Here is a 576716-nt window from a genome sequence, read left to right as displayed (position 1 = left end):
AAGAGTTGCGGCTCCTTGCTCACAGTTCATGCGGCAGACACTGCAGCCTGTCCAGGCCCCATAGCTCCAGCGCTGTCCATCTCTGTGTGGCCTGCAGTTGTTGGGCAATCTGTCCCTCCCATGAGAATGTGACCCCCTCAAGGGCAGGGACTGGTGATGTCCACTGTTTTATCTTCCTAGAGTAGCACAAGTGACTGGTAGCCCACAGTGACTGGTGAGGGAATAAATGATTGGATATTTTTAAATTCTTACTCCATAGAAAGGGCCTGAAGCTGGCTTTTTCTTGTGTGTGCCTTGGTTGCCTTTTTGGCTGATCAACAAGTCCTTGGTCAGCATATCAGCAAGGGCTTTGGTCTTAAAACTTCTGCTATTTGAGACTTAAGTTTGCTTAAGAACCCTGCTCTTGGTCTGGGTGGGTCAGCAAATGGGGGCTGGGCTGCTCCTGCAGGTGGGGTGTTCCTGGGCTCACTTGGGGTGTGTGGTGGAGGAGGGCAGTGTGCAGAGAGAGGAGCGTGTTGGGAAAGGGCTGAGGATAAGCAGAGGTGCAGGCAGGTGTGGGAGACTGGACACACACACACACACACACACACGCACAAGATGCAGGCTGAGACAATGACACAGCCAACCAGCCACACACACTGGTACAAGCAGACCCTCAGGCTAGCACAGCCTGACAGGGAGGGATGCACACTGGCACACACATGCACACCTGTGCAGACCTAAATACACACACATACACACAACCAGGATGATGGCACTGCTGGGATGGAGCAGCCTGGGGAAGGCACTGCACGGTTGGGAAAGAAATGGCAGGTGCCAGTGACAGGTGCAGCAGGTGGCATTCACCTTCACTGGTTGACATCAGTGATCTCTTTCTGCAGTGAGAAGGGACAGCGAGGGGAACAGCCTGTTGGTAGGACAGCTCCCCATTGCTCTGGGAGTAGGGGTCACCTTTAGCCCAGGCTGGGAAGATCAGGTAAAGGTGAAGGGACAAAGGTAGAGGGGCCACTTCCAACATCCCTCACCACCTCTGCCCAGACTGGCTTCCCAGGCAAGGAGTGTGGTTGGCGGCTAATTTCGTGCAGGCTGGAAGTGCAGGCTGGGTTCGCTCCTGGCTTCCACTCTCCTGCTTCCCAGAGTTTACGGCAGCGAGTGAGTTTGCCCCGGCAATCTGAATAGAAAGACTGTGCTTTTTAATACGTTTATAGCAAAGGTAAATTAAGTAATGACAATGTTCTGTTGTTCCACATGATATATGCAAATATTTCTCCCTCCAACTCAGTAAATCTTCAGCAGACGTCTTTATCACTCAGGGCTAGGATAATTCTGTGCCATTTAAATATCATTTACCAGAATATTTTAAATTACTAATTAATTATGGGAGATTAATTTTTAAATGTGGCCTTGCATTTGCATTTAATTATATCCTACTGTTTACGGATTTTAATGCCTTATACTTAGAACTTTAGCAAAAGTGCTGTGAGTCTGAGAAATCTGTTTTTTTCCCCTCAGAAATTCTTAGAAATGAGATCATGAGGAAGAGAGATTCTCTAGTGTTTGTTCTGGCGGGTTTGGAACTCAGTGGATGGGTGCTCAAGACAGCTAGAACTCAGGGCCTGGCTGAGACGGGGAAGGGAGCAGAGAGCTGTCCGGCTGGGTCCTGTGTCCGACACTCCCCATAGCCACTGTCTGTTGCGCTCTCTGTCCCCACATTCCTCTAATCCTTCTGAACCCCATGCATGCTGGGGGAGCTGTCATGTGTTCCCTCCCTGGGCGCCAACCGGCTCTCATCTTGCCGGCCTCTGTGCGTCCTGACCCACCACCCCATCTCCGTGATAGCATCGTCACATCCAGTGGCCTGTTGCATCCTCAGTGCACCTCCATGGTCACCTTCATCTCAGGGACGCCCGGTACCCACCACTTGTGCTGTGGCGTCTGTTTGCATCTCCCTCCCCGTGGGCCTGAGGAGCGCTTGCTGGCAGGAGCTGGAACATGTTCATCTTTCTTAATCGCCTTTGCGGGGCCTGTGGACAATGGTTTGCGAACGGATGGTTGTGCAATCCCAGGAGCTCCGACCTCTACCCCAAGCAAACATTCTCTAGAAGCTTGATCGCCCTGCAGGCAGACTAAACACATTCTTAACGCTCGGCAAAGCAGGGGCACCCGAGTAAGACATTGTTTAGAAAGAATTGAATGTTTGAGTTTCCATCTTCAAAGGAGCGTCCAAGCCCTCATGGGGGGGGGGGGGGGGCGGGGCGGGGGAGGGTGAAATGCCGAAAGTTGCTGGACCTTCCCGTGTGAGTTTTCTCGCTGAGTGTTGTTTCTATTTCGGGTTTGAATCATGCCACCTCATTCCGGTGCTCAGGGGCACAGAGGGCCTTCCTCGGCTGGCTCTCGGGGAGGCCTGTCTGCTCCTTCCTGGGGTCAAAGAGAGGGATTGCATGGGCCTGGAGATACCTGGGGTTCTTTCCTTCCTTTGTGAGCCATTAAATATCCAGCAAAGTGTCAGTTCCTCCCTGCGGGCATTTCTGGGCCTTATTAGCAGGTGGCCCCTTTGGCTGGGAAGGAGGCGGGCAGGAGCAATAGGCTTTGACAAAGGGACACGGCCTGCAGCAGAGAAATGACTCAATTACCCTTTCCGCTCCAGATCCCGGAGGGCATTCGGCTTGGGGGGCCTCCCCCGAGGTGGTGAGTCAGCTCTTTGCTGTTGAGGGGTTGGGTGGGGAGCCCAGTGGGGAAGCAGCAGATTTTCCCCAGCACTGCGGGAAACCAGAGGAAGGCTGGGGATGGGGGGGGAGGGGGGGGCGGGTGTTAGGAGAGGCAGAGGTGAGGTGAGTTTATCCAAACTGGCATGGATTCAGCCCAGAGAAGCTGTCTGTGCCGTACAGCCCACAGCTAGTGCCATTCTATGCACACTTCCAAATGGAGCCCTTGCTTGGTGCTAATGGGAACTTGGCCTTGGTCTTCTGGGTGCATGCTGCCAGTTGGCTTGGAGAAGAGAAGGCCTCTGCATCAGTCACTGGTGCTGTGTAACAAACTGTCCCGAAACTCAGTGTCATGAAACAATGAGCACTTGTTGTCACTCATGAGCCTCCCAGTCAACTGACTTGGGACGCTGATCTTGTTTGGGTCACTCATGCATCTGTGGTCAGCTGGCCACCCTGCAGGGGCTGGCTGGTTAGGATGGTGGTTGGCTGGCTTTAAGCTGGAGTGACGGGTTACTGGGCCATGAGTCTCTCATCACCGGGCACACTAGCCCACACTTATTCATATGGCAGCAGCAGAGTTCCAAGTGGGCCAATGCACTTGAGGGCTAGGCTCAGAGACCTGGCACGTTGTTGCTTCTCCTACAATCTGCTGGCCAAAGCAAGCCACGAGGTCAGCCCAGATTGAAGGGGTGGGGAGGGAGACTCTGAGGAAACTCCTCCTGGGGGGAAAGCGGAAAGTCACATTGCAGAGGGAGGGGACACAGTCAAGGGTGGCGAGTTGGGGCCATTCTGTAATCTGTCTACCATGCCTCAGGGTGCAGGCGAGCTTCCTGGAGGAAGCAGATAGCCCACAGGTCTGTGGGTGACGGTGGGGGGGGGTGGGCCATGTGCTTCCCGACTCTTACTTTGTTTCCACCTTGCTCAGCTCTGGGGTGAGGGTGGTGAGGAGAGGGATTTGGAGGAGAGAGAGAGATGGAGCAGGGCTTTAGGTATCAAGCTGGCTCATTTAGACCCATTAACTCACTTGATCTTCTCCACAGTGCTGGCAGGGAAGGGCTGGTACAGAGTGCTTGCGCCTGGGGGATTTTGGGATTTGCTCACACTCCCACAGATAAAGTGACAAAGCTGGAGGCGAGTTCAGAGCTCCTTGACTCAAAGCCCAGCTCTTTCCTACCTCATGCCATTGGGAGGAGGAGGAAGCTTGCTGCCCTTGACAGATCAAGGGGAAGCCCATTTTCCTCCTAGCACATGACAAAGGGTGGACTCCATGAACATCACCATTGAGGAACAGGTGGGATGGGGGGAGGTTTACTGGACACGTCTGAGAGCTCATTTGGGGGACAAGAGATGCCTCAACTCCTGGTCCTGTCTTAGCAACAGAGAGCATGAGGAGATGGGCAGGCCACCTGTGCCTGTCTCCTTGGCCACCGGAAGAGCAGCTTCCATGGAACCCTGAGTCACCAGAGCGTCCGAGGGCATGTCACGTAACCCTTCCGTGGTGTGGTCGTGGGGGAAGGAGAGGGCAGAGTTCCAGACCTGGCCTAAGTCCTGCCCTACCTCCTCACCGTGTGGCTTTCTGAGCTTTGGTTCCCCATCCGTACAGTAGACTTCATGATACTTGACTCAGAAGGTTGTTAAGAATTAAGCACGGGGAGCATTCTGGGATGCAAGTTTCCCCTTTTCTCTGTCACCCAGAAGGCGCCCAGTAACTGTTGTGTGAATGAGGAGATGAATGAGTCTCCCCGTTGCAAAGATATGGGGCACTGAGGGCATTGAGAAGAATGGAAAATCTGTGACTCTGGGCAAGGTCAACATTCCAAATTTTGAAATGTGCTAGTGGTTGACATCAGGGATTCTGATGGTGCCCTGCTGCTGGGTCTCTTGACCGAAGGAGAGAAGTGGGCATGTTTGATGGACTGTTAACAGGCGCATCTAATCCTCATTTCTCAGCTATTTGCTGTGCAGGAGTGGCGTCTCCCTCCCCCTAGTGCATTAGCTGCGTCCGTGAGGGATGTCAGGGAGAAAGCAGGGAACAGGGATTGTGGTCCATGATTGGAGCTGTGGAGACTGGGAGAAAGGAGTTGCTGTAGGAGACCAGCATGGAGGTGCGGGAGAAAGGAACCGGATGCAGTAGAACATCAAAGGAGACATTGACTGGGAGAAACACATGTGCATCCCACACCCCCATCCACGGAGTCCTGGGACCCTGGGACCCTGGCAGCAGGAAGGGCAGGTGTTGGGTTCCCACTATATGGGAGAGGCAGGACTTGAACCACTTTAATTGCAGTAACAAGAGACAGGGCAGAAGACTGGAGTGTGTCCCCATTCCCCCACTTCCCTCCCACACCCACCCATTCTCTTCTTTGTAGGAAATCAGGGGCTTTTAGATGCTCAGCTGGAGACCTGATGGTGCTTCTTCAGGGGCTTCTTAGGGCAGCTGGCAGCACAGAGGGAGGAGCATTGCCTTCGGAACAAGTAGACACTCAGATCCCAGCTCGCTAGTGGTGCTATCTTTTTGAGCCCGTTTACTGGTCTGTAAACTGATATAATAGTACCTTCCCCGAGGGTTGCTGTGGGAATTCAATGAGATGACCATCTCATGAGAGAACCCAGTGCAGGGCTGGTGCTCCATGGATGGCAGTTCCGTTATTGCATCTGTGGATGGTGTTTGGCTGAGATTGTGGAGCCAACCTGGGTTGTTGTAGTCGAGGGCGGAGGTGTCAGTGGCTCCGAGGAGCAGCGCTGTGAGCATCTTGGCAGAGGATGGCTCCTCACTCGCTCGGTCTCAGGAAGCATAGCTCCGGAGCCAAGCGAGGCACACCAGATGCAGGGCACACCCTGGGGTGCTGGGGGATGGGGCTAGCGAAAATGGACGAAGTGTGCACGGCTCTCAGCTGGCCCAGCTGGGACTGACGCCTGGCCTTTTGTCCAGCACTCGACTGGAGAGAAGGTTAGAGTCCGTGGGGGATGGGGGAGGAGTGGGCATCTCGGTGCCCCCTCAGGCCCCCAGTGCTGCCCGGGCTCGTGCAGGTCCTGCCGGGAGCAGGGCTGGAGCTCTCGGGCATCTCTCCTCTGGGCTCTTACTGACCCATCCCAGCAGGTGCAGCTCTAGGGGCATCTCAGGACTGCTGGTTGCTGGGCTGATGGAGGAGGGAGAGCTGCTCGTGCTTTCTGCCTGCAGAGTTACTCTTTAGATGAGAAAGACTCCTTCAGCAGCCCGTCAGGTGGCCAGCCAGCACCACAGAATGAGCCCCTGTCCCCAGACCCCGTGCTTTGGGGGAGAAAGACACAGATCCTGTCCCTAAAGAGCTGCCAAGCTTATCTGGAGAGAAACCTCACACCCAGGAAGAACTGTGAGCAAGAGAATGGAGCGCCTGATGGAGACGGCTTCACGTGCAGCACAGCGGGGTGGGAAGGGAGCTGCGTGGCTGCGTCCTCTCTCTGCTCCGCGATATCAGGGGGGTCCATCCCACCAAGGCAACCAAGGGGCTACTCTTAGATAATTCTGTCACTTGGGGCTTTTGAAGACAGCCAAAGGATTAGCTAAGAAAGATGAAAGCCACGCTTTGGCATGCCAACCAGGTGTACCACAAGTCAAATTGGAATGCTCACGACATCCAGGCAGGAATATTAAAGCATAGCGCAGGCGGGCTGTAAGAAGGGCTGAGAATATAGCAACTGTGTGCGCTGGAGGACACTTCCTTCCCTGAAGGAGATGGTCAGGCTCTAGCGAGATTCCCACGGGGAGGCCTGGGGTGGCCACTTCTTCTTGTGTCTCGAGAAGAGCCAGAAACCTGGACTTTACTGTGAAATCTCTTAAGTTTTAAGCGTTGGCAACTAATTCCAAAATTTTTAAGCTCTCTGTTGGCCAACTCTGCTGGGGCACGGCTGATAAGGCTTGTAGATGCCAGTGGCAACATCTGATCTATCGCTTCTGTGTGGTCAACTGAAGCGTGTTATGAATGGGGATGGCGTGAACTGAGCCCCGTTCTCCTCTTCCTCTTCTGCCTCCCAAGATCGGCCATCATCCTTAGCGTGGTGTTCTAGTGAGTTCCTGTTTCTCTCCTGGATCCTTAAACTGCCACCCCATTTTCTGTGCATCCAATACTCTTCTTGTCCTTGCTGACCTGCCTTGGGATCCTTCTTTGTATTTGCAGAAGTTCTCGCTCTTCCTGTCTGTCATTGCTTAAAGTCCCCATGAAATCTAACTGAACATGTGAGGTCAACTCCTTAGACATTAGGGTCACCGTTGGCATTGGCTTGTGCCTCTAACAGTACTCCACAGTGTTGCTGCTTGTCACTCATCCCGGGACTGGCAGCTTTCTGTTCGTGGGTCTTATGGCTTTCCTGGGCCCTGAGTGCTATTGAGTACAATACAGGGGGATGGACAATGTCTTCGAAGCTTGGCTGATGCTCCTGGTGACTCAGCACCTTCTCTGCTCGGCCCTTTCTGAGCACTGGGGATGCCACTGAGAGGTGAGGTTGGTCCCTTCCTGCAAATGAGATATGGTTTAGAAAATGAAAAGTGAGCCCCCAGCCTGAGGGAGGAAATGCCTGACCCCAGCCTGGACCAGGCTCCCTGAGATGCTGCGTTGTATGGGCCTGTAGGCCACCACCTTGCGCTACCTCGCCAGATCTCAGTTTGCATGTCTTAAAATGGATTGAATGTTACTTGAGCAGCGAATGTGGACCAGGCCCTGTTCTAGGCACTGGGGCTATGGAGGGCCTGAGACAGACAAGGTCCTTGACTTCAAAGAGCTGACATTCTAGTGGAGGTGGGGGGGGCAGACAGTAAGCAAATGAATGAATAAACCCAAAATAATTCAGGTAATGATAACCTCCATGAGGAAAAGTAAATCAAGGTAAGAAGAGAGTGGTTTGGTGGGGGTGCCATGTTAGATGTGGTGCTCAGGGACGGTGCCACCTAGAAGTAGGTGTTTATGGAGAGATTGAAGAATGTGATGGAGGCTGTCAAGCAATATCTGGCTGCAGAGTGATCTCAGCAGATGGAATAGCACACGCAAAGGTCCTGAGGCTGGAATGAGCACAGTGCACTGGAGGATGAGGGAGGAGGAGGGTGTGCCTGGTGCAGGAGAAGCCGGGAGAAGAGTGGTAGGAGGTGAATGTGGGGAAGGGTCCAGGGTCAGAGCACAGAAGACCTTTCAGGTCATTGTAGGACTTTGATCTAGTTTGAGTCTAATGAGAAGTCACTGGAGGTTTGCGAGCAGGTCAGTGGCATGATCTGGAAAGGGACGAGGCTGAAGGTGTCATCTCTGCCGTTCTCTGACTCTGTGGGAAATAGCTCAGGGGCACAGACATTCTAAGGGGGTGATTATTTGCCATTGTCAGGCCACAGAGAGCCCAGCATGTGGAGCTGAGTAGGGCTACCCGGGAGGTGTTGTTCCTTCTGCCCATCTGCTTGCCGAGGCCACAGGGAGGGCACAGGCCTGCGTGGTGTGAGAGGTCAGACAGGCCCCCGCATTGGGTCTCACCAGGTGGGCGAGTGCAGCCTCCTGCAGCCACCCACGTGGCTTCCTGTGCGGATCAAATCGGCAGCCTAGAGAGCTTTGCATCTGATTAACGTGCGTGCAGGTGGCCCCTCCTGCCTGCTCCACGGACTCTCCTGGAAGGGCAGAGAGGACATGCTCTTTACAGTGCGGTCTCTCCTCTTTTCTTCTCCAGGAGTTCGGGGAAGCAGCAGTAACAGCAAACCCAGCCGCAGCTGCCTTTTCCTCAGTCACCCAGTGAGAGTTGGGCAGGCCTGCTCCTGCCCAGTGCACGCCTCCCAGCCTGCGGGCTTCTGTTGTTTGCACTTGGGCCAATAGGCTGACCAGTTTGGGCTGCTGTTGTGTGTTTGTGTGCCTGAGTGTGTGCATGTGGGTGTGACAGGACAGTTTGCTTATGTGTCCTGCCTTTGTCCGCCTGCTTCCACACTGGCCCTGTGAACCTGTTCAATGGCCCCCCCCGCCCCGCCCCCATAGAGGGCCCACCAGCATGTTGGGAGATAGTGATGCAGGACCGCCCCCCCCCCCACCCCCCTGCCCATCTCACCCTTTATTGCTCCCAACTCCTCCCACTCCACCCTCAGCATCACCCGCAGGTTCCAGGCTGTGCCTCTGGGGCCCCAGCCGTGACCTCTGCTCCCCGGGTTTGGGCTGCAGCTTTCCCCTTAGGGCAGGGTAGGCAGAGTGTTCCCCTTCTCCTGCTGTGACTCAGCAGTTTCTAATCCTCATTCCTGTGACTCATTCTAGACCCCCAGGGGACTCGCAGTGTTGGGGTGGGGAGTAGGCTGGCCTGGCATTGCTTGTGGCCAAAACCATTGCATTACTTGATTCATAACCAAGCAGTTGTGTAGTGCCTTCCCAGAGTTGGGCGCCTTCTAGAATCTTCCCTATGAAGCTGGGATCCCTTGGCTCTGCTATCATGAGGCCCAGTTCTGGACTCTGAACCTGACCACTGCCCAGGCCCACAGGGGAGGATGCTAAGGAGTTGCAGCAGGTGGTCCCCACCCATCCAGGATGGGCGGTGACTTCCTCCCACCCCTCCCCCACAGCCCCCATCCACAGGCCCCCGGGGTCGTCCCTGTGCTCAGACCCCGCGGGAGTACCCACAGGGTCAGTCCCCTCAGGGGCCACGGCTATACCTAGGCATCATGGGAAACCTCAGAGGCAAATAAAAGATGGAAAAAAAAAATCCCTTTTTCTGTGTGATGGGGAACACTATTTGCACATTTAATTCAGTGGTTGATTAAAAAAAAATCATGACTTTTTCTTTCTGTAAGGGGACATGTCCTTTCAAATCTGGCTCCTTTTAGCTTCCAAAAGAAGGAAAGTTGTATAATAAGCTAGCTGGGCACCCAGCTGGGCTGCAGAGCCAGGGAGAGGCTGAGCAGGGAGAGTTCCGGCCTCAGGGCAGTGCATCCCAGGTCCAGTTGTCTGGCGCTTCCTCCTACCAGGAAGGAGGCACCCCGAGAATGGCCGCCCACCCCAAGAAATGCAAAGTGAACACACCCCTGGCTGAGGAATTGTTCTCAGTGACTGTGCAGGGAATGACCCGGCCTCTCCGACAAAGTCAGACAGGGGAGACTTGGCATGTGGCACGTGGGAGCTGTCCTCAAGGTGGGGGCAGAAGGAGCCCCAGAAAGAGCAAGGGCTTGGGAGTGACGCAGTGGGGCTCACTCTCTGAATGTGGGCTCGCTGGTAGAGTGGGAAGCGAATCCCGCCAACCCCCAGGGCCGTGGTGCGTGTTAATGAGCCCGTGTGTGGTGAGTGCCCAGCACTGCCCAGCCTCACTAGGTGATGAGTGCCTTCCATGGCACAGGGTCCCTCAGGGCTGACACTCTGTCCAGAGCCAGGCTCTTGTCACCACTCCCATTTTCCAGATGCAAAGACTGAGGCACTGCAGGGTTATATTTGGGGGCCTGGCATCTCCAGTGGAATATTTCTAAGGCAACTCGGGGTGAGGAGCCATGGAGCAGGCTTGAGGGAAGAGGAGCCAGAGCAGTGAGAGTGGGCGTGGCCTTTAGAGTTAGTGCATTGCGATTAGGAGCCCAGTGCTGGCCTTATGGCTGGTAGCTGTGGGCGAGTTATAAAACAGCTGCAAACCTTAGTGTTCTCGTCTCTAAGGTGGGGATAGTGGGGATAGCCACTGCACAACATCGTGAGGACATGATGAGAGTTTGACAAGATGGTGCATTTGAAGTGCTTAGGACTTCCTGGTAAACGGTATGTGCTCAGTAAGTGTCCCTGGTGTTAATGTGGTGATGGTGGTGGTGCTGATGGTGAGGATGATAGTGGTGGTGGTGGCGGGCGGCGGTGATGATGATGATGTTAATGATGATAACGGTGATGGTGGTGATCATGATGGTGATAATGATAGTTATGATGGTGGTGGTGATGATGGTGATGGTGAGGATGGTAATGATAATGGTGATGGTGGTGATGATGATGACAGTGATAGTGGTGATGATGGTGATGATAATGATAGTTATGATGGTGATGGTGGTGGTGATGATGATGTTGGTGATGGTGAGGATCATAATGGTGATGATGGTGTTGATGATGGTGCAGCTTGTGCTTCCCATCAGAACCACTGCCTTTGGCATCAGCCTTGTCTTACCTGGAAACACGAGTAACCTAGAGGCGTCAGCTCAATCACAGGGTGCTCAAAGGTGATTTTTAATTTCATTTCTTGTTGGTGGGTGGGAGTAAGGTAGGGGCAAGGAGTCTTTGCTGTGTAGGGTTAACAGGGTCTGGGGATCCCAGGCCCTGTGGTTGTGGGGTCTGAATGAATGTTTCAGGGTGATGTTTGAGCCAGGAGCACCAGCACATTGGGGAAGAGACAGAGCATCCTTCTCTGTCCCACAGTGGGACCAGGGCCGCTGTGAGAAGCTGAAGTCAATTTTGGCTGCTGAAAGAAGGACCTGAGAGCTGTTCACTGCAGCGGCTCTGATGTTGGGCCTTTGTTCTGGTTGTCTATTTCTGTGTGATAAACCAACCCAAACTTTAGTGGCTTAAAGAAAAAATCATTTTGTTATCTCTCATGTTTTCCTTGGGTCAGAAATTTGGTAAGGGCTCAGCTGGGAGATTTTGCTTTGGGGTCTGTCATGCCGTTCCAGTCAGACAGTGGCTGGGTCTGGAAGAGTGAGGGGTGGGAGAGGTCGGAGTCTGGCTGGGCATCTCTCCCTCTTCACGTGGTCTCTCTGAATATGCTGGTTTGGGCTTCCTCACAGCATGGCGGCCCTAGAGTGGGAGGATTTCTTACATGACTGCTCAAGGCTCCGGTATGAGAGCTCCAGCAAGCCAGGAGGAAGCTTGGGCTTGTCTGTTCCAGAGTCCTAGCTGGATCTAGGGGGAGAGAGGGGCTAGGGTGGGACACTGCATCCTGTATTTGGCTTTTGTGGTGTGAAATTCATGGTCCTACCATTTGAGAGTGGCCTGAAGTTGATGACAGGAGGCAACATTTTCATCAAGGCACAGAAGGAAGTCACAATCACCCTAAGGATGGAGACAGAGCCAGGCTTGTGAGTGGCTGGAGGAGAGGGTGTGGTAGAGGGGTGGAGGTCCCACCCTGTCTTGGCTGTGCTGTTTCTGCCTTGTCCTAGCTTCTTAGAGTCCCTCACTCATCATGGTTGTTTTTACTTCTTGTTATGAAGGGAAATCGAGGTCATGAAGGGGTGTGTGACTCAGGGACCTCCCATGGGTCCCATTACCATTACAGATCCCTTGAGAAATTCCTCTGCCTAAGGTCCTTGGCCCAGCCAGAGCAAGGCCAGCTGTGGTGGTCACACTGAGGTGTGGGAGAGATGGGGCCCATCTCAGGGCCAGTGGTGCTGGGAGCCCAGCCCCAATCCAGAGGAGCCTTTGTCTCGAGGACAGTGGCAGCTGGCAAACCAGATGTTCTACTTGGCTTTGCTTTCCCCATGACAAAGGCACTTCTCATGAAAAAGTGGTATTTCTAAGCCTGGTAATCACAGAGTTAGAGAATAGTTACATGGAAGGTGATGTTTAATATTTATGTCCAAACTGGCAATACCTTGGCATTAATTATCCTGTTATAATTAAATCTAGTAATCCATTACATTGCCATATAATGGAATGTGGTTATATAGGACTCTAGTGAGGATAATGGCGTTCTAAAGAGGAGAATTTATAATTTAAAACCCAGGATCAAAAGCCCTGGATTGCTGGCTCTGATTTTTCACCCTACCTTTTTCCCCTAGTGATTTACTCATTAAATAAACATTTGGTGAAGTTTGGCCCCAGAGACACATGGGCGAGTGCACCGTGCCTGTCCTCAGCGACAGTGGACAAGCATGGACAGTAAGGATGGATGTAAGGGTAGGGACGATTTGGGCATCCACTGGAGCCAATGCATCCAGCCTGGACAAAGGAAGGTTTTCTGTAGGAAGCAGTGTCTGAGCTGAGTCTTGAAGGACAGGCACGAGTCAGCCAGGGAAGATGGTAGGGAGAGGGCATCTCAGGTGAGGGATCAGCAAATGCAGGAGCGTGGAAGGGAAGTGTACGGGAGCTAGAAGAATAGATTTTGGAGAAAGAGCAATAGATATTTAATATGGCAACATCGAGAGAGGCATGTAAAGGAGGAGCAGGAGGCAAGGCTATGAAAGGACCCTAGATGCCATGCTAGGGACTGGATCGGTCCTGAAGACAGTGGAAGCCATCGCGGCTTGGGCGTGCCACACCACCTCTGTGTTGCCAAGAGCTCTGGGTGGCCTCAGGGAACAGGATGGATTGGATGGGGGGCCTGGGGCCAGGGAGGAAGGTGGTGCCAATATTTGGGTGATTGTTGACATAAACTGAGCTAAGGCAGGGGTAACTGGGGAGAAGAAAACACTTCTGAGGACTATTTTTGAACTATATTTTACAGAACTTAGGATAAGTCCAATTCTTAAAAATAAACTTTTATTTTAGAATGGTTTCTGATTTACAGGAAGATTCTGAAGACGGCACAGAGAGTTCTCACATACCCCACAATCGGTTTCCCATATTATGAGCATCTACATTACTATGGTACATTTGCCACAATAAATGAGCCGTTACTGATACATTTTTATTAAAGTTCATGCTTTATTCAGATTTCCTCAGTTTTTACTGACTGGCCCTTTTCTGCTCCAGGATCCCATCCAGGACACCACATTCCGTTGTTGTCACGTCTCCTTGGGCTCCTCTTGGTTGTGACAGTTTCTCAGACTTTCCTTGCTTTTGATGACTTGGTCAGTTTTGAGGCATGCTCGTTGGGTACTTTATAGAATGCCCCTCAACGGGGATTTGTCTGATGTTTTTCTCTTTGTTAGACTGGGATTGTGGGTTTCAGGGAGGAAGACCGCAGAGGTCAAAAGCCATTCTCATCGCATCCTCTCAAGGGTGCATGCCATCAACATGACTCATCACTGTTGTTGTTGACCTTGACCACCTAGCTGAGGTCGTGTGGTCAGATTTCTCCACTGTGAAGTCACTCTTTATTTCCCCTTTTCCATGCTGTCCTCTTTGGAAAGATGTCACTATGGGCAGACCTCACTCAAGGAGTAGGGGGGGTGCTCCACCTCCTCGAGGGCAGAGTTGCTATGCACATTATTTAGAATTCCTGGGCATGGGAGATTCCAATTCTCTTTTTAAAGGGAAAACTAGCTAGTTTGACCTGTGAGGTTGATGGTGGACAGACTGGCAGCAGAGGATGCAAAGTTTCCTTGAGGATTATTCTTTGGGCCACTGGTGCCCCTCTGGGCTTAGCTCCAAGGGACAGTCCGACTGTCTTGGGCCACATCCTGGGCCTCCCAGATGCGTAAGAGTCAGCCCCCTCTCAGTGAGCTTAAGCCTCTGGCCACAGGGTCTGTCCTGCAGCTTCTGGTGCTCCTCTCCCCGTGAAGAGGAGAAGGCCATTCAATTCAACTTGATTCAAGTCAAGTCAATACCACAGGCGTTATTGCGTGTTGACTTTTGCATGAGCGTCAGACCTGGGCTGACCTCCAGAAATAGAAAGTTGAGTGGGACACATTCTCAGCCCTTGAGAAGCCCACCACTTGTGGGTGCCCATCGTCCCGTGAGCAGTCTCCAGCCCCATGGTTTCTCGCTAAGATGAGCTAAATTTGCCTGAGTTTCCAACCCTGCCCCTTCCAGCTTCTTGTCTCTGGGGCTCCTCCCTGAGTGCTTTCTGGGGAGAAGGGAAGACAGCAGCGTTATTGCTTTTGGGCATTTACTTGACAGATTCTGGGGGTAGAGGCATTGCAGGCACACCTCAGTCTCAACGTTCGACGCTCAGTCCTTTCCAAACACCAATTTTCCATGTTGTGTTTGTGTGAAATAAGATTTTGTACAGATTTATTGATCGTAGCCAAGAAGGTGACAACTGCATTTGGTTGATTTTGTGCTATTTGTCCCTAAGCTGTTGGAAGATACACACGTTTTGGCCTCTCAGGATCACAGCCGGCAGCTCCTTCTGACAGGAGCAGCTAGGATGGGGCTGATCCCGTGTGGAGGGGTAGCTGGCTCTCTCAGTCCGCTTCAGCAAGCAAGTTGGGTCTCTGCACAGGGTAGTAGAGTGGCTAAGTAAGTAGGTCTGGAACTGTCCTCTTGAGTTGGAATTCCGGCTCCCCCCGATACTAACTGTGGGACCTGAGGTGGATGTCCCACCTTTCTCACCTGCAAAATGCAGCTGGTGTTATTACCTGCCTCCTAGATGGTCGCCAAGATTAAGTGAGTTAACACATATAAAAAGGTGCTCAGCCTGGAGCAAACCTCTACCTGGGAAATGGCAGCTGTGGTCATTTCTAACATAAGCAGGAGAGACACATGATTTTGTGAGCTGAACAATGGGTTTTGGGTTCTCATCCATGTATCCATTCATTCATCTGTTCAAGAAATTTCTTAACATGACCAATAAAGTTTATTAAACATGTTTACGTATATTCACAGATTCTTTCATAGTTGAGTACTAGAATAGACATTTACAGTTTCAGAAGTTTCATTCAAAGGCTTTTGTGTGTTTGTGTATGGGGGCAGACAACAGGCTCTACTGTGAGATAAAAAAAGAAAAAAAGAGCTAAGTTTCTTTGTATGACTAGTTCTAAATGTGTCCAACATAGTAAGTGACAGGCGCTAGTGCAGGAGACCAGAGTTTCATTTGTTTGTAATCCAAATATAACCGGTGGTTCCTCATGTCCCAGTCTCTGTGCAGAGTCACATTGGGAAAAACACAGGAAAAGTGATGATGTGCTTAACAATTGCTTACAGGCTTCGAAGGCTGCCGGAGGGTCCAATCCATGACTCACAGCAACACTTCTTAGAACCTTGTTCTCTCACTCCCTTCCCCTTTATCTCTTACAAGCCATTGTCTCCCAAACCTCTCTAGATGTGTCACGTTTCATAGTCCACATGTGCTCTTGCTTCTGTTCCCCTCCCCTCCTTCTTTCTGTCCCTATTTTTTTTTTTTTCCCCACGAAAGCCCAGGAACCAGGCCAGGAGCCCAAGGAAGTAAAGAAGATGCATGGCTTGTTATTGGATCCCCATTAGTGGGCTGGGAGGAAGGAGTATTCAGATGTGACTTTGTCCTGTGGCAGGTGATGGGCAGGAGACTGACCTGCACAGGGAGCTGTGTGCCTGCACATGGCTGGGAGGAGGGAGCATGGGAACGTGCTTGTTCTACCAGCTTCCTTCTGAATGCGCCTGGAGCTGGGTGATTGAACAGGAGACTGAGTGCAGTTCAGACTTGGGCTCAACTTGGAGGATTTAAGGGGCCTCGATTTCCCAGAGGATGGGGAGGGGAAAAGGCAGAATGAGTTGAGAATGTTTCTAACTGGACAGGTCTAAAATTGGAAGGGAAGTGCCTGACCTTTGGGGGTCAAGGTGGCAGGACTGCAGGCTGTCGCATCCATCAGATCTGAGCTCATCTCCCTGCACCACCTAGTCCCACTGCAGGACTCAGACAAGCAACTTGGCCTCCCTGAGCCTTGGTTTCCTCACCTGTGGGATGCAAGTCATGTCACCCCCTCACGGGCTGTGGGGAAACTGACTGAGATAAGTCATCAGAGTGCAGGTCATGGTGTTCCATGACTGCCCCCTCTTCCACCTCCTTCCCCGTTCACTCTCCAGGCTGGTGTCCCTGGAGGAAGGCGCAGGCCATAGCTCAGTCCTGACAGGAAGGTGCCTGCTTCCATGTGGGGCCCCATGGAGACAACGTCACCTGGAGGGAATCTTCTGCTTTCACCTGAAAGGGAATCAGGCACATTTACTCCACTCCATGCCTCATAGATGTGTGTGCTCCATCTGTCACCATGACCCTGCCCTGCGTGAGGCACCATGGGGCCATGCTGGGAAATGAGTCTCTGACCTTGCTGAGGAGGTTATGATCTGCAGGGAGAATAAGACCAGGACAGAAGAAACCAAAGTGGATGTTGATTATGGCTCATGAGCTGAGGGGCTTAGAAGGATGCTCATCTCTCCAGTACATGGGCTCCAGCAGTGGCCTCTGCTTACACACCTCCAGAGATGGGAAACTCACCATCTATTAAGGAAACCCATTCTATCATTGGACAGCTCCAGAGTGAGAAAGCTCCTACTTAATGTTAGATAAAATCCATCCAATGGTTCTCCCCATTAGTCCTAGATCAGTGTTCTGGGGCCACAGGCAATTTTACTTTCTTTTCCCTATGTCAGACCCTCCCTTGTCTGAAGATAGCATGCACATACCTCGTGATCTTCTTGATAAGCCACATCCCACGAGCTCCCCTACTGCTCTTGAGTCCACCAATATTTACTGAGCACCTCTTGTGTGGCAGATACTCTGCAACCCTGCAAGGTGCTAGGGTATGGTGGGGAATAAGACAGGTGATGTCTCCACACCTATGGAACATACATCATAGGCGCAAGAGGAAGAGACAAAAAGCAAGATAATATCAAATAGAGAAGAGTTCCATAAGGAACCTGGAACAGGACAAGATGATGGGGATGACTAGGGGCCACTTCTGACTATGTGGCCACCCTCTCTGACTTTTGAGCTCAGACCTGATGGGTGAAGTCAGGCTCCTGAAGGCCTTTGCTTTTGTAAGAGAGAGCTTTGCTGTTGCCAAGGTCTCAAGGTGGGAATAAAGGCTGGCTGGTTAGAAGCAAAGAAGGAGAATGCCTGTGTGGCTGGAGCGTAGTGAGAGGAAGGGGGAGGGCGAGGTGGTGAGGTGAGAGAGGTGGGTGAGGGTATGTCACCTGGGCTCTGTGGCCAAGGTGAGGGTTTGGGTTTTATTTTAAGTGTGATGGAAGTCATTGAAGGGTTTTTATTAGGCAGTGACATGACCTGTTTCCCATTTAGTGACCCCTCTGGCTGCTCTATGGGTATGAGCCTGTAGGAAGGGAAGAGTGGGAGCAGAATGGGTATCATTGCACTCATTGCATGAATAGGTTTCTCAAAGAATTGCTTTGATCATCACTGGACAAATCAGAGGCTGAAGGTCTAGTCTCTTGCTAGACTTGGGGTCAATGAGAGCCTCTGAGTCTTGGGTCCTCGAATACCTGACCTCTAGGGGTATTTTTCTACTTAGCTAAAATTTGTGTGTATCTTTGTTCCCCCAATTCTGGGTAACTCTGGCCAATGTAAAGCCTGCACACCTCAGCCAAGGCACCCAGGCTCAGCGCATGGCCAGGCCCAGGGAGAAGAATGCTCACAATCCTTCCGCATCAGCAAGTCCCAGAGGCGCCTCATTCTCAGGATGTATCATTAGAAAACGTACCAGTGGAAATTGGTCTTTCATCTTCATCAGCATCACTTTTACGTTGTGGAAAAGGCCCATCCTCATTAGGAGGCGAGGAGGAGGTGAGATCTGAAGCAGGAGCACCGTGGCAGATTGCACTGTCACATCCCCCACCCCCGCCCCAACTCAGCCACAGTTGTCATCCATCTGTATTTCACTCCTGCTTTCATCCTTCACTTGCTATTTGTCATTTTTGGAGAAGGATCCTCTCTGTTAGCACATTTGGAAACCTATTTCATTGCAGAGGAGAAGGGAACAATGCAGGTTTTCATCTCAGACTAATTATGCCTCCAATACACTGATGCTAAATAAAACCAAGGGGAAGGTAATTGGAAATTCTTGACGTGACATTCACAGCTTTGAGAAAAACAGATGTTCACTTGAGGAGCTGGGAAGAGAATGCATGTCCCTGTGACTGGCCAATGAGATTGGTTCCAGGAGGTTGGCGTGAGAGCTGGGCCACCCTTGTCCTACAGACATGGCATGAGGATTCTCTTCGAGCCCATCTGTTCCTTGTTGGCCTGGCCTATGCCCTTTCCTCACCTGGGGCGACACAGACGACTCTGGTGTTGAGTCGTCTCATCTAAGGCATTTAGTGGCAACTCAGGTCTTGCACCAGAAGGCATCTCTCTGCAGCCTTGTCTCTGCTCTTCATCAGTGGTGGACCTTGGGCAAGGACTTTAGTCTCTATGATTGTCCATTTCCTCATCCATCAAATGGAGCTAGCACCTCACAGCATCTCATAGGGTTCTTGGAAGAATTCACTGAGACAATGTCTGTAACAGGCCCAGAACGTAGAAGGTCCTCCAGAAGTTTCCCTCTTCTTTCCAAAAGATGGTACCTTCCTGTGGATTAGGGCTGTGCCAAATCGTGAGTGCTGCTTCTCATCAGTTTGAGTTTTCTGACCTCCTTAAATGGCATGACTGATTGGACCAGCCCAGTTTTTGTTTCTGTTAGCTTGGGAAGCTGTGCATACCAGATCCACTTCCTTTTTCAAATAAACTTTTTCACCAAATGCAAATAATAGTGGAGAATGGAGGCAGTTGAGTGTGTCTTGGGCGAGCCCCTTTATGCTTCCAAGTTGCGCCTTCCACTTGTCAAATGGGGTGAGAACTGCCTGAAATAATTTATAGGATATGTATATAGGGCAAATGAGACAGGGGACAGGTGTCCTTCAGGCTAGAAAAGACGCCGGGTCCCAAGTGACCCCAGTGATTCGGGCAAAACCATGTCGTGTTGCACTCATTCTCGGAACACTGCTCTCTCTGGCCTGGCCAACAGGAGCTCTTCAAAGGCAGAGGCTCGGTGCGGCTGATTGAATGGCTGCCCCAATTCTTCATACCCTGCTGTGGCCTCCTGGTGGGTGGCATACACTTCCTATGCCATAGCTTTGGGTTTGGCCATGTGGCTTGCTTTGGCCAAGAGCTTGTAGGCAGAGACGACAACGTGCCAGTTCTGAGCCTGGGCCTTAAGAGATGTTGGATGTTTCCCCTTCTCCTCCTGAGTTTCTACCACCTTCACCTTCAAGAAGAGAAACAAGAAGCCCTGGATAACCCACTGGTCCCAAGAGGATGAGGAACGGAAGGGGCAGACCAGACCTACTGAGCTGACCCAAAAACCTGCGATGAGGAGCAGATCTTTCCCAACCAACCCATATAATGATGGTTGTTTTAGCCACTGAGTTTTGGATGGTTTGTTACCCAGCATCATTTTGACAGTAGCTAACTGATACATTGGGCCTCATTTGCTTCTGTATTGCCCACATCCAGCACTGTGCCTGGTACAGAGAAGGCTCTAATAACTGTTTAGTGAATGAGCAAACGAATAAATGAGGGAAGAATTTCATCGGTTGTTAAACCTGATTATTAGGCTGATCCTTTCTTTAAGCTGACACATATATGGACATGCTGAACCTGAGGGTCTGCTGGCTGCTTTGTGGTGCCCACTCCATCTGGCTGACTCTTTCAGAGTTTTGTTAGGTTGAAAGGTATGAGGCTAGCCCTTTTCTCAATGTCAGCTGGGGAGAGAGAGGAAGAAGAATGGGCCATGAGAAAAACATGGAACGCTCAGCCTGGTCCTGGAATGGCTGTCCCAGCGGTGGCCTGCCATGAAGCCTGGGTTCCTTGGGGGTGGAGACTAGAAGTCACCCTTGTGCCCAGTGGACCCCTTGTTTCCTCTAGGGGATGGTGTCCTCCTTCCCAGGAGGTGGTTGCTGATAGAATGTTTCAAGAGCCCCATGGCAGGCACTCTGCCCCAAACCATCTTCCCCACCACCTGGGGCAGTCAGCCCAATGCCAGAGACAGAGCCAGGAGGTTTCTCTTTCCCTCTGAAAAGCCATTTGCAGAGGCTGCACAGTGGTGGAGCGGGGAGAGAACTGGACCTGGGGCAGGATGACCCAGGGGTGAATGAAAGATAGCACGAAATCTTTATTGAGTGCTTATGTTGTGCTAGGCTCTGCACATGCGTTTTCTCCTTTACCTACCAGAAGTGCTATTTTGAGTCTCCTTTTTATAGCTGAGGACACTGAGGCCTAGCAAGGCTGGGTGAGGTGCCAGAGGCAGATTGTGGAAATAGGATTTGGATCCCAGCCATCTGACGCCAGAGTTCCAGCTCGGTCTGCATGTTGGAGGCACCTGCGGAGGCTTCAGGGACCACCAAGACCCAGACCCCACGCTGGACCAAGGAAGAAGAGCCCTAGGGCTGAGGCCAGTCAATCATATGCATCAAACTCTCCCCATGTGATCTGATGAACATCAGAGTGGGCCCATGATACTATGTCCAGGGTGGCCTTACTCCCTGCAGTGGGGTGGGGCTACAGGGCCTGTCTGGCATCGGAGCCCAGTAGTGAGTGTGGCTGTCCTGCTGTGGAGTTGTGAGAGGGAGCTGGCGTGGGCTTGGGGAGAGCCTTGAGCCTGCTTGGCTACAGTGACCTCGCGGGCAGCCATTGTCCTTGGGCCTGAGGACAGAGGCTCCTGGAGCAGGTTAGGGAGGCCTGGGTGTTGGGAGCCCAAGTCTTTGCTGAGACCTTTCTAAGCTGTGCTCATGCCTGGCAGGGCAGGGGTGAGGGCATCCTCGCTGAACACATGGGTTCTCGTTCTCTTTGCACATGGGGCATGCACCCTTCTCCCTTTGTCCACATGTCCTGTTAAGTGCTAGGCAGAGGCCCTTGCTGGAGTCAACGGGATGGTTGTTTTGACTTACAGAGGAGGGAATCCCCCTTGAAGCAAGATAAACAGGAAGGCAAATATGTGTTGTGAAAGATAATCAATCTATCACCACAGCTGGAAGAACGTTTGCTTAGAAAAAGGTCAGGAGGAAAGAAGAAGAAAGGATGATGAAGAGAGAGTGGGATTTCTTTACTGTGGGAGGCGTTCAGGGCTGGGCCCAGGAGGCCAAGATACCAGCGAAGAGGGAGGGAGGGGCTCCAAGGGGGAAGTGGGCCAGGGTGGGAACTGATGAAAGCCAGCTCCGGCAGGGGCTGCCCTAAATCCACTCAGGAAACCAAGTGATCAAACGCAATGGCTGCCAGACTCACAGGCAGCGGTGGGCCCTCTGCTGCATGGGCCTTCTCCTAAAGGTGCCAACAGGATTCTGAAAGTGATCAAAGGCCTCCTCTGTTAAACACAGGACAGACAAATCAAAGAAGGTGGGAAATCAGAAAGACTGGAAGTAAGGCGAATAAGAAACTGTAAACAACCCCGGGGAGAAGAGAAGAGGAGAGTCTGGTGCAGGCAGTGTGAGGGCTGGTGCCGCTCCACCCTGGGAGGGGGTAGAGCGGGTCCAGGAATATTGCATGTGCATGTGTGTAAATGCATAGGTGTATGTATGTACGTGTGCATGTATTTGTATGCATATGCGTGCGTGCATGTGTGCACATCTTTTGTTATGGAAGTTTCCAGTCCCAGGCAAGAAGAAGAGGGCCATTTGGTGGACAAAACTCCATTCTAAGCAGACATTAGTAACAGCTAACACTTGCTGAGGCTTAACACAGACCAGGCACTTTCTGAGCGCTCTTTGTGTCTTATTGAATCCTAATTCTAGAAGGTAGGGTTTTTTTGGTTGTTTTGATCCCCATTTAATTTGCGGGAACTGAGATGCAAAGAGGTTACATACCAGGCCAGGATGTGGGCTGGCAGGCTGGCTCAGGGCTGTCCTGCAGGGCACGCTGCTAACACTTGTGCCACGTGCATGTTGTACGACTTCCAGGGACACCTTTTGGAGCGTGGTCATCATAGCTGTGCAAAGTTATCAGGAGACACTTCCGGCTGTCGAGGATCTTGAGCAGAACAGCTGTCTGGGCTGGGGCAGGGTCCAGGGCTCCAGCCCACTTGTGGGTTCCCTTACAGAGCAGCAAATGAGCAGTGGGAAGGTGAGGCGGGGATAGGGTGCAGCTGAGTGGATGGGCTCCCCAGCGCACCCCAGAAGCTCATGGGCATGCCCCTGAAGTTTGGTGTCTTGGCTGCCTGGAGGAGTGACAATCTGCACCCTGAAGGCCTGTCAGCCCTTGGCTACGTCAGCACCAGGTGTAGGCGCTGTGTAAGGTGATCACACTCGTACTCTGTGAGCCCCCAGGAGAGACATCTGGGTCCCCGGCCTTGACATCCTGCTGTGCCTGCACTGGTAAAACCTCCTTTTCCAGGGCCTGTAGTGCAGTATCCCCTTTGTGTCCACTTGGGTTTTCCATAGGCAAGTGTGGCTCCAGCCCACCACAGGTGTCTGGATTCTCTTGCCTCAGGATTCTCTGACCTAGAAGACCCCTTTCCTAGGACCTCGTCCCTCTCCTACCCTCCTTCTTGCCATCATCAGTTCATTTTCTTCTTCACCTGTGGGTGCCTTTACCTTTTTATCTCCATCCCATCTTAACTACCGACTCCTACCACCTCAACCTGGAGCTGGCCCAGCCCCAGAATGGCTCCACCTCTGGACTCTGCCATTCAAACCTTCCGTCTTGCCCTAGTGCTTCCCTAGACATGTCCTTTGACCTCACTGAGACACTCCTGTCCTAACCTCATCAGTGAGCAGGAATCAGAGAGCTAATGACTGGGCTCAAGTGTGCAGCCCGGAAACAGAGCTTTACTTGAACTCAAGTCTGTCTCCTCCCACAACCAACACCTGAACACAGATCACTACCCCCCCCCCCCATTCTCAACACTTGAACACAGGTCCCTCCTCCCATCAACACCTGGATGCAGGTACCTCCCCCCATCCCCAACACCTGGATGCAGGTCCCTCTTCCCATACTGAACACCTGAATGTAGGTCCCTTCTCCCAGCCCCACACCTGAACACAAGTCCCTCCTTTATTCCCCAACACCTGGATGCAGGTCCCTGCCCCATCCACAACACCTGAACGCAGGTCCCTCCTCCCATCCCCATACCTGGATGCAAGTCCTTCCCCCTATCCCTAATACCTGGATGCAAGTCCCTGCCCCATCCACAACACCTGGATGCAGGTCCCTCCTCCCAACCCCACAGCGAGATGCAGGTCCCTCCTCTCATCCCCACAGCTGGATGCAGGTCCCTCCTCCCATCCCCACACCTGGATGCAAGTCCTTCCCCTATCCCCAACACCTGGATGCAGGTCCCTGCCCCATCCACAACACCTGGATGCAGATCCCTCCCTCCATCCCCCAAACTGGATGCAGATTCCTTCTCCCATCCCCAACACCTGGATGCATGTCCCTCCTCCCATCCCCACACCTGGATGCAGTTCCCTCCTCCCAAACCCACACCTGAATGCAGGTCCCTCCTCACACCCTACACCTATTTTTCTTATTTTAAAGGCATTAGGACAACATGAGGAAGAATTTCATAACCTTACTGTCTAGCCCAGTCGCTTTCCTTGTTCTCTGTGTTTTCTGACCACATGTGCACCTATTTTGTATAGAGGTACTCGTAATTGAGATGCAATTTTGTGTTCTGCTTTTTTGACCTGACATCCTGGCATAAACATTTCCTGTGTTGTTGCAAAGCCTTCCTAATGATCATTTTTAATGATTGCACGGAGATGAAGAATTGATGTTCCATAACCTACTTAATGTTTCCTGTTATTGGACATTGTGGCTGTTTCCAACTCTTCAGTCAATTTTTTTGGACAGTGTTTTGGCGAAAATCTTCATGTGTCGTGTTTTATTTTTCTCCCTGGATTATTGCTGATGGGAAATTTCCAGGAGTGGACTGGAAGAGTCAGGGGCCGGGCTCCTGAACAGCATCATCTTGATCTTGGCTACCACACCCAGTGGTGCGTATCGTCACTCTCCTTTGGCAAATGAGAAAACTGGCCTTTCTAGAATCTTCTCACACTGGCTTCCTGTTCCTGGAGCAGCCCCACTGCTCCTGTGCCCCCTTTGCACACGTCGGTGCCCCCTTTGCACACGTCATTAATTCCCTTCATCCTTTCCGTTTCAGCCGGATCACTGCTCCTCGTGGCAGCCTTTCTTGGGCGCCCCACCGAACCCAGCCCTGCTAGACATGTGCCTGGCGCCCTGTGCTTTGCTTCAGAACGCGTGTTTCATGCTGTAATCTATCAGTCATATAATCATTTGACAAATGTCCGTCTTGCCCGCTAGATCTAATCTGCACTAGAGAGGGGAGCATAGCCACATTTCTCCTCGCAGCGCCAGTCTGGTGCCTGGTGTGCAGAAGGGTTTGCTAAGTGCTTGCTGCCTGGGGAATGAGTGCTCCACGTGCCCAGGACGTCACTGGTAAGGGCAGCCGGCCCCTTGCGCTCTGCTTTCCTTAAAGAAGATGTTCCCAGCATGATCTGGATGCATGCCTTGGAAAGTTATGTCTCAAGCCTGAGAACAGAGTGGGAGCCACAGGAGGCAAGACGAGTGAGCAAATTAGTGCAAATTAGTCCTGGGAGACGGCGTGGTGCAGTGAGACAAACAAGGGCTCTGTAGTGGGGGACGTGCTTCTGACCACTGCAGCCCCAGGAGCTGTGGGACCTTGGGTAAAGCGTGCAATGTCTCTGGGCCTCAATTTTCTCACCTGGACAATGGGCACACATGGTGCCCCTCTGGACTTGGAAATGACCTTCCCTTCCCTCAGCATCTCCTTGGGCATATTGAAGCTGCCCCAGTGCTCATATCATTCGTCCTTCTTCCCAGGTATTTGGGATAACAGTTCTTGTCAAAACACAGTCTATTAAATTGAAAGTGCTCCTTCGACTTCCTGGAAGGAACGAGGGGATATTCTCATCCAGAAGGTCAGAGCAACTGTCAATTACTATTTTCTTTTGAGGAAGACTGGCCCTGAGCTGACATCCATGCCCTTCTTCCTCTACTTTATATGTGGGACACCACCACAGCATGGCTGGATGAGCAGTGTGTAGGTCTGCACCCGGAATCTGAACCTGTGAACCCTGGGTGGCCAAAGCGGAGCACATGCACTTAACTACTATGCCACTGGGCCGGCCCCAGTAAATTACTATTTTTTAAAACCTTGGGTGTAATTACGTGAATAAATCCTGCATTCAGAAGTGAGACGATTGATTGGGTACATTAATCTCAGCAGCAGGTGGAGGCACGTCGGGGCACGGGGACTTTCGCAGCCCTGTCCCCTGCTGCCACCCTTGTTCGCTTCCAGCTCTTCTTGCTGCCTTTTGCCCTCCTGTCCTGCCTGCCTCACAGCCGTGGCACCTGCCTTCCAATGTGCTGTCTGCCTGTTGGCCACCTGGAAAGACCCAGTGGGCTGTCATGTCCCATGGAGGGTCATGGGAGCAAGGTGTTGGGGCTGAGTTTCAGCTGAACCTGAGTGTGGTACAAGCCTGGGTGCAGGCGTGTGTCTGAAAATGAAGGGGCGGGGCACAGCCCTCTTGTCGTGGGGGCTTGTGGTGGGGGTAGACTGGGTCCCACCGAAGTAGGCAGGGATGGCTCTTGGCTTTAGTCTGCTGAGGACTGCCTCTGATGTGTGACATGAGCTATTCTCTGGAGACAAAGGAGCCGGCCTGCCCTGTCTGTCTGTTTGCTGCTGGCTAGGGCAGGGCCTTGGGACGCACTGAGTGTGGTGGGCACGCCCCTGTGTGGACCGTCCTTGTAGCAGGGACCTGCACCCTGGGAGTGGATGCAGGGCTGCTGCCAAGCAAGTAGGTGTGAGCTGTGCCAGCCATAGGGTGAAGGATACCGGTGTGAGAGGCCTGTATGGGGCCTTCTCAGGAGGGTCCGGGCCCCTCTGCACTTGCTGAGGCCTTGCCTGCGGAGGAGCCGAGGAGGTTTGTGGATATGGGATGGGCATGGGCGCAGGTGCCCCCCAGGCTCTGAGCTGGGCTGGCTGGCAGCTTCTCAAGAAGAGCGAGCCCTTCCTACCTGTGGGGCATATTTACACATGAGCACATTTATTCTTTACAGTCCGAGAGAGACATCTTACAGCTGAGGAAGCTGGGGCTCGGGGGCTAGGTAACCCATCCAAAGTTACACAGCCAGCAAGCGGCAGGGTTGGGTTTGAACCCCAGTCCATGTGTCTCCAAGCCTGCTCTTGTCAACTCTGTGATTGGAGAGTCAGGCAGGTGGTAGGATGGGCCTTCCCCACCGGATTGGTCCTACCTCCCTCTCTGCAGACTGGAGTGTACGTGTGTGTGCATGTGTGCATGTGCGTATAGGCGGAATAGACCCTGAGGGCCACACCCAGAGCAGTGTTCACAGTACGGCAGAGGGAGCCGTCCTTCCGAGGTTCGGGATGAACAATTTGTGATAAACGCCTAGAGATGGGGCAGAGGCACACTGAGGGAGGCGCCCAGCATCCATCATGGGATGACTAATTTATTTCCCAGTGTGCAGGGCTTGGCCCCACAGTGCTTAGTAATGATTTTCTCTCTCCTGGTGACACGATTGAGGCCGGGGGAGGAGGACAGTGTACGAGGGTGACTATGCCCTCTGCCGTGCTGCCCTTGGGTCGTAGGCCATGTCATTTCTTAGGAACTGTGGCTAGGGGAGAATGTGAGATCCCCCTGCCCCCCAGAAAGGTGTTGCACGGTCATCAGTGGGAGTCACCTCTGCTGCTCCCGTTTGCAGTGTCATTGCTCATCCAAAGGGGCCTCCAGCTCTGCAGGCTGACGCCTGCCCTTGGGAGCCGGGGCACATGAGCCAGGATGGCGGCCCGTGGATTGCGGGTGTGGCAGAGTCCTTGGGTAGCAAACTGTAAATCTAGCCCCAGGCACAGAGCTGAGGCCTGTGGGTAGGTGGGGGCTATGCCCTCCGTCACAGACTCACACGGAACTGCTGAGGGGTCCAGAATTCCCCACCTGGGCTCTGTAGGGAATTTGGGGCCAGCTCCAGCCTCTGGCCTCAGACGGAGCCAGGCTGCCGTGGATGGTAGATGGCCTCAGGTGACAGAGTGGCGGCTGAATCCCGCACCGCCTCTTTCCCGCCCGTCCTCCCTGCCACGCGCACGGGCTCAGTGGACTGATGAGTGTGGAGCGTGGTTGGAGCTGCCAGCCCCTCCTGTTTGGCTGTCCTTACTCCATAGCCCTGCTCCCCAGCCCGTCCCCAGGCCTCATATTCTGGTTGTGAACAGTCCAGGGGAGGGCCGGCTCCCTTCCTTGGGGCCTCTTGGCAGCTTCCTCAGGCAGGGACATTCCCGGACTGGGGCAGGTATGTGCTGTTGGGGTCATGTCGGGATTTCTCCTTATGTGCGATTTCTCCTTAGGAGGAGAGAATTTGCATGTCTCTTTGGCACAAGGCAAATAGTGTGGTGAGGCTGAGGAGCTGGCTGCTGGAACAGCAGCCCTGGCTCTACCTCTTGACGTATGGCCATGAGCAAATGTCTGATGCGCTCCAAGCCTGGAGTCGCCTTCTCTGTAAAATGGGCCAGACGCCCTTTCTTCGGTTGCTGAGGCTGGAAGTCTTGGTGTTGTCTTTGATGCTGCTTTCTCTCACACATCACAATTAGTCCATCAACTCTTCTGGCAGCTCTACATTCAGCGTATCTGGAATCTGAGTAGCCCTCACCACTGCCATGGCCACCGCCCTGGTCTAAGCCACCATTGTCATGACAACAGCCTGGTAATTGGTCTTCTTGCTTCTGTCCTTGCCTCTTGTAGCCAGAGCGATCCTGCTAAGAAGTCGGCTGATCACATCAGTCCTCTACTCAGAATCTTCCCAGCTTACCAGGGTAACAGCCAGAGTCCCTACCTTGACCTAAGCTCAGGGAACAGACTTCCCAGTCTGCACGGGATGGTCCTCATTTACTTCCTATGTCCCAGAAGCTTTATTCATAATAGCCCCAAACTGGAAACAACATACATGTCCTTCAGCTGGTGAATGGATAACAAACGGTGGTCCATCCATACAGTGGAATATTATTCAGCATTAAAAAGGAACCAACTACTGATGGAAGGACCAAACATAGCAACGTAGATGATTCTCAAAAGCATATGCTGAGTGAAAGAAGCCAGGCTCAAAAGGCCTTATACTCCACAAGTCCATTTAATGATCATCAGAACCAGGCAAAACTAGAGGGGCAGAAAACTGACCAGTGTTTGCTGGGGCTGGGGCATTGGGTAGAAGAGGCACAGGGGAGATTTTTATACGGGATGTAACTGTTCTGTATCTTTATTATGGTGTTGGTGACATGACTGCCTAAGTTTATCAAACTCATAGAATTGTAAACTAAAAAGAATGCATTTTACTATACGCAAATTACACTTCCATTTTGGAAACATGTCCTGGTTTGGGTGATAAATTACGTGGTCATCCCCCGCCCGCCAAAGTCTTATTGGGTCCATCCATTTGTCATCTCTTTGACCTCGTTTTTCACTGCCCCCCTCCTCTTTCTCTCCATTCCTCCTTGCTCTTGCTGTCCCCTGAATATGTCAGGGGGCCCCTGCATATAATCTCTACTCTTACTTTCCTCAATCTCTGGAACAGTCTTCCTCCAGACAGTCACATAGCTCCTTCTCTCACTTCCTTAAGGTTTTTACCCAAAGGTCCCTCTTTCAGTCACTGATGACCACCTAATGCTGCCTAACGAACGACCCCAAGTCTCACGGGTGGCCCATGTCAGGTGCTTCCCTGCGGGCTGGCTGGGGTGGCTCATCCAGGCTGGGCTTGGTAGCTTCTGCCTCCAGCTGTGGCTCTGCTTCCTGGCGTCTCGTCTGGGGCTGAGGGTGGAGGAGGAGTTGCTACCCAAGGGCTGCTTTCTTTTGGCTGTGGCAGAAGCACCAGAAGGCAAGTGCCTGCACAGACATATTGCAAGCTTTTGCTTCTGTCATGTCTGTTAACATCTCATTTGCCAAAGCAAGTGGAGCTGTGCAGTATACACCGCCCACGGGGGAGAGGAGTGAATATTACCAATAATCCAAGCTGTTACCGTCACCTTCCTGGGTGGCCTACCCCGGCCAACCTACTACAACTTTAACCCCATCCTGCCATTTGCTGTGGCTCCTCTCTGCTTATTGCTTTCCTCAACACTCAGGATGCTATAACTTACTATACATTTTATTTATCTTGTTTATTTTCTGTCTTCCTCTGTGCAGTGTATGTTTCACCAGAGCGGGAACATTTATCTGTTTCGTTTGCTACTGTGTCTCCAGCACCTAGAAAAATGCTCAATAAATATTTGGCTAAATGATTGGATGAGGTTATGCTAAGAAATTATTGAGATGATATATGGGACGTGCTTCAACTGCAGTCCTGCATGCGGGAAGTGCTCAGTAATTGGTGGTTTTTGTCAATCTGCAGTCTGAATGCTGGTGGGAGCAGTGCCCGCTCAGTTATGCACATGATTGCAATAACATGCACGATAGGCCTTTGAAGCAAGATCTGTTTTAATTCTGGTTTCAGAGGTAAGGGGTTGAGGCACAGGGAGGCTGTCACTTGCCCGGAGTCACTCAGCTAGCCAGGATCTCTCTGACCTAGAGCTCCTGTGTTTCCCCAATGCTGGCTGCCTCTGTACCTTCCTTCATGCAAATTACTGGGCTCTGGCATTTTTCCATGCACCAGAGTCCCTGTGGAGTCAGGATAAGTGACCGGATTAAAGCTTAGCCCCTTGATGGTACAGAAGTTTGGTCCGAAATACCCCTCTGGACTCCCCAGGAGCCAGATGCAATGTGGGGCTTTGAGGACACTGGTGGCTGCCTTGTGCCACTTCCAGCCACCAGCGGTCCCTGTGCACTGAGACTCCGGAGGGGCATCTCTCAGCAGACTCTGGGGTCATTAGACGCTGAGGATGGGTGGCTGGGCCTCTGGGCAGAGAAGATCACAGACACACATGATCAGGAAAAACGTAGGCTCCTCCTGCTGAAGAGAGAGTGGAGGAGGGAGGGCTTGATGAATGGGACGTGGGAAAATTTATGAGAGTCATTCTGTTTGGTCTGATGACCCCTCATGGATGACATTGGGCTGGAGGAGCCAGACTGCTCAAATGTGACACTTCAGGAAGATGAATTTGACCTTGAGTGATGGATTCTGCCCTGGTGAGAGGACAAGGGGCCTGGCTGTGCCCGCTTAGTGCCTTGTACGCCCTTCTGTGGGGGCCCCGCTGTGCTGATTGGCAGTTAGCGGTGTCTGTCTGTTTTCCCTGCCAGACTCCGAGCTCCTGCTCAGCGTTGTATTCCCAGGGCCCGGCAGAGTGGCCCCAACGGCATCAGTAAGTGTTTGTGAAATGAATGATTTATACAGAGAGCAGTTACAGTGAGCCAGTTTCCGTTCTCAGCTTCGCAGTTCCGTGATCTCATCTGACCCTTTCACCTGCCCTGGGAGGAGGAAATCGCTGCGATTATCCTGGGGCTTCGAGAGGTCTGCTCTGGTCCAAGGTGGTGCAGGCGGTGAGGGTGGAGCTGGTTTGCAGACCTGGACTCAACCACTGCACTACCTTGCCTCCTGGAGTCAGATGACGTGTTCTGGTCCCAGCCCTGCTATTTAGTGGTCATGTGACCCTGGAAAAGCCCATCTAATCACTTTGGACCTCTACTTTCTGCTCTGTAAAATGGGGATTACAAATCCCGTTAGTCCAACAGATGGAACTATTGTGAAAATCAAACCAGAGTGTGCTCGTGTGGACTGCTTTTTAATCTAAAGTTTCGTAACTGTCATTATTTCCGGTGGGCACCAGTGCAGTCCGTAAAGAGGGGCGTCACAGCATAAGTGTGACCAAGAGGGCCTGAGAAACTTAAGTATGATCCTGATCTTCTCAGGAGGCGACTGTGCAAAGCATGTGATACAACAAATCACCAGAGGAAAGGCAGCTTGTTAACAAACATATGGAAAACTGTTAAAACCTCAGTTGTAATCAAAGCAGAGCAAATTAAGACAGGATCCCATTTTTCATTCCTCAATTACAGAACACTCAGTGCTGGCGAGACTTTGGTAAAATGAGCACTTGCGTCTTCGGCTGCGCGCTGGTGAAGACTTTCTGAGAGACAATTTAGTAATGAGTATCTGGAACCGTAAAAATGTTTAAACACTTTGACCTGTAATTCCGTTTCTAGGAATCTCTCCCAAGGGTTTATCGTAATTATACAGAAAGCTTTCTGCATGACGTAGTTCAAAACAGCTGAACAAGAAATGGGTGATAAAGAGCCATCGTTAGGAGAGTGGCTAAGAAAATGACGGTCTAGCCCAGTGACTGAGTGTCACACCTGCAGCCGTTCCATGAATGTTTGTCAAGTTGCAGGAGGTGAACACGTAGACGGTGAGGCAAAGAGCAAGCCACCAGATTGCACGCGTCATTTTATTACAACTACGTAAGACACCCGAGGGATCTCTGCATACAACCAAATCTGGAAGGAAGTTAAACAAAAGTGTTAACTGTGGTCGTGCGAGGGTGAACTGAACATGAGTGACTGAAAGCCATCATTGTAATAGTCAGCGTGTGCGCCTTTCATTGTAGAACAATAGTCTAGTGGCCATATTGACTTGGGGGTGCAAGTGGAGGCCTGAATGCTGCCAGAAGAGAGGTGCCTTGGTCAGCCAACCCGGGTCAAGAAACTGCTTTCTTATATAGTATTTTCGTCTAGATTCGTTTTGTGGAAAACAAAGGGATTGTTTTTGCTGATAAGCCATGCTGGAAAATAGCCACTCTATTGCATTTTCTTTATAGCTGGGACTTCTTTTTGTTTTGTTTCACATCTAGCTCCTTGTTGCTCTGTCATTTTCTTAAAAAGTAATGAATGTTTTTCCTGCAAACTTACAAGCTTACAAACTTAAGAGACAGCTATATAAACTTCAACCATGATCAATTGCTGTGCAATTGAAAGTGAGCAAGACCTGTCTCCCACCCTTCAGAGGTTATCACCATCAAGGAAAGTTCACTGCTTTTCTGTCCATCCTTCCCCACTTATATAGTGTCACGTAGTTATAGTGTCTTCTTTTCTTTAAAAAAAAGTTGGGTCATATTATGCATTTACTAGTTTTTTATTTAGCAACATACCTTGGATATATTTTTATTTCAATTATGTAGAAGTTGTAGGCAAATATTTATTCCCTTTCACACACTGTTGATGAGAGTGTAAATTGGTATAAATATTTTGGATAGCAATTTAGTGATATCTATTATGATTAAGAATTCTTATATCTGTTGGCTCCACTCCTGAGAATGTGTTCTTCAGAAACGCTCTGCTGTGGCCTGAATGTCTGTATCTTCCCCAAATCCATGTGTTGAGTCTTAACCTGAGTGTGATCATATCTGGAGGTGGGGCCTTTGGGCAGTAATTAGGTTGACTTGAGGTTCTTGAGAGTGGAGCCCCATGATGGGATTCATGTTCTTGTAAGAGGAGGGGACATTAGAGCTCCCTCTTTCTGCCATGTGAGGACCCAGCAAGAAGGCAGCCCTCTGCAAGCCAGGAGGAGAGCGCTCACCACCAACCAAATCTGCTGACACCTTGATCTTGCACTTCCCATCCTGAGAACTGTGAGAAATTAATGTTTGTTATTTAAACTACCCAATCTGTGCTATTTTGTTATAGCAGCCTGAACTGATTAAGACATACTTCCACAAAGAGATGTCTACCGGAGTATTCATTTGGCCCTATTTGTTAGAGCCCCCGGCTAGCCCTTTGATTTCTGGTGAATGAAGACAACTTCTTTTGTGAGCCTCACGTCATGGGACAAAGGCTGGGATGGGCCGGGTGGTCCAGGCTTCCTGGGAGCAGCTGTGGGAGGCTGCACACAAGCTCAGTGGGGCTGAGGCATCATTAGCTTCTGGGAGCCCTGGTGTCATTGCCGTGACCAGGACACACTCAGCTGCAATGCTTAACCTAGGCGATGCATTCTTAACAGGGCTTTGGCAAGTTAGAAGTGAGAAAGGACAGAATGCTTGCTGCGTATCCACTGTGTGGTGAGTGCGTTGCCCTGTTGAGGAGCACAGATAGTAGTGCCAGATGGGTCTGTGTTCACTTTCTAGGGAAGCTACTTAACAGCGCTGATGTTAACCTTGGGGGGTTCTTTACCGTCTTGGAGCCTCTGCTGTCTCTCCTGACCATGGGAATACCTGCCTTTAGGGTGGTGGAGACCACCAAGCACAGTACCTTAGGCTGGTGGAGACCACCAAGCACAGGACCTTAGGGTGGTGGAGACCACCAAGCACAGGACCTTAGGGTGGTGGAGACCACCAAGCACAGGACCTTAGGCTGGTGGAGACCACCAAGCACAGGACCTTAGGGTGGTGGAGACCACCAAGCACACTACCTTAGGGTGGTGGAGACCATTGAGCCCATAGTCAGTGACCAATAAAGGTGGGTGTTATCAATATTGTTATTATTAATGAATCCCTATTCCCACTGTGTGAAGCAGGTGCTGTGAGCTCCAGTTTACACATGAGGAATTAGAGCGTTTATACAATTTGTCCAAGGCCCACAGATGCTTGTTGTAGCAAAGCTAAATTCAGGTACACGACTGTTTTTCTCCAGAGCCTTTGCTGTTTGGACCATGTCCACCTGTACTCTCCTCTGGGAGAACCGGCTGCTTAGGGAGGTGGTGAGCTCCTCTCCGCTGCGTGTGTCCAAGCAGGGACCAGTGACCGTTCTTTTGGGTCTCTTGAATCCACTGGAAGTTAGGAGCAGATTATCATTTTTCCAAGTGTGTTTCTTGTAATCATATAGGAAGTTGCACGGCAATAGAGTTCTGTAGCCAATAAAATTGCAAAATATTGGCTTAAACAAAGTCGAACAGATTCTTTTTTGGTAGGACTTTTAGTACTTTTAATATGCTAATGTGCACTAGGAATTGTCAAGAAGGGCATCCAAAATAAAACAGTTCCCAAGCTAATTTCATCATTGAGTCCTTTTTCTCCAGATTATCTTGTAAACCTAGGGTTGTCCAGAACATACCTGGGACAAGAGGCTTGCCTGGCACCCTCTCAGCTTGGCACATTTGGAGTCTGTGGCTGGGCTGGAAGGTAACTTCCAGCCTCACTGTCATTATCCTGCCTGTGTATTCATGAGCCAGAGCCAAGCCCATGGAACTGGGCGATTCTGCCATCATTTCCCTCTTGTGGCGCCAGCTTCAAGCCTCTCTCTCTTCAAGGCGAGGTGCTGTGATGGGCAGCAAAAGAGAATGGCCATAAGAGGATGGCATAGAGCATCTCCTTTGCCATCTGGGCTCTTCAGAGAAGTGATCTTCTGGGAGGACAGTCTTGCTCCTGGCCTCCCTTCCTCCAGTGCCATGAGCCACATAGGCTCAGGTACTGGGCTGTTTATTTCTGCAGTTTCTGGGGACTCATGCAAGTATCTTCAGGGATGCTGTTTGGCATCCTGGATGCTGGACTTTTCTCGGACTTCAACTTTTTTTGTAAAATTTAACTTTATTTTGAGATAATTGTAGATTCGCACTCAGTTGTAAGAAATAATACAGGGATATTCAATGGACCTTTATCCAGTTTCCCCCAATGGTAACATCTTGCAAAACTATAGAACAATATCACAACCAGGATATTGACATTGATACAGTCAAGACACAGAACACTTCCATCCCCGCAAGGATCCCTCATGTTGCCTTTTAATAGCCACACCCACCTCCCTCCCAGCCCCATCCCTCCTTAATCACCGTCAACCACTCATCTGTTCTCCATTTTTGTAATTTTGTCATTTCAAGAACATTATATAAGTGGAATTCTATAGTGTGTAGCCTATGGAATTAACTTTTTTCACTCAGAGTAATTCTCTGGAGATTCATCCAGGTTGTTGCAAATATCCATAGTTCATTCCTTTTTATTGCTGAGTAGTTTTCCATAGTATGATGTACCACAGTTTGTTAACTAGTCACTCATTACAACTCATCTGTCTATTACAAATAATGCTGCTCTAAACATTTGTGTGCAGGATTATGTGTGAACATGTTTCATTTCCCCAGGATAAATGCTTAGAAGTGCAATTGACGGGTCATGGGTTGGTTGTATGTTTGGTTGTGTGTTTTGGCTGCCAAACTGTTTTCCAGAGTGGTGTACCATTTTATATTCCCACCAGCAATGTATAAGTGATCTGATTTCTCCTCATCCTCGTGAACACTGATCTTACTCTTTTTCATTTCAGCCATTCTCATAGGGGTGTCGTGATGCATCCTTGTGACTTCCATGTTCATTTTCCTGATGGCTAATGATGTGGAACACCTTTGCATGTGCTCCTTTGCCGTCTGTATCTCCTCTCCAGGGAAATGTCTCTGCATGTCTTTTTTTCCACTTCCTAATTGGATTGTTTGCTTTTTTATTGTTGAGTTTTGTGAGTTCTTTATATTCTAGGTAGCAGGCCTTCATCAGATCCGTGGTATGTAAATATTTTCTCCCAGTCTTTAGTTTGTGTTTTCATCCCTTTGGAGTTTGAAAGATCCCTGGGTCTTTCACAGAGAGAAAGATTTTCATTTTGTTGACGTCCAACTTATCAATTTTTAATTTTATGGATCATGCTTTTGGTGCCAAGTCTAAGAACCCCTTGCCTAGGACTACACCTTGATGATTCTCTCATATTTTTTTTTTTCTCAAAGCTTTATAGTTTTAGGTTTTCCATTTAAGTCTGTGATCCATTTGGGGTTAATTTTTGTACAAAATGTGAGACTTAGTTTGAGGTTAATTTTCTTTTTTTTGCGTGTGGATGTCCAATTGCTCCAGCACTATTTGTTAAAACGCCTGTTCCTCCTCCATTGAATTACTTTGCACCTTTGCCAGAGCTCCATTTAGCCTATCTGTGTGGGTCTATTTCTGGGTTCTCTATTCCGTTCCATTGATCTCCCTTCACCAATACCACCCCCCCTTGGTCACTGTAGCTATATAATAAATCTTGAACTTGGCTAGACTGATTCATCCTATTCTATTCTTCCTTCCTTCAAAATTGTTTTAGTGATTCTAGTTCTTTAGCCTTTCCAGATAAATTTTGGATTAATCTTGTATGTAGAGAAAATCTTGCTAGCATTTTGATAGGACTGACTCAACCCTCTGTATCAGTTTGGGTGGAATTGATATCTTTACCATGTTGAGTCTTCCCATCCATAAACAGTGTGTCTCTCCATTTGTTTATGTCTCTCTCTTTCAATTTCTTTCATCAGCATTTGGTACTTTTCAGCATACAAGTCCTGTACATGTTTTTGTTTTTAGTTTTACACTTAGATATTTCTTTTTTAGCAATTGTAAATAGCATTGTATTTTTAATTTCAGTGTATGTTCATCGCTAGTATATAAAAGTATAATTGATTTTTATGTGTCTATCTTATATCACGTGGTCTTGCTGAACTCATTTATTACTTCTAAAAGTTTTTTTCTAGATTCCTTGTGATTTTTCTTTACAATCATGCCATTTGCAAATAGAAGCAGTTTTAATTGCTTCTCTTCCTACCTATCTGTAGGCCTTTTATTCCCATTTTTTGCTTTATTGCTCTGGCTGAAACTTCCAGTGTTATGTTGCATAAGCGTTGTGAGAACACGGGGCCAGCCCTGTGGCAGAGTGGTTAAGTTTGCCTGCTCTGCTTTAGAGGCCTTGGGTTCGCCAGTTTGGATCCTGGGTGCGGACCTACACACCGCTCCTCAGGCCACGCTGTGGTGGTGTCCCACATAGGAGAACATTCCAGTTCTGGTTCTAGGTCATTCTAGACCTACAACTAGGATCTACAACTATGTACTGGGGCTTTGGGGAGGAAGAAAAAGAGGAAGATTGGCAATAGATGTTAGCTCAGGGCCAATTTTCCTCATCAAAAAGCATACTAAAAGGGCCTGGCCCCGTGGCCGAGTGGTTAAGTTCGTGCGCTCCGCTGCAGGCGGCCCAGTGTTTCGTCGGTTCGAATCCTGGGCGCGGACATGGCACTGCTCGTCAGACCACGCTGAGGCAGCGTCCCACATGCCACAACTAGAGGAACCCACAACGAAGAATACACAACTATGTACCGGGGGGCTTTGGGGAGAAAAAGGAAAAAATAAAATCTTTAAAAAAAAAAAAGCATACTAAAAAAAAACAAACCATAAAGAGTGGTGAGAACAGATATTCTTGCTTTGTTCCCTATCAAATTAGGAATAAATGAAAGAAGAAAGCATTCAGTTTTATTTTACCAAGTATGATGGTGAAGTATGATGTTAGCAGTAGGTTTTTTGGTAGATGCTCTTTGTCAACTTGAAGAAGTTCCCTCTTTTCCTTTTTCTGAGAGTTTTTGTCATGAATGGATATTGAAATTTGTGAAATGCTTTTTTTGCATTGGTGGATATGCTCATGTGCTTTTTCTTCTTTCGTCTGTTAATATGGTGGACTATTACATTGATGGATTTTCAAATATTGAAACATCTTTTCATCCCTGGAGTAAGCCCTACTTTGTCATGTTGTATAATCCTTTTTATGTATTCCTGAATTCCATCAGCTAGCATTTTCTTAAGGATTTATGCATGTGTATACATCAGTGATATTGGTCTAATATTTTCTTCTTTTGCACAGTCTTTGTCTGGTTTGGTATCAGGGTAATACTGGCTTCATAAAATGAATTGAGAAGTATTTCCTCTTCTATTTTTTGGAAGAGATTGTTTAGAATTAGCATTAACTCATTTTTAAACATCTGATAGAATTCTTCACTGGAACCATCTGGGCATGGAGATTTCTTTTTGGGGAGTTTTAAAATTATGAATTCAATTTCCATAATAGTGATAGGGCTATTCTGATTGTTTCACAAAGGGTAAGTGGTGTGGTTGTGTTTTTTGAGGAATTAGTCCATTTCATCTAAATTGTCAATTTTAGATGTACAGTCATGTGTCACAATGATGGGGATACATTCTGAGAAATGCGTTAGGTGATTTGGTCATTATACAAATATCATAGAGTGGACTTACACAAACCCAGATGACATAGCCTATTAAACCCCTAGGCTCTATGGTACTAATCTTATGGAACCACTGTTGCATATGTGGTCCATCGTTGACTGAAGCATCGTTAATATGGTGCATGACTGTGCAGAGTTGTTCACAGTATTCCCTTATTATTATTTTGATGTTTGAAGTTCTATAGTGATATCCCAGTTTTATTACCGATATTGATAATTATGTCTTCTCATTTTTCTTTGCCAGTCTTGCTAGAGGTTTGTCAATTTTATTGATCTTTTCAAAGAGCTAACTCTTTTTTGATTTATCTTGTCTACTTTTTTCTGTTTTCGGTCACATTGATTTTGGGTTTTATCTTTATTAGTTTCTTCCTTCTGCTTGTTTTGGGTTTATTTTGCTCTTCTTTTTCTAGATTCTTGAGGTGAGACCTCAGTTTATTGATTTGAGATGTTTCCTACTTAATTTCTACTATGTGCTTTTAGCATTATAAGTTTCCCTCTCATGATTACTTTAGCTGTGTCCCACAAGTTTTGATGCATTGCATTTTAATTTTCATTCGGTTAAGTGTATTTTGTGGCTTTCATTGCGACTTCCTCTTTGATCCATGGATTATTTTGTAGTGTGTTGTTTGGTTTCCAAGTGCTTTGAGATTTCACTGGTATTTTTCTGTTATTATTTTCTGGTTTGATTCTATTGTGATCAGAGAATGCACTCTGTAAGATTTCAGTTCTTTTAAATTTGCTGATGTTTGTTGCATGGTCCAAGCTGTGGTCTACCTTGGTATGTGTGTTCTGCTGTTGTTGTGGAGTGGAGTGTAGTATAAATATATATCAGATTCTGTTGATTGCTGGTACTGTTAGGTACTTCCGTATTCTTGCTGATTTTCTGTCTAGTTGTTCTATTAATTGTTGAGAGAGATATGTTGAAGTGTCCAAGGAGAATTGTGAATTTAAATGTTTATCCTTTCAGTTCTATCAATTTTCCTTCATATTTTGCAGCTCTATTATTTGGTGCATATACATTAAGGATTACTCTCTCTTCTTGGTGGAGTGACGCTTTTATCATTATGTAATGTCCCTTCTGTCTCTGTCAGCTTTCTTTGCTCTGAAGTTTACTTTGTCTGATATTAATGTTGTTACTCTTGCTTTCTTTTGATTAATGTTTGCATGATATAGCTTTTTCCATTCTTTTCCTTCCAGCTCTATATTGATTATTGGAAGGCTGTTCCTACAACAGACCTGAGTTGGTTGTAGACATTGTATGGTTGCTCATGGTTTTTAATCCACTCTACCAATCTCTGTCTTTTAGTGGTTTTATTTAGACCACTTACATTTAATGTTATTATTAATATATTAGAGCTTAAGTCTGCCATTTTATTTGTTGTTTTCTGTTTCTCTCTTTCCTCTTTTCTGCCTCTTTCTGTGTTACTTGAACATTTTTTAGAATTCCATCTTCATTAATCTATAGAGGGTTTAAGTGTATATCTGCCTAGCTTTTGAAGTACTTGCTGTTAAGTATGAGTCTTTCTTAGACATGCACACACACATAATCTTGTCACAGTTTACTGGTTTTGGCATTTTACCACTTTAAGTGAAGTTTAGAATCCTTAGTTCCCTTTTTTTTTTTTTGCCTTTCCCATTTCTAATATATAATTGTCTTATCTTGCATATTTACTCATCATACATTTAGAACCACATCAGACAGTGTTATAATTTTTCTTCCAGCTTCAAACATAATTTAGAAAGCTTAAGAGGAGAAGGAAAGAATATTGTGTTTACCCATATTTTTCTTACTGTATTCTTTCCCCTTTGCAATATTCTAAGGTACCATCTTTTATCATTTACTTTCTGTTCAGAGAACTCCCTTTAGCCATTCTTAGAGTAGGTCTGCTGGCAACAAAGTCTCTTAGAGGGTCTTCATGTGAGAACATCTTTATTTTCCCATCATTCCTGAAGGACGTGATTACTGAATACAGGATTCTGGGTGACAGGTCTTTTCTTTCAGAACTTGAAAAATGTTGTGTCACTTCCTATGGCCTCCATGGTTCTGATGAGAAATCTAGTGTCACTCAAATTGTTTTTCCCCTGTGTGTAAGGTGTTGTTTATCTCTTGCTGCCTTAAAGAATGTTTTCTATGTCTTTAGTTTTCAGAAGTTTGACTATGATTTGTCTTGATATGGATTTCTTTGGGTTTTTCCTGTTTGGGGTTCACTCAGCTTCTTGAATCTGTAGATTTATATCTTTTGCCCAATTTGAGAAATTTTCAGCCATTATTTCTTCAAGTACTCTTTTAGCCCCACCATCTATTTCCTCTCTTTCCAGGAATCCAATGACACAAAGGTTAGATCTTTTTTTTTATATATATAGTCCCACAAGTCCCTGAGGCTATGTTCTTTTTCTTTTTTTAAGTTCATTGTACCTCTGTTGTTTAGATTGGGTAATTTCTATTGTCCTATCTTTCTATTCACAGATTCGTTCCTCTTCTCCCTCTGCTCTGTTGTTGAGCTCCCACACTGGGCTTTATTTTCAGCTATTTTGTATTTTTCAGTTCCAAAATTTCCACTTGATTCTTCTTTATGTCTTATATTTCTTTGCTGAGACCTTCTATTTTTTCATTTGTTTCAAGTACATTCACAATTTCCCATCGAAGCATTTTTATGATGGCTGCTTTAAAATCTTTGTGAGCTTGTTCTTACATTTCCATCATCTCTGTGCTGGAATCTATTGCTTATCTTTTTTCATTCAATTTAAGTTCTTCCTGGTTCTTGGTCTGAAGAGTGATTTTCATTTGAATTCTGGACATTTTGGGGTTATTATGTTCTGAGGCTCTGGGTCTCACTTAAACCTTCTTGTTTTCGCTGGTTTCTTCTGACTCCTCTCTGGGGAGAGCGTTGCTATCTTATTACTGCCAAGTGAAAGTAAAGACCAGGGTCTCCTTTTGGCCTCTGTTGACACCTGAGGCAGGGTTCCTTGTTACTGCTGGGCGGATGTGGGAGCTGTGGCCCCTGACTCAGGCCTCACTGACCCCTCCCTGGCTGGGAGAAGTAGGAGTGCCCCATTACTGTTCCCCACATGCACTGAGACACTGTGAGGTGTGGGGGGGTGTTGACCTCTTTATCCCTTGGTGGTGGTGAAAGTCCTGACTCTCTCTAAGCCTCATCTGACATCCTCTTGGTGGGGAAAGGGAACCTTGTTATAGCCTGGCGAAGGTGGAAGTCTAGGATCCTCATGGCACCTTTGGGGCTGGGAGTGTGGGTGGGGCCACACTTTGTTGTGTGGTGTTTGGTTGCAGTAGAGTGGTTATGGTCTGAAGGTTTTCTGTCTTGCTGGTCTGCCCTTTTCCTGGACCTTTGCCTAGAGAGAAGCAGGCATATTATTTTTATTTTCTTTTATTTTCACCTGTGCTGTTGGTCTTTCTGGGTTGCCCATTCCTCAGCTCTAAGCCTGGAATATATGAGGCAAAAAGAAAACTGGGCCCTTCATCACCATGTTCCTTGGCTTCCGAGGTCCCTACCTGGTCTGCCTTCTCTCCACTGTTCAGATTCCTCTTATGTTTGTTTTCTATATAATGTTTGGGGTTTTTAGTTGTGCTTGGTAGGAAGAATAGGAAAAAGTATGTCTGCTCCTTTCCCCAGAACCTCAAGTCCACACTCTGGCCTGCCCTCAACTATACAAGCGCCACCCCCCCCCCCCCCCCCCGCCGCCCCCCGCTTCTTTTTTTGAGGAAGATTAGCCCTGAGCTAACATCTGCCAATCCTCCACTTTTTGCTGAGGAAGACTGGCCCTGAGCTAACATCTGTGCCCATTTTCCTGTACTTTATGTATGGGATGCCTGCTGCAGCATGGCTTTTGCCAAGCAGTGCCATGTCCGCACCCAGGATCAGAACTGGTGAACCCCGGCCCACCGAGAAGCGGAACGTGTGCACTTAACCGCTGTGCCACCGGGCCGGCCCCCAAGCCCCCTTTTGTTAAGCCAAAGTTCCTCCAAGTGATCCCAAATTTGTCCTAGAGAATGAGAGTCACTGCTTTAGAGCTGGAATTCCAGGCTCTCTGGGACGTGTCTGCTGTTCTTTTAGCTGAGAGAGACGAAGTCAGAGCACAGTGGCTCGTTTTTCAGACATGTTTAAGGCCAGAATTCATTTGCATGCCAGACAAGTATATCTGGACTCTAAGAAAGTATTTAAAGAATCTCAAGTGGAGGATATTTATTTAGTTCTGAATTAACCGTCGTGATTTCTCTCTCTCTTTTTTCCTTTTTATTTGCCTTTTATCCCATTGTTGTCTTTTAATTAAACAATTCCTTCACAGGGTGTCCTTTAATAATTGGGAATTGTTAAAGACGTAAGCCTGCCTTTATCAAACCGCGGGCCGTGTAACTGTATACGCTTTACACGGGGAAATTTAAGAACTGCGGGAGAGAAGGTGCTTCATTAATTGGTTGAGCAAGATTGTGCCTTTAATGGAGACAAAGCCACGGAAGCATTTGTAGGGCTGGAACAGTCCGCGGTTGTTGGTGAGGACAGAGGCGTCCAGTGTTCAGGGCCCTGCAGACAGTTCCTCCTTCTGCACTGACCACGGGACGTGCCCTGCATGAGGGGATGGAGGGCGAAGGGGGTGGGGAGCACTGGCCGCTGCGGCAGCCTCAACAGGGAGCCGCTGACTGCAAGCCTTTCTGGGCAGGCCCTTGAGAACTTGGGCTGCCCGTCCAGGGAGGAGTGTCCGTGGTCCAGGGGGGATGGAGGGAGCTGGGCCAGACGGGGCGGGAGGGGCGTGTAGTCGAGGGGTGGGGCTGTCTCCCTGTGCTGTCTGGGCTGGCGCTCATTACTGTGATGCCAGGAGGCTGTGTGGACAGGGATCCGGGGGAAGGGTGACCCCTGAGTTCACCTGCTATTAATTAACAAATTACCTAGTTGTGCTTATTGGACACCCAAAAGGTGGCCATGAGAGAGAACAGAGAAAGAGCCCACTCGATCTCTCTCCTGTCAGGAGTCTGCAAGTCTGAAGGCAGGAAACACACACACACACACGCACACACGCACACACGCACACACTCAGATCTGCTTGCAGCAATAAACAGTCCGAGCGGTGCATCACATACAGGTCCACACACACGCAGACACCCCTAGACTCACACTCAAGACTCCAGCCACCCAGACACACACATGCACACACACACACACACTCACACTCCATCTTGCAATACAGAGGTGACACAGTAGGCAGGATGGAGAGGCCCACACAGAAAGTGCATCAGCCACTGAAGAGACGTTAGAGTTTGTGTTGGTTCCAGGACCCACATCCTCCGTGAAAGTACATTCATGTTTTTTTTGGAAAGAGTAGCCCTGAGCTAACGTCTGTTGCAAGTCTTTTTTTTCTTCTTTTTCTCCCCAAAGCCCCCCAGGACATAGTTGTCTATTTTCAGTTGTGGGTCCTTCTAGTTGTGGCATGTGGGATGCCACCTCAGCATGGCCTGATGAGTGGTGCCATGTCTGCGCCCAGGATCTGAACTGGCGAAACCCCAGGCCACCAGAGCGGAGCACTCGAACATAACCACTCGGCCATGGGGCAGGCCCCCTACATTCATGTTTTAACCCTAAACTACTGCTAGTCTCATCTCTAGAGACTCAGGCGCACTCATTTCCCCTGACGTACACATGCAAAAAAAGCAAAGGAACTTGAAACCACCATGGCTCACGTGTGCACAGCCCTTGAGTTTGCGATTAAGTCAGCAAACTTTTACTGAAGCTCACTTGAAGGCCCTGTGATAAGCCCTGGGCACAGAAATGTGAAAAGATGGGGTCCTTCTTTTCCACGAGCTCTTGGGCCTGTGTGCTGGAGCCATTGCTGCTCCAGGGACCCCAGTACTCATACACTGTTCTACTTGCTTCTTATGACCCCCTGTGGGTCTGCAGGACCCTCGGACAGACGTGGCTTTGAATCCCAGCCCTGTCACTGCCTCGCCGTGTGACTGGCACTCAGTCTTCTGCGGCTCACTTTCCTCATCTGTAAAGTGGGGACCGTAATTCCTATCTCACAGCAATTTCCTGGTAGGTCAAGTGAGACCATAGGCGCAAAAGGGCTTGGCGGATGATATTCATTCATTCATTTATCCTACAAATAGTTTTGACTCCTATGTACCCAGTGCTGAATTTGGGTACTAGGCCAAAGATGACAGACAAGACCCCGGCCCTCATGGAAACGTATGCCCATAGGAGGAGACAGACAGCCCACAAGTAAGTGAATAAACGGAGACAATATAAGTGGGGTCAATGATTGTGGGCAGTGGTGAGCTCAGCAGAAGGAAGGAGCAGGGGATGTGAGGGAGAATAGTTGGGTGGTCAGGGAGTGCCTCTTGGAGGTGGTGACATTTGAGCTGAGGCCTGAAGGGTGAGCATGACCCAGCCCTGGGGAGATGGGGAGTGGCACTCCTGGTGGAAGGGACAGCAAGTGCAGAGGCCGTGAGGCTCCTATGGGCTTGGCGAGTTTGAGGAACGGAAAGCAGCCCAGCAGGACTGGGTATGGAGAGCTGAGAAGTCAGAGGGTTGAGGTGAGGTCAGGGCACTGGGAAGGACACCACAAGGGGCCCTGCTGGCGGTGTGGGTGAGCCTGGGTCCTAATCATGTGCACCGTGCTCAGTGAGCATCAGGGCCATTTCAGTTCCCCAGTTTGTGTCTGGCCTAGTGCCTTGGAACATGTGGTCAGCAGAGTGCATGGGGCCGACATCCTCTCTCTTCCTGCAATCCCTGTGCACCCTGGCACCCACAGGGACATGGAGACAGCCGACCGGGTGGAGAGGTGACAGTGCCCAGCTGCCATTGACCTTCCTGGGTGGCCAGGCAATGAAGATGTGAGACTTTCCCTGTTTTGCCATTTGTTCTAGGGGAAGACTCAGCTTTGTTGGCTCTGTCTCCCGAGGGTGGGCGGGAGTTGTCTTCACCTCCTGGAGAGGGTAGCTCTCATGGGCTACCGTGGGGCGGGGCATTCTCCTGCTGGTCCAGCCAGCCCTCCTGACCTTGCCCTCCTGACCTTGCCCCAGGGGTGTTTCTACGTTACTCTTGGTTCTGGCGTTTTCTCACACCTGCCTGCACCTGCTAGTCCTGCTGTACCTTCTTGCCCTTGGGTGCCACACTGTGTGTCTGGGGGCTGGCACAGTGGGGCCTGTGGGATGGGCAGAATGAAGGAGATCCGCTGTGGGCAGGCAGGAGTGGGTGGAGCAGAGTATGGCAGAGCAGGGTGAGCCCCAAGAGCCCGTAGGATAGGCTGAGGACCCTGGAGGCTCAGTGACAGCCCCGGCTGCCTCCCCAGCTGCCCCTGCAGGGTGGAGTCCTCCCTCCGAGGGCAGGGGTTCTGCCCTCCCCACTCTGAGTTCCTTAGACGGAGTGAGAGAGGCTCATCATGCTGCTTCTTCTGGAAACACTCTCTCCTGGGGCCTCCTGGGGGAGAAGGGTGGGAACCACCATGCTGCTTTCTGTCTCTATGATTTGATACCAGATTACTCTATAATCCGGAGACCACGCATAAGTGCCATCACGCAAGATTCGTCCTTCTGTGATGGGCTTATTTCACTTGGCGTAATCTCCTCACAGTTCATCCATGAGCTGAAGGGTGGTCCGCACGGAAGTGGGGTATTCAGGTAGCCAGCTGTGCGGCAGGCTTGTGCTGCGTGGAGGTCACTGGCGGCGTGGGCCAAGGTGACCTGATGCCTGAAACTAACGGTGGCAGATTTATGGTTCCTCTTCCCAGTGATGAAGATAACGACATAACTTACGTTCCTGGTGATTTAGCGCCAGCCCCTTCATTCCTCAGAACGGCCGCGAGCCTTGAGTCTGGGCAGGACGGCTTTTTACTACCACTTGAAAAAGCAATATAAGTTGTAGCTGTCCTTATCACCTGGGGGAATGTCTACTTCCGAAACAAGATTGAAGGAGCGGACTTCTTGACAGGAATGGTCCCATCACAGCGGAGAAGGGAGTAATTGAGTGAACTGGCAGTAATTGAGTACCTACTATGTACCAGCACCGTGCAAACCATCAGTGCAGTTTACCTAACGTGGCCTCCCAACAGGGCATGGGGTAGAGATCGGAGCAGCCCTGTGCCGGGCTCACCAAGGTGGGGACAGCAGCATGGAGCTCCTGGGCAGCTGGGATGCTCAGGGCTGAGCCCCGGGGCAGCCCTGTGCCCTTGTCAGAGTTGGCAGCTCCCAGCAAGTGATGCATTAGAAATGACTGTGTGAGAGTATAATGTTCAAGGGAAGAAGAAAATTCTGCTTTAAATTCCAGGTTCGGGTAGGAGCTGGGCCAGGTGGTATTTCCGTCCACTTCCATTCACGCATGCGCCCAGTCATTCCACAAACTTTCCTGAGCCTTGCAATGTGTCTAGCTTTGTGTTGGGTATGCTGACAAGACAAATAACAGGACATCTTTTGTCCTCCAGAAGCTTCTGCTCTAGTGGAGCCGAAAGGCAGACAAGCCCTTCCATTGCGCATCACAAACGCAGGCATGGAACCAGGTGCCCGGAACCCTGAGCTTACAGACTGCTTCCACGACCTCTACCTGGGCGTGCTGCGCAACACTGTGGAGGAGGGCATGCATGAGCCATGCATCGAGCATGAAAGCAAAGAAAGAGGGCAGGACAGCGGGCAGAGGGGACAGTGTGTGCAGAAGTACAGAGTCGTGGTTTGGGAAACCCTGCATGGCAGGAGCAGAAGGTGTGGGGGAGGATGGGAGATAAGGCAGGAGAGCCAGGTTGGGCCTGGGTGGCTAAAGGTTTCCTTGTGTGTCGTGTGCAGAAGCCTGCTGTTTATCCTGTAGGCACCTGGGCACCAGCAGAGGTTGTGAAGAGGGGAAGTGACCCTCCCGGATGAGTGGTCTTTGCAGTTCCCTCTGGCAGTCACGTGGAGGATGGACTCGAGTTTCAGCAGTGGGGGACCAGTGAGCGGCTATTACAGTGGTCCAGATGAGTGATGATGAGGCTGAGGGCAAAGGGGACCATCTGAAGAAGCATGCTTGCCCAGAACAACCCAATCCTGGTTAAGCCGAACTTCCTCCCCGCCCCGCACCTGCAGCTGCACCTGGGCCATCGGAGGTGGTCAGAGAGAAACACACACCGGGCTGCCACTGTTCTCTCTGTGATCTGCTGCCCGCCTCCAGTCAGTCCTTTATGCTGCCTGGTCATCCATCCGCTCACCTCCCCTTAGGCTCTTCATCTCCCGCTCTCCTGGATGAATATTTCACATGTTCTCTCCCCTCGATTCTCTAAAACTTCTTCTTCTGTATTTACTTTTTGCTTTTTAAAAAATTAATAGACTTGGCTTCTTTGAGCAGTTTTAGGTTTACAGAAAAATTGAACAGAAAGTCCAGAGTTCCATATACCCCTTCACTCTCATTCCCAACTTGCCTTATTAATATCTTGCATTAGTCGGGTACGTTCCTTACAACCGATGAGTCAGTGTTGATACGTTATTATTAACAAAGTCCGTAGCTGACAAGAGGGTTCACTCTTGGTTTTGACAGCTGTATAATGACATGTATCCACCATTATGGTGTCACACGGAATAGTTTCACTGCCCTAAAAATCCTCTGTGCTCCACTTAGTTGTCCCTTCCTCTCCCCTAGCCCCTGGCAACTACTGATCTTTGTACTGTCTCCATACTTTTGCTTTTTCCAGGATATCATATAGTTGGAATCCCACAATATATAGTGTTTTTCAGATAGGCTTCTATCACTTAATACCGTGTAAAGTTCATCCATGTCTTTCTGTGGCTTCATAGCCCATTTTTTTTTTAGTGCTGGATAATATTCCCTTGTCTGGATGTGCCATAGCTTCTTTATCGATTTCCTTATTGAAGGACATCTTCGTTGCTTCCAAGTCCGTTTTGGCAATTATGAATAAAGCTGCTGTAAACATAATGACTTTGCTATTTAGATCACTGAGGAAACAGGAGTGATGCGGACAGAGCTGATCTGTGCCCCCACTGCCACACCCTCCAGCTTCCATCATGGGTACCCACGAGCCTCGGGCTCTGTCCAGCTGTGCGTGAACACTGCGGGGCCCTTATAAGGGCGACCCCCTCCTTGGACGCTGGAAACTATTCCCTGACACCTACTCAAGGATGGAACTCTTGCATCGTTAATGTCTCCTTTTCAAACAGACCATGTCCACCAGCTCTGCAACACTCTGTAATTCTTCTCATCTTTGCAAAACTCTCTCTCCATCCCACATTCATCTCCAGCCCCATTTCTCTGCTATCCTTTAAGCAAAACTCTTCAAAATAGTTATCTGTACCTGCTCTTTGCTGTTCATCTCCTCCCATTCTCTCACGGGCCCTCCATACCAGGTGCTGGTGGTGATGGGTCTGCACTCCGCAGACCCTCCTACTGCAGTGGGCTCTACCTACATCTGCCTCTCTGTGCCCAAGGGATTTTTCTGGAACCTCAGAGGCTGTGCTGTGCTTGCACTTGTAGCAGGTAAGAAGTGCAAAGGAACTAGCACACCTGGGAGCAGCCCTCACCTGAAGCCGAATGGGAGTTGGTGTGTAGATACTCCATCCCCAGCCCCACGGGTGGCACAGTCCCGAGGCCCACACTGTTTCTCAGGGGTTCTCTGTAGGAGGAAGCTCCAGTCTCTGTGTGGAAGCTTCCTCATTATTGGCTGCCTTCCCTTCCCTGTACCGCTTCCCTACTCCCTTCTGATGTTCTCTGTGCCTCCCAGATGTGCCCCTTGCGCTTGAATCCTTATCTTGGGGTTTCTGCTTCTGGGGACCCAAACTCAGGTGCTTTCCAATCGGGCGATGCCCTCCATCCCAGGCCCCACTGCTGTGTGGTCACCAGTGAACTCCATGGGCCCAAGCCCAGGTCGTTCCCTGGGTGTCGCCTGACTCCATCTCTCAACAGTCCCTGTCGGTCACTTCCTCGCACTGGGAACTCCTCCTTCACTTGGACTTGAGGACACTGTTCCCTTCTGGGTTTATGTTACTGGTTGATGCCTTCATACCCCTTTGCCAGCTGCTTCTCAGCTTTCTGCCCTCGGCACCCACTGCCAGGGAGATCCACCAAAATGTACAGACAGGAGATGGCGCGCACTTCCAACAGAGCAGGTGTGAAGTTTCTCTCTGACTTTTAGGTCTAGAGGGAGGTGACTGTATCTAGGACCCAATATGTGCCAGGGCCTTTGCACTGTTAATTCATTTGATCCTGACAACCAGCCCCCGGTGGAGGGGCTATTTATCACCGTATACAGAGGGGAGAACAGAAGCTCAGACAGCTGAGTGGCTTGGTCAAGAGCACCCAGGGGTGGCACTGGGATTCAGACCCCTGCTGTCCCACGCCTTCTCCTTTACGGAGGGAGTGGCGACCCGAGACAGGGGGCGTAAAGTGGACGCTCATTTCTCTCCATCTTTCTCCCTTGTTCCTTGGTCTGGTGGATGCTTTATTCCCTCCAGCCCAGGGCCCCCAGCCCTTGATTAGGCTGAACCATGGAATAAGCCCCAGGGAAGAACGAATGAGTGGATCGTCAATAGCGTGGAGGGGCAGCCACTCGCAGGCGGCCCTCGCCCCCACCTGCCGGGAGCTCTCAGCCTCCATCAGGGAGAACGAGGCCGACTTCAGAAATGCTTTCTCAGAACTGTGTTCAAAGGGTGATCAGCGTCCATCCAGGCCATTTGCTCCAGCAAGTGCTGAGTGATGTCCCTGGCCGCTCCCGACGGGCCCTGTAATGGGGCCTGAGCCACTGAGGCTGATAATGGGGCTTCCTGGAAGCGACAGGGCCCACGGAGCCACTCTCACTTCTCTGAAACGTGTGCTGCAGCCCCATGAGGGAGCACGAAGCGCTGGGTACAAAGCAGAAGTCCCTCCATGCCCTGTGAAGGGAACCACAGCTGTGGGTCTGCCACTCGGTTTCTTGGGGCTGTGGTACCGTCGGGGGGCATCTCGGCCCTGGAAGGGGTCTGTGCTCATGCCGTCGGGCCTCTCTCAAGGTGGCCCTGAGTCCATCCAGCTCCTGACACAGGGCCTGGGTCAGGAAGGCTCTCAGTCGTGTTTGCGTGAGCGAGGAATGCCTCGCTGGCTCCCCTCACTGCCCGCGATGCCCAGGGAGCTGGGAGAAGGTGAGCACAGTGCCGGGGCTTTCGCTGCAGCGCCCAGGGGACCATGGGTGCCTGGGGTCCACAGGAAGGCTGGGGCTGGACGCGTGCCCTCATGCGGGGCTCCTGGGCTCTGAGTCGTGCCCGCTGTCCCGTGAATAGTGGAACGAACAGGATGGTGTTGAAGACAGAGCCACGTGCGCCTGTATCGATCCCGCATCTTATTCCTCGTTCAGGGGAGACAGAGGACACGACAAGGCAAGGCTTTCAAGAACATAAAGGCTTTTGAGAAAGACGGGATGAGCCCCTGATTTACACGACAGAGAGAAGAGGAGGCAGCCAGAGGGAAGCAGAGCAAGGAGATGACGTGTGGCGAGGCTGGGGCAGGCGCGGGGAGCACCGGCTCTGCCGCCCGACCGTGCCCGGGCCGGCCAGCTGCTGACCGTCCGCATGAGGACGTTTCTGATTTATGGATTTTACACTTTGGGGTTTTTGCAATGAAGAAGCAGCTGTGCATGTTAGCAGGAAACTAGAAGGAGGCAAAAAGCCCAGGCAGGAAAGGACCGATTGTGTCGCCCATTAAATTCATTCCAGGGCTTTGCTAAGCATATCCTTGGAGTTGTCACTATCTCCTGGCCTTTGGGAAGGATAAGCGATGTGATTGCAGCCCCTTTCTAGCTTTGGAGATGAAAATCAAGCCCTGTGTGTTTCCCTGGAGAGGGCCTTTGGGTGCTCAGGGTCAGGCCCACTAAGGGAGAGAGGAGGGCCAGCCCCGTTGCTGCCAGCTCCCTCCTTCATCCATGTCTTGGAGAGCCCTTGAGTGGTGGAGCTGCCAGACTGGCTGTGGGTCAGGATGTTGGCTCCTGCAGGCTCCTTGGGCAGCCTTAAACCAAAGCTCCCTGGGCTTGCCTTGTGAAGTGAGCCATTGTCCTGGTCACTTAATGTCCACGCCCTGGTGTATGCAGAGGTATGTGGGGTCTGAAGCTGAGGTTTCTTCTCCTCCATGATTTGTCTGCCTTCCATCTGTTAGTTCTTCCTCCCATCCTGACATCCATCTCCCAGTATATGTCCTCAGAGGGCCACAGGGAGCTCCAAATCTACAGGTGGAGATAGCTAAGCCAGTGGTCACATCGGGGTGGGGACAGACTCCTCCTTCCTCCTTTGACATACACGAATCACCAATCACAGTCACACAGTGTGTGTTTTGGTGGAGGTCTGTGCAGATGGACACGCAGAAATCATAGGACACGATTCCGTCTGCAGGGAGCAGGGAACGCTTCATGGAGGGGGCGTCCCAAGTGGTCCCAGATCGTGAGGTCCAGATGGGGCAGAGCAGGGCGCGGGGGAGGGGGCACTCCAGGTGCACAGGCGTGGTGGCCGGAGGCTGCAGGGGGCATTTGGGCAGTGGGGCATGGTTTGGGATGACTGAATTCCAAGGCTTTACGTGGACGAGTTGATGGTGACCAGCTCAGGAAGGGCTCTGGAGACTGTGGTGAGGCGTTGAGGCTACTTCTGCAGGTGACTTGGAGGGAAGAGGAAGGTGTCAATGAAAGGACCATTGAGGAGGGAGTGTTAGAATCTGACCTGTGGTCAGTTTTGGAGGAGGAATTGGAGGGGGTCAAACTGGAGGTCAGGAGGGCAGCGAGGAGGTTGGCACGGGGTCAGGGGGCTGAAGGCCAAGGGGGCCCTTTTCCAGTGCTGCATTGACCGCTATTCTGATGAGGCTGAGATCTGGGGGCACTGTGCTGTGTTGACTTTCAGACTTCTCCAGCAGCCACTCCAACTTTCATTCCCCAGATGCGATGGTTAGTTTTATGTCAACTTGTGGGCAAACAGTCTTGTGGATGTTTCTGTGGGAGTGTTTTTGGGTGAGATGAACATTTAAATAGGTGCACTTTGGGTAAAGCAGATCGCCCTCCACAGTGTGGGTGGGCCTCATCCAACTAGTTGAAGGCCTGAATGGAACAAAAGACTGACCTCCCCTGAGCCAGAAGGGAATTCTGCAGCAGGTGGCTTTTGAACCTGAATGTGCTCATTGGCTCCTTCCTGGGTCTCCAGCCTCTTGACCTTCAGACTTGAACTGGAGCATCACCTCTTCTCTGGATTTCCTCTATGTATTTTCTTTCTCTCCCTCTCTCTCTCTCATTCTCTTTCCACTTCCTATTGGTTTTGTTTCTCTGGAGAGCCCTGATTAGTACACCAAGTTTGGCCAGGCTGTTGGCTGAGAGTGACAGCTACAGAGCTTCAGGTACCCCAGACCAGCGGGACCCAAACTCCAGTGACTTTGACAATTTTTACCACATCTCCATACCACTTGTTAATTACTCACCATTTTTCTTTAAACCAATTCACTTCCTAAATGTTGCCTTATCTCCAGAAATAATTTGTGTGAAATCGTGGATTCGATATGCTAGCAGTGAATAGTTTCCCAATTAGAATTAATTAAAATAAATATATAGCTATTAAAAGTGTTGGCCACTGAATGTCATCTCTCACGCACTTGCAGCAGCTGAGAACATGTTGGGAAGAGTGATAGGGCTTTCCCTGGATGCTAGGAGCCATTTTGGTTTAGTTTGCATGAGCCTTTGCTCCTTGCTTCCTTCTCTCCTTCAAAGCTTTATTGAGCACCTACGAGGTGCCAGGACTGGGGCAGGAGTTGGGGTACCAACAAGAGGCTTGCTGTTGACTGGCTTGGCTCTGTGGGGAGAGTGAAGTCTCCAGCAGTTACAACAGGATGGGGAGGGCCGGGGCAGAGGAGGCCGCTGCCTATCTCCAGCTGCCTAATGGTGCCCCTCATATTCTCCTTCCTCTGAAGCTTTCCCAGATATCTGGCCAACCTCACTCTGTGCAGTGTTCTCCTTCTTCGCCTATGAGCAGAGGCATCCACTGTGTTTTTTCAAGGAGCTACCACATGCCTGCCTCTTCCCTTGGGCATCTGCTTCAAAACAAGCTCTGCGCCCTGCTGGCATCATGGCAGAATTAGTGGTGCCTGGCCCTGGGGGGAATGGCACCGTGGCTGTCTATTGGTTTGCTAGGGCTGCTAGCAGACCACCACAGTGGGATGGCTTACCCAACAGAAATATGTTGTTTCACAGTTCTGGTGGTTGGAAGTCCAAGATCAAGGTATCGGCAGGGTTGGTTCCTTCTGAGGGCTGTGAGGGAGAACCTGTCCATGCCTCTCCCCTGGCTTCTGGTGGTTTTCTGGCGATCTTTGGTCTGCCTTGGCTTGTGGAAGCATCTTCCTGGTCTCTGCCTGCTTTTCCATATGGCATTCCCCCTGTGTGTGTGTCTGTTTCCAAATTTCTCCTTTCTATAAGGACACCTGTCATACTCCAATCTGACCTCCCCAATGACCTCATTTTAACTTGATTACCTCTGTAAAGACTCTATTTCCATAAAGAAGATGCAGTGTGTGTATATATGTATATATACAATGGAATGCTACTGAGCCGTAAAAAAGGACAAAATTCTCCCATTGGCAACAGCATGGATGGACCTGGAGGGTGTGATATTAAGCTAAATAAGCCAGAGACAGAAAGACAAATCCTGCATGATTTCACTCATATGTGGGAGATAACAAATACATGGATAAAGAGAACAGATTAGTGGTTACCAGAGGGGAAGGGGGTTGGGGGATGGGTGAAAGGGACAAAGGGGCACATATGCGTGGTGATGGATAAAAATTAGACTACTGAGGGAGAGCACAATGAAGTGTATTCAGAAATTGATAAACAATAATGTACACCCCAAATTACACAATGTTATAAACCATTATAATCCCAAGGTCTTATTCTGAGGTACTGGGGGTTAGGACTTCAAAATGTAAATTTTGGGGGGACGCAATTCAACCCGTAACAGGTTGCAACCACTGTCATTGAGTGAAAGTGGCAGGGTGGGGTGGTGACGTGTGAGGACCATGTGAATGAGCCGAGCCAGGGCCCTGGGCCTCTGTGCCTCGCACTGTGGGATGTCATGCTCAGGCTGAAGCTTACTCATTCATTTTGTACATTCAGTCATTCATTCAACATGGACAATCATACACAGTTATTCACCCATTCAGTTCATCATTCCCACGCTGGTTCACTCATTCATGTATTTATGCACTTCATTCATTCATTCAACATCCACAATAATATTCAGTCGTTCACTCCTTCCCTCATCAATCACATATCAATGCTCATTCCATCATTCATTCATTCATTCAATCCCATATCAAAGGCAGTGGAGCCCTGTCTTGCCCCATCACTGGGCTAGGAGCTGAAGTCAGATTTTAATAACATCCATCCCTTCCCTCAGGTCACTCCCCGGGGCTCAGAAGACAGGGAGGGAATTTCTCCTGTTTTTTGATGGTTGAACTGTTGAGCTGTCTCAACGTCTTCAAAGTGGTGTGGTTTTCCAAAATCGAAGGAAAATAATGGTTTAGTGAGGAATGGATCTACAGACTGGACGTACACTTGGTCTCTTGGCTGCTTGTGCTCAGAAGAATGATGATGTCCCCCAACAGGCAGGGATGGAGAGCCCTGACCTGCTTTCCCATCGCAGATCCCTGGGATGCACTCCTTTGAAACCAGGTGCCTGTCTGCCACTGTCCTACTGTCCACACCCCTCTGAGCGAGAGAAGAGTCGGGGTGCTCACACTGGTCAGCTGTGCGGGACGTGTGCATCCCTTCCTCCTACCCTCTGCTTTGGTCTAGGCCCTGAGTCTTGCCCTGAGGATTCCAGCCCAGTGATGTTGTTTGCTGGTGCCTGGCCCAGCCTCAAGCTGGCATTCGAGTGGTGCCCATGTTGTGACCTGGAGCTTGCTGGAGGCCTGGGGGTGTCCTTGGTTGTCCCTGGTGGAAAGCTGTGCACTGCAGCTTCCCACCAGCAGGCAGGGCATCCAGTCTCCTTCTCCCCCTGGATCGTTCTAGCAGGAGGCAGGAAAACAGGAGGTGAACAGTGGGAACCAGACATGGCCCGTGAAGAAGGCAGTGGCTCCTATATGACCAGCAGCCACTCTCCCCGGACACAGAGACTGTCTCACTTCACCCTGCTCCAGAGTGTAGTGGGTAAACACTGGGTCTCCTGCCGCACAGAGCTGGGTGAGTCCATCCCACCCTAAAGGTCGCTCCCGTGGAGAGAAAGGCTGCATTCCAAGCACATGTAGTCGTCTGCTTAGATATTTACAGAGTCTCTGTTTTGCTAATCATTTTTTTCAGAATTATTTTGCCTACTGAAATATCTGGGGGTGTTAGTGTCTCCTCCTAAAGCCCTTCAACAAGCAAAGATTTTTCCATTACTAATACGTTACCAATTGGAAATAGGAATGGAGCTGTTTCCCTCTATTTATTCCTCATTCTCAAGACTCGCAACACCACACATCTGGATAAGAAGGGAAAACTCTATCGGTTAGCTTGATGTGTCCAGATATTGTGGCTTTGGCATTGGGTAGATGAGGAAATAGAATTAAAAGAAATTTCCTCTCACCTGCGTGCTGTGTAGACGCGGTGTGCCTATGGGAATCCGCACACTTCTCACGCCGCAGTAGTGTGGGTGAAGTGAGGGCAAGTAAGGCACTTGTTTTTCTGCACTCGCAAAGGAGTTAATCTCTGTGGTGTGGACTGAGATCTGAATGATATAAGTATGGGAGGGATTGATGGAAACGCATGGACAAAAACACACATTAAGGACGTAAGAAACTCACTGTGATGACCAGCTTGGAGCTGTTTTGTTGCACGTGTGGCTCCCAATGTTGGCCTATGGTTGGATTTTACTTTTTGATTCAACTTGAGAACTTCTTTATTATCCTGAAAAATATATTTGGTCTTATTTCTGATAGTTTATTCTATATTTTTGTTTTCTTTCTAGTTCTTCTGGTTTTCTCTTTTGATATGTGATTCGGGCTCCCATAGGTGATTATTTTTCTTAGTAATTTGGAATGAACACATCTCATTTTACTGCTATAGAGCTGCCTTTCATTACCTATGCTTTTTAAAAAACAGATCTGTATTTCCTGAAACGGGCCTGTATTTCTTTACTCAAGAGAACAAAGTAGAGAGACCAGCTCTTGATTCCTCTGGGTAAGATGAGGAAGTAGCTGTTACCGTCTGAGGAAAAAAAGTCTGCTGGCCTGACGAACGGCCGGGCAATGCCTTGCCCATGAGTCTTCTCTTGGCAACTTAGATGTTACAAATTGCAGAAGTTTCTCCTGGCATCGGGCCTTTGGTTGGTGATAAATCTTTGTTTACCATTTTCATCTTGGTCTGAGTCATCATAGATTTTTCGGGAGGGATGTCAGCTGAGGTGTGGATTGTTGCCAGACACTGTCTTAAACTTGAAAGTCTAAGATATAAACCTTACCTTGTCAGTCGCCTGCCCGAAACCCTTCCACGGTTCTCCACTGCTCCAGAATAATGTCCTGTTCCCTTCGCCCCCGTGGGGTCCTCAAAGAGCCCCCAGTCCTTGTTGGGCAGCCCCTGTTTCTCTCACCTCCCCTTCTCTGCAGGCAGCACCAAATGACCACGGGCCTGTCCTCCTCACCACCCTCTCTCCTCTCCTGGCCTCTGCTCTTGTGGGTTCCTTGGCCTCCACTGCCTCTTCGCCTCACCATTCCTGCACATCCTTGGGTGTTTGCTCAGGTGCTGTCTCCTCCAGGAAGCCTTCCTGAGCATCCCTCCCAGTGGTCTAGGAGGATCCCCCTCATGGCAATCTGGACGCCCCTCTCTCTAGCGGCTACCATCTTACAGTAACAATGTGAGTCACTTAGGGGTATCTCCTTCGCTCCAAGTAGACCATGAACTCCTCGCCCCACCTGCCCACCGCCTCCCTCAGCACACACATGGCATGGAACCCGACACGTAACAGAAAAATGTTTGTCATGACCTGTAAAGAGAAGGATGTCTATCTTTGTTTCGTCAGAAGGAAGGTGTGTGAGTTTTATGGAAGGAGGGTAAAACTACAACAGGAAATGGCTTGGATTTGAAGGAAAGTGTTGCTTTTAGAGGCCATTGTCTGAGTTAACCATTTGCCGAGCATCTTGCGCACGGTCACAATGCACCTACGAGAGTGTCATGGAACCTATTTTATGCGTGAGGGAGCTGAGCCTCAGAGAGGTTAAGTAAGTTGCTGAATTTCCACAGCACGGCTGGCAGAACCAGCACCCGAGTCCACGTGCCACCAGCTGCGGCATTTGGACTCTGGGCATTTATTGCTGTTAATCTGAGCAGTACTGGAACTCTGCTTGTTTCCGGGACAATGGGCCAGTTTCTCTGCTCTCCTGGGAGGAGCTTGCTCAGGACGGGCCAGGCGTGGGCCCGCTGTGCCCGTGTGTGCGCCTCCTGGGGAGATGCTCCGTTTGAGTTTATTCCCAAGCAGTTCTCCTTGTAAGAAGATTAAGGTCGGGCCAAGAGATTAAAATGTTCATGCAAGTTAACTCAATCCGTCAAGTGGATGAGTTGAGGACCGCACACCCAGAGGACAGTTTGAGTTTTCAAATTCACTTGCAACGAGCCTGCTTAGAACTGAGGGGCGAGGTGCAGACGTTGGCCCCTGGGGATGCAGGGCCTTAGGCCGACGCCTCCTCCATGCCTTTAGGTGAACAGGGAAGGGCCTGCAGTGGTTCTTGGACCTTCCCAGACACTTCCCTCTTTATCAGGTCGAATACTTCCCAGTGCGCCCCGTGGACAGAAGGGAGCCTGAGCACCTGCAGGATTTCCTTTACACCGTTCTGGTCCAGATACCAGTAGGGGTGAGGGTTCCTGGGGAGGGGCTTTTGGGGGACTGTGGGAGCAGGTAGGATGGACATCAGAGAAAGGGCTCTGGAGCCTGTGCCCATCCCAGCCTGGCCAGTCCAGAGTTTGGAACAGTTCCCTTAATTTGAGCCTAAGACCCTGAAGACCGTAGCCAGAGGAAATGGCCTCCCTTGTGAACGATTTGGTTCTGGAAGGAGCCTCTTCTGGAGAGGGGGTAAAGGGCGTGGATCACACAGCCCAGCTCTGCTCCTGTCAGGGGTTCATGCTTGGGTTTCCGCTGCTCCCGGGGTCCTAGCAATGACTCCTCCCAACTCCCAGGGCTCTCTTCCAAGCCTGGGTGCCTGGTACTCCTCTGGTTAGCTCAGCTGAGAGAGAACTGAACTTCCAAAAACTTTCCTGAACTCGGAAGGGAAATACTAAGGAGGCAAGCAAGGGGTGCATGAAGCATAAAAAAACCCTGGTGGTCTCTCCAGCTGCAGAGTGAGCGCTGGCACAGCAACAAGAGCTCCTCACCAGCGCTCCCTGCTTTCCTTCTACAAGCTCATCACCCTTCGCAGGCACCAGATCAGGACCCACAGTGACCCAGGAGTTTCCTTTTGAGCATCCCTGTCTCTCCATGGTCAAGAGCAAGTGGCCTCCCTCCCTTCACCTACTCACCTCCTACCTGGGGCTTTCTGGGTTTTCTGCACAGGAATGACCTTATCCCCTCCATCAGAAGATCTCAACGGAGGCATACAGGAGTGCTCTGGCCAACAGGAAATGAAGGTGCTGCTGGACTCGCTCGCTTTGAAACTTCCTGAGCATTTTTCCCATTGAAAATGGCATTCAGCAGGGTCTTACTGATGGAGCTTCTTGGCTGTTCGGGATGTCGGGGAGTGAAGTGCTCTCAAGTGCAGCGCTCTCAGGGGTCTGACGCTGTGGTCCGGATCAGTCCCCCCACCTGCGAAAGCTGGGGCCTACTTAGAATTCTGCTCACATCTGGGCTGAGCTCACTCAGCAGCCATCGCTGTGTCTGCAGCGGCTGGCGTGGCTGCAAACCTGGCCTGGGTGAGCCGAGCACCTCCTGCCTGCAGCTCTCGTTAGGGAGCCACGAGTATATAAACATGTACAGTCACGGGCCGCATGATGACGTTTCGGTCAATGATGGATTGTGTATACGATGGTGGTCCCGTAAGGTTAGTTCCATACAGCCTAGGTGTGTAGTAGGCTGTACCGTCTAGGCTTGTGTAAGTGTACTCTGTGATGTTCACACAACAATGAAATTGCCTAAGGACACATTCCTCCGAGCGGATATCCCCATCATTAAGTGATGCATGACTGTAATGGCTCCACCTTGTGCCGCTTCCCTGGTCCTCCACCACCCACCCTTCCCCAGCTTTTGTCAGCACACACTCCCTCTCCCTGGCTTCCCCAGGAGATTGTCAGGTCAAGTCAAACCAGAGGCAAAGCGGCTGCAGACCAGATTGGGGTTTCTGACTGTGGCTGTGGGAGCGGGGACCTGCCAGACACTAGGGAGGGGTGTGTGGAAGCAGAAGATGAGACTGTGAGAAAGACGCCTCCCTGACCCCCGGCTCCTGCTCACAGCACGCTGTCTGTCAGCTGAGACCCCCGGGACAGTGATGAATACCTGCCCAGCGGTGCACAGTTCCCTGTTGGTTTGTTTGAATCAGAGTGAGTCCTCCTGCCCTCTTAGGGATGACGGCATCCTTCTGTGACACCATCCAAGCAGGTTGCCTCTCCTGAGATGTGCATTGTGGAGCCCATTTTAATTAAGCTGGAGTGTGTGTGAGCGTGTCAGGAGGCACCGTCGCTGGCAGGACCCTTCTTAACCTTCATGGAAACTGTTAGCTCCTTAGGCAGGAGCCCAGAGTGGGAACACTGGCCTCAATCTACTGACCAGTGAAACATATGTCCTAAATTAAAATGTAGGAGGTCCTTTCCAGTCAGGAATCAGAGGGCTGGCCAGTGATGAGTTTCTTGCCCAGCAATATGTGTGTGCTGCACTAGGGGTGATGGGGAGCCGACAGAGTGGGGAATGTCTAACAGCGCCTGGTGCATGATGGTGCCCCAAATTCATGGTTCTCGCCCTCTCCTTTCCTCCTGCTTGAGTCTGGTTCCCAGGAAGTGGAGCCTGGCATCGCACACATGATGTATCTGGGGGCAGCTCTCAGTGAGGCCTCCAGGGTGTGAAGGAAGCAGGATGGGGCGGGAGAAGGAGCTTGGCAAAGCTGGGGTGCAGCCGAGGTCTGGCCCCAGCCTGATCTCAAGAGGAGCTCTGGAGTAGAAATTGCACCACAGAGTTATCCCAACTTGGGGCAAAAGGGCTGGACTTCTGTGTCCCATCACGGCCATTCATTGGCTGCTGGCTGCCCCCAGAGGGAGGAGCTAACCTCCCAGGCATTTCTGGGTGAGGCAGAGCCTGCAGGCACAGCATCTGGGGGATGGGCGCACCAGCTGGAAGAAGGCATCTGGGTGGGGAGCCAGCAGCCTCTACTGTATCCCCCTTGCCTACTTTGAAAGTTCTCATCTTGAGTTTTTGTATCAGCTATAAATGTAAGCATATTTGAGAAAGTTTAACAACATCCCTGATTGCCCGATACCTAAAGGTTATCTGGGGCCTGAGGGAGGTGTCTCGATTTCTCCCACTTTTTGGGGTGAGGTCAGCAAAGCGTTCAGTGCTCACGCTGTCCTTCAGCCCTAAACTCAGGCTTGATGCCATGGGGCTGCTCTGGGGCTCTGGAGATGCTTTCTGCTGGGGACTCAGGTCCTGCACCAAATGGAGAAGCTCCCCAGCTCTCACTGGCCAGCTCTCCAGCATGTGTCTGTGCCGAGAGCAGCTCTGTGCTGGCGGAGCCGCCTCTGATCAGCATTTGCTAAGGTTTATTAACACCTTATCAGTGCTTGGGGTGACTCAGTGTACACTCCCCCGGCAGCGGCATTATCTCACTCTGGGAAATCTGAAAACATTAGACTCAGAGCCATCCTGTATGCCTCATTAGCTGTTCAAAGCGCACATGGTTTGAAGGCCATCAGGGGGAATCCAGGGGCTTCGCGTGCTAGTAAAGGAGGGGTGATTGATAGGTTAGTTCTAGCCAGAGGCTCTGCAGCACCAGGGGCATCTGGGCAGATGTGGCAACAGCTCACGGAAGCCCCAGGCCCTGCCAGCACCTATGGGGCGCTTGTGCCCAGGGGCAGCCCCTAAAGGGATCTGGGCTGTGGCTCAGGGATTTCCCATCTGAGCCCACTGCCACTCGGCATTTCCTTAAAGGGGAGGAGGTGGCGCAGTGATAGGGAAGAGCAGGAGGTGCCTCCTGAGTTAAGCCAGCTTGGGCTTGACCTCAGCTCTGCAGTTTCCAAGCTGTGTGAGCTCCAGTGCATTCCTCAGTCTCCTCGTCTGGGAAATGGGGGTAAATCCCCCCCTTGCAGGGGTCTTAAGTGTAACCACTCCCCACCCCCAGCACACAGCCTGTTGGAAAGTTCCAGACACATATTAGCTGCTCAACTCTTAGTAACGATTTTTATTGTGGCTATTGGAGTTTAATTCGCAGATTGGGTTTGGGCTTGTGGGAGGAGTGGGTCCCCCTGCACACGTCTTTGGATCGGAGCCAACCACATGTAACCACGGGCCCTCCAGGACCAGTTCAACTGACCCCATCTCATCAACAAAGTGATTACGAATGGCCTTTCAGAAAATGTGCAAAGTCCCGTAGCCAGAGCGTGCACAGAAGAAATCTTGACCTGAGATGACCGCGGAACCAAAGATTCTCCTCCCCATGGAACCCAAGGACTGGGGCGTGACTGGGACTTCAAAGTGGGACTCTTATCAGAAGAGAGGGGTCCCTCATTCTGGAAGATTCTGTGTTAAAATTCCTTCCCCACCTCATCATAGAGGTTTAGAACGCTGTCATAAAAGTTTAGAACCTCATCTTAAATATTTAGAAGCTTACCATAAATGCTGGAAGCCCACCAATCAAAATTTGTCCCATCAGTGTTTCCACATGCCCACCTGTCCTCCCTAACCTCTTAAATTTTGCCCCAAATCCTAAATCGCGGACACAGATCTGAGGGCACACGCCCTGTCTCCCTCCAGATCAATCTTGCAGAATAAAGCTGATTTCTCCCCCAAAAGCGAATTAATTGGCTGTTTATGTGCATCAGGCAAGAGAACCCCAGTTTTGTGCAGTAACACATGGAGGAGCATCTCTGAATTCCTCTCTCCGGGAAGGGGCTGTGGGGTGGAGGCGCGTGATGAATAACTTTTCTTCCAAATCTTACATTTCAGTCAACTTAGCCTCCTGCTGCGTGTGGGAAATTGCACCATCTTAGTACTTCTCTTCCCCCTTCTTTAATCTGTCTTTTCAGAATGTTCTGTCAATTAGAAAATGCTTGTCAGCTAAGTGACTATTCGGGAAAACAAGCTACATGACTTCTCCAGCGCTTGAAGAATTTAAAATAATGGAAGGGGATTAACTTGCAGGGGAAGGCATTGTAAGGAAGGAGGGCTGCTGTTCAGAACTGCCTGCTAGGCTGTATGGTTTCATTAATAACACCTTCCATTCTGTAGCCCCTCGCATCTAGAAGGATCTTGAGTGATTAACAGGTGCTGTGAATAGGAATCGCTTCATCTTCTGCTGAAATATCGCTTCTCTTGGAGCTGCAGGCATTTGATTCTCGACATCCTTGTCATGTCAGAGGAGGGCTGAGGCTGCCTCGCAGTCACTCTTCCTTCAACAGATTAGGGAGACATAAATGATCACCAAGTGAGTTGATTCAGCTCTGTAGAAGTCACTGAGCCCTGATGGGGGGCCTGGCTCTGTGCTAGCTGCTGGAGAAGGTGGGATCAGAAATAGCCCTTGCCCAAAAGGACCTCACCAAGTAGGAAGACGGTTGGACAGGTAAACGGTTGGTGGCCACAGGGCAGGGGAGTGCATGCGACAGAAAGGTCATGCATGTGGTCATGAGCCGACACAGGGCTGAACTTTGCTGGGACTGAGGCAAGAAGGATGGAGGTCTGGGGTAGAGAAGGCTGGCGGAGGGCACAGCTCGCCTGCTGCTTCGGTGAGATGCCATGGTGCTAGAGCAGAGAGTCTCAAATTTGAGCGGTCATCAGAAGCTGCTGGAAGACTTGATAGAATGCCGATTGCTGGACCCCGCCCTCGGAGTTTCTGATTCAGTAGGTCTAGAATGGGGCCCTAGAATTTGCATTTCTAACAAGTTTCCAGGTGATGCTGATGCTGCTGGTCTGAAGAGCACACTTTGAGAAGCACTGTGCTAGAGCATTGAATGTAGATTGCAATCCTAGATAGATGCCTACAGAGGCCAGCAAGGGAAGCTGGGCGGGGGTGCAGGTGGGGTCCTGGGGCGGGGAGCGCTGGTGGAGTCCTTGGCGCGGGCACTGGTGGGGTCCTTGGCGTGGGTGCTGGTGAGGTCCTTGGCCGGGGCACTGGTGGGGTCCTTGGAGCAGGCGCTGGTGGGGTCCTTGGCTGGGGCACTGGTGGAGTCCTTGGCGCGGGCACTGGTGGGGTCCTTGGTTAGGGTGCTGATGGGGTCCTTGGTGGGGGTGCTGATGGGGTCCTTGGCTGGCTGAGAAGCACACACCCCATGAAGAGAGAACAGCTGCTGCTCAGCCACAGCCTGTGGCTGCCGTGTGGGAATGTGGGCTGAGCGTTACTAGATCTTCCACTTGGTCTGGAAAGACTGGGAATCTCAAATGTTTTTTTATAAAATGTCATTATTTTTACAATGCCACATAGGTCTGAGAAAACACATCTGCAGCCTTCACGTGGCTAGTGAGTTTTTGGTTTGTGATCTTTCTTTTAAAATGTGAATCGGAATTTGCCAAGTGGTCTGGAGGGAAAGGATTTTCTTGCAAAGGGAACCTTGTATGCAAACACCCACAAGCATAAAACACCTTGAGTGGGGAAGGGCAAAGCCTTCTGATTGGCTGGAGCATCCACTGGCTGCCCCTGGAGTGGGCAGGGGAGAGGTGTCGGAGAAGGTGGGAGGCAGGCGGGAAGAGCCCCCTGGAGCCCCGGGGAGGGGTAGATGAGTTACTGTGTGAGGTCCCTGACTCCAGCGTGGTTGACTTTCCCTGCCGACCTCAGTTCTTCTGTGTCCTGGGATGGAGGAGGCGGTCTGATCCCATCACAATGGCCAGGCAGGCTGAGGAAGGCAGGTGGATTCAGTGAGCCGCATGCAGAGTTCTGATGCCCTCGCCTTGGTGAGGTGCTTCCCATCCAGGCCAGCTTCTGGGAGGAGGGGCTGCGGGTTTATGGTGGTGCCTCTCCCGGCAGGGGTCCTTTGTCCCTGTCTGCTGGGGAGAGGAGGCCCCGGCCTTCCTTCCTTTGTGGTCCTGAGAGCTATCTTTGGGTCAGACAGACTCAGGCTGGGATCTCACGTGCACCACTAGCTGTGTGTCTTCAGGCAAATTGCTAGAACTTTCTCAAACCTGGTTCTTCAGGGAAAATTATTGTGAGCATTAATGAAATTGTTTTTAATGTAACTATGCCAGTAGGTTATTTTCCTAAGCTATGTGCTTTTTAGAAGATTGTTCATTATCATGGTAGGAAAGATAAATATGTAACTAGGCATGAAGAAGGAAACCCAAGAAAATTAAAATTACCCAACTTCCCACTACCTTGAAATAATCATTAACATTTTGATATTCACTTTTGATATCTATTCTTTTAGATCAGAGTTCACAAACTCTCTTAAAGGTAGTAGATATCATTGGTTTGCAGCACATGTGGTCTTTGTCGCAACTTCTCAACTCTATCCTTATGGCCTGAAAGTAGCCATGGAAAGCCTATAAATGGATGGGCATGGGCGTGTTCTAATGAAACTTTATTTATAAAAACAGGCCTGTGGGTTGTAGTTTGCTGGTCCCGTTCTTGACTTTTCTCTATGCAAAGTTATATGTATATTCTATGTTTTATAAACATGTAAAATCATTCATAATTTTTTAATCTGATTTTTCACTTCACAACAGAGCATGAAAGTCTTTCAAATAAACATATATTCATTTATATTTTCATTTCTAAGAGGTGCAAAGTATTTCTTAAAATCGCAGATTGGTTAAATCAATTATGGTACATTATAATCGATTTAACTAGTCTAGTACTTTGGATGCTTTTCCAGCTCATTTCTACTAAAACACGATACTGAGGATAAGATGTATATTTCATCTTTGCACACTTGTCCGGTTTTGAAATAACCGCTTTAGAGTCTGGGCACTGAAGGTGTAAAGTGTTAGCTGCTCCCTCTGGTCTCTCTTGGGTTCCCGTTCTGGCATTTCATATCCACCTCTGTGTTCTCTGTCCTGTTCACAGGGACCCCTCTATACTTTCCAGGGACTGGCGTGTTTCTCTAGGACCTGTGGGTCTCATGCCATTCCTCCATCTGTTTTTGTAAATCATGTGTATTCACCATTCCACGTGTGCACAGGCAAGTGGACCTCAATCTTTACTTCCCCTTTGCTTTCAAAGAGGCTGTCGCAGTGCAGCTGCCTCAGTGGTCCAGCCTCTGTCCTCGGCAGGTGGACCCTGTGCTCGGTGCAGGGGGAGGGCTCCACCTGTCTCTCTTCCTGGGCTGGGTGTTGTGACAGCCGCCTGCACTGATCCCTGCACTTATCCCAGCTCTCCCGCGTTCACTCACCGCCCAGCACCTGCAGACCTCTGAGGGGCTCAGGAGAGAGGCCAGTGATCATGGTAATCTTGCCCCAGTGAGCAACGGTGAAGGGAAGCTTAGGCATCAAGGGGGAGGCCTGTGATGGCCCTGGGACTGTGGTCAGCTGCAGCCACAGGACCAACAAAGGACCTGCCCATGCCAGGCTGGTGCTGGGTACCTGGGTTCACACAGCTGTGGAAGCCAAGGTCCCCACATTCCAGGAGCTTATGGTCCAGAGAGGAGATGACACACACACGGCTGAGAGGATGTGGACTAAGCCTGAGGAGCGGGATAGTAAGCATGGCTTTGGGAGCACATCTGTGCAGCGGGCACTGTGCCAGGACTTCCTGCGCACACGCAGCCTCTTCACAACGCTCTGCAGGGCACGTTCCCCAGGAGCAGACCTTGAAATGAGGATTCAGGTGCAAGTGATTTGCTAAGGACCTTCTCTCAGAGGAGACTGGGAAAGATACAGGGGGAGCCCTCCACCTCCGCGGAGCACAGGGTCCACCTGCCGAGGACAGAGGGCGTTCTCCTGAGGTCAGAGTCCTCCTGTGTCAGCCTGGCCCATGGGGAGCTCTGGAGGGGGAGTTACACCTGGAATGCCCCTGGGGTAAAGGGGCCCCACCTGTCGCCTTCAGTATATGTGTAGGTGATTCTCAGGTCCTTCCAGGCGGCTCCAGTAGCCAGAGAGCCGTCCTCTGGGGAAGAGCCGCAGGACTGAGTGGCAGGGGTGGAAAGCACAATGAAGCTTCATCCTCCCCAAACTACAATGTTACTGTCCCCATTACAGATGGAAGAGCTCATCTGTTGAAAGGTTGGACAACTCATCTCAGCATGTGGAAGGGCCCGGTTTGTGGCTCAGCCTATTGGGCTTCCCTCGCTGATGCCATGATGTCGTAGAGAGGGAGGGCGAGCATCTCGTCTCTGAGGAATGGGAGCCCTCAAGGACGGATCCCGGAGGAGAGGCCTCAGTTGAGCCTGAGAGGTGGCAGGGAGGCCAGGTTTTCTGGGCCATGTGGATGCGCTTTGAATGTGGCGTGAGGGACGGAAGCAGGTTGGAGCCATGGGAGGCAGGTGGGTCCTATGTGATGGGTCATGAGGGGCCTGAGGGCGTGAGTGACCATCTGGAATGACAGTGGACGGCTTTGCCTCCCCCTGCTAAGCTGCGAGGGGGCCCTGACAGTGTCCGATGACTCATGGCAGTGCTTTGAGGAATATGTATCTGGCAACAGGAGCAAGACAGACTGGAGGAGAAGAGCCAGATGGCGAGGCCACCATTTTGAAGGTTGATGTCAAATCTGAGGTGGCTGCTTTCAGGATGGAAAGGAAGTCCCCAACAGGAGTGATCTTGGAATGGGGTATCCTTCCTGTGGAGGGAGCAAGAGAGAGAGAGGAGTCAGAGACGTTGCCACAGCTTCCTGCCTGACAGATTCTTGGCATGGCCCCGCAGAGTGGATTTAACTGATGGCGTAAGTGGGAGCTGGCGTTTGGTTCTCATGAGCTGCCTTTGGCACCATGACATAGTGAAGCTGTGTGCAGGCATTCGGAATGGAGGGTCCCAAGCTCTGCGGAATGGTAAATGAGGCCCTTAGAGTCCACATTCAGGAGGGCGAGGAGAGAGGAGGGGGCGACAGGCAGCAGGATGGCCCAGTGCCTTGTAGGCCAAGGGGCATGAGGCCACTAGAAGGGTGTGTAGACAGCAGGGGAGATGTGGGGGCCCTGCAGAGTCGGGGGCTGCTCTCTCCTTCTCCCATGGGGGCTTTGGGAAGGGTGTATACTGAGTCCATTGATCTCCTGGTGGCTGAGAGGTGAGAGCTCAGCTCACTCATCTTCCAATGTCTGTACAGAGGGCTTTGACATTTTGCAAAAAAAGAAGCTGCCAGGGGACAGGGGAGAGGTTCAAGTGTCAGTCCAAGGACTTTAAGGGGCTTGCTGGACATGGGGCAGTTGTCTGTGGCCTGAAGGGTGGAGGTCTTGAGCCTGGACTGGATGCCGTGTTTTCAGGCGGGGATTCTGTTCACCCTGAGCTCTGGAGCACTCTTTGTGTGCAAAACACTCGAAGGTGGGTCACTGAGGCTGGGCCTTGCTATGGTAGAGCGTCCGACACCCAGGGACATCAGGCACATTTAGGTGACAAGACTTCCGAGGGGGCAGATGGGGCTGCAGTCCTGGTTTGCCTTTAGTGCCTGTGGCCTTGAGCTGGTCACCCTCCGGGGTCTCTCTGGACCTGATCCCTCACCCATAAAACAGGGATACGGTCCCACCAAAATCTGGGAATGTGTACGAGGTGCTCTGGCTGGCGGGGCCACTTCTGTCTGGTGGGTGGAACTGGGCGAGCTTCCACTCCGCCCCCCGGAGCTGGTTCCCATGGATGCTGGAATGCAGAACAGCTCCCAGCAGAAAGTGCTGTTTGGATTTTCCCAGTGGGAAGATCCTATATTTAGGGGGGAGAGTCAACTTGAAGTTGAACATAGAAACTCTTAGGGAGGGAGATGAAAGAGTCAGCTGTCTATTTGTATCCCTGGATTTATTAATTTAGTTACACATACATATTTAAATTCACATGTTATGTAAAATAGGATGTTAATTTAGAAATACTGCTTTCCTCCCCCTCTTGAATTTTATGGAGCAATTTTCTTCAGGGCCTTCCCAAGTCTGGTTGGCAGCGACGCCTCCATCATCGCCAGAGCCCCTGGGTGCAGCGACCAACCCAGTTCTCCAGGGCACAAACTCTCCACTTCTCTGGGAGTCCTTTACACTTTATGGATCTTCTGTGAAATGCCCGCACTCATTTGCATAACATTAGGAGAGTGGGTTTTTTTCCCCCTCTTTGTTCTGTAGGTATATTCGTGATCTGAACAGTGTAACTACTTACAGGCTTGTTTTCTAAAGTGATTTGTAAAAGGCTCGTTTAGAACATCACCCCCCCACCCCACTTGCAAATCTAGGGGTCGTGCTCAGGAATAATTATTACACAGGGGTTAAATATCTTTGCCTCCTTTTTTAACGATTCCATCAGGCAACCTCTTCTAAGCATCTGAAACCAGCATTGATTGAGGTCATTTCAGGCTAATGTCTTTTCCCCAAACGGTACTTTGTTGGTTAAAATAAAGGAAATGAGAGAACTGCCCTTTGATAGGAGAGTTTGTCAGGAATTTGAACATAAATTCATTCACTGTTTTTGAAGGATGATTGTGGAAAAAATTACCCGTGCCTTTTGCTTGGCCGTGGAGATAGCAGTGGCTCCAAGCGATTTGTTGAATTGAATGAATGAATGAATGAATCTAAAGATGTCATAAATACCTGCATGTGGCACAATGACTGACATGTGGGGGGTGCTCGGGAGAGGCCGAGGCTCTTCCACTTGCCTGAGTCTCGCTGCATCTCTCCTGCCTTTCCGTTTAAGAGTGACCAGCAGCTGACCTTTGCCCACACTCTCTCACCTGCGATGTTGTCAGGCCCCTATAATTGGTATCCTCTGACATCGTCACTTCCCCAATAAACTGACTTATATTCTAATTTTGTCCCAGAATCTGCTTCTGTGGACACCCAACCTAAGACACCACGGGTCTTCCATTCCCCAGAGCAAAACTCCCAGTTAGAATTCTTGCAATGCTCATTTGTCCATCCATTCATTCAACAAATATTTGTTGAGTGTACACTGTGTGCCTGGCACTGTTAGATATTGAGCATACAGGTGTAAGCAACAGCAAACAGGATTCCTACTCTCCTGGGGTTCACTGACTAGTGGGAAAGATAGACATTAACTAAAGAGTTATATCGGCAGAAATATAACTTCAAGATGCGTTAAAGTACAGGGAAAGAAAGAGACATGGTTCTATGAGAGAGCAGATCTGAGGAAGCTGACCCAATCTGGAAGGTCAGGGGAGTCGCCCCTGATTAAGTGACCCCTGTGCTGAGACCTAAGTCAGGGGAAACAGTGTGTGCCAAGGCCTGTGTGCGAGGGATGTGGCTCGAGGACCTGAAGGAAAGCCAGGATGCCTGGAACCCAGCGAGGGAGGGTGAGAGTGAACTTGTAAAAAGGCTTATGGGTTGGTTGGGCAAGGCCAAATGTGCAGGATCTCGCAGACTCTGTTGAGGGCTGTAATCTTCATTTAAGAAAAATGGAAAGCCATGGCATGGTTTTAAGCAGGATAGTGGCAACAAGTAGGGTGGGGATCCAAGCCATTTGGTTGGCCATCAAAGGGAAAGGTGAGCCCAGATGCTGGAGAGCCTGGCACATCTGGGAGGTCAATATTTGGGTAACACAGGAGACAAAGTTCTCATCCCCATCATTCCTGACTTGAATCTTAGACAACTTCTAGGCAGATCACCTCCAGAGAAGTGACTACAGGAAAGATCTCCTTGAAGGCCCAGTCCAAAGGTCATGTCCTCTGAAGAGCTTTCTTTGAGGCCCTTCCTGTCTTTTCTCTTTCCGAGCCAGGATTAGTTGTCTGTGCATAAGCCACATAACTGTATAAACCTCTGTAGGGCTCTCACTCCTCTCCTGGGCGGTTTCTTGCGGGCCACGACCATGCCTTGTTCATCAGAGTGTTCCCATAGCCCCAGAGGCAGCAGCCTTTGCCTATATGCTGAGTGAACCTCATCTTCTCTGAGTTCCTCTGCAGCCTAAAGGCTGGGCCAGGACTCCAGCTCCAAGGGAAGCACACAACATCCTCTGATGCTTCATGGAATCTGGAATGAGGCCCTGTCTTTGCACAGCAGATGGGTCCCAAGCCCTAGGGGCTCCTGATTGCTGTGTGGTTTGCAAGCTTTTGGAAGTAGTTGCCAGGCTGCCATATGCATGGCGACAGCCAAACTGTCTCCATAAGCTACAGCCAGTGCTACAAGATCCACCGGGTGGCCCTGGAGAAGCTGTGAGGATGACCCAGGGACTCTGTCTCCTACATGGGTGCAGGGTGCTGCTGCCTTTATGGTGCTAGTGGGCTGAAGCAGCCTCATTTCTTTGGACATCTGATAGGGACCCAGGCCCTAGCATCTGCCCATGCTGTGTTGACTGTGTGGCTGATTTAGGAAGAGGGAAGATGGGATAAGAATTCATAAGCCAATATTAGGAGTTCTGGTTCCCAGAGCTCAAGACTGGGACCCTTGGGGCACTGGGGTTGGGAGCAAGATGAGAATTCCTGACGGGCAATCTTTCCTTGATCAGAGTACACTTGGAAAGGAAGATCAGTCCAGTGTGGATGAATGAGCACTTTCCTGGAGGCTAGGAGACCTTTGCTTCAGCCTTTTCTTTGCTTTTACGTACAATCTGACCTTGAACAACTCATGTAGATCATCCAGTCTTCAGCGTCACCATCTATGTAACCAGGCAGTTGGAGTTAACGCCCTCCAAGTCTGTTTCCAGCTTCGGAATTCCACGTGCCCAGGACATTTAGCTTTCCAGGATAGCTCAAGGCAGAGGGCAGCCCCGTGGTTATGGCTGAGAAATTCCCTGGAGGTGGAGTCCGCCTGCTCTGGTCACAGCCCCAAGGATGGGCAGGAAGCTGTGGACTGTTCCTTAGGAGCATGGGCTTTGATCTCTCTCTCTGTCACCTGCTGGCTGTGAGAGCTTCTCTTAGTCTGTTGGGCTGCTGTAACAAGACTTTATAGGCTGGGCAGCTTAAACACAGAATTTATTTTCTCACAGTTCTGGAGGCTGGAAGGCCAAGATCAGGGTGTTGGCATGGCTGGGTCTGGGAAAGCCCTCTTCCTGGCTTGCCGACAACCACCTTCTAGATGTGTACTCTCATGGCAGAGACAGAAAGAGAGAGAAAGGAAGAGAGAGAGAGAGAGTGCCAGCAGCTCTCTGGGGTTTCTTCTTACAAGGCATTAGTCCCGTCAGACCAAGCCCCCTCCCTGCCCCATGACGTCATCTCGTGCTGATCCCCTCCCAAAGGCCCGTCTGCAAATACCAATGCACTGAGGGTTAGGGTTTCAACATAGGAATTTTGGAGGGGACACAGACTTTCAGTCCATAATAGTAAAATTTCTCCTTTTTCAACAATAATGCCGTATAACAAACTATCCCCAAACTTAGCAGTTCAAAACGACAACCATGAGTTATTTCTCGTGAGTCTACAGGTCCACCAGGTGGTTTTGCTGATCTGGGCCCAGCTCGGCTGATCTTGGTGGGCTCACTCATGACTGTGGTCAGCTGGAGGGTTGACTGGTTTAGGCGGCCTTGGCTGGGATGGCTCTTCTCCATGCGGTCTCTCATCCTCCAGCAGGCTAGCCTGCTTGTTCTCATGGAAGTGGCATGATTCCAAAAGAATGGGTGGATGTGTGCAAGGACTCTGGAAGCCTAGGCTTGGAATTGGCTCCTCATCACTTCGGCTTCACTTCTTTGGCCGCGAAGGTCACAGTATCTGTCCGAAGTCAAGGGAGGAAACATGGAGTCCACTTTTCAGTGGGAGGAGCTGCAGAGTCACCTGGCAAAGAGCGTGGATACAGCAAGGAGTGGAGAAATGGGGCCATGTTTACAGTGAATCTTCTACGTGACCTCTCAGCCTTGCTGTTAGGCTTAAATAAAATTATTCATGTTATCCCAGTGCCTGATAAATAGTGAAAACACTGAATGATGGTTGCTATTATGTTATGATTAGACTGATGACTTTTCAGAACTCATACAGGGTCAGCCACTTTGTGCAGCCAGGGGCCAAAGGGAGAAGGCCACCTGGCCTCAGCCTTTGCAGGGCACACTGCTCCCTCCGTCACACTCATATGGAGAAAAGCCATGGACAAGCGTGGGGCCGTCACCTAGGAGGGGAGTCAGCAGGACACTGGTCTTGACCTTCTTTTTGAGTTGGAGGAAGACCAGTCCAAGTCTGAATCTCCAGCACCAAGTCGTCTTTGAGAGGAGATGTAACTCAGCATGTTCTCAAAGACCAACAACCCGTGTTGCACTCTGGCACCTGCTCAGGGGAAGGGCTCTGACCGCCTACCTCAGTATTTCTCTGCTTCTCAGGTGCCCACTGTGGCTTCACCATGCCTGCCAGGGCCTCCCTGCACCCCCCATTCTGCTCTCTAGTGGACGTGAAGCCCACTCTTTGCCTCCCAATGAGTCCTGTTGCATCGCACCTCCGGGCCTTCGCTTATGCTTCCATCTGTCTGGGATAGAGCCCCTCAGACTCGTTACCTGAGTTCTGAGAAGGCATTTTCAGGAGTAATGAGAGTTAAGTCGTTTCTTGGTGCTCAGACTAGGCAGAAGGACAGAGCTGTGTGGGGTAGTATTCCTGTGTTTTTTCATCTGCAGACTCCTTTGTTAAAGTTAAATCTTAGGCAGAAGGCTTATTTCTAAAACCCAAAAAAGTAGACCAACTCTGAGGGTGTGTGAGTGAGTGTGCGAGCGTGAGTGTGCAGGCATGGGAGGCTGGGGTGTGGAGCAGAGCCTCAAATCCTACATCCCTCCGTCTTACCCTCTGCAGCCCCTGGGGAAAGCTTTTGGATATCATCATAGCGCAATTTAAAAAATACTGGAGTAAAGAATCTAGACAAGTGATGTCCATTAGGGTAGCTCTCTTGGGTATCAATCAGCTAAGCTGGGCTTTTTCTTTTCTTTTTTTTCTTTTTAATAACTTTTATTGTTTTTTGATAACACAAGTAATGCATATTCATTGTAGAAAACTTAGAAAATATTAATATGCAAAAAGAATAAAAGTCATCCATAAACCCACGCCCAGTGATAATGTACTGAATATTTTAGTGTGTATCTTTGCCAGCAGAGAGTGAACGTCTTTGGTGTCATTAAATATCCTGCAGCATAAATTTGGTGCCTGCTTGGCATTCCGCGGCCCGGGAGGCCGTGGTTTGTTGAGTGAATCATTTATTGTAGTGCATTTGTGTGTGAGGTGCAGCTTTGTACCGAAGTCTTCGAGCACATTCTTAGTGATTTCCTTACAAAAGATTCCTAGATGTACAATTGCTGGGGACGAAGGGCATTCATTGCTCCTTGAAATGTTTTGAATTATGAAATATATATATAGATGCACACACACGTGAGTTTTATATAATGTGAACGAATAGCTCAGAACTGTCAGGGTGCCTGTTTCTTACATTCTATTCCTTCACAATCCCAATTATTTGCCTTTGGCACTTCTGTTTAGTCCTGCAGAGCCTTTCTCATTACTCTTCTTTTTCTTTGTGTTCTCTATCTCTGCAGTTCTAGCATTTCACTTTATTTTTGTGGTCTCTGTGATCTATTCCGTTAGCATTTATCTCTCTTCTGGAAAAAAACCCTTTAACATATTTATTTAATTCTTGAATAGATGATGCATTCCCATGGTTCAAAAACTAACAGTGTACAAAGGTGTAGAGTGAATATTCTCCCACGTTCCCTTCTGCTCCATCCCTTCCCAGTCCTCAGATAAACACATTATTAGTTTTGGGCGAGCCCTTCCGGATTCTCTTTATGAATTATAAGCAGGTATGAATATAAATTCACATTCTGCCACTTTTTTATGCAAATGGGGGCAGGCTATATGCTCTTCTGCGCTTTGCTTTTTTCACTCGGTGGCCCATCTTAGAGAGCTTTCCATATTAGTACACACAGGACGCTCCCATTCTTTGTCCCAGCTGCACAGTATTCTATTGTGTGGATGTGCCATAACCTACTTAACCAGCTTCCTAATGATAAGATTTAGGTTCTTCCCAATCTTTTGCTGTGAAAAACAGTGCTGCAAAGACTAATCTTGTAATTGGGTCAGTTTGCATTTTTGCAAGTATCAGATAAAAATCCTAAAAATGGAATTGCAGAGTAAAAGGATTTTGGCATTTGTAATTTTGATAGATATTGCAAAATTCCCTTCCAAAAGGGTTGTGCCAAGTTACACTCCCACCAGCAATGTCTAAGTGTGCCTGTTTTCCCATAGTTTTGTCAACAGAATACGTTATCAAACCTTTGGATTTTTGCCAATCTGGGGGATAAAAATAGCACGAGAGCATAGTTTTCATTTGCATTTCTCTTTTGAGGGAGATTAAGCATCTTCTCACATGCTCAGGAGTTATTTGTATTTCATTTTCTGTGAATTATGTGCTTTGCCTCTTTTTCTGTTGGTTTTGGGGAATTCTTTATATTAGGGATTTTGTCATTGGCATGAGTTGAAAATACTGAACCCGGTTTGTTGTTGTTTGTTACTTTGCTTTTTTCATGAAGAAATTTTTGATTTATATATAGTAAAATTATCAGTCTTTTCTTTTACGACTTCTGAATTTTAATTCATGGGAAAACATGCCCCAATACAAAGTTATAAAGGATTGTCTCCATTTTTCTTACAATTACGATTATGGTTCCATCTTAAACATTTAAATCTAAGATCCATTTAGAATTTTGCTTGGTGTGTAGTCTCAATACCACTTACTAAAGATTTTATTTTTTCCTCATTGATTTACAATGCCAAATTTATAATATAAATTTATTTTTTTCATAATGTACTTTATAATATACTACAATTCTGCATCTGTTTGAGTCTATTTCTAGAATTTCTATTCTGTCTCATTGGTCTTTCCTGTGATCTGTCATATGTCTGTACCACACTGTTTTAATTATTGACATTTTCTAATATGTACTCTATATATGTGTATATATATATATTTTTTTGGACGAGGAATATTTGCCCTGAGCTGACATCTGTTGCCAATCTTCCTCTTCTTTTTTTCTCCCCAAAGCCCCAGTACATAGTTGTCTATCCTAGTTGTAACTCATTCCAGTTCTTCCATGTGGATGCCACCACAGCATGGCTTGATGAGCGGTGTGCAGGTCCCTGCCCAGGATCCGAACCCACGAACCCTGGGCCACCAAAGCAGAGCGTGTGAACTTAACCGCTATGCCCCTGAGTCAGCCTGAATAAGTACTATATTTTAATACCCAGTAGGATTAGGTCTCCCTGAACCCCTCCTATTCTTTTTTAAGTTTTTTTCTAGCTCTTCTCCTTGTTTACTTTTCCTTTTGAGCTCTAAAATCAGCTGATGTAGTACCAGCAAAACAGCCTATTGACATTTAATTGAGATTGCTTTAAATTCATAAATTAACTTAGGGACAATCCAAGTCTTTGTGATGTTGAATCCTATTCAAGACAATGGTATGTCTTTCCAAGTTTTTCAAGACTTCCTTTGCATCCTTTACTATTTAAAAGTTTTCTTCATGTGGATTTATGCATTTCTAGTTCAGATTATTCCTAGGTATTTTATTTTCTATCTTTGTTTATGAATCTTCTTTTTTTCTTCCTAAATCTTTATAACTAGTCATTTTTTGTATATATGAGAATTACTGATTTTTTTAGGCTGATTTGGTGTCCTGTGATATTGCTAAATTTTCTCTTTTTTTTGCTTACAAAAGTGGATCAACATGTCTTCATTTATTTCTCAGAGTTTTTATACAAGGTCAGCCAGGTTCACATGTTTAAAAACTCTCCCACTTGTTATTAAAAAAAGTACTCAAAATGTATAGAATCACTTAACTAGTTAAATACTACAAAAACTTTTGAGCATTGTAATCCCAAATTGATTATACCAGTTGAGAATTTCTGTGTTTATTTTTAAAAGCTTAAGTAAATAATCACAAACACAGACACGTCTTATGAAGTGTCACTATCAACCTGTCACATGGTCACCCCTTGTAAATTTATTGACTTGATTTTCTAGGGATCCCTGGACATGTGGGCATCTGTGAAATCACACCTGGCTGAGTCTTGTGGGAAAGCTTCCGGATTTTTGTATGTGCATAGAAATCACCATTTCCCCATTGCTTGCCAGGTTTTGACAGAGTTGGATAAGCAGACAATTTGAGACTGAGTTCTGGTGAGTTCTTAACACACATGGTGTGCTTCACCGGAATGGTGGGAAGAAAGCCTCAGCTTTTGAAACCATCCTTGTAAGGGGCAATGTGGATATTCTATTAAAGAAAACTGAGAGCAGTGTGACAGGCTTGAGTGGCAACAGGGAGAAGGGAAGGGTGGAGCTGTGGGCAGGGCCCAAATATGTTTCAAGAAGAGGTTTGTATTTCTTAAGGGCTTGGACAAGTGGGACTCATGGGTTGGACTCTGGTCCCAGTAGTAGTCTACGCCAAGCAATGCAGCCATACCCACCAACAGGCCCGGTGTTCTGGGAAATGCATGACATCTGGGTCATCCTGATTCTGGTGGGATCCCCACTGCTATGTAATGGTTAGAGTTTCTCAGTGCTGGTGAGAAGCAGCCTCTGCCTTATCCAGGGACTAGGTATGTCTGTCCTTGGTTTATAATAACCAGGCTTGCTTTCTGCCTTCTGGCTGGGTCCCCCAACCTCACTATCAGGCCAGACTTCTCCTGGGCCATACAATGGCCCCCTCTCCACTAGTCCTCCTTATTCAGGAATAATGTCTATAAGAAGGAAATTCTATGAGCCAAACAATTCTGTGTTGCTCGAATGTTGGGTCAGAGATCTAGCAGGATAAAATTGGATTTGGGACAACACGAAGTGTAAGAGATCCCTCTTCACCACCATCGCCTGTCATCTGATCAGTCTGTTGGCAGAGGTGAGGGGTAGGTAGGGATGGGGTGGGGGGAGTGAGGCCATGACTGTCACATGAGAGGCTGCTGCTGGCCTGCATTGACTCACACACTTAGCATCTCGTGGTGGTGATACATCCAGGACCTGTTGTCAACACACCAAGTTCACATTTCAGCTCTGCTGTTGACTAGCTCACGGCTTTTGGACCAAGTTGCTTAGCTTCCCTGAACCTCAGCTTCCCATCTGTGAAACAGGATCCTAGCAATGCCAAGCTCCTGAGGGGACTGAGACTGAGGCAACATATATAGGGTGCCTGGCCTGAGGCTTGACAGAGAGAAGGGCTCTTTTTCCCTATTTTAATTCTTGCACTAATTCTTTGAGAGAGGTGAGTTACTATTTCCGTATTGCAGAGAAGGATGCCACCCACCCCGGCCAATGGCATTTCTACACACAAGTACTCACCCGGATGCCTGGCGCAGGAGGGGAGAGGCCGTTAGCATCAGCTGGAAGCTCTGCCATGGACCCCAGGCATTGGGTCTTGAGCCCCGGCTGCTGGCCTAGCCCTGCTTTTCCTTGAAATGGTTTTATTTCCAAGTGTGACTGTGTGCTCCCACCGCTGGGCCTGGAGGAGCCTCGCTGGACTACCCCGACTGTCTCTCTTAGAATATTAGGGTGCAGCACTTGGGGTGTTAGTACTTTCCTTCTCTGAGGTCCCCTGTAAGGGTTTTGCAAACTCCAAGAAAAGTGATCATGTCAGACTTGTCATCCCAGGCAGTGGCTGCCTGCCTCTTTGCCCTACTTTTGCCTAAAGACAGGCACTCAAGTGATGCTTTAGAGGTCAGAGAAGTCAGCATCTCTATTAACAAAATTATGGCCCTCTGCTTCATATGCCTCTGAACTTGAAGTGAAGTGAATGCAAATTAGAGCCTTTCCCTGGTGACGTTTGATCCTGGAGCCCGGAAATAGTTTATCTTCTTCACCACGCATTTGGAGTTTGCTCCCCAAAGTGGGGAAAACCTAAACATGTGTTTATTCCTCTGCCAGGATGATAAGCTTGAGGTCGGGGGCAGGAGAGCAAAAAGCAGAAGCCGAGGAGGGGGATGCGGCCGCCGCGTTGCCTCATCACGTGGGGTGTTTCCAATGAGGACACAGCAGCCATTATTTCCCTTCTGGGATGTTCCGGTCAGCCAGAGAGGGAGCATCCAGACGCCTTCATCAGCACAGTTTATGCCTAAGTTCTCCTAACCTGCAAGAAGGGAGCCTCAAAATGACAGCGAGCTCCCTCGCTTGTGGTTTTGTGGCTGTTTCTATCTAATTACACATGTAATTCCATTTCCCAGTCTTGATTAAAAGTCATTTTTCTCCCTGGAAACCGCATCTCCGGCACTTCTGCTGTACCACGGAGGGCATCGAGGGGGCTCTCGTGTGGAGGGAAGGCCAGCGAGACTTGGCTCGTCCAGGATTACCACAAAAATCCTCTCCGGCAGTCATCGCTGGGTTCTAATTAGGCCAGAGCTTCTTTGATTTCTTCAATCCTTGAATTTTACTTCATCTCAGTTTAAAGGCAAGGAGAGGGGCGGGGGGCGGGGACATGACTCTGTTTAGGCTGAGTAACGTAGCTGTGCTTCCCCCCAAAGTCCTAATTAACCATGAAATTGTACACACCACCCAGGCAGTAACGAGTCTCTTAACATCTCCATTCACTGGGAATAATTGCATCATTTCTCAGGTCTGCACCGTGTCCCACGAAAGGGCCAGCGCTATTAATCACCTAATGCAGAATAAGTGATTTGCAGCTTATGTTTTAGTAATGTGCTCAGGTCCGTGTGCTCAGGGCTGGGCTCCGCTCCATGCTGGTGGGTTGCTGTTCAGCCTGTGGCCACGCTCCCTTCTCCCATCAGGGCCCAGGTAGCTCAGGAGGCTGAGTGGTTTAGATGAGTTGTTTTCCTGCTAGGGAGCCGTCTTTGATGCTGACTTCAGGTTTGATATTTTCAATCATTGAGAGTGAGGCTTCAGTGAGCTTAACTAAGATTAATTGCTTTTTAATACGAGCAGCTAATTAGTTTTAAGGCAATCGTTTGTTCTATGCTCAGAGAACAGGGTACCGAGCTGTGGAGAAGTTCTGCAACCACTGTTCCAGTGGCCTGCTTTGAGAGAGGCATGAGTGGGGACAGGATATGGTTTTTGCTGTCAAATGGACAGACCTGGTGGTGTCTCCACTTGACCGCTTGCTAAGCACGCGGCCTCAGCAATGATTTGACCTCTCTGAGTCTCTTGTCTTTTATGTGAAATGAGCTTAACAATCTGCAGTTTATTGTGGGGATTCAATGTGTTCACATATATAAAGAGGCTGCCCATAAGTGACCAATAATTGGGAGTTTTATGGGGGCAATTTTCCAGAGATGAGCAAATGGCATTCCGTTCCTTGACAGTGTCACTTGTTGAGATAATGATCCCTCTTTTCTCCTCCATTGGCATGGGGAGACCAATCCAGATGGATGAAGGTGAGTTTAGGGTTTAACTATTATGTGTGATCTTTATCAAACCAACTCTTTGGGGGAATAAACTTTAAGAAGAGAGTGAAGAGAGAAATTCTTAACTGCTGTGGTCATGCAGCCATGACGAAGAACTCAGACATGGGCAACGTTGTGCCTTGAGGCCAAGGTGAAATTACCCTAAAACCCCCTGTCCAACGCCAAGGCCAGTGGAAGGCCAAAGCTTACCCAGAGATAGCCACATAGCTCCAAGGGCTTGAATTCTGCTGGCCTCCTTTCTCTGCAAGCTTGTTTCAGCGTGTGCAGCCTCTGCCCTATACCAAGCCCCTCCAGTGAGAAGGTTAGCCCTCCTCTGCTTCCAGCAACAACCAGAATAACCCTCACACCAGTCAACCATCATCACAGCCATCAGTCATAAGATTGGTAGACTTTCCTCAAGGTTTGCTGGGCGGGGCATCCTGAGACAGTCAGCCATCACTGGGTGCCCAGCCTTCCTTCCGCCATCTTGCTCTCTCTTCTCTCCACCCCTCCATCTCTCTTCTTTCTCCTTTCCCTTCTAGGTTGTCCCAGGTGGCCTACATGCTTATATATTATACAGGCTTCATTCCCCCTCCTCTGAAGCTTAGGGTCAGTCAACACTCAGGCCTTATGTGACTCATCTGTTTCCCTTAGCACTTGTCACATGCTGTCCTCAGTAGAGAATTCTCTCCCTAAGAAAAATCCCAGTCATACCTGACAAGATAATTTTCCCCATCTCATTACTCTATTGATCCCCACATTACATGTTCATTTTGCTCTGCAGTAACTGCTAGAGAATATGTGGATTGGAAACCCAGTGGCTGCTGCAGTGGTTGCGAGGGAGGACTCAAGAGGCAGAGAGTCAGAGTTCAAATCCTAGCTCTGTCGTTAATAGTTGTGTGACTTTGGGCAAGTTACTTAACCTCTCTGTGCCTCAATTTTCTCAAATAAAAAAATGGAGATGATAATAGAATCTACCACATTTGGTTGTTTGTGGATTAAATGAGTTAATACAAATAAAACCCCGAGAACATTATCTGGCACATGATAAGCACTTAGTAAATGTTATCCATGTTGAAATAATTTCCATTAGACTGTCGGATCCAAGAGAGCAATGATTTGTAAGTCCTTATATCCCAGTGTTGAGAGGAGGGCCTGGCACATAGCAGTGCCCCATAAACATCTGAGGAACGAATGTGCGATGAATTTCGTGATTCTGACACTGACACAGAGCCCAAGGGTGCTCTTGCACCCTTGGGCCAGAGCTCTTTGCTACAGCAACCAGTTTGGCAGTCTAAACAGAATGTACTTTTGTCCTGTGTGAGACAACTTGTCAAAATGAGCTGCCAAGTTCCATCCAAGAACAAAGGGTTTCCACTTCTTTTTTAGCAGAGAAATGTGTGATTTCCACGAGGCTCCCAGAAAGCCTGGAAATCACTCCATCCCCTGCCCCATGCCATTCTTACACCTCCTGAGGACCTTGTAATAGCACCTTTGTGATGTGGTTAGTAGGTCTTCCTTCTTTGAGTAAGGTTTTCTGTGGGAGGTGAGGTCTGGGGGGACCTGGGAAAACTGGGTGGGCTGCAATCAATGCATTCTCAGTGGATATGCAATAGAGCAGAAGCAGGATGGAGAGAGGGCTGCTTTTATGAATGCCTAGTTCTTTTCTAAGCAAACCATCTGTCTTCTCTAGATTAGCAATGCTTCAGGTCTTCCTGGCTCTGCAGAAGGACCGACAATTAAAATATAACCAAAGTTACAGTTATTCGCGCGCATGTCAGGAAGGGTTAGGCCAACACAGGTTTATGAGTTTATGCAATGTGATTACCAAGCAGGGAAAGGAGGCAGGTTATGTGGGTGTTTGCTTGGGATTTGAAACTTAAACCCTTGACTCACTGGCATGCCATTCCTTCCATCACTCCGTCATTTAGCAAACATTTATATGGCACTTACCACGTGCCTGGCACCTGCTGGGCATTGGGACAGAGAATTTCATGCAGCATTGTTCAGTTGTTGACCTTGACGACCCTCCTAACTTGAGCAGTGTTTCTGTATTGGAGCTTGTAAAATAGCTGACATTTCTTTAGGGGACTGTTGAAAAGAGATGTAAAACTGATAATATATAATATTACCTGCTTTCTTAATGCTGAATACATCTTGTAGAAGATGTTTATTGTCTTTCAATAATCGTATGAAAATATTTTATTTTCATCTTCTATTGTCATGCATTAATTTCACTGAAATTTAAAGTCTCGTAGGCTCACCTTACATGGATAATTCACCTTGTAGACAAAGATCCAGTTATTAAAGCTCCAGAAAGTACCAGTCTTTGTAAATTGTTGAAATTCAGTGTAAGGGCTGATGTTTGGGGAACGGAAATGGAGGATGTGAGAAGAAATTGTTTTTGTAAGAGTGGTCAGAAATCTGGTAGTTGGGCTATTTACGATGCAGTGTACAGTTCCAGAGGGGGTTTTATTGAATTCAGTAGAGCTGTGAATTTGCCAGAGCTCAAATTGAAGCTCCAGCTGGATGCAGAGCTCAGGTGGGTCACCTATAGCCCGCAGCCTGCCCACTTGCACTCTTTCCTGAGCCTCTGGCCCCGTCCAGCCAGTAACGAGGGAACGAAGACAGGGGTCGGGGGCCTCTGGCATGAGGCCTGCGGGAGAGTCTCCAGGACACACTCCCAGGGGACCCCTGCCGTGGGCTCCCTGACATCCTCAGTGTGTGGCCCCACCCCCTGGCTGCCTTACGCTGATGTAATTCCATTGGGAGGGAGAGGGAGCGCTGTTCTTGTTTTTGGTCCTCAGATTCTTTATAGTCTTCTAAGGGAGCCGCAGAAATGGAGGGCTAAGGGTGTGTAGAGAGGAGGGAGTCTGAGAGAGAGGCCCCACTGGGTGCCCGCGATGAAGGCTGCGGGGCCGAGGGGGCGCATTTCCTGGTTGGGGTTTCAGGTGTGTCGGTGTGTGGGTGGAGGGCGTGTAACGCCGCTTTCTGCTCGTGGAGTAGACTTTTTGATGGCCTCTCGGGAAGTCTTTTGTCTGTGCTGATGTCTTGGGCTTTCTGAGCTGCTCAGAGATGAAGAGGAAGATGCTCAGGGTGCGGCTGGGATGCTGCAGGGAGGAAGGACCACCACCTGCTCCTCGCAGGTCCTTTGGTTCCCATGGAGTCCTTTGGAGGCAGCCCTGTAGAACTTGAGTTGGTCCTTAACCTGCTGCTCAGCATCTCCTGCTACTTATACTCCTCTAGGCTCCAAGAAGCTTCTTGGACCACAGAGCAGACCTTCCAGCTTGCTGGGGGCCTCTGTGCACCCCTTGGTCCTCGGGCTGTATCTCTCCTGGTCGCATCCTTTTCCCGTCTCCCCATCCTCCAGGCACTGTTGGCTCCATCCTGCACCTAGAGGTGACTCTTCCTCTCAGGGAGCTCCCACTCTTCTTCCAGAAGCTCTGTGGGCTACGAATGTGGTGTCTGGCTGCTCAGAGGCCTGACTGTCAGGCCAGGCCAACCTCCTCTGGCCGAGGATAGACCCAGGCACACAGACAAACCTCCTGTCTGTCTCAGGGGGACTGGAGACAGTCTCCTGAAGGAAGCCGTCCCAACTAGGTGAGCCTCTGTGCTGACACAGCCCTTCTTTATGAGATTGTCTGAAACCCTCATGGGCCTCCTCTGGCACCTTCACAGGCTCCCCATCACTTGATGGGGTCTGTTGGAGGAGCTGGTGGAGCTGTTCCTGTTTCAGATCACAGTCTGTTGGAGGGGCTGCAACTAGACAAGATGGCTGGCTTTGCTTGGTCTTCTTGGAGAGGTTCCCAGGATGGGGCTGGAACCAGAGGGGATAGTTCGTCTATCCGGGTGGGAGGGCCTGACAGGCTGGTCCCCCATAACAGGCAGCATGAGGGCTGGTATCTGCGGTGAGGGATGGCGTGTTAACACCCCAGGGGAAAAATGGTGGAAACAGAGTTAGGGCTGCATCGGGGCTCCAGCAGGCAGCTTCGCCCTCACACTCCCGTAAGATGACAAGGCTGTTGACCTTGGGATTTCTGGAGTGACTCTTGGGCCACGAACTTTACATTTGTGCTGTCTGTTAAACCCCTCAACAACTCTGAGCAACACAGCAGATTTTACAGATTGGGAAACTGAGGTTCGATGTGGTCCAGGGACCTCCCCAGGTTAGCTGGCTAGCATGGAGGAGAGCAGAGATTTGCACCCTGGAAGTGTGAATCCAGAGCCCATACTCTTTGAAAAATCCAGGCTGCTTCAGGTGGATCCCACCAGGGAAAGAAAACCATCAGGCCCCCTCTCCCACCCCATTTCAGGTCGCCACCCCATAAATAGCACTGGCCAGGGAGGATTGTAAGTAAGGTCAGCCTCTTCCCTGGGGGTCATGGGACAGAGAGTGGCTCCTGGGCTTGCACGTCAAAGGCCCTTGGGTTTCTCCCTGAGCCCCTGGTGATGCTAATGGTGGAGGCAGATGAGTGTTCTGCTCTGATGCTGGTGTTTCTAAACTTCAGGCTTGCAGGAGGCCCCACAAGCGCTCAAGTCCTTGCCCCACCACTGACATCCTGCGTTGGTGTGCAGGAGCAGATTTCAGCAGATCTGCCCCAAAAACCACTGGTCCAAGGGGCTCTGGGAGGTCTTCATGTGGATGAGTTGGTGGAGCATGATGCCTCTCCCTCTGGGATCCAGGAGTTCTTGGCACCCCAGCACCAGTGGGCAGCCACATCACAGATCACGTATGCAGCGAGCGAGAGAGAGGCAGAGTGAGAAGGAGGAAGAGTAAAAGGAACGAAGCAAGAGAGGAGACGGCAGAGGGAGGCAGAACCACAGAGGGAGCAGGCTGTGAACTGCATCTGGATCCCTCTATGGACCCCTCCGTGGTCCTGTAGCCCAGAGACCATCTTGGCTCTCCTCTTTCTGAGCATTCAGCTCCCACAACAGTTGATTCCCCACCTGCAATGGGATGGCCATTTGCTGCTTCCAGAGTGCATCCCATTCCATGGAGAAAAGACTCAGCCCCTGCCCTCCGGGGGCTCACAGTCTACCAGAGGAGACTGGGAAGGTAGCGGACAGTTACCACTCAGAGGACAGGTCCCTTCCTGCCACACAGCTTCCGGCTTCCGGGGGCTAATTGTTCATGCTCAACTCTTCTGTGAGTTTTGGACCATTGAGAGACATGCATTAGAGTCAGATAGGGATAAAAATATCTGTTTTATTGCTGAATTAAAGACCTGCTTCAGAGCTGAGGTAAAAAATGGGCTTTCTGCTATTTTCCCTCAAATGTATTTATTGGGCCTTACACATGGAGACAGTCAGTCTGCAGATCTGACCTTCACTCGGATGACCAGCCTGGGCCTCAGCCCTCATGCTTCTACGCACTCTTGCTGGTCACTAGAGATATGCAAGCCAGTGGGCCTCAAACTCTTGTCCTCTTACCAAGCAGGTAAAACCTTCTTCCTAAGGGAAGGAGCCTGTGAAAGGTGAAAGGAAGAATAGCAGCTTTTTCTTTAATACATTTAAGGGGTGAAATTTCTTCTTTAGCATCTGGGACAAAACATGGGAAAGAGAATAAGCTGCTGCTCGTAGTGATTTATTAACAGTGACTGAAAAAACTGAAAAAGTGGTTTTGAAGGGTGAAGAGGAGTCGTCTAGGTAGTCCCATTGGAGTGGGGAAGGGAATTTCAAGTGAAAGGGACTGCATATGCAAAAGACACAGAGTTGTAAACCAGTGTGGGTACCAGCCTATAATCCAGGACTGCCAGAATTGAGGGGAGGGGCCGGGAACCCAAGGGAAGATGACTTTAGAGAGGTTGGGAGTGGGGAGTGGCAAGGTCAGACTTGCATTTTGAATTCTCTTTCTGGTTGAGTGGAGGAGGGAGGGAAGAGAAGGAGAGAGATTAAAGAAGGGTGGTTAGCTAGGGGGTACTTGAACAGTCTTGGCGGAAGACAAAGACCTAGGGGAAGGAAGTGGCATAGAAAAGGAGAGTGGGATGGATTTGAGAACTGTTGACAAAGCTACACTGATGGGACTTGCTGGTTGTTTGGCTTGTCACCACAAGGATGACGTTGGCTTGGAGTAGGATTTGGGGTTACAAATTTAGCCTGTTGAAGGGAATAGGGAGGGATGCTGTGAGGCAGCTGCCCCACTCCAAGAACTAGGAAGTAAGAGCAGTAAGACCATCCTCTGAGAGTTACTACTTTAGCCAACACAAGTAGATCTGCACAGACATGCACGAGAGAGCGTGGAATGGCTCTCTTAAAGGCAGAGGGATGGCTTGCAGGTCCGGACAGAATGCAGTAGTCAGAAGGACTAAAAGTGGAGGTTGGTCCTCCTAGAGGCATAGTGAGTGGCAGAGGCCAATGTTGGCCATGTCCATCTAAACACAGCACAAGTGGTCTGGGGAGACCCTGGACTGGCAGGAGCGTGGTTTCACTGGCAGTGTCGTCATCACTGTGGGCACAGCATCTGAAAGCCACTGGACCTCCAGGCTCATTGGCAAGACCCTCGGCTCTGCAGATATTTGTGCCTTTGGCTAACTCCACTCGTCCCATTAGTCCCTACTGCTTCTGACTCAGCAGCCCAGGAGGATTGCCACCAAAAAATGAAGGCAGCTTGTCCTGCGGATGCAGGATTTCAATTCCAGGCTCAGTTTTAACAATGGCATGCTGGACTAATTTGTAGCCGCTCATGAGAGCTGACTGTGTGCATCTCTTCCAAGCTCTGCTGTGTTCAGTGACATCGCTTTGGGAATTGAAATCAGCCATGGTGGGAGTATCTATAGCATGGCAGATCCCACAGCTCAGGGCTTCCCCCCTCCCCCCACCACCTGAGAACTGGTTGTTAAACATTTACCAGCACACCACTGGTTATAGCTCTCTCTGCCCACTCATTCATTGGCTTTTGGCATATACATCCATTTCTGTGAGCTTGGTGATTCCTCCAAGAGAAACAGTGTCTGAGTTTCTGAATGAATAAGGCTGAGGACAGGCCCTGGACTGTCTCTGGAGGACAGGATGAGGCATCTAGGCCACCAGCCTGCAAGGCTTCTTAAGACAATACTGTCTTGAACCTTCCAATGGGAGTGCATCTTTGAATAATCGTGGTGACTTTTATTAGTGATCTCTTCTTATGGACCAGGCCCTGGTCCAAGCACCTGGCATGAAGTAACATATCAGCCCTCACAGGGACCCTGCAAGGTCAGTATTATTGTTATGAGCGTATCAATATCTGGATGAGAAATCTGCCTGACACCGCACAGCTAATAGACGACCAAGTCCGGATTCCAGCCCTGCAGTCTGATGCCCTCCATCATTCGGCTCCTGAGGCCCAGCATCTCTCACTTGACACCACTTCAAGTAACTAATTGTTATTAACTCTTTTCCAGGGGTCAGATCTTGGTCCTTGATGGCCTTTGTTCCCCTTCCAGGAAAAGAAGTAAGCCTTTGCAAACACCTTTGTCGTTCGAAGCTTGGATGGTAGATTTGATGATATTTCTAGCCACCTTGAGCCCCTTGTCCTGCCCCCAGAAAGTAGTGTCAAACGGGCACCTTTAGAATTTGCTCTGATTACATAAATACTTTTAATAATACATCTGTAATTTGTGACATATATTCTCCAAGCAAAATATAGTAAGCTGCGCTTCAGGGAGCAAGCACACTGTGCTGCTGCACTAATTAATTTGTCAAGTTGGGGCTAATTATAAAATGCAGTGTTGCTTATTTGGGTTTGGAGTGGAGCCTACATTGTTTGAACCACTAAACGGGAAGTGGCGGAGTGTGGGAGAGCGGAGTGTTCCCTCCAGGCTGCAGAAGCCGTGGGCCTGGCGTCTGGTTACCTCTGTCATAAGTGTGTGTTCCAGCCCATCCTCACTGTGTCCTATAGGGCCAGACGTCCTCCTGGACTCTATGCTCCCCCAGGCTGGTCCTCTCCCACTGAATGGACAGTGGAGGGTCCCCCGCTTGTCAGCTGCTGGATGTTCCCACTGGGTTGCAGTGTTCTGAGGGGGCTGGCAGGGTGGGACTAATGCCCTTGGTTTCCAAGCCCCCCAGGACTGGGAGGCTAGACAGGATCCCTTCCTGTGGGCCTCTGCCGGACACAATGGAGTGTCAGAGGAACTGGCTTTGGACCTCTGGCTGGGTGTCCTTGGGGCTGGAGGTGACAAGTTCAAGGTGAACAGGGATGTGGGCCAGAACACTTGGGACTGCAAAACCCACGCCTCCTGCCCCCGCGGAGAGCCCACCCAGGGAGTGCGATCTCACAGTGGGGACAGCACCTGTCTGAGCATCACCCAGGGCCTGTCCGCCCCAGGGCCTGGTGGCTCAAGTCTACGTCCTGGGCACCTTTCCCTAACAACACTTGCATGGGTGCTGCCAAGTGCTGCCTCTCGGGGCTTCTCTCCCGTGTTCCAGGCTGATCACTGCCCTTTTTTCTTCAAACTGATTATAATACATTTGGCCAGGTGCCCCCAACAGCGCTGCCTTCTGAGGTCACACCCAGGGCCACTCGGGATGGACTGCAGAGGCTCTCCAAAGTCCGGCCTGAAGCTTCAGCCCAAGCATCTGATGCTGATAGTTTATGATATTTCCCCATATTTTGTCACCTCCATGTAATTCTAGCAGAGCACCTACTGTTTTCACTGGGAGTGTGCATCTCAGCTTATAACCATCTATTTAGTAATATTTATAAGCACGTTTATTTATTTACTTTCTGCTCATTGTCTGTCTCCCTCCTGGACCATATCTGTTTTATTCACCAGGGCATACCTGGTGCCTAGCCCTGAGCCTGGCTCCTGATGGGTGTTCAATAAAATAGCCATTGAATGCACAAAACATTCAGCACTGAGATGGGACTCCAGCAGCATCTCATTGACCCAGTGTGCTGCCAGCCTTTGACTCTGGACACTCCGTTCATGGCGCTTGTCAGGCTGGAGCCTCCTCTTCTAGGACCTGTGGGCATCTGGCTGGTGTCAGATCAGATCCTGCACACAGACTCCCACATTCAGTGCTTTCATAGTCAAGAGGGCACTTGATGAAATTAAAAGGTCGCAAATTTAAAATAGACACATGGGAATCCTTTTTTGGGCAACATGCAATTAATCAACCTTTGGAACTCAATCCTGCAAGATATCGTTGAGGCAAATAATTCAGCATGACTAAGGAGGGATTAGAAACTCTGTGAATAAGAATAGCAGCTATTAGCAGGGAGCTTCCCTTTCAAGGGAAATCCATCCCTAGGCTGTCAGGTAAAATCTCACCACCAGCTGTGATGGAGGGATAACAGCCCTGTTAGAACAGAGGAGAGAAAATAAAGGGAGCTGCCCAGAGGGTGACCATAGTCTCTACCCTTTGACTGGCCAGGGAGAGAGGCAGCCCAGCCTGAAAAGGCCTGGACAATTACCCATGATCCCTGAAGGCTAGAACCTAGACTCAGAAAGCGCCCCATGATTCCATGCATTCATCCACCCACCCACCCATCCATCCATCCATCCACCCACCCACCCACCCACCTACCCACCTACCCATCCATCCATCCACCCATGCATCCACCCACCCATCTACCCATCCACCATCCATCCACCCACCCATGCACCCATCCATCCACCCACCCATCCATCCACCCACCCATCCATCCACCTACCCATCCATCCATCCACCCACCCACTCATCCATCCATCCATCCATCCATCCGTCCATTCATCCATTCATCCATCCATCCATCCATCCATCCACCCATCTATCCACCCATCCATTCATCCATCTGCCTACCTATTTGATTGTCTGTCCATCCATCTCTCCAATCATCCGTCCATCTTCCCACTTGCCCGTCCATCTGTCCTTCTGTCCAGGCACCGTTGGGGATACAAAGGTGACAAGGTAGACAAGACTCTTGTTCTCAGAAACTCACAGTCCAGTGAGGGAGACCAAAGAAAAACAGACAATTGCAATAGTGCCTGATGAGTGTGATTACAGGGGACTTTCCAGATGTTATGGGAGCCCCGGGAAGGCCCCTTACCAGGAAGTGAAGCTTCAGCTAGTTCCTGGGGAGCAGTAAGGTGTTGTGGAAAGAAGATTTGCTTTGGAACTAATCAGGAATAGATTTGAATCCTGGCTCTGCCTACAATTTGAGTGACTGTGGGCAAGCTGTGGAACCTCTTGGAGCCTTCGTTTTCCTCACCTCTAAAATGGAGATGCTGATATCCAGCTGGGTTCTGTGAAGATACAGTGAGATGGCATCTGTGATGGGCTTGGCAGAATGCCTGCCATTAGTAGCTGGGGGGTCAGTTTTGGTGTCCTTCCCTCTCTTTGTCCTCTGCTAAGCCTACCTTTGGTTAATTTATTTATCAAATACAGATCTTGATTAAAGATAGTTATGTATCTCATATTTTGCACAGATACACATCCGTAGAATTGAAAACTCCCAATTTCGTGTTCAAGCTCTCCCTTTTCCTGGGCAGCTCAGAAGGACCTCTGTTACCTCGGTGCCATTAGCTGTGTTAACACGTGTTCAAGTACCTTGTTAAAAAGTCAAATGTTAACACACATAGCAGGAGCCGTGGGCCATCTATTTGATTCCTCTCAAGGGTAAGTTTACTTAATATAAGCTAATTTATAATTCTGAAGTTGTAAATTTGAATAACACCATCACCTGAAAACTTTTTTCCAATGAATCCAAGTAGTAGACATAGAATCCACAATTTCGGGAGGGGTAAGTGGGGATGAGGTGGTGCAGGGTGACATCTGACTCAGAGGAAATGCGATTGGCATGTTTTAACACTGGAGCTGAGTCGGTGGAAATTTGGCACATGTGGCTGTGATGTGATAGAGAGTGACTTTTGTTTCCATCCGTGGGACCCCGCCATGGGCCACTGGTTCTGTGGGCGTGATGGGAGAGAACTAACATCCTTGCTTACCTGGCGGCTGGTCCAGTCTGGAGACCCAGCCCCTAACTTGCGGGTGACCCAGTGATGCCTTCCTGTCTGGGTGCTCCTTGGGGCTGTGTTACAGTCCATGCTTCTGTAGAACAAGGCTGCTATCCTCCTACAAGGGCTTCAGGAGGTTTCCATGCAGGCCTACATAGGGTTTTTAAAAAAGAAGTCCAATTCCCAACTCATCTACTGCCAATTCCCAGCCTTCTTTGACTCTGCGCCTTCTCCCCGACCCCATGGACAGTACAGAAGGCTGAAACATCATTCATATTAATGGGCCTCCCATTGTCTGCTGTTCTAGTTTTCTCTCTGCCTCTGAGGAGCCTGCCAAGCAGGGCACCATGTGCTCATGGGCCCTTAATAAATGTTTGATGATGATAATGAGATCATGGGCAATTTGTTACCATAACATTTATTTTTCACATTTTTCTTGGAAATGGTGTCTGTCTCCAGCTGTGCTTGACTCAGGACAGTGATTTCGATTTCTACAAAGAATGTGGCCCGGAGAGGCGATCCATTGTTGAGGAAAGAACAAAGGTTTTGGAGCTCCATGGCTTGGGCTTACATTCTGGCTTTTCCACTTTCTAGCTGGATGAATTTGGGCGAGGTTGAATTTCTGGACTTGAATTTCCATTATTGGTAAAGACGTTAGTATCTAAAGACAATTCCAAATCTGCAACCTTGCTGAGTGTATAAAATTCTCTCCCTCCGTCCATCCCTTGCTCCCTCCCTCCTTTCCTCCTTCCTACAAATATTTAATGAGCAAGGGCGTGCCAGCCAGTGAGATACTCTTGAGCCAGACCAAGCCCCTTTATCACAGAGTTTAGGTTCTAGTGAAGTCTGACAGATGATAACCAGATAGCCGTGTAAATATGGAATATATCTGGTGGTGATAGACGTGATGAAGGGAAATAAAGACGAGGAACGAGAAAAGAAAGGGATGAGGGTCCTATTACAGAGAGGAGGATAAGGGAGGCCCCTCTGACATGGGGGCATTTGAACAGAGGTCCAGAGGAGGCGCAAGAGTGAGCTCCTGGGACACTGGGGGAAGAGCATTCAAGCAGAGGGAAAAGCAAGAGCGAAGACCCTGAGCAGGGGTGTCCTTGGCATGTTCGAGAGCCTGGAAGCAGTTGAGTGTGGGCTGTGGTCAGAGAAGCAGCCTGGCCGCAGGTCAGGTAGGGCTTTGTAGGGCTTGGTATGGAAATCGGATTTGACTCCAAGATGGGAACTGTTAGATAAACTTTAGATCAGATCCGCATGAAGAACAGACTACAGCGGGAGAGGGGAAGTAAGGAGGGTCCTTGGACACTACTGGAACAATCCAGGCAAGAGGTGTTGGGGCTTTGATAAGGAGGGTGGAGGTGGGAGAAGTGGTCAGAGTATGGGAGTATTTTGAAGACCGACTGACAGAATTTACTGAAAATGTGGATGTGAGTCTTGAGAGAAAGAAGAGTCAAGGATGGGGTCATGGCTTTTGGCCCAGGCAACGAGAAGAATGGTGCGGCCATTTCCTGGGGTGAGGACTGCAGAGGAGTGGGTTAAGGGGACATGAGAACCAGAAGCCTGGTTTTAGACCTGCGGAAATTGAGACTCACCCTCGACATCCACTTGGAGGCTTTGAGGAGGCAGCGGGCCTGCCGTGCTGGAGGTCAGGGCGAGGTTGGGGCTACAGACTCAACTCTGACACTTACCGCCACACTGATGAGGTAAGTGGGGATGCTAGACGAGACCGACAGCTGAGGGAGGGGGTGAAGGCCCAGAGGAGAGGAGGTCTGGGACAGCTCCCAGAGGTGTTATAAGGACTGAAGGTGGGAGCCTAAGGCGGCCTCCTGCCGCTCACCCCTGAGAATTCACGGGAAACTTTTGACCTCTGAGTCTTTCAATTGGGAAGTCAGCTAGAAGACCTGGGACATTTCCTAAAAAGTATAGGTATTTTGCTCATGATAATGCAAACATTTTTTAGTTACAAACCTGTCATTCGAGATGCCTAATGCCCGCTTTCCCATGGCCCCTGAATTCTGTGTACAAGATGGTCTTTCAGAGGCAAGGATGCCCCAGACCCCTCAACGCAGGCTGAGGGGTGATGCCTAGGGGAACCCAGGCCATTCTGATCCCTCATCTCTGGTAGGTGCTAAACATCACACGCTCCCCTTCTCTGCATTCAAGCCCAGCTCTTCCGTGTGAAGATGCACAGAAATAGCTAAAGATACCAATATCTAAAGACGATTCTCACCAATCCTAGAATATTCTAGGCAGTCAACAGATGCCCGTTTTGCTGGCAGGAAGATGAGGGTCATTTCAGTGGACTGGCTCCTCTGAAGTCAGACAGTAACTCAGGGCACCCCAGAGACCAGAGCTTCTAGTCTTTGGGCCCAGAGCCCCCATTCCATGTGCTTGCTAAGTGTATAGGCTTCCGTTACCTTCCCAGAATGAAGTGGGTAGAATTGCCCCCAAACTCAGCCTAGAAGGATGGGAGCTTTGTTAATTCATAGAGATGCAGTGGTACTCCGTTTGATGGGGCGAGAAGCCAATGGATGCAACTGGAAACAAGCAGGAGCAGGCTAAGATGGCCCATGGTTAATAATTATCTATTGAGGAAGCCTTACGTTGTGATATATGGGCAGCTCTGGAGCCAAACAGACCTGTGGGCTGAATGTTCCCACAGCCTCTCATTATCTGTGTAACTTGAGACAAATTACTGCATCTCTTTGAGCCGGAGTTTTCTCATGTATGTGACGGGGGATGCTAGCTCCTACCTCAAAGGGTGGGTGCAAGGATCAAGTCAGATAAAGGAGCCAGCGCGGAGCCTGGTACGAACCTGGGGCTTACCCGATGTTTATTCCCTTTCCTCGTCTGTATGCAGCCCACAAGAAATTCATGATGACAATAGGTACAGGTTAATGATGAACAGTTTCCGTAATGACTGTTGTAATAGTGTGAGGGTGGATTTTATGTCAATAAATCAATTAGGAAACTTGAGCTGAGGAAGCACAAGGCAGTGCCTAATGTGTAGGCAAAACAAAGACAGTGTGTAGAATGGAAAAGCCATCCTCTGCTGGCTTCACCTGAAGAGATCTTGGCCTCAAAGGGACATTGGGAAGGCAACTCCAGACCCCCTAAGGATGATACGATGATCTGAGTTGAGGAATTCAATACTTGAAATTGAAGGAATATTGGTCCCATCCATTAAAATCATAAGGGTTTCGTGGCAGCATGGCTCACGGTAGGCAAAAAGTGGAAACAATCTAAATGTCATCAACCATTGAATGGATAAACAGAATGCAGTATATCTGTACAATGGAATATTACTCAGCCATGAAGAAGAATGAAGAACTGATACCTGCTACAACTTGGATGAAATTTGAAAAGATGCTAAGTGAAAGAAACCAGACATAAAAGGACAAACGTTGTGTGATTCCATTTATATGAAATGTCTAGAATGGGCAAATCCAGAGAGACAGAAAGCACATTAGTGCTTCTCAGGGCTAGGGGTAGGGAGAAATGGAAAGTGACTGCTTATGGGTACAGGGTTTTCTTTTGGGGTGATAAAAATATTCTTTAACTAGATAGAAGTAATAATTGTGCAACGTTGTGAATGTACTAAATGCCATTGAATGGTACACTTTAAAAGGTGAATTTTATGTTATGTGTATTTTACGAGAGTTAAAAAATCATCAGATGCGGGACGCTGGGGTCTCATCCTGTAAAGCTTTCTCATGGAGCTCTTTTTCCTGCCTCTAACTGCCCTTCCGTGGGCCGGACACAGAGCAGAATGCTTGAGACACATTCTTTCTTAGTCTTCACCGCACCTCTGTGAGGAGGTGGCATTAGTCCTGCTTCATAGACCAGGAACCTAAGGCTAAGAGAGCGTCATTCATTTTGTCAAGTCACAGAGCCAGCATGTGCTGAGCTGGCATTCCAACCCTGGCTGGTCCATCTGCATATTAGGGCTGGACTTGCCACCACAAGCATCAGTCTTGTCAACCATCATAGTCATTGCCATTTCTTGAGTGACTCCTTCTCTGTGCTGGGCGCCCAGCTAGGTCTGGGCTGTCTTCTCACCATCTGGGTTCCCTTCGGGTCCCCTAGGCCCAGCACAGCGTCTGACCCCTGGCAAAGGGTAGAACCTGAGTGTGTGTTTGATAAATAAGTGAGAGGTTTCGTCACTGAGGTTTTGACTTGATGGTGGATTGGGAGAATGACTAGATTGGGAGAATGACTTTCTCCTTGACAACCGTTAACATGAGTGATGTCAACAAAGGTGAGCCTGACTTCTGACTTCTCTGGAGTAACGCTTCTTGCAACCCTCATCCTCCTTTTCCCTGATATTTGGCAGCTACGGCTCATCAAACAGCTGAAAATCATTTATATGTGCAGAAATGGATGATTTGGTATTGTAAATTTAAAAAATTAGCAAACCCTTAAAGGATCAGTGAACTTCAAGTAGTGGCAGAAAGCGAGCATTCCAGCTCTTGCGAGAGCAATGTGTGTATGTGTGTGTTTCAGATATTACCCATCAAATACAAGCGTACGTCCAAAACCCGCCATCTATATGCAAATAGTTTGTGGCGTGGTGCATATATCTCCCACAAACAGTGCGAAATGTATATAAATTATGCAATAATATAGTTGTTGCGCATATGTTAGTTTGAGCTAATTGTCAAAACTTTGAGCTTAGATGGGTTTATGAGGGGTGTGTTAACCACACGTTCTCAGGCCTGGCTGTGGTGCTGGGGGACGTCATGCTGCCAGGGAGAGCAGGATGGCGGTGTAGCCTGGCAGGGAGGCAGGCTGCTTGTCCCCGGGAACAGAGGGGCTAGACTCCGGGGCAAGGGTCTTAGAGGCAGGTTCCCAGGCCTGGGGCCTGGCTTTTGGTTTTACAGCCCTGAAATTCAATTTTCTAGGGGCCCTGGGGAGGGAATGGGCCAGAGGCACTGTTTCAGGTTAACTGAAGTCGCGAGACTAGATTCTTCATAGTGAGAAGTCCAATGTCCACTGGGCAAGGGTCTCACCCTGGCTGAGTAGCATGGGCTCCCCTGGCTGACACAGCGCAGAGCACAGACATCAGGTTCTGCTCAGGGTTCAGAATCTAGCCCTGCCACTTGCTGCCTGTGTGTGTGCGACACCTGAGGGAAACACCCAGCCTCTCTAAGGGTCTATTTTCTCTGTAAAATGAGGAGAAAATGGGTCCTCTCTCAGGGTGATGGTGGAGACCAAAGTGATACCATTTGGAAAGAACTTGGCATGTATAATGATGCCCCTTTGGGGCCAGCCTGGTGGCACAGTGGTTAAGTGCTCACGTTCCGCTTTGGCGGCCTGAGGTTTACCGGTTCGGATCCTGGGTGCAGACATGGCATCACTTGGCAAGCCATCCTGTGGTAGGTGTCCCACATATAAAGTAGAGGAAGATGGGCATGGATGTTAGCTCAGGGCCAGTCTTCCTCAGCAAAAAGAGGAGGATTGGCAGCAGATGTTAGCTCAGGGCTAATCTTCCTCAAGGAAAAAAAAAGATGCCCCATTGGTGGACCCCTTGACTGTGACTATGACTCGGGGAGGCTAGGAGGGGGAAGCCGATTCTAATGAGAAGACTGCTTGGTCTTCTTCCTGGAGCTGGGTGATGTCAACGCACCATCAGTGAACAATGCGGTGGCATGCAGCCATCTCCCCTTTAGGGCTGGCCCTGCCACCACACAGCCCAGACACCGGGGACTGCCATATTCACTATTTTCGAGGACCTGCTGTGTGCCAGGCATTAAGTGTTTTAAATGCATTTTATTACCTGTTCTCCCCAAAATGGAGAGATGGTGCCACTTCTGTTCGTGGCTTAGGCTGAGGAAGCTACAGCGCAGTGAGTGGAAGCCGTGTGCCCGTGTCACAGAGCTGGTCAGAGGGAGCCGGGGTTTGAGTTCAGCCCCGTCTGAGTCCAGAGCACGCTGCTCTGCGGCCAGCTCCTTCCACCAGAGCAGCCTGTCCCCAAACAGTGCTGGCCGCGTGGGGACACGTTTGTGCATTTTGAGCCCCTCTCATCACATGCTCTGTCTAAAGCAATTTCAAACCGTTGCTGCTGTTTCCGGTTTCTGCTCTTTGGGACCGCCACTGCAGACTCCCTAGGCCTGCCTTCCTGGGGTTAGCCTGGTTTAAAGACCCTTGGGCCTCTGATGACATCTTAGGATGCCTGGCCTCACCTCACCTACTCTTTGGGTATTTGTCTCGTTTACGTCTTGGCAGATGGGACCACGGATCTGTCCGACTCCACTGTCTCCCTGTGCTGGGGAGCCGGCAGCCCCCCGCATGCCTGCACCAGGAGTGAGTGATGAGGCAGGGCTAAGTACTCATAGAGGAAACTCCAGGGGCAGGAGGAGAGGGGCTGCAGCCCAGCCGGGTCACTGCGAGGCCGCTGGGAAGCAGCGTGGTGGCCAGAAGGATGTCTGGACTGCAGCCAGCCGGAGAAGTGAGGCTCAGAACCCCGGATGCCTTTTGCTGGGAAGAGGCTGCACCTGGCTCAGATCTGCTCACCTTGTGGAGCCCCGCCCCCTCCACGCCCCCCGTGTTGTGCCGAGCTTTCTCACAACACCTTCTTATAGAACACTGTGTACCATTTACAGCATCACACAGCAAATTTAGCCAAGTGTATTTTGGGCCAATTGAAGTTGTAGGCATGTTGCCTGGGGCAAAAATAGATCTTCTCTCACTTGATGTGTGACAGATGAGCGCGACAGAGAGGCCCACGCACACTCTCCTGCACACACAGTGATTGCTGCCTGGGGGCCCCGGGGCTGACTCCCTCATTATCCCGCTTCTCACCATCACTTCAGAGATGATTAAATGGGTTGTTCCCACCAGTCAGCTGGGGGATAGTGGAAGAGGGGTGGCAAAGAGGGAGCAGGAGAGTTATTCTAAAGGATACTAACCCGTTCTAGCTGTCTCTGTCCACCGGTCTGGGAACTGAGGGGGGTCTCCTCTCAGACTGCCCATTGCAGCTGTCACTCACTTTTCCGTGGCTTGTGGGTTGTCTGAGTGTGGATACCCACCTCCTCCTCCTCACCATCCTCTGATGGAAGGTGGGGGCCCTTGGTAGGGAAATCTGACAGTTCTTATAACATCTGCACCCCCTTGGAGACATAAGTGGCTGGCCTGGGTTCAGAGGGGCTGTAAAGGATGGAATGAAGAAGAAGAGGAAGGTATTAATTCAGCACAGTTGTTAAGCACTTAATCCCTGTGTGCTAGGCATTCAGATGTGGCTATGGTTCTTGTTTTGTGTGTGTACTTCTTTGTTTTTTGCTGTAGCCTGAGTGGGAGCTGGGAGGCCCTTGTCCTGTGCAGCAGGGGTGGGAAGGGGAGCTAACTTGAGTCGTGTGTAGCTGGTAGAGGTAATTGAACTGAGAGAGATGGGAGACCGATGAGACGTAAGCAGAGGCTGGCATGAGGCCTCGGTGCTTGCTTGTCCGGCTGTGTAAATTGTGTGTGATTTGTAGAGAATAAGAAGTCAGGAGGAAGAGTGTCTTTGGCCTGGGGGAAATGGTGAGTCCAGCCGTGGGCGTTTTGGGCGTGCAGTGTTTGTGTGGTGTACACATGCAGGTAATTTTAGCAAACAGATGGTAATAAAGAAATGGTGTTCAAGAGAGGGGTCTGGACTGGAGGCCTGGGTCTCTAGATGGTGGTAGGAGCAGGTTGCTCCGAGAGGTAGTGTAGAAGGAAAGTGGACACAGGGACAAAGCCGAAGGAGATGGGCGAAGGCCGTGGGAGGTCAAGGGCACCCTTGCACAACGGGATCCTGATAGCGCTCAGCTTGTGGAACTGTGAGAATTCAGTGAGGCGGTGGGAGCTGCAGGGCTTGCCGCAGAGCCCCCAGCACAGCCAGGGGGCAGGCCAGGTTGGTTGCTGTTGGGGATTGTGGTGGCAACTGTTGTCTGCCTTCATTGGTTTCTCCAGCCTTTCTTGGGGCACATGTTTTACCTTTGGACTAGGTCAGACGTGAGTGTGGAGGGGAGCTGGGACTCTTGACCACATCCCTTAGCTGGGCAGAGGAGACCCTGAAGGCAGAGTGGGGGTGGCAGTGCAAGGGTTAGGGGTGCGTCTCAGCTCCCAGGGCTGGATGGGAGGCCGGGAGAGCTGAAGTGGGTCTGTCCAGGAGGCAGTGGCTCAGATCCCCTGTGGATCTTCCCAACCTGAGCCCTGGTGTCTTAACAATCTTGTGTTCTTGAAAAAGGCATAGTGCCACTCCTTCCCCAGCAGACTAATGGCCTTGAACTAGCCCCTCAAGGAGATCGTTGGGGAAAAAAGAATTTCAGAACCACACTCATTTTTCCACCTTTAATTGACTTCAGGATCATGGGGATAATGACCATTGTGGGCAGGAGATGACATCAGCCAAGCAGTGGGCCTCCCCTGGCCTGGCCTTGCCTTGTCGTCCTGCCCTGTCCAACACGGGCACCATCAGCCACATGTGGGTACTGAGTGCTTGACATGTGGCTGGTGCGACTGAGGACCTGAATGTTTAATAATATTTAATTTTAGTTAATTTAAATGAAAAAAACTGATACTCTCTTCAAGCATTAGAGAAATTTTAAATATGTTTGGGATGACTTGATTACGTGAATCCACTTTTCCAAAAGTAAATTTCGTGAAACCGAAAATTACATCAAGTATTTCTGATGAAAATTTAGCATTTAGATTGAGATGTGCTGTCCCATGTAAAACACACACCCGTTTTGAAGACTTAGTACGAATGTAAAAATAGCTTATTGCTAATTTTTATATTGATTACATGTTGAAATGATAATATTTTGGATATATTGGGCTAAAGAAAATGTGCCACTGAAATTAATTTCACCTGTTTCTTTTTACCATTTTACGGTGGCTACTAGGAGCAGTGGGCATGGGAGAAGTTTAGGAGATAGTCTAGGAGGAAAAGAGACACAGGGACAGAGCCAGAGTGGACGGGAGAAGGAAGTGGGAGGTCAAGGGCGCCCTGGCAAAGCTGGACCCTAATAGTGCTCAGCTTGTGGAGTGAGAATTCAAGGAGGTGATGCAGGCTGCACCGGGTTTACAGCAGATTACAGACTATGGGGGAGGTCTGGCTCAGCCTCTGGTCTGAGAAGCCCACCCATGGCTCTGGGCTTCACCTTGAGAAGCTGCCATGGGGCGAATGGGAAAGTTTTGCAGATTCAAAACAGACATCAACTGTGATGTAAAATACACACTTTGGGTGATAATGTGTTAGTGCAGGTCCATCGGTTGTAACAAATGGACCACTCTGGTGGGGGATGTTGATAACAGGGGTGTGCATGTGGGGCAGGGAGCAGATGGGAACTCTCTGTACTTTCTGCTGAGTTTTGCTGTGAACCTGAAACTGCTCTAAAAAAAAAAAATCTATTAAGAAAAAATCAAGCAGAAGAGTAAGAAAAACAAACAACAAACAAATATCAAAACGGGACATCTCAGAGTGACTTCAGTGTTTTTTTGGGGAAAGAAATTTGCTCAGTTAATCCCTGCTAATCAGGGAAGGCACCTGCTCATCAAAACAGCTCATCATCTGAGCATCCTCGAGGCTGCCCGTCACAGGGAGCTGCCTGACCATCAAGGAGCCTCTCCTGAGAGTCTCACCAGGAAAACTAGAGAGGCCCAGAAGGAAAGTGAATGCCTTTTCTTCGTTTGTCTGGCCTCAGTTTTGGAGATCAAGGCCTCAAATCAAACCCCACGCTCGCCAGCGGATTCCTCCCAAACTTTGATCACGGACGTCATCTTTGCATGGTAGAGCGGCTCTCAGGCACTCTGACCAGAGTCAGAAAGGACGAGAACACCTTGCAGAGTGGTCCCCAAGAGTTCTCGTGGGGGCTGCTAATCAGTTCCTTATTGCTGTCTGTTCCTTTATGAAAATTCACCGGTCTTGGATTTTTGCACTTTTCTGTTTGCAGATTATACTTAAGGAAACATAGTTTATTTAACAGAAGGTCCCAGAGTTAACTGTTACTGTCACCAAACCCACGAGAAACCACGAGGCTGCAGCTCCCAGAGGGACTTCCTACCTCCCCAGGGGGAGCCTGGCTGCCCTGGCTGGCTTGCACATCAAGGGTGTGTAGTGTGCTTGCTGAAATGACCTGATGCTTTAGGGTTTTGCGAATGGAGGGATGCAATTAATAATGGTGAATGACAAAGCACTTTCTACTCTTTTCCCTCAATCTCTTACTTCCTCTGACCCACACTCACCTTCACAGACTTGACTTTATTTTAAGAGGCAGAAACTGAGGCTTAGAGAAGCCGAGAGACTTCAACAAGGTCCCTGGGCAAAGATTTGAACTGAGTTTAGTCTGAATCCCCTGGGTCCCACAGGCTGTGCCTGGGGCCATGGCCGTGATCCCTGGGAGCTGCAGGCTGGAACTGAGTGGGTGAGCTGCTCATTCCTTGCTGGGCTAGTCTGTCAGGCTGCCACTGTCCAGGAGCCATCCTGCCAGTCATGGGGGATGGGAGCGGCCAACCCCACTTTTGCTCCTCTCCTGTGCCAGGCTCTGTCTTGCTCCATCTGGCACTTTACAAATGTGTGAGGGGTCTCCCCCCACCGCCATCTAAAGTAAACCAATTTTTCTCCCACGTTGGAAGAAGTTTGCTCATAAGTGGCTCTGCGCCGTCTCGCGGCCGCCCGTGTGTTTCCAGCCCTCGGAGGTGAGCGTGCAGAATGCTAAATGAGCTCCCTGGATGCTCCACCTAGACGTGTTTGTGTTCTAAATGGGTACAAATTGAATTTGGTTTTAGGTGATGTATGATGTCTGTCACGTTTTCCCCCATGGTAGGACAGTTAGAGGAGAGCTCATTTATTTCAGGTTGGGCATTTCCGAGCCTGCAGTGTGTTTGGGATTGTTGTTTCTCTGCTGTAATCCTCAGGATGGAGCCGGCAGTGCTCTGGGCTGCCAGTGCGCCGGCCATTGCCACCAGGGCCCCCTGACCCTCAGAGTCCCTGTCCAGAATGCCCCATAACCCTGACCAGATGTGCCTCTGCCTTCTTTTGGCCCCTGAAGACCTGGCTTGAAGTCAGACAGACCTCAATTTGAATCCTAATCTGCTACTTATTAGCCACCACCCCTAGGGTGTGGTTCGAAGCGAGTCACAGTACCTGCTTGAATGCTGACTTCCACCCAGAGGTTTCTGGGAGGATCTGGTGGACGATCTGATAAGGGCCCAGCAAGGATGTTCGAGCCATGTGAACTGCTTTTCCTCATCTGTGAAGTGAGAGCACAGAGGCCACCTGCTTACCCTGCCGGGTCAGAGGGAGCAGGTTGGAGTGGGGCTGGGGTCATGGGCTGGACAAGGGAAAGCATCCTGTGACCTGGAGCCCCAAGTCCCACAGGAGCTGACAGTTGCTGCTTTCTCCCTGATGTGGATGCTGTAAACAGCCTGGCAAGAGCCTGTGGCTGAGGCACTGGGGGGCTTGCTATTGTGCCCGTGGGAGCACCACCATGACAAGGGGCTCAGTGTCTGTGCAGAGGGCAGCTGGGGTGGAGGGGCCGCTGCGAGACAGGGCTTACACTTGTCAGCAGGTGGGCGCGGGGGGTGTGCAGGGGTCCCTAGGCCCCTCTGCAGTGCAGAAGCCAAACCTGGTCTGGGTGTGTCCCTGCATGGGCTCCCAGGGAGCTGCCAGGCCTCTGGGTCAAACCGCCCACGTCCCTCCCCTGCTCTGCCTTGATCAGAGGCATCCTCCTGTCCGATAAGAGCCACTGTGTCCTGGATCGTCCTTGCAGTCTGGCATCCAGTATTAGCTCTCCCGACCGTGCATCCTGATTTGGGGTTTTCAAACTCCTCTCTCTACATTTCAAGTGTCTTTTCGAGGAGGTCCACTGTGGGCTGGATGTGCATGCTCTCTTGCGGTTACCCAAGTGCAGAAAATTATCTGGTTGCATCATGAGGAAGGAGAGGACAGTGTTCTGTGGATGGTGTCAGAAGCTGGGGTCTGTGGCTGGTGGCAACTGTAGAGCCCACAGTGGCCTCTCACCACTCAGCCTCTGGCAGGCCTGAGAGATGGGGCTGTTCCTCTCGGTGACAGACCAGAGCCCCCCTGAGCAAACCTTGGGGGTGTGTCTGTGTCTCCAGCATCCTGGCTGTCTGTCCAGAGTTGGTGGGCCCCATGGCTTGACAGGAATAACCTCTGCCTCCCAGCAGCTCTGGAAGGCTGAGGCCTGGTCCAGCAGAAGGCGTGGGCACCTGTAGTCACATGGTTTGTGCCAAAGCCAGCTGTTTGCTTTTGGCCTCAGAGCTGTAATAAAGAACCCAGGACTTGTTGGAGCAAGAGACGGGCCATTCTGCTGTGCTGAGAATGCTGTGCATGTAGCTGGGCGGAGCTCCCCCAGGTGTTTTGGCATGGGGTGCTGCCTGTCTTGTAGTGTTTGCCGGCTGCTTCACATGGGTGCTGTCTTCTCTCTCCCTGCAGAGTCGTGGGAGGCCAGAGAGTGAGTCTTGGCTTCACTTGCATCTACCTCAGGTGCTCCCAGAATTCTGGCCAAACAGGGGCATTTTTTGCTGTGTTTCAAGGAGAGGTCTCTGATGCCAGGGTTTGGTTATGGCTCATGGCATAAAGGAGCTCATGAGAAATCTGGGTCCCCACAGTGGAGGGTGATGGCCCAGGGCTAGATTACCCCTGAATTGACAGAGTGACAATCATTCTGCTTGATGTGGCCATTGCCCCAGACTTCCCCTTTTTCCAGAGATGCGAAGCAAGCAAACCACTTTGCAGCTGGGGCTGAAGTGCCTGGGAGAGTCTGCACTTGAGGAGGAAGGAGGGCGAAGCTGGTCTGTGATAGGGTGGTGCCGAGCCTGGAGCTGGACTGTTGGGCTCAGAGACAGGCCAAGCACCAGAAGTTGTGCCAGTCTCCTCCCTCCGCTTGCTTCTCTCTCAGCGGCTTTCCAAAGTCCATAGAGGACTTGCATCCTCCCATCTTCCCAAGCTGAAATCCCCCAGCAGCTTTTCTTGCCCCAGAATGCTCAGACTTGCCAAATCATCCTCAGTTCTCAAGACTGGCTGCATTGATTCAAATGACTTAAGAGTGGAAGGACATTTGAGTTGTCAGCTGGACAGTGTGGCTCTCTGGACTGGTTGTCTGCCATCCACGCCTGCCCCTTGTCCTGGGGACACCAGGGCCAACACAGCCAAATGGGCTGTGACTTTGGACAGTGACCCAGGAGTTTCTGCTCATGGGTTCCAGGGAAGGTGGCTGGTGAACTGCCACTTCTGCAAACAAGCCTGGGGCAGTGGGCAGCTGGCGCCCTTTCCTGCCTCTGAAGACTGGTGGCTGCAGGAGCACAGCAGAAGGTGAGTCAGTGCTCTGGGGCTGTGTCAGCACTCACCCTTCTCCATCAATTGAAATTTTGACCACTTGCTGTGTGGTCCAGCCACAGATTGGGCTCCACCGGAGATGCAGAGAAAGGAGAGGGAGGGCAAGGAACGGTGGTAGACATCTGCTGATAGTTTTCCACGTGCCACGACTCTTATAGTTATTTATTATCTCCATAGATATACGAGGAAACTGAGCCTCAGAGAGGGTTGGGTCATTTGCTCAGTGTGTCACTGTAGCAAGTAAGTGTTGGGGAGGATTTGAACCCAGGAATACCTGTCAGTAAGTTCAATCTTTTTTATGTACCCGCTGATCTCCACAGTTACATGTGTGTGATCTCTTCTTGGGGTTTTAGACCGTTTCTAACTGAAGGCCTAGCAGATTCCTGCCACATGGTAACACTCAGTAAAGCTTTATTGAATGGACGAATGAGCCAGCACTGGACCCAACACCAATATTGTCGCTCATCAAAGCAAGCTTGTCCTATGGATGCTGAGTGTGAGAGACAATATCTCAGCTCTGAAGTTCGTGATCTCTCAGCCACATGGTTCTGGCCATGAGGGTGCTCATCGTTCTGTGGGAGACAGAATAGTGCACATACAAGAGGGAGGTGAGTTTAGAAATGGAAGCCAAGGCTCTGAGAGAGGAACCAAGGTATATAGCCAACCATTCTTTAGAGCCATCGAAAATAAAACATCACAGAAGCAGGAAGGACGTGAAATGGAGGAAACATAGGCTCAAGTTCATTCATTCATTTTATATTCCGTAAATATTTGCTGAGGACCTACTGTGTGCCAGTCACTGCCCTAGGCCCCTGAGGGATAAGAGTGAACAAGACAGGAAAAGTCTATGTATTCACATATGTGCACTTTAGAGAGGAGCCATGGAAATAAACCCTTATTTATCGCTTGTACGTACATGATTAAACATGAAGAAGCCTTACTTCCTTTGGTTTCTTAGCAAACATGTGCTTTTCTAGGCCCTCGGCATTCGGAGATGTATGACACTCTTGCAAGATACGCTGCTCTTTGGGGCCATCTGACTATTCAACTCAGCCTCCTGTCCACTTTCAATCATTCATCCAAGACTTTGGCCCCTGGATAATCATCTTCATCACCGTCCTGAGTCCAGACATAATGCTCGTGACTTCACTGATCATGTGGTGACTCTTCAGCTCTATGACCTCTCATTTCCTTGACCTTGTTTCCAGTGACCTCTCCTCCCCGGCCCCTCAGCTTCCTGCCTCTGTGGCTGCACCTTGGTCTTTTGCATCCTCTGAAACGACTCCACTTTCCAGCGCCTGCTTTCTGACCACATCCTTAATACTTCCCTCTCTCTTGCCTCCTGTACCTTCAGGGTTTTGATTGTACACAATGGATGCCAACTCCAGCTAACACAGCCAGTGATAATAATGAACTGTTAGGATATTAGGCGGCCCGCAGAATCAGTGGGAAGTCTGGAGAATCAGATTAAGGAAATGAGCAGCAACCAAGGGAGTCTGGGCCACAGGGAACACATCAGAGTCACACCCTCAGTGACAGTTTGGTTAGGCAACATAACCACTGCTGATCTCTGGCTGCCACTTCCACCTCACCCCACCCAACCACTGTCACCACGGCTGGATTCTTGATTCCACGACCATGGTATAATTACAGTCTTGGATTTCTTGCACCCTTTCCTCAGACTTAGAGAATTGGGTAAGATAATCCAGTTTCTACTTTTTACTGGAGCTGCCAGGGTGTTGAGAGAGAAAATATCCAGCCTCATTCAGCATCCTTAGTAAGAGGAATGGCCTTTTCTTCTACAAAGACTAAAATCATGGTTGAATTTCCCCAAAACTAGAAGGGAGTTTAGATGCTGGGCAGCCCAAAGAAAGCCAAATGTTCGCTACATTCTACCCTTTTGGCTGACCAATACCCACATGCCCACATATATTCAATAAATAGTTTTGAACACCTGTTATGTGACTGGCTCAGTTCTAGGGGCTGGAATAGTGAATGAAACACAAGAATTTCTGCTCAGATGAAACTTTAGGGAGACAGACAGTAAACATAATGAATAAGGATGTAGCATATTATGTGGTGATAAGTTCTATGGAAAAAATGCAGGAAAAGGAGAGAGTGTTTAGAAGGATTCAATTTTATATATAGTGGTGAGGGGTGGTCTTCCCAGGAAGTGGGCATTTGAGCACAGACCTAGATGGGGAAGAAATGAGCTATCTAAGTGGGGAAAGGGCATTCTGAGCAGAAAGGACAGCAAATGAGAAGGCCTTAATGTGGGGGCTTGAACAGATGTGGGGGCTTCAATGGAATGCTGGCCAATCAGGTGGGAGGCCAGCATGGCTGGAGACCCATGGGCCAGGCAGAGAGTAATAGGACATGAAGTCAGGGAGGTGACAGGGTTAAGGTTGAAAACCTGTTCTTTTTACGTCTTTGACAGTCTGGCCAGAAACTTAGCCACTTACCGACTGAGTGGAGCTGTAATGCTGCAGCATCCACTTCTGGATGGCATTTCCATATTTTGCCCGGAGATCTTTACAGTACACCTGAATTTATTCCTCTCCTCTCAACTAAAGGCAGTCCTGTATGGGTTGATCTGGGTTGAGAGAGGGGCTACTGCATGGTCAGAGCATGCAGGTGGGGGAAACCTTCTGGTGGTTGTCTTGTGGCTTTAGGACCTGACCAGGCAGGACCACGTATATGCCACTTCCACTTGGTGATGCACATACCCAACTTTTTGACTCAGGGAATCTGAAAGCATCCAGTCTACGGTGGGCAACCCTGCCCACAGAGTGAAATATGGTTTCCATTGTCAGGCATTCTTCCTCTCCTAAGTCTCTTGGCAAGTTAGGAGCTGCTTTGCAAAATGAGAGCAGTTATTAGCCAAGAGGGCTTAGCTTTGCTCCCAAACCCTAGGGCTTGCTTCACTTGTGTGGGCGCCATACAACATTTTGACTTAGTATCGCCATTTTGAGTCCTGAGTCCCAGCAGCTGTGTGGCAGAACTGTTTGCACTGCCGTCTGCACAAGGCAGAGAGCCTCCTCTGGGCCCCACTCAAAGTTGTCAGAATCTCACCCTATCCAGTGAGTGGATGGGAGCAGCACACCTCAGTATCATATCCATTGCCTCCAGAATCGGAAGAAGTCCCCCCCCCCCCCCCCCCCCCCCGAAGTGTTGTGCTTCTTTGTTAATGACATAGGATGCAAGAAGCAACATCTTGTCCTTTAGTTTGCGGAGCATATTTTGAAAGACCCCAGAGCCCTGGGACTCCAAAAACCTTGGCCAAGTTTGTCAGGTTCCTATACTTTCATAGAAGTTATTTTCTACCATATATATGTGGGTGTCCTACCAAGGTACTTTGTCCTGCTAATTTATGCTCGCCATCTCTGATCAGCATGATGTCATCAGTGTATTCGACTAGCATGATATTCTGTTAGAAGGTTAGACAGTCCAATTTTTGTGAATTTTGTGGCTCAGAGTCAGAAAGTTGATGTTGCCCTCAGGTGGGACGGTGAAGGTTTATTGCTATACCTATCTGGAGAAAACGAACTGCTTCTAGTGGGTATTTTTTTGTTGTTGGAATAGAGGGGAAAAACTACTGACAGATGGATAATTGTGTACCAGTTACTGGGATCTGTATTGATTTGATCCAATAAAGAGACTATATCAAGAACAGCAGATACACTTGGAGCCACCACTTGATGAAGTTGATTATAAGCCACTGTCACTCCATGTGACTTATCTTTTGTATCTGCCAACCTAGAGAGTTCTATAGGAATGCGATTGGAATCCTCTGCTTTGTACCTTTCCAATATTTAATGACGATGCTAATTTTCTCTCATTTCCCCAGGGATGCACTAGTGCTTTTGTTTTCTTATGTTGACAGGGAGAGAGAAATGCTTCTCACTTGGCCCTTTCTGTCTTATCAGCCCTGTCAATTTTCAGGGAGTCAGTTAGGAAGTTCATCATATTGCTGAAGATGTCTATTCCAGACATCCACTCACAAAATGGAGAAACAACCATTGAAGAAGTCTGGGGTCCCTTGGACTTACTGTGAGGCTGACTTGGGTCAAAACTCCTTCTTTCATTGACCTCCGTTAGTCCCGCTCTGACAGTGATGTTCCAGGCTTCTAGGAATTAGGATTAGCCAAGATTCAGCATTCAAGAATGCCCAATAGGCCATGGTGTTTCCTTTCCTCCAGCATGAAGTTATCCTGATAAATAGTTTCCAGTCCCTTTGACAAAGGCCCAGAAGAATATTCACAATACTTGGTTGTGACACTCCAGGGAGAGTTCAGGTCTTCCTTTCGTTTCAAGAGTTCAGGGTCATTCAAGGGGCTCCGGGTTTGAACATTGGATGAAAACAGTGTCTCCATTTTTATGGCTTACATAAGGCCTCTCTTTTCCCCCAGTTATACAAATTAGGTAAGATCTCGGTGGGTCACCTGTCTACTTTTGTTTTCGGGACTTCGGGATCAATGAATCATCTCACCGTCAGCTCTCCCTGTGGGTGAGAACATTCTGCTGGGCCCTCCCGTCCTGCTGCTTCTTCCAGTCACCAGCCTCATGTCACTTCTGGTGTTTGGGTGTTGCCACTTGGCCTCTGCCCTCTCTGTTGAAATCAGGCGTCCAATTCCAACCGAAGTTGACCAGCACTTTATAGCCGATAGTGACCAAGCACTGAGGTGTTTCCCCAACATGCGGGCGCTGCCCTCACCTTTGTATTTATCAACCCTTGGTGAAGGGAGTGGCTTTTGGGAGTGTGGTTAACGGTGAGCAGAGGGTGATGGCACATGATAAATCGATGTCAGTATCTTGTGGTCTTTGGACTACTTCATCAACATTATGTTAAAGAAGTTCTGGCGTCTCAACTTCATTTAGAGTAGATCACTGTTGAGTTTAGATTTCTGTTAAATAGCTGAGCAAACAGTTAGAACCACTTTCAGCTGTTTGAGCTAGGACAGTGAACGTAGCAGCCTGGCAAGTGCCTCCATATCAATGAATTCAGTCTGATCTGAGATGTTCTTCCTCTCTCCTTAGTCTAGTCTTCTTGGGGTCCATTCCTATACACGCATTCCTGGTGTCCGTTAGCTAAGTCCTGCCGTATTTTTTGTGTGAGTAAGCCTTCTCCTCCCAGTCTTCACTTTGTAATCCAGGAGATGCTGGGGTAATACTCTAGTTACAGATATAGAAACAGTGAAATGTGTGTGAGAGAGTGTGTGTGTGTGTGTGTGTGTGTGTGGTAGTTTGGCATAGTGTTAGGGCATGATGAAAATGAATTTCTTGATTCAAAGTAGAAGCCACAATCATGGGAGTTTTGGGTCTTCAAATGAAGGAGCACAGGACCAAGAGAGCAGGGAGGGGAGGCTGCTTCAGCCTGGGTGGGTGGCTGAGCGGGGTTAGGAGTCGTGGAGCCACTTTGAGTTGTCTTAAATTCTCCCATTCATCCCCATTTTAATTCTCAGCTCCCTACTTGTTCCTTGTCAATTCCCCCACTCCACCATAAGGGACTTGGTGAGGTCGTGAAAGCAACTAATATTATAATTCAGCACCTATAGGGCCCAAAATTCAGAGATCTGAGTTTTTCTCTTCCTTTAATTTATACAGTGCAGTTGGAAACTGCCATTCTAACTACTTCCATTGTCACTGACCTCTTCACGTCTTTCCTACTGCTTTTTGGGAGTGGTGTCTTAGTTCCCCAAAGCCTTGCCTTTAGTTAATTAATCCATCCATTGATCCATCCATTCATTCATTCAACAGATATTTAATGAGCATCTATTATCTATTAGGTATTATTCTAGATGGTAGGATGTAGCAGAGAAAAACAAAAGCATTGAGAAAAATCTCTGACCTCATGGAGTTCTCAATCCAGCAGGTATTTTATTTCAGATGATCACAGGTGATAAATTAATGAATTGTTTCATCATTGCAGAGTAATTGGTTTTCAGCTTCTCATTCTTGAATCCTAATAAGATTTTCATCACTTTAGCCCCCAGTGGGGCCAGAATATCAATCCTGGATATCTCTCATTATTTCTTATTCTGATAGACTGTTAACTTGTCCTCAGATATTCACTATAACCACTTCTAATCTTCATTCAGAGTGATTTTTTTTTCAAAAGGCAAAATTCAAAAGTCGTCTCCTGCACATACTCTCTCCTATCCAAAATTCCTTTTAAATTTCCATTGAATTTGTGTAAAGACATAATCTTGCAGGTGGCCATTTTCATCCATCTGCCACCTAACTTTGCACACATTTCCTCTGCCTTATTTGCTCCTCTATTCAAACACACACACACACACATGTGCACACACTCACCCACGCACCCCCTCTTCCCCCACACACATCTTCAACAGATTACATGCTACCTTGGAGATATTGTGGGTTCAGTTCCAGACCCCTGCAATGAAGTGAATATTGCAATAAAGCAAGTCACACAATGTTTTTGGTTTACTAGTGCATATGAAAGTTATGTTTAAAAATTGTACATTACACTATACTGTAGTCTATGAAGTGTGCAATACCACTATGTCTAAAAAATTGTGCATACCTTAATTAAAAATACTTTATTGATAAAAAATGCTAGCTATCATCTGAACTTTCAGAGGGTCTTTTTGCTGGTGGAGGGTCTTGTTGATTATGTTGGTGGCTGCTGACTGATCAGGGTGGTGGTTGCTGAAGGTTGGGGTGGCTGTCGCAATTTCTTAAAATAAGATGAAAATGAAGTTTACTACATTGACTGACTCTTCCTTTCATGATCGATTTCTCTGTAGCATGCGATGCTGTTTGATAACATTTTGCCCACAGTAGAATTTCTTTCAAAATTAGAGTCAGTCCTCTCATGCCCTGCCACTGCTTTATCAATTAAGTTTGTCATATTCTAAATCCTTTGTTGTCATTTCAACAATCATCACAGCATCTTCACCAGGAATAGATTCCATCTCAAGAAACCACTTTTTTGCTCATCCATAAGAAGCAACTCCTCATCTATACAGTTTTATCATGAGCTTGCAGCAATTCACTCACATCTTCAGGCTCCACTTCTAATTCTAGTTCTCTTGCTGTTTCCACCACATCTGCAATTTTTTCCTCCACCTAAGTCTTGAACCCCTTCAAGTCATCCATGAGGGTTGGAATCAACTTCTTCCAAACTCCTGTTAATGTTGGTATTTTGACCTCTTCCCATGAATCACGAATGTTCTTAATGGCATCTAGAATGGTGAATCCTTTTCAGAAGGTTTTCAATTTACTTGCCCAGATCCATCAGAGGAGTCACTATTGATGGCAGCTATAGTCTGACAAAATTTATTTCTTAAATCATAAGACTTGAAAGTTGAAGTTACTCCTTGATCCATGGGCTGTAGAGTGGATGTTGTGTTAGCGGGCATGAAAACAACATTAATCTCATTGTACATCTCCATCAGAGCTCCTCAGTGACCAGGTGGTACGTGATGAGCAGTAATATTTGGAAAGGGATCTTTTTTTTTGAGCAGTAGGTCTCAACAGTGGGCTTCAAATATTCAGTAAACCATGTTGTAGACAGATGTGCTATCATCCAGGCATTGTGGTTCCATTTATGGAGCACAGGCAGAGGAGATTTAGTGTAATTCTTAAGGGCCCTAGGATTTTCAGAATGGTTAGTGAGCGCTGGCCTCAACTGAAAGTCACCAGCTGCATCAGCCCCTAACCAGAGAGTCAGCCTGTTCTTTGAAGTTTGAAGCCAGGCACTGACTTCTCCTCTCTAGCTATGAAAGTCCTAGATGGCATCTTCCGATAGAACACTATTTCATGTGTGTTGAAAGTCTGTTGTTCAGTGCAGCCCCTTCATTACCATCTCAGCTGGAGCTTCTGGAGAACTTGCCGCAGCCTCTGCATCATCACCTGCTGCTTCACCTGCACTTTTATGTTATGGAGACGCTTCTTTCCTTAAACCTCACGAGCCAAGCTTTGCTGGCTTCAGACTTTTCTTCTGCAGATTCCTCCCCTCTCTCAGCCTTCACAGAATTCAAGAGAGTCAGGGCCTGGCTCGGGATTAGGCTTTGGCTTAAGGGAATATGGTGGCTGGTTTGATCATCACTCCAGACCACTACAACTTTCTCCGTATCAGCAATAAGGCTGTTTTGTTTTCTTCTCATTCGTGTGCTCACTGGGGTGGCACTTTTAATTTCTTTCAAGAACTTCTCCTTTGCATACATACTTGGCTAACTGTTTGGGTCAAGAGGCCTAGCTTTCGGCCTGTTGTGGCTTTCGACACGCCTCCCTCACTAAACTTAGTCATTTCTAGCTTTTGATTTAAAGTGAGAGCCGTGTGACTCTTCGTTTTGTTTGAACACTTAGAGGCCGTTGGAGGGTTATGAATTGGCTAGTTTCACTACTTTTGTGTCTCAGGGAATAGCGAGGCCTGGGGAGAGGGAGAGATGGGGGAATGACTGGCCAGTGGAGCAGTCAGAACTCATAGATTTATCGATTAAATTCATTGTCTTATATGGACATGGTTCATGGAGCCCCAAAATAATTACAGTAGGACCATCAAAGATCACTGATCACAGATATAATAATGAAAAAATTTAAAATATTGCGAGAATTACCAAAATGTGACACAGAGACATCAAGTGAGCAGATGCTGTTGGAAAAATGGCGCCGATAGACTTGCACGATGCAGGGTTACCACAGAACTTCAGTTTGTAAAAAACACAAAATGTGTGAACCTCAATAAGACGAGATATGCCTGTACTTCCTTTCCATCTTTTATAAATCAGTTTAAACGTCACTTCCCCATGCCCACCCTGCCAACATGATCTGGTTCCAATGTGCCTGCCCTTCCTAGCCCTTAGTTCGATTTGTAATCAAGCATACAGTATTATAACCATCTGATGAAGGGTTTTCCCTTGCTAACAAGTGGCCCCCCACGCATCTGTTATATTCCCAGTGCTCAGCACACTGTCTGGGATGCAGTATATTCAATGATATTTGTCTAATTAATCAATAACATCATGATACCATTCTAATGGTTGCTCCATCTCTAAGTGCCAAAATAAGCATGGTATTGATACTGGTGTCAGTTGAGTAAGAGACCCTTCAAGGGTTCCAGGGGCAATCAGGGATAGCTTCCTGGAGGAGAAAGAGTTTGAGCCAAGAAGTAAACTGAGTTTGTCTCTAAATCAGTGTTTGACAGTGGTCTGGGTCTTTTTGTTCTGGGTCCTATTCTCTGCCTGATATTCAAACCTGGATGAAGTAATTGTTGGTTTGAAATCACTATCTGGAGTCAAGGAAGTGGAAAGAGGTGGCATTTTTGTGTTAGCCATTGGAGACCATTGAGACATGGGTTTTCAGCCTTGTAACTTCTCTCTTCATTTATCTGCTAATGATTATGACCCAGCTTTTCGGGTTTTTTCCTTTTTGCCCATTCTGGGCTCTGATACAGAGAATTTGGGTAGTTTAAAGACCTAAGCTTAGGGTGGGTTAGAAAACTGCCAGATAATGTGTCCGTGTTCCTGGTTCTTTGAAGTTCTTTAGGAAAGTGAGAAAGGCTTTGCACGGGAGGAGCATAAACAGTGTTTGGAAAACTGGACTCTGACAACAGTTTTTCCATCATTCCAGCTGTATTGGCCTTCCCTCTTAGCAATGCGGTTACCTCTTTTATCATTGCTGTTTCATTTGTCCAATAAACTCCCCATTATCCATCTTCAGTAGTATGGCCTGGCTTTATCTCAGGCAATCAGTCCAGAAGACAGACTGATTAGAAGCTATTTCCTTCCCAAATTCTATAGCTTGATGTTCCTGTTAACTTTTATCATCAGGGCTGTAGCATTCTCTCTTCACTCTGGCTGAATGCATGTGTACATAAAAATGGCTGCTGCTAAGGCCCCATCCTTTGCCATTTAAATCCCAATTTATCTCACTCTGGGATGCTGGCATAGAAATTTCATTTATGGTATTGGTTTGAGGAATGTCAGGAGGGACTTGCTGTTAAAAAAATTCCCCTGCAATAAACATTTATGCCCCTTGCAAGGATGAGATCGCAGCATTTGTCAGACCACGGAAAGATAGATGTCCTTTGGAAAAAATTTTCCCACTTTTTTCATTTATATTTTGGACCTCAGAATTGGATTAATCCTAATCCTGGCTTACAACACACTCTCATTATTACTGCGTGTGGGCAGAGTTCATCATATAGCATTTTGAGTACCATTACAATCGGATGCTATTGTGAATGGTGTCTCCTTTTTAATCCGTTCTCCTGTGGATGGGCATTAGGCAGGATGCCAAGATCTCGCTGTTATGAACGGTGCTGCTATGAACATTCTTGTGCGTTTCCTGCTATGCATGTGCAAGTTTCTCTTGGAGCAGTGTCGTTAGATTGTCTGGACGGAATTTTACAAGATTCAATTTTACAAGATAATGACAAATCATTTTCTCAATTGGCTGTATCGATTTATCCTCTTACCAGCAACGTATGGGAGATGCTCTTTATCCACGTATTTTGCTTTTTAGTCTGTGTTGGAAGAATGTGTGTAAAATGTAACTTATGATCTTCATTTGCATTTCTCTGATCACCAAGGACAGTGAAGAGCTTATAATTTTATTGTTCACAGGTGTTTCCTTTTTTGTGAACTTCCAGTTCTGTGAACTGCCCCTCTATGTCTTTTGCTCATATTTCTGTTGGTTTGAAAATCCTTTTCTTATTAATTTGTAGTTCTTTATATATTATTGATATTAATCCATTGTCAGTTATAACCATCACAAATATTCTTTTCCTATTTGCCTTTTTTACTTTCTTGAAAGTTTCCATTGATAAACAGGAGTTCTTAATCTGGAAATATCAAAATTTATCAACCATTTATTTTGTATGGTTTTCTTTATTTACTTCAAGAAACCCTTTTCTATCCCTAGATCAGAGAGATATTTACTTACATAAAAGTGTTAAAGTTGCCTTTTGTCATTTTCGTTCTCAGTCCAACCACAGCTGATTTTTATGTTTTAGTGAGTTAGGGGTTGAAATTCACTTTTTTTCCCAAGTGTGTAACCACATTTTCTGGCTTCATTTATTGAATAGTCCCTCATTTGTCCCATGACCTGCCCTGCCCCTTCTGTCATCTAGGAGATTTCCATGTACCTACAATATCTGTTTCAGGGCTTTGCATTCCATTCCATTGCTTAATTTATCCATTACTGCACTAGTACGATGTCTTAATTGCTATAGTTTCATAATAATTCTTGATATCTGGTAAAGCAAGCCTCTGCTCGTCCGTCTTCTTTCTCAGAAGTGCATTGGCTATTCTTTGTTCTCTACCCTTCCACGTGAATTTTAGAATCAGCTTATTGGGGTCCATGAAAATCATGTTGGAATCTTGAGTAGAACTACATTAAATATACAGATAAGTTTGGGAAAAATTTACATCTATGTGATATTATATATTCCTATCCATAAGTACAGTGTGCATCTTCATTTACTTAAGGTTTTCACATTTTTGTATTCCAATATTTCTTGTATTCCAATATTTCTCTTGCCTGCTGCCATGAGAAGCCCTCATCATCTGTTACACCATAGTCATAACAGAAGCTGTGCTCAATAATTATACATTCCTGTATGTTGTCTTAATTCAGTGTCTGCTCTGTTACTCAAGATTCTTAGGTGGTAATGGTTGTCTGGCGTTGAGGAGTCTGGGCGTGTATACTGGAGCCATCACCAAGCCCCTCACTGGGATTCTGACCGCATTGTGAGATCCCTTCTCTGAGCTCGGCAGTTAATTTATCGATGATTTCCATCGGTGTTTGCTTTCTCTTCTCTTCGTGCTGTTTTCTAGGTCGTCTAGGTATCTTGTGCTTTGTTGTTAGATGTTTCAATCATATCACACCCTCTTTCACCTGCTCCCTCATCTCCACGAGTAGCCAGCACACTCCCAACAACGTCTACCCTTGCCCTTCGTTTCTCTACTCACTGTCTTGAGGGAAGCCCCTTCTCGGGGAGCAGGGGGTGGTGGCTATACGTTTTGTCTTTGTTTCCCATTCATTTAACAAGCACTTATTGAGGGGAGCTGGCCCCTGGGAAGCACACAAAACTGTATGTCCTGGGGCAGGAGGCTGGCCAGGGAGCTCAGGGCAGAGCCATCGTGGTCAGCTGGCTGGAGCTGTGCAAGCATAGGATCTTCTGCAGGGACAAACATATTCAAATCAGCAGCCCTCGTACCAATGCTGACCCGCTCTTCGGGTTCCTGGCATTTGCCCCATTTGTGTTTGGTTGTTGGCAGAGCTGAGGTACACCCAGTCTCTGGGCCTTTGCTGTATGCTTTAGAGAAAGGTGTGGGATTTGAGCCTGAAACCACTTTGTCCCTTTGTCTCCTGATGGGAGATCTTGGCAAGTTCTTTAGCTTCTCAAAGTCTCAGTTTTCCTCCTTATAAGACGGGATTAACAATAGCTATGTCTGAGTACGATGTTCTGATAATTAATGGCTGCTTTGTGGTTCTTTCTCTCAAGACTCCAGACAGGAGGGAAATAGGAGCTGCCCAGCCAGGCCTCTTTCCATTGGTCCATCGACAGCTGTGCTGGGGCTGCCTCTGCTGGGCAAAGGCTGGAGGGAGGGTGCATTAGTCAGGGTTCTCCAGGGACACAGCATGTGTGTGCGTGAGTGTGTGTGTGTGTGTGTGTGTATGGAGAGAGACAGAAAGAGAGAGAGAGACTTAAAGGAATTGGCTCATGCAATTATGGAGGCCAGCAAGTCCAAAATCTGTAAAGTGGGTTGGCAGGCTGGAAATCTGCTTTACTTAAGGTCCACCACTTTGAATGTAAATCTCATCCCAACATGTCCTCCCAGAAATATCCAGAATAATGTTTGAGCAAATATGTGGCCACCATGGCCCAGCCAACTTGACACATAAAATGAACCATCACAGAGGGACTTTGGGAAGCTCTTTCTTGTAGCACCTCTATCTCCTCTTCAGTGATTAGAACATTTTTCAAATGTAGGTAAATATCAGGGAGAATTGCAATATACCTCCATGTCCATTCCACAGAGGCCGGATCCCAGAGTGGTTAAGAGCACTGATTTTGGGCCAGATGGCTTGGTTTGAATGCTGGATGTGTAACCTTGGGTAAGTTACTTATCTTCTTCGGTGCCTCAGTTTCCCCATTGGGAAATGGGGTAAATAGTACACTTCCCTCTTAGAGTTGTAGTGAGGGTTAAATAGTGTTCTGTATGTAAAGCGTAGATCAGTGCCTGACACATGGCTATTTCCATCACCCACTTCCCACGGTTAATAAATTTTAACATTATGACATGTTTGCTTCAATTTTTTTTAATGAAAAATAATATATGGTTGAAGCTTCCTTTGTTTCTCTTCTCAAACCCATTTCCCTTTCCCCTTCCTCAAAGGCAGCATTGTCCCAAACTTGGCATCTAATTTGGCACTTGTTTTTATAGATTTTAACTACATATCTATCAACAAGATATAGCAATGTTTTCTGGGTTTCAAATGATGGGATGGGCATCCTATGGTATATAATATTCTGTATCTTGCTTTATTTTTCACTCAGCAACATGTTTTGGGGATCCTACAATTCTGAGTCCATAGGAGTTTGTCTCATTGTAACTGCTAATTGGATATCTTTGTATGAACCTTCCTGTGCCAGCACTGGGATGTTGGGGACTTGCTAGTGTTTTTCTGTAACAAACAGTGCTGTGATGAATGAACATGGCCCATGGCTCTCCTTGCACACTGCGCGATGGGCTCAGTGTAGGGCATGCGTGGCAGTGCCCTGGGTATTGCCAGAGGACTCTGCAAATTATTGTACTTTATTTTTCCCATCCTGGTGAACACTTGGTTGATGCTGTTAGACTTTAAAGTCTTTGCCTGTCAGATGAGTATAAGTGGTGCCCTGTTAGCATGCACATCTCCCTGTTTATAGATGTTTGAACACATTTTCAGATACTCATTGGCCACTGGGTTCTGAAGCCTTACAGAAAAAGAGCCACGCTCACATTTGGCGTCTGCTGATGGCCGCTTCCTCTGTGTACTTGGGCCTGGGGAAGGCTGGGAAGTGGTCAGGCCACCTCGGGCTCCATAAGCCTGCTCCCCCATGTCCTGCTGGCCGCTGGTGGCCTTGGTCACGTTGAGAAGCAGCCCCAGCTCTTACGAGTCCAGAGCCATTGGGCTCCCCTGATTCCTGCCTGAAGTAATATTCTAAGTGGGGCACAAGTGTCAGAGAATTAAAAATACTTCTTGTTTTTGAATAAGATGCTGACATGTTCTCAGGACAGCAGGGCTATATCTGGATGAGCAGCTGTCGGCTGCCTCGCGGGCTCTCCCAGCAGCTGACGTGCCACGGGCTCCCGTCTCCCAGCCCCCTGGCTTCCTGGGAGCAAGTCTTCAGTAGATGAGGGCTCGGGGAGGGCAGCCACCCCATGGCTTTCCACCATCACTCTGGCTCCCCTGCCTGACACAGCGCTTGGCCTCTTGTAGTCGTGCACATTCATTTGTTGGATGAATGTGTCAAGTGTCTCCGGTGGCCCCAAGGTTCTGGACTGGCCTGGTTCTGGGCTGCATTGGGAGGGGAGACAGAAGGAGGGAAAGACATCTTTGTCCTTATGGGGTTGCCACTGATTTGGTGAAATGAAACAAACTAATTGGAGGGCAGCCACCCCTCTCCTTCCAGGCAGTTAGGGCACCCCCAAGATCCTGAGGGACCTTGTGCTAACCCCATGAGAACACTTGAAACACTGCATTTTTATCAGTGTTATGGCTTTGTCCTATTCGTCTTTGTATCCCCAGTATAATCTTTGGGGTGTGGAGCACAGCCTGTGCTCAGTGACTACTTACCGAGTAAATAAATAAACCAATGGAGGAAGAGACAATGATCCTTGTTAACCCCGGTTTTGAAATGCCATGTTTGTTTCTGTAAGACTAAAAGTTTTAAATTCTATGATCTTTTAACGTATGCATAATTCACTGTAGTTCCTTTAAACAGAAGAACACAGCAGTAAATATGGCTCCTTCCTCCTAGAACAGGGGCTGAGTCTGGGGGGTTAGAAGGGGAGAGAGGTTTGTTTATACCCGGCACCCCCGGGACCAGTAACTACCGTGATAATTTTGTGAAAAGGCCAGACGGTTAAACAAGGATTTTGCTGAGACCTAGGAAATCGAAACACAGGAGAGTGCAAGCGCAAAAAAATCGTTAAATTTTACATCTGTGAGGGCTGGTTTGAAAACTTTATAAAGAGGTGCAGCCTGCATTATATAAAACCATACAACTCAGGGGATGCTCTGTTTTTCCGAGCGATTCAGAGAGGTCATTCACGGTATGGGGAGCAGAGACTTAACGCCAGTGGACCTCTTTAGAATCAATTGCTGTTAGTACATTCAACAAATTAATGCCAGTGCTATTGCTCTACCTTTCGTTTCCTATTTTCCATGAAATCTTATTTTTTTAAAAATATATTTCGAATTCTGTGTAGATTACATCATGTTCACCACCCAAAAGCTAATCATAGTCCATCCTCTCACATGTGAGCCTAATCACCCTTTTTGCCCTCCCTCTCCCTTCCCCTGTGGTAACCACCAATCCAATCTCTGTTGCTATGTGTTTGTTTTCATCTTCTACTTATGAGTGAGATCATATGGTATTTGACTTTCTCCCTCTGACTAATTTCACTCAGCATAATAACCTCAAGGTCGATCCATGTTGTCACAAATGGCCGGATTTCATCTCTTCTTATGGCTGAGTAGTATTCCATTGTGTATAAATACCACATCTTCTTAACTATTTATCAGATAAGGGGTTAATATCCAAAATATGCAAAGAACTCATACAGCTCAACAAGAAAAAAACCAACAACCCGATTAAAAAATGGGCCAAAGATCTGAACAGAGATTTCTCCAAAGAAGATATATGGATGGCCAACAGGCATATGCAAAGATGCTCAACATCATTAGCTATCAGGGAAATGCAAATCAAAACTACAATGAGGTATCACCTCACTCCGGTCAGAATGACTATAATTAACAAGACAGGAAACAACAAATGTTGGAGAGGATATGGAGAGAAGGGAACCCTTGTACACTGCTAGGGGGAGTGCAAACTGGTGCAGCCACTATGGAAAGCAGTATGGAGTGTCCTCAGAAAATTAAGACTAGATCTACCATATGATCCAGCTATCCCACTGCTGGGTATTTATCCAAAGAACTTGAAAACGCAAAGGCATAAAGATAATGCCCTCCTATGTTCATTGCAGCATTATTCACAATAGCCAAGACTTGGAAGCAACTGAGGTGCCCATCAAGGGACGAATCTATGAAATCTTGAAGTTGTAGTTCAAATTGTTTACCCGCAAAAGGTATGTTGAAGTCCTAAGTCCCTGTACCTGTCAATGTGACCTTATTTGGAAATAGGGTCTTTCCAGATGTGATCAATTTAAAATGAGGTCTAATTAGGGTGGGCTCTAATGCAGTATGACTGATGTCCTTACACGAAGAGGGAAATTCGGAATAGACACACATGCAGAGGAGAACGTCATATGATGACAGACGCAAAGAGAAGGCATCCATGTGAACATAGAGGCAAAGATTGGAGTGAGACGGCCACAAGCCAAGGAGTGCTGAGGCCACCACAAACTGGAAGAGGCAAGGCAGGATCCTTCTCCAGAGGCTTTGGAGCGAGCATGATCCTGTAACACCTTGATTTTGGACTTCCAGCCTCCAGAACTGTGAGAGAATACATTCCTTTGTTTTCAACCACCCAGTTTGTGCTTCCTTTGTTACAGCAGCCGTGGGAAACTAATCCATTTGATGTAGCTGTAGTTTCAACGATCAAGCTAATTGTCAGACATATCCCAGAGAAGATGAGGGAACTTTCTGGGTCATTAGATGCTAAGCTGTGTGGCAGAGTCACACACATTGCTAAAGCTGAATCTCTGTGTTTGTGGTGATGCCCTTCCGTTGCAAGGCAAAAGTCCTTTAGGAAACCTTTTCAGACTCTCTGTCCAAGCAAGTGAGAGGACCAGCATTGTAAGAACTTGCCACGTTCAGGGAAGAGTGGCTGCACAGTGCTCCAGGCTCAGGAGGGGGCCCACATCTGCCTCTTCAAAGTCTTATCATTCTCCTGTGTCTTCTGGTGCTCAGTGTGTTTTTTTGTTTCGTTTGTAAGTTTCTAACCTAAAAAGCTCTCATGCAAGGCCCTGGAGACTGATTGAAGGCTGCCATAGTGTTCCATCTGGTTTGCATCATTTTATTATTGTTTTTTGTTTTTGTTTACAGTTCTCTGGATCTTAATACATACATTCATTGGGTCACCACTCCAATCAGAATTCACAATTCCATCAAAAAACTCCCTTCTGCTCTTCTTTTATCGTCCCATTATTTCCCCACCCCTGACCCTGATCTCTTCTCCATCATGATGGTTTTATAATTTCAAGACTGTCAGATAAGTGTAATCAGACAATATGTAGCCTTTGGAGAATAACGCCTTTGAGATTCATCCGTGTGTGTCAATAGTTCACTCGTTTTATTGCTGAGTAGTATTTTTATTGGCTGTGCAATAGTGCGTTTATCTGTTCATCTGCTGAAGGATGTCTAGATCGTTTGCCCTCTTTGGTGATTATGAATAGTGCTGCTGAAAACATTTGTGTACACGCTTTTGTGTGAACATTTTGTTCGTCTTGGGTAAACACTCAGGAGTGGGTTTTCTGGGTCATACAGTAAAGTGCATTTTTAACTTAATTAAAACTGCCAAGCTTTTCCAGAATGGCTGATTTATTTTGAGTTAACTTTTGTATAAGTTGTGAGGCTTACTTCAAGACTTTTTGGGTTTTTTTTTAGTATATGACTGTCTCGTCATTCCTACACCATTTGTTGAAAAGACTATCCTTTCTCCACTGAATGGCTTTTATGCTGTAAAAATCAATTGACCATATTTGTGTGAGTCTATTTTTGGTCTCGACTCTGTTCCACTGATCTATTTGTCTGTCCCTTCACCAATATCATGTTATTTTGATTACTATAGCTCTATAGTAAGTCTTAAAATTGGATAACGTGATTGTTTCAACTTTCCCAAAATTGCTTTGGCTATTCTAATTCCTTTGCCTTTCCAAATACATTTTAGAAACAACTTGTCTATATTTAAAAAAATCCTCCTGGTATTTTGATCAGATTTGCCTTTAATTCGTACATCAATTTGAGGAGAATTGACATCATTGCTGTGTTGAGTTTTCTAATCTGTGAACACAGTTTTTCCTTCCATTTATTTAGGTCTTTGATTTCCTGCATCAGTATTTTGTATAGATTCTTCAAAAGTTATGTTAGCTTTATAACTTCTTTCTTTTCTTGGAGCTATTGTAAATAGTGTTGTTTTTAAATTTTGTTTTCCAACTCTACATTGTTAATATAGAGAAATACAATTGATTTTTGTGTGTTGACCTTGTATTTTGCTACCTTGATAAACTTAATTTTTGGTTCTGAAATTGTTTTGTATATTAATTGGGGCTTTCTACATAGGCAATCTGGTTGGCTGTGAATAGGTCAGTTTTCTTTCTTTCTTTCCAATCCATCTGGTTTAATTTATTTTTCTTTCCTTATTGCACTGGCTAAAACTTCTAATAAGATGTGGAATATGAATGGTGAGAGTGGACATCTTTACCTTTTCCTGATCTTAGAGGGAAAGATTTCAGTCTTTCAATATTAAGTATAATGTTAGACATAGTGGTTTGTTTTGTGGATATCTTTTATCAAGTTAAGGAAGTCCTCTTTTATTATTAGTTTGCCAGAAGTTTTTATCATGAATACATGCTGAATTTTGTCAAATAATTTTTCTGCATCTATTGATGTAGCTTTTCTTCTTTATACTGTTAATAGTGTATTACATTGCTTCGTTTTAAAATATGGAATTAGTCTCACATTTCTGAGATAGCTCTCACATGGTCATGGTTTATTCTTTTTATGTATTGCTAGATTCAACTCGCTAATATTTAATATTTTCTTAAAGAGTTTTGTGTCTATGTTCATGGGGAATATTGATCTGGAGTTTCCTGTTTTTGTATCATCTTTGGTTTTGGTAGTAGGGTAATGCTGGCCTCATAAAATGAGGAGGAAGTGTACCCTTCTCTTCTATTTTCTGAAAGAGGTTGTATAGAATTGGTTTCATTTATTCTTTAAATGTTCTGTAGAATTTTCCAGTAAGATTGTCTAGGACTGAAGATTTTAATTTTGGAAAACTTTTAGCTGTGCATTAAATTTATTTTGAACTTATAGTACTATTCAGGTTATTGATTTTATCTTCTGTGGATTTTGGTATTTGTGTTTTTGAGTGAATTAGTCCGTGTCATCTAAGCTGCTGAGTTTATGTGTAGAGTTGTTCGTTGTATTCTGTCATTCTCCTTTTAATGCCTGTGGAGTCTGTAGTGATGTCTCCTGTTACATTTCTGACGTTGGTAATTTATGTCTTCTCTCTCTTTTTTCTTTGTTAGTATTTGAAGAGGTTTATTAATTTTGTTGATAGAAACTAGTTTGGTTCCATCTATTTTATCTGATGCATTATGTTTTCAATTTCTTTGATTTCTGACCTTATCTTTATTATTTCCTGCCTTCTGCTTTGGGTTTAATATGATCTTTGGGTTTAATATGCTCTTCTTTTCATAATCTCTTAAAATGGAAGCTTAGATTATTGCTTTGAATTCTTTATTCTTTTCTAATACAGGCATACATCAGAGATATTGTGGGTTCAGTTCCAGACCACTACAATAAAGCAAATATTGTAATAAAATGAGTCACACACACTTTTTGGTTTTCCAGTGCATATAAAAGTTATATTTACATCATACTGTAGTCTATTAAGTCTGCAATAGCGTTATATCTAAAAAAACCAATGTACATACCTTAATTAAAAAACGCTTTATTGCTAAAAAATGCTAACCATCATCTGAGCCTCCAGTGAGTCATAATCTTTTTGCTGGTGGAGGGTGTTGCCTTGATGCTGATAGCTAATTGTGGTGGTGGTTGCTGAAGTTTGGGGTGGCTGTGGCAATTTCTTGAAATAAAACAACAGTGAAGGTCGCCGCATCAATCAACTCTTTCTTTCATGAATGACTTCTCTGTAGCATGTGATGCTGTTTGATAGCATTTTAGCCACAGTAGAGCTTCTTTCAGAATTGGAGTCATTCCTCTCAAACACTGCTGCTGCTTTATCAACTAAGTTTATGTAACATTATAAATCCTTTGTTGTCATTTCAACAATCTTCACAGCATCTTCACCAGGAGTAGATTCCTTCTCAAGAAACCACTTTCTTTGCTCATCGTGGCACCAAAACAATTAGAATAGTAACATCAAAGATCACTAATCACAGATCATGATAACCAGTAAAATAATGAAAAATGAAAATTTGGAAATGTTACAAGAATTACCAAAGTATGACACAAAGACACGAACTGAGCAAATGCTGTTGGAAAAATGATGCCAATAGACTTTCTCAATGCAGTGTTGCCATAGCCCTTCAATTTGTGAAAAAATGCAGTATCTGCAAAGCATAATAAAGCAAAGCACAATAAAACTAGGTATGCCTGTATACGTATTTCAATGCTACTCTTTCCCTCTAAGCACTCTTTTACCTGTATCTCATAAATTGTAAAGTGCTGTATTTTCATTTTTGTTTAGTTCAGATATTTTCCTGATTTTCCTTTAGACTTTGTCTTTGACCCAGGAATTACTTATGAGTGTGTTTTCAAGTGTCTGGAGATTTTCTTGCTATCTTTCTCTGATTTCTAGTTTAATTCCATTATGGTCAGAACATCTACGTTTTATCATTCAATAATTTAAAATTTTTTAAGATTTGTTTTATGATCAAGATTTCATCTTTCTTGGGGAATATTCCATGTGCACTTGATAATAAAGTGTATCCTGCTGTTGTTGTGTGAAGTATTCTATAAATGTCAGTAAGATCTAGCAGATTGAAGGGGTTGTCTAGTTCTCCCATATCCTTGCTGGTTTTCGGTCTGCTATTCTCCATCTACTAATTCTATTACGGAGAAAATTGTGTTGGAATCTCTACAATTATGAATTTGTTTATTTCTCATTTCAGTTCCTCCAGGTTTTGTTTTGTATATTTGAATTTCTGTTTTTAGATGCATATATATTTAAGATTGTTATATTTTCTAGGGAAATTGAACCTTTTATTATTGTGTAATGTCCCTCTTTATCCATGGCAGTTTTCTTTCCTCTGATGTCTCCTTTATCAGATATTAATATGGGTCCTCCAGCTTTCATCTGATTATGTACTTCGGTGATATGTTTTTACATCCTTTTATCTTTATTCTATCTTTATATTTGAGGTGAGTTTTTTGTAGGCAGCCTATCATTACTTTATGTGTTTTTTAAAAATATCATTCTGACCGGGGCTGGCCCCGTGGCCGAGTGGTTAAGTTCGCGCACTCTGCTGCAGGCGGCCCAGTGTTTCGTTGGTTCGAATCCTGGGCGCGGACATGGCACTGCTTGTTGAACCACGCTGAGGCGGCGTCCTGCAGACCACAACTAGAAGGACCCACAACGAAGAATATACAACTGTGTACCGGGGGGCTTTTGGGAGAAAAAAGATAAAATAAAATCTTTAAAAAAAAATTTAATAAAAAAAATATCATTCTGACCATCTGTCCTTTGATTGGTATGTTCAGGGCATTTACATTTAATGCATTTGTTGATATGTTTAGATTTAGGTCTTCCGTTTTCTTATTTGTTTCTTTCCTCTGTTTTCTCTTTCCTGCCTTCTTTTGGCAGGAAAATGTTCTTATTGGAACGTTTCTTAGCATTCCCTTTTGGATTTATGTATGTGATTCTGACAATATCCTTTTTTTATTATTTACAGTGGTTGCCTTGGAGATAACAATGTACAGACTCACTTTTTCACAGTTTACTGAGAATCAGTATTTTATCACTTAAAGCAAGTGTCTATACCTTACCACCATTGAGTTCCCTAACTTTCCCCCAATTTGTGTTATAGTTGTTTTATATGTGCACACATCAAAAACCCCACCAGATTATGTTATGTTCTTTTTTTTCTTGTAGCCATTCTATCTTGGAGAACTAAGAAGAAATTAGGAAAATAGTCTATTATTTATAAACTTGATTGCTTTCAAGACTTTTCTCTTTGTCCCTAGTTTTAGCAGTTCAACTGTGATATGTCTAAACATTGGTTTCTTTAGGTTGATCCTGTTTAAGGGTTGCTGAACTTCTTGGATCTATAGTTTTTTGACTTTCACCAAATTTGGGACGTTTTCAGCCATTATTTCTTCAAAGTTTTTTTCTTTCTCTTCTCATTCTGAGATTTTTGATAGCACGAATATTAGACCTTTTGTTTTTGCTCTATAGCTCCCTGAGCTTCTGTTTATTTTTGAAAAAATCTTATTTCTTTCTCTGTTTCTGATTGGATAATTTGTATTCATGTATCTTCAAGTTCATTGACTCCTCCATCTTCTCCATTCCGTTATGGAGTGGATCCAATGAGTTTTTTTAAAAAGTTATTATATATTTCTTAACATTTCTATTTGTTTTTTCTTATCTCTTCTATTTCTTTGTAAAAACTTTTTCTCATTTGTTTTAAGAGTATTCACAATTGCTTGTTGAAACATTTTAAAAATAATTGTTTTAAAGCCTTTGCCGGCAAATTCCAACATCTGGTATCTCAGAGTTGATGTCTGTTGATTATCTTTTCCCATGTGAGCTGAGATTTTGCCGGTTCTTTTTATTCTGAGCATGTTTGAACTTTGTCTTGGATATTTTGATTATTATGTTGTGAGACTCTTGGTCTCGTTACATCCTATAGAGGATGTATCTTGATATGTTTGTCTTTGCAGGTTAGGTTAAGGCCACAAGCTTGTTGCCAGTGGGCTGTTTCCAGTGTCAGTTTCACAGCATGTGCAGTGTTCCTCTGATCTGTCCCATGTGTGTGCCACCCAGTGGCTAGTCTGGAACCTAGATGATGATTTGTCCTTAAATACTGTTCTCAGTTTTCTATATCCTGATTAGGATCCTATCAATGCATGAGCAGCTCAAGGATGAGCCCAGGAGTTCATAAGCAACTTGATGAGCTACTTTCTGGAGCTCCTCCCTCTCTGTGATATCCTCAGTACCTTCCTCTTCCTGGGGGCTCCTCTTTGATGGCCCTTCAGCCAGGTAGCTGTGGCCTTTGTGATCTAGAACTACTGCACACTTTTGTGGTTGCAGCTGTCCAGGGCCAAGTGGCGAGAGAAACAAAGGATAAAAACTTGGTAAACTCAAAGCCAGTTTGGTGGTACTTCAAATTCTTGTCCTCTCCTCTGATCTGCCTGCCACTGCATGCTCCTCACACTCCTCCAGTGGCTGCTCCATGCATTCTGTCTAGGTTTTATGGCCACTTTCAGGGGAGAAACATGGTGGGATGTGATGGCTCCATCAGGTCCTATCAGTGCTTCTTAACCAGATGTGCACGTCTAGATCAGCTGTGGAATGTTTTCTCCCTCGTGTAGTTTTTACAGAGCCCTCTAAGTGGGGTTCACAACCTTTCCTTGTCCCTAAGGCTGGAGATCCTTGAGCAGTGTAGCCATGGTGGGGAAGCCCTTGGAAATGGAGACAGAGCCGACAGATGGGGTGCAGGGGATCCCGCTGCTCATTAGTTGGCGACTGCTTTGCTAACCAGATGCTCCTAGGACGCTTGGTCTACCCAGAAACAAAATATGGGATAGCTGATGGCAAATCAAAGACTTGGCTTGTGATACCATATTGAGAACCATTTTGCTCCTGGGTGATGCCTCTGTGTTGAGTTGTTATGTGTGAAGCTTCAATTTTCCTATGGGTGCAACATTACTTTCTATGGGTGCTGGATTCTACTTCTGGAAAATCAGTTTATAACATAAAAACCCCCAAGTCTGACATGAAAATAAATGAAAAGAATATAAAGCACAAATATGTGCCTTTGAAAACATTTCTAGTAAGTTTGTGAAACCAAACAGGGTCTATGGAGGTTAATTTTACAATTGTGTCTGTTTCAGCCTGGTCTGGGATGGCAGAAATGTTTAAAACTATAAGCCCAATGGCATTTGCACTGAAGACACCATTTTCTCTTTTTAATAAATCTCACAGATTAGGTGCTTTTTGTTGCTCCAAGAATATTTAAACTGTGTTAAAGAATAGAGGATTCTTGTCTGTAGAAACATTTCTCTTTAAAATCACAGGCCATGTCTCCTAATTCTGCCTGGGAGCTGGAGATAAGGTACCAGCCTTGGTTCCCAGACCATCAGATGACCATCGGGGTGACCCCAGCAGTCTGTCCACTGTCATAATTGCACAATCGTGTGCTGAGCATCTCACTAATAAATGAAGTGCATGCCAGGTGCTCCAGCCAGGACAGACTCTACTTGTCCATCCTTGGGCCTCCCAGTATCTCTTGGGTTCAGTCGGTTTTATGGTTACATAGAAGAGGGCAACTGGGGCTCTGTGTGGTCCTCAGTGCCTGATTCCAGGGGTGCCATTCAAGGGCTGGGATGTTGGGTGCAGACAATTCAGTTATTGGCTGGATTTCAGGCAACTTCAATCCTCAGTCAGCTTTGCCCACTGGAAGCCACCCTGCCTTACCTCTGCCCGCTCACAGATGCCATCACCATGCAATCCTCAAGGCTGCCCACACAGGCCAGGCCGCCCGGCCGTGGGTCACTGCACAGCATCTGTAAGCCCAGATGGAGGGTCTGTTTCTTGGCTGGAAGAGCTATTTTGGGGCATTGGGTCAAGCTCCTTTCTGGATCTGATTTGCTCTTTTTTCTTTCCTGTTCTTTGTTGTGTTTGAAACATTGAAATAGCTGGCAGCCCCTGGCCCAGGACATGTCTGGTTAGCTGGTTCAGTAAGGATGGCTCTGCAGGGCCAGAGTCCAATGAGGTTAAAAGATGCTGTGTCCATCTCTGTAGCAGGGGCAACTGCTCTGTGTTTAAATTGGTCTCTCGATGGGGAAGCTGCCTGACAGGGCTTGGAGCACTTCTGTGGGCGGGCTGCTGAGCAAGGAGAATCATCTCCAACAATGGAAAGGGTGTCTGCTTTTGATTTTGGAAAGTGTCATCTCATTACTCTCTAAGTCACAATTCCAGCATCTCTAAAATGGGTGCATAACATAATTTACTTTATAGTTTTGTCTTGAGGATTAAATAAGACAATGCAAGTGAAAGCAATTACCTACAAGTCCGCCACGGCCTAAGTACTAAGTAAATCTAAATGATGCTCTGCTGTTACTAATTGTGGCCCCTGGGTGTGGTACCTAATTTCTCTGAGCCTCTTCCTCAGGTGTAAAGTGAGAACATTCATATCTTCTGTGCAGACTTGTGGGAAGATTAAAAGGGACACAGATATACATGTCCTGGGACCAGTGGGTTTCCAATATTAATTGCCTCCAGACTGTCCTTGATTAATATACATGTCTATGCTTTGGAAACATTTGCTAATATATAAAAAAAGGCAACCCTTGTATAGAGAATAGCCCAAGTGAGGCAATATCCTGGGACTAACCACACCGTCGACCAGAGAATTAGAGACCTCAGCTCTAGGCCGGAATCCTTTCCCCCTGTGCACATGTCAGTTACCATCCTGTGGTCCCTGCTTGCTTCAGTCAAGGCCATCCCTGAACGTCCACAACGTCACTACCATTCCCTCCCACACCCTCCTCTCTCTATCTGCAACTGCCGCTCTGGGGCTAGAAAACGCCCTGACTTCTTCCTTCTCTTCTCTTCTCCTCCTTACTGTAACTCACACCTGGTGTCCTCTGGGGACAACCTGTCAAGTTGAAGGTCTTATTCCCCTCGTGTTCCATGTTCCCCAGGAGGTATCGTCCTTGCTTCATGTCACCACTTGAAAACCATTTCCTTTCCTTCTTCCTCCAACACCCCAGCTCTTTCTAGCTCATGCCATTTGCCTCCATTGCCCTCTCCCTGTCCTCACGATCAGTTCACTCCTCTCTTCTGCTGTTCACTGACAGTTCTGGCTCTTCTCCATCCCAGATCTAATCATTCCTAATGACTTCACATCTTGGCCTTTCACTTCCTTAATCTCTGCATCTCCAATTACATTTCCCCGCTAACTTCAGCCTTCCCCTCTCGTGGACATGCCCACCAGGGATAACTATATCATCTCTGAAATCGCAAAAACAATATACCATTCTCCAACCATGCCCCAGTTCTTCCCCTGAAATATCCTTCAACCTCACTGAGACATCCAGCCCCACAGTTTTTCACAAAACCCTTGTCTTCATGTCTTCCGAGCTAAGCTTCAAAATATTGTTCCTTAATAACCCCTCCGTTACCTGCCCAATTTCCTGGATCCCTTTCCTTTGAGATATTCAGCAGGCAGAACTCCCAACAGGAGCTGAACCTGGCCACCACCTTTGCATCCTGCCCCAGAGCACAGAGAGTTGCTGTAGAGAATCAGAAAGCCAGGTGGTTAGGTTTATTTTGCAGCGTTGGTCACAGATCTCCAGAGTTTTCACTTATTTACCTCCCTAAACCCCTATTTTGTACTTAGTCTTCTGCCCTCAAACCCCCATCATCCTCCCTCCCCATTTTCAGCCATCAGATGGGAGCCCCTTCATCTCTCACCTCCAAAGTTGTAACCCCACCTACATTTGCATCCTTTGTCCCATGACCCCATCCTGTTGCTCCGGAGGAAGTGGGTGTCTCTCCTCCTTCAGAAGTCCCTTCTTCCCCTGGGCGCTGGTCCATCTCCTTCCTCCTCTGTAGGATTCCTCTTTCCCCCCTTCCCATCTCTGTCCTGCGTTATCAACTTCCCCCTCTCCGCTTGTTCATTGCTGTTCTGCCCAGAAACTTGCTTTAGAATCTTCTAAGGAAAAAAACCTGCACATATTCCCACCCTCCCCTCCAGCTACTGCCCTCTTTCTCTCATCTCCATTTCCTCTCCTTTTTGTCCACTTTTCAACCCTGATGTCACCCTCGCTCCCCTGAAACAACCTTCGTCCAGGCCAACCATTCTCATTCTTCTGGTCCAACGCTTGTCCTCCCTTCCTTGCCCTCTCTGCAACACTTGACCAGGTTGGGCACCACCTCCTCAACACGTTCTCTTCTCTGGTCTTCCTCGATTTTATCAATAGCTCACAATCCTCCTGCTTCGCGGGTCCTTCTTCTCAGCCGCTCTCAGGCTCCCCGTCTCCTGTGCAAACTCAACTGTTGGCAGTACCGCGCCTATTCTTTTTGCTCTGTACTGCAGTCCCCCTCACCCGCGGTTTTGCTTTGCACGGTTTCAGTTACCCACCGTCAACTGCAGTCATAATATTACATGGAAAATTCCAGAAATAAACAATTCTTGCACTTTAAATTGCACACTGTTCTGAGGAGCATGAAGAAATTTCACGCCATCCCGCTCGGTCCTGCCCAGGTCGTGAATCATTGCTCTGTCCAGGGTGTCCACGCTGTATCCGCCACCCGCCCTTAGTCACTTAGTACCTGTCTGGGTCATCAGATCCGCTGTCACAGTGTCGCAGGGCTTGTGTTCAAGTCACCCTTATTGTATTTAATAACAGCCCCAAAGCGCAAGAGGAGTGAGGCTGCAATTTGGATGTGCCAAAGAGGAGCCATAAAGTGCTTCCTTTAAGTAAAAAGGTGAAAGTTCTCCACTTAATAAGGAAAGAAAAAAAATCGTATGCTGAGGTTGCTAAGATCTATGGTGACTTTTATTACAGTATATTGTTATAATTGTTCTGTTTTATTATTAGTTATTGTTGTTAATCTCTTGCCGTGCCTAATGTATAAATTAAACTGTATCATAGGTATGTATGTCTAGGAAAAAACCCTGTACATAGGGATAAGTAGTATGTGTGATCTCAGGTGTCCCCTGGGGGTCTTGGAACGTATCCCCCATGTATTAGGGGGACACCGTACCCCTCTCTTGGTGATCTCATCCATACCAATGGCTTTAAGTATTTATACATTAAACCATCCAAATGTTGGTCTCTAGCCCAGACTCTCCCTCCCAGCCTTGACATCTGCCTGCACGTTTCCCGGGCACCTTGGCCTTAACAGACTCTGAGGGGCATTCTCCAGCCCCGCTCCTCCCATTTTCCCACCTCACAAAATGGCTCCACAGCCAGCCACATGCTGGAGCCCCAAACGAAATCATCCCTGACCGCCTTGCGCCCATACTCCATGTTCTAGTCGAGGGGCCCACCAACATCATAAGGAACTGGATCCAGCCAGCAGAGTCCAGGGGCACCTCACCTCATCGACAGGTGTTAAGATTCCTCAGACAACGCCGGCCATGGCTCCATACATGCTCCCTGCCCCCATGGACCAGAGCAGGGCGGGGGGCAGGGGAGGGGGTCTGAGGAGTTGGGAGGGATATGAAAGGAATCCCATAGGACGTCATGCTTTCTGCCCCAGGAGAAAGATTAGCCATGCCTTGGGGGACAGTGAAGGAAAGCATTAATGGAGTAAAATGAACGTGGACTTTTTAATAATTAAAAATCATTTAAAGTTTGCAGTATCATTCTGGAACCAAGGAGAATGACTGAAGGAAAAGAAACTTTTTATATTTTGAGTTCTGATTGTTCAATAAACCAATGACAATAAATGTGAGCACATTACCTCCTGTTTAAGACTTTTCAAAGATTTTCCATTAAACTTAAAATGAAACCCTAACTCCTCCCAGGGGCCTCTATGCATAGTCTACTGCCACCTCTCCACCCATCCAGGGCCCTCTCTTTACTACCTTCTGCAACTCAGTCCCTCGCTATTCCTTTCCTCAGCACTCAGCTCTTTAGCCCCAGGGCCTTTGCACATGATTTTCTGGTTTTTTGGAAAGGTCTGGGCTGTTTCCTTCTCATCTTTCTAATAGCATTTCTGTAGAAAAATCTGTCATCTCCCATGATTGGTCTTTTTATGTCCCTCTCATAGAACCTATCACTTTATTATCTGTTGGATTACTTGTTTTGCTGTTTATTGTCTCCTTAAGTGAGTCCTGTGAGGGCAGATAATCCTTGCCTTGATCACAGTTGTTCCCCCTGAGCCTAACATAGGCTCTGACATGGGTTAGGCCACTAGTAAGTATCTGTTGGTGAAAGAATAAATTCAGTTTTCTTACTGACCTGCTGATGCTGCTGTGAATGGCTATTTTTCCTCAGGTTTAGGCACCACGTGGCAAGAGATTTTTCTTTCTCTGCCAGGCAGAGGTTGCTGTCACAGAGGATGCTGTGAAGCTAGTGAAGCCGAGTTTCAGGGCCTTTCTTACACTTGTAGGGGTTCCTTCTAAGGCAATGTGATTGACAAGGTCACGTGTTTCTGAGAATTTTGCAAATGTAAGATTAAAATAATTGTTTTCCTTTCTGTAGAGCACCTCTGTATTAATCATGCCTTTGATTTCCTGTAACTTATGATGCTTTGACATTTGGGGCCCTGATGACCGGGAGAGACTGCCCCCAGCAGGGCTAGTAATTCCGAGGGAGCAAGTCACGCCCCTTCTGTAAAGGAGTGTGTCTATGTGTGTAAACCGACCAGTCCAGAGCCACACCCCACTGCCACGTGTATGGACGCTCACAGGCCACGCCACCGTTCCCCTGTCCTCATCACTCCGGCTCCAGGTACAGACGACCCAGGATGGCTCCTGTACTCCAGAACCCGGAAATTATTCACACCAGCTGGTCCTTACCCAGCTCACCCTGCCCTGCCTGTGCCTTCCTGTGGAAACCACAATAACGGCTCTTGCCCATGTTTTCCCCTCTCCCTCTGCCTCCTGATGACCCTGGTGCTTCCCCGTGTGGCCCTGCATGGCGGGCTGTGCCTCCTGTTTCTAGAGAGCTGTGATTATAATACATGGCTTCTTTCACGGCGGTCATTTCTATGTCTGTATGTCTCACCATAACTGATTAAAACAAATCCTGGGTACTCATTAAAACAACTGCCCCAATTTTATAAACAGATAGTAGCCCTTGGTGAGAATATCCTTGGCTGTGGGGACCCCACACATCCACGCCCCCCCATACATGCATCCTGAGGACTAAGGCAGCACCACCAGCCTGTGGCCCAGCCACCCCTGGGGGTTGGAACCTACAGCCAAGGCCATGGCCTCTCGCTCCTGAGCCATCCATCCCTTGGACAGAGGGTGACCCTGAGCAGGTGGCAGTCTCTTTGCTTGGCATCCTTACCCATTTCTCCAGGCCCAAGGATCTAGAGAGCCCAGCTGGGAGAGCAGACTTCTGGGAAGTGTGAAAACATCACTTCTGCCTCTTGTAAACGTCCATTTGATGATGGGGCCTCTGCTCGTAGTCACAGAGCTTCCAGTCGGAGGGGCCTTAGAAGCAGCTTCCTCACACCTTCCTCCTTCCCACATTTTGTCTGTGCTACATCTATTGAAGTTTTGCCAGCTTCTGTGTTAAGGGAGGGAGCACAAAGTCAGATCAACTCTCCTCTGCCCTCCAACACTAAACAGGCAATTGATGATTGCATCTTGATGTAATCTCCTGAGAGGGAGGAGGTGAGGCTGAGAGGGGAGGAGGTGAGGCTGAGGGGGAGGGAGGTGAGGCTGTGATGAGGCAGCTGAGGCTGAGATGAGGGAGTTGAGGCTATGAAGGGGAAGGTGAGGCTCAGGGGGAGGGGGATGAGGCTGAGAGAGGGGAGGTGAGGCTGAGAGGGAGGGAGGTGAGGCTGAGATGAGAGAGGTGAGGCTGAGATGGGAGAGGTGAGGTTGTGAAGGGGGAAGTGAGGCTGAGGGGGGAGGGAGGTGAGGCTGAGGGGGAGGGACGTGAGGCTGTGAACGGGGAGGTGAGGCTGGAAGCGAGGCGGGATCCTCACAGAGGGAACCTTCAGAAGGTAGGGACAGTCCCCATCCTGGGCAGTTTTGGAAAGAATACTGGGCAGCTGGGCTGGGGAGCTGGCTGGCTGGGGGCCACTCTGAGGCCTGGGCGTTGGGTGCTGCCCTGGCATCTGCTGGGGTGCACCCCCAGACTGGCCCTAGATGGATGGAGCCTGAGGGCAGGGCAGGGAGCGAGGCTCTGACTTAGTCTGGGGCGCTGGCCGCCAGGTCAGTCCTCACCCGGGAATCAGCACCCATCCTGTGGCTGGGATTGCAGCCCTGCGATGGGGCTGCTCTGTCCCAGGATGCTGACAGGGGTGTGGGCGGCATCCTGGCTCCCTTGGATGAACTGAGCAAACGGGGCCTGTTGCTCTTTCTCCCATTCACATGGAAGCTCTGAGACAAGGCAGCTTCATCAGTGGCTTCCTTTGCTGTACCTTCAGTATGGAGAGCAATCTTTGCATTTAATTAGTGCTCAGCAAACACTTGTTGAAGAAATGAGTATCACACGTATGTTAGACTCAGGTGCAGGTGCAGGCTGAGCTGACCAGGGAGCTAGGGCACGTTCTGGAGGCCCCGGTGGCGCCCCTGCTTGCTTCCTCACCTCCGGGGCCGGGTGCTCCGTGCCTGTGCCTCTGCCCTCTCAGACCTTCCCCTTCTCTGGGGTGCTGGCAGGCAGGGCATGTTGCATCAGGACTGGGCGGTGATGTGAACTTTTCCAGGCTGCAGCATGTCCCTGACACTCTCCGCAGCTGGCCCCCATCGGGCCTGAGTCTGCAGCTAATGCTGTTTCCCCAACAGAATGCACAGATGAACGCCTCGGACAACAACCTGGATGATTGTTTATTTTTCTCTTGGACTGACTGCTTTGGCGCCCACCGAGGGATCTCCTAGGGCATCTCATTTGAAAATAGTCTGGGCTTGCTGTCTGCAGGCGAGTGCTTTTGAGACAAAGGCAGTCTGAGACAACTTCATTACCTGTCAGGGTTTCTCCATCACACTCGGGCTGCCTCAGATCCGGGAGTGTGACTCACCGTGGACTTCTTCCCAAACATTTGTGTGTCCACCCGATCTCTCTGTGAGTTTGACAACACCTGGAAGGCAGGCAAAGCTTTTCTCTAGTCATACTTAGTGTTTCCTAATTTTGTTAAATGGATGATTTACTGAGCTCCTCGAATGCAACAGACACCGTGCTGGGCGTGTTGGCCTCCAACGTCTCGTTTTATTTCCACCACGTTCCCCTGACGTGGGTATTATTATTGTTGTTCTCTTGGGGAGTAAATTACTGCTTTGAGAGATGAAACCACTTGCTCAGAATTTGTCAGAATTTGTACCAAGAGACCAGACTTGACGCTGGGCGACCCAGGCCAGCGACAGCTCACTACTATTCTACTTCTGCTTCTCCCTGTGGGCCAGACAGCCAGATCTGGGAGGTCATGTGGGGCTGTGTCTGGAGATGGGACCTCCCCAGGCTCTGATTTGGGTCCTGCAGATAGAAAGATGGAGGGAACAGAGGGGCTCGCAGTGGGGGAGTGCTGAGACAGACACAGACAGCTGCTCAACCAGGCGGTGATGGTGTGGGGACATTCCAGGGGCTCTAAGCAGCCAACCCGGGTCCCTGGGAACGTTGGTTTTGTGCTGAGAGTGGCTCCTACAAGGAAGGCCTGTCCATGAGCTCCGTGTGCTGTACAGTAAGCCCTACCTCTGGCCTCTGAAGGCCGGAGTCTAGCTACATACGTGGAGGCAACTGCTGTTTCATGCATTGAATTTAGACGCTGTCCTGTTGATTACAGTTGGAAGAGAATGAGGTAGGCAGCAGCTTAGTGCTGCTCTTTGGCTCAGGAAATAGAGTTACCTCGGGGACAGTGGCCTGCGCTTTGAATCAGAACACCCTGGGTTCCAACAGGAGCTCTGCCACTTGTTGGTGACCTTGGGCAAGTCCATGACACCTCTCTGAGTCTTGATGTTCTCGCATGCAGCTTGGGATAGAAATATCTATTGCCATCATGAGGATTAAATGGTGTAGACCAGTGGTTCTCAACTTGAGATGATTTAGTCCCCTAGGGGACATTTGGCAATGTCCAGAGACATATTGGGTTGTCACAACTGGGGATGGAGTGCTATGGCATCTAGTGAGTAGAGCCTGAGGATCCTGCTAAATGTTCCACAAAGAACTCTCCAGCCCAAAATGTCAGTGGTGCTGAGGTTGAGAAACCCGGGTGTCAATGACAAAGCATCACCTGGTGCTTAGCACCCAGGAGGGTGTTAATCATGGTGAACTGTGTCAGACTCAGCGTGTGGAGAGTGGGAGGCCTCCTTGCTAGGACTCCCATCAGGCACTCCCATTTCCATGGCTGGCCTCTGGGATCCAGGATGGGGGTGGTGGTGCTGCGAATGGGGGGTATTCATCATCGGGGAGCATGAGGGGTCCTGAGTCTGCTGCTGGTGGAGGAGACTTCCCTTTTCCTGTCGGGGCCTCGCTCTCCCCGCCTGTAATGTGACATGTCAGACAGCTTCCCAGGGCCGTCTGGCTCTGATACTTCTCCCCAGGGGCTGGCTCGTGCTGGGTTCTGGCCAGGACAGGGCTTTGGAGGGCTTTCCCAGGGGTCCTGCCCACCCCCTCCCGGCTCTGGGTCCAGGCACATCCTGCCTGGCTGCAGCTGGTGGGTGGGCTCTCCTCCCAGGACCCCTCAGCATGGGGCTTCGTTGTGGCGTGAGCAGCTCGGCTCTTGGCTTCAGGCAGCCAGGTGGTAGATGGATGCCAGCCCCCAGCAGATTTGGGCTTGAAGGAGACCCTCAGGCTGAGACTGGGTGTGCTGAGTCCATAGGAGGAGGGGAGCTCTTGCATGTCTTCCTTGTTCCATGTGGACTGGTCCCAGGTCTTTTCTGAGCCCATCGGACTGGGGAGCAAAGGGCATCTGTTAGCAGCCCTGTGAGTGACTGGCAACAAGCACAAAGGGAGATTAACAGGGTAGAGAGGAGACCAGGGAGATGTGCTAGGGTTAGGGAGAGGTGATGAGGCTGCTGCAAGGTCATGGAGGGGGTGGAGAGCAGGGCTGGATTGGGGCAACTTTCCTGAAATCCAGTGGTCGGGGCCTGGAGGTCGGCAGGGTATGGAGCAGGAAGGCTGACACCCAGGTGTCTAGAGGAGACGGAGGAGGGAGGGGAAGGAGCAGGCACGAGGAAGAGCTGCTGAGAGGGAGGGGTCCCGGAGGTGTGGGAGGGGACGATATTGTGCAGTGAAGGATGAAGACGAGGAGCCCTCTTCCTTTGGCGGTCCCCAAGTCCATTACCCTAGTGGCAAGTCTTGGTTGTCCCTCCATCAACTGAGATGTGGCAAGGGGAGGTCCTTGAGCAGTGGAGCATGGTCTTGAGGAGCAGCTGGACACTGCCCTGGAGACTCCTTGGCCTGGCCACTTCCTCCTGACCATCCACAGGGTCCAGAGGCTCATTCTGGTCCAAAAACCCTGAATGTGACACACTGGCCTGAGAGAGGTTGGGCAACTAGGACTCCTGGGTCCTCTCGGAAGGAGGTCCCTTCTGTTCTAGTCTTCACATCTCTCTGAGCCTCTGTTCTCTCTTCTTTAAAATGGGATCATTGTTTGTGCCCTGTGCATCTTGCAGGGCAGCTGTGAAAGTTCACTGGGCTCATTGCTGAGGCGCTGCACCACTGTGGCCTCAGGAGTGACGGCAGAGCGGAGGGGCCACTCAGAGTCAGGTCCGCTCAGGGCTGGGGCCCAGTGCAGTGGGGCACAAAGCTCAGCTTACCCTCTGAGTTCACCCGTGTGCCCTGCTCCTGTCTTCCCCATCCTGCCTTCAGCACGTGGCTCTTCTAGCCTTCCTGGTTCAACCGGGTCCCACCCGAAGCCCAGGGGCAACCAGCATATAGGGGTGGGCCCCTACTTCCTCACTTACCAACTCAACAGAGGTTGTCCAGTCACCCTCACTTCAGGCAAGGTGGTGGGCACAGGAAAGGGGCTGCCCCTTGCTACCCTGGAGGCCTGTGTCCAGGTCACGTTCAGCATCCGCTCCCTCTTGGGCAGCTCCCGTCTCTGGAGGCCGCCAGCCTCTGGAAATCTGTGTTGTTTCTGGGCCTCAAATTGGCTAATTAGATCGACAACAGAGGGCCGAGGGAGAAAACACCACGTGTGTTTCTAGAGTGCTTTTTAGGGAGCCATAAAAGTACCAGGTTGTCTTTTTTATGATGGTTCTTAAGGTCCTGATTTAAGAGATTCTTGAGTTTTCCTGTTTTCGCCTGTGGGTTGCTCTTGCTGAGAAACTTAGGTCTCCTCCGAGGGAGCCCCTTCTCCAGCTGCAACAGCCGGAGGTGGAGACGATGGTGGAGGGGAAAGAAAGTCCTGATAAGAGCCAGGTGCTGTGTGAAGCTGTTTGCAGACGTCGTCTCATCGCGCTACTGCCAGGAACCCTGGGCATGCTGGGACCGTCCAGAGACAGACCCCAGGAAGGTCCTCACTCATCTTCAGTGACACAGCTGCCAAGGGCTGGGCTCACCAGGCGTCTCCTTGCTCCTCCCTGCCAACAACGCCACCTGGGCCACCCTTAGCTCTCGCCTGACTGACCACGGCCAGGAGTCCTCAGGGGTGGCCAACTTTTTCACCTTTGACCCCTAGAGACAATTTTCTGTAGAGCACCCAGACGGACCCTCTTCCATATGACTCAGTTCGTCTTTGTTCAGAAAGCTCCCAGTGGTTTCTGTTCTTGGAATAAGACCCAAAGTCATTTTCATCACTTCTAAGGCTCTCACGAAGTGGCTGCTGCTGCCTCTGGCCTCATCTCTGACTCCCATCCCCCAGGCTCACTGTTGCCTCCTTTTTGGTCCTCCAATTTGCCCAGTGAGGTCCCACCTCAGGGCCTTTGCACTGGCTGCTCCTCTAATGGACCACTCTTTTCCCAGGTAGCCTCAGGCTCACTTCCTTACCTTCTTGGGACCTCTGTGGGATGCTGCCTCATCAGAGAGGCCACCCCTGATCGCCCTTCTTAAAAGAGTCCCCTCCTGCTCTCCTCTGGCCCTTATGCTGCTTCATTCCATAGCGTTTGTCATGACCTGACATTCTATTGTACGTTAGTTTGACTTAACAATGATTGATTGTCTCCCTCCTGCCAGGCTGCAATCAAAGGGGCTGTTCCCATCTTGCCCCTGTTGTGTCCCCTGTATCAGCAATAGTGTCTGAAACACAGTTGGCGCTCAGTGCATTTGGTGACCAAAGGACTCATTGCACAAATGCTGGGATCAAAGGGGTGGTGGAGCTGGGGAAACACAGGGAGTGACAGTGAAGGACAGAGAAGGCCCGGTCTATCAGATGAAGCTTCTAGATGTGGATACCGGCCTGCCAGGGAGCCCGGGGCTGGAGGGCAGAGCTTGGAGGAGCTCTAGCACCATTGGAAGGAGACCGACAGAAAGCCCTTTGCCAAGGTTCCTAGTGGCTGCCGAGCTCCCGTCCAAAGCTGGACGGGCAAGGAAGCTCACGTGAAGTTCATGGCCTTGGCAGCCAGGTGCTTCCAGATGCCCTTCCACAAAGGCTGGTAATCCACGAGGGTTTTCCCCTGGAGGGACTGTGGCTCATATCTGTTGCCTGCACATTTCAAGGCATAAACAGAACACACCCAAGCAGGTCCTGCCTTTGCAGCTGCAAATGTGACTGAAGGCGTTGCTAGCAGAGGTGTGAGTTGTCCTTGCCAAGGTGTGGAGAGGTGTGTTCATCTTGGGTGGGCTCTGTGATCATTTCCTCCAGGGATTGGACTGGAACTTGCCGCCCGTTGGTCAACTCTTCGTTCTCTGTGCTCATGGGCCGCCATCGTATGATCGTATGGTGGGTTACTGAGGTTTATCCTGACACAGTACTTGTCCCATAGCTTTCATGGGAGCCAGTGACCCCTCCACACTGGGGCTGCCCAAGCTACAGCTCACTCTGGAGGAAGGAAGAGACAATTGTCATTTCCTGGGTGCCCGCAGTGGCCGGCCTCAAGCTAGGCATCTGTGATTTCCTGAGTCCTCACTGGGAAATGGGCTTCAATATTCCTGCACATTTTACAGAGGAGGGAAGTGGGGTTCAGAGAAGCCATGTGACTTGAGAAGCCAAGTCCCCGCCTCTGTGAGTAGCAGAAGCAGGGTCTGGTGCCTCATTATGTGGGGACCCCAGGTCCAGCAGCCAATTCATTACGACACGTTCAGGAGGCAAATCTCCCCGCAGAGCCCACTTGGGGCACGGCCAGCAGTCTCAGCTGATTTCTTTATTACTCTATCAGCCTTTTACCTCATGACCTCTAGGTGGGAACATGAGGGTGTTTTCCGTGGAGAATAAGGAGTGAGGACTGGCCAGGAAGCACCCAGAGATGAGCCACCGAAGGAGGACTCAGAGCTATCCTGGGTAACCCTCAGCCTGGGGAGCTAGTAGAGATGGTGGTTGAGAAGTCGGGATCAGGAGTCAGATTGCATTAGCTGTGTGACCTTGGACGGTCATTTCTGGTCTCAGAAATTCAGCTTCCTCATCTATTATATGGAAATACAAGTTGTCTTTGGGTCTAAAGCTCCTCGTGTCTTGTGCATTGTAAGGGTTTAATGAACATTCATGAAAAGAAAGTAATCCAGGATCATACACTAAAATGCATCACTGTCACATTTTGTCTTCACTTAACAAATACTGAGCACCTGCCACGTGCCTGGCACGGTCCTAGGTGCTGGGTCCAGTGGTGAGCGAGACAGACTTGACACTCACATCCTGGGGGCTGCGCTGTGGTATGGGAGATGCTGGGGAGAAAACAACTGAGCTGGGCTCTGACAGGTGAGAGGAACTTAATTGTCACCAGGTCTAGGTGACTCCCAGGTGGCAGGAGGAGGAAAGGCAGAGCATTTCAGGAGTTGGCACAGCGTTTGGAAGATAATGAGATTCAAGAGGCTTTGGTCTCTCCCCTGAGATAGCGCACAGCCATTGAAGGCTCTTGAATAGTGACTGCTACTATCAGATTTGTGTTTTGATTGAAAAGTTCCTCCTGGCTGCTGTGTGGAGTCTTGATGGTGGTGACAATTGTGGACTAGCGAAGACCAGCAAGGAGGCTCCTCAAGTTGTTCTGGCAACAGACAAAGGTGGCTTGGCATAGGGCGGTGGATGGATAGACCTGGAACCTGGCAGGAAGCCTGTTTGCTGCCTGGCCTCCTGGCTTCCTGATTCCTGTGGACCAGCATTTGTCACAGAGGATACCTGTGCTGTAGCCCTTGGTTTTGGGTTGAATTGTGTCCCCCCCTAAAAAGTCATGTTGGAGACTTATCCCCAGTACCTCAGGATGTGACCCTATTTGGAAATAGGGTCTTTGTAGATGATCAAGTTAAGATGGAGTCATTAGGGTGGGCCCTAATCCTATATGACTATTATCTTTATAAAAAGGAGAAATTTGGACATAGAGATAGACATACACAGAGGCAAGACGATGTGAAGACACGGGAAGAAGATGGCCATCTACAAGCCAAGGAGAGAGGCCTGGAACAGAGCTTTCCCGCACAGCTCTCAGAGGAAATCAACCCGGCTCATGCCTTCATCTTGGACTTCTGACCTCTAGAACTGGGAGAGAATAGCTTTCTGTCATTTGAGTCACCCTGTCTGTGGTACTTGGTTACAGCAGCCCTGGCAAACGCTTGTCTCTTTGTACAGAAAACTTGGGGACCTCCAAAACATCAGCACACCTGGGTCCCACTCTTGGAGCTGTAGACTCGGTGGGAGGGTGGGGGTGGGCTCTCCAGGTGATGCTGATGAGCATCCCAGGCGTGGGGAGGGCGGGCTACACGGCGTAGGTCTCATGCGGTCCTCCCTCTGTGCGTTTGCGCCCTTGGTCCTCAGCTCTATCCTTGGGAGAAGCCAGACCACCAGAAAGTTCTGTGTTTGGCTTTCGTTGTGCTGCAGACTCCTTCCAAGTGCCCTACGCAAAGTGGAATTGATACAGGCGTAGTGGAAAGAAGGAGGCCATGGGAGTCAGAGAATGCAGCTCTGTCTCTTATTGGCTTTGTGAACGTGGCCAAGACACATGTTCTGAGTCCTGGTTTCTTTATCTGTGAGGTGGAACCATGTCTTTGCTGGGTCACCATAAGGATGCAGAGAGGATGTGCATAAACAAGGCTGCCATGTACATCTGGGCAGGTTGTGTCCTGCACAAGGTGGCTGGAGGGTGAGTTAGGGCTGGACTTGGTCAGCATGCTGCTCGCCAGTCCTTCCCCGCTGGGTCGTGCTCTTCTGAGCTGCTATGGGCTGGGGTGGCCCTGTATGTCAAAGGTCCCATAGCGTTCCCAGCATGTAGTGGATATTCAATGAGGGTTTGCTTTGTCCCTTGAAGAAATTATCCATTACAGCATCAGGATTTAGTGAATGTCTCCTTCTTCCTCCATGTAACTGAATGTATTTCCCTTTTTGCTCTTACTGCCAGGAGGGTCAACGATATGAATTCTTATGTTAGTGCAATTATATTGCCTTTTCCCCTGGTTCTAAATGATTATGCTTTATTTATGTTGTACCAGTTGGTTGTGTATGATCTTTGTGGTAAGCAACCCAGTTCCTCTGGAGAAAATGTTTATAAGTAAATGCAATATGTTTTTAGACTTTGGCTGGCACATCCTGTGGCTGTCCTGGGTCTGTTAGACTAGCAGACTGTCAGAGGTGGGTGGGGTCGCCCTAGAAGGTGCATGATGTTGAGCTCGAACCTCACAGATGTGGCTTTGGGGATATTTCCTTGATCATAGGGTGGGGAAGCTGCTGCATGGGGCCAGTGGGTGTTTGCCATGCAGACTGGCCCCGGATTTCTGCAGGAGAAGAATTGGGAGTTCATGGTCTAATCTCGGGATATAAAGGCGACCACTCCATGGCGTTGTGTCCTGAGGGGCAGCCTTGAGTGTGAGTGTGCAAGAGGGAGAGCCGCTAGGCTCTGCAGGTGCGTGTGGGGGCCTTGCTCTCATCTGCTCACTGTACGTTGCTGGAAATATCCCACAGCTGTTATTATTTCCTTACAGATTTTTGTCTCCTCCAGAGTTGAAAAGTCACTGCCTATGAGCTGACCCTGGTTCAGAGATGTGTTTGTGTGGCCGGCACGGGGTGTTTGACCATACACGCCAGGATGCCTTTAGGTGGCGTCTCACCCTCGGGTCAGATGCAGGGCTCCTCTCCCATAGTGGGCGCACCCCTGCCTGCCCCCCTCGCTCCTCACTGTGTCACTGCCCAGGACAGAGTCCGTGCTGCCCCCGGCATCTGCATTTTGACACAACAAGGCATAGGATGGAAGAGAAACATTTGCTGAGCATCTGCTTTGTGCCAGTCACTTTTCTAAGCACTTTTACAACTCTCTTCTTCTTCAGACTATATCACCCCTACAATGGAGACATTAATCTCATTTACAATGGGGGCTGTTGAACCCCACATCAAATGTATGAGAAGAGAGTGTTCCAGGATTAAGCATCCCTGGCTCCTACACAGGCTGCATGGGCTTCACCTGAGACTCTGCTGGAATCCATGGGCTGTGCCCGTCACTTAGCAGTCCATCCTCCCTAAGTGCCTTCCAGATGTGCCAGGAGAGGGAGAATGGTTCCTTTGGTGATTTCAGATCACTTATGCTCCTACAGTTCACAGATCGGTTTCTGTTGTGGTTGGAGCAAACCTGTGCCAATCAATGCGCTATCTTTTCTTGGGTCCTCGGCAAATCTGCATTCCTGTTTTTGCCTGTCATGTGGGACTTTTGAACACTGTCAGTCCCAAAGGCAGAAGTTTGCAAAGAGCAAGACACAGATAAGGAGATACAGGCTATGGCGTAGAGAGCAGCTGCTGTTCCTCCTCAGGATGCTGTGGGGACTCAGGGGGACAGGGGGCTATGTCTCCTGGGTACCAACCTGGAATGTGAGCACCTCTCCTGTTGGTGCACACATCTGGGAGGGCCTGGGACAGCAGAGGCTGGGAGGCAAGCTGAGCAAGCCAAGTTTTCTGAGATGAGGAAGCAAAGCCTGCCCCATTGGTGAGTTGTGAAAGGAGCCAGAATCTGGCACCTTCCTTTAGGGTCAGTGGGAGCTGGGAGAAGGGCTGCCCTTCTCTGCAGAGAGCGAGGCGTGAGTCAGGGGAGCGATACCTCAGCCCGCCTTCCCCTAGTCTGGAGGCATCTCCACTCCTCAAGGCAGTGATTCCAAATCTTTTGACTGTGGACCATGCTAGTAATTGTGCTGTATTGATGGAGCACAGCCCCAAACTGTGATTAATGTGGATTAAAGTGCTCAGCAGAACATGGCCTTACAGTTAGATTAATTACTGCAGGAAATGATCACAGTGTGATCTCCGGTCATTTTGTTTTTACTTGAAAACAGAACCAAAAAAACGATAATCAAATTTGAGAAAATAAATGCTTTTATATTAATGAGAAAAAAGGAAGAGAATAGTACAAACATGTTTGGATTCTAAGAAGACAAGACACACGGCACAGACACATTGGCGTCTGTTGGACAACACCTGCCTACACGGTGGTTAGCTGGCCAGATGAACAGAGGCAGAGAGGGCCCCGAACCTTAGAGGAGCTCTCTCAGGGCGTCCTGGCTCTCTCACATGTGCCACACCATTTCTAAAGGATAAATTTTGGAAGAATAATAAAGAAAAAGACATATAAATATGTTAATATGTTTCATGTAGGTAAAATATATTTTATAAGAAAAATTTGCTATCATCTTTCTTTGGGAGCACAGATTAACCTAGTTTTTTGGAAAGATGGCTTATGAGAGAGGTTGGCCTTGAGCGTTGATTTTATTGATCACCTGTTGGGCCAACTCCTGCCTCGTGGAGGCTTGGTTGAAAGAGGGCTGCTTGGAGACCCGCTGATCACAAGTTTGGGCTAAGAAAAGTCAGTCCTGGAATTTGGGGTTCCAGCCCCAAAATGGCCTGGCTCCTCGTCCACAGGGAGGCAAGTTGGCTTCCTCTGTTTGCAAATTCTAGGCTGACCCCCGAGCTGATCCCAGTCACAAACTAGCCATCTGCTAGGTCTCATTGGGCATCTTATAGCTTTCTGACGATTTTGTTTCCCATATCACAGAGGACTCGGTGGGGACAATTTCTACCAGGGTCCTCAATGTGGATAATATGGAGGAACCATTTGGTAAAGTTGAAGTGAGGGGAACATTGTGACAGGCTGCCCAGACAGCCTTTCAGTTTACTGAAGTCAGGAAGGGAAGGCCGGGCAAGCATATGCTCACCCTACACTTTGGTAAGGGGAATTTCAAAAGGCTCAAAGAAATCCTAGTGTTTTTGTCAAAATAAGAGAAGACGACTCTTTGGACTGTAGAGATTCTGAACTGAACGTAGGCAAATGATCATGAATGCCCCTAGAGGAGACAGGGGAGGTGGGAATAGATCAACAGAGCCAGACATGGAGATTCTGCACAAAATCATACTTCGGACATGGACGCCCAATGGGAGAGGGGATGCCAAAGGCAGCATATTCAGATTTAAACGAAGCCCTGGATAGAGCCCCGGTAGAGACAATGGAGCAACACAGAATTGTAAGTGGTACAATTACTTGTTGTGCAACTTTAAACATGTGTCCCCAGAGGTGGTTGATTCAGTGATTGATGTCAATCAAAAGAGGGCTTCAGCGTTGGCCCTGTCCCCTTCAGCATGTCCACCGTCCGTGAAGAGTGGGGGCCCGATGATCGAACATGCAAATTACAGCAAGTCAACAGGGACAGCTATTTCTTCAAGCCCGCCAGGTAAATATGGGATCCTACTTAGTGTAGTGCTCTCAGACTTTGTTTATTTACTTGATAGGTGGTGATCCCCAATATCTCCAACAACTGGGGCAATGTGTCAGAGATAACAAGATAAGATCTGATGTGGGAAAATGGAAAGTCTTCCACCTGGGTTCAAAAGGTCAATGGCAGTGTTGGTCTATAATTAAAAACAATATAGTACTTGACATTTATTGTGCTGTTGCTACTCATCAGGCATGATGCCAAGTGATTTTTTCTAGACATTCTCCCGTTTAGTCCTCATGGCAGCCCCATGAGGCAGGGTGATATTCTCTGTTTTACAGAAAAAGGAGACTGAAGCTAGGGCTTTAAGTAAATTTCCTTCGGTCTCGTGGTGTGATAGACTAAATTATTGTATGGCAGATATTCATTCCCTTCAGTAAATATCCATTGATGAGTATTTCCATGCACCACTCATCTTGGACCTGGCCATGAACTAGCTCTGGCCAGTGACACGTGGGCAAAAGTGAGCGTGCAAGTTCTGAGCCTAGGCCTTCAGTGGCAGGGCATGTTTCCACACGCCCCTCCACTTGTGACCACAATGCAAACGTGTCCCAGGTACTCACTGCCCTCCCGCCTGAGTCCAAGCATCAGACATGCAGTAGGGCCATCCAGCTGACCCAGAGACCTGCCAGAGTGAGAAAAATGTCCTCAGTGTTGCATAACCACTGAGATTTTGTTATTGTCACCCAGCAACGCTGACTGATATGCGTCTCTGGTTCGCAGCCAAGTTGGGATTCAAACCCGGGTAACCTGAGTTCAGAGCCCCGGATCTTTGGCATTTCACCATATTTCATTGAAAGAAATAATCAAGGAGACTTAATATTCCAGGATGTAGTCTTTTGGCTAAATACAAAAAAATCTATTCAACTTACCGTTGTAGTTCAATCTCTATTAAAATCCGAATCAATTTTTTACTGGGCTTTTACGAAATGATTAGAAAATTATGCTGGAAAGGGCAAGTTGGTTAATGTAAAAATACTCAGAAAGCAGCAAATAATGAAGGGGACCAGTATTAACAGATTTCAGAATGTATAAACCAATAATAAATTAAATCATAGAGATACTAGTGCAAAACAGATTTACAGCAACAACAAAGTCTGAAAGGGATCCTATTACATAAGATAATTTAATCGAAGACAAAAGAGGAATCAAAAACCATGGAGAAAGAAAGGATTGTTTAATAAATGATGTTGGCAGAATTTATTAATTTGGAAGAGTATAGCTACACAACTCATGATGAGCCCCAAATAATTAATAGTTCTATTAAGGAATTAAATATTTAAAACATCATAGAAAACTAGCAAAAAATAGACCACAAGATTTTTCAAATGATTTCCTAAATGTTAAAGTGACAAAAAATAGCATGGGGGGCCGGCCCCGTGGCCTAGTGGCTAAGTTCAGCATGCTCCACTTTGGTTGCACAGATTCACAGATTCGGATCCTGGGCGTGGACCTACACCACTCATCAGCCGTGCTGTGGTAGTGACCCACATATAAATAGAGGAAGACTGGCACAGATGTTAGCTCAGGGCTATTTCTTCCTCAAGCAAAGAAGGAGGAAGACTGGCAACAGATGTTAGCTCAGGGCTAATCTTCCTCAGTATAAAAAAAAAATGAAAAAAGATTATGAAGTTAAATAGACACAAGTTGATAAAAATTAAAAACTTGTTTATAAAGACAAAGAAGACAGAAATGATGGAGGGAAGAGTATTGTTACAAATATGACAAGATGGAAATATTTACCTTGCCTCCTTCTAATTAGTGAGGCAAATATTAGAAGCTCGATTTAAAAATGGACAAAAGCATGAATGAACAATAGAACAAATAAGTTCAGTTCACCTCAAAAGATGTTTCCTGAGCTCCTTCTCTGTGTTTGGCCCTGTATTAGTTAAATACCAACATTTTGGAAACAAACACGGCAAAATGGAGAACTACTAGAATAATCAAAGAATTGCAAAATAAAAATGAAATCCATGAAATCATCTTATATCTACTGTATACAATTAAAAGTTATGATAATACTGTCAAGGTTGTGATAAAACTAGGATCTTTATATATTGTTGGTGGCCATGTCACTTAGGACACCATTTTGCAAGACATACCTAGAATCATACCTTTTGACCCAATAATCTCACTTCTAAGAATTTAGCCTGATAGTATAATTTAAATGAGAAACACATGAATATATCAGGATTGTATTGCAGTACTATTTATCATTCTGAACAGTTGGAAACAGCCTAAATATTCAGTGCAGGGAATAGCTAAGTAAGTAGATTATGGGTGTAGCCATATAATAGACTATTCTGTAGCCAATAAAAATGATAATTATAAAGACTATGGGAAATATTTATCATATAACAGTGTGTATATGAAAAATAGCAAAATTGTAAATATGAGGTGAGTATAAGTACATAAAAATTAAATATGTAAGTGGACAGGACTGGAGGACCCTGGAACTTGATGATCTGTGGGATGGCAGGCCCATGGGAAATTTTCCTCGTCCCAATTGCATTTGATTTTCATTAGGGTCCTGACATTTTGCAGTAACATGTAATAATAATAACATTAAAAAAAATTTAAAAGATTTAAAAGGACAGAATGAGGACGATGGGTCCTAGCTACTCATAAGGAAAAAGACACTGAGGAATTTTAGTTGACTGCAAATTCACTGTGGGTCATTAATATTTTGGGTCAGTTAAAAATGCTCAGAAATCCTTGGCTGCTTTTTGGAGACAGAGCACGAGGCCCATGGGACATGGGGAAAAAGACATGATGTGTGCTGGGTGCTGGGCAGACCCAGGCTGTAGTCCTGGGTGCAGTTTTTAAAAATAATTTATTTTATTTGATATTATTTAATATGTTTTCATTTTATCTTTGATGATGTAATCTTTTGTAAAAACTTTTTAATCATGGTTTGGTGAAGTGCATGAAAACATTAATTTTAAGAATATAGCTTGGTTTATTTTTACATATGTACACTTCTATGTAATTGCCACCCAGTTCAAGATATAGAACAGAATGATATTCCAGAAGCTTCCATGGTTCTCTAGTCCTAGTCAGTTCTCATCTGTTCCTCACCTGAAGGTAGCCACTGACTTTTACCATTAGTTTTGCCTGAACTTCATATAAACGGAATCATACAGACACAAGACTCTTTTTATGTCTGCCTTTTGTCATGCAACATAGTGTCTCTGAGATTTTCCCATGTTGTATGTCCATCAGGGGTTTGTTGCTGTCTAGAGTTCAACCGTATGAATATACTACAATTTATTCATTCATTCCCTGGTTGATGGATATTTGGGTTATTTCTAATTTTGTGGTATTGTGAATCAATCTGCTGTGGATGTTCTTGTCCATGTCTTTTGGTGGACATGTGTGTTCATTTCTCCCAGATATATACGTAGGAATGGAATTGGATTATAAGGTAGGCAAATGTTTAGCTTAAAAGATGCTGCCAAATATTATCTCAGAGTGGTCACAGGAGTTTTACTCTCACCAGCATAGCATGAAAGCTTTAGATGCTCAACGTTTTCACCAACATTCAGCGTTTGTCAGTCTTTTTAACTGTAGGTCTTCGGTTGTGGGTATAGAGGTGTCTCACTCTGGTTGTAGTTTCTTTTTCCCTGATGACTAAAGATATTGAGCACTTTTTCACCTTCTTACTGACCATTTGGATATCCTCTTCTGTAAAGAACCTGTTCAGATCTTTGACTCACTTTACTTTTTCAATTAGGTTATTGGTCTTTTTCTTTTCGATTTGTAGGAAAATTTTTAAAAATGTGTTTCCTGAATTTGAGTCCTTTTGGGGCATATGTATTATGAATGTCTTCTGTCATTCTTTCACTTGTCTTTTTCACTCTCTGCTATCTTTTGATGAACAGCAGTTTTTAATTTTAGTAAAGTACAATTGGCCATTAATTTTATGGTTATTACTTTCTGTGTCCTGTTTAAGAAATCTTTGCCTACTTTTGGATCGTGGAGCTATCTTCCTACATTTTATTTTAGAAGCTTTATTTTTTTTACCCTTTACATCTAGGTCTGAAACTGAACGACTCCTGGCAAAGGTTGTCACTGGAGAATCTCTTCATCTGCTTTCACTTCGATTTGTTGATTTTATTCCTGAGTAGTTTATTCTTTTTCATGCTATTGTCAATGAAACGGTTTTATTATTTCATTTTCAGATTGTTCACTGCTAGTATATGGAAATACAGTTGGGTTTTGTATGTCGATCTTGTATCCTGCAACCTTGCAGAGTTAGTTTATCAGTACTAACAGATTTTTTGTGGATGCTTTAGGAGCGTCTATATAAAAGTTCATGTCATCTGCAGATGGAGATGGTTCTGATTCTTCCTTCCTACATCTAGATGTTTTAAAATTTTTTCCTTGCCTAACTGGCATGGGTAGACGTGCAAAGGTGGGGAGCCTTGTCCTGTTCCTGGTGTTAGAGGAAAAGCATACAGTCTTTCATCATTAAGTACAACTGGGCTTTTCACAGATGCCCTGTGTCAGGTTGAGAAAGTTTGCTTCTATTCCTAATTTGTTGAATGTTTTTATCATGAAAGGATGTTGGACTTTTGTCAAATGCTTTTTCTGCAACTATGGAGATAATCATGTGGTTTTTATCCTTTATTCTGTTAATACAAGGTATTAACATTGATTGATTTTCAGTTGTTAAACAAATCTTGCATTCCTGGAATAAATTTCATTTCATCATTGCGTTTAATCCTTTTTATATGCTGCTGGATTTACTTTGCTGTTATTTTGTTGAAAAATTTTGTGTCTATATTCATAAGGGATATTGGTCTGTAGTTTTCTTTTCTTGCGATGTCTTCATCTGATTTTAGTATCAGGGTAATACTAGCCTCATAGAATGAGTTGGGAGTGTTCCCTCCTCTTCTTTTTTTTGGGAAGACTTTGTACTAATTCTTCTTTAAATAAGAATTCACCAGTGAAGACATCTGGGACTTGACTTTTCTTTGTGGGGAGTTTTAGAATTACTAATTCAATTTCTCTACTTTCTTCAGACATTCTATTTCTTCTTGAGACACTTTCAGTAGTTTGTGTCTTTCTAGAAATTTGTTCATGTCGTCTAAATTATATAATTTTTCATGCAGTTATTCATAGTATTTTCTTGTAATCCTTTTTATTTTTGCAAGGTTGGTAATGATGTTCCCTCTTTCATTCCTGATCCTAGTAATTTAAATCTTCTTTCCTTTTTTCTTGCACAGTCTAGCTAAAGGTTTGTCAATTTTGGTGACCTTATCAAAAAACCAACTTTTTGTTTACTGATTTTTTTCTATTGTTTTTCTATTTTATTTTTACTCCAGTCTTCATTATTTCCTTCCTTTTGCTTGTTTTGAGTTTAGTTTATTCTTCACTTTTTAAAGTTACTTAAGGGGAAAGGTTATATTACTGATTTGGGATATTTCTTTCTTTCTTTTTTTTTTAAATATGAGCGTTTACTGCTACAAATTTTCCTCTGAGCACTGCTTTCACTGCGTTCTCTGTTTTGGTATGCTCTGTTTTGTTTTCATTCATCTCAAAGTATTTTGAAATTTCTTTCATGATTTTTTCTTTGACCCATTGGTTATTAAAGATTGTGTTGTCTTAATTTCCACATATTTGTGGATTTCCAAACTTTCCTTCTATTATAGATTTCTAATTTAATTTCCTCTGAGGTCAGATAACACACTTTTGTGGTTTTTACCCTTTTAATTTTACTGAGGCTTGTTTATGGCATAGCATATTATCTACCCTGGGGGAATGTTCCATGTGCTTATGAGAAGAATGCATGTCCTCCTCTTGTTGAATGGGGTGTTCTCTAGAAGTCCTTTAAGTCTAGTTGGTTTATAGTGTTGCTCAAGCCTATTTCATTGTTGTCTAATTTTCTATCAATTATTGAAAATGAGGTATTGTAGTCTCCAACTATTATTGTTGAGTGACCTACTTTTTCCTTCAATTCTGTTGGCTTTTGCTTCATGTATTTTTGGGGCTCTGTTGTTAGATGCATGTATATCTACAATTGTTATATCTTCCTGATGGATTGACCATTTAATTGTTATAAAATGTCCGTCTTTGCCTCTAGTAGCACTTTTTATCTTTTCCTGTAAACTGTAAGTGCTCTAAGCATAGAAACCATCTTTGGTCTTACTCATCATTGTGTCACCAGCTTGTCCCAGAATAGGGGCTTCACAATTTGTGCTTTGAACTGAGGGTCGGTGTAGGCGTTTGGGATGAAAAGGGAATCTGGCAGGATAGTACTGAATTCCAGAATTCTATCAATTCCTAAACCCATCTCCAAGTTCAGCACTTCTCAAGCCTAAGTGTGTTCAGTGTCCTCACCCCACAGAGCTGAGAGTCCAAAGCTTGTGGCCCTGGTGCCCAGTGATCGGTGTGCCGAGAGTGGGCAGCATCATGAATACATAGTGAGTGAGGAGCTTCACCTCTGGTCCTGGAATGGCCAATTCTGACTTGGCCCTTCCTGAACTTGCATCTGCCAATCCTCATTCTGTTTAGCTGCTGAAGTCCTGTGAGACTTCGTCTCCTCTCCCAGCTTCTATTGACTCTTTCCCTCCAGGCACTTGTGAGGTTCCTGTGCTGACTTGGGGAGGGGCTCACTGAATTAGAGCCCCCATTCCTGTTACCATGAGCTTAGTAGGACTGTGGCTACCCTCTGGGACTGGGCCCTTGCATACTAGTTAGGCATGAGTTAGTCATATCCCGCCTTAGTGCTAGAGACCCCCAGCCTCCCTGGAGCAAGGGTGTCTCCTGAGGCACAATGGTTTCTCTAGAGCTGCCCTCTTGCCTTCCAGCAACCCTGCTGAGATGCCCAGGCTATACTGGAAACAACCCTGTGATGGTGTGTTCTCCCATCCCTCCCCATTTGGGGAGCTGATAAGACTTCAGACAATGTAACTTCCCGGGGCATCGTTTGTGAGTGGAGCTTTTGAACAGTCAGGGAGTTTTCCAGGCGCTTGGCAGTGGTACTTAGCTGAGCTGGGGCTTTTTCCAATTTTAGAGACAAGCAGCTTCAGGTTGTCTCCTTAAGCGGAGAAGCAAAGTGGAAACTGGGGAAGAGGGCTGCAGGAAGGAGCACCCCGGTCCAGCTAGATACTAAGCAGCCGTGTAACCAAAAAAGTGCATCTGTGGATGCTGGGAAAGAACACTGGTAAAAGAAGGAAGGCAGGGAGGAAGAAAGGAAAGACGGGAGGAAAGAAGGAAGGATGGAAGATGGGTGTAACCTGTGGGTCCTGTGGCCTGAGGCCTTGGGACACATATTTCCTTTTGCCTCAGAGCCCCAGTGGTGAGATGCCCCTTTAACTGGTCTGGGCCTCACTGTGCTCATCATACAGACACTGGTGGGTGCTGTTGGTGGGTCTGTTCATAGCTTCTAGACTGACAGATACATGAGGACTTGTTCAGCACAGCTAATCAGCCTGGTGGTGCTGGCTGGGCGGGGGGCAGGCTGTATGGGAAGAACCAAATGCTGCGTGATAATAGGGCCTATGTTTGGGGAGCAATTTGGTGTCTTCAAAGCACTTTCATATACATTATCTCATTCTATCCTCAGAGCCACACTATGAATGTGTTATTACCACTTTGTTCTTTTCAGAGGAGAAAATCTGAGTTTAGAACAGTCTTGCCACTCAACCAAGGCGGGGACACTCTTGAGATTCATGAGACCAAGCCCTGGAGCCCTTCTCTCCCAGGACCACAACAGCCACACACGAGAGCTGTTTGCCAGCCTGTGTGCATGGGGAGAAGGACTCCACCAGGGGGCATCCCTCTGTCAGTCCTCAGGGAGAAGGGCAATGTTACCAGAAGACTCTCGGGAGGTCCCTCCTCCCTCCCCAAGCCATCAACACAAGTCTTAATGTTCTCCTCAAAAGACTGAATGAAATGTTTTCCTTGAGAGAGGTGGGTCCTCAAAATCGTGCACCCAGGTGGAGAAAGCAGTGTTCCGATTGAGTGAGGCAGGTGTGAAGATGGAAATGAGTAAACCATGCTCCATTCATTCATTCATTCATTCGGTTGTTCATCACACATGAACCAGCAAATGGTAGTGGCAGGTATGGTGCAAGATGCTCCGGGGTGGGGCTCAGGAGGAGAGATACCCAGGCAAATAAAACGGAGCCCTGCCCTGGAGCCCTTGGCTGGTGGGAGCATGTAGTGCTCTCTCTCCTCAGCGTGGCCAGTGCTGGATGGGCACATGTCACTGTGCACCCTGGAGGAACGGAGAAGAGCTCAGAGTTGAGGGCTAGAGAAGGCTTTCAGCAAGGAGGGGCCGCCAGACCTGGCTGGGAAGCCCTGTCCTACTGTGATACGGTCGCAAACTTTTCCTGCTCACACAGCCTGCGGGCCCTGCATGAACACCTGTCCGCCTGTCTGTGTGCCAGAGTGACACTAAAACTCTGCTCCTGGGATGGAAGGTGGTGCAAAGACTTTGGAAGATGATCTGAACACTTCTTCTAAAGTTGAGCATAAACTTACATTATGAGCCTACTACTCTGTGCCTAAATGTTTACCCAGAAGAAATGAAAACATATGCCCACACAAAGACTTGGATGTGAATGTTTAGAGCAGCTTTAATCATAATAGAAAAAACTGGGGATAATCCAAATGCCTACCAACAGGTGAATAGATAAAGAAATTGTGATGTAATCAGGTAATAGAAAGCTATGCAGTAATAAAATAAAACAACCTATTGATACCTACAACAACAAAGATGAATCTCAAAACCATTATGTTACACAGAGGAGGCCAGATTAAACAAAGAGTGTTTTATGTATGATCCCATGTATATGAAACCCTAGAAAAGACTAATCTGATCTATGGTGATGTACAGTAGGCCTGGGGTGAGGTGGGGCAGGAGACTGACTGGGCAAGGCACAGGGAACTTTCCAGGCTGATGGAAGTGTGCTGTGTCATGATTGTAGTGGTGGATGCTCAGGTACACATACTTGTCAACTCATCGACCTGCACACCTCAAAGCAGATGCTGGCAGAGCATTGGGCAATGTCCTGGAGATGCCTTGCTGTGCTGTGTTGTACCCCCTTTATTTGTCTGATCATGGGGAGGTCCAGGTTTCCTGGAGGAGGGGGCTAGTGTGGCCAAGACAATGGAGGGGTGTTGCTGAGGGGCGTTGTATTAAGGTTCTCCGGAGACACAGACCAATAAGATGCATATAAACATAGAAGAGATTTATTATGAGGAATTGCCTCCTGCAGTTCTGGGAGCTGAGAAGTCCCAAGCTCTGAGTTAGCAGGCTGGAGACCCAGGTGGGCCAATGATGTAATTCTAGTCTGAGTCCCAAGACCTGTGACTCGAGGAGAACCAAAGAGTAACTTCCAGTCCAAAAGTCAACAGGCTTGAGACCCGTAAGGAGCTGATGTTCAGGTCAAGAGGTCCCAGCTCAGTCAGGCAGGAGGAGTTCCCTCTACTCTGCTTTTTTGTTCTATTTAGTCATTTAGTCTTCAGTTGGTTGGGTCAGGCCCACCCAGGTAGGGAGGGGAATCTACTTTGCTCAGTCTACTGATTCAAATATTAATCTCATCCAGAAACACCATCACAGACACACCCAGAATAATGTTTGGCCAGGGTACTAGCTTTCAGGTACCAGGCTACTTGTCAAGGAGGAGAGGTAGTTAGTAACTGATAATAGGATCTGATTTGCCCTCCTAGGCACACTTGCTTCCCACTCCCCCGACCTGCGCTCAATCCACGTTTAGAATCGCTGCTGCCCGTTGAATCCAAGCAGTATTTACTGTAGGACGCTGGCCCCACTGAGGGAGGAGTGACACCTGAAGACAAGCGGGTCAGACTCAGTTTGCTTATCCATTTATTCATTGCCTACTTCAACGTATGTTTACTGAGTTCCTACTTCCCTGTGCCGGATGCTAAATGCTGGTGACATTTGTGGGAGCAGAGACAGACCAGACAGGGTCCCTGTCTTGGGGAGATTATGCTCCAGTGAGAGAGACCATCATCAATAAGTGGTCACTTAGGGAAGTAAAATTCAAACTGTGGTAATGTCCATGAAGGAGCCTTCAGGGATCGAGGAGCCGGCCTGGGTGACCTGACCAGGAGGGGTCAGTAGGGGTGTCCTGAGGATGATGGCCCCAGGTCTGTGAGCTTGGTCTTTTCTGTCCATTTCCTAGGTTCTGGCATCACTGACCTGACTAACTAGCACATTTCCTGACTTCCCTTAGGTGGAGTTTCACATGCTCCATTCTTACTTTCGTACAAAGTAGTAATCCTCAGTTTGGGGGAAAGTGCCTGGGTCTCTCTGTGGCAGGTGACTGCCGGGTTTGCAAAGGTGCCTCTGAGTGGCAGGTCCACTGATGAGCCAGACAAGACATCTCAAGCCTTGCTGCCTTTCCACTAACCCCTCGACTTGCAAGCTCTGGGGAAGGGTTCCTTGGGGAAGTGTGGCTGACCTTCAGGGTGGGTGCAGAGAGAGAGAGGTCTACACAGCAGGCTTGGGGTCTTGCCAGGCCAACCCCGGCTGGGAGCCACAGTGTCTGAGACAAGATGTGACCCTGCCGGAAGGGCTCTGGGTGTTGAGACACCCTATCTTCATTTTCACTGACGATGATGAAAGGCATGTTCATCCTTTCCTCCTTCCCACAGCACTCTGATTTCCTTTTGGAGAGCTTCCTCTTGTCCCTGTGTATAGTCTGGGGGGGATTTCCCCACTTACAGATGCCAAAGGGGCACAATATTTCTTCTCACTGCCTAGTACAACCAGAGGGAGCGCCAAGACCTAACTTGGCCGATCACATGCCTTTTTGTGGGTCTTTGAAAATTGGAGGACCAAAGACCCAGCTACAGTTCATTTGTCTGCGGACTTGTGGCTGGGGGACATCTGGTCACACCGTTCCTGCTCCAAGGTCATTTCTATAGTCTGTTCTGCAACCCCTGGGAGCTGCATGAGCTTCATTCTCCAGTCTTTGGCAGTGATTCTGTGAGCTCCCAGATTCCTTCCAATAATTCCCTGACTTTAATTAGAATTAATTTCTCTTCCTTGAACTAAAAAACCCCATGGTGGTGGTAGCTTTCTGGACCCATTTCAAACCGATGCTTCCTGTTCCTGCCCTGTTCTTCACTGACCTCATCAATGTGAGGAAGGGCATTTTCAATTCAGCTCAGTGGGCCCCTTTTAATTACAGTTTGTGGAGTGCTGGACTGGGAGGGGGCTGTCTTGTGCCACTCCTGAATGTTTGGGCAGCTATGGAATCAGACCACACGCATGAGCGCAAACAGGCTAAGATGGTCCCTTGGGATCAAAAGTGCACTTGGTCCCCACCTGCCTTCCTTTGAAAAGAGAAATCCTGAGCGTCTCATTTATACTTTCTTACTACATGACATTTATGTGATGTATCAAAGTTGCAAATATTCTCCTGGACTTTAGAGGAATGAGCATTGGCAGCTCGCGAGTGTCCGGAGAAGGGTGTTGGGAAGGTTTGGGTTAGAAGGAGCTGGATGAAGTGGGAATTGTTTGGGAAGCGTGTTGGCACAACCAACTAAAGGCTCGGGTGGTCAGCGGTACCCAGGGGTCCTAGTTGTAAGGACCTTGCTCTGGGTTTCTGGAGCCCAGGGCTTGTCCAGCAGACACAGACCATTTGTAGTAGTTTAGGGTTACATTTAGAAGATTATTTTGGTTAAAATTAAAGTAAGAAAAAATATGTGGATAATGGATCATGAGCATAACAGGTGTTGAAGGGAGGAAGTAGGAGATGTCCGGCTGGTAGTCAGGCTGCCTGGGAGATTGAGCATCATGGGTCCTGAGTAACCATGTGTGGACTATGGTCCTCCACTCTGAGGGCCAGGATGGAGGCTCAATTCTGCCAGGGTGCCTGGAGGAGACTCAAGCTGGTCAAGCCCACAAGAAACTATTGTGCATGTCAGATCCTAATTTCCTTTTCATACTGAGAATGAGAAAGGGCCTGGGTGCTCATAATGGTTAGTAACTGGCCGGCAGGCCGTCTGTGGACTCTGAGCTGGAGGATCTTCGTGGGGGGTGTGGCAGCGTATGGGACCTGGGGGAATGAAAAGGAGAGGCTTGTCCACCCCAGCACTCAGGGATGGGTGGGCTTCCCTGTCCACTGTGCCTTTGGCAGATGGGGCAAAGTGGCTGGCATATAGGATGCTCAGGAAAGCTGTGGATGGAGGGACTGACTGAAAGAATTAATCACGGAGGCCGAATGTCGACATAGAGATCCCTCTGTCCCACTGTCCCCTTTTGTAGCTGGTTAGAGCTTTCTTCTGCTGTATCCTGGGCAAAACTGGAGGCCTGGAAACACTGGTCTGTCCTCCACCCTGCCCCGGGTCTTTCAGTAGAACAATACCTTTGATGAGTTCATGTTCCTAGGCCCTGCTATTCCTGCTTTGACTCCAGACACTCTCCTAGGCAGGGGCCAGGTAGGGGGCCTACCAGACTCTCCTCCACTGATTTCACCAGTTTTGCTCCCAAAGGAGACTCTTGCATGCAGGTTCTTGGTACTTCCAAGCTTCTCATGGCTAGAAGTTGGCGACCTAGATGCAGGTCCTGAAGGGCCTCCTGGGGTCTCCATATGTTGCTTCCTCATGGCTAGATATCTGCCACCTTGATGCTGACCACTAGTCCCTGTGGGCAGAGACACTGGGGCCATGTCAGAAAAGCTTCTGTTGCCCCCAACTCCTGCTGGGTGAGCAAGTTCCTCTCTGCACCATCCAAAGGACAACGAGATGGACTCTCTCCTTCCAGCCCCAGCAGCTCATCATCTGAAGCCATGAGTTACCGAGGGGGGTCAGTGGTCCTCTCCACTCCATCATGGGCATGTTCTACCCAGGGAAAGGGGCCAAGAGCCGACAGTCATGTGTGGGAGCACCTGGTAATCTTGTACCTGTGGACACCAATCCTTTGCACCTTCTGAGTATGTACTAGAAAAGGAGAAAAGACTTTCGTATTCAACAAGTGTTTGCAGTGGGTTTGACACTTTATATCCATGACCTCATTTAAGTTTCATAACAACACCGTGGGGAACTGTGGCTCAGAGGGATTAAGTGACTTATTCTGGATCACACAATTAGTAAGTGTTTGAGTTCACACTACTTCAACACTTATTAATGTAATTTACTACCTTGATCTGCTGTTTTGGGGTTTAGCACAGTTCAGCAAGCTTGTGAGGACCTGGGAGGCAGATGTAGGGACAAACATCACCTGATTTTATTTTTTTGCTAATGCTAGAATACACAGTTTATCGAGGAGACACACGGTGTAGTAAGGTAGTCAATTTGGGGACAATTTTCTCAAATACATCAAGGACCAACTGTATTTCATAAACGAATTCCTTTTAAAATGAAAGGTATAACGATGTTTTGCATGCCTAGAACGCTGATAAAAGGGTCATTTGTAGTTCCCATATTTACAACTTAAACTTTCATGTAGATTTAACTCCTGAAAATTTCCCATTACCGCAAGTTCCTCTCACTTCATTAAACAGGGCACAGGATAAGGAGAGACGATGTTTGTAATCATCGCAATGATTGGCGGCCGTTGATTTTCAGCGGAGGTGAGGTTCCTTCTGTACGAGTTTGTATTTAATTGAGCCTCCTTCCCCTCTTGTTGTCACCACTATTCTGAGAGGACCATCCATCTATTATCTTCATTATTTCATGGCCTGGTTTTCTGGGGCCAGGGCTTTGTGCTGGTTCCCCTTCTTTCCTCTATTTTGTACACCTGCTAATTTCAGGTCAGTTTCAGCCCCTCCCCACATCTGTGGAGCAGTCACAGCCTCCCCCTCTAGCTGACTTGGTTGGGAAGCGCCCAAGTCCACGTTCAGAAGAGTTTGCTATTTGCAGATGATTTCACCCTCTTTTGTAAATTAATTTCCTTTCCCTCAAAGACAGCCAAAGCACCGCAATGATTTTCTACCACAGAGAGTTAATGAGGCTTAGGGGAAAATGTTTAATAGGAAAACATTGTCCGACACTGAGAATTAGGGACTCTGGGAAGAGAAGAAGCCAATGAAGATTAAAACCAGACAGTGTGATGTTTCTGTGAGTGTGTGCCCATGTTGTGCTGGGAGGGAGTTGTCCCTGTGCCTTCATGCATATTATTGGTGTACTGGCATAGAGAGGCTATGAAATGGTTACACGCTGACCCCTCACGGGCTGAAGTGAGGGAGCAAGGTCTGGCATAGAGTTTAAGGTTGGGAAGCCAGGAGGACCCCAGAGCCCATGCATTCCACACAGTGGGGAAGCCTTTTTCAGGGTTATATAGTCTGGAAGTTTCTTCTTACAAAATATCCTGGAAACTATACAATTCTCCCAAGGTGTTAGCTCAGATCAGCGGAAGAAGAAAAATGCAAACCAGAGAGCCCACAGAACCCAGATGTAGGAGATGTAGTTGATTTGCAAGGCCCTCTTCCTGGTTTTTCTGTTGTCATTTTTCGGTGGTAGAAGACTTTAGTTGGAGAGAAAGGTAAGCTTTGGAGGAAAACAAACCTTAAAAAATAATTTTTGTGCAGATACTGAAGGTATTGCAGTAACATTGCGATTGATACCAAAGTACCCATTTCATCACAGGGGAATTGGGAAATTTAGATGAGCTGGGGAATTTACTCGAGCTGGAGGATTTAGGAGACGTTGAAGAGGATGAGTAAAAGAAAAGAAGAATTTCCAGAACAGTCAATTTCCATGTCTAGCTTTTCCCCTGGATGGAGCTAAAAATAGACCATTTTGTTGTTCTCTGAGTTGTTTTGAAGTTCTAGCCAGTTCTCGAAGTTTGCTCCCTGATGCTGTGTTCACAGGTTTGTATCGTAACATTTACTCCTTCTGGTTTACTAAAAAATTATTAACTCTATCCGGTTGCTCCTGCGTTCCTGCATTCTTGCGGCCCCTCCTGCTTGTTCTTTAGAGCGCCGTGAAGGCGCCGCGCTAAAGAGATAGAGGGGGAGTCGACGTGCATCTTGTTTTAAGAGGTTTGTTGGAAGATGGGATGTTACTTTAGGTCTTATACCTTATAAGCAGAGCCTCCCATGGGGCTTCCTGAGCACTTGATTTGCTGAGGACGGGAGAAACTCAGAAAGGAGTGAGGGACATGGGATAGAGGAAGGGATGGAGCTACTCAACAATGTGGTTTCAAGAGAAACCTGGCTTCAGCCTGACTCCCGAGGAGCATGATGGCGCTGCAGAGCGTCACCCTGAAGTGGGAAGTCCAACTTTTGTTCTCCAGCTAGTGGCCACCACAGGGATGGGGATGTGGCACTGTGGGTAACTCCCAGGCGCCTCTGGGCTTCACTTGCTCCTGGAAGGCTGTAGATGCGAGCCTTTCTGTAGCCTCTGAGGGAAGGTCATAGCCGCTGGACCAGTAAAAGGGATCCTGGGGTGTGTCCAGGTGGAGCACCAATGGTGTCTGCTGCAGTTGTGTAGATACAGAGCCTTAAATCAAGGTAGAGAAATAATAAATGTTACTGGAAGGTTTAGGTAGCGTGCAATTGGAGTTCCAAACGCGTAGAGGGTACCTTGATGTGGGAGCATCTGGGCAGACTGTGTAAGAGAACTAGCACATGAAACAGATCTGGAGAGAGCTGAGCTTTGGAGCATGTGTAGGGAGGGGCCCTGTGGTCGTATGTGACAGGAGCCCAACTCAAGTTAGCTTAAGTAGAAAGGCAGAAATGGAACACCAAGTGGACTTGATTGGCAGGTCTAAAGGGCACACGCTCAGAAATCTCTCTCGCTCTCTTTGCACACTGGCTCTGTTTGTTCTATTATTTGCCTGCTGATCCAATTTGATCCTGCCATATTAATTTATTCATTCAACAAATATGCATGTACTATGTGCCAGACAGAAACCCCCTGTCCTTGTGGAGCTCAGAGGCTGGTTCTCCCCACAGTGGGTAGGATGATGGCTGGCAGCCTCAGCCCACATTTTAATGGCTTCTGATCCCAAGGAAAGCAGAGGCTGGGTCAGTCCTCGTGTTCATCTATCACCTCTTTTAGAAAGGCTGGGTTTGGTCTGGCTTGGGTTATGTTCCTATCCTTTCGGCTGGTCACTGTGAACGGGAGGATGGAAACCTCCAATGGCCAGGTGTGGAGTGGGGTCTTCTGAGTGGTGTCCAACTAGAACTAGAGGAGGTCATGTAAAGACCGTTTCGAAATGGAATGGGGGTGCCAGTCAGTCCCCAGACTCCAGGTGTCCACCATGTATACTCCAGGCCCAGAGTACAAGTCAGGTGATTGCTACCACGGATGGAAACTCTCGAGTGGTCATGTGATCAGGGTGTGGGGCGTGTGGAGGGGAGGGGTGCACGTCGGGCTGGGGCCAGATTTGAGATGATTTGAATACTGGGCCAGGACTTCAGACTTTATTCTGTAAACCACAGAGGACTACAGGGCCTGGCATGATCAACAATGGGTTTAGGAGGATCATCCCAGCAGGAGGTTTGTACTGGGCATAAGGTTTATGGGATCAGAGAACTGACTGAATTAGAGGATGAATCAAAGGTGACTGTGAGGCTATGCTCCCGCTTTTAAATATTTTGTTATCTCAGGGCCCTTTGAGATGTTCTCTCCTTCTGCTCCTTGCCAGGACAATTTATTATAGTCTGGTCAGGTTTGGATTCTGGGAGCCTCCCACATCTGTAGCTGTATCATTTTTAAGAGTCTTAGTCTTGCTTTTCTTTGGATATTTTACCATCTCTCTGGCCAAAGTCAGGGATACATTTGTGATTATGGATGGCTTTACCCGCCTGGCTAACACATGCTGTTAAAATCACAGGGCCTTTTTTTTCTCTCACTGTTCTTGCCACTCCCAGTTCCTGAACCACTTCTCCTTAGATCCAGAGTCGTGCCATCTACTCCATCACTTCCTCCACCTTCTGAATCAGGTGGCTGTCACTTCCAAGTGCACTGCTCCTGGTTTAATGACTCTGCGAGCAGATACCTTAGAGGATCTAAATTTCCCATTGCACTTGTGCTTTGTCTGCTCCCTGTTTCTGTGAGTGGACAAGAAAGGATATTAAGTTTATTGATCACTAATTTATAACATTTCCCTCATGCCCTGTTAGTGAGGAATAACTCCTGCTAGGCATCCTTACCTATCAGGTATCTAGCTAACTGTCTGTTGGCCCGCCCATCCATCCATCCATCCATCTAACCATTGGTACACCCATCAGTTCAACCATCCATCTTTCTTTCTATATTGCTCTATCTCTCTCTATGTTTCTGTCTCTCTCTCCCCTCTCTCCATCTATAGACATACACACACACACACACACACTAGAGTAACTGCCAGACATTTTCATTCATTTAATTTCACCCCCTAACATAAACCCATTTAATCATACAAACTTCCTATGAAGTAGATATTATCCCCAGTCAAAACAAGGGCACTGACTTTCAGGGAGGTTAAAAAATCCATCCAAAAACACAGAGCTACCCTCTGGAGGTGCCAGGATGGTAGCTCAGAGGGCTCAATGTAAAGATTGTGCTCATCAGAGCACAAACAATGTGGCAGCACTGTCTGTAATAGCAAGAAACAGGAAACACTGTAAATGAAAATCAGTAAGAGACTGGATAAATAATTTAAGGTTTATCCACAAAAGGGAATACAATGCAGCTTCTCCAAAGAATGAATTAGACCTATATATACAAAGAGTGCAAAATGCCCATGATCTATTGTTTCATGTAAAAAAGAAACAAATTATAGAATAGTACGTGTAACATGATCCCATTTCTGTTAAGGTTATCTTTATATCTTCATATACTCATAGAAAGAGTCTAGAAGGTTGCCCAAAAGTGTGCAGTCACCAGCAGTTACTTCCGGGAAATGAGATTGGGGAATAGAAAGGTGTTTTCAATTCAAACTTGTTTGGGGCCGGCCCAGTGGTGTAGCGGTTAAGTTCATGTGCTCTGCTTCAGCAGCCCAGGGTTCAGGGTTTGGATCCCAGGCATGGACCTACGTACCACTCATCAAGCCATGCTTTGGTGGCATCCCACATACAAAATAGAAGAAGACTGGTACAGATGTTAGCTCAGGGCTGATCTTCCTCAAGCAAAAAAAGGAGGAAGATTGACACCAGATGTTAGCTCAGGGTGAATCTTCCTCACCAAAACAAAACAAACAAAAACTCGTTTGAAATTTTTATAAATATTAGTATTTATAGTTATAATAGTTATTCTTATTATAAAAATTTAAGACTGTTTCTGACTACCATACCCTGATACCAAGGAAGGGCTAATATTTCCTTTTCTCCCTCCCGTCTCTCCCATTCTCATGGTGAAAGCTTTTCCATTGTCCTCTCTGCCCACATTTAGCTGTTGTGTCTAGATAGTTTCATTCCTCACCAATTTGTGTATTTTTGTGTGGACTTACAGCCTCTTTTTGTATAACTTTTCCTGATTATAAAAATAATACTTAATATTAAAAAATGTAAATTAAACAACAATAAAATATCATATTACCTTTTAGAATGGTCAAAGTATTTTGGAGGGAGGTTATTAGGTATAAATTTTTTTTTTTGAGGAAGATTAGCCCTGAGCTAACTTCTGCCAGTCCTCCTCTTTTTGCTGAGGCAGACTGGCCCTGAGCTAACATCCTTGCACATCTTCCTCTACTTTGTATGTGGGACACCTGCCACAGCATGGCTTGCCAAGTGGTGCCGTGTCGGCACCTGAGATCCGAACCAGCGAACCCCAGGCCGCTGAAGCAGAACATGCGCACTTAACCGCTGTGCCACCAGGCTGGCCCTGAGGTACAAATTTTTTTGTCTATAAAGCACATGTTCTATTTAAAATTGAAAAAATAATGTATGTACTTAGAAGCATTCAGAATGTCAACAAGACAGTTGCAACTTTGTTTTTCAATTGTAAATTGGTATTCAGTTCACAGAACAATTATTTACTATAAGCTGTATCAAAAGCAACACTACCATCCGATATCTAATTTGTGTTATACACAACCTGCTTTAAATTTCTGTGCCAATTTCTAGCCCCCATATTGTACCATACAAGGGTATTGGCTATTGCAAATCTTACTGAAAGACAGGGTGATCTTACTACTATGTTTACTATTCAAAAAAATGATCGTACATATTCTTATGATTTCAATGGTCTTCTTTAAAAAAGTAAGATGTGTACAGGGCAGGTAATTCCTTTGGGGAAGAAGAAAAGCTACTCTGGAACTAAGTAATTCATCAACTTTATCTTCAGCCACCTCATCCTCATCTTCTTCCTGCTCTTCTGTGGTCTTTCTCTTTTCATCCTTGACAATTTCCCTTTAAAAAAAATAAACTCTACTTTGGAATAATTTTAGGTTATGAAACATAGTACCAATAATTCTCTTATCTCCCGTCGCCCAGTTTCCCCTAATATTAACTATCTAATCTAATCCAATCTTACATTACCCTGGCACATTTGTCAAAACTAGGAAGCCAACCCTGGTACATTATTATTGATTAACCCACAGACTTTATTTGGGTTTCACCAGCTTTTCCACTAATACCCTTTCTCTGCTCCAGGATCCCACACTGCGTTTAGGACAACTTCCTTTTTCCCTATGTCAGACTCTTCTTTAACCTGGTAAAGCAGTATCACTTTTAAAACTTTGTTCAGCTCAGCAGACTTATCATAAGGTTGCTTCTCATCTGCAGTGTTGTTCAACAGTCTCCCCATTCTTCTGCAACATCTCCACGATGCTCTCCCTTGACGTCTGGGCGAGATGCAGACTGAACAAGAACAAGGTTGAAGGAGGCTATTCAATGTATGGGACTCTTGAACCTCTTTTCTTTCCTCTTCAGAGGGAAATAAGGCTTCCATAACGAGGCTTGTATATGTTTGTCATGTCTTCAAGTTTTCCACTCTCCTTAGCAGATGTGATGGTTTTCTTCTTTACAAAGCATTTTTGAGAAAATTCTGAGAAGTGGACTGAAGCATCTGGGTGCTGCTTCTTGTGCGCCTTCCCGGGGCACAACATCCTGTAGAAAGATGGCAAGGCTTTCCCTGCGGGACCGCTTGGTGGTGGCCTGGGGGCAACCCACAACTCACCCCGTACTTGGGCCTGGTCTTCGAAGGGGAATCTGATCACAGGTTCATTCACAAAACTGGTCAGCCTGCCAGGAAATGCTCTACATAGATATTTTTAATTATATTTTGTCTGAATTATAAAGTTATAAATGGCCATCAGAACAAGTAGAACAATGTAAAGAAGCATCAATCAGCGGTTTTTCCCCCCATTCCCCCACCCTATGCCACCCTCCAATCCCTGCCTGCTGAACTAACCTCTGTTCACAGCCCAGAGTGTATCGTCCTTCACCTCCCTGTAGGTACAAAGGTATAACACCCATAGCGGGTACTTACCTCGAACCACAAAATCAGAAGTGAAAACAACGTAACTGTCTATGTCTACAGCTGAATTTAATTTCTACCTTGAGCTTCCCATTTGCCTGGGGGCAGAGAAGGTGGTCACAGCCGTGTTGTTTCTCCCTCTTCCCTTCTCCTGGGGGAGTCTCTCTGACTGGTGGGGTAAATGGTGATGGTGGGCGGTGGGTATTGATGGTGGGGACTGCTCTGGTCCAGGGATACCATCTGCCCCCTTCTTCTGACCTGTACACTGTTCCTTACAGACTTCATTCATTGTCATTTCTCCTGCTGTATTCGCATTTCCACGTCTTTAGTCGTTGTCACTTGTGACTGTGTCTTTCTCATCCTCACCTATGATTGTCCCCGTCCACGACTCTCAGGTCACGAGGTGGCTCCAGGCACCACACTGGGAAGTGTAGGTGGCATTCTGTGAGGTGCCTTACATCTGTCTTCCCGGATGCCTGGGAATATTAGGCTTCTTGGCATCACAGCCTCCCAGCAAAATCAAAGACTAGCTCCTGTTTACTCAGAGTCACCAAAGACTGACTGGGTGGTTCCCTCACTAACCCCTCCCTGGGGCTGACCTTGGGCTAGAGGCCAGAACCCAGGGAGCTGGGACCAACCACCTTTCAGAGACCCCATTGGACTCTATTTTTCAAGTCTCTCTTGCTCTCTCTTCTTGCCTTAGCAAGGTGTTTTTATCTCCTTAGAAAGTATTTTCCATAGAAAGCATTTCCAAATGGGTCATTTAGAGCAATGACCTCCCAAGTGGGGTTCACAACTGGTCCCCTGGGCTATGAGAGGAAAATATTAATACTTTTATTTTTTAAGTCAACAAAGGAAAGAACTAAGCACTCCTAATATTTAATATGATTTGGCACTTGAGCCGATGGAGTGGACAACGAGGAGAGTTGGAGTGGGGACCACAACTGTCTGTTTATCTTCAGGGTATCATAGCATATCCCATTCAACCTGCTGTGGGATGCCACTGGTGATCGCTGTGATGAAAACAAGACCCTTAAATGTTAGAATTCTTCACAGTAGTTTGTAATGAAATGGGGAGAAATTTTGGAATCTTCTTCACCACCCAGATCTTCACTGATGATCTCATGGCAAAGTATTTAAAAGACCCCTTGAAATTGAGGTTAAGATATGCTTTCTTTCACAAAAAGACAGACATTCAAGTTTACCGACCTTTGTTTGAGATGACAATATCAGTCGAATGCTACCTGGCAGATATGTGTGAAAAATTTAGTATATTTAATCTGTTCCTTCAGTGTAAGATGGTGTTTTAACAATGCATGAGAAGGTAATGGCTTTTTGAAAGAAAATCTTGCTCTGGAGAGAGCATTTTGAAAATATTTCTATTATTTTGTTCTTGCTGGAAGTAATATATGTCACTCATAAATAATAATTTTAAAAAACCCTCTTGTATCTGTAAATGAAAAAAGACCATGGGAAACAGTATTTTCTAAGTCATATATAAAAATCTTCCAGAGTGAAGAGTTTCGGATTATTTTGAAACTATTTATTAAAAATGTGACAATTTCAACCATCCCCAACACCTAGGAAACAAAATATTTTAGCTCATGTATAAAAATCTTCTGGTGTAAAGAGTTTTAGAGTGTTTTAAAATGATGCCCTAAAAACATGAAATTTCAGTGTGTCCTGACGCCTTTGCAAGAAGAACTGATTGACATCTGAGAAGATGAAAATGTTTTAGCCAATTTTTGACATATTCTTGGATGGTTGAGGTTGAGAAAGTAGTGCCACCAAAGATGAAACTCTTTAATTTGAACATATGAAACTCTGAGAGTTACCTCTTTCAGCTACAATAACCATTTAAATCAAGTATTGAAATAAATTGAACCCAGAACCAGGTCTTTGAATTACCGTATCAGAAAGGGTTAAACCAAGATTTTTTAAAAAATAAAGCATTTTCAAATACATTGCTGTAACTAAAAATTGTATATGATTGAAAATATGTGTTTTTAGTAAGAGCAAAAAGATTTTGGACTATTGTGTATAATAATACAACTTATTTAAAATAGTTTTTTTCTCTTTTGGTCTTCCTTTTAATATTCATGTTTTTGCATACGCACATAATTCATGTACGTAACTTTTGAGTATGTACCTAAGTACACGTATAATAGGGCACCTGCTTCGAAGGTTTTACTGATGGGGTGCACAGCTAGGATGTTTGCTAGTCATGGTGTAGACAGGACTGCAGAATTTGAAACTGAAAAGCCATGAATTAACCTCTGTTTCTGTAATCTTCTGTGGCATCCATTATTTCCATTTCTTTAGAAGGGCCACTGGATAAGAGGAATTAGTGAAATGAAAACATGTCAGTATTAATCTACTAAAACGTGTACACATGTATCATCTGTTTTATTTTAGAAAAATGGAATTATGTCCGTTACATTGTAACCTGCTTTAAAAAATTCAACAGTCAAATTCATTCCTCCGAATTAGTAGCTAAAGCTTTAATTCGTTCCTTTGCTATTGACATGATTCATGATGTGCGTGTACTACATTTTATTAAACATTTTCCTATTGAGAGATGCACCTGTTTTCCCAGGATTTCTTTCCTTTCCTTCTTCGGTCTTTCTCTCTCTTCTTTCCTTTCTCCCTCTCTTTCCTTCATCTTTACTTATTTCTTTGATGATTTTTCCCCTCAATACAGACAATGCTCCAATAAGTATCCATATACAGTTTTTACTTCTGTAAGATAAACCCCCGATAGTGGTCAAAGAGCATATAAATTTTCAATTTTAATAGGTATTGTCACAATACTTCTCAAATAAGTTTGCAGCAATTTACACTCTTGTCAGCAATGAATGAAAATATTTATTTCTCCACATCCTCACCTGAAGTGAAGTGATCATTCTTCTTCATTTTTGTCAATTTGATGGGTAGAGAATGATGTTCTGTTGAAATTTGTAGCTTGTGAGTTTGAACATGTTTTTATTTACTAGCTGTTTCCAGTAGCTTCTACTGCATCACAAACTACCCCAAAGCTGGGTGGCCAGAAGCAACAGCTGTTTGTTTAGCTTATGATGCTGGGGGTCAGCAATCTGGGCTGGGTTCAACTCAGCAGTTCTACCACTGGTCTTGGCTCAGCTCCCTCATGGGTCTGTGGTTAACTACTGGTCAGTTAAGCGGCTCTGGTGCTTGGCAGTGGCTGGCTGTTGGCTAGGGTGAGGGAGGTGAGCTGCCGCATGTCTCTCCTCATCCACCAGGCCAGCATGGGCTTGTTGGGTGGGGCGGTCCGGGGAGGGGTACCAAGTACTTTTCTCTGTTAACTTCCATTGGTCAAAGCAAGTCCCGTGACCCATCTGGCTTGGGATGGCCAGGTGGGTGGGATGGGGGCGGTGGGAGAAATAGACCCCGCCTCCTGATGGGAGGGGAAAATTGTGTGGGCATTGCTTGCAATCTAACACATTAACCTTTTCAATTTCTTCTTCTCTGCATTGCTTTTTGCAATCTTTTACCCTTTTTTTTGGTATCAGTTCTAAAGGGGCTCTGTTTAGTGATATTAACCAGTTGCCTGTCACATACATTGTAAAAATATTTTCTAATTTTTCATTTATCTCTTGGCTTTGTTTGTGGCATCTTTTACTGTATTAAAAATGATCTGGCTTAGGAAATTATTCCTCATTCCAAAGTGAGGTGACACTCATGTTTCTGGTATTTTTTACCTCCTAGTTTAGCCGTTTTATTATTTCCATTTAGAGGTTTAATCTGTCTGGCATATAATTTTTAAAATGGTATATATCTAATATATCTTTGCATTTATTCCGGCATTCTTTATTAAATTTATTTATTAAATAAGGCATTTTTTTCCCGTGGAATTGAAATGTTTGTCTTTAAATCTGTAATATCCCCATATATATTTTGTTGGTGGGGGCTATATAGCAATATCCATTTTTTTTTTTTAAACTGTTTCTTTTTTTTCTTTTTTCTGCTTTATCTCCCCAAATCCCCCCTGTACACGGTTGTATATCTGCGTTGCATGTCCTTTTAGTTGTGGGACGTGGGACGCTGCCTCAACGTGGCCTGACAAGCGGTGCCATGTCCGCGCCCAGGATCCGAACCCTGGGCTGCCGCAGCGGAGCGTGTGAACTTAACCACTCGGCCACGGAGCCGGCCCCAGCAATATCCTTTGACATAACAATTCCACGTCTAGGAGTTTATTGTCCAGAGTTGATCAAGTGAACAAGAGCTATGCACAAGAATGTTCGTTGCAGCTTTGTCATAGTGAGAAATACGGAACAACTCTATTTCTGAAACAGAGGATTAGATAACCAAATAGCACAGTAGAATATAACTCAGCTGTTACAAAGAATGTGTTAGCCCAATAACTTCAAGACACAGTGTTCAGTGAGAAAAAGGACACTTTGGGAAGCTTGTGCGGTATGATCCCACGCTATACTGTTATTAAACTATGTATCTATATTTCACTCACCCAAAGACACAAATACATTAAATATTTAAAAATATTAGCAGATGTGTTTTTCTATCCTTTCTATGGCAAGTGCCCCGGCCCTGTCCAAATTCATGCGGCAGCGAGGTCCTTTCGTGCTCCTGCTGTAAGGAGCGGATGATGCTGCTGGTGCAGAACATGAGACCACAAAACCAAATGTAATTTTCAGCTTCGGAATTTCAAAATAGACTTTTTTATAATCTATGATAGAGGCACTGGTTAGAGGGGAAGGCCTGTGCAGTCTCCAGGCTGTGTCAAAGGGCTCCAGGCATCAGGTTTCCGTCATAAACCTCAGATACCCAAGCACGCTGTCTGTGAGGCCCTTGCAGAGGATCACAGATCACAGCGGCAGGGGAGGAGAATCTGAGCGGAGAGTGATCTTGGAGATCTTGGATCTTGGAGTATGGGGGGTGTCTGAGCAGGGCTCTGTGTCTTTGGGGTCCTCCCACAAAGGAAAAGGGAAAGGGAGGTTTGGATCTCAGGCCCCAGATAGTTGGCGATGTAAGCGTCAGAGACCCCAGCTGAGCTCAGTAGGGTTGGTGGCCCTCGCAAACATCCCCAGAGCCAGGTGGCTGCAGCGTCAGAAGAGTAGAAAGTTCTCAGGCAGAGGGAGTCTGAGAAAGCCCCTCTCAGCGATGAATGGGAGAGCATCCAGAGTTTTCCATGTGGCCCCTTGAGAGGAGCTTTGAGAAACTGAGGGCCCAAGGCTGTAGGACCAGAAGAGGCCTCACAGCTGAGAAAGGGGTGTCCCAGAGTGTTCAGCGTGATTATTACTAGATTTGGGAAACTTGGTGTCTCACAGTCCATCGGCTAGGGTGGATCCTGCAGACCAAGGCCAGGATAAAAGTCCTTCTCAGCTCACACAGCCAAGGGCGGAAGCTAAGTGAGCACCAGTACGGGACACTAGGCGCCTGGGTACCATGTCAACCCCTAGGCTGAAGATGCAACTCCAAGGAGGAGGAGGGTGGGGGCAGTTAAATCCACAGAGAAAATGTTTATTTGACTGAGAAGATTCTTATTTGTCTGAGCTATCTCTCCACCACTTCAAATGAAGCCTCTGCCAATAGGTGGAATGGGGGCTTGAGACAGAAACAGAATTGAGGTGCGGAAAGCTAAAGCTGTCTCCTTCTGCACACCTGAAATTGTGGCCTGTGAAACTCCTGCCCTCTACACATATATTCAAATATGCATAGAGAAACATCTGGAAGGATTCATAACGAGCTGTTCCCAGTGGTAACAAAGTTTAATTTGCTACCCTGAACATGGATCACTTTTGCAATAAAAATGCAAATCTAGAAAAATATTTCAAAGCGTGTCATGCTCATTGTCGGCAATTTGGAAAATATGAAAAAAGTACATTTAAAAATTAAATCATCTGAATTCCCACCATGTAAAATAATCATCGTTAATATTTTTATTTATTTTCTTTTATATGTATATGTGCCTATATATTCAAAGTATATAGATGTGCATGTATTCAAAGAATATATGTTCTTTTTATAAAATTAGAATTATATTGCTATTTACCATCTACTTTTTTTCTTTTAATGTTGTTAATGAGCATTTTCCTGTGCTATGAAATATTCTTTGAAAACACTAAAAGGTACATGCTCTGTGAGGTATGTACTTTTATTAATATATATAAAATAATTTATAAACATATATTGTGTATATATTATAATTTCTAAATACAGATAAGAAGATGAGGGTCAGAAAGGTTAATTAACTGACCCAAGGACACCCAGCTAACATATGGTACAGCTGGGATTTGAACGTCTATTTTCCTGATTATTAAGACCAGTCCTCCCCAGATTGGAAGAATGAATGAATACATGTCATAGGTTGATGTAAGGTACCTGACATGTGGGTTCTTAGTAAAGAAAATTCTTCTCCACCCTCTCTGCCTTACCTTTCCCAGGCAGGGCAATCCTTATGATCCCCCTCTGCCAGTCTTGGTTTCTAACCACCTTTCCACAGATGCTCTTGTTGCTTCAGCTGCTATGTCAGAAGCTCTTCCTTTTGGCATCTGAGACTCTGGGTGGTCTGTTCTCTGAGGTTCTGGCTGACGCCCTTCTCTGGCCAGGCTTCGGCTCTCTCTCCTCTTCATTTCCCAGCCCCACTGGCGCCATATTGTTACCATGGATCCTCCGTGCTTTGTATCCAGGTCGTCCAGAACTATAACAGAACCCTCCACAGAGGACAAGATTTAAACAGCTCAGGCAGCCCAGGTTCTCCCAGTGCCCCTTTAAATTTGAAGCGATCAATCCAATGAGTTATTGTGGAAGCAGTAACTGGGTTTCAGCTGGGAAAAGTCTGGAGGTCTATAAAACTCAGATAAATCATTCCAGAGATATATATGTAGAGCTGTAAGTTACCCAGACATCAATAGAAATGAATGCTTCTCCAATTTCTTTTTCAGAAGTCGCATCAGTATGTGTATCCTAGAATCTGCATTCATTATTCACTCCAGTAGCTTTGGAGAGAACTGTGGATGTCGCGGTGCCAGAAACTTTTGGGTTCCATTCATAAGATCAGGCCTCTGAGCTTGGCTTCCGAAGGCAAGAGTCCAAGCTAAGCAAGCTGGCCCTCTCTTGAAGATTCGCTAGCCCTGGGTTGGTGTAAAGAGTTCCCGGACCCAGTTCCAACATGTGTGTGTGTGTGTATGTGCGTGTGTGTGCGCGCGTAGGCTTCCCCACACCAACAAGCAGTTTGGACGCCAGCAGGGTGTCTGAGAATTCCACTCAATTCGGACACCCTCTACCTGAAGATAGAGTCAGATTCCACAGGTAAAGGGCTTGGTCCCACAAGATGGCCCTCCACTTCAGATTCCAGTCACAAGCCCAGGTTGTTACCTGTACTTCTGACCGACTGGCTGTAAATCAGAGGTTCCCACGACCCCCTCCTCAGCTTCCATTAATTTGCAAGAACAACTCATAGAACTCAAGAAAACCCATTTACTCACTCGATTACCGCTTTGTTACAAAGGATACTAAAGGATGCGAATCAACAGCCAGATGAAGAGATACACAGGGTGAGCTCCTGAACAAAGCTGCTTCTGTCCTCGTGGAGCTTGGGGCCCAGCACGAAGGCACATGGACCTACTTGGGCAGAGTGAGGTGGGAAGGCATCCACTTGGCTTCGTTGTTGGCTCAGGTGAGAGCAGTCATGGGCCCCTGAGGCAGTTCAGGTGAGCTGGCAGAGAGGCCGTCCTAAAGACCAGGCCGCAGGTAGAATTGGGGCTGAGCAATGACCCATCTGTAGAGGGTTGACCTCAGGCATGGCCACTTGGCTAGGCCGTTTTCTAAGGGGGCCACAACTATCATTGTCCATCCTTAAAATAACCAGTCTTTGGCATATTTGAACAACTATGCTCTAATTGACTCAAGCCATTTTTGGTTTTTTGAGAAAGTTAATTTTAAAAAGACATTTTACTGCATTTCTGTTTAACTTATTTGGGTTTAATATGAGAGATTTAATTTTTTTCTTGAGGAAGACTAGCCCTGAGCTAACATCAGCTACCAATCCTCCTCCTTTTGCTGAGGAAGACTGGCCCTGAGCTAACATCCGTGCACATCTTCCTCCATGTTATATGTGGGACACTGCCACAGCATGGCTTGACAAGCCATGTGTAGGTCTGCGCCAGGGATCCAAACCAGCGAGCCCTGGGCTGCTGAAGCAGAGTGCACAAACCCAACCCCTACACCACTGGGCTGGCCCCCATATGAGAGATTTTTTGTTGCTGGTATTAGCATGTTGTAATTTTTTAAAGCTGTTGAGTCAAGTGACTATCTTTGATTGTCTAGCTAGGAGCTAACAAAATTGGCTGATGGCCTGTTTCCAATCTGTCACTATGTGGTTACAGGTGATGTCCCACCTGGATTGTTAACCACTGTTTGGACCTCTGAATAGTGCTGATTAAAAGTGGAGATGGTTTTGTACGTTTTCACCATGCTTGCTCACTATCCTTGAGGTCAAATCCTGGCTGTGTTGTATCATGGCATATTATGACATCTCTGAGCTTCATTTTTCTTGTCTGTATAATAGACATAATGATAGAAACTACCCCATAGGTTTGCTGTGAGCATTACAGGAGCTAAGCCGTATACAATTCAGAGCACATCACCTAGCATGTGCTAAGTGCTCAAATGAAAATAACAATTTCTCTTATTGGTGTTCTAAATCTGGAATATATAATATGAAAAATTGGAGAATGCTGTATTGAGGATCAGGGCAAGAAATGGGTGGAGTTTAATCCCATATGAGCATTTAGATGCTGGTGATCCAGTAGGGGTCGTGGTGTGGCTGAAGGCTCTCCCTCAATATTGGGTCCTACTTACAGATAAATGTGTGTAGACATTTTCCTCCTTAATTCAGGTGGATTTTCCTGGAGAACTGGCTCTAGGGAGCCGGTCTCTCCCATCCACATTTCCTCCAGCAAGAGCTTTGGGATCATCACTGGAATGGAGGCATTCAGACCTCCTGAAGGAACTCTGTTCCTTAGTCTATTAATATGTTAAGTTCAAAGCTTGTCAAATTAAGGCCAAATAGCTAACAAATCTGGCATGAGGAGTCTAGATGTTTATAGATCACATTGGCCTCATCTGGGTGATGAATATGTATGGGAAAAAGAAGGTTCTAGAAGGAAATGTCTTTCTGATATTTAGCGTGAGCCCTGTGTCGAACGTTAGACTAAACCAGCACGATTGACATCTGGGGCCGGATGATTTTTGTGGTGGAGGACTGCCCTGCACATTGTGGGATATCTAACAGCATGCCTCACTTCTACCCACTAGATGCCAGTAGCATCCTCTCCACCCGAAGGTGTGACAATTCAAAATGTCTCCTGACATTGTCCAACGTTCCTAGGGGTTGGGGGGCAAAATTGCCCTTGCTGAGAACCACTGGGCTGGGCAATGGGGGTTGCAAAATTAATCAGACTCAGCCTCTGACACCGAAGATCTCAGTTTAGAGGGAGACCCCTGAGCAGTGGGCCATGACAATGACGGTACAGTCAGGTTAACCCCTGGGCTGAAGCCACGCAGAAGATGAGAGAGATGGAGGTGAGTGATGGGGTGGGCAGTACCTTCCCCACAGCTGCTGAGCTGCGTGCAAAGACCGGTGACCCTTGTCTTGTGAATACAGGTCCGTCTTATGGTATCAGCCTTGGTTTCCTGATGCCCACAGGACATCCTTTTTGTCCCTGCAGCCAACGACCCAGGCTGCTCTACGTTTTGACTTCCTGTGTCTGCTTTTCCTGTGTTAGATTGGATGGTTTCACTTCTTATTTCTCCTAGTCTGTCTCTCTAATTCTTGCCCTTCTCTCAAAGTGTAGAGAAGTCTTGCTCAGGCCCCGCCCAGACTAATTAAGTCAGAATTGCGAGGGGTGGAGCCTGGACACAGGTAATTTTTAAAGCTTCCAGGGTGAATCCGGTGTGCAGGGTTGAAAACCACTGGGCTTGGGTAAGAGAGGGGAGACTGGGGGAGAGTGTGAGCAAGGAGGTGGGCCTGGACGTGGGCTTGCTGCATCTCTGGAAAGCCGCTCACCAGGGCTGGGCTGGTTCAGGTCAGTGAAGTCGGAGAACAACTGCTTCTAGGAAACCAAAGCATTGTTTTAATTTATCAAATGACACTCCTTTGATTAAAAAAACAAATGTGAGTTAAAATTAACTCATTAAGCCAATCTTTAAACTTAGTGCCAGACGGGATTTTATTAATGATTTTTTAAAATGCACTGTCTTTAACCAAATATTTTTTAATTGGACATTAAAACAGCTCGATAAAAATATGGAAAGTCAGCTTTTTCCCCTCAAACTGGATTCAAACTCTTCTTAAATAAAATCTATGAGTTAGTTTTCAAAAGATCCAATTTTCCTTAACATAAACTCAGAAGGAAGGAGTGACCCATATCCAATTCAAATCCTTTCAACTGTATTTCATTCGGTCAGCTCACTTCAGTTGAACAGCCCTTTATGGTGCCTACTGTGCGCCCAGGGCAATCCTAGACGTTGGGAGGCAGGTGCGTGAAGAACAGTCTCTCGAGGAAGGTCTGCATTGGACACGAGGGACCTACACTATGCCTTTGGTCTGTTCGTCCATCCTTCTATCCAGTGCCAGGCCAAGAGGTAGGCAGAACAGCTAAGGGACCTGAACATTTCCAATGGCCCCTGGGGAAGGCAGGAGATGGCTGGGTTCAGAACTGCCATGGAGAAGGATGAAATGTCCTTTCTCCTGGGGCTGTGGTCAAAGGGAGGACATGGCAGAAATTCAAGGGGGGTCCATGTATAATGGGAGCCAAGTCAGCCAGGCAGGACCACCAGCCCCTCACCTAGCCAGGAAACCAACTACCCACCCCACCAGTGAGGCCAGCACATGGGGTGGAGGAGCAGACCAGGCAGACCAGCTGGGTCAGAGGAGAGTGCTCTGCTCTGAGACCCCTCCACGCCACAAGGTCAGGAAACCTGCCAGTGGGAGAAGCAGCATGGGAAGAAGAGGATATCTGGAGGACTGAGCATCCGCCCCAGAGACTGCTAAACCTGAAGGGACGAGACATGCTGTATGGACATGTCTAGTTCCCTAGTGCCCAAGGGTGGGGATGGAGACCTGTGAAGAAAGTTCTGGAAAATAAAGAGGCAATGTTATCTTTGCACGTCTGAGTAAAAGGGGGGCCTAGCTTTGTGACTCAGCTGTAAATCCTGTTTGTTCGGATCTGTTGTTTGTTTTGAATATTTATTGAGTGCTGTGTTCTAAGCATGCATATCTATCGGGTAGCTCCCAAAGCGAGGATTTGCCCCAGGCACTGCGATTAAAACAGTCAGTGGGACATGTGTGGTCCCGTCCAGCATGGGGACGGCGTGTGAAGGGATAAGCTTTGTAGGGGCCTGCTGTACACAGGTGCTTCACCTGCACCATCTCTGCAATGCCCGCAGCAACCTCAGTTTATGGATGGGGATGGAGCAGCATCGGTCATGCTGAGATGCAGCTCGAGAATTAGGGTGGATTAGGGCATCCACACACACACACTCACACGCACTCTGAAAGGTGGCCACGCACTCCCTTTCACCAGGGTTATCTCGAATGCCTCCCAGCCGCTGGCTGGATGCTGGGAGTTCCCGAGGAGCGTCTGCAGAGCTGTCCTCAAGCCCTGCAGAAGGTGGTGCCTGCAGAGGTGGGAGAGGCAGCTCTTCTGTTCTGAGAGGAGATGCCACAGGTGTCTCAGGTCCCACAGGTGGCACAGGGGGTGGTTTTGGCCCATGGACCTTTCAGATTTGACTGCAGATCTGGACTCATTCTTTCTGGGTATAAAGGGACACCCAGGGTTTGAAGAAAATAAATAATGGGAAATTTTAGGGATCAATCTGAGTTGGGGAGCAGGGTTGGTTATGAGCATGAAGCAAGCCTGCTCAACTGTCTTCCGTGTGCTGTACTCCGTCACAGTAGTATTGATAACTGGAAGTTGAATTGTAAAAAAGATATAAAACCATAAATCCATTAAAATAAAGTTACAATGTTAAAAGCCAAATAACCAAGGACAAAGCGATCTTTATACCAGACAACGTAGGCTAAGGGAAGCTCTTAATATTGACCTCAACTCTGAGCTTCCTGGTAGGCAAGGCAACCACAGAACCTGACAAAATGTATAGCCCTCAACACTTCCTACAAAGGAGAATACCAGTCTGTGAGGAAAAAAGACTTCTGTAATAAAATAGGAATTTAATTTTTTTTAGTTTAGTGCTTTGGGAGGCATTTATCACCTGAGGCTCTAGATAAGGGACGTGGGACAACATAATGGCTAGTGTCTTTGCTAGCAGTTTTACGAACAATGCAAATGTGATTCATGTGGCTGCTTCTTGTATCAGCCCTGGCTAAAAGCCAAAGGCATAAACAGTGTGATATTCTAGTTCAGTGTGAGTTTTTCTGTGGAAAGCTGAAGTGATATCGTCCAGACTTAGAGCTTCTTGGGGATTTGACTTGGCACAAGGTAGAGTTTAAAAGCTTTAGAAGAATGAAAATGCGGTGTTTTCTTAGGCTGTCTTGCTGGCTAGCTTCTACTTCATTTTTAAGATTTAGCCCCAACATTATCTGTGCCAAGAAACCTTCCCTGATTCCTTGAGGTCGAGTTAGGTGCCCTACTATGTGCTCCTCCAGTGTCCTGTGCACTGCTCCCCTCTGCAGAGCCCCCACCTAATTATCCCTGGTTATGTGTCTGTGGCGAAGATGGCGAGATCCTGAAAGGTGGACATGACCTTGCTTATGTTCATATTCCCTGCTCACACAGTGGCCTTGGCGCATAGTAGGCCTTCATAAGTATTGATTAGACGTAATAACTCACAGTAGTTCATGGTATAAGGAGAGTTGGTACACAGAATGTTTGCAGTCTGCGCTTTGGCACTAGATTGCTGGGTTCAAATTTGGGCCTCTACCGCTCTAACTTTCCTACCTTGGACAAGTTAAAAACAAATCACTCTGTGCCTCAGTTTACTCATCTGTAGTATGGGGCTAATAATAGTCCCTACCTCACAGGATGGCTGAGGGAATGAAGGGGATGGATCTAGGGAACGTACTTAGTACAGTGCCTGGTGCACAGATATTGCTGTGTGTGTGATTGGCCCTGATGACTGGTGTGTTTGATGTCCCAGCAACTCTGTTGCCTGGGGGTAGCAGGCAGATGGGCTGAGCTGTGGCCCAGGCTGGGCCTGGCACATAGCCCCTTTTGGTCACTCAAAAACAGCTGTGCGCAGGCTCCTGGGCATGCAGGGAACTGGGCCGACACCCATGCTCATTGGCTCTCCAGGCCATCTCTGTCTAGAGGCTGGGCAGCCACCTGCATCCTTCTCAGAGCTCCCTGTCCAGCCACACTGGGGCAGATTTGTGGAAGGACATTTGTGATTCCCAGGTTGGAACTCCATCTCTGAGGCTTTCCAGCCTTCTTCCAGTAGCTTCTCACCCTGCCTCAGTTTCCCTTGGGAGGGAGTTGAGGGGTGTTTGGTCATCAGCAGACTTGGGGTTCCCTCCTGGCTCCGTCTCCTGTGGGAACTATTTCCTGTGTGAATTAGGGTGGGTAACGTAACATCTTCAGCCTCAACTGTCTCATCTTTAATAATAGGGATGATGGCACCCCCTGACATGGTGACTCTTGCAAGGCTTCAGTGAGGTCATCTACGTGCTGTGCTTGGCTGGGATCTGGCGTGTGGTCAGCACACACTCATTGTCAGCTGCTGTTGCTCCAAACTTTGTGAAACTTACTTCTCTCAAGTCTACACCCGGCCTTTTGCTCTATGTCATGAACTCACTTTAGAATTCATCTTTGTGAAAGTAACCGGGAAGACTCTGGAGGCCTTCAAGTCTCAAGGTGGCTTTATCCTAATCAAGGTCCCCAAGGCTTCTCTGTGGACAGGGATCAATGCTCACCAACCCGAGCCTGAAGTTACGGGAGCTTCCTGCACAAGTCCCACCCGCAAGGCCCTCCCACAGCAGGTAGGCGGCCTGGCGCTCAGGCCCAGGCCTGGCCAGTGACCCTGGCAGGTACTTACTGGCCTCCCACCTGCCTGTGAACATCCAGGCCAGGATGGGCTAATTGCTGCCCTGTCCATACCAAGTGTGTTTCCTTCTCTAGAAGACACACAGGCATTTTACAAGGAAAGGATTAGGAAAAAAAATCGAATACTTTTCATTATACTTGTGCAGAAGCTGATGTGTGAAGTGGTTTTCTTAGAAGAGCATTTGATTTTGCTAGTATAGATGTAGGGTACTGTGTCCTAGAATCAAAGGGGAAGCTGTAAGTTTAGGCTTTGCAGAAATCTGAAAAGTTGGCAGAAATCTGGAGGGACGTGTACACACACCCCTGAATGTGCAGGGTGCTGGGGACCGTACCTGTGAGTGTAGACTCTCACAGGGTGCGCCCAGACTCCAGCTCTGACCACAGCTGGCCTGGGGGCGGTGGGCCGTTTTGGTTGAGCGCTGTTCTCCGTGAGCAGCTCTCTCCTGTGGGCTCTTTTGTGTTTCCCATCTCTGCCACTAGGGGTACTTCCTCTCACCATTTTGGGGCATCCTGTGGGCACTTTGGACTCAGAGCAATTTGTCTACATACTCACTGTTATTTCTGAGGGCTTGAGGATATTTGGCTCTCTCGCTTCACCTTCACACTTTTGCTCATCCTTGCTCTTCCTACCTAGGATTTTAATGACCTCCTTCTTCCTTCAAGTCTATCCAAACTTCTTCACCCTTCCAGCCCAGCCCCTCCATGAAGCCTTTCCAGTTCTTCGAGCCTGCTGTCACTTCTCTCTGTCAGAGAACCCTCCAGACAGCTCACCCACCCACAAATGTGTGCTCTGTCTGTGCCTCATCCTTCTCCTCCCAACAGAACCCGGTGTGACCTGGGAAAGAGACATCATCCATGGCTTCCCTTCTTGCCCTTAAACTCACTCTCTCTGAGGACAGGATGCCCAGGAAACCCACAGCCTGGATTTGTGATGAAGGAGCCAGATCCCTGTATCCTGTAGATTTTAAATCATTCATCCTTCTAGAGGAATGCATTGATCAAAGTGAGCCGGTATGTTTGAACTCTTTCTTTGAGCAGGCTATTATAAATCGCCAGACCTCATGCACATCCAAGTGATATAATGTGAGTCCTGTGGTTACTGATGAATCTTCTTATCTCCTTACCTTGGGTTGCCTGATGTATGTTTATTTAAATGGGCTGTGGGATGCAGACTGACATCCTTCCCCACCTAGTAGTGATAGACAGAGCCTGAGCCCAAAATGTGCTTGTGGGCTTGATCAAGAATTCTCTGTGAAATCGTTACCTGTTCAGCTGCGTGAACCCCTGAAGAACACGCTGCCCCAGACAGCCTCCAGGGGCTGCAGATTAGAGCCGAGAAGGGAGCCATCGCTCTCTCATCCCAAAGTCTGGGCGGGCAGTCTCACCACCCCAAAGCTTATGGAAATAAGTTCTGTATGAGAAGTTTGGGAGTTTGGGTTCTCAGTTAGCTTTCCAGGCTCAGTGCAGAAAAACAATATTCTTTTTGTTTCTGGTTTTGCCTCCAACTTGCCCTTATCCGTCTGCCCCAGCATAGTCCGTGCTCATGCCTGCTGTGCCCTCCTCCAGCCTTCTTGCATTAGGCAGTGTTCTCAGTTGCCAACAACAGAAACCTACTCTAGTTGGCTTGAAAAAAGGGAATTTATTGACTTCTGATCGACTTCTGATTGGTTAGACAGTTCCGATTGGTTGCCCATGTTTATTCTCTCTTTCCTCCAAACTTTTCTGAATTGACAGTGTAGGGGAGGAAGACATTTCCTCTACCCTCTCTGGGTTCTTCTGGCTTGAGAACAAATTAAATTCACATGAGACAGAGTAACAGGAGAAAATTAAACAAAGCTTTATAACATGTATACATTGGAGAGGCTCAGGCAAGCTGAGCAACTCGCCAAAATGGCTGAAGCCACCACCTTAAATATCATATTCAGCTGAAGACAAAGGAGGATGTTGGGCATGGGGGAAGTCAGTTACAGGAGGTTACCCAGAAAAAGCACAGTAAACAGGAATAAGATTATTATGCAGATTTAAGTCCTTGCCTTCTGCATTGATAAGAGTTTCTAGAGATAAGATCATCCCCCCTTCTTCCTGGTACAGAGAGGGAGACACCTTTACAGATGGAGATTTCCTTTACAATGTAAATGTCTCTTAACAAAGGGTAAGTAAATTCTACTTTTCAGTTGCTTTCCTGTCTGCAGTTTATTAAAAGTAACCAGCCCCAAATAATCCTCATGCCGGGACATCTTGAGGTGGCCAATTCCACTCCCCCACAACAGTAAAGTTAATGTTATAAAGCCACAAGGTCAAAGAGTACATGAGAGGAGACAACGGTGGGTGGGAGCTTGGGGCTAGTTTTTGAAAAATAGAGAGTGGATGGAGGAAGAGTAACTGATTCAGCAGAATAAGGATGCTACAACTTCAGTGCCTGATAATGAAGATGCTCCTGGGAAGGGAGCTGGTTCTTCTGCTGAGACACTTGGCACCCAGAGACCCCAGAAAGTGGGGATGTGGTCGGTGGCAGAAACCAGTGGAAATTAAACAGAGATTTGCATGGTGGGTAGTGGGACATGTGTGCCCTTTTCCCGCCCTGCTCCCAGAATGCCAGCAGCTGGAGTCCACCCTTCAGGAAGGACGTTGGAGGAATCTTTTCTGGAGACTCTGAACAACTCTGTAGAAAAGACCCCCAGGTGCTGATGTTGTGAGCGAGAGTGGAGCCTTCCAATCGAAGGCAAGGAGGCTCACCAGTCCATCCATCCACAAGCTGCAGCCACACCCTCCAGTGGGCTTTTAAATGCCTCACTTTAAATGTGAAAGGACCAATAATGCTCATTATGCATTTGAAGAACTCCTCTTATGTGAAAGAGAAAGTAAAAAAACAACATAAAAAAGGAACCCATGACACACTTAGTTTAGGAAACAGATGAAAAGTCAAAAACCCTATCATGGATAATCTTAAAGAGATAAAAAAAATTACATCCTCAAGACATGAACAGGATACTCTGAGGACGAGCAAAGAGCACAAAATAGCAGCTGATGATAAAAAAATGGGATAACTGAAAATTTAAAAATTCAGTTGAAGTATTAGAAGATTAAGTTGAGGAAAGTAAAACAAAAAGTAAAGAGGTGTAAAATGGGAGAGCAAAGTTGACAAAAATGAATGGCTCAGTCCAGAAAGTTCAATATTCTTCTAACTGAAATTCTAGAGAGAGAACAGAAAAAAATGGGGAGAAGGCAAATATCAAAGAAATAAACAAACAAGAAATTGTCTGAGAACTAAAGGACATGTGTCTCCAGACTAAAGAGTCCTACCAACCATTTAACTCTTAGCCAAAATAAATGAAAAGAACACCCACATCATGGCACTTCAATAGCAAGTTTCAGAGCACCAGGCGGCGAAAGAGGGGGAGGGGGCAAGAGAAGAAAAGACGGAGGAAGAAGGGCAGATGACCTAAAAGGAACAGAAATCAGTGGCGTTAGGAGGCTTAAGAGAAACACTGAATGCTAGAAGATACTGGGAGACACTGTTTCTACGGAAGAATTAGTGTCCCCTGTTCTGTACTAAGGGAAGCAACCAATCGAGATGAGAGCAAAATTTTTAAAAAATTCCATACATGCAAGGACTCAAAAATTTACACTTCACGTACCTTTTCCTAGGAAGATTCTGTAGGATGGGCTTCAGAAAAATAAAATAGAACTCAAAAAAGGTAAAAGTAAGCAATAACAGGTACAGAGATTCCAACCAGAGAGCAGAAAGGAAAATCTCAGGACAGCCCCTGTCATCAGACGGAGACCAAACTGAAGGACTATATTATGTGGTTGAGCATTGGGACAAATATGTTACAGACCTTGTAAAAATAAATGCAAATCAGGGCACTTGTGAATGCAAGGAAAGCAAAAGTGGTATGAGCAAGGAAATAATATGATTATAGTCCAAGACTTGGCTTAGCAGGGAATAGCATTTTCATAATTGTAATAAAGTCAACACTTTTTATTTTATTTAAAAATTGTGATACAACTAGGGTGGGAATATTGGGATGGGCAATGAAAGGGTGAGGGGTTGTATAAGAGACTTAAGTCCTCATTACCGTATCAAGAAGACGACAGGTAATGCCAAAGTCTAAAACTGATCAACCAAGTATAGCAGTATGAACATATCAGTAAGAAATAGGAAAGTAAATCTCAAAGAAATAGCTAAAAGTTACAGTGTTTGCCCCTAGAGGACAGGACTAGGAGTGAGGGTAGGACCAGCGACTGCCATTTGTCAATAAAGGCTTTTAATACCGCTTGAGTTTTCCACTATGATTTGTTATAGAATAACAGGTTTATAAACTATGGTTTTTGATTGTCACATTGTGCTTTAAATTACTCCTTTTATCCTCCTTTTAAAAAATTTGATTATGTTCTTATTTAGCACATGGGTCTTACCAGTGTTTGATATTCAGATTTTAAAAATAAATATTATTTTCCCCATTGCTTGTAAAAAGTTTTAAAACAGAATTGATAAGAAATAAAGGGAATTTATTCAAGTGGTATTGGGCAACTCACAGAGGTGAGTGGAAGCCTGGACAAACAGAACTGGAAGTCTGTGGGAGGCTGGATAGCGGGGACATGGTCAAGGTGACCCCCAGGCACAGTCTGGATTAAGACACCACCATTGGACTCACAGCACTGCCCTCATCAGTGAGACTACTTTTCAATGAGATCTTTGGGTCACTCTCTCAAGATTTAGGGGAATCCACTGTGCTAAGCCTAGATCCTATGCTGGACTGTAGAGGAACCTTCTTTCTCCTCACTTTGCAAGATGCACACAGTAGCTGTCTCCACAAATCAAGCATTTTCTGATATTGGGTGGCCAAAATCCTACAACTGTATCTTACTCCCATGTGGGATACCCTTTCCCTCTCTCCCATACCACTAGGGACCTGCCCATAAAATCTTAGACTATATTGAGACTCAAGCATTGGTCTTGTCTTGCTCTCATACTTTTCAGGTGAAGAAAATGAAAGCTAGAGAAGTTAAATGAGATAGAGGAAAAGCAAGGACTAGGACCCAGGTCTCCTTCACATACAGCATCTCCCTTGGCTGATCAGCCTGGGGCTAGCCTGGTGAAATTTTCCTCTTTAATAAGTCCCAGGTGAAGAGGATAATGTTGCCAGGCAGGAAGAGTTTGGGCGGGGTCTCAACGGTTTGGATGGAGCAGCGGACAGATTCTAGTAGCATGAAATTTACAAGGATAATTCTCAGTTATGTTTAGAACCCTCTGAATCAGTACAGGGTATAGAGGGGAGGTAGGGATGTGTGTGTGTGTGTGTACAACTCACAATTTAAAAATATACATCGTTGGGGATTGAAAGAGAGGAAGCTGGGTGTGTGCTGTGTTGTCCTTGGGGACGTGGTGGCTTTGCCTGCACCAGTAGAAGCAATAGTGGTCCGAAGGTGAGGGTGAAGAAATTCTTGTCCTCCTGTCATTCCCGCCTGGCTCCCAGCCTTCACAGGTCACTGGTCCTGCAGCTGGAGCCACTTGTGTGTGTCAGTAGATGGAGCCAGCCATTCCCGGTTCTTACGCTGGAGGATGGGGACTCTGGGCTGACTTGGTACTGTATAAGCTGCCTTGCCCTCTGCCCTTCACCTTTTGCCTGAAGTAAGCCCTTGCCTTGTCCCTATTCACTCCCATGATTACTCATCTCTCTCGAACTTCTGAGACTTTCCAATTTCCTGCTGCCCCAGGAGGTTACACTGGAATCCATCATCTTCCTCCTTTAGCCTGATCTACCTTCTGTCTTTATGTAATTGCATCTGGCTGTCATGTCAGATTCCTTTGTCTCCTTCACACCTCACTCAGTTTTCATCTGATGACCATATCCTGTCAATATGTTCTTTTTAATCATTCTAAACTTGTCCCCTCTTCTCCAGCCCAGTGACCTCTACTCTCCTCTGGCCCTCATCACCACTTTTCTGGACCATTGTAACTGCTTTCTAGCTGATTTCCTAAATTTCTCATGCTTGTGACATTCTCCTCCAGGTGGCCAGTCTGACCTGTCTGGAATCCAGATATGACCATACACTTCTCCCAACTTCCTCTCCTGGGTCCCCATGGGCTGGAACGCCATTTACCCCATCCTGTTCTGTTGTAACCTTTGTGTCCTATGAGATATCATTGTGTTGCTTGAACAAAGAAACTTAATATTCTGGGGAGATAAGTTTGATAAACACTCACTTCTGCCAAATTTGATGATTTTCTGTGATATGAGGACTTTTCTGTTGGCGTGCTTTGTGGTTCTTCTGGTAGAGATATAAGTGCAGTCTATCTCACACTTTTTGACAGCAGATTTTTTTAGATGGGAGAACTTTTCGCATCTCCTGTATCGGTTTGCCAGGGCTGCCATAACAAAGTACCACACACTGTGGGGCTTAAAGGAGAGAAATGTAGTCTCACAGTCCTGGAGGCTGGAAGTCCAAGACTGAAGTGTCGGCAGAGTTGGTTTTTTCTGAAGCCTCTCTTCCTGGCTTGTAGATGGACTTCGTCTCCCTGTGTCCTCACACGGCCTTTTGTCCTTAGGCACACATCCTTGGTGTCTCCCACTTTTGTTAAGAGGATGCTAGTCCTATTTGATTGACCACTCTAATGGCCTCATTTTAACTTAATCACTTCTTTAAAGAGCTTACCTCCACGTACACTCTTAGCATCTCCTGAGCTTCTTTCATTCCATAGAGCACAATCTGAGGGCTCCCGATTTACAGGGTGAAAGCCACGATCCACTGCATGGCATAAGGCCCTGGTGTTTGGGACCTGGCAGTTTTTCAGGTCATAACTCAAGCCTCATGCTACTGGTCCTGCCACCCTTGAGTTTGAACGACAGCATGACCAACAGTGGGGATGCTTTACGTGCACATTTAACACCAGCTGAGAGGTACATGGACCAGGCAGTGCCGTGACTGCCTCCTCAACAGGCAATGGGCACAGTAAAGCTTGACATGGTGAAGGAACCTGCTGGAAAGAATGTGTGCATGGTCTCAATGGCTTCTCCACATGGCCAGAATGACCTCTCTGGAATGCAGATCTGACCAGACAGCTCCCATCCTAACTTGTAAGGCAGGAAGAGGTAACAAAGCTGTCTGGTCTGTGTGGATAGAACAGTGATCTGACGGCACAGGATAGGGAGCCTGGCCTTGGACAGCTAGGCAAGTGAGTGACGATCTAGTCAATACCCTCGGCGAAGAAAATGAAGCTCTAATTGAGGGCCCTAGAGAAACATTGATTAATCCAGGTCAGAGGAATGGATGCAGGGTTCTTTGTACAAATTATAATTTCTGTACAATATTTTATCTGTGAGCTAAGAAGTCTTCATGGCTAATTTTGATTGTAATTGATTTTTGCCTCTTCTAATAACTTTAGAGCCAAATCCTTGTTCACAAGCTGTGAAGATGTGACTTCACCTCCTTTCCTAACCAATGCCCTTTCTTACCTCCAGGCTCACACATGCTGTCTCCTTAGGCTGGAATACCCTACTGTCCCACTATCGCCGACCCCAACATGAGGACTTCTATTCTCCAGGAAGGAGTTGGTATCTGGTTCCTGATCCACCGGACACATCTCTATCACTGTACTTTCCCCCTTTATCTAGTAGGATTCTCTCTCTGTATGGTCTGTCTCTCCAGGAGGCTGGATTTACTTAAGGATAGGGCTCAGACTGCCTTACCTCCAGGTCCAGCATTGCTCATGGCATCTGGCACCTTGTGGGAGCCCAGGACATGCTTGTTAAATGGGTGGGCAGGTCCTGCTCTTGTCTCCCTCCAACCTGCTCATGGATTTTCCTGAGGGTGACACCAGCTTCTTTGACATTTTAATCCCATGAATCCCCAAAGTGGATGGCTCAGAAAAGCCTGGTTTTCTCCTTTGGGCCTCCCTCACACTTTGCTTTTTCTCTAGATGGGGCAAATTCCACAGGATGCCCATGGGCCTGGGTCCCTTTCTAGCCTGAAGCCTCTTGCCTTGTGCCAGTGGGCCTTCCCCTTGACCCTGTACTGTCAGACCGACACTAGTTGACACTTGGCCCTTCCCCTGGGCCACAGGCAACCCAGCGCTAAGGAGGACAGAGTCAAGAAGCATCATGTCTACACTGAATGACCACCAACCAGGTGGGGGGGACTGAGACCATCACGAGGCTCCTCGTCCTTGGGGTCTGTGGGACAGACAGCTACTCCAGACGTGTTGACAGGCTGTCTCATGCTATCGTTATCGGGGCTGTGCTTCTGGCCCTCCAACCTGGGCAAACATGATGCTGTGTCCATCTGTGACCCCAAAGAGCTGGCCATTTAGGCATTTACAAGTTTGTAAGCTTCAGTTTCTTCTTTGATTAAAGGGAGATCATAAATGGTCATCTTGCAGGATTGTTACAAGAATTAGTGACAATATAGATTGAGGTTTACATTTCAGAACACACATCTTGGAGGCCATATGGAAACAAGAAAGACCAGTGTGGATCCGAGGCAGGAATTTACAAGAGATGCAATAATACCGGGGCTGGGCATTTTGTGTTTGTTGATTCATTGATATTACTTCCTTCTTATGTGTGCCCCACTTTCCCCTACACGATGTATGGAGTGGAATTGTTGGGGGTGTGTGCGAATGTCTGTGTTTGCGTGTGCACATGCCCATGTGTGTGGGAGTCTTTAGAGAGTTGAAAGTTTAAAGTTGCTCTCAGGGGCAGGTAGGATGGCCTCCTACCCTTATGCCTGTCATCAAGATCATTAGATGAAGGCAGTGGGTGCCTCACACCTACAGCTCCAAGGCAGGCTGTACGACAAGCTTGGTGGTGAGTCTCTTACCGCTTTCTCTGCTCCAGGTACCAGGCCTGGAAGCCCTGTGTTTAGAGAGCTTTCTCTCCCAGCCTTGCTATCCCGTGGGTAGGCCTTTCCAGGTGCTCTGTGCTGGCAGTGGGGCTGGAGGGTGGGGCAGGTGGACCACATCCCCAAGGACAAAGCATGTGTATATTTGCCTTCTGCTTCCATCGCTTCTAGCAGCCCAGTGCAGAGTGACATGGCTTTACTGTTGGACCCAGAGGGCCTTGGACAAAAACTAGCTCCTGGCCATGCTCAGGTCTGGGCCCTCACCGCATAAGACTTGATACTTGGAGAGAACCTAGTTGGCTAGAGGTGGAGAAGGCAACAATTTTTTTGATGTCGTTTTGGGTGAGTGCGCAGATTGCTGTGAATAATGTAGTGATGGCTCCTGTCTTAAAGGCTGTAGAGCAATTGATATTGTGATTTTAATGGAAATAGCTTCCTCCTGCCTCTTCTCTTTTTGCTGAGCTGGCAGTATCTTCTCCTCCTTTCTCCCCAAGACCTCAGAGCTCCACTCACGGTCTCTCTGAGTCATTTTCAGTGGGGGCCAGAGTCCCAGGCTGAGCGCCGGGGTGAGCAGCTGTGTATGCTCCTGTCCCCCCACCCCTCTGCAAGGGAGGGTGCCTCCCTGCTTGCTCGTGTCACCAACGCGGGACTCCTTTCCCGACGATTCCCGAGCCAGGGAACTCCTCCCCAGCAGCCCGAGGAAGAAGCAGGTCTTGTCTCCATGACTGAAGAGAAGATGTTTTTCTTTCTATTCCCTTCTCCGAAAAGTCAGGCTCATAAGAAAGAATACAAATTACACCCAGCAGCTCTTATCAGCTTGGTGAAGAATTGCTACTTTCAACTTTATTGCCTTAAAAAGAATTCAAACGCTTCCATCTTTTAAAAACAATTTAGGTTGAGGAAAGGAATTAGAGCCGTGTGCAGCAGTAGATTGCTTGGCATTATTTGAAAGGGTCACTGTATTAACCTTGAACGCTGATGCTCTGATTGAGCAGCCCAGGCTGTGTAGTTGTTCTCCCAGTGGACGTCCTGCTGTTGGTCTGCGTCTCTGGGGCTGACGGCTGCACCTGGGGGCGGGGGGCAGGTCTGCAGAGCCTCATGTGACCCGGCAGTGCTGGGAGGGACTTTTCTACCCCAAATGGTCCCCACACCCTCCTTCAGGAGCATCTGAGGCAGTGGGTCCCCAGAGCCAGTCCTTGGATGCAGGCAACGCCTTGTCAACTCCAGCGTGAGCGTGCTAATACCCATGGGAGAGAGAAGAAAACATTTCTAATCAGTTTTGGACTTTGCTTTGCTTGTATCTGAAAATCGCTTGAAGCTGGAGCTGAACAACAGAGTGTATGAGAAATGGCTCAGCACGCACACCTGCCACCCAAGAGCTGTGTCCCCTGCCCTCTGGGGGACCGCATCGTGAGACAGTTCACAGCCCACTGCAGAGGCTGGCGGCTGCTGTCGCCAAGCCAGGGCGGGACATAAATATGCTCAGAAGCGGTTTGTTCTATTGTGCATCCCGGTCCTCAAAAGAGATGGTGTGGTAGCATCCATGTGGCTAAGGCCCTAGAATACCTTTCCCCCCGGTGAGAAAAGACCAGCTAGAAAACCTGGCTCCCATCTCCTCTGGTCAGAACACTGCCTAGGTGTCTATGGGAGTGAGAAATGGAGGGCCTTATTTGGCTTCTGTGCCCTCCGAGTGGCGGGGAAATTATGGACCATTGATTAAAATCCAAGTATCCATCAGTTGGTACTCACTGGTACCGCCTGCCTTCACTTTTCCGAGTTGATCTTATTAAACAGATCGTGCCTGAGAGCAGACTCCATTTCATTTTTCTGCTGATATTAACGCTTCCTCATAAATTGTCCACATGTAGCATATTCTCACTTTTTATTACAGTAAATTGCACTTCCTGCACAGCCCTGGAAGCTGTCTCTATTTCATCTGAAGGAGCCACAAATGATCTGTAATGAATCTTCATCCCCCAGAGGCTGTGAGCCGGCGCTTCTGCCCCCGGAACAAAGTGGGAAGGCAGTTGGGAAGAGCTGTTTATCTCAGACTTGGTAAACAGTGAGGGCGAAGGCCGGGGAGGTCTAATGATGGACTAGAAATTGTTCAGATCTATCAGATTTTTTTTTTCAAGATTTTATTTTTCTTTTTTCCTTCTTCTCCCCAAAGCCCCCCAGTACATAGTTGTATATTCTTCGTTGTGGGTCCTTCTAGTTGTGGTATGTGGGACGCTGCCTCAGCGTGGTTTGATGAGCAGTGCCATGTCCTCGCCCAGGATTCGAACCAACGAAACACTGGGCCGCCTGCAGCGGAGCGCGCGAACTTAACCACTCGGCCACGGGGCCAGCCCCCAAGTTCAGATCTATCAGCTTTTTACATGCATTTAGTTAATTATGCTTTCTCTTTTTTTTTTCAATTTTTTTTTCAATTTAATCTGAGATTAAAGCCAGTGTCAAAAAAAAAAAAAGATCTAATGATGAATACTCTGTCTTCAGTGTTACAGTAATATCTTTTAAAATGCCATTGATTGCAAACTAGTCCAGAACTTACTCTGTTGTTAAGCAGGATATATGGGAATGTGCATCAGGAGGTTTGGCACTTAGCCCAAATGAAGAAACAATTATATCCCCATTGAAAAGCTCTAAAATGTGATCATGTTTCCATCAGCTTCCAAAGGTCACGCTATCTTGCATTTATCTACCTTTCAAGTTCACTTCTTTTCATTCTTAGGTTCTCTCAGATGTGCAGAAAAAGGGTGCTATTTTCAAATACTGGCAATACTTCCTTTCCACGGCACAGTGTTAACCGAAAATCAAGTGCATGGCCAAACCATGCAGAGCGAGGACACTGGTGTCCCATGTGTGGGTTTCCGTTAACGTGGGACCGCGGGAAGGGAAGACAGTCTGCACATCAATATCCCTGTTTACTGGATGGGGCTTCCTATTTTTGCCCCTGACCTTCCCCAGACTCAGCACCAGGGAAATATGCAGGTGCGTCAATCCACCCATTTATTCATTCACAGACATCTTTCAAAATTCACTGTCCGCCAGGCACTGTGGGGGGCCAGGGGCTGCAAGTAGCCCAGGCCGTAGCCCTTAGGGAGGGACTGGAGGCTCCTCCCCATTGACAGAAATCCTTTGGCAACCAGAGGACCACCTGACCCAGGAGTTCTGGGGTTGGGGTGGCAGGAAACTCTAGGATCTAGGACCCAACTTTACAGAAATCCCTGTGACTTCTCAGGTCCACTCTGTAGGGCTTGACACCATCTGTGTCACCTTCCAGCTCAGCTCTCGCTTTTGCGTTAAACGTCTGTAAAAAGTGCCAAGTTTGCCTTCTCTTGGTCCCCAAGTTGGCATGATGCGCTAGCAAGTACACGGGCTTTGGCGTCTGAAAGGCCCTGTTGTGCTGCCTCAGTTACGCTGACCTGCTGGGAGACTTTGGGTCAGTTCCCCTGTCTGTAGGCTCAGATCTGAAGCCTCTTTTTCTGGGCTGTTTGGGGGAGTCAGTGAGATGTCATGTGTAGAGGGTTCAGCTCAGGGTCTGGGAGAGGGAGGTGTGCAGTAAGTGCCGGCAGTTGCTCCCAGCCTGCTGCAGCCAGCTCTCACCTCCAGCCTTTCCCAGCTTCACCCTCCTTCAATTCCCAGGCAGCGGGCTCAGGTCTTCCTCAGCAAAAGACCCCTTTTGGGGTCCCTCAGGGTTTGGAAGCTACACAGGGTTAATTCTGCCATGCTTTCCCCAGACGGCCTCATATAGCTGAAGGTGATGGCTTCACCTCCATCATCCCCCAGAGCCCAGCCTCCTTCCCGCCAACACACACATGCTAAGCTGATGTTCCATGTGCTCAGGTGGCTGTGTTTCCTGCTCCCGCCAAAGATGAGGGCCCTGGGCTTCAAGGAGTCTCCAACAGAGCGATGGATGAGGTGGGAAGAGATAACTCACACTTGGGAAGAGGCTGGGAGAAGAAACTGGAAGAGAGACCCACATAGGGTCCAAGATTCCCCAGTGGGATCTAGGAGTAAGGATGGAGTCAGAAATAGGCAGGCCCCTGGGAAGCCCAGAGTAGCCTGAGACAGTTCAGCGATATCCGCCCTCTGTGTTTTCTTGAGGTTCTGGGCGTAGCCTCTGAAACTTGGGCCTTACGTAGCTGCTTTGCTCATTTCCTTGCACATGGGCTCCTCGAATCATCCCTAGTCTTGCAGTCAGCTACTCCCCTTCCTTGCAAGTGGGGGGCATTGCACTCCCTCGTGCTTCAGAGGGGTGACATTGCATAGAGAGAATTGTTCCTAAATAGCATGTCCTTGCAAAGGCAACAGTGGGTCTTTAATGTCAGCTCAGTGTCTGTCCTCGGGAAAATGCCAGGCCCTGGGCTCCGGGGGGGATGTTCCGAAATGTTAGAGTTGGGGTTTTAAAAAGATGCTAATTGTCGACAAGCTTTCATTATCTCAAGCTCCCTGCGTTGAGGGGGTGCCTAGATAAGTGGCCAACAATTAACACATACATAAATAATCGGTGGCATTTGCACTTTGTAAAATAAATCCTCAGCGATGCCGCTGGAAGGCTTCCATGTGGAGGTTTTCTCCACTCCATTTACCATTCCTTTAGGCCAAGATAAAGTGAAACAGGCTCATCCTTAGGAAATGCAAGTGGAGTAATGGTCTTGGGCTTGAGAACGAGTTAACCTGGAGAAGCAAGGCAACGGTGTTTTCTCAGTTATGAGAAAAAGGATCGTTTTGTTCTCACTATCAGGGGCCAGGCCCGGGCCCAAAGGCTCGTCTGCTGGCTTTGACATTTGTTCAGTCTTTTTGGGTAGCAGCATGACCAAGGGAAAGAAACACAGGCTTTGGAGACAGATGGCCCTGAGTTCGAATCCAGTCTCTGCTGAGTGTGAGCTGAGGGACCTGTGCAAGATTTGGGTCTAGAATTAGGTGTGTGAATGGGGCTGAGAACGCTGCCCGGCTCATTAGGGTATTGTGAGGAAAGCGAGGCCTGTGGGTCGTGAAGTGGAGGAGATGTCGCGCTGAAGTGTCTGGCTGGGTGTTTGATAAAAGCAGGCTCTCGTCGCCCTTGGGAATGGCTCAGACTTGGTCGTGTGCAAAAGGCTGAGAACACTCAGGAAGGGGACCAGGCTGGCGGTGCTTCCTCCAATCCCTCAGAACCTCTGTCTTCTCTGCTCCCCTCTAGGCGTTTGGATATTAGAACTGATCCTCAGCTCCATGTGGTCAAGGGGCCTCCTGGGGCCCGTCCAGGCAAGCTGCCCTGAGCAGACCATTCCCGCCAGTGCTCTGGGCTGCTTTCTGTCCACAGAGTTCAGGAGCCAGGAGCTGGCGCTTGGTCTGCATCTACTTCTCTATGGAAACTGTGGAATCAGGGTGGCTGGGTGGCCACACAGAATGCAAATGTCCCCTGGCTCTTAGTGGGCCCGCAGGATGACATGTTGATATCCTGCATCGCTTATACCCCAGCTCTGTTGATGCCATTGGCCAGGGGAAAGGCACCCTGAGGTTCAGACAGGGCCTACTGCTCATGTCAAGGGGACACTTTCCCTTCCCAAAGCGTGGGAACAGCCGCCTTCCGCTTCCTTTAACAGGGGTTTCCCATGATGGCACACTTTTCTCTCAAGAGGGTGGTACGTAGTATCCGCACAAGTGTAGACGTCCAGCTGTGCCTCTGCAAGTGACGCCCCTCCCTACTGTCCCACTGCCCCATCCACTGTCCCAGCCCATTCCATGGGCTACGTGCCACCTTCAGCATCTTGATCTCTTCTGTTCAAAAGGGGCTAAACCAGGAGACGGCATGATCCTTTGGAAGCTTCCACCTCCTCAGCTCTTCTTCTAAAGTTCTGTGTTTGCCAGTCTATTGATGGACCACAGGAGCCAGGCTCTGGGCTCTGATGGTTTGGCAAGACCCTGAGGGACTCAAGGCAACAACCTCACCTGTGCTGTGTTGAGGCGTTGAGCCACTGCGGGGGCCCCTGGGGTTCTCTGAGACCTAGTACCCGCTCCCAGGTTCTGCGTGGAGCTCCCGCAGTTGCTCAGGCCTCCGCCACCTACGCTGCATTATTTGGAGGGTTGTCCCACAGCCGTGGTGCCCAGCTCCAGGAGAGGAACCCAGTTGCAGGAAACTGGCCTTCCTGCTTGCTGAAGACGACTGACCTGGAGTCGATCCCGAGCAGGAGGCCGGCTCCTCTCCCTTCCCCACTCCGCCCCCAGAACAAAGGGGCTTCCCTTTATTGTTGGGTTGGCTCGGCACTTCTCTGCAGATGCGACAGCGTTACGCAATTGTAGACCCACACCTTGGCCAAGACGAGGGAGCCCCGCGTGTGCTGCCTTGAAGGGTCTGTGGACTCTTGGAGGAGGCAGAGCTACCACACTGGCGGTGGGTGTTTATTGTCGGTCGTCTTGCCATTGTTGGCTCTGTGGTGGCAGGACCGAGGCTCCTGGCTCACGCTGGGATCCAGAAGAGTTAGGACAGCTGCTGGTGGGTGACCATCCTGGTCTGTTGAAGGAAGGAAGGAGCACATGAGCAATGGTGCACTTCTACACATTTGAAAGAGACCGCTGAGTGATGACCATGCAGGAGACGTGAGTGGAAGGCATGGGAGGACCTGCATGTTGACTGATCATCTGGAGCGAGCTCCTGTCTGGGCTGGAAGCTTCACATGTCACTTCATTTAATTCTCATGGTAACCCCCAGGTGGGAGGTGTTTGTCTCAGGTTGGCTTCCCAGAAGCAGACTTTGAGGTGAGGATTTGTGTGACGATGATTTATTAAGAGTATTCCCAGGGGAATTTTTAAAAAGAGCAAGACAGCAGGGGAGTGGGAACGTGGAACAAGGAACGAGGGATGCCGGGGAGGGCTCGCCATCAAGCGAGGCAGTTTTGGCTCCGTCCGCAGCGGGATTCTAGAAACAGCTGAGCTCATGCTCTGAGCAGTCCCCATCAGGGAACAGGGCAGCTAGGATTTGTGTGTGTGACACCCTCAGTCCTTGGTTAGGGCTGTAAATTCCCAGGCACTTGCTTGTGAGTGCCAAGCAGTGTTCCGGCAGCCTGAGCCGCGGGTGTCTGCCACTAAGAATGAATGCACGCAGGGTGCCAATGTGCTCAAAAATCCTCATGGGATGTGAGGGGGACGTCGGCAGAGCATCAATAGCACTGTTGGCATTTGAACGCCTTGTAGGAGGAAGGGCGGCTCAGAGAGGTGGAGGAGCTCACCCAGGAGCACTCAGCTAGGCAGTGGCAGAACTGGGATTCGAACGTGTTCTGGCTGCCTCCTCTTACCTTGCTTGCACTGAGATCTCAGCCTCCATCTGCCTCAGATGTGGCTGGGGAGGAAGAGGGAAAGGACAGCACTTAGAAGGGGAATTAGTGGTGCTGGGCGGGACACTGCCCACTGGGCTGTGAGCATTTAGGGCTCTTCCCGCGGAGCTGGCAGCTCTTTAGTAATTAGCCGGGGAGGGCGGGGTGTTCTTGCTAAATCTGCAGCCGCTTCTCCTTCTCGCCATCTATCTCAGCTTCTGTGTGAGTTGCACCCGGTGGAAAAGGCTGCAGCCAAGTGCTATTTATCTCCGTGTAGGGAAAAGAGGCTTAACAAATTAGCTGATGCTTAATTGGTGAGGGAAAGTAGGACAGGAAAGTTGGCCAGTGGTCCTGTGGGGTTTTCTGATCAATTCTCTCCGTCAATATCTTCCACGCATGAGTCTGGGACCAGGTGGGAAGACTCCTTAGAGTAATCAGGGCTCCCACCCGCTCCCTGCAAGGTGCCGGCCACTGAGTCAGGTCCTCTGCGTGGCTGGCTCCTGCGGGGACATGCACAGAGACTCTTACTTGCTCAGGTGCACCTGTCCCTTCAGATTCACAGAACTCTCCATTCTGGAGCCAGGCTCCCTGCCCCGGAGGCCAAGAGTCAGGGTCGCAGCTCTGAGATGACATGGGATGGCAGGCACCTCACCATTCCCAGTGAATTAGCATCCCGAGGGGTGGGGCCCGGGCCGTCCACGTCATTCAAAGCTCCCTAGGAGGTTCTTACGTGCAGCCAGACTTGAGAATCACCGCTGCAGAATGTCAGTGCGTGATGGGGTCTCAACCCCCACCCATGGTCAACCTCCACGCTGATACTTAACTATGTCCCATGGCGCCGCTGTCTGCCTGCCACTCGGGCACTTCCCGCAATGAGACCTCGCTGCTCCTCAGGCAGCCCGTTCCGTCTTGAACTACTTGGAAAGTCTGAAAGTTCTCTCTTACGCTGACTTGATATCTGCCTCTTTGGTTACTGGAGACGTTGGTCCGAACTCAACTCTCAGAGGCTGCAAAGAGCAATTCCAGTCTCTCTTGCATGTGATAGTTCTGTGTGTGTTTAAAGACGCTTGTACTGTCCTGGCTGCTAAGCATCGCTGGTCACTTGAACTGGCCTTTAGTTTACACTGTCCCACTCCATGACCAGATTCCAGTCTGCAGTGTCCTCCATCAAGCAGGGTAGCCCAGTAGTCAACCCCCCAAGGGACAGAGCAGACCGCCAGCCCCCTGCTATCCCATGGTCTTTACTTAGTGGTATTACTTTCAAATCTCCTCTCCACATTTGCCCTTCTGCCCCTGGGCCAAAGTGTAGGACTTTGAGTTCAGCCCTATTAAACTATGTCTCCTTAGAGTCAGTTCCATGTTCCAGCTTTCTCAGGCGTATGACATCCTCTCAGCTCTGTGTCATGTGCAGATTTGACAAGCGTGCCAAGCGAGCATTATGGAAATGCGGAAGTGTTGGGAGTGGAGGCAAGCCGGAGCCCAGCAGTGTGCTGCTGTGTGTTCTCAGAGCACCCCGGGTCCACATCGGCCTCCTGGATTTCCTCTCCGGGCCTCTGGGCTTCTGCAGGCATGTAGGGAAGTCTGAGTGTTGAGAGGAGAGAAGCTCAGGGCTGGGAGGCTGTGACTCCACCGCCTGGGGGTCAGAAGGCTCCTCAGAGAGCTGCTCTTCTTGAGTCCTTGTGGCTTCTGTGGAGAGGGTCTGTTTTACTGAGTTTGTGGAATGAGACAGAAGGTGTTTGGGATGTGGCCCCATGTGGTATCCAGGTTCAGGGCCTGGCATCTCTCGGAACTCCGTTCTCTCAGGTGGAGGAGAGAGAACACTTGGAGCCTTCTTCCTGAGGTAGGGGAGGAGAGAGACATAACTCATCTATCCTGGGGAGGAGAGGGTTTCGTCGGGGCATGGCTCATGAAGAGGAGGAGAACCTGTGTGGCTAGAAATGACTCTCAGGATTCAAGAATCGGGGCGAGTCGAGGAGCAGAAGTGGAACCTGCATCTCTGCTTTGTGGGAAACACTTGGGACTTGTACGGACATCATTCTGTGTGCTTGCTGCTTCTTGAGACCGAGGACTTAAAATTTTACATACCTTGACTGACAAGAGGGGGCGAGCATTATCTACATTTCACAGATGAATAGATGGAGACCAGAGTGGTTAAATGACAGCCAGTGGAGGCAATCCCCTTCCAGCCCAGTCCAGACTCCTGTCCTCATTTGTCTTCGTGGAGGCTGGCACCCTCTTATTCATAGGCTAAAGAAGGAGAGTCTGTGTCCTTCACCCAACATGGTCTAGGAAAGTCCCCCATGCCGACCTTTGGTGTCCTAGAGGGAGCAGTCCATAAAGGACTGAGATGCTGGAGCTGGCCTGGGCCCTCCCGTGGGCTCTATTTCCACTTGCTTATTGTGTTGGCCAGCAAACTTGCCCTTCCTTGTGTAGGTGTGGTTCTAACTGAACCCTGTGCAATGACAGTCCCACTTATGGCTGGTCACTGGAACAGGCAGGCTCCTTACCCTTCTATGTCTCATCTGTCAAGAAGAATGAGTAGGATCTCTATGTATTGATAAGGAAAGATATTCTTGATACAGTATAAGTCAAAAGCAGTAGTTTTATCCTGCTGTGTATTTCATGATCTCATTTTAATAAAAACGTCTGTCTGATGTGTGTATGGAGATACGTACTTGCAGATGTGCCTAAAAACTTCTGCAAGGGGACACCACAGACAATCTCTGGGGGAGGAATTTGGAGGGATAAATGGGGGCATGTTCACTACTTTAGCACATTTTTAAAAAATGGGACAGGGATAGGCGGTGACTTGAACATTTTTATTTTTCTGTATTTTTTCAAATAAAACGAGTCATAAAAACTACACTACAAGAATACAAAACTACATAAACAAACAAGGAAACAAATACATGAGGGCCACAATCTGATAGGTCTCTCCCAGGTTTGTAGACGTCTGGGCCCAGTGCCTGGCACCCACCAAGGACTTGGCACCTGCAAACTGTTGAGTATTCTTACAGAACATGCTTGAAAACTATCCGTTTCTTCTACTTCTTTCCATCTGTTGGCTTTCCAATTAAAGGAGGGAAAAAGCACTCCTAAAAACATGAGAAACAAAATAAGTACCCAGGTCCTACCTGCCTGGCCCTCCAACACGTCAATCGTATAGTCAACAACATTTATTGAATGCCTGCCATGTGCTGGTTGTAGTGAAAGCTTCTGGGACACAAGTGTGACCGAAACAGACGTGGCCCTTGACCTCATGGAGACTCCAACCTGGTGGAGGAGATAGACAATAAGAAATAAAAAACTGATAACTCTTCAGGCACAGAAATGACAAGTGCTATAAAGAAATAGCACAGAGTACTATAAGAGAGAGTGATGGGGTGGGGTCACTGCCCAGAAGCAGGAAAGAGCCAATTTTATGGGTCCTAGAGCTGAAGGCGGCTCAGAGCCCCAGCTGTGAGCTGCCGTTTTCCGAGTGTGTTCAGCACCACTGGACAAGCTGCCATAAATCCATCCTTTCAGATTCCTGACTCTCTCGCCTTGGGCAATGATGAGACTCATCCCCTAAGTGCCCCTCCAGAAAGGTGTTTGCAGGCCTTCCCGGGGCGGGGTGGGGAGGGCTGCCCACGCCTGTGGCCTTGTGATGCCTGCAGGAACACGAGCTTCTAACCTTGCTCGGGGCTGGTGTACGAGAGGGCGGACCAACAGCAGGAAAGCAGATGTCTGTGTTCAAATGAAGCGTCTTTTGGTGGAGGCAGCCAGAGCTGGCCCCAGGGGGGTGGCATGTTTTGTGAGGAAAAAATTCTCCAAGAACAATGTTTATCAAACCCCGTCTCGGCAGTCGTCCTGTGTGTCTGCCAGCTTCTGGCTCGCTTCTGTTCATGTTCATTTTCTCTTTCTCTCTGCAGGCCGTGGAGACCAACCTGGCTTCCAAGGACAGCCACTGGGTCTTTGTGAACGAGGTAAGAGCCCCAGAATGGTGAGGGGTGCAGCCCGCACCGAGCCCCCTGCCCCTTGGGAAAGCCCAGAGTGATCCTTTCAGGTCCGGCTCTGACTTGGGGTGCTGGAGTGAATTTCAGGGCTCCACGGTGCAAGACAGGAGGTCAGAGAGTTGGACTTGACCTACCAAGATGCTCACCTGGGGACTAATCCAGACCTGAGTCCACAACGAAGTCAAAAGTCAAAGAGAAAAACAACATCAAACAAACACAGATACAGAGAACAGATTGGTGGTTACCAGAGGGGAAGGGGGTCATGTATACAGTGATGGATGGAAACTAGACTTTTGGTGATGAACACAATGCAATCTATTCAGGAATCAAAATACAATGATGTACACCTGAAATTTAGATAATGTTATAAACAAATATAACCTCAATAAAACAAAAAAAAGAAGTGATGTCAGACATTAGATATGGGGGTGAGGTGAGGCAGCCCCTCAGGGGTCAGAGGCTGGAGAGATTAGGGCAGGTTAGAAAATGGGGTGCACGGGGGTGGGGCAAAGGAATGAGGAGGGGATGGAGGCTGCGTTTCATGCTGGAGGTTGAAGGTTTGTGTGTGAGTGTGAGCGTGTGCATAAGAGTGCATGCATGTGAGTGTATGTGGGAATGCGTGTGTGTGAGGGTGTATGGATATGTGTGCATGCTTAAGTGTGTGTATGTGTGTATGTGTGGGCATGTGCATGTGTGTGCAAGTGTGTATGCATGTATGAGTGTAAATGTGTGTGCACACATTCTCATGCGACTCGTAGGGGTGGGGATCAGTGTAACCATTTAAAGAGGATGCATGGGAAGTGTGCCGTGACTGGCCGTCCCACTGGTTTGGGCCCTTGGAGGAATGGGAACACCAAGGTTTCATCGTGGTGTGGTCTGCTCTTCACCAGTGACACTCTGGCTGGCCCTGGCCTCCTCCAGGCTGCTGGCAGTACACGGGAGTGGCCTGTGACCACATGCCCTAGCTTCCCCGCAGATTCCCCTCTGCTCATGTATCCACTCAGGAAGCACCCACCAGCGCAGCCCGGGTGCTATTAACAGAGCTGAGTCTGGGACAGGTTTCTTGGTGCGTGCTCCCATCAAAGCTGCAGCCTTCAGCTGCTCTTAAATTAACTGATCAACTTCTAATGGCCTCATTCTAGAAGATGCAAGGTTTATGATGTCGGTAATTTATTCTTTTATGATGTGTGTTTCTTCATTAGCTCAGTGCTCCTATGGTTTTGGGTGGCTTATTTTAATAATTTTGCAGGTAGTATCAGATAGTAACTGCCGGCAAGGCCTACTTTTCATGGTTTTCCTCCATAAATTCACATCTTATTAGCTCTGCGTCTACGCGGGCCTGTTGGAGACATGCGTGGTCACTGTCCATTGATCCCTTGTTGCGGATGGTTGTGCTGGTAATTAGAAGGGACATGACGGCCGCCTCCCTATTCTTTGGAGCCTGCATGAGTCCTCCTTGGTCCTTGGGAAGTTCTGATCCTCTGGGCTTTGCCAGCTTGTCTGCAGGTTCCTCGCAGTCCAGTTTCTTTGTTCTAGAGAAAGCATGCATTCCGTGTGCCCCTTAAGATGAATGTCTGGTGCAGTCTTTGTGTTCTTGGTGACTTTTCCACGTTGGATAGCCAGCGTTTCTCTGCTGCCTGTCTTAAAAGGTGCTGCATTGTTATGTTTCTAACCTGTTTTCTTTTCTCTCCCCTGCATTCCGACCCACCCCCAGCGTCCTCTGCCTGTCTCTCCTGACTCCCTCTTCAGGGCTGAGGTTAAGTTCAGACGGGCCAGTGCGAGGCACCCCAGTGCGGCTGGAACATGGGGCTTCCTGGGTGTTACCAGGAGTCAGGTGGGGGCAGACTCATCAGAGCCCCTGGAGCAGCCTCCCCAGGAGGACGGCTCTGTCACTCCCTGCTCAGCAGCGCACCCTGGGCCAGCACACCTATGGCCCCATTGGGAACAAAAGTCCTGTAGTTCTGTGACAGCTGTGTCGTTCTAGGCTCTATCCAAATACGGAACCACAAACAAACAGTATCCCAGGTGCTTTTCTGCTTGTCATATGTGATGACTAGGACAGAACAAGGTGGGAAGAGAGTCAGGGGCGGGTGTCTGGTGGGTCCAGCTGTCTCCAGGCTTCAGCCGTTGCACTGGGGCCCCATCGTCTCTCTTCCTGAGCTGTTCCCCATGTCTCTGGAAGAAGTTCAGTTGCTCAGACGAGCCCAGGTCCGTGGCTCTGTCCCCAAGAAGGCCTGCGCGGTGGTCCCCAGCTCTGCCCCCTGCTTCCTTCATTCCTCACAGACTCCGTCCTCCATTTCTCCCTCTGCATTTGACTCCCTTAATGTATTTTCCCAGATTCAAGATAAACACTCAAGGGCATGTGTTTCTGTTGCTTTCTCTACGCAGTGGCTTTCTTAATGCGTCTGCCCCCTCACCCGTGAATATCAGTGCCGCATGTGACAGGCCTGTTTGGAGAAGGGGTAATTGGGTGCAGAGAAAGGCTTGTGAGTCTGTGCGCCTCACCGATAGTTTCTCCAGGTCTCTGGGCTCCACTGTGGGGACACTGGCAAGCAGTGCTGTTGGGAGTAAACTATATTTTCATGGACTGATTAAGTTACATGTTAGCTTGGTGGAGGGTAGGGGATTTGAAAGAACTTGGGGAAAGCAAAATGAACCCATAGTCATGGAGGCCACTGGGTCCTGAGTCCCTTGAGGACAGGGCCAGAATCCAGCTCATCTCTGAATCCTCCATGTCCGGTACAGAGAGTTGATTCTTGAAAAGGTTTGGTTGAAGGCAGGTGCATGTCCATAGGATAGAGCAAGTTGCTTTGATGAGCAGTTCCCAGGCAGCCTCTGAGAAAAGACAGAGGCAGCGATGAAGACCCGAGTCTTGGGGACAGAGGGGACCGCTTGGGGCTGCTCATCAGAAGCTGCCAGCTCAGGACCCATTAGACTTGACTTTGGTTGAGCTAGGTGTCTTCCAGAACCTCTTTATCAGCTGGGCTGGAGTGCTTCCTCTCCATGTGGCCTCAGCAGATCCAGGTGAGCCAGTTGTCCCTCTGGCCCAGTGACTCACAGGTGTCCTCAGTGCTGGTGGGGCCTGGACACAGGGGAGAATGTCCTCCCCGCGAGGCTCTGCGTCCAGGCAGGAGACGTGCCGCCTCATAGTCTGGCCTCTTGGGAACTTTTCAGAGGAAATTCTTTTATGGAATATGTATGTGACTTCCAGCTCCTTCCAGAACCAACTGTGTTGCAGACGTGGAGTGCTCCATTTGCTGCGGGCACCTCTCATTGTTAAACTAGCTCTTCCAGACCTGGAGACAAAGCACGCTTTGGTGGGAATGGAATAAGATGCTGAACAAGCAGCGCAATAGCATGCATAACCCTTGCACTTAGGTTTTCTCAGTGAGTGAGCTCCTGAGCCGTGATCTGTGGCTCAACAGGGGCCCAGGGGGAGGTGGGTTCTAAGAGGGACGAGGCGCAGTTGGCAGGCCCTTGGCACCCCTGCCTCCTTGCCAGCATATGTTGATGACCCCCACATCCCATGTCCATTCCAGACCTTGTCTCTGAGCTCAGACCCAGAGATTCAGATGCCGTCTTAACTCAGCCACTTGGAAGCCTCATGATCACCTCCAGCTCAGTGCATCTCTGCTTATTCTCCTCCCCCTAACCTGGTTCTCACTGTGCTCCAATCTCAGGGACCAGTGTCCCCATCCTTCTGGTTGGCTCCCTAGCCAATGGAGAAAAGCCCACATCAGGCTCCTTGCCCCAGAACCCACTCCAGGATGACCCTGACCATGCCTTTGCAGCCTTACTGACTTCTCCCCTTCTGCTCACTGTCCCATGGCTCATCCGTGCAGGCAGATGGGTGACTGGCTGCTTCCAATATTTATTTTCCTCTCCTGGCTCTGGGCTGTGCCAGGATTTCCCTTTATGCCTGCATGCCCCTCCTGAATCTCTGATTGTCAAGGACTTATCTTTCCTTCAGGGGTCTGCTAAACATGGACTCTGATGAAAGGTCTTCCTGGATTTCCCCACTAGGGTTCCTTGTTCTCCTGCTGTTGTGTACTGCTCACCCCTGCTATGTTGTGTTGGGGACCTTATGCACATCCCTGACTCCCTGAACAGCCCATAAGTGAGTGTTGGACTCCTTTCTCTCAGGTTCCAGAGTCCGCAGCATGAAGGGCTCACACGTGGAGGAGACGCTGGGTTAAGCCTCCTGCTACTGTGTCTGCCTGTTGCTTCCTCCCTTTGTTGCTGCTTGTCTAATTGCCTCCACATGGAGGAAGAGGCATTTCTAAGCATCCCACTCCTTCATGGAGTCAGAAAGCTGTGATCCTGCTCCAGGAGCTCCAGCCGTCAGTACCCTGTGCTCCATGCACCTCCTTTTCTTGTGCCTGAATTATGAGGCCCATGCGGTACAGGCTTTCTTCTGAGGCACATGCTTGCTCCCCTTGCCCCTGGACCCAGCCATTGGTAAATGGTGGAGCAGCCAGGGAGGAGGGCAGAGGGAGCACTGGCTAGGCTTCCTACAGCAGCGTCCAAATTGTGCTGGGGGAACACGTGTTCTGCTACTTTGCAGGTGATTTGTGGAAAAAGGATTCTGTGATCAAGGAGGGTGGAGAACTTAAATGGCGTGAAACAGGTGCCTTCGGCAGGCATCTTTGGTGTCTGATGCATGCCGTGCTTTCCAAGGATGAGGCGGTACACACTGCCTGCCACATGCTTTCGTGTTTCCAACACATGCCTGTGCTTTTCCTCTTGACAGGTGCTCACCTCTGTGCTGGAACAGGTTGTTGGCAGGTGGTGCAGTGTCAGGGCCATAGGGTAGAGCTCAAATTCCTCCACGTGTCCCGTGAGGCTGTTCATGAGCTGCCTTCAGAGCCCCTTCTGGTCTCAGTTCCTGCTACCTCATGTCATATAGAGCTGCTCTGACCTAAGAGGTCTCCACCACCCCAAGCACAGGGTCATCCCAGTGTCTGGACCTCTTCAGCCCCCTCTGCCCAGAGTGCGCTCCTGTTGTTGGCCCTTAGGCCCCAGGCTCCGCCTTATCACTTTCTTTGGTTTGCCACCAATAGATCCTCCAGGAGGATGCTCTGGGTACAGACCTTGACCTACCCCTGAGGGGACTTCCATCAACAGTCCAGAGAACGTGACTCCAGACTTTCAAATCTTCCTACCCCAAAACACACGCTGGGATAAAACAAATGAAAACGAGATTAGGCTACACGTGTATAATGTGGGGGAAAGGAATGCTAATGCACTAATTGAAGAAAACAAGAAAAAATACCATGATATGAAAGCTGAATCAAATAGCTTTAGGAAATCTCTATTTGGGACACAGAGAAAGAGAGGGAGGAAAAAGATTTAATTCGTTTGCTTCCTTTCATTTTGAAGTTTCCAATTCTGTTTGGATGTTAAGTCCCCATTTACAATTTGCACATTTAATTTAGTAACACTCAAAAGCAATTATGTTCGTTGTAATCGATTTGCCTGTTTCTCTCTCCAGCCCCACTGAGGGGTCCTTGAGGACAGGGACCACACCTTACCCTCCTCTGGAGCTCCAGCTGAGAACCCAGAACGAAGAACAGGAGTTGCCATTTATCAGACATTAGACAGAGCCAGGCACTGGTTTTAAGCATCCCTTTTTTAAATCTATTTTTTACTTAAAAATTAACAGCTTTATTGAGGTTTAATTCACATACAACAAATACACGTATTTAAGTGTACAACTTACGTTTGACCTATGTGTACACCCGTGAAACTGTAACCATGGTGAAGGTAGCGAACATCTCCATCACTCCAAAAGCATCCTTGTGACCTTTTGTAATCCCACCCCTGCATCACCTTTCCCCACTCCCTAAGCAACCTGTTTCTCGCACTACAGTTTATTTGTATTTTCTAGAGTTTTATATAAATGGAATCATTTTCTCTTTTGCTGTGGCTATTTCCTTCCTGATAATTATTTTGAAATTCATCCATATTGCGATATATAGCAATAGTTCTTTTCTTTTTATTGATGAGGAGTATTCAAATATATGGATATACCAGAATTTGGGTATCCATTTACGCCTTGATGGACATTCGTGTTGTTCTAGATTTTTGGTGACTACAAATAAGGCTGCTGTGAACATTCATGGATAAGTCTTCCTGTGGGCATGTGCTTTCATTTTTCTTGGGTGCATATTTACAAGTGGAATTGCTGGGTTGTAGGGTAGAAGTGTGTTTAACTTTTTAAGAAACTTCCAGGTTGTGTGAGAATTCCAATTGCTCCACATCCTCTTCGGTTCTTGGTTTGATGAGATGTTTTGATATTAGCCCTTGTAGGGGTCTATAATGGTACCTCATTGTGACTGTACTTTTCATTTCCCTGACAACTAATGATACTGAGCAACTTTAATGTGTTTATTTGCCATCTATATCTTCCTGAGAGGGGAAGCTGAGATCATTGATTTGAGAACTTTATTTTCCTTTAGTGCTATAAACTTCCCCTTAAGTGATTTGATGGTGTCCCCTCGATTTTGATATGTTGTGTTTTCATTGTTATTCAATTCAAAATTCTTTTTATATTATCTTTTGATTTCTTCTTTGACCCATGGGTTGTTTAGAAGTGCGTTATTTAGTTTTCCAATATTTGGGGATTTTTTGCAGGCATCTTCCTCTTATTGATTTTTAATTTAGTTTCATTGTGGTGAGAGAACATAGGTTCTATTACTTGAATCCTTTGAAATTTATTGAGACTTATTTGATAGTCCAGTATATTGTCTTTCTTGATAAATGTTTTATGTGCACTTGGAAAAGGATGTATAATCTGTTGTTGCGGTGTGGAACGTTCTATAAATGTCAGGTCAATTTAGCTGAGAGTGTTGTTTCTGTCTTATGCATCCTTGATGGTTTTTTGTTCTATCAATTATTGAGAGAGGGGTATCAAAATATTCAACTTTAATTGTAAGTTTGCCAGTTTCTCCATGTAGTTTAATAAGTGGTTGCTTAATATATTTTAAGCTGTGTTACAAGACACATAAACGTTTAGGATTTTTATGTCCTTTTGGTTAATTGATCTGTTATTACAAAACGGCCTTCTTTATCCCTCTGCTCTGAGCTATACTTTATCTGATAATCCTGCAGCTAGTTCAGATTTATTTTGACTAGTGTTAGCGTTATGTATCTTTTTCCATCCTTTTACTTTTAACCTGCTTGTTTCCTTTTGTTTAAAGTATGTCTCTTTAGGCCATTTTGTTTTATCCATTATAAAAGTCTTCCTTTCAATTGAAGTGCTTAGATAATTTACATTTAATGTGAGTATTGTATATGGTCATTAGAGGGTGGAATCCTGGAAGCCAAGTGAAGAGACCATTTCAGAGATAGGACTGACCACTGATGTCAGGTGCTGCTGCTATGAGGCTGTGCTGACCTGGGGTGAATGTGCGGAAGGCTTGGAGGACCAAGTCTCTAGGTGCTTCAACTTGTACTGTTCCATTTGACAGATAAAGAAACAGAGGCTCAGAGGAGTGGACTGACTTTTCAATGTCACTTAGTAAGTGGCAGAGTCAAGATTTGAAGTTAGGTGTGAGTGACTCCAGATTTAAGAAATATATATATATTTCTTATATATATATATTTTATATATATATATTAATATATATATTAAGAAATATATACTCTATACCACACTGCCCCTCTCTTCTCTTTCCCCTTCACACACAGCACTCACTAAATGCTAAATACATGACCAAATGCCAGCAATGTTTGATTTTTTTCATAATTGGGAAGCAATAATATAGTTCTTGTCATGAAAAGTCTTATTATAAAACTTTTATTATTTATGACTGGATTTCTTCCCTTTATGTTATTTTACATATTAGCACCTTCTTTTTAAAATCTCCTATGGAAAAGGTGAAAGAAGTCTGCAAAGCCCACACAAATCAGCTAATACATGTCACATGCACAGTATCTGAAGGGAACAAACAGTATTTACTGGAAATGTACTTCCATTTGTTAATCAGAATATATCTATTTTCCTTTCTCAGCCCCAAATCTGTGAGATGTAACACTTATGGTTACAGATACATGAGGAAATTGTTATGTAATATCATTCTTCAGCCCTTTTCTAAGCCCCAGGGGGAGGGCACTTGGAGCTGCACAGATGGCGGATTTGGGGAGCAGTACTGAGAAAGCAGTGACGTACTGTTGTGTTCTAGGTCAGTCTTTCGGACCACACCCTGGATATGATTTGGCTCCAACCCTCACCACTTCTTTGACTTTGGGCCAATTGTTTCACTTCCTTCCTTGAACCTTAACTTTCCCATCTGCTCAGTAGGGTTCATGATAGCTGCCTCATAGGAAAGTTGTGAAGATTAAATGAGATAACTCACCAGAGTGACCCATCACAGGGCCTGGCATATATTCAGTCTCTGAACTCGGTGCCAAGCCAAATAATGAGAACAGAGGTTTGGGTGAAAAGGAAAAACATCAGCTTTTATTTTCTTTGTTGGGCAAAGGGACCACGCAGCAGGCTAGCTCTTTAAGAACCGCTGGCTCCCCATTAAGAAGCGGGTAAAGGGTTTTTAAAAGTTTGTGAGGAATGTGCCTGCTGGTAGGGAATGGGGAGCCTGTGACCCAGCTGGTCAGCATTTTCCCATCGGGCAGCATCTGGTCTTGTGAGGCTGTTTGCAAGGCAGATGGGTGTGGTGAGATGAGGAAGTCTATAGGTGGAGGTCCTTGGTTGTCTGCATCCATGGTGCATGGTGGATTCTGGCGCCAGGAAGCCAAGGAGCTGGGGCCTGGGAAGCTGAAGCTTCTTGATATTCTCTGGGCATCAGTTTCCCTGTAATAAACTTCAAGGACCCGTGATTAGTCCAAACTTTAGCGTGAACCCAGCGTGAGGCCCCTGGACTTTAACAATTTGTAACTTCTATTTGGTTGTGAAGCTCAGGGAGTCAAAGGTTAAAGAAACAGATAATTACATGTGAGTGTAACTAAAGAAACAGGGAAAGAGAATGAGTGCTTTTGGTTTTAACCCCATATATGCTGGGGTCAATGTAGGGGAAATGATATCAGGGCTGATATTAATTAAAAGCCTGTAACACAAGCACTCTTAAAAGATACCTCCTCTTACTAACAAATAGCTGATATCCTGCAGGAAAGTTCATCTTTTGGACTTAATTAAGGGCACACCCAGAGTTAAGGAATTGATGCCAGGTCTCCATGTCTTTATGAGGTGGGCAGGGGAATAGGGACATGGCTTGAGTCATTGCCTGGATGAACCTGAATTACAGCCTCTGTAACTATGTTCTGGGCTTGTGGGGACCTTAGTTCTCCCTAGCTCTGCCTTCCAAACTCCTATGCATCCTATAAGACTCAGCTCAAATTACCCTCCCTGCAATTTGCAACAACTATTGATTTCTTCCATGACCTTTTCTTCTCCAACACCCCAGAGAATTCAGGCTGTGATTCTTCAGTGGTCCTTAACCTCTTCCTCCAAGTCCTGTCTCCCTACCAAGATATATAACTCTTGACAATCTATCATTCATTTATCTCCATGGACCAAATACCTATGAGGCACTGGGGATGCATAGGAGAATTTGAGGCATGTGTTCCTCACCCTGGGAGGGCTTATAGTATCGTGGGTGAAAAACATGTGTTCCTGGATCACTAAACTACAGGTAGGCCGTGGTTATAGGAGACACTCCTGATCCTCTGCAGTTTGCAGTCAAGTTCAAAGTTCAAGTTCAAGCTCAGCCAGGCCTCTACCATTACTGTGGAATCAGATTCCACGTTTCAGACGTGAGTCAGTTGTTCCCAATAAGTATATTGTAGTTTTGCAGAGTTTTGACAGAAGAATGGTTGGGAAAGGAGTGCTGACGCTTGGAGAGTTTTAAAAATAGCTTTAATTACCACGTGTAGCAAATGTGACTGAAAACTAAAGGATAGTGTCTCTACCTTTCTGCATTCCTATCCATCGCTCTTCCCACAAATGGGTTCTGATGGATTCGCGTGAACTTACTGCTTGTGCCAGAAAGACCCTATCATCTGTGCCTTCTACCCTGACACTACACCTCCTTTGCCAGGCTGGATTCATCTCGTGGAGAGGCGAGAAGCAATTGTGCGCACAAACACACACACATACATACACACGCGGCTGCTGCCTTCACACGCAGCATAGGGTATAGCAGGCCCCTGGTGGGGTTCCCAAGGAGAGTCCTTTCAAAGCTGGAAGGTGGAAGCAGAAATGGAGGCAGGAGACAATTCAAGCCACCAGAACTTCTGGTGAAGTGTCTTAAATGATGTTTGAAGGCTCATGGAGACAGCAGGCTCAGCTTTCGTTCTTTCTTGCATTGTCTCAAACCAGAGGATGTTATGTGAACTGGACCAGCCTGTCTCTTAGAGCTGGTTAAAGAATCTCAAATGAATATCTTGTAGTTTCAGAAACAGGCGTGAGGAAACCCTTTAATAGTCAGTGATCAGAACTAAGATGCACTTTCCTGCATCACTGGAGACTGGCTTGTCGGCTTCGGAGGTGATGAGGGGCTGAGGGAGCCAGGTGCTGCCATCATCATGCATGGTGTTCCTCCTGGCCAGGTGCAGAGTGGGGCTCTTGGTCAAGGATTGCTGAAGAACTCACCTTGTGAGGCCAATGGGGTCTGAATGGCCTCCTCCCTACCCTCAGATTTCTGCTTGTTTGTGGTAGAGCATTGTAAGAACAGCAAGTTGAGTGATTGCCTTCAGAAGCAAGGAAACTCACATCGTTGAATACCTACTGTGTGCCATGCTGTGCTTTGGATGCTGTATAGCCATTATTTCAAAACAAATTAAGTCTGTCCATGAAATCTCATTTAAAGGAATGGCAAAAATTTTGAACCCCTTATAACAGGATAGCTTCCTCCTTGCCCTCATGAAGGTTGTACAAAGGTTCCTGGGTTTCATACTGTCAAGATCAATCATAGAAGGATTTCTGTAGACCCTCAGGGAGTTCTAATCCACTTTGGTCCTCAACGTTAGGCAGACTGATGTTTTTTTTTCTGAGCCTGAGAGAACCCAGTGCTTGGGACCCAGCCTCCATAACTGGCCACCGGCCACTCCTTTCCGATATCCCATCTGAGGACTGATGTGTATTAGGAGACGGGGAGACCCACCCCCCCACCCCCCCACTGCCAAGCTCCTCTTCTGCCCCCTCTCTATCTCTGCCAGAAGCTCCTGGCTTTGGCCGTTAGGACCACACCCACTCTCTAAGCCACAGAAGCTCCACAGCCAACTATCATTTCTGAGTTCACCTGTTTGTTGAAAGAAAACGTCTTGGAGAAAGAAGAGCACAAACTTTCTGGAGCATACGGTGTTGTTGGCTTCTGAGGGTGTGTGTGAGTGCATGTGGTGGAAGGGAAGGGACAGGACAGAGGAAAAGCAGAGAAAAATTGTTCTAATTCTTTTTGACTCTTCTACAATAGTAAAACAAAATGCCTATTAGTGTGCCCATGAATTATCCTTTCAAACAGCCTCAGATATATAGTTTATTTTGCCAAATTGAGGTTTTCCTGTTATGTTCAGTTCTGTGTCCAACTGTTTTCAATTAATAATATATCATTAACATTTTATCATGTCAGTAAATAGCATTTGAGATAATATTTAATGGCCTCATAGTAGTCTGTCATTTGGACGACATAATTTATGCAGATCTCCATTTTTGGAAACTTAGTTTAGTTAATGCTGTTGAAAGTAATGCTGAAATCTACATCCTTCTTGCTAGATCTGCTGACGTCTCTCTGGTTTCTAATGATGGTAAAAATATTGTTTCGAAGCATGAGTGATCTCAAAGAGCCTGAGCCCCTTTTGTCAGAGTGCCTGTCTCATCCCAATCTTGTGTCTCGTGAACATGAATATAATCAACATTTTTCATTTGTATCATTGTTATAGATGAAAAAAGGCTCACCACATTGTTTTAATTTATATTTCTTTGCTTATTAGCACGTCAAACACTTTAAATATTTACTGCTCATGTCTATTTCTAGCTTTGTGGCTTGCTTGCTCATGTCCTCGATGCAGATATATTAGTGTTTTGTTACATGGTTTGATCTTTACAACAACCTCTGTGAGAGTATTCTTAACACTAGAGTCCAAATAATGAAACGAGGCTCAGAGAAGGTCTGAACTATCACGGCTGGATAAAGACAAGTGGGGATTTTAAGCTCGAGTTGATCTCATTCCAAAGCCTGTGTTGTCTCCATGTAGTACTTGCCTCTGAACCAGGCCCGTCCTCCGGTAATGGGAGATTCATGTTGACGTATGTCTTTTAAGGGTCAACATTTCTGCACCAAGCCAAGTAAATCTTCCAATTATTATATTGGACTAGATCATTTTAATTTCTGAATCAAAACTTGGCTTTGCAACTTAAAGTGACAGAGAATTTTCTGTTAACCCTAATTAATGAACAAAGAAGTCATGAAACCTTCCCAAATTGTCATCGAGTTGAAGGGAATGAGTGGGCCCAAAGGCGCATGGAAGACAACATCGAGTGGCTTTTATGACAAAACCCAAGGAATCCTGCTTGTTCAAGGCCCTGGCTCTGTTTGTGGGAGTTTTCAATGGCCCTAAAGAAGGCCCTCCAAGAAGATTTGCAATGAGGGAGCAGGTGCCCCTCTTGGTCCTCTAGGGAGTGGAAGCACATCCAAGTTCTCTTCTCCCCTCAGAGAAATGCTCCTCACTAAATCCTCTTTCCCTCAATTTTAACTCCCCCGGACTTTTTATATCCTCCTGTGGATGAGAATTTTTAGAGTCAAGAAATTGCTTCTCAGTCATTTCCCTTGGCCAAGCTGCATGTGTGCCAGGCACTTCACTATGGAATTTCATATCATTAAAGCACGGTGCCTCTAAGGGAAATTCCAATTTAGCATAATGGTTCAGTTTAATAGAAAATGCCATTTCCTGCTCCAGATATTGGCTTCAGGAAGAGGGGCTCTCTTATCCATTAGATTTTTGTACCTCAGCTCACACAACACAGCCCTGGGAGGGGCGTGTACTGCAGATCAGAAGTAGTCACAGCAACGAGCCACGGGGATGGGGAAGTATGGTGACAATTGAGGGGTGAAATTATAGGCAGATACCTAATAATTGGACAATGGCTTGAAGTATGTGAGAAAGGGCATGAGGAGATTTGGCTGCATTTCCTACTACAAGGACTTTAGCTTTTATTCTGAGTGAGCTGATGAGCCACTGCTGCATTTTGAGCTGAGGAGTGATGTCTTCTGAAACATGTTTCAGAAGGACCGCCCTGACTTCTATACTGAAAATACACTGGGGGGATTGGAGTGGGAAAGGGCAGAAAAAAGGAAAAAAAGTTTAAAAATCAGGGCCTTCAGTAAGAGCTGATGGTGGCTTTGCCCGGGGTGGTATGAGCAGAGGGAGTGAGATGTGCTCAGATTCTGGATTTTTTTTTTCCTTGAGTTCCTAATAGTTTACAACATTGTGAAATTTCAGTTGTACGTTATTACTTGTCTGCCACCATTTAAGTGCTCCCCTTTACCCCCTGTGCCCACCTCCCAGTCCCCTTCCTCCGGTAACCACTGAACTATTCTCTTTGTCCATATGTTTGTTTATATCCCACGTATGAGTGAAATCATCTGGTGTTTGTCTTTCTTCATCTGGCTAATTTCACTTAACATAATTCCCTCCAGGTCCATCCATGTTGTTGTGAGTGGGATGATTCCATCTTTTTTATGGCTGAGCAGTATTCCATTGTGTGTATATATATATATATATACACCACATCTTCTTTATCTAATCATCGGTCAGTGGGCACTTAGGTTGCTTCCATGTCTTGGCTATTGTGAATAATGTTTCAATGTATTCAAAGTATTAGCTAAGATATTTTAAAGAAGTTTTATATCTATGTTCATAAGGGATGGTAGTCTGTAGTTTTCTAATCTTGTAAACCCTTTGTCTGGTTTTGTTTTCAGAGGAGTGCTAGCCTCCTGGAATAACTTGGTATATATTTTCTTCTCTTCAATTTTCTCAGAGTTTGTATTGAACTGATATTATGTCCTCCTTAAATGTATGCAGAATCCACCAGTGAAGGCATCTGAGCCTGGAAGTTCCCCCCCAACCCCTTTGGGAAGATTTTTAACAATAAATTCAATTTCTTTAGTAGATATAAGGATATTTAGATTATGTCTTTCTTTCTGAGTGAAGGTTGGTAGTTTACACCTTTCGAGGAAGTTGTCCATTTCATCTAAGTTTCTTGTAGTTCTGGTATGTGATAAATTCTCCACCTCTTGTCTTTTCATTCCTTAAACATGTCATTTCACTGACTTCTGGTTTGCCTTGTTTCTGATGAGAAATCAGCTGCCATTCTTATCTTTATTTCATTCTGCATACTGGGTCTTTTTCCTCTGGTTGCCTTTAAGATTTATATTTTTCTCTCTCATTATGTGCTTGGGTTGGATTTCATCAAATTTAGAAAATGTTCGACTATTATTTCTTCAAATATTTTTTGTGCCCTTCCCTTTCTCTCTTCTTCTTGGACTTAATGACAGGTGTATTAGGTTGCTTGAAGTTGTTCCACTGCTCGCTAATGCTCTATTAATTTTTTCCAGTGCTTTTTTCATTCAGTGATTCATTTAGGAGGCTTTTTGGTTCCATGCTTTCAAGTTCATTTATTTTTCTTCTACAGTGTCTAATCTGCTGTTAGTTTCATCCAGAGTACTTTTCATCTCAGATATTGCATCTTTATTTGTAGAAATTGTTTGTGTCTCATTTCTCTCCATATCATGCACCTACTTTCCTCTATCTTCTTGAACATATGGTGTGTATTTACGATATTTATAATATCTGTTTTAATGTCCTATTCTACTAATTCTACCATCTGTATTATTTCTGGGCTTGTTTCTATTGCTTGATTTTTCTCCTCATTATGGGTTGGGTTTTCCTGTTTCTTTGCATGCCTGGTAATTTTTGATTAGATGCCAGACACTGTGAACTTCATATGGTTGGATGATTGATTCCTTTTTATTCCTTTACGTACATTTTCCCCCTCTCCCCCCGGGGAACAGTTAAGTTACTTTGGAATATTTTGGTTTTTCAAGACTTGCTTTGAAGCTTTGTTAAGCAAGTCAAAAACAGTCTTTAGTCTGTTGCTAATTTGATCCGTTATTGAGGATTATTAAACCTGATCCTTTCAAGTGACCCTTTCCCTGGACTCAGGTAGTTTCCTGACACACACGCACTAATCCATACACAGCTAAAGACTCAAAGGAGACGTTCTCCACATTTCTAGAGGGCTTTTTCTGTGTAGATCTCTCTTCTCTGGAATCCTGCTTTATGAATTCTAACTGCCTGGGCCTCCTCAGAACCCAGACTCATGGAGACCGTCAGGCTTTGCCTAGGTTTCCGCTTCCTCTGCTACAACGTGGAAAGTCTCTCTAAGTGGTAAGCTCAAGCTGACTTCTTTTGTTTCTTTTCTCTTGGGTGCCACTGTTCAGCCTTTGTCCAAAGTCTGAAAACTGTTGTTTCATATATTTTGTTTGTTTTTAGTTATTAAGGTGAGAGGTAAGTTCAGCCCCTATCAATCCATCATGGCCAGCATCTGCACACTTAATTACAATGTTGTATGTCCTCAATTCTTCTGAATTTATATTCTCAGTTCTTACCTTTGGGTCTCCGCAATTGGATCTAGTTCAGATGTGAGGGCTTTGATGTGTTAAACACATAGCTGTAACCTTCACAACCATCCACTCTGGGGCTCTGGACCATGCAATTTTATTTTCAAATCATCTTTGGAATCATTTTTTGATAATATTTCTGGATTTTAAATGGTAAATGCAATTAAAAATTATAATTTTCTGTTAGCTCCTTGGGATAAAAATCCACCAGGTGTTAATGTGAATCATAAGGTCACATTTTCCTAGTGGTAAGGATAGTTGTACACAAATAGAAGCAGATTTAAATATTCTCTTGAGGCGAGTAAATAGGGATTGCAAACAAAATAATTAAAGTGGTTTGTAGCAAGCAAGCAAATGAGTGCTGTGAAGGATCAGCCACTATTATATTTATTTTTCTGTTTGAATATCTGCCTGGGGAGTAAGCTGCAAATTGAAGCCCCAGCCAGCTTTTAAAAATTTAACAGCAGAATAAAAAGCACTGGCTTTGTGTTATAGAGATAGTGACTTAGGTCAGAGTTTTAAATGTTAAAATTTTCGAGGTTCACATTTTTCTGTGGGGAATTCTGAAGATGCCTTCTCTCCTTTTCTCCCTTTCTCCCTCTCCCTCCCTCCAGTCTTCTCTCTCTTCCTCCTCCACTTGTTCCTCCATCCCCTCCCTTCTTCCTTCGTAAGTATTTGCCAGGCCTGGTGCTCAGCACTAGGCAACAGCAGAATCTGAGAGACACACCCTGGCCTTGAGAGGTGTTCTGGTTCCAACTCCAGCGTAGATGGAGCAATGGGTTGACACCTGCACTTCCCCTCTGTTTTTGTGCGGGGAGCACTGAGAAGTCACAGTGCCCCCAGATCTGAGTCAGCGTTGTGGGTATACAATAAAGAACCAGAGGATCTGAGTAGGTGGACTTTTGTGATGCAGCTCATGAGACCCCCTTTCTGGGTGAATTCCACGCTGTTCTGCTGGAGACGTAGGGTTGCCACTTCTCTGCCTGTGACTGAGAGCCCTGTTACCCAGAGGACTGTTACTCAGACTCTGCCCTGAGTTGTGGAACTGTGCACGCTCTAGATTTGCCCTGCCCTCCAAATTGTGACAAAGCTATTTCTAGCCGGTCCTTACAGTTATTTTCGTGTTTTCAATACCCAGGACAGACCTACAGAAGTATACATTTCAGGTCCAGCCTAGAGCATATTTCAGGAATATCACATCTGAAAAGGCTGGGCTGAGGTTAGCAATCGCTGAACCACTCTGGGAATTGCTTTGACCCACCTTAGACATTCTGAGTCTGCTGGAATTAAGGGAAACTGCATGAGCCGCGGTGGCTGACATGGGGTTGTGAGGATTCAGAACTTGCAAGGTTGGTGGAAGCAGAAAGGCCGAAGGAGATGGAAGGAAAAGAAGGGAAAGAGAAGGTGGGTGGAGGATGAGTGAGACAAAGGAGAGAGTGGAAACAGGAAAGAATCAAGTTAAAGTAAGAGCCGGAAAGAAAGAAGAGAAGAGAGCTGATGGGAAGGGTAGATAAGTCTCAGAGATAGCCCACTCAAGCCCCTCCATCATGCATAAATAACCAGCCAGCCAAGGAGCTTTAGTGACTGTCCCAATAAATGCTGATGACATGTGTGGGTCCCTTGGTTCCTTGGAGGGCAGATGTCCATCTTGTGCTCATGGTCAAATAGAATAGAATAAAATGTAATGAAATAAAAACTCAATTAAATGAAATAGAATAAAAGAGCCACTAAAAATTCAAAGCTCGAGGGACTTACTTTGGGCTTCTCGGGGCGAGACAGCAGATTCTCCTGGTAAACCAGCAGGCCTGGGGAGGGTTTCTGGGAACTGTACAGAGACCCTGAGGAGACATCCATCCTGCCCTGTAGCCACAGCCAGGTTAGGTCTTTAGGGAGCAAGGCCAGCTGCTTATTGCTGGCTGGTCTGACTGTGCTCACTCATGGGAATGGGCTGTGATGGAGGAGGTGGGTTGGGGGAGAGCTCTGCCACCTGTCACTGGGGCAGCCTGGGACAGAAGGGGCAGGCCGAATGTGGGCTTCACTGTGAGCAGAAACCATTTGTGTCATTTATAAAAATAAAGGAAGCCATACGGATTTTCAACCAACAGGCCATTTTATTTAATGATAGACTGGTTGAGTATCCTTGGGTCTCTTGGAGGTGAGGCGTGAGAAACAGCTAACTGCAGACTGGGCTGGTCTGCCACAGGCTCCCTTAAGCGTGTGGAGGAGGCTGTAGGAGAGATGGAGTGGCAGGAGAGGCAGAAAAAGGGCTGCTCTGGCTCACCTGGAGGCCAGGCTAAGGCAGGTCTTTTGTTGGCTATCTAAGAACCCAGCTTTTGACTCAGAAGGATAAGGAGTACTTGCTGCCAAGCTCTGTGCTGGACATGTTGAATCCCATTGAATTAAAGCCACTGAATTAAGTTAAAAACCCTGGGAAGTACTGTTATCCTGTCTACAGATGACACTCCAAGGAATTAAGTGCCTTGTCCAACTTACGCAGCCATGAAGAAGAAAAGCCAGGAATTGGAACCCAAACCCATCTGATTCCAGATCCTACACTCTCGTGGGGTCTGAGATTCCACATTTCTAACCAGCTTGCAGGTGATGCTGATGCTCTTGGTTTATGGACCACACTTTGGGGAGCAAGGGATCCTTTCTGCAATTTTCTATATCCTGTGTATAATGGGAGACTCAGGCATACCCCATGAGTTTATACGGGATGATTAATGAGAAAGGGTTTATCTCTGGTCAGAACAACCACTCAGAAGATGCTCTCCTTCCACCATCCTCTGTCCTGGGAATGTAACCAGCTCCAAGCCTTGGCAGCTCCCTCCTACCCTCTCTTTTTCACCAAGATGTCCTTGTCTCCATGGACAATGCATGGGTAGCTTTCCTTGTCTCGAGCACTCCATAGGGATCTGAATATAGCAGACATTCTGAAAAGCCTGTTGACTTCCGTGGGAGTAATTTTTTCATCACGACTTTATTGAATCTTCCTTCTATTTTCTCAACTTCTTTCTAGCCAGCTTTGTCTGTGAAGTTTCTCTACTATCATCAACTTTAGATTACCTGACACCATGGTTTTTAGGAGAGAAATAAATTTTATTATTTCTCCAGAGATGGAATAATGCTGGTATCATGCAGATGTTTGATAGATACAGGTCTTTCTAAGGAATAAAAAGTAATGACTAATAATGTGATTGCATAGCCCTATGTAAGTTTAGACTTCTCTATAAATGTTTAATAATATTTTCCCCTGATGTCAGAAGGTTCAGAAATTTTACTGAAGTCGTGAAGATCAGACAAAAACTTATTTGTCTATGAATTTTGCATCTGGTATTCCAAAAATGTATATTTAGAAGAAGGAGATCCTTACCATTTTAATTGCTACTTTGATGATTTCTCCTCATTATAAAAATGTATCCTCTTTGCTATTCAAACAGACATTTTGCGGAGTGAGACTTCCACAGTGATTCTCTGTTTTAAATAAAATATTTCTAAGAGGCTTAAAAGATACAGAGCGCGATGTAACAAACATCTACATGTCCACAATTTAAATTTTTCCATATTTGAGATCTCCATTTTTAAGAAATCAACCATTTCAGATATAATTGAAGTCTGCTCTGTGCTCATATAGCAGTCCCATTAAATTTGGTATCAGTCAGGTTGTTTCTGATGATTAAGTTATAGAAAAATCTGAATCCAATTTCCGTAAATGGCCTGAGATTTTATTATCTCAACTTAGAGAAGGCTCAGAGATGGGTCGTGAGTTTACAGGGCAGGGCGATTCTGAGGCTAAATAATATCTCAGGACTCCTGTTTTGTCGGTTGTCCTCAATGTGCTGGGCCTGCCTTTGAGGGGGATCTCCCCATGATTCACACCTCAAGAGGCAGAAAAGTGCCGTCTCTTCTTGGTTATCGTCTTAGGATTGAGCGGACACACTCAGAATCTCCCAAGGAAACCCCCCACACATCTCCACAACCAGAAATGGAGTCATGCACCCTCCCCTACAACCACCTAAAGTAGAAGGACCACCCAGGGCGGCTCAGACCAAGCAGGATGTACCTCTGATTCTGGGTATAGGGGTCGCCTCCTACCACCTCGAATCCCGTAGTGGAGGGAAGGGCACCTGTTCACCCTGCGGTTCTGCCAGCACAGAAGAAGAGGGACAAGGCCGTCAGGTAGGCTGCAAATCTGTTTGTCATCCCCACCTACTTCCCCAGTGCCAGCCACTCTCCCGAAGTTGGTGTGTGTCCTTCACATCTGTTTTTATTACATTGCATACATCTCTACTATAAATGTACCTTATTTGATATATCATTCTGTAACTTTGTCTTTCTTTTCTTTCTTTCTTTTCTGTCTTCCTTAACTTTCTCTTATTCTCATAGTTCACAATAAGGAGAATTTTAAAAACGATCACTAGCTTCCATATCAGTTGTTCACCACCTTTTTTTGAGTCAAAGCCTTCTTTGAAAATCTGATCCAGCCTATGGGCTTTGTCTACAGGAAAATGCACACATACTTGTATACTTTAAATTTTTTTGGAATGCTAAGTCCCCCTGGAGCCTGCCAGCTACCCTGGCTGAAGACACACATTGCCTCTGAATGGAGGCAATTACATCTCATTCTGTTCCTTACTATCTTGTATAAGAAGGACAATTTTGCTTTCAATCAGTGAACTAAAGTAAGCCTTCTGGGAGGATGTAAGGATTAGCTTTTCTTTTTTTTTTTTTTTTTTTAAAGATTTTATTTTTTCCTTTTTCTCTCCAAAGCCCCCCGGTACATAGTTGTGTATTCTTCGTTGTGGGTTCTTCTAGTTGTGGCGTGTGGGATGCTGCCTCAGCGTGGTCTGATGAGCAGTGCCATGTCCGTGCCCAGGATTTGAACCAACGAAACACTGGGCCACCTGCAGCGGAGCGCGCGAGCTTAACCACTCGGCCACGGGGCCAGCCCCAGGATTAGCTTTTCTTTAGAGTTCATCTAACTTTTTCTTAGTCTTAATTCTTTGTAATTGAAGTAGATATTTGTAGAGGTTTCCTAATAATGTATTTGACTCAAAGTGAAGATTGTCTGAGCTTCAGTGTGCATTCTCAGCACAAAATTAGAGGCGGTGAGTATTTTTATTATTCAGTGCATGAAGCAAGTCTCACATTTTGTTGTTTTCATAGAAATCGTCCTTTAAGTGTGCCACGAGGCACTAAAGGGTATTTTTTTTCCTCCTGATGACTGGCAAAAAGGATGTGATGTTAACTGGGAACTTTATCCCTTGTTTCATCTCTACTTTTTTTAGTTGTTACAATATTTTTGTTTTCAAACTACAAATACTTCTTCCACTGAAAAAAGAGCTGGATCCCGCAGTATTTGCCATTGCTCTATTTTAATTCTTTTAATATATTTTAAATATATTTTAAATAATTTTAATATATAAAAATAATTATATAATTATTTAATTATATAATTTAATTAATATGTGCTCTAGATTCTACTAGATAGTTAAGCTATCTCTGAAGATGATCCATTTGTAACCATCCTAGTCCAAGTTGCCATCATCTCTTACAGAAATCATATTTTGAGTGAGCAATACGGATAAGAGAGGATTTATGAGTGGAACCTATTTGATTGTAGGAGAGGAAGATAACGGAGAAATTCGGGGGAGGGGGATGTTTCTGGAGCAACAGACAAAATAAGGTAGAACCTGCAGAATATTTACCTTCTTTCACCCACAATAGTGAGATGACTCAAGAATACAATTGAGATTTGACCAAATGGGGAAAGTTGCACATGCTTCTCTTGGGCCCCTCAGAAACAGCCCTCCTTCTAATATTAATGACAACGAACTTAGGAAAAGGCAGTCAAGTGAAGCAAATATAAATTGTAACATAATAACTAAAGTTTAGTCAGTTACCCAGTCAAGACATATGAGGAGTTTGGGAGATGGGTGTGTGTCCCAGAAAAAGAGCAAGGTTATGAGCTAAAGAATGAAAATTTGTATAAAAGCTTTAGTAGATGTCTTTATGGAAGAATAATTAGCCTGAATGACACTCCCAAAAGGAAAAGAACTAAGAAAACTGAATATAATATATTTTTAAAAGTATTTTTAAATAGATCACTAAGCAGTTGAGAGTAATGACCATAGGGGCCAAATAGTGAAAAGGGAAAGTCTGGGAAATATGTGAGCTTCAGATTTAGTTTTTGCCTTGAATCTATTGGCCAAACTGTGAAGACCTTGAGCTTTTATTCTTCTGGCTGTGTGGGGCATAGAACATATAAGAACAAGTGTAAGAACCAATTAAATGTGGGGCTTAATGAGAGATTTCCACATAAAGCTAGAAACTTAGATTCTCAGAGTAAGGGTTTATGAGAAATGAACTCACTGTGCAGAAGGGCAGTTTCCTATCTTGACTTTGGAGTTGCATGGAGGGGGGAAATTTTCTTGAGAATTGATAAGCCTCCAGCAGGTTTGAGACCCAAGCCCAAAGGAAAGTTCCGTATTAAATTCTGTGGTTATGGAAGGGAAGTGCTCCTAGGTAGGTGGTAGAAGCAAGCATGAACATTGCTTGAGGTAATGCAAATTCCAGTCAGACTCCAAGGAATTCACAAGCAAGTTCTAAGGAAAATAAGATTCCATACATGAAAGAAAGAAGGAGAGAAAGAAAGAAAAAAAAGAGAAGGAAAGAAAAAAAAGGAAGCAAGGAAGGATAGGGGGAAAGAAAGACAGTTCAATCAGATCTGAAATGACTTTAGAGATTAGAATTATCTGACACAGACTGTTAAAGAAGGATGCTTAAATATGTTTCAAAAAATAAAGAGATGCTGGAATATATGAGCAAGGAATAAAAGACATTTAAGACATTTTAAAGTGAAGCAGAATTGAGAGATAGAGAGCTTCAGGAAATTCAAAACCTAATAATTGGACTTAAAAAATTTAAAGGATAAATTAAATATCAAAATGGGCACAGATATAGAGAGAATTAATGAACTGGAAAATATGGAAAGATTATTTACCCTGCAGCCAGAGAAAGAAAGAGAGGGAAAACATAAAGGGAGGTTAAAACACATGGAAGATAGAATGATAATGTTGGATTTCTAGAATGAAATAAGAGATAATGGGGAAGAAATAATATAAAAGGGTACTATAGTTTAGAATTCTCTAGAATTAGAGAAAGAAACCAAACTCCAGATATAGGAAGCCCAAGGATCAGGAGCAGAGTAAAAATAAAAAATCCACACCAGACATGACACAATGTGACACTGCAGGGCTCCAAAGCCAAAGGAAAAACTAAAGAGCATCTGAAGAGAACATACAGGTCATCTCCAAAGGAACGGAGTTAAACTGATTCCCAGTATCTGAGGTAGGGGGCTGATAAGGACCCCAAAGATATCCAGGGCCCAATTCGGAAACTGTGGGTGTTATCTTATGTGGCAGAAGAGAGTTTGCAGTGTGATTAAGTTAATGATCTTGAGATGGGGAGACTATCTGGGAAAATCCTAGTGGACTCAAGTGTTCTTATAAGAGAAAAGCAAAGGGATGTTTAATTATACAGAAGAGAAGGTGATGTGACCGTGGAGGAAGAGACTGGAGTGATGTGGCTACAAGCCAAGAGATGCTGGCAGCCATCAGAAGCTGTAAGAGGCAAGGAACAGATCCTGCCCTGGAGCCTCTGGAAGGAGTGCATCCTGCCAACATCTTGATTTCAGCCCAGTGAGACTGATTTTGGACTTCTAGCCTGCAGAACTGGGAGCGAACAAAGTTCTGTTATTCTAAGCCATTAAGTTTGTGATAATTTGTTATTGCAGCCACAGGACACAAAGACACTGGACAAAAATGAAAGCCAGAAGATAGGACCATATTATCTTCAATGTGCTAAGAGAAAATAGTGGTCAACTTAGAATTTTATCTTCCAATAATGAGATCAGAATAAAGATATTTTCCAGCAAACAAAAGCTAAGTTTATCACTAACAAACCCACATTAAAGGAAATCCTAAATTATGTATTTCAGGTGAAGGAAAATGATCCCAGATGTAAGGTTTGAGGTCCAGAGAAGAATATCTAACAAATATATTGATAAGTTAGACAAATATTAACTGTATAAAACACTGGAAATTATGTGAAATAGAAGGCATAAAGAAAGATAGAATTAAGATATTGACCACTGTTATCACATTAGTTGGGATGATGGTGCTTAGAGATAGATATTGAAGAGGAGAGTAAAAAAATACTGATTAATTTCACACTTTGTATGCATATTAAAATATCTAAGATAACCCATAAAAGAGTAACAGAGAATATAACTTCCAAAATAGGGTAAAAAAATGAAAAAGGAAACAAAATCATTCCAAACAGAAGCAAAAAAAGTTGGAAGAAAAAGGAAACAGTAAAATATGTAATATAAATAACATGAGAGAAATCAATCCAAATATATAAGTAATCATAGTCCAATATAAACGGATTGAGATTTTTACTAAAAAATTAAGGATAGATTTTAAAAATTCTAGTATATGGTGTTCACAGGAATCTTTCTTACAGTCCTGCTGACTGTTAGATGGGAAAGTGATTTCTCTGATCCCAGGATCTGATGCTTGGGGTGGGGCCTCCATTGGCAGGGCAGCTAAGAGCAGAGCAGAGCACAGACATCCAGGCTCAGCTGCTTTCTCTGCTCCGTGTCCTGAAGCTCAGCTGGGTTCTGGGCCTGTCTCACCTGGTGATCCTGAGAGGTGAACACTGCAATTTCTCCACCTTTGATTGTCTGTAGGTCCCAATCCAACAGGATCATCTGCCCTTAACAGAATTTTGTCTGAAATACAAAATTTAGTGGTCTACACCCAGATTTAGTATGTGACGGTGTTTCAGTTCTTTTGAGATGACTGCAATTCAGCATACTTGGGAACTATTGACCATTCATTCTGCAAGGATGCAACTCTTCATTTCTTGCTTTCTTCTGGTTCCAGCACGTGGTTTCAACTGAGCAGCCTTCACGCTTACATCAGGTCCCTAAGAACCGGAAATACATTGTTTACCCTTCAACCTGTCATGTTCTTGTTTAAGGGATTTTGAAGGCCCTGATCACTAATTTCTACCCTCATCATCTCCATTTATACCATCTCCTTGTCTCAAAGCTACAATGTGTTGTCTGCAAGGAGGAAGACTGAAGACTGGTTTTAAAACATAGTGATTCACAGTTAAAATCTTGACCTGCAGCCAACACAGATTTAGTCACTTTTTGGAGACAGTCAGTGAACTAGAGCTTTCTTAACCTGACTCTTTCCCACCGCTAAAACCCTGGGTCCATGTGTGTTTCCATGTTTTGTCGTCCTGTGCTGCTCCCAACCATGGAGCAGTTTGGCTCTTCTCTAATCCTCTCTCTGTACAGCAGCCAGAGGTTTTCAAGAATGTAAGTCTGACTGTGGCTTGTTTCTGCCTCAAGTTTTTCTAGGGCCCCTCATCGCCCTTGGTGTGGATGATTCAGCGAGGTTTACGGAGCCTCCTCGCCCACATCTGGCCCAGGATAAAGATCCAGCCCTGCCTTAGACCACTCTCCCTTTCTGCCAGTGGCCCTGCCCCTCCCCAGGTCGGAGGGGCACCCTGCTGCCTCTTCCTGGAAGAGTGTGCCATAGGGGGCCACCACTGCCAGGGCCATCAGCAGCAGCATCATTGGCTCAGCTCTGCACTGCCCCTCCCCACTACATGCCAGCACTTTGCCTCAAGTTGTCCTTCCGGTTCAGCTTCAGTGCTAATTCCTCACAGACGCTTTCTCCTGGAAAGAGCTCCCTGTGGCCTATCCCCTTTGTTACTTTTATGCTTGAGAGTGCATATTAGAAATGGACAATAATAATCGGATCCACCTCACAGAATTCCTAGGGTGATTGTGAGCACCAAATGAGGTTCATTTGTGTGAAGAGCTTAGCAAATGGTCTAACGTGGAAGCACAATGAGTTTTCTTTGCCTCTAGATTTCCTTATTACATCACTCCTCATAGTTCATCCTATGATGACCTTGAACTTCACCAGGTGAGATTAGGCCTGACTCATTCACGGTTGTATCCCCAGTGCTTAACACAGCACAGACCACAGACGAGATGTTGGGTAGATTTTGTGCAATGACTGAGTGAATGAATGGATATATTTTCAAAATTTATATGCAAATCTTTAAAAAAATTCTAATTATTAAGGAATTAGGAGAAACTCATTGAATTTTGGTCAGCTATGTCAGAGAAAACCAGTTTTCCTTGTCTAAGTCAGGTAGATGACTCCCAATAAGAAAGTTAGCCTTTATTTCCAGCTAAGGCCTAACATGACATTTGACAGCACTGGCTCTTAAGAGCTGGACTCCGAGGAAGCCAGTGCATTGATGGTCTAGCTTCAGATATCTTTTCCTGGCCTTCAGGGAAGACACTGAGTAATCCTGTTTGCATTTTAGGATGAGCAAGTATTGGTTGTAAATAAGCAACTAACGAACTGAGTGACCTGGGCCCCCATCCCTTAATGCCTTCGGCTATTGATCTAGACGCCTCCTCATAGGCCTTTTGCAGAAATAGTTCATGAGTCAATGGTAAGAATGAGTCTGGTTATCTTCCCAGGAAATCAGCGACCCAGAGATCCTGGATCTGGTCCACAGCGCCCTTGGCAGGATGACCGTGGTCCGGCAGATCTTCCCGTCTGCAAAGGACAACCAGAAATGCATGAGGAACAACCACCGCATCTCCTCCCTGCTCTGTGACCCCCAGGAAGGCTACCTCCAGATGCTGCAGGTCAGTGCTCCCCTCGCCAGCTCCCTCCAGGAGGGGAAAGGCCCATGCCCTTGGCCCGCCTCGGGCGACTGTATGCCTCAACTCCCGCTGAGCCCTCTTGCCCACCGACTTTAACTACTAGAACTCTGTCATTTACTGAAATTGAAACCAGTCGACTGGGCAGTGCCTCCGAGAAACATCAGCAGGCAATTATCCCCATTGTCAGCAGACAGGGCATATTAGCTCACTGGGTGCCTCTTGTATGTAAAAGTAACATGATTAGGGAGTAAGGAGATTCTCGTCTCTTAGGCTTCTGTGATGACAGTTTCCTGGAGGATGGGTTCACATGGCAGGCCTGGGGATGGAGGCTTCCTATGGGGAGTCATCATCTTGAACCTGTTTTAAGTTTTCCATTCCTTCCAAGATCAGATGACAGGCTCATGGTCAGTCCTTCCATTGCTGGCTTGACATAGGTGTAATCTCTGTTAGCTTCTTTTGGGACCTGGGAGTAGGATGTGGAGCTGTGACCTGTTGTGAGAGGTGGTTTTCTCCCTGGATGTTTGGGGTAACAATGAAGCACAGTGGAGACTGTCCATTGGGCCCAGAATCTGCCATTAGGAATATCGTGCCCAAGAAAACTTTCATTTGATGCTTGGTGGGAGCCACATAATAAAAAGAAATTTCTCCCAAGTGGGTTTGTGAAAATTGTCCAGAAGTTTGTGCACGTGATATGCTTGCCATTCAGCATTTGAAACTAGTTACACCTCCTTTACTCAACCACGCATAAGGAGTGGAAATCAGTGTTGCAGGACAGAGATGGCTGTATCTGCCACCTGAGTATCTGCCCCACCCCAGGACATTTTCGTATCATCTTATCAGGGGCACACATTTTGGGGAGGGAAATTATTAGAATCTCTGGAGTGGGCTGGGTACACATGTCATTTGCCAAGACATCAAATCCATTCTATAATCTTATGTTTGGTGGGGGGAAGGAAATGTGCCCCAACAGATGGTAAATGCTAGAAATATGTCCTTGATTGATGAGGAAACTCAGCAGACACTGTGATTCTAACTAGAGTAACTCCCACTCCCTCCGTGTCCACTGCTCCAGGGAGCCATCAGAATGTCTGGGTCTTTCTAAGGTGGTGAAGGGTTGGCCAAGAGAGTGGACTAAGGCCTCTGCAGGACCCGTGGACTTGAGAGCCTGGAGCATATGGGCTGGGGGGTAGAAGGTACTTGATGCCAGGTTTTGTACTTTTGGATGCTCTTGCCTGCTCTGTCTTCCTCCTTTCTGGAGTTTGGAAGAAGAGGTGAGGGCCAAGTAAGACTCTCTCACTGTGCCTCTGTATTGATTACCCCCGCTCCCCATGTGGATGGAAGCGCAGTGAGATGACATGGCTCAGGCAGTGCGTGCCCATCCCCACATCCCCACCTGAGGCAAGGAGGAGAGGGCACCCTGTCACTCTGTGGGGCCAGCTCCTGGGAGGGTCTCACTCCCTGGAAGGTCCCCCACGTTCTCTCTCCTCAAAGGGCTTCCTTCTTATCCAAGCACATGCAGCCTTGCCCTCACCCTGCCCCGTGTCCCCCATCCATTTTCCCAGTTCTTGCTTAGTCATGCTGCACTCCTTCTGCCTGAGGAGCTAAGGAGGGGCCACTTCCCATGGCACAGACATACGCTGCATGGGTTAGGGGTGGAGGGAGAGGGGACGGTATCTCATCAAGGCCTATGATTACTTGTTTTGCCGTGGACTAAAGGTGCGGGTGAGCTCTTTGGTAGCACGTCAGGCACACTGGATGCAAAGCATCTGTCCTGGAGGACAAGCGAGAAAGGGAGACTGATGGTAGTGAGGAGGGATCCAGTAGAGGGTATTAGAAGATGACACACACCCCTTAAGAGGGTAAACAGAGGCACGGCTCTGAGGCATGTGGCTCGTTGTCATCAAATGTGGTGAATGCAATATCAGACCTAGAACCCCAGCCACCTTACCTCTCTCTGTTCCTGCTGGGGCCCAGGCACGACACAAAGAGCAACATTTAAGAGTGACATCACAGAGATCTTGTGGTAATAATAGCACTAGCAGTAGCAGTAGTAGTAGTAGTAATAGTAGCAGTAGTAATAGTAGCAGTAGCAGTAGCTGTAGTAGTATTAGTAGCAGTAGCAGCAGTAGTAGTAATAGTAGCATTAGCTGTAGTAGTGGCAGCAGCAGCAGCAGCAGTAGTAATAGTATTAGTAGCTGTAGTAGTATTAGTAGCAGTAGCAGTAGCAGCAGTAGTAGTAATAGTAGCAGTAGCAGTAGTCGTAGCAGCAGCAGTAGCAGCAGTAGTAGTATTAGTAACAGTAGCAGTATTAGTAGTAGTAGTAGTAGTAGCAGCAGCAGCACAGAAACCAGATTGCCTGGGTTTGAATCCCGGTCACTCTAGTTACTAACTTTTTAACGTGTTATTTTTTATTTGTCATTCTCTGCTTCAGTTTCCTCTGTAAATTGGGGATTAAAATATTACCTACCCTTTAGAGTCATGATGAAAACTAAATGAGAGAACATATGGCAAGCATTTAGAACAAGGCTGGGTTATTAACAGGATCATTATGGAGGAGGTGGCCAAGCGGGTTCAGGGTTTCCAAGGCAAGGGTGAACATAGCCTCATCTTTTGTATGATATAGTCCACCTATCTTCCTGAGCATGCTCTTTAAAAGCATCAGAGCAGGTGGGAGAGCATCTCTGGTCTGTCCAGCCCCTTATCCTATGCATCATGCACCACTTACTGTCCACAGTGCTCATGAGGGCACTCCATCAGAGCTGCCTTGCATGGGAGAAGAGAGGCCGTGGCTTTGAGACCCACTTAGCTCTGTATACAAGACCTGCTCGTTGGAGAACTTCCACAAGGACTGATGGAGTGGATCTGTTAGAATGCAGGTCTTAACACAAGTTAAACTGCCCTTAGAAACCTCTTTATATATCTATAAATAAAATACTTTATTAAGGGCGTCTCGATCTCCATTTGTTGCACCTGCTTCCTTGTGTGGGGGTTGACGAGAGGGAAATGTGGATTTATTTACTCATCCTGCCCAACAACCATTTGGGCAGCTTGTAGATTCATCTCATTTGCAAGCCATTCCGCTTAGGTTTCCTCAGTAGCTATTACCACTTCTTTCTTTCCTAATGACAGTGTAGAAGGCAGACTAATTTCTACTAGCCTCTAGCTGTGAGATTTATAGAGAAGACTCTAACATGTTTAGAACAACTAACTTAAGGAAAAAAACCACATTTATGTCATGGCTTATTAACTTTGTCTTGATGAAATTAATGAAAATACTTTTGGAAGTGGAGCTCTCAAGTCCATCTTTAGTTCTTCCGTCAGACGGCTGCCCTTAGAATGATTCTTCTGGGTTAGAAGTTGTCATGAGGACCATCAGGAACAGGGAATTTTTACGAGATCATCCATCTCTCCAGTTCAGCACTGAGCTGGCCTCAGAAACTCCGTCTTCTTCTGTCAGGCCAGTGGTCAGGGCTGTCTGAGCTCCAAAGCCAGCCAAGCACTATTATAGCAAATCAATTTGGTTACTATTTAGTAGAGAGAAAGTCCCCTGGAAGAAAAATGCTTAAGTGGCTTTTTGTGGCTTCAAAAGCATCGTATTTGCTAGAGTGCGGGGCAGTTGTTTATTTTTCCCTACAAAGTCCTGTCTTATTTGTGTGTTTCTCATTCTGGTTTTCTTGACAAGTTAGCTTAGGGTTCGCCTGACTCAGTAAGTTAATAAAAGTGATAACGAGTCCTTAAGAACCTTGAGACTTTGCTAAGATTTCACTGGCAGCCTTGCTCAGAGGAGAATCTGTAACTTACTCCGTCTTCAGAACTGCGCTGCCTGCCTGGCGACTTCAGGGCTGCAGTTGAAGTAACAGACATGTTGTCACATTGCCACTCCATTTATATTCGAATGTGTTTCCAAATGGGGCAGACAAATGGTATAAGCTGTGTTGTCTGGTCACCGTGGAGCCTGGGCCTTGCTGGGGGGCTAATGTGGTGTTATTTATTATACAATGCTCCCTCGGGTTGGAATTTTTCTTCTTTGTGCATTTTAAAATTCTTGAATGGCTTGTTAGCTGGAATCGTGCCTCTCACGCTCAGTCTATAAAAGCATTTCAAAACTTCCCCTCCTCCAGGAGGCCCTGTTTCTTTAAGGTTTTCTGTACTCTTGCTTGGCTGCACGTTTTTCATCAAGCTGCTAGTAGAATCGTTTCTCTGCAAAACGCTGAGCCTCCCCATTCCTCAGCTACCTTGAGCTTCATTTCACTTTCCCTGGTTTCCTTCGTCCTGAAGACCCAGATGGAACCCTTCACAACCAGCGTGGAGAAGCGTGGTCATCAATGCCTTTGTCAGAGGCAGATGCACAGGTGGTCTCCTTGGGTGCAATGGTTGCTGTTCTGGCTGCAGGTGGCCACGTGTGAATTTGGAGCCCAGAGGACCTCGGGTATGGACAGATGCCCCTCCCTACTCTCCACATGCCCCCTCCAATTCAGCCACGCAGAGAGCTCCCTATCCCCTTTGCCCTCTGCCACCATCTGCGCCCTCCTCAGGCCTGGCTATGATGCCCTCTCTCAGGACAGGTGGGCTGGCAGCAGTTTGGCAGAGAGGCCTCGCCTGGGGATGAATTTCTCAAGCTGTGACATCTGGGCATCAGCTTGTCCTCCCAGCTGGACTCTCTGCCGGCTGCTTGTCTGACTTTGCTGGATGACCAGAGCCTGTCTGAGGATCTGGTCAGAGGTCAGTTCCTGCTGTTTCCCTCTGTGAGGTCTCCCCGAACAGTCTATTTTGCTTGATTAATGATGGAGGGAAGAGAAAACTGGACTCCTTAGAAGCCTGCAGGAAATGCAGCCTTTCTTAATGAAAACATTTCCCACGATTCCAGCTTTGGTGTGGGGCGGATAATGGTCGAGTGGCGAGATGCAAAGCCAGGTGGCTCTGACCCTGGCCCACCATTCATCTTCCTTTACCCTCAAGGATGATTCTTACCTTGATAATGTTGATGGATAACAATCCCCTGGACCCCTGGAATATAATGGAGACAAGGCCGGGGCACCCAAATATGACTTGTTGAAATTCTCAGATTTACTACGGAGAAACACACACAGAGTGCAGGGACGGCAGACAGCCGGCTACACAGCAGGACCATCATCTTCCAGTGGCCTCTCCCTTCCAGTCTGGTGGGGGTGGGCACAGGTCTCAGCCTGCTGAGGTCCAGATAGGATTGGAAGCGAATCTCTCTCCTGAAGAGTTCAGTACATTTCATGGGGGGTTTATATTTCCATTACTCTTGGCCCTAATCCTGCTTCTGAGGACTCAGTAAGTAAACAAATCATCTGAGCTTCTGATGAGGCTTCCTCCATCCCACCTGGTGCTGACCCAGAAGAGAAATCAGTGCCTTTCCTGGTTTCAACAAGACAATAAATCCATGTCTCAGAGATGGTGTCTTACGTGCATAGCGGGAGTCGCAATGGGGCATTTGCATTGGTGCTGTGCAGACAGCCTCTGATGTCCTAAGTTGCTTCTTGCTGGGGAACTTTCCCTGCCTGCCCTCCCTCCCCACCAGTGCCCCATCCTCTCTCCACATCTTGCTGGCTCCCCTGTCCACCCTCTATTTTGTCTCTCTGGGTCTCGACTCCAGAGTAAATTCTCCTTATTTCCTCGTGAAAGTCAATTTAACAATCTTACTTGTAGCCTTTGCTCCTGCTGACACAAGGTATATTCCTAAATAAAATATACTTACTGGAGAAATGGGAATTCTGGTGCTAACTCTTAAAAAATAAAATCTGTTTTTCCGTCCCTGGTCCTCGTGTGGTTGGTCTTTAATTATCCAGCAGCCAGGAGTGTCTGCCTGGGTTTTTCATGAGCTGCGAGTTTTAGGCACGAGCTCATGGCTGAATTCTCTCTTCTGCCTCCCAAAGATATGCCTCCATCTCCCCTACTTCCCTTCTGAGGACCCACCTCTTTTGTAGGTAATTGACTTTGGAAATGCAAGCCTTGCTTGGATTTCCACATCTTGTGGACATGCACACCCCAGATTCTGGTTGGAGATGGACAGTTCCACATGCAACATACATACAGAGCTTCTACATCCTTCCCTAGTGTGGCTTCCCGCCTCCATCACTTATGTTCTAAGAGTCATCCTCTTTGCAAATACCTTGACATCTCTTTACCTTAGTGTTTTTTCCAAGAACAGATTTAAACTATTCGTCCAACGTTCATTAATTCCACAAACACCCGTAAGCCCTTATTATATGCCAGTTCCTGTGTTAGACTTCCCGCAAATGTTCTGTATCTTAATTCTCAGAAACTCCAAATAAATTGAGAATTTTAGTCTCTGTTTTGTAGCATGTTCCAGTTACGGAGAATGGCATCTGCAGAGGCCCAGAGGCGTGGGGGAGCAGGGGCAGAGTTCAGTGTGTCTGAAGCAAGGGGTGAGAGGCAAGAAGTATCGGGAGGCCAATTGGAGAGGAGGGCAGCTGCCAGGATGCTGAGGGCAGGGTGTAGCCCTTGGAGACATGACAAGGCGGGATGTGCATCCGAGAAAGCCAGCTCTGCGCTGAGTCGAAGGGAGGACTGGAGCTGGAGACAAGGAAACCAGTGGTTACTGTTCCCTAGGGAGAAATGAGGGCGTCTGAACCATGCTGTGGCCGTAGGAGGTGACCATGTAGAGAGGACATAAGGAAACTTCCCCAGGACTGAAACCCCTAAGCCTGGGCAGGGGATGGGCAACAGGTGACACAGTGCAGAGCATGGTGCCTCCCACAGGTGCTGGGCTGCAGCTGTCCCCCATTCTACTCATATCCTGCCTGCCTCCCCCTCTCCCCTGCGCACCTGCATTGTCTTGTTACGGGACTGGCTGTACTGAACGCTGCCATGGCTGAGCCAGCTCTGCAGTGCAAATGTCAGGCCTTTGACCGCAATGGGCCAAGCCACCTTCCTTTTGGGAGCCTGGGCCAGGGTATTATAGAGGCCCCCACTCTGGGCCTTCCTGGATTGGCACCTTTTCTGGATCACTCTGGGAGCAGAGAAGTGGCCTTTCCCTCAAAGGGCAGCCCTGCAACACCTCAGGGCATGCAGCCCTGAAAGACCCTACTGAGACCCAGGGGGCTGTGGCAGCTGTGACTTTGCTGCTCGGGCCAGAAGGAGGCCAGAGACACGTGCACAGTTGAGCAGATTTTGGGCGGTTGGGGATGTAATGCTCAGGGCCTATCCTTGCTCAGTCTTTGGACCCACAAGCTGCAGAAGTCAGGTGCTACCCTTGCTCACTCTTGAAAAGCTTTCAGACCAAGGGGCCTTGCGAGAGAGGTGTTGGCAGACACAAGTTTGTTTTCTCAGTAGTCTCCACGCTTCTATGTGCCAGACCCATGTTGGGCCCCAGTGACTGGGGACACCGCTGGAGGAGCTCTCAGCTCACCCACAATGAAGTCAGGAGCCCGCCTGGGTCCTTTATTTCCCTTTCCATTCCCTTCTGTCTCTGCTCCCTTGAAAACCAAAAACGCACACAAAGAACTTAGGACGGTATATGGCACACAGAGGTATTCCCATCTGTGTTTCACATGGAGGCCGATCAGGGCTGCCCCACTGCCCCTCTCCAGGCCACTGATTGCGTTGTATTTTGTTGTCATCAGTTTAAGTCTAGAGTGTGAAATGGCTTGTTCAACAGCAACTCAGCAAGGAAGTGCAAGTGGAGGTTCAGTTCACCCATTCGATAAGCATTTATTGAGTGCTTGCTGTAGCCATGCACAGCTGTCCACACTGGGAGCCCAGCAGTGAGCAAAGCTGGCTCAGATTGTGAGGAATCGAAAGCTCCTGTTCATCCTACCAGGCCACCCGGCGCAGCTGCATACACAATGGAGTAAACGTCGTGCTGTATCTCCAGGGTGACCAACTGGACCAGCGAGGCCCCTTCCAGCTCTGTCCCTACCTAGAATGGAAGCCACAGACTCCCAGGACAGCCCCATCCCCTCTCCTGACTGGCTCTTGCGTGCCTCTGACTTGACTCCCTCTGGCGTCTCTGACCTGGCCCCAGATCTTTTGCTTTGCCTCCGGTCTTTCCTCCGCCAAGCCTTTGGCCTGGACATGTTGACCTCTGTTTTGCTTCTTAAGTCTACTCTGACCTGAAATGCATTTTTTTCTTTTTTTGGTTCCTTGTCACTTGTGTGCTGCAGTGTTCCTAGGCCAGCCAGAGCCCCAGGCTCCACTGGGAGAGGGCTGAGAGCTTAAATGGTGACAATATCTGCTCTGCTTGTTTGTCTTTTGCTAATGAACTCTGTGTTGTGCCTTACCTGAGTCGTGAGGGAGAGAGGCAAAGACTCCTTTGGCCAGGCCTGCCGTCTCTGTCCCTGTGGCCTGTAGCTCCAGCTTTGGCTGTTAGTGAGTGAGTGTTCGTGCAACAGGGAGCCTCTCTCCTTCTAGACCTCTCCACTTGGCCCGGGGGCTTGGCATGATCAAGCCCCAACACTGGTCTCCACCCACCCACCCTGAGGAAAGGCTTCTTGTGTTTGTCAGGACTTGGAGGGGCCCAAGTAGAGGCTGCCTTTTTACTATCTGCTCTTGATCTTTTCCCCCAAATGTCCCTTCTCTGGACAACCAGACTTGAGGGTAGCACTCCTCTCTTTGTGTCCCCACCAGTAAACCTACCAGGTTGCTTAAGTGAAGATGCTGGGGTTGGAGAGCAGAGGTGGAGCCACAGATCGATATGGCATGTCAGCTTCTGCCCAAGGCAGGGAGAAGTATGGAGAGAGCATCCTACCAGGAGAAGGGGCAGGAGTGAGTAGAGAAGACGGAAATATCTCCAAGTGGGAATCAAGAAGGTATTTTGGGTAGGCTATAAATGAGGAGCAAATTGTTGTTTGAACAAAAGAGATTCCCTCCCAGGTCAAAGCTGGAGGCAGAAAATATCTTTTTCCTGCTCTCTGTTTTCTATATATTCTTTTTTTGTGAACAAAGATCAATGTGTACCTGTTTAACAAGAGATCCACCTATCCATCCATCTCCCCATGTCCCCCACCCACTCACACACCCACTCATCCACTCATTCATCCATCCGTTTATCCTTCTATTCATCTGCCATGCATCTATCCATCAAACATACATTAGGCACCAACCATGTCTCTGGTTGGTGCTGGATACTGGGTTCTAGAGACAGTGGAAAAAAATATATATGTATTTGTGCATATATACATACATATATATATATATTTCGGGGGCCCTGCACTTAACAAAGCTCAAATTTTGGTGAGGTAAATGCATTTATGAAGCGACAGTGTGTAGTATATCATGGACAAAGGTGCCCGGGGTGATAGATATGGGCGCAGTGGGAAGGCCTATCCATGCCTGGAAAAGAGCATTGTTCAGGCCTGTTTCTTTGAACTGAAATGGGTTCCTCCCTCCCAGGAGATATACTTGTAGGAAGGCTGAGGGCTTCCTTTGGCCTTTCTGAGTCGCATCCTGTGTTTTCCTCTTTGTTGAAGGCCTCTCTGCATTCACACATTTGTTAAGTACCTTAATTCATTGTGAACAGAAGTGCTGGAAGGAAAAAGGGAAATTCCACTGGGTGCTGGTCTGGGCTACACCGGGGTGGCTGCCCCATGTGTGCATGAGTGCGTGTACAGGTGGAGATATGGTCAAAGGGCCCCTTGGTTGAATAGTGTAGGCTGTGAGTGGGTGGCTGGGAGACCCATGAATGTCTTGAGAAGAGACATCTTGACATTAACAAGGACTCTCAGCTTTGAGTTATCCTTTTGGAAAAAGATAAAAAATAAAACCAAGCCAACTCTAAGGGGCTTACATTCTCTTATAACAGCATCTCCCTTTGGGTTTGTATTCCAGAGGGAAGTGGATATGTCAAAAATAATTTTACAGTGGTTGGGGCTCCTGAGAGCTGGGGGGCTGACAAGAGCAGGGAGTGGGTTCATCTTTTTCATCGAGGGAATGCTGCTCCAAGGCTCGAGGGGCTGGAGACTTGGTTCTGTCATGGTGTTCCCTGTAGGACAGGGAGTGAATTTCCAGTGGTGGGGATGACTTCTCTGGGCTGATGAGCTCTGAGGGAGGTCACTGGCCACTGCTGTGCCTGCCCCCCTCAGCCTGAGGTTCTCGTTTAATCCGTGGTTGTGCATCCCGGGCAAGCTCCTGCCATCTCTGAGACATCTGTTGTCCACCCTCCATCCACTTCTCACACCTACAGTGTGGAGAGGCGCTAGGCACACAGGGTTTAGTGGCATCCATTCCTGTGCCTACGGCTGTCACAGAAAGGACACAGGTTGAAGGTGGATAGGACAGGGGTCTGTAGGAATGATCAGGGTACAGGGACACCCATGGAAGAAGTGGTCAGCTCTGCCTGGATGTGTCATGGCAGAGATGACCCTTGAGGATTAGCGTGAGTTGCTGAGCAGGCCTGATGTAGCAGATGCTTTCGATGTCCTGCACGAGCTCCCTTGGCCCACCTCTGATTTCAGTTGCAAAGGATAGTCCTACCACTTAAATTCACGTCTGGGGCTCTGCTTTGGGGGCACCCAGTCTAAGACATGTGAGGAAAGAAGTTGCAGGCTGAGAACAAAGCACGGGGGGATGCGTGGGCATACTGGGGAGTGGTGGGAGGTGAGGTTGGGGGACAGCAGGGGTTCCTCCTGCAGCCCAAGGACCTTGTTTGATCTTCTCAGGAGTCCTGTGAGGCCGATATATTCTCCTATTTATATCCAGTGATTTTGTTTTCCCGAAATATTTTTAGTGGACACCTCACTGCTTAGGTGTGTAGAGAATCATCCCCTTGGCCCACTTTGGCTGATGGTTGTTTGTGCAACAGTTACCCGGGAGGGGATCACAAACCTGACCGAGGGTGGACATTATCTCCTGCCCACCCTCTCCCTTTTGTCTCCTCCCTTTGCTCTTATGATGCCCCCTAGGGGAAGTAGGTTGTGGGAGGGTAACACCTGGAAACAGGGCTGTCTTCTTCCCTGTAGAGGGATCTGGCTGGACCCCTGAGAGGGAAGATGCTGGTATTTGGGCTCATCCAGATAGCAGTCTTTAATCACGCTCAGGAGGGTGAGCCAGACCTGTCCCCCTATCTCACTGCTGTGGTGTGTGATTCTCACTGTTGACTATCCCAACTTCTCCCTCACGACTGTGCTCTCAAGAGCTCTGAGATGGGCTGTGTCTCCTCTATGATCCAACTCCACTGCAGACAGCTGAGCAGAGGGGTCATTCTCAGATGCACACAGTTGCACATCTCCAGCACATCCCTTGCGTGGCGGTGACGCCACTGCAGAGTGGGCTCCATGGCCTCCGGAATCTCCGTCACCACAAGCTGCCAGTGTCACTTGGGCCAACATCCACCCTGGGCACCTCCAGAAACCAGAGTGGTCTTTCCAAGGCACAGATCTGGTTTCTGGGCACAGATCCTCCAATGGTGTCCTTCTTCCTAAAGCCATCCATGTTGTTACTCCTTAGCACGTCCAGTGAGGCTTAACATGGCTCGATCTCCGCCTCCCTCTTGATCCTACTCCCTCTCTACTGTACCTGTTGACGCAAACATCTTGACTGTTTTCAGTCCCTCTAACCCAGGAGTCGGCCAACTATGGCCCACGAGCCAAATATAGGCCGCTGCCTATTTCTGTGAATAAAGTTTTATTGGCACATCCTTTGCTTATGTGTCATCGGCAGCTGCTTCCCTGCTATAACAGCAGGGTTGAGCAGTTGCAAAAGCGACTGTAAGCCCCACAAAGCCTAAAATCTTTACTATCTAGTCCTTTATGGGAAACAGTGGCCGACCCTGCCCTAAGGGGCCCTTGTCCTTTACACCTTCATGCCTTTGCATAATGCTGCTCCCTCCCTATAATGCTCCCCACCCTTTGTCCTAGGAATCCTTCTTGACTGAGCTTTCTGCCCATCCCTCCCTGCATCCTTTGTTGTCTGAGCAGGATGCCCCACTCCAGTTTTGCACAGAACCTGCATGTGCAAGTCTCACTCATGGCACTGATCATGCTGGTTCTGTTGATGTGTGGATCTGCCTCCCATTCTAATTCCTGAAGCAGAGTTAGGTCACATTCTACTCAGAACTCAGCACCTGGCTGGATTTTTGAATGAATGACTGGGAAGCCAGTGGAGCGAGGCATAGATATTGGGCTTCACTTCTTGGTATTAGCATCCTGGGTCACCCCAGCCCTCTGCTGGTTCCCCTATCTCTGGAAATGCACCAGTAGAAAGGGTTTCACCACCTTTGTCTTTGCAGATCTCCAACCTCTACTTGTATGACAGTGTTCTGATGCTGGCCAACGCCTTCCACAGGAAGCTGGAGGACCGGAAGTGGCACAGCATGGCGAGCCTGAATTGCATACGCAAGTCTACCAAGCCATGGAATGGAGGGAGGTCCATGCTGGACACCATCAAAAAGGTATGTGCGAAGGGGCACCCTTCCAGGCCAAGGCCAGAGACAGGCCCCTGCATGCACCCCCCACTCTGTGCCTGCTCCAGCAGGTGGCCTGAAGCTGAGCTCTTTGTGTGGTTGTCCTGGCAGGCACCCCCCAACCCTCCCTCCTTGCCACTCTTCCTGTCTCAGCATTTGAGGGCTGAGTGAGCTTGGGTTCATGGATATGTGTTGTTGTTGTTGTTGTTGTCTCTGTTTTTATATAAGGAGATTGGACTTCAGAGAGGTTAGTAACTTGTCCAAGGTCCATGACCAAGTCAAAAATGGAGGCAACTGCCTAGCTCATGTCTGCCACTTAGCCCTCCATGCAGGCTGCCACCATCCATAGTCCATAAGAGAGGTTGTCTCAGTTGGAAGTGCATGTGCTGATCCGCCAGGGCCTCAGCTTGTGTGTGCTTTTGTGTGTGGGTGCACGTATCTGTGTGTGTGCATGTGATGTGTCCCATGACATACTGAGGTCTGACACCAAGTTGGAAGGCCGGAGTAGAAGTGAATTGGGTAATCCACAGAAGACTAATAAGTCTAAGAGTGAATTGGCTTTTAGAGGCTTCAAAAGAGCATTTAGTGGAATCTGTAGTACTAGGAGTTGTAGTCATGATGAATTGTGCGTGGTTTCGAGAGCAGGGAACATGTTCTGGTGTGGGTTTGAATTGAATGCACCCAAGCTAGAGCCAGGGCCCCTCTGGTACCAGCTCAGTCTCTGGGACTCTCCCAGCTCCCAATCTGGGAGATCAAGCCTGGATAGACCCCTACCCCAGGTTTGAAGAAAGAAGGGGGCTCATCACAAGCTCACACATCTGCCACCTGCTCCCCCAGAGCCCACTGAGCTAGCAGAGAGAGGTAAAGGACTTGCACACCTGCCACACCCCATCTGTGCCGGATGCCATGCTTTGTGCACATTTTCTCCTTCAGTCCTTGCGGGATCTGTGACATGAATCTGATTAACTCCGATAGAAGCTGGGAGATGGGAGATGACTTGCCCAAGGTGGCACAGGTGGCACAGCCAGGACTTGAACTGGGTTTTGGCTTCCAGTGTTCAAACTCACTGCCCCGCAACTTACCACCGTGTGTCAGATATGGCTCCTGTTGATGTTTGGCTTCCCTCTCGGCTCAGGCTGAGGTGAGCCCCTGGAGCAGGGTGCAAGGGAAGACTAAGCTAAGGAGGGTGAGGACAGAAGGAGGGTGAGGTCACTCTTCAATCTCATGGCTAGCACCATGCAAGGCGCAGAGCAGGAGCTGTAGTCATACTGATGGCGTGCACAATAGGTACAAGCCTTAGGAATTTCTCCTGTGAGCAATGGCCTGGGCATGTTGATCCAGCTCGAGGCCCTGGGACTGCCTGCAACTCTTTCCTTCTTACAGGTGTCTATTACTTCCCCAGTCCTTGATCGTCCCCTTCTTGGTGACCACTTCCTTTTTCTTCCTTGCCTTTGAGATTTCTTCTCCTACTCGGTCCCTATTGGCCCACCCTCCAATGGTCTTTCCTTCTGTCCTGCAGGGCCACATCACTGGCCTCACAGGGGTGATGGAATTTCGGGAGGACAGCTCAAATCCCTACGTCCAGTTTGAAATCCTGGGCACGACCTACAGTGAGACCTTTGGCAAAGACATGCGTAAGGTAAGCCTCCGGGTGCCCGCCTCCCCCTCTTCCTCTGCGGTGCTGCGGGCACTGGACTCTGAGCAGGCGTGACCAACACGGAAGGCCCCTCTCCCAGTCTCTCTCTGTGGATGCTGCCCTTGATGCTGGTTTTTATGGTGCCTGGTGGGGAGGAGGTTCAGAGCAGTTTTGAATAGAAAGAGTCGCCGATACAGTCCCTCAGTACAATAGGTGCCCCTGGCGCCGACTGGTCCCACTGCTTGGGCCTGGAGGGCCAGCTTTGCAGTCCTGGGTGAGGCTGGAAGGGGCAACGTGTCTTCCCAGAGCTGCTGAAATCAGCCAAACCATGGGGACAGGTGTGACTGTGGCTGGGGCGGGAGACAGGGGTTATAGGCTAAGAGTGTCACCTAGATCCAAGAATGAGACAAAGCCGTGAACAGGAAAATGAACAACGAGGAGAGTGAGAAGTGGGGAGTGCTGGGGCCCACTGGAAAGAGATGAGAGAGATGAGCTACATGACTCAGGTGGGATTTGGCCTTTTTATTTGGTGCTAATGCAAGTGGCAGGCCTGGGGCCTCTTCCTGGTAATAGCTTGCCTCTTCCTCCCTCCTCTTATGGAGGATTTTCAGGATTGAGGTCTTTACCCAGAGTTGGAACCCCCAAAGTTAAGTGGGGCCTGTGAAGTCAAGAGTCTAATAGGTGTGGGAACCAAGAGGTCAATGTGGCAAACAAGGGATGAAACAATTATCCAACAAGGGACCTTAGATGTGGTGACTCACTCTAAACCACAGTGTGGAGCCCATCATGGGGATGCAGGTAAGGGCAGTGGCTGGCTGCCCAGGGCCTGGCCAGCCTAGCTGGCTTGGATGCACTCCCCCAAATGGCCCTCACAGGAGGTTCATGTGCTTGTCAGGGCTGGAGATGGGAGCGTCATGATGTAAAGGGGCCACAGGGCTCAGTCTAACCAGGAAAGCAGTTAAGCACTAACTGGGTGGCACACACTCGGGCACAGGCTCGTGAAATCACACACACACACACACACACTCACACACGTATATTTCTGTAAACTAGAGAGGGAGCCACCTCTAGTAATGATGGTGCCTGGAAGAGAAACAGCATAGTGATCTGTCATCAGGGCAGGAGAAACCCTTGGCAGAGAGCCCTCTGGCCTAGCCTCCAGCATTGACTGGGGCAGCGGAGGGCCAGGAAAGGGTTACATGATGCTGCTCTGGGTGAGGGGATTCTTGGGCTGTGCTCCTTGAGACAGGGTAGAAAGGATGCCTGTGTAGTTATGGAGAGTGTGAGAGCTGGAGAGCATGGAGGGGGTGGTCATCAGTTACAACACGGGAAAAAGACTGGCTCCCCAGGGAGAGGCTGGGATGATCTGGACCCAAGGATGATACTCAGGTGGTGGAATTTCAGCCCATCCTGTGACAGAAGCTAGAGTCATGGGCTGGTCTTATAATATTTGGAGGTTTAACAATTGGTTGTGATGCAATGGCAGTACACGTGGTCTTGGAGCTCAGAGGTTTGTTTGTGGCATCATAGAGTGGGTCGCCGACTCTGGTGTGATACCCTAGAGGGCCAGGGTGTGACCTGCAATGTCAAGGGTGTCGGGGATGATCTATGATGTCTGTTGGGGATGCCCAAAGCTGTGCGGCTTAGTAGGGGGCAAGGGATGGGTGGGCAACATTGGTCTGGGTCATTCATGACCACCGTAGAAATTGGCTTGTGTTGGGACTCCCACCTACTAAGGAAAAACCAGGACCAGGGAGCCTTTCAGCCATTCTGATGTGAAAGGAGCTTGAGGAGTATAACCTTTGTATCTGCCACAGTCTGTCTTCATCCCTGAGTGTTCCTCTGAGGTCAGGGACAATCAGGCCCTGCCTGCTGGCTCCTTTGCTACCCCATCCGTCTTCTTTCAGCTCAGCTCTAACCCCAAGGTCCCCACAGCAGGTGGGAATGTTGGCTGGGGAGGTCCCTGCCTCGTCTTAGGCAGCTGACCGGGGGCCACTCCAGGTGCCCGAGAAAGGAGGAGGCACTGTGTCCTCCACTTCCTGCTTCAGGTGTCTGGGCCTTCCCTGTTGCCACGGCAACGCTCCTCCACTACCCTGGAGCCAATGGGAGCTGGAATCTCTCAGTCTAAGGAGCTTCAGAGCAGGAGGCCTGAATGTAATTGAGTTGGAAGGGAAGCTGATTTTCAAGTGGGCTTTCTTTTAAAATGTATCCTTTTGTCATTTTAAAATCTGCCCTTAATAACTGCATATCCTGGTTGTTATCTGTCCGCCTGGGAGTTTATCTCTGTTCGGAGAGGTTATCTGGAAAGCAGGGAATGAGAATTACCAGAGCAAATGTTTGTTATTCAGGCCAAGGGTGCATTAAAGCAGGCTGTGGGAGGTCTTGGGATGACGGAGGAGAGGGGATTGGGATGGAGTGTCACCGGTGTAGGGCGGCATTTGAAGGCAGGGCTGAGCTGGAGTTCTTGGTGGAAAATGGGGCTGTGAGGGGTGAGCTGGGAAATTGGAGAGACCTAAAGATACAGTTGAGGGTAGGCGGCAGATCTGATGGTGGGTTTAGGATCCTGAGGCACGCAAAGGCAGGGCAAAGGTCAGTTATCCTAAGGAGGCAGGGTGACTCGGAGGTGCCTCCCTGGGCTGCATCTCTCTGTGGCCACATCCAATGCAGAGCTACTGGAGGAGCCAGCTGGGTTGAGATGCTGGATGCTGTGTCGTCGGAGCCCAGTCAGAGGATGCCTGCAAAGATGATATATATCTTCATATATGTATATATCCTAATGTATATTTATATGCATATATGTATACTATATATATATCCATCTGTACATATGTTAATTTAAAAACAACCACAGCAAACAAACACACAAAAACCAAGATTAAGATTTCATATTTAAACCAAGAGGAATTGTCTAAATTAGGGAGCGGATGGATGTTTTCTTAAAAGTAAATACTCCGGAGGATGAGTCACCCAGACGTTTGGGATTAAGCGGCATCAGGAGACTGTGGATTACTCAGCCCTTCAGAGCATGGAGGAAGTGGGCGATCGCCTTTTGCGCCAGGGTGCTGGGCAGACACTAATTAAATTATCTCATCCAGGAAGCGAGTTCTTGTCTGGGGAGTGCTGCGTGGCAAAATCAAAAGTCTGTGGCACCAGCTTGCAGGGCAATTCCAGGCAAAATATTAATCATCTCTGTGTTCTGCTTGGAGCTATCTGATGGGGGTGCTCACCAAGCAGCCCCACTGGGGGCCAGGCTTTGCTGGAAAGTCGCATCCAGCTCCCACAGGACTTGGCTTGACATTTGTCCTGGGATCCAACCTTGTTCCTATTGGAGCTCCACAAATTCCTACTTGGTGTTCTCTTTGTTCAGACAGAAATCTCCAAAGAGGGTGCTCTCACGGGCTTGTCTGTGCACATGTCCTTAGCTCCTGACACGAGCTGGGATGGGATTGTTGAAAGCCACCTGTTGGAAACTTTCCAAAGGTGGAGGCATGCAAAGCTGCTGAGTGCCTCCTGTGGACAGAGAAGCATCACCTGTCTGTTGTCTCACTGACGTGGGGCCTTTGTGTCACTCCTGGCTGTGCCTCTCCCGAGCTTTTGCAGCCACTCCTTTTCTCTGAGCTTTCATTTTCTCCCACGGGAGGTGCAGAGAAGAGGAGGCTCCTGGTGGACTAGAGGCGGGGGTCAGTCAGTGAGATGACCGTGATGCAGCACTTGTCCGTGAGAACTCTCCCGGGTGGCATGGGCCATCAGCTTCGAGTAGAGGGGGCTGGGTAGCTCCTCACCATGTGCCAAACCTGAGGCCAGGGCAGTGAGAGTGCTGCGTGGACCCAGGCCATGCTCAGCCCCCTTCCACTCCTTATCAAGACCAAGGGCTGAAAGGATGCTGGGAGCTTCACCTCAGATGAGATTTAACTTTTCGGAATGTTTGGTGTGGTTAATGAAAGCAGGAGAACGTGGTTGTCATTTTTCCCTAAGCATGACTTGCCTGGACTGTGCCATCAGCTACAGCCCTGCAGAAATATTTTTCCAGGATGTGATTGCTGAGGATGTCTCCGCTTCTCTTTCCTATTGATCCTGGTGTGGAGGACTCATTCCCTTCCACTGACACAGGGTCCCGGGTGCAGTGAAACCCTGGGGAAATTGCCAACTGCTTGCAGGCTCTTTGCACCTCATTTCCCACAGGTGCCATCCACCTGATTCACTGCCTCAGCGCAGGGCAGCCTGTCTCCTTGGGCAGGAGGGTGCAGAAATGGGCAGGAAGCATCTGGAAAGCCTGTGGGTTTGCTCTGTGTATCGCCATTGCAGGAGCAAGGATGCCCTAGTGTGACAAGAGAGAATAGAGTTGTTTTCTGCTCCTTTGCATGGAGTAGAATTGAGTTAGGACCAAGAGACTGAGGAAGAATTTGGTCCAGTGGTTTTCAAGCTTTTCTCTGGCTGCAGCAGAATCTTACTGGAATTCAAACATGTATTGAACAGTTGTTGAAGCAGACATGTGGTAGTTGCAATAGGTGGAGAATTGGGGGGAGGGGTCCTGAGCTTCCCCTGCACAGTGTTCCCTCTCCCCAGCATCCATGTGATCTTCTGTGCACCTCCACTGGGGAAACTGAGGCCCAGAGACTCAATTATGGAGCACCAACAAGCATGTGGCTTGTCTGGGGCTGGAAGAAAGGTTTCCTGGGGTTGATGTGTGGCAAGGACCTGGAATCTCCTTTCTGAACTTAGGATGACGCAGTTCTGTGACTCCCTCACTCCCCTCAGCCCACTTTCCACTTTCCACTCCCTCCTCCTGTCCATCGCCCTCCCCGCACCCCCCAAAGCCAGCATTAGGACCTCATAGTCCCTTCCCATTGGCCTAGAGCCTGCTGACTTGAAGTTCCACCAGTGCCCTTGGCTTGGCCTCCTTGTTCCAGCAATTATCCAGGGATATGGGGCTTCGTTCTGTGCTCCTTCACTAGTTTGAGGCACTTCTGTCTTCTCTGTCAATTTTGATTCTTCATAAAAGCTGTCTTTAGACAGCAGTCAAATGCCCCCCTTGATGTCATGTCCCTGAGAAGGCGTTGTGGCTGCTGCTGATTCATAGAGTAATAATTGCTCATCATAGAGTGATCACCACCCCATAGGACCCAGCCCTCCCTGGGCTCGGAAGTACATCATTAACATTCTTCCCCAGGTCTGCTACGCTGTGTTGCAAATTATCACACATTCTCAGGGTTCAGAAGTTCTAAGCGCCGAGGCCAGGTGGAAAAGGCACCAGCCAGTAGACAGGATGGCTCTGGGAATGAAGTAGGAGCTGCCGCTTAGAGAGTACAGGTGGAACCCTTTACCTGGTGGCTCCAGCAGCTGGTGCCAGGAGCCGCGCAGTGGGTTCAGTAATGAGACAGGGTGGCGGTGGGCGGTGGAGCCCGGAGGATCTAGTCTGAGAACTGTGCGTTATCTCTATTAAGCTGCTCTGATGGAGACTCCTGGCCGTGCACAGTGAGTCACAGAAGAGAAATAAACTTCAGTCTCTTCATGGATTAGCATTGTTGCAGCGTATTTCCCAAGTAAAATGTCAACCGTTCCAAACTCTTGTGCAGAACTGCTTTTGACAGGGCTGAGAACCAAAACAAACACTGCTGCTTCGTCTGAGTAGAGGGATAAGGAAAAGACACAATTAAGTATTTCATTTTAAGTATCATTTATCGCTTCCTTTTCAGGATAGCATCAATACATGCTCATTTAGCGTGGAATGTTTAGAAAATTCAGATAAATGAAAAGAAGAATATAAAAGTCAGCTAAAATCTCTAAACCAAGAAATCAATACTGTTAGCATTTCTGGTATATTTTCTTTCTCCTTCCTTTTCCCTCACTCTATGCACAGGGACAAAGTAGTGATATATATATATTTATCAAATTGCTATTTAGTACATACACTTCATATCCTGACTTTCCCACTGAATTCTATATTGGGAATATTTTCTCATTTTTTCTACTATTCTTTACAACTATGATTTTTAATGGAAACACATTGCTCAACTTACATGGGACCATCATTTATTTTATCTTCCTGTATGATGAATGTTTAGGTATTTTCACCATCTTGATGTAGAATAGTATTGTAATGAGCATCCAAAATATATACAATTTTAATTACATGTATATTTATTTCCTTAGATTTTTTAAAAGGTAGAACTACCAAACCAAGGATAATATCTTTTTTAGGTTCTCTATGTAATTGACACAGATTTTCAAATTGTTCATAGGAGGATTTAATAAGTTTTACTTCCACCATTAATATATGGAAATCTGTTACATCCTATGCTCAAAAAATTGACCTGTTAAACGTTTTTGCTACTCTGGTAGCAGTATGAAAAAATAATGTTGCTAATTTTGCATTTCTTGTGGGATTGTACGTTTAAAAGTATAATCATTGATCATTGCATTTCACATTTTGTAAATTATTCCTTAGGTCCTTTGCTCTTTTATATTAGGGATGAAATTTTTGTCAACTCATGTAACTTCTCTTTCAGAAGGGAATTGATAGTTATTTGTGTCAAGTATTTTGTTCCCATAAATTGTTTGCCTTTGAGTTAAGAAAATATTTTCACATAGAGACAGTTAAAAATTTATGTTTGTATTTTTTAGAAAGTCATACCCAATTTTCAAAGTAGACACTATGCGTCTATACTCTCTTCTAGTATTTTTATGGTTTGATTTTATTTCAATGAACTCTGCCATCCACTTGGGATTGATTTGGGATAAATTTTCATGTGATGACCTAACTTTTACGTTTTTCAGTGATGTTTTCCACTACTATTTATCCAGTAATCCTTCCTTCCCCCATTGACTTGAATGTCACATTTATCATATGCTCTACTAAATTTTGCACATCTCCTCATTGATTTTTAAAAAAAATTCTTACTCTTTTCTCCCCTTTTTTTTCTCTCAGCTTAAAGTTAATTCAACTTTGTGCATTACTAGAATGTACTTGTCTGCAAGTAGCAGAATGCTCATCTCAAGTGGATTAAACCATGAGGAAGACTTATCTCATAGAAAGAGGCTGCATCGAGGGTGGCACCGGGTTGGCCAATTCAGACGTGCAGAGTCCCCGTCAAAGGCTCAGGTCTTTTTCATCTTTCTACTTGGCGGTCCTCAGGACACGTCTGAGCTCTCCTCATAATTTCGGGATGGCTGTGGCAGTTCCATTTGTCGTACCCAGAAAGACAACAGCAAGCGGAAGAAGGCGGTCATTTCTTTCTGAGGGTTGCCTCTTTTTAAAATAAAGAGACCTTTCTCAAGAGTTGACCCAGGCTCCCATTTTTATATAATGATCGTTTTGCTTTTTTTGTTGTTGAAGTTGGGGTTTTCCACCTAGATGCATATGTGACATTGACCTGTACTTTCTCCTTCAGATGCTTGTGTTCAACTTGCATCAGACTGGTACTCCTTTCTTAACACAGATGGGGAATCGCTCATTCTTTTGCGCCTGTACAGACAGAGCTCTCGAAAGTTGGCAAGAATTTAACTTGTAAAATGATCTAGGCTAGTTGTTGGTCTTGGAGCTATTACTCTGATATCTTGGAAACTTTCTTTCCTGGTTTCTACATTTCTTCGAGTCATTTTTAGAAATCTACAGAAAATCTTGTATAACACTGGCTTTTTCAAATTCGTTACTAAAGCTCTGTTATAGTATTTGCCAATGATTTAAAAAATATATGTTCAAATATCTCTCTTTTCGTTGCTAATACACAGTGACATTTCAGTCAGTGACAGACTGCACGTACAATGGTGGTCCCATAAGATGAGTACCATAGAGCCTAGGTGTGCAGTAGGCTATACCATCTAGGTTTGTGTAAGAGCACCCTGTGATGTTCACACAATGACAAAATCACCTAACGATGCATTTGTCAGAACATGTCCCCATTGTTAAGCATGACCGTATTGTGTGTTTGTGTTGTCTCCCTTTATTTCTTGATTAGACTTGACAGAAGTTTTTTTAATTGATTTTTTTCAAAGAACTAGGTCTAATTTGTTTAAGCAATTTTGTTATATTTTATGTTACTCTAATTGATTGTTTTTCTTCCTGTCTCCTTGCCGCCTAGTGTTCGTTTTATTGTAAAATTTTAAACTTATTATATGAGGTGTTAGATAATTTATTTTTATCCTTTCTGGTTTGGAATGCAATTTTATTCTGAATATAGTGGTGGCTGAATCATAGTAGTTTTTCTAATACAAACTCAAGTGTAACACTCATACAAAAAATTGCCTAAATCATGAGTAAAAATCGTAGTGAATTTTCAGGAAGGGAACACTTGCGTGCAATCAACACCCACATCAAGAAACAGAATATCCCCCAGTGCCCCCAGGTCTCCCTTGTGCCCCCTACTGGTCATTACACTCACCAGTGGAAACTGTTGACATCTAATGCATATACTTTGTATTTTCTATTGTAACTGCCTTCTTTTGCTCAGCTTCATGCTTGTGAGATATTATTATTGTATGCAGTTTTAGTTCATTCATTTTTATTGTGTTTTGAAGTGTTGGTTTTATCATTGTTCAGCTATGGTAAGGCCAACAGATGAAGAGACAACTGCCAATGAAAAGGTAGTTTGTTGCAATTCCCAAGAGGAGGGAGCACGCCACACCACACAGGGCCACGAGGAGAAGCAGCAGTGTGGGTCAGGAGGCAGAGGGAGCAGGGGAAAACGTGGGCAAGCATCTTTATGGTGGTTTTTGCAGGAAGGAGTGGGCGAGGCAAGGTAAGCAGTCTTGGGGCCGGCTAGTTTGGATAATTTCCGTGGGTTTCAGGGAGGGGGGCTGCTGCTCCTTGTCTGCTGTCTCACATGGGATGATCAGGTTTGGGGAACAGCAGCCCAGAGTGTAAAGGCTCCATAAAGGAGGTGGTTGTGGGGCGGGCTCTGCATTGGCAAGCTTGCATATGAAAGGCACCCATGTGTCACTTACTATCTCAAGAAATCCACTAATCCTGGGAGGGGCCGTCCCTCATCAGAAATAAAGAAAATAAAAAGACATGATCAATACATGTCGACGTATAATATTCCTTTTATGAATATTTCGCACTTTGTTTCTTCTATTGTTGAGGACACTTGAACTGTTTCCAGATTTTGTCTATTACCAGTAATGCTGCTATAAACACTTCCAGATGCATCTTTTTGGGGAGCATATGTATGTCTTTTTGTTCGGTATGTACCTGAGAGTGGAGTGACTAGGTCATCACACTTGAGATTTTTTTCATCTTTAGTTGTCAGAAGTTTTATTATGATGTGTTTTGATGTGGATTTCTTTCTTTATCCCATTTTCAGTCCCTGTATTCTTGACTCTATAGGTTTATGTTTTTCACTAAATTCAGTAACTCATCAATCATTATTTATCTGAACACTCTTGCATCCCCACACTCTTTCTCTTCTCCTTCTGGCTTTTCAATGGAATGAATGTTCGATCTTTTATTATTGTCCCACAGTTCTCTGAGGCCCTACTCATTTCTTTTTCAGTCTCTTTTCTCTCTGCTGCTTATGCTGGGTAAATTTTATTATTCTCTCCTCCAGTTTACTGATTCTATCTTCTATCCTTTAAACTCTATGATTGATCCCATCCAGTGAGTTTTAAATTTTTGTTACTGTATTTTTATCAGTTCCATATTTTCCATGTAGTTCTATTTTATACTTTTTCTTTACGGACATTTTCTACTTTTTTTTTTCATTTGTTTTGAGACTTTGTAATCACTTGTTGAAGCATTTTTATGATGACATTTAAAATCCTTATCAGATAATTCCCACATCAGATTCATCTTGATCTTAGCATCACTTGATTGCTTTTTCTCATCCAAGTTGTGATTTTCCTGGTTCTTGATATGTGGGTAGTTTTTGATTATATCCTGAACATTGTTGTAATTATCTTAGGAGACTGTGTATTCTACTTAAATCTTTTACAGTATTTTATTTAGTGGGGAGTCTCCCTGTTTAATTTTAGCATACAAGCCTGGCCTACTTTTGTCCTCTGTGCTTCCAATAACTACTTAATTTCCAGAACTGGTGCTGTCTTGTGGTGCTCTTTCCGTCTGGTCTGCTTAGTTTGTATGGTGCTGTTGTGGCTCCTATTGTCCATCTTCATGCTTTGTGCTTCCTGAGGCGAGTGAAGGGGCTTCTCTAGGATAAGCCACATGGTACCTCTGGTTTAAGGAAGGGGATCTCTGGCCTGTGAAAGTGAGGAGCGTTTCCTACGTGGGGTATTTGTGGCCGGACCACCCCGGCCCTGGGGAGTGGAGAGTGCTTCCCTGGCTGAATCCTGGTTGTGGCAGTATCTCTCTCTTGCTAATGCCACCTGCTGGCTCTCAATGGAGTAGGGGATTTTCAAGCTTATGGGACAAAGACAATCTGCCTGGCATTTATATTTAAATTGTAACTTCTATAAGCAGCTTGTAGTAGGGCACTTTCTGCTTTTTGTCCACTCTATCAATATCTGCCATTAAATTAAAGTGTTCAGACCATTACCATTTTAGCTAATTATTGATAGAATTGGAATTATGTTTACAATTTTATTATTTGTTTTATTTGTTCTCTTTTTATTGTGGTACTCTGTGCCCCTTTTCTTGCCTTCTTTTGTGTTATTTGAATATTTTTAATGTTCCATTTTAGTTTATTTATTTGACTTTTTGGTTTATCTCTTTGCATCAATATTTAAGAAACTTATTTAGGGATATATTGCTCTATATCCATATGTCTATATCTATATCTGCCTATCTGTACTTTCACGGCCCACTTAGATTTAATATTGTTCAACTTTCTATAAAATGTAGCAACCTTGTAACATATAGGTTCCTTTAACTCTCCCCCCTCATGCTTATTTTGCATTATACGTATCATATATATCTGCACGCATTGGAAACCCTGCCACACAACAGGATTTTTTTATTTCAATAGTCGCACACATTTAAAAGTACTTCAGATGGAAAGTAAAAGTCTTTAGATATTTACCATTTATTTTATTCTTCTTTCATTCCTGAAAATCCAAGTCTCCATTTGGTATTGTTTTCCTGAAGCAATTCTTTCAGCATTTTTTGTAGTATGGGTCTGCTGGCAAAAATTCTCTTACTTTTCCTTCTTCTGAGAAGATTTTATTTTTTCTTTATTCCTGAAGGATATTTTAACTGGATGTAGAATTCTGAGTTGGCAGTTCTTTTCTTCTGGCCTCTGTATCTCTGATGGGTAATCTGTGGTCATTCCAATCCTGGTTCCCCTGTTTGTGATGTGTTGTTTACTCTAGTTGCTTTTGAGGATTTTTTTGTTTGGTTTCCAGTAATTTCATTAAGATGTATCTAGGCATGGTTTTCTAATTGTTTACACTTTTAAGAGTTCACTGAGTATCTTGAATCTGTAAATGTTCATCTTTTACCAAAGTGGGAAGTTTTCTATAAGTATTGCTTTAAATATATTTTTTTTTTTTGTGGGAAAATCTTTTTCTCTTCTTCTGGGGCTCCAATGGTACATATATCAGAACTTTTAATATTGTCCATTAGGGTCCCAGCTCTAATCTTTTGCGTTTAAACTTTACTGCCCCTCTTTATTCTTCAGGTTAAATAATTTCTTTTCTTTTTTTTTCATTTTTTTTAATTGAGGTAACATTGGTTTATAACATTATATAAATTTCAGGTGTACATCATTATATTTCAATTTCTATGTACACTACATCATGTTCACCACCCAAATACTAATTACCATCCATCACTGTACACATGCGCCATATCACCTTTTTCTCTCTCCTCCCTCCCTCCTTCCCTTTGGGTAACCACCAATCTAATCTCTGTATCTATGTGTTTATTTGTTATTGTTGCTGTTTTTATCTTCTATGTATGAGTGAAATCATACAATATTTGACTTTCTCCCTCTGGCTTATTGCACTTAGCATAATACCCTCAAGGTCCATTTATATTGTCACAAATGGCAAGATTTCATCCTTTTTTATAGCTGAGTAGTATTCCATTGTGTATATACTACATCTTTATCCAATCATCCATTGGCGGGCACTTAGGTTGTTTCCAAGCCTTGGCTATTGTGAATAATGCTGCAGTGAACATAGGGGTGCAAATATCTTTTTGACTTAGTGTTTTCGTGTTCTTTGGATAAATACCCTGAAGTGTAATGGCTGGATCATATGGTAGTTCTATTCTTAATTTTTTGAGGAATCTCTGTACTGTTTGCCATAGTGGCTGCACCAGTTTACATTCCTACCAGCAGTGTATGAGGGTTCCCTTTTCTCCACATCCTCTCCAACACTTGTTATTTTTTGTCTTGTTAATTATAGCCATTCCGACAGGCATGAGGTGATGTCTTATTATACTTTTCATTTGAATTTCCCTAATAATTAGTAATGTTGAAAATCTTTTCATGTGCCTGTTGGCCATCTATATATCTCCTTTGGAGAAATTTCTTTTCGAGCCTTTTGCCCATTTTTTAATTGGGTTGTTTGTTTCTGTGTTGTTGAGTTGTATGAGTTCTTTATATATTTTGGATATTACCCCCTTATCAGACATATGGTTTGCAAATATCTTCTCCTGATCATTAGGTTGTCTTTTCACTTTGTTGATGGTTTCCTTTGCTGTGCAGAAGCTTTTTAGTTTGATGCAGCCCCATATGATGTTTTTCTTTTGTATGGCTTCCCTGGTGAGACATAGAATTCTAAAAGATGCTACTAAGACCAATGTTGAAGAGCGTACTGCCTATGTTTACTTCTAGGAATTTTATGATGTCAGGTGTTACGTCCAAGTCTTTAATCGATTTTGAGTTAATTTTTGTGTTTGGTGAAAGATAATGGTCCACTTGCATTCTTTTGCATGTGGCTGTCCAGTTTTCCAAACACCGTTTATTGAAGAGACTTTCCTTTCTCCATTGTATGTTCTTGGCTCCTTTGTCTAAAATTAGCTGTCCATAGATGTGTGGGTTTATTTCTGGGCTCTCAATTCCATTCCATTGATCTGTGTGTCTGTTTTTGTGCTACTACCATGCTGCTTTGATTACTACAGCTTTGTAGTATATTTTGAAATCAGAATATGAAACCTCCAGGCTTGTTCTTTTTTCTCAAGGTTGCTTTGGCTATTTGGGATCTTTTGTTGTTCCATATAAATTTTAGGGTTCTTTGTTCTATTTCTGTGAAAAATGTATTTGGAATTTTGATATTTCCAGCTAACTGATCTTTGTATGTTGATTTTGTAGCGTACATCTTTACTGCATCCATTTATTATTTTTAATAGTTTCTTGGTGAATTCTTCAGGGTTTTATATATAAAACCATGTCATCTGCAATTAGTGACAGTTTTACTTCTTCCTTTCCAATTTGGGTCCCATTTATTTCTTTTTCTTGCCTGATTGCTCTCACTAGGACTTTTGAAACTATGTTCAATAAGAGTGGCAAAAGTGGGTATCCTTCTCTGGTTTCTGTTCTTAAAAGGATATTTTTCCGTTTTTCACTGTGAATAAGATATTAGCTGTGGGTTTGTCATATAGAGCCTTTATTATGTTGAGGTACTTTCTTTCTGTACCCATTTCATTCAAAGTTTTTATCATAAATGGATGTTGTATCTTGTCCAATGCTTTCTCTCTATCTATTGAGATGATCATGTGATTTTTATTCTTCATTTTGTTAATGTGGTGTATCACGTTGATTGATTTGTGGATATTGAACCATGTCTGCATCCCTGGAATAAATTCCACTTGATCATAGTGTTTGATCTTTTTTTAATGTACTGTTGTATTTTATTTGCTAGCATTTTGTTGAAGATTTTTGCATCTATGTTCATCTGTGATATTGGCCTGTAATTTCCTTTATTTTGTTATGTCCTTGTTTGGTTTTGGTATCAGGGTAACGTTGGCTTCGTAGAATGAGTTAGGAAGCTTCCTTGCCCCTTCAAGTTTTTGGAAGAGTTTGAGAAGGATGGGGATTAAGTCTTCTTTAATGTTTGGCAGAATTCACTGGGGAATCCATCTGGTCCTGGACTTTTGTCTTTTGGGAGGTTTTTGATTACTATTTTGATCTCCTTGCTGGTGATTGGCCTATTCAAATTCTCTATTTCTTCTTCATTCAATTTTGGAAGTTTGGATGGTTTAAGAACTTATCCATTTCTTCTGGATTATCCAGTTTGTTGGTGTATAGCTTTTTGTAGTATTCTCTTATAGTCCTCGGTATTTCTGTGGTGTCCATTGTAATTTCTCCTCTTTTGTTTCCGATTTTATTTATTTGAGCATTCTCTCCTTTTCTTGGTGAGTCTAGCTAAAGATTTGTCAATTTTGTTTATCTTTTCAAAGAACCAGCTCTTAATTTCATCAGTTTTTTCTATTGTTTTTTTAAGTCTCTATTTCATTTATTTCTGCTCTGATTTTTACTATTTCCTTCCTTCTACTGAATTTGGCCTTTGTTTGTCCTTTTCCTAGTTCCTTCAGATATATTTTTAGATTGTTTATTTGAGATTTTTCTTTTTTCTTGAGGTAGGCCTGTATTGCTATAGGCTTCCCTCTCAGTCCTGCTTTTGCTGTATCCCATAAATTTTGGTATGTCATAAATTAAATTTCATTTGTCTTCAGGTATTTTTTCATTTCTCTTTTGATTTCTTTGTTGACTCAATAGTTGTTGAATAGTGTTTTATTTAATCTCCACATACTTGTGGCCTTTCTAGTTTTTTCTTGTAGTTGATTTCCAGTTTCATACTGTTGTGGTCAGAAAAGATGCTTGGTATTATTTCAATCTTCTTAATTTATGGAGACTTGTTTTGTGGCCTAATATGTGATCTATCCTGGAGAATATTCCTTGTGCATTCGAAAAGACTGTGTATTCTGCGGTTTTTGGATGGAATTTTCTGTATATATCTACTAAGTCCATCTGGTCTAATGTTTCATTTCAGGCTAATGTTTCCTTGTTCATTTTCTGTTTGGATGATCTATCCATTGATGTAAGTGGGAGTGTTGCAGTCCCCTACTATTATCACGTTACTGTGCTTTTATGTCTGTTAATAATTGCTCTGTATATTTAGCTGCTCCCATGTTGAGTGCATAGGTATTTACAAGTGTTATATCCTCTTGTTGGATTATTCCCTTTATCATTATGTAACGATCTTCCTTGTCTCTTGTTACGATTTTTGTTTTAAAGTCTATTTTGTCTGATATAAATATTGCTACCTCATCTTTCTTTTCATTGCAATTCGCATGGAGTATCTTTTTCCATCCCTTCACTTTCAGTTTGTGAGTGTCTTTAGGTCTGAAGTGTGTCTCCTGTAAGCAGAATATATATGGGTCTTATTTATTTTTTTTTTAATCCATTCAGCCATCCTGTGTCTTTTGATTGGAGCATTTAGTCCATTGACATTTAAAATAACTGTTGACTAGTATGTACTTATTGCCATTTTTTTACTTTTTTCCTGAGTGTTTTATTAGTTCGTCTCTGTTCCTTTCTTCTTCTCTTGCTCTCTTCCCTTGTGATTTGATGGCTTTCTTTAGTATTATGTTTGGGTTCCTTTCTCTTAATTTTTGGTGTGTTTCTTATGGAGTTTTGGTTTGTGATTACTGTGAGGTTCATATATAATAACCTATGTAAATAACAATCTGTATTAGGTTGATTGTCTCTTAAGTCTGACCTTTTACTAAAAGCCCTACTCTTTTACTCCCCTCCCCCCATGTTTTATGTCTTTAATATAATGTTTAACCTCTTTTGTGTGCATGTGTATCCCTTTACCTCTTATCATGGAAATAGATAATTTAGTACTTTTTTTTTTTTTTAGTGAGAAAGATCGGCCCTGAGCTAACATCTGTGCCAATCTTCCTCTATTTTGTATGTGGGATGCTGCCACAGCATGGCTTGATGAGCAGTATGTTGGTCTGCACCCAGGTTCCAAACCTGTGTACCCTGGGCTGCTGAAGCAGAGTGTGCAAACTTAACTACTACGCCACTGGGCTGGCCCTGATAATTTTAGTACTTTTGTCTTTTGAGCTTCTTTATTAGCTTTTTAGGTGATTGATCTGCTGCTTTTACAGTATATTTGCCTTTACCAGTAATTTTTTTCTTTGATAACTTTTTATTCCTACTTGTGGTCTTTTCTTTTCCACTTAAATAAGTCCTTTTAACATTTCTTGTAAGGTTGGTTTATCGGTGATAAACTGCTTTAGTTTTTGCTTGTCTGGAAAACTCTTTTTCTCTCCTTCCATTCTAAATGATAACCTTGCCGCATAGAGTACTCTTGGTTGTAGGTTTTTTCCTTTCAACACTTTATATATATTGTGCCACTCTCATCTAACCTGTAAGATTTCTGCTGAGAAGTCAGTTGATAGTCTTATTGGCTTTCCTTTCCATGTGACTTGTTGCCTTTCTCTTGCTGCTTTTAGGGTTTTCTATCTTTAATTCTTGACATTTTAATTATAATGTGTCTTGATGTGGGCCTCTTTGGGTTTGTCTTGTTTGGTGCTCTCTGTGCTTCCTGTACTTGCATGTCTTTTTCCTTCCCCTGGTTAGGGAAGTTTTCAGCTATTATTTCTTCAAATAGGTTCTCTGCCCCTATGTCTCTCTCTTCTTCTTCTTCTGAAACACCTGTAATATGAATGCTAGTACACTTGATGTTATCCCAGAGGTCCCTTAGACTGTCCTTGTTCTTTTAATTCTTTTTTTCTTTTTTCTGTTCAGCTTGGGTGAGTTCTTCTACTTTTTTGTCCAGATAACTGATCTGTTCTTCTGTGTCATCTATTCTGCTAGTGAATTTTTCATTTCCATTATTGTATTCTTCAGTTCTGATTGGTTTTCATATTTTCCAATTCTTTGTTAAAGTTTTTACTGTGTTCATCCATTCTTCTCCCAAGATCAGTGACCATCCTTAAGACTATTAGTTTTTACTTTTTCTCAGGTAGATTCTTTATCTCTGTTCTGTTTGGTTCTTTTTCTGAGGATATGTCCTGCTCCCTTATTTGGAGCGTATTCCTTTGTCTCCACATTTTGGTTACATCTCTGTTGCATATATCTATGTATTAGGTAGATCAGCTAAGTCTCTCAATCTTGGAGAGGTGGCTTTGTGTGGCTCAGCAGTGGCTTCCCTCTCATCACTAGTTCCAAATGTTCCAGAAGTGTCCCCTGTGTGTGCTACATGTGTCCACCTGTTGTGACAGGGTTTCTCTTACTGAGGGTCCATGGGTAGGCTAGGCTGGGTACCAGCCCAGCTGCTTATAAGTCTCAGTTGTGTACAGCTGCTGCGTTCACTTCTTTATTGAGTGGGGAGGAGCCCCAGCACAGCTGGCTGCAAAACCTAATAGCACACATCTACTGCTGTTTTACTATTAAATGAGTCAAGCCTCCAGCATGGCTGGTTGCTGGGCTCAGGGACTTATAGTTGGTGGAGTCCTCTGGCCTGCAAGGCTGTTGTCAACTCTCTCAGGAACGCAGCTGGGTGGGGCTGCACCCAGGCATGGCAGCACATAATCATTTCGGGTGTTGGAAGGTAGAGCAGATCTTCTATGTGGCTGTTTGAGAAGGCCAGTGGCACAAGTCTGCTGCAGCTGACAATCCCCACTGCCCATGGTCCACATACCCTGCCAACGCAGCTCTGCCCCACACGCACACCCCACCCCACTAAAGTGGACCCACTCACCCCACTGCAGAGGTACCACATACCCCACCTACGTGGGCCCACTAGTTCCCTGTGGGCTTTCTGGTGGATGGGGCCAGTTCCTAGGAGGGGCTGCCTGTCTTGGCTGAGCTGGATAATTCTGGTGCTCTAGCAGTTGGGGAAAATCCCTGTGCTAACAGGCCAGAGGAGGAAATCCAATGGCATCCACCAGTGTCTGTGTCAGTACACCTGTGCTACGTCACAATACTGGCAGCTGCCAGTAGCTCAGTCCCTGCAGAGATCAGCCCAGCCGCCTGTTGCCTGTCTCAGATGTACTCAGAGATGTGCTCAGAGCTTATCAAGTGAGTCTCTTTTACCAAAGGACTAGGCTCCTTTCTTTTTGGCAATTCTGTGTTAGTTTCTGGAACAATTGAATTTGTGCATGGTCCCTTTAAGAGCATGCTATTCTTTCTCTCATGTTCCACAGCTTTTCTGAGGGTATTCCCCATCGGTTTTAAGAGCCACCCAAACCAGATATTATGACACTCATCTCGGTTGTGCTGAATTCAAAGGCTGCTTATTGTGGCACAGCTCTCCTGCCCAGCTCCCCCACTGCTCCAGGAAAAGCTTTGTCCCTTAAGATTGCTCCTGGCCTTGAACTGCTGTGGCTGGAGTATGGTATTATCCTCAGCAGAGGGATATTTCTGCCTTTCCCACTTCTGTCAGTGTTGTCCCTTGTTGTGGGGATCCTTTTGATCCAGTTTCAGGATCTCTCTCAGAGGAAGTTGTTCTCTCACAGGCAGTCGTAGATTTGTTGAGTCTGTGGAAGGTGGTGAGTTCAGAGTCCTCCTGTGCTGCCATCTTCCCAGCAATCTGAATAGTTTCTTTTGCTCTATATTCAAGTTCAGCAAGAGAGAAAACAGGGAGAGAGAAATATATATGTCTACTCATAAACAGACATATACATATATATACAATTAATACATGCGTGTGTCTATGTCTATGGTTACGTCTATATCGAGAGAGGGAGAGAGAGGGAGGGAGGAGAAACTCGTCTGTGTGCAGTTTGTTTCTCTAAGTTTTGACCCTCTTCCACAATCTACCTGCATTTCTTCACCCTCCAGTTGAAGACTTCAGGTAATTGTTTCTTGTGTTTTGTCCAGAAATTATAGTTCCATAAAGCGGGAGTGATGGGCTATAGTAGATATATGCCATCATAGCAGAACCAGAAATCCAGTCCTATGACTTTTAAATAAATTAAGAGAAGAAAGGAAATAATAAATTTCTCAGCTCCCTTGTCAAAAATTAGCTGTCCATAGATGTGTGGATTTATTTCTGGGCTCTTGATTCTGTTCCATTGATCTGTGTGTCTGTTTTTGTACCAGTACCATGCTGTTTTGATTACTGTAACTTTGTAGTATATTTTGAAGTCAGGGATTGTGATGCTTCCAGCTTTGTTCTTTTTTCTCTGGATCGCTTTAGCTATTCAGGGTCTTTTGTTGCCCCATATGAGTTTTAGGATTCATGGTTCTAGTTCTGTGAAGAATGTCATTGCGGTTCTGATTGGGTTTGCATTGAATCTGTAGATTGCTTTAGGTAGTATGGACATTTTAACTATATTTATTCTTCCAATCCACATTTGTGGAATATCTTGCCATTTCTTTATGTCACCATCGATTTCTTTGTATGGGTCTTTCACCTCCTTGATTAAATTTATTCCTAGATATTTTATTCTTTTTGTTGTGATTGTAAATGTGATTGTATTTTTCAGTTCTCTTTCTGTTAGTTCATTGTTAGAGTATAGAAATGCAATTTATTTTTGTAAGTTGATTTTGTACCCTGTAACTTTGCTGTAGTTGTTGATTATTTATTGTTCCTGTTCTCAGAGGGATGCCTTTCAGTTTTTCCTCATTGAGTGTGATGTTGACTGTGGGTTTGTCATACATTGCATTTATTATGTTGAGATGCTTTCCTTCTATGCCTATTTTGTTGACAGTTTTTTTTATCATAAATGGATGTTGGATCTTGTCAAATGCTTTCTCTGCATCTATTGAGATGATCATGTGGTTTTTATTCCTTATTTTGTTAATGTGGCTTATCACATTGATTGATTTTTGGATGTCGAACCATGCCTATGTCCCTGGTATAAATCCCACTTGAACATGATGTATGATCCTTTTAATGTATTGCCATATTCAATTTGCAAATATATTGTTGAGGATTTTTGCATCTATGTTCATCAGAGATACTGGCTTGTAATTTTCCTTCATTGTGTTGTCCTTGTCTGGCTTTGGGATCAGGGTGATTCTGGCCTTGTGGAATGAGTTAGGAAGTTTTCTGCCTTCTTCAAATTTTTGGACTAGTCTGAGAAGGATAGGAATTAAATCTTCTTTGAATGTTTGGTAGAATTCTCTAGAGAAGCCTTCTGGTCCTGGTCTTTTATTTTTTGGGAGGTTTATGATTATTCTTTCCATCTCTTTACTTGTGATTGGTTTGTTCAGATTTTCTGTTTCTTCTTGTTTCAGCTTTAGGAGATTGTATGTGTCTAAGAATTTATCTGTTTCCTCTAGATTGTCCAATTTGTTGGCATATAGTTTTTCATAGTATTCTCTTATAATCTTTTGAATCTCTGTGGTATCCATTGCAATTTCTCCTCTTTCATTTCTAATTTTATTTATTTGAGCCTTCCCCCTTTTTTTTCTTAGTGAGTCTGGCAAAAGGTTTGTCAATTTTGTTTATCTTCTCAAAGAACCAGCTCTTTGTTTCATTCATTCTTTCTACTCTTTTTTTTGGTTTCAAATTCATTTATTTCTGCTCTAATTTTTATTATTTCCCTCCTTCTGCTGGCTTTGGGCTTTGTTTGTTCTTTTTTCTCTAGTTCTGTTAGGTGTAATTTAAGGTTGCTTATTTGAGTTTTTTTTTGTTTGTTTTTATTTGTTAAGGTGGGCCTGCATTGCTGTGAATTTCCCTCTTAGGACCTTTTTGCAGCATCCCTTATGAGTTTCTGTGGTATAGTTTCATTTTCATTTGTCTCCAGATATTTTTTCATTTCTCCCTTAATTCCTTCAATGATCCATTGGTTGTTCACTAGCATGTTGTTTAGTCTCCACATATTTTTCACTTTCCCAGCTTTTTTCTTGTAGTTGATTTCTAGTTTCATAGCATTATGGTCAGAAAAGATGTGTGATATGATTTCAATCTTCTTAACTTTATTGAGGCTTGACTTGTTTCTCAACATATGGTCTATCTTTGAGAATATTCCATGTGCACTTGAGAACAATGTGTATTCTGTTGTTTTTGCATGGAGTATCTACTACATATATCTATTAAGTCCATCTGGTCTAGTTTTTCGTTTAGTTCCACTATTTCCTTGTTGAGTTTCTGTCTGGATGGTCTATCCATTGATGTAAGTGGGTTGTTAAGGTCCCCTACTATTATTGTGTTGTTGTTAATTTCTCCTTTTAGGTCTGTTAATAGTTGCTTCATGTACTTTGGTGCTCCTGTGTTAGGTGCGTATATATTTATAAGTGTTACGTCCTCTTGGTTGAGTGTCCCTTTTATCATATACTGCCCTTCTTTGTCTGTCATGGCCTTTTTTATCTTGAAGTCTACTTTGTCTGATATAAATATGGCTACACCTGCTTTCTTCTGTTTGCTGTTAGCCTGGAGTTTCATCTTCCATCCCTTCAGTCTGAGCCTGTGTTTGTCTTTAGAGCTGAGATGTGTTTCCTGGAGGCAGCATATTGTTGGGTCTTGTCTTTTAATTCATCCAGCCATTCTGTGTCTTTTGATTGGACAATTCAATCCATTTACATTTAGAGCGATTATTGATATATGAGGGCTTAAGGCTTCCATTTTATCTCCTGTTTTCCAATTGTTCTGTATTTCTCTTGTTTCTCATCCCGTGTATTTTAGACTGCCAATTCAGCTTGGTGGCGCTCTGTGATGGTTTTCTCTTTATTTATCATTTGTGTCTTGCTTCTGATTTTTTGTTTAGTGGTTACTGTGAGGTTTGCATAAAAGATCTCGTAGATGAGATAGTCCATTTTCTGATAGCCTCTTATTTCCTTAGTCTAGACAGGTTCCATCCCTTTCCTTTTCCCCATCTAAATTTTTGTTGTCACAACTTATTCCGTTTTGTATCATCAGTTTGTGATTAAAAATGAACTGATTGTATTTATTCTGGATATTTTCCTTCCCTTTATCTTTAATGTTATCAATAAGTGTTTGCTAGCCTGTTCTGATAGAGAGTTGCAATTTTCTGATTTTGTCTGCATGTTTATCTCCTTGCTCAAAGATTTTTAAACCTTTTCTTTTTTTTCAGGTATGAGGGCCTTCTTGAGCATTTCTTGCATGGGGAGGGGGGTCTTGTGGTGATGAACTCCCTCAGTTTTGTTTATCTGGGAAAGTTTTTATTTCTACACTGTATCTGAAGGATATTTTCACTGGATAGAGTATTCTTGGCTAATGGTTTTTGTCTTTCAGTATTTCGAATATATCATTCCACTCTCTCCTAGCCTGTAACATTTCTGCTGAGAAACCCCCTGAAAGCCTGATAGGGGTTTCTTTGTAGATTATCTTCTTCTGCCTTACTGTCCTTAATATTTTTTCTTTGTCATTGACTTTTGCCAATTTTACTAATATATGCCTTGGAGAAAGTCTTTTTACATTGATGTAATTAGGAGTTCTATTATCTTCTTTTACTTGTAATTCTAGCCCTTTCCTGGGTTTGGTAAGTTCTCAGCTATTATTTCTTTGAACAAATTCTCTGCTCCTTTCTCCCTTTCTTCTCCTTCCAGAATACTTATTATCCTTATGTTTCATTTCCTAATTGAATTGGATATTTCTCAGATAATTTCTTCATTTCTTTTTAGTCTTAGTTCTCTCTCCTCCTCCATCTGAAGTATTCCTATATTTCTGTCCTATAAATTGCTGATTTGTCCTCCATAATATCAGATCTGTTATTTAGGGACTTCTGATTTTTCTTTATCTTATTCATTGTAGTTTTCATCGCCAGCATTTCTGATTAGTTTTTTCTTTATAGTTTCAATCTCTTTTGTGAAGAATTTCCCCTGTTCATTAATTTTATTCCTGATTTCATTGAACTGTCTGAGTTTTCTTGTAAATAGTTGAGGTTTTTTTTTTTTATGACAGCTATTTTGAATTCTCTCTCATTTAGATTGTAAAGTTCTGTGCCTTCAGGATTGAATGTTGGGTGCTTGTCATTTTCTTTCTGGTCTGGAGTATTAGTATACCTCTAATACTATTTAATGGGGTGTATTCATGCCTACACATAGTAGTAGTATCTTGTCACAGACTCCACCTGCCACCATTGGGTGGCAGGAGCTGTGTATTCTGAGCCCATCATGATCCCTGGAAGCTGTATCTGTCCTTTGGAAGTTATGCTTAAAGGGCCCCTCTGTATTTGCCCACTTGCTGCTGCTGCTTTACAAACGCTATGCTCAGATGCTCTGCTAGGTGTCCCTTGCTCTGGCCAATTGGCTGAGATGGTGTGCCAGGTGGGGGAATGGGTCCTTTCCTTCATGTGCATGTTTCTGGGTGCAGTTTCTGACTGCCCTCCTGGGCTGCTCAGCTTGGTGGATATAGCTTCACCTCCTTCATGTAGAGCTTTCCCACGGGCTGGGAGGCAACTGGGAGAATGAAGGCATTCCCACGGACTGCCCCCTCCCCACTCTCCTCTCAGAGTCATGTGCAGTCCTGCATCCTAGGTCACTGCCATTGAGGGAGGGAGCGGAGATCCTCTTACCTCCTTCCACTGCCTCCTGGAGGGTCCAGCACGTCCACCTTCAGATGTATGGCTGTGTGGGTCTGTCATACATCTATTGTGTTGTGTCAATGTCCTCTGTTGGTTTATGAATCTCCTTTTCATCATATCTTAGTGGGGAGAATCTAAGGGAAGAACTCACTACACCATGATGCTGACGTCACTCCTCCAGTAATTTTTACTTTTATTTTGCACATTGTGGGAAATATATTTTTGAGTCTGGCTTGTGTTATCTTTCTCTAATGATTGTGAAATGCTTACTGAAAGATGTTTAAGTTACTAACAAAGCATCCTGATACTATCGAGGTTTGGTTTCATAATTTGTTATGGTGATTCTATTGTATGGTAGTCCCCCCTTATCCATGGGAGATACATCCCATGACCCCCAGAGGATGCCCAAAACTGCAGATAGTACTGAACCCTGTATATACTATGTTGTTTCCTATACATGCATGCCCATGATGAAGTTTAATTTATAAATTAGGCACAGTAAGAGGTTAACAACAATAACTTTCTTTGGCATATCCAAATTGCCAGCATCACTACTCTTGCACTTTGGGGCCATTATTAAATAAAATAAGGGTTACTTGAACTCAAGCACCGTGATACCGTGACACTTGATCTGGCCACTAAGTGACTAACGGGCAGGTAGGGTATACAGCATGGATACCCTGGACAAAGGGATGATTCACGTCCTGGGTGGGACAGAGCATGATGACATAAGATTTCATCATGCCACTCAGAAAGATGTGCAATTTAAAATTTATGAGTTGTTTATTTCTGGAATTTCCCATTTAATGTTTCCAGACTCCAGTTGACTGTGGGTAACTGAAACCTTGGAAAGCAAAACCACAGATAAAAGGTCTTTCTCTCATTCTTAGAACATGATTCTTACACTTGGGGCACAGCCTCCTGGAGTCTCAGTTGAAAATGATTGCTATTCATCAGGCCATTTAGTTTTTGCTGAGCCTAAAGTTTAACATATCTCCAACATTCTGTGACCTATGAAATATCTGCTCATTTCTCCATCCTCCTAGCAGGTCAATCACATCTTAAATTCTTTGCAAGCTAGATACATATCATAGGAGTCACCTAAGAACTTGTGTGCAATTTTTAGAGAGATATTTTAAACTTTTTCGCTGCAGCTTCTTCCTCCCTCTTAACATGCTTCACCAATTTGTGTGACCTTGGCACCACAAACTGTTCCCCCCACCTAGCAAGACTGCCATCCCACGCTCATGTCAATTTCCATGCTAAGCGGATTGAAAAGTGTCCTCAGGTAAGGAGATCTAGTGTGAATATTGAGTTCCTCTCATGTTTTTTTCATTATCTCAAATGTAGCCTTGTATTGGTTGATGTATGAAATCCTGAAAACAGTTATTTTATACATTTCAATAGGTCTTATATTTGTTGACTGTGGGAAGTTCTCTTATTTTTGTGATTCTATCACACATTTATTTATTCTTTCTCTCTTGCTTGATGCATCGTTCAGTTTAAATAGTTTTGAACTTTCAAATAACAATATGTTAGTTCTAGTAGTTGTTTCCTAGATTTCTTTGGATTTTCTACAGACATGGCGAAAAAGGGCAGTTGACTTCGTCTCCCCTCCCTCTCTTCCTTTCCATTTTTCTTTTTGCACCTCTAATATAATTTTGAAAACATGGTGAAACTTGATAACTTTTTCTTGTCCCAATCTTAGCGGGAAAGTATTCAGACTTTTACTAGTAAGTATGATGTGAAATGAAGGTTTTTTGGGGACAAGTTCTTTATCTGGTTCCTACTTTGCTGAGACTTTTATCATAAGCTTTGAGTGTAATCAAATTTTTTCTGATATTATCATGTTAATTTGTTGCTTTATTCTGTTAATGTGTTGAATTATATTGATTGATGTTTTGAATGATAGAACATGCTTGTGTTTCTAGGATAATTTCCCTAATGGTCATGATGCTGTATTCTTTCTGTTTATAGGTTGATTTAATTTACTTTTATGAGAGATATTGATCTATCATTTTTATTCCTTGTAATATCTTTAGTTTTAGAATGAGGATAATGCTGGCCATACAAAATAAGTTAGGCAGCATCCTCCTTTTGTTTGAAATTGTTTGTGTGAAACTGTTATTGTTTTTTCCCTCAAATGGTTGTTTGAGTAAAGCCATCTAGACCTGCAGTTTTCTTTGTGGGAAACTTTCAAATTATGAATTCCATATTTTTAGTAGTATAGATCTCTTCAGAATTCCAAATTCTCCTAGTGTCAGTTTGGTCATTTGAATCTTAAAGTATTTTTTTTTCCCACTTCATTTGTTTTTCTAACTTATTGGCATATTTTTATTTTTAACCATTCTTTACCATTTTCTTGTCTATAGAATCTGTAGTGATGTTCCCTCTTTCACTCTTTATATTGATACCTTATGCTTTCTTTCATTTTTTTCTCCCCATGATCAGTTGAAATAGGGTTTTGTCGATTTTTATTGACATTTTCAGGAACCAATTTTTGGCATCACTTATTTTTTTTCAATTTCATTCATCTCCCTTTTTTAGTATTTTTAATATTGCCTATTTTGCGTTAATTTGCTCTTTTTCATATCCCCTTAATCAAAATCTCAGCTTAGTGATTTTATACCTTTTTCTTTTTAAAAATATGTGAGTATTTAGAATTATAAGTATTTTGCTAAGTACTGGTTTAGCTGTTTCCCATAAATTTTGATGTATTGGATGTGCATTATGTTTTGCTTCAAAGTATTTTCCAATTTTCATTGTTGAGTTTTTGACCCACTGGTTACATACACACATATTTTTTTAAAATTCATTTTTTGAGCTTTAAAAAAATACTTTTCTTACTAATTTCTCAATTGGTTTTATTATGGTCGCAGGGTATTGTCTGCATGGGTTTAGCTCTTTTAAATTGATTGAGACTTGTTTGATGGAAAAACAGTCGTTTATCTAGGTGAGCTGTCGTTCACTTGCACAGCCCTTGTTAGATGTGGTCTTCCATAAGTGCCAGGTAGTTAAGTTTGTACATAGTGTCCTTCAAGTCTTCTGTCACTCACAGATATTTTCATCTTTTTTAAATATGAATTATTGAGAAAAAAAGGAATTTTCTGCCATTTTTTTTGGTTCATGTATTTGGTTCATATATTTCTTTTATCCGGTGCATATATAGATGAATTGTTACTTTTATTGCTATAAAAAGTCCTATACTCAGAGCCACAACTAATGTTCATTCCCTCACTTTCCTTGATGCACTAATTCCCTTGCCCTCTTATATCACCTCTGCTGGTCTCCATGGTTTAGCTAGTGAAATGACCCAAACCCTGATTACTCTCCCTTGGTGATCATACATCTCAGCCTAGGTAGTCATGACTGGTTAAGGCAGCACCAAAGAGGTATCCAAATGGACCACAGGAATTTCACACACTTCCCTCTCTGCCTCCACTATGTAAGCAGGGTCATGCCGTTTTCTGATAAGCTGAGTGTCCTCTCTTTTCTTCAGTTGGTCCCTAGACACAGGGAGTTAAAGAAAGGAAAAAAAGAAAGAAGGAGGGAGACAGGGGGGACGTAGGAAAGGACACAAGGAAGGAAGGAAGGAAGAAAGAAGGCAGGGAAAAAAGAAGGAAGGAAGGGAAGAAGGAAGGAAGGAAGGAAGGAAGGAAGGAAGGAAGGAAGGAAGGAAGGAAGGAAGGAAGGAAGTCCTTATTCCTGGCTCTGCAGGGTACTTGCTCAGATATTAGTACAGCCATTACATCGTTTTTTGTGGCTAGGGTTTGCATGGTATGTCTTTTTTCATCTTTCTATCTTTAACCTGTTTTTTTAGAAGAACGTTTCTTGTAAACAACATATTTGGCTTAAAATCTATTCTGACAGTTTTCACCTTTTATTTGTGTGTTTATTTCGTTTGCATTTAATGCAATTATTTATATGGTTAGATTTAAGTCTGTAACTTTGTTATTTGTCTATTTGTAACATCGGGGTTTTTGTTATTTTTTTCTTCCTCTTTTACCATCTTCTTTTGTATCATATTTTAGTATTCTCTCCTTTATTGGGATATTAAATATATGTCTTTAATTTTTGAATTTATCTTTAGTGCTTGTGTTATGGTTTATCATATGCATCTTTAATTTATCATCTTCTACCTTCAATTAATATTATACCAATTAATGAATAATGTAAGAAGCTTACAACAGTGTACTTTCGATTGCCACTATCCCATATTTTATTGTCATTAATTTTATTTCTACTTATATTTTAAACCCATAGTTTATTATTAGTAATTTTTTTGTACACAATCAAATATCTTGTAAAAATGAAAAAAATTTAGCACGCTATTCTCTGCACACAGTTTCCTTTGCTTTTTATTGATCTGTCAGATCCCCATTTCCATGTGATATTACTTTCCAGCAGCCTGAAAACTTCCTTCAACACTTTTTGGTGGACATTTGTTTTTCTGTAAATGTGCTTTATTTCTCCTTATTTTTTGAGGAATTTCATTTTTTGCTGCATATAGAATTCTACTTTGATAATTAATTTTTTTTCACTAACAATTTGTTTCATGATCTTTTGGCTTGTGCTAGAATTAGTAAGAATCTGTAGGAAGTTTTATACTTTTTTCTACTCTAAGTAATATTTCTTTTTTCTCTGGCTGATTTTGAAGATTTTCTCTTTTTTTTTAGCAATTTGATGATAATGTGCCTTGGTGTTGTGTGTATTTGTGTGTGTGTGTGTGTGTGTATCCTGCATGAGATTCTAGTGAGAACGTCAAGCTTTCCTTATCTGTCACTCTTCTCTCGAGGGTCACAGTCTTACACTGCCTGTTTTCCAATGGCTGAAAATAGTTGCTTCCTATAGTTAGTCCAACTTTTTAGTTATTTATGTTCAAAGGGCTAGTGTGATATCGATTACTCTGTTATGGCCAGGATTAAGAGTCCTTCCTATTAAAGTTTGAAAGTTTTCCTTTCAAACTTAAGGTCTGAATCGATCAGGCAGCGATTTCTGTGCATAACATGAATTGGATATAATTTTATTTTTCACGAGTTATGGATATCCATTTATCCCAGTTTCATTTATTGAATCATCCATTCCCTAAGGATTTATTATACCTCCTCTTCCCTATAGCAAATTTCCATATATATGTGAGTCTGCTTCTGGGCTCTCTATGCTATTACATTGGTCGATTGATCTATGTCTGTACCAATACTGAACTATCATAATTGCTATGACTTAATAACAGATCACATGAGTCATACTATCCGTTAAGTTGGGTCCCCTCTCCCAATTCTTCTCCAGAGATGTCTTAATCATGCTTAGCTTTTTATGCTTCCAAGTTTCTTGGTAAATATTGCTTTTTTTGATTAACATTTCTTTACCTATATAGATCAGTTTAGGGAGAATTGATATCTTCACTATGTTATGTCTGTCATTCCTTGATTATGGGTTAACTGTTCATTTCTTTAGTTCTTTAATGACTTTCAGTAATTTTTATAATTTTCTGCATATGGATCTTGCCCATATTTTGCTAGATTTATCTGCTATTGTAAATGCTATCCTTTAAAGATATTTTTTCTACCTGTTTGGTGCATAGACATACAATTGACTTTAGATGAAATTGATTCAATAATCATTTATCTTGCTAAATTTATCTCTTGTAGCTAAAAGTTTTTCTCAAGATTACTTTTGTTTGTTCTATATAGACATAAACATGTAATCTAAAAATAATGACTCATTTCCTCCTATATAATCCTTACGTCTTTTTTTTCTTTCTCTTGTATATTTTAGAACCTCTAGTATAATGTCAAATATATTTGGTAATAGCATCCTTTCATCTTTCTGATTTTAAAGTAATTACTGTTTTAGTATTTAGGATTTATACTTATTAAATGTACTTTGTAGATACCTTTTATCAGGTTAAAGAACTTTCCTTCTCTTCTCAATATATCATGATTTTGGGGCTGGCCCTGTGGCTGAGTGGTTAAGTTTGCGCGCTGTGCTTCGGCAGCCCAGGGTTTCACCAGTTTGGATCCTGGGCGCGGATATGGCACCGCTCATCAGATCACGTTGAGGTGGCGTCCCACATGCCACAACTAGAAGGACCCACAACTAAAATATATACTGCGGGGATTTGGGGAGAAAAAAGGAGGAAAAAAAAAAAAAGATTGGCAAGAGTTGTTAGCTCAGGTGCCTTTCTTTAAAAAAAAAATCATGATTTTTATCAAGTAGATATTGAGTATTATGGAAAGATTTTTCTGCCTCCATGAAGTTATGACATTGGTATTCCTCGTTAATATGTTTAATCCAATTTATATGTTGTTGTGTTTTGTTTCAGATATTTTGGTTTAGATATTTTGCATCTATATTTATGAAAGAAATGGTTCAGTAAAATTTCCTTCTTGTACTATGTTTGTTTCTTTCGGCATCAAAATTATAGTGGATCATGAGATGAGTTATGGTCTGTTCCTTCTTCTTATAATTTCTAAGAGGACGTATTCTTTATAAATTTACCAGGAGTTGTGTGTAAAGCTATCAAGAACTTATTTGTGGGAGAACTTTTAACTACTGCTTTAAAATTTCTTCAAAATCTATACTAATTTTCACACGTTATTTCTTCTTGACTCATTTATACATGTCTTAACACCTTTTTTAGCTTTTAAAAGATATTAACGTAGAGGAATTAATATTCTCATTTTTAATCTCTGCTATATTGGCAATTATATCACTTTTTCATTCATAATATTACTTATTTGTACCTTTGCTCTCTTTTTCTCTCTCCCTCTCTCTTTATTTTTCTTCAAAAATCAGTAATCCCAGAAGGCTGTCTATTCTGTTATTCTTTTTTTAAAAAAATTAAATTTTATCTCCAGTTGATTCTTTGTATTTTAACAAAGCAAATAGCCCACACTTTGTAGCCAGATTCTGGCTGCAGTGATGACTAGCTATGTGCCCGCATGTAAATTACTTAAGTTCTTTGCATTTCAGTGTCCACCTCTGCCTATGTGGTGTGGTTGTAATGAGGATTAGATGAGTTCCTGATTGTGAAACACTTAGAACAGTGCCTGGCAAATAGTTCTATAGAAATCATTTTTTAGTAAATAAATATTTTGTTCACTTCTGTTCTTATCTTTATCTCCTTTCTTATGTATTTTTGGATTTATTGTTTTCCTCTTGCTAAATTTTTAGGTCTTCTGTTCTAATATAAGGATCAGAAGCTACACTTTTTCCTCAAATTACTTCTTTTGCTACATTCCATAAATTTTGCTATGTGATGGTTGTTTTTGTTACTAATATTACTATTATTGTTATTGTTATTATTCAGTTCTTGGTGGTTTTCCTTTTCTTTTGGTGAGAAGGATTGGGCCTGAGCTGACATCTGTGGCCAATCTTCCTCTTTTTGCTTGAGAAGATTGTTGCTGAGCTGACATCTGTGCTGATCTTCCTCTATTTTGTATGTGGGATGCTGCCACAGCATTGCTTGATGAGCAGTGTTGTTCCATGCCTGGGATCCGAAACCTTGAACCCCGCGCCACCAAAGTGGAGCACATGAACTTAACCACTACACCACTGGGATGGTCCCTGTTCTTGGTGGTTTTGAACTATTCACTATGAATTTTTCTATGATTTCTGAGTTATTTAGAAGTACTTAAGTTTTTGTTCATATGTGGGAATATCTTATGTTTTTGTTGTTAACTTGTAACTTCGGTCAAGAACATAGTTTGTTCATGTTTGGTGTGTAATTAGCTTTTGGAAGTGTACCACATGTATCTGAGAAGAATGTGTATTTTTAAATACTCCCGTGTATAATTATATGTTCATTAAATTGTATTGTTTACGTCTTCTGTATCTTTGGTGATTATTTGGTCTGCTTGACCAATAATTGAGAAAGCTGCTTATAAATTAATCATTACATTGCTAGATTTTTACATTTCTCTTTGCCATTCTACATATGTTCCCTTTATAAATTTGGAGGCTAATTTATGAGATACACGCTTATTTAGACATATTATTTTTTTGATTAATTAGACTTTTCAACATTCTGTAGTGACTATATTCTGCATACTTTTTGTCTTAATGTTTACCTTATCTGATAATTTTTTAGTTTTTCTTTTTGTTAGTTTTCCTTGGCGTATTTATCTCATTCATTTACTTTTAACCTTTCAGTGTCTTCAAATACAATTTGTAAACAACACACAGCAGAGTTCTCCAAAATTATTTCCTTTAAACTGGAAATAATATTTATTATGATTACTAAAAAATTTGCATTTTTCCACCATTTGAAGATTGGACTTAAATTATCCAACTTTTTCTGCCTTTTGAAATATTTTTTTGCCTGTTCCCAAATGATAAGAAATTTAGCTGCTTTGTACCATTAGTTTCTCCCATCACCCACATCATCTTGCTATTTCCTGGAATTTTCATTTTGGTTTGTTATGAATCTACTTTGTTCTTTCCTTTAGTGGGCACTCTCAGCCTTTTGAATTAAGATAAAAAAAAAAAAGCCTTACAGGTATTTTTTTCACCCCTACTTTGTGAATCTCCTATAACATCTGCTAGATTTGTTCCTTTTCTTATTTGAGTACCTTCTCACAAATTCTTTTTAAAATCTGCCTTGGGGGGCTGACCTGGTGGCATAGTGGTTAAATTGCGTGCTCCACTTTGGCAGCCCAGGGTTCATGGGTTCAATCCCGGGTGCGAACCTACACATCCCCCATCAAGCTGTGCTGTGGTGGCATCCTACATACAAAATAGAGGAAGATGGGCACAGATGTTAGATCAGCAATGATCTTTCTCGCACACACAAAAATCAAATGAATAAATAAATAAAGATGAGCCTTTGTGTGATAAACTTAGTAAAGGCAGGTATGTCTGAGAATTATTTTATGACACTTGAAAGATGATATAGCCAGATATACGATTCCGGGTTTAATGTTCCTTTGCTTCAGACTCCTTAAAAATATTGCTCCATTGTCTCGTGAAGCCAGTGTCGCTGTTGAGAAGCCCGATGTCCAATGGTTCTGATAGATCGTCTGCTCTTTCTCTCAGTAAATGGTTTGAATTTTTCCTTCGTTTTTGGATAGTCTCAAATTTCATTATACTATCAATTCTTCCACTTTCTTATCTTGCTGTGTTTTATCCTGTGACATGCTCAATCCAGGGCCATTCAACTTTAAGTCTTGGAAAATTTGTCTCCAGAGCTTCCTCATTTATCTTCTCCTCCATCAAGCCTCAGGCCCTCGCCCACAGACGGCTTTTGATCTGCGTCTTCCTTTGCCCCCTCCTCTGCTTTTCCATGGGTCCAGTGTGGTCCTGGAGTGCTTCAGCTACCTCCTATACTTTATATGCTTTACCTCGAATTTTTTGATTTCTGATAATTACATGCCAATTTGCCACTTTCCTCTCAACAGTAGGATATCAAGAAGCAATTGTTGCCTCTTGCTTTCCTGGGTTCCAAATGAGCTTAGTTAGTATTGCTTCTTGACATTCTACTGTTGAGAGGAAAGTGGCACATTGGCATACAATCATCAGAAATCAAAAAATTCGAGGTAAAACATATAAAGTACATGGTTAAATCATTTCAGTGTTCAACATCATTGCTTTCTTCCTATGATTTGCCCATCGTGATTTCTGAACTCTGTGATCTCTGTCAGGTGGCTAGATTATATATTCATGCTATTTTTCCAATATACTGGATTATACATATATTCATGCACTTTTTCCAAGTATGTCACTTATTATTAATTTCTGAGCCTTTTATATCTGGCAGTGCCCTTCTTAACCTAGAATGAACTTCTTGTGTTATTACATAAGCTGGGGACATTTACTCCTTTTTTTCTGTTTTCAGTGTGAAAAAGGGAAAGTGTGAAATCAAACTGATTTCAGTCAACCCCATTTTTTTCTCTGTAAGAATTTGTCATAGTATATATCTTTGTTGAATTAAAATATTTGTTACCAGAATATGCCTAGATATATTTTAAGTGATTTTGTTTAGAGCATTGTAAGTCCCTTTGATTTACAATCGACTCTTTTGAAATTCAAAAGAAATGTTTCTTCATTTGTGCCCTTTTCGGTTCTGTTAAAGTTTTTGTGTGTTTGCAGTTCTTACACTTATTTCCCAAGAATCTTCTGTAATCCTGGCATTGCTCCCCTTTCTCGATGTTCTCCATGCCTCTCTCCTTCACTCGTGTCACCGGTGTCCCTCACATTGCCGGGGAAAGGCGTTCCCCCATTCCATCTTCTCTTCCTGGATTCCAGCATAGACTTGAATGTGGAGATTTAGAAATCTGGTTTTGTTTACAGCCGTCCCTTCCTAAACTCACCAATTCCTTTTTTAAGCTCAGCTTGTTATGTTTCTCTCTCTTCCTGTGACTTTCCCTCTTAGCCTGCTTTCTTCTTTTAGATCTTTGTAACAGTTTCATGAAAAAAGAAACATCCTCTGAATTATTTTAAAGGTAGCATTTACTACATTGTGCATTGTTCTGTCTATGGCCACTTTCTCTGGCACTCTAAATAGATTACTCAGGAAGCAACCGCAATTCCTGCCTTAAGCTGTTAAAAGTCTTTCTAAATCTCTCCCAGCCAGCTGTGTTTTGCTGGTGGGGACTGCGCTTCCCAGGACTCAACATGTCCTTGTTTGTCCCCTTCCTGCTCCACTTCTTGCCCAATATTCTCTGGAAATTGTTTTCTGTGAATGGATTTAGAGCATTTTCTAAAAATACGTTTCAGGGAACAGTAGTTCTTCTGAACGTGCATTGATGTTCAGGAAAAAATAAAAGTGCCAAGTATTCGAATGCATTTAAGAAATATGGAAGGAAACAAAACCGTAAAAGATTTTTTACTGAGTGGCTTCTAGAGCCTTTGATGGCTCTGGAGCTCCTTGAGATGGAGCTAGACCAAGCTCTCTGAGAGGCATCTTGTGAGACTGATGTTCTGCAGAATACCTTTTGGGACCCTTTGCTGTCACATGTTTGGGAAGATGCAGAAAATCACCCAGCTGCCCAGGGGCAGGAAGCGCTGACTAAGAGGATTGATGCGAACAATTCAGGTTAGGATAGACCCCGAGCTCCAATGTCAAGAGCAACCAAAGAAGCGAAGGGTGATGTTAGAGCATCCACCTTTGGTGTTTCAGAAAGGTGAGGCTGTCCTGTCTTCTGCAGCAAAGCATATGTAGTCCAATGATTGCATCTCTCAATCCATGTCCATTGACCTTCTAGTCACTGGAAGTTCTCCCAGTATTTACAATAGGATGACTGCCAGTACTGTCTTCATCTTTTTTTTATCCTTTCTTTTTTTAATCATTTTTGTGTCTTCATAAATATTTTAGTTGGAAGTGGGGGGAGAATGTGCCATCTGTGTTTTAAATCAGAGAGCTATGTAAATAGTACAAGAGGTTGGTAAATCGTCCATACTGAATTTGCTGTCTCTTTGGGGGCATAGAAAGCCATCACTCGGGAATATGCCAACTTTACACTTCCCCATGAGTGTGTGACTTCACGGGCACAGGTGTGTTGCCTCATTATTACAGCAGGCAAATGCAAAGTCTCATATCTGGCTCAGCTGCCTTTCCCAGCACACGGCCCTGTTGGTACCCAGCTGTAAATACTGGCTGCACCCCAGGCACTGGGTCAGAAGAAAAACTTTGAACTTGCCACTGCTTGATCCCCATCAAAGGTGGGTTGCGAGAAAAACATTTTTTGTAGATTACCTGAAAGCCATTCAATCTGTCCATCCTTTGGACACTCTGATGTCTAAAATCTGGTAAAGCTGGACATCGAATGAGCTTCCTCTGCTGAGAATTGCTTTCTTTCATGGAGACCCATTTCAGCAAATATTTTTGGTGTGATGTCATTGGCTGTCATTGAGGGACCTGGTTAGAGAGACACTTATGAAACTCATTATTAACTTTATTGTGAGCACGATGAAAACATTTGTGGCTTGACTCACGTTTTCTCTCTAAGCGCCGATGCACTGGGGTTCACTCTCAGGGACAGAAGTAGCTATGCTTGTTTTTGTCCTATGATGTTATAAATCGAGTAAATGATTAGGTGACTGATCATATTAAGTAGCTAAAATGATGGGTGACAGAGTTGATATTTAAATCATTATGGCGGGCTGGCAGAGGCTAACCAAATAACCTCAGCAGGGGGAAATCTACAGCCTTCATTTGGGTAAAAACAATCAATCGGAACACCTGTGCTGACAGAGAGATTAATTCAGCGTTTCCAAAAGTGTGTTCTGAGCAACTGTTCTTCAAGGAGATGCTTCCCGAAGGAATGGGGGCTCTGGGGAAAACTAAATATGGGAAACGCTGTGTGTTAAATCTGTCTTATGATGATTCACAGCACGCATTAGCATATTAAAAGTTTGTAGTAAAGAAATATGCTTAATTTTTGTTGCATCCATTTTTTCTTCCAAAGTTCATTCACTATAGGACTTCTGCTGTTGTCGGTGCTGTTACTCCTCGTAGGACCTTGTACTATTTGAGGAGTGCTCTGTTGAGTTCACTGAAGAAAATGCTGGGTTACATCATTCATCCAAGGCCAGTAAACTTGTCCCCTGCTAATAATGCTCTTATTTTTTGTATACTCTTCATTATCTGCCTGGAAAATGTTCTTTACAATAGTAGTAACAGTTACCATTGTGGGGTGTCTGGGACACATTATACCTTGTAGAAAGTTAATGTCAATAAGCATAACAGGAATGCTGAAAGGTGGGCCCTGGAAAGCCCATCTGGCACTGAGGCTGGAGACCCGCATGCGACAGCTGGCGGTCCGAGAGCAGGACTCGGCCCTTCATTCACATCTTTGCTGACCTTCTCCTAGGCCTGTGCTGGATTCTGTGCATAAAGTTATGAATGAGATATAGACATTGTCTACAAGGGCTTAACATGTGGAGGGGTGACAGACAGGTGACACACAGGGGCCCAGCATATCCCAGGAGCTGGGGTGAGAGACCCCAGAAAAGGAAGTAATTAATCAAGGTTCAGGGGAAGCTTGATTGAGGAGAGCACCCCTGAGCTGATGGATGGACAGGAGCTGCCAGGTGGGTGGCAGGCTAAAGATTCTCAGCAGAGAAAGCACGAGGCACATCCCTGTAGCACCCAGTGCAAAGGTGTGCGGAAGGAATGGCCAATAGTTGCTTCTGCCTAAGGCACTGGGGTTAGTCCACCTGGACTGTAGAACTCTTGAGGAGACAGAGGTGGAAGATGGAAGATGGGCCTGGAGAGGCTGCCAAGGCCCATCCTCGGGGGCTGAACTAGAGAGTGGGCATGCATCCACCATGCAAGGAACCCTTGAGCTGGAATCTAACACCTGGCACTTGCCAGATGTATAATCTTGAGAAAACTACTTAGGAAGTTGGGAAAGGCCTTCTTCTTTACTTGTGACATGGGGATAGAAGTGGAGCCCACCTCATGGGACTTTTTGCAAGGCTTAAATAAGATAGCATGGGCTTAGCCCAGTGCCTGGCATGTCATCTCTGTTCCCTGTAGGTTACCTGTTAGGTAATTAGCTAGCTCTCCATTATGGAAATCCCTACTGAGGAATGTGGGGTCTCCAAAGGTGATGGGGAGCCACCGAAGGGTATTAAAAGGGTGATGGCATCATTGGGTTTCATTTTAGAAAGATCATTCTATGTGGTGAGGGGTTGGAGGGAAGAGAGACTGGAGGTGTGAGGGATGGAAGGAGGCCTTTGAAATAGTTTAGGAGAGAGATATGGGGAGTATGGATGAAGGCTCTGGCAGGGAGGCTGGAAAGGGCTGAAGGATTCAAAGGAATAAGTAGAAGGGAGACAGGACTTAGCTGCTTGGGAAGATGAGGTTACCGTTGATAATTGGACTTCTAGAAGCACACATGACTCTAGAAGTGGTCCCAGGACAGTATGTCTTATAGAGGAGAGGGGGTGTGCAATGCGTGGTTCCAGAAGGATGAGATTATAGGAAGACAGAAACTAAAGTAAGTTTCTAACAGAACTGTCAGAAGACAGCATAGGCTGCTTTGTGAGGTAGTGAGTGCCCCATTGTGGGGATATTCAAGCAGAGTCCAGAAGCTAGGAAGGGGATTTCGGTTGTCAGTGGGATTTGACTATCTAACCTCCAAAGTCCTTCCAGTTCTAGGTTTCGGTAATGCTGAGCCTCCCCTAGATTCTGAGGTAGTCAGTGGTTCCTAAAACCTTAGTCATAAAGATGGGGACAGATTTAAGCCCATACCACACAAATGACAGAAAACACAGTGTTTTCTTTTCTTTTGTGATGGAGGACCTTCATATCTGGATCCAGGCAGGGCAGCCTTTCATCCTTCATATTGCAAGCGTATTAACACCTGCATCAGGCCAAGCAGGTCCTTGGTGGCTCCAGCTCAGGATGGGGTGCCTGTACACCATTTGTGGGACCCCAATCTCAGTGCATGTTGAGGGCCACAGCCAGGCAGGTTGGGCTTCATATCTGCATCTCCCTGAAAATGCTGATACGGATTTCATCCATCGTAGAGTCTGAGCATCAGGCATATTTTCCCTTAACAATTATTTTGTTTGAAAGTAGATTTCTCCGTGGTGGGGCTCCCAGAGACCTGGACATCTTGACCCACGTGGAACACCATTATCCATGGATGGCTAGTTCTCTTTGCTGCTGGGTGCCTGCCTTGGGTGGGAGTGGAGAGGAATAAGGATGTGGCAGAGCCCCGAAGCAGGCATCTGACAAGATCTGAGATGTTCTGCATCATCCTCATTGCTGTCTTTCTGATGGGCCAGGGCCTCGATTGCCCTCTGCTTTGCTGACTCCTCTTGCAGAAGCACTGCACGCCGGTTTAGTTGTAGGAAGAAGAGTCAGGCCTAGGATCCCTGGGGCTCCCCCTGCCGAACTCTGGGGTGTTATTTCCATTGCTGCACTGGGGTATCAGGAGGGAGGGACTTCAACCGCGAGGAGAGGAAGACAACTTCCTTTGAGAAGCCTGGGGTGGCCCTGCCTTTGAACTTGCCCTGTGGCGCTCGGACAGGGCTGCATCGGTGGCTTTGTGTAGTGAGGACGGTAACGGGAGACCAGGGTTCCCAGGCCTTCAGCAGCTCTCAGCTCGGGGCGTGAGCCGGATTCCAGAGCAATAAGCCCTGCATTCTGCCAGAGAACAAATCATTTCAGCAAGAAAGAGGCTTCTGGCTTCCAGGGTCTGATGACTTATTATGAAGTACAGCCAAGAGGAAAAATCATTTGCAAAATATTGAAAGGCACCTCGCCAGGGCTCCCTCCACTGGTGGAAATATCAATACAAGATTTACCTGAGGCCCCGAGTCCTGTGGCTTCATCCAGAGACAGGGACAACACTGTCTGCATTTCAGAACTGACAGCTACAGCTTGTTTCTCCTGCTGCTGCTGTGGCCGCCTTCAGGAGTGTCACCTGTCACCATTGCTCTCTGCTGGCACTGGCAGTGGGACACGATCGTCCAGCGGGCTGGGCAACGGTTCCAGGGAGGCAGAGCGCCCAGACCTGTGGAAGAAGATTTGGGGAAAGGCATGCTATGGTTTGGCAGGAAGTGGACAGGGAACTTGAGTTATGCACGAGCCCATAAATGTACTTCTCCCCCTGCCCAGCCCCGCAGCCTTGTCCGCTGCCCAGGCCTCAGGGACTCTGCTGCTCCCCTCCCTCTTTGTGCTGCCACCCTCCCCCCTGGCTGAACACTGGACCCTCCCCTCCTGCCTGCCTTGCTGCGGCCCCTGCACAGAGGCCCGGGGTCTCCTGGCTCGTCTTTTCTGAGCTCTGCCGTTCGCTTTTCATCTCCTTCTGTTGTTTTATAATCTCTTCTTTGAACTCTTGTCTCTCTTCTTAGATTTCTTTTCCCTCCAAGAGACCATGTTATCTGTAACTTCTTTGAGACCGGGGAGAATATTTGTCTGAACTGTTCATCTTTTTTTCTTCTCTCCCTAAGAGATAATTCCTTGTGATGGATATTACATTTTCTTGATCTGCTCTTTCTGATGTTCCTTTCTTCCTCCTGCCTGCTCCTCCCTCCCCCACCCATTTTGGGGGGAGATTCTGTTTGTATATTCATTGTTGCTTCCTTTCTGGTTGTTACTCACTCTGACCAACGCTAGCTCGCTGTTAAGAGGATGTGGGGAGGGATCGGTGACTGGGAGAGAGGGAGCTGGGGCAATCCTCCACCTCCATGGGGACCAGAGACGCTCTTGCACCAAGTTTCAATTCGGTTTGTCCCAGGTGTGTGTCTCTTCATAATTTTCAGGATTCGAAATTTGAAGGGACTTTCAGGAAATCACCATAAGATCCCCATTCTCCTTGTTTTGACTTGGGCTGTCTGCCCTCAGCTGCTTCACTCCTCACCATCTGGGGCATCTCTCCTGGCTGAGGCCTGGCTGGAGGCCACAGCATGGTCTTTGCCTGCTCGGTCCCCTGTTTGGGGGCTGACCTGGCCTCTTCAGTAACATTACTCACTTCTGTGGGTTCCCTGCGACAATCATGTGGGGACACCTGCCTTCTGTTCATTAGCATCTGTCTCTTTACTCAGGTGAGCCGGTCACGGTGGTTTAGAGTCTCTGGGGGTGAAGGTCCCTCTTTGTCTTTGTCTTTGGAAACAGCAGGATTAGAAGTGGGGCCGATTATGGGAAGCAGTAGAGTGTGCCTCCCTCAGGCCCTCAGGAAGAGCAGGACCAGAGCTGGCTAGTATCTCACCTCCGCTTCAGAGACCATCGGGGTGTGACTGGTATCTTGGAAAGCTTCCCTAACAGGAGAGTGAGAGCTGGGTTGCAAAGCATTCTGTGCAACCCACAACAGGGCTGGGTTGGGGCAGTGGGTGGGAGTAGGAAGGAGGGGCGTGAAGAGGAGGAATGACAAGCCGGATGCACCTACAGTGACAGGTGCCAGACTCTGTGAAAGCCCCATGTCTATCAGCAGCCACCTCTGTCCTCGGCCTCTAGATGCCCACTCATTGAGCAGGGTGGTGTCCATCCCCACGTGTGCCTGACCAAGCACCCAGCCACCCCCTGCCTGGTGGCTCCAGGATAGAGCCAGGCCCAAAGCCAGTGACTCCAGCGTGTTGTGGTCCCCTCATGTTGGGGCTTGAACCCTCCCCAGCTCATCCCATGTGCTGCCCCCACCTCTGCCAACTAGCCCGTCCTCTGTGACAGAGCTTCCTTCCTGCCCAGCTCTCAATCTCTCTGTAATTTCTCTGTCCTGCCGTCTGCAGACACAGACCTTCTTTGTTTCTTGCCAGTTTCCCTTTTTCCAGGCCTGAAATGGGCCCTGGGTGCAGAGCTGGGTCTCCTGAGGACAATTGCCTGGTGACAAACTGCTGGTGCTCGGCAGACTGAATGTCATCTCGGTTAATCATTCCTCTGCTTGGTCTCTATTTATTGAGTTCTTGCTATTTGCCAGCCATGGGGTTAGGTGCTGGGGAAATGACAGGAGACAGAAGGAGACACAGCCTGGCCCTCCCACATTAGTTTGGTGGCCGTCTGTGCTCCACCCAGTAGACGTTTTCAGTGATGCTCTGAGTGCTGTCACTGAGGAGGAGACAGGGTGCTCCAGGAGAACACACAACAGTGGTCCCGGCCCAGCTGAGGGCGGCGTCAGGAAAAGCTTCCAGACACGGTAACATTGAAGCCGAGGCCGGAAGTGGAGTCAGGCAGAAGAGTGGAAAAAGGAAAAGGCTCCTGCAGGTGGAATAGCAGGTGCAAAGGCCAAGAGGCATGAGATGGGTGGGTGCTGCCATCCCAGAACGGGGGTCTTCAGGGTGGGTGAAGGGGGAGAGGAGCAGGGCCAATTGCCTAGACTCTTGGAAACACACCTGCGTTTAAATGAGTCGCAGGACCAATCGCCCAGACTCTCGGAAACACACCTGTGGGTCTGGGCTGTATTCCGAGGGCAGGGGAAAGGTTTGCATTTTATGAGATCACTCTGCCACCGCGTGGGGATGGTTAGGACCGGCTGAGGCTGGAGCTGGGGACGCTGCTGCACCTCTGCTCTGTACCTCTGCCACCCTGACAATGAGACCCCCAAACCATGTGAGTGCCTCAAGGACCCTCCACCCATGGGCGGGTCTGAAGTCAGCCTGGGTGCTCCCCCTCTGTTATGAAACTTGAAAGTGGTTGTGCTTTAGCTGTGCCAAGCGGATCCATGAGGCTGTGCTGAGGGTGTCACTGGGAACCTGCCCGTGCCACCGGAGGGGCTGTTTGATACCAGGAATCCTACATTGTCCAGGACACTGCAGCAGAAGCTCTGCAGAACCCCTCTTCACCTCAGAGAGGGTCTTTGTCCAAAACCCCCATTGTCCGTAAGTTCAAGCTGAGATCCAGTGTGGGACGCGACTGGTGACTATTCCTCTGGGTTCGAGGTGCTGACGGTCCCTCTGTGGATGCTCCAGCATCTCCCCTAGGCCCTTGGGGCTGCTCTCAGCCTGCACTGAGTGGCAGGGCTCCGGGGAGTGTCGGCTTTGGCAGGTGTCTCGGTCCCAGTGCCAGCTCTGTGGTTCCTGCTTACGCAGTCAGAATCCTGAAATTCGAAAATAGATCATAAATAGACATGTGGATGACCTAAATCTGAGTGGAGTGGGGCACCCTGGGGGAAGACGGAGCTTATTTATTTATTTATATCCTGCCTCATCCCAGAAAAGGATTAGTGGCAGCTTACAGAAATATGTAATGTACAACTGGAGGGTTTTTTTTTTTTTTTTTCCTAATCAAGAAATGGGGGAAATCAGAGCACAGAGAAAATGAGGGCAGGGATGCGAGATGAAGATGGTGGAAAGATTAGTCCACAGTATGCAGGCACCCACTCTGCCTCCCACTGGCTGGGCTCTCCAGCCCAGTTGTGTTTCCCGGGTGAGGCCTGACTTGGGCTGGAGGCTCTAAATCACCCCAGCCTCTCCCAGCTGGTGCACTTGGGTGCTAAGAACTTGATCACTTACTAGAGGTCAGCTCCAGATGCCCCTCATGTGCCTGGGGGCCTCCTAGTAGCTACAGGGAAGAAGGAAACAGTCCTGATCAAAGTGCCAGGCTGTCCTAAGGTCAAAGTAAATCAGGTACACCAAGAGAAGATGCACCTTCCCAGATCCTCAGGACTGGAGAAATCTTCAGTTGATGATATATGCTTGGAAACAATTAGTGTTTGCCTTTTATCAGAGAATAAATTCATGTGACCAGCCAACAAATCCTCATTGACCATCCTCTGAGCTGGAGAGGACAACAGGTCGCCAGGCCATGGCAAGAACACACGTAAATGTAAGGATTAAAGGTCACGGTAAATGCTAGAAAGGAAACAGGGCGGGTTCTGACGGTGATGGGGTGGTGCTGTCAGCTGGGATGTGTTTGCAGAGTTCTTTCTGAGGACGCCACAGACAAATTGAAACCTAAACGATGAGAGGGAGAAAGCCACATCTAGAGCCAGGGAACCGTGTTGCAGGCAGAGGAAAGGAGAGGGCAGAGGCACCAGGTGAGACAAACCTCGGGGAGGTCCGGGCATTGGTGGAGGCCAGTGTGGCTGCCATTGTGTGTCTTCACGGTTCCTCTCTCTGCCTGGGGCTCCTGGGGCCTCTGCCCGAGAGCCTGTCTCAGAGACTAGTCCCGATGAGAGGCTGGGCCTTCTTGGAGGCACAATTGGCTCAAGAGGATTCAGCACTTCTGCCTCTTGAAGCCAAGGAGCTCATCAGTCCTGGGCCTGCCCTGGCTGGTCAGGGCAGCTGTGCTTCAGCAGGAGACTTCATCCTCTCTGTTCAGGACTGGCCTCACCTGATGAAAAAGCCTGGGAGCCTGCATACCTGAGGGTTTGGAATAGTAGGCTTCATGCTTTGGAGATTTGGGGATAAGGATTAGAACAGGAAACTGGGCATCCTCTCAGAGGAGCCCTCATCCTCCAGGGACCAGGTGGTTCCTCCAAGAAGTGTCCATGGCTAGAGTTTTGACCTCCCGATTCCCCGAGCATTGCATGATAAAGAACTGTCTGTGCGGACCCTCTAGTCATTCCTCGGGCTTACCTGTTGCTGGGAAATACCTTGTCCTCAGGAGAGAGGCCAGGGGTCCATACTTAGCAGTCTATTTAGGACATGGAGGAAAATGACCTTGCCTGGCTCCCCCTACCAGTGAGACCTGATCATGGGCATTACATGGTACAAAAGGACCCAGATTAGAGGTCTCTTACTTCCATCTTATCAGATTTTGACTTTGAGGGAGAGCAACGGGGACATTGGGAGGATCTGGAGGGCCAATTGAGAGGCTGTCTTGGGTAGGACCTATCCCATAGGAGGCAGGGTCCCAAGATTTCCCTTGAGTGGTTATCCTGCTGAGGGTCTATATTGCTGCAGATGCTCCTGGGGCAAGATTGGTTGGATGTGTTGGAAGTGCTAGCCTTCACATGTTTGACAGTGGGAATAGGGCTGGGAGCCTGATTGTTGGGGTGATGTGGCAGCATAGCCAATGCTCTTGGTTCGTGAACACATCTGTACTTCAGTTCTCAATCAAGAGGGCAGGGGCCAACAGGCAAACCTTTGGAGCTGAAAGCAAAAACTGGCCTGGTAGCAACTTGCAGATTTTCAGGAAAGCAGTTAAGTTGGATTCAGTATTTGTTGGTGAATGTAAGGAGCAGAGATAATAATCTAGCAACACGAGATAAGTGGTACAAGCCCCACATCAAGCTCTGGGGTTTCTGCCCTTGCAGGCATGGCTGCCAGGTCAGAGGAGGCCATATGGAACCACAGATCAGCTGGTTTACTTACTTTGACTAAGACTGTATCTCCAGGGAGTAGGATCAGCCTGCCATAGCTAAGAGTTTCCAGTGTTTTCAGGTTCTGTTCAGCTATGTTATTTCCAAGCATCTCCCCAGAGAGGATGGGGACCATCTTTGCAGTCTGCCACACCCTCCTTCCTTTCTGGCTTGATGGGCCCATGTCAGTGTCCTCCTCTGGCTAGGCTCCCTGCACCTCCCTACCCCTAACCATATTCCATAGGGAAAGTTTGTCCCCACAGAGAATGAGTAAAGCAAGAAAGCGGAAGGCTGGCCAGCTTCTGGGCATCAATACTTTTTATTTTTCTCATTCATTCATCAACTCTTAATTGGTGTCTAATGTCTTTCAGACACTCTGCTAAGGGTAATTAAAAGGCGAAATAATTTCTTTTTTTTTCCCATGAAGTTTATAGCCTTCTGAGGGTGACCGATGAGTAAGCAGATACTCACGATGTGATAAGTGTCTTGCAGGGTAATAGGAGATGAGAACAGAGAGCGTAACCAGTAGCAACTCCTGCGGAGTGATTTTGGAATGGATCCTGAGTGGCATAGGGACCCTTCTCAGGCCCAGGAGCAGAAGTGCCATGCACAAGAAGACACGTTGGTGGGGAATGCCTGGAAGATGGGCCCCTGGCTGATGGGTGTCAGCAGGATAGAGCATCCGAGAAGGGCTGGGCCTTGGCTGTAGACACATCTGTTGAGACTGGCCAAGAGGTGGTCTGGCCTGGGAGATGGCAGAGGTCCAGCTGATGGGGCAGTGCACTTGGCTGGGCGTATGCCTGACTTCATCCATGGTTCAAACAAATGGGTGGCCCTGGATGTCCACATGGTGGTAGATATCATTGATGCTGACTGGGCTCTGCGAAGGTAAGTAGAGTTGGTTGGACAGGAGAGATCCACGACATCAGCTCCCAGTTTTCCCACCCCAGGATTCAAAATAGGGCTCCAATTCCTACAGGAGAGATGATGGCGATGGAGCAGTGCCTAGACTTGGAGGCCAGCAATGAGGGGTACCCAGCCCATGGATAAGCCAGGAGATGCTCAGGGGGTAGCCTTACCCATGGGACCTTTTATGAATGGAGTCCAGGTGGACAGCGGAGCCATGACTCAGAGGGCAATGCAGATTTCATGGCCAAGGCAGTCATAGGCTAAGTCCTTCCACCCAAGGTTGGCATTGTTTAGATCCCGGGGCCAGACTGGTATGAGGATGGGAACACTAGCAGGCCCAAAGGGGGCTGGGAGCTGCCAGGGCAGGGGAAGAAGCAGTCATATTTACCAGGCCCTCCTCCTCGCCAGGCACAGTCTGTCCTGGACACTCTCTGTCTGTGATCTCACTAAAACGTTCCGTGAATGGGAATGGTCTCTCCATCCACCCAGGAGGACAGCAAGGCTCTGAGAGAGTCTAAGTCCCTTGCTAGTGTCTCAGTCGTACTTGGTAGATGCTGTGCTCCAGGCGGGCCTGTGTGGCCCCCGTGGGAGAAGGCAGACCAGACCTGGAGGCCCAGGGGAAGTCTCTTCATAACAGGAAGACTCAGTCCCCGTTTGTGCTGGGCCATGGCAGGAAGCCCAGGCTTGACTCTGCCCCTCACATGGGTGGCTGGGTTGGCTGGATGTGACCCCTAGGCAGGCTGAGCAAGAGGCCCTGCTGTCTAATGGCTGGTTTATTTCCAGATTGAAACCTTCCACCTCCCACTCCCCTCCTCGGCTGCCCTGCCCTTTGCAGCCTGGACCCTGGGAGGCCGCAGTGACATCAAACGCTCACAGCAGGCTCATTGTACTCTGCACAAATCCCCTTGTCGTCAGCCGGGTCCTGGTGGAGGGTGGGCGTGCTAATCGAATCGGCCCTTTCCCCCTCTGTAATTACTGTAATCTATAACAATAATTACAGTCCATTTTAGTTTAGCGCCACTTATCTAAATGTGGATGTGCACTACTGAGATTGCTAACAGAAATAAGCCCCTGGATGAGGCGGCGGGTGGGGAGGGCTGTTGGGGGGAATGGAGCCTCACAGCTGTGGCGACCACCTTTGCCTTTGTGAGCCCGCTGCTGCCCCTACTTTGCTCTGGAGAACAGCATGCCTGCAGGCGGGTAGGCTATGGAGCCATTGGAAAAGAGGCAGGATTGTCACGTCAACTCTAGGTGGAGTGACGCCCCAGGGAGGGGATCATCTTGGACCTGAGGCCAGAGTGACCACTGGAAGGTGGCCACCGCAGTCGAGTTGCAAAGTCCTTCGAGGATGGGATAACTTCCTCTACAGCCAGTTTCTCAAATGCCTAACGCGATGGCTGGCACATGGTGGGGCCGAACGGTTGTTTGGCAAATGATGTAAAAGCAGCATTAAATAAAAAAAAAAAACACAAAACATGTCCTTTAGGCTGATCATTGATCTAGGCAGCTTTCTACCCGTGAGTCGGGACTCAGTGCCTCTGTGATTTGGGAAAGATGATTGCTCGGGGGAATAACTTACAAAAAAATATTTCATTTTATGTAGCATTGTTAGTTGGGCCAGGGAGAGTGCACGTGTGTGTGTGTGCGTGTGTGTGGTGTGAGTGTGATGTGTTGTATGTGTATGTGTGTGCACTTGTTTGATGCCCTTTCACGGCCATGTTTCTTTTTCCTTTATTGGAGGGAGCTAATCTTCTGTCTACTGTTTTTGCCCTGAGCCAGACAAATCTCCCATTCCAGGGTTTGGAAGTCTTGGGGGTGGTGGTAGTTGTGGTGATAGAGAGTTGAGTACTGGAGGCTTCACTGTAAAGTCCAACGGGGCTTCCTTACTGACCACACTAGACACCAGGAACAGAGAAAAAGGCAGTCACCTTCCCTGTCTTTGGGGACCAGTCGAGACAGTTATTTCATTTCAGCCTGCAAGCCTCAGACTCCGGAGGTCATGCTTCCATCAATACGTCAATATGTCAAAATGGCTGAGTCCTCATCTACATTGCAGTGGGAACCCCACACCTCCCCCTGCCGCACACCAGGGGTTCTGGGCATCTCAGGGACGCTTGCTTCCTCCCAGTCGCCCATTATTCTCGTCTCTTTCCCGCCTCCGTGGATTTCATCTCACGCTCCTTTTATCTCCTCCTGTGGGTCTCTTTCCTTGGCGTTGCCCTGAACCACCATGGAACCAGACTCTTTTCCTTTGATCTACAAAAGTGACCCGAACACAGGGCTGTTGCTGAAGCAAGGGTTTCCATGAAGGTGTGGGGGTGTTATGAGACCAGCATAGGGCATTCCTTACCTGAATATTTAGCCTCTGAGTTTAAAAGCTTCTCCAGCCCAGTCAGGTCTATTTCTCATTCACATAAAATCCACAACCAGTGTTTCCTGATCACTAGTGTGTGTGTGAGTGTGTGTGTGTGTGTGTCTGTGTGTGATCTGCTCCTCTCCATCATTCTGGGCCCGGGACTGAATGACTGGTCCCAAAGCAACACTGGGTGAGAATATCCCATCTACAGATAGGGCAGAGCATGGGGGTCCCCATGGAGAACTGTTGCCAGGCCGAGAAGTGTCACCTGTCACATCTCATTGAGTAGAATTCAGTCACACGGCCACGCTCAAATGGAAGTGAGGCTGGAAATGCAGTCCAACTGTGTGATCAGAGAGAAAAGAAAAAGAATGTGGCAATCAGCGACAATGCCCTGCCACAGTTAGCCCTTCTGGTCACCATTGTAATGTGTCATCTTTCTTCCCTCACTCAGAACATATGCACCTCATCCTCAAAGGGGACTAGCCTAACATCCCATCTGGTGTCTGGATCTGGTCCAAAGGCCAGAAATTCTGGACTCCATCAGCTTACGATGAGGCTGCTTGTGCTCCTGCAGCTTGGGAGCTAAAACAAGTGAGCTGATACCGCTGGTTGTCTGCAGCTGTGTCCCCAGAGCCACCTCATGCACAGTCCTAAAACTGGGTTAGGATAAATGCAGGGAGCGCTTCCTCCCAGGAGAAGGAAGAGAGGGAGGCACGCAGCAGCAATGCTGAGTCCACAGGGAAGCCCTCGTGAGCTCTTGGCTCTCGCAGTGGACGAAGTTCCTGGAGCTGAACCCGGTTCTGTTCTCCTGGGAAAGCTTCTTTGACCCATGTCCTCTGAGGTTCCCCAGTCTCTCCCTTAGAGGTTTGCCCTTTTCCCATCAGCGTCCATGGCCACGTCTAAGGTGCTGTGGAGTCTGCCTGTAAGTTATGGGTTTGAGAACTGGTTGGTATCGTTCGAGCTTGGGTTTGATGTGTATACATATGCTAACAGTTAAGCGTGAACTCTGCTCCCGAGGTGAGAGTCAAAAACTCTTTGAGAGAGAGCTGGCATGCTCTCTATTAAATTCGTCAGACAATAAACCCTCCGAAAGAGTTCTTCCAACAGAAGGTCTCCATTTCTTCAACTTTCCTAAAATGTATGCTATTCTCTTTGCTAGATGTTTCCCAGCTCTTTTTCATCTGCAGCAGATTTTACAGAAGGTTTGACAAGACAGAGGGCAGTTACAGCATAGCCCCATGCAGGAGTCCACATGGAAATTGAACACTGCATTCTCTTATTCTTAACAGGCTCTCACCCCGCTGATGCCAGGGGCACCCCAACCTCAGCTAGCCAACCCTCCCGACATGACGGGATCTCCTGGTGTGCCCTGGTCTAGCTATCCATTCTCAAAGGCTCACTTCTCTGGGTGCCCTTGGGAAGTTTTATTTTGGCTGAAGCAAGTGGCTGGTGGCAATGGCTTTATATATTTTTTGGATTGAAATGATTCTGGCCATGCTAGATGGAAGGGAACATCCGGTCAGTCCCGGATTGCTCATTTGTCTGTGCCCTGAAGCAGACTCGAGGCTGTTTTCTGAGGGGATTCCTGCCCCCACCAGTGACAATCTTCAGCTTCCCTCATGACACACATTCCTATAAAGACCCGTGGCTTCTACCAAAGGATGTCACCTCTGCCTGGCTCTATTTCCTGCTAAGTCTCAGAGGTTACGACTCGACTGGCAAGCAGGGAGCTACACTCCAGGAGTCAGCTGGGCAGTCCAGGACAGTCTCGAGTCCACCATTGCTCTTTCTGTCCACAGATCAGCCACAAGAAACTCCATTCAGTGAGGATTACATAAAGGACGAGAGGTCTCTCCTCTCTTCTTGATATTATGAAATACGTTCTGAAGTCAGTCTGGGCATCTGAAGGTGCCACCCATAAATGCCCAGCCCTCCCTGAGCCCTTGGCAGGACTGGTTTGATCACCTTGTGCTTTGCCACCTAAGCGACAGCATCTGGAAAGCTGCTGTCTGCATTCATTGCAAGGATGCTGCTAGTGATGCTGTTGGCCACTTTGCTTCACTGAGCCTGGGTTTATGATCCCCCAGGAAACAGTCTTTTCTGATTATAATGCCAAAAACAGTTGCAATCCCCCAGAGGTACCTGTTTGTGCGCATCTTCTGGACGTAAGGAATGTGGTGACTAGCAGCGTGTCCCTCTTGGTGCCGACTCCCAGGAGGTCGAGAGCCCAGTGAGGCTCACCTGTTGGAGATGTGGAGACCATCTGTGATTTCTAGTTAGGTTCCGGCTCCAGGTTATTTCCATCCTTCTTTATTTTCTTGTTTTCTTTTGATCCCATGTTAATGTATGCTATTTTATTGTAATTAACTTTGTAAGCTGTCCCAAATCTCTCCTGGAAGCTTCAGACACACATGCAAACACACTGATTTGTACGTGAGTCTTTTCTACAGCAGCCTCAGATGCCAGTGTGACCTGTCACCCCTGACCTCATGACTCCACTGTAGCTGTCCTTGCCTCCTTGCCACTCCTTACATCTCCCAAGCATGCACCTACCTCAGGGCCTTTGTACTTGCTGTCCCCTCAGCCTAAATGCTCTTCTCCCTCATATTCGCTTGGCTTACTTCCTCAAATCCTTCAGGTTTTTACTCAAATATCTTCTTTTCAGTCAGCCTTTTTTTGTCCACTTTACTACAAATTTCAACACGCAAACATTCCCCATCCCACTTCCCATATAACCATTTGTATTAATCTGCTGGGTTTACATATATATAAGATACATGTAATATTTTATGTAAGGCATTGGCTCATGAGAACATGAAGGCTGATGAATCCCAAGATCTGCAGGGTGAGTGGGCAAGCTGGAGACTCGGGAGAGCTGGTGGTGTAGTTCTAGTCAGAAGCCCACCGGGCTCAAGACCCAGGAAGAGCCGATGTTTTCATTCGAGTTTGAAGGCAGGAAAAAGCCAGAGTTCCAGTCTGAAGGCAGCCGGGCAGGAGGAATGCTCTCTTACTTGGGGAGACTCAGCCTTTTTGTTCTATTCAGGCTATCAACTGATTGCATGAAGCCCACCCACCTTGGGGAGAGCAATGTGCTTTCCTCAGTTTATGGATTTAAATGTGAACCCGATCCAAAAACACCCTCATGCAAATACCCAGAATAACGTTTGACCAAGTATCTGGCCACCCCACGGCCCATCAAGTTGACCCAGAAAATTAACCATCATACTATCTAACACACTGTCTATTTTGACTTGTTTTGCTTTTTGTCTGTCTCTCTCTGCTGGACTGTAGCATACAGGAGAGCCGTGGGTTTTGCTTGTTTTGTTTATTGCTGGGTCCCTGAGGTTTAGAACAGGGCCTGGGCTGCTTGCTGAGTGAATGAAGAAATTCTGTTTTCAAGCTGTCAATAGACAATGAGACCGTCTGTCCTACAGAGATCTTGTGAAGGACGTCGATTGCCAATAATGCAAGCATTTCCTTGGCAAGATATTATAATATCAATTCAGACTTCTCTCTGTGTGTGTGTGTGTGTGTGTGTGTGTGTGTACGTGTAAGCACACACATTTCTGGTCTTGGGTTAATTGTAAGTGTTGTAATTAGTGTTGTTGCCATCATTATCATTTCGTGCTATCTGTAGTGGTTCCCAGACCTGGCCAGCTTTTCAACTTATGAATGTCATGAAATTCTTAAAAGAATATTAATTTGGATTTGTTATAATTAAACTTTTAATTTATGCCTTGAGGAAGATTAATTTTGAGACAAAAGACTAACAAAAGTAGGTCAAACCAGTGCTCAACTATTGAGAGTTCCTTGCTTCGTGAATAACCAGCATGCTCTGTAAGACCTTGTTAGGGCCTGGTGATTTAAGATCGTGGCTTCTGAGACCAGACATACCGGGGTTCAAATCCAGACCCAACCAGTTACTGACTGTGTGAAAACTAGTTTGAACAAGGTTTTTTAAAATGCACAATAAATCTCTGTTTCTTTGCTGGAAAATGGAGACAATGATATATACTTCGCGGACTTATTAAATATGATCCTTTGTCTAAAATGCCTACCACAAAACCAGGCATGTAATAGTTGTTCATTAAATGCGGGTTTTACTCAAGAGGTTTAAAGGAATGAGTTAGCATTTCCCGAGCCGAGCTTTCTGGTTGGGAGGGTTTTTACCTCAATAATCTGCCTATTAACTACAGCATACGGGCATTCTTTTATCTAAACTACATGCTCACAGGGTCAACCACCACTATATTACAGCTTATGTCATCAATAATGCTGTATTTTCCAAAAGCAAAGATTGTTCATTTGTCAGAGACGTGTTATAAAAAAATAATAGTATAGATTTCAGAGGACAAAGAATTAATTTCTGGCTGGGCCCGAAGTGCTCATGTGGCATAGCAGGAGCACATAGATGAAAGGAAATGTTCTTCCCCAAATGATGTTATGACTCAGGAGTCCAGGGGAATTAACTTTTGTTTCTTTCTAGTAGAGGAAAAATTATCCTTGATTTGATATTGATTTTTTAAGATGGGGTTCTGCTGCCTTCACACTCAGGCTGAGAGCAGAGATTCAAATGCCGGCTCTTAATCCTACTTTTCATTTCCCCTTCTGGTGGGGGAGCCAGGAAGCGGTTCCCAGTACTCTGCAGGGACTGGAGGAAACACTTCCTGGGGAACAAGGTCCTTAACTTCCTTTGCCGTCTGCATTTGTAAGCAGGCACCCCCAGCCCATAGAATCACGTGCTGGGCCAAGCCAGGCATCTTGGTCTCTCTTCACAAGACCGCACACTCTGGAAATCACAAGAGCGACAAGTCTTTATTAAGCACTTACTGTATGCCAGAAATTCTTCAAAGCACTTTATGTGTAACTAGTTCAATATAACTAATTTAATCCTCCTAATATTCCTGTGACTTAGGAACTGAGGCTGACTTCCGCTTTATAAGAAGGAGGCTCAGGGAGGTGCGGCTCACCCGGGATCACATGGCTCAGGAGGGGTGGAGGTAGGGTTTCACCCAGACGGCCTGCCTCCAGACTGGGTCTTAAGGTAGCCGGCTCATGGGTGTCTGGGAGACATGCAATCACATATGGTGCCTGCTGTGTGTCAGGCACCTTGTGCATATCAACCCTCAGTCCCCACAGCCACCCCCATAGGAGGGATTATCGTCCACATTTTACCCATGGGGGAACTGAGGCTGAGTGAGGTTAAGTAACGTGCTCGAGGTCACAGGAATGGTGGCTGGGAGAGACAGGACCTTAGCCTGGTGGTGTAGGATGAGAACAGTCTCCTGTCCTCTTGGAGCCCTAGTCCTCGCAGGTTGTCCTCCCTCCAGCTCTCCCCCACAGCCTTCTTCAAACAGACCTTGGTGTGTGGGTCTGCGGAGATCTGTTGGCAGTTGAAAGTGGGAATGTTCCAGAATCCCAGATGCTGGTGGCCTTGGCGTTGAGTCCATTTGACCTGTAGTGCCCATGGGAGCAAGGCACTGAGTGGACAGGGCTCTAGCAGACCCCCCTTTCCCCCGTAGCAGATTTGCTCTGAGACCCTGGGGCTGAGTGTAGGCGAGGGGCCCCCGACATCCTCCCAACCCTATGCAATGACCTGAAGTGGAGCTGCTTTGCTCCTTTTGTTTCATCCATTCTTGACGTGATACCGCTTGAGTTGTAAGAGAGGACACAATCTGGGCTAGTGCTGTGGAAAGGAGATGCAATGAGAATCTGCATAAGGCTGCACCCAGCCCTGGTCAGCGCTCCCTTCCTGTTCCCTGGCAGGCATCTTTCCATCATCCCTCAGATGCTCATCTGCAAACCAACGAGGTCCCTGTGCAAAGGACCACCTCTTTGAACATGGTGGGACCATCAAAGCCACCCACCATTTCCACATTTAACTTCCCTTTTTCCCTTTCCATCCTCAACTCGGCGGCTGCTTTGCCAGCGTCTGTTGTGTGAGATTAGCTGCTATCACTGACTGCTCGCTCAGGGGTAAACTGTTAGAGGACAGGCCTGGAAGGGGCAGTCAGGACCTCTTTAGATGATGTAATTAACCTCATCACATTTCCGCTTGTAGAGCGGCTAACACTGTCCAACACTGTCCTGTCTTTCTGGTATTCAACATGTTTTAATTAAAACAGGAAAGCATGGGCTGGACCAGGAGAGGAGCATTGAGCTTGTCCTTTTGGATTTGTAGAGGAGTTTATCACTCTGTTGGTCTCTGTCCTTCTGACACGTCTGGGAGTCCTGTCTGATGGGAGCACTGGGCCTGGCACAGAGTAGGTGCTTAGGAAGCATCTGACTGAGCCAAGTGGCAGCAATGAAACCCTGGCCGGAGAATTCAGAAGGTTCTCACCTGGTAAGAGAGATTTCACTCCCCAAGGCAGGTTTTGGATTTTTCCGACAGAGTGAGGCAGGGGAACAAAAATCGAGCCTTGTTCTCATTTGATGTGTTCTATGTGCTGGCCCGGAGGCCTTCATAGAGCGAGGAACACCAGCCAATGAGACAAGGCTTTCCTGGGCTGGGGGCTCTGGAGCTGCACGTTTCCCTCACAGGAAAGGCATCCGAGCTTTGCCACCCAGCTTTTCTCCAACAGCCGCTTGGCGACGTGCAGAGCAGGAAGAAGGAAAGGTATTTTACTTCACTGAAAATATTTTGAGAAATGACAACCTAAAAACATTTCTAGAAGTCTGTTTAAACAGTCAGCTCCTTCTCAGCTTTCTTAGATGCTTTCTTCCCCTTCATATCCCTCTAAATATCCTTTCCTGGGGATATTCTATTGCTCCATACTCCTCCCAGTTAAGATGTGTTGTGCTCCAGCTTCGACGGACTTGCATTTTCTTCCTCTCCAGCTCAGGAGTCTTTCTGAAGTTCCTTGCTAAGGTCTTTTTTTCTGAGAATTCTTGGCTTCTTATTTACAGTAAGTTAAAATCCAGAATGTCAGCACAGCTTGCATGGCAGCATTGTCCCCGTGCCCTGAGATTATTTCTTACAGGTCCCTTCCATCTCACTAGAACATGAACTTTCTGAGGTCAGGCTCTGCATCTTTCTGCTCATCACAATATCCCAATGGCCTACAGTGACTAGCAGAAAGGAGAAGTAAAATCCATTTTTCTGGTGAATAACAACATGGTTCTTGACAACTGGGCTCTGGAGTAACACTGCCAGGAGTCACCCACTGCCATCTCACCCTGGCTCCCTTTGGTGCCTGTGTCTTACCTCACTTAGCCTGCTGCTCCCTGACCCACAAGCCCCACTGGAGCATCACCGTTACCTCACAGGGGCGTCAGATGTGGGCTCTGCTCTCACACCTCCAGGACCCCTTCTGCAGAGCTGGTGCATGCCGTGCTCCTCAGAACCTCTCTCCTCCTCTGTGATAGCCCTGATCTCACCGTTTCCTGCTTTCATCTTCTGTTTATGCCTCTCTCATGTTCCTCAGGGGGCGTGGCCTCTTCTTGTCAATCCTGTAGACAGCATGGAATCTGGCACTTAGATGCCCAAGAACTGGTTAAGTGAGTGAGTCCTGAGATGATGGACCATGGACAGAAATACGTTTGAGGGGTGGATACATTCTTTCCTCACGATATTTTCCATGATGTCAGGTATGAACTTATATGTACAAAAGTGTTCAATGATTGCTAAATGATGAGACTCTCTTAACTGCTGACTGTGATAGCCTGAGCTATGGTGAGTATTCTTCCCAATTTGTCTGGGACTAAGGGGTTTCCCAGGAGACGGGATTTTCAGAACCCCAACTGGCAGAGTCCCAGGGTCAGTTCATCCTCCTCTCCTGAGCTGTGGCCAATTAAGAAGTCTCTTTAGTAGATGAAAGGCTGGGTATTTGCTACTGTAACAATCTTTGCTGCCTCCTGCATTAGTTTATAATTTCTATGAAGACAGATAATGAGAGCTTCAAAGGAAGAAAATAAGACAGCAATAAGATGTAGTTTCCTGGGAGCTCTTAAAAATCCCAATGCTCAGGTCCCACGCCACTTCACTTAAATCATAAGTCTAGGGGCGGGAGCCAGGCATCAGTCTAGTTTAAGAACTCGAAGGAGGTTCTGATATTCAGCAGAGTTGGGACCCCCTGTGACATGGAATTGTGGGGACACAATTGTGAGTGGATTTGTTGAGTGGACTGTGGGCAAACGTAGATAGTAAGCAGTGGTGGCAAGCTTGTAGTCTGGCTGGGAGAAATGAGGGGCCCAGGATGGAGTGGACCCCAGGTTTCTAGTAGAGAATTGGTCTTTACCCCACTACTGATGCTGAGAATCACTCATCTCCCTGGTTTCGAGGCTTATTAGGACAAAGGGCATGGTTGATGAGGAGAAAATGCCCAGCTGTGTTGTGTGTTGGACTGGAGAACTGGAGATGGAGGTGACACCACCCCCATCCTGGTCACAGTGGAAAATGGTGAACTTTATTGATATGGGCCATCAAGTTTGCTTTTGTCCAGATCATGATTTCAGCTCCCTAGACCGCATTGTATCGTAGCCAAAGGTAACAAATGCACTGCCTCTTCTGGATTCTCACCATAGACTGCCTTCCTCATCCCTCTGTGCCTGGAACTCATGGCTCCTGAGCAGGCCATGCAGAGACAAGTGGGTTTAGGGCGCTGTGGACACAGCAGAGATTTGAGGGTTCTGCCAAAGCGTGGCTGTCAGCTTTGTCCCTGCCTCTCCTTATTCAGTTTGGCTTCCAGTTCACAGAGCCATGGGCCTTGTTGGCCAACCTCCCCTGCCCTGGGAGAGATGTTGGGCACTCTGAGACTCTGTAGCACCTGCTTCTTTGCGTAGGAGGAACCAGTGTGACAGCCTGACTTGGGACTATGGCCATTGTGCTTGGTGGAAGCCCGCCTTCTCGGCGTCTGGCCTCCAGGGAGTGGTCTCACCTCCTGCTGCTTGCCTCCAGCCACTTGATGTTGTGTAAGCCCCAGCACAGGCCACACCAGGTCATGCCCATTCTCTGCACAGGTGACCCTCAGCTCTGCCCCACCCAGGACCCTGGCGCTGTCTTGTAAATGTGTTTTCTATTTTTCCTTGTAAGTGGAGGGAGACGGAAAGCATTTCCTATTTATTAACCTTTTATATTTTATTTTCTATCAATTATCTGTTCCACGTCGTTTGTTGAGGAAATCATAAAATTGATCTAAGTCTCACTTTTCTTGTTTATAAAACAGGATTGCTTTGAGGATTAATTATTATTTCCTACACATATGTTACGTGCTCATTCTTGCACCTATGGCGTCAAGAGCTGCTTGCTAAATCTTTATAGCCTTCCCTCAGAGCAGCAGAGGCCTTACCCACATCTTCTCCAACATTCAAGGCCCAGCAGTGTTGAACCATTTGTCCAGGACTACGGAGGGGTTAGGGCCAAGGTCAGGATGCACACTGAGCCTCTCAGCCTACAGCTTCTCACTAGCCACCTCGATAACGCCACCACCAACAGGAAGTATTTGACTGTTTTTTTGATGGCATAGAACTCAGGCAAATATTATTTTCAAAGTTCATCAGGTTAGAATTTTTTAAATTTGTAAATTCCTTGATTACATAATATATTCACATGGTTCAAAAAAATTTTTTTTTAAGTATGTAGTGAAAATTCTACTCCTACCCTGACAAATAGGGTAACTCCTGTGTGTGCGACTCCTACTTCCTCCCTGCCTGAATCCATACCTGATGTTAGTTTCTTGCATATTATTTTTTAAATCATATAAAAACAAATAACAATATATAGACCTTAACCTCTTCCCCTATTTACTGATATTCTTGCAGTTGCTTTCGTATTAGTTCAGAAAGCACTTTTTGATTCTTTTTTTACAGGCACATTTCTACAGGTTTTTGGTTTGTCTGTTGTCAGCTGCTTTCCTGTGAATGAATAGAGCATGATTTATTTTACTGGTGCCCAACAGAGGGACATTTAGGCTGTTCCCAATCTTGTGCTATTGAAAACATCCTTGAACGAATACCATTGAACATATATTAATTCACACGTGTGTGAGAATAACTTTAAGATCAATACCTAGAAATAGAATTGCTGGTTAAAAGGATTTGTGTGTGTGTAATTTTGCTAAATATTGCCAAGTTGCCCTCCATAGATGTCAAGTCAATCTCTAAATCCACAATGTATGGGGTAGCAATTTCCCTACTGTCTTGTTAACACTGTGCCTTGCCAAACTTTGAGATATTTGCCAACATGATGGGTGAAAATGGGAACATAGAGTAATTAAAATTTTTATGTTTATTATCCTACATGAGCCTGTGTATCTTTCAAAATATTTTAGAGGCATTTGTTTTTCCTTTTCTGTTAAGTGCTAGTCATATAATTTTCCCATGTTAAAAATTGGGTTGTTGGTGAGTCTCTTTCTTATTGATTTGTAGACGGTTTTATGCCTCAGGGAGATTGCCGTTTATGTTGTAATCTCAACATTGCCAATATTTTTCCCAGAATATTGTTAGTTTTTTTACTTTACTTATTATCATTATATTGCCATTATTATTATTTTTTACCACGTGGAAGGATTTTATGTAGTCTGATTGCCATTCTTTTCTTTTTACGGACTCTAGATTTTAAATAATTTTTCCATGTTTTCTTCTAGTATTTTTGTAGTTTTGACTTGGTACATTGAAAGCTTTGATCCTTTTGGAATTCATCCTGGTGTGCTATGTGCCTTGTATGAAGAATGGATCCCACTTAACATTTTGCCAGATGGTTGCCCAGTTGTCCCAATGCCATTTGTTGAATAATTCATATTTTCTGTACTTTCTTAGGATTTGGTTAAGGGCAAAACACTCTCAACTTTCATCCTGCCGTAGTGGATTTTAGTCTGGGATTTCCCAGGAAGGTGATAAATCTCTTTGTCGAGGCCTCTGGTGTTTACATTGCCTGATCTCTTGGGATTACTCTGTGCCTCTTCACATGGTCTCCTGCTTTCCAAGCCTTTGTGGTTGCTTCCCTTGATGACAGGATTCTTTTCCTGTAAAAAACAACATAAAAGCCCAATGTGTCTGATGTGCCTTCATGGTGGCTATAGCGACAGCACCAGCCACAGCCATTTACAGGCAGAGAGCTCTCAACAAACATCTCAAGGCTTGCTAATTTCTACCAAAGGATTCTGCCTCAGGACAGGATGGATGCTGCCAAGCAAAAGAAATGTGAACAGGTGGAAGAGGGGCTACATTCGGCAAAGGAGAGCATAAAGACAGAGGAAAATGTCAGCTATTAAGCATCTGAAACAATAATAGAAGACATGCCTATTCCTTCCCCTGAATTCCACCTCGCCCGCTTACCATCTCCTCCACCCAGTGACTCTTCCAATAGAATGATTAACAACAAGCTGAAAACTCCAGAAAAATGTAAATGACTCAGGACCTCTGGATCCTGTTTGTCTATTTATGCATTTCTATATAAAGCTTATTTCCCCCTTATAAAAATAAGCATGCTTAGGGCTGGCCCAGTGGCGGAGTGGTTAAGTTCACATGCTCCACTTCAGTGGCCTGGGGTTTGCAGGATCAGATCCCAGGGGCGGACCTACATCACGCATCAAGCCATGCTGTGCCACTGTCCCACATCCAAAATAGAGGAAGATCAGCAAGATGTTAGCTCAGGGCCAATCTTCCTCAAGCAAAAATAAATAAATAAGTAAGCACGCTTGTCGTATACAGGTATGCTTTTGAACTTCTTCGCATTTTTTTAATGAGTCTGATTCAATAAAGAATTTGAAGCAGCTAAAGAAACCAAAAAAAAGATATGAAAAAGCAGGTGGAATTGGAGCCTAGATACTGAAGGACAAGGAATTAATAAAGCTGAGGGTGGAGGATGATGGTGTGGGAGGAGCATAGGCTCAAAGAAGTGTGAATTACGTGCGTCAGTACCATGACCACATTGCACACCAATTTGGCTCTGCATTTCATAGCAGTCATAGCAAAAAGGGAAATATTCGTTGCAACTTTTACAATAAGACGAAGAGCTACACATGGGAGGCCCAGCTTCTCCTACACCGAGTCCAGGACTAGTTCTCCCAAAGGCCCAAATGCTCATTATTGAGGAATTCTAGACCCATTGGGATTGACAATCACATACGTGGGTTTGATTACAGGGAACAGGGGAAGCATAAATGTGTCCTCACCCCCTAGAGGAAAAGGTCCTTTACTTCTGGTTAGCTCTGCAGGCAGGGTGGATCCAGGTGGCGTGACACATGGAGTGTATGCAATTTTGGAGGTTTTCTTTAAGGAAAAGACCATGAAATTGTAAATATAAAATCAGGCATGAGAGTGAATATTTACTTACTGAGAATATAAATCATAACACGAATCATAAAAACTATGAAAAAGTTGGCAAATACAACAAAATCACACACACATAGACACACTGCCTGGCACACAGTTCTATAATACTTTTCCCCTATCTTTTTTTGGCTACTGTTTTCTTTGGCTATCCTCTCCTCATATGACAATCTTTTTGAGTTTCATTTTCTATAGCAAGAATTTTCCTCTGGGATAGTTTATTGAAGCTTTTTTATTGGTAGTTGTTTAGAAAGGTTTTATTCATTTTTCTCATCATTGTTAAGGTCTTGTAAATTTAAGATTGTTGTCAAAATTGGGTTTTTGTATGTTAGTTGTAAATTTGGAAGATTTTTTCCATGGCTAGCTTCTGACTTGGTTTATTTTGAAACTGGTTTCTCCTCTACTTCTACATACTTCCGGTGCCAGGGTCTGCAGGGTCTGCAGGGCATATGTTACCTCCGCATGACCTCACCTGTGCACCTTGGTGGTAGCAGGCCAGGTGAGTTGGCACACAGGGCGGTTAAAAGAAATCCTGCCTTGCCATTCTGGGACAGCTGGCAATAAGTTAACTGTGCTCAGAAGTGATGTCAGACCACAGAATATATCCCACTAAACTCAAGCCAAATTTACCAAAACTTAGCTTCCCCAAATTTCTACGAGCTGTTCCAACAGCAGTAGATGCAAGAGACAGTGTGGCTGAAGGGAGTTGGCATGGAACAGCAGTCTTCACTGATTTCAGTGAAGTATCTGACTTTTGCAAGTTTTACAAAACCAAAGGGGCGTGGGAGCACATGGCTAGGGCCTCTCCCTTGCAATTGGGCAGGCCAGAGCAACAGAAGGGCCCTGAGGCCTAAGTCATTCCCTCTAGTTAAACCTCCCTCTGTAAGCAGAGCTCCACAGAGTAACCAGAATCACTTCCCATGCCTCCTGCGGGGGGTTAACATACAGGATTTGGACACAGACACTAGGTCCCGTTTTATTTCAGTATGACCCTGGGCTGGTTATTTAACTTCTCTGAGCCTCAGTTTCATCAGCTTGAAAATGGAGATCATCATAATAATATGAACATATGGGATTGTTTTGAGGGTTAAATGAGGTATATGTTCATTGCTTTGTGCATCATAAGCTCTAAGGTGATATCAGGTATACGGATACATGAGCATCCTCAAAGAGACCATCTCACCACTTGCGCTGTCCTCTTTGGGACCAATAAAAATCCTTGCTGCCTTTGTGCTGTACGGTCCAATGACCTGTTGTATTTTAGAACCCTGAAGGTCTGGCCTTCAGACAAGTAGAGTTTTGAATTTAGTGATTCTGATTGTTGTTTTGAACTTTTCTCTTCTCTTTTCCTTGAATTGTTGATACTTGGGTCCACACTCTGGCTAACATCCAACGTTAACCAGAGTGTGAGCTGAAATTCAAGCAAACTCCAGCTGTTTTTTGTGAGTAGAGTGAAGGGACTGACCTAGCAGGGGTGGAGGAGGACTAACCTGAGGACACAGGTTTACTAACTTGATTGGAGTAGATTCAGGAATAAGTTCCAAGCATGTTTTCCAGGGGTTTGGACCACCCCTTAGCACAGACTGGACATTCACCTGCCTCTGTCTACCCGTTATGTCCTAGGCCCCGGTCTGCTCTGGACCCCATGGTGCTCATGGACCCCCTGCAGCAGCTCAGGTGGCTGAGTGTCCCCACACCAAGGAGGCTGGCTCCTAAGGAGACCAAGGAAACTTCATTCACCCAGGCTTGCTCTCTCTGTCCCTTTAGGGTCTCACTGTGGGCATGTGAATCCTGCCAAAACATGCTATGTGGGGCCAGTCAAAGGCTCCACGTTTATTTCGGAGGCCCTGTGGTGAGTTGCTTTACCAGGTGTACCCCTACTAAAAATGGTGCTCCTCAGGGCGCCTCTGTGCTGCCCTTTTAGAAGAACCCCTTTGCAGGACACGCCCAGCGGTATAGAAAGATGCTAGAGCTCTCTGATTATTCAACACAGCTGTCCCTGGGCCCAGGAAGGACTTACTGAGATTTATTTGGCTCACCTCTCATCACCCTCCATGGAACGGCTCACCATTTCAGAGGCTCACCATCCAGCTCCTGAACAAACCAGATTCCTGCGGGCAGAAAACGCATTTATTTAACTTTCATTAAGAACTAATGTGGAAGCATCCAGCAGTCTCCAGAGGTCTTCTCTGTGGCCTCCTCCATAATTTATGTATTATTTAATCTTCAAATGCAGTCTCACAATGCCTTCGCCGGATTTTCCTCATCTGCCTCCCCACACGGCGATAAAATTATCCCCTGAGCGTCTTAGATCACAAAATGCTACCTTTTGGAAATGGAGAGATAATACTGTTTATGTATGAGTAGGAGAGAATTACTTTACTTGTCTGTAGTAATGCTGATTAAATTGAAATGTCAAAGCTAATGTTACAGTTAATAAATGTTATACATATTCAAATCTGTCCAAATACTGACAACTCTAACTAATGCATACGATGCTGTTTAAAATCACAGGAATACCCAAATTTTGGGAGTGCCATTGGTGCTATCCATTTCCAGTGAATAAGGTGCAAATATAAATGAGACCCATGTTGCTGACCTCTGCAGGTCATGTTTTGTCACTGAGAGTTTTCTTAAGTGGATGAATTGGTACTGCTATGAGAGGTCGACCTAGCCTTTGGGAAACTATTGTGAGATAAGTTGCAATATGTAAATCGGAAGGTGGTGGGGTAGGAGTGTGTTGTTAGGGTGTGATGGGAAAATAGAGTGCCAGACATCAGTAGGCCAGAGGCCATCAATGAGAGGGAGGGCAAATGGGCTTCTCCATGTCCCCTCCCCTCTTACAGCCTCGTAAAGAAGGTTTATCGTTGCGTCTTCTCTTCTTCATAAGAGAAATTGTAGCTGAGAACTGTTATCTCAGTGGGCATCCTTGGGCAGATGGTCACAGGTCTTTCCGTTCAAAGAGTAGAATGCAGAGAGCACGAGGGGGTAGGAACACAGAGGAATGGAGATTAAGGCTGTGGTGTGGGCAGCTGGCTCGGGGCACCGATGGCAGAGACCAAGACTCCAGTGCCCCCTGCCTATCCTCCCCAAAGTCAAGTCTGGATATGTGAAGAAGGATGGCACCTCTGCTATGGCCACAGGAGAGGTCTTTGTTGATTTACTGTCCACCCACCCCGTCTCCCCAGATGCTCCATGTTCTGCTGTGCTTTCCCAGTTCCCAGACTGAGCATGAGATTTCTAGCCCCATCGATAGAGTTGCAAATTCTCGCCCTGCCCCATGCTAGGCATGTGACTTTAGGCTGGGTTTTAATGCTCAGGCTGCTCATGTGTTAAAGGGAGTTAGACCTAGCTGTCTCCTGGGACCCTTCTGCTTAAGGGGGAGTGCATGTATATCAGGCACCTGGCAAATCACCGGCTCACAGGTGGCACCCCTCCTCCCACATGCTCCACTCCACCTTCCCTCATTTTTACAGCATCAAGACTGGGGGTTCTCTTCTCCTCCCCACTGCCCTCCGTCTGTCCTGGCAAAGCCCAGTCGCCTTTTTTGGTTGGCAGGAAGGGAGCAAGCAGCCTGTGACCCTTCTCGCCAGCATGTGGCGTAGACTAGGGCTTGGCTAGAAACAGGGAAGCCAATTGAGGTACAGTGCCTGCATCATGGCAGATGGGGGACTGACTTGCACGCTCATACTTTACGGTGGAACGTCTGTGATGGCACAGCTGGCATCAGCTGGCAGGTAGCTCCTCACCCTAAGAGAATTTTAATTCGGTAGGATTTTGCCAGCAAGTGTCTGTAACAAAGAAAGGGTATATTAAAGTGTGCATTAGGGATTGTGGTTACTATAAATTACATTCTTTGAAATCTCATTTAGATCCAGGAAACAGACTGCATTTCGAAGCCTCGGAGGATTAATCCTTTTGGAACAATGGAGTGTCAGTGATCATTTGGAAAAGTAATTATGCCAAATTTAATTATCAGGCATGTGCATTTCATCGGCGTCACCGTGCACCCCCAGAGGACAGTGCGGAAAAGGTTGTCCCAGCACGGGCCCTTGATTGAGGAACGTGGTGCCAAATTATACATGTTGTAATTGAGTGTCACTTAATATGAGGTTTGATGGATGCAGAGATGGTGGGTGGAGCGAGTGGGAGGGGGCGTCTGGCCCACTCAGCAGATGTTTGAGAAATTTGGAAAGGCTTTTCAATGTTTTGAACGTTTTGGAGAGGAGTAAAGTACATTTCAAGTAGGCTGGTAAAAATGTTTCCCTGTCTTAAGCATTTCTTTTGTTCTCTGTTCTTGTGGTACCCTCACCTCTTCGGAACTGCAGAATTCAGTTTGGAATACTCAAGTGAGTTGCTGAACGGGACTTTGAAAGTGTGCATGTGTTTGCGGAGTGTGGGGGTGGCACAGGAGTGTCTGGGGGACAGATGGACTGTGGAAATGTGGATCATAAGGTTTTCAGAGTTTGTGATAGTGGAGGCTGACCTGTTGGCGACCCACATCGGGGTAATCCGTCTCTGGCCCCCATCCCAGCTTCTTCCTTTTGGCTGGCTAACACTTTAGAACTTATTGTCCTTAGCTCTTCTTTAGGGGGCTTCCCCTGATGACCCTGAGTCAGGGTGGGTGCCATGCACTCACTCACTTGCACAGTGCAACAATATTGTTGCCATGTATATGCCTATGGCCTCTGTACACTATGGGCACCCACCGTGAGAACAGTGACCACATCCGTTGCTCAGCCTTGGCTCCCAGCTCCCAGCACAGCACCTGCATAGAAAGGGCTCAGTAAATATTTGTCTGAGTGGATGATCAAAAACTGGAAAGAACAGGAATCGATTCTTCCTCTCTACACGTCCCTACCTGTGCTGAAGCCTAAACAAAGTGTCTTCAAAGCTGTTGCCTCTGGTTTTGGGGTGCGATCTATAACGCTCTGGAGGTAAAACCATTCGTATGTGAAACTTGGACCTTCCACTGATGTGTGACCAGGAGCTAGTAGGTTAGCTTCTCTGGGGCTCAATGAGGATTGTAAAAGTGACGGCGGGCATCCTTGAGAGGACAAAGTGAAATAGCATATGGCAGGTGCCTGGGAGGTGACAGGTGCTCTGTTCTTCCTGGGATATTCATAAAAAGTTACTTTTTATTTGCTCAACTGAGCTTAGAGTCTCTTTTATCTTTTGAAGAGTTGGCCAAGAATTCATTAAGGATGCCGAAGCCAGGACCTTGAACTTGAGATTAGAGGTGCTATTAGTGGATTATCAATGCCTTGGGGCCAACGCCACATCTCCTGGGTGTGAGCGATTGGTGGGCAATTCTGCCCCTGTTGAGGAAAGACCCTCTGCTGTGCTTTTGGCTGAGAACCTCGCTGCTACAGGTAGAGTCTGATGGCCTTGTGGGGTTTGGTGTCCATCAGACACTTCTTTTCCTGGCTGGGGTGTTTCACCAAGACACATGACCCTCAAATCATTACAGCAAAGCAGAACGTTTACTGCACAGGAAATTCAGGCATAACTCTTACCTCATGGGGCTCTTAGGAGACAGAAAATGGGAAAATTGGGGAGGTTGTGCTTGAGAACCGTGGAGAGTGTTGCAAATATACATTTACTGTTGACCTCTGTCTCGCCGGCTAATGCAATGTGTGACCAGCCTCAGTGCTTTTCCAAGACGTGAGCAGGCTTAAAGATAAAGGAGTGCAGACCCCCTCTGACTTCTGCTGAGTTGATCCAGTTTTCCTGGCAGCAAATGAATGGGGCAAGCCCAAAACTGGCAAAGGGAGGGAACTAAATTGTTCTGAAATTGGCCGGTGTGTCAGGCAGAGTGCTAAGTACATTATCTTGTATAATTTCATCTCGTTTTCACAACATCCTGAGAAGTAGGTGATATGGTCTCCATTTACAGCTGAGTTGCCCAAATCATGCAATTAATAATAACAATAATAGTAATACCACCTGAAATCTACCAAGGACTTGCCATGTGTAGGCGTTTCATAAAGCTGAACCATATAAAATTGCCATCTCTACAGGTCAGAAAGAGTTGAAGTTCAACTTCCCAAGGATCTCATTTGTGACTGAACTAACCACAGTCATTTGAGGCTGTCTGACTCCAAGTTTCCTGTTATGACACCACCTCCCAAAGAGGGAAGCTACAGTGCTAGTGACACAAACGGATGTCAGAATGCCTTTTATATATTAATGGTAGCAAGAATTGGTACTATAAATGCCCCCACTGAGAAAGGTTGGGCCTGAAGCTTGGAGAAGGTGATGGGGATTAGGGGCAAGAGAGCAAGTCCTTAGAGCTATGGGTACCCTTTCTTTCTTGTGCTAATTCTTTATCCGGCATGGTGCCTCAGGGTGCAGGGTGCCTCAGACGTGGAAGATGCTTTCACTGTATTAAGTTTAAAATGTCATCACTAATTAGCTAGGAAGGCAGGGTGGGGCCGTGCAGCACCAGGCCTGGGGACTTAACTTTATAGACATAGAATTGATGGGAAATATACGTTTTCCAAACTCATTTTAAAAATAGTTTCCCTTGGAAATTAAACCATTAAATTGTTCATCATTATGCAGATCAGTATTCATGCTTTAAAGAAGCATAATTTTGCCTTCATTTAATTTGTTTCTCTAAGACCTAATTATGGATTGGATAAAAAATGTTATTTTTCTATCGCTGTGCAAATCGCTTTTTCTCACCTAGAAGGACAGCTGTCTCTGGTTATCGAGGGTCGTTTCCGGGCAGTAAAGAGTCAAGGAAAAGTCAGAGAGATGTCTTCCAAGAGGGAGCTGGTGGTTCATGAAGATGAAGAAACACAATAAGTGGGTTCCTTCTCAGTAAGATGGAGTGGTGGGGGCCGGCTTGTGTGAGACTCCAGGTCTTTTCCCAAGAACAGATGTATTCAGCTCTTTGACCAGGCCCTAGGGTTGTAAGGACGCCACAGGCCAAGGGCTGGTCCAGGGGCCAGCAGCAAGTCCCATCAGACTGGGCTGCCTGGCAGGGAGCACCAGAGTGGTGGAGGGCAGGAATGGCACTCAGTGACCTTGACTAACATTCAGGCACCAGGCAGAAGACAGTGCCTCTGGAGAAGTCACTTTGCTTCTTGGGAAGTGCTGATGCTAGCGGCTTGATCCAGGCAAAGACTGAGACTGGAGTTGGCTCGGATTAGGATTATAATAAGAGCAACCAATTCTTTCGTGTTTACTATGTGCCAGGCACTTTAGTGTCGTTAAACACTAAAGTGTTAGCTTTAACACTAATGTTAGCTTTAGTGTTGTTAAAGTGTGTTTTAAACACCTTACAAGCACCCGTTTGTGTAATCTGTACAACAATTCTAGAGGCAAGGTCTGTTTTGATCTACATTTTATAAATGAGGACTTTGAGGTGCATAGGGGTTGAGCAGCTCATCCCTGTCACATTGCTGGTGAGCAAGGGGACTCTAGCATTTGCCTGGAGCTTCTGGCTTTGACCACTCCCCGTGTCTGCCTCTCAGTCTGAGCAGGTCACTCAAGTGCTGTAGGTTTACTCATATGGTTAATCCTCTCAACAGCCTCCTGAGGGAGATGGGACGGTGGTGAGCTGTTCTTCTGGTGGTCCTCAATGAATCACACCTCCAGGTGCTCCTGCCCTTTTGTACTCCCCTCCCCTTCAACCTGGGCTGGCCTGTGAGCTGCTTTAACCAATAGAATTTAGCAGAACTGACACTGTGACCTTATGACACTTGTCGGCCTTTACTTTGTGCTCTGGAGGAAGCTGGCTGCCACGTAAGAAGTCTGACTCCCCTGAGACCATGCTCAGCAAGGAGGAGAAGCTCTATGGAGGGAAACTGAGGCCCCAGCCAACAGCTTGGCCAAGCTCCCACCTGGTAGCCCCACCCCCTCACCAGCCAGGGGAGTGAAGCCTTCTTGGAAGTAGATCCTGCGGCCCCAGTGTCCCTGGCTGACGCCACGTGAAGCAGGCACGAGCTATTGCCGAACTCCGTCCAGATTGCAAAAGCATAAGCAAGTAGATAAAACGATTGAAGATGATTTTTGTCTTAAGCCACTAAGTCTTGCAATTGTCTGATAATGCAGCAAACGATCAGTGAAACGCCCATTCACGTCACTATATAGAGGGAAAGTCTGAGGTACAAAGAGCCTATGACTTGCCCAAAAGGATGCAACTCGGAAGTGGCACATGCAGAAATTGAGTCAAGGAGTGGGAGTGCAGAGATGCACTCTACCCACCATTCTCTGCTCCCTCCACTGGTGCGTCTCCAAGGATTTCCTCTGGGTGAGGCCCTACAGGGAGTGCTGTGGTATGTGAGCCCCTGCCCCCGCCTCCTGGGTCTTATCCATCTGGCTGGAGTTAACATCCTCCCTTTAGAATACTTCCCAGCGTAGGGGCATGAGTCAGGCTTTACTGAACTCCAAGAATGTACCAGACACTTCTTAGCAGCCTTATCATGTCATCTTACAACAGGTAAGATGATTGTCCCCCCGCCTTGCACGTAGGAAAACTGGGGTGTGGAGACTTTGGGAGTTTGCTCAGGTTCACATTGTCTGTTTGGAGTACAGCTCAGATTTGAACCTGGTTCCACCACCTCCACACACAGCACATGACCCCACTTCCCCTCCCGCACCCACTCTTCCATGTGCCCCCGGTAGGCTCTGTCACGTTATTCAAGCTGTTGCTGAACTCTGTCTAAATTCAGCCCCTTCCCAGCCTTCCTCCAACGGCGAGGTCAGCCTCTATCCTGGGATGCTTTGAAAGTTTGTAAGCCCACCCCGACTTGGTAGCCCCTCCTCACCTCCCCTGATCAGAGACCATTATGCCTGTTTTTCTGTGCACGCCAATCCCACAGAAGACAGAGGAGAGGGATTCCTACCCTCACCCCACCCTTGTTCAGAGCGGGCCTTGGCTCCTCTCAGCATCCCCACAGCAGCAGCAGGGCCAGCTTCCTCCTCACAGCCATGTCAGGATTGGGCTCTGGCTGGACCATAGGGAAATCTTTCCTTCTCACCCACAGATAATGAGCAGGGAGGTCTTCCTAAGTGGGGGGCTGCTTCTTCCTAGGTAGCAGGGGTGGCAGAGTCTTGAAGGGGATTTAGAGGCATTGAGGCTGTGTGGAGGCCAGTGAAGGAGCATCTGATGAATGGGTGAACCCTGAGCCCCAGGGTTTCTCCTCTGTTGGCTGTGTCTGTTTCTCATGCCTTAGATCCTGTGCTTAGCTCTGGGAACAACCCAACAGCTAGATCCCTGGAGGGGCTGTGTGCAAGGAGCTGACAGACTGTGAGCACATTTTGATCAAAAAGTGGAGGGACCAGCTTGGTGCTGTAGTGGTTAAGTTCGCAGGCTCTGCATAGGTGGCCTGGGGTTCGTGGGTTTGGATCCCAGGTGTGGACCTATGCACCGCTCATCAAGCCATGTTGTGGTGGCGTCCCACATACAAAATAGAGGAAGATTGGCACAGATGTTAGCTCAGGGCCAATTTTCCTCACCAAAAAATAAAAAGAAGAAGAAGAAAAGAAAAAGAAAAAAGAAAGTGCAGTCACTTGTTCTTAAACTTGACAACTACTCCCTGCCTCTGTCTCCCCATTGGACATGGAGTTGGTAAGGGTGCTGTCTCATTAGGTTGTCACAAGGATTGAGGAGTTCATATTTGGATGGTGTTCAGAGCAGCACCCAGCATGACCTATATGTTTGATGATTAAATCAACAAAGAAGGGACAGTACCCCAGTGTGCAGGACAAATGGACGAATGGCTGGATGCCCATGTGCATCTGGAGGTAGGGGATGAGAGACAGAGGGATGGAGAGGGTGGGAGGGAGATCACCACTGTGAGGGATATTTCTGACCTGCTTCCAGTAGTTTCCTAAGCATGGCAGGGTCTCGGTGTGTCCTCATGGCCATGGAAAAAGGGCTCCGAGAGGTCAGGATGCCAGTCCCTTGTTTTAGGATGAGATGACTGAGCTCCAGGGCTGGGGGAGGGGCCATATAATTCAGAGTGAATTTGTGTCAGACCTTTCCCATCCAGGTCACCAAGATATGGGGTCCTTGGAGGGGCCCTGTGTCAGAGCCCCTATCACATGTGTTTTCAGGTTCCCTGCACAGGTGTGCCTGAGCAGAAGTGTGGGATCCTGAGATGTGAGACTGGTTCCTGCTGTGTTAGGGTCTCTGCAGGTGGCAGTTTCCCCAGTCCAGCCTGTGCACCGGTGCCTCCCGCCTCTGCTCCTCCTTCCTTCCAGACGAGGAGTCTCTTCTTCCACCCCCGGAATCTGGGCTGGCCAGTGACTTGCTGTGACCAATAGAATGTGGCCCAAATGACACTGCAGAAGTTCCAGAGCCTCAGAAGAGCCTGGAAGAGCCCAGCATGGAAACCACATGGAGGATGGGCCCAGTCCTCAGTGCCCTGCTGATGCACTGGCCAAGGAAAGTCCCACAAGTGAGCCCCATACCCCAGTGAGCTAGTAAGTTAGAAATAACAAGTTGTAGCTGTTTCAGGCCACTAGGTCTTGGGTGGTTTCTTTTGCTGCAATAGGTAACTGAAACACCTGCCAGGGCAGAAGGGGCTTGGAATCCTGGGCCCTGTTCTAGCTGCCCCCATCAATGTGTGAAATGAAATTTGGTTGTGTATGGAAAAGGGCCCCTCTGAACCATGCCTCCTGTGGAACGGTGGGAGGAACCGGTGAGAAGACTGAAGACTCACAGGTGTACCGTTCGGCTGCTTCAAATGTCAGGAGGGCTGTTGCATGCTAGAAAGACCAGACTGATTCAAAAACATCCCAAGTGCTTTAAGAAAAACCACAACAATGATAAGAATAAATTCAGTACCTCCAATGTGCTGGGTATTTTTTTTTTGTCATTTTTTTTTTTTATTAATGTTATGATAGATTACAACCTTGTGAGATTTCAGTTGTACATTTTTGTTAGTCATGTTGTGGGTACACCACTTCCCCCTCTGTGCCCTCCCCCCACCCCCCCTTTTCCCTGGTAACCACCGATCAGATCTCCTTATCAATATACTAATTTCCACCTATGAGTGGAGTCATATAGAGTTCGTCTTTCTCTGACTGGCTTATTTCGCTTAACATAATACCCTCGAGGTCCATCCACGTTGTTGTGAATGGGCCAATTTTGTCTTTTTTTATGGCTGAGTAGTATTCCATTGTGTATATATACCACATCTTCTTTATCCAATCATCAGTTTCTGGGCATGTAGGCTGGTTCCACGTCTTGGCTATTGTAAATAATGCTGCGATGAACATAGGGGTGCAACGGACTCTTGAGATTTCTGATATCAGGTTCTTAGGATAGATACCCAGTAATGGGATGGCTGGGTCATAGGGTATTTCTATTTTTAACTTTTTGAGAAATCTCCATACTGTTTTCCATAGTGGCTGTACCAGTTTGCATTCCCACCAACAGTGTATGAGGGTTCCTTTTTCTTCACAACCTCTCCAACATTTGTCACTCTTGGTTTTGGATGTTTTTGCCAATCTAACGGGTGTAAGGTGATATCTTAGTGTAGTTTTGATTTGCATTTCCCTGATGATTAGCGATGATGAACATCTTTTCATGTGTCTATTCGCCATATTCATATCTTCTTTTGAGAAATGTCTGTTCATGTCCTCTGCCCATTTTTTGATCGGGTTGTTTGTTTTTTTGTTGTTAAGCAGTGTGAGTTCTTTGTATATTATGGAGATTAACCCTTTGTCGGATAAGTGGCTTGTAAATATTTTTTCCCAATTAGTGAGCTGTTTTTTTGTTTCAATCCTGTTTTCCCTTGCCTTGAAGAAGCTCTTGAGTCTGATGAAGTCCCATTTGTTTATTCTTTCTATTGTTTCCCTCAACTGAGGAGTTACAGTGTCTGAAAAGATTCTTTTGAAACTGATGTCAAAGAGTGTACTGCCTATATTCTCTTCCAAAAGACTTATTGTCTCAGGCCTAATCTTTAGGTCTTTGATCCATTTTGAGTTTATTTTGGTGTGTGGTGAAAAAGAATGGTCAATTTTCAATCTTTTGCATGTGGCTGTCCAGTTTTCCCAGCACCATTTGTTGAAGAGACTTTCTTTTCTCCATTGTAGGCCCTCTGCTCCTTTGTCGAAGATTAGCTGTCCATAGATGTGTGGTTTTATCTCTGGGCTTTCAATTCTGTTCCATTGATCTGTGGACCTGTTTTTGTACCAGTACCATGCTGTTTTGATCACTGTAGCTTTGTAGTATGTTTTGAAATCGGGGATTGTGATTCCGCCGGCTTTGTTTTTCTTGCTCAGGTTTGCTTTAGCAATTCGCGGTCTTTTGTTGCCCCATATGAATTTTAGGATTGTTTGTTCAATTTCTGTGAAGAATGTTCTTGGGATTCTGATTGGGATAGCATTGAATCTGTATATTGCTTTAGGTGGTATGGACATTTTAACTATGTTTATTCTTCCAATCCATGTGCATGGAATGTCTTTCCATCTCTTTATGTCATCGTCAATTTCTTTCAAGAAAGTCTTGTAGTTTTCATTGTATAGATCCTTCACTTCCTTGGTTAAGTTTATCCCAAGGTATTTTATTCTTTTCGTTGCGATTGTGAATGGGATTGAGTTCTTGAGTTCTTTTTCTGTTAGTTCATTGTTAGTGTATAGAAATGCTACTGATTTATGCACGTTAATTTTATACCCTGCTACTTTGCTGTAGTTGTTGATTATTTCTAATAGTTTTTCTGTGGATTCTTTGGGGATTTCTATATATAAGATCATGTCGTCTGCAAACAACGAGAGTTTTACTTCTTCGTTACCTATTTGGATTCCTTTTATTTCTTTTTCCTGCCGAATTGCTCTGGCCAGCACCTCCAGTACTATGTTGAATAAGAGTGGTGAAAGTGGGCACCCTTGTCTTGTTCCTGTCCTCAGAGGGATGGCTTTCAGTTTTTGTCCATTGAGTATGATGTTGGCTGTGGGTCTATCATATATGGCCTTTATTATGTTGAGGTACTTTCCTTCTATACCCATTTTACTGAGGGTTTTTATCATAAATGGGTGTTGGATCTTGTCAAATGCTTTCTCTGCATCTATTGAGATGATCATGTGGTTTTTGTTTTTCATTTTGTTGATGTAGTGTATCACGTTGATTGACTTGCGGATGTTGAACCATCCCTGTGTCCCTGGTATAAATCCCACTTGATCATGGTGTATAATCTTTTTGATGTATTGCTGTATTCGGTTTGCCAAAATTTTGTTGAGGATTTTTGCATCTATGTTCATCAGTGATATCGGCCTGTAGTTCTCCTTCTTTGTGTTGTCCTTGTCAGGTTTGGGGATCAGAGTGATGTTGGCTTCATAGAATGTGTTAGGGAGTTCTCCATCTTTCTCAATTTTCTGGAACAGTTTGAGGAGAATAGGTATTAAGTCTTCTTTGAATGTTTGGTAGAATTCTCCAGAGAAGCCGTCTGGTCCTGGACTCTTATTTTTGGGGAGGTTTTTGATTGCCGTTTCTATTTCCTTACTTGTGATTTGCCTATTCAGATTCTCCATTTCTTCCTGATTCAGTTTGGGGAGATTGTAGGAGTCTAGGAATTTGTCCATTTCTTCCAGGTTGTTCAATTTGTTGGCATATAGTTTTTCATAGTATTCTCTTATGATCTCTTGTATTTCATTGGTATCTGTTGTGATTTCTCCTCTGTCATTCCTAATTTTATTAATTTGCGATTTCTCTCTTCTTTTCTTGGTGAGTCTGGCTAGGGGTTTGTCAATTTTGTTAATTCTTTCGAAGAACCAACTCTTTGTTTCATTGATCCTTTCTATTGTCTTTTTTGTTTCAATATCGTTTATTTCTGCTCTTATTTTTATTATTTCCCTCCTTCTACTGACTCTGGGCTTTGTTTGTTCTTCTTTTTCTAGTTCCGTTAGGTGTCGTTTGAGGTTGCTTACGTGAGCTTTTTCTTGTTTAGTGAGGTGAGCCTGTATTGCGATGAATTTCCCTCTTAGGACTGCTTTTGCTGCATCCCAAATGATTTGGTATGTCGTGTTCTCATTTTCATTTGTCTCCAGATAATATTTGATTTCTTCTTTAATTTCTTCAATGATCCATTGTTTGTTGAGAAGCGTGTTGTTTAGTCTCCACATTTTTGCACCTTTCTCTGCTTTTTTCTTGTAGTTGATTTCTAGTTTAATAGCATTATGATCAGAAAAGATGCTTGATATTATTTCAACTCTCTTGTATTTATTGATGTTTGCTTTGGTTCCCAAAATATGGTCAATCCTTGAGAATGTTGCATGTGCACTTGAGAAGAATGTGTAACCTGCTGTTTTTGGATGAAGTGTTCTATATATATCTATTAAGTCCATCTGGTCTAATTTTTCATTTAATTCTATTATTTCCTTGTTGATTTTCTGTCTGGATGTTCTGTCCATTGGTGTTAATGGTGTGTTGAGGTCCCCTACTATTATTGTATTGTTGTTGATGTCTTCTTTTAGTTCTATTAAGAGTTGCTTTACAAATTTTGGTGCTCCTGTGTTGGGTGCGTATATATTTAAAATTGTTATGTCTTCTTGGTGGAGAGTCCCTTTTATCATTATATACTGTCCCTCTTTATCTTTCTTTATCTGTTTTGCTTTGAAATCTACCTTGTCTGATATTAGTATAGCGACACCTGCTTTCTTTTGTTCATTATTAGCTTGGAGTATTGTTCTCCATTCCTTCATTCTGAGTCTGTGTTTGTCTTTGGGGCTGAGGTGTGTTTCCTGGAGGCAGCATATTGTTGGATCTTGTTCTTTGATCCATCCTGCCACTCTGTGTCTTTTGATTGGGGAGTTCAATCCATTTACATTTAGAGTGATTATTGAGATGTGGGGGCCTACCACTACCATTTTGTGTCTTGTTTTCTGGTTTTCTTCAGTTTCCTTTGTTTCTCGTCCCATGGTTTAATCTGTTCTGATGTAGAGCTGCTACTCTCTGCTGTTGTCCTTCTACTTATCTCCTCTGCTCTTGGTTTTGTAGCCCCTTTCCTTTTTTGGATTTTTCAGGAATGAGGGTTTTCCTGAGGATTTCCTGAAGAGGAGGTTTTGTGGCAATGAACTCCCTTAATTTTTGTTTATCTGGGAAAGTTTTTATTTCTCCATCGTATTTGAAGGATATTTTCGCTGGGTAGAGAATTCTCGGCTGTAGATTTTTGTCCTTCAGATTTTTGAATATATCATTCCACTCTCTTCTAGCCTGTAAAGTTTCTGCTGAGAAATCTGCTGATAGCCTGATGGGGGTTCCTTTGTAGGTTAGTTTCTTTTGCCTGGCTGTCCTTAGTATTTTCTCCTTGTCGTTGACTTTTGCTAGCTTCACTACTATATGCCGTGGAGTTGGTCTTCTTGCATTGATAAAGTTTGGAGATCTATTGGCTTCTGTCACCTGAAGATCCATCTCCCTCACCAGATTTGGGAAGTTCTCAGCCATTATTTCTTTGAATAGGCTTTCTGCCCCTTTCTCCTTCTCTTCTCCCTCTGGTATACGTATAATCCTTACGTTGCATCTCCTAATTGTGTCTGATAATTCTCGGAGAGTTTCTTCATTTCTTTTTAGTCTTGCTTCTCTCTCCTCCTCTGCCTGCAGCAATTCTATATTGCCATCTTCCAAATTGCTAATTCTTTCATCCATATTATCGGCCCTACTGTTCAGAGCATCTAGATTTTTCTTAATCTCCTCTATTGTGTTCTTCATTTCCAATATTTCTGTTTGGTTCTTCTTTATCGTATCAAACTCTTTTGTGACATAGCTCCTGAACTCGTTGAGTTGTCGGTCAGAATTCTCTCTTAACTCATTGAGAATTTTAATGATGGCTGTTTTGAAGTCATCATCATTTAGGTTATATATCTCATTTTCTTTGGGATTGTTTTCTGTGTATTTGTTACTTTCTTTCTGTTCTGGAGATTTAATGTATTTTTTCACATTGCTTGATGTTGTTGATTTGTGCCTCCGCATGGAGATAGAGTTTAGTTGCTCCTTTCACTTGTTTCAGCTGCTGCGGTGGGGGAGCAGCTGTTTATACTGCACCAACCAGGCACCCTGTCCGCAGTTGCTAACTGGGCCTGGGCCCCTCCTCGTAGCCACAGTGGCCCTTTGGATTCCCTCCTCTGCCGTGCGGGCCGTCACAGGGGGGCTTCAGGCTGCTGGTGCCTACTGTTGCAGCCCACCTAGATGTGCTCTCTCCTTGGGGTCTGTAATGGTGTTATGGGCTTTTGCAGCGGACAGGGGTGGGATCACTTATATTTGTCGCTCCGTTGCTGTCGGCACCCACAAAATCTCACTTGTCCTCTATGGGTCGCAGGAGAGCTATTGGCATCTTCTGCAGTCTGTGGTTAGTTCACCTAGCTATGCTGCTTTTGCCCTGGGGTCTTCCAGCCTTGTGGCTGGCGGCTGGGTGCCTTCTACTGGTGCTGTGCAGAGGCTTTCCCTAAGGCTGCTGTGAGCCTGTAGGGTTTCCCCCTAGGCTACAAAGCTGGGTCTCTGGAACTCCCCCCAGCCCCAGTCCTCTCCGAGATCTCCGGCTATCCCTAGTCCCACGGGGCAGGCAACGGCAGCTGGGGTTTGCCCCGCCCTCTGGGATTCTCTCCGGGCCTCTCCCAGAGCCATGAATGCTGGGCGTGGCCCCTCTGCTAATGGCAGACAGAGAGTTTTGTCTGATGCCCGGGCGGAACTCCGGAGCTTCCCCTCCGGGTCGCAGAGCCAGCCTTTGAAAGTTCCCCCAGCCCCGGTCCTCTCCGAGATCTCCGGCTATCCCTAGTCCCACGGGGCGGGCAACGGCAGCTGGGGGTCGCCCCGCCCTCTGGGATTGTCTCCGGGCCTCTCCTGGAGCCGTGGATGCTCGGCGTGGCCCCTCTGCTAATGGCAGACAGAGAGTTTTGTCTGCTGCCCGGGCGGAACTCCGGAGCTTCCCCTCCGGGTCGCAGAGCCAGCCTTTGAAAGTTCCCCCAGCCCCGGTCCTCTCCAAGATCTCCGGCAATCCCTACTCCCACAGGGCGGGCAACGGCAGCTGGGAGACCTCGTACCCTCAGCGACTCTCTCTGGGACCCTCCGGGTGCCGCGAACACCAGGCGGGGTCTCCCCGCCAATGGCGGGGAGAGACTCTCCCCGCGGGCTCAGGTGTGCAACTCCAAAGTTTCCCTCTGCGTTTAGGAGTAATTGCAGGGGGTTTAGGTAGGGTTCTGGTCACCTGTTTCCACCATCGCTCCTCTGTTGTGTGCTCGCTCCTGCCCTAGATGTGTGTAGATCCTCTGGGGGCGTCCGTTGGAAGAAAGCCGCTTGCGGGTACTAGGCTGCTCGTCGGGGTCGGAGAGTTTTCACCTATTCCACATCCTCCCGGAGGAAAGTCCGTCCGCCTTCCGATGTATAGTCGCATGGGTATCTCAGACGTCCTGAGATGCTGTCTGGATATCCTTTGTCAAGCGATAAGTGTCCAAATAATTGTAGACTCGAAGGGGGAGAGACAAAGAGGACTACTCACGGCGCCATCTTGGATCTTCCTCCATGCTGGGTATTTTATATCCAGCCTACCCTAATCTTGTGCATAACTCATTAAGGTGATCCTTCCATTATATTGCAGGTGAAGAAACAGAATCAGAGGCTGAGTGACTTGCCTAAAATCACACAGCGTGAAGAAGGGCACTAGAATTTGAACCTAAGTTTGCCTCCCAAGACCAGCCTCTCTCCATTATGCCTTGCTGTCTCTTGTGTGGCCCACTGGAGAGAACTCAAGGAAAGGGGGACATTTTTGGGGGGAATGGGGGTCTCAGCATAGCATGCTCTCTTTCACCTCAGTTACATTGCATGTGCTCTCTTTAACCAGCAATGACCTTTCTGTTGTTCTCTGTTTGGGAAAATCCTATTCACGCTTGCTATCTTCTCTCTCTCTCTTTGTCATACCCTTCCCCAGTCTTCTAGGCTCAGAGGATCATTCTTCCCTCTGTCTTTCCACTGTGCGTTCTTCAAACCCTCTTCTCATAGGTAACCTATGATTTTAATTACTTTCTATCATTGTGCCTTTATCCCTTCTAGATCATAAATTTCTCTAGGGCAGGGACTATGCTTCATTCATCTTTGTGACTTGCGCCTGTCAGGTTCTATCGTGTGGCAGCCTTCACTAAATGTTTGTTTAGTTAATGAATATGTTGATGATTCAATAGAAGCACTGACTCTGTGGACCATTGCCCAGATTTGGAAAATGACGCCTGTGATGGAAGTGAGCCCCTCCCCCTCCGTCTGTTGACTGGCTAGTCATTTAGGCTGCTGTCATGTGGATTCTGATATCATGTGGAGATTTCGCTAGATCAGTGATCCCATGAGCGAATTGGACCATTGGGTGACAGCAGATAAAATTAGAAAGTTTCTTTATAGGTTTTTCATCTCCCAAAACTTAAAATGAAATGAAGCTTTACAATATTTACTATGTAGATTGATGGTAACACTAGTGCTTATAGGGGAATGGTTCTGCCGGGATGCCCTGACAGTCTTGCCTGTATCCACACAGGCCATGCAGGCAAAGCCTTGGACTGCGGCTCGTGTAAGTCTTGATGGAGTCCCTTGAGATCCTCCTGGAACAGGAGAGGAAGGCAGGCCTGTGAGGAATTGCTGTGAGGTCATCTCCCACTCCCCTCTCTATTTCTCCTAGGGGACTGTCGTAACCAGACAGTTTCTCATTACTTCTCAGGTTCTGATGAGTTATGAGGCTTTCTGTGTACAGGGTCTAGCTGCAGGATATAACACTGCTTAGCTGAAGTCTAGAATTGGCTCCCCAGCAATGAGGTATCCCACCATTCATGGTGCAGTCATCCGGACTCTTTTGTTTCAGTGCCATCATTTTTGGTGTGTGGCAAAAGGAGCCAGCGAGCTAGCGTATCTGGCTGCTCTTCCTTTCTCTGTCTACATGAGTAATAAACTGTCTGAACCTGAAAGTGGCTGGTCATATCTTTACCATGCCTGTGTGCTTCACAATGCCTTCACTCTGTCCACACGTCAGTCTGTCCGTGTGTCATGTATGGCGGAGCTTCTCCACTATCTGTAATAAAGGACCACTTATTTTCATTTTCAATCTGCCACTAACCAATATTTTCATGAAGTATGAGAAAATGAATTTCTAAAAAGATAAAATGAGATGAAAGACATACAAAATACAAGTCCCTCCCTCTTTTAGTTAAATTCAGGTTACACCGTGTAATCTGTCAGATGGCTACATGGGTATAAACACTTAGTTTTGGTTTCTCTACTTGTCTCATTGAGGACTAGAAACAGTTTGATGGCCAACACTGGTCCACCCATCTCACTCTAAGCAGCACGGATGTGGGGAATGTGGGGCACATTGTAGAGATTTTGGGACACAGATGGTTTGCTAGAGTGCCCAAACTTTAATTTGATTTCAATAAATTGTTACGTATTATAATTCATATCTGCCTATGAAGGGGTTTCTGGATAATATTGAGTTTTAACTAAAATAACCCTTAGAGAATGGGGAAAAAAACAGCTTAAAAGTTACCTGTTAATAATTTACAGATTGAAGATAATGCTAATAAGGCAAACACAGCTAATGATATGAAAATGGCACGGCGGCCGTTTCTCCAGATGTTAGTCTGAGCGCCCTGTAAGCTGTGTTATGAGGTAAAAACAACAATGCATTCTGATATTACAGGAAGCTAGTGGAAAAAGTTCCAGCTTATCAACAGAACTATTTAAGATATCAAATTTAGTTTATAGTGGTTAATAATGAACCACGTCCTAAGTGTATATTGTGTCTTGAAATATTCCTTAATGATAATATGGTCTATCAAGTCTAAGATCTTTAACAATAATTCATTGCATCTGTATCTCCACTTGTAAAATTCCACTTTATAAATATTTTGTAATATATGCAATATGTTAGTACAATATGTTAGTACAGATATTATACATATGATATGTATGAGATGTATCATATCATAAATATTTCACATAGATACATCATAAATAAGCAGTCGTATATTGTTTTGAAGGTTAACATTCTCTCACTGAAGGAGTAGTATCCAGGAAATGTGGACACCATGGCTGAGGTCACCTCCAAGGCCCTCCTACCTTTGGAAAAGGTGATCAGACAAGTCTCACCCTCACCCTGCGGGTGAAGGTCAGGATTTCTGGACTTTTCTCCATTTGGAGTGGGCTTTCAAGAGCGTGGGCGTTTCCCACCAATTCTCACTCATAAAGGGCCTGAGGGCTGGCATTGTGTGTGCTCTGGTCTTGTACCAATTACAGGGATCATAAAGATGCACTCAAGGGGCACATCGACTCTTTCTGCAGTTTGTCTATTCCAAGCTTCATTAAAGAATGTGGATTAAAGAAAGGCCACTTTGGGAAGGCTGATGTGACTCTGCCCTGGCCAGTCAGAGAAGACTGACTGGCATAAATGTGGGGACGATTGCTTTCAGCTGGTCCCTAACATGGCACTACTCTTGGGCTGCTCTGCCAGTGAACACTGTGCCTTCTTGCATAAAAGCATGACTTCATTTAAAATTACAATTTATTTTTTTCATTATAAAAGCAAGCCAGGCTCATTATAGAAAGTTTTTGAAAGGCATTGAATTCTAAAGGAAGGAATTCAGCAATAATTTTCATTACTTGAAGAAATCATTATTAACTTCTGTATCCATCTATCTATTATAGATTCCATACTACATACCATATGCATAATATAAATATGCATACATAAATGATATAATAAATATAAAATAAAATATATATATATGTTGTAATAAGGATGTATACTTATTTTTTTTGTTTCTTTTTAAAATCATGCAATCTCGATTCCCCACCTTTTACCTATACTGACCCCCAAAAGCCACTGAGGGGATTGAGTGCTACCATTTTTTGGTCCTGAGGTTTCTTCTTCCATATAACAAAAGGCATCAGACTGAACAGATGACAACCTGTGGACTCACTGATTATGGGACCACCTTGGTGGGAGGGACGGCAGATCTGTTGTTCTCAAGCTTTCAACAACAGCACGTTCTTGTTTTGAATGTGACATTGTCTCTTCTTAATGTCCCCTTTTATCTCCTGCACAAACCTTTCCAAAACTCTTCCCCAGACCTGCAAGACAGGGCTGCATAGAATCAACCCTGCTCTTCCCTAATATCTGCTCACTTCATTTGCATGTGACTGGGTGCCTTTATAATATCATTACCAAGAGAAGGAGACCTGTAACCAGGGCAACCAAGAGAGGTGCTTCTGCACTTCACACTTAGCCAGACTTTCTGCTCCATTTAGTTGGCGTCTGATCCTCTCTTGGCTCCCTTTTCTCTTGAGACTATAAGAATGTAAACACCCAGAGTCTCCCTCAGCTCGTGTCCTTTTCTCCCAGGGCCTCCCTTCAATCTACCAACACAACAGTCTATTTCTGCTGACTAAATATTTCTTCAGTGATTACAAGATTCCCCTTCTGATGATTACTACCCAATATTTAGGGTCATGATGTTTTCTAATGTTATTACAATCTCTAATAATCATTTTTAGCGCTGCATAGTATTATATCTAGGGGTGGACCATAACTAATGACCAATTCTCATATTATTGGATTTTAAAGTACTTTTCTTTTTTGTTTGTTTCACCATTATGTTTAGTTCTCTGATGATCATCTTTTGTGGATAATTTTTGTTTTTGTCATTAATATATAGAATTCCTTCTCTATGATAGTCCCCCAGAATTGAAATGAGTGGTCAAGAGGTATATTTGTTAGGCTCTTGAAGCATACTGCTAAGTACCCTCCACAGAGTGTCAATTTACCCTGTATCATGATTGTGTTTATTTCACTTATCGTCACTAGGCATTTTACTTAAAAAAATTTTTTATGAGTAAGAAACAGAATATCACTACAACTTATCTTCTTATGTTATTATATTGAACATATTTCCATGCTTGTTAGGTAATTGTGTATTCTCTTTTGAGGAATTTTTTTTTATGTAATTACTGACTTGCTTTCTTTTGAATTTTTACAAATGTTTTATGTTTCAAGGCATTCTTTCTATGAGGCCTGGGCAGATGCCCTGTTCTGGACACAGACTATCATACCTTTCAATCAATCGTGACGGATGATCAGATGCCCACATTTTTACCTGTAATGGGTCAAAACAGTCTTGCACTTCTGAGCATAGCTGAATCTTCTCCGAATTTTGGGTGAGGGGCAGTGTCATATGATCTTATATTAGGATTCTTCTGGATCCACAGCTCAGTCAACTGGCTGCACTGGGATAGCATTGCTGTTGGAATTCAGCTAACTATAAAAATAGGCATGCATCTCTGCATTTTTTGTGATAGTGATAGTAATAATCATCAGCTCTTATTCAGTGCCTGCTCTGTGTCAGGCATTTTAATAAGTCCTGAGGGTACTACTGAAAATGGGTCAAAAAATATTCTGTCCTCATGTAACTCATATTCCAGTGAGGGGAGATAACTATACACTTATAAAGATTTTAGCAATTAAATGATAAAGTAAGTTGGATAACATTATATAATCCTGTAACCATACTATTCAGAAATGAGACAGGAAAGTGGGATGGAAACGGACCTAGGGAAGTCTACTTAGGATTAACAAGAAGTCCCTTCAGAGAAAATGAGGACTGACCGATGCTCAGAAGCCAGCTCAGAATAGTTCTAGGGTAAAAATGTTTCTAGAAGAAGAACGTGTACAAAGACTCTCAACTAGGAACAGCTGTGAAATGTCTGAAGCACAGAAAGAAGGCCCACGTGGCTGTTTTAGATAACTAGGAGGAAGCAACATGATGTTAGTAGAGAGCCAAGCAGAAATCAGATCATGGAGGATGTTGTAGGTCATGCTTAGGAGTTTGAATCTTATTTTAATTGGGAGCAAAGCGAGCCTTTTAAATGAAGGAGTGATGTGAAATCATTTATGTTTCTGAAATGTCACTCTGCCTGCCGCAAGGAGGAAGGACTATGGTCAGGATAGTCTAGACTATGCTATTGTCAGAGGCTTAATATTATAAAAATTTATTTCTTGTTCCCACAGTTTCTTAAGCCAAAGATTTCCGAGTCATCCTTGATTTCACTTCCCACATACAAGTCACCTGCTAGTCAGGAGGCCATGTGCCTGAGTTCTAACAAATGGGGATGTTTGCAGAAAGGATTCTTATTTTTGGTCCAGAGCTCATGAAAGTGTGTGTGCTTATCTTGCTGTCTCTTCTTTAGTGCTGTGGAGATTTCATGTTAGGGAAAAGTCACAGGAGAGATGTTGCCTGGATCCCTGAGTCACTGCATGGAGAAGATATTCCCTAGAGGTGACCCAATATCACTGAAATGAGGCTAAGGAAATAGGGGAAAATGTTGATATGTGATGACTGTAACTGCCTTTGACCACATGAGCCTGGCATGGAAATAGTAATAATAGGGAGTCTGGTTACAAAGCAGTTTCACTGATCTAAATGATAATGGTGGCTGGGATCTGGGGGGGCAGCAATAGAGATGGTTCAGTTTCAGGCTATATTTCAGAAGTAGAATCAAAAGCAGGTGACTTTTCTGTGAAAGGTGAAATCAAGGATGACTCTGACATCTTTGGCTTAAGCAGCTAGGTGGAATGATGGTGCTTGTAACTGAGATGAGGAAGAAAATAAAAGATTCGTGTGTGATGTGTGTTTGGGGATCAAAAGTTATATTTTGGATATTTTTGACTCTGCATTGTTTATTAGGTGCTGAAACGGAGATGCCATGTTGGAACCTGAACAGTGGAATCTGGACCAGGGACCAAATCTGATATACTAAGATAAATTTAGAAGTGATCAGAACATTTGTGGATTTTAAAACTCACAAGAACCTGCCATCAATGCTATTATGTTCTCTTTTTTAAAAAGCAAATTTTGAGGCTAAAAAGGGTTAAGTAGCTTGCTCATGGTCCTAATTTGCATGTGACTGAGGTAGGGTTCAAATTCAACTCTGTCCAAACTCATTCTACCATTCCATTCATTTCAGTTGAGTTACAAATCTCCCTACCGAGTATTTGCTCTGAGCCCGGGGTCTCTCCAGGCTACAAAGAGGCAGATACTCACAGGTGCCAACCTTCAGAGGCACACGGTCAAGATGGCCAGATACCCTTTACTCCTGCGCCTTATTTCCCTGCACACGGACTTAAAGCTCTTCAGAGGCAGAGCTCTCTGCAAACCTTACAAAGTAGCGTCCTGATTATTTTCTATTTTTACTGTTGTAGAAATAAAGATGCTTTATTTTCATGATTTCAGATGGCTATTTTCAGATCTGAATTACGTGTATAATCTAAAGAAGGATCACTGGTACTGGAAGCAAATATCATTTACCTTCTGATTATAGACTGTGAAGGGGGAAATTAGAAATGGGAAAAACTATCTTTCTCCTCCTACACTGTCTCTGTAACCAGATTATCTGAGCTCAAGGCTTTTACTATCCTCCTTAACTTGAAGTGGTTTCAAAATCACCACTTCTTGGTTTCTATTTCCTAGTATCATGCCCAGGTTTTATATACTAATCATTTTCAGGGGTAGGATTTAGCCCTCTTATTGTCACCCTGTTTGGGTAATGATAATTGTTTGACTCTGGTGTTGAAGGGAATGAGAGTGTTTGCCATCTGTGCATTGGAGAGACCTCTAAATTGTGGAGCTGAGAGGAAGGGACAGGAAGAAGAAGGTCTGAGACCTGTGAGGTTTCCAGGGTGCACCAGTGTAATGATCTGGTTCCTGAATGTCAAGTAAAATGTCGGGAGAATGCTGCCCTTAAGTGTCTCTTGGTTCTGCGCCTCTTCAGTAGCTCTAGAGTCCAGATGAGATTCCATTACCATGGAAATTAACAGCCGTGGGGGCGTTCATCCTTTCTTTCTCCCTTTGTGATGTGAATAAATGCTTATGCAGACCCTACTGTGTCCAGAAACATTTTAGAAGGAAAGTCCAGTGGACTGGGATTCCGACGTCATGAGTTGAAAGCTTCCCTAAATGATTTAATAGACACTCAGCAAGTCACACATCCTCTCTGAGGTTCAGTTTCTCCACCTGCAAAATTGAGCACAATAAATCCTGTTCAACTTAACTCACATAACGTTGGTGGCACTCAAATGAGATGTAGTGTGTGACAATGCTTTGTATAATATAAACAAATCTCCCTATTGTGTGCTGTCGGTCTGCCTATTAGATGCTGTGAGAACACAGAGAGGAATGAACCAGCTCATGCCTTTAAGATGAGCACAAGGACAAATGCATGGGAAGCTGTTATTGTTGATGCTGGCAAACTACCCCAAAATTTAGTGGCTTAAAACAATAATCATTTTGTCATATTTCAGAGATTCTGCAGGTCAGACTTTGAGCAGAGCTTACCTGGGTGACGTTTTGCTCCTTGTGGCATCAACTGAGATCACTTTGTGGTACTCACTTGGCAGATGGGCTGGCTTGGGGAGTTCAAGAGGGCTTCACTTGCATGTCTGGCACCTTGCAGGGGTGATGGAAGGCTGAGCTCATCTGGAACTATATACCAAGACACCTGTATGTGGCCTCTTCAACATGGTAATCTTAAGGCTGTTGGATTTCTTACATGATGGCTGGCTTCCCCCAGAGCAAGTGTCACAATAGAACCAAGTAGATGTTGCATGGCCATTTAGAATGCAGCCTCAGAGTTCACATAGTGTCACTTCCACCACAATTGATAAATTCCAAGTGGAACCAGTTAAGATTTAATGGAGAGGAGAAGGGTTAGGTTCCACATGTTGATAAGGAAGTGGCAAGGCTATGTTCTGGAAGAGTATATGAGATAGATAATGTTGTTGCTACTCTCAGAAGATACGATCTAAAAGATTCAGTCCTTCCTCTGGCCACAATGATCCATACCCCTTCCCAATGAAAAATATTCTCATTCTTTCCCTCAAGGACCCCAGAGTCTTGCTCCATTTTGGCATTGACACAAAGTCTAGGATCTTATTATCTAAATCAGGTCAAGATGAGTCTGAGGCTCCTTGGGTACAGATGCTTGATTACATCTTCCAAGTCTGGTTCCTCTCAGTCTGAAGACCTCAATCCAAAGACCCAAGTTATCTGATCTCCTTGAATTCAGTATATAAAGGTAAGACAGTGACAGGATAACTGCAATAAACGTTTCCCTCCATAAGACAGGAGGCACATAGTTAATGCTGGTCCATAGAAATTCTGATATCCACCTGGGCTGTCTTTAGCTCCTTGATTAGGGCCTGTTGCTGCTTCCTGGGAATGATTCTCTGTCTGATCCATCCTCTGAGCTCTTGGTTCTGCCTTCTAAGTCATCTTTCCTTTTCTGTAAAAATGTGTACTCTGATTACAACTGAAGAGTTTCCTTAGCTGCTTCCTGCCCATAGAACTTCAGAGATCTAAGTCTCTTTTCATTTTGCATTCTTTCCATCCCAGTTAGGCTAACCTGGCTGTGCTTCAGTCATTATAATTCTTTTAAAAATTGTGTGGATTTTTAAAGTTTGTTGGTTGTTCACCACATTAGGTGAAAACGAAACCTACAAATCTCTTTTAGATGGGCTCTTCTCTACCTTGCGCTCCCTAACAGGTTGCTGTGGAGTTTTCGAAGTTCTGTTGTCTTTTTTTTTTTTAAAGGTTTTTTTTTTTTTTTTGAGGAAGATTAGCCCTGAGCTGACATCTGCCAATACTCCCCTTTTTTCTGAGGAACACTGGCCCTGAACTAACATCTGTGCCTATCTTCCTCTACTTTATATGTGGGACGCCTACCATAGCGTGGGTTGCCAAGTCGTGCCATGTCCGCACCCGGGATCTGAACCGGCGAACCCCGGGCTGCCGAAGTGGAATGTGCGCACATAACTGCTGGGCCACCAGGCCGGCCCCGAGGCTCTGTTGTCTAACAGAGGGTCTGTGACACACAGCTTTCAGATTGTAGAAAGCCATTTGTTTCTTTGAAAGGTTGATGAGACACTACCTTGAGTATTTCTGAGATCTTGAGAAAGGATTTTACAGTCACAGCCTTGATTCCATGGGTCGACGTTTTTGGGGTAGCCTGTGGGATTTGATCTATGAATCCAGAACCTCTGTTATTTTGGAGTTGTCTGCTAGAAGAGGCAGGGGGAGAAATAGTTTTACTTTTGGATCTAACAAATCATAGCTTCTCTATATGTTCTCTGAATTTTACTTGAAAACAGATTTCTTCTTTAGCTCATCTGTAAACTATCTATGCATCTATGCTTATGTTGTAGTACACAGCTAAGAGAAAACAAAACATACTTCAAATTCTGCTGGACACTTTCTTAGCCAATCCATCCATTTATTAAGTAGATTTTCTGTTTTCTGTGTTACTGCTGGTGACAGTTTTGCTAAATTTTCTGCCGCTACACAACAAGGGTACCCTTTCCTCTTGCTTGCAGTAATGTTTTCTTCACTTTCCTTTAAACTCTCACAGCCAGTCTCCTTGAGAACCATTTTGCTTGCATTAAAAGTCTCTTTGAGGTCCTTCTGGGTTCCCCTTGCTGCACAGTCCCAAAGCCCATTCCACCTATTTTAAATTTTCTTTATACTGCCAGCACACTTCTGTACTACTATATAACAAACATCACAAAATTTGCTATGATAAACAACAGTTTTATTATATCTCATGTATTCTCCATGTCAGAAATTTGGTCTGAGATTGGCTTGGTGCTTCTTTTGACATTAACTGAGATCATTGATGGCACACAGCTGGCTGGTGGGCTGATCTTAAGAGCCCAAGGTAGCTTCACTCACAGGTCTAGTGCTTTGGCAGAAGTGGCTAGAAGGCTGGATTCATCTGGGACTATCAACCAGAATATGTACATGTGATTTTTCCAGGGTGGTGGTCTCAGGGCTGTTGAACTTCTTAAATGGCAGCTGGCTTCTCCTGGATAAATGGTTCTAAAAGGGAGGTGATTCTGTCCCCCAGGGGATATTTGGCAATGTCTGGAGATATTTTTGGTTGCCACACTGGAGGAGGGGATGCTACTTGCATCTAGTTGGTAGAGTCAGGGATGCTGCTAAACATCCTACAATGCACAGGACAGTCTCCCTCAACAAAGAACTCTCTGGCCCTAAATGTCATTGATATCAAGGTTGAAAAGCCTTGTCCTAGAGTGAGCATCCCAAGGGTCAAGCAGAAGCTTCATGGCTTTTTTCAACTTTGACTTGAAAACATGCAGCATCAGATTTAGACCAGATTTTAAGAGAGAGGGGAATTAAACTGGGTTTCTTGATAGGGGGTGGTGAAATCACCTTATAGAAGAGCATCTAGGCTGGGAAATATCATCACAACCATCTTTAGAAAATATAATCTGCTGCAGGAATTGTCAGGGAAATCTGAATGTGATCAGTGCCATGAAAAAGGAGTGAGCATAATGCTTTAAGGATGCAGGAGATGCTGTTGCTTCTGGTTGGATGGATGTGATGAGGTTTCCTGAAAACATAATTAAATGGTTTTTAAAAATGACAAATTAAACCTTGAGAGAAGAGTAGTGTTTTGAAAAGTTCAGTTGGAGGGGAAAACATTCTAGACAGAGGGAACAATAGAAATAAAAGTATCAACTATTAGGATCAGCAAACTATGCCTTTTGGGCCAAATCCAGCTTGTCACTTATTTTGTAAGTAGAGTTTATTAGAACCCAGGCACATTCATTGAGTAGTTAAGCACAGAGACCAGATGGCCCAAGAAGCCTAAATAATTTACTGTCTGGCCCTTTGTGGAAAAGTTTTCTGACCCCTGGATTAGTTCATTAATTTGTTTATACAACAAATACTTGTTAAGTGCGTGCTATATTCCAGAAATTGTATCCTATGTTGAGTATATGAGCAAAACAGACAAACAGCAAAACAGATAGAAAGAAAAAACTTCTATCATGGAGGGTGGCCTTAACAATTACAATATTTGAGAGCGCCAAAGAAAACTAAGTCCTGCGCTGGGGAATATTGAATCCTTAGGAAGAGTGATCTGTAGGCTTTATCACGATGATGACTCAACAGGTAAGACCTGCCAAAGGAAAAAGAGCCAAGCATGGGATGTGAAGGACAGAGATAAGAATTATCAGGAAAGCGAAGGGTATACACAAGGTTCCTGAGGCAGGAAAGACCTTGGCTTTAGAGAGTAATTGACAAATGGCCCATGTTGATGGGATGTGGAGAGCAAGCTGGAAAGTGTGGCATGAGGTGGGGTTGAAGGTCAGGCGTGGGCCAGGTCTTAGAGAGTCTTATGGGCCATGAGAAGGATATATGCTTTTTAATCCATTTTTAACAGAAAACCACTGAGAATTTTAAGAAGGAGAGTGAAATAAAACAATTTTCTTAAAAAAGAAAAAGAAAGAAAACTCTGGCTGCTGGGTGGAGATTAGATAAGAGGTAGATAAAAGAGAAATTGAGAGATAAGTGAAGCATCTGATAAAGATTCTAGGCAAGAAATGATGGTGGCATGATGTAGAAACTGTGTTTCTCAAACTTTACTGTGCCCGTGCGTGACTTGGGAATCTTGTGAAAATGCAGACACTGACCCAATAGACATGGGATGGGGCCAAGATTCTTTGATTTAAACAAGTTCCCAGGTGATGTGATGCCCTGGTCCACAGACTACACTTTGTGTAACAGGAGTCTAGAGGTAAAGACATAAAAAGTAAGATTTTTAAAATGTTTTTTGAATCATTCATTTTACTAACACTTTTCCATGACTAGAAATCTTTTTTTTTAAAGATTGGCCCTGAGCTAACATCTGTTGCCAATCTTTGATTTTTCTTTTTTTTTATTCTTCTCCCAAAAGTCCCCCAGTACATAGTTGTATATTCTAGTTGTAGATCCGTCTAGTAGTGCCATGTGGGATGCTGCTTCAGCATGGCCTGATGAGCACTGCTGGGTCCATACCCAGGATCTGAACCAGCGAAACCCCGGGCCACTGAAGCAGAGCCTGTGAACTTAACCACTCAGCCACAGGGCTGGCCCTGACTAGAAGTTTTAAAGTAAGTTTGTAAAACAAAATCATACAAAAGAGAAAATCCAGCCCAGGCACTTTCAATCATTATAAATAAGTCAGTGCTACATGAGAAAGCCTTTTACAGAGCTTCAGATATGGGACATAAGCTGAGAGCTAGAGTTTGAGAAAAAGGATGAAATTCCAGCCAGTTAATGAGCAAATGCCCGGGGGATGATAAATTTTATTAATTTTCCTAATAAAATTTTATTGAGTGAGTCAAAATGAAGAAGAAATAGTCCCTGCCTTAAAAGATCTCTTTTAAGCATATATGTAGCAAATTCACGAAGAGAGAGACGTGGAATTTTAACATGTTGTGAAAAGCATTTCCAACAGGGTCAAGGCTAGAGTGTTATGGGATTTCCAAAGGGTGGTGGTCTTGTTGTAAGGTGCCAGGAAGGATCTCTAGGTTGACCTTCAAGGGATAACTAGGAGTCAGATAACAAAGGAAGAGGAGAATGTTCTAGGCAGAGGAGATGGCCCAGAGTTTGGAGGAGTGTGATGAGAGACACCTGCTGCTTTTTTCAACACAAGGACTTATGGTGCTGGCAGTCAGAAGGTGTCTTGTCAGACTTCAGACTGATGTATAGTTTATATAATGTGTACAGTGCCATTCACTGTAGTCAATTCAAACTAGCAAGAATTTCTTTCTTTTTTTACTTGCATTTTTCTCAGTTCATCCTCTTTTTTTTTAATTGTGGTAACATTGGTTTATAGCATTATATAAACTTCAGGTGTACATCATTGTATATTTCGATTTCTGTGTAGATTACATCATGTTCGCCACCCAAAGACTAATTACCATCCATCACCGCACACGTAACTAATCACCCCTCTCACCCTCCTCCCTCCCCCCTTCCTCTCTGGTAACCACCAATCCAATCTCTGTTTCAATGTATTTGTTTGTCATTGTTTTTGTCTTCTATTTATGAGTGATATCATATGGTATTTGACTTTCTCCCTCTGACTTATTTCACTCAGCATAATACCCTCAAGGTCCATCCATGTTGTCACAAATGGTTGGATTTCATCATTTCTTATGGCTGAGTAGCATTCCATAGTGTATATATACCACACCTTCTTTATCCATTCATCCCTTGATGGGCACCTAGGTTGCTTCTAAGTCTTGGCTATTGTGAATAATGCTGCAATGAAAATAGGGGTGAATGTATCTTTATGCATTCATGTTTTCATGTTCTTTGGATAAATACCCAGCAGTGGAATAGCTAGATCATATTGTAGTTTTCTATTCTTCCTTTTTTTGAGGAATCTCCATCTTGTTTTCCATAGTGGCTGCACCAGTTTGACTCCCACCAGCAGTGTATGAAGGTTCCCTTCTCTCTACTTCCTCTCCAACACTTATTGTTCCCTGTCCTGTTAATTATAGCCATTCTGACTGGAGTGAGGTGATACCTCATTGTAGTTTTGATTTAGCAAGAATTTCTTAAGCTGCTAGTGTGGTCCTGAGCATAGTAGAGACTTGAGAATAAGAAAGTGTTGTCAATAACACTGACTAATGTCTATTAGTAACTAATAACAGAAGAATGCACTTGAGCCCAGAGAAAGAATATGACCAATTCATGTAACTTAGCAGAGGCCCCCCAGCACATGAGTAGAAGAAACAGAATTCCAGCCTGGCTGCTCTCACTGCAGAACTGCCTTTGCTAGAACTTGCAGTTTATTTAGAGAGACAAAACCAATACACCTAAGTCAATTAGAGAGAGATACAAGATCAACATTACAGTTATCAGCTAGATCGCAATGCCTTTTCAACGTGAAAGTAGCTTTGTTGTTTTTCTTCTGATTACAGAAGCAATGCTTCCTCTTTGTAAAACAATTCAAACTTTGATAAAGTTTGGATTGTATAGTGCAAGAGATGGACATTCTCTATAATCCCATCACTCTACCTAATGCCAGAAATAACCACTTATAACTACCTTTTTGTCTTGGGCTTGCATGTGCAGCATCTCACAAGAAGAAAGGTGTTAAAAGAAGTTGGAGCAAACTACATGTAATGTTATGTGATCTATTTTTTCCTACACATGCTAAGGAACTATTTGAAGGTAAAACTGCACTTATGTTCTTCTTAAACTTTTACAAAGATGCATTAAATTCTTCTAGATTGATAAATAATTTCTTGGCCACTTGATACCCACTTAGCTCCAGCTAGCTCAGGCAGGATGATGTGAGTGTACTAATACCGGTCATTGTGTTATTTTGGGATTCCTCTCCTCTCTCTATCCTTGCCAGAGGGTCATAATTGGGTCACATGATAGGTTAGTGCCACGGTCCCACCTCTCTGGGATGTGGCTTCATCCTTTTCCAAATCACTATCAATGTGTTTGTGCATGTGTGTGTGATGGGTGTATAAAACAAGTTAGCTTTTACTTAGATGCAGTTATCTGCAATAAATTCACTCATTTTAGGCATTCAGAGTTTGATCAGCTCTGACAAATGTATACAGTAGTATAATCACCCCAACACTCAAAATATAGAACACTTCTTTTACCCGCAAATAGCCTTCCTTCCTCTTTGCGTTTGATACTCTCTTCTCGTTCCTGGCCCTAGGCAACCACTGATCTTTTTTCAGGACCTATAATGTTGCCTTTTCATGAAAGTCTTATAAGTGGAATCATAAAGTATGTGGCCTTTTGTATCTGGCTTCATTCTCTTAGTGCAACGCCTTTGAGCTTCACCTATGCTGTGGCACGTGTCAGTAGCTTGTTTTTATTGCTGAGTAGCGCTCCATTGTATCAATACACCCCGCTTTGTTTATCCATTCACCGGTCACCATGATCAACATTTGCAGTGTTTCCCTTTAGGGGCTATTATGAATAATGCTTCTACAAACAGCCACATGCCAACTTTTGTTTGGACATATTTTATATTTCCCTTGGGTGAATGACTAGGATGGACTTGCTGGGTGGTATGGTCAGTGTATGTTTCGTGTGCATATTATCCATTCACATGTAGTCTTTGGAAAAATAAGTCCTTTCTCTGTTTTCAAAAACTGAGTTGTTGGTCTTCTTTTCATTGAATTGCGAGGTTTCTTCACATATTCTGGATACAAGTCCTATATCAGATACGCTTCTATCTGATATTGTTCCATAACTTTTGGATTCTCTTTTTGGTTTTTCTTCCTCTCACTCCACCCAGTGGAGGCTTGGTGGAAGAAGCTGGTGAGTGGATATGGCCTCCCTTGTGTCTGGGCTCCTGAGGAGCCTCACTGTCGTGCTGGCCCATACTTGGTCTTTAAGAAGTTGGAAAAATTTCAGGTTTTTTTCTTCTTACCCAGTCTTATAAATACGACCTCTTTTGTTTCATTATCTGCCAAAGGTGAAACGTTTCTTGTGTCCTGTCTCTCCTTCGAAGGGCTTCTCATCCTTTGAAATTCAGTTTACTAGATGGTCTTGTGACCTCAGGTCTCTTAGAGGCTAATGTTTTTTTAAATATAGTTTTGCTGATTATCGGACTTTTCATTTGCCTGTTACGAGAGCAACACCATCTTGCTGCTTTCTATATCTTGAGCAGAAGTGGAATTGCCTCCATCCCCACTGTTAACGGGACAGAAAGACTCCATTGCTGGCACCACTAGAGTGGGTCAGTGTGGGCTCCGGGAGCCCTCTGTGCCCTGGACTTTCAGATAGTAGGGGCTAGAGTTTGGGCATGGCCATGGTCTCTGTCATGAATGACCTGGTTGCCAAGGTCAGTGGCACTTCTGCTAATATTCCTCGTCCTCTTCTCTAACACCACTAGGGCAGTATCTTTCTCTCCTCCTTGCTAAAGGCCTTTCACGAGGCCCCCATATGTGAGATCTCTCCGGCCTATTGCATTCTTCTTTCGGTTTCTCATGGCTCTGCCGTCTGGACTTTTAGCCCAGGTTCTGCTGGGGCTTGTTTTAAGAGAGTACAACTTTCACCTAATGCTCAGTTCCCTGTGCAAACACTCCTGGCTTGAGACTTTCCATTCTCCTCTGTCTCACAGTGAGTCCCCTCCCCTGTCCTATGCAGCATATCTGGAGGTCAAGAGTGGTCCTGGTCTCTTTCTTGATGGCTATATTGGACCCCATGGTCGTCTCCTGTGGTTCGTCCTCTCCAAGGCCGGCCCTTAGTGGCCTGATATACTGGAATTCCCAAAATGACTTCTCAGATTAGACCTAACTTCAGGAACCCTGGATACAAATACTACTACTCTTCCCTCAGATGCTTGCACTCTGTTTCCAAGATGCTGTGTTTGCGTCTAAACACGTTGTCCCTGCATTTAGCCGAAGTTTAAAATGTGCAATTGCCTCTCTGAAATCAGTTCTGGCTGAATGCTCCAATTCCAGTTGATTCAAGATGTGGGTTCCTCCTTCATCCCACCCCTAGCCAAGGCTGTGATCCTTTGAAACACACATCAAACCCATTTATTTTCCAATAAAAATGGACAAAGAAACAAAAGGTAATAGAGGGCTTATGATTTTAGGAAAGCCCATGTACTGACATGCTGATAAACCACTGTGGCTGTCATTATTGATGCCCGTATCCTCGCCGAGGATGTCAGTGCTTAGCTGATGGCAATCACTGGTCGATGAGGAGACAGCTCACGTGGGACTCTAGCCACGGCTGTGAGGGCTGACAGACATGGTCATCAACACTTCCCTTCCTGCTTCCAGGGCTCTCTTGAGACAAACTTACCAACAGTATTGCTCACTCAGTTGTGAAATGTGACAATATAGGTTATTGATCTATTGTCTTGTTGGATATACTAGTTAAATATGAGATTTGGGGTTAAGCAAACCTACCTTCCTTCCCTCCCTCCCTCTCCAGGAAGTGGCAAGGCTCTATACATGAAATTGGTCATATTCTGTCTCTGAGCTGTAAAGCAATTGGATCGCCTGCCTTCTCCTTCCACCCTCCCCATGAAAAGCCCTTTAAGAAACCTCTATAATCAGATTAAACACCACAGAGCCCAGTCTTCCAAAGGAGGCCTGTCCCATTTAGGGTTAACAGTCCTCCAGCTATTAAGGCCGGGGCCACAAAGTCCCAAATCCCCACATCTCACACCTCAAACACGAGCATGAAGAACACCCCAATTGACTCAGGAAATATATTTTCCTGAGACCAAGGGTGTGTGAAATTTATTCTCCAATTGGCTGATCTCCGGAACAGTTGTTTGTCATAATCAGATTTTGAGATCATATATCTCCTTCCAAGTGATGGTTGTGCTGTAACCTCTGGCTCCATCCACACTTCTGGTCTGGGTAGAGCAGCTTGCAGCAGTGAATGAAATCCGTAGCTGTCTTATCAAGTAGTGGCAGTCTGTGTTTTGTTTAACAGTGCTGGAAATTAGTTTTTCAGGCACTGATCTTGACAGGTCAGCTGTCAAAAGTGGGCGTCTGTGGCTGTAAATTCGTTGATCCCATAAACAAAATACTGTCTGCAAAATACAAGGGGAAGTCAGAGTGGAAGCTCTTCTGTACAAATGAAATGGTCTGCAGCTGCATGACTAAGTGTCAGGACTTCTTTGGGTAAAAGGTTTGTCTAGCTTCCCATTTCTCAAGCCTATCAGCCTCATTTGGCTTTCATTGACTTTTTCTTCAGCATTCTGAGCGGGGAGCATCAGGCACATTCATGTGGGAGGCAGGATGTAGTCTTCCCTAACCTTGGCCGGCTGCAAGTTTGGGAATCCATTGAAAGGCTTTATTGGATTTAAAAAAAAAAAATTCCATTGGGATCTTTCCTCTGGACTGTGCCTTTCTCTGGTCTGGTTTTATGTATCAGGTACTCAGAGGGATGGCCTCATTCAGAAATGATGAAGGTCACTGCTCTGGTCTGAAGATATGGGCAAGAGCACACGGCTTTGTGGAAGTATGGGTATTCACGCAGCCTGGGGTGCTTGGCTCCTGGCTGATGTGAGGGAATAATAAACTTTCCTGCCCAGCTCAAAGGATCCCGGATCCTGGAACATGGTTGCACTTTGATGTGTTTGAAGGCAGAATTTTGGTTTCTCTTTGAAGTATTCCTTTTTCTTTGTTAGAGTACAGGATGCCCGAAGGCCAGGGAGAGAGAAGTCTGTATTAAAAAACAAAAAATAAATAAAAACCTTTAAGTCCTAAGTACTTGCAGACAGAAAAATAGGAATAACAACAGACTTGGAGGATGTTTTTTTCCCTCTCATGAAGATGCACTTTGACTTAAATGGCCTTGCCTTAGGATTTTTGAATAGTAAGTAGCATGATTTGCTGCTGTCCCTCTTCCTTAGTGGAGAAAGCTTGCCTGTCTCCATGGGGGCAGACCTTATCAGTGGCCACTTCCCTGTCTCCAAGCTCAACAGGCTTGTGGGCCCTACCCCATCTTGGAGAGGTCTTAATGTGCCCCATCTAGGAGATGGGCACCCCTCGGCTACAGCTCCTTGCAGCTAGAGGACTGATTTGTTGGGTTCCGACTCTCAGATTGACCTTGGCAACCCGACAGATAATTTGACTCTGATTGCTCCCTTCCATTCCGTCCTCAATCACACAAGTGCGTGTGACAGGATTTTGCTTAGTCACCTGTGCTAGTTATTTTTATCAAGAGCATATTTTCATTCCTGTGAAAAACCTGAAAAACCTGTTAAAAACATAGGAGAGCATACAGAAGTAATAATGATTATTCATAACTCCACTACCTAGATATATGCACGTACTACATTTTAACACATCTCCTCCCATTTTTACCATCATTTTTTTCTTTTTTGGTGAGGAAGATTGTCCCTGAGCTAACATCTGTGCCAATCTTCCTCTATTTTGTATGTGAGATGCTGCCATAGCATGGCTTGATGAGTGGTATGTATATCCACGCCTGGGATCTGAACCTGCGAACCCCACGCCGCTGAAGTGGAGCACATGGACTTAACCATTATGCCTCTGGGCTGACCCCACCACCATCTTTTTTAAAAAAACAATATAACTAAGGTTATATTGTACACATAGTTTTATATCCTGATTCTTTAGTTTGTGATGATTAAGTTATTTTATAGAAGATTATTTCAAAATGATTTTCTCCCTTGAACAGCTCCTCACCACGGTTGGTAGGGAAGGTATTTTTATTCCATTTTATAGATAAGAAAATGGAATCACAGTGAAGTCAAATTTATTCAACAAATGTTTGTTGACTGCCTTCAGTGTTTCAAGCGCTGTGCTGTAAAACGTGCGGTCTGGGGTCAGTCAGGTGAGTGGTGGAAACACAACTAGATCGTAAGTGTACCGACTTGTGCATATGCTAATTCCACACGCCCAAGTTCCCGCCTTCTTTCCAAAATCTATAGCAGTTATAGCAACTTGATCTTCAAGAGGAGAATATGGCATTCAAGGCAAGGTTGGAAGCCCTGGGATGAGAATAAGCAAGAGCCTGAGACTCTAGACAGTTTCTAAAGATGGTTTTGATCCCAGGGACAAAGTAAGAAACCCAGACAGCACAGCTGGATCACAGACATAGGGCCAGCATGGAAGACACTGGTGATCATTTCCTCTGCAGCTTCATAAGATAACGATAGAGAGTGGGCTGAACAGTTATGGGGATGCAGGCAGCCCAAATACACATCACAAGTCCCTTGAGTCCCTTTTGGAGGTCCCAGAGAATGCAAGGAATCAGCACCTCAACAACTTTTGTCTGAGTTTGTTCTTGTCCCTTTGACCAGCACTTTAGTCCAGCTGTAGGAACTGATTCTGGGCCCCAGTGGCAGTTCCTGAGACCCAGTGGAGAAAGAGCTGTTTGCTTTCCTTCTCTTTATGCCAGTTCCAAGAGTGCCATCTCTTTGATGTTCTTCAGCAGGGCTCTGGATAGATGCTAACTTTGCTCTTGACTGCAGTGCCCCCCCCCCCCCCCAAGTAATTAGTGGTGGTCGTGGGGAGCTCCTCAGAGTACATGCTCTTAACTAAATTATTCATTCATCACTGCCGGGCATCCTATTGTTTAGGATGGATCAGATCTTAGTTGGTATTGTATCTGAAGTGACAGCTGGAGTTTCCAGGTTCCCTTTAAACTGGTTTTAGAACCACATATCTCATTCTGATGATCCTGCTTTCAGCCTCAGGGTTGTAGTATCTTCCAGGGAGAATAGTCCCACAGAGTCTGGAACTGTGGCCTCATAGTCAAGGCTCAGTGTGGAGACCCTGCCTCAGATGTCAAGACTACGGGAAATGCTTGGGGAGTCACAGTGTCCATAAGAGGCGCTGTTGTAGCTCCTTTATGGTACCTGGTGGCGCTTCTCCATAGACGGGTGGTTTTTCTGCTCTGCTCAACTAGCGGTCTTGAACGTTTTCCCTGAGGAATAGTAGATGCTGTCTGTGGCAGTCTGATTCTTTAACCCCATGCTGCTTAAATGGTGGTCCACGGAGCAGCAGCAGCAGCCATACCCGGGAGCTTGTTAGACAGGAGCAATCTCAGCCCAGAATCAGGAAGTGCACACAAAATCCCCGGGGTGATTTGTACATTTCACAGGTCGAGGATCGCTGCTTTCATCTGTAGCAGAGGTTCACAATCCTGGCTGTGCGTCAGAATCACCCCGGGAGCTAAAATCTCCAAATCCAGCTTGCTACAGACCAATTTAATCAGAATCTCTGGAGGTGGGGCCCAGCCTTCAATCTGTTTTAAAAACCCTCTTAAAAGATTCTAACATGCAACTAAGTTAGAGGCCCAGTGACCTAGAAGAACAGAGATTCTCAACCAGAATGGCTGGGGAAGTGTTAACGTTCCTCATGCCCAAGTGGTGAGATCCTGTTAAATTGGCTTGAGAGGGGGCCAGTATCTGTGTTTTTTTACAACTCACCGATTAATGGTTGAGAATCACTGATCCGATGAAGCTGTCATCATTATTGCCCACGCCCTGGAGGGATGCAGGGTTGGGAAGCAGACCCAAAAGTGCCTGTGTCTCCCGTTGTTTCTGGGCCAGCATAGGGTGTCCTCAACTGCCATAGGGTGCCTATCAGGGATGCATAGGGTCGTTGGATAGACCCTGCAGGCTCAGGAGGCTAGAGCAGATGCAGAGCACATGTGTTCTTGGCCTCTGCCTGCATATCAGGGAAAATGATGAAGCTTGCACTGCAGTGAAGACAGGCAGTGAGCTCTCGACTTTGCTTGCAGGAGGCACCTGGGCACGCTGGGTCTCTGTTACTTGCCTCACTGCTGAGCCTCATCCTGCCCTGATGGTGGCAGTGGCTGAACTCCAGGGCCCTCTGGCCTGGGCAAGTCAAAGGAGTAATTAAAGAAAGAGGACACTTTGTGGAGACACAGTGGCATGACCTCAGTAGGTGGACGGAATAAAATTGGACGTAAATATTCATCCTAAAATCGAGTTCTTACCACTTGGTTTCATTTTAAGGATGCGGCAACTGCTCAAGATCCTGATGAACTGATGGTGGAAATGGCACTCTGTCTGTCGCACTTTTATTCTTTCTAAGGTTTTAAGATGGCTCTGGGTCTCTGGGAAGCTCAGAGATCTCCTGGGCCCTACCTCCCTGATTCAGGATCCCAGGTTAGGAGCTGAGTCCCTAAGGTGTGCACAGGTGCCCATTCTGTCCCTCACACTCCCTTTTTCCTTCACAGCTGGCTACGTGGGACTCAGAGAAGGGCCTGAATGGCAGCCTGCAAGAGAGGCCCACGGGCAGCCGCCTCCAAGGACTGACTCTCAAAGTGGTGACTGTCTTGGTAGGATCATGGGTCTACTGGGGAGGGTCACTCTTCAGGCTTTGAGTCAGAGGTTTCTCCCTGTTGGTTTAGTGCTGGGTTCAGAGAGACGGGGACCTTGAGTAGTGGCTTGAGTTTTCATAAAGCCTTTCACTCAAATGGTTTTGTGAATAATGAAGGAAGAGTAAGATTGGAGATTCTGCCCCAGACCTCTGAGGCTATCCATGGGAAGTCACTGGGCTGCTCTGGAGAAGAACCACTGATCCAGATCCACTGCAGAGCTCCAGAGTTGGCACAGCTGCTCTCCTTGCTCTGGGATGGAAACAGGGTCTTGACTTTAGGAAAGCTTTGCTGATAGCCAGAGTCCCCAAAAGAGGCAGGCCGGAGGACATTCTCTCAGTATCCAACACCACCGATGGGCCCATGTGACACAAAATTCATAACGAAGAGGACTTGTTGCAATTTTTCTGCATCTTGTCCTGGAATCAAAGACTTTTGCATCTTTGAGAGACCTCAGAAACATCTTCCTTTCAATTTCCTTCTTCACCTTTCTAGAACTGTAGAAGACATTTTAGATTTACCTCTTATTAGGGGGTCAGACCTGGTCCCAATGTTCCCCTCTGTCCCAGAGGCCACTGGCATCTCCTTTACTCTAAGAAGCCTTTGGCAGCAGTATTCCTGTGTTCCCTATATGCACACCACAAATAAGCATTACACCCTACTTTCCCCTCGAAATTAAATTAATGAGATATATTTTCTCAGGCGATTTGCCAAAAGGCCCCTTTGTGTTCTCTTTCACAGGATTGTGGTGGGGAAGCTGAGGTGTTTTCTAGATGGCTGCATGCTCTATAGGAGCACATGTGACACAGCACAAGATGTGTGAATGTGAACGTGGCATGGCTTCGGACTTGGGGGCTGTGGGGTTTAATTCTATCCTATCCTTTGACTTCTGATATGACCTTGGCCCATTAATCACTACTATTTTCTAGTACAACCTGATAAATGTGCTCCTGTCTTCTCAGTCTAATATCACAGAGCTTTATTGTCATTTATTATCCTAGATGAGAAGTATTCACATTTCTTATATGACTCCCAAAGAATTCTGGCATTTCCTAAGGACAGAGCCCAGACTGTCGCAAATGAAGGATTGAAAACCTAAAACCATGTTATTCTGGGACATGGGGTTCTGGACAGAACCTGGGATGACGGGACATAGGGCAGGTAAATCTCCATTCCTCCATCTATATGCTGGTTGGAGGGATCTTCCTGTGCACTGTATCCTGAGCATCCACGAGCTGCTTTAGCAAAGGGCAGAGAGGTTCAGACTCCAGGCCTAAATTGGGTAAATACACGCACATGTCCACAAACGTTCCAAAGTTACGATTCATCAGATTGGTCTCTCCAACAACACCCTGGAAATAGGTGTTAATGAACCTGTTATTTAATTGAAGAACATTCACTCTGTTGTCCTCAGGAAGAGCCTTTCGTGATGGTGGCTGAGAACATCCTTGGACAGCCCAAGCGCTACAAAGGGTTCTCCATTGATGTCCTGGACGCTCTGGCCAAGGCTCTGGGCTTCAAATATGAGATTTATCAGGCTCCTGACGGCAGGTACGGTCACCAGCTCCATAACACCTCCTGGAACGGAATGATCGGGGAGCTCATCAGCAAGGTAGGTCCCAAAAGCTGGTCCATGGGGAGGGGCACCCTACTCTGCCTCCGGGGTGATATCTAAGTTTGGCCCATTATGCAGTTGGAAGCATGGGACCAGCTAAACAACCACAGCTACCACTCTGCCTACACTAAGGCCTTCTTTTCCTCAATCCCCTCCCTCTCCACTATACCCATTTCTGCTCTTGTATTTTCTCCATCCCTGACCCTCTGTGATTTCCTTCTGTGCCCATTGCGCTCATGTCTTTGAAATCTATCTACTGTGCCTGCTCTGTAATACACTCTTCATGAACACCATCCCCACATTTGAGCTGAAGTAGGAACCAGGTTCTCTTGGCGGGTCCTGGTGAGTGCTTATTCTCTCCCTCATGGTGCATAAGTGGGGTCTGTATGCATGTGTGTGTGCATGTGTGTGTGTATGTCTGCATTGCTGTGTGCAGGCTCTTCAGCTCCTCATACTAATTTCAAATCATTACTTTTCCTCCCTTCTATAGAACTTGGGTCCTCATTGAGATTCATCGCATGAGGCCAACTCACTGTGTCCCCACAACCTCTGGGTCATTTCCTCGCAATCATTTATGATGATGGCATCTGACACAAGCCTTCCCTTTCCAGTGCTACCGTTGCCACCAACCTTGATGTTTGTGACATGCCTGAGAACAACCCTGGGCTCCCAGTGCTTTGACCTCCTCACCTCCAGTGACCTTTGCTTGTGCTCCACTCCAGCACCCACACCCATGTAGCTTGTTAACATCATACACGTTGCTGTCATTGTCCCACTCCAAGACTATAACCTGTTGTCCTTCTGACTCTTTTGGGCCTTTGCTCCTAAAACACAGGTTCTTTGCTTTATATACCCATAAAGGCAGACACAAGGCCTATAATTTCTCCAATTTCTCCTAAACTTAAAAAGAAAACCTTTAATGTGGCATAATTTGTATACTATAAAATTCACCCATTCCATATGTACAATTCAATGATTTTTTAATACATCTACTGAGTTGTGCGACCATCACCATAATCTACTTTTAGAGGCCTTCCATCACCCCAAAGAGATCTCTCATATCATTTACAGTTAATCCCATTCCCAACCCCAGCCATAGGCAGCCATTAATCTACTTTCTATCTCTGTAGATGTGTTTCTGAGAACATTTAATATAAATGGAATAATACAATATGCAGTCTTTCCCGTCTGGCCCTCTCCACTTAGCATAAGTCTTTGAGATGCATCCTTCTCCAAGGTTTCTGTGCCCTTCTGAGACTGCATCCTTTCCTGCCTGGTGTGCCGCCTGTGGTTGAGCCTTAAACCACTGTTCTCTTCATCTCCTGTGATTTTCGGTTTCTGACTTGTTCTTGCACCCCAACCCTGACTCGATTCTATTATCTGCCCTCTGACTGTGACATTCAGATTGTTACAGGCGATTAGAGAAGAAAGTCATAAACATGTCCAGACAGATGAACAGACAATGTGTGGCCTCCAATGTCAGCTGGGCCTTCAGACAGCCCGAGGTCCTTAACTTGTCTTTAGTTGGGTCCCTTGGCTATGTCCTTTAGAGACTGTTTTAAAAGTTGGCCTTTCTCTTCAAGCGACCTAATAATCTTCTATCCTCAATTAAAATAAAAAAAAAAGATGGTGCTCCTATATTAGAGAAATAACTGGAGACTTCTAGGCATGAAATCCTACTTCAACGTCCTATAAAATTCACATCTGCAGACATGGGCCCTCACCTCCAGTTTCAGAGGGAGGGGTGTTTTTCTTCCTGTTATGGGTCACCTCTCCACCTGTGTCATGAGGCGATTCCCTTTCCCTCCTCTGGACCTGGCTTCAAAGATTAGTTTCCCTCCATCCTATATTTTAAACCTATTCTGCTCCACTAAATCTCTTTCTCAATCCTTAAATATGCTCCAAACTCTCTGAATCCTAAAAAAAAAAGATCTGTGGATCTTAGGTTTCTGAGAAGTGAAAGCCAGAGATGCAAATGAATGTGACAAGTACAAGAGGAGAGCTCTGGCATCATCACCTCCAACATTTTTTCTCTTTACCCTTGATATGTTGTTGGATTTCACAGTTCCGAACATCAACATATCTGCCCCACTAGCCCACATTTAAACCTAATGAAATCCTTCTATGTGTGTTTCCCCAGTTTGAATATGTAGGTTGGATCCGTTGTCACCATTGGATCCGTTGGCCATTTCGAAATAATTCTAGTTCTGATGATGCCTCCTACTTGGAGGCCCAAGATACAAGATGGAGATGATCACTAGTGCTCTTGTGGTTGAAGCGGGTACTTCAGGCCCATTGTTACCCACCATCATCCATCTAGGGATAAGGATCGTTACCTCCACCAGTCTTGGCAGCTTTGTCCTCACAGTCTACCTCCATCTTAAAAGAGATCTTTGTCCATTTTTAAAATTAAGCCCATCTTGGAAAGCAAAATCCTTGGGAGGCACTTTTGAGAACATGGTGCACTCTGCCCAGAGAGTCCCTTCACGACTTGGCTTTGCTGTACAAAGAATCGACCCATATATCTGCGGACCATGAGGTAGACGTGGTGGGAGATCAAAAGAAGTAGACAACCCCTTTTTTCTTGGAGGATATCACTCTCTTGCATAGAATTTGCATATAAAACAATCAGGGACTGATACATTAATGAGATGCAAGGTAGTTGTGTAGCTCACCACGTAACTTCCCAAATATTTTTGAGAAGAGAGATGTTAGTGTGAGCTAATGGAGTTTGGAGAGCTTGATGGAGAAATGGAGTGTACTTGTGGCCCTAAAGTATAGGACAGATGCAGATGAGCCTCAAGAAAACAGGAGTGACTTAGTGTGTGCGGTGGAGGTGGGAACACCAGCAAAAGAAAGACGTCAGCTAAAGTTTGCTAGGGGGACAATAAGAGAGTGAAGAAAAACTGCAATTCTTACAGGAATGAGGATGCTTTCTATCTTCTCCAGAAGAGGTTTCGAGGAGTTTTTAGGGTTCGGGAGAGAAATTTGTAAGGTGAACGAGGTAATAAGAGACAACTTAGTGTTGGGTTTTCCTTACAATATTCGAGGTCACAGAGTGTCAACTCTCAACTCCATTTCCTTTGACCAGAACAACTCAAAGGGCAGAGGGGCAGCCCTTGACCCAGGGCAGAACCCAGCATTAAGCTGAGGGCTGCCGTCTGATAAGATGTTTGCCTTTCAGAGAGCTGACTTGGCCATCTCCGCCATCACCATCACCCCGGAGAGGGAGAGCGTTGTGGACTTTAGCAAGCGGTACATGGACTATTCGGTGGGGATCCTAATCAAGAAGCCCGAGGAGAAAATCAGCATCTTCTCTCTTTTTGCTCCTTTTGATTTCGCGGTCTGGGCCTGCATTGCGGCAGCCATCCCTGTTGTTGGCGTGCTGATATTTGTGTTGAACCGGATACAGGCTGTGAGGGCTCAGAATGCCGCCCAGCCCCGACCCTCCACTTCAGCCACCTTGCACAGTGCCATCTGGATCGTCTATGGAGCCTTTGTACAGCAAGGTACCTTCCTGGTTTCTTGATATTGGAATATCCCCAGGGGCCCGGGAGAACTTGTCCATTGGCAAAGCTCTTACTTGCACTTTGCCAAAGTCATTTTAAATGCAATTTTATTTAATCTCTAGGCCAGTACTCATATCGTGCTGCACCCCATTTCTCTCTGAGTAATATCAGATTGAAATTAAATGAAATGACAACAAGGAGCTCAACGTCAATCCTGATTCTTCACTTTAGATAAAATTAGAGTTCTGCTTTGCACTTTCCTCCCCTCCTACATTAGATTGATTGTTATGCACGTGGGGTTGTCAGATGAAACTGTATCTTGCTTAAATTTGAAGTCATAATGGGAAAAAAAAAATCATGACTGTTTTGTAATCATCTACGCGGTACTCCAGCCATTCTTGAGATGCAGTCTCCTATCCCTGAGAAGTCTGAATAGCACTTGGGGAGTTAAGGATTATGCGATTTTGACCAGAAACGACAAATTGCAAAGTTCCTAATGTGAGCCTTGGCCTTGTTTGCACCTGGCAAAACATGTGTCACCTTCTGTGAGGTTGTATGAGAAGAGTCAGTGAAAAGCTTTCTTCCGATACCACATAAGGGACTAAGGAGCAATAATTGGCCTCAGAGAGGCAGCTTCTGACCGAAAGTCACATGCAATGATTTCTGAAAATCCTAGGGAAAAAAAGTCATCTAGTGAAGGCTGAATATTAGTAACAGTGATATGGTACATCTTATTTCTGAGGTTTAAAAGAAAGCTAAGGAACCCTCCGGGTAGGAGGTTATTCTGTATTTACAGAATTCCTGAGACTACTCTATGTGAATTTGAAATTGGAAAGGGACCTCACATCAGGTTGCAGCCCAGGAAGTTCTCAGCAGAGAGGTAGAACCTCCTAACTGGCAAATTTTGATATTCAGAACTCTATCTTTGGTGTTTTGACAAACATCACATCACTAAAAGGCCAGTCCTGGCTTTTCCATATTTTGTGGTCCTCCATTTCTTTCCAAGATTGGTGGTCTTAGGATTCTTTCCCAGGATTGTCACAGTCCCTCATAACCAGCTGACAGTCACTTCTCTGTTCCCCAACCCATCACCAGTAGTGGCTCCCTATGCCCAGCTGCAGGGCGGGACATTTACATGGGGAAGAACGTGAGAGCAGAAGCCCGAGACCAATCCATTTTGCTTGCCTCCTGCAGGTGGTGAGTCCTCAGTGAACTCCATGGCCATGCGCATTGTGATGGGCAGCTGGTGGCTCTTCACTCTCATCGTGTGCTCCTCCTACACAGCCAATCTGGCTGCTTTCCTCACAGTGTCCAGGATGGACAACCCCATAAGGTAAGATCCATTCCTCCTTCCAGATCTGGGACCGTTCAGTGCTCAGAGGCTGTAAAGAGAGGATGCAAACCTGTCCGGGCAGGACAGGGCTTAGATCCCTGATCTGAATTTGATGCATGAAGAGCTTCACTCCTGTTGTATTTTATTTCATGCACAATTGAATAAATGTGTAAAGTCATTAATAATATTTCTCTGAACATTTAAATCCTGCTTGTAAGACTAATAAATCAAAAGATTAAAAATTAACAATTGAAATTTCCTCAGACGTTTAAACATTGATTACAAAATTATTTAATCAAAATTTTCTAAACATTTAATTAAAATTAATTAAAACCACAAGTCTAATATATTTTTCTAGTCTTCAAACACTTTAAAATTATTTTTAAAAACGCCAGTTATTACAGTGATTAGAAAACTTATTTCACTGATATTTATAAAATTATTAAAACCAAGGACTACAAGTATTTCTTTTTTTTTTTTTTTAAAGATTTTATTTTTTCCTGTTTCTCCCCAAAGCCCCCCAGTACATAGTTGTATATTCTTCGTTGTGGGTCCTTCTAGTTGTGGCATGTGGGACGCTGCCTCAGCGTGGTTTGATGAGCAGTGCCATGTCCGCGCCCAGGATTCGAACCAACGAAACACTGGGTCGCCTGCAGCGGAGCGCGCGAACTTAACCACTCGGCCACGGGGCCAGCCCCAACTACAAGTATTTCTTCACTTTACCAAAATATTAAAAATATGACAAAAAAGAATTAGTTCAACATAGTGAAATATCTTGGAAATGGCTTTGTTTTATGATCAGATTCCCACATACTGAGTAAATTACAGAAGAACTTGGACATAGTGAACATATGCTGGAAATGTGGTTGCTGAAGTGATCAAAGGCACAGATCTATTCTGCCCTTCCTTGGGTACAATGTCGTCTTCAATGTCACCTCTCACTTGATCCCTGATTGTGTTTTTTTGTGTCCCTGCCTTCAGTAATTTCTCCTTTAATTCATCATACTTGCCATCGTCGTATTGATTCGTTTCATCCATAGCACTAATCAAGTCATCCATACTCGACTAGCCAGCTTCTATGGCTCCCAAATGCCATTTAAAAGAGTTCAGACTCCTTGACTAAGATTCAAAACTCAGTATGATATTATCGGGTGTTTTTTTTTAGTTGACATTTTTATTGAGATAGTCATAGATTCTCATGCAGTTGTGGGAAATAATGCAGAGAGGTCTTCTAATATCCTTTAACCAGTTTCCCCCAATGGTAACATTTTGCAAGACTTTAGTATCATATTATCACAACCAGGATATTGACTTTAATGCAATTGACTGATTCTGCTCAGATTTCTCCTCCTGTACCTGTACTCTTTTCTGTGTGTGTGCGTATGTGTGTGCATTTGGTTCTATACTGTCTTATCCGTGTAGATTGTGTATCCCCATCACAGTAAAGATACTAAATAATTTTATCCTTACAAGGATTCTTTGTGTTGTCCTTTTGTAAGCACACCCACTTCATTCATACTTCTTCCCCTCCAGCCCTGTTCTTAACCTCTGGCAACCAGTAATGTGTTCTCCATTTCTAAAATTTTGCCATTTCAAGTATGTTATATAAGGAATCATACATTTTGGGACTGGCTTTTTAATTCAGCACAGTTCTAGAGATTCATGCAGGTTAGTGTGTGCATTAATAGTTCATTGCTTTCTGTTGCTCAGTAGTATCAGATGTACCACAGTTTGTGTAACGATTCACTCATTGCAGGACATCTGGGTTGTTTCTAGTTTTAGGTAATTATGAATAAAGCCACTATGAATATTTGTGAGTGGGTTTTTATGTGAAGGTAAATTTTCATTTATATGTGATATATATCCAAGAGTGCAATTGCTGGGTCGTGTGGTAATGGCATGCTGAGTTTTATAAGAAACTATCAAACTGTTTTATCCAAAGTGACTACCATTTTACATCACTGCTAGTAAAGTAGGAATGATCCTGTTTCTTTGCATCTTTGCCAGCATTTAATGTTGTCATTGTTTTTATTTTACCATTGTGTTGGGCATAGAGTGATATCTCATTGTAGTTTTAATTTGCATTTCCCTAATGACTCCTTATGATGAACATCTTTTCAAGTGCTCAGTACTATTAATATATCCTCTTTGGTGAAATATCTGTTTATGTATTTTGCTCATTTCCTAATTGAATTGTTTATTACTGTTGAATTTTGACAGTTCTTTATGTATTTTAGATATTGGTTCTTTGCAAGATATGGGGTTTGCAAATATTTCCCCCACTCTATAGTTTGTCTTTTGAATCTCTTAACAAGGTCTTTCACAGAGAAAAGTTTTTAATTCCTATGTGGTCCAATTTGTAAATCTCTTCTTTTGTGGAGCATGCTTTTGGTGTCAAGTCTAAATCTTTACCTAGCCTTAGACTCTGAATATAATCTCCTATTTTTTCTTCCTATAAGTTTTGTAGTTTTACATGTTACATTTCAGTCCACAATCATTTTTTAGTTAATTTTTGTATAAGGTGTAAGATTTAGGTTGAGTTCTATTTTTTTTTCCCGTCTATGGATATCAAATTACTCTAGCACCATTTATTAAAAAGGCTATTCTTCCTTCATTGAATTGCTTTTGTAATTTGTTAGAAATCAGTTGGGCATATTTGTGTGGGTCTCTTTCTGAGTCCTCTGCTCAGTTCCGTTGGTCTTTGTCTGTCCCTTTGCCAATACCACGCTGTCTTGATTACTGGAGCTACAGAGTAAGCCTGACTTTGGACAGTGATTCCTCCCATTTTATTCTTCTCTATTAAGATTGTTGTACCTATTCTAGGACCTGCACCTTTCTGTACAAATTTTAGAATAAGCTTGTCTATGTCAATAAAAAAACTTTTCTGTGCTTTTGATAGGAATTCCATTAATTATAGTTGTGATTGCATTAAACCAATAGATCATAACTTGCTCAGAATATTTATCATGAATGGGTATTGGATATTATCAAATGCCTTTATTGCATGAGTTGACATGATCATATGCTTTCTCTTCTTTAGCTCGTTAATATTAGAGATGACGTTGATTGTTTTTCCAATGTTGTACACCTTGAATAAATCTCGCTTGGTCACGGTCTATGATTCTTTTCATATATTGTTGGATTCTATTTGCTGATATTCTGGTTGAGGAATTTTGCATCTAAATTCATGAGAAATATTTGTTTCTACTTTTATTTCTTGCGCTGTCTTTCTCTAGTTTTGATATCAGGGTAGCACTGGCCTCATGAAATGATTTAGGAAGACTTCCCTCGTCTTCTTTTTTCTGGAAGAGATTATGAAAAATTGGTGTTAATTCATGTTTAAATGTTTGGTGTAATTCTCCGGGGAAGCCATCTAGACCTAGAGATTTCATAATTTGGAGATTTTAAATTATGAATTATTTTCTTCACAGTTCTAGGGCAATTCATATTGTCTGTTTCATCTTCAAGACTAGTTGGTTTATATGGTTGTTCCTGTTTTCCATTTACTTGCTGATCTCTCTAGTTGTTTTGTCAGTTATTGAAAGTGGGATATTGAAGTCTCCACCTTTTTTTTGAGGAAGTGTCCATTTCTCCCTTCGATCAATTTGCTTCATATATTTTGGAGCTTTATTGTTATGTGTACATATGTTTATGCTTGTAATTGTTATATATTCTTAGTGAATGACCCTTTTATCATTATATAATGTCCTTGTTTGTCTCTCATAAAAATTTTTGTCTTAAAGTTTACTTTATCTGATATTAGTATAACCATTCCAGTTCTCTTTTGGTTATTGTTTGCACAGAATATTTTTTTCATCCTTTCAATCTTTCATCCATTCACACTTTCAATCTATTTGTCTTTGAATCTAAAGTGAGTCCCATCTACATAGCATACAATTAGATTATGTTTTTTAATCCATTCTACCAAGGTCTAGATTTTAATTGGAGAGTTTAATCTATATTTATTTATTATAGTTAGTGATAAGGAAGAACTCACTTCTGCCATTTTGTTATATTTGTTTTCTATATGTCTTTCATCTTTTTTGTTCCTTATTTCCTTTATTGTTGCCCTTTTTGGGGTTATGTAGATATATTTTGCATTCCATTTTAATTCCCTTGTGGTTTCTTTTACTATGTATTTTTTGAGTTATATTCTTAGTGGTTGCCCTAGGCATCACAATGAATATCTTAATTTATAATAACTTTCTTTGGATTAATGCCAACTTTAATAGTATACAAAACTTTGCTCCTATATCACTCTATTCCACTCCATCTCTGCCCTAACAACTCCCTTTTGAAGCTGTCTGATTTCTTCCTTTTTAGGAGGTAATTAAAACATTTTTCATCCAATTTGTTCAATGGATAGTCTTCTATATTTAGTTTTTAAATTTTTATTTTTATGATTTTTTTACTTATTGAATAGACTTCACAATTTGTTTAAAAACAACTATCTAGATATTAGAATATATTATTAAAATATATGTTTATTGTTTTTTAATTTTAATTTTTAAAATTGTGGTAAAATATACTAACATAAATTTTATCATTTTAATCATTTTTAAGTATACAGTTGTGTCATTAAGTATATTTACATTGTTCTGCAAACATCACCACCATCCACCTATAGAATATTTCATCTTGCAAAACTGAAAGTTTATACAATACTCCCCATTCCTCACTTCTCCAGACCCTGGAAACCACCATTCTATTTTCTGTCTCTATGAATTTGACTACTTAGCATATCATCAAGTTTCACCATGTTGTAGCATGTGTCAGAATTTCCTCCCTGTATAAGGCTGAGTAGCATTTCATTGTATGCATATACCACATTTTGTTTATTCATTCATCTGTCAAGGAACACTGGGTTGCTTCCATCTTTTGGCTATTATTTAATAATGCTGCTATAAACATGTGTGTACAAATATCTGTTCAAGCCCTTGCTTTTGATACTTTTGGGCGTATATCCAGGAGCCGCCTTCTGAATTATATGGTAATTCTATGTTTAATTTTCTTGAGGAAGTACCCTTATTATATTCCACAGCTGCTGCACCATTTCACATTCCCACCAGCAATGCACAAGGATTCCAGTTTCTTCACATTCTTGCCAACCCTTGTTTTCCACTTTGTTTTTGTTTCCGTAATAGTTATCTTAATGGGTATGAAGTGGTATCTCATTTTGGTGTTGATTTTCGGTTCCCTAACGATTAGTGATTTTGAGCATCTTTTCGGGTGTTTATTGGCCATTTGTGTTCTTTAGAGAAATGTCTATTCAAGTCCTTTGCTCATTTTACATTTTTTGTTGTTGTTATTGAATTGTAGGACATTTTTATACATTTTGGATATTAATTCCCTATCAGATATATTATTTGCAAATATTTTCTCCCATTCCATGGGTTGCTTTTTTATTCTGTTGATAGTGTCCTTGGATGCAGATAAGTTTTAATTTTGATGAAGTCCAAATTTTGTTGTTGTTGTTGTTTTTGCCTTTACTTTTCCTGTCATATCTAAGAAATCATTGCCAAATCCAATGTCACGAAAATTTCCCAGTAAGTTTTCTTCTAAGAGTTTTATAGTTTTAGGTCTTATATTTAGATCTTTGATCCATCTTGAATTAATTTTTGTACATGGTGTAAGGTAAGGGTCCTACTTAATTCTTTTGCGTGAAGATATCTAGTTTTCCCAACACCATTTGTTAAAAAGACTGTCCTTTCCTCATTGCATACTCTTGACACCCTTGTTGAAAATCATTTGGCCATATGTGGGATAGTATTTCTGGGCTCTCTATTCTATTCCCCTTGTCTGGATGTCTGTCTTCATGCCAGTACCACACTGTTTTGACTACTGTGGCTCTGTAGGACATTTTGAATTCAGGAAATTTGAGATCTCCAAATTTGTTCTTTTTCAGGATTATTTTGGCTATTTGGGGTCCCTTGAGATTCCATATGAGTTTTAGGATGGATTGTTCTGTTTCTTCAAAAACCATCATTGGAATTTTGGTAGAGATGGTATTGAATTTGTAGATTGCTTTAGGTAGTAGTGACATCTTTACAATATTGTCTTCCAATCCATGAACAGAGGATGTCTTTCCATTTATTTGTGTCTTTAATTTCTTTCAGGAACTGGAATTGTTTTCGCAATTTCTCCTTCAGGTTGTTATTCTTAATGTGTAGAAATGCAACTAATTTTTCTGCATTGATTTTGTATCCTGCAGCTTTGCTTAATTCACTTACTAGTTCTAATATGGGTGTGTGTGTGCACGTGCGTGTGTGCACATGTCTAATTTTAAGGTTTTCTGCATATAAGGGTATGTTGTCTGACAACACAGATACTTTTAATTTTTCCTTTCCAACTTATATATCTTTTATTTCTTTTTGTTGCCTAGTTGTCTGGCTGTGACTTCCAGTACTAGGTTGAATAGAAGCAGTGGAAGTGGGCATTCTTTTCTTGTTCCTGATCTTACAGGAAAGGCTTTTAGTCTTTCACCATTGGGTGAAAGCTTTGGATTTCTCATATATGGCCTTTATTATATTAAGCTAATTTTCTTTTCTTCCTAGCATGCTGAGTGTTTTTATCATGAAGGGGTGTTGAATTTTGTCAAATGCTTTACCTGTATTGAGATGATGGTGTGGCTTTTTTCTTCATTCTGTTAATGTAGTGCATTACATTGATGGATTTTTGTATGTTGAACCATTCTTGCGTTCCAGGAATAAATCCTGCTTAGTCATGGGGCATAATCCTTTTAATATGCTGTTGAATTCAGTTTTCTGGCATTTGTTGAGGATTTTTGCATCAATATTCCTCAGGAACATTGGCCTGCACTTTTCTTTTCTTATAGTCTTTTTTGGGCTTTGGTATCAGGGTGATGCTAGCCTCGTAGAATGAGTTAGGAAGTGTTCCCTCCTCTTGAATTCTTTTGCTAAGAGTTTGAGGAGGATTGCTATTCATTCTTTTTTAAATATTTGGCAGAGTTCTGCAGTGAAGCTGTCTGGTCCTGGACTTTTCTTTGTTAGGAGGTCTTTAATCACTAATTCAATCTCCTTACTAGTTATAGGTCTCTTCAGGTTTTCTATTTGTTCAAGATTCAGTCTTAGCATGTTGTGTGTTTCTAGGAATTTGTCCATTTCATTTACATAATCCAATTTTTTGCATACAACTGACAAATATTATAATATAAATATATTTGATTTTACTTTTATCATGTCTACTGATGCATTCTAAATTGTTTTCGTGATGTTTAACATTCTATTACCATTATTATTATTATGGTTCCCCACTATCACCATTGGAAGTTAAACATCCTCTTTTAACCTCCAGTAGTTTCCTTTAGGCTGAGATATACATCCACTACTATTTCTCTTTCAGAATCAAGAGTAAAACCATATATTCACATATCTCTCCCTAAGTAAGATGGTACTAGAATATCTTTTTATCCTCCTTTCCTTCCACTTATGCAACCATTTTTTGTTGATAAAACGTGAGATTTTAGACTTAGTGTACTATGGTTCTTTATTTTCTTCTTCTTTTTAAAGATATTTTATTTTTTCTCTAAGATACATATTTGGCATTTTCATTCTTTCGTTTTATCTCATCCATATTTATAGTCATTATTTGGACTGAATTCTATGTTCCGGTGGTTTCAATGTTTGTTGATTGTCTCTTTATTCTATGACAACCATTGTTTATTTATTTATTTTAATGAGTTTTTGTTCAACTAGAGCAGCTCTTTGAGCAATGTACCTAACAAGAGTTGTGTATTTTCTGAGAGCATATCTGAGAATCTTTTTCTGTTGCATTCACACATGAATTAAAACTTATCTGGGTATAATATTCTTGTTTCACATGTTTTCTCCTTAATAGTCTATAGAATTTGCCCCATTGCCTGAATTCTATAGAATTTGCTCCTTTGCTCTTCCTGTATGTAATCCTTTAGAGAAGCCCCATTCACCTCCTCTTCGTCCTCTCCTCTTTCCTTTCCTCTCTTCCCTTCTTATTCTTTCTTCCCTCTTTTTCTCCCTCTCTGTCTTCTCCCTCCTCACCTCCCTCTTCCCCTTCTCTTCCCCTCTTCCTCCTCTCTCCCCCATTCTTCTTCTCATCCTTCGTGTTCTTCCTTCTCCTTTAATCCTTCCTCCTCCTTCTCCCTCCCATTCCTCTGTCTTCACCTCCTCCCTTTCCTTGTCACTTTCCTCTCCCCTTTCTCCTCCTTCTTCTCCTCCCCTTCTTCTTTCTCCTCTCTCTCCTCCCCACTGTTCTTCCTTCTTCCTTCTCCTCCATGTCTTCCTTGTCCTCATTTTCCACTTTTTTCTTGTCTGCCCTCTTGTCATCCTCCTCCTCCTCTCATTCTCTTTCACTTCTCCCTCCTTCTGATCCTTTTTCTCCTTCTTTTTCTATTATCTTTCTCCCCTTCTTATTTTCCTTTCCTCCTCCACCACTCCTCCTTTCTTATGCTTTCTTCTTTGTAACTAAGTTTAATAATAGCTTTGAATTAAAAAACTGCCATCAATATTTAATAAGGAGTTGACCTATATGTCATTAATTATGACTAGAATTCTCCTTTTTACATGCAAAAAGAAACTTGCACTTTAGCTCAATAATTTTGTCATCTATTAGGTATTTCCTCATCTATTAAATCTTTCCTATTTATCTTTGTCTTGTTTCCAGGAACATTAACTTTTCACGTGTTGGTGCTATGAGTCCTCCATTTCTGTTGCACTCTCTTTGATTATTTTTAATTTATTATCCTTTTCCTTTTCATTCTAGGAGAGTCTCTCGCATTTCTGATTAGATTTTCTCCAGTGTTCATAGACTTTTCAACAATGTTAATGAATGTATAAATTCTACCTGTATGCTTTTATTTCTCTTTCGTTCTTTCTTCCTCCCACTCTGTTAGTACTTTTTTATTTCTCAGTCACTCTTTATGGATTTTATTTTAATTTTTTGTTATAAAGAGTCCTTCCTATAGTGAATTATACCTACAGAAAAACAAATATTCTTAAAATTTTACTTTATTTTTGAACAATATGTTTTTAGTATCTTTAATGAGATATAATATAAATGTATCTATACATCATTTCTTTCATGCTGAATCTTTTCTTTATGCCCCCATGTTGTGGTTTTTTGCTGTTTAGTTTGCTCTTGCTAGATTCTGGAGAACCCTTCCATAGACAAATAGATAGAGTCTCCTTGGATCTCCTAATAGTACACCTGGCTGCAAGTAGAATCGTCCTCTCAGATTCTAACCTGGCTTATAAGTGGAGGTGAGGACTGTCATATAAATTCCCATTACCAGTCCTGGGCCTTAGTGGGAAATTTTCCCTTTTGAATTTTTGCCCTACTGATAAAGTTTCTGTTTCTAGAATTCTGATTGATCCAGCACCTACAACAGTAAGAAAAGCCACAGTGTATCTTGTTTTTTAACCTCCTTTCTGGCCTTGCTATTCTCCATGTCAGAGACAAACACCAGTAAACTGAGGTTTTTGCATGCTGTACCCTGCAGAGCCCAGAGGAATCCAGGGGCCTTCCTTTGTTGAACTGTTTGTCTATGTAGATAGAAAAGGAAATCCACTGAGATGATGCACTTTCAAAGCAAAATGAATCCATGTCTCCTATTGCTGTCTCCCACTAATTTCTGCCTTCTCCTCAAAATATTTGGTAAGTTGGTAGCATCCTTCCCTAGGTTCATGATACATGATTCTCTATAGTTTAAAACAATTACCTGGTAATTTCAGTAGGTATCTGGAAGGCTGAATGATGGATATCTGTCTTCTCTTTATCAATCTATCTTTCTTATTCATCCAAATGATCTTCAACCTATACATTTCAAGCTCATGTAAAACCATTCAATAATGATGGCAGTTCCCATTATAAATGTTCATACTTACCATCCATATAAATGTCCTAGTCTTTGGAACCTATAGATTTATTTAAAACACATAGAAAAGTCTGGTATCCAAGACAGACTGAAATTTTCTGGAGAACAAGAGACGTACTTAGCAATTAGCTTAAGCAATTTTTACCTTTCTCATTTGGAGTGGGTATGAGGTACATTCAGGGAGGAGGGCCTATCTCACTTACAGTTCACTGAAAATGTCTCAAAATGTTGTAATTACTTTCATCTCCATTACTATTACGAATAGATCTTCCCCTGTTATCATGATGAAAGCAGAGTCATTTGAAAAAGGTGGCATCAGCAGGTGGTTTGGCACTGCAGGCATCATTGCCCTGTATTGAGGAAATGCTTTGGCTAAAAATCCTAGGTGAGGGGCTGGCCCAGTGGCATAGCAGTTAAGTTCACGTGCTCTGCTTTGGCGGCCCGGAGTTTGTGGATTTGGATCCCTGGCGTGGACCTACATACCACTCATTAAGCCATGCTGTGGCGGTGTCCCACATACAAAATAGAGGAGGATTGGCACAGATTTTAGTTCAAGGCCAATCTTCCTCACCAAAAGAAAATAAAAAAGAAAAATCCTAGATGAGTAACACCCTATGTTCCGAGGCATCACATTTGGCCTAGTGGTACCTTTTGGAGGGCAGGAGCACAGTGCCACAACTGGGAGAGATACCAGAGTGTAGTTGTAATGAGCATAGACACTGAAGCTTGATTGCTGGGTTTCAGATCCTCTCTCTCCCACTTACTGGGTGTGTGATCTTGAGAAAATTACCTAATCTCTCTGTACTTTACTTTTCTCATCTGTACATAGGGGTAAGAATAGCATCTATCTCATAGGGCTATTGGAGGAGATTAACCAACACGTGTTAGAGTTTAGAACATTACCTGGCCTGTAGAAAGGACCATATAAGGATAGATACTATTGTTGTTTTGACAAGGACCTTGCTACTCCAAGAAATAGCTCTGAGGTTTGGAGTCCTGGATTGAGGAAAAAGCAGCCTGACTAGGAGCTGTGGGAGAGAAGATGACAGTCTAGGAAGTAGGCAGCTCTGTTGTGGTATTGCCACCAGCTCGCTGGATGACATTAGTCACTTGACCTTTCTGATTCTTAGTTTCTATATCTGTAAAATGAGGAGGTTGGTGTAATTGGCCTAGTCATGGCATTTAAGATGATGTTTCTCTGTTTATTGAATTTGGAAATATCAAATTTGTAAATTAAAGTGAACAAATGCTTCCTACAGATAAATTCTTGTGTTCAGCTAGGGAAGGATAAGCAATCCATAATAAGAGCTTTGTCTTCTGCCCGCACACCTACAGAATTTCAGAGGGGAAAATAAAAAGACTGAGCTCAAGGGCAGTCTGCTTATCCCCAGGCAGTTTTCCTACCAATCTTTTCTTTACCAATCAAGGTAGAGAAATAGCTTTTAGTAACACAAAACTTGCTATAAACTTTTGATTTTAAATATTGTATCATTATTTGCAGTCTTAGGATAAACTGAAAATCTAGGTGCCCTTGGGTTTGGTGGTGAATGCTTAGATACAACACCAAAAGCGTAATTACTAAAGGAAAAAATTGGTAAATTGGGCTTCATTAAAATGAAAAACTTCTGTGACAAAGACGCTATTAAGAGAATGAGAAGACAAGTCACAGATTGGGAGAAAAGCTTTGCAAAATACATATCAAACAAAGGATTAATATCTAAAATATACAAAGAACTCTTAAAATTAAACAGTAAGAAAATGACCCATTTTAAAAATGGGCAAAAGATCTGAACATACGTGTCACCAGAGAAGATATACATATGGTAAACAACCATATGCAAAGATGATTAATATTGTATGTCGTTAGGGAATTGAAAAATAAAACAACGTTAAGATACCATGACACACCCTCTAGAATGGCCACAGTGCAAAACACTGACACCACCAAATGCTTAGGAAGTGGAGCAACAAGAACTCTCATTGCCAGTGGGAATTCAAAAAGATATGGCCACTTTAGAAGAAAGTTGACAGGTTCTTACAAAACTAAACATACTCGTACCATATGATCCAGAAGTCACATTCTGTAGTGTTTACCCAAATGAATTGAAACCACATATTCACACAAAAACCTGCATAAGAGTTTTTATAGCAGCTTTACTTGCAATTGCCATAACGTGGAAGCAACCAAGATATCCTTAAAGAGGTGAATGGATAAATAAACTAGATTGCCTCTGGGCAATGGAATTTTACTCAGTGCTAAAAAGAAATAACAACTATCGAGCCATGAAAAGACATGGAGGAACCTTAAATACAAATCAACAAATAAAAGGTTATGATAGATCAATAAATAAATATTTAGATGTATTTCTAAATTATTTATATAAATATGTATATAGAGAGAGAAAAGGAGGATATATATGGGTTTTCCTAAGACCTATGTCAGTTTTAAGATATATTTGTGGATAAAATGGGGAAAATTATGAATTGGGCAGGACTAGTTATCAATGAGGCCAAATAAAGCCAACTTACCAATTTTTTCTTTTATTGATCATGCCATTGGTATTATATCTAAGAAGTCACAGCCAAACCTGAGATGGATCACTTGCTCTTTGCTGACTGAACTTAAAGCCTGTTTACACATGGATCATTTTCAATTTGGATGTAAGGATTCTAATTTTTAAATTAATATGTAGATAAGGACATTGAAGAGGAATTATAAACAGTTGGGTATGACCTGAATTTACCTCACGAGCTTGTTTTTTCTTTGGCAGCATCATGTTTTAAATATTTAAATTTGAATGACTTTGGTGGTGCTAGCACTCTTCAGGTTGCCTCTGGTCCCTCTATCCTCTGTTTTATTACTAAACGTGCTGGCTTCACACTCTCACGTACCCACCTTCCACCATCAAGTCACTGAAGTTGGTAACCTGTGGCGTAGAAGACCTGAATGACTCTTTGCGAGTTAGCGAGACCTATACATCCTTGCCATTCAAAGCGTGGCACACAGAGCAGCATTGCTGTCATAAATTAGAACTTCAAGCCTCATCTCAGATCTTCTGGATCAAAATTTGTATCTAACTAGGTCTCCAACTGATTTTTACTCATATGAAAGTTTGGAAAGCACTGCCTTTGATTGGAAAAAATGATCTATAAAGTTCTAGTAGCCTGAAGGGATTGGCTGCATCTAACAAATGCATTTAAACAGAGCTATGGATCAGTCCCTGCCTTTGGGGCACCACAGGCTGGTGTGTAGCTCTGTTAAGACGCATTTGTTAGATGCAGCCATTAATATGGTGCATATTAATGGTACTGATGAAAAATAATATGGACTTTCTCTACACGCTACAATGGAATAACAGATATCTGATTAGACCTCCCATCATTAACAACATAAAACTGGAAGAAATATGCTGTCTACAAGCATTGTAAGCAGAAAGTTACAGGTGGATTGAGAAGGAAGGTAAAAGATATACCATGCAGACGTAAGCATAAGAAAGCTGATGAGGAGCTCCCAATATGAGACAAAGTGGGCTTTATGCTGTAGAGTATTACAAGGGATAAAGAGGGACATTACATAATGATAAAAGGAGCAATTGCACCACAAAGACAATTCTAAATATCTATGCACCTAATGAAGCATCAAAGTTTATGAGTTAAAATTTGACAAACCTAATGGGTGAAATAGAAAAATCTAAAATAATCCAAATATTAACTACATTCTCTTAGAAATTGACATAAGAAGTAAACAAAAGACCAGTAAGCCTATAGAAGATCTAAACAACACTATCAACCGACTTGACATGATTGACATTTATAGAACACAACACCCAACAATTGCAGAATACACATTCTTTTCAGTATGCATGGAGCAGCCACCAAGGCAGCTCATTCATTGGGCCATAGAGTCAAATCTCAATAAATTTCAAAAGAGTAAATTCTTCCAAAGTATGTTCTGTCACTGTAATTACATTAAATTAAAAGCCAATAAAAATAAACAATCTAGAAAATCCCTAGTGAATTTTAAATATCATAATTCTAAACCTATGGGTCAAAGAAAGAAATCACAAAAGAAAGGTAAAAAAAATTTCTAAGTGATAATAAAAACACAGCACATCAAAGTTTATGGAATCAGCTAAAATCGTGCTTACAGGAAAGTTTCTAGCTTCAAATGCCTATATAAGAAACAAAAAATTCTTAAACTCAAGATTCTTAGTTTCCCCCTTTAAAAGATAGAAAAATAAGAAAAAGCTAAACTCAAAGTTATTTTTAAATAAAGAACTAGAATATGTATAATAGCATAGAAAATTAGCAAAGTCAAAAGTTGGTTGTTTGATAAGTTTAATAAAATTGATAAACCCCAAGCAAGACTAATCAAGAAAAATAGGTGAGAGAAAACTGAAATTATCAATCTCAGGAATGAGTATGGGGGTTTCATTACAGATCTTTTAGACATTAGAAGGATAATAAGACAATATTATGAACAACTTTCTGCCAACAAATTCAACAACTTAGATGAAATGGATAAATTTATTTAAAAACACAAGTTATAGAAACTGAATAAAAAAGAGAAAATCTGGATATAAATCTGTTAAAGATATTGGATTTGTAAGCCTCACCACAAATGAAATTCCAGGCCCAGATGGCTTCACTGGTGAATTCTCTCCAACGTTCAAAGAGATAGCAGTCATTGTAAACTCTTTCAGAAAACAGAGGAGGAGAAAATGTTTTTTAATTCATTTAATGAGACTGGCATAAATCTGATACTAAAAGCCAAAAAAGACATTAGAAGAAAAGAATGTTACTGGTTAATATCTTTCATGAACTTAACTTTTAACATCCTCAACGTAATAGTAGCAGATAGAATCCAGCCATCTATAAAAAGGATAATACATCATGTTCAAGTGGAGTTTTATCCACTTGGTTACAGCACCCATTCATGATTCTAAGATAAATAAATAACAGGCACAGACAGAGAACTGACTACTAACAATATACTTAATGATGACATCTTGACTGCTTTTCCCCCAACATTGTATTGCAGGTCCTTGCCTGACCAACAAGCAATAAAAGAAATAAAACGTGTACAGACTTGAAAGGGAGAAGTAACATTGTCTTTATTTTCTGATGATGTGATGGTCTTTGGAGAAAATCCTAACAATCTTTTAATAAAATTAAATCTAGTAAATAAATCTTCATAGGTTGCAGGAAACAAAGTCACTATACAAAAATGAGTTGTATTTTCACATACTAATAACCAACAACTTGAAAACAAAATAAAAAAATAACAATAACAACAAAAGCATAAAATTCTTAGGAACATATTTTTTAAAGATGTGTAAGAATTATACCCTTAGGGGAAAACTTAGTGGAAAAGGTTTCCAAGAGAAGCTAAAGAGGATTTAAATAAATGGAGAGATATCCAATATTCATGGATTGGAATCCTTTATATTGTTAAGATGGTAAATCTTCGTAACTGAAATATAAATTCAATGCAATCCCCATCAAAATCTTAGAAGACTTTTTTAAAAGTAGAACTGGAAAAACTTGTTCCAGGAAAATTATCTATAAATGCAAAGGATTTAGAATGGGGAAAAGAATTTTGAAAAATGAAGAACAAAGTTGAAAGTTCAGCACTGCTTGATTTCATGACTTTCTACAAAGCTGTTGGGGCATTCTTCATGCCCTCTGTGTGTCTAACTTTATCTTATTTCTCAATGCTCTTGATTCCCAGGCTTCTCTGTGTTCCTCAAAGATCACAGGTAGTTTCATGCTCTGTGGCCTTCACTCAAGCTAGTCCATATTTTTGGAACAGTCTTCTCTCCTTTTTCCCTAGCCAACGCTGACTCATCCTTCAAGTTTCTGCTCACATGTCACCTCTTCACAGTAGCCTTCCTGGATACACCTGAGTTTAAATCACCCTTTTCTATTTTTCTCTTTCATAGACTCCAGTACTTTTCTTTCTTAGCAATTGTCACATTGTGTAACTATTCATTTTTGTGTTTACTTTTTGTTTAATATGCATCCATCCTTCTAGATAATAAACTCTATGGTTCTGGGGACTGAGTTTGTTTGCCCCCCATTGTGTAACAATTCTTAGCACAATGACTGACACAGCTCAGCTGCCATAACAAAAGACCATACCCTGGGTGGCTTAAACAACAGGAATTTATTTCTCACAGTTCTGGGGGCTAGATGCTGGCAGATTTGGTTCCTGGTGAGACCCTTCTTCCTGGCTCGAAGATGCTCACCTTCTCTCTGCTGTGTCTTCATGTGGTGGAGAGAGAGGGAGCGCTGGTCTCTCTTCCTATTATTAACTCACTAATCCCATCCTGGGGGCCCCACTCTCATGACCTCATCTGAACCTAATTACCTCCCAAAGGCACCCCCTCCCAATACCATCACATTGGGAGTGAGGACTTCAGCATGTCAATTTGGGGGGACACAGCCATTCAGTGTGTATACCCAATATGTATGTTAAGTGGACGAATTAATTATTGAAGGCAGATTTGTTCTTTTTGGTCCATATGTAGAAAATTAAGAACTTTTGGCAGGACAATTCAAGATACAGGGTTTAGCTTAGAAAAGTAAAGGTCTTTTCTTGGCGTCAGACCTGTCTGAAGTTGAGTGAACACCCTCGGGAGGTGACCAATTGCATGTCCCCAGAAGTCTGCAATAGGTGGGAATCATGACTGTCACTCCTAAACTCTGAAGTCACGTCTGCTGTGTTTCCTGTTCTTTGGGTCACACTCCATTTATAGCTCTGTATGCATGGAAGGAGTTGACTTTCTTGTTTTGTTGCTTTGGTTTTTTTCTCTGTTTGTTTTTATCTTGAGGGCAAATACTTATGTTGGGTATACCATCGATCTCCTGCTGGGCAAAGTGGTAGCAGGACACCGTTTCCTAAAGGTAAAATTGGAGATTTTCCACGTCTTTTGATTTTTTCATCCTTTTTATTCCTCTCTTGCTCCTGTATTCATGGGTCCATTAGAATCACATGAAATGCAGTTTGCAGTCTGTGTACTGTTTCACATTTGAACCATGAGATTCATGAGTTGAAAAGCTCCAGATTTTATAACTGTGATAAGTCATCCATATACACAAACTGGCCATAGAATTTGTATTCCTGCTCAGGCTTGTGAATGTACAATACATTAGCAAAAATTACATAATTCAAGAGAGCTGTGTTCACAAGGGGCAGACATATTGAGCAACTCCTGTGATGGACTGCATGCCCGCTTCTCTCCTGTCCCGTCTAGAGCTATAGCATCTGTTTGTGATAAAAATATCGAAGGCCTGGAGTCCAGCCCTCAGAAGCAGATGCTGGGTTCCTAACGAAGTGTGGAGACAGGGCTTCCACAGGCCTCCTCTGTGGACTGGTCCAGAAGATGACCCTCCTCTACTGCTAGCCTAAAGTGACATGCCCAAGGTGCCAGAAGACCTCAAATTGGTATTTCTCCCACCTCTTTTTTTTTTTTTTTTTTTAATAATAGGCTATTTTCTTGAATGGTTTTAGGTTTACAGGAAAGTTGAGTGAAAAGTGCGGAGAGCTCCCATGTAAATTTCCTACCAAATTTCTCCTATTATCAACATTTTACATCAGTGTGGTACATTTGATGAGCCAACATTGATATATGTTATTCTTAACTACAGGTCATAGTTTACTTAGAGCTCATTCGTTGTGTTGTATATTACATAGATTTTGATAAATGTGTAATAACATGTATCCACCATTACAGCAGTGTACAAGAGAGTTTCACTGTACTGAAAATTCCCTGTGTTCCACCTGTTCATCCCACCGTCTCTTTCCTCGAATATTAATTTTAACTAAGCAGAAACTGGGATCACTCAAAACACCTATCAGTTCCACACTCTCCAGAACTATTCTGTCAATAGATTAAATCCATTTTACCTCCTAAATCTCTCTAACATCTGTCATTTCTATATTCTGTCTGACATATCCAGTCCCAATGACCATTTAGTTTATTACAACACTCTTCTGACTTCCATTTTTCTCTCCTCTTTCACACCTCTCTCCATATTGCCAACAGAAACATCTTTGTAAAATAAATTCTAATCAAGTTAGTCCCTTGCTTTTAAATCATCAGTGGTTCCCCATATCTTTCAGGTTAAAATTCAGCTTCCTTAGCACAGCATCTTCACCTGACCTTGGCCACCTTCCCAGCTTTAATTTTATAACTATGTGTATGTTCTTTTCTGCCTCAAATTGCTAAGCCTTGGTGGGCATCTAGATGTACTTCCTGTACCTAGCTAGTTTAAGAGTTGAATTTTTCAAGATACAGTTTTTTTTTTTACTACCTACTTTTTTTTTTTTTTTTTTTAAAGATTGGCACCTGGGCTAACATCTGTTGTCAATCATCTTTTTTTTTAAAGATTTTTAAAATTCTTTTCCTTTTTCTCCCCAAAGCCCCCCAGTACATAGTTGTATATTCTTTGTTGTGGGTCCCTCTAGTTGTGGCATGTGGGATGCTGCCTCAGCGTGGTTTGATGAGCAGTGCCATGTCCGTGCCCAGGATTAGAACCAACGAAACACTGTGCCACCTGCAGTGGAGCATGCGAACTTAACCACTCGGCCATGGGGCCAGCCCCCAGTGATCTTTTTTTTTTTCTTTTTTTCCTCTTCTTCTTCTCCCCAAAGTCCCCCAGTACATAGTTGTACATTCTAGCTGAGGGTACCTCCAGTTGTGGCATGTGGGACACTGCCTCAGCATGGCTTGATCAGCGGTGCCATGTCCGCGCCTAGGATGGGAACCCACAAAACCTTGGGCCGCTGAAGCAGAGAGCATGAACTTAACCACTTGGCCATGGGGCCAGCCCCTCAAGATGCAGTTTTGTTTTCTTTTGTTTTGTTTTTATCTTGTATGGTTCTCTTTCTCTTATTATTTTCTATGGCAGCTTCTATATATAATGTCTCAAGTAGAATTTTAACTGTTATTTATTTGTTCTCTTTGTATTTCTATCATCAGACTTATTAATTTGAGTTATTACTGTTCGTTTATAAGTTATCTCCTTCATTAGACCATGAGCTCTTTGAGGGTAGATACTGTGTCACATTCATATTAGAATTCTCCAAGGTAACCAAAAGACTTGTCACTTAGCTAAAACTTAGTAGGGGTTGGGTAAATGCATGAATGAATGGATAAGGGAACTCGACAGACTCAGGAACCTTGAGTTAGTAGGAAAATAAATAATAATAAAAGTGAGTGTTGAAAGCTGGAGGGAGAAATGGATGGATATAGAGAGAAAAGAGTGTAAATGGAGCTGCCGGTGAAGCCAGGGAGAATAACATCTGATGCTGAGAACCAGTTCCCTCATTGTGTTTATACAGTGTGATGTGGACCATTTGGGTGCCAGAGAGGATATCTCAAGAACTACTGAAAGGGATACAGTGACAACTTGAAGTGAGACCACTCAGTGTACAATGGGACCCTGACTCCAGTATCCTCTGAAATGGAAACAAGGTAGTTTAGATGAGTTGGTCATTACTCTTGGCGTTCAGTGACTATGGAGCCATCTATCGTCCAGCCAACCCAGGTGTTCTTGGTTTTCAGCAAGCCCAGGTCAAGTGTCTTGGAAAACAACCAGGATATTTATGGCCATGTGGAGCTGTTCTCGTTTTCATTATTCTCAAAAGAAAGTAATTTATTGATAAGACAAGTAAGGGGAAGTTTGAGAGAAAGAGAAACTGTCTTATTGAGATTTATTATAATAGACGCGAAATAGAAGGAAGAGCTAGGCATAACTTGGCAGTTTTCTCGGACTACAGGACATTCCAGAGGGAAAGGCCTTTAAATACTGAAATGGTAGTGGTCTAATCACAAATGATCCCAGTGAGGAAGGGCCAGCACACGGATTCCCAGGGGCTCCCCCATGAGGTCAGATTAGCTAAAAGACAAGTACAGACGTTGGGAGGTAGTGCATAGGTAATAAAACAAAACAGGGACGTCCACAGGAAAACAGGTGCAGGTAGGGCCAAGTTACAGAATTAACCCCAACTGGTGAAACGTGCTGAAGAAAACAAATATAAAGTTTTGGCGGAATTAATTTCTAAGCTCTAGTTTCGGTTAAAAAATTGTTGAGAAATGCTGGTTGATATTAATGGCTGGTAAAGTAAAGCAGAATCATGGCTGCAATACAAAAATCACTGGATTAGAACATCATGCTAGCATAGTGGCTTTCTGTCTGTGGAATTTTAGATGGTCTCTTCCTGGATCCAAGCCTTAGCTTTCTCACCTCCAAAATAGATGGAATCCTGCTAGTTCAATGGTGTGTTATGCCAATTAATGAAATTCAATTTCATGATATCCAGCATGGTGTTGGCACTCGGTTGGTCCTTGATAAATAGATCAATCCATTTTTCCCTTGATGCCTTTTAAAATCTTGCTTCCAGATGCCAATTGGATAACTAGCCCAAGTCATTGAAAACTGGCAGGTGCATGTGTAATTGCGCTGCTTATAATGTTTGAAAATGGGAATGGTGTCAGATTATTGATGATGGTTACATATATAACTTTTTGGAAAACCGGTGAATTTTTAAACTTTTGATTTGATGTGTCAGTGAATTTGATGTGCAACCATGGCGAAATCTATAAATGATTTGTTTGAAAGGAGATTTGTGAATACTTAGAAAGGAAAAAGTGATATCCAGGAGGAAGTACCAGTTCCCCAAGAACAAAATCTTGTTGGGTTAGGCCAACCTCTTTCAATTTGTTTCTGTTTGTTTTTGATAGGCTTGTTAGACTGGCAAATTGGAATTACTCTATAGATGTAGTGTATCTTGATTTCAGCAATATATTTTGTGGTCTTAGTAATCTTGCGAGTAAGAAGGAAAATGTGGTTTACAGTTAAATAGGTTTGCAGTTGCTTAAAAACTGTCCTAGAGCATTAATAAACTAATACTTGGTTTAACTTGGCAGATTGTTGTCTGGTTGAGTGGCATGAAGTTCTGACCTTGAAACCATTGTGTTCAACAATCATCAACTTACATAAAGATAGTAAAGACAGGGGCCGGCCCTGTGGCTGAGTGGTTAAGTGCGAGCGCTTAGCTTTGGCGGCCCAGGGTTTCACTGGTTCAGATGCTGGGCGCAGACATGGCACCGCTCATCAAGCCATGCTGAGGTGGCATCCCGCAATAGCAGAACCAGAAGGACCCACAACTAGAATATACTTATACTTCCTCCTGGAGATCACTTTTTCCTTTCTAAGTATTCACAAATCTCCTTTCAAACAAATCATTTATAGATTTCGCCATGGTTGCACATCAAATTCACTGACACATCAAATCAAAAGTTTAAAAATTCACCGGTTTTCCAAAAAGTTATATATGTAACCATCATCAATAATCTGACACCATTCCCATTTTCAAACATTATAAGCAGCGCAATTACACATGCACCTGCCAGTTTTCAATGACTTGGGCTAGTTATCCAATTGGCATCTGGAAGCAAGATTTTGGAAAGATCTGGAAGCAACTATGTCCTGGGGGGCTTTGGGGAGAAAAAAGAATTTTAAAAAACCAAAGAAGATTGACAACAGATGTTAGTTCAGGTGCCAATCTTTAAAAGAAAAAAAAGATGGCAAAGACATACTAATCAATTTCACAGATGATATAAAATTTAAAAGACATATGTTTTATACTAATTTTATTTTAAAAAGTACATGCTCATTAAAGACAAATGCACAAATCAAACTACAAAAACAAGGCTGTGTATTTCAACACATACTTATTTTATTGCAGATTTAATTCATGGCCAGTTCTAATAGTTATAGTTTGTTAAAATCTTTCTCCTTAAGATAATTTTGATAAGTTGGATGTGGCTTCTGCTTGATAGGATTTTCTCTTTTTTTGAGAATTTGAAAATCATTGTATATACAATTTTTTTATATTTAGATTCTTTCTGTCAATTTAACTCTTGATTGGTGGAACTATGTTTTCAATAGGTGTTTTAACACAGAATATAGGCATTTTCTTTTCTAAACTCCATTTCTGCAGATGTGTTTTATTCCTGGTTATTTGTATATTTATGTTCTCTACTGTGTCGTACTCTACAGGATATGAATGACCAGCTTTATTTTTCTTCCTTTGAATCTGTGCCTCCTCTCATTTAAGCTTGAATTCCTGCAGGATATTTTTGACAGATTTTTGTTAGTATATGTCCAAGTAGTATATATTTCTTTTCATTGGATTTCTTTCGAATGTGGGGCATGTTTTCAATTTTCTTGCTCCTGTATTTTGTTGTTTTGCTGTTTTTGAGGATGTTTTTCTTCCACTATAACTTTGGTTATTACTTCTCCTGCAGCTGTTTACATATATCCTGGCAACTCTTATATTCACAAAGTGGTGCTCTGGTCTGTAGCCTCTGTAACTATTTTCATTTTATTTTCACTTTTCTTCTGTTTCTTTGTTCTTTTACTCTGGATTCGGAGGCAACTTTTGAAGTGTGTTCTTCACACGATTTACTCTCTTTCCTCTACTGTCAATGTGGATTTTATGTGGATAATTACAATTTTTCTTTTGCAGTTCTTCATTTTATTAACCATCTTCCTTTACTCTCATCCTGTTAACTTTTCACTTCCAGCTGTTTTCTTCTTAGGCGCTCTGTACCAGTTCCAAAAATGTTTGTAAAGAAATAACACATTTACTATTTTGCAAAGTTGTAATTTTGAGTGATTGTGTGACATTTTGTCCTTTTTATGCTTATTTCATTAGGAAGTTGGGAGAGTCGTGTGTGCTAGACAGAAACCGTTTTAAACTGGAAGGTCTGGGATGGCTAATCTCTTGACCAATAGAATCATGATTTCAGTGATGTCAACAAGGTGGAATAAAGTGCTGAAAGCAACAAGATGGATAAACATAATGTGACAGGTTGCCTAAAAATAATCAGCCACTTAAGGACAGGACACAATAGGGGATGGCTGACTTGGTATATTTCCAGCCTTACACATTCAGCTCACTGCTCCTGCCTTTTCTGGGCAATCTCATTCACTCTGAAGGCTTCAATTACCACCAAATGCTGAAGATGTGACATCTGTGGCCCTGGTCCAGGCCAGGCACCTAAACTCCACTTGTTCAACACTGAGCTCATTAGCTTGACCCCTGAACCATTCCCCAACATTATTCATTAGTTGAAGAGCATCACCATCCACCTGGCCACGCAGTTGTCCTTAACCCAGCCTGTCTCCATTTCCCACAGGAAATCATTTGCCACCTATAGATTCAATCTACCTCGTAATTATTTCTCGAGATCTTCCCTTCTTCACTGTACTTTTGGAGCAGGTGTTCACACACCTGGACGACTTCCTCGTGCCTTCGGATGGGTTTAAATACCTCTTTTCTGCTTTTCTTTCATCCAATACCTTCTGAGTATCTTTCTAAAAGACAAATTTGATCATGTTATTTCCCAGCGCCACCCCCCTCCAAGAAAAAGTCTGGTAATGATTCTCTGCTGGAAGAAGTATCAGCTCCTTCAGAAAGCGCCGAAGGTAATCACATTAGAACCCTCGCCTGCCTTTGCCGCCGCGCCCTTCTTCATTCCTTCTCACACACATTTTAATGACAAGTTTCTGTGCTTTTTTTCCTTTCGGTGCTTTGCATTGTTTTTTCCATCTTGGAATACTTTACTCCCCCCATCTTCCTGGAAAACTCGTAATTTTCCGTTAAAGAATCTATTCAATTGCTCCATCCTCTGTGAATCCTTCTGTGATCCACCAGACTCTGAATGTCCCCTTTTTCTGTGCTTTCCCAGCACTTTTTGCATACCAGTGTTAATGGCCAACGCCTTCTATTGAAATTGTGTCATTAGTGCTGTCTTCCCTACACTTTTAATTACAGTCATTTCACCGTCAGCGAACCAGTCACTTTCAGGTTAGTTTCCCCCACTCCCCAATACACCCTTGGTCCTTCAGTTCTTTGTGACACTTTACTGTTCCTCCAGGTCTGCTTAACGTCTGCTCATCCTTGAATTGTTCTTGAACGTTTCCAATTTAGTTGGTGTTCCTTTCCTTAAAGTTCCTTATCACATACTGCCTGTTTCTAACATGTTGTCCTTCATTCTCATAGCCTTATGAGTCTTAAAATAATGATGGTTGTATTTTTTTAAGAAATGTTTTTCATTTTTACTATAAAAATTGAAATACAAAAAATAACCATCACCAAAATTCTTCCCCTCTCCCCCAAACTAATCAATATTTTCAACTGGAGAAAATCATTTTAGGTGTCTGGCTCTGCATATCTATGGATGGATATAAAGAGGTAATCTAGGAAAAATGGGATCATATGATCAGATTTATACTTTGAAGCAAAGTGGATGTATGAAAAACTAGAGGTGTTACTGAAATTTGATAGATATTTCTTTATCACAGGAAATAGGAGTTCCTAAATCATCCTTCTGTAGTTATAAAATCAAATCTGGAAAACTGAAAAAATTCATGTACATTATCACTACCTGCTTCAATTATTTGACTCTCTATCATGGAAAAAAGGGAATTATCATACACAGATATCCTCTCATTTCCCTGAGCATTACTTTCCAATTTTGCTAGTTGTTATATTTATATTGTGAAGAATTATGACATCTGCATTCTTTTTCTGTAACCATAATAGCCCAGAATTGCCAAATATTAGTTCTATAAGTGAATGAATTCAGAGCTTGCTTGATATTTTTATTTTTATTACAGTTCACATCTCATTAGTTATCTTGGCTTTTGTACAAAACATTTAAATTGTGAAAAGTAGTTTAAAATAATATATCAAACACTTATGCCCCACCACCCACATGTAACAAATGTTATTTAATCAATTTGTTTCAAATTATGTTTTTTTGAAATGAAATTTTATACAGTTTAACACACATTTGAACCTGTCCCCAGTTTCATTTTTTTTTTTCTATTCTACCCAGAGGCATTTACTGACATGAATTCAGAGTGTGTTGAGTTCACATATGTGTGTGTATACATATATATATATATATATATGCATCTGTAAATAAAATATAGGATTATTTTAATATATTTAACATCTCTTTTTAGTATCTTAATATATTTAATATCTTTATTTATATATTTAATATCAGTATAATATTTTCAGTATCTTCAAATGTATATACATAGTATTGCACTGTGTGCGATCTTCTGTATGCAATCTGTTGCCCTTTACAATCAAGATTTTATACCTACAGGTTTAATTCATTTATGCAGGTACCATATTTTGGGGTATATTTCAACTGTACAACCATGTATATTTACCTGTCTCCCTACTGACGTTTGGGTTGTTTCCAGTCTTTTGCCAGTATTGACAGGACTGCCTTGTGCATTTTTCTATGTGTCTTGTGAACAGATGGATGTGTTTCTTGAGCTACCTACCTTGAAGTAGAATTTCTGGCTCATTGGTATAGGCCAGTTTAATTTTATTAGATATTGCCAAATTGCTCGCTCATGTGGTTTTGTCCATTTGCATTCTTAGTAGCTGTATAAGAGAGTACCCATAGTTTATCAATGCTGTGAGTATTTGATGGTTTCACACTTTTCGTTTCTGGCAATCTGATGGGTATGGCATGATATTTTTTTACTATATTAATTTGCAGTTTCTGATTACAAGTGAGACTAAGCATTTTTTCTATTAAAAAACTAAGCATTCTTTCATAAGTTTATTTCTACTTGCTCTTCTTCTGCACCTTTCCTCTTCATGTTTTTTTTTTTTTTTTTGCTTTTGTTCAATTGGGTCATTTGTTTTATCTTACCAGTCTTACTTTATCTGCTATGTGTATGCAAATATTTTCTTCCTGTCTGTGGCTTATATTTTATTCTCTTTACAGTGTCTCATTGTGAAGAAGATTTTATTATTAATATAGTTAACTTTATCAGTTATTCCCTTTAGGGTTTGTTCTATTTTTGTGTTATTTAAAAATATCGTCCCTAACTCCAGGTCATATAATTTCTTGTAAAAATGGTACAGTAGTGACTTTTCACATATAGGCTTTGTACACATCTTGAACTTATTTTGGAGAATATCATTTAACCCATATGAATAAATAACTTTTACAGCACCATTTATTGAAGACTCCATGCTTTCTCCTGTGATTCTTTTAAATAAACATTTTATTTTAGAATAGTTTATATTTACAGGAAAGTTGCAAAATAGTACAAAGAATTCATGTATACCTCTCACCCAGTTTCCCTTGTTGTTAACAACTTATACTACGGTGGTATATTTGTCACAACTATAAGATCACATTAGTCTATTACTATTCACTAAATGCCAGTTTATTTGATTTCACCAGTTTCGGCCATGTCCTTTATGTGTGCCAGGATCCCATTCAGGAGACCACGTTGCATTTAGTTATTATGTCTCCTTAGTCCCTTCTGCTCTGTGACTGTTTTTCAGACTTTCCTTGTTTTTCATGACCTTGGCAGTTTTGAAGAGTGCTGGTCGGATATTCTGTAGAATGTTCTTCAATTTGAGTATCCCTGATTTTTCTTTTCATGAACTTTTGGGAGGAAGACCATAAAGAAGAAATGCCCTTCTCATCACATCATGTCAGATTGACGTTCTATGGACATTAATTATCACTGGTGATGTTAGCCTTGTCCACCAAGATTGTGTTTACCAAGTTTCTTCAATGTGAAGTTACTTTTTCTTCCTTTCCACACTCTACCCTTTAGAAGCAAATCATTAAGCACAGCCCACACTCAGGGTTGAGGGGATAAGAAGCTCCATTTCCTGGAGGAGAGACAATAACATAAGTTATTTAGAATTCTCCTCTAAGGAAGATCTATCCCTTCTCTCCCCATTTATTTATTTATTCAGTCATTAATTCATATTAGTACTGACTCATGAATATTTTATTCTTCAAATTATAATCCAGTACTACTTGTTTGTTTTCTTGCCCAAATTATTTCAGCTTTTGGCCAGTGGGAGCTCTTTTGGGTTGGCTCATGTGTCTCTTTGGCATATCCCCATTCTTTTGATTTTTGGCACTTCCTTGCTTTCTGACACTGGGAGATGCTCCACCATCATCTTGTATGTTTATTCCCTGCCCCAGCCCTAGAATCAGGCTTTTCTCCCAGGAGCTTGTTTCTTTTTGTCCAAGAATGGTTTTAGAACGGTTTAGCATAGGGTCTCCAGGTGTGCTCATTGCTCCTGGGGTACCACTGCTTCTAGACCCTTTTAGGGGTTAGGGCCAGGAACTATCTGTATGTAGATTAACCTATATGTCTATCTGTTATTTGTTCATCTGTATCTTTACTGAGCTGCGCATGACTCCACGCTGTTTTCTCCGACTCTAATCTGGTACCACGTTTCCTTCTAGTTTCCTCCCGTTGCTCTCTGTCATTCCTCCTTCCAACAGTCGGAAACCTGGATCCCACCACCCACCATCCATTTATTAACGTGTTCAACTCCAGTGTGTACGTACATCTGTTTCAGAATTATTAAGCCATACTCCCCTGAGAGACAAATTCACCAACTCGAACACAGTGTTTATGGACGCTTCCTTTTGTCTTTAGCCTTACACTTTCCAGCAAAACACCATTTCCCAAAGTTACTCAGGTTAACATTTTCTTCCCCAAGCCTTTCAGAGGTTTTATCATACATTTGTGTTACAGTTAGATTCCTGCGTCACAATTTATATTCTATCCTGGGATCCCCCAAATCCTGGTCCATTTTTAAACATTTGTATGCATTAAAGCTCCCTTTTTGTGTACAGTTCTGTGGGTTTTGACAAGCCCTTGTGACTCCCAGAGCCTCTTCTGTCACATAGGCATGCTTTGCGTGTCCCTGAGATTCCCTCTGGGCTTTCCACTCTCTTCCAGTGACGTCCCTATGCACTATCGCACTTTTGTAATTGCTGCTCTCATCTTTGTTTTTCTTTTCCAGAGATTCCTTGAAGTCTTACTCTTTCTTATACATTTTAATCAGCTTCTTAGATTTCAAAAAACCAAAATCATGTATATTTATAGGTAAATTTTGAGACAATGTGCCTCTTTATGACATGAATCTTTCTATTTTTGAACATACTATGTCTATCTTTCCATTTATTTTTTATTTATTTTATTTTTCCTCAATATTGAGTATTTCAATCCATGTAAATGGTAGTCTCTCCATTTATTTAAGCATTCTTTCTCTCAATTTAATTTCTGTTGATAGTGTTTTCGCCGTAAAGACATAGACACCTTTGGTTAGATTTATTACTTGGTACTTGAAATTTTCATGGCATTTTAAATGGTATTTTATAATTTTTAATTTCACTTTGAATGTTTATGTTGCTAAGTATATAGAAAACAATTTATTTTGTACATTGATTTTAAATCTATTTACTTTAAGAACAGTCTTACTAATGCTAATAATTTAACTATAGACTATCTTGGAATTTCTATGTACGCAATCATCTCATTTGTGAAAACAGGATTTTATTTTTTTCCATTCCTTAGAGTTTTATCCCCCTTCCTTTTTAAAGCACTAAATAGGACCTCCAGTATCATGTTGAATAAAAGCAATTAATGGGTGCTATGGACTGAATTGTGTCTTCCCAAAATTCACATGTTGATGCTCTAACCTCCCACGTGACTGTGTCTGGAGATAGGGTCCCCAGGAGTTAATTAAAGTTCAATGAGATCATCAGGATGGGATGCTAATCTGCTAGGATTGTGGCCTTATAAGAAGAGGAGGAGAGCTCTCTCTCTCTCTTTCTCTATCTGTTTGACATGAGGACACAGTGAGAAAGTGGCCGTCTGCAAGCCCGAAGGGAGCTCTCAGCAGAACCTGACCATGCAGCCACCCTGATCTCAGACTTCCAACCTCCAGAACTGTGAGAAAATGAATTTCTGTTTTTCAAGCCGACCAGTCTATGGTATTTCGTTCTGGTAGTCTGAGCTGACACAGCTGTTAGTATCGAGAAGTAGGGTGCTACTATGACACACACCTGAACACATGAAAGCCCCTTTGGAACTGGGTAATGGGTAGAGGCCAGAAGAGTTGTGAAGTGCCTGCTCGAAATATGGATGTAAAGGGCAATTCTGGCAAGGCGTCAGATGGAAATAAGGAGCAAGTTATTGGAAAACTGGAAGAAAGGTAGTCCTTGCTAAAACGTGGCAAAGAACTTGGCTGCACTATGTTTTAATGTTTTGCAGAAGGTAAAACTTGCAAGCAAGGAAATTAGATTTCTTGAGGAGGTTTCTAAGCAAAGTGTTGAGGGAGCAGATTGGTTCCTCTTGACTGATTATAGTAAAATGTGAAAGGAGAGATGAATTGAAGAAAGAATTGTTAGGCAAAAAGGAACCAGAACTTGAAGATTTGGAAAATTATCAGCCTATCTATATTGCAAAAGATGAGAAAGCTTTTTCGGAAGAGAACACTAAGGATGTGGCTGAACCACCATTTAATAAAGAGATCACAGATGTGACTCATAGACTTAATCAGCCACCTCAGCAGAAGCCAGGAATGGAATCGGGTTATACCAGCAAAGGCATTGCCAGTGTGAACTGAAGGGGACAGAGAAAGTGGGATGGAGTGAAAGGAGTCAGTTGGACTTCTTGGACTCCAGGACTGAACCATAGAGCTTTTTGGCTGTGAATGTACACTATTCTTTGAGGAAAGGGAAGAATGAGCTGGAAGATGATTCAGAGATCATCAGGGCTGCCAGTCTCACCACAGGCCTGGGTGGCAAGGATTTTTCCTCCCTGGTTTCAAAGGGTGGGGCCCACCTTTCTGGTTTTGTTGGGCTAAGATGACTCCACCCTGTCTCAGAGATGGGGCCGTCCTCTCAGAGAGCCTCATGGGCCGGGTCCTCCCAGAGAGAAGGGGAGGGTTGGTCCTGCAGAGCTGCTGGGGTGGCAACCCCAGTGGGTCTGGAGGGCAGAGTAACCAAAGATGATTCTCCAGCCTTAAGACTTAATGGAATTTACCTTGGTAGGTTTTGGACTTGCTTGGGACTCATCATCGCTTTCTTCCTTCCAGTTTCTCCCTTTAGAATGGGAATGTCTATCCTGTGCCTGTCCCACCATTGTACTTTGGAAGCACATAAATGTCGGGTTTTATAGGTTCAAAGTTGCAGAGGAATTTTGCCTGGGGATGAATCAGACCTCAAGTCCCACCCACATCTGATTTAGATGATATTTAGATAAGACTTTAGATTTTAGACTTTAGAATTGATGTTGAAATGAGTTAAGACTTTTGGGGCTGTTAGGATGGAATACATATATTTAGAATGTGCTAAGGACATGAATTTTGGCAGCCTAGGAATGAAATGCTATGGAATTGTGTCCACCTGACCATGATCTCAAACTTTCAGCCTCCAGAACTGTGAGAAAATACATTTCTGTTGTTTAAACCACTCAGTCTACGGTATTTTGTTATGGTAACCTGAGCTGAGTAATGCATTGGGCCTATTCATCTTTTTTCTCGTGTCAGAGGGAAAGCTTTCAATATTTTGCCATTTAGAATGATGTTTATGTTTTACAGATATCCATTATTAAGAAGTTCCTTCATTTATGTGAAGCTAAGAGTTTTTGTCTAGTTTTGCTTTTCTTAAGATGAATAGATATTACATTTTATTAAATGCTTTTTCTATATCTATGAAGATGATCATAGGTTTTCTATCTTTCCTTTAATATATTAATATGGTAAATTACATTGATAGTTCTAATGCTAAACCATCTTTGCATTTCTGAAAGAAACTCAATTAGATTACAATGTTTATCTTTAAATATATATATATATATATACACATATATATATATTGCTGTATTCATTTTCCTGATATTTTGTTTATGATTTTTACATCTATATTTCTGATTAAGTTTGGCCTGTAATTTTCTGTTCTTCTACTATCTTTATGAGATTTTGTTATCAACGTTTTGCCAGTTTCATAAATTGTGTTAGGGGTATATATATTTCTCAGGTTATTCTGGGCTATATTGTGGTAACAATCAAATGGGATGTAATGCAAAATGCAAAATGTCTTAATGCAATTCCTTCTGGCTCGCATTACAGTCTAATATAGTTCAGGTGACTCCCCTTGGCATGCAAATGACCAAGAGATCCTGAATCTGCACATATTGTAAGATTCCCATCTTAAATATGTGGTTTCTGAGGTTGCCATGGAAGGGGAAAGAGTATATGGACTCAGGTTTTGCGGCCTGGTCTGGAATTTTTATACATAATTTCTGCCCATGTGCTGTTAATTTGAATCTAGTCAGATGGCCCCAACCTAACTGCCAGAAAGGTGCAGAATGTGGTGTTCTGTTGTGTCCAGTGTGGGGAAATAGGTTTAACGAGCACTTAGACACTCTTTATCATGGAGGGGAAACTTCACTGGCTATTATCTGCAAGAATTAGTTGAAGAGTGGAAATGTTTACTTCTCAAATATTTGGTAGAACACTACAGTGAAGCTACCTGAGCAAGAGTTTTCAGTGCAGGAAGGTTTCAAAGTATGGATCTAGTCTCTTTAGTACTTGTAGGACTATTCATGTTTTCTATTTTTCTCATGTCAGATTTTACTAGAGATCTTCAATGCAGTTTCAAACATTTGTTCGTGGACAGTGACCTAGAAAAACTATAGTCCCAAGATTGTGTGACAATCTGCTGCTGCTTCTAATGAGGAAGGAAGAAGCATATTTCCTTCAGAGTTGGTTTCATGACCTTTGTGTGGTCCACAGCACCATGTCTCAGCTCACCAGTCCTCAGGACACTTCCTACGCCCCATGTCAAGTCTTTACTAAGGGCGCTAAGGTGATATTATGAAGATTCATCCGTATTTTCGCTGTCAGATAAAAACTTTCAAAAATTCCTCTCTTAAGCTCTAGAGATCATCTCTCCAATCAGATTTGTATTTTGTCATTGGGAGAGATGTGGAGTTCACCCTGTCAACTTTGACACTAACACATGCCTCAAAACATGTCTGTAGAAGGAGAAGATCACCTTTACTTCTATCCAGTGAAATTTTGAATGCCTACAACAAGCCTCTAGAACTTTCTATCAAGTGAGGTCTCTCTTGTTGAATAAGTTTCAGGAAGAGATAGAAGGAACATCTGTTGGAATCGTTGTTTATCTACGAGTCATGCTGAGCTGGCTGTGAGGTCGACTAGCCAAACATGTTGCCATGGGAACCGAGTATCACTTAAGTACTCATTGTAAAAAGAAATTGTTTTACCAGACTAGCTGAGGCAAACTGAGAAACAAAGTAGAAATGAATCATGAGGGAAAATGTAGGATGTACTTCACATCCTTGGAAAGTGAGAAATGACCATAACTGAAAGGCTGTCTAGCCTTGAGCCATCTTCCCTGGAGAAGGATGCCAGAAGAAAGCTTTTCTTATGCATTTGAAGAAAATTCTCAGAACAGGCAAGTTTGTGTGGGTTTTTCCCACCACCTGCATTCCATGAACTTGGCTGCACCCCAGCCATAGTGGCTCAATCCAGTCAAGTCTACAGTGTTGAAGCCTTACAGGCAGGCTGGGAGGAGGCCTCAGCCTCTGTTAGGAAGGGTGCCTGAAGTCTCAGTCTCCTCTCCACACCCCAATTGGGTGTCACAATTGTTGTTTCTTTTCCACCTAGCAAAGAAGTCTGTCTGTGTTTACAGGGAGGTGAAGAAAGTGGCGAATGGAATTGACATTTTTTGTGAGCCTCAAGCAGGGGTGTGCTGGAGCCAGCTCTTCATAGTTCAGTGACATCATATTGCTAGCTTAAAATTGGCCGTGGTGGGAGTATCTATACCATAGAAGTCGGTAAACTCTACAATTTAGGGCTTTTTATTTATTTATTTACTAACTAACTTACTTACTTACTTCTTTGAGAGTCTCTTGTTGAACATTCACCCTACCAACCATAGAACATACAGTCATGCGCCAAATAATAATGTTTTGGTCAATGATGGACCACAATTGTGATGATGATGCCATAAGATAAGTATCATATAGCCTAGGTGTTCAGTAGGCTATGTCATCTTGGTTTGTGAAGTTCACTCTATGATGTTTGCACAACGACAAAAGTGCCTAATGATGCATTTCTCAGAACATGTCCCCATCGTTAAATGATGGATAACTGTAATTGCTACACACCCGCTATGTGCTAGGCTCTCTAGTAAATATCTTATAAACATAATCTCATATTATCATCACAACTCTCTAGGAGGTGGGTACCATATTATTACCATTTCCCTGAAGAGGAAACAGATGATCTGAGAAAATGATAGACTTGCTCACTGTTACCTGACAATGCATGGAAGCTTTGGTCGTGGGATTCACCCTGTACCTTTCTCATTTGCTCATTTCCTTTCCCTACGTACTCAAGGTCTTATTTGGGATCTTTGTGTCTTCTGCAGAGAATTCCTCTGGTTCTGAGAGGGCAAATCTGTCTTTCTAGTCCTCATCATCCAGCACCTGTTGCTCTCTACTGCCTCCCACCTAAAGAACACTCCAGACCATAATGAGAAAGGGAATGAGGTGCTCTCCCCATGTTTGCTAATGAATAAGGTCTGCCAGAGATTTCACTGAGAGCATGCTTTTTAATGAATTGCCTGGGGTACCCCGACATTCATTCAACTCTGGTTGAGCATCAGCTCTGCGTAAACACTGTGCTGAGCATGTGTGAGGAAAACGGGGCATATGCTGTCGTCCTTGGAAAGGACCCTTCATCAGAGAGATTGCTGTTTGATGTAGGAAATAATAGAGAAGCAGAAATGCCAGCAGAACAACCCAGAGTGATGTGTCAGATGCGTGGGCCAAAGGCAATGTGGAGGAAATAATTATTCTCAGCTGAAAGGCGCTGGGCCATGAAGGAGGTGTAAGATTTAGAAAGTGATGGTGTGCGGGGCATTCCAGGTCAAGAGACAATGCATGCTGGGTAAAAGCAGAGGTGGGAATCCACAGTGTGCTCAGGAAAAGCATCCCATTGGAGCGAAAGTAGCGAAGATGTGGAGACTGTCAGGCATAGTTCTGAGTTCCATGGAAACTAATAAACCTTGTTCAACTTAACCTCTCTGATCCTATTCTTTTTCTTTCTTGTTTTTCCCAGAAATAAATGAATATACTAATTTCTGCTTTATGGGGGATGTTGGATTTAAAAACAGGCTAAAGCATTTAAAAGTGTTGGATGCAGTGCTGAACTCCGAGGAGGTGCCCAGAGAATTCATTCCACCTTCCTTTTCTCTCTTCCTGGATTCAGATTAGGTGGAGAACAGGACTCAGAGGGGAGCCAAGGGAATAAACGTGGATATGAGGTTGGGCCAGATCCTTGGATGGAGGGCCTTGCATACAGGATCAAGGATTTCTATACTTACTGAATAGATGAATGAGGATTGCAATCAAGAGTTGGCCATGGTCACAGTGACACATTTGGGAAATGTGTTTGTGTGAATAGGCTGTGGAGAGAAGCTGTAAACTCCTGGGCTAGGGAAGGGAGAGGGTATGGTCTCCAGAGGACAGCCTTAGTGAAAGGAGCACTGGTGGAAGAAGATGTGGCACTGGGTGACTGGCAGAATGTGGGTGCTGGTGGGATGTGGCCTGGAAGGAGGAGAAGGGTGAAGGGTCTTAAGCTTGGCCTTTCCACACCTGCCTGCTGCCTAGTTCTGCTGCCACATTCTATACCCTCCTCCCACTCCACACGCACTTATCCTTATATTTATCCTTCAGTATTTGGGGAGCTCTGGTATCTCCTTGGAATGGCTGGAGGAACAGGCTTGGGCATAAGAAGGAGGAACAGGTGGGTGATACAGGCCACCATGTGACATAACATGGTCAAAGTTACCGTGGATGCAGTGGAGCCCAACCTGTCCACCCAGAGCCATGTGACACCTTCTGTCACCACCCACACTGACCCACTGTACCTATCTAAGCCATCACGATCATCACCTGCTCAACATTGTCATGCTGTTCCTTCCAGGGAGTGGGGCTGCCTCAGTGGCAGGAACTAGAGTGTGTTAGTGTCACTGCACTGACTTTTGCACGTGGTTTGCTCTGTGTCCTGAAATTAATTTATGGACGCTTTCTGCCTTGGTTATATCACTAGATCCTCTTTCAGATTCTTTTCAGCTAACTAGGTGGCATTTTCTCTGGAAACATTCTTGCCTCGTGTACTTCCCTACCCTTCTCAGTGACATATTTTGCCTAGCAGAGCAGAGGTTCCCTGGCTCTCTATCCTTTTCCTTCTGCCTGGGAGGCCCTCCTCTCCTGCTTCTCTGGGACACCGATTTCACTATCTGTCCCTTAAGGCTCAGTGTAGTTGTTGCCTCCTCGAGGAAGCCTTCCAAGATGCTTCTAGGATGGGCTAAGGAACAGCTGGAAATTTGCACCTGCTGGTTTGGAAGAAGTAGGAGCTGCTAAACCCACAGACTTCAGAGTCTCCTGCCAATGCAGGCGCTTGGCATTGTGGAAGTTGAATTCCCAATGGGGAGACTGTGGAGTATAAAGGCGGAAGGTTTGGACAGAACCTTGGGCAAGGATCACCTGTAGGGTATGGCTGAGGAAGAGGAGGGAGGTCTGTGGTTAGGGGGGTGAAGGAAGGGCCCAGGGAGCTGGATTTCCGTGGAGTTCCAGGGAGCAGGCCTTGTGGGGATGCAGCAGGAGTAGGGGAGGCCATTGGTCTGGGATTGATGTCAGAATTCCCTGGGATGTTTGATGCCCCCTGCCCCACCCCAAGAATCCCTGCCGTGGTAGTTAGGCCTTGTTACCACCAGGAGGATGTTCTATCTCTAGATGTGATGGGGCATGCAAGACTAGAAAGAACTCTGGATTAAATAATAAATTAAGTCATCAGCATTCTTTGAGAGCCTGTTTTCTCTTATGGCAGGTGTAGATTACCTCTAAAGACACACGTTAAGCAGCGTGGAACTTGGCTGAGTGTAGCTCCCTCTCTTCTATCCATTGAGAGAGAAATTTAGTTGCATGCTAGGGATGTAATTTAAATTTCAAGGAGTACGAACCAAAGTTGAAGAAGTGAGGATGTATCATCATTGAGAACTTTAATGGGGGGAGGCGGGGGATAGAAGGCAGTAGCTTGCGGAGGTGATGGCAGCAGAGTTGGAGGCTAGAGGAGTAACTGTCCAGTGGGATTTGGATGTTGTAGTTGTTGTTTTTAGATGAGGCAGACCTAATCATGCTTTTAGACTAAAGTAACCAGGGGTAAGAGAAAGAAGGGCTGATCAAGAGGGCAAAGACTCTAAGGAGATGAGAGAAAATGAGATTAAAGGTGAGATTCAAGTGGACAAGAGAACCAGAGAATAGAGGTGCAAAGACCACGTGAGGTGATGAGAACTCTCCACAGGCCACCAGCTGCAGAAGAAGCCAGGTTTCAAGCCCATCTTTGGGTATCGATCCTTCTAGAAGTCTGCTGTTCCCAGTTTATAATTTCTGCTCCTCGGGCTGAGTAAGGACAAAAAAGAATCCTAGGGCCATAATTGTATTTGGATACGTTTGAAGGAGGCTGGTGGAGAAGTAGAAATGAGCGCATCATGTCCAGCCTTTGATCTTTCCTTCAGGACATCAGCAATAAACACTTCTCTGCTGAATCATGCCAGTTGAGGTCTTTTCATGGGGCACCTTGGCACCCTGCAGGGCCCTGAGCCTTCTCTCCCACTGAGGCCTCAATTGAAAGGCTCATCAGTGACAATTCCACTTTTGCCAGGAAGCCTACCACAGGCCTTGCCTCAACTCTAGCCAACTCAAAGTTTGGGTGCAGGGGGCAGGGCGGGGAGGGCTGGTGGTGGAGAAATGGAATCCTTGGCCTTTACGTGCCATGGAACTAGAGAATGAGAAACAGCATTCTACCTGCACATGTCCTACTTAAATCCTTTCTGCACACTCTGGTGCTTTCTTGATGTCTGAGGAGGCTCTTGTTTTTTGTGTCTCAAGATACAGCTCTATCAACTCACTTCTCTCTAGTCTCACCAGTCTTCAGAATGCATTGTGTCCTTTACTCCATCATTGCTCATGCTGTTTCTACTCCCTGGGATGTTCTTTGTAGTTTATTTACTCAAAATGTTCTACTTTTCATTCATGGCCCAGCTCGTAAACACTACTTCCTTGGGAAGACTCAAGTTCAGATGCAAGACCCCATTCTTTCCAGGGAATGTCCCATCCAACTAGGATTCTAGAAAACTATTGAGCATAGCCCTGTAGTGGGGTGAAAATCACCTAGACTTTAGTACTTGACTCTTTTCTTTCCCTCTTCTTAAATTTCCAATTCTTGATGCATCCAGGAACTCAGTGACCTCTGATCCCCACTCTTCCCAACAACCCCCAAATCACAAGGGTGACTCAGGCTATGCCCTCTTCCTCCTGCTTGCTAGTCACTTGCTGCTGGGCATGCTGGCCAGGTTGGGGACTTTTGGTCTGCCTGCAGCCATCACACATGACTCGGGTCTTAATAAAAACTGACCTGCCCTAGTCCCACTTTATCTCTTGTCCTGTTGAACACTTTGGCCCTTGGGATTTTGTTTTAGAAATAGATTCCAGGTTTAATACTAAGGTGACCTTGGCTATTTAGGGGGTCAGGAAGCCCTTCTCTGAGATTATCGGAGGAGACCTGTCACATAGTCCAGTATCATCAGGACAGCTTAGAATGTGCAGTCCAAACACGTGGGCTGAAGAATTGGTTTCTCAGCTCATCTGTAAACAGCAGCCACTGTGGATCAGGTTTTCTCCTAGGCCTTATTTATTTTATTTCTTCCCCAAACAGAAAAATGATGGTGCTGATAACTCTGCTTGCCATTAACTAATGGCCAACTCAGCGACTAATTGTGCTTGAATCTGGTGAGCAAGTGAAACTAATTGTCCTTGCAGAGACTGGCTCCTGAGGACTTGAGGGAGAGCAGAAATGCAGGCATGCAAAGAGCCAACCATATGAACATGGAGAGTTTTATCAATCAAGTCAGACCTCCAGGATTTAATGAGCACTTACGATGTGCTGAGTTCTGTGCCTCATAGCTTTCTGGAACTTGGAAGCGTGTGCCTTCCCAGCTTCCATCTGCCAGCCTGGGGCTGGGAGAGGCTCATTGGAGTCTGCATCTCCATTATGGTGTGTTTGACCCCCAAATTCCAGGTCTCTTGCCTCTAGCTGGGACCCCTACAAGCAGAGCCTGAAACCAAGATTCTTGCATAAATGGTTTGGGGAGGTGGGGGTGGGAGGAAAGACTCTCTAGAGAAGCAGAGTGAGGGAAATAGGGTAAGGCAGGGAAAAATTGATAAGCAAGGATGTGACATCAGCTAGAAACTAGCTCCAGATTGATCCCACATGCCCTCTGGTGTGTGAGTTGCCCCATGGAGTTGGTCCTACCCTCAGACAAAGGGGCTGGCCTTTTACAGCCTCATGTCATTGAGTTCTTGGCTGTGGACTGCCCCCTGCAGAGGAGATGGGAGAGGCAGTAATTTCCAGGGGAGACAGCTCCCCTCCATGGAGGGCAATGTCCCTGAGCCATTAGCAGCCAACACCCATAGGAGGGATGGCTACACCCTTGCAAAAAGAGATCTAGACAGGGAACAAACAGTGTCTCCTGAAGGTCTGGCTGACTTCCCCTCCAGGAGCAGGGCCTCTGAATATGCCCATCTTTGCTGCCGTGAAAATCCTCCTGCTGTAGCTGACCCCTGTGGCATTGCACAGCCTTTTTAGTAAAAACCACCTGGTGACAGGCAAGGGCAGGAGGCAGAATTTGCTAACTGCTCTTTGAGCAAGCCCAGGATTCTGAACCCAGGGCCTCACTGTGGACCTTCAGTTCCCATCGTGGCTTCCGCCCCGCAGGTCCCAGCCCTCACAGGGTGCCTGGAACGCTCACAGCCCCTCCTGTGGTCCCCTGACACGGACCCCACCCCTGGCCTCTGACTGTGCCTCTTAGGTCCAGAAGAAAGCCTGTCCGTCTTCTGCACGCTTAAAGCTGACACCTCCAATTGTGTCTGTGCAGATCAGTGTCACACCAGGCTCCACAGTCTTTTTGTACCAGGGGCCCTGCTGGACAGTGAAAGGACATTATTGCTCTTATTCCTGAAGTTTGAATGCTGACTTCATTGTGCTTATGATCTCCCTCTGTTTGGGAGAGATAAAGATGGAAAGAAAGGTAGCGGTTCATTCTGCACCACGTCCACCTGTTTTAATTAACTTGCTTTGTCCTTCTCTCAGACATCTCCCTTAAGGGTCCTGAGCCATAGTCTACAGGACTGATCAGGGAACCCCTCAAGTGACATGCCTAGGATGTCATTCCTCAAAGCAGCCTTTCTGCCACCAGTCATGTCAAGCTCCTTCTGCAGTATTTTGCCCCAGGTTGAGTTCTTTATTGTCCCCTAACCTGGGAGAAACTGAGGTGGTGGCGGGTAGCGGGGGCGGACGCTCGCGTTCTGGACTGTCTGCACAGGGTCAATTGCGGTCCCTAACACATCTCATGACTCCCTCCTGCTCACGTCTCTTATGTCTCCAGAGCAGACACTACATTAGGTTCCTTCTGGACCCTCTAATAGTGTGAGCAATTTCTGAAAACTTTCCCTGAGATAGGTTTCTCTTTTCTCTGGGCAATTTTCCTCAGAGAAAATGACACAAACCAGCAGCATTGAGCCTGATGGACGGTCTCTTATCTCCTCCGAAACAGCTGTAAAGCCATTGATAGAGCATTGAACATGAACCCAGAAATGAGCTCTAAAAAGGAATTTTCAATAAACTCCAATGGAATACGTCGGCAGTTAAGGCAGAACAGTTCTCTACATTTCTGATTTCCATTACTAGGGTTTGTCCTATATGTGTCTCCTCTTGGGATCAAGGACCTACTGTGCCTTTGGTTATGATTTTCATTAATAATGAATGACCAATGACCGTCCCATTAGCATCCACTGGGTGTGTCACTGGCAGGTAATCCATTTGTCTCTGCTATGGATGGATTTATGCGGTACTTAAAAAAAAAACTGCAATGTCAACTCTTAACTGCTCTTGGGCTAACTGTTGTGGCCGAAAGGCCAGGTGATAAGGTTCCACAAAATTACTAGCTCTGTGATCCTGAATAACCCTTCGCTTCTCAGAACCTGCATGTCTTCATCTTTCAAGTGGGGGTAATTAATTTCAATTGATTTCATGGGATAGTTGTGTTGATCAATCCGTGTAATCTATGTGCTGATTCCTGGAATCCTGTAAAATGTCTTATGAGATGTAACATATAAATTTTTATAATCCATCAACCTGTAAACTAGGACTTTTATAATTTGTATTTCTTGAGCTTTGAGCTGTGCAGCAGGATATGCTGAAGCTGGATTTCTGCTTAACACACATTTCCTGGATACCTGGTCTGTGGGAGGCTTCTGAGGGACATCTAGGACCAAGTGGAGGGAGATGCTGACTTTGTCCTGTAGGTAAACACAGGGCAAGAACAGACTAGGCCACAGCTCTGTAACTGTAGCAGGCTTTGTATTGGGCAAGTCACAACACGTGAGCCAGAGAAGAGACCAGAGAGAAGGGCGCACATCCAGTCTGGAAGGGTGGATGGAAGGGAGCAGACAGGAAGTCACATGTGAGGATGTGAGGTAGGACTATGGCAAGTAGGACAGGTCGATGCAGGAAAGAGGAGTCAGCAATTTTTAACGTAAGCCAAGTTTTAAAAAGTGGATCTGTAAATTAAGAAGAGTGATCTGAGAGGAACTTGTAGTGGACTAAAGTAGAGAGAGACTGGACTGGTGGAGGCCTGTGAGGAGAATGCTACAATAGCTGAGTGACAGGGAAAGACACTGGACTAAAAGTGAAGCAGCAGGAATGAAGAAAATCGAGGGTTGGCAGTAGGAACCCAGTGATAAAATATGACAGGTGTAGAAAAGGAGAGGATGATTAAACAGTCCTAAGACTTTTTGTTTGGGAGATTGAAAGGATGGCAGTGTCCTCAACGGAAGTAGAGAAGTCAGGAGGGGGAGCTTGTTCTGCAAGAAGAGGGTAGAGTGTTGGAGTTCTCCGAGCAGAAGAACCATATTTTGGCATCCTGGAGGTGCTTGTTGCAACCCCATGAGAGAAGGAGGGCCTGAGGGAGAAGAAGCAGCAACCCACCTACAAGTGGATGGGATGAGGAAGAGGTGGTGGAAGACCTGACAGAGAATCTGCAATTACAGATCAAGGAGAAAAGGTAAAACAGAGCATTTTCAAGATGCAAGTCTAAGGACAAGGCAGTTTCCAGAAGGCGGTGGTCATAGGGTCTACTGACGCTATGGCGATCCTGAGGCAGATGGGGTCCCCATTTGCTGACGGGGGGGGGGCAGAAGGTGAAGATGCAGGACCTGAGGGGGCTATAGGGGATTCACATGTGCTTTTCATGCTCTCAGCTGTCCTCAGTTTTGTCTTCACAGACCCAAAAGACTATATGTTCTTTTGTTCCTGGGTCCCCTTTTAAACTTCTGATACTGTTTTTGTCCCTTTTTCTGAGGAATCTTCCCTTGTAGTCTCCCTTTCTCGAGAAACAGGATTCCTTCAGTTCATTATTCAAGATGGAAATGAAATGGGCTTCTAAAGGGCAAAAAAAGTCTGGAATGTTCTATTTCTAACGCAAGTCTTGATGCTGACTCAGCATTTGATGCCCATTTTCGAACCTTCTGGTCTTTGGATTGTCTATACATCAACATTTCCAAAAGGTAGTTCACAGTAACTCTACTTTCCTGAGATAGAAAAAGCTGAGCTAAATAAAGCTAAAAGTTTTCTTTTAAAGGACTTCTCAGAGTCTTTACTATGTTATTACGCATTGTAAGTCTCCAAGAAGGAATCATAGTGTTCAGCATTTCCCAAACATGTTTTATTAATAAACTCTCTTTTTTAAAAAAATCAAAAGTATTTATTTCTCAAAAGAAGATAAGAAAGACAATTCAGTAAACTAACTTGATAAAAATATTTTTATTATATTTTCAAAGGAAACAAAATCCTTTTTTTATGACACAATTTTGCCAGTATCCCCCACTGTAAGCCAAAACACAGCAGAATATGTTCCTGTATGAAAACCAGAAATGAGCCCAGGCGGTCAGCTTTCACCAAGCTGGATTCTTTGATTGCTCAGGCTTCAGGCTTGTACGTTGAAAAGTAAACTTGGTTAAACGATCTTCCACTTTAGTAATATGAGTTACTACATGGAACAAAAGTATTGTTTTTCTACTTTAGGTTGTAATTATTTGGTATTTAGCTTATTTTTCTTTATATATTAGCATTCTCCTCTTCAGTGTTCATCCAGGAAGTAGTGATTTGTGAAACTCACTTTAGGAAGCTGAGGGATTCTGGTTTCCAACTTCATGTTCTTGCCCACCAGGCTCAGAGAGGAGGCTCCCAGTTGAACAGGATACAGGAAGGAGCTCCAGGACCATATCCGTGTGGGAGATGGGAGCCTGCAGTCCTTCCTTAGGCAGTTTGGTCTAAGGATGGGTAAAGTCAGGACCTACAATGGGGGGCTGAAGTAGGAAGCCATGAGGGCTAGGGATGGGAGTCAAACTAGAGACGCAGGAGCAAACTTTGGATAGAAAATGGGTTAGGAGTCAAGTGAGAGGGGTGAAGGTATAGAGGGTGAGGCTGGGGGCTTCAGAAAGTGCAGGCTTTGTTGTATGTGGATGTGCTTTGCTTTTTATTTTCCCTAGCTGACTTGCCCACTTGGAAATCATTTGCCTTTTATGCCTCTCCTCCTGTCCCCTGGAGAACCTGTTGGAGTCCTCTCAGATCCCTAGTTCCCTCCTCTATGGGATAACACTGACTTCCCAATGGTGCTGTGGTTATGAAAAGAGATGCTGTCTGTAAAGTGCTCTGCACAGTGCCTGGCACATAAGGATCCTCAATAAATAGGAGACCCCTCACCATCTTCCACCTCTACTCACCCTACTGCCCCAGCTGAAGTGGACTTAGTGGAGCCAGAGGAGAAGGAATGCCCTGGGTTTGGGTTATGGCTCTGAACTAGCCATTGACCATGGAAGTCGAGTCAAGTTTGGTTATGGCCACATGGTTGTTCAGACCTGGAGTGAGGAATCCTGTGATTAGCCCTGTGTTATCCTATGGTGGGATCAAGAGGATTCCTAACTTGGGTGATGCTCTCCAAACACCCGACTTTGCCAGTGCAAATCCACAGTGGTTGCCAATGTGTCCTTTGGGTCTCATCTTTTCTCTCCGGCCTCTTGAGATCTGGACCCCTTAGACCGCACTCCATTGTCATGACTTGGCTTCAGGACTCAAAGGAAGGGTCATGAGGTATTGAGAATACACTTGCCAATGTAACTCTTTGATGTGCCTCATTGAGTATGAATATCGATGGCCTTCCTTTAGGAGCCTTGTCTTACTCCACTGCTGAAACGTGGGATAAAGTCTACCTTTAAGCAGTGGCAGGTTCTGTAGCAGCCCCTCAGGCATTGTGCAAAGTCTACTGAAGAGGGACTGAGAGACCCAGTATACTCGCCAGCTGCGTGTCCTTGGAAAAGTGGCTATCCTTTTGGGCCTCATTTTCTTGGTCTATAAAATGAAGGGATTTTACAAGATTTCTAAAGTTCCCTCCAACTCCAATGGTTTGTGAGCTTATCAACAACTTTGATTCTGGTCTTACGAAGTTGGTTCTATAGAACATCTCGAAGTGGCTTCTCTTGGCTCAGCACGCTAAGAAAAGCAGGCTTCAGTCTAGGGTCAAGAGTAGACAGAATTTCTTCCCTTCTCTGCAGAGCTCCACGTCAAGAGGACACATCAGCCCACACTCACTCAAAGTTGGATACACACACACACACACATATCAGAGCCATGTGCTCTGTTGCTCTTACACAGAAAGGAATCTGATCTCTTTGTGTCTTGCCTTCTTTTGCTTCCCTCTCTGCTTTTGGTCGAGAAGAGCAGGGCTGTGGCTGTTTCTCTCTCTAGGATTCCTCTTGGAGCCTCTGTGTCGGAGCATTTCTGACTCCTGCGTCTGACAGGCCGTATGATGTGTGTGCGTACCTGATCCCTCACCCGGCTAACGTGCCTTATATCATAATAACAATGGTCAAAATCTTCTGTAGATTGAAAATAATAATAAGCCCTACGAAAAGGGTTGTTCTGCAAGTACTCCAAATAATGCTCTGTATGTAATAAGCACTCGTAATAATCTTCTCTTATTTTCTTTCTTCTTCTTTTTAAAAATAACAGCTTATTAGGGGAGCAAGCAAGCAAATGCTAGACATATTATGTGTACGTGTGTGTGTGTGTATGACTTTGGTTAGAAAAGAAGAAGGTGCTCTGTGTCAGGATGCCTGCCCCTGTAACATGGGGGTCACAGACGGATGCTCGGGGAGTGGAGTCTACTCCAATTTCTGCTATTAATGAGACTCAGCTCTTCTCTATCTGTCTGCTCCTCTCTGATTCAGCTTAATTCTCTTCTTACAGCCCAATGAACCTTCTCTATGTTTCCCTCAACTAGGGCAGTGGCATTGTTGGAGGAGGAGGGAGACCTGAGAAAGATTGAGGAGGTCAATTTGATCATGCCTGTTGCGATACGACAGATGGGAGAAAGGCTGAAGGGAGGGGGCAGGCTCGAGGGCTGGGCGGCTGGCGATGCCCACACCTGACATGAGGTGTGCAGGGGAGAAGCAGACTTGGGTGGGCGCAACGAGGTCCAATTGAGACCAGGTAATTTTTAGATGCTCTTGGATGTCCAGGTGGAGATGCCTAACAAATAATGACGGTAAGGGAGCTCAGGATGAGCCGAGGTCACATCCCCCATAGTATCGGAAATCAGGGCACATAGCACAGTTGGCTGTTAAAACTGATTTAGTGACTACAATGAAATTAACCTAAATAAAACAATGCAACAGGACAGTCTCTAAAGTCATCCATCATCTTCTCCGTCTAAATCTCATATGTCCTCACCCACGTTTACCAGAACCTGCTCTCGCTGGGGAGAAGACTCTCCCTGGGGGGGAAGCCAGAGTCTGGGCGTAGCTTCTGCTGGTGGGAGAGGCAGCAGTAGGTGACAGTCTTGTAGAGGGAAGCTCTGACCCTCTCCCACCCGGAGAACTGTCCCGGGTCTGGTCCCTGGCGTAGAGCCTGCGCATTCTACCCTGGCCTCCCCGTCTCCTGTTTTTTCAGAGCAGCGTGGCAGTGTGGTTTTCGTCAAACACAGTTCTGAATTCTGGCTGAACCAGTGACCAACCATACTGGGCCTCAATTTCCCTGTTTATAAAATGGCACTACTCTATCTCTGTCAGTCTACTGTGAAAATAAATTGAGTGCATAATTACTATCCGTTAAATATTAGCTACTTCCCAGGCCATAACCGAGGACATTTACAGAGGTGATGGTCTAGTTCTTTGGAAAAGAGGTGAGCTATCAGATAGTCACCCTTGGTCTTTGTCCACCCTTTGGGAGGCGTTGGCTAGAACCAGGGCTGTGACCTCCAGGGATGGGCTGTGCACCCTCCTTCTCGCCCTCCTTGTGGTGGAATTATGCTGATCTTCCCCGGCAACGTGCCTCCCTTTCTGAGACAGCCTGGAGATGCATATTTATAAATTTCCAGTCATCACCCCAAGAGCTCAGATTTTCCTGTCCTTGGTGTCGCTTTAATTAATACACTCCCATGTGCTGGGTGACAAAATTAGGTTGCAGGGGTGGCAGGCGTTTATATCACGAAAGGAGAGAAAAAGGTGTTTTGCGCCGTTTTCCTTCTTGAGCTCCGTTATTAATCTTTGCAATCAATACTCCTTTATTTTTGGCTCCAGGAGGCGGTGGGGTGGAATCAGACTGTCAAGCAATTTAAGGCCACATCTGCATAAGTAATGTAGATGGTTTGTTCCTTTCATTCTAGGTGAGAACATGTGTCCCCGGCCAGATGTGGCAGGGCCAGGCTCTGTGATTCTCACGCCAACTTTATGATATGTTTGATTTAGGTAGAGTGCCTCGAACCTGCTGGGACTAAGTTGTTATTAAACGCCATCTGCAGTTTTCACTTTAATTAATATCATAAGAATTAGGATCTCATGCTTTAATTACCATGTTAACCCTTTACAATCATGGGAAGGAGGAGGACAAAGTGGCAGGGTGGTCCTCTAGAGGCCTCTGGATCTATGTGTTGAGCCCTCCACCCCGAGACCCAGAACTCTGAGCACAGGCTGTGGGCTGGTCACTGCCCGGGTGAGACCCTGGGGCTGCTGGGGTTTGCTTATGTGCAAGGGAAACTGGAGTATATAGGCCCCATGGAGAAGGAGTCCACTGAATTATCAGTCAAAGCCATTTCCCTGACTCTGTAGGGGAAATGACTTTGACAACAATCCTAATAATGGTAATTATTATAATAATTATAATGACATCAATTAGTATTATTTATTGAAGAATTACTGTTGTTTTACTATATTATACAATGTACTATATACTCTCTATATACATATGTATGTGTATTTTTATATGCATTTTACATATATATACATATATATATATATGCACACACACTATATTATGCAGTAAGATTATTGCTAGGAGTTGCCTAAGTGCTTTACATAAATTTTATCATTTAATTTTTACCACATTGAGCTCTTATTGCAGTTAAGGAAACTGAGGCAGAGAACCAGTCCACACAACGGTAGGTAGCAGAGCCTGGATTCAAACATAAGCTTGTTTGGATGAAAGCCAATGCTTCTCATCGACAGGCACCACTTAATAAACTTCTCATGTTCAAAGTTGAAAGGAAAGTCTCCAAGCTGAGAGGGGGCCTATTGTGCCCTCCTGAGTTTCATTTCCTTTGGGGAAATGAAAGCTCAGACTCTAGTATCGGTGCCACCACCACCTCCAGCGTACGGGCGGCTGTGGCTTCAAGCTGGACTCTCAGCAAGGAGACTGAGCTTATCGCTTGGGTTCCCTAAGAAAAGCTAAGGTTGGCTGCGACCTTGAAAATGCTTCATCAGCCTTTGTCGGATGAGACAACATGAATACATTCAGATATTACAAGAGATAAAAAGCTGAAAATGTAGTTTGTAAAGTCTGACATATTAGTCTAACCTCAAAGTCATCTTCTAATTCCAAGGGAAGAACATTCTGGAGTCAGACAATGCGAGGCGGAAATCTTTGCTCACAGCCTTACTGGCTGAGGGACCACAGACAGTCACCTATCCTGTCTGCCTCAGCTTCCTCATAGGAAAATGGAGATCTGCAAACATGGATTTAGCTCTCTTGGGTTTCATGAGGATTTGACAGGGTGCCTGACACATAGTAGGTGTTCTTTAGACAGCATAACTCCTCTTGCTGGAGGCCCTCACATGTGGGCTCTCAGACTAACTGTGCAAGGAGGGTGGGATCTTTGACTCCCAGTTAGGAGCTCCCTGCTGGGCATCTCAACATCTCTGTGCTCCCACCCTGCCACATATCAAGATCAAGTGATTCTTCCATGTGACTAGGTTCTTCTCAAGGAGTGAACTCATGCTAGAGGGAAACTGTGCCTTCTACATTCTGGGAGGGCCTGCGTCTCTTGACAGGTTAATTGACCCATTTATTCAGTCATCCATCAGCAGTCATTGAGCAGTTCCTGTACTCAGGTAGGGCTGGGCATTGGTGGGGTAACAGTACTGCAGTAACATCACCGTATAACCAACATAATGACCATACGGCAAGAGTGGCCCATAACCAGAGGTCATCCTATTCATTCATTCATTTATCCATTCATCCATTCCTACAACAAGGAGATCATTTATTCCTATTATGTGCCTGGCATTGTGTTAGGCCATGGAGATAAAAAAGTAAATGAGAAAAACATGATGTCAACCTTAACAAGTGGCAGATGGCAGTTCAAAGGAACAGACAGACCGGTGACTCATATGGTACAGTGACACAAGGGCCGTGTTAGGGGAAGTGTGGGGGATTGTGTGAGAACATGGGGGCTGGATTAGTGTCCTGGGGCTGCTATACCAAAGTACTACCAACTGGGTGGCTTAAACCACAGAAATTTGTTTTCTCCTGGTTCTGGAGACTGGAAGTCCAAGATCAAGGTGACGGTGGGGTTGGTTCCTTCTGAGGGCTAGAGGGAAAGTCTGTTGCATGTCCCTCTCCTAGCAAGAAGGGTCTGGTGGTTTACAGACAATCTTCGGCATTTCTTGGCTTGTAGATGCATTGCCCCAGGCTCTTCCTTCATTCTCACATGTTGTTCTCCATGTTGTGTGTGATACTCTATGTCCAAATTGACCCCTTTTATGAGGACATCAGTCATGTGGATCAGGGTCCACCCTAATGACCTCATTTAACTTGATTACCTCTATAAAGACCCTCTCTCCAAATAAGGCCACACTCTGAGGCACTAGGGGCTAAGACTCCACATATCTATTTTGGGGGGACACAGTTCAACCCATAAGAGGGGGAATGTCTTAGACTGAATTCCAGAGGTGGTGACATGTAACCCAAGACCTAGAGTACGAGGAGATGGCTATGTGATTAGGAAGGAGAAGTACTCCATGTGGCAGATGGGAAGGACCTGAGGTGACAGAAAGCACAGTGGGCTTGGGGAAGAGTCTGGCCAGAACATAAAATGCCGGAGTAGTGGCTGGAGGACTAGGTGGGCACAAGTCTTGCAAGACCCAGAGGGTCATGTTAGGAGGGGCTACGTTCTGAGAGGAGTGGGGAGCCATGAAGGGTTGTCCAGTCAAACATCATGGTCAGAACTCATCACGGACTTGCACCAAGAACGCTATCACGCCATGCAGCAGGGAGCCATGCCTCCCACGATGTGGGGTACAGCTCTGTTCTGGTCAGTTGAGTTTCTCTGTTAGGCCGAACATCAGAGAAACACTATACAGGGCTCAGTTCAGGCATGGGGGATGTGGCCTCTTCCTGGGAGGCGAGGTCTGTGGTTTACAAAGAGAAGGGAGCCTGTCCTGGTTGGCACGGGATGTATGGCGAGGGAGGAGCATTGGGAGAGTGCTGAGTCCTTTCATGGCCCAGGAAGCCTCTCACCCTCGCATCCTCCCTGGTGGTCTCTTCCTGTCAACTTCCCTCCCATCCCTTTGCCTTTGCTTTTTCCAGCCTGGCTGGTCAAACCCATGGAGAGTATTTTCAGAAATGCCTTTATGGAGAGTTGTAAGCATCCTTTGTTTGTCTACTGAGCCTCCAGAACAGAAGAAAAAGAGAGAAAACTGTGGACGAGGCAGCAGAGATATATGGCTTTATATATCATTCATTCACTTAAACAATTTAAACGCATCATTTACCGAGTAAATCTTGTGATCTGGGCATACAATTCCAGGTATAGCCTGGTCCTGGTGCTCCAGGCTCTGAATTCAGGGAGAACAGGAGGCAACCTCTGTCCTGTCTGGCTGGATGCTCTGTGAACATGGCAGGAGGGGGACATTTTAGGGAACACAGAAATCTAAAGGGATGGCAGGCACAGGGCACACTGGCTAAATAACACAGTCTTTTGAGGGGTCCCATGGAAGACTCATTGCTCTTGAAGATGGCAGGCAGCTTCCTCCTCAAATTCGCCACCCACTCTTCTTGCCAAAAGACTCTCTGGCCCCACCGAGGAAGGGGTTGGCTTTGCTTTTGATTTGTTTCTGGATGTTGCACGTTGTCTTTCATCCCAAGGCACTGTGGGGACCATATTTTGCTGCTGAGTCAGGGAGGCCCACAGAGACCTGAGCGAACGCCTTGGAAGGTGATTAATTGTCTCTGCCCCATGCGTCGGGTGTGGTGTGGCTGCGGCGTGGTGTGACTTTGAGACGAGCTCCCTCAGCCCTTGCTTCTGGGGAGGTGGCTGCAAGCACCCCATGGGGGCCAAGCTCCTGGTGCCTGGACGAACTGGATTTTAATTGCTGGCAGCCTGTTCTTTGTGAGGCCCTCCCCACGGTAGCTCTGAGTCCCAACAGACACTGCAAAATGAGATTCCAGTTTTCAGAGAAAACACCATATTTCAGAGAAAATCGTCTACGCTATTGCTTTGTCGGAAGAGAGAATGCAAAATAAGATAAGGTTTTTAGTTCCAGCCCAGGCTGTGGAATCATGAAATAGCACAGCAGGAAACCCTGAGAGACCATCTTGTCCAGGGGTTTCAATCACAAATGTTTACAGGGCCGGGCGGAGAATGTTAATGTGGGTCTCAGACCAAGGGGAGCGCTGGGGTTTGTGATGACCTGGAAACCACATGCCCGGGTTAAAAGCATCCACATTCGAAATGAATAAACACTACGCTGGCCAAACCAGCCACTTCTGGAACTGTCGTGATGACTGGCAGTTTATAACCATAAGACAATGTAATTCTCTCATTGTATAATTGGGATAACGAGGCGACCACATATTAGTGTTGCCCATGGGCCAGCACTCTTCTCAGTGCTTTGCCTGAATTCACTCAATCTGTGGATGTCCCTGTTGTATAGAGGAGGAAATGGATGCTCAGGGAGGTCGAGTGGCTTGTCCAAGGCCACAGAGCTAGCAAGTGGTCGAGTGATACTCACAAACACAGTCTGACTCCAGCACTGAAGTTCTGGACCCCTGCCGGGCACTGCCACCGCAGACGGGTGCCCCTCAGATCAGGGATGTGCCATGTCCCCTGGACAGGGCCCAGAACCCAGGCCCTGGACTCCCAGCATGATCACACCCAACTGGACCATGTTGCTTCTCTGACGGGGAAGTCCTGCTTCTCCAGAGCTAGCGGGTCAAGGCACAGAGTCAGGCTTTGCAGCCAGAACAGGCTAGTTTACATGCTCAGCTCTAGTGCTGGCCGGCTGTAGGGTCCTGGGTCAGTTGGTGTGAATCTCTAGTTCTTAGGGAAGTTAGTTCATCCCTCAGGGTCCTGAGAACAAGCTCTGTGATAACTTCTTCCCAGGGCTATTAGAAGATCCAATAAAAGAGGGACTAGCACAAGGCCCGGATATGATTCGATGCCCCCTAAATGCTGATGTCTTTCTCTTTGGCCGATGGGCTGCGGAAGCCATGGTGTACTTTTCCAACCGCTTCTCCGTGGTGGTTTATCTAGTCTTCCGCAGCTGGCTGTTTTGCTCCCATTGGACAGTCTTCTGTTGGCCACTGGCAGAGTAGTCCGGAGTGTCCTGCCCAAACCCTCAGAAGTTAATGGGATGAATAATTATCTTAGAGAACAAAAAGCAGGACCGTGCTCAGTTCTGCCAGCATCCAGGTGCTGCAGCTGTCGGCAGTGTTCCTCTGATCAAGGGACAGGTGCCTGCCTGGGGAATTGAGCAGACAGTCTCTGTCGCCAGCCAGAGAGAGTACCAGATCGAGGCTGTTTGGCTCGTAGGGCTCCTGGGTGGTGTGGCTGGCACCTGGCATTGCTAATGGTGTTAGAAGAGTCATTTGTCCAAGAGAAAACCAGCTATAGCTGAATGGTCCACAGCATGGGCATCATCCTTTGTTTGTTTGGGATTATCTCTCAGGCATCTCGGAGATGCAGGGCTGGAAAAGCTCAGCATCAGACAGACCAGCAAGCTCAACCTGACCCTGACATGGACCAGCCCTAAAAACCCCATAATTTCCTCATCTGTAAGGTGGGGCGTATAACTTATCACAAAGGGTGGTTCTGAAGATGAAATGAGCCAACCTGCAAACAGCACTTGACGTGAAGTGCCCCTCCAACCCCTGAACTCAAACAAGACGCATCAATAAGAGAACATACCTTTCTCCTCCCAACTGCCTTCCCTAACCTTTCCATCAGAGTCCATATCCTTGCTAAAGGGATCTTTCTGTAAACTGATTCAGAACAACTAGCATCTTGTAGCTTCACACGTAATTACAGCTGGTTTTGTGTTCTTTAATGACAGGCTCACATGTGCAGGTATTTTCTCTCCAGGCTTCCCACGTGGGAAGGGCCCAAGTCTCCGTTGTCTTGCACTGTGAGTGCTGACTGCCCGGGCCCATCACCAAGCTCGAGTGGGCAGATGTCTCGTGTGCTGAGATCCCTGCACTGGCTGCTTTGGCTGGTTTCTCTGTCACACAAATGTGCCTCCCATCAGGTCACCATTCCACCACTGAGGAACCCATAGCTGCTCCTTTATTTTAAAGTTTGTCATAGCAAATGCCATCCCTTAGTCTTAGTGTCCCAGCTCTCCAGCAACGCCTCCCTCCCTCTCTGATCTTGTCTTCCTGCCCTGGGGTCCTTCCATGCACACTTATACATGCACACACCCAAGCTCTAACACATATGCACACACATGTACAGGACACAGGGTCACTGTCGCTCCTCAGTCCTCCTTCTCAAACACGCCTGGCAGCTTTCTGCAGTAAGCTCCCCACTGCCCAGTGTATAGGACGTGTGCACCTGCTCGGATCTTGTAATTATCCAGGGAACATCAATAGTTCATTTTCTCATCATTTTTGCAGTTCCATCCCATTATACTATCCCCTAAGTATTTTATAAGCAATTATTTCCTCGATCGTATTCTTGTTCACCATTTCTGTTTCCTTGTAGTAAACCATTAGTGGCTCCCAGAAAGTTTTGCTCTCTCGAAACACCGATGGTTTGAAAATACTGTCACCTTTGCCCAGAACATCTTTTATTCCTCTCTTTTATGTGTCAACTTCCGCATTCTCCTAAGCCTCACCTTTCTTGCTATCACTCTCTCCTCGCCCCACCCTCCATCTCTCCTCTGCCGAGCTGGGATAGGTTCGACATCATGTTCCTATGACTCTGAGCTTTCTGCTAGCAATGCATTTTGCACGATATTTTTGATTGTCTGTTTTCTTGTTAATCCTCCCCACCTAGCGGTGGGCTGCTTATCGTCACTCTAGAATGGCAATCACAGGCTTGGGTTTTTGGGTCGTGCAGTCCTGAGTGGGAAGGCAGCTCTTCTACTTGATGCTGCTGTAACCGTCCCCAAGTTACTTAATCTCCTTGAGCCTTGATTTCTTCATCTGTGAAATGGAGGGCTAATGATATCTTGATGTAAGAGTCTGGCCAAGGTTAAAGGAAGCGATACAAATGAAGCATTAACACAGCGTCTGGAACTTAGCGTTATTACAGCTTTCTTCCTGCATTTCAAATGCCTGCCTGCCGGGGAAGCTGACATAATAGAGGAGCTCAGTCAGACATCTGGAAAGGAGGAGAAGAGGGAGGGAAGGACAGTGAAAACAAAAGCCAGCAGGGAGAGGAGAGACTCGGGCTGTTTCTCTGAAGCAGAGGGGCACGCAGGCTGTGCCAGGAGGCAGCGAAGGCACCTTCACAACCTCCCGAAGGGCTGCTGCTCGGATTTACATTTCGCTCACATTTATGACAGACTCATAATGGATTAAGAGCCTTAGCACTGATATATTAAAGGTTAATGGTGCATCCTGCTTTTGTATTGATTTGTGGCAGCAAATATTTGCCGCTGCTGAGCTGGGAGGCAGCCATGCTTTTGGAATGGAGGTATTACAGGCTGGTGGGGCTATTTGCGCAGGGCTCCCGCCGCGTGGGAGGGGCACAGAGCTGGGGGAGCAGGCAGTGGTTGCTCAGGGGTTCAGACCCAGGGAGATTCTCTCCACCAGTGCCGACTTCCATTAGATCAATAAGGAGCTGGATCTTGAAGCTTGAAGACCCTGAGGAAGGAGGCTGGGGAGAACTCAGGCTGATCCTTGGGCCCCTTGGTGATTTGTTCCTGGGCTGGCTCTGACCACATGGCTCTGTTCCCTGCCTCTTGGCTCAGGGCTGCAGCTCTTCTATTCAGCCTCCCCAAGCCATCACGATGCCTGCTTCTCTGCAGATGACCAACCCACACTTGTCCTGAAAGGAAGCTGGTCAGCCCCAGATGAAGACTTTTCCAATGGAAAATCCAACTAGATGTTTGGAAGGCAAGAAAAAGGCTAATTCATTAATATATTACATATTAATATAATATATATATTATTTATTATATATTAATATAATAAATAATATATATATTATTCATGTATACACACCATGTTTATTAGAGCATCTACTGTGTGCCAGGCACTGTTGTAGGCAGAGGGACAAATTATCCCAACTAGGCTGGAACTTTCTTGTTTTTAGCACTGAAATTCCTATGTCCCAGGAAATCTCTCTGTCCTGTGCAGATAGGATAATTGGTCATGAAGTTGTAGGCATTGGTGATGTAGCCAGAAACCAAACAACCCAGTCTCATTCTAGGGGGAGAACTGACATTAAACAGCCTGTGATATATTTCTTTGTTTCTATGGTATAATTTAAGGAGGGTGGTATTTTATATAGGGTCATCAGCAAAAGCCTCATGGAGATGGTGACTTTTGATCAGAGACCTAAGACACTGAGGGAGTGAGGTAATTAAAGATGTGAGGGAAGAGGATGACAGGCTGAGGGAAGAACAGCGACAGAAACCCCAAGGTGGGAAGGCAGGGAAGCCAGTGTATGAAAGCAGAAGTATTGGGTCCAGATTGTGTGGGACCTTTCCGGCCATATGAGGATTTTGGATATTCCTCTGCAAGATGAGAAGCAATTAGAGAGTTTTCGGAAGTGAGGTGACATGATCTGCCAAAGGACAACTCTACTTGTCCTCTGAGGAATAGATTATAGAGTTAAAGGTAGAAGCAAGGAGCCCATTAAGGAGATGATCTCAATATCCAGATAAGAGGCAGAGATGTTCACGGTGATGGTGATGAGAAGTGGTCTGATGCTGGATCTATCTTCATGGTAGCAGAGGTCAAATAGGCTGAGATTGTGTGTGAGATATGCAAGAAAGAGAGGAATCCGCAGTGATTCTAAGGCTTTTGGCCACAGCATCTCAAAGAATAGAGCAGCATTTGACTGAGGTGGAAGAACCAGAGGAAGAGAAGATTTGGTGGTGGGTTTTGGGGTTTGCAATTCAAGAGCTTGGGTTTGAACATGTTCAGTCTGGGGACCTATTAGCCATCCAAATGGACATGTCAGATAAGCAGTTGCCTGGAGTCAATGGGGTGGGTCAGAACTGGGGTGGTCCATTGGAGTCATCAATGTATAGATGTGTCTACAGCCAATTGACTTGACGAGATCATGGTGAAAGGAATGTCACCAGAGAAGAGAAGGAATCTGTGGAATGAACCTGGGACACCCTAAGATTCAGAGTCTGGGAAAAGAACTAGGAAAGGAGTTGGATAAGGAGGAGTCTGCAATGTGGGAGAACTAAGAAAGAATGGTATCCTGGAAGCCAGGTGAGGGAAGGTCTTGAAGAAGGACAGAGTGATCAAGTTCATCCAGTTCTGCTGGTGGGGGTAAAGTGAGGACTGGGAATTGGCCACCGTATTGAGGAGATCATTAATGACCCTGACAGAAGTGCTTCAGATCAGTGATGGGACGGAAACTTAATCAAGGTAGGTTCATGAGAAATAGGAAGAGAGTAACGGAGAAGGTGACCACAGATAACTCTTTAGAATAACTAGAGAGCAGTTGGAGGAGGATGCTGTCTCAAAGAAGGGTGTTTTTCTAAACATAGAACATATATGTGTTTTCATGCTGATGGAACTGATCCGTGGAGAGAAGCAATTTCATGATGTAGGAGGGAGAGGTGACAACTGGAAGAGCAACATACTTGAGAAGGCAAGAAAGTCTGGGATCCAAGAGACAAACAGGCAGACATATGTAGGAGCAAGAGCAGAACCTCCATTTTAAAAGGAGGGCAGGCATGTATTTGGTGGTTTTAGAAAAGAAAGTTCTTTGTAGAGAAGGAAAGTTCTCTACTGATTGCTTCTCCTCCCTTAAGAAAGAGGAAGCAAGGTCGTGGTGTGAAAGTCATCTAAGAGAGTGGGAGAATCCAACGGGGGAATTTAGAAGATTGCATTAGGGTCTGCTTTAGGTTAGTGGTCATGATTCTAAAGTTAGAACCATCATCATGCTATTTCCAACATGGATTTTCTCGAGCAATGATTGGCTATGAACACAGAGTTGTTTTAAACCAGAGTTGATTCTTCCAGAAAACATGAACTCATTGTCTGTCAGACCATATGTGGGGTGATGGGGATCAAGAGATGGACACAGAGTCTATCCCCTAGGAAACTCACTGCTGAGGTGGGGACATAGGTACGTCAAAAGCCACATGAAGTCCAAGGGGCTGAACATTAGGATAGACTAAGCCAGGAACACATAGAGGGGGCACGGGTCCAGGGGAGATCCACTCTTCCTACCGGAGATGACAGGCAAGCTGATTTCTGGAGGGCAGGCAGGTTTTAGGCATGTGAAGAAGGCGGGAATTGCACTGTGGACGGACAATGAGCCTGATTGAAGACTCGGAGGCCCGAGAGAGCAGGACATCTGCCAGGCTGGCTCCTGAGAACAGGGTGGCCTGAGAACAGGCTGAAGGAGGCTTTACAAGCTGACCGCCATTTGCCGATGGCATTAGAGGTGCCCAGATTTGACCCAGTGAGGGATGTGGACAGTCAACCCCTGCCACATGCCAGGGCCTCGGTTTGGTACCTGGCCCAGCATTTTCTGACCTGACTGAGATGACGCTCACAGCTCCATCCCTTGGCACCTATCACAGCCCTGCTCACTCCCAGGGTCTAGGCTGAGTTTGGCAAGTCAGAAACACATGACCACACATGCCCTCCTTTCAGAAACTTGTGTCTGGCTAACCTGGTTTGCTTTGGCAACCAAGGCACCAGGCTTGGGCCGAATCCAGGCAGAAGATGCACAAGTGAGGGAGGCCTGACTGACCCTGGATGTCCAGGATGGCTTGGGATCCTCTGGGTTAGTCTGGGCATGTTTGTCTTACTCTGCGGACAGAAGATACAGTATCACAGCCCCCTCGGAGCCCGCTCCTTACAGCCAGCACGGCAGGCCTTGGATGGGCAGGAGAGGGGCCTCTCTCCTCCAAGTGCATCTTGACTGTGCTGAGCAGTTGGCAGAGGGAGTGGCCGTGGAGGAGGCAGGATAGCACGGAGCTGAGTTCCCAAGGCCCAGAACCGACAGTGGGGCAGCAGAAGGATTTTTAAAGTCATTCAGATCATGTTTGTGTTTACAATGTAATAAAAAATGCAAATTTTACAGAAATACGTTTGTAAAAAGTGGAAGTCTCACAGCTGTTCAGTGCTTGTTCCTCCCATTTTTGTTCATATTTTTATTTATGTTTATTAATGGTTACTGTCTACAAGAATGCAAATCTACTATACACAAATGCATTGAGCTTTTTTTTCATAGCAGTTTACTTTGGGCGCCTTTTAATTTCAATAGTTATCAAAGAAGTGGGATTTGGAGGGAAAATACTGTGGAGGGAAGGTTGGGGAGGGAGGTGAGGGCATCTTCATTGGGTACTCAGTACACACCAGGTCCTCTGTGGCTAGCATCCGGGCACACGTTTGAAGAAGGGTTTTGTGGGCCCCTCTGTCCTGCAAGGATGCATTTTCCTGCCATGGGCCACGTGGCCCTCATCCTGGTGGGTCACTAAATGTCCTCATAAGGTGTTGACCTGACAGCTCTCCCGGGCTGGGATTCGGCTCTTTAGGCACCCTCATGACGGACTTGAGATACAAAGGAGGCCGGTGTGGTCACCAGCACCGCCTTCCCCAGGCCTCCAGGAAGGTCCCTGGTAAATGTGGAGGAGGCTGCTCCGGGGGAGGAGAGCTGATAAGCTCCGAGCCTGTTGGCTCTGCTCCTCAGAAGGTTCCTCAGCAATCTCTCCTCTCACCTCCCTCAGTCCAGCCTTGGGAAAGAAAGACATTAGAGAAACACATGCCCGCAGTGTCAACTCCAATGGCTAATACACTCCCTGCCTGCTTTATAAAATCACTCCTTCCGTTGTTTTCCATAACCCTTACTCTTCTTTATTAATCTTCATAGCACTTTTCATCACTGGATACATGACATCAGGGGTCGGCTGACTACACCCCCACAGGCCACTTCTGGCCTGCGTCTTGTGTTCCTGCAGCCTGCAAGCTAAGACTATTTTTCTTTTTGGAAACATTTTTTAAGTTTTTATTTTATTTTTTTTAAACTACAAAGCCGAGGCATATGTGACAGAGTGGTGTGTGACCCTCATTGCCCACATATGTACTGTCAGTCCCTTTCTGGGAAGTTGGCATTCTATAATTATTTGAGTTTTTGTTGTCGTTGTTCATTTTTGTTTCTCTCTCCCTGCCTCCACCATTTAAGAGCAGGAACTTTGTGCTGTTCCTACTGTATCCTTAGACCCAAAACAGTGCTTGACACAAGCAGATGCTCAGGAAATAGGTTTTCTTGAATGAATGAATGAATGAAAACACATGGGAAGCCTTTCAGAGCCCAAGATTGAGAAGCATCTTGCGGTGTCTCAGCCTTCACCTGAAGTCCTGTCTACCTTGAAGAACCCAGGTCTGGGGAGGAGAGAATGGGAAATGTGACGAAGCCCCTGTAGGTGATCACTGCATGGGAGAAGGATTAGAGAGAATGGAAGCCCAGGGGAAGCCCTAGGCAAGAAACCCAGGAGAGGCAGGGAAATGCACCGCAAGGTGACAGCACTGGGGTCTGAAGGTCCTGGAAGCCGACTCTGGAAATCTAGCCAGGCTATCCCAACTGATTTGTGCTCAGCATCTCTTGTAGAGTCAGACATGACAGATAGAAAAGTGAGTCTGCTGGAGTGATAGTAAAGACATCTGTGGGCTGTAGTTAAGACAGCTCCAAGTTAACAAGGATGGGCAACTCCACTTCTTTCTTTTCTTCTTCACGAAGAATAATAGGGCTTTGGGATTTAGATTTATCACGATCATGATTTTGGCAATGCCACAGTTGTTGAAATCTGTTTTACATATACTGTATATTGATTCTGCTCTTATTGCAGGGGTATTTATCTCCATTGCCAACGTAAATATTTCTGTAACATGCAAAGATGTATTTATAAGTTCTGTATTATTGATTTTTCTCATGCTGCAAACACATTTATCTCTTTGTTAATGAAAATGTATCTAGGAACTAGTAAGATTGATTTATGGAGAAAGGTATGAGAAGGGAGGGAGGTGCTGCAGAGCTGGGTAGACTGTCCTTGGCCACGGCTGAAGGAGACATTGTGGGACCTCCAAGAAAGTGCATGTTTAATTGGAGGAAACTGCTCTCAGAGGCAAGGGATGCTTACAAAGTTCTTTTGCAAGACAGCTTGTTGTGCATGATGGAGTCAGCTATGCTTTCAGCTAGGGGAGACCCCCAAAATCAGCAATCCAGGCCAGGAGATACAGAGAAACAGCCCCCATTGGTCCCAAACCCACTTTCAGGAGGGTACAATTGAGTGAAAGACATTGGCTCAAAAGTGAGCTTAGAGGAGAGGCTAAGCTTTGCCATGGAGGATTCCAACAGTAAACACTGAGAAAAGGTGACGTAAGGAGATGGGAAGCAGACCACAATTATGACGGTGAGCCACAAAGTGTGCATGCTCACACTGTGACACTTACTGAATCCAGACCCAGGTGGGCAGCCTGGAGACAATGTTTTGAAGGACATCCTTCCCTGGCAGTTTTCCTTGCCCAGGTGCTCACTACTTCCCCAGGGAGGCCTCTGCTGGGCAGTAACCATCATGGTCCACAAAAACAAGGGTCCAGATTGCCTGCCAGTTGAGTTTTGGTGTCTCCATGTGTCTCCTGGGTTCAGACTTCCTCAAGTTGTCACTTTAGGGATCCTAGGTGCCTAAAATGTACACTGTTCACAAGGCGGTAGGTTGGTTGCCGAGGGGGGAGGCATTTGCATGTACCTTGGCAACGAGATGGAAACAAGAAGATTGACGATGGGCTCCTTACTGAGGAGATAGATGGGCCGATGCGGACAAAGTCTCTGATCATGTGAGCCTGGAAGCTGAGATGTGCTGCCTGCCCGTGCTTGCTTCCATCCAGGTGTAACTTCCCTGGCCCTGTCACCCATAACTCCTTCACATAGTCCCTCTGCTTCAACCATTTGAACTACTAATTGACAGCCTAACAGAAGACCATTTATTAAAACTTGGCTGTGTGGTCAAGTCAATATCTGTGGTCCTTAATCTTCACCAATCCTGTGAGAAAGGTACAAGTTAAGAAAACTAAGGCGCCAGGTATTAAATGACTTGCCTCAGTCACTGGTTCTGGAATTTGCAAGCACATCAGAATTGCCTGGGTGGCTGTGAAAACACAGATGGCTGAGGGCCACCCCCAAGGTTTCTGATCCAGCAGATCTGGGGTGGGGCCCAAAAATTTGCATTTCTCATAAGCTTGCAGGTGCTTCTGATGCTGCAGCTCTGTGGACCGCAGTTTTAGAACTACTGGTCTACCTTGGACAGCCTGAGGTGTTCCGAGGCGGGATTCATGCTCAATCTCTCTGATTCCAAAATCTATGTCTCTTTAGCTGGTATGAATTGCCCCGTGGTATGTGTCCCCAGTGAACCATGGCTTTTCACACTTCAGTGCCTTCTCAGGTAATTTTTTCTACTAGAACACGCTACACCTTGGTCTCCATCTGGCTCCTTCTACCCATCCTTCATGACTCATCTTGACGTTTCTTCTAGGAAGCCTTTCTTTTTCTCTGTGCCCATGGCCTAGTGCTTCCAGCATCTCCCATGCAGAACTCTATTTGGTCCCTCTCATGTTGTTTGGTTACTCCTGGTTTACTTCCCTCACCATTCACCCAGCTCTCACTATGAACTCCTTAAGGATGGTCACCATTCATTCCTTGCTCAGTGTACCCCTGTGCCTTACCTAGTAGAAATTCAGTAATCAGTGGTGGAACAACTAGTTGAATGAGTTCAGCCAGTTGCATCATGCATGATTTAGGTTTATAGAGACCCCACCTGTGACGGGCAGCTCTCCTTCATCTCTCTGTGGTAGAGGTGCCTGGACACTTTCTAGCAGTTGTTGCTGAAGAAATTAATTTGAGAAACATGCTAAATTAATTGTGCTGCTAGTGTAGCCTTCTCCAGGCTAAGAATCCCTCGCTTGTTTGGATGGCTGTCTCATCTGATGTGAACATCTGTCTCCTGCTGACTGCCAGTGTTGGCTTGGATCCTGGATGGCTGGCTGCCCCTGCTCTCCTTTATTCGTCCCCATGTGTCCCTTTCAAAATTGTGCGCTCTGACAGGCCCCAGGGAGATGATGGCTTTGGTGTATGAATCATTGGACCTTCCTGCTCAAACTTCCACATAGGCTTTTATAAGTTTATTCACTCTGAAGTAAGACGGTAGTACCTACTGTGGATGTGTTAGTGAGCTTGGAAACTTCCCTTGAAAGAGGGAGTGTGCATCTAAGATGGGAGAGATTTCTGTTCACAGGCTCATGGCCATAAGAGGTGATGGATGGGGGCCCGGGGGCTGAGCTATGAGGCTGGCACAGCAAAGATGGAGGTGGTGTTTCCGGGTGGGAACAATGCACTCTGCTGGGACAGAAATGGATGTGAAGCCATAAACCTTTGGGCTGTCTGCTTGTCATCTAGAGATGCTCCCTGAGCCTCTGGCTAGGGGCACAGTTGTGAATAAATACCAAGAGGAGAGAGGAAATCTCCATTTCAAATGTGGGGATGAAACAGTAGTACTGAGCTCCTTGGCAGTCACACATTCATTCCGTACTCATGGAAACTGCAGTAATTTAGAGCAGTTCAGTATTTAGACTCAACTGTGTAATTCATCCTGATGTTTCCCATTCATCAAAGCCTTGTGTTTGTTTGTATTACCATGAGAAAAATAAAAAAAAATGCGGGACAAGAAGGATCCCCCTCCTTTCTCTCCAGGCAAAACAGAGTTACAACCCGTGGGGCCTTTCAAGCAAAGGAACATCTTGCTTCAATTAGATATAAATAATGAACAATAATTAGAAAGATTTCTTCGTTGAATTTGTTATTTTATGTTTCCTTTCATCTGTAATGTATGGAAACGAATACCGAGCTGTTTCTGGGCCGTGTAGCTGGGCCTGAAGAACTCCATGGGGTGTGTTCAAAGTCGGAGGAAGCATCTACTGCTGCCTCCTCTATGGGCATGCTCTGCAGGCTGGTGTCAGCTCCCGGTTCAGTGCTGCAGATACGAAGACAGGACTGCTTTGGCTCCAGTCCTCTAAATTCTTATAGTCTACCGGAGGACCTGGACGTATAGAAAAGCACAGAATCATTGTTGCTAGTGACTGGGCCCTGAGTTTGCATCAGGCACTGATCTAAGAGCTGAACACACATCACCTCATTTAATCTTCACTGTAGCCCTTTCTACAGGTTCTGCTTCTAGCCCTATTTATAAAAGATTTGGAAACCGAGGTACAGAGAGGTTAGCTAACTTGCCCAGGCCTGCAGTGTTAGGGATGGTGAAGCTGGGAGGCAAGGCAGATTGTTGGAATCCATGGTGTCTGTTTGCCCTCACTCTGGTACACTGCTCTCCAAGATTGCAGTGAGATCGTGCTGCCACAGAAGCCACGCAAGGTGTAGAGAAGGCACAGCGAGGCAAGGGATAGTGATAGGAGAGGCAGCAGCTGGACCTTCAAGGGGTTTGCAGAAGTGTATCAGGTGGATGAGTGAGATAAAGAGATTCTGTGCAGAGGGAGCACCATGATCTGGTGCCATAGATGGGGACTGTGAGGGATTTCTCATTTCAACATTGACTTCAGGGCTGTTTCGAGGCAGGGGCAACAGCCAGAGATGAGACCAGACGATGGAGAGTTGTGTAGATCAGGTTGGATCTCCTTGGGGGAACAGTAACTCAGTGAGAGGTGAGCATGATGGTCCCAGTTGATAAAAAGGGGAGACAGATTTCCAGAAGAGGAATAAATAAAAAGCAATCAGATTGGAGCCTGGAGAGAGAGGCTGGCTCACGACTGAGCTTTTCGTTTTTCGCAGTTTTATTGTGTGTGTGACATTCCATCAACACATTGAGCCAGGTAGTGCCCATCCCAGGGCAAGTAAGAGCTTTGTGCCAATTAGTCCTCCCTGGCCTGACTAGGCCCCATAACCCAAGGAATGTTCTCCTCCTTCTCTGCCAGGTCAGATGTCTGCTGTTGGGTCCTGCTGGGCCTTCCTGATGCATTCTCTGCCTCAAGCGTCTACCTGGCCTAAGCTACCTGTTTGTCCTCTAGGTACAACAAACCCAAGGCCCTCAGAAAGGCTTTGTTTTATCTTTACCATCTTTTAAATAATTATCAACACTTAAAAGTCAAGAGATTTCTTACAAAAATCCAGCTTGCTTTCTTTATTGAAAAACAAATTGCGAGGAGGTGCTCAAAAGGCAACAATTGGGTGGAGGTGCTCAAAAGGCAACGATTGGTGGAATTCTAGAACAGCTGCAAGCTTTGGAGGGGACGTGCCTCTTAACTGGCTCAATGTCTGAGTGTATGTCTGGCCTACACCGCCTCTGAGTGTCAGAGGCCAGTTGTTACCATCAACATTGCCAACCTGTTTCTCTTTGCTGCACTGTAGGCCTTAGAGTTGGAGACCCCCAGTATCCAGCCTCTCATGTTGCCCTTACTCTTTTCTATTGTGACTGTCTGTCTCTATGTTTCTGCTGCTGGACCATAAGCTCTCTGAAGACAGGAGTCATGCCTTATTCATCCTTTTGTCCCTAGACCTCAGCATAGGACCTGGTTTTAGGGGTTCAGTAACCTTGTGGAGTTAACCTACACTAAGCAAGCATGACCGTGATAGAATGAGGCCCTGGCGAGTCATGCTCTGGGCTGAGGGACTCATGCTGCTGGGGTTGGGAGTGAAGAATGTGCATAGGGGGCCACAGCTGCGCTTTGACCTCAGAAGGGCCTTGCAGCTCATTTGTATCCCTGCTGTGTGCAGCACATACCCAAGTTTCATTGCATTTTTGCCTTTCAGGACATTCCAGGATCTCTCCAAACAAGTGGAGATATCTTATGGCACCGTCCGAGATTCCGCTGTGTATGAGTACTTCAGAGCCAAGGGCACCAACCCCCTGGAGCAAGACAGCACATTTGCCGAGCTCTGGCGGACCATCAGCAAGAATGGAGGGGCTGACAACTGCGTGTCCAGTCCTTCGGAAGGCATCAGGAAGGTAGGTGGGAGCTGGCCACCTGGACATGTGTGCACTGTGACAGGGGCCTTGGGTGTGGTCATTCCGAGGTAGGAGACACCTTCCAGAAGCATCTCCTTTGGATAGCCCATCACCTGTAGGGTGATCTGTCATCAGCAGGTTAGACAGGCATTTCTCACAGAGATGCAGCTGTTCAAGTGGTGACACATGGCCATTAGGTAGATACCCATATTTGGCAGCAGAAGCAGAGGGGCTGCTCATTAGGTATTTTATAAGTTTCCAAAGGGTCAGTGAAGAGCGGGCAGATGAAGTCCAGGATGTGAGTCTCCCTCTTCACGGGCTTCTAGATGGTGGCCTGGAGGGGCCAGCCACCCCAGGTGAGAATACTCAGGAAAGGCAGAAGCAGAGAACCAGGTATGAGGTGGAAGGTGTGAGGGGATGAGGTTCAGGAGAGGGTGGGCACGCTTGGGGACTGTGTGTGGAGAAGAGGTGTGCTTGTGAGATGGTGGTAAGGACAGTGAGTCTAGGATGGTGGCTCTACTGGGGGAAACTGAGGGAGGACAGGGAGGAAAGAGGCCAGGGCCAAAGAGAGGAAGGGTGGAGAAAAGTCATCACGTTCTTCAGCTGTGGATTAGACTTTGCTCATTTATTTCAGTTGGTTTCCACAATGACCCAAATTAATTGTTTTATTCCGTTATACAGATGAGAATCAGAGATATGGGATCTCACTCCTAGTTAGGTTCTGACGCCTGGGGTTCCAGGCTGAGGAGTTCGGCATTTATCTACCATGAGCTGCGGATCTCTTGAAGGTCAATGAGGAGGAAGATGGGAAGGCAGATGTGATAAGCATAGTGCTGGTGGTGGTTTCCTTCTATCTGAAGACCCTCTCATGTGGTGGCTACTAGTGAATTATGTGAGGACACCGTGCACCTGTGGCCAGCACTATTGCCTCTCCAAGCAGACCAGCTGTCCAGCCGGCCTCGGCATCTCCTCCCTTCCATTCTCTACTCTACCTCCCACCACCTCTGTGGAACTTTCTCACAGTCACACACACAATCACATGCATTCACACACACACACACGCACCTGTCTAGCCTGCCTTGGCATCTCCTCCCTTCCTTTCTCTACCCAGCAACTCCTTCTCTGTGGAACCTTCTCACACCTCTCACACATAGTCCCACACACTCACACACACACACACACACACACACACTCACTCATGCACTCTCATATTCATGTACACACACACACCTGTGTTCCACATCCCCAGCCACTTGGTGACCACTTGGCCTTACTGCAGAGAGCAGTGGATATAAGGGGCAGTCAGGGGAAAGCTTTGGGGTTACCAGGGCCCATCACTCTGCTCTTCATGTTGGGAAGAGACCTTTTAGCAGTCTGCCAGCGCCTCCCAGGAGAGCCCCAAGGGGCCCCAGGGAGAAAGCAGAGGCCCGAGTCCTGCTCTAGAAGCAGTGGGGTGTGGAGGTGAAGCACAGCCTCCATCGAGTGGAGGGTGTGGGGCCGGGCTGCGTGCTCTGTGTGGAGGGGAGCCTGCTGGCACGTGTTCTCCCATAGTGGTTAGCTCAGATGGCTCCTCCTTGTCGTTTAGCAGCATCAAACAGCAAAAAGTATCTGGGCTCTGGAGCCTGACACATTTGGGTGTGAAGCCCAGTTCCACAACTCACCAACTGTGTAAAATTGAGCACACCACTCTTCCTGTCTGGAACTTCTCAGAGGTCAGAGATGCCTGGGCAACTGCCCATTTTGGGGTCTCCTTAGACACTTAAAATATTTACAAGTCCATGTTATGGTAGATTTTGAATGTTTACATTTAACCAAGGGATATTTTAACAAAAATAATAGAATGTGACACACATGTGCTATTTCCACGCTTACAAGATTTATGAAAACCTCTTCATTCGTAGTGCACTATGGAGGATGGCGCTCTGAGCTCGAGCTGCCGGGTCTTCCTTCATTCCTGACAGTGAATCTTCATGGCTGTAGGTGACCTCATTTAGAAATCAGGAATGCAAAGTTGATTTGAGACCTTTTATGAATGTAGGCCTGCGCCAGTGGCCTGCTTTCTTTGTCTCTCCTGGGGAGCCAATAGTCCCATCCACACAGGATTCTTAGGAAGGTTCATTTCAAAAATGCTACAAAAAGCACTTCTTATAAAAGAAAAGATAACTACTTTTGACTTTATTAAACTTCTATTCATTGCAAGACATTTCAAAGAAAATAAAAAGGCAAGTCACACATTGGGGGATGGGGGGTATATTTACAATGTATATTACCCATATAGAACTAGTGTTAAGATTATATGAAGAATTTTTACAAATCAATAAGAAAAGCTCAAACAATTTAATTTAAAAATGGGCAAAAGACTTGCACAGGTCTTTCACAGAAGAGGCCACACGTATGGCCGATAATCATATAAAGACATATTCAAAATATTAATGATCCAGAAAATGCAAATCACGGCCATAAAGATATTCATTTTGCATCAATTAGACCAGTACAAAATGAGAGGTGGTGGAGAGGACGGAGGTAACAGGTGCTTAATTGCTGGTGGGAGTGTACTCAGTCCACCCGCTTTGGAAGTGAGTTTGTCATTCTCTTATAAAATGGAATATTCACGTACCCTATGACCCAGCAATGCCACTCTTACGTATCCACCCAAAACAAACTCCACACGCACCCCAGAGATAAGAAGGGCCATGGTAGCATTGCTTATAGAGCCAAAACCCTGGAAACAATCCAAATGAGCATTAACAAGCTAAAAAGGAAAATGACCTGCAATGAAATGAATCAACTACGTCTTCGTGTAATAGTATGGATGAATCTTAGCAGAATAATATTGAGTAAAAAGAGCATTCAAGGCAATTTCACATGGGTCAACTAATAGAAAATAACATGCAACATAATACTCTTTTAAAAATGTATAAAAGACAAGCATAGACACATCCAAAGTAGTGATGAAATACAAGGTTCACAATAGTGGTTACTACAGGTGGGACAGGCAGAGCAACAAGAAGGAGAAGCATGTGGTTGGATATAAGTCATGTTAGTGTTACCTTGAGACTCACAGGGTTTTTTAAAAAAATTTTCGTTTATCATGATAATAAATAATAAATGAGTTCATTAAAATGAGGGCCATTCCTGGACAAAAGGACAGGTGTCCTGAACCTAGGGTTGTGATGAATCTCGTTCTTTGCACCTATCTACTCTTCCAAATAAATCAGTCCAGACCAAGCCAGGTGGAGTTTGGTTCCTGCACCCACCAGCCCCTTCTCTCCTTGCGAGCTCGCTGTGCCTGCCCGCTCTTACTCTTGGTGGCCTTCAGGAGGGCAACACCACCACTGGACCCCTCTGGAGGGAGATGCATCGGGAGATGGGTTGTCAGGGAAACACCCCCTCGTCATCCTACTCACTCCTAGTCCGTTGCTAGCAGGTTAGAAATCATTCACCCTCTGGTGAGTTTTAGGGTCTGACTCATGAATAAAACAATGTAAAACAAATAAATAGCTGAGATACAAATAAGGGATTCTTGAGAAATGTCTACAGCTTCGTGGTACAGAATCTAATCCTTTTTCAGTCCACAGAATGTGTTACTTTCATGACACCTTCATTTTATAAACCCCCAAGCTGGCTTTGGGGTCACAAATCTCCCTCTTGCATTTGAATCTTCAAGAAAAAACTGACTGCCAGCCCTAGACAAATGTTAAGGGTTTTATAACTCGTGTCATAAAATCGAGTTTATAGTATTGTCAGAAAATGGAGTGCGCTGCATTTTTTACTGGAAAGAAAGCTCAGATTCACTCTCAAATTCTCCTTCTTCTTGTGCCTGTTTGGGGACCTAGATGCTTGTCTGAAATTCTTCCTGCGCCTTCCTCCCCCTATGGAGCTGCCCCTCACTTCCTAGGCTACAGCTTTGGAAACCTTGCGAATCTCCTGGCCAAGAGGCAGACCAAGCTGGGGATAGCCATGCCTTGGGTGAGGGCCTTGTCCTGAATTCGGAAACTGTGAAGGAAAATCCAGCATGTTGGGAAATATGGGCCTGATCCTGGTTTGAGGGATGAGCGGCTTCTCTACATTCCAGAGTCTGCTTCTGAGCACTGCAGTCAGCCTGGCAAAGGTGAGGAGGGGACGCCCCCAAGAGATGTCGCAGGAGACTTCTTTCGCAGGGGAAAGGAAAGGATGACCCCACCTCTGATTTCCAGTCCCTCTTTGGTGACTCTGGCTCCATTTCTGGAGAGTGCTTGTTAGTGGAGCGATGTCTAATTGCTGCTAGAGTCAAGAAGCTTGGTATAGAGGGAGACCTTGGAGAGCTGCTATTATTTTTTCCTTGGGAGTGCTGTAGCTTTTAATGACTTGAAGCCAATTTAGGTGGGAAATTGCTTAACAAGAGGTGATCACTTTTCCACAGTATCAGAGCTAGAGGAAGGGATTATGTCATGGTTGCCCCACTGCTGTGACTCACTTCTTCATGCCAGAAGCCACTCAGATAAGGAGGGGGCAGCAAGGAGGGCAGAAAGGAATTTGGAAGGGGAGGCAAGTTTTATTTCTTCCTTAAGAGCCCACAGCATACAGTTTTTACAACCAACCAACCTAGCACTTAGTAAGTCTCAGTAAATACTGGCTTGTCCCTGAATGAGTCATCTCTTTGCTGTCTGAGCAGAGACACGTAAAAAGGGGGTGTAGTTGGTGCCGTCAGTTAGCAGGTGACCTTCCGTGGGTTCCATAATGGAAAGGACAAGGGAAGATCTCCAAGGTCCCTTTCAGGCTTGTCTCTTGTAAGCCTTCTCTTAGGAAAGAGACCCTGCTGGCCCTCAGAGAGAGGAGAGACGCTGCCTTCATTCCTCTCAGCCACCTGCACCTGTCAGACCCAAGGAAAGACGAGACCAGAAACTTTGAGAAACTTTGTAGAAAAAGTTTAAGGATCCCCAATCTAGAGCAGCGAGGGGTCCAGGGATGCTGCCCCTGGATCCATATCATCTAATTGCACATAGACGCATCACCTAGCTCTTCATCTAGTAGAACAGACACATGCAGTAACACATCATCTAGCTCTCTGTCATCTAAGAGTGCATGAGCACATCCAGCAAATAGCTCATCCTCTTGTTCCACATTGTCTAACAGCATGTAGGCACACGCAGTAACACTTCATCTAGCTTGATGTCACCTAACAGCACATCAGCATATCTACTCGTATATCATCTACCTGCACACCATCTAGTAGCATACAGCCTCTGCCTACAGACTGTCCTTGCTTGTCCTTTTCATTTCTGCCTCTGGTGGTCCAGAGACTTCTTCCTCACTGCCCTGGGACCCAGCTATACTCATGGCCTGACCTAGTCACCCCCTGAAATCTATTGAGCAGTTTCTATGTACAAGGCACTGTGCCAGATGATCTACATACATGATTTCTTCCATCCTAAAGAGAACTACTTGATTATTATTATCTCCATCATGTAGAAATGGGACCTGAGCCTCAGGGAGATTCGTGGCTTGCTCAAGGTCACACAGATGTGAGTAAATCATGAAACTATCCTCAGAGCCTCACTCCAACCTTGCTCCTTCCCATGAGGCAACATCCCCATTTCTACACCTCAATGTGTCTCTACCCCTTTGCATACTCTTTGCTGCTGTGTTCATTTCCCTTCCTCTTTTACACCAAAGTAGCGATATACATGCCTGGCTCCCATTTTTAAAAGCCTGACTTCCCCTTCCATGTGTCATCGCAAAGGTTATTTAAATCTGTGCTTTTATTTTTGGTTTCCAAACTATTAAAAATATGTATTAGAGAAACTTTGAGAGGCAGAATTGAGCTAGCAAGTGGTTCAAATTTATATGATAACTTTGTCGCATGAAATCAGACTTTGATGTTATTGGTAAGATTTTTTTTTTTTTCTTTTTAGCTTGATCAACTCTATCAAGTAGCAGCCAACATAACCCAATTTCTGTGCAGCGCCAGGGCTGACCCGGACTGCCAATTTATTAAGCCTTTCCATGAATCAGGCCTAATATTTAATAATATTGTCAAATAGAATGCAGCAGTAATAGTTTAAATGTCAGTCTTCACAGCTCATTGAACTCTTTGAATAAATAGACAAGTAGTTTGTTTCAGACCCTGTGGCTGGAGATAGTATTTTTCAGAGGGAAGTAGCTTTTGAATCTAGCAGTTGTAATAGAAGGTGGTTTTTTTCCACTCAGTAAATATCACTGAGGTCATAAAGTGTGGATGCAAATGCAGGGAGAAAACAGGCCCACAAATCTTATTTATTTCCACACTGATGTAATGCTTGCCCTGGTGCCAGACTGTGTGTGGGCATCACCCGTAGGCACCTGTGTTGGTTCCTTGCCCTTGCTCTCTGCTCTGTGACAAGGGCTGCTCTCATTGCTCTCACTCCCTGCTGAGTGTCAGGGGCCATACTCTGTCACAGAAAAGGTCATCCCCAGAAGGACCACAGCCTTCCAGGGGACGATCAGGAAATGTGGTGCCCCACAATGCTCTCCATTTGGAAGGAGCAAGGTGAGGAAGCATCCTGATTCCATGGCGTGTTGGAAGTTCCTCCTGAGGTAGGGGAAGAGGCTTATGCGGGATGGCACTCATTTGTATTTTGGGGATGCTCGGTTCAATGATGAGGAAGGTTTGGCCAAGCTGATAAAGGGGATCCTTGATGAAGGTCTGACCTCCTAGAAAAAGGCCCGATATGAACTTGGTAGCCCTGGGCAGTGGAAAGCAACAATGCTGCCCTCAGTAGCAGCAATGGGTCTTGTAGGCATACTCCAAGACACATATTTTGGCCTTTCTTTACTTCCGAGTCAATGCACATCAGGGATTCCATATGCATCCTTCCTTCTCAGACTCTTACATTGCATAATCATTCATCTCTACATCTTTTGTACTTGCTCAAAAGGCACTATATCCATTTTGCAAGTTGGATAGTTTCTTCTCTTTATTCATTCATTTATTCACTTATTCATCCATTCAAGAAATGTAGTTTGAATAGCTTCTGCCTAGGAGTTTGGAGATGTGAATTTAAGTTCCACTTTCAACCTAATTTAATCTGTGGCTTTGGTCCAGCGAATTCACCTCTCTGAGCTCTCTGTGAGCTGGAGAAAAACCTGCCCAGACTCGTTGTGAGTCTACCAATGTGTAAAGTGGAAAGTGTCCAGTGGGGACGGCAGCCCAAGGTTGACATTCAGTAGATGTCAGTAGACTGCCTTAGCACCTACCATATGTCGGGAAAAGAAGATAGTAAAAATATAAAGACAAATATCACATAGCCTTTTTATGAGATATAATTCACAAACAATAAAAGGCACATATATAAAGTGTTTATTTCACAGGTTTAGACAATTGTATACAACTGTGTAATCACCACCCAAAACAAGGTTTAGAACATTTCCATCACCTTGAAAAGGTTTCTCAGGTCACTTTCTAGACACGTCTCCCTACCCCGAGAAGCAACCACTTAAGAATTTCTAGTACCATAGATTAAATTTACCTGTTCTTGTAATTCATATTAATGGATTAATAAAATACATGTATTTCTGTTTAGTTTCTTTCACCCAACAAAATGTCTGTGAGATTTAACCATGAAATTGTGGATATCAGTACTTAGTTCTTTCATTTGAGTAATATTCCACTGTATGAACAAATGCTGGTTTGTTTGTCCATCCTCCGGTTGACATACATTTCAGTTGTTGTCAACTTACGGCTATCATGAGTAAGACAATATGATCATTTTTATATAAGTCTTTTGTGGAGAAATGTTTCCATTTCTCTTTATTAAATATGAAAGACTAGAATTCCTGGGTCAGAGGGTAGCTGTGTGTTTACCTCATTAAGAAACTTCCTAACCATGTGGTTATTCCATTTTATACTCCTATTAGTTATATCCTACTTATATACTTGTGAGTTCCAGTTGCTGGACATCCTAACCAACATTTAGTGTTGTCAATCTTTTTGACTGCAGACAATTTAGTGGACGTGAAGGATATGTCACTGTTTTAATTTGCATTCGTTTGGTGACTAATGCTGTCTACATTATTTCACGTGCTTATCTGCGATCCTTGTAGCTTCTTTTGAGAAGAGTGTGCTCAAGTCTTTTGTTAATTTTTACTGAGCACTTCATCTTTTCATTGTTGATTTACATTAGTTTTTTATATATTCTAGATGTGTCTTTGATCAAATATAAGTACTGCAAATATAATTTCAAGTCTGTAACTTGCCCATTCATTTTCTTAATAGTATCTTTTGAGGAGTAGATATTTTTATTGACACAACCCCATATATCAACTTTTCTTGTCTTTTATGGTTAATGCTTTTTGTGTTCTGTCTAAGAAAGTTTTGCCTATCCCAAAGTTGGAGTTTTTACATTTATGTCTATGTTGCATTTCAAATTAGTTTTTGTTTATGGAATAAAGAGCTGGTCCAGGTTCACTTTTTTTCCATATGTATGTCCAATTGACCTAGCACCATTTGTTTAAAAAATTTATGTTTATTTAACAAATAGATTAGATGCTTTGGTTGAAAATCAACTGGCCATGTATATGTTGACCTATTTCTTGATTCTCTATTCTGTTCCACTGACCTATATATCTATTTTTTATATCAATAAAAAAATGTCTTCATCATGGTAGCTTTATAATAATTCTTTAAATCAGTTAGTGTAAGTCCACCAACTTTGTTCTTCTCTTACAAGATTATTTAGGCAATTTTAGACCCTTTGCATTTCTTTTTAAATTTTAGACTCATCTTGTCAATTTCTTCAAAGAACTTAAAATTTTGATAGTACTGCATTGACTCTATAGATAATTTGGGGGAATTACAATATTGAGTCTTCTAATCCAGGAACATAGTTTTCCCTTTCAAAACAGTAACTTTTGACATTACTGATTTCCTCTGTTGATATATTGTATTTGTTTCAACATTTTTTGTTAATTTTTTTATTACGTCTATTTGCTTTGGTTTAATGTTGCTCTTATCTCTCTAGCTTCTTAATGTTAGACTTTGGTCATTCATTTTGCCCTTGTTTGCTTTCCTAACACAAACATTTAAGCTATAAATTTCCCTCTGAGTACGGTTTTAGCTGAATCCCGTGGACTTACATATGTTGTGTTTTCATTATCATTAAGCTCAAAATATAAGGCGTCAGACTTAGTCTTTTTCTTCAAGGCATCCCTACTGAGCTCTGGAGGATGACAAATGGCTGCGATTTAATGTTGAAAAGGCTATCGGCACAGAAAGCTGGAATTCATTCTCCTTAGTGAGGCTAAGGAAAGCTTCCTAAGCTAGTCCCGTCATGCACACACATTTTGCAATCCAAATGCCTCAATTCCTTTTCGGTTTTGAAGGTTCAAATGTGAAAGAAAACTGCCAAGCAGGAAGTAAAATACAGAGAAGAATAATGGAAAGCAGAGAAGCAAAACAGGCAGTTGAACTCTCTGTGAACAAAACCCATTTTTATTTCTACTAAATGTATAATTTCCTTGTAGGAGAATGAGAGCAGTAGTATGTTCCCTGCTAACAGTCACTGTCTGCAGAGCCCCTTCTCATGGTCGTGGGCTTAGTTCTAAGTATCTTGGCCACATAATATACCTGAACCTTCTTCACTTGCTTTAACTCTATGGTCCAACCCAACTCATTAAATATCCCCCAATCCATGTCAGTGTTTCAGATAATAAGAGGTTTTGAGAGGAAATCTTAGGTATACATTTATAATTTAAATAAAATATGTCACCATTAAGAACAGTTTAAACATTCCAAAAAATAAAAAATAAGCAGAAATGAACCAATCCAATGTGTTTTTTTACCACCAAAATAAGGCTCTAAAAATTTTTGTGTGTATTTCTGTCTAGCCTTTTTTGAAACTCTACAAAAATTTTATACAATTATAGTGTTATAGAAATTATATTTTATCCTGCATTTTTCTAACACTGTCATAAACCTTTATAAAAATCATTTTAATGGCTCATTAATATTTCATCAAATAGATGTAAAATAACTTATTTAAACATTTCCTTCTTGATTGTCATTTGTGTCACTTGCAATTTTTTCACAAATATAAATATCATTATAATGGACATCTTCACGCTGAATGGTTTTTCAGTTATCACATTTATTTCTTCAGGTCAGATTCTCAAAAATAGAATTATGGTCTCAAAAAATGATATAAACATTTAAAGCTTTTGACAAAATATTACTGAGTATTGCCAAAAGCAGGGCTTTGAAAGATTACATTCTGATCTTTGGGATCAAAAGAATACTCAGGCTTCAGTGTTTTTTTCTCTTTTCCATCAAATCTCTGTGGATTTATCTTTAGTAGGAGAAATCTTTTTATAAATTGGTATTTTCTTCTACTTTTCTCATATCCTTTGTTGCAATTTTCTTCTTTCTTTCTCTTTTTATAGGCACATATGTACTTTTACTTTATTTTGCTTTATTATTCTGGGGACTCAAGTGGAGAAGAAATCACCTTATTTTCGACTCATTTCTTTCATGGCCCACATTAGGTATTGCCATCAATGACCCGTGAATTTTGGTGGTTTGAGGAAATTGAGTAGGATCACGGTTGGATGTCTACCTTTGTTCAATAATCTGAATTGATGCACATATGAACCCCTTCCTCAAATGTGTGTTTTCTGCAACAATTTGCAATTCTAAGTATTTGGTCTTTTATTCATTCCTTCATTCATCAACTCATTTACTAGTGCTGAGCTTGGTTAATATGTAAAAGTGGGCTTGATACTTTCCTCCTAAAATTGAGTTAGAATCGGTGTAAGGTCGGAATGAAGACAAAAGCTAATTTTGAACAGTGTGTTATTTCAAAAATAAAAGATTTTTGTTTCATTTTTTACTTTACCCAGGATATTCTTTCCTTCTATTGGGGGCAATCAGGAGATTAATTTAATCATAATGCCTACCATTAGAGAGGCCTGGGATGGATCAGGTGTGGTGTTAAGTTTCTCCTATGCATTACCTTAATTGTGCTTCAGCAGAACCTGATTATAAATAAGGAAACTAAAATACGACTTGCTGAAAATCAAGCTTGAGTCAGTATCAGACCCAGGTTTTGAACTCAGTGTTTTTCTCACTCCAGCGCCTGTGTCGTTACCTTGTGACACTGCAGAAATGGAGTAGATGCACCAGCAACGTGGAGCTCAGCTCCTGCCTGCCATCACCCAGTGTTCCAGTCATAGGAAACCTGAGCGGTCCTTACCCTCTCTGCACCTTTGTACACTGTGCTACTTGCTTCTGGGAACACCATTCCCTTTGTTTATTAGCCAAGCTGCTTCCTGGTTATCCCTCCAGCCTTAGGGGAAGCAGTCGCTCTTCCTGAGTGCCTCCTGGAGCTCCTCCTTGCTCTGAGCAGAGCGGAGCAGCGTCAGCGGCTCCCTTAATACACTGTGCATCCCAGAGCACAGCTTCGTCACCCCATCCTCGGTTCCCTGCTCTGTCACATCCCCCACTAGACTCGGAGTCCCCCTAGGTTCAGGCCTCTCTCTTAATGCATTTGTCTGTCTCCAGGTCCCAGAGCAGAGGTAGACACAGGGGCAAAGCACACAGACATCCAAAGCCTTTTATCCATTTAAAAATCAAACAAAATAAATGTTCAATGAGTAAGAAATGAGAGTGCAGAAATGCAGCCATGTGCATCTTTCTTCAACACGAATGAGCAGATTGCTGGCACCCAGTGGCAGGGAGGGCAAGAAGGGGTAAGGAGGGACAGGGGGATGGCCTGGCTTAGTCAGTCTCCTGGAGGAGGTTTCCATACAATTGACTACATTGGCCCCTTCATCACGCCCTGCTGCTTAATTCTGTTTGATGATGATTGGTTCAGGATAATGCAGTCCAAAGATCAAGGAGAGCCCCCACCGTGCCTCCCTTATTAAATTACTTTGCTTTGGGTTTCGAGCATTGCTGAGCAAACCTCGTTATGAATTCTTCAATTACTTTCTTTTGCGATTTTTATAATTTGGTGGGGTAAACTCTGGAATCAAACCAATATCCGTGCCATCGTGCTAACTTTAATTATTTTCAAACTCCCCATTAGAGGAGTGGGAGAATGTTCACTCCCCTTAAATCTGATTTCATTTTTCAGATTTCCTCTGCCCCATAATTTGCTTTGTACCCAGGTCTGACACGCTTCGCCTTACTGCTGCCTATAAACGTGGGCTGATTCCATTCTATTTGTTCCACTGAGTATTACGGCTTTGGGTTTTATGACTTAAGTTTTTGCATTTTGAACTGAGTTGTTTTGTTATTTGATTACATTAAAATCAAGAAGAGATTGCTGATGAAAACAATTTTGATTTATTGCGTCAGCCAGATTGTTGGCGACTTTTGTTTGGCTTATTTTTATTTCCATTTTCTTGGTATAATGTTGTTTGTCCAGGAACAGGAAGAGAGATAGGGAGGAAGGAAAATAACATTTATAAAGACATTATTACATGTGGCATTGTGCTTATGCACTTTATCTTCACCATTGAGGGCATTTTGTGATAGTTCTATTTTGAAAATAGGGAATGCAAAACTCAAAAACGTTAAGCAATTTTCCCAAAGATGATCAGACTTTTTCTACCATTGTGTGTTCATTATTATTACTACTGTTTTTACCATCGCCATCATTACTGTCATCATCAATAATATAAAACCTATTTGGGTAGAATAGTATTTCCACTGGGATGGGTGGCTGTAATGAAGAGTGTATTTACTCTCCAACAGAGAGGTATTAAGATTGGCTTTGAACCCTACATTTTAAAATTTTTATATGTGTGTGTGTGTGTGAGAGAGAGACACACTCACGCAGACACACATATAGAGATGGAGAGACACAGAGTGAGAGAGATACATACACACACACAGATAGAAAGACACTGCAAGAGAGAGAGATGAGAGGTGGATTAACTCACATCAGGAAGAGTAGTGGGACCAAGTGAAATCTGGTATTTCTGATACATTAAGAATCTTCATATGGAAGAGGTCTTGGACCTATTCCCTACGGACCTCAGTTAGTTACACGAGAAGGGATGAGAAGTGTTCCCTACACTTTATAGTAAGTGTTTGGCATCCCCCAGCTGTGTAGTGGGCTTCTCTCATGGCAGTGTCCCTGCCAGGCCCTTCTAGTGGCGAATCTTTCTCACTCTAACTTTACAGAGCTGTACATCTTCACAGGTAGAGCCCAGAGCTTGTTTGGCTCTGAGGGATGGGAGTCTACTTGGATCTTTTTGGTCAGAACGTAACCTCTATTATAGCTCCTCAAAGTGGTTGAAGGCTATGGTGTGAGCTCTCGCTCTCTCCAGGCTGACATTTTAGCAAAGGCCATAAAGCAATACTGAGCCACAAATGGGGTTAGAGAATGACGTTCTTCAACATAAACCCTGCAGGGATGGTCTCCCAACACATTAAGGGAGAGTCTTCAATATTAACTGTGCTCACATGCAATTTTACTGCTTCTCTCTCCGAGTTACCAATTTCCAACAACCTTTTACAGGTAAAGAAACATTGAAAGGAGCTGGCCGCAAATGACAAAGCCACCTTGGCCTCAGGGTGTAGTTTCATGGGCCTCACTTGAACTTGGCCTCAACAAAGTCAAATGCTCAGTTAAGGAAACATAGTATAGCGAATAGAATGTGGGATTTGAGTTAACAAGAAGTGGGTTTTGTTCTTGCATCCACCTTGTGCCAGAGGTGAGATCTTGGGCAAGTTAACTGACTTCTGAACAAAGTTGACTCATCTGATAAACAGGAGTAATAATACTGGGTCTTTGCAGAGTTCCTGTAAAGACTGGAGGTGATGCGAAGGGACTAGCCTTGTAGAGTATATTTTAACACAATAGTTCTCAAAGTGTGGTCCTTGGACCAGCAGCAGCATCAGCATCATCCAGGAACATGTTAGAAATGAAATTCTTGGGCCCTACTTTAGACCTAATGAATCAGAAACTGGGGGAGGGAAGTTGGGGAAGAGTTAGGAATCTGTATTTGAACAAGCCTTTCAAGTGATTCTCGCATCCTCTTACGTTTGAGAACATATGCTTGAATGAATGGCTTGTTGGTATGATTGTTGTTTTATTAGTATTAGTATTTGCTTTATTCCTGAATCTTAGAAAGAGATTCTTAGCCAGAGGCCAAGGGTGTCTATTGATGCTGTCCCTGAAGGCCAGCCTCTGGAAGAGAAAGCAGGATAGGGAAGAGTGGAGTGGAGACCTGGAGGGACAAACAGCCTAGTTCGCTTTGATTCAAGGCCCCAGGCTTCCTGGATCCCAGTATCCATCTCTTCAGTTCCTCATTAGTCACTTTACGCATACTTATTGAGCACCATCTGCATGTCAGACATCATGCTGGGGCAGCGAACAGAACATACATGGCCAAAGGGCTTACATCCTTCCTTGTGTGTGTGTGTGTGTGTGTGTGTGTGTTTGCATGCACATTCATCACGTGAGCCTATCTCGTGCTTCTTTGTGAGATGTTGACCACATGGATGCCTGTCTTCCGTGCTGCATGAGTTCATATATTCTTAGGTTGTTCCCTTTCCCCAGGATGACATTTTTCATTCTGTGTTCTTTTCTCTCTGTAATCTAGTTTGAATCTAAGCAAACCAATTTACTCTTCCTGTTAGATCACTCTTAATCTTTCCCATGGAATAACTCAGATTAGATTGTTGTTTATCATGATCTTTGGACAATTTAAAATTTTGACAAATCATTGAAAATCAATGTGTCCCTTTGCCCTGATGAGGAGGTTGTTTATGGCCCGTGGTTTTGCTGACGTTGTGCAATTTCAGTCTTCAAGAAGAGTCATTGATTCTTCCAAGTTAGGACTTTTCTTTTTCCTTTGTACCAAACCAGCTCCTTCTCTCTTGGAGATGTCAGAAACCTTCTCCTCCTAAGATAATGCTTGGTTCACTAAATAAGACTGTTTCTCCCCAGAGTGCGAGAGGCCCTAAAAGGGAATGCAGGCATAAAGCCTCAATAGGGTCAGGTGGAGGAGGCAGACATCAGTAGCAAAAGCTTGGCCAGAATCTGGCAGCAGAAGAGAAAAAACCATCATGATAACAGAGCCAGCTGCTCGGGGGCTCTCTGTGGCTCTTTGGGGCTACTGATGTTGAACTTTTGATGTGGGAAAGGGGAAGGCCATTTGCAGTCAAGGAGACACAGGGAGACATTCAAGCTCTGCCAATAGCTGATTCTGTGGTCTTGGGCACAGTCCTTTTTGAGCCTCAATTTCCTAGGGAAATGGACACAGTTTGTACCATGAAATTTTATCCTGAACTTTCTAAGAAGAGAATGGATGGGAAAGCACCAAGTAGAGAGCTTTGCAGGAAGGAAGATGTAAAGTGTGACTTTCCTTTAATGTTTGTTTCAGTAGCCTTGATCTCTCAACTTAGTCATGTATCCTCCTCCATCTAGTGCTCCAACCCAAGACCTAGAGCCCTAATACTCTCTCCCTTTCTGAATCTGCTCTCAAGAGAAGATCAGAAAGTTAACTGACTCAGAGGTCTGTATCACTGAATCTCAACTTCAGCACATATCAGGGTCACCTGGAGAGATTATTAGAACGTAGATTTTTGGGCCCCACTCTCAGAGTCTCTTATTCAGTGGGTCTGCTATGGAGCCTGAAATTTACATTTCTTATAAGTTCTCCAGTGATGCTGATGTGGCTGGCTCAGGAAATACACTTTGAGAATCATTCATCTATATCATAGACTTTGAGGATGTTACAGCTGGAGATGACCTTAAGGACTATATGGGATCATCTTCCACTTTTACAAATTGATAGTGAGCCAGTAACTGGGCAAGGCTCTGACCCAGTCTAACAGTTTTTCTAATTTACCAGGCTGATGCCCGAGGACAATTTCTAGTGTTATTTCCCCAAAGGCAGTTGCATTTTAATGAGGATCCAAACTTTAAGCTGTGAGCATGATGTTGGTGATGATTATCATGATCATGACAATAACGCCTTATTGTTTGAGTTCCTTTAGTGCATCTGGCACTTTCCATGCTGTCTCTTCCTGTGATGAGCCTGTGAGGTGGATGGGCTTGCTCTTCCTGTCTTCTAGATGAGGTCACTCAGGTGACTGGGGGAGGCCTCGTCTGCCTGTCTCATCTCCAGACCTTGCTCTCACCAACATAGCACGCTGTGCTTTCTGAAAGGGAGTTGAAGATTCTATAAAGGAAGTTAAGGGGTCAAAGAGAAGATAATATAAGAATAAAGGCATTGGTGGCCTGAGCAATTACTTGTAACTCTCTCTACCCCTTGCTATTCTCCTCACATTTGACTGTGTTACTCTGGGACACAGGAATTCCAGGATGGGGCAGGTAATCATTTGCAGAAATTGTCTTGCAGACCTAGTGCTTGGCTGTTGGGAACCATTTTCTGCTGCTGTAGCCTTGAGACATCTCCATCATCTTCAGTCCTCTTGCCCAGGTAATGGGCGACCTCACCGGGACCACCATGACAACCTACGGGGTGGCTTCATGCCTGTGCTCATGACCACACACACTCACTCACACACACACATGACATGCCCCTACCAGGTGGCTTTCCCACTCCTTTGGTTGTGTTATCTCATTGTCCAGCTCCATCCTGTTCACTCTGGTCTGAATCCAGGAGCCAGATTGACTTTGTGCCCTGTGGACACTTCAGGGAAGCAGCCATTCCACTAATTGTGGGAGAGTTCAGTTGCCATCTCCCCCTCGCACCAAGCCTGCCTGGGTTTGCCTGCTTTGCTGGTCCAGGGGTCAATCTGGGTAAAGGGTCATTATCTTTTACTCCTTGGATGGCAGGCTTCCTTACAACGTCCTGAAGAGGGCTTGTGGACACCCCTCATGGTCCTGTAGATTGTCTGCCTTCCATTTCCATGTCACCTTGGATGATGTCTTTCTACTGTTCTGGGAGACCAGGGAGAGTGAGGTTCCTGATCTCCAGCTGAAGGTCTGCTTTTCCTGAACCCTTTGTGGCTCTCCCGGTGCTCAGAACCTGAGTTCACTTCTTTGCTGCTTCTCTGGGAGCCTGTGACGTTCACACACACTCTCACACATTCCCACACACACTTACACACATGCACACACATTCTCATGGTCACATACTCACATGCGCTCACGCACACACACCGCATACTCACACAGAGCGTGTTGCTGACTTGGTCAAGGTGGAGGAATGGCTGACAGGAGGGAAGTGGGTGGGAGGAAAGATGTTTCAATAACAGCTGACAGATTGATCTCCTGAATCAGGCTGGGGACTGCAAGAGGGAGTAGGAGACGCAGCTTGCACTGAGCCCTCACTACATCTAGGCACGGTGCCTTGTGTGCTGTAATTTCAGAATAGTTCTCTAGGAAGCCATTATTAGCCCCCAAGACTACAGGTTCACCGAAGAGCTTGGATGTAGTGGTGGGTTTGTCTTCATCCAGAACCCTGCTCTTTCACTACACTGTGCTCAAGGAAGGAGGCTGAATCACTGAAATTACCCTCTTGGGAAGCTGCAATCACAGAAGAAAAGCTTGCTGAGCTGCAGAAAACATGAGCAACACAGGAGGCTGAAACAAGCCAGCAGAAATCACCCATGATGGCACCACCCAAAGATGACTGTGCTTGGTATTTCATGCTTGGTTTATGATTCTTCATAAACATAAAGTTTTTACATAATAATTGCAAAAGGATATCACAATGTGAATACTCTATTGCAATAGGTTCTTTTTCCCTAAACAGTGTAATACTGGTTATTATTTATTTAGCACTTACCATATTTCAAGCAAGGCCCTAAGCATGTCATTTATTGAGGAACTTAATCCTTATCAGTACACTGGAGGGATGGGCCATTTTACATGCAGTGGAGCTGAGGCCCAGAGATGTTAAGCAACTTGTCTGCATTCACATAACCAGCAAGCAGTAGAGTTAGGATTCGAATCCATAAAGTTGGAGTCCAGAACCCAGGCTGGCTCTTGATTACCGTGGACAGTGTTTCCCTTAGCAATGTTTTAAAACACCGTAGTAATGGCAACATGATATCCCGTCATCTCGTACTGTCATTTACCTAGCTGATTCTCAATTATTGAGCACTTATATTGTTTCCAATTCTTGCTAGTTTAAACAGTGTTGCCCTGAAAAATCCTTGTGCAAACATCTTTTCAGAAACTGAATGATTCCTTAGGATAAACAGCTAGGAGTGGAATCGCCACATAGGCACATTTTAAAAGCATTTGTCTTCCCACCAAATTGCCCTTCCAGAAATATCATGCCAGCCCACACTCCTACCAGCTGCCTATAAAGTTGTCCTTTTCTCCACAGATGGTCTGGGTTTTTCCTGTTGCATCTTCTGACCTGGCACAGTGCATAATACAGGTATCACTGTAGTCAGGGTTCAGGCTGCGTGTGGCAATGTGTTGCCATTTTATGAACATGACCATAGGAGCTAAGATTTGGGGTGCTTGAGCTCTGCATGACTGGGGTGAAGGGTGGATGCAGGGAGCAACAATGAGTGTGCCACTGGATGGTGAACCCACACAAGGATGCATCAGGTTTCCAAGGGTGGTGAACCCACATGAGGATGCGTTAGGTTTCCAAGGATGGTGAACCCACTTGAGGATGCATCATGTTTCCAAGGAGCCCCTGATTTCCTAACGACCCCATCCAGAGATGGTGCTTGCCCTAGTGTCCTCCCTTTGTAGTGTTTGACATTTCCATGAACACCCTTTCTTGTAAAGCTGGAGAAAGGCAGTCATTCCCATCCCATTGTGTTCTGTCACCAGCTGCATCCCCCTGGGAAGTCCTCAGAGGACAGGGACCCTGGGAGCAATTTCTGCAGCCCTCCCTTCCTGAGTCCAGGGAAGGAAGAGAGGAGCCCACAGGCCTCTTTGGAGCCTGATGGACCTCAGGTTGACCTAGCTCCACCACTCACCATCTGGATTTGTTTGGGACAAGTCACTTTATTTTTCTGAGCCTCAGATTCTTCATCTGTAAAATGAGGTTAATATTCTGCCCTTCAGAATTATGCCATGGATGGAAATGGAGTCAATTTCTGAAGGTCCCACATCCAGCAGGCCCTCAACACCCACCCCGTACCTGGCACTGCAGACACCTGGTTTTCTTTGGCACCTTCCTTCTGATGACATTTATGCTTGATGTTTGCAGCACCAGCATTCTTGTTTTGGAGAAAATGAGGTTGCTTTCCCCTTTCCAAAAGCAGTCAGGATGGAGTAGAACAGCATAATGAAGTTCTTGCCTCGAAGGCTGTTGTCTCTGAAAGTTTGCGCTCTGAGTGAGTTCTGGGAAGGGCGGAATCAGTGGTGCAATGAAAAGCCATGCAATCTTGTTTTATTACCAGTGTGGAGCAACTCAGAATGAGTCATCCAATATCCCAGCTCACTCGTGGCTTTGTTTATGGTGCCCAACCTTCCTCCAGCAACGTAGGCTGATCATGTTCCCCTAAATGTTGGTGAAGATGCTTTAAGCACTGGTGCCAGACACCCTCATGGTCTCAATCCCTTTCCATCTGTAGTGCTCCAGGGTGTGGGTGGACTAAGGACAGAGTGGACTTCAGGGATGGGCTTGGATCCTGTTTGTTAAGATGCTCACTGGGAGACAAGCCAAGGGTGGGCTTTCTACCTGCTGCTGTCCTGGCCTCCTGGGGATGGATGCTCAGATGATTTTCTTGACTTTCTCTGAAGACAAAGATGTTCTTTCCTCCTTTCCCTAAAGTCTTCACGTCTATTCTTTTTATATGCGGACCAAGTGCCTTTTCTTTTTTTATTTAGGGAAAGGACAGAGCGAAATAAAGCAAAATGTTGAGATGCAGGCCAGGGGTGTAAGGGAGACTTTCCTGAGTTTTTGGGTGCTGTCAGGGAGCCAGTGCCCCGGGAGACTGGAGTTCTCTGCCAGACCTTTGTGTCCTGTTGATGGGCAAGGGCACCTCCAGGAGCCAAGGGCACACAGCGTGACAGAGATGGGATGTGGTGCCTCCATAGTGTGTGATAGCATAGATTGTGTAACAAGATTAAAGAAAGCATTTTAATCAACCTCTCTTAAGAATCATTGTTTATCCCATTCTGTTATGTGACCATCTTGTCCATCTTTTGGCATGTTACATTTCACATGTATATACAACAGTAGCAATAGTTTATTCATCGTATTGTTTTCTGCTTTCATTTTATATATATATATATTTCTCTGTTTCTGCATAGTCTTTTTTTTTTAAAGATGGGCACCTGAGCTAACATCTCTTGCCAATCTTTTTTTTCCCCTTTTTTTTCTTCTCCCCAAAGCCTCCCCAGTACATAGTTGTATATTCTAGTTATAGGTCCCTCTGGTTGTGCTATGTAGGACACCACCTCAATGTGGCCTGATGAGCATTGCCATGTCCGCGCCCAGGATCCAAACCAGCGAGACTCTGGGCCTCTGAAGTGAAGCGTGCAAACTCAACCATTCGGCCAGGGGCTGGCCCTTCTGCATAGCCTTTATAATTACTAACTGTTGCCCAAAACCCCATCACATTCGTGAACAATAATTTATTAAATTATTTCCATAATATTGACTATTTAAACTACATACTTACTTTATAGTCAACATTAGATTTTAAATATCTGTCATATCTTTACAATCCATATGACATTGATTTACTTTATTGACATTTACATTATTTGACATTATTAATTCAAAAGTAAATACATTGATTTACTTTTGAGGTGAAGTTCCCAATTTGCTAGGGTAAAGGACATGTGCAGTTTTAAATGTTCATGTTGTTTTGCTGCATTACTTCCCAAAGGGTCCTGTCATTCTGTGATGCCTCTTGTGTGAAAGATCATGCCCATTTTGTCACAACCTCACCAATGCTGGATGTTATCAATTAAGAAAAAAAAAAACACTGTGGAAGTATCAAATTTTGTTTCTAGACCATATTACTTTCAAACCTCCACTTTCTTGGATGATCTGCGAATGCCTCCCACGGCCCCTGGAGGAATCCTGGGCTCTAATCCTAGGACGCCAGAGCTAGTCCTGAAGGACTCTCTGGGTTTCTATGCCCACTGAGGCTCTGCGTAGCACTAAGGGCTTGTGGGAGGCTTGGCTGAATCAACCGGCCTTGTCTCCGGCCTAATTTTCCAACAGCCACTCTCCAAGGCATTGATGCATGATAAATCAGTGATTAGAAATCAGAATACATTTAATATTATAAATGGGCCAACCAGATAAAGGTAATTTAACCCATTAAAGAGGTGAAATACAATATTTATTCTTGTTTTAATGCAGAATGCAAATCTGTGGTGTCACTTTTTTCTTTTAGGCATAATGAAATAAATATCAACAATTTGTGAACAGCTCCCTGCCTATCATGCCTGCTCTCAGATAACATCCTCCTTCACTCCGTGCAGCCACCTGGGGGGTAGGGAATGGACAGGACTGGGAGACACAAGGAAGAATGTTGGTATGAACAGGAAATGGGAAACCAGCCCACTCTAAAGATCTCTTGTGCCATTTGGCCGAGGGACTCCTGGGCTGCCATAGGATGGTGTCCGGGTTCACCCTTCTCCCTCTGGGAGGAACAGCCAATGGAACGCTAGATTCCTGCCAACACTCTGTTTTCCCAAGAGACTGGGAAAAAAATCCTCAACAGAAAGGAGTAGTTGATATAAATAGGAAATGGCACATGTCTCAGAGGGGGAGGGGTCTCTGCCATAGGTGAGGGGCTGGAGAGCAGAGGGCGAGGGGTAAGAATGCTGTGGAGAATATATGGAGAATAGATCTGAGGCTCAGTGCAGAAGAAGGGGCTCAGCCTCAAGCAGGATTGGGGAAATGCTCAGACTCAAGAAAGAAAGAGGATGAGCTTGCCACGGAGGGGAGAGAAAGAGAGGAAATTCTTGGCTCTCCTGGAGGCAGATTTCTGATATATTCAGCATCCCCTAAATATGAAGAACCCAAACTTTGTGGACAAGAAGCACCAGATAAGAAGGTGGATACATAATTATTGGGGGCTATGTGGAAAACCGGTTCCGATCCTAGAAAAGGAAGAGGCACATCTTAGAATTTTGGGGGGTGCGTGGAGCTCATTCTGCATGGGGGCAAGAACAGGGTCTGTATAAAGGGGACGTGAACATGATGGCTGGGGTGTTTGGGTCTCTTATAGTTGGGATCTGGAGTGTTTCTGAGAGCATGGTCAGACCTAGGAAGCCTCCTGTCTTATACTGGGTCTGTGACACACTGGGAAGACTGGGGAGATGTCTGCAAGGTCCAGAGAGTTTTCCTGGAAATGGATGGACTTAGGAAGCCCGGGGAAGGTTTAGCTTCTGCATTTTACTCAGCGTGGCTCTAAGAGGGGAGGATCTAGGAAGCTCTGGGATACTGAGGAGGGATGCTGGGGATTTGGTACATTTCCATATTTCCACAATCTACTTTGGTCCCCTGCAGTTGGAGCCTCTGATTTGGTTCACATGTGAGATGTGGCATGTCAGCCTCCCCATTCTGGTATTATCAGGTAATTAGGGATCCAGCCACAAGCTTCCTGAAGCAGACATAAGATAGTAAGTTTAATCCCTGTTTATGAATGGGGAGATTGAGTGTCTGGGGTCATTCAGCAGCTCCAGAAAGAGATCTTCTACTTTCCCCTTATTTCTTGACAACCTTCCTGGATAGCAGGGATGTGCGGCTGAGACATTGTCAGCATCCCTTCCATATGCTTCCTGCCTTCTCAGCTTAGGCCAGAAGGACTGTAAATGCAGCTTCCTTCATGCAGCTGTGCTCACCTGTCACTCAGCCCAAACTGGAGTCACAGATGCTTATGACTTGTAGGAAGCCAAGCACCCCATTGAAGTGTCCATGCCAGGACTTCACCAGAGTCAGTTTCTACTCGATCTGGGCCAGCTTATTTCTTTTTCCTTCTTGGAACATCCCTTGAAAGGTAGAAACAAATCTGATCTTAATTCCTCCTTCAACATGACATGCACTTTTGAAATCGTACAAAGAACAATGTCTGATTGTCATGTCGAATTGTGAGCATGGATGTGAAATGCTCCAAAGTCAGACTGAAGCCAAATATTAGGTCATAAGTCAACATTTTGCTGAGAAACTCGGTTACTAAGAGGTTGGGAATTTATATCTTTTCATGAGAAAACATGTTTGCCGGCAGGAAAAACTTTCAAAGACTGTTATCTTCCCATGTGGAGGGAGAGAGATGAGTGTAATTTTGCAACCTGGGTCAGAGTCCTTTGGGACTTCTGAAATTGGCTTGGCCGAGGTAAGAGGCTTGATGTAATATGTGGATTGCTCCCTGAGGGGAAAGCCAATGGGTGGCACAGGTGTGTGTCATTTTTTAGAAGGTCGTTGGGCAAAATTATGTGAATGGCTAGGAGCAGCCTATTCTTGCTGGGGGCGGCCACACTCTACCCAACAAATCCTTCCGATGAAAAACTTCTGGTGAAAAAATGAGCCATTTTGGGCCAAGGACACTTAGGGTCGCAAAAGAAGTGAAGTCTTAACTAGCTTCATCTAAGCCACTATGGCACTCTTTGGAAAGTGTCAATGAACATGAAGACTCAACTGAATAAAGGCAGGAGACCAGAACAATGCCCTTGACAATGCCACGAAGCTTGTAGCTTGCCACTTTGGCTGATCATTGTCTGTGATGTTTCAGCCATGCCACCAAGCCCTGACTGAGGTCTTCCAGCATCCCGAATGAGCTGTGGTAGGAGGAAAGGAACAGGCAAAGAAGCGTCTGTGTGCTCACCATAGAATTAAAACCAGGCACTTTGCTGTGTTGAGAGCATTACGCTCTATTTTAAGCTGGCCAAGTGCCAATGTCTCGTTTGCATCTTCTTCCAAAAAGCAGAGCAACTCACATTCCTTCTGAGTGCCCAAACTCTAGGCAAAGTCAGAATTATGGCTCAGGATAGAATTGAGTGACTGCTGTGGGTGAGTGTGATGGTGTGAGACTTCCGCTATGGCTGTAGGTGAATTCCTGATGAAATAATCTGCAACTATAGCATTGATATGGAAACACTGACAGGAGAAATCTGCTCCTGTGTGTGGTTGTGTGTGTGTGCACACGCGAGCGTGCACATGTATGTTTGTGCATGTGTGTACCTGTGCATGCATGTATATATGTGCGCATATAAATGTGTGTGCCTGAGGGCACATGTATGTGTTTGTGTATGTGTGTGCACACTCTCTTGTGGGCAGTGAAAGACAAGTGGCAGAAACCCAGCGTGGCATCATAACAATCAGGACCCTCTTCTTAATTGGGTCTCCTTCATGCAGAGCAAGCCTGCGACTTAGGTATTAAGTCCTGGCCATTTGGGGGTGCTGAACCTAGGGCCATCTCCCACATTGATCCTAAGCAGGGCTCAGTCAAGTTCTAGGTAGAAATATTAAATGGAGACTATTATTCTCCTCCGAAATCTCTGATCGGAAAATCTCAATTCCCTGGGGTCAGACTTCCTGTGTTCTCCAAGATGAGTCCACCAATCTGAGAAACAGGTCTATGCCACTGTGACCAGGAGTCGAGCCTTAGAGCCCACCTACAGCTCATCTTCCCCTCCTTTCTTTCTGTGAGATGTGCTGCACCAGAGCCTACTGAGGCAGCATCACACCCTTTTCCGTCTAACCACCATCAGTGGCATCAACCAGTGGTGGGATTTGTAGCCAAAAATATGGGAGGAAAGTTTGCTGTGCTGGATGATAGGCAGGAGGATCATTCAGAAGGGGCTGCTTCAAATCCCACCATTGCGATGACTTGCCACTCAAAACTAATACAGCAGGCCACGCCCACCTGACTTCACGGTGACTTTGATCTTTTAGGCAAAGAAGGGGAACTACGCCTTTCTGTGGGATGTGGCTGTGGTGGAGTATGCAGCCCTGACGGATGACGACTGCTCTGTGACCGTCATCAGCAACAGCGTCAGCAGCAAGGGCTACGGGATCGCTCTGCAGCACGGCAGCCCCTACAGGGACCTCTTCTCCCAGAGGTAGGCACGGTCAGCGAGGTGACTCCAGCAGCCGTACTGGAGCTGGAGAGTTAACTTCTCGTGGGGGATGAGAGCAAACACAAACTTTATTCGTCACGTTTTCCTCAGCACCGACTATGTATCAGCTTCTTCCTATCTCCAACTAGTCCTGTGCCAGGTCCTGGGATAAAGAAGAGGAAGCATAAGGTCCCTTCCCATACAAGCGTGGATCTGGGTGGAAATTCTACTGCGAGTAGGTGATACCAGCAGGGCAGTAAGCGAGTCAGGGAGGATGTGCTTGGGGAGAAGGAGGGTAGAGGAGAGCATCTGACCAGACCCAGGGGGCCAGAGAGGACTTTCCAGAGGAGGTGACACCTGAGGCCTGAGGCGTGACTAGGAGTTAGCCAGATGGGCCCAGTAATTTAAAATTAAATGAATAATTAATTAGATCTGGCAAGGGCCTAATTATCACTTTTTAAGATAGACGTATCTACAAAGTGGGAAGAGTCAACGTGGAGACTTGAAAAAAAGTGGAGTCAAAGGGGCATCTCCACGTCCACCTGCACACGGGCTGATGCTGGCTGCTGGGTAGGGAAGGGACCAGCCCTCCACTGCGGAGAGTGGACAGTGGCTAATTACCTGCCTCCTGCCCATCCTCCCCAGATCAGCTTCCTAGTAATGAATCCTAGCATATGTCTTGGGGGGCAGGTGGGGAGGGGGGCTGTGTAGACAGAAATGTTCCAGCTTAAGCAAAGGCACATGGACACCCCTTGCCAGAAGTGAATACAGTGTGTCTCGGTCACATAGGCCTGGTTAGCCTCCCGTGTGACCTGGTGATCCCAGTCCAGCACTTGACCCTGATCTCTGGACCCTTGGGCATGATCAAGTTTCCAAGAGCTCAGTCTGGACACCTGGCCGGCCTCCCTGAGAAAAATTCTCTCTCATCATCCCACCCCCATTTTCTGCCACAGGGGCTTAACTTAGCCCTTGGCCAGGGGACCTGGCCTTGCCAGAGAAGGTGAAAGTAAAGAGCATGAGTAAGCTCAGTGCCTTTTCCTGTTATCCATCCTGCTAACAGTGGTCCTGGTCCCTAGTTTAAGCCTTGAACCCAATACTCACACATGCGTGTGGAGTGACATCTTGGTAGACAAAGAGCCCAGAGAGGAAGCTCTAAGGACAGGCTCGGCCCTGGTCTACCAAAATCCAAAATGTGGCAGAAGTGTCCATGTGAAAAGGCCAGCATGGTGCCCAGACTTAGGGGCAACCTCCACTTGCCTAATTAAAGCAAGCATTCTAGTACCTTTTGGAGTATTCTTTAGGAGGGACAAGAGTTCTTAGAGATCATCCCTTTAACATCCTCAAGAAGCTCAGAAAGGGTAACTGACACTGAGGGTCACTCAGCCAGCTGCTGGCAGAGCTGGGACGAGAATCCAGGTCCCCTGAGCCCCAGTGCTTTGCCGACATTGCTGTCGGCTCTCTGAACCCCCCCACCTCCCTTCTCCTACCTCCTAGATGTTGATTGTGCTCTTCTGATCATGAGCACCTCAGCCTACGCCCCATCAGAGAAAAGCTGAAGAGGAGGGCAGGTGACCCATCCATTCGTGGTTCATTTGCAAAACTGGGAAAAGGAATAGAACTAATTAGATTACATGAGGCTTTTGGATTTTCTCTAGAATTTAGTCATGTATACATTCCGTGCCTCCCTTTGCTCCCTGGAGCAGAGAGCGATGACAGGAGAGAAGGGGGAGAAGTGATTTATCAATTACTCAGATTAAAGGCATGAAGAAAGAATGGCTTCTCTCCAGGATGTGTAATATGTTGGTGGTGTTGAGGTTTATGGCAGTTGGTTTTGCAAGACGGGAGGCTCAGCGCATTCTGCAGATCATCAACCTGTGAGCTCCTCTCTGGAACAGATGGTAAGGGAGCTTGTGAGGCCAACACAGCAGCCACACCACCAAGACAGCTAATGTGCCCCAAGACGGTGCTCACGGAAGCACAGGGGCCCCAGCGACAGAAGTTTGGAGTCCCTGTGCACTAGCGCTGCTCAGAGATCTCCTGAAAGTCTGCTGCGGTGAACATCCAGGCGCTAAAGGGAGGAGCGAGCTCCGTTCATGGCTGGGGTACTCACTGGGGTCAGGGAAGCAGGGGCTCAAACTAGCTGGGAGGAGGACCTGAGAATGCTCAGCCTGGAGAAGAGGAGTGGGACTGGGGGTGGTTGCTGGCCTCCAATATCATAAGGCTTGTTGAGTGCAGAAGGACTTGGATGTCCTTTGTGTGGCTCCAGAAGGCAACGGACTAGGTTGGGGCATGGGGTCTCGGAGAGGCTGGCTTGCCCTGGAACAGGCCTGTGCATTATCTATCCACTCGCTGACAGTGAAGTTTTATTAAAAGTGTCTCCCAATAGAGACCCTGTGGACTGTTCCATGATCCCAGTGGTCACCATACACAAAAGTCCAGTTTCCTTGTTATTCTGGCGAGAAGTAATTTATTACTCTTTGCTTCCATCCGAAGGCCATGTGCTCTGTCACTGTAGGTAAATGTCCCCAGTAGGCGTGCTGGTCTCTCCCACGATTGTCATCTGTCTCTGTGCTGCACCCCTTCTGGGCTGGAAACACCTCCCCTCCCCTCCCTGGGCAGACGGGTGTCTATTGAGGGAACACTCACACCTCATATTGCCAACTCACTGCTGCCAATGGGTGGTTAAGAGGCTCCATTGTACGGTGCACACAGCGCTGTGAGCTGCCCTAGCTGTGACACGCCCCAGAAGAGGAAGGCGGTAGGTCCAGGAAGCAGTGCTCCATACCATTTACAGAAAAAGGGTCCCGTGTAAATAACAGAGCCCAGGCTTATCCGGAACTGCTGTAACCTTCTTTCCCTTAGTCCTGGGAACCAAGCTGTTGCCTTGAATATGGCTATGCTCCCTTGCTTTGGCAGAGGACAGGATCTATGGGCTACGATTTACGTGCATGTATGGCGGTGGTTGAGTGCTGTCAGCCTTTTGTGGACCATGGCATGCAGAGTGGGCATTCAATAAGTGTTTAACAACTTAACAGCCATTTGTAGCGCACCTACTGTGTAGCAGGCTCCACAACTATTGACTGAGGGAAAGCACCTGCAATTATATCTGTCTGGGAAAGAGAACAACTGGCTTCAGGAAGTGGCTATTATCGCTCCAGCTTACGCAGAAGCAAGAGTATAGATTATCACCGTGTGCATTAGTCTAGCCGCGCGCCGGGAGTCACTTCGTGCCTGGGACTTGTTTTATCTTTCCTCTGTCGCTTATATATTTAAATTTTCTTTTTGGTTTGTTTGTTTGTTTTTATTCTATGTTTCCCGGTAAATCTCCTTACGTTCTTCCTGGAATAATATTGGGCATAAAAGATGCATACAATTATAAGGAGCAGGAAGAAGAGAAGCATCAGCAAAATTCAGGAGCGTGCCCAATGCTGCAGGCAATGAGCAGAGGAGTGGGCATCCAGCCCCACAGCTGTGCTCGGGCCAGAGTCTCGCCATCCCTTAGGCTAGAACCTCAGAGTTCTGACTTAGCAACCTGGCGTTCTGGAAAGAGCGTGGCCTCCCGGGTCAGCACCACCCAACCCTGAAGAGCATCTTTGCCACTTTCCAAGTGTGACCCTAGGCCAGTCACCTAGATTCTGAGCCTCAGGTCTTCAACACATAAACCAAACATAGTTAAGAGCTACTTTGAAGGCCATTATGAGGATTAAAACAATGTAAAATGGTCAGTCCCTGCTGTAGTCTCAATAAGGGACAGCTATGTACATGCCAGACCGTTAGGGCTCTTGGTCCATATGGCCATCAGCCTGGGCAGCTATCAACCAGCTTTTGTTGGGCTCTTATGATTTGCCAGACCTTGAGCTGAGGGGTCCACATGTGCATGTGTTCCCTGCTTTCATTTTGTCACAATGATTGTGTGAGGTAGGTGCATTTATTATGATCTCAGATTTCAGAGATGAGAGAGCTAAAGCTGAGTGGTTTCATAACATAGCTAGAGTGATGGCAGCGTCTGGGCTTGAGCTGATGTCCATCAGAGCAGAATCTGTGCCAATGAACACAAAGCTCTGCTGTGTCTCCATGCTCTTCTCAAGTGCCCTGGGGTCCTGCATATTCAGCCCTGCGGTTCCCATAATGGCCCGGAGGCCCAGCTTACTCAGCCCTGCTGGCAGAGACTTAATTAACAGCTGGTGAGCATGAGCCAGTGGACATACATCAGGCAGCTTCCTTAACATGACCTGAGCCACGTGGAGGTAGCGGGACACTGCAGCTACCCAGTTAATCATGGGGTGTGCCATGCCATAGACTTATGGTGCTCAACAGCATACTGAGTACAACCCCAAGCCACGCAAATACATGGATAAATATATGTTTCGCTCAACGACCAAGACCCAGCATACACAGTCACATTCTAAGCCTTTTTTGCTGATCCGTGCCCTTAACGTGGGCACTTAATGGGTATTATCTCATCATCTCACCATGTCCATTTTAGTTTAGAATAGTTTCATGATTCAGCTGATACTTTCACAGATTAATTGATGCTGCAGACGTCTACTGATAGCCCAGGTTGTGCCGGTCACTGTGCTTGCTCTGGGGAAAACGAGAGTAACCCAGAGTCCCTGTCTTGAAGGATCTGCTCATCCACTGGGGATTGTGGGTCTGTGTTGCATAGATAAGGAAGCCGAGGTTAGCAGGGGCATCACTTGCCTGGGGAAACCCAGCTGAGATCTGGTGCCTCCAAAGCCTGTTCTTTGCACTGAGCTAGGCTGTTCCCAGCCAGCAGGAGGCTGTGCTATGCTGGGCTCATGAAGCTGATGGGTCAGGGGACGCCCTCTGGGCTGTCACCCACCCTCTCCACCAGTCACAGCCCCTGCATGGTAATTGAGCTCAGCCTTAGCCTGTGGTCATAGCTGGCCTGCAAGCAGGTCCAGGGCAGAGACTGGCCAGATGGCAGTGAGCTTGTGGCTACGAAGAACCGGGGTTCTCGAACTGTGCACACCCAGGGGGCTCAGAGAGGTCACTGAAGGTGTTGGCAGCTGAATAGATCACCATGGACCAGGCTTAAAAAGCCCCTTCCCCAATGGAAAAGCTTGGATATGAAGAGCCTGGGGACCACCAGCTCCCACCAGCTCACTGCGTTACAGAGGAAGTCCATGAAATAACGGCCACAAGGAAAACTGCTATCCAGCCAGCTACTTGGGGAGGATGGGAGCAGCAGGGGGTTCAGGCAGAATAAAATCCTGGCTCCCTCTCATACCCTCTCAGAGCCCATGTTCTTGGGCCCTGCCTGCTCTGCTTTCTTTGTTTCACACCGTCCTCCTCCTCGCCCACTGCTCTCCATCCTCACTGGCCACATATTAGCCCCTCAGATGTGCCAAGTACGTACTCCGGACAAGACTTCTAAACAAGGTTCTAGTCTTGAGAAGGTTCTTCCCCCTCCTCATTGAATGCCATCCTTGTCAAGCACAAGGTGACCTTGGTAAGCTATTTCTCCTCTCTGTGCCTCAATTCCCTTCTCTGTAAAAAATGGGAAGATGGAAATAACCATCTCAAAGGGGTGACATGAGAATTAAACACTATTTTTCAAGTACTTAGGATACCTCCTGGCACACAGCATGTGCTAGACGAGTGTGAGCTATTTTATGACGAATTTTCCTTCAGGTTTCTGCTTACCTGTCACCTCCTTGATGCGGTCTTCCCGAACCCTCCAGTCTGGGGCACCCTCCCGGTGCGCCATTCTTAGCACTTCTACTTTCCTTTCGTTGTATTGGTCACAACTTCTGTTTGCACACTGATGGCTCTAACTGTTTTCCTGTTTGTGTATGTGTCTCTAGACTGCGGGCTCAGCAGTGTTGAACATCGTGCCTGGCCCAATGCAGGTTCACCTCAAGTTGAATGAATGAGTGAATGATTTGGTCAGTTCTAGTGGGAGAGACTTAGGCTATAATTATTGAGGTTTGAAAGAAAGCATTTTCGTAAGCATGGACATCCTAAGTCCACAGTCTGAGGGTCTGCTGCATCCATTTCTGTATCCCCCAATTTTATCCTCAGAGCTTGCCCCAGGGTCCCATGTGAAGGGCCCTTATGTGCTCTGCTCTTGAACTCTTTCCATGGGCAGTGGGACAGGGTGGGAGAGGGCACTGAGGTTTTTGAGGAGGAGAGTGACAAAACCAAATGTGTATTTTGGGAAGAGTACTCTTCCTGTGGAGTGGAGAACGGATTGGGAGGAGAAAAGGATTGGGAGGCAGAGGGCCGCTGTGATGGTTCAGCATTGTCTGCAGAGGACCTAGCATAGTAGGGAAGGGGCCAGGGCCCCCCTGGCTGTGTTCATGATGTCAGTGGCTGCGGCTCACCTGGACTGTGTCTTACAGGATCCTGGAGCTGCAGGACACCGGGGACCTGGATGTGCTCAAGCAGAAGTGGTGGCCACACACAGGCCGCTGCGACCTCAGCAGCCACGCCAGTGCCCAGACTGATGGCAAATCCCTCAAGCTGCACAGCTTTGCCGGGGTCTTCTGCATCCTGGCCATCGGCCTCCTCCTTGCCTGCCTGGTGGCCGCCCTGGAGTTGTGGTGGAACAGCAACCGGTGCCACCAGGAGACCCCCAAAGAGGTCTGTGCCCTGGGTCCTGTGTCTCTTTTCCAAAGCCTAGAGGCAGGACAGTCACCCTGGGCCACTCGGTGGGCGGTTTGCTCCCAGTTAGTATTTACCAGAGTCACCGGTCTGGATGCTGCAGTGTTTTATATTGGGGGATGCTGTCATTGCTTTATTTTGATTTAAAGGCCAGAGGACAAATGTAAGGGATGTTTTCATGCTTGCACAAAGTGCCAAGGCACCAGCCATGGCCACTAAAGTCCTGTATTTATCTATAGAGCGGGTACAGCATGAGCAGCGCCAGAGAGCCCTTCCCCACCCTGCCCTGCCCATGTGCCTCCACCCTGACCTGGAGAGACCAACTGTAGGGTAAGAGAGGAGACTGCATTCCTTCCTGGTTCTCTTTGGCTTCTCCCCAAGGGCCATGGGGCCCTGCTCTCCCAGCGTGTGAGTGGGGACCGGCCCCTGATCCTCCTACCACCCCTTCCTCTCTCTCTCTCCCTCCTCCTTGCAGGGCCCGGCCTGGCCCATGTCCCTCCAGGGCATCCCCAGCACAAGGAACACTGTGGCTCTGTCCAGACTCCAGGTTCTGGGCACACCTCCCTCCCTGCGCACACCAACTGCAAGCTGATTCTGCCTTCACACTTCCTTCTCACTGGGGTTTTCCTCTTCTTCAAGCTCATTTTGTTTTTTTATTTGCAATCTTCACCAAGGTCCCCTGGAGACAATTCCTCTAAGGGAGGGTGGCCAGGAGTGTCATTTGGTGATGATGCTCTACCAGCAGAAACACACACATGGGCATCATGGCCCAAGCCCAGCTACTCCATTGTAGGGTGTTGCTATGTGCTGCATATACCTCAGCTACTTGTACAACCACAGCTCCACTTATACTTATGTTGATACATGTCAAACAAGAAGTAGTAAAGTAACCAAACCAAATCCAAGGAGGCAGCGTTGCGGTGGCCACCATCTCTGCAGCCTGGAGAGACCGGCCAGCCACACCCTCCTAGGTCAGTCTGTGATGGGGCCCCGGCAGGGATGGTGGTGAGGACATGCTCTTCATTCATTCCAGGCAGTGAGCTCTCTGTCATCACACTGTTTGCTGGAGGGAGCTTGCTGTTTACCTCAGCGTGTCTGCAATGTTCTGGGGACATCCATCTTCCTCTTGTGCTTTCTGTATACTTCCATGTAAGGAAATGCAACACCTGGGTCTCCCACAGCCTCGGTGGCTCTCCTGTCACCCCTGGGCCACAGGAGAGAAGGAGGGTAGAGATTTAAGGAAAACCCGCTGAAAGGAACAGTTCATGGTTCCATCCCAAGCTTCTGCTCCTGGAAAATTTTCTATAAAGAAGTCGCTGGGAGGGCCAGTGGATGATTCTGATGTGTGGTTTTAAGCAAGGGCCACAAACAGCTACTCGTGTCAGCTCTCTTTCTATGTTGTGGCCAGGACACCTTTCATCCGCTTATCACTCGGGTCCATCTGCACAGAAGAATCAGTGGGCAGCCAGAGTGGAGTGGCCCTGGAGCCACCCCCAGTAGGACTAGGGAGGACCAGCTCACATGGCTCCCACTCTCCTTGTTGTTTGTTTTTGGTTGTGTTTTTTGCCTAAGTCTGCAGCCTGATTTCTTCTGTGCAAATGCCCGCTGGATCAGGGGAGCAGGAGGGGTTTTCCAGGTTGGGGAGCATCGTATTGCCATGGAGCAAGCATTGCGCTGTCCTGGGATGGTGTGGGCAGAATGGGGGCCCAGGGGACACAGGCTCAGCCCTCCAGAATGTCTTGTGAGCCAGGTACTGGGAGAGGCCATCCTTCCTCTGGTCTGGAAGTCCTTGTCTGCTTCCAGTCATGTCCCTTCACATCCCCTACATCAGTGTTTAGTGACAGTGTTTAGCCTGGACAGCACAGAATGAATTGTCATGATGTGTGTGTGTGCATGTATGTGTGTGTGTGTATGAGAGAGAAGGATTGAGAGACAGATTGATCACTGAGAGACACAGAAGGCAAAATGAAAGAGAGAAAGACAGAGAAAGACCAGGAGACCAAGGGATGACCTAGCATCCTATCTTCCTTTCTGGCTTTTGCATAAGCCCATAATCACAGGCACAAGAGGAGAAGATGAAAGACATTGGTTCAGCTTAGAAAACGTGGAACTTTCTTCCCTGGGCTGCCAACCTACTTCTAGATAGGAACAAGGACCGGAGAAGAGACAGGTTGGAAAAGCACACTAGCTGCCTTTCCTCCAGCCTCTTCTGGGTTGCTAAAAAGAGCTGCATAGTAAAAAAAAGAGGAAATGTTCCATCTTTTTCCTATTTTTATGGGTTTCTGATTCTCAAATGAAATTTTTCTCTCTCTCCCCTTCTTCCTTTAATGACTCTGCCTATAGCAATACTGCCCCTGTCCTCAGGGGGCTTACCTCCACATAGGCAGATGTGGCAGAGATGTCAGTCCATCCTGTTGATCAGAGCCATCTGGAAGCAAGCAGAGGTACCCTGGAAGTTCTGAGGGGTACCCAGCCCAGCCAGCGTGTGGTGGGGCATGGAGGGTAGGGGTACTAGTTAGTGAAGAGTTTGTAGGGCTTGGGTTTGTTCGAACTGACTGTTGAAGAATTGGTACAAATCTTAGAGCTACAGATGAGGTTGGAAGTTCCCCTCAGGCAGGGTGAACAGCATGGGGGTAAACAAAGCCACCACCCCTCCCGGAGCTCTGCAGGCTGGAGCATCACCATCAGCAAGGAAATGGGGGTGGAGGAGGCTGGGGTAGGAAGCAGGGCCTTGCTCTGAAGGACTCAGATGCCAGGGGGTTTGGACTCATCACAGAGGGAATAGGAACCAGGAAAGGGGTTGAAGCAACAGGATTTTAAAAGCATATTTGTTCTCCTTTTCTTTGGTGAGGAAGATTCTTGCTGAGCTAACATCTATGCCAGTCTTCCTCTACTTTGTATGTGGGATGCCACCACAGCATGGCTTCATGAGCACCTGGGATCCGAACCCACGAACCCTGGGCCACCAAAGCAGAGCGTGGGAACCCAACCACTGTGCCACCGGGCCAGCCCCTAAAAGCATATCTTTAAAACCTTCAACAAATAATGATGGTATTTCATCTAGGACTACTTTGTGTTACTGGTTGCCCATGTTTTATGGAGCAGCATTTGCAATTAGGCGAGAGTGTCTGGTTAATCTTAGAATGCTTCGTTTTGGGACATTGGCCATATTTCTTAAGAGCTAGAAACCTGTCTTTGGGTGGCGTCCTAGTCATGTTTAATGGCTTATGCTGGGATGTCTTCAGCGTTTAGACACCTACTTGAGGAAGAGTAGTAATGTGTGTTCAACCCCTTAATATTCATGTGGATTTGAGCTCATATTTTTTTCTAAGGAATCAGACGATTATGTAGTTACCCAATGCAGGTGATGCGCCAAGCTCCGCAGACGCAGTCAAGAGCCACTCGCTAGATTTATGGGGGAAGTGGAGCCATTGCTCTGAGAATAAAATATTCATGAAATAAAGATGAGAACTGCACAAATAGGAGATGACATGAGGGGTGAGGGATGAATCATCCGTCACTAGGCTGGGAGCTTGGAATGCTTGTTGCTTCCTGCCTTGCCTGCCCTCCCTCGGTCCTGCTTCCCCCGTAGACAGGAGCTGACTGGGGCCAGAGTGGCCAGGCAGCAGTGGCAGAGTGGCAGCCAGGCCCCTCTGCTCCAGCAGGTGGGCCGGCTTCCATCTGCATGCCCCTAGGATGCACTCCTGCTCACCATGGAAGATTTGATCCTAGAAACACTCCCTTTGGCTCAACACCCTTCTCTGCCTCCACTCCTCTGATGCTTCTTCAACGCCACGTAGAGATTTTTCTCTCCTGTATCTTTTCCCTGCCAATTTATGCCAACCTCATAGTGTCACCCTGAGGTTCAATGAGGGAAGATGTCTAAAGTGACTTATGCAGCACCTGCCCCATGAGACTGCTTGCGGATTGGTGGCCAAGGGGCTACTCCCTTAAAGGACCTTGTGATGGGCAGTAAGGGATGTGAGGATGATGAGTCATGTCTTAGGGCCCCTTCTCTGTGCCAGGAAAATGACATGTTATCTTCTTAACTCTCCTTGACTCTCTTCAATGACATTTGAGGAAGGCATCTGTCTCCCTGGAGGAATGGGACTCAGAAGTGGCAGGAGCTGAACTGAGATATGAAAGATATGTCTGCTATTTGGCCTTCCGTTGGATGTGTGCAGGAGCAGGCGTTCCTACCTAGCATTTGCTAGAGGGTTTGGAGAAGGAAGGGTGTAACTGAGAGGCCTTTCCTGAGCGAGGCTCCTGGCTCATAGCAAGGTATTTACATACTCTGGACCCCAGTTTCTCTCTTCTGCTGAAAACTAAATCTGGCCCAATGGCCACACTGCTGACATCAGACCACTTCGCATGAGGGTGAGGAGAGCAAGTGTGTGTTTCAGCCCTTAGCCTGGAGCCTTCCAGTGAGAAAACACTGGACGCTTATCAGACACCAGTGTGTATCTCAAACCCAGCTCAGACATCACTTCCTTCCATAAAACCTCCCCTGCCCACCTCCACGGGTCACCTTTCTGTGTATACACTCTTGCTGGGTGTGACTCTGAATTGCCGCTCATGATTTACTTGCCTGTCTCTGCTTCAAGTCTGCTGGCGCTTCCCCACCCCTGCTTTCCCATCACTTTGCCCAGTCTCTGAATGAGTGGAACCTCTTGTTAAGGGTGATGAATAAACTGAATTATTGAACACCTGCTATGTGCCAGGGACCAAGACGGGTACTTTACCAAGAACACTAGCCCATCAGGTAGTAGGAGCTCCGAAGTGTTTATTGAATGAATAAACCAGTCTGGGCTCCTGTAAAGAAAACGTTATTAGTGTTAAATTGTTGTGTAATCACTGCACTTGGATCAGTGGCTTCCAATTCTGTCTGCACATCAGAGGTGATTAATCCTGGAGCTTTTTAGAAATACAGATGCTTGCGCTCTGTCCCCCAAAGCGTCATATTAGGTAGATCTGGGCAACTATAATTTCTAGAAGCTCCACATGTTCTTTTGATATCCTGCCAAAAAGGAAAAAACTGGTCTGCACCATCCCTCCAAGAGGAAATTGGGAACGCACAGCCTGGAATAGTGGAAAAGGTGTCAGGTTTTAGAGTCAGATAGATGTGGACTCTGATCCTGACATTCCACTTACTGTGGAATTGTGTCAACTTGAGCAAGTCTCTTTACCCCATGTACACAAACTGTGACCACCTGTGATGGGAGGTGTTCACGAACTCTCTCTTCTCATTGCCCTCCCCTACAAAATCTGCGATGGAGCCCATCAGAACTTTTTCTCGTGATGATCTGAAACCCTGCACTGTCTCCTGTGACCACTTCATTTACTTAACGTTCAGCTTCTTTGCTCTTACACAACCATTACTCTCAGACCCCCAGCCCAGCCCTTTGGGGTGGGGCAAGTCTTTGGAGCAACACTTAAGAAGATCAGGTTGATGGCATTTCTCCTAGCTGTTGGGTCTCACTTACCACCTAGTTGGTCCCAGTGGTAACAAGAGAACGCCTCCTAGAAGCATTCCAGTCAGGTGGGAAGTCCCACACCCTATTTTATTCCTGCCCAACTGAAAGTAGGAGCCGTTGGACTCCAAACAAAGTCAGTTCTAATGAGTCCCACGTGTAACTGGCTGTTACAGAGACGATAGTTGGGTTAATTACTGCTTTCCAATACACTGTATTATTTCCACATTGGTGAACAGCGACTTAATTACAGAACTTTATCTCTCAGCAAGACAATGCCTCAGAGAGGGTCCCTAGTAACCTCTGTTGGTGCATCTGTCGTTATGTTTAATAGGAGGTGAGAAATGCAGGGCTGGAATTTGGCCAGATTCATGGATAAATGCAGTCAGTGAATTTTATGTCATATTTAGGGATGTCTGGCTAGGTCAGTTACCTCCAGTAAATTAATGCAGGCGCAGCAAATTTCCAAGTCTGTCTCCACAGCTGTCATTACCTGGTTGAACACCGAAACCTTGAGATAATGAGGATGTAAACTGATGTAGTTCACATAAAAAAGTCCATTATTTGAATTTGCATAACATAATAGAATGCCCCATTTTGTCTAAAATATAGATAATTATTCAAATCACTCCTACCTCTTACCTTGAGCAGGCAGATTATTTCTGCCTCCTCTTTGCTTGGCCATGGGCCACCAGACATGACTTAGTGTGTGTTAAATCTGTGACCTCGGGTGGTCCAAGGAGACAGTGCTTCCAGAGCTTCCAAGCAAAGAGCTTTTCTCCAGTTCTCTGCACTGCATCTCTGGTCCCCAAATAGTGGCAGAAGCAGGCAGCTTAGAGGACACATCAGGAGCCTCGGAAGGAAACGGGCTGCGTCTGTTTTCCAGAGAGGTTATGGAGGCATCTGCTTGCGTTCTACCCATTTTCTTACCAGGTAACTTAATTAATCAATATAGGAAGCTCATGATGGCACCCTGTTCTTCCAGGGTGTGTTCTTGTGTTGGGGCTACAGACAGTAATAGAACTTGAACAGAGCGAGGTCCCACTGGTGTGGCGAGGATGAATTTCTCAACTGCCATTTGGGGTGTGGAGGTGTCCCTGGGAAGTAAGTTTAATCAGTGTGGACATTTTCTCTGTGTCCTGAGATGGAGAGGTTGCAGGTTAATGAGTAACCTCAAACGGGAGTTGAGACCCACTGCACAGCTGTGCAATCCTTCTTGGAAATGCTTCCTTTGTCCTTAATCTGAGGCAAGAAAAAAAATATATGGATATAAGAAACTATTTATTCAAGCTCTTTCCTCCAAAAAGACTGACTCTAGGGAAACTGGGCTGCGTCGACTCCCACACTCTGGGCTGGTCTTTATTCTAGTGCTTTGATATTACCTTATCAACTGCTCACAGCTGCCATATCCTGCTAGATCGGTGCCTGTGCCTACCACTTCTATTAGCGCCACCTGCAAACCTCCTCTCCCTGTACCTCAGTGGGGAAGGACCCCTTCTCAGAGACCTCCCTGGCTCACATTTTTCTTCAGAGGATTTTGGTTGGTTGGTCTTCCCCCAGAGCTCTGCCTATGTTTTGTTTCCCTGGCATCTGGTAGAGAGAGCTCCTTCCACTCTACCTCCACTCTCAAGTCTCTGCCTCCCTATGGCCTTCTTGGACAGGAAGCTCTCCTTTCTCTACCTCTAGACCACAGCAAAATGTGGAGCATCCCCTGAATACTTGTCCTGGCCCCGTGTTCAGTTGACTGTGAGAAAAAGGGCCAGGCTCTCTCTTCTAACTGCCGGAAGCCAGAGTGAACCCTCCTGAGAGCAAGACACTCACCTCCCCCTCCAAATTAGTCTACTCTTCAACTTTACTTCTTTCCATTCCCAAAAGCATCCTTAAAGCCCTGAAAAGAAAATAGAAAGGAGGAAATGGCAAGATTATGCAACTCACCAGTTCTTCCAATGATCCCAGGACCAATGGTCATCAGTTTTCCTTCCGTGGAAACTCTAGGCTCTGCAGAAGCAGGGGCATCGGCTCGTCCAGTCTTCTCCAAGCTTTGCTGGCTGCGAAGAAAAGAGAAGGTTACATTATTAAACTCTAAAAGTGTCTGAAGTTCACTCTCAATTTCTCCAGCTTCCAGGCTCTCTGGTACCTGTCTTGCACCCTTCATACAGTTTGAAATGCAAGTAGCCTGTAGATATGCATATTTACCAACAGAGCTGTGGCGCTGACTTGGCTAATGCAGATGAAAGAGCTGTATCAGAAGCTTATCAGGAGCTCAGAGCAGCCTTGAGGAGGCTGGAGAAGCAGGCTGGGTGATGGGCAGGAGTTAAGACTTGTCCAGAGGGTTGGAAGGCAAGATCCAGGAGGATGGCCTCAGAATAGAAAGTTTGGTGGAGCACTACCGCTGTAATGGATGGAACGCTGAATATTTTCTGTCTCTTAGTCTCTTTGTTCAGGATTCAGATTCTGTCCTGTTGTCCCTGCTTGGGTCATGGTCCTGCCTCTTGGCTACAGGTGGACAGGGCACCTGTCAAACTGTTATCTAGTGGGAAAGAAGTAATTCCCCAAAAGCAAATAAACTATGGTCTTCTTGGAAAGGGAGAATTGATGCTCAGTGGCCCGAAAACAGCCAGTGCCCCATATGGCAGTTATAAATACTATTAAAAATAGTTTCACATGCAAGAATAAAAAGAAGACGGATAAATAAAACACAGCAAGGTTCTGCAGAAGTGGATCAACCATGCTGTGAGGTAATTAAGATGAGAACTTGAAGTTGGTTGGTCATATATTTTGCCAGTTGTTGAAGGAGTCAGTGAAAGACAGTGCACACATCATGTTTAGCCAGGCTAAGAAAAGGCCTCGTATTCTCCATCTACTTCTTCTAATTTCACCCATGACACATGCCACCCAGAGGTGTCCCCAACTCAGAGCTTCCCTCCCAGCATCATGAGCTGAGCTCTGCTGTGTGGGGCTTCAGTTCACTGGAATCTTGGCTCTGCCCGTGGGACTGTAACAAGGATTTCTGATGTTTTCACCAGACACTGAGCCACACCCCATGGTCTCCTCCTCCCTCAAACCAGTTGGCTTTCTTCTCAGGTTTCCTCTTGGGCTGGAATGCATTCCTTTTTTTTTTTTCCTAAGGTTCTTTCCAGTTCCCTCCCCACATTTCTTTTTTTTTTTAATCAATTTTTTTGTGAGGAAGATTGGCCCTGAGCTAACACGTATTGCCAATGTTCCTCTTCTTTTCTTTTTTTTTTCTCCCCAAAGCCCCAGTACATGGTTGTATATCCTAGTTGTAAAGCCTTCTAGTTCTTCTATGTGGGATGCCACCACAGCATGGCTTGATGAGCACTGTGTAGGTCCGCGGCCAGGATCTGAACCAGCGTACGCCAGGCCGCCGAAGCTAAGCATGCAAACTTAACTGCTACACCACCCGGCTGGCCCCTGAAATGGATTCTTCATTGTCTTATGAGTGTTGTCAGTTTTCTTGTCCTGGGAAGGGTTCTGGGAAAGACAGCAGGGGTCCCACCAGAAGCCAGGCTCTGTGTACCAGTTTTATGAACTCAACAAAGCTGTGGAGAGAGCAGTGGCCCCGCGTTCTCCATGCCAAAGGGCGTTAGGAGCAAGGAGTCAACTTACAGAGGCAGCTTCCTTGCCTGAGAAATGCTGGGTTGAGACTTCTTGGGGGTTAGCCCCATGGTTGGACACGCTTGTGAGGCGGGGCTCACATCAGGTATTTAGGGTTCCCACTTCCTGGGGGGAACCTTCTCTCTCCAGCCCCATAGGAGCTCAAATCAGCCCATGAAAGGCACTTAGACTTGTGTGCTTCCTTCTTTGTTGTTGTTGGTTTGTTTTTTTTTTTGCAAATACATTTAGGGCTTCTATATTTCATGATATTTCTAACAACTCTCCAAGGACGGCAGCAGACTGGTCCCTCTGTCTACTATGCTGGTGCCAACATTAGACAGCCTGTGGTGTTCCGGCTCTGAGTTGAGCTCTGGCATGCCATTTCTCTTGGAGTTTGACATCAGGGAAGCGTAGGCAGTAGGCATGACCTTGCCTGGCACGTCGGCACTCATGCCTGAAAATAGGATGGCAACTTCTAACACCTCATCAAGGAGCTGGGGTGGCTACTCATGGACACCTGGAATGTGTCCCTCCTCACCGGGGGGAAACAAAGAAGTAGATTACATCCTCTTGGTCTTTAAGGAGATTTCAAGCAATTTTGCCTCCTTGATTTATTCTGACACTGTAGACAAAACATCAGGTTATTTGAAAGGAATGATGTGTGTTCTAATTTTTTTCTTAAACAAATAAGTAAATGAACAAACAAAACCATTTCCTTGATGCCATTCAGCATACAGAGAAAGAGTCAGGTGTGAGGGTCACTCATCTTGGCAGCCTCAAGCCCTCATGATACCAGGAAGGTCAGCCGAGCCCTGGGAGGTCCCTTCCTCATGCCCCTGCCTCATCATCCAGGAAAGAGGCCTCGTGAGCCTTCCAGACACGGACCTGCCTCCTCCCTGGCTTCCCTGGAGATTTTGCACGGGGACAACAGACGCCTCAGCGTGAGGCAGGACTTCACTCTCTGCTCCAGGCTCCCAGTGCTGCCTCTAGTTCACTGTGCTGTGATTCTGGGGAAGTCACTGACCTTCCGGAACCCACGCCTCCTTTTGTATAAGGTGGGGATGGTTAAGCCAAGTCTTTGGAGCGCTGTGAAGTCTAAATGGCAAATACGGGGGGCACATTAAGGGCTCAAGGACCATTTCGTTTTATTCCCATGGGACTCTTTTCTTCTCCCTCTGTCTCTGCCAGTTCTTCAAAGCATCTTCTCCCAAGGGTTGCTCTGGGTACGGCAGCAATTCTAAGCAGAGTGGAGAGGAGGGGCCCATCCTGCCAAGGCCCGTGTGCTGGGTCTTTGCTACCTAGGGATGGTGTCCTAGGCTGCTGGTTTCCCAGGTAACTGAGGGCTGGCCATGCAGTTGAGGGGAGGAGGGAGAAATGGGGGCATGCTCACCCACTGTCTAGCAGGCTGAACAGGCCTGGGGTCTCCAGGCCTCCCAGAGTTTGTAGAAAGCCAGCCTTGGCTCGCATTAGGGCTCGGCCTGACCTCCCTGTGCTTTCCCGCCAGGATAAAGAAGTGAATCTGGAACAGGTCCATCGACGCATGAACAGTCTAATGGATGAAGACATTGCTCACAAGCAGATTTCCGCAGCGTCCATCGAGCTCTCGGCCCTGGAGATGGGGGGCCTGGCTCCCAGCCAGACCTTGGAGCCGACGCGGGAGTACCAGAACACCCAGCTCTCGGTCAGCACCTTTCTGCCGGAGCAAAGCAGCCATGGCACCAGCCGGACACTGTCGTCAGGGCCCAGCAGCAGCCTGCCGCTGCCTCTGAGCAGCTCAGCCACCATGCCCTCCATGCAGTGCAAACATAGGTCGCCCAACGGGGGACTGTTCCGCCAGAGCCCGGTGAAGACCCCCATCCCCATGTCCTTCCAGCCCGTGCCTGGAGGCGTCCTCCCAGAGGCCTTGGACACCTCCCACGGCACCTCCATCTGACCGTGCTGCCCTTCCACCCACCCGACCAGCAGAGCTTTTTAATACGAGGAAACAGCAACACCAACCACACACACACGCACACACACACACACATACAAGGACTCTTTCATTTTTCTTGTACATACATGTAAATAATGACAGAATGGAGTGGGGTAAAAGTGTATTTTGAATATTCCCAATTTTCGAAGTCAGTAAAAAAAAAACACAAAAACTGTATGAATGGCTTTGTAAATTTTGTTCTATATGAATAAAAAGGCAAATTACTTGTGATCATTCTGAAGTGCCAAAGAAGCCCCCTGTTCCTGGGCTTTTCTGAGGGCAGGAGGGGTGACAGGTCAGGACCCCCATCCTGCTGGGGGAGCGGGGAAGATGACAAGCTAGTCCCTTTAGAGGCGCCCCCAATGCTGCTTGCTGCCATGTCCCATGGTTTCCTGCCATGTTCCTCCACTCTTGGACCCTTGTTTCTTTTTAGTCCTCTCAGTAATAAAGGGTGAGCCTTGCACCAGCATTGACCTGGCCCCTGGGTCACTGTGCTGTGGGGTGATCAACTGTTCCCGTCAGCCTGGGACTGAGGAGGCTGCTGGGACATGGCACTTCTGGGCAATCTGGGAGAAGCTGGTCACCCCACTGCGTGCCACTGCAGTTTGCAGCGTCCTGTGGGCCTCAGAGAAGCGCCCATACTGAGGTGACGGTCCCTGAGCGCTTTGATGCTAACATGCTCTACGGTCATCCTGTTGGCCTTGTTTTTTTACTTTCTTTTCCTAATTGGAAGAATCAACAAGTGACAGAATTTGAGAGGAGAAGGGCAGACCCCATCCTTGCCCGGGTGAGGCTGGGCAGAGGTGGGCTTGGCCTTGCCCATGGAGATAAGGAGATGCCAGGCCGGGTATATGGACCAGGTGAGGTGGTAGGAGGAGAGGCCAGGTAGATGGAGAATATTCCCTTGGGTTTGGGACCTGTGGTCCCAGGTGAGTGATGAAAAAGTGGTCACTGACGCAGCGGGTAGAAGCATTGTGATCAAAGCATCCTATTGGAAGAGAGGAGGGAGGAGCCCAGGTGAGCGCACTAGTACCCTAGGGGATGGGGAGCGCAGGAATAGGTGAAGGGGTTGTGTCCATTCGGGTAGGAAGGAGCCTTGGCTCTTAGAGAAGGAACAGCATAACTTTGTGTGATGTGAAGAGGAGTAACTCCCATCCACAGGAACGTAGCCCAAAAACTGAAAGGATATCTCTGGGTCTTAATCCTTGCAGACAATCTGCCAAACAGGGCCAGACCTGGCCAGAATCCTCACTCCCTGCTTTGCCAACTCCTCCTGACCAGAAGCCCTCAAGCAATGACCCAGGCCCTAGCAGGGGCCCTCCTGGCTGAGAGCATCATATAATCTCGGAGATTCCCAGGCCTACCCCTGGGCTTGCGGGGAAACCGCTTCTTAAGGCCAGCATGACCTGACAGCCCCACCTCCCTCCATTGCCCTTGCTGGGGCCATTGAACTATAGAACCAGATAAAGAAGCATTAGGAGCAGAGCAATTTGAGTAATCTGAGCTGTATCACTTCAGCTTTCCTCCTTCTGAAGACAAAGGTAGTTCTGCTCTGTTAACCTGCCGGAATGGTGAACACAGCCCACATTCAGCACTGAGAGGAGTGGGGCTCCCCGCCCCCAACCCCAGCAGTAATCAGGGAGCTGAGAGCCCGGGTCTGTGGTCATGGAGAAATAAAAAGTCCTATTGATTGCCTCTCCTCTAGCCTGGTAGAGTTGCTCCAGAGATGTATTTATTAGGGTGATAACTAGTCCAGGATTGATTTCTTTCCTAAAGTCCCAGGTGACATGATTGAGCAGTAAGGAATGGCTGCATCACGTGGTCAGCTAAAGGCACCATGGGGAGGACAGGGTTTATAATTATGTGATTTATCTCTGATATGAGTGTTACCGAGGCAATCCACTGACATTTCTCCAATCAGAGCCTGTGGAGTCAGGAGCTGGGCGCCCGCGCTTGGTGACACCTAGATGGGCTCCAGATACCTTGAGAAAGAGCAGGCTTCATTTCGTTTCCATCAGCTCTTTGGGAGCCCTGCCTTGGATGGTCAATTTTTTCCTATATATTTCTCTATTTTTTAAATCAAATTCTGGGGTCACTGCCTTATCCCACACCCAAGTCTGTTTTTTTTTCCTGAGATGACCTAACTTCTAGGGTATACGATGGATGTCTTCTTGGACAGCTTTGCCTGGAATGGGTGTGAGAGAGAGGAGAGAGATGCGGGGGTGGGTGTGTGTGTGTGAGAGAGAGAGAGAGAGAGAAAGAGAGAGAGCGAGCGAGCAAGCACACCTCGAAGGAAAGGTATTCTGCTTACAAAAAACGTTGACGCCTCATGGTGTTTGTCTTCACCATGTTTACCTTACTTTTGACATTTCCTACCCTTGGCATGAGGGGAAATGATTGATATTCAAGCAAGTTCTTTAGGAAAAAAAAAATCTTCCAGGCTCAGATTTCTGTGTCAGCTCAGAATGTATCTTTTTTTTCATGCTTTACTCTTTGGATTTATAACTCTGTTTAGACTATTCCATACATTTTAGGTATATTTTGTGCCTTCAGACGCTGCAAATAATAATCAGCCTTTGGATTAAAGTTGTTTAATAATAAAACGTGACTTTGCTCCATACCCTCTTCTTCACTGGGGTGAAGCAATGCTGTGGGCTTGTTCCTGGGCACACCGCGACCGGGAGCTGAATTCCTTCCCATTGGCGTGGCTGCTCATGAGTGAAACTTCTGTCACCCGGTGGGTCTCAGATTTGCCTGGGGGTGGTGTCACGCCCTCCTCACCCAGTGTGTATCCAGAGTTCCCCCTACATCGACCAGGGAGCCATATGAGAGACAGGCTGAATAGAAATTCTAATTTTTGGTTAACCTAACAACTTCCTGTAAAACACAAGTTCTTAGAAAACTCCTAGGAGAGAATTGGGCCATTCCACACAGAGAACTGCTCCCACAGCCTTGTGGAATGAACATCCTTTTTAAGTGTCAGCTAATTTTTTCTTCTCTCATCTCTACACTCACTCTGGAGGCAGATAAGTTGCTTCTCTGTGCTTAGGGCCTCAGGGTGAAGGGGCTGTCATTCTTTGAGGACCCTCAGCTTGGCTTCACAATATTTGGCCCTCAGGGGGTCTGTGGGTACTATTCTTCAGTGAACGTCCATACGCCCAGTTATCTCTCTGGGCCCATGATCACCCATTTATATGCTCCCCAGCCCCACCTTTTGTTTCACAAGGTTCCCCTCTGACTTCTAGACCTTTGTGGGAGAAACAGCTCCACTGCCAGCCTTGGGCCAAATAGGGCTGGGACCTGAGAAGATGTTTTCAGTCTCAGGATCTCGGCTTCTAGGAACTGAAAGGAGAATGTCCCTTCCTTGTTTGTCTGCGCCTGCAACAATGAGAGGCTTCTCTGATGTTGGGGACATGCTCCGAAGGCTGGGCCAGGGGGAGACTGAGACCCAACAGACGTTCCCAGATGATCCGAACAGACAGAAAGATCTGGGCAGGACTCCCAAAGGGCTACAGTTTTTAAAGAAAAAGCTACCTGGTTCCTCAGTTCTAAATTCCCCCAATTCTTGCCAAGGTGGAACTGATTCCATAACTAAGTTTGGCTTTTCAAGCACTGAATGAAGACCAAGGACACATCAAGGAAGAAAGACCACTGGGAATAAAGACCGTGATGATGTGGAAGGAACACTGGACTCCTCTGGGCTGTGCCTTCTCATTTAACACTCAGGATGGGCAAGGTCGAATGGAGACCTTGGGTGTCTCTGTGACACTGTGCTTCAAGACTAAGGCGTTGCTTACCCGTGGGCCCCTGCCTTCACTTTCAGTAAACTGTCTTGAGGAACTCACCCTTCACTCCCGCAGGTACATGCTCATGAATTAACATCTATGTCTGAGCAAGAGCCTTGTTTTACGCTCCTAGCTTTGGCCATGCAAGTTTGGATAAAAGCTCCAAAAATTTTAACTGACCTTTCCTTGCTCCGGATGCAATAAAAAAGGACAGCATTTCTCTTCCTAATGTAACATTTCCTAGGTCTAAAACATTATTTTACTTCACGTCATTAGTTGCTTTTAATAAATGAAATTTTGTTTGATTCTTATTATTCTTGCCCTTTATACCAGGAAACTCCAGATAGGTAACAGTTCCCTGTGCCAATAACTTTAATGATTGGTTTTTTTTTTTCCATCTCCACAGTATGTAGTCAGAGAGACTACTTATGAGAGAAGCACATATTCCAGATAATCAGGAGAGCTAGCAGTCACCTCCTACAAAGGAGGACCCTTCCTCCTTTCAGACCCTGCCTCCAGCTTTCATTCTCTTATCTCTGAACTTGACATTGGTGCTGAGCTCCAGGGAGAAGAGAGGTTCTCCCCACAACAAGAAAAACTCCTGCTACAGAAATTTGCAATGGCCAATGGCCGGGATCTGAAAGAGGGGGCGCTAGGATGAGGGACAAAATGTGTCTCAGGGAGCGCTCAGTTGTTGGTAGGTTCCAGCATATGGTTGCCAGGGGCAACCAGGTGTCCAAGCTTGGAGGAGAATAAAATATTCACCAACGCACTGAGACTTATCAATGCACAAAAGAAGTATACACAAGCATGTGTATGCATATATACACACTCATGGGTGGACAGACGCTGAGGTCCATACACACTCTCACCAGTTCAGGCACACACATGTAGTGTTTAAAAGCACACAGCAGTGCACATGGGCAATGCAAGCAGATGAAGTTGTGCTCATCAGTCTGATAAACAGAGTCCAGAGGAGGAAAGAGGCTGCTCCTTGGCTGCCCTGCCCAGTGCACTGTCTCAGTGCAACATCTGGCCAAGTGATGCTCTGCAAGCAGCCACCATGGAGGGAGGCACAGCGCCTGCAAAGTGGCCTCTCTCTGGCCAGGCACGTGCACAGAGAACTGTCCTCTGTCACCAAACTCTTGCTCTGAAATCCTCCTGATTTTCAACGAGAATCCCAAAATATGCAAAGAAGTCTTGAGCATTCTCCAAGGCATCCTAATTGTTTCCAAACAAGGACGCCCATTATCATATCCATGTCAGTGACCGTTTACCGATCAGGTGTAGTGTTCCAGGGCCTATACCCTTTACATACACATGCTTTTTCATTCTCTGACCAGCCCTGCATCGTAGAAATTACCATCCAAGATTTATAGGAAGGGAAAAGGAGACTCAAAAAGGCCCGGTCCCAGAGCTGGTAAGTGATGGTACTGGGATTTGCACCTCCTGCTCTGTCTGACTCCATAGCGCTTGTTCCTGTCAGAGCAGCTGGCTCTCCCCGGGCAGGGAGCACTCCTGCTGTCTCTCATCCACTTGACCAGCGCTGGCCTTCTCTGTCCCAAGCCGCAGTGGCACCGGCCCCGCCAGCTCTCTCGGCCTCCACATCTGCTGCCTCCTTTCCAGTGGCCTCAGGGCGTGTTGGTGAGTATCTGCTTGTGCACTGCTGAAGTGGCTGTGGCTAGCCTGGGCTAACAGGGTCACTCCTAACCACAGAGTCTGGACTAGCTGCCTGCTCCCCTGAAGCTTCCCTCAGCCAGGCAGGGCGTCAGGGTCTGCCAGATTCTCTCAGAATTTGGGAAGATGGGCTGTATCTCCCAGGGTGTCTCTTTTCCTTCTCTCCCCAAAAAGCCTCTCCTTCTGCCCAAGGCAAACTGTGCATCAGGCCAAGGAAAGCTCTAGTACTCTAAAGAGCTTTAGGATTCTCCCCCAGAGCAGGAATTCCTCCCCAAAAGTCCCTGGATAGATCTCAGCAGTGCCTGAGAACCTTCCAGAATTGTTTGCCATATTGCTAGGTTACTACATGTGGATGAATTTTTCTGGGAACAGGGTCCATATCTTCCAATATAGTCTTAAAATTCTCTTACGAAAGCTCTAAGCCACTGCCCTTAAGAGGTAGGAGTCAGGCAAGCCCCACTCTCCCACTCTCCCAACACCAGTGTTTAGGTGTAATCCGTTTTGGTACCCACGTGTAATCCCACTTTGGTACCCATCTGATGGGGAGAATCATCACAGAACAGTGGCCAGAGGAGGAAGTGTGGGAAATTCACTGCATCTAGGGCCCCCTGAGCTTCAACCCATAGGCAGAGAAGTCCCACAAGATGCTGGGACAATGGGGCGATGCTGATGCCCTCATCCTGGTGCATGGGAAGGAGGGCCAGACAAGGCAAAGGAGTGGATACTGAAACTGGCTGAATCTGGGCTGGAATCCTACTTTTGTCACATATTGGCCATGACATCTTGAGCATGTTTTTTACTTCTTTGAGTTTCACTGCTTCAATTGTATATTAATGACAATAATACACATTTCTGTCTTTGGTGAGAATGCCATAGCTGGGAGTCACTGAGTGTTTACTGGGTGCCAGAGCCTTCCCTGCAGGATCTCGTTTGTCCATGTTATTACCAGACATGGTAGCGAATGAGGAAAATGAGGCTCAAAGGAGCTCAGTGTGGTGCTCCCACGGTGGGGAAGGGATGTGATGTCCACACGGTCCGTGTGCAGAGCCTGTGAAGCACACTCACGACCCAGTCTTCATGCTTCACGTTGCAAGCATCAGCACAGGGCCTGAGACCTGAGACACACCTGTACTTGCTTTGTTCTGCTGGGTCTGGCTCCTGGGTGGCACGTTCAGGAAGAAGGCACTGGTGTCCCTTAGACCTCAAGCTAGACAAGTGCTGAGTGTCCATAAAAGAAATGAGACCAGCTTTTTTCCTTTTGGCTCTGAATTTTCTAGCCATGTGATCTTGGATGTGAGGTGATGAGAATGAAGCTATGGTGCTATCTGATCTGATCCATGACAGCTAGAATGGAGTCTTCCCAGTGTATAGGCTCCCCTCTTCTGACATCTGAGCCTCTTGTGGAACTTGCACAGAAAGAACCTCCCCAAGGCTAGGGCTGGCTCTGATGAGCAAGGCTGTGCTCACCTTTGCTTCATGAAGGTCAAATTCCTTTCTTCTGCACTAGGGTGGAGCTAAATGTATTGCCTAGTGGTCACACAATAGGTACAAACCAGGGATCAGACAGATCTGGCTTAAAATCTGGTCTGTCACTCAGCAGATGGGTATCCTCAGTGTCATCGCTATCATCTCGGTTGTGCCCCCTCACCTGTGGAATGGGTCCTGAGTCCTGGGCTGTTGTGAGGACCAGTGATAATGTAGGTAAGGTGCCTGCACAAATACACTCGCACAAATGGCATCTCTTGGGGTGGTCGCATACCTACAGCATCCCACTTCTTGGTGGGAACCACTCAGCCTCTGAGTTGAGCCAACCATCTCATCCACGGTGTGCATATACGGAACACTTCCTTCCAGCTTGGGCAGGAGGCAGAGTTGCCTGGCAGGGCAGAGAATAACATCATTTCCTCTTCCACCCTTAGATGCAATGTTTGCTACGTGCCCCATCCCCGTCCCGCTGGGAGCTGACAGCGCCAGCAGCCCTCACCTCAGCTCCGGAGACCCACTCAGGTAATAATTCTGATTGTTCCCAGAAAGGAAATGAAAAGCAGCCTGGCTCACCTGGAGAGGCATGACTTGACTATGGGCTATTCAGCCACTGTGCTCTCTGCGCCTGACTTCCAGACACGCTCAGGATGAAATGCAGACGAGAAGAAGCAGGCTCTGGGAAGGAAGAGCCTCGAAGCTGTCAGAGGCCCTGATGAGTCCTCAGGATGTAGCACGAGGGCGAGGCTCATAGACTCCATAAAAGCCCAGACCTTCAGGGGATTCCTAGGGGAATAGCCCTTTGCTTCCAAAGTAGGACCCAGCTTCCCCATGTTTTATGGAAAAAATAAATGCATGAATTTGGAGGAACAAAGAGTCTATGTACTGAGATAATTTTACATGTGTTCTGTGCCTCTTTCTTTAGCTTCTGCCGCTACCTTACGGCTGACGCTCACAAGACATGAGTCTTCCTCAGTCAGCAACTTGTGGGCTGGACAAGCTAATTATCTCATGCAGAAGGTGCTTCTCGCGTTCAGGGGAAAATGACAGAGCAGGCTGCTAGGTGGGTAGGGATCCTGCTGAGGAAGAAAGAGAGGGCGCTGAGGAATTGGAGGAGAGCGGCTATTCAGAAAGATTTCCACAGGCCGTGGAAAGCCATAAAGATAGTGGAGACGCCTGAGGATAGAAAGAGATGGAAAGAGAGGTGGTACGAGGGAGAGTGTCTTCTAACTGGGAGAAAGGAGGTGTGGAAAGAGCGGCCTGAGTCCATCTCCAGGGAATGAGCCATCGATGGATGCCCATTTCACAAGGAGCCAGCTGGGGGAGCACATCCTCTGACCTCCTCCTCCCTCTAATCTCCTGCCCTTCCCAAGAGCAGAGGGCAAGGAGTCTGATGAGACAGCTCACAGGGACCGGCTTCCCGAGGCACAGAGAGGGATGGAGGAGGAAGAACGGGTATGGGAGTAGGGGGAGGGGGAGAAATAAATGTATTTAATATAGCAGGGGCCAGAGGGGGAAAAAGAGGATTCACATGGATTATATGCTCATCATGTTCTAGGAGAATTAATTCATTTCTTACCTTGAAAAACAGTGAAATCTCTTTTTGACAAATGAGGAAAATGAGACAGAGTCCTTAAGTGGTTTACTCCAACTAGGCTGTCAGCCTGAACAAAACCTGCGCTCTTTCCACCCAGATTGCCCGCATGTTCAGAGCTGTAGGAGAGAGACACCACCAGGCAGAGGGTCACCTCCCCAGATCCAGGGCTCAGCCGCCACACACTGCAAGCTTGTGGCGAGGGTGGGCAGAGTGGAGTAGGAGGCATCTGTGGAGAAAACAGTCATCTGCCTTTTCACAGTCGAGGCAGAATGACTGTATCCTGCCAAACTCTCATCTGGTTGTTGGAGGCCACTCTGCTGAACGGATCCCCCAAAAAGCCCAAGGCAAGTGACTACAAAGGAGGCAGAGTCGTGGAATCGGAAAGGTGTAATTTTGAAGTCAGGTTCTGCTACTTTCAACTACACGACCATGAGTAAGTCACTTAACCTCTCTGAGCACCAGCTTCCACATCTATGAACCCTATACAATGAGGGCGGCAATCGCATCTCAAAGGATGAAATAAAAACACTTGGAATAAAGCACCTAGGACCAGCATTAGTGGCTGGCTCATAGGGAGTACTCAACCAGTGATGACCATCATTAGTGTAGGAAATATGGTCACAAAGGGCCTGACTACAAGGTCACAGTTTAAAAATACACCTTCAAAAAAACTGTAAAATACACGCAGAAAAGCGCACAAATCATAAGTGTACAGCTCGATTCATTTTAACAAGGTGAGCACTGTCGCGTAGCCACCAGCCAAAAAAAAAATAGAACGTTACCACCTTCCCAAGTGACACCTCCAAAACCCTAAACAACTATCAGTTCTATAAACACTGATTAATTTCATATATTTTGGAAAAATGTATGGAGAGAAGCAATTACCCTTTTTTTGTCTGGCTTTTTTCATTCAACATTGGCTTTAGAGATTATCTACTTTTCTGCACGAAGTTTGTTTTCATTGATGTCGAGGATTTAATTATGCGAATGTCACAATTTATGTATTCTCCTCTTGATAGACTTTTGGTTTGTTCTCATTTGGCATTATTACAAATCATGTCTCCATGAACATTTCTCGTATATGATTTGAGGCGAATTTATGTGTGCCTTTCTGCTGGAGTGCTGGGTCGTAGGTATGCATCTGTTCGACCTTATGCCAATACTGCTGAAAAGCTTTCAGAAATAGTTGTACTGATTATGCCCTTTACCTGTGATGTTTGAGAGTTGCAATTGTTCCACATCCTTTAACACCAACACTGGTGCTGTCAAATATTTTAATTTCGGCCATTCTAGCGGGAGTTTAGCATACCTAACTGTGGTTTTAATTTGCATTTTCCTGATGACTCGTGAGACTGAGCCCTTTACATATGCTTGTCTGAATATCTGCTTTTGGGAAATATCTCTCTCTACACCACCACTTGCCTTCTCACTCTCTTTCTGGTATCTTTTGATGAACGGAAGTTCTTAATTGAAACGTAGATTCCTCTATCAACTTTTCCCTTATCCTCAATGCTCGGCGGGCCCTGTTTCTGAAAGTGTTACCCAACCCAGGCCCGGGAGGTAGTCTCCTAATTTTCCTTCTGGATGTTTGCTTGTTGTCCTTTCGTATTTACATCCTCCTAGAGTTGATTTTTGAGTTTGATGCAAGGTAGAGGCTCAAATAAATTTTTCAAAATATAGGTATTTGACTATTCCTGTACCATCCATACAAAAAAAATTCCCTTTGTTGTCATCATTGCTGTGTCAGATTCATCATGAAATCAAGTGATCTTGTATATCCTGGCCTGTTTTCATAATCTGTTCTGTTAGCCTATTTGTCCGTTTGCACCAATACCACGCTATCTTAGTTACTGTAGGTTTGTAATCAGCCTGGATCTCTGGTAACATTAGTCAACCCTTTATATTCACATATAAATTTTAGAATCACCATCCTATTTCCCATAAAAATCCTCTTGAGATTTTGATTGAAACTGCATTGAATCCAGGAATAAATTTGGGGAAAACTGACACTTTTCCATTCCTTACATTCAACGTTCTTGTATTTAAGGTGTGGCATTTGAAAGGCAGATGGAAGTTCTGCAAAACTGTGGGTGTTTGCATAGTACAGTATTTTAGTATAGTCCTTTAAAATCTTTAGTTGAAGTAATTAGTCCCTTCACATTTGACCTAATTGCTTATGTATTTGGGTTAGATCTATAATCTTATTATACTTTCCACTTTATCCCCCTAGTTTTATGTTAACTATCTCCTTTTTTGCCTTCTTTGTAGTAAAATAATGCTTTGTTATTCAATATCCTGTCTCTGTTAGCTTGTTGGTTATACGTTCTTCTATGCTCTAAATTCCTAAAGAAATTACTCTAAAGCTACAAATATGTATTTTTACCAGGTCCAAGACAAGGTCAAGACCTTAAAACACTTTAAATCCATATATTGTTTTATGTCTCATGTTTTATTATTTTAATTCTACATATATTCTCAACAAGACAAGACATTATCATGGTTATATACAGTCAGGAATCATTTGGGTTCATCAATATATTTATCGTTTCTGTATCTCTTCATTTCTCCCTCCTCTCGTCTCTGTTTCTTTCTGGGATTATTTTTATTCTCCCCCAAGAACTCTCTTAAAAATTCCTTTAGCTGTTCGTCTGCTGGTGACCAACATCACTTTCTTTTTTAGGAGAAGCTGGAAATATATCTTTATTTTTCTCTTCAAAGAATATTTTCACTGGATACAGAATTCTAGGTCAGCATTTATTCTCTTTCAACACCTTAAAAATACCATTTCTTTGTCTTCCGGCTTCCAGAGTTTCTGCTGAAGTCACTTCTCGGTACTACTGTTTTTCTTTGAAGGTAATATGTCTTTTTTTCTGACTGCTTTTAGGGTTTCTCTTTGTCTTTGGTTTTTCAGCAGTTTGTGACGTGTTTAGGTGTGGTTTTCTTTGAATTTCTCATGCTTGGTGTTTTAGAATTTTTGGAATCTATGAATTATTGTCATTTGTCACTCTGGGTAAAATTTTAACCATTTTCTCTTTCTTTCCCTTCTGTGCCTCCATGTGCATTTAAACTTTTTTTTTTCTAAGCGTGATACACTGATCCCTCAGGCTCTCTGCTGTGTTTTCCATCATTTTTCTTTTTTAACTACCTTTATCAGTCCAGTTATTTTTCACAGACTGATCACATTTTTTTTTCTTTGTCCAAATCCTAGATCAGCTATGAGTCTGATTTTATTATTTGTATTTTTTTATTGGTTATATTTCTAATGTGCTTTTTTATTCTTTTCAAAATTTTTTCCATATTTCATATATATCCATCCTTATTAAAATAATAAGTTTATTATTTTTAATAGGCTATATTATTTAGCGCACTTTTAGGTTCATAGCAAAACTAAGTGGAAAGTAGAGAGTTCGTCTATACCCTTTGTCCCCACACATGCACAGTCTCCTCCACAAGCAACATTCTATTACCATGTTTTTGATCTCTGTTTTTTCTCTTTGATTCTCTCTTAACATTTCCATCTCTCGGCTTACATTACCCATCTGTTGTTGCATGTTGTGTACTTTTTCCATTAGAGCTGTTAGCCAATTAAGCATAGTTGTTTTAAATTTCTGGTCTGATAATTCCAACATCCCTGCCATATCTGAGTCTAGTTCTGATACTTGCCGAGTCTCTTCAATTTGTTTTTTCTTTGTCTTTTAGTGTGCCTTGTAATTTTTTGCTAAAAGCTAGACATGATAAATTTGGTAAAAGGGACTCTAGTGAATAAGCTTTTAGTAATGTGGTAGTAAGGTGTGGGGGAAAGGGAAGCATCCTGTAGGGCTATGAGTAGATGTTAGTCTTTTAGTGCACATGTGCCCAGGATCTGTGAACTTCACAAGAGTTTCTTAGCCCCCCTTACCCTGCTTAGGTTCATAGAAACTGTGAGATATGCAGAGGCAATGCACAGAATTCTGGAAGCCCTCTGGAGTTACAGCTCTTCCCATCAAAACGATGAGATGACCTACAATAGGATGGCTAGAGGGGGCTGGAGTTCTCCCAGGTTGGTTAGTTTCTGATAGAGCTCCCATAAGTTAGACTCTGGTAAAATAGTTTCTCTTGACTTGAAGCCTTGTTAAGAAGAACAGACAATGCTCTGGTGCCTTTCAAAATGATTACTTTTTCTCTCCCCCTGCTAGAAGCAGGAGATTTTTCTCTGATATTCATTGTGAGAACTTGGTAGAGCTCCTGGAGATAAAAATCATAAAAGTGTGAGAGGCCCCCTCTCGCTAGGCCCCCTGGAGTTCCTCTGAGAGCTGTCTGGCTTGAGCCTACAGCAATTTGTCCATTACAGCTCAGGTTTCCCTGCCCTGGTATTGTTTCCTGCAAGGTTTATGCTTGTAGGTTTCTGCTCTAACAGGCTTTGATTCTGTGTATCTGCTAATTTGTCTGTACGATTTTTTGTGGTTTGTCCTGTGACCTTACTTCTCTGAAGGATCTAAAGAGTTTTTCATTTTTCACTTTGTTCGGTATTTTACTTGTTAGAATGGAGAGATGACTTCCATGCCCCTTACATGCCAGAACAGAAACCAGAAGTCATTATTATTATTTTTTTATGCCTGGTAGTTTTTCTTGAATGTTGGACATTGCATGTGAAAAATTATGGGCGCTCCAAATGATATTCTCTTTTTCCGGAGATCATTCACTCTATCATGTAGCAGGCAATCAATCAAGGATTGAACTGACTTGAGCCTCATTTCCCTTTTTATAAGATTCTGTGTCCTCCTAGCTCATCCCCTCTTCTAGGCTGTAGCCCTCCAGGATCACAACTGAAGTCCTGGAATGTTTACCAACACCCTTCTCGTGGCTTATCACATCTCTATTTTTTGTCTCCCCACCACAGTGAGATGGCCAAAAACCCTACTCACCTTTCTAGTTCCTTTTTTCCGCGGTTTCTTAGTCTATTAGCCTACACAGCTTAAAAATAAGCAAAGGCTTCAACAGGAAAACTAGCACATAATGTGGCTTTCATTTCACTGTGCCTCGCTTCTCTCCAGGATCTTGGTTCCTCAAGACCTGGCCCCAAATCCAACTGTTATTTCTCCAGTTCTGTGAGACGTGGAAAGTTCTGCTTAACTGATGATCTTTCCTCGGGTTCGACTCAGTTTTCAGACTGGCTGCTCAGCCCCTTGCTGCATATCAAAGTGTAGACTGCCAAGGGGAAGAGCCTCATGCACGTCTCCACAGGATTGTGGTTCTCCGTTCTTGGCTGGTTAAGTACTTCCCCAATATCTTCGGACAGATTTTTTAAGTGTTATTCAGCTTTTCTCATTGTTATTAAGAATAACAATGTATTGGTCCAAGTATTGGTCTTAATAAGCAAGAATGGAAATATTGGGACCACTTAGAAGAAGTAAGAGTTGCAGCCAGGTGTTCATAACAATTGTGAGATAAGCAGAGGTGATGTGGAGAATTCTGGAAGTTTCTGGAGGGGCAGCTCTTACCATCCAAACCAGGAGATGCCCCATAGCCACAATCGAAGAAGTTACGTTTCCTTTGGGATCAGAATCCTCAGTAATATGTTTGGAAAGATGAGACTACCAAATACTTTATCCAGCGTCACCCCCCAGGAGAATGGACAAGGCAGCTCTCTGGCTAGAAAAGGATTCCTCAGAAAAAGGCCAGTGCAGGGCAGACCCATGGAGCCAGGTTATCTCCAGCGTCAGCGATGTGCTAGAGTCTGCTCTTATCATCTCACAAGAGCCTACTGTGTATGTCTTTTCCCAACTCTATTGGTAACATTACGTTAGTTGCATGAAATTGGCCATAGTCGGAGTATTTACACCAAGGAAATGAGCAAGCCCCATAAATCAGAGCTTTATTTTATCCAGAGGGCTTATTGTAAAACATGTATCAGCATGTTCCCACCTGGAGAGGGGGATGTGTGGCAGAACACCAGGGTCAGAGTTCAAGCCCTGTAGGTCATCAATATTAAGGACTGATTTGGTTCTAGGCACTTTCTTAAACTCTTTGCATCCATCCCGTCATTTAATTGGTACAATAACACTGTGGGGTCAAATCATGGAAGCCAGGAGGTTTCATGTAAGATCACATAGCAACACATGTCTGTCTGACCCCTAAATGGTTGTTCTTAACCAAGGCATTAAACATCTTCCTTGCAGCAGCAAAATATAGGAGGACAGGTTATAGACTAGAACTATGGGCAGGTGTCCAGTTATTGAAGCAGACAGTATAAGTGTTGCAAAGTCCGAAGACTGGAGCTGAAACAGCACAGTGGAACCACATAGAAAAGGCAGGCAGACCCTGAGGCAGATGCTACAGGTGCCTAGTCAGTGGAAGAGTAAGCCCTAGAAAGCTGGGAGGCAATACTGAGTCTTAGCATCTCTCTGACTGATGGACATAGCACAGTGACACGGGAGAGCAGAACTAGCAGTATGAGAGGGGTACATGCCAGCGGCCAGCAGGAATTGGCACACGGGGCTTGGGGGCCACTTGCTGCCCTCATAGTGAGTGATTCTCAAGATTCAGGCCCAGTCTCAAAGAAATTGAGGCTGTAGTTAGGTTTTTCATCTGGTATCCGGGCATAATCGAGGGCTCCTGTTTTCAGGAGAGACAACTCGGTTAGAAGAGCGCTAGCAGTCAAGATACTGATTGTGTCCCAGTGATTTATACAAGGACTCTGCAGGGGGGGTTCAGGGAGGGTGTCAGATATTCTTAGCTGTGGAAAGGCCCCTTTTGGAGACCTGAAAGCGGGGGAGGAAGACCTGAAATAGTCTAAGCACAGAACAGGCCTAGCAGAAAGAACAAGGCAGGACACGGAGACCCCAAGTTAAGGGTTTGAGGGGCTCAATGTAATACTCAGACCAGGCAGAGCAGTGGCCTGAGTGCAGTGGCCATCAGCCCAAGGGCAGCTCTCTCCTTGTTTTTGAGTAATGTTCCTTTGGAGGCATTTCAGCCATGTCATAGCAGAGCTTAACAGAATCCACCCTTTGTTGGATGAGTCTGGGAGATCTCCAGTGGTGGGGAGTCCCTGAATGGACTGCATGGTGAGGACAGACCATAGAGCTAGATGAAAACCAGGAGGGGTGGTCAACACTTACCACACACAACAACACACCGAGCACCAGCTTCTTCTAGGGGTACAGAGATGCATAGAAACTCCCATGGAGATACCAAAACACACTGTGGTGAGACTCTAATGAGGTTGAGCCTACATCCTGGTCTGCCAGAGGCAGTCCTCGTTTCCGTCTACTGTTCCAGCAGAGTTATTAATAGCTTCAGTTAGAAGGATAAATTATGTGGTCACTCTAGCTGTCATGGATGTGATGGCTAATTTTATGTGTCAACTTGCTAGGACCATAGCACTCAGAAGTTTGGTTAAACACCAGTCTAAATGTTGCTGTGAAGGAATCTTTTAGATGAAATTAACAGTTAAATCAATAGACATTGAATAAAGCAGATTATCCTCCATAATGGGAATAGGCCTTATTCAATCAGTTGAAGGCCTTAAGGAAAAAAAGATCTAGTCCCCAGGGAAGAGGCAATTCTGGCTCCAGCCTGCCTTCAGACTCAAGCTGCAACCTCAGCTCGATCTCCAGCCTTCCGGTTTGTCCTGCAGATTTCAGCCTTGCCAGACTCCATAATTGCACAAGCCAATTCCATATAACCAATTTCTCTCTCTCTCTAGACACACACACACACACACACACCCCCGATTGGTTCTGTTGCTCTGGAGACCCCTGACTAATACAATGGACTTACGTCTGCGGGGTTATAGGGATGTAGTTGCAGGAGCTGTCATTTCTTCTTGGCCCAGGACTTTGAAGGGCAAGCTGTCTAAATGATAAGGTTGGTGAGGGAGTCACTGAGAGAAGAACTTGGGGTTGCTGAGGAGTTCTGTGGGGCTGGGGGAGGGGTAGGCAGGTCCTGAAAGAGGAAGTGGAAGTGAGGAGTAGACTCTGTAAAGCAGACCTAGTTTGCAGTTTTGATAAAGTGATCCCCAGGCAACGGGGAGCCACAGGGGGTTTTAAGCAGGGAAAACCTTGGTCCATTGACTTCCTCCTAAGGCTCTCTAGCTTTGGATGCAGTGGTAGGTTGGCAAAAGGGAGAATGGAAAGGACAGAGATGGATTTGAGAAAAATTATCCTTCATTTCTTGTTGTTGTTACACCTGTTTGGTGACACCTGTGTCCTGAATAAACCCAACCACCTGTTTTCTCCATTCCTACACCCAGACAAAGGAGCATGGGTGATGAAAGCTATACAACAGAGCAGATTGTTGTTGTTATAAATTTATGATCACCAGTCTCAAAGAAACCTGGAAATTCTACTAGGACTTTCAATCTTCACTTTCTCCAGAAACTGTTCACACTTTTTAAATGCATGAACAGGCCACCTCTCCTCTCACTCAACATTTTTCAAATTAAACTTTTTGAAAATTTTGAGATAATTATAGATTCACATGTAGTTGTAAGAAATAATACAGAGAGATCCAATGTACCCTTTAGTCAGTTTCCTCCCATGGTAACATCTTGCAAAACTATACAATACACAATATCACAACCAGGAGATTGACATTGATGCAGCCAAGATAGAGAATATTTCCACCATCACAGGACTCTTCATATTGTCCTTTTATAGCCATACCCACTTCCCTCTGCCCCTCCTTAACTCCTGGCAACCACTAACCTATCCTCCATTTCCATGATTTCAACATTTCAAGAATGTTATTTATGTAGAATCATGCAGAATATAACTTTTGGAGAGAAGAATTGAAATCATACAGAGTGTCCTCTTTGATCATAATGGAGTCAAACTAGAAATCAATAACATAAATATTACAGGAAAATCTCCAAACACTTGGAAACAAAAAGTCAAAGAAAAAGTTCTAGGAAAATCAAAAAATTCACTGAATTGGAAAATCAAAATTTGTGGGACAGTGAAAGCAGTGTTAAGAAGAAAAATTTTAGCACTAAATATATATATTAGAAAGAGGAAAAGTAGCAAAACAATAATACAAGCCTCCCTCTCAAGACCCTAGGGGGAAAAAAGTAAAATAAATCCTAAACAATCAACAGGAAGGAAATAATAGAGATAAGAGAAGAAATCAATAAAATTGCATGCATAAAAACAATAGAGATAATCAATGAAACAGAGATCTGGTTCTTTGAGAGGATCGATAAAACTGACAAATGTCTAGCAACACTGACAAAGAACAAGAGAAAGATCATGAATTTTGTAGGCGTGGGAAGAGATGGGGCCATGTTTTTTTCTGTTGTTTCATTTTAGCAGAGCAGTTCTTGTCTATGGTTTTCTGTCGTGCTGGCTATCCACTTCCTGGTCCTTCAGCTAGAGAGAGCAGGCTTTTGTTGTAGCTTTTTTTGTCTGTGCCTTTTAGTGTTCCCAGGTTGCATGCTTCTTCAGGTCTATGCGTGGGATGTGAGACAAAAAGAAAACCCAGGGAACTCACTACTATGTTGCTCCTTCTCATCCCGCAGCCTAGCCAGTCTGCCACCTTCTCTTCATCTTTCAGAGTTGCCTTCTATTTGCTTTATAGATAATGTTAAAATACATTTTATATATAATGCACTTACAGAGAGTAGTAGGGTAGAGTATTTCTCCTCCATCTTCCTTGAAGCAGAGTCCTTGCTAAATTTATTTTGCTCCGTATCCACTTTACAGAAAAAATGAAACACAGTAGAAGCTATCAAACAAGAATTCCCTTGTCTGCCCAATTACAAACCCATGAAATGACATGCATCAGCCCCCAGCCTCTCTCCCTTCTTTTCTTGTGATAACAGAGGAGGTTTCCCACCTGGGAGCTAAGACCAAACCTACTGAACATGAGATCTCATCCGCTCCTGTTTCCCCAGGAGCATTAAAAAATAAATTATCTTCCCTTTCCCTTATACATGGATTCTTCCTGTTAACTAGATTTTTCCATCAGCTTTTAATTGTGCTCAAGTCCTTTCCATTAAACACAGTCAAATCTTGGTATCACGTTCCCTCCAGCTATTGCTCTGGCTGCCTTCCTCCTTCATTGAATTTCTCAAGACAAAGTCCTTATTTCTTTATTTCCCATCTACTCCTCAATCATTCCAGTGTGGCTTTGTTTCCCATAATTCCACCTCCAAGAAGCTCTGCTGAATAGAGATGTTTCTGTATGCCATCTTCCTTGAACTCTTAGCACCTTTTGGCTCTGAAGATCACTCCTTGCTTCTTGAAACTCTCTCTGCCCCCAGCTTCCATGAGCTATCACTCTCCTGTCTTTTCTCTTATTTCTCTGGCCACTTCTCTGTCTATTTTCTGAAGTCATTCTCTTCCACCCTACCAGCAAGCGTTGTTCTCAGAGTTTGGTCACGTGCCCTTTTCTCAGATCGCTCAAATTTTCTCCCTGGACATTTTCATCTATACTAGGACTTCAGTTATCACCTCCATGCAGATAGCTCACACATTTACATCCAGCCTCCTCTCTCCTCTGCCTTTCATACTTGTAATGTATAATCTCTCTTGGAAGGCTGAAAGTCCCCACAAACCAATATGTCTTGAATTGAAATCAAGATCTCCTTAACTGTTCCCAAGAACTCTCCCGCCTTGTTCTCTAAGTCAGTGAATGGCACCACTGTCCATGCAATTATAAAAGCCAGATATTATTCCCTCCTCTCCTTTATCTCCCATACTCAACACATCACTGTGTCCCATTGATTTTACCTCTTAAATAACTCCCCACCTATCCACTTGTCTCCAGTCCCACTGCCCTCACACTGATCCAAGAGACCATCACCTCTATGTTGCCATAGCTATTGCCATATCTGCCTAAACATTTCTAACATCTACCCTTGCTCCTTACCAAGCTGGCTGCCACGCTAAAGCCAGAGAATTTTTTTTTCTCAAAATTCAAATTTGATTTTCTGTCCTTCTATCTTGCATTCTCCTTCTCTCTCACACACACACACACATGCATACATACTCACATGCTTAAAATCTGTAGAAGTCTCCAATTGTCTTGCCAATACTCTTAGAACAGAGCCATAACTTTATGTAGTCTAAAGCTCTGTATGGTCAGCTTCTCCCCTAATCTTCATATCATTTTGCACAATTTCTCCCCAATTTATGCTTCAGTCACGCTGGCCTTTCAGTGGCAAGTATGCTCCATGATGCTTCTGCCCCAGGACATTTGCCTGTATGACCCTCTGCATGAGCTCGTTTCTCCTCCTCTATTCAACTCTATCTTTTCCTCATCCTTCAATTCCTGGCTCAATTATTATTTCCTCATAAATCTTTGCATCATTTATTTGATGGGTATTTTATTTATGTCCGTGCTCCTCTATTAGATTTTAAGAGGCACAAAGGCAGAGAATGTTGTTTATTGCTTGTCCTTATATCCCTCGTGTGTAGCACAACACCTCACAGAGTCATTGTGTTGCACAAAATGCACGATGTCCTTGGAGTTGTGAATTGTTGCAGCTGGAATTATTTATTTCACATGCAGAGGCTCTCAAATAAATACTTTGGAATGAATGAATGAGATTCAGTCAATGGGACTTAATATTGATTGGGCACATATATAGGAGTGAATGATAAGAAAAAGAAAAATGTCATTCTTAAGTTTTGACCTTGGGAAATTTGGCTGATGTTAATACCATTAAATAAAACAGAGATTACAAAAATCATTTTAGTAGGACAAGCTTGGGTTTGTTTTTGGACGTATAATTTTTGCTACCTAAACACAGATCTCTAGTCTTCAGTTGAAATTGATTTTAGAATCATCAACTTATAGATGGTTTTTGCAGTCAAACATGTAGATAAAATCTATTCAGTGGAGGAGGGGGAGCAGGTAGCGTGAGAAGAAAAGAGGGTCAAAGATAAGACCCTGAGTAGCCGACCCTAAGATTAAAAATGTGTCATCACAGAAGTCACAGAAGGAGGAAGTTTCAAGAAGAGAGTACAATAAGCAATATTAGAAGCTGCAGATTTCCAGCAGGGTGAGAAGTAGGTTGGGACTATGGACTTAATCTTTCCAGAAGGTCCATAAGGAGATGGCAGGGAACCGAGGAGTGAATGAAGTGATTGATGATAAACACAAGGACACAGCGGACACTTAATGGCGAGGCAGGATCCAGGGAGCTTTTTGACAAAGTGAGGTCCTACTGAAGACCAAGATATTTGAAATCTGTGGAACAGGTGAGGACAGAAGTAGGGAAAGAAAAGGGATTTTAGAGGAAATTTGAAGGAGTTCGTGCTTAATGACCTCAGTTTTCTCTGTGACACACACCACTTATTCATCTGCTGAGAGAATGAGGACAGGAGCCTGGTGGGGAGCCTGAAGATAAAGACAAGACTGAGAGCCCTCACTGTGGGGAACAGGACAGGGAGCCAACTGGAGCAGGGTAAAGGATTTTGAGTAAGAATGAAAGCTCCACGGTGGCTGAATTCATACACGTGTAGTGGGTTTGATCCAGCAACACCCTCATGCCCAGCTTAGCAAATGGAAGAACAGGTGGTTGTGTTAATCCCAGCCTGGATATCACTGGAGTCTGTGCTGAGAAAGACTGAGGGACCAGGAGAGCGGAGGGAGTTGGCAAACATGTAGCTGAAATGATTGACAACAGCAACCAGGTTGACAGGGAAGGAAGTGAAGCTGGGCTGAGGTTTATGGGCTGGAAAGATAAAGCAGTACCCTGGGACTGGAATTCTCCACGAGGCTTTAATTAGAGCAGTTTTGTTAGGACAGGTGAAGAGAGAAACTTTAGTCAGACAACGAAAGGTTAAATTAAGAGACTGTAGAAAAGAAGCAGTAATGTGGAAGCGATAAAAATATATACTTTGATGTTAGACACACCTGTGTATAAGTCTTGTCTCTTTCAGTTATTAGCTGTGTGAACTTGGAACTCAACTGCTTAATCTGTAAAGTAGAGATAATAATAGTTCTTATGTCAAAAGCTTGCAGCCAGAATTAAATGTGATAATGTGTGTGAAGCACTTAGCACAGGGTAGAATATGGTGAGCTTTCTAGGAGTAGGTGGATATTTATATTCTTACTTTTATGATGATCATGATATGACCTCAGGGTGTGCCTGTGACTGTGAGTGGCTGGAGATGTGCAGAGGTGCAGGATTTTGGAGTGGAGAAGACTTGAGACCAGTGGCAAGGAAAGATAATCCACGTCTGTCTGGGAGGATAACAGTATCCTTGCTTTGTCTCCATTACGGACATGGGTGCCATGGCTGTAGACTGGAGATGGCGCTCTTTGGCTTCCCCTGTCCCACAGAGGCACTTAGCAAAGGCAGCCCAAACTTAACCCAGTTGGGAGCTTCTTGAGACTGGAAGTACATGCGCAGCCAAGGTCAGCTTTGTTTGCTCATAGTCATTCAATGTATATCAGTGCTTCGTTGGACAAAAGGATGCCTAGGTTTCAGCAATGAGACCTTTTTAATTGTTTGGGTTTTGCACTTAAATTGTTCTGAGTCAGCCAAACATGCTCATAATTAGGAGACAAACAGCAGAGGCCAGTCAGTAGCATTTCCTTTTGCTTATTTAAATAGTTGGCTGTCTTGGACTCAAGCCATATTGATTCTGAGAAAGCTTTAGTCAATTAGTGCCCACATGTGCATTCAGCACTGTGTAGTCAGTGAAGACGCAGGTGGGCTTGGGAGCGACTCCGGGTACTGCCCAGGAGTCTTTGGTCACCACGTGTCCTGCATAGAAGATGGAGAGACTCTGTCCGCTGCAAGAAAGCATTTGTACTACCTCTGTAGAAACCAAGCACATCAGCACCAGCCCCCGTAGTCCAGCTGGCAGCCCATTAAAGCCCATTAAAGGTCTGAGTGTCCGGCATAGCCAGGAAGAGCTGGGGAAGATGAGTCATGGTACCTAGTGTAAGAGAAAAAAGGAAGCTAGCAGTTAACTGCCTACTGTGTACCAGGGACTATTCTAAGTCCATTGCTGATGGCAAATCATTTAATCATTATCCTCTCCTCAGCAAGGAGAACTAGACTCAGACAAGGAAATGCCTTGTCTGAGGTTGCACAAAGTGATGAAACTGGGATATGAATCCTGGTGTTATGGAATCTAAGGCTCACAGGCTGAGCAGACTGCTGCTGTGTTTTTCTCTTTGTGTGTATATGTGTTATTTTTTTTTTCAGGGCTTACTGGGAAATTTGAACAAATTACATGAAGGATTATGTATTTATAGCTTGAGAGACTACTTATGTGGGGAACATCAAGGACCAAGGTGAGATTCTGACAAGTCAGAGCAGGCACTAGGTGTCTAGGAGCCCCAGGCCTATTGGGAAGGTGATGATGTGAATCACTGTGGCTGATGGCTGCCTATAAAGGTGGTAAGAAATCTCCTGGATGAAGTTCCAAGAAGACCAGAGATCAAAGTCCGTCAGTCTTGAATCTAATAGGAAATTGCCACATTGCAGGGGTAACAACCATCTTTCCTTTTGGCTTAAAAACCTGAAATGAAATGAGAAGACATATCAGAACCAGGAAGACACAGGCATGGGATCAGTTTACAGAGTATGAGAGTTCCAGAGATTCTGGCAGAAGAAGGATTTCATTGGGATAGCTAGTAGAGTCAATGAGATGGGCCCTGAGCAGGAAAATAAATAAGTGAAACAGAAATGGCAGTTAAATCCAAGAGTGGGGATTCAGGGAGCTCAACCATGCAGTTTTTCCAGGACTGTCTTGCTTTTGCACTGAAAGCCCTACTTCTGGGAAATCTCTCTGTCAGGAATGAGTCATCAATGCAGATTCCATGAGAGGCCCAGGAGAAGAACAAGGAGAGATGGTAGTGTAGCTAGTGCTTGTCACTGTATCAATGATCTCTCTCAGCCTCAATGTCCTCAGATATAAAGTAGAGACAGGGATTCCTCTCCGGTGTTGGTACTGCAAGGAGGCTAAGGGTGTAGTGGTCATTGGAGGGAAAAGGACAAGGAGCTAAAATAATGGAGCATTCTCTCTGAACCCATGCTGCCACTACAGTATCTCCTTCCACACTCACTTCTATTATTATTTTCTTTGTTTTATAGATAAGAAAAAAAATGAATTAATGAGGCACTAAGTCATTCGTCCCCCAAGTTATGTGACTGGAAAGTAGTGGAGTTACATTTGAGAACCAGATAGTAGGGATGAGGAGTTACATACAGATGCAAGGATTTCCTTGCCAGTGGGGGTTGTGAAAAATCCAAGATTAGGTGCCCCACTGCCCCGGTAAGGCTTTTACTGAGAAGAATGTCTGGGGATGACATGACTCTTGTTTGAAGTGTCTGAGCTACAGGGTGCTGGATGGTTCTCACAAGAGCTGACCCATTTGTCCCTAAATTTTGTATTTTTTCTTTCAACCACCCCCCCCCCCCCGTATCTTTTTAAAGAAGAAAAATAACCACTTCTCTGAATTTCTGTTAAGGAGAGAGTTGGCCATTCCAAGCAAGTGAGGCAGAGATAAAATGGAATATGGTCTGCTGCAGTCATGCCCAAGAGTACTTGTCAGGGATTATTTCTTCTTGGCTTGAAAAAGGATAATCAGCTCAGAAAAGAGAAGAAAGCTTTGGGTAGGGAATCTGTTTTTACAGAAGTTGGTTGGCAAGCATTTGATCAGGTGGAGATACATACATCTTAATCCACAGCAACTCAAAGGCCCACATGTCTCCATTGGGAAATTAATCATTTCTAATGAATTAGCAAGGAACGGCCCTTTCCAGAACTAAATCCATGGGAACGGCAGAGCTCCATGGGAGATCCTTGGGTGATGGCTCTTGGAACCACATGGAGGCCTGGAGCTGCCATCCTGCTTTGATGAAGGAAACTCCAGTCGGACTGACCTTCAGACCCAGCACTTCGACATTATACAGGACATCTGAAAAGCAGCAAGTGACCTGTAGATGCTGATCTTTGAAATAAGAATATTCTAATTTTTATTCATTAGCTTTCAATTTCTGTAGAGAAGATATTGCTAAGGGGTGAGGGCAAAAATGACAGCTAATCAATGTGGAATTTGAAAATCACCCATTTGCAACCCCTAATATAAAAACTTATTCAAGAAAATATTAGCAATGGATGCAAAAATCTGTGGGTAAAAGGTGTTTGGGAAAAAATTCACACAGTGACAAATATCACAGCCCAGTTACTTACCAATTATAAAGATGTAGGTGTATAACACAGTATTCTATTACATACAAATGACAATAAAAGCACAAAGGGCAATAAAACAGTGAGACTATACTATACCAAGGTTCTTATATTCATGGTAAATTTGTTTAATATTAATTTTTAAAGATTCCTATTGTAATTCCTAGAACAACTACTAAATGTGATACAGAAGTATAGCTGAAAAGCTAACAGAGAAATTAAAATCAATTATTAAAAAAATTTTAAGAGAGGAAGAGAGAAATAGAAGATTAAAAAATATACAGGATGAATAGAAAACAAATAAAATAGTACACCTAAATCCATCATGTCAATAAATACATTAAATAGAAAAGATGAAGCATTCCAATTAAAAGCCAGAGCCTATCAGTTTACATTGTTTAACAATGACCACAGGACTTAGCTACATACTATCTATAAGAGATGAACTTTAAATATACTTAAATTCGTTGAGTAAAAATTGATAAAAATGATACCATGAAACCAACAGCCAAAAGAAAACTGCAGTGGCAATATTAATAGTACACCAAATGGACTTCACGTCACGGAGACTTACTAGAGAGAAAGAGGAATATTTCTTAATGATGAAAGTGTCAACTTATTAGAAATACATAGCAATAGTAAAAATGTGTGCAAATAATAGTTACAAAATAAATGACTCAAAAACTAAAAGACTGAAGAGCGAAATGGGCAAATCCACAATTGCAGTTGGAAATTTTGTCACTTATTTCTCAGTAACTGATAGAACGACTAGACATGAAAGTAGAGGCTGTAGAAGATCTCAGCGTTATTCATAGGCTGTGACATCTAGTTACGTAGCTTCAAATTAAGCATTGCTTCCAAGTGTATACAGAAGGGTCGGCAAGATAGAATATACAGTGAGTGGTAACATAAACCTCAATACATTTCAAAATATCGAAATCTAAAAGATATCTGGCCAAAGCAAAATTAAATTATGAAAAATAAAATAAATATAAAATATTCAATAACCTATGGTTCAAAGGAAAAAAATAAAGGGAGATTAGAAAATATTTTAAAAAACATGTTAATAACATGCAACACATGAAAATTTATAGAATAAAACAGTAACATTTACAGGGAATTCACAGCCATCAATGATCATATTAGAAAAGAAGAAAGGTTTGGAATAAGCTAATGTTTTACCTTAGAAAACTAGAAAAATATAAGCAAATTGAACACAAAGTAAGTAAAAAGAAGGACATGTTAAAGATCAGGGTAGAAGCCAATCAGAGAAAACAGACCAACGATGCAGAAATTGAGAAATGTAAAAATTGCCTCTAAAAAATCTTAATCAAATATGTAATCCCTGAACAAGACTGAAAAAAGAGAGAAAACACAAATTATCTATACCAAGACTATAAAAGGGGAGGTCGTTCGGATTCTATAGTTATTAAAAGGATAAGGAACTATTATTAATAATTTTATACCAATAGATTTCACCCCTTAAATGGACTAATTCCTTGAAAACAGGTCTTAACAAAACTGACACAAGAGGAAGTAGAAATTTTGAATAGTTGCCTATTTAGTAAAAGAATTTAGTCCCAAACAAAGAAAAAGAATTTCAGCCATATTCAAATATGATTTACATTCCCTTTGAATCCTATTAAACACTTGAGGAGGAATTAATACCAGTATTATACAAACTCTTTCAGAAAACAGAGAGGAGGGAAAATTTCTTAGTTTATTTTACAAAGGCAACACAACACTGATACCAAAATCTGACAAGGATATTACAAAAAAAAAGAGTTATAGGCCAATACCCCCATGAATATAGAAACACACCCTTAACATAATAAATGCAAGATGAATACAGAGTCTATGAAAACTTATAGTAGATCATAATGAAACAGAGTTTATTCCAGGAATGTAAGGTTATTTGAAAATCAATATAACTTACTAGATTTTCAGAACAGAGGTGAAAAATCATATGATTGTCGTTATTGGTACCTAAGAATAATTTGATAAAATTTAAAACCCATTCATGTTGAGAACTCATAGAAATGTAGAAACAGAAGGAAAATTTCTCAATCTGAAAAAAGTTGTATTAAAAATTACACCTAATAGTATACACAATGATAAAATATTCAACATTGTCACCCTGTGATTCAGATCAAGGCACAGATGTCTGATCTTACCACTTCTATTTAGCGTTATCCTGGAGGTCCCAGCCAGCACAATAAAGCAAGATGTAAAAAATAAAAGGAATAAATAATTGGCAAAATAAAGAAGTAAAACTGTCTATGTTCACAGGCAGCATTATTTTTACATAAAAATTCCTGAGCAATCTATAAAACCCCAAACTTGAATAGTAAGTAAACTTAGTAAGATTACAGGATACCTCAGCAATATACAAAAACAATGTTATTTCTGTCTATATAATAGTAGCAAATAATTAGAAAGTGGAATATGGAAGAAAGATAAAAAATAATTCATTTTAGGGGAGGGGAGATTAGCCCTGAGCTAACATTTGCTGCCACTCCTCTTTTTTGCTGAGGAAGACTGGCCCTGAGCTAACATCCATGCCCATCTTCGTCTGTTTTATGTGGGACGCCTGCCACAGCATGGCTTGACAAGTGGTGCATAGGTCCACCCTCAGAATCCGAACTCTTGAACTCCGGGCTGCTGAAGCAGAACATGCGCACTTAACCGCTGCACCACCAGGCCACCCCCCAAAAAGAACTCATTTAAAAATAGGATAAAAACAACACTAAATGCTTGGAAATAGATTAATGAAAGGCATGCAGTAAAAACTTCAATACAGAGCTGAAATAAATTAAAGAAGACCTAAATAAATGGCAGGATATGCTATGTTTATGAACTTGAAGTCTCCATATTTTATGATGTTAATTTTCCCAAATTGATCTGTAGTTTTCAGGTAATTCTAATCAAAATCTCAACTAGTGTTTTGTAAAAATTTACACGCTGACTCTACAGCTATAAATGTCTTGAAAATAAGAACAAATATAAAGGAATTAAACTTTATGACTTCAAGACTTAATAGAAAGCTACCTTAATCAAGATAGTGTAATTTTTGGCATAAGGGTAAATGGACCAATGGAAGAGAAAAGAGACGCCATAAATAGACCCACACTATTGATTTCTTTTAGAAGTGATATTAGTTTTAAATTATATATTATTGAGATATAATTCACAAAATTGCGAGATATTGAAAATGTACAACGTGAAGATATGCTATACATATACGTTTTGAAAGGATTCCTCTCCTCGAGTTAATTAACACATCCACCACCTCACATATTTACCTTTTTTTTTGAAAACATTTAAGTTCTACTGTCATAGCAAACATCAGTTATACAATACAGTGTTATCAGTATAGTCACCATGTTATACAGGAGTTCCTCAGACTGTGTGCATCTTATAATTGAATATTTGTACCCTCTTACTAACCTGTCCTTACTTCCCTCAGCCAGCTCCTAGCAACCACTTTTCTACTCTCTGTTTCTATGAGTTCAACTTCTTTTTTTTTTAAATTACACATATAAGTGATAGCATGCAGTACTGGCATGCAATCAATTCAATGGGGAAAGAAAAATCTTTTCAACAAGTGGTATTAGAACAATTGGATATCCACAAAGGAAAAGCAAATAAATATCAGCTCCTTAAAACTGAATTCAGAAAGGTTCAAGAATTTACATATAAAAGCTAAACACAAAAAGCATTTAGTAGAAAAAATAGGGGAATATCTTTGTGGCCTGAATGTAGACAAAAATTTCTTAGAGCGGGCGCAGATCGCGAAATCCATAAAAGAAAACAACATGGGTAAATTATACTTCATCAAAATTCGGCTAATCAAAGACATTCTTAAGAAAATGTGGAGGCAAGCCAAAAATAGGGAGAAGTGTAATTTTTAGCATATATAGCTGACAGAAGACTTGCATCCAGTGTGCATAAAGAGCTCTAACAACTTAATGAAAAATGAAGGCGAATCATTGAACAGAAGCATCACAAAAATGACATCAGAATGATTAGAAAGCCTGTGGAATAGTGCTGAACATCTCTAGTCCTTCCCTCCCTCTCAGATTCTTCTCACTCGCTTTGATGAAGCCAGCTGCAGCATTGTGCGCTCCCTCTGGAGAGGCCCATCTGGTAAGGAACTGAAGACCAATAGCTATTAAGGAACTGAGGTGCTCAGTCCAACAAGCTGCTAAGAACCGAATCTTGCCCCCAACCACATGAGTGAGCTGGAATCATATCCTTTTCCAGTAGCACTTGGAGATGCCCACAGCCCCAGCCACATCATGATTGCCATCCAGTGAGAGACCCTGAGCCAGAGGACCCGGTGAAGCTGTGCCCAGATTCCTAACGCACAAGAATTGTGAGGTAATAAACGTTGGTTGCTTTGAGCTGTGAAGTTTTGTGGGAATTTGTTACACAGCAATAAATACCTAACGCAGTGACTTAATCAAAAATCAGTTGATTTACTAGCTCCATTCCAGACTCTCCAATCTATTGATCTATTTGTCCATCTTTACCCAAGAACACACTCCCATGATTTCTGTAGCTTTCCGATTAGGTATTGCCAGTGCTCCAACTGTGTTATTCTTTCTCGGAGTTGTTTCACTTATTCCAGGCTCTTTGTTTCCCACATTGATTTTAGAACCATATTACCAATTTCTAAAATAAGTAAATAAACAAACAATAAAAGCCTGATGTGATTTTGGTTGGGATTGTATCGAACCTAGATTATTTGGAAAGAATTGATATCTTAACCAAGTTGAGTTTTCTGAGATAGATACCTTTCTCTCTCTTTCAATTTTTTGTCTTCTTTAATTTCTTTCTGCAATATTTCGTAGTCATTAGTACAGAAGACTTGCACATTAGTGTTAATTTTTTCCTAAATATGTTTATGATGTTGTTGATGGTATTGCTGTTTTATAAATTTTGTCAATTCTTATTCGCTAGTATTAGAATTATATTTGGTTTTTGTATATTGATACTGCCTTCTGTGACCTTCCTTCCTTCTTTTCCTTCCTTCTTTCCTTCCTTCCCTCCTTTCCTCCTTCCTTCCTTCCATTTTCACTAATTTTGACTTCTAGTGCAATGTTAAATAGAAATTAGGAGAGCAGATATTTTTGCCTTCTTCCTGATCTTAATGGAAAAGCATTTGATGTTTTATAATTAAGCGTGGTGTTAGCTATAGCAGGGGTTTTGCTTTTGTTTTGTGAATGTACTTTATGAGAATGAGGAATTGCTCTTCTTTCTTGGACTCCTGAGAGTTGTTAACATGAAGAGGTAGTAAATTCAATCAAATGCTGTTCTTTTTTTTTCTTTTTCGGGAAAGATTAGCCCTGAGCTAACTACTGCCCATCCGCCTCTTTTTGCTGAGGCAGACTGGCCCTGAGCTAACATCCGTGCCCATCTTCCTCTATTTTATATGTGGGACGCCTATCACAGCATGGCTTGCCACGTGATGCCATGTCCGCACCCGGGATCGGAACCAGCGAACCCTGGGACACCGAAGTGGAAAGTGCGCACTTAACCTCTGTGCCATGGGGCCGGCCCCTCAATCAAATGCTTTTCTGCATTTACTGAGATGGTCATTTTGTTCTCTTCATTTTGTTGATGTGGTGAATTACGTTGCTTGATTTTCAAATGTTAAAATACCCTTGCATTTCTGAGATGAATTGCCCTTGATGATTTATTACCTGCTTTATAGACTGCTGGGAAACATTTGCTAATATATTAAGTATTTTGTGTCCATGTTCTTGAGGGATATTGATCTGAAATTGCCTTCCTTTTAATGTCTTTTGCCAGGTCTTGGTATCAGTATTATGTCAGTTTCACAAAATGTGTAAAATGTGTAGGAAATTTCTCCGGTATATTTTGAAAAAGTTTATGTAGAATTTGCGTTATCTCCCTTAATGTTCCATTGAACTGCCACGGAGTCATCCGAGCCTAGAATTTTCTTTGTGGAAGGATTTTTTATTATGAATTTAATTTTTAATAGATATTGAGAATTTTAGACTTTCTGTCTCTACTTGTGTTAACCTTGGTTTTAGTTTTCAAAAGTTTATTCTTTTAAGCTATGTTAAAGAATTTGTTGTCATAAAGTTCTTCATACTATTCCCTTCTTATCCTTTTAGTGTTTATAAACTTAGAGCAATGTCCTCTCTTTTTTTCTGATGTTGTCAATTTGTGTTTTCTCTCTTTATCTTAACTGATCTTGCTGGATTTAGACTAATTTTATTACTATTTTCAAAGTACTGAGTTATCAACTTTTTGGGTCATTTTTCTATTTTATTGACTACCAATATTTATTGTTTTTCCTTCTACTTATTCTTGGTGTAATTTGCTATTTTCTACCTTCTTAAGGTGGAAGCTAAAGTAATTGGTTTTAGTCCTTCTTTCTTTTCTAATATAATTTTTTAAAGCTATTTAATTCTTTCTAAGTACCTCTTTATCTACAACCCAGGTATTTAGATGTGGTGTGTTTTCATTATCATTCAGTTTGAAATACTTTTCAATTTTGTTTCTGATTCCTTGTTTGACTCATGGGTTATTTAAAATGGTATTACTAAATATTTGGGGATCCTCTGGATATCTTAATCCTGTTTATTTCTAATTTAAAATTGTTTTGGCCAGAGACTATATTGTGCATGATTCCACCCGTTTATATTGATTGAAACTAGTTTTACAACCTAAAATATCAATCTATCTTGGTGACTGTTCCATATGTAACTGAAAATAATGGGTATACTGTGGTTTTTAGGTGAGGTGTTCTATAAATGTCAATTAGGTCAAATTGCATGATAGCATTTTTCAAATCTCGTCTTTTACCGGTTTTTGTATGTTTACTCTATCAGTTACTCAGAAAGGAGTGTAAAAATACCCAATTACAGTGTCTCCCAGATCTCCCGCTCTGTTCTCGGCCTTTCAGTTCTTGGAAGCCTGGCTTGCCTTGGTTAATCAATTTCTCTCCGTTCTCTTCCTGCCTCTGCTTTTGGAGGATACTTGCCTTGCATTTGGGGGAGGATCCTTGCACTTCATTGGGATTTCTCTCAGCTCTTGCCATGCGTCCAGCCTTTTACAAACTACCCTTGAGCATTCAGTGACGATCCATGGAAAAGAGGTGGTGGGTGGGAAAGGCTTACTGTGTGGCTGGAGTGGCTCAGAACTTCAGCTTTCATGCAAGCCCACTCACGGCCATGGCAAGTATGTTAAAACTTTTTGTACATCCTCCTAAACCTCATCCATGATGATTTTTCCTCTTCACGCTTTTCCAGGAGCCATCAATGTCTTTTATCCTGTGGTGAGTTTATCCTTTTCTGGAATTTTGTGTATTTGCATTCTCAAGTTTCAGATATGTTTTTAAAAAACAGTAATTTTGTTGCATAACCAGCTTGCTTTGGTAGATAGTATAAGAATAATGGTTTCTTGCAACTTTCTAAATACTAACAGGAAGAGAAAGTCTGGTTTAGTTGATTTTTCATTTTAGGGGTTACTCTTTAAAGTCTATTTTTGAACATGTAAATCACTTACTTGGTTCAAAACCAAAAGTGTATAAAAAGTATAGTGTGAGAATTTTTATTTGAATTTTTCTTTTCTCCTTTTAAAAATAACAACTGTGCTTTGCTTCTTGTTTATTTTTCCAGTGTTTCCTTTTTCAAATATAAGCAGGTGTGTGTGTGTGTGTGTGGGTAGATGATAGTATAGATAGATAGGTATTAATTTCCCATCCTTTCGTACACAAAAGATAGCATTCTAAAAATTATTCTGTACTTTTGTTGGGTTGTAAACTTTAAAAAACTATATTAAAGTTGAGTATAATCCAGAAAAGTATAAAAAATGATAAGAATATAGCCTAGTAAATAATTATTTATGAACACATTTGTGTAGTCATCACATTTTCTGAAAAATAAAATGTTAACAGAAACCTGTAAGCCTTTCTTATGTTCCCTCTCAATCATTACACTCTTCATTCTCCTCAAATATAACCACCATCCAGGCTGTTACCATCATTGAAGAGTCCCGTCAGCTTTTAAAATTTTATAGGTGATATCAGACACACATTCTTTTGTGTCTGGCTTATTTACTCAACAATATATTTATAAGAGTCATCAATGTGTTTATGAAAAGCCTTAGCTCCTTCATTTGTATGGCTGCATACTATTCCCATATATGGATATCATGAAATGTATTTTGCTACTCTATTCTTCACTGATATTTGCTATTGGAAGTTGTACTTGCGAATTCCATATAATCTAAAAATAATTACAGCTTTATTTCTTCCTTTCTGATCCTTACACATTTGTTTTCTTTTCCTTGCCTTACAATGTTGAATAGAAGCACTACTAGTGAACATATAACTTGTTAAATATCGTAAGTTTTTTTTTAGGATTAAGGCAAATCTTTATATTCTGAGTTTGCTAGTAAGTTTTAATTTTTCTCTTCAATAGAGCTTTAATTTTGTCAAATGATACCTACACATCTAGTAAGTAATGTATTTCTCCTTTATTCTGCTAATAAGTCATATTATATTGATTGATCTTTGAATGTTAAACCAACCTTACAATCGGAAATAAACCTACACTGGACATAATATGTGATCACTTTTATGTATTACTGTATTTTTTGGCAAATATTGTGTTTAAGATTTTCATTTATGTTTATAAGTGGAATTGGCCCGTACTTTTCCTTTCTTACAATGCCTATATTGTGTTTTTAAACTCTGTTAATTCTGTTTTCATTAAGTAAAATACAAGTGCTCCCTCCTTTTCTGTTCTCTGGAAAGATTTCCATAAGCTTGGTGATAGTCCACACTTAGAAGTTCATCAGGCTTGGGGTCGGCCTGGTGGCACAGTGGTTGAGTTCGCATGTTCTGGTTCAGAGGGCCGGGATTTGCCGGTTTGGATCCCGGGTGTGGACTTGGCACTACTTGGCAAAAATCCAAGCTGTGGTAGGCGTCCCATGTATAAAATAGAGGAAGATGGGCATGGATGTTAGCTCAGGGCCAGTCTTCCTCAGCAAAAAGAGGAGGATTGGCAGCAGACAGCTCAGGGCTAATCTTCCTCAAAAAGAAAAAAAGTTCACCAGGTGGGCCCTGTGAAGTCATGTGGGACCGTCCTTTTGTTTGTGAGGAGTTTTTTGTTTAAAGTATACAATTTCTTTAACAGAGAAAGGACTATTTATATTTTCTCCTTGTTCTCATGTCAGTTTTAAGGAATTATGATTTTCCCAAGAATTTTCTCTTCTAAATTACAAAATTTATGTCAAAAAGTTGATCATAATACCTTCTGTTTTTTAAATGTGATGTTCTCCTCTTCCTTCCTGATTTTGGTTTATCCTTTCTTTTTTCTCTTCATTACTGTTAAAATTTTTTTTAATCAATTTTTTACTTTTTTTGGGGGGGGGGGAAGATCAGCCCTGAGCTAACATCTGTCACCAATCCTCCTCTTTTTGCTGAGGAAGATTGGCCCTGAGCTAACATCTGCACCCATCTTCCTCTATTTTCTATGTGGGACACCTGCCACAGCATGGCTTGATGAGTGATGCGTAGGTCTGCACCCGGGATTGGAACTGGCAAACCCCAGGCCACCAAGGTGGAGCATGCAAACGTAACCACAATGCCACTGGGCCGGCCCAATTTTTTACTCTTCCTAAAGAACCAATTTTTATTTTTGTCAATCTTTTCTGTTATATTTGTGTTTTCAATTTATTTCTTCTCTTATCCTGTTGATTTTCTTCATATATTTCCTTCGCACTCCCTTTTTGGGTTTAATTCGCTTTTTGTGGTCTTGCCTCTCCCTCCTGGTGGGTCATTCTTTTATTTTAAGTAAGCACATCTTCAGCAGAGAATGTTTTTGTCTGTAGACATCTTATGCAGCCTAATTTGCTTAACAATTAATATGGATTGCTCTAAATTTGGTTTTGCCAGACGGCCTAAGAGTTTCCACAGTTTGAAATTAAATTTTACTCTTGTTTTTTTCATTCATGAATTACTGTGCTGTGTGAGTAGAGAGAATGCTGACTTCATTCCCACCCATGAAACAAGCCTATGAGTTTAATTTCCATAGGAGACATAGAAGACATTTCTGTCCCCCTCCGCCCCAAAACAGCAGGCAGAAGTGGGTTCACTTTTTATTTCGCAGTGTCATGGGGAAGGGTGCCAGTATTCTCTTCTTTCTATCATTGAGGTACAACCTTTCCGTATTCTGGTTTTGGGGCCAGGCCTCAGTTTGCCCTCCTTGACTAATTGAGCCCAAAGCCAAATGTTCAGTTTGTGAGACAGCACTGAGATGCCAGCTCTTCCCCCTGAGGCCTCAAGATATCACGCTGTCACCCAGGCTTCTGCAGTGACATCCATGGTGCTTATTATTCCGCTTAAGTTTGCTCACTGTTTCTGGGCTTCTTTTCTTTTAAACTTCGGAAAAGAGGTTAGGATAGTGTCGATGGGACAGAGATTTCTGCAGATTCTTTCACCATTTTGCTGCACTCCTGAGTCTAGTTTCCCTTTACAAAACTTAGACTGGAGTCTGATTTGTTTGCATGTTTCAAATGAGGTGGAGTGTGTGTGGGGGGGCAATGTCAATCGGCATGTGATAGAAATATAAGAATGCATTTGGATGATCCGGAAACAAGACACATGGATGAATTGTGTAACACACATTTTATTCTGTTTGTAAGATGGCCAACATAGAAAAATACCACTCCTGAGATATCTTGGATGTCAAACAAGTCTGAGGAAGCATACGCCTGTGTAGTTAAGCATAAATAAATCAGAGCACAAGAATTCCGCTTCCTCATAATGCAAATGTATGTGAGATTTGAGGTTTAAAATAAGTCCACACTGGGAAAAAATATTAAGCCCATCAGCATAGATTGGGTTTTAGTGAATTTGGCTTGACTCACCCCTAATTTAGAGTGTCCCAAAGTTTGCAATTAAAAGCTACAACTGAACAGTGACTGAACACAGACTCATTAGTCGAGAGTTATAAAAGCTTAACAAAAACCACCTAAATTATAGACTTTGTTCACAAAGCTTCCTCCGTTTTGGCAAATCAATGTTTTTAAATGTTAAGTACGTAGTTGGGGAAGAGATTGTGTATTTATTGTTTACTGTGTATTTATTCATGTCCATCTTTTATTGGATGCCACACTCAGAGATGAGCATTACTAGAACTCCACCATTCAATCATCCTACAAAACACTCTTGGCTTTTTTTTTTCAGTTGAGTTTTTAACTTATATTTTTACTGAGGGAGATTTGCCCTGAGCTAACATCTGTTCCCCAAATTCCTCTTTTTGCTTCAGGAAGATTCACACTGAGCTAACATCCATGCCAATTTTCCACTATTTTATACGTGGATTGCTGCCCCAGCATGGACGAGTGGTGTAGGTCCGTGCCCAGGAACCGAACCCAGGCCACCAAAGAGGAGTATGTCAAACTTAACCACTAGGTCACAGGGTCGGCTCCTTACTTTATTGTTTCAAAGCAGTTTCAGGTTCACAGCAACGTTGAGAGGAAGATACAGAGACATGCCATATGGCCCCTGACCCCACACATGCATAGCTTCCCTCATTATCAACATCCCCCACAAGAGCAGTACATTTGTTATAATTGATGACCTACAGGGACACATCATCATCACCCAAAGTCCGTAGTTGACATTAGGGTTCGCTCTTGGTGTTGCGCATTCTCTGAGTTTGGACAAATGCAGATGACATATATCCATTGTTCCAGTATCATACAGAGTATTTTCACCGCCCTAAAACTCGTCTGTCCTTTGCCTATTCATTGCTCCCTCTCTCCCTACCCCTGGGAACCACTGATCTTTTCACTGTCTCCATAGTTTTGCCTTCTCCAGAATGGCATACAGCTGAAATTGTACACTATGTAGCCTTCCAGATTGACTTCATTCACTTAGTAATACACCCTTTCAGATTTTATTTTACCCATCCGCAACTCCATTTCTTCTTCCCAGCACAGTTACCATAATGTGTAAAATCTACATGTCCGGGGGCATATTCATTCTTAAAAATGAAGAGATTGTAATACAGAATGTTGGTAGCATGCTGCATGCCCTAACTGATGTAAATGTTGATTGATAACAATCCCAGTTGCCTCTCCTCTGGAGACTTGTCCTTAGCTGTGTGGGAGACCCCACCCCTGCCCTACCTCGCTTCCCTAATTCTCTTCTCAAGAGAGGCATTTCCACAAGAATCACTCCTTCAGGCTCTGCCTGTAAAGAATCCACCTAAGACACAGGTTTGTCATATGAATGAACAATTTGATTTATATATGTATATGATATGTACATAAATATACACATGCATATGTATTATACATCTTATATGTATTATATACTAAAAGGGCGCAGAATGGATAGAATAACTTGAAAAAGAGGAATAAGAGGAAGAGAACTTTTTCAGGAGATATCCTGACTAAGTCAACATTGTAATCATTAAAAGAGTGAGCTTTTTGGGCACAGAGATATCAACTTAAATAAGGGAACAGAATGGAAATCCAGAATGAGACTCAGGCACAATTAGTCGATAAAAATAACTAGTGCTTAGAACAGATTTTAATACATAGTGTATAATAAAAACATGCTCAATGAATGGAAAATTGATATGAACAGAGTTGACATCATAAATCAGTTGGGAAAGGAGGTTATTCAGTAAATGTTTCTGGAAGAATAGCTTATCCATATGAAAAAAGTATTGGATCCCATCTTCACATTATAAAAATGAAGCAATTCCAGTCAATTAAAGATCTCAATGTGAAAAGTAAAACTCAAAATGTTTAGCAGAAAATATAGCAAAATATCTTTATGACCTTGGTATAGGAGAGTGTAGCTTTTGAAAAAATACACCAAGAAAAATATGAACGATAAAGGAAAATATGGACTAGTTTGACTATTAAAAAAGTTTTTATATCAAAAACATAAATAAATTGAAAAGTTAAGCCTCAGATCAGAAGAGAGATTCACTGTGTATAAAACTGACAAAGGATTAGCATTCAGTACATATAAAAGTTACTATAAATCAGTAAGACAGATGAAAATGGAAAAATAGACAAAAGATATGAACAAGCAAATCCAAAAGAGTCAATAAAAGCATAAGATTTTCAACTTCAGAAGACTTTTCATATTCTTTGCATAAATACCATTTTAAAACAACAACAAATAACAGTCCCTGAATGTGCCAGCTGTTGGCAAGGATGTGGAGGAACAGGTACATTCATGCAATACTGATGAGGATGTAAATTGGTATTAGCACTTTGGAGAATCATTTGCAGTATCTAGTGAAATGGGAACATCAATGCCGCAGGAGTTGCAGTTCTAGTTTCATGCCGTAGGTGAACTCATGCACGTGTGAATAAGGAGACATGGACAACAATGCTCATTTCAACATTAGTTGTAAGGTCAAAAGTATTCAAACAATCTGCCTATCAACAAGACAAGGAAAAATAATATATGGCATATTCATACAATAAAATACTCTACAGTCAAAATAAGTATACTAGATGAAGAAGTAACAACAGAAAAAAATTCTTTACCATAATGTTGAATAAATAAAGCTGGTTTCATAAGGATATGTACAGTAGCATGTCTTTTTATAAGGCTTTAAACATGAAAAATAACACTATATATTTTTTCTGCACAGATACACGTGTAGCAAAAATATAAAAGCATGAGTAGAAATGATCAACAAGTTCAGGCTAGCTTTAAACTCTGGTCAGGGGAGAGAGGAATACGTACCTGAAAATTTAACTTTCAATTACATATGCAATTGAATTTTATTTTTAGTGTTTTATTTCTTGAGCTGAGAGGCAGGTATATGGGTTTTTTGTTATATAATGTATACATTTGTATGCCCCAAAACTTACTTGATAAAAAAGAAAAATATATTTTATGCTGTTTCCTGTGTATTTAAATTTACATTTTATATGCATATCTTACACAAGCATATAGGGCTTTGTTTTATACTTTGTTCCCTCAGGATTTGTTTTGTTTTGTTTTTAATGTTGCCCGTGTCGCTCTATGCAGCCCTTATTCAATGTTTCTTAGTGCTGCATTGCATTCCAGTACCTAGTCCTCACATTTTACTTCCATTCTTCTAGCAATGAACAAATAAATCCCTCCATCCTGTCACCTGTCCTCTGGGAGATCTGTGCAGGAGTTTTCTTTGTGTATTGCTGGATTGTAGAATTCACACGTGTGTAAATTCCCTGGGTACTCCCATATAGTTCCAAATGACGTCTTGCTTCACGTTTCTACCAGAATTGGACGAGAGATTCTATTTTTCCACAATCTTCTCTGTCCTTGGTTAATGAAATCTACAACATCCTTTGTTGAACAAGAATTCTTAAATGTGAGGTAGCCAAATTAATTCATTTATGCCTTATACTATGAGATTTTTTTGCATCTGATTGAGAAAGTTCATTTCCACTCCAACGTTACAAAAACATTCTGGGCTGAGGATTGGTTGTTCTAAAGGTTCTATCAAGGGCGGGCAGCTCCTTAAACACTCTTGATCAAAGAACTCTTCTTCTCTATCTGAGAAGGTGCTCTTGCTCAGGCACACGGGCAGTTTCAGCAGGAATGCCCGTGGGGGTTTGAGGGAGAGGACTGCATTTAGAGAGCCACGGTGCACGTTTCCTGCGCCATCAATGGAGTATGACTTGTCCCAAATTCTCACATGTGAGTTAGGAGACTTGGGAGCAAGAATTAACTCAGCCACAATGGACTCAAGTTTACGCTTTCTGCAACCCAGGGTCCCCATGTGCAATATAGAGAGGATGGACAATAAGATCTCTATTATCTCCTTCAGCTCCAACAGTCCATGATAGGATATTTTTTTGGCCAATTTGTATATTCCATCATTCCAGAGCTGTAGGAATCAAGTTTGGTAATAGTTTCTCATATGACCCATTTATAAATTCAGACGATCTCAGATTCTAAATAGGACCATACGAAACTGTTTAGCAAGTGTATTGTTTTAGCTTAACTGCCATATAGATAAATTCTCAAAGCACAATGATTTACCACAATAGAAACCCATTTCTCATCCACTGAAAGTCCAATCAAGGGTTTCTGGTTGAGTGGCTTTCCTAGCCATCACTCAAGGACCCATGGTTCTTCGATCTTGTGGTTTTTCCCTTCTTGAGGTTCTTGGTGTTCCCTCTGGTCATCTTCCAGCCAGGAAGGGAGAGCAGTATTCACTGTGGGAAGACATTTTTGGGCTAAGCCTTGAAGTGGTACACATCACTACTCTTCACATTCTTTTTTCTGGAACTTGATCCCATGGCCACCCTAACAGAGAGACAGGCTAAGAAATCCATGTGGATGTGGCCATGAAGAAGAGGTAACACCTTTTGGAGAACACAGAGCAGTCTCTGCCATACTGGGAGTACCTGTCAGGCATCTGTAGAGCGTAAACTAGTTTTGTTTTAATTATACAGGCAATATAGCAACATTAGAAAACATTATTTCAAAACTAGGGGGAAATCACCCATAATCCTATGCCAGGAAAAAAATATATTTTGGTATTTATGCAAATTTACATAGCTGTAATCTTAGAAGGCACGTACTTGAGTCGTCCACCCTCCATCCCTCTCTTGCTTCCTTTCTTTCTCTTTTCCTTTCTCCCTCCTTCCCTCCCTCTTTTCCTTCTTTCCTTTCTTGTTTTCTTCTCCCCTTCCTGATTTCCTAACTTCCTTCTTCAAACATTTCTTGGTTGTTCACTGAGTTAGACATCAAGAACAGAGATCAATAAAACACAGCATTTTAAATTTGCCTCCAAGAAGTTTCATTAGTGTGAGAGCAGGCAAGTAACCAACCATTACCTCATAGCTTGACAAAGGCTGTGATAGAAATAAATACAGAGTATTGTGGCAGCATTTATTCCAGAAAAAGCTGTCTAGAGTAAGTGGTATCAGAACAGAGAGATAAAGGATAAATAGAAGCTAGTGTAGTGAAAAAGAGTTCAAGAACATTCCATGGAGTGGGGGACCATTCTCAAAGGCCTGGAGACATGAGATAGAGCAATGAGCTCTGGAGACTTCTCGTGGTTCAGATTGATTGGAAAATAGAGTGTGAGTGGGAAGTGGTGAGAGCTGTGTCAGGAGAACTCTGATGGGGTCAAATTGTGAGATTGTCAGCTTTGTTAAGGAGATAAAATTTTACTTTAAACATAAGAGGAGTCATTGAAGCCATTAGCAGATGAGTTACATAATCAAAACCTTGCTTGAGAAAGATAACCCTGGTTGCTGTGTGAAAAATCCACCAGAGGTGGACGCAGTTGAAGGCAAGAGACAAGTTAAGGGACTAGATTCATAATTCATGTGAGATATGATGGTGGGTTTATTTAGGTTGTGAATGACATTGGGGAGAAATATGTAGTATTCGAAAGATAATTGGGTGGAAGAATTGGGTTTAGGATATTTGGCTTAGGAATTGATTGAATGTGAGGAGTTAGAGAGAGTGGTATGTTAGGGATGACCTAGAATTCGGTCTTGGTTGATTGGAAAGATAACTAAGACAGGGGCTGTTGGAGAAGAGAGGATAATGAATTTAATTTTTCTTTCTGGTTTTGAGGTACTTTCGGAAATATAATTAGAGGAGACAAGTAGGATATTGAGGAGAGAGACCTACCCTGGAGTTAAGATTCATAGATGAATCTATAGGAGTAAAAGAGGTTGACCAGAGACCAGATATTGAATATGAAGACAAACATTTAAGTGAAGGGTCAGAGAATAAAAGCTAACAACAGAGGCTGTGAAGGAGCAAACAAACATATAAAAGTGAGCAATAGAGTAAGAGTATAAATCACAGAAACCAAGGGAAGAATATTTGAAATGCTGAGAAGAAATCAAAGAAAATAAAGATGAAAAAGTGCCCATTAGATTTGGCATCAAATAGTTCATTACTACCTTTCTGAGTACAATTTTATGGAAAAGAGTCAGATGGCTTTGATTGAGAAGTGAATGGAAAGTGAGGAATCAGAGATCATGACAGTAGATGGCTATCAATAAGGAGAGGAGAAAATTGGATAGAAGCTCTAATGTTTATTTGAACGGGGATTTTTTTTTCTTTAAAACTGGAAAAGATTTGATAAAGTGTAAATGCTGTTGGGGAAAATCCTGTAGAGAGGGATACTCTGAAAATAATAGAGTGATAACAGAGAGAGGAGTAATTAATAGCATGAGGTCTCGCAAGGCAAGAGCAGACCTGGAGGAATAAGCTTTCCATTTCAATAGGCAGAAACAAGGGACAATGATTCTGGATGAGGCTACGTTTGCCTCTCTGGCAGTGGGAATTTCTGGTAGACCTCATTTGACAATTCCTATCTCATTTGTGATGGCGTGCCAACTGCCGAGGGAATGTGGGATGGTAAGGTCCAATATTTAAGAAAAATAGAGATGGTTTAAAATCAACATTGTGGAAGAAGATCTCATAGGAAGAAATGTAACAGGAATACTGAGCAGTGCTGGACACCTCTTTGAAGCCAGTGATGCCACAGTGACCACTGTCCCAAAGGGATGGGGGCTTTCTCCAGCAGTGCTTAATAGCCTCCGTGTGGATGTGAAGCAAGAAGACACTTGCGTGGTTGCACACTTGCCAGGGGGGGTTGCCTAAAGGACAAGAAGGCAAGGACAATGGCCAGAAAATGGATAGAATGATCAGCCAGAAAATCTAGCTGGCTATGGAAGAACGAGAAAAGCTCCACAGGACTGGAGGGTCTCCCAGGAAGGAGATGAAGTGACACTAATTAATTGAGTGAAAGAAGAGGGAGAATAAATGATGGTTCTCTGAATAGATGTGGTACTTTATACTTCATAAGTGGTCCATGGGGCTCTCAATAAATATTCATTGAATGATGAATGAGTAGATATGCCTACGGGCACGTACAAACTTCCCCCTCTTGTCGTACACTAGGTTGCTTTTATTTTCAATTTGTATTTTAAATGATCAATACAGTAAAATAGATTTTTTATTTTAGTGTACAATTCTGACTTCTTAATTAATGGATTTTATTGTTAAAGCAATTTTGGCTTTTCAGAAAAATTGAGCAGACAGTACAGAGTTGCCATATCACACGCTTCTACCTCTCTACCTCATATTCCGTATAGCTATTAATATCTTATACTAATGTGGTCCATTTGTTATAATTGATGAACCAATATTGATACATTATTATTAACTAAATCCCATAGTTTACATTAGGATTCACTCTTTCTGTCGTACAGTTCTATGGGTTTTGACCAACGCAAATATCATGTACCCACCATTGCAATATCATACAGAATAGCTTCACTGCCCCATAAACCCCCGTGCTCTAACTGTTCAACCCTCCCTTCTTTCCCCTCAATCCCTTTTACTTTCTTTATAGTTTTGCCTAATTCAGAATGTCATATAGTTGGAATCATACAGAATGTGGTTCTTTCAGACTGACTTCTTTCACTTCGTAATATGCATTTATGTTTCCTCCATGTCTCTTTGTGACCTGACAGTTCATTTCTTTTCAGTGCTGAATAATATTCCATCATCTGTATGTTCCGCTTTTCATCCATTCACCTACTGAAGGACGTCTTGGTTCCTTCTAAGATTTGGCAGTTATGAAATTCGTGTGCAGGTTTTCGTGTGGACTGGCAAGGACAGGTAGATTGCTGGATTGGATGGTAAGACTGTGTTGAGCTTTGTAAGGTACCGCTAGACGGTCTTCCAAAGCAGCAGTACCATTTTGCATTGCCACAAGCAGTGATGGAGAGCTCCTGTTGCTCCAAGTCTTCACCAGCATTTAATGCTGTCGGTGCTCTGGATGTTAGCTATCCTAATTGGTGTGCAGTGCTAGAGCATCGCTATTTCTTTTTGCCGTTACCTAATGATCTATGATGTTTAACATCTTTTCACGTGCTTGTTCTCCATCTGTTTATCTTCTTTGGTGAGTTATTTGATCAGATCTTTTGCCCATTTTAGGTGAGTAGTTTGCTTTCTTATTTTTGAGTTTTAAGAGTTCTTCACGTATTTTGAATACTAGTCCTTTATTGGATATGTGTTTGACAGCTATTTTGTCCCAGTCTGTGGCTTGTATTTTTCATTCTCTTAACAGTGTCTTTCTTAGAGAAGAAATTTTTAATTTCAATGAAGTCCAGCTTATCAATTTTTTCTTCCATGGATTGTGCTTTTCTGTTGTATTAAAAAGTCAGCAACAAATCCGAGGTCATCTAGATTTTCCCCTGTTATCTTCTAGAAATCTTATAATTTTGCATTAACATTTAAATCTTGATCCATTTTGAATTAATTTTTGTGAACGATGCAAAGTCTGTATCTAGATTCGTTCTTTTACATGTGCATGTCCAGTTGTTCCAAGAAAGTTTGTTGAAAACGTTACCTTTTCTCCATTGAATTGCCTTTTCTCCTCTGTCAAAGTTCAATAGACTGCATTTTTATGGGCCAATTTCTGGACTCTCGTTTGTGTTCCATTAACTTATTTGTCTATTCTTTTGCCAATACCACATTGTCTTGATTACTGTCATTTCTATGAATTTTAATACATGTATAGATTTATGCAACCACTATAATCAGCATACAGATCTTCAAAAAACTCCCTCATACTATCTCCTTATAGTTACTTTTCCCACTCACTCAGGACATCTGGCAACTACTAATCTGTTTTCTGTCACAATAGTTTTGTCTTTTTGGGAACGTCATATGAATGAAATCATATGATATGTAATCTTTTGAGATTGGCGTCTATCACTCAGCATAATCCTTTTGGAGATTCATCCATGTTTTTGTGTGTATCAATGGTTGTTCCTTATTATGCCTGAGGGATATTCCATGGTATGGATGTAGCACTGTTTATCCATTCCCTAGTGGGGAGACATTTGGGTTATTTCCAGTGTTTGGTGATTAAGAGTGAAGCTGTTATAAATATCCATGTACAGATTTTTGTGTGAATGTAAGTTTTCATTTCACTAGGGTCAATGCCTAGAAGTGAGACTGCTGGGCCACATAGTGAGTGCAAGATTAATTCCAGAAGAAACCACTAACAAAATTTCCATAGTGGCCGCATCATTTTATATTCCCACCAGCAATGTATGAGAGATCCAGGTGTTGCACATCTTCTCCAGCTCTTGGTATTGTCAGTAAATTTTAGTTTGGCAGTGGTATTTTATCATGATTTTAATTTGCACTCAGTAGCCAATCATGTTGTAAATTTTTTATATGATTATTTGCCATCCATTTATCTTCTTTGGTGAAGCGTCTGTTAACATATTTTTCCCATTAAAAAATAAATTGTGTTGGGGCTGGCCCCGCGGCCGAGTGGTTAAGTTCGCGTGCTCCGCTGCAAGGGGCCCAGTGTTTCGTTGGTTCGAATCCTGGGCGCAGACATGGCACTGCTCATCAGACCACGCTGAGGCAGCGTCCCACATGCCACAAGTAGAAGGATCCACAATGAAGAATATACAACTATGTACTGGGGGGCTTTGGGGAGAAAAAGGAAAAAAATAAAATCTTTAAAAAATAAATGAATAAATAAATAGTTTTTATTTTTTCAGTATGAATTTTCAGAGTTCTTTATTATTATTGGTAGACATCATTTGTCAGATATGTGATTTATAAATATATTCTTCCAATCTGTAGTTTGTCTTTTCATTCTTCTGATAGTGCCTTGTGCAGAGCAAAAGTTGTTAAATTTGATGGTTCAATTTACCAAAAAACTTTTTTTATTTCTCAGGTTTTTGGTGTCTAGGAATTCTAATTCTTTGTATAGTCCTAGGTCATGAAGATTTTCTCCTAAAATATTTATAGTCTTGCCTTGTACATTTAGATGTATAATCAATTCTAGATTAATTTTTACATAAGATGTGAGATGTAGATTAAGTGTTTTTTTGGTCTGTGTATTTTGAATTGTTCTAACATCATTTGTTGAAAAAGACTGCACCTATGTTGGAGTCACGTGGAAGGAGGACACGGGGAAAAAAAGCACTGGTGGTTCACTCCACACTCTTGGGATCCCAACCCTGCTGACTGGAGAGGCCTCTGCTACCACCACCATGTTATTATGTGGGGAGTGGGCATGAGAGGGCTCTGGGCCAAAGGAAGAAAAATAACCAACCGACCAAGTAACCAATCAAAATAACAACAACAAAAAAGCCCCAGGGGATTTCCACATTCTCTCTGAGATTTTAGGTTTCCCTGTCCAGCTCCTGGAGAGAGAACCAGAGGGCTCTTCCTGGAGGTCACTGCACTGATGGCCACCTTGGTTTCAGTATGAATTACATTCAGGCCAAGGGATCCTGCTGGAAAAACATGTTATCTCACCACTGTTTTGATGGTATTTTGAATTCTGGTGCTCCCTTCCAATCTACCCGCTACTATTTATTTTCAGAGTCCTAAAATGGCTCCTCCAGGTATTGTAGTCACAGCAGGGGGAGAGATAGGGAGGTTTGGTTACTGCACATAACAGAACCGGAACTTCTGCCATCAGATTTTGTAAATTTTTTTTTTGGGAGTTTTTAAATTTTTCATTATAAACTAACTTTAGACTCATAGAAGGTGCCAAAAGAAAACAGAGTTTGTGTGTATGCATCACCCAGCTTTCCCCAGTGACAACATTTTACATATCATAGTGCATTTGTAAAACCAGGAGATTGGCAGAGGCACGATGCTATTGATTAAACTACGGATCATATTTGGTTGTGTTGTTGTTGTTGGGTGGTGCTGTGTAGTACTATGAAATTTCAGCATATGTGTAAATTTGTGTTAACACCACCACAATCAAGACATAGAGCTCTTCTGTCACTACAACGAAACTCCTTATGCTGCCTCTGAATAGTCCCACTTTCCCCAACCCCTACCCCAGGGCAACCACTGATTTGTTCTCCATCACTATAATTTTGTCATTGCAAGGTTATTCCATAAATGGAACCATACAGTATATCCATCAGTTTTTAACACAATTCAATCTTTGGCACCAAAGATTGCACATGTATTTTGCTGTTATTAGGCACTCAGACATCTAGCAATATGCCTTTACTGGGACAAAAACTGTGAAATACTGCCCTCCCTCTCCCAAAGTCCCTCTAGCAAGTATGAGACTTCAAAAAGAAGGACTTATGGCCCAGGATATAAAGAGTAACTAAGATCTGTTAAAGGACCAAACACCCCATTATTGCCCTTTTCTGAGCATCCAACTGCTGGTTGTTGGGAGTCAGAATGAACCCAGCTTCCCTGGACATAGTATATCTGAGACACCATCTGAAGTCACCAACTACGACAAGGGGTCAGTGTGTGTCTTCTCTCTAGCCCCCAGTGGCCCCTTCTGAGTTCATGTGACTGTGAGGGCTGGAGAAATGTATGTTAGCACCGCACAGTGAAGCTGTGCAAAAAGGGGCACATTTAAACGTGCCTATTATCCCTGTGGCTTTGTCAACAAAATATTTCAACCCCTGATGAATCTCTCTGTGTTCCTAGATTTATTTTTAGGTGCAGCACAGCAGATCGTTTCTTTGTTTGCTTTCCTAGTTGCTCACAGTTATTACTTCCTCCTGAACGGTTCATCATAGTGGCAGTCATACAGTAATCATTTGGCAGCATATTATTATTTATTATGTATCGAGTGCCATAACGGCTCATAGAGCTTAACGGGTACCTATAACGATACCAGCCACTGGCTACAGAGCTTACTGCCACACTTAGGCGCTGACTGGGGAGCTGAAGCTGGAGGCGCAAAGACGAGGCAGGCAGTTCTGTGAGCAATCTATTAAGTCCTGCTTCCTCCTGGCCATGGAAATGGATGCAGAGCTCAGGAAGCTCCATGAGGCCAGGACACGGAGGAGGAAGCGGACAGAGCATGAAATTTGACGTGGATTTCATAGGCAAAGGAGGTGGGACCTATAGGAGCACAGGTGGCTTGACTCCTCCAGTTATGGAAACGCAACTCTGATTCTCATATCTTCTGCAATGAGATTCTATAGTGTGAGAGAGGAGGGGGGATGAAAAAAGGAAGGCAAAGGTGACACCTTTATTGTCTACCTCTGTATGCTGGCACTGATCTAGGCATTGGGGTACAGAGGACTGGAACTCACGGTGTGCTACAGGAAATAGACAACAGATGAGAAATAAATGCATAATATAATACCCAAGAAGGAGACTAAAGTTGGGTAAGGGGATGAGGCATAAAAAGATGGTTATTTTTGATGGATTAGTCAGGGAAGAGTGTTCCAAAGATGTGGCCTTTGGGCAGAGACCTTGATGAACTGAGCTGAGCCATGTAAATATCTGGGGAAGAGCCCTGAGTAAGAGGGAACAGCACATGCTCAGGCCGAGTTAGGGCATGCTTGACAAGTGGAGGAAAGGTGATTCCATCAATGGAGCTGTGGCCCAGTGGGCAAAGGGGAGGGGGGCAAAGGTGAGGTTGGAGTAGCAGCCGTGGGCAAACCATGCAGACAGTGGGGAGTCCTGTGGATTTGTTCCCATGGCGATGATGAGGCATGGAAGTGTCGAAATGGGGGAGCTGCATGGTCCTGTTTATGATTTTAAAAGTTCACTCTGGGTGCCTTGCTGATATGTGGAGAATAAACTTGGGTGGACGAGGGTGAGAATGGGTCTGTGTGTGAGTGACAGTCACTTTCCAGGCTAACATACCTGTAACACTCGATTCCTATGCCAACACAGGAGATAGGTAATCATCTCCATGGGACAGAAGAGTCTGCAACTCAAATCAGTTGAGCAACCTGGCCCAGGTGACTCAGGAAACTGACAGGAGTGCTGGCATTTGAACCCAGGGCTGCTTCCCTCCAGCTCTCTCCTTTAATCCCCTGAACAGCCTGACTGTGGATGCCTTGCTTTTGAGAGCCTCTGTGTTGCCTCTGTGTTCTCCTCTCTGCCTGCGCTCTTTCCTTCCTGGGGCAATGGAGACAAGATGAGTTTGCCTCCTCTCATGATTGTATGTCCCAGCTACTTTGTGCCTTCTCACCTACATTTGCTATCTCCCTCCCAGGTGCCCACAGTGGTCATCAGAGAACAGGTGCACCAATAAGGGGAGGCTGGCTCTCTGAGCACACTCCTCTCCCATCCTGGGACTGCTGCTTCCCTAAGACACCACAAGGCAGAGCTCCTCCACATTCCTGACTCTCCAGTCCTGTCTACCCAGGGAAGTGTGGTTTCTTTAGGTTTGCTCGCCCCTGGAGCCCAAATCCTGCAATTAGCTAGTATTGTCTTCTGGTGAAATAGTAATTGTTACGGGTTCTGTTTCAGAATTATGATAATCTCTGATGAAATCATCCCAGTCCACACAAAATGGGAAAGAAGGGCCCTTTCTAGTAATTGATGAAACCAATCTGGCCATGTTGCAGCCCGAGCAGAGTGTGGAGGGAGCCATGGCCTTGCACATTTCCGTTGGATCTGTATCATCTCTGCCATTCTTGCTCTCTTTCTTTGGTGAGGAAGCACCAGGGCCAACTTTCTGCCATGGCTTCCACTTGAACCTGGCTGCCCTTTGTAGCAACACCCGGGGGTCCTCCTGAATGCAACAATACGGCTTCGTCAGAAAGAGTTTGGCCTCTGGAATCTGGCTGTCTCCTTGAGAATCCTGGCTCTATAACTCACTAACTCTATCCTACTGGGAGGGTTTTTGGTGTGTGTCTCAGTTTTCTCATCTGTGGTATGTAATGTGCACTGTAATGAGAGCTCCTTTTGCTGTGTTGCTGTTCACTGTATCAGGGAAGAGCCCTGGTTGGCTGCAGGGTCACTTTCTTCAAGCTCACAAGCCTCGGGGCACTCCGTGTAGTTGCTTTCAAATACTGCCTGTTCAGGTCAAAAAGGAACAGAGGAGGAGAGCTGCCTGAGGTGGTCCTGCCCTGCAGACTTGTCCCTCGTCTCTCGTCCTCACCGGGGCATGGAGCTCCATCAGAGTATTCTCGCCTCCCTCGTGGGGTCATACTTCCATCTCAGGAGGGTGGTTGTGCTCCCTTCGCAGGTGTGAGGAGCTTTCTTTACTCTTCTCCCTCCTGTGCTGGATTCAAGAGAGTATTTCACCACTGTTGCCCCATCTTTCACTTGGCATCTGCAAATCTCAATCAGCCAAGAAGATTTTGTCAAATTTACTTCTTGAAGTTTGTTTATGAGCCAATTTTCTCATTGACTTTGCTTTATCAGCCTCCTCGATGCCTCTCTGGAGCTTCAGGCATGCCTCTTTATTTTCCCCTGGATGAAAATAAGGTGTAATTTAGAAATCCCTCAAGTTTATTTTTCACTTTTGATGGCAACCTAGGTCTGACGAAGATTTTTCCCTGTTTTTATTATCTATCAATCCTTCTAATGAAATTAATGGAGATGGAGGCAGTTAGATCTCTGTGCTCAAACCACTATCTTACCCAAAGTCCTATGCAAAACCAAATTTTGCAATATATTTTGAATGAAATGGAGCTCACATATGCCTAGATTAGCCTGCCGAATGTGTCTAGGTTACATCTTGCATATATTTCAATATAAATAAATAGACAATTAAGACAAATTTCTAAATCAGTATATAAAGAAGTATATATGTACTTTTAACTAAGAACTTTCTGACCTATCAGTCTTCACATAACCATTTACTCTAGTCCTGGTTTTATGGATCTAGTAGTTGATAGACAAATGTTGAGTTCCTACTCCAATCGAAGGGCATTGTCGGGCATTCTAGATGTAATCTAGCACCTCAGAAAGCCTAGCTAAATCTTTAGGCTCAGTGGGATTATTCTTTCTAACACAAGGAAACTGTTTTGAGTTTGGGATACTCCTCTTCAGTCGTAGCCAGATGCTTCAGAAATTGCATTTGGCTCAATCCCACAAGCTCTGATTTTTCAACGATGTAACTCAAGAAAGTCGTCGAGCAATCTGTTTTTATTTGATTTCTTACTCTGCCACTGGTACTCTGCTCACTTTTATTCAGTCTCATCTTTCTTGTCTAGCAATGTGATGTATCTTCTTCAAGAACATTCAAGAGAAGATGGAATAGGAAAGACAGTGGGAAAACATCTTTCTGTAGAGATGTACCTGTGGTAGGCAGAGGTTCTGGGAATGACACCCAAGATTCTTCACCCTAACCTCTGGCCCCTGTGAATGGGAAGAGATATTATTCCCGTGGTTGTGTTATATAGCACACTTGACCTAGAAAAAGGGAGATGATATGGGTGGACCTGATCTAATCGAATGAGGCCTTAAAGCAAAGAACTTTCTCTGTCCAGTGGCAGAGGAGAAAGCAGAAGGAAAAGTGAGAGAGCTGTGAAGAGTGAGAAGAACTTGATGCACCATTGCAAGCAGGAAGACGCAGAGGAGCATGTGAGAAAAAAATCTAAGTGGCTTCTAGGAGAAGAGCGCACCCACTGCTGACAGCCAGGGTGGAACCTGGCCAACAGCCTGAATGAGCCTGGGAGTGGATTCTTCCCCAGATCCTCAGAAAAAGGCCCCAGCCAGATTATAGCTTCCTTTTGCTTTCTGAAACCCACAGTATTGAGCCTAGGAAAGCCCTCCAGACTTCTGACCTATCCAAGTGCCAACTAATCAAAAAGTTTTGTTTTATGCTGCTAAATCTGTGTTAATTTATTACAGCAGCAATAGAAAGCTAATCCACACCCCTTCAGGTGTAATTAAGTTCTAAACAGAAGAGGCAAAGGGAATCCCTGAATATCCAATTTGCAAAAGCTACATTAGAGGGTGGGCTCATTTGCACCATAAAAGAATCTTTACATCACAAAAGAATGAAGGGGTCCCTTTAAGGAGCACTTATTCAAGTGTTTGTTTACAGATCATTACTTGCCTAACAGAGGGAGAAACTAAAAGTTAAGTGTTCCAAGCTATTGCTGATTAAATAGCAATCAGAAGTGAAGATAAAGTATAAGATTACAATAACAACAAATGGACACTTACACACGCATTTCAAATATTTTCATTTTACACAACTGAAAGCAAGAATTCCAGAATCTTCAGTTCTCTCCAGGACACTTGCTCTTCTTATTCAAGTCAGGTCTAGTGCAGGCAAGAAACTGTGTGGCTCTGGAGATCTTAGAAGTACAAAGAGAACACAGGGAATTCCTGCTCTTGGGCCCTTTGCTCCAAACTATTTTGCCTCTTAATTCTTTCTAGCACTGAACTGTTGACTAGAGGAGCAGGCAGGGAGCAGAAACATCAAGAATCTCAGAACTTGAGGCAAAGATCCCAAGAGCAGGGAGCTTGATTCTGGGCAAAAGAAAAGGGGAAAGCTTTGTCAGGCCCCCACTCCCAGGGACTGGTAGTAAGAACACAAAAAACTTGAATGACACTCATTAAAGATGGTAAGGCTGACTTTCTTTAGGACCATTGCCATGGGACCATGGCAATGGGATTTCACAGCAGGGGAAAGAGACTAGGCTCAACTCTGAATACAGATGGGCAAGTGGGAATTTATAGCCAATGGGCAGGGTGGGGTCAGTGGATGGAAAAGAACTCAGAAGAAACATCAGGATTTAGGGGGTTTTGGCTAAAGTGATCTAACAGGATTCTTGCTGGAGGCAGATATCATCTGGGGGATGGATGGTAGAGGATCAGGAACCTGCTCAGATATGGAGGGTGGGGGATTCCCGCTAAGCCGACTTAGCGAGGTTCTTGCTAAAACTGGATTTTACAATGAAGTGCATAGATGGTCCCAGGAGAAGTTTCAGGAGGCTGACTAAAGTTGGTAAATCTTTGCCACTGAGCCAGGCCCACTTGACTTATATCTTCTCATTCAGTTCTGCCAGATAGACAATGCTGCCCCCATGTTTCAGGTAAATAAACCAAGCTTCCAGGGGGAAGACCAATTTGTTCAACTTCTCAAACCTTTAAAGGAAGGGCGGACTCAGCTTAGCTCCCAAGCCACCGCCATGTCTGTTTTAACAAGCTGCTCTCCATACATTTGTGGAGGCAGGCAGGTGATACAGAGAACTTACCAAAAAAAACACTAGGGCAACATCAATTCTACCTTTGTGACAGCGACCTTAGGACTCTGACGAGGTGGCAAGCAATTCAAAATTTTGACTACAAGATCCCTAAATGCTTTGACTCTTCCTCCTCCTATATACACCAACAAGATTATAGTTAGCCCTAATAATTTTCACAATTATCCTTAATGGTTAGCCTCAGGATTTAGTTGAAATGGAGAAACATCAGGTGCAAGCAGCCTCTTGTCAATCAAAACCTAGAGTGGCACTAGGGACTATTCATTGCTAGGATATCCTATTGCCCTGACCTCGAATTTTACCATCAGGATACTAAAGCTTTAAAATTTATCCAAACCAAGTAAGCACTCTTACTTTCAAAGGAATTACAACTTGGTGAATACTGAGATGGTTCAACATGTAAGTTCAGTCTTACCCAACACTTCACCTGGCATAAAGTAGGCGTCCTGTAAGTATTTCTTAAATGAATAATATTGGTCTCTAGCTACCTCTGGCCCCATCTCATAACCCATGGGTTCCATGAAGCAGTCAGTTGTACACTCACCCACTCTCTGACATTAAATAATTAAACCTCCTGTGCTTGGGGTTGTTGCATTAATATTGATTTGCCTCATTCTCTTGAGCAATCCTTTTTTTTTTTTTTTTTTTTTGTAGCTCAAATAAGAGTTCAGCATTTATTGAATGGTTTCTATGTGGCAGGTAAATTTCCATGAAGTATTTACTAATTTTGATACTGGTCTTTGCAAAATGCTATATTTGGTGGGAGTAGAATTCTGAACATAACTACAAATCACTCATTCAGTCATTCATTCATTCAACAAATATTTACTGAGCGCCAGCTACTTGTCTCACACTAGGGATGCAAATACAGAGCTGACGGACAAAGTCTTCTGCCCTTTACAGAGCTTCTAATACATGCGGGAGAGAAAGAAGAAATTATTGATTACAAGAAAAAAAGGGTAAGGACTTCTGTGTTGGGAAGATTCAAAGATGAATGCAAACATAGAGAAGGGACCAGACACGGATGGAAGAAGGGGGCAGAGGAATGATGAAAGAAGGCTTCCTAGAGGAGTTTAAAAATGAGTAGAATTGTGAAAAGTGAGTAGGAGTCAGCCAGGTGGCTAAGGGAAGAAATGAAGGACAGAGCGCATGCTTTGGAGAGTGTGCTAGTCAAGGGACACATTGAGAAGCTCAGATGGGGCTGACTGTTGCGTGAGAAGGAGATGGCAAGGTCGGCCGAATTCCCTTGTACTTCTGGATGTGCTTACACACAGGCTGAGCTGATAACCATGGTGTCCGACAAGGTCCTGGCCGAGAAGCAAAGCTGACAGATGTCTGGCTCCTGCTTGAAGTGGAACGCTGTCCCGGCAAGGTGAGACTGAGCTTATGTGAAACCATCCATGGCAGCTGGGGCTGAAATGAGAGACAGCCCAGAGGATGTGATGGGGGAGCATTGTGGGCATCTGCTGCAGAGGCGTCGTGCACAGGACTTTGGGACTAGGTTCTCCTGGATCACCAGTCACTACCAGGAAGCCTAGGAGGCCCAGATGAGATCAAGAAAGAAGCAGGATGGGGCCTAAAATAGCCCAGCCAAAGGTTTAAAGACAGTGGAGAAGTATTGGGCAAAGGGCTGCACCCCAGCTCCTGCTGCACCTGCTGGCTCCTCTGGACCAGACTGACCTCAGCAGAAATCCAACCTTCGCTTCCTTTTTGAGACTGGGTGGGATCCTGACTCAAACACTGGGGATGGACATTCGGGAAAACAATAACCAGGCACTGGGGTGGACAAATCCGGCTTAGATAATGGTTTCAGAAAAAGAAACCTGAATTCTATTTAGCAGAACATGTAATTTCCAGTTTTCCATGCTCCTCACCACTCCCTATTAAGCTCTGATTCATTAACAACTTCAGCTTCCTTTCCTGACACTCAAAGTGTTTGAGATGAAGACTTCTGTCAGAAAATAGATAATGGAAGTCTGACCCAGGTCAGCTTGGGGATGGCCAGATAAAAAGGTCAGAGGGAGAGCTGTAAGAGGGGCATGAGGAAGGCCGGGAGAAAGTATGGTCACTTAGCAGAGAGAGGACGGCGTGGACCACAAGTCCAGCATCAGATGAAGGTTAGGCAAGATGTGTATTTGTAGCATCCATTGGAGGTAGCACTGAGCAAAACTAAACCAAGTCCTGTTTGGTCCCTGTGGCATTGTGAGGAATTCTGAATTTTAAGAACCAACTTTATTAGAGTCAATTTGGTTCACTATTGACTTCTCCACCAGGGTTCTGATTAATAAAATCAAAGTTTTATTCAAATTATTAAGAACAAGACAAGACCAGTTACCCATTCCCCCCATGGTTTTCCATCCCTGCTCCTCTGACAAGCATCTTCACATCCACCCCTGTGAACTGGATTATCTTGGTCCACTTTTCCCAATTTGGGCCCATTCTCTTCTTTACCTTTCAAGCTCAATTCCCCTCCCTAGGACATCTGCCTACTGCTTTTCTTCAAGGCTGGGTTGATTTGGACCATTTCTGAAAGCTTTTCTCTTATCAATTTTCCTGTCCACGGCAGTTGGCCGCTTTGCTTGACAGCTGCCAAGGCCTGTGTAATGCAGACATTTTCTTTCTCCTCATTCAAGGGCATCAAGGCAGGGCCTCCTAACGTTTGAAAATGGAAAAAATTTGCAGAGATTACTCACCAGCAGCCCCAGTACGAGTGCCTCGTCTGGTCATGGTGCCTGGGGTATGAGAGGATGGATTCACCAGAATTTCCCTTAACTTTCCTAATGAGGGGGTTCTTGTTCCTCTTCCCTGAGTGGGAAGGAGCTGATAACAGTGAGGGAACCTTTGAGTCTATAGAACTTCCATTTCCCTCCTCTGGCTCCTGTGCCTGCTGATTCTCTCTGTGAGATCAGGCCCCAGAAACACAAATTCTCCAATGAGCCTATATTTTCAGTCTTTTTCCCAACTAGCATTTCACAGTTGGCTTTCTGGATAAGAAGGATTCCTAACATCTGTAAAATAATTTCTCATCACATCTGCGTAAGAGTCTCTTACAACTGTGGCAGCCTTGAGTATTCATTATCTCATTTGATCCTTACAACTGTCATGTATAATCATGATAATGATGATAAAAATTATTTAATGCTTAATCTGTTCCAGGCAGTATCCTAGAGGTTTTATGCTACCTAATTTAATTCTCTCAGACCCTATAATGAGGAAATTTTATTATCCCCATTTTTCAGATGTGGAAACTAAAATCTAGAGGTGTCATATCTCTCAGGCAAGGGCAACCAGCTTTTCAAGGTCATGATGTCTTTTGGTTACAGGGCCGTGGAGGATGGAAGAATACACAGCCTCAAAATAGGCCAGATTATTCTGAACCGAAGGCAAATGGGAAGAAGCAGATACAAGAGAAGTTTTCTGCCTTCTCCCTATTTGCCTGAAAGCAAGACATACGTTTGTAAAGGTATCTCCACCCTAATAGGAAGGACAGAGGTTGTTCACTGGATATAACTCCAGAATCTTAGTCTAGAAACAGCACTAGCGGAATCTAGATAACAGACCTGGCTTAAACTAGCCCTTATCTACCACTGGTTTCCTCATATATTTGCTTTGCCACCCCTAGCAGCTCAAAGTCCTTTTCTTGTGTCATGTCACTTCTCTCAAAATGTATTGCTCTTCTGTTAAGATGCTATATAAGCCCAAGTTCTAACCACTCCTTTGAGTTACTCACGACTGGATACTCCCATATGTCTGGGCAATGCATATGTTAATAACCTTCTGTTTCTTTTTCTGTTGGTAAGCTGTCTTTTGTCAATCTAATTTACAGGGCCCCAGCCAATGAACCTAAGATAAGCAGAGGGAAAAAAATTGTTTCCTTCTCTGTAGGTGATACCAAAGACCAGGTGCCCCATCTCATCATCTTGTGCTTGTTTTATTATATCAGCTTGTTGCAAACGTATCTTCTAGGACAGTGCTTCCCAAACTTTAACGTGCACAGAATCTCCTGGGGAATCTTGTTAAAATGCAGATTCCCATTTAGCAGGGTGAGGCCCGTGAGTCTGCATTTCTAACAGGCTCCTGGGTGAGGCTGGTGCTGCTGAGTCAGGGACCACACTTTGAGTAGCAAGGCATTAGGAGGTTGGAGATGTGGCCCCAGTCTTCAGTCCCTTTTTTGAGATTAAAAATCACTTTCAAAAGAGAGTTTTTGCCACCTGATCCTCGTCTTGCTCGCTTTGACCACCCTGCAAGCGACTGCTTTGAATGGGCAGCTGAGCTGGATCTTCTGAAAGGCAAAGAGCAATTACTGGAGAAGCTCAGAGAATCTGCGTTATGGGGCATCAGAGTTCCTCCTTCTGGGAGCTGGGGAAGACATTGGTTGTAGAGAAAAGGGCCAGGGCCGATTAACTCCAAGGCAGCCTGACTTGGTATGAAAGAAGGATGAAAGCAGGGAGGAGATGCGTTTTTTATTACAAAGGATACATTTTTTTCCCCTCAGATTATCAAAGCATTGTGTATCTTTTACAAATCATTTGCAAGACACTTAAAATAACAAAATAGCAATTTAACTCAGAGCTCAAAAGCTAGCAATAACCACTATTTACATTCTTTATGTATTTAAAATGGTTTTTTAAGCTAGATGAAGACATCAACTGGTAGATAAAACAGTTGAGATCACACTGCGTCTTTAGATTTATGTTCTGCAGTTGATTTAAAATTCCATTAGAAGCATCTCCCTATGTTATTAAGGATTCTTGGTAAACACCATTTTTGATGGTTGCATAATTTTCCATTTTTTGTCCCTATCACCATTTCCTTAACAATTCCCATATTTCTGTTCTTTCCCGTTATTTTCAAGTTTTCACGATTATGATTGATGCTGAAATAAATCTTGCTTTACATTTTTTATAGTCTCCTTATAATAAATTCCTAGGAGTGAAGTTAGTGGAGAAGTTTTTCTAGGCATTTTTAAGATTTTAGCTTCATACTGCCAAATTGCTTTCCAGAAATGCTGTTTTCTGAAACGGAAGTTTTATAGATGTCTTCTTCAAAATATGACCCTGGCCTGTGAGACTGAGCCCATCCTAAGAGCCTTCCTCCTTGGGGAAGTTCACACTGTGTCCCAGCTCTGTGCTTTGCGATTGTTTTCCGAGTCTTGCCTTCCTCTCATTATCAGAAAAGTGGCAGTGGAGGACCAATTTGGTTCTTAATGCACTTTAACTAATTGCACCGTATGTTCCACATTTGGGTCACGGTAGTTTTGGATTCTGTTTCTGTGTCTTCAGGGAAGGAAATGAAAATGAGCCAACAGGGGAAGGAACCAGTGATGTAGGAAGCCCAGCTCCCTGTGCCTCCAGCTGCACTCTCCATCCCGATCTGCCACAAGGTGATGTGCAGAGGAGGACTGGGTACAAAGACCCACCCAAGGTTGCCTTTCTGGTCGATTTGATTATCTGGCAATTTAATTGTCATTAAGTTTAACTGTAACTAAATTGCCTGTGGTTTGATTGTGGGTTGTTTCTCACCCCCAAAGTTGTATTTTGTTGTTGTACAAAGTTGTATGTCTTGTGAAACATTTCCTTGTGGAAATGTGAGTCATAGTTCCTCATGGAAGATGTGAAGATAGCTGGGCTGTCCAGGAGGCAGCATCCTGTATCACCAGGCGACATCCTGTATCATCCTGGCAAGGCCATTTTGGAGCCTTGTCTGTACTGGGCATGAGGCAGGGCTTGGGTCTGATGACCCCAGGCAGTCCAAGTTCTGCATCGGAGGAAGGAGGACATATGAAAGAGGTGCTGGGCACAGCGACATTTACTGTCAACTCAGAGGCGAGTGAGGAAGAGGCAGGTGGATAGAATTGAGCCCTAAGCCTCAGGATAGACTCCAAGTGGTGGGAGAAAGATCCTGAAGCACAAATCTGAGACGTCCACAGTTTGATCTGAGCCTGGCCTCAGATGGAGCCCAGATCCTAACCTGAGCATTGATCTTAGTCACATCCCAAGTATTACCTTAGTCACAACCTAGACTTGTCTCCAGGCTCACTGAGCCCTGACAAAGCCTCCATGTTACTCGGACACTTGCTGCAGAGTTCAGCTGTAATCTGGCAACTGAGCCTTAGGCCCGACCAAGAACAACCCCATTTATCCATTCAAGTAATATTTATTCAGTGCTTACAGAATGCATGATTCCAGGTCATTCTCTGACCTCAGAGCCTTATCATCTCTTCTCGATATTAGCTCGGGAGTTAGTGAGATGATCTGTGTGCCAGGTTACTGCATCTCCTGTACCCATCTATTACCATTACATACCCTGACCACAGCCTGGGCCCGCCTCACCTGCATCACTGTTGGGGGACAGTAGTCTTCTCAGGGTGTGGGGAGCAGCTCTTGTATGGCTTTCCAGAAGCCCTCGTGAAATGTTGCCTCCCCTGGTCTTACATGTATGGTTCTCTGAGTCTAACAGTCTAATAGTCTGCATGGGTCCCCTCGTTTGCTCTGATCCCAGCTCACTCCCCTGCATCTTCGCAGCCTCCCTCCTTCTGCTCTCCTGTCTCACTGGAAAACACTCCAAGAGGAGGAGACTTCTGGAGGAGGTCTTTCCTTCTTTGGCTTCTCTTTACACACCAAACTGCTTCCTCTCCGCTCAGATGTTCTGAGCACAGAGAGGATGGCTTCTCTGGGATCCAGGCCTGGATGTTCTCTTGCCTCTTCCAAAGGCGATGATGGTCTCTGTCTTAGTTTGTTCGAGCTGCAATAACAAAGTACTACAGACCGGGTAGCTTATAAGGAGGAGAAACGTATTTCTCAATTCTGGGGTCTCTTTTATCAGGACACTAATCCCATTCATGAGGCCTCTGCCCTCATGACCTAATCAAATCCAAAAGGCTCCACCTCCATCACACGGGGGATTAGGATTTCAACCTAGGAATTTTGGAAGAACACGAACATTCTCCTTGACACTGGACAGAGCTCTGTAGCCCCAATCTGGGGCACAACGTGGGTGGAGGTTGCCACCTGTTAGTGACTCCAGAGGATCATTCCTGATTCATTTATGATTCAGACAGTGGTGCTAGGCTTCTAAAGTCAGCCGTCACTTAATAACAGGGATACATTCTGAGAAATGTGTTGTTATGCAATTTCATCATGTGTGAACATCATAGAGTGCACTCATACAAACCTAGATGGTATAGCCCCCTATATATGTAGGCTCTATGGTGCAGCCTATTGCTCCTGGGCTACAAACCTGCACAGCAGGTTGCTGTACTGAATACTGTAGGCAATTGTAACACAATGGTATTTGTGTATCTCAACATACAGACACATTGTCGAGGTACAGCAAAAATATGATATAAAAGATAAAAAATGGTTCATCTGTATAGGGCACTTACCATGAATGGAGTTTGCAGGACTGGAAGCTGCTCCGGGAGAGTCAGTGAGCGGATGTGAAGACCCAGAACATTCCTGGACACTACTGTAGACTTTCTAAATACTGTAGGCTTAACCTACACTAAATTTATAAAAGGTATTTTTCTTTCTTTGACAATAAATTAACCTTAGCTTATGGTAACTTTCTTACTTTATGAACTTTTAAAGATATTTTAACTTTTTGACTCTTTTGTAATAACAGTTAGTTTAAAACACGAACACATGGTACAGCTGTACAAAAATATTTTCTTTCTTTATGTCCTTATTCTATAAGCTTTCTTCTATTTTCTAAATTTTTAGTATTTTTTTACTTTTTAAATGTTTTTGTTAAAAACAAAGAGACAAACATACACATTAGCCTAGGCCTGATACACAGGGTCAGGATCATCAATATTGCTGTCTTTGACCTTCACATCTTGTCCCACTGGGAGTTCTTCAGGGTCAATAAGATGCATGGAGCTGTCACCAGCAACACCACAAACACATGAGTAATGCATTGTGCTATGATGTTACGGTGGCTGTGATGTCACTCGGCAACAGGAATTTTTTATTTCCATTATAATCTTATGGGGCCACCATCATATATGGGGTCTGTCATTGACCTAAACGTTCTTAGGTGTTGCATGACTGTAGTAGTGTTTGAGGTCCTGTGACATCATCAGCCTGACTTCCTCCTTCAAAGATAAGTACCTGGGCATTCTGAACATTTCTGTTCTGTGTGATGTCCACCATTCTGGTATGCTCCTACCAGGCGCCAACCCCCAGACTGTGTGGGTGTCACCCAACGACGCAAAGGTGATTCTGAATTCTGAATAAGCTCTCAGTCATCATATCTCACGGGGATTGCATCTGCAGGAACTGCTCATCTCTCTCTTGGAGACTGGTGGGAGGGTAGGCATGGGTGAATTCCTTTCCACGCTACAGAGAACTGGACCAGCAGAATCCACCAGAATGGGGCCCCTTTTTTGCTAGCACCAGACTGACACAGAGTCATGGAGAACAGCCATTGGGAGGAAGCGGTGGTTGTCTTCCTTATACAAAGGAATGGAAACATCACTTTGCTTGATCCTTAATACAGCTTTTTCAGTGAGTACAATTATCCCCGTTTGCCTGATTAAGAAATTGAAGATCAGAGATGTTAAGGAAACTGCAAGCTCAGTTACTGGCACGACTGGGGTTTGAAGAGACAATTTCCACATTTGAATGAGGATGCTCTAGCATAGAGAAAACCACAAAGAGTTGGACTTGTGGAATACAAGATAGAACTTCAATTTTCATATGTTTTGTGATTCTTTTTAACTGGGTCCTCTCCCTTTGTCCCTGCCTGAGATACTTAGAACTTTAGAGTAAGAATGGATCCCTCAGACCCTCAGGTCAATATTCCTACTTCATATAATAGGAAACCAAGGTCAACTTGCTAAAGTGACAAGCAGATTACCAGCAGGAGGAATTTTCCAGGACAGAGGTGATGTGCCAGAAGGAAAAAGAAAAAAGCACAGGTTTTCTAATAGATGATAACCAAGTTTCTTAACATCTTTCAAACTTCTCTGTTTCCTTATTTGTAAAATAAGAATAAGAATACATACCATCCAGGGCCATGGAAAGAATTAAATGGAAGTGCATTTCTGAAACACCTGACACTGTGCCATAAAAGTTTAAAGAAAATAACGGGTTCCAACTTGCAGAGTGAGTCTAAAATCTAAAACGTTGGGAACCCCAATCAAGTCCCTCTGTATTCTGTCTTCCCTTCTTGGCCAGCCTTTCTTTACCTGTGCCTGCTCCCTGTAGCCTCTTCTCAGGGCCTCTGCTGCAGCCCACCTCTGTCTGCTCACTCCCCGCCCCACGCACACCCTCTAATGTTCAGCCTCCGAGCATCTTCTCCTTTCCATCACTTTCTGCTTGTCTGAACTGTTTCCGGTCTCAGAGAACACCCGTTTGACCAGTTCAATGCCCGTGGACCTCTGCCTTCTTTCTTGTTTCTTGTAAGTTGGTGGCTTACTGGTAGTTCTCAACAGTGCCTGGTCTATTCCAGCAGTTTTGGAGCTGTTTTATCTGAGGGATTGTAAGACCCTCAGCAGCAGAGCTCTCGTTCCTCACACGGCTGAGTGCAGCCCTCAGTTCGTGAGAGTAACACCAGGCAGGGCCTGCCCTCTGGCATTTCCTAGACCGGGATAGTCTAGAACAGTGCGTGGAATATGGAAGAGAAAGGGAGGAAGAGGTTTAGCATCTTCTGCTGTTATACCCCTTTTCTTCTTGTTGCTCTCCTCAGCCCGTGATAGATATGCACACACACACCCCTACACCCACACACACACCTTAGCAAAACAGAGCACAGAGCCGGGCCTATTCTAACACAGCAAAGTCTTGCGACTGGTTTCTTCCAAGCAGTTTCTTGTGAGTCTCTATTGTTATGAACTGATTTTGCCCATGACCTAATTTATCTAAACAATTCAGGCTAATTTTGTCATTGTCTCATGGCTCAAAGAGTTTGGCTAATTGCTTAGTGCTCTGTCCTCTGATGGACAGGTCTTTCCTCAGCACAATGAAGAAGAGGAGGAAGAAAGAAGCTAACCCACTGAGCTATGGTTCTCCTGATGTTGGGGGGTTGAGAGAAAATTTGAGCCTAAATGCTTTCCAGAAACTTCTATAAGGCTTGCTTTAAACACAGGCCTATCCCAAAGCTGTACACATAAAATCTGACAGAGCTCACTTAATTTTCCCAACTCGGAACCGTCTGCCAGTTGTTCCCAATTGCCTCAGAGACAATAGAAAAGGGAGAGCAAAATCAGATTACTTCTGATTTGATTTCTTTCTCAGTTTCATGGATCATAGGTTTAGGTTATTTTAAGAACTGCTGCTGAAGAAGAAAAGGCGAGAATTCAATATAATATTACTGGTAACATGACCGAATGGGTCTGTGAAAACTTCTTTGCCTTGACCTTCCTCCCTCCCTTCTTCTCATGCATCTCCCCCTCCTTTTCTCAAACAAAATTTATCAAGCCCCAAGCCACAGCCTAGGAACCGAGGACAAGGAGATGAACGAGGATGATCCCTTTCCCCGGTTCACAGGCCGGTTGGCAGAGGCGACATCATAGGCTGGGCCCAGTTTCAGATCAGAACTCCGGCAATAACCGGAGTGACGCTGGGCGTGTCCTTCTCCTTTGGATGCCTCAGTGTTCTCTCCTGTAATTACCGCTGTCTGTCAGATTCAGTGACATCAAAAGGGTGAAATCTCCATGGAAAAAGGAGCTTGAAGCAAGAGAGAAGAGATTGCAGCAGACAGGATTGTAATAATGCTGAATTTTAAGATTCTTCAATCCTCACTCCTTTTTTGCAACGTTTGTTTTTAGCAGACTTTCTTCTTATACACAAAAGAAAAGCTCTTCATAGACACATTATTAAGAAAGATAATAGCTCACATTTACAAAGTTCCTACTTGGTTGCTAGGCCTTGAGCAAAGTTCTGGATATGAATTACGCATCTCATGGCTTCTGAGACTGGGAGGGATTGGGGTACCGAGATGGCAGAGCAAGTCAGTTGGCAAACCAGGATTCTAATTTAGGCATGTTAACTTCGGCGTGCAGCATCTTAACTACTAATTTATTCTGCCAAGAAAAAAGGGGCCAGCTAATCTCACTGTAAAGTCATTTTGGTTAGCGTGCTTCCTTCTTTCTAATATTTACAAGTTTTAGTTTGACTCCAACTGCATTGGGCTCCACTGTCACATTGACATTCAGTACCATTGGTAATGCAAATTAAAACCACAATAACTCATATCTGTTAGAATGGATATCATCAAAGGCAAGAGATAACAAATGCTGGCGAGCACATGGAGAAAAGGGAACCCTTGTGCATTGTTGGTAGGATTGTAAATTGCTGTAGCCACTATGGAAAATAGTACGGAGGTTCCTCAAAATATTAAAAATAGAACTATCATCTGACTCAGCAATTCCACTTCTGGGAATACATCTGAAGGAAATGAAATCACTATGTCAAAGAGATAGCTGCAGCCCCATGTTCATAGCAGCGTTATCTACAATAGCTAAGATACGGAAACAAACTAAGTGTCCATGAATGAATAAGTGGATACAGAAAATGTGGTATATATATAATGGAATATTATTCAGCCATTAAAAAGAAGAAAATTCTGCCATTTGTGACAACATGGATGGACCTTGAGGGCATTATGCTAAGTAAAATAAATCAGACAGAGAGACAAATATTGTATGATCTTACTTTTATGTGGAAGATAAAAACCAAAACAAAACAATAATAATAAAAAAAAAACTTATGAAAAAAGATAACAGATTTGTGATTACCAGAGACGAGGGTTGGGAGTGGGAGAACTGGATGACGGTGGTCAAATGGCACACACCTCCAGTTATCAGATAAATAAGCACTAGGGATGTAATGTACAACATGATGAATATAGTCAACATTGTTGTATGGTCTATTTGAAGGTTGTTAAGGAGAATAGATCCTAAGAGCTCCTATCACAAGAAGAAAACATGTTTGTCTTTCGTTTTGTATCTATATGAGATGGTGGATGTTGACTAAACTTACCGTGGTAATCATTTCACAATATATGTAAGTCAAGTCATTATGCTGCAAATCTTAAACTTATGCAGTGCAGTAGCTCGATTATATCTCAATGAAACTAAAAAATTAGCATTGGCAATAGTATATCGCCTTAACTTGTTTCAGATTTCAAAGTTTTATCAAGCATAGATGCTTAATTTTATCAAAATCTTCCTCAAGACGTGTTGAGACTATTTTGACCACAAATATGGTTAATAATATCAATAAGTTTATAAATATTGAAGCTCAGCATCACTAATAATTAAGGAAATGCAAAATCACAATGCAATGCCACTTCACACTCGTTAGGGCGGCTATTATCATACAAACAGGAACCAAGTGCTGGCGAGGATGTGGAGAAATGAGAACCTTGTTCACTGCTAGTGGGGACATGAGATAGTGTAACTGCTATTGAAAATAGTATGGTGGTTACTCAAAAAATTAGAAGTAGAATTATCATATGACCCAGCAATGCCACTTGTGACAATATATCCAAAAGAATTACATGAAGAAACTCGAAGAGATGTTTGACCCGACATGTTTATAGCAGCACTATTCACAGTAGCCAAAAGGTGGAAGCAGCCCAAGTGCCTATCTGTAGGTGAATGGATAAACAAAATATGGTATCTACATGCAAATAGAATATTATTCAGTCTTAAAAAGGATTAAAATCCTGACGTATGCTATAACATGGATAAACCTTGAAGACATTATGTTAAGAGCAATTAGTTAGTCACAAACGGACAAATACTATATAATACCACTTATATGAGGCACCTAGAGTAGTCAAATTCATAGAGACAGAAAGCAGAAGAGATGTCACCAGGGGCTGGGGAGAGAGAGGAATGGGGAGTTATTGTTTAATGGTTACAGAGTTTTGCTTTGTGAAGATGAAAATGTCCTGAAGATGGATGGTGATGAGAGGGACACAACAATGTGAATATATTAATGCCACTGAACAGTACACTTGAAAACGGTTAAAATGATAAATTTAATGTTATATATATTTTACCACCATAGAAAAAATGGCACTTTTGCTTCTGACTGTGACAGAGGAACTGGCATTAGCTTAGCCTTTTTGCCACAAACATAAAACTGGATAAAATATATGAGGTGATTTTTCAGCCAGTGCAACACTGCATGTGGAAAAGAAAACTAGTTCATTAGGCAAACTCATCATCGTCTCAGGTCTCTGCTGGTGGCCAATTTTGTGATGACAATGCAGTGAGCTGGAGTCCAAGCAGAGAACAGCAGTAAACTGATTAGAGAAGGCAGATATTAGGGTCTGAGGAAGTTAAAGGTGTTGGAATTTGAGAGGCATGCACTGGAGGATAGGAAGCTGAGCAGAGGTTTCCTCATGAGTCCCCATGTGTCCCCAGTGAAGAGCTCAACTTGTGCAAGTAGATAGTGAGATTTAGAAGATGTAGCTGCTAGAGGGTGGAGAACAGAACAGATACTAGAGTTCAAGCGGTGGTCAGGGACGTTGGAGGTACCCAGCTGAGACACTGCAAAGGCCTTCCCTCACAAGGCACGATTGCACTCTCAAGTAAGACCTGCTTTAGACGGCTCTAATAAAGTCTGAAGGCAAACTCTAACAAGATTTTGAGAAGAGAAGAGTTTGGAGGTGGCGTCTTGCCAAGTTAGAGAGGCTGGGGAAACAGATTTGATTTTCAACAGATTATGGAAGCATAACAAAATGTAAACAAAATCTACTCAATTTCAAGGTGAGCAGTCAGTAATCAAATTACCTACTAGTATGAAAGCCAACACTCTTCAGAGGAAGATAACCAAATCCCAAGTCCATACAACTTAACACAAATATGTCCAGCGTAAAATTAAAAATTGCTGAATGTGGGCAGAACTTAGAAAATGTGACACTTAGTCAGGGAGAAAAAAAGCCAATAGAGACTGAACACAAGATGGCCCTTAATATGGATTTAGCAGAAAACAACCAAACTTTAAAGCAGCTACTCTGAAAGTGTTCAAAGCACTAAAGGAAATACATTCAAAGAATTTTAAACAAATTATCTTATTGAGTGAAGAGATCAGGAATCTCCATAGAGAAATGGAAACTACAAAAATAACCAAATATAAATTTTGGAATTGACTAAAATGAAAACAATTCATTGAATGGTCATATTGACAGACTGGAGATGGGGGTGGGACAGGGGGAAGAGACAGTGAACATGACCACAGATCCAAAGAAATCTAATCTGAAGAAGGGATAAAATGAAGACAGCAAAAATTCAACACAGCCTCAGGGCTCTGTAGATCAATATCATATGGTCTAACATATATATAAATAGGATTTCCAGAAGGAGAAAAGAAAAAGACTAGTATAATACAGAAAAAATACTTGAAATGTAATAACTGAAAAGTTACAAAATGTGATGAAAAACAGTGACTGACACATATGAGAAAGTCAATGACCTACAAACAGGATAGATACCAGGAAAACCACTTCTATGTCTATCATAGTCAAACTACAGGAAACCAAAAATAAAGAGAACATCTTGAAAGCGTCCAGTGGAAAAAAAGTCTTGTTTTGTAAATGGGAAAAAAGATGAGATTTACCACTAACTTCCCATCAGGAAGAGGGAAGGCTAGAAAACAATGGAATGATATCTTTAAAGCACTGGGATGGTGCTGGAGTCAGTCCATCAGAATTCTACATAAACTAAAAACATCTTTCAAAACTGAGGCTTTAATAAAGACATTTTCTGATAAACAAAAGCTGAGAGAATTTGTTGCCAGCAGGTCTTTAATAGAAGAAATTCTAAATAATATCCTTAAGCCGAAAGGAAATGGTACCAGAATGAAACTCAGATATGTAGGAAGGAGAGACAGTCAACAGAAACTGAAAATAAGCAGTTAAACATAAAAGATGATGCAATTTTTCCACGGAAAAATTCCATAAATATTAACTGACTGTTTAAAATAAAAATAATAACATCCTAAGGGAGGATTTATAATGTTTATGGAAATAAAAAAAAGAGCACTAAAGAAGGGAGTTGTATACATAAAATTATACTGTTCTTAAGTTATTCCATTTGAAATGTGATAAGTGGGAGGTGTGAAGAGAGAAGTGGAAAGTTGTAACATCAGAAGTGGAAAGCATCATGTGTGAAGTACAGTATCAATCTAACTAGATATTGAAATTGAAAACTACATTTTGTTAGCCCTATATCAACTACTAATGAAATAACAAAGAGGTCTTGCTGAGAAGTTAGTAAAGGAAATAAAACAAATTATTGTATTGGACGAATACCCTCACACTCCCCAAAAAGAAAAAAGTAAGAAAAGAACAACAGAAGAGCAAAACCGGAAGACACACATGGAAGAGAAATGGCAAGATGGTGGACTTCAGCCAACCACAGGAGTAGTCACGCAGAATATAAATGGACTAAATACTCTAAAAATCAGAGCTTCTCAGACAGAAAACAAGCAAGATCGAATCCTCTGCTCTTGACAAGAGACACAAAGAAATTCCAGGCCTGTGTGGTTTCACCAATAAATTCTATCAAACATTCAAGGAAGACAGAATTCCAGTCTTACACCACTCTCCCGGAAATCAGAGGGGGAAGAATTGCTATCGACCTCTTTCAAGAGTCCAGCATTCCAAAACCAGACACTCATATTATCGAAAAAGAAAACTACAGACCAATATCCCTCATGAATATACATATGAAAATCCTTAAACTATTAGTCAATGGTATCTGTAATTGGCCTGCTTTCTCTTCCATTGGTACATTTCCTCTTTTAGCCCTTAGTTAAATTTATCAGAATGTTGTTTGTTTTATTGATATTTACAAAGACCCATAAAAGCATTAATTTTAATTTATGTTTTATTTTAATATAATTTCAGCTTTTAGGCTGTGTTAAGGGTCTGTGTGTGTCTAGAATGTAATATGTTTTATTTTGTTTCCAATATCCTACGGCCATTTAAAAAGACTGTGAAGTATAAAATATATACATCTAGCAAATAAACTTTATTTACTGTATTATTCAGTTTCCCTATAACCCATTTATTCTTGGCTATTTGATCTGTTAAAGATTTGCAGAATTGGCTTAGTGTCCTAACTTGGTTATGGTTCCATTAATTTCCCCTCATAATACAGCACTTGTTTTATTTACGCTGATTCAGTGTTATCTAGCATAAACACATTGTGTATTGAAAGCAATTATCACTATCAGTCATGTTATTGATACTAAATATACCTCCCGTTTATCTTTAACTATCCAGTTCAGGAATCTCTTCCCCTAACAAGCCAGCCATCATTCCCCAGGCTCCCTTCCTCCACATCCCCTCTGCCCTGGCAGGTGCTTAATTCTTCTGTTGTGCTCACAGTCCTGTATTAATGTGATGTACTGTGTGATGTTCTTCCTCATTAGACTGTGACTTCCCTGAGAATAGGGTTCATGCCTTATTTTCTTTTAAATTCCAATTCTTAGCATAGTTCCTGGATTTGGCATGGAGCTGGGTAAACATTTTTTGAATCGGATTGAAAGAAAAGTGACAAAAAACAGTAAGAATTGAGAAGCAGTCATTGCAGGTCTTAGAGGATGTGCTGGGTATGAAGTCAGACAACGTGAAGAGTTTGAAAACAACCCTAAAAACAGAAGGAAAGATGCAAGCAGCTTAGAAACCGCCCTCACCACCCCTGCTCCGCCTCTCCCCCAGCTCCTTGCCCGGCTCTTCTTTCAGTGTGTCAGCTGCCCAGTCTCCTCCCTGTACCTCCTTCCCTCACCTTTTACCCCGGAGTGAAGCAGGGCAGAAGGCATGCTGTTTGTGTGGCAAGTCTGCAGGATAAAAACCCTGTGTTTTGACAGCTCAGTGGAGTGAAATAATTCCTTACAAGCCACCTCTTTGCGCGGTTCTGCCTTACCTGGGAAGAGGATAACAAGGCAATAGCTTGATGCTCTGTAGAGTCGGGGATGAGCAGTGGGAGAATGCTTGTTGTGGGTTTCAGTGTCAGACATCATGCACACACAGCTCAGGGAGTGCTCTTGGGTGAGGCTGGTGACAAGCCTGGGACTGGACAGCAGCAGCGTCGCACCTTCAGCCAGTGGGCCACCTGCTCCCGACCCGCTGATTCCTCATACCTCTTGAGCTGTAGTTTCAGCTGGGGTCAGTCTAAGCGGAGATGAGTCCCAAACTACTTCTCCAGCTGTAAGCTATTGCTTTTCGTCTCCACCCTGCTCAGTCTTCTCACCTGGGGAGGAAGGGGCAGGGAAGGGATCTGACCAAGAGGACCACTTGCAATTCCCAAAAGTAGTTGCTTTACACACTGGCCTTTGCGCCTCCTTTGCCCTCAGCCTGGAATGCCCACCGCCCGCGCCCTTTGCACCTCTTGCAATTCTATCAATCTTTCAGGAGCCAGCTCAAATGTCAACTCTTCTAGGATGCCTTTCCTTGATTGTAAGGAGTGTTGATGATGTCCTTCTGTGTGCTTCTAGTATAACCTGGTCATTTAGCTATCATAATTTTTTAACATACAGACAATAGTGAATACTTTTGTTAAGATATCTTTCTCTCTTATCATCCTGCGGGATCCTCACAGACAGGACAAATTTAATCCATCTTTTTTTACTCTCAATATCTAGTGGTTAGCACATAGTAATACTCAATAAAGGTTGTGAATTTATCAGAATTGAGGGGGTAAATGAATTAACTCACTGAAAACTGGAGGGAAGAATGTTTTGGTATGGAGGACCGGCCTTCTCAGAAATGTATCTGGTATTTCTGATTTCCAAAACTTTGCACATATAAGTTCCCACTGTCTAAAAAATTCCACCACTGACTCATTTTCAAGGACTCGTAAGAACCTTAAGTCCTTGGCTAGAAGGAACTCCAGCTCCCTTAATCACTAAAGCAACCTCATCTGCAGGCTCTGGAGCCCAACAGATGTGGAGTCACGTTTCTGTTCTAACCTTGCTAGAGTCTTCGTCTTGGTCAGGTTGTAATTTTTTGAGTGAATTTTATCAGCAGTAAAATGCAGATATTAACTCCTACTTCTTTTGGCATAACCAACTGCCTGTGAATGTTTATATTCTAATAACTTTTGCACGAAATCTAGTCTGTGATTTATGGCATTCCCGGCGTCCCCAGAGTATCGTGGAGATTAAATGAGATGGCATAGACCACTGATCGGAATGGCATTGGGAGTTCATTGCCACGAATCCCCCGTTGCTTGAAACACAGCAATGATGGATGAGCTGCGCTTACAAACAAGAGGAAGCTCTTGGGGGCCCAGAGCCTAACTGGAGCCTTCTGTAGTGAGCAGAGCCGAAGTTGCAGGCCCGCTGAGTTCTACGTCTGGAAGCAGGCAGAGGCAGCCTGGAGTGACTGTGACATCTGTGAGGTAATGGGAATCAAATGCACTCCACACGGGGTGGGGGTCCCTAGCCAGCACATTGCATGAAACAAGAGTAAGGGCAGCATTTTTGCACCTGGGAAATAAGGTAGAAAAAAGATCCTGTGGACTCTGTTCTGGGGCTGTGGCTTATATAAACTGTTCACGCCTTGGCTGAAGAAATATTTTAAAAATTCACTTAGGATTTGACCCAATTCCTTGCTAAAACAGTGCTGGGATCTGCTGGGTGATATTTGCAATATCAGTCCAGGAGGGAGCCCCAAGCCACCAATATAAGATCTGATTATGGTCTGGATGCGGGCATCCGGATACAATTGTGAAGGCTCTCAATTGCAAGCCGTGAGTATAGAGAGAAGACAAATAAAATGCCAAACGAAGAAAACAGCCTCTCAAGATGAGTCTGCAAAGGGCAGTTTCAGGCAGCCTGGGACGTTCTAGGAGCTCACAAAATAATGGCGCCATCTTTCCTTTTCTGCAGTGGTGCTATCACTTCCTAATTTTTCTTATACATATTTAAATACTCATATTTTCTTCTAGACAATGTGCTCCTTAAGTGGTTTTCTCTAGTCCCCCCCCCCCTCCTTGCAGGAGTACAAGCCCCGGGAAAAAAGTAGAAACTCAGGGACTGTTGGCTTTTGGCAGAAATCTGGGTATGCCAGATGCTGTGACTTTGTAGTGGAATCATTGCAAAGAACCAGTGGGTGTGATCAATGTCTGCATGAAAGGGAGCTTGAAATACTTTCTTTCCGTCAGACCATTTCTGAAGACCAGGTGGTTGCTCTGGGGAGCTTTTCTTATTTCTTAGTGGTAATAACATCCTCCACAACACAGCTTCAGTGCGCAGGAATCCTTCTGGCCATGGATGCAGCCTCCACTGGAGAGCAGGAAAGTCTCAGGCCAAGACCCTCCTGTGTTCAAGGCTCGTCAAGTGTATTTCATCTTTCTGGCTGGCCAGTACTGTTTAGTGTTATTCTCCCCACTGTCTTTTTGGATCTTTCTTTTTTCCCTCCACCTATGTCATTTGCTTGTGCCGGCAGCTGTGTGCTCTATAGTCTGGAGAAGCCAGTTGCCTTCAAAACGGTAGGATGGTTTCCTTTGTTATTTATTTTTTTTTCCTCCCATGTTTGATTTGATATTTTCTGTGAATTTCCCATCATTTGGAAGCACTCTCTCCGTGCAGAGCCTGGGGCTACAGTTTGTCTTTAAATGAACCTAACTTTGCCTCTGAAATTCTCTCCATTAGTTGTCACTATTTTCATCCCAGTCTGTTAGCCCACATTCATTCTTCAGCTTCTCTCTTTTTCACCTCTAGCTCCCCAGCACTCTCTCTTTGTTCTGAAGTGTCTGGGCTTCAAGAGGAAGAGCCCTGTGTCTTGCCGAGGCAGGCGTCTCACTGCCACCAGGAATCAAGTCAGCTCTCACTGTATTTAAATTTCATGAGCCAGCAGTCACACAGTATTCACATCCTCCTTTGAATTCACAACATTCTCATCTGAATGTGCATAAGTCAAAAGCCAGGCAAGTAAGGCAAGCCACCGCAGAGTGAGTGTTTTTAGACTCCAGTCTAGGCTTAGCGGTCCAAAGCCCGTGTTTCCTCCATCCGCCAGGATGACCCCTCTCTGACCACCATCTGCTGTGCCCGCCTCTCTCTGTCCGCCCATCTCATCCCCACGCTTCTTTCTGGTGTTGCCAGTCTATTTTGCTTAGAATGCCTGTCATAGTTTTTGAAAGAGGGATATAAATCTTTTGCCTGGGCTGAAATACTCACTCATTGCTCAGTTGTTGGCAGTCTGCTACTGCCCTGACAAATTTACTGAAATTACAGTCCTGGCCTTTCTCCCCGGTCCACCTCCTATTGTTGAAAACTTTCTTCCTACCTGGCCATGGCTCTGCTTCTTCCTAATCCGGCCTCCACCTGCCCACATTGCTTCCTCACTGGACTCTGGCTGGGAACAGGTCTGCAAGCAAACAGATGTTAGATCAGCACAGTCCACTTTCCTGCCACTCAGCATCCATTCTCAACTTCTGCCTTTATTTAAATTGCACACAGCAGCAACTTCACGAGGCAGCAGGAGAAACAACATGTCCTATTATTCACTGGACTCATCTCCAAGTCTAGCATCTCAGGTGATATACCATCATCCCTATTACTCCTAGATGTGGCTTTGTGTGGTCTATTGACCTGGGAAGGGAAATGTTGATGTAAATACCACTCACGTACCTCACTCAAAATAATAGGGGAAGGGAAAAAAATAAAAGAAGAAATAACTGATTGATATACACTTCTATACTTAAAAATGTGCATCACTGCTACAATCTTATTTCTGTACCAAGCCATGGGCTGCTGTTTCTTCTTCCACCACACTTTTCAGGTTCTCTTTGCCTTCAGCCAGCATCTTGGCTGGTTGGGATTCTTGAACTGGTGGAAAAATGCAAAACTTCATTCAGGAAAAGTCTGAGTTCTTATAGCCCCACCTCTGTTGGCTTGCTTTTGCATTTTATTAACTTGTGCTTTTGGATATGGGTGCTCCAGTCAACTTTCTAGGTTCCAGACACAGTCCTTCCTGCCTCTAATGGTAGATGCGACACAATTCTCCTTTGTTAATTGGTGTAAATAACCCCAGTCAGAACAGTGCTCCATTCTCTTCTTTGTAGTTCAGTGGCCTGAAGAGCTCAAAATGTCTATGAGGCAACCTGACCTTCTAATTCAATGGGATTGTTAGTGATTATCCTGTGGAAGCAGGAAACCAAGACCTGTAAACCCAGAGAACCCCGAGTCACAAGGATAAAAGGCCAAAACAATTGTGGATGGGTTGTTTGGCATAATGTCACAAAGGGTTGCTCTCAAATCTGCTTGTGTACCACACTCAGGTAATGTGGCAATGGAAGAAATAACGACATCTATCAGCTACTGGTTCAAAGCATCTACCACAGCCTACAGGAAGCCTCCTACAGTCCTAGTGCACAAGATTTTGGCACCTTAACTAAGTCTTCAGTCAGGCATTCTACCATTTTATCAGATGAGTTGGGGGCTATGTGGTCTAGTCAGAGGATTTCGTGGGCTTAAGTCCATTGGCAAACTTACATGGCTGTAAAATAAAGTCTGTGATCAGAACTAATGTTACGAAGAAACCATAACACTTGAAAGGTAGTGTTGGAAGAGTTTCAAATGGGGAAGATAAATACGTATTTAGAATAGATGTCTATTCTTGTGAAGAAAAATCACTGTTCCCTCCATAAAAGAAGGTGTCCAATGAACTGGAACTACTAACAAGTAGTGAAAGGTCCTGGATCAGGGGCTCAGCACTGGGCAGTGCTGTTAGCAAGGTGGGTACTCAGCACATGGAGTCAGGTCAGCCTTGGTGGGGGGAAACCCACGTTGTTAAACCCATGCTTACCTTCTATCGCTGCCACCCTAGCCTCTTTGCTCATGGACCTATTGATCAAGTAACAGGATGGCTAAAGAAAGAGGCTGAATTTCCATGCATTGGGCCATCATAAAACACTAAACATTACAAGTGAAGTGTTTTATATTTTATATTTTACTTATGATGTTAATCAGCTTCATGAATCCAGAGGTTTATGTCTATGTCTTTCACCAATTTGGGAAGTTTTCAGCCATTATGTTTTCAAATACTCTCTTTATCCTCTTCTTCTAGGACCCTGATCACATAAATGTTGGATATTTTGTTATTATTCCACAAGTAGCTGAAACTCTGTTCATTTTTTTTAGTCTGTTTTCTCTATGTTGTTCAGATTGAGTAAACCATATTGGTCTGTTCTCAAGTTCACCGATTTTATCTTTGGCATCTCCATTCTACTGTTGAGCCCATCCCATGAGATTTTCATTTCTGTTATTGTATTATTCAGGTCTGTAAGTCCCCTCCCCCCTTTTTTTTTCTGGTGAGGAAGATTGGCCCTGAGCTAACATCTGTTGCCAATCTTCCTCTTTTTTCTTGAGGAAGATTGTCCCTGAGCTAACATCTGTGCCCATCTTCTTCTATTTTTTGTATGTGGGACACTACCACAGCATGGCTTGATGAGCAGTATGTTGGTCCATGCCCGGGATCCAAACTCATGAACCCCAGGCTGCTAAAGCAGAGCATGCAAACTTAACCACTAAGCCGCAGGGCTGGCTCCTATAATTCCCTCTTCAAAATAACTTCTATTCCTTTGCTCAGGTTTTCTATCTTTCCATTTGTTTCTGAAGAATTTGTAGTTACCTATTGAAGCATTTTTATAATGGCTCATTTAAAATTCTTGTCAGATAATTCAAATATCTGATTCATCTCAATGCTGTTATGAGTGAATTGTCTTTTTCCTGCAAGTTGTGATTTTCCTGATTCTTGCTATGACTGGGTGGTTCTTTAACTGCTCTGGATCCTATGTAAATCCTTTATTTTAGCAGGCAGTCACCCTGTTTAGGTTTATCACAAAGGTTTCAGACTACGTTGGCGGGCTTTGGTTTCAAAGACAATTGAATTTGCAGTATCTTTGCAGTGCTATTTTGGTCTGCTGGATTTATCACATTTGGTGGGATGCCCAATGGTTCCTGCTGGTACTTCCTGAGGCTCTGGGAAGGGTTTCCTCAGGCTGGGCTGCCCGTTGCCACTAGGTGGACAAAGGAAATCTACAGCCCGTGGGAAGGGAGCGTGCTCCCCAGACCAGGCCCCTTGTTATGGCAGGACAGCCTCTGCTAGTGCTTTCAAACCTACGTGCTGTTGTCAGAGGGACTGTCACTCAGTCTGGCAGAGGAATGATCCTACCTGGGCTGCTTTCTGTTGCTAGGTTCGGGGTTGGAAAATGCTGGGCCTGGCCTCCTGTTGTTTGTTGTGTAGGACGAGGGGCACTAAGACGCCCTTTCCTTATGTTCTTTCTCCAGTGCTGGGTTCCCCAACCAGTTTGCCTTTCTCTTTCTGCTTTTCAGAGTTCTCCTCGATTGGCTCTCACGTTATTTGCAGGAGTTGTAGTTGTTCTTAGCGAGGAGAATCAGACGTAAACGAGTTTAGGACAACTTGTCTGGATACGGAGTCCCCAAGAGAAGAAATTTTTTTAAAAAAAGATGTCTATTGTTTTGCATTGCTGCTAAGTTAAAACCTTTCTTAATCTCTCCATTCTCATCTACAACCAATTTTCACAACGTCTATCATACATGCGCACACACACAATCATCGGTAAAATCCACATATAAGAATGAATGGGGGTGTGTGTGTGTGTGAGAGAGAGAAAGACAGACAGACAGAGAGACAGAGACAGAGAGATAATCTAAGAGAATTCACAACAACATGCTATGGAACTAGAAATAGTGTTTATAGAAAGAAGTAATCCAGAAATTATGAAACTCCAGCAGTAGCTGAAGTCAGAGCCAAAGGCCTTCATGAAGACCTGAGTCTCTTGTGCACTTAAAAACAATCTCTGAGAAAGAGAAAATTCCACAAAATGTGGCATGGGGATTCTAGGTGATCTTAACAAGACCAGGAGACGCCAGTCTGTGTGTGAATTAATGTACTTTTCCTTACTTTGAAATCAGGACTTGTGTTGTTTTGAGTTGTAAAATTGGTAAGGTGCTTGGAAACAAGTTTGAAATTTAGATGAAGTGGCTCTACATTCTTTATAATCACCTGTGTGATATCTGTGTTTGGATTTCAAGGTGACAGCTGATATAAAGCATCCCTTTGATGCTCTGAGCTGTCGAGAGAATAAAATCTGTGTTCATTTGTCTATTCATAATCCATGCACATCTGTGAATTTTGAGGTGGCACATCCATTTCTACCAGAAAGAGTGTTCAACATTTGGTTGGTAGCTGGTTCCATGGGCATGGTTGGAATTGCCAGCAGGAACATGCAAAGAAGGGAATCAAAATTAGTCTTGGGAGACCAATATATCTATGGGGCAGGCAAGGTCAAAGTCCTGAGAATGGAGACTCATACAGAACAGAGAAACAGTGGCAGCAATATAGTATTTTATCATATTACTCCAAGGAGAGAAGGATGGTAAGGTCAAAGACTTGCCCTTGAAGGAGTCTGAGATGGCATTGTGGCCGTCAGTTTCAGTGAGTGGTGGGAATGGAAGATAAATTGCGTTGGTTGAGCAGTGATCATGGAATGAAGAAGTCTGATCTTTAAGGAAAGATAGCATTTCTTGCTGAACTTTGCATTCCCAATAATGCCCTGTGGGGAATCTGGCACAAGACAGATGTTTAATAATACCCCCATTTGCTCACTTGGAGTCCGGGTTTCTCTGCCTCCTCTGGGTAATGGTTCTGGGCACTCTTCCAAGGAATGACTAAGTTTCCTGCAGCTAGCCTTGTGACTCCACCTCCTAATGGTGCTTGACACGCACCATTGTGAGCCCTTGGGACAAAGCCATTAGCCCCAGCTCTGCTGTGGCTGACCTCAGCCTACTCGCTAGTGAGGGCTTGACGCTTATTATCTTAGAGATGCTAGAGAGGGCACTGCAATATACACAAGGGTTTGCTTAGATGATTTCACAGAGTGATGACAATTCATCTTTTATAAGTGCAAATGTTAGAATAAAGGAAACACGCTGTTTAACAGCCATAGGTTTAAGAGACAGTGTTGTCAATCATGGTCTCTCACTGGGCAAAGCCATTTTTAATTATCTGGTCTGGGAAAATAATCAAATGGAGAACATAGTTCTTGAACTGATGAATGAAAGTTGGATGCTGTCCAAATGATGCTTTTTTCCCCTGTGGTGCTGACCACCTGATCAGCACGATCCACCATTCTCTGCTGCTGTTTCTCATCTGGATGCTTTCTCTCCTCTGGAGTGGCAATGTTCCCTCAGCCATGACGGGGCCACCTAGCCTCCCCATTCCATCTCTCCTCTTGGCTGCAAGTAGGTGGTGGTTTCCCCGGGCCTTGTCCTCTGGCTCCATTCCCCTGTGTCCCTTTGAGTCTTTTAGGAGGCTCCCTTTGAACTAAAGAGTTGTACCTGGCTAAGCATCCTGTGCGTTTTTTTCCAAAGGAAAAGAGTCTCAAATGCATTGCCTCTGCACTATATGCTAAGCACTTCCACAAATTTTATCTCATTCAATCTTTACCACAACTCAATAGAGTGTGTTTTATTATCCCATTTTGAAGATAAATAAATTGAGTCTCAGATAAGACTTGCTTGTGATGACATATCAATTTTACAAATAAACTCATAATTTATAATCATGTCTGTCTTACCCAGAGCGTTGCATCCCATAATGCAAATTAAGTCCTCCTGATCTGCTTGGCACCTGGTAGCGCTTACTGTCTCCTCTACTGAAATATTCTTTCCCTGGGGCTGGATTCTTCTTTTCATTCAGGCACAAATTTAAATATTATCTCCTCATACAGCCTCTTATGATCACTCTAGACCTCCAATACCCTTTATTGCCACTTGGCAGTTTATTATTTATTTTGGGTCATTATTATTTTTTTTTTAAGATTTTATTTTTTTCCTTTTTTCCCCCAAAGCCCCCCGGTACATAGTTGTATATTCTTACTTGTGGGTCCTTCTAGTTGTGGCACATGGGACACCGCCTCAGCTTGGCTTGATGAGCGGTGCCATGTCCGCGCCCAGGATTCGAACTGATGAAACACTGGGCCGCCTGCAGCGGAGCGCAAGAACTTAACCACTCAGCCATGGGGCTGGCCCCTATTTTGGGTCATTATTATCTGTCTTCTAGAATGAAAATTCTGTGAGGATAGACCTCTTGTCTTTCCTAGTCAGCATCATATCCAATCTCTATAACAATGCTTGGCACATCCTAGCCACTCAATTATTGCTTGGGGAAAGAATGAATAAATAAATGGATTGTGGATTAAAGGAGTAACTGAGTAAATTAGTAAGTAGAAATTTCTCTCTCCCATCAACTACACTTTTTAACTATTTTTTTTACCCTATAATATAAATTATAAATCAGTAGTTCTAGAAAGGAATAAAACATTCTTTTCAAACTGAATTGGGCTTAGTTGATCTAGAATAATATACACAAGTCCAAGAAATAAAAGGCCAGTGGAAAAAAATGAGCTCTTTTGGGGACATAAAGGGACCTGGATTCTACAGCTAATTTATCAATGCCTGGCTATGCAATTCAAATAAGTAACTTTCGTGGAATCAAATTTTCCATTCTTTCTTGGTTTAAAAATCTAAATGGACGTGCAAATATTTGCCTGGTTTTCTAAGGCAAAGCCACAGTGAGATTCAAGGACTTGGGCATTTGGGGCCAGGCCGGTGGCGTGGCAGTTAAGTGCGCATGTTCTGCTTCGGCGGCTCAGGGTTCGCCGGTTCGGATCCTGGGTGTGGACATGGCACCGATTGGTACACCATGTTGTGGTAGGCGTCCCACATATAAAGTAGAGGAAGATTGGCACGGATGTTAGCTCAGGGCCAGTCTTCCTCAGCAAAAAGAGGAGGATTGGCAGTAGTTAGCTCAGGGCTAATCTTCTTCTTCAAAAAAAAAATAAAAAGGACTTGGGCATCTGGAAAGCATTCTCTGAAATGAGTCCTTGCTTGTGATTTCAGAGCATGAAAAACTACATATCAGTTTACGTTCCTGGGTCTGCGGGGTGTATTAGTTTCCTATTGCTGTTATAATAAATTGCCACAATCTTAGTGACTTACACCAGCACAAATTTGCTCTTACAATTCTGGAGGTTAGAATTCCTAAATGGGTCATTTTCGTGTATTGTAACGTATTCACAAGTTTGGGAATTAGCATGAGGGCCTCTTTGAGAGTCATTATTCTGCCTACCCCAAACTTGTAAGTCTTCTTACCACGGTCTGCAAAGCTATACCTGACCTGGTTCTCACGTCTCCTACCTCGTCTGCGTTGCTCCCTGCTCCATGCACTATATTCTATGCAACGTAGAGTCCTTTTAAAGACTTTGGCATTTATTTTAATAGTGAGGGAGATTTTACAGGAAGTAAGATTGAGATGGGTTTGACATGATCTTTTTATATTTTGAAAATGTTATTTTGGCTGAAGTGTGGGGACTGGTTGCTAGGAAAGCAAGAATGGATGCATAAAGGCCGATGGAGGGGCCGGCCAGTGGCATAGTGATGAAGTTTGCGCACTCTGCTTTGGCGGCCCAGGGTTTGTAGGTTTGGATCCCTGGTGTGGACCTACACACTGCTCATCAAGCCATGCTCTGGCAGTGTCCCACATACAAAAGAGAGGAAGATTGGCACAGACGCTAGCTCAGGGCCAATCTTCCTCACCAAAAAAAAAAAAAAAAAAAGGCCAGTCCACATAAAAACTGATGCTCACTTGACCTAGTTTTATGATATGGAAGATGGAGGGGAACTTTGATGCCAGAGAGAAACAGGTGTAAAGAATGACGATTAGGTTTCTTTTTTACTCACCTGGATGGTTATGCCGTTCCCTGAGGTAGGAAAAATGGGAAGAGATTGCTTATTGGCAGGGAATAACTAGGAGGTTAAAATCTGAGATAATGAGTCTGAGATATTGCAGAGACATCCAAGTGGAGAAACCAAGTAGGCGACTGTTCGCCCTGGACGGCCACATGTTCTGGTTTGCATCAGACAGTCGAGTTTATGCCAGTTCTTCCTGTGTTATAATCCATAGTGCCTTCTTTCACTCTCAGAATTAGTTCTTTACTTTAGTTACACTTCATCAGAGCTTCGTCAGGGTTGGAGCAACTTTGGTAGTCTTCTGTATCTAGCAGAATTGAGGTACTGGGAATAGATGCTGTTGCTTAATGACAGAGCATAGAGTGAGAAAAGAAAAAAGATCAAGGACCAAGGCTTTAAAATTGCCAGTGATGACATTGAGAATGTTGAGCCTGCAGAGGAGATAGAGAAGATATGTCTAGTCTTACAGAAGACGAGGAAAAGAGAAAATAATTCCTATATCTCTATGGAAAAATATCAAGTGCTTCCAAGTTGACAGTTCTGATAAGAGTTCAGGTCATAAAGCAATATTAATACATTTGATTCTAAGACCCCATCATCTTTTCCAAATTAGCATTCTCAAGATAGAACTACCATTTGATTAAAAGAGAGGACTCAGAGCACGGAAAAAAGGAGAGAGAAGGCAGGGCGGGAACGATGTTGATCCAGGCCTGAGCCAGGATGAATATCTGGTCATTCTGTTTGTTGAAGCAAATTGTGGGGAAGGTTGGAGAGGTGTGAATTTCAGGTGACATCTACTGCCTTTGAAGACAGAAGAAGAAGCCACGAGCCAAGGAGTGCAAGAGGCATCTAGGAGCTGGAGGAGACAAAGAAACAGATTCTCCCAGACAGGCTTCAGAGAAAAATGGCTTGATCAGTACCTTGGTTTCAGCCCAGTAAGTCTGGGGAAAAGGGAGAGATTACAAAGTATTTCGAAGTTTATGGTTTTATTAACTGGAGAAATGGTAGTGCTATTTATTGAAAGAGAGAAGTCCAGAGAAAGAGTGAGTTTAAAAGGTAAAATCAGGACTTCCGTTTCAGATATGTAATATTTGCAATTCCCACTAGACCATCAAATGGAGTGGGTAGTTGGACATATAACTCTGGAGTTCAAGAAAGCGGCTAAGTCTGGAGATAGTCAGTTAGTGAGAGAGACATTTTACAATGCGAACAGTTTAATTATCAGTTCTAATATGTATGTTCCTAATGACAGAGCTTTGAATTGAATGCAAAGATTGACAGAAGTACAAAGAAAAATAGGCTAATCCAAACCATATCTGGAAATTTTAGCATTCTTCTCTCAGTAACAGAGAAAAGAAGCAGGCAAAATAATCAGTAAGGAAATAAAAGATTTGAACAAAATGATTAGCAAATTTGACAGAATAGGCTATATATAGAACATTGCACACACAAACACAGAATAAACGTTATTTTCAAGGATACGTGAAGTATTTACCGACATCGACCACATGCTGGGCAGTAAAGGAAATCTCAACAAATTTCAAAGAATTGAAATTCTGAAGCGTAGGCTCATTGCCCACAGTGATGTTAAGCTGGAACTCAATAGCAAAGTGATAACTAGGAGATTCCCATATGTCTAAAAATTATGAAGCACAGTTCTAAATATGCATCTATCAAAATAAGCATCAAATAAAATTAGGAAATATTTGAACTGAATAATAATGAAAATTTTTACCAAAATTTTTAGAGGGTAAGTAAATACGTACTTACAGCAAAATTCATAACCTTAAATGTGAATATCATAAAAGAATAAAAGCTGGGGCTGGCCCAGTCGTGCAGAGGTTAAGTTCGTATGGTCTGTTTCAGGAGCCCGGTGTTCGCTGGTTCAGATCCCAGGTCGGACGTACACACTGCTTGTCAAGCCACGCTGTGGCAGGTGTCCCACAGATAAAGTAGAGGAAGATGGGCACAGATGTTAGCTCAGGGCCAGTCTTCCTCAGCAAAAAGAGGAGGATTGGCAGCAGATGTTAGCTCAGGGCTAATCTTCCTCAAAAAAAAAAAAAAAGAGAGAGAGAGGAAACAAAAGAATAAAAACTGAAAAATTAATGAACTAAGCATCTATCTCAGTAAGTCAGAAAAAGTAAAGCAAGTTAAATTCACATAAGGCTTACAGAAAGGAACCAAGATATGAACAGAAAATAAGTGAAATTGAAAACATTCAGGGAGAGAATTGAAAGTAAAAGATGTTCCTTGAAAAATCTAACAAAGTTGTTAAGGCTCTGACAAGAAAAAGAGACTCAAATATTTATTTTTAGGAATGAAAAGGAAACATCAAAACAGATGCTAAAGACACAAGACAGAGGGCCAGCTCTGTGGCATGCTGGTTGAGTTTGGTGTGCTCTGCCTCAGCAGCCCAGGGTTCATGGGTTTGGATCCCAGGCGTGGACCCACACACCACTTGTCAACCAGGCTGTGGTGGTGACCCACATACAAGTAGAGGAAGACTGGCACAGATGTTAGCTCAGGGCAAATCTTCCTTAGGAAAAAAATAAAAGGCATAAGACCCATAATGAGAGCACATAATGACATTATGTATATGATAATGAGAGTATATGATGAATGGCATTAGGGCAATAAATTTAAAAATGTAGACTAAACAAATACCTAGAAAAAGAAAATATTAAAATTGATAAAAGGAAAGAATTGGAAGAGTATTCTAAGTGTTAAAGAAGGTGAATCTGAATTAAACCTTCCAGCAAAGAAAAGTTCATACCCACATTGATGTTCCTGGAAAATTTAGCAAAATTATTAGTAAATTATTTATTACTAAATTATTATTTAGTAAAAATTATTAGTAAATATTTAGGGAAATATTACTGTCAAAGTTGAAAGCTTTCTTTCTGAGATTTGGAATAAAACAACATTTTTCCTCAGAATAGGGACATAAAGATTAATATTCTATTTGCATTATGTGTTCAGAAAAACCTTAACATCACAATCTGATGAGCACATTATGTAAATGAAAAGTAGAGGAAAATCTCATTCCTGAAGATAGATCCAGAGAGCCTAACACATTTTAAACACATATTATGAGCAAAGAGAGCTCATAATAAATATATTATAATTATATTGTATTATGTATATATATATATAAAGTATAAAGCTTCAAGACCATATTGGGTTAATTCCAGGTGGCATGATTGGTAAATGTTAAAAAACTAAATAATGTGGTTTATCACACTAACAGATTAAGGAAGAACAATTACACGATCATTGTAAAAATGTAAAGATGTTAATAAAATTTAACATCCCTTCATCTTTGATGTCTTTGTGACCTAGAAATAGAAGGGAATTGCCTTGATCCAATGAAGGATATCTCTAAAGAATCCTGTTCCAAATATCATACATAATGCAATGTGATATTTTATAAATTATACAAGAAGACCAGAGAATTAATAAGCAGCCTAGATTCATACCTACTCATAAATAGTCCCTTGATTTAAACAAAAGAAGAATTACAGAACAGTAGGAAAAGAAATACAGTATAATAAATAATAAACTGTGCAGGGTCAATTGGATACCTGAGAGGACAAAAATGAGATTTGACCCCTGTCTTGTACCTAACGCAAAAATAAATCTCAGAGGGGTTGTAAATCCATATATGAATGGCAAAACACTAAAGCTTATAGAAGGCAATACGTGAAAATATGCTCATGATCTTTGTGTAGGTAAGGCTTTTTAAACAAGGCACAAATATCTATAAATGAAAAGGAATATATTGGAAAATAGGACTGAAAAATGGGAAAATCTTGAAAAAGTTAAGGATTTTGTTTAACAGAAAACACCATTAAGAAAAGAAAAAGACAAGCTACAGAGCGGAAGAAGATATTTACAGCCCATGTAACCAATAAAGCACTCACATGAGGAATGTGTAATTATTTCGTCAAGAAAAAATAATTGACTACCCAATAGAAAAATGGGCAAGAGACCTGAATGAACATTTTACCAAGGTAATTGTCTAATTGGTCGATAAATATACTTTAAATGATGCTTGACTTTACGATAGTAATCAGAGAAATGTAAATTTAAATCATGATATAATACAACATTCCACTCACCAGAATGGCTGGTGGAAAATAAGGACTAATAAGGGAAAAATAAGGGCTAGTATTTCTAAATGGTGAAAAATATGATGTGGGAACAAAAGAGACTTTCATACACTGCTAGTAGGGGTGTAAGCTGGTATGCGTATTTGGAAAACATTTGGTTTATCTATTAAAGTTGCTAACGTATAAAGCCTGTGATCCCTCACGTTTACACGTCTGTCCATTCAAAACAAACGTCTATTGGTATGTACCTGTAAGACGTGCACAAGGATGTTCACAGCAGCGCTGTCCATAAGAGCCCCAAACTGTAAACAATTAATGTGTCTATCAAAAATAGAATGGATAAAGAGCCTTGTTGATATAATGGAGGACGTTTTAACAATGAAAGTGTACAAATTACAGTCTTGTATGACATCATGGATCTCACAAACATGATGTTGATCGGAGAAACCAGATCCAAACAATTTCATACCATATGGTTATGTCTGTATAAATTTAAACCATCAGGCAAGCTAAACTGTAGCATTTAAGGATGAAATCATAGCATTTAAGGATGAAATCATAGGCGGTAAAACTCCAAAGGAAAGTGAGAAGGTGCTCAGGTAAAATTAAGAATAATTGACTTTGAAGTGTATTGAGAAAAGAATTGAGAAGAGCAGAGGGGAGCTCCTGAGGTGCTGGCCCTGTTCTCTTGTTCTAGTTTTGACCTGGGTGGCAATTAGTTGGCTGTTCTATTTCCCAATTGAAAAAATGGTGCCCCTGTGTGTGTAGGCAAGAGAGAGAGAGAGAATGAATGGTGAGAAATTGCTTATGAAGACAACTCGACAAAGAATTATCCTGACAAAAAGAAAAAGAGAGGGGCCTGCCCAATGGCCGAGTGATTAAGTTTGCATGGTTCACTTTGGTGGCCCAGCGTTCACAGGTTCAGATCCTGGGCACAGACCTACACAGTGCTCATCAAGCCATGCTGAGACAGCGTGCCACATAGAAGAACTAGAAGGATGTACAACTAGGATATACAGCTATGTGCTGGGGCTTTGGGGAGAAAAAAATAAAGAGGAAGATTGGCAATAGATGTTAGCTCAGGGCCAATCTTCCTCACCAAAAAAAAAGCATACCTCTAAAAAAAAAAGAAAAAGAAAAACATCATAGCAGATGTCAAGAAAATGTGGGTATTGATGCAGTTGCTTTTTGAGATAGGAGAGACAAGGGTATGTTTGTATACTAATAGTAAGTCTGCAGAAGAGCGGGATATCAATGAGGCTGAACCCAGAGAAAATGACAAAACATGAGATGTCCTGGAAGATGATGAGAATGAGCTGCAGACCATGAGTGAAAGGGATGGGCCTTAAAGCGAAGGAGCTCCCCAGGAAAAGGGTGCTCGAAGGAGGTGGAGATGAGTGTAAGTGTAGGAAGGTTTGCAGGTATGACTATTAAAGGCCATCTCTTTTCTTAGTGAGGTCTGGACCACAGCATCCTCTCAAGCTCATCTCAACCTCAGCTTTCTTCCTCTTCCTGCGGTGAATCATGCTCCTTCCTCCTGAAGCACCTCTCACGTGCTGTCTGCTGCACAGACAGCTCCACCTGGTTAATCCCTGCCGGTCCTGTAAGTCTCAACTGAACCACCACGTACGCAGGAAAGCCCGACCTCATCCCCCAGGACACACTCTCAGCTCTCAGGGCAACTTTCCCTCACAGCACATATCCCTGTTGGGCCTTCAAATTCATCTAATTTAGGCTGTCCTCCAACAAGCCAGTATGTGCTATGTACTCAGGGAATATTTCTTCTCTGGACCAACCCCTGGCACAGTGCCTGGTGTCTTGTAGGTGCCATTTTTTAAATGCATGAATGCATGAGTAAATGAAGGTCGTGCAGAGTATTCTTAGAAACACTGTTTGAAGAAGTCAGAATTTGTTGGCGAGAAATGTTATTAGCAATATAGTTTCTGCTCACTGATCAAAGGCTCTAATATATTTAACCCAATAAATCACATACTCATTTGGACAGCGGTAACCTGTGTAAAGATGTGGGGCTCCTGGTGCAGAACTTAATCCTGCCCTTGGCTAACCTCTAAGTGGAGCATTGAGGCAGGAAGCTTGTGTCCTAAGAATGGATAGATTCTGCACATTATCAGGGATGGGGGATGGATGCGAAAGGAGGTCTTGAGTTGATCCTCAGATGCTTAGATAAATACTGTGTCACAACTGGAAGGAACTTAAAATTCATGCAGTCAGAACACCTTCTTTCCAGGTGAGGGCTCTATGGCCCAGAGAGGGCTTCATCTTGGAGCAGAGGGCAGCCTGTATCTTAGAGATGGCGCACTTCTTCCTCTCTTGCCTGTGGGGGCTCTCGGCTGGGGTGCTAACAGGGAAGCTATTTTGAGCCAGGAGTTGTATAAAGAAAGGCTCACAGCAATGCCCAGACCTGGTCTTGCCATTGTGTTGGCCTCCTGTGATGCTCCCCTCCTTGCAAGGTACTTTGTGTCAGCGGGAAGGTGAGGCAAGTTGTGAAATTCAATTAATTCTACAGCCAGCCCACGCACTTCCTTCCAGGGCTGGCCCAGCCAGGACTAATAGTGAAGTTTTCTGAAACCCCAGCCCCTTCCCTTCTACCAGCTCTTTCATGGGTCATCCCTCACTCTCTCTCCATTCTAACCTTGATAGAAGACAAAGCTGATCTATGGCAATGTGTTTTGATATTATAATATTGTTGCTGGGGCTGGCCTGGTGGCACAGTGGTTAAGTTCGCATGTTCCACTTCGGCGGCCCGGGGTTCCCCGGTTCGGATCCCAGATGCGAACATTCACACCGCTTATCAAGCCATGCTGTGGCAGGCATCCCACATGTAAAGCAGAGGGAGATGGGCACAGATGTTAGCTCAAAGCCAGTCTTCCTCAGCAAAAAGAGGAGGATTGGCAGTAGTTAGCTCAGGGCTAATCTTCCTAAAAAAAAAAAAAAATACTGTTGCATATCTAATTTTGATTTGGAATTTCTGAAAACTTGAATTATAGAACTGCTTTTGTAGAAGTTGAGAGAGAGTATCTAAGATACCCTCTCCTTCTCTCTTGAGTTCTAACACAGTAAAAGCAAAAAGCATGGAAATCTATATGACTAATGTGTTTCTGTGATGCACCTGTAATCCTTAAATATAGGGATTCCAGTTAACTAAAGCCAAAGTAGGGCCATCAGTTTTCTCTCATAGGAAGGAGGGGACAAGGAGCAGAGACTTGCCCTGGTTTTAGTTCATGAGGTGAGAAAACAGAGTCCAATGTCCTTTAAAAGGACCAGATGTCAGGAAGTAAGAGCAGGGGGAATCTGACTCCAGTTTTGAAGCAAATTAAGTGCTCCCTCTAGCTAGTGAGTCTTCTGGACTCTATTCAAGTCCAGGAAAAGAAAACGCAAGAGTGCAGAGGAGAGCTGAAAGTATTCACTCCAGTATTTTCTCCTTTTGCAGAGTTAAATCGAAGTTCCCCTTTCTATGGACAAAGTGAACACATGGAAATACTGGATTTCCTCTGACATGCTCCAAAATATTTAATCTTAACATCTCGTCTTTGAGAATCAACGGTCAATCAGGACTGTAGTTGTCATTTTTGAGGCTGGAGATCCATGACTCTTCAGAGTGAGCCTGTATTCCTTCCAGGAGGTCACTCTTGATTGAGGTGGAAATTCAGATAGGCTCCCCGACCCAGGAGACTGAAATGGGTTAGAACAGGCTGTTAACTGAATTAAATTTTAAGACCAAGTTTTGCCCTTGGCAAATGGTTTACCCAAAACTCGGTTTCCCATCCTGTGTTAAGTTCAGTCATTGTTCAACAGAGAACAGCGAGAAAGATGGTGTGATGAACAGTGTACGTTACCAGCACTTCCAAGCTGAGTTATCCATTTCAAACCTCTTACTCTCCCACTTTTGTGAAAAGCGCACAGGATCACATAAGAATCATAGCGTCTGACCCACACACCACCACATAGAAAACACAAGGGAATCTCTAGCTTTTCTTGTAATTTTTTTCCCTGGAACACAGTACAGACTGTAATCGAGACTCACATTGCTTTAAAGACCATAGTGGAGACTTGAGGCTATCAAGGGGCTGTAGATAGCGGGGAAATGGGGCAGGGGAAGATGGATGTCCTTGGTATAAGCATCAACAGAGTTTCAGGCCTTCTAGTGAGTGTGTTCCAGTTTTGCGTGATGCACAAACTTCCCTGCAATGGGAGAAATCTCTCACTAAGTGTTTAATTGTGAAATATGAGCTAGAGTTTCCTTATCATGAAAAAAATCAGCCGGATCATACTTTTCTTTAAAAGTATGCATTTAAGATATTGCTCATTTTGAAATATTTAGACAATTGTTGTGGTGACACCCTACATTATCATGTCTAATTTCACACTTACTTTTTCCCCCTCACATCTGTCACCCATGTTTATAATCCCTTTATTTCCGTCCCTTTTGTTCCTGGCATCTTAATGGAGAGTCTGTCTAGTGGCCCCTTTTCTCTTGGTAACAAGGTGATCCACTTTTTTCTAGAAAGAAAGTCCTTCTAAAGAAACTCTCATGTTTTCTTTCCTTTTATTCCTCATAGTCCCAAAGTTTTGCACTTATCTCTATAATTATTTATCTCAAATAAGATATTAGAGAATTTGTCCTCTTTTCAATTCCACAAGAACTCATGAACTTCTGGGTTTTAGCTGGTGAAGCCCAGTTTGAGAATTACCAATCAAGCTAATATATGACCAGGAGTTCCCCCAGTGGCAGCCATGTGTGTGGCTCTCAGGTTTCATCAAAGGCAGCACATGGGCACCTGCCCAACAAATGAGAAAATTTCATTTATCACAAATATTATAAGGTATTATAAGGACTATTCTGGATGCTGGAGATACATATTAGTGAAAGGACAGTCAAAATATCCTGCCTTCATGGAGGTACATTCTACTGAAGGGAGAAAGAGATGCTCAAAACGACCACATAAACACATATGGTATGTTAAAGTATAATCAGTATTATGAGGGAAAGCAAACAAAAATTTTAAAAGCCTAGAAGTGGCCAGGTGGTAGTGGATTGCCATTGTCAATGTAGTCAGAGAAGGTATTACTGAGATCATGACATACGTTTGACATTTGAGAACGAATTTATCTAATATCAGAAGAGAAGGCTGAGAATGCACATACACACACATACGCACACACTCAGACACAGACACTGTAGGTAAGCAGGAGAGGCAAGTACAGTTCTAATATATGATCAACCGGTGTAGCCCGAGGGTCTGGGTCAGTTTGAAAACAGAAGTATTAGAATCACACATCTTGTGGCCATATCTAGAAGCAAAAGTCAGAAGGCAAGTTGTCACCACTTGGCAATGGATAAGACAGTTGCAAAAGAGACCCTAAGGCTATAATTAGGGGGTAAACGTAGATTAAACTGGCAGGATGAGCCCAACCACTAGGTAAAAATAAATCATGGAGTGGAATAAGAGGGCTCCAGAAAATAAGGAGACTATCAATGAGTCTATATTGCACATTGACGGTGCCTGGGCCTGTGCTGTATATTTTACAGTGGTATTTCATACACTAGTAACTTTAGGAGATGCATTGGTTTATTCCTGCTAGGCATCTTAGAAAAATGAGGCAGAGAATGGTTATGTGACTTGTCCACTGGTGCCATAATGCCTTTAATATGGTTACTTACTCCAGTTCTTCATCCAGTCTAAGACTTTGTATTCATTTCGTTATCAAGAATCTTCATTCTCCTTTGCTATGGAGTAGTTCCTGAGGTTTTCTTTGAGTTACTTGACCTTGATGTTTTTGAAGAGTCCAGGCACATAGAATGCCCATCAATTGGTGTTTGACCAATGTTTCCTCACGGTTATTTTCACGTTGTTTTTTGACAATAATAGAAGACGAGCATTGTATTCTCTTCAATGTATCAAATCAGGAATGACATGATTCCAGATATCCCCAACGTTACTAATATTAACTTCGATCGCTTGGTAACACGATGTTTACCAGGTGTCTCAAATTACTATTTTTCCCTTTTGTAATACATACTTTGTGGGGAGATGCTTTGAGATCATATAAAATTCTTTTTCCTGTTAAACATTAAATCATTAGTTTCAGTATTAATGAAGATTTTCTAACTTTATCATTCCCTCCATTTTTAGTTGGCATACTCCTGAGAGGAAGAGTTTCCCTTCTGCTGTATTTATTAATTTATTTAGTTATAATAGCATGAACTCATAATTTCTTACTCTATTTAATGGGTGAAACCCATTACATCACCGTACATTTTGGTGCTCAATTTGCCCCAGAATTGGTTAGTAAGACCCCTTCAAGCTCCTCTTGTGACTTTTTAATATATCTATGAAAAAGGAAACATTGCTATGAAAGAGGGGACATTACTAACAACCTTACAGAAATGAAAAGAATTTTAAAGGAGCAATTGTATGCCAACAAATCAGATAACCTAGGTGAAATGGAGAAATTCCTAGAAAAACACAAACCACAAAAATTGACTCAAGACAAAATAGAAAATCTTAATAGACTAATAACAAATAAAGGGATTGAGTTAGTAATCAAAAAATTTCACCAAAAAGAAAGTCCCAGGAGCACACGGCTTTGCTGGTGAATTTTATCAAACATTTAAAAGTAAATTAACACCAGTCTTTCACAAACTCTTTGAAAAAATAGAAGAGGAAGAAACACTTCCTAACTTGTTATATGAGGCTGGTATTACCCTGATAACAAAATTGGAAAAGATTTCACAAAGAAAGAAAAGTAAAGAATGATGTCCCTTAACAAATATAAACGTAAAAAACCTCCACAAAATATTAGCAGACTGAATCAGCAGCGTATAAAAAGCCTTCACACCATGACCAAGCAAGGTGGGTTCAAAACATGAAAATCAATCAATGTAATTCAATCAACGTAATTAATAGAATTAAAGGGAAAAAACACACGTTCGCCTCAATAGAAGCATAAAAAGCATTTGAAAAATTCCAACACCCTTCCACCATAAAAACGCATAACAAACTAAGAACAGAAGGGAATTTATTCCACCTGATAAAGGACAGTCACAAAGAATTCGTGAAGAATGTTATCCTTAATAGTGAAAAACTGAAAGCGCTCCCCCTTAGATCAGAAATGTCCATTCTTGCTACTTCTCTTCTAGAATCTCCTAGAGATTCTAATGAGGATAATTATGTGAGAAATGAAATAAAAGACATCCATGTTGGAAAGGAAGAAATAAAACTCTATTTGCAGATGACATGATCTTAATACAGAAAAATCCAAAGAATCCACCAAAAAATGCCTATTAGGACTAATAAATGAATTCAGCAAGGTTGTAGGATATAAAATCAATATTTAAAAATCAGTTATATTTCCTTACAGTAGGAAATAGCAATCCAAAAATGAAATTAAAAAAATTTTAAAAAATCCACTTACTTGTGCTTGACATCCAAAATATTAAGTGATAGGATGAAGTTTAATAAAGAAGTGTAAGACTCATACACTTAAAACTACAAAATATTGCTCCCCCCCAACCCCTAAGTAAATAGAAAGACATTCCTTGTTCATGGACTGGAAGATTTAATATTGTTAAAGTGACAGTACTCCCCAAATTTATCTAAAGATTTAACATCATTCCCATTAAAATTCTAACTGCCTCTTTTGCAGAAATTGACAAAAAGATCCTAAAATTCATATGGAAATGTAGGAGACCAGAATACTCCAAAATAACCTTGAAAAAAGTGAGCAAAATTGGAACACTCACACTTCTTGATTTTGAAACTTATCACAAAGCTATGATAATTAAGTCTGTATAGTGGTACTAATACAAAGATAGACATACAGATCAATGGAATAGAATTTGGAGTCCATAAATAAACATTTACATTAGCAGTCAATTGATTTTCACTAACTGTCCCAGGACAATTTAGCGAGCAAAAGAACAGTTGTCTTGCTTTTAAAAAATGATGCTGGGATAACTGTGTATCTACATGCGAAAGAATGAATTTGTACTACAAGCTTACACCATAGACAAAAGTTAACTCAAAATAGATCAAAGACCTAAATATAACAGCTAAAACCATAAAATTCTTACATGAAAACAGGTGTAGATCTTCACAATCTCAGATTAGGCAAAAGTTTCTTAGATATGACACCAAAGCATGAGTAATAAAAGACCAAAAAGATAAATTGGACTTTATCAAAATTAAAACCTTTTGTGAATCAAAGGACATTATCAAGAAAGTGAAAAGACAACCCAAAACATAGGAGAAAATATTGGCAAATCATATTTCTGATAAGGACCTAGTGTCCAGAATATATAAGGAATTTTACAGTTCAACAAAAAATAAATAACCTAATTAAAAAATAGGCAAGGATCTGAATAAACATTTCTCCATTGACGATATACAAATGGCCAATAAGTTGATGGAAAGATTCTTGACATCATTAGTTACCAGGGAAATGCATATCAAAATCACAATTAGATACCACTTCACACCCACTCATATGGCTTTAATCTAAAAAGGCAGTTGATAACAAGTATCGGCAAAGATGTGGAGAAAATGGAACCCAAATGCGTATCTTGTGAGAATGTAAAATTGTACATTTGGAAACTGTGGAACAAAGTTAGTGGAAAACAAACTGATACATTACTGTAACATGGATAAATCTTAGAAACATTACGCTAAGGGAAGGAAAGAAGCCAGATACAAAGGCCCATATATTGTGTGATTCAATTGATGTGAATTGTATAGAACAGGCAAATCGATAGAGACGGAAAGTGGTTTAGCTTTTTCCAGGGGTTGGAAAGATAGAGATATAAGGAGTTACTGCTGTAGGGTTTGGGGTTTCTTTTGGGGGGTGATGATAAAAAGGTTATGGAATTATATAGTGGTGATGATTTCATAACTTTGTGAATATACTAAAACCCACTTATTATTCACTTTAAAACTTTAAAATGATGAAATTTATGTTATGTGAATTATACTTCAATAAAAAATATTTCTATTGGCAATTTCTCACTTTGTGGTGCAGAATGATGATCCAGATTAATTTTGTATTTTCTCTTCCTCAACCTCAGAATCAGACTGTACCCCAGGGAGCTCTGGGCCCTGTTTTTGAGAATGTATTTGGAAATCAAGATGTGGGTTTAGGTATGTTTATTATCACAATGGTGTTAGTGCTTCCAGGCAATCTTTTCTTCTTCCTTCCTCCCTCCCTCCCTCTCTCCCTTCCATCTATCTATCTATCTATCTATCTATCTATCTATCTATCAGCTATTTATCTCTTTTTGTGTTAGAAAAGTATGAGTTTGTACTCATACCTCTAAATGAAAACTATACTTCAGTGTGCTTTTAGTTTCTCATATTTCCTTATTCATAATTTCTCTCCAAATGAAGAGAAACGAGTCCCATTATCTTCAATATGTTTGCTTATTTGATTAAACTACAATACATAGTTCTGTCCGTGTTTGCTATTTAATTTTTTTATTTGACAGTGTATTATTGGGTTCATAAATGGAATTTTTGTATATTCCTAGACATACAGAATTGTTATATAACATCCATGCCCATCTTCCTCTACTTTATATGTGGGACACCTGCCACAGCATGCCTTGATGAGTGGTGCATAGTTCTGTGCCTGGGATCTGAACTGGTGAAACTCAGGCCACCGAAACTGGGCTTGCAAACTTAACCACTACACCACCAGGCCAGCCCCATATTTTGTTTTTATTTTAAGTGTTTCTTGGAGACATATTTTTAGTTTTCATTTGTCTCAGAATGTTTTTATTTTGCTTTATTGATGAATACTTTTTCTGGGTATAGAATTTTAGGTTGGCTATTGTTTTCTTTCATTTATTTGAAAATAATGTATCACTGCTTTCTGAATACCACTGTTTTTGTTGGGGAAGAGTCATATTATTCATATAAAATGAGCTATAGAGCACAGTATTGTTTATGTATATAACAAAACCAAAAATATACATTTCCATTATTAGGTGTATGTTTATGTATATATGTTTTTTAAAGATTGCTCTGGGCTAACATCTGTTGCTGATCTTTTTTTTTCCTTCTTCTCCCCAAAGCCCCTCAGTACATAGTTGTGTATTCTAGTTGCAGGTCCTTCCAGTTGTACTATGTGGGGCGCTGCCTCAGCATGGCTTGATGAATGGTGCTTGGTCCATGCCAGGATCTGAACCAGTGAAGCCCTGGGCCACCGAAGCAGAGCATGCAAAGTTAACCACTCAGGCACAGGCCAGCCAAGTAACAATATTTTTATTTCTCTTAATAAATAAAGGAGAGTCCCTGAGTTTAAATTTTGAAAAGTTTTATTTTTTCAAATTGATCTTATACTCTCATCTATGAAAACTAACTCTGAGTAGATGACTTTCGAGGATCACTAATCTTAGGTTTAGAAATGACTCAGGGAATAATTAACCATTCCTACTGTCTCATAAGGGATGGAAATCCTGCTGAGGGCACCCTCAGCTCCCTCTTGAGTCCTGTGGGTGGTGACCACAGCTAAGGCACACAGGTTGAAAGACCACATCAGATTTCTTCGTGAGCACTGGGCACACAAATGTGAAGGAGGCAGGCAGTATGCTGTCAAGGAGTTTGCAGTTGGGTGTACACAACAATTCCATTGCTACGAGACATGGATGCAACAGAAATAAATTCTGTAATAGTGTTGAAGAAGAAACAGAATATCTTTCAGAGATTGTAGATGGTCCATGGGTCCAGACAGCTTCCTGAAGAACTTGGCCAGTCCAAGTAGAGGAAAGAGCATGTGCAAAAAACCAGAAGGGACAGAGAATATAACATGAACTTAGGTCTTGAAGTGGCAGAGAAAGTTTGGGAAAAGTGAGACTGACACTGTGGCCAGGTTGGATATTTCTTTGATTACTGAAAAATTCAGATTTGTTCTGAAGCCCCTGGGGAGACATTGGTAGGTTTTCATCAGGGCAGTGAGATGATATTCAACCAGATGAGCCTGGCTACAGCATGATGTATGTGTGTGCCCAGGCACTAGGCACTTGGTTGGGTCATTCCTGCAGACTTCCATGCAAAGAGGTAGATGGGCCTGAATTAATGCTCAAGAGCTGGAGGACAGGAAACAAAATTAAAAAACCTCTGAGGTAGTAGAATTTGCAGAACTTGAGTGATTGACTGAATTGGGAGAGACAGTTCAGATAGTGTGAAAAAGGTGATCATCTGATTCCCAGTGGATTTTAGGCATTCATCAAAATGGCAATGTAGGTTTAACGGTGAGAGAGGTGAAGAGTGATCAGTCATGTACTTGCTGGGGATATTAACAAGCTTAAACAACAAAACTTACAAAGGTAGTTCATGGCTTTGTTCCTTCTTCTCCCACCATGTTCCTGACTTTGTAAGACCTCGTGTCTTAAAGTTCAGCTCCTTAGTCCCACTGGACATATTTCAAGTATTTCATAGCCACATGTGGCTAGCACCTACCATGTTGGATGGCATGGTTTTAAATTAAGGGTCAGATCAATCACTTTCCTTTTGTATGTATGCGTGTATCTATGCATGCACTTGTGCATGTGTACATGGATGTGGACACAATTGTAGTCAAGATGGTGTCCTGCCTACTCTGTAGATGGTGCTTTTGTCTGTACCTTGTGTGGCCTTGAATGTCTGTATTTATCTGAGTTTTTACCTTTAAAAGGTCTATGAGAGTGTTCATTTCATAGTGTTACTGTTAGCTCATTTCCTGGGATCTGATGTCGAAAACCATTCTCCACTTGGCCAAGGATGTGATCAATACCTGAAGTCCCACTAGTCTATTATATCTCTTGTTTAATTCCTCCTGTCTTTGGATTCATAACAGACCTGCCTCCTTAAACCAATCTGATGGATAACATCTGGGTTGCCATGGCTCTGAATGGCAGCTTGGAGGATGACCCCTGGCCTGAGCTAGCTTCAGCTACCTGTAAGATTGATATGTGTTTTCAGCACCAAACTTAGCTTATCTACCAGTGACAAAGACAAGGAGTGACTGAACAGTCAGCAAGTAGCCTTGAAATGGAATATAGTCTTATCTTTGCTGCATTTTTACATGTAGCCCAGAGAAAATCTAAGCTGAGATTTATTATGAATGTAAATATGTCGTAGTGAAGGTGGAAGGATAAAGTTTATGCCTCATGGTATGATGACCAAATATGATGCCTTGTCCAGTGGAATCACCAAGCATCTAATGGCTCACTGGGCCCCAGTACATGCTGGTGGTAAACAGCTCTATCCAGAGTTGCATGAGAAATCTTAAAACTAGTCAGCACGTCCATCCTGCCTCATGTCCATACAACTCTATTCTATCACAAAACACAAGCCTTTCAACCCCATGTTGTTTTAGAGTTCCTCTATTTCCTACATCCACCTTTGCACTGTTGACCTTCCTCAAGCACTGGAGTCTTTCAGGTCTTGCTCTATGTTAAATCAGCACATGCCCATGGTCAAAGTCCTCACTGAATCTTCCTGCTATCTGATAAAACTGAAATTCCGTATCCTCTATTGATGCTAATTTCTGGCAATCCTCTTCAGCAGATGCTCATTTAAAAGTAGGAAGACAGCTTCATCATCCTTTTACTCCTTGGTGCCTCTTCCAATCTATCACTCTACACTCGCATAAACCAGGCCCCTCATTTGCATTAGTGGTTAAATGTGCACAACAAGGAGTCAGGTGGCCTGGAAGAAAATCCTGCTGTCCTGCCAGTTGAAAGGTTATCTGACCCTTCAGTGCTCATTTGTAAATTGAGGAGAATAACAGCAGGAACATTTTGAGGATTAAGGTAATAGATGTATCAGTGCCCAGCTCACAGAAATCACTTAATAAATGTTCGCAGTTGCAACGGTTATTGTTTGAGGCTCGTGATGTCCAACTATAAAACTTTCTACTGCTCTCTTTCCATCATCTGTTTAGCCACTCACTGCAATTTGAACGACTTGGCCACCTGGTCTACGGTCTTCTGCTTTACCCCTAACACCTGATTTCCCTCCAGGTCACATGCAAAAATGCTCATCTGACCTCCTGGAACCTGGGATCTTCCCACTTCTGGATCTTACTACTACTGTCTGAACTTAAACTTCCGTGCTTTCTGCCATTTAGGGTCCTCAATTTATTAAGACAGCAGAACTTTGCTTTTTGTGTTCTCCCATCCAGCAATGTCCTCTCAGATGCGCTTTATTTTTCTATAGAGCATTCTGGCCAATATCCTCGTCCTCTTTCTCCCTCTGTTCATAAATGATTCCATGCGCCTGGATAAACAAACATCTGCCTTCACTTCTCTCACATTTGGGACCACTAGGTATACCTAGAGGGCGCAAGATGAACCTGAAGTTTGATGCTATGTTAGATGCATGGTCGCCAATGTCTTCCTGGTCGTTAGTATTTTCTGATAACCCTTCCAAATGACCCTACCTTATCTGAGTTCTATTTATCTTCCCACTCTCATTTAAGAGTATAACCATTTAAAGAAATTTTCCGTAATACAAAGCTAGTTGAGTGTCTTCTTTTAGCTCCTTAAGAACAGTGTATTCAGTTGAATAGGGTTCCCCCGAAATTTATGTCCACCTGGAACCTCAGAATATTACCTATTTGAAAGTAGAGTCTTTGCGGATATAATTAGTTAACTTGAGATGAGGTCATGTTGGATTCAGGTAGACTCCAAACCCAATAACTAGTGTTAAGAAGGTCATGTGAAGACACAGAGACACACAGGGAAGAGGACATATGACAGAGATTGGAGTGATTTATTTTCAAGTCAAGGAATGCCAGGATTTCCCAGAACAACTAAAATCTGGGAGAAAGGAGAAAGGAATGGAACAGATTTTCCTTTGGAGTTTCGAGAAAGAACCAACCCTGCTGCCACCCTGATTTTGGATTTCAGACCTCCGAAACCAGGAGATCATAAATTTCTGTTGCGTAAGCCACCCAACTTGTGGCACTTTGTTACAGAAGCCTAGGAAACTAACACAACAGTGTCTTTCATAGCCACACATTTTGCTTCTGACTCAGGGCATGGCACAAGATGAGTTCTCAGGAAATGATGGTTGATGGAAGATCAAAGCAAAAGGCAGATCTTTTGTGCAAGCTTGGTGCTAGGACTAGGGTTGATTAGTTTAGCTTGCTGAGTGTAATGCAGATTGAGCCCGAAAGATTAGATTAGAAACAGCACATGGCAGTCGTGCTTGTGGCCTAATAAGGACCTTCTGCTCAGAGAGACTCTGGGAGATGGGACAGAGATTTTCCCCACTTTTAGTGTCATGGAGAGAGTTGGTTGAGAGTCAAAAGAACTGGAGTATCACAATAGGAAACTGGGAAGGAACATGACCAATGCCTTAGGTTGGGAGAAGACCACAGAGTCTGAGCTTCAAGCCAAGTATTTGGAAGGGAGAGTAGGAAGCTCAGCACCAATGGAGAACTGGGATCTTGCAGGAGGAGCAGTGAAAGATGCCAGTTCTTAGCCACAAGGTGAATATATTTGAACACAGATAAAACAAACATGCCAGAACCTGTAGGAAGAGAGGAGAAATAATTTGTCAGGAGAGTTCCCAGAATCCTATAACCAGAGGAAACACTCTGTGCTTCTATTATTAGGACTTTAGCCTACATCAAATTGGGTACCACTTGTGATTCAATTACCTAGTCTCAGATGCCAGTAGAACTTGCAGAGTGAATGAGAATTCACTTCTTGGCACCCAGGAAGGCTTAACCTCTCTAATTTGGATGAGAATTTGGCTAAAAACATTTAGCTCATCTTGCCTTGAGAGCCAAGCGCAGTCATCCTATTCAGTGTTTACCTCACCAGTAAATGTTACTAAAGGGAAGCCTTTCTTTCTAACTTCAGGCCCGTCATTTTCCTGTTCCTTTTGTTTGCTTTGTCTTTGTGCACATGCATTGCTGGGCTAGAAGCCATTCTTGTTTCCCTTTTGCTAGAATCGTAAATCCAAACAAATAAAGTTGCTGTTTGGCATAACCACACATGAAGCCATCTTGGCAATTGGCACCTGGATTCAAGCAAAACGAAAGGACTCCTGGATTGGAACTGGGGGGCTTGAAGATGACACCATCTGTGAGTCTGTTGTCTTTCAGCTTGGTGGCCCATGGCAGGAGACACCCATCATGGTTTCCCTTCGAGCTGTTGAAAATCCCAGCTGAGAGTTTTGATTCATCTCCGTCACCTCCTTATCTGTTGGCAGATTGGCTTCAGGAGTCTCCTTACTGCTGATATGCTATGGTTGAGGCACAGATTTGGCAAGTCCAGCAAAGAGAAAGTCGGGAATGTAGCAAACCAGCTACAAAGTAGGCTGAAATATGGAAGGAATCAGGCAGAGTAACTGAAAAAAGGCTCGGGACACAAGGAAGGGAAGGAAGCTAATAGAATTCAAACTGCTAGATAGTGGCAGCTCCCATGTTTCTTTAAACAAGGACTTAGGGGCATCAATACGAACGGATGGGAAATTGCAGACAGCAGAGAACTCTAATGAAGCTGTAATAATGCAGTTCCTTAAATTGCAAAGGTAAAATCAACCACGCTTCCTGTGTTCTTCCCATGTGTTAAACACTGCTCTCAGTGCTTTATGTATACTGACCCATTTGATTGTCACAGCAAGGCTAGGAAGGCTAGGACTACTATTTTTATTTACAGATGAAGGAATTGAAGCAAGGTCACGCAGCCAGAAAGCGGCAGTTCTGGGGCCACAAAGCCCCACGGCATGGCCCCAGGGTCCATCCTCTTCACCCCCAAGCTATATTATGTTTCCTGCTGTGTGTTTATTTGTATCTGTCTAGCTGGTCATGGAGATAACATGATGACCCATCTTTGGCACCTGATCACTGCCAGCTGCAGGTGAGGAATTGATGAGGGCGACAGGCTGACCACATAGTTTATTGAGTTAAAATTATATCATTTTTGAAATATTCATATGTTGATTAACAACTGGGAGTTATTTTATTTTTAGGTATATAAAATATTATTTTCAAAAATATTTTTTGTGATTTTTTCTGAAACAAAATGATGATGTCTTTCTGTATACCTTAAAACAAAATGAAGGAAAACAAACTCTATATTGATTATCTAAAATAAAAAAAATTAAACAAAATAATGGACTCTTGGCATTACTCATGTATCAATTTTATAGCTTATCTATCTCATTAGTATTTTTGAAGATTGTACTTTTTAAAAAATATTCATTTTTTTTGTGAAGAAGATTGGCCCTGAGCTAACACGTGTTGCCAATCTTCTTCTTTTTGCTTGAGGAAGATTGTCCCCGAGCTGACATCTGTGGCAATCTTCCTCTGTTTTGTATGTGGGATACCGCCACAGCATGGCTTGATGAGCAGTGTGTAGGTCCACGCCTGGGAGCCGAACCCCCAAAACTCGGGCTGACGAAGCAGAGTGCATAAACTTAACCACTACACCACCAGGCTGGGCCCTCATATGGTCATATTAATTATTTTTTTTTTGTCTGACAAGTCCTTCAAGGTTGCATTTTATGGTTAACAAATTTCAAATTGTTGACATTTTCAATTAATCCTTCTCTATTGATCACAATATTTTTTAAATGAAAAAGTACAGTCATTCTAAGAGCTGAGATACTTGGTCATTTCAAAGATAATGTTTACATTTAGCAGTCTAAATGGAAGTTACTCATAATTCTATTTTTGTAATAAAATTGATATCTATTTTAGACTGTATTTTTTTCCCAGGACTGTTATTTTGCCTCAATCAAGTGTAGCTTTCTTTGAAAAATATTTTTATGACTAAAATCTCATCAAATTATTTTGAGTGTTTCACCAAACGTGGATGCCCCAGAACCAGAGGACATCTCGATTTCATTCTGCTCTGGTGTTGAATATCAATTTATCAAAACAAAAATAGGGGCTTTACTAAAAGATTCTTCCCACAGTTGAGATACTTGAAAGAGCAATTATAAAATTTAAAAATTAAATCTTGAACACCATTTGAATTCTCTTTGTTTAAGTTGCTCAGTTCACTGTTGCTTTGGCAGGATTTGGTTTAAATGTCTTCCTGTTTGCAAGCTTTGCTTTGAAATTCTAAATTTGCTCAAAACTCAAGGCTGAATTTTTTTGGTACTCCATTTGTTGAATATGATGCTTAAAGATTTACAGCTGACTTTTAATAAAATGCATGCCAGATTTAGAAGACTCATTTAAACAAAGTTTAACACCTTTGTGGACATTTAAGTTGATTTACAAAATAGTTCTTCAAATGCTCAAACAATTATGAAATTTGGCTAATGTTAAGCAACAAAGAGTGAATATGTGTTGCCAAGCTGAATTTTTGTAGTCAACGTTTTTTTTTCATGCTAATTCTGTAATTCATTTGCTCTGTGGATGCATAAACATTCATATATTTTGACCATAGTTTCTACCTCAACCATTAGAATATTGGTGCTTCTTTGAAAGCAACTGGGAATTATGGTTATACCGCAAACAATTCTAAATACATATTTTTGCTCTATTGGTCCATTAACTAAGTAAAAAGAGGGCTTTTTTTTTTGCCATGAGACTGTGCCTCCCTAAAATTTTTATTTGTAGTTTTCCGATAAAACAAATTAATTCACAAAGTTGAATTTTTAGTTGAATTTAAAATTGTATTCACAATAACATCAGACGTTTCACCTTCAACAGAATGAACATCTAACAACTCTTTATTAGCTTCTCTGAATGGACTAAAATTTGACCTCTTATTAGAATTAACTTGATCTTTTTTCTTTTTGAAACATCCGATAATACCTACATAAGTCTCACCCCATTTAACTACTTGCAGAATCTATCTTCTGCTGTTGAAGACAAATTACTAGCAACTGTTCTTTACTACTTTGCATGTGCATTAAAAACTTGGAATCAAATATAAATGAAACTAATTTAGAAGAATCAGCCGTTTGATCTAAATGAAAAGTCATGTTTCGTTATGTAAATATAATTTCTGCAGTGAATGCATTAAATCATCATCTACAGGCATTGTTTTAAAAAATGGTAAATTTTGAGGTTGGTTGCTAAGGCTTAGTCAAATTTTTGCCTTCTTGCTTTGATGTGATCAATGCTATCTTTATAGTCCCCATTGTGAAATATGAAAAAAGACCAGCAAGTGGAAGGTAAATTCAGTGAAATTACAGAGGTCTGACATGTGGATGAAATTTTCAGAGATCCTGTGGTTTATGGCATGTTGGTTATTTTCTCCAAAATGAAGGACATGTTGCTCATGTCCATAGAAAGATGCACAAAGCCATTTTGTGTGGGCAATTTTAGATTATGGAGGTTATATATACTGGACTTGAATGTCTTTTTTGAACAATTTACTAATCGATAAATCTACTGGTTTTGAGAGGGACAGAGAGCAAAAGAAGTTCAGAAGCAGATCTGGACTCCTGTTTTTTCATTTATGCCTTAAAATGCAGCAGATCCAATGGAACTTGAAATATCTGTGGTCTTTTTTGGGTTTTTTTGCTGAGGAAGATTTGCCCAGAGCTAACATCCACTGCCAATCTTCCTTTTTTTTTTTTAGCTTGAGGAAGGTTAACCCTGAGCTGGAATCTGTGCCAATCTTCCTGTATTTTGTATATAGGCCACCGCCACAGCATGGCTGACCAGTGGTGTAGGTCTGTGCCCAGGATCTAAACCTGTGATCCCCGGGCTGCCAAAGTGGAGCACACTGAACTTAAGCACTATACCACAGGGCCACCCCGAAGCTTCTGTGGTTCTTAAGGATGCTGTATGAAGCCCTTGGAAAACTATGACAGGAGAATAACACACAAAATCACTAAGATGTTGGAGCAAAGACGTGAGTCTTCTAGAGACAACTATCCCACCCTCCTTTTCTACTTTACTGAGGCGAAATTTACGTAAGATAAAATTCACCACCTTAAAGTGAACCATTCAGTGACATTTAGTACATTCACAGTGTTGTGCAACCAGCTCCTCTAGTTTGAAAACATTTCCATCATTCCAAAATAAAACCCCTTACCCACTAAGCAGCTTCTTCTCATTCTCTCCTACAGTCCCTTGAAACCACCAACCTGCGTTCTGTCTCTATGATTTGTCTATTAAAGAAATTCTACATAAATAGAATCATGCAACATTCTACACCTTTAGTGTCTGGCTTCTTCACTTAGCATATTTTCAAAGTTCATCTGTGTTGTAGGGTACTCCACTCCTTTTTCTTGGCTGAATGATAGTCCATTTTCTAGACAATAATTTCTTTATCCAGTCATCGGTTGAGGGACATTTGGGCTGTTTCCACCTTTGAGTGCTGCTATATGCATGCATGTACATGTACATTTTTGGGTCTCTGTTTTAAATCCTTTTTGGAGTATATACCCGAGAGAAGGATTTCAAGGTCATATGATCATTCTATATTTATTTTTTTGAGGAATTGCCAAATTATTTCCAATAACAGCTGAATCATTTTATATTCCCATCAGCAATGTGTGAAGGTTCCAGGATCTCTGCAACCTTGTCAACACTTGATATTTTCTATTTTTTTAAATTATAGCCATCCTAGTGGTTGTGAAGTGGTATCTTTTTACAGATTTGATTTGCAGTTCCCTAATGAATAATGGTGTTGAGCATATGCTATTGGCCATATAACTTATAATGGCCATACAAGTGGCCATTCTTCTTTGGAGAAATGTCTATTCAAGTCTTTTGCCCTTTTAAAATTTGGGTTATCATTTTGCTGCTGGATTGTAAGAGTTATTTGTATAGGGGCCAGCCAGGTGGCACAGTGGTTAAGTTTGCAAGTTCCGCTTCTCAGCGGCCTGGGGTTTGCCGGTTGGGATCCCAGGTGTGGACATGGTACCACTTGGCACACCACGCTGTGGTAGGCGTCCCACGTATAAAGTAGAGGAAGGTGGGCACGGATGTTAGCTCAGGGCCAGGCTTCTTCAGCAAAAACGAGGAGGTTTGGCAGATGTTAGCTCAGGGCTAATCTTTCTTAAAAAAAAAAAAAAAGAAAAGAAAAAGTTATTTATATATACTTGGGTATTATACATTTATGAAATATATGACTTGGAAATATTTTCTCCCATTGTGTAGGTTGTCTTTCCAATTTCTGGATAATGTCTCTTGATGCACAAAAGGTTGTAATTTTGATGAAGTCCAATTTGTCTACTTTTTCCTTTGTTACTTTTAGTTTTGGCATCATTTCGAAGAATCCATTGCCAAATTCAAAGTCCCAAAGATTTATGCCTATGTTTTCTTCTAAGAGTTTTATGGGTTTAGCTCTTACATTTCGGTCATTGATGCATTTCAAGTTCATTTTTTAATATGATATAAAGCAGGGGGTCTAACTTCTTTCTTTTGCGTCTGGCTGTCCAGTCACCCCAGCACCACTTGGTATACAGGCTATTCTTTCCCCATTGAATTGTCTTCGCATCTGTGTTGAAAATCAGTTGGTCATAGGTGTGTGGATTAACTTCTGGGCTCTAATTTCTATTCCATTGTTCCATAACCTATCTTTGTGTCAGCACTACGCTGTTTTGATTACTGTAGACTTCCAGTAAGTTTTGAAATCAGGAATTATTTTTTTCCCAAGATTGTTTTGGTTATTTGGGGCACCCTGCAATTTCATATGAATTTAAGGATTGGATTTCCCCTTTCTGCAAAAATTACTGTTGGAATTTTGATAGTGATCATATAGAATCTTTAGATTGCTTCGTATAGTGTTGAAATCTTAACAATATTATGTCTTTCAATCTATGAATCCAATGTCTTTCCATTTATTTATATCTTCTTTAATTTCTTTCGGCAATGTTTTATAGTTTTCAGTGTACAAATCTTTCACCTTCTTGGGTAAATTTATCCCTAGGTATTTTTGTAAGTGGAATTGTTTTCTTAATTTCCATTTTGGTTTGTTCATAGTGAAGTATAGAAATAATTTTTTTGTGTGTGTTGGTTTTATACTCTGATTTTGCTGGATTCATTTATTAGCACAGATAGGTTTTTGGTGGATTTGGGGGGATTTTCTATATATAGAATCATGTAATCTGCAAATAGGGAGAGTTTTACTTCCTCTTTTTCACTTTGGATGTCTTTTATTTATTTTTCTTGCCTAATTGTTCTAGCTTGAACTTCTAGTACGGTGTTGAATAGCAGTGGTAACAGTGGGCGTCCTTGACTTTTTCCTGATCTTAGGGGAAAAGCTTTCTGTCTTTCACCATTGAGTATGTTTGCTGTGGGTTTTTCATGAATGCCCTTTATCATATTAATGAAATTACCTTCACTGCTAGTTTTCTGCGTGGATTCATCATGAAAGCATGCTGGGTTTGTCACATGTCTTTTCTGCATCAATTGAGATGTTCGTTTTTTTTTTTCCCTGTTCTGTTAATTTGGTGAATTACACTGATTAATTTTCTTACATTGAACCATCTTGCATCCCTGCAATAAATCCCAGTGGGTCATGATGTACCATACTTCTAAATGCTGCTGGATTTGGCTCACTAGTATTTTATGGAGGACTTTGAATCTACGTTCATAAGGGTTATTGGTCTATTTTCTTTTTCTTGTGATATTTCTATCTGTCTTTGATTTCAACATAATGCTGGTACCATTGAATGAGTTAGGAAGTATTTTTTCTTTAAGTTTTTGGAATAGTTTGAAAAGTATTGGTGTTCATTTTTTGTAAATGTTTGGTGGAATTCACCAAAGAGGCCATCTATTCCTGGAGCTTCCTTTGTTGAAAAGTTATTAATTACCAGTTCAATCTCTTTACTTGTTATAGGTCTGATTCTGTTTGGATTTTTTATTTCTTCCTGAGTCAGTTTCAGTGATTTGTGTGTTTCCAGGAATTTGTCCATTTCATCTAGGTTTCTAATTTGTTTACATGTAAGTGCTCATAGTGGTCTCTTATAATTCTTTTTACTTCTATAAGATCTGCAGTAACGTCTCCACTTTCATTTCTGATTTTAGTTATTTGCATCTTTTCTCTTCTTTCCTTTGTCAGTATAGCTAAAGTTTTTCAGTTTGGTTGATCTTTTAAAATAATCTACTTTTGGTTTTGTTAATTCTTTGTATTGTTTTTATTCTCTATTTCATTTATATAAACTCTAATTTTTAAAAATTTCCTCCCTTTTTCTAGCTGTAAGTTTAGTTTTCTCTTCTTTTTTTAGTTCCTTAAGGTGTAATTAGATTGTTTATTTTACATCTTTTATTTTTTCAATACAAGTTTCTATAGCCATAAATTTTCCTCTGAGCACTGCCTTTGCTCCATTCCATAAATTTTATGATGTGTTTTCATTTTTTTTTCCTGAGTATTTAATACCATTGTGATTTCTACTTTGGCCCATTGCTTGTTTAAAAGTGTATTATTTAATTTCAACATATTTTTAAGTTTTTTAGTTTTTCTTCGGTTATTGATTTCTAGCTTTATTCCATTGTGGTCAAAGAAAGTATTTTGCTTTATTTCAATATTTTTAAATTTATTAAAACTTGTTTTGTCTCTTAACATATGGTCTATTCCAAAGAACGTTGCGTGTGCACTTGAGAAGAATATGTATTCTGCTGTTGTTGGGTTGAGTGTTATGTATATGTTTGTTATGTCTACTTGGTTTCTAGTTTGCGTTTTTTTGGCATGTTTTTTCGGTAAGGAAGATTGGCCCTGAACTAACGTCTATTGTCAGTCTTCCTCTTTTTTTTCTCTCCCCAAAGTCCCAGTGCATAGTTGTATATCCTAGTTGTAAAGGTTTGTAGTGTGAAGTCTTCTATATCCTGACTGATCTTTAGTCCAGATGTTCTACCCATTATTGAAAGTAGAATATAGAAGTCTCCAACTATTATGATAGAACCGTTTATTGCTCCCATCAGTTTCATTGGCGTTTGCTTCATATGTTTTGGGACTCTGTTATTTGGAATGTATATTTTTAATTTTTATGTCTTGTTGATGAATTGACCTTTTTATCAATGTATAATGTCTTTGTGTCTTGTAATAGTTTGTTTTTTAGAATTTATTTTGTCCAATATTAGCATAACTACTTCAGCTCTATTTGGTTATCATTTGCATGGAATATCTTTTTCCATCCTGTCACTTCCAACCTATTTAAGTTTTTGTATCCAAATTGAGTCTCTTGTGAATCAGCATACAGTTCAGAGGTTTTTTTTTAAAACCCATTCTGCCAATCTACATTTTGATTGAAGACTTTAATCCATTTACATTTTAAGAAATTACTGATAAGAAAAGACTTCTGATATTTTTCTATTTGTTTTACGTGTGTCTTACAATTCTTTTGCTCCTCATTTCCTCCACTTCTGCTTTCTTTTGTGTTGGCTTGAATTTTGGTAGTGTACCATTTTGATTCCATTCTTACTTCCTTTTGTGTATATATTTCAGGTATGTTCTTCTTTTTCTTTTTTTTTTTTTTTGAGGAAGATTAGCCCTGAGCTAACATCTGCTGCCAATCCTCCTCTTTTTTGCTGAGGAAGACTGGCTCTGAGCTAACATCCATGCCCATCTTCCTCTACGTTATATGTGGGATGCCTGCCACAGCATGGCTTTCCAAGCAGTGCATAGGTCTGCACCTGAGATCGGAACCAGCGAACCAGAAGCGGAACATGGGAACTTAACTGCTGCACCACCGGGCCGCCCCCTCAGGTATAATCTTAGTGGTTACCATGGGAATTACAATTAACAGACTAAATTTATAACAATCTAGTTTGACTTGATACCAATTAACTTGAATAGACCAAAAGGTCTGCTCCCGTCTTTCTCCATCTCTTCTTTTTATGTTGTTGTCATGAATTACATCTTTATATACTATGTGTTCAACAACATAGATCTATAATTCTTTTTATGCATTTATTTTTTAAATCATGTGGGAAATAGTGCACTTAAAAACCAAAAATGCAATCATATTAGCTTTTACATTTATCTATGCAGTCACCTTTATAGAAAAGTTTGCTTCTTTGTATGACTTTGAGCTACTCTTTATTGTCCTTTCATTTCAACCTGAAGGATTTCCTTTAGCATGTCGTGTAGGGCAAGTCTACTGATAATAACCTCCCTCAGCTTCGGTTTATCTGGGAATGTCTTAATTTCTCCATTTTTGAGGGGTCATTTTGCTGCATTAGAATTCTTGACAGGTTTTTTTTTAGCACTTTGAATATGTCATCCTTTGAGCATCCACAGTTTCTTTTTTGAAATCAGTTATTAATCTTATTGTACATGGTGAATTGCTTTTCTCTTACTGCTTTCAACATTCTCTTTGTCTTTATCTTTTGAAACTTTGATTACAATGTGTATCTATTTGAATTTATCCTGCTTAGACATCGTGGAACTTCCTGGATTTATAGATTCATGTCTTTCATCAAATTTGGGATGTTTTGGGCTATAATTTCTTAAAATATTTTTTCTCCCCTTTTCTCTCTCTCTCTTTTTTTTTCTGGGACTCCCTCAATACATAACTTGGTCTGCTTAATGGTGGCCCACAGTTTCCTTAGGCTGTTAACTTCTTCATTCTATTTTCTTTCTTCTCTTCAGATTGGTTAATATCAATTGTCCTATATTTCAAATTCATTAATTCACTATTCTGTCTGCTCCATTGTGCTGTTCAACCTCTCTAGTGAATTTTTTATGTCAGTCATTGTACTTTTAAACTCCAGAATTTCCATTTGATGCCCTTTTATAATTTTTCTATCTCTTCACTAATATTCTCATTTTATTCATACCTCATTTTGCCGATTTCCTTTATTTATTTTTGTTTGGTTTCCTTTAGCTCTTTGAGCATATTTAAGACAGTTATTTTAGAATTTTCCTAGTAAGTCCAGTATCTGAGCTTCCTCAGGGATAGTTTTTGTCAGTTCATGTTTTTCTTTGGGATTGGAAATCCTTTGCATCCCTGTGATTTTTTTGTTGTTGTTGCTGAAAACTTAACATTTATATATTATAATGTGGTAACATTGGAAATCAGATTCTCCTTCTTTTCCAGGGTTGGCCTTTTTTTTTTTTTTTTTTCTGAGGAAGATTTGCCCTGAGCTAACAGCTGTACCAATCTTCCTCCATTTTGTATGTGGGTTGCCACCACAGCATGGCAACTGATAAGTTGTGTAGGTCCACACCCGGGAACTGAACCTGGGCCACTGGAGCAGAGTGTGCTGAACCGAACCATGAGGCCATAGGGCTGACCCCGGGGTTTGCTAGTTTTGATAGTTGAAGGTTGTAATTATCCATTTCTTTACTGACTTTTCCAAACTATTTTTGCACTAACCCTATTTTTTGTTGTGTGTGATCCCTGAAATCCTGGTTTCTTTAGTTTGTGTTCAGCTGATGTTTTGACAGAGATTTCCTTAAATTCCAGAAACCAAATGTAAAACAAAAACAAACCACTTCTCCAGTTTTTTTAGTTTGGCTATGTTAGCTTAAAGATCAGCCAGTGGTAGAAGCTTAGGGTCTTCTCAGATCTTTTCCGAGCATGCATTCTGCCCTAGGCATGTACTTTTGAATGTCCTAATTTCCTAAAGAAATTATCTTTTCAGTTTATCTTCTAAGATTTAGGTGATCTATTGTGTCTTTCAACTGTAATCTTTCGCTCCAGGTGTTTGCAGGTGTTTGTTCACCTTATAATGTTTTCTAGCACTGCCTGATGCTTTCCTACCCTATGTGAGTTCTGAGTTAGGCCAAAAAGAAATGAGTGCCTTGCATCAATCCTTCAGGTAGCTCCCAGAAAGTTCAGACTAGACAAACACAATAACTTGTGAATAAGGTCTGCTTTGCCTCTTTTGGAACCAGGGACCAGAGTCCCATACTGGGAACACAGGCTGCAGTCTTTATGACCACACCCTTGATGGGGAAAGGATGGGGAAAAGGCAAGTAAAAATGCCACGAAGCTTTCCTATTTTGAAATTGTCTTTTTCTTGACTCAACATTTGAATGGTTGCTGTAAGCTTTTGACTATTTTACAGAGTTCTGGTAAAGTTGGTTCTTATAATTTCTGCTTGTTTTTCAGTATTTTTGTGGAGGGATAAGAGCCTGTAGTTGCCAACTCTGCCATTTTTCTGATGTTGCTTATCAAGTTTTTCTTTTTTGAGAAACACTTTCTAGTTTCTTACTGGAACCTAGTAGTAATTGAACGTATGACAATGACACCCTAAGTTGCTATCTAATTAATCACATTGTAATATCAAATATGTTCTGCAGTATTTCATTAGCACCTAGAAGTTGTTTATAAGAGATCAAGCTTAAGCAGACACTGAAAAAACAAGGGAGCTGAACGAATAGATGACTCAGATTCCCATGGTATTCATTTGTTTCACTTCGACACTTCTCTTCTAACTCACATTTTCAACCTAACAGGAGTTTCCTATGACCAAATATTTCATTCCTGATTTATAGATGGTTCTGACAATGTGCCCACACTAGCAGGTTTTTATAGCTCCGATCAGGGATAGCCATTAATTAATGGGGAAAGTATATTCTCTCATTGGGCAAATCTTTGCTCAGTGAATTTGTTTCTCCGCTTTGAGAGAAGAAATTATCAGAGGCATAGATGTATACTGCTTCATGGGCAGAGGCTAATGGTTATGCCTGATAGTCAGAGACTTCGAGTCATAAGATTTGAGGATTAGTGGCAAAGAATCCAGAGAAGAGGCACATGGAAAGATCTCTCAAAATGGGCACGATAAGAGCATATTTGTTTTCTTTGTGTGAATGCACAGCAAAGGGAATTCATCGTAGAGGGGTCTTTCAATAATCAGGATGACAAAATGATGAAATTGTGTCTGCAGTTGACCTCTTTCCTCAGCCACTACAGTACTTGTTCACAGAACTCAAGAATAAAGTGACCAGTGTAGCGAGGATGAAGGATCATATACGGGCTCAACAAAATAGGTTTCCCTTAACTAAAACTGACCTGGCCATCTTTTCTTTTATGTATCTACTGCCAGTGACAGAGACCAATGTTCAGCCTCTAATACAACCATGTTTTACAGGGGATCGGTCATCTTCCTGGTGGCAGGTTAATTACAGTGACCTCTTCCATCATGAATGGGCTTTCCATCATGGATGTATTTGTACTCAGCAGAGAGCCTTTTACTTTAGATACAGACTTGCCTTAATATTCCAATGCTTTCACCAGCGTCACCATCCATAGATTTATGGAATACCTTATTCACTATCTTTTTGTCCCAAATTCAGTGTGACTTAGACTGTCAGTGTCGTCTCCTTTCTGAGGTCTTTCTGGTTAGAGCTGGAACTAGTGGACTTCAGGGTAGGGTCAGCCAGCTGGTCATCCTAGATCAGCCAGTTTTCAATCACCAAGGACAGGTTCTCATCCTTCACTATGTATACTTCTCTCCATAGGTTTTTCCTTTCCCCACACCAGGAATTCCCCCAGAGTCCTAGAAACATTGCAAAGAGCTAGGATTTCTATGCCAGTGGTTCTCAAACTTGAGTGTGCATAAGAATCACCTGTAAGGCTTGTGAAAACACAGATGGCTTGGCTTCTCCCTCAGAACTTTGGATCTAGTAGGTTACACTGGGGCCAAGGAATTTGCATTTCAAACAAATTCCAGGGTGATTTTGATCCTGCTCATCTGGAAGACCCACTGTGAGAACCATGCCCAAGAACATCTCCTGGTTTTCTCTGGTGCTCAAAGAGGTTGAGGAAAGCAGAAGTGCCAACCATATTAGAGGGTCAGATTCTCCAGGGGCACCAGAGAGTGGACGTGCATTTTGCCAGGTTCTGTGGTCTGGGACTGGATGCCTGCCCTCAAAACTCAGAAGGAATCCCACTATCTGCTTTGGCCTCTTTCAGATGACTCGATCAAACAGCAAGAAGCAATGGAAGAAACTAGGGAAGGGGATTGGAGCCGAACTCCTTAAAATGGACTGTTTTTGTGAGAAAATCTGTTAGTCGGTATGTTTCTAGAAGCCACTGCTGTAGAATGATTGTAGGAGCAGCCCTTTTTAGGAAGGGGGAGAAGGCAGTTCTGGGAACCCTGTGGGACCCTCTCAGCTCTAATTTCTTTCACTGTAATGAAGACTGATGGGTAATGGGATCAGCTTTTGGCCCACGGGCCTTTGTGGTTCTGTAGGAACCCTTTCCTGCTGAGGCACATTTGGTCTGTGGGGAGAGGTTGGATGCTGGAGGCAAACTTGCTGACAGGAAGCCAAATTCAGGCTGGCCTCACATCATCTGATTCCCTGTGTTCTTGGCTGGCCCAAGGGAACCACATGCCCTCCTTCTCACCCAAGGTCGAGCAAGGAACAGCCAGGGCTGATGGCTGCTCCCGGTCACAGTCCTTCAAGGCAGGCTCTGTGAAGGAGTGCTATTCCGTTAAAACACAGCCGTCCCGCGGGGCAGCTGAAGGAAACAGTAATAATCTTTAGATCTAACCCTGAAGTTTAAAGAAATTACTGAGAGTAAAAACTTGTCAGCACACTTGGCAAAAAAACTAGACTGAATCCAAGCCAGTTAGGGAAGGTGGAATGAGGGAGAGAATTAACACTTCTTGAGCACTTTCTAAGTACCTGGTGATTTAAGTAGCTTCTCTAATTGCATATTCAGGGAGAGCCTGGAAACTAGAATTTGTCTTAATTCTTAATTATATGAGGAAGTAAACTGGGGTCAGAGGGGGTAATTGATTTGCCAAAGTTTGGTGTAAGTGGCAGAGTGTAGCTGTGAAACCCAAGCTGGCCTGGCTCCAGAGCCATGTCCTTGGGCACACGACCCCGCTTTCCAAAATGTTAGGCCTCATTTAAGCAGAATTAAGCTGGACTTCAGGGATCAAAATGACTACACACACTGAGTACATGTCTTTAATTTTCTATGGAGAGTCCACACATTTGCCAAACCCCACACTTTGGTCTTGGTGCAAATGGAATGTTCTGTTTGTATCATCCCTAATCCTACTTTAAGAATCAGCCCAAAGGCCTAATGCTTAATAACTACCCCCTGAGCCCACCTCTGCCAGCTCTTGCTTCCTGGAATCTTGCCCTCTCAGTATTCTAGTGTCATGACTATATCTTTCACTTCATTCATTCATTCGTTCATTGAATAGACATTTATTGAGAAGCAAGTACTCCATGCCAGACACTTGTTTTAAGCTTTAGGGACACAGGCTCACAAGGTACATCAGGACTTGCCTCTCTGGACCTCTATAACAATAATAAAAGTATGTTGTTTGATTTCAGCTGGTGAAAATCGTTACGATGAAAAATACGGTAGAGTAAAGGGTTCCAGAGTGTTTTGAGGAAGGGAGTATTGGAGAGAGAATGGTCATAAAAGGCCTTACTGAAGAAATGAAATCCGAACAGACACATAAAGCCTTGGAGCAAGTGATGTAAAGATATGAAGGGAAGAATATTCTGGGCAGAGAGAGCAACACGTATAAAGTCACTGTGTTGAGAATGAGTTAATATGTTTATAGAATAGCATGAAGTCTGGTGTGACTGGGATGGAGTAAACTAACATGTCAATACGGTTGACAACACGGTGGTGAAAGCTAGCAGGCTGTGGACAGCTCACAGCTCCACAGCTTCCTACCTTAACCTTGAACAAGGCAATTCTCTTTTTTGAGCTCCAGGCCGCTCATGTGTAAAATAAAGATTCTAATGCCTGTTATACTGGACTGTTTGAAGGATCAACCGAGAAAATGTATAAAAGGCCTGTCTCAAATAGACTCAAACATTTTACTTTGCTTCCTATTTTCCTCGTATTTTCCATTTTCTTTTCTGTTTTTCCCTTCCTTCTTATCTTCCTAAAAAATCTATCCATTCTGAAAACTGGAACATGTGCTGGTCTCTGGGCATATGGAAATGACTTAACCAAGTTTCTTGCTCTCACTCTTAGAGGGGAGGGTCACAGTGACTGTAGAATTTGCCTGGTGACCCCTGAGCATTGCATCTGACCCTGTGGGAGCAGGCAGGAGGAAAGCGACTAACTTTGCCAGGGAGTACCAATGAATGAATCCCAGAGGAGATGCTATTGGAACTGTATTTTAAAGAATGTCTGGAATATTCCAGGGCATTCCAAGTAGGGCAAAGTGTATTCCTTGTGGTAGGAAGAATAATGGTCCCCTAAAAAGTCCACTTCTTAGTCCTCAGAACCTGTGAATATGTTACCTTCTGGGGCAAATGGAACTTTGCAGATCTGATTGAGGTAAGGATATTAAGATGGGGAGATTATCTAGGATCATCCTTATAGGCCCAATATAATCAGAAGCATCCTTAGAAGAGATAGGGAGATAGAAGAGATAGGGAGATAGAAGAGATAGTGAGAGAGGGAGACAGAAGGGTCAAAATCAGCGAGATAATTGAAAATACTAGTCTGTTGTTTTTGAAGATGGAGGAAAGGAGCCATGAGCCAAGGAATGTGGGCAGGGCCTGGTCCTCCATTCTACTTTATCCGGTAATCCAAGGACATTTACCCATTCCCTTGGTTTTTATCTTGGAGCATTTCAGCATCTAGCAAATGCCATTTCTAAAACCCTGCTTACCTAGTTCTAAACTTTCTTCACTAATGAAGTCCTCCTTCCTCACTTCTACTGCAGCATGTATCACTATATCCATCAGACAATCTGTAGAACCATTCCCAAAACACGGTTGCTTTATGTCACATCTCAAACCCTTAACTGGTCCCTGACTATGACTTCCTTGCCTCACTTTTCACTCCTTTTAAAAACCCATCACTTCATTGTAGTTTCTCACATCAGATCCTTTCTCCTGGCTATCAAATTTACCTATCACTTTGAATGTCGTAGGGCAACTTAATTCTACAACTGAATTACACTTCCTTCCCCAAAAGCCTGCTATATCATGATGAATGGGATAAACATCTTCATAGAAAGATAGTCAAGAAAATTCAGAGGCAAATTTGGTTTCTCCCTCTCTACTCCATCCTGATGTCTAGGTGCTCATGCATTTTGGTACCAACCTCATAGTGTTTTTTGCAGGGGTCCCTTCCTCCCCCTCCCACTGTCAATATATATTTTTCCTCTTACTGTTTGCTTCTTGACTGGTCTTCTGCACCCAACCTCAGAGTCCTTCAACCTGTTCTACACCTGAATTACCTAGTGAGCCTGGTGCCATAGCACATTTTGGACTAAGTCACTCCCCACTCAAATATGCCCCATTGCATACATAATAAAGTCTGTCTTTCTTTGTCTGGCATTCCAAAATCTTCCCCATTTGGCACCAGTGTACTTTTTCATACAAATCTCACTACATTTCCCTCCCAGTGTACTATGCATTGCAATTTACCAATCCTCGAATACACTTTTATTCTTCTGATTCTATGCCCTTGTTCAAACTATGCGTGACATGCTATGACCTTCTCCCCACTGAAGTGCATCCCTTTCCTTTGAGATCCACAGGAAATATTAACATTTTTCCAAACCTTATGAGATTAACCTATCTACCTTCTTAATTAATATCCCTCTCTCCTATGTTCCAATATTGAGTATAGCAGTAGAGCTCTTGATGTAATTGAGAATTGCATTTATTTGACATAGTCTTATGTCTTGTAATCCTTAAAGTGTGTAGCCACACCTTCTTTTATTGGAAAGAGTACTAGGGACACGAGGTTGAGTAGTCATTTTTTAGGGTCTCTTGATTCTTTTTTTAATCAGCCTTCTCTCTCCACCTTCCTCTCTGGGATTTAAGGCTCATCCTCAGGGATCCCTTCCTCTCAAATGTAGTTCCAGGCTTTGGGACGTGTGTTGGGCATCTTCCACTTGTTCCTCTAACTTAACTTCCCACCCTTCTCTACCTGCTCTGTGTTTCCAGGGGCTGAACCATATAGATTCCATTGATCAGTTCCTCCACCCACTGGCATTGGGTTGAGTTTGTCGAATGGGGAGGCCCAGTAAAAGATTGGAGAGAAGGAGAAGAGAGCCGTTTATTATGGCTGCTCCTTTCGGTGGCATCATGGCAGGCTGGCTACATCGTTGATCAAAGCCCATAGCTTCATTCTGGCACTTCTCCCACCTCACTGTTTAAGGGCTATGGGAGGTAAAGGGACATCTTGCTGTGACAAACTCAACAAGACACCCTACCGTCCTTTGCTTCACTTTTCCTAAACTCTGACTACATCTTTGCAAATAGTCCTGTTGTTAAGTTTTCCTAAAACTCTCTAATTTGAGCATGCCGTCTCTTTTCTATCTGCACTCTGACAGACAGTGCAGTTTTCTGCTATTCTTTGAGCTCCCGCACTATCTTTTCTTTGTAGGTCCACAGTGCCTAAAGCGGGACCCAGCATATAGACTCCAGCAAACACCTGAGGTGGGGAGAAGGTGTGGACTACGTCCAGGCTCTTTCTGAGGCTGCAGAGCCTTGTGGAATTGGTAGTGCCAGGTGTCATCATGGTCACTCTTTTGAACTTCTGGGGCAACAGTTAGCAAACATCTCTGGGATCCCACAGTGCTCAGCACATAGTGATTGTTTGGTAAAGGATAGTGACATGGAGCTGAATCAGGAAAAAAAGGCTGAGCCCCTTTTTTTTTCCTTCAGCTATTGGAACTCAGAAATGCCTACTGTAGTGGTAGAATAATACACGTGAGTCACATAATCTTATTCTTGTCCGACCTCACTGCTTCCCTATATGGATGAAATTCCCCAGAGACTATTCTGATTCTTTCTTGGATTGAAAATATATTTCATAGGGATATTTGACTGGCAGTCTAGAAAAGGCAATTTCTCTGGGAAACAGGGCTAAGAAGCTGTTGAGTGAGTGAAATAGTTGGATCTCTGGGGATGTGGAACCCCAGCTCTTGGCTGAGACAGAATTGTGGAGAAGCAACTCCCCAAGAAGAGACCCCACTCAAACTGGCACATAAAAACACTTGCTTCATTCCAGTTCCCCAGCCATGGCCCATGTTATTTATAGGGAGAGAGGAATGGGTGGGAGAAGCTCAAGAATATAGTTAGGGCAAGTGAGAAGCATTTTCAAAGGAGTTGGTACAATGGAAGGCCAAAGTGTCTGCAAAGAAGCACAATGGGACAAGTCTGAAGTAGAGACAGACGAGTTAGCCCTGTCATGGCCTCTGACGTGCACTGGGGGTCTATCCTGAAGTGACTTCCAGCAGTGGTTCTCAAAGTGGGCCCCGACCGGCGGCATCAACATCACCTGGGAACTTCCAAGAAATGCCAATTCTAGGGCCCCATCCCAGAGCTATGGAATCAGAAGCTCTGAGGGAGGGCCCAGCAATCTGTGTTTTAACAGGCCCTCCAGTGATCCTGAAGCTTGCTAAAGTGTGAGAATGACTGAGTCAGAAGAATCTGTTTCTACAGAGCCTACTGGTACCCAGGCTGCATACTCCCTTCACTGCCTCTCCAGGAAATGGGTACCACCATAAGAGCACAATGCAAAGAGGCTTGAAGGTTTGGTGTGGGAAGGAGAAGGAATTTATTAAAAAAAAAATTCAGTCTCGTTGCTTCAAATTTCACCCAAGGGACCTTTCTTTTTATAGCCCAGGATGGCTGAGAGCTGGGGATTCCTCAGCAAAGATGGATGAATAGATAATAGTCCCACAGTGACCCAAGCCCCATCTATTCAGCTTGGTCCCCAGTGCTCTGCCAGCTCCTTGGGTCAGGATTACACAAAGCTAGATCATGCCACATTTCTGAGACTGAGGAACTGGACAGATCTGGTACAGCTTTGGTCTCCAGCAATCTCGGAACAGAACAGAGCCAAGGAAGATACTCAGGCAGAGACATCTCAATGCATGAGCTGAGACACTGGCATCAAGAAAGGACACTAATACCCCAAGGGCCACAAAGAAGGGAAAGTAAATTGAAGGCCAGATGCCCAAGGAAACATCATCAGCTGCATGTTTCTGGCTCATGAGTCTCATTAGGTGGATGCAGCTCTGTTTCTATCTGCTGATGTATTACATGGGACAGATGACAATCAATGCACAGACCAGTAAAAGCTCATCTCTTCAGCCTCAGAATCCCTCAGCTCGGTTGGAAGTCCTTTTCTTGGGGATTTTGAACAGATGCAAAGTGTTAATCACGTTATAACTGTTACGATGCTGGATGTCGAGGCTATTTGAAGATATTCAGCTAATATTTTTTGTGATATTTGGGAACAGAATCCAGGAACAATTAAGTCAGCTATAGACACCATTGACAAGTCACCTGTCTCTGCAAGGGCCTCATGGGAAATCTGTGTGCAAAGAACGAAGTCAGGCAAAGCAGCACTTTATGCCTAACACAGTTCAGCCCCAAGCACAGTGAATAAGTGCTCACCTGGCCCTAAAAAGAATCCTTGACCTTGGGCAGGTCAGCTGCTCTGGCCTCCTCCATCTGAGAACCTAAATGTGTCAGAACTTCATTCCATAGTCCTGGGAAAGTCACACATGCAGGAAGAAGGAGACATCAGCACCAGAGATGGGAAGCATTTGTCCCAGGAGACAGATGCCAGGAAACGCAGTTGGGAAAGAGGAGAGGCAACTTCCCACAAGGCCACTGAGAAGTTGAGAGCAGTCCAAGATACTCCTATTTCTGAGGCTCCGCATACACTAAAAACACGGAGGAATTAAAAAGAGGTTCATAAAAATAATAGATATTAAATGCTTCCTTGAAACAAATTAATGTTTTAACAAAAATAAAGCAAAGATAAAATTGTGCATAACATCCCAGAATTTTAAGAACCATATGCATGTGGAGGATGTCACAGGATGGTGGTCCAGGGAACAACACACATTTAAAGTTGTAGGATGGGTGTTTCCTTCCTTCAGTCAGTCAAGTTAGCTCCTTGCCTGCGTGTGTAATGGTATTTGAAGATAACCTCTCACGTGTACATTGGAAGCCCCTGTACCATTTGATGCGTGAACTGAACGGTCTTCCTGTATTGGCAGCATCACGATGGGCTCAGAGTTGTCCTCATCATGCCCCTCGTTGCCGTGTAGCAGAGAAGATGGCATTTGTATTAGTTTGCTTGGGTTGTCACAACAAAGTACCAAAGACTGGGTGGCTTTAACAGAGAAATTAATCTTCTCATGATGCTGGAGGGTGGAAGTTCAAGATCAAGGCGTTGGCAGGGTTGGTTTCCTCTGAGACCTCTCTCCTTGGCTTGTAGATGTTGCTCTTCTCTCTGTGTCCTCACATGGTTTTCCCTCTGTGTGTGTCTTTGTCCAAATTTCCTCTTCTTATAAGTATACCCGTCATATTGGATTAGAAGCCACCCTAATTACCTCATTTTAACTTACCTCTTTAAAGACTCTGTCTACAAATACAGTCACATTCTGAGGTACTGGGGGTTAGGACTGAATTGAGAGGGGACACAACATAGCAGCATCCCAAACAGATACCATCCCCACACATCTGCTAGCTCTTAACCCAGCCTTTGACTATATCCTCCAGTAACGCCTGTCCAACCGGAGAGTTGTACATGAATCCCACCCCCACCTACCTGAGGGGGAGGAACAGAAAGCAGCAAGAAGAGCCTCAAATTCCTCTCCCACAAGCAATAGAAGCCTCACGATGACCATCGCCTCATCCTCACTCACTAACAGGGAAGCAAAGAGATGTGGCGTCTCGGTCAAGGTCACAAAGCAAAAGCAACCGGCTGAGCCAGGACTCCCGGCTTGTGATTCCTCTGAGCAAGGATTGCATCACCGACATCCCTGGAGCTGGCCACATCTTGTCATTGCCACGGATTTGAGCAACTTGAGTTTACGTGGTGTTCAACGCACAGGCGATATTTTGTGTGTGTTCTGTCTGTGTTATGCAAGGTACCATTTTGCCCTTCCCTCAGTTCCATTATGGCTCCTTCGGCAGTTCCACCTGCTGTCGGCTGTCACTTGAGAGTGAGGAAGAAGCTGGAGATGACAGAGGCCTGGCTGCTCCCTCCTTTTGTGCCTGCCCAGCGCTCTTGGAGCCCGATGAAATATGTGACTGCTTCCCTGGGCAGCAGAGCCTTGCTGGCAGCCTCCTGGGAAGACTTCACCTCGAGAGATGAGGAACAGGCCTGGCGGGCTGTCCTTTCTTCGGTGCATTCGGCCCACGCTCTGGCCCGCTCCTCTGCCGCAGTGAGGCTCTGCTAGTGCAGGAGGAACACGTTCGGCACAGAGGGCCCTGGAGAGCGGTGGGGATAATAATGCCACTATTCATTATTTTAAAACAAACACAATTTGGAGTGTGGATCTATCTGGAAGGATGAAATTGGTTCCTCTTAAAGAGCAACTGGCAAGGGAAGAGCATGTGACCAGCCCAAGGACAAGGAATTCCACTTGGGGCCAGCAGTGCAGTCTCTCTGAGTCTAGGCCGGCCCTGCTGGCTCGGCTGCAGTCACGAGTAATGCAGAAATAGAATAAGAGGGATATATCATGTCCTGAGCTCCTACTGGGTGCTCTGTACGTTTGATCTCATTGAATCCTCACAGCTACCCTGTAAGATGAATATTATTTCCCCCATTTTCTATAGGAGGAGGCTGAAGGTCTCAGAGAGGTTAAGATATTTACTCGAGGTCACACAGCTCCACCTAGGCAGAGATGAGTTCAATCCAGATTGATTTGACTCTAAAGCCATGCTCTCTTCATAGTGCCTTGTCACAGTGGCAGGGATAACTCCTGGCCTGTGAGACTATACCCACGAGCCTTGACCCAGAGCCAAGATGTGGTGAGAGAAGGTAAGACATGCAGAAAGGAAGAAAGCCCCCTCCTCCCCCAACCATGGACATCAAGGCTGGATATCCCTTCCAGCCTGGCCAAACGCAGGGACCAAACAAAGATATAACTCTGGGTAGGTCATTTGCCTTTCTGCCCCAATTATGTCATCTGTGAAATGGGGATTTGAATGGGATGAGAGTTCTGCTCTTTGGGTTTCCTGTGCTAAAATCTTAGGCCAGTGGGAACATTACTTATCGATCCAGCCCGGCACTGACCAGTTCTGAAAGGACTCACAAAAGTGGGAGCTCGTGCTAGAAGCTCAGGGCTGGAAGAGACCTTTAAGGAGCGGGCAGACGTAGGTGTGGGCTGGTTGGGGGCTGTCTGTCTGGGTCTGGTCATACCCTGAGGTCCGACTCCTCTGCACCAGTTAGATGAAAGACTCACTGTGTTGAGGTGGGGAAAGCACGGTTTGTAATCGGATAACTCCAGGTCTGATTCCTATCGTGGTGTTGGTCCACCCCAGACAACCTGCTCAATGCTTCAGACCTTAGTTTCCTTGTCTGTAAACCAGAGGAAATAACGCAATCTTGCAGCTAATGAAGGCAATTGTATGAGGTAGTGAGTGTGAAGCAGCTGGCACGGTGCCTGGCCCAGTGTTGGTTTCCTTTGCCCTCTGCAATTCATGTCCCTTTAGGAGAAAGATGACTCCCTTGAGAGGTGATTTGCAGGCTCCAGATAACATCCGGCACAGCGAAATCATAAGAGCTGTGCCTCTTAAAATTATTTGGGGTCACAGGCACTTTCTAGACAAGATGAAATTTGTGCAGCTTTTCCCGAGAAAAGATGCACACTGAGCCATAAATGTTGGCTCACACTTTTAGGAATCCCCTCTCTGGAATATCAGCCATGCCTTCTGGGTGGTGTCCCTGTCTTCGCAGAAGGAAGGGGTATCGAAGGCCCCATGGGTCCTCCATCCTATGCTCAAGAATTCATTTTGCTGCCTGTGATTCAGGCTGGAGGAAACAGGAAAATCTTTCCCAGATCCTGGGAACACACTGAGAGAGGCAGTTGAAGGCCAGGTAGGTTGACCGCTGGCCTTTCCTAATTGGTCCTCTTGTGCTTGCATATGAATGTGCACTTGTTAACCTGTGCTTCCTGAGCCCCCCGTGGCCTTGGCCCCTCCTCTCTGATCCGTGACACCGGCAGGAGCATAATTAGTGAGGAAGAGGAAAGCCTCTGAAGTGCCTGGGCTGGGCTCTGACCTCACCAGCTGTTCTGGCCTGGCTGTTTTCATGTAACTTCCTGGAGCACGTGGAAGGCTGCCAACTGCTCCTCTCCAGAACATTCCCTGGTCTATGAAGGTGGCCGCACTCCTCTATTCTCAGTTATCCTGTGCCGTTACAATCATCTGTCCTCAGGCACTTCGCTCACACCAAAGTCAGGGACGCCCATCTTCTGAGATCAATACCCCTTGATTTATGACCTGACAAGAGAGCAGAATAGACCCTGTGTTTGAATGCAAAAACAGCTCCTTGGTTCCCAGCCAGCCCCATGCACGTGAAACCTGGCAGTCCAGGCAGCAGCCGAGGTGGCAGCAACAGCAGCATCTTTGAATGAAGAGGACAATTGCCACTAGCCTGCTCATAGTGCCCTCCCCTGGGGAGGCGCACCTGTAATTTGACCTTATCATCTGACTCTTTTCCTCCCCAGGCCAGAAGCTCTGTTCCTGGGACACCCTTCATGACACCCAGTAGATTCTGACATCATAACACCCATCCTTTGTTGACCTCCTACTAGATGCCAACACACATGAATTGTGCCCTTCCTCCACATTACCCTATGTTTGTGAGTCCTTGTCTCATGCACACAAGACTTAGTTAACAATAGTTTTCATCTTCCCAATGGCCACAGCTGTCCATATCTGGTTCTTCTCTCTTTCTTGAATATTTGGAGGAAACATTTCCCATTTCCGATGCAGTTACGTGGGGTCCAATGACTAATTCTAGTCAATTGGCTGGGAATGGGAATAATGTGTCACTTCTGGGCGGAGTTATTTAACAGCCAATGTTTCTCCTTCATGAGTCTCTTCCCCTGCCTGATGACCTTGGAGGACATCAATTCAGTCTAGGTCCCTTAGTGACTGTGTGGAACAGCATCCTTGCTCCCCAACTCCACCCCAGTCCCTCACTGGATTGTAATGTAAATTGGTGTAAATTTTTGTTGTGTTATGCCACTGGTATTTCAGGGGTTATTGCTACTAATATATAAGCTATTCACTTTTGTGCTCTTCCCTTTGCTTGTGATGTCTCTATTCTTCTTTAATGC

General features: G+C 44.7%; 1 protein-coding gene across 1 annotated transcript; it reads left to right on the top strand.

Moving 5' to 3' along the window:
• Positions 1-200616: 200616 nt before the first annotated feature.
• Positions 200617-453480, top strand: GRID1 (glutamate ionotropic receptor delta type subunit 1). Its single transcript, XM_046652796.1, has 13 exons — positions 200617-200763; positions 200882-200935; positions 227174-227344; positions 239577-239738; positions 241270-241389; positions 340460-340561; positions 342015-342212; positions 345400-345724; positions 346919-347057; positions 410514-410709; positions 435475-435641; positions 442004-442244; positions 452856-453480. Exons 1-13 carry the CDS (start codon positions 200617-200619, stop codon positions 453282-453284), a joined length of 2451 nt encoding a protein of 816 aa, XP_046508752.1. The 3' UTR covers positions 453285-453480.
• Positions 453481-576716: the final 123236 nt, after the last annotated feature.

This window comes from Equus quagga, chromosome 2 (assembly GCF_021613505.1).
Source record: "Equus quagga isolate Etosha38 chromosome 2, UCLA_HA_Equagga_1.0, whole genome shotgun sequence".
Taxonomy (NCBI): Eukaryota; Metazoa; Chordata; class Mammalia; order Perissodactyla; family Equidae; genus Equus; species Equus quagga.
The sequence above is the reverse complement of the archived record's forward strand: the minus strand, read 5'-3'. Positions and strand labels throughout refer to the sequence as shown.

Excerpts from the sequence above, each read along its gene's own strand:
- GRID1 (XM_046652796.1), top strand. The coding sequence starts at position 200,617 with ATGCCTGCAGGAACACGAGCTTCTAACCTTGCTCGGGGCTGGTGTACG. Across the intron at positions 200,936-227,173 it reads ACTGGGTCTTTGTGAACGAG|GAAATCAGCGACCCAGAGAT; the intron begins GTAAGAGCCCCA and ends TTATCTTCCCAG. Across the intron at positions 347,058-410,513 it reads AGGATGGACAACCCCATAAG|GACATTCCAGGATCTCTCCA; the intron begins GTAAGATCCATT and ends TTTGCCTTTCAG.